This window comes from Mobula birostris, chromosome 16 (genome assembly GCF_030028105.1).
Source record: "Mobula birostris isolate sMobBir1 chromosome 16, sMobBir1.hap1, whole genome shotgun sequence".
Lineage (NCBI taxonomy): Eukaryota > Metazoa > Chordata > Chondrichthyes > Myliobatiformes > Myliobatidae > Mobula > Mobula birostris.
This window is the reverse complement of record NC_092385.1, coordinates 74729751-75223218: the sequence shown is the minus strand read 5'-3', so window position 1 is coordinate 75223218 and position 493468 is coordinate 74729751. Positions and strand designations below refer to the sequence as shown.

The following is a 493468-nucleotide window of genomic DNA, read 5'->3' as shown; positions in this document are numbered from 1 at the left end:
ATGTCAATTTAAAATGGATGCGGAGATATTTCTTTAGCCAGAAGGTGGTGAATTTGTCAAGGCCAGGTGGTTGGGTATATTTAAGGCAGAGTTTGAAACATTCTTGATTGGACATGGCATCAAAGGATACATGGAGTGGGGCTGAGGAGGGGGAAAAATTATCAGCCATGATTGAATGGTGGAGCAGACTTGATAGGCCAAATGGCCTAATTTTGCTCCTGTGTCTTATGGTCTAATGTGAAATTTTTATCAGATGGTAGGATGCGATTGTTATTTATAATAAATAGTACAAAAATTGGAAAGTGAAGTCCTAATTTCTGTGACAAAATAGTGCTATACTGGGTCAGTGGCAGAATTTGTTCAGCTAGTTTGGCTTCTTGCATTTTCTCCACTTTTCAGCTTCAGTTTATTTAAAAGAAGAGTTTACTAATTACCTTTTCAGATGCTACCTTCTTGAATTATGTTAGTATCATTTTTCTCATGTTAAAGTACACTGAACTACACAATCTAAATGTTGGCGGTTTAATAGATCTTTTGGTAGGATCAATAGTAAGCTGATGACCATTACATCATTTCCCCTTCTGTTTACTTAGAACAATTTTCCATAGCCACTTATCCATTTGAATAGAAACTTATTTCAAAACTTTTAAGATTCATAAATCAATATCGTTTAGCAAATAGTTAATATATTCTCCTTGACATAGTCAATAATCATTGTGATGTAAAAAGCCTGGAGCTGAAGTAGCAAGTGCAGGACTTCAGATGATCAAGTTATTGGAAAGATTTACAAAAACTTGCACATAACAACTTTGAATAGAAGTGATGTTAGAAATATAGTAATAAAAGATGTACAGATGTTTGAAAATTCTTCAGAATAATCAGTATGAAATTGTTTTCCTGGGGGGGAGGAAAATCTGGAGGTGCTAAGTTTTGCAGTGAACATTGTTAATTCTGAAGGGATGAATGGAAGCACTCCTTTCAAATTAAGTGGTGCCTGATGACATTTGTTACCCTAATTGTCTGTGTTTTTTAGCCTTCCAAAATACATTCTCAAATTGTACCTTTTGTCTTTATATAACATTGGACAACTGTTTGTAGTTAATTCCATATCTTCTAGATTAAATGTATGGTATGATAAGTGGCTAGGCGGTGCTAGTTCTTCAGATCATGCAATTGTTAAAACATAATACCATGGGGCGCCAGTGTAGTGGGTAGCACGATGCTATTATATCTTAGGGTGTCAGAGTTCAATCCCACTGTCCTCTGTAAGGAGTTTATACACCCTCCCTGTGGAATGTGTGGATTTTCGCCAAGTGCTCCAGTTTCCTCCCAAAGTCCAAAGTTGTACTCGTTGAAAGCTCTAAATAGTCCTGTTATTAGGCTAGGATTAAATCTGGGTGTGCTGGTGACGTGGCTTGAAAGGGCAGAAGGGTCTATTCAATGCTGTATCTGTAAATAAGTACACAATGAGCTGATTCCAGTTATTTCTTCTGATGGGATGACGGTTCAGGGAGAACTGGGAGTATAAAATTGAGAAAACAGCTAAGAGCACTCTTCCCCTTTATCTACCCATGCTATATGTTTGGCATTTACATATCCACTGAAGACCTTTTGGGCCTCTTTCGTAAGCTCCCTGCTCTTCCTGAGCCTTTCAAAGTCTCTTGTATGCTTGACTGTTAACCACCAAACCCAAAAGTAATGTCTTTTTCCACGTGCGTGCATGAAACAAATAATGTTAAATGATCAACCATATAGTCACTTCTAAACTGCCCATACATTTTAAGTTCATTATTGAGGCAAAGCTTAGACTTTGAAATGTTGGGGGTAGGCAATTAAAGGGAAATCTGAAGTCTTATTACATCTGGTAGTGAAATTGCTTGAACAAGCCATAAGCAGTGGTATATTTTAAATGTGGAATAATCATGACAAGGTTTCATATGAAATAGTAGAAATGTCAGATGGTAAAATATTTCCTTAATTGGTATTCACTTTTAGAAGTGAAATATTGCTATCAGGCTATGCTTTGGGTGTTAGATATTTTGTTGTGTTTAGTCCTGTGCTGACATATGCTATCATCTTGGCATCCATATACAGTGGTTAATTGGGACAGCTGCTTATTTGAGACAACCCTCAAAGAGCAAAACTAATCGAGGAAATTGCTGGGATCCCCTTTGTTTATTTGGGACACTATGCTGTTTAATTGGGGCAGGAGAATTTTGCCAAATATTTTCTAACTAGCATCAATCCACAAGACCATCGAACTTGGACATAGGAGCAGAATTAGGCCATTTGGTCCATTGAATCTACTTCACCAGTTGTGCACTTGTGTGGCTGTTAAATGTAAAACCATGCTTAGAGTGAACTGCTTTTAAATAGCCTCAGTTGTGAATGTTTGTGTTCAAAAAGCTGTGATTTTGGTCACTGATGCTTAGCAAGAAATAAGCAGTAAGACGATTCTGAACTATTTGTCTCACTGTGGTTTCAAGCATTCAGGCTTAAAGATGCCAGAAATGGCTGGGAGTGAAAATGAAATTATTTCACTACTTTAAGTCAGGAGTTTCAAAAAAAAATTGGAGGCATCAACAATTGTCTTGAATGTTACAATGAAATTGAAGATTTGGAGGATGCAGTCATCGAAAGCATTGTATGAAGGCTGGAAAATGATGCTGGTGACGTGGTAATGGGGGACAAAGAAATGGCAGATGAACTTAATGGGTACTTTGCATCTGTCTTCACTGTGGAAGATGTTAACAGTGTGCCAGAGGTCCATGAGTGTCAGGGAACAGGAGGGAGGGAGTGCCATTGCTATTACAAAGGAAAAAGTGCTATGTAAACTGGACGGTCTTAAGGTGGATAAGTCACCTGGGTCAGATGGACTACATCCCAGTGCACTGAGATAGGTTGCTATGAGATAATGGATGCATTGGTTGTGATCTTTCAAGAATCATTTGTTCTGGCATGGTCCTGGAAGATTGCAAATGTCACTCCATTCTTTAAGAAAGGAGGAAGGCAAAAAAAAGTAAATTATAGGCCAGTTAGCCTAATCTCAGTGGTTGGGAAAGTGTTGGAGTCTATTATTAATGATGATGTTTTGAAGTACTTGGAGATTAATGATAAATTAAGTCAGAGCCAGCATGGTTTGTATGAAGGGAAATCTTGCCTGACAAATCTATTGGAGTTCTTTATTGCAGACTATTAACTAAATGAGGAGAAGGTTCATACATCAGAGGCGCATAGGGTTAATTTTCAAGTTGAGTCTGTGGTAAAGAAGGCAAATACAATGTTGGAATCTATTTCAAAGATAATAGAATATAAAGGCAGGGAGATAATGCTGAGCCTTTATAAGACACTAGTCAAGCCACACTTGGAGTATTGTCAACCGTTTTGGGCCCAATCTCTCAGAAGGAGTGTGTTGTCATTGGAGAGAGTCCAGAGGAGGTCCATGTGGATGATTCTGGGAATGAAGGGGTTAACATAGGAACATTTGGCAGCTTTGGGCCTGTACTCACTAGAATTTAAAGAATGTGGGGGGGGGGGGGAGGGATCTCATTGGAACCTACCGGAAGTTGAAAGGACTAGATGGGTGGATGTAGAGAGGATGTTTACTATGGTGAGGGTTTTCAGAACTGGAGGCCACAGTCTCAAAATTGAGGGGCAAACTTTTAGAACACAGATAAAGAGGATTTTAATTTAGCCAGTGAGTATAAATGTTCTGCCACAGACTGTGGTGGAGACCAAGTCAGTGTGTATATTTAAAGCAGAAATTGATCATTTCCTGGTTGGTCAGGGCATCAAAAGATGTGGCAAGAAGGCAGGTGTATGGGGTTGAGTGGAATCTGGGATCAGCCATGATGGAATGGTGAAGCAGACTCGATAGGCTGAATGGCCTAATTCTGCTTTTTTTCTTTCTCTCTCTCTCTCTCTCTCTCTCTCTCATCTTTATATTGATTTAAAAGGAGCATAAATACAATCAAGAGGGCGATTATCTCAAATATATATCAGTAACAATACAAACCGAGATTAAGGTAGACATTGTCAAAATCATACATATTGTGAAGTTACTAAAATATATAATAAAAAAATGGAAATAGCAATTCTCCTCTTATCAGTTCATGAAGACGAAAGAAAAATCATTGAGTTTTTAATGGTGAGAAAAAAAACCACTATTTTAAAAAAAAAACAAAAAAAAGGGATTGGGCAGGCCATTTTGAGGATACGACCAAAAAAAAGAAAGAAAGACTTTCTAATCAAATCTAAAACTTTGAAAAAAAGGATTGAAAGAGTAATAAATCAAATTAAATGAAAATATTGGATAAAAGGTTGCCAGATTTGCTCAAATTTAAAGGATGTATCAAATGTCCGACTTATTTTCTCTAAACTTAAACAGGACATAATGGAGGAGAGCCAGTAAAAGACTGTAGATGGATTAGAATCCTCCCATTTCAATAAAATGACTCTCCTAGCCAGTAAGGTTGAAAAGGCTATCATACGTTGAGCGGAAACAGGAATATTTCCAGCTTCCAATGGGATAATCCCAAAAATTGTCGTAAGCAAATAAGGTTGTAGATCCACATCCAGGACTTCTAGTGATTTAAAGATTTTAGTGATTTTAAAGATAGTGTTTTAAAAACATCTCTCCAAAAGTTATCTAGCTTTATGCAAGACCAATACATATGAGTTAAAGTGGCCGGCTCAGTATTACATCTGTCACAAATAGGACTGATATTCGAGAAAATACGCGCTAGTTTATCCTTTGACATATGGGCCCGATGCACTATCTTGAACTGTATCAAGGAATGACGGGCACAATGAGTTGTTAACCAAATGAAAATTTTTACTTCATTTATTATCTGAAAATGACCCTAGAAATTCTGATTCCCAAGCGCGTTTAATTTTATCATTAGATTTGATTTGTGAGTTCAATAACTGTTTATAGATTATAGTTATCAACCCTTTTTGAAATGGTTTAAACTGAAGGAGAGTGTCTGTCATATTAGGTGGATGAACAGAAGGGTAATTTGGTAACAAACCACGTTAAAAAATTCCTAATTTGTAAATATCTTTTTAAAAAAAAGTGTACATTAGATAAATTGTATTTATCCACTAACTGAGAAAAAGACATTAAACAGTCCCCTAAAAACAAATCTGAAAAAGTTATTATTCCCTTGCTTTTCCAAATTAAAAAGGCCTTAACCAAAATTGATGGTTTAAAAAAATAATTGAGATGGATGTTACTAGAAAGAATTTAATCATTTAACTCAAAAAATCTACAAAACTAAAACCAAATTCTTAATGTATGTTTAATAATGGAATTAAAATCCTGTCTACTAATCTTAGAAAACAAAAAGGGAAGAGGAGCTCCCAGTAAAGAGGCCAAAGAGAATCCTTTCACCGAGTTTACCTCCAAATCCAACCATGAAGGACATTCATGTATATCTGAATAGTGAGTCCAAAAAGTAATATATCGACTATTAATTGGCCAATAGTACATTCTAAAGTTAGGCAAAGCCATATTGCCATCCTTTTTTAATTTCTGCAATAAGGGTTTACTCAGTCTAGGATTTTTATTGTTCCAAATATAATATAAGATTATAGAATCTATTCTGTCAAAGAACTTTTTAAGAACAAAAGAAACTGCCTGAAATATATATAAAAATTTTGGTAGAACTATCATTTTAATAGCATTAACTTGACCTATTAATGATAATGTCATAGGCGACCATTTAGAAAGCATTTGTTTGGTGTAGCCAATTAATGGAAAAAATTTTTAGTAATTTTAATACCAAGATAGGTAAAGTAATTTTTAGCAATACTAAAAGGTACTTGATGATTTGGATCCGAGTAATTATTAATAGGAAATAACTCACTTTTATGTAAATTTAATTTATACCCAGAAAAACTACTGAATTCAGAAAATATAGATAACTTAGAAGGAATTGATTTCCTATGATCTGAAATATAAACTAACAGGTTATCTGCATATAATGAAAACTTGTGTATTTTGTCCCCTCTCTTAATACCCTGAACAGTATTAGGTCCGGATCAAGCTTCAAATTCCTTGGTGTCCACATTTCCGAGGATCTCACCTGGTCCCTGAACTCCTCCATCCTGATCAAAAAGGCGCAATGGCGCCTTTATTTCCTGTGGAGCATCAAGAAAGCTCACCTCTGTCCCAGGATACTGACGGACTTTTACTGCTGTACCATTGAGAGCATACTCACCAACTGCATCTCAGTGTGGTATGGCAATTGCCCCGTATCGGACCGCAAAGCACTCCAGCGTGTGGTGAAAACTGCCCAGCAGATAATCGGCACCCAATTGCCCACCATTGAGAACATCTACCATAAACGCTGCCTGGACATGGCAAAAAGCATTATCAAGGATGCATCTTACTCTAATCATGGACTTTTTACTCTCCTCCCATCTGGTAAGCGCTACAGGAGCCTCCGCTCCCGCACCAGCAGGCACAGGAAGAGCTTCTTCCCTGAGGCTGTGATCCTGTTGAACCTCACATCACAGCGCTAAGCAGTATTGCACCCATATTGTACTGTTGCGGTACTTTTATATTTGTATGCTGTAGCACTTATTATTATTTGTAGTTATTTTGAAAATAACACTATTCTTTGCATTTCTGGTTAGATGCTAACTGCATTTCAATGGCTTTGTATCTGTACTCAGCACAATGACAATAAAGTTGAATTTAATCTAATAAAGAACCAGTGAAGCAGTCAGACTATCAGCAGTGGGATCATCCTGTGCCAGGAATACTTGTGTACTTTGTATGGAGGTGCTTTTATTCTTTCTTTCTTCAACCTTTAGTGCATCCAGACTGAGAACTGAAGTGATGGTCTGAACCTCAAGTTCGAGATTTTAATTTATTTCAGGAGGCGTAACTATTATTGCTCAATTCAAAGTTATGAGAGCAGGTAGGCTAAAGTACAGATTTGTTTTTGTCTGGTAGCTACTGAATTGTAATTTTTTAATTAAACATGGGAGAGCCATTGGAAAAAGAAAGCTGTTTTAAAAAGTCAGTATTCAAAGTTAATAGATTTTTACATGTCATGGAGGGAAAACTAATGATTCAGTTTCAGTGTATAATTATATAAAATAAAGGAGCTTGTTATTGAGCTATAATGGACGAAAGACTGTTAGTTGTAGCATTTTCAGAAGGAATTAAATTGCTGAAGCAACTTGGGAAAGAATGGCATCTTTCTCCAATTTAGAACAATCTAATGTAACTATTTAATAACACCAACTAAGTGTACTGTTCACAATTCTATTGACACACTGTTGTCATTCTGTAGATAGGTGGGTGGGAAAACAGGTTGTAAAGGGACCAAAAGGCTCTTTTAAAAGGAACGTTAATAAATTAAGCATGTGGACAAACATTTGGCAAATGGAATATAAAGTGGAAAAAATACGATGTTAATCAACTTTGTGATATAAAATATCATAAGACCATAAGACATGGGAGCAGAGTTAGTTCATTCAGCCTATCGAGTCTGCTCTGACAAATGGAAATATGATTTAAAATATTTTGGTACAGAAGGATCTGAATGTCCACACAGATGAAGCATCAAGTTACCATGCACAGACAAGCAGGAAAGCATGTGGAATGTTGCCCTTTGTTAACAATGTGGGTGGAGTATAAGAGTGGAGAAATCTTCTACAACTGTAAAGAAAATTGATGAGACAAGAACCAAGTACTACACAGTTTTGGTTCTTAGCTGAACAATTGCTCATGTTGGAAACATTTTAGTGAATTCTTGGCATGAAGAGGTCATCTTATGAGGAAAAGTTGAACAAATTTGAAATTGAACAAGTGGGTCACGGTTAGGAGGAGGAATAGGAAGAATCAGGTAATAGAGAGTACCCCTGTGGCTGTACCCCTTGACAATAAGTACTCCTGTTTGAGTACTGTTGGGGGGGACAGCTTACCTGGGGGAAGCAACAGTGGCCGTGCCTCCGGCACAGAGTCTGGCCCTGTAGCTCAGGAGGGTAGAGAAAGGAAGAGGAGGGCAGTAGTAATAGGGGACTCGATAGTTAGGGGGTCAGATAGAAGATTCTGTGGACGCAGTCCGGAGACTTGGATGGTAGTTTGCCTCCCTGGTGCCAGGGTCCGGGATGTTTCTGATCGCGTCCAAGAAATCCTGAAGTGGGAGGGTGAGGAGCCAGAGGTCGTTGTATATATAGGTACCAATGACATAGGTTGGAAAAGGGGAGAGGTCCTGAAAGAAGAATATAGGGAGTTAGGAAGGGAGTTGAGAGAAAGGACTGCAAAGGTAATAATCTTGGGATTACTGCATGTGCCATGCGACAGTGAGAGTAGGAATGCAATGAGGTGGAGGATAAATGCGTGGCTGAGGGATTGGAGCAGGGGGCAGTGATTCAAGTTTTTGCATCACTGGGACCTCTTTTGGCGTAGGCATGACCTGTACAAAAAGGACGGGTTACACTTAAATCCTAGGGGGACCAATATCCTGGCGGGGTGATTTGCGAGGGCTACTGAGGTGAATTTAAACTAGAATGGTTGGGGGCAGGGAATCAAATTAAAGAGACTAGGAGAGATGAGGTTAGGTCACAAATAGAGAAAACAGGTAGACAGTGTGTGAGGGAGGATAGGCAGGGGACAGAGATAGGGGACAAGGAAGAAAAAGATAAAGTTGTTTGCTCCATTAAGGATAAACAGAGAGTAAGAGGTGGAGAGTTTCTTAAATGCCTCTATTTTAATGCTGGGAGCATTGTAAGAAAAGTGGATTAGCTTAGAGCATAGATTGATAACTGGAAATGTGATGTAGCTATTAGTGAAACGTGGTTGCAGGAGGGGTGTGATTGGCAACTAAATATTCCTGGATTTAATTGCTTCAGGTGTGATAGAATAGGAGGGGCAAGAGGGGGAGGTGTTGCACTGCTTGTCAGAGAATATATAACAGCTGTGTTCTGGCAGGATAGACTAGTGGACTCGTCTAGGGAGGCTATTTGGGTGCAATTGAGGAATGGGAAAGGTGTAGTGACACTTACAGGGGTGTATTATAGACCACCTAATGGGGACTGAGAACTGGAGGAGCAAATTTGTAAGGAGGTAACAGATATTTGTAGTAAGCACAAGGTTGTGATTGTGGGAGATTTTAATTTTCCACATAGACTGGGAAGCCCATTCTGTAAAAGGGCTGGATGGTTTGGAGTTTGTCAAATGTGTGCAAGATAGTTTTTTGGAGCAATACATAGAGGTACCAACTAGAGAAGGAGCAGTGTTGGATCCCCTGTTAGGAAATGAGGTAGGGCAGGTGACAGATGTATGTGTTGGGGAGCACTTCAGGTCCAGTGATCACAATACCATTAGTTTCAATGTAATTATGGAGAAGGATAGGACTGGACCTAGGATTGAGATTTTTGATTGGAGAAAAACTAACTTTGAGGAGATGCAAAAGGATTTAGAAGGAGTGGATTGGGACAATTTGTTTTATGGGAAGGATGTAATAGAGAAATGAAGGTGAAATTTTGAGGGTGCAGGATCTTTATGTTCCTGTTAGGTTGAAAGGAAAGGTTAAAAGTTTGAGAGAGCCATGGTTTTCAAGGGATATTGGAAAGTTGGTTCGCAGAAAGAGAGGAATCTTCAATAAATATAGGCAGCTTGGAGTTAATGAGGTGCTCGACGAATATAAAGAATGTAAAAAGAGTCTTAGAGAAATTAGAAAAGCTAAAAGAAGATACGAGGCTGCTTTGGCAAGTAAGGTGAAAATAAATCCAAAGGGTTTCTACAGTTACGTTAATAGCAAAAAGATAGTGAAGGATAAAATTGGTCCCTTAGAGAATCATGTGGACGACTATGTACAGAGGCAAAGAGATGGGGGAGATTTTGAACAATTTCTTTTCTTCGGTATTCACTAAGGAGAAGGATATTGAATTGAGTAAGGTAAGGGAAACAAGAAGGGTAGTTATGGAAAGTATGATGATTAAAGAAGAGGAAGTACTGGCACTTTTAAGGAATATAAAAGTGGATAAGTCTCCAGGTCCGGACAAGATATTCCCTGGACCTTGAGGGAAGTTGGTGTGGAAATAAGGGCTCTGACAGAAATATTTCAAATGTCATTAGAAATGGAGATGGTGCCAGAGGATTGGCATATTGCTCATGTGGTTCCATTGTTTAAAAAGGGTTCTAAGAGTAAACCTAGCAATTATCGGCCTGTGAGTTTGACGTCAGTGGTGGGTAAATTGATGGAAAGTATTCTTAGAGATGGTATATATAATTATCTGGATAGACGGTCTGATTAGGAACAGTCAACATGGATTTGTGCGTGGAAGGTCATGTTTGACAAATCTTACTGAATTTTTTGATGAGGTTACTAAGAAAGTTGAGGGTAAAGCGGTGGATGTTGTCTATATGGACTTCAGTAGGGCCTTTGACAAGGTTCCACATGGAAGGTTAGTTAGGAAGGTTCAATGGTTAGGCATTAATATCGAAGTAGTAAAATGGATTCAGCAGTGGCTAGGTGGAAGACGCCAGAGAGTAGTGGTGGATAACTGTGTGTCAGATTGGAGGACGGTGTGTAGCGGTCTGCCTCAGGGATCTGTACTGGGTCTAATGTTGTTTGTCATATGTATTAATGATCTGGATGATGGGTTGGTAAATTGGATTAATAAGTATGCAGATGATACTAAGACAGGTGGCGTTGTGGATAATGAAGTAGGTTTTCAAAGCTTGCAGAGATTTAGGCCAGTTCGAAGAGTGGGCTGAAAGATGGCAGATGGAGGTTACTGCTGAAAAATGTGAGATGCTACATTTTGATAGGACTAATCAAAATAAGGCATACATGGTAAATGACAGGGCACTGAAGAATGCTGTAGAACAGAGGGATCTAGGAATAATGGTGCATAGTTCCCTGAAGGTGGAATCTCATGTGGATAGGGTGGTGAAGAAAGCTTTTGGTATGCTGGCCTTTATTAATCAGAGCATTGAGTATAGATGTAATGTTGAAATTGTATAAGGCATTGGTAAGGCCAAATTTGGAGTATTGTGTACAGTTCTGGTCACCGAATTATAGGAAAGATGTCAATAAAATTGAGAGAGTACAGATGAGGTTTATTAAAATGTTGCCTGGGTTTCATCTAAGTTACAGAGAAAGGTTGAACAACCGAGGCCTTTATTCTTTGGAGTGTAGAAGGTCGAGGGGGGACTTGATAGAGGTGTTTAAAATTATGAAGAGGATTGATAGAGTTGACGTGGATAGGCTTTTTCCATTGAGAATGGGGGAGATTCAAACAAGAGGACATGAGTTGAGAGTTAAAGGGCAAAAGTTTAGGGGTAACATGAGGGGAAACTTCTTTACTCAGAGAGTGGTAGCTGTGTGGAACGAGCTTCCAGCAGAAGTGGTTGAGGCAGGTTTGATATTGTCATTTAAAGTTAAATTGGACAGCTATATGGACAGGAAAGGAATGGAGGATTATGGGCTGAGTGCAGGTCGGTGGGACTAGGTGAGAGTAAGAGTTTGGCGCAGACTGGAAGGGCCGAGGTGGCCTGTTTCTGTGCTGTAATTGTTATATGGTTAAATTGAGCCATTCATGAGAGATTAGAGAAATGGCACACTTACTGAATTATACAAAACTACCAGGGGGATATTAATAAGGTAAATGCTGAGAATGATTACCCTTGTGGGCAAGTCTAGATCCAAATCTATCATTTCAGAATAAAGGATTGATTTTAAGATCAAGATAAGGAATTTATTCTCTCAGAGAATCACGAATCTATGGAATTCTTTAACCCAGAGAGCTGTATGCAAGTTTTGAAGAGAAGTTAGGGGTAGGGGGTGCATGTAGAAAGAGTAGCTGAAGTTAAGAAGAGGCCAGCTATAATCCTATTGAATGGTGGAACTGTCTCAGGAACCATTTAGCCCATTTCTGTTTGTTTGATGATTGATTGATAGATACAGCATGGTCCAGACCCTTCCGGCCCAACAAGCTGCACCACCCAAGCCTAATCACGGGACAATTTACAATTAACCTACTAACTGATACATCTTTGGACTGTGGGAGGGAACAGAAGCACCTGGAGGCACTCACATTCAAACTCTCTTTACAGAGGACTGCAGATTTGAACTCTGAAATCCAGTGCCTCGACCTGTAACAGTGTCACGCTGACCACTTCGCTACCATTCCTCCTCCTGGTATTCCTAAAGACCACAATATCTGACACATGGTAATGATAAAAATGGCTGGATTATAATTTTTATATAAAAAGGTCAACGTTAAATAATCCTCAATACATTTCAAGAAGCAATGCTGTAATAATTTTGTCAAATTTATTGTAAAACAGTAGTATTCGTTTTTCCATACAAAATGTTTTCGTAAATACAATTTACTCCTCATTCAGTGAGAAGTTGGTCACAGTACACAAACAATGCAATAGGATAAAATCATTTGCATAAATATAGGAATATGTAAAATAGGCCATAATATATACAGTAATTAGATTAATTACAATATAAAAGTCAAAGGTCTTGTACTGGAAAACACTGAGATCAAAGTAAACATGCTTGAGCTACAACTAGAATGAAAGTCTAATAACTTCTGAGCCTTTATCAGATTTCTTTGAAAATGTAATCAAATTGGCTCACCAAGCCACAAGACTACTGATTAGTCTGCTACAGGCTGACCACAACTTAAAGCAAGTACCCTATTGTGCCCCTCAATGTTCTAGGAAAATGTCATTTTAATTTTTAGAAACATCTGCCACAAGTATTACATTATACAGATGTTTCATTTGTATGTTTATATGCCTTTTGACCTGAATAAGTTTTTGCCTAATTACGACATTGATGCCAATGATAAATAGTTCAGAAATTTTCTTTGTGCCAATCACTGCAATGGTAGCTGCAGGAACAATATTTAGTTGGTTTAATTATCCTCAAAAGTAAGTAATGTATTTTGGCTTCATAAAACATTCAGTATTTTGTAAGTCAACTAAAATCTTAGAATTACAATTGTTTAGCCTGCAAATGAATTCTGAATTATTTGAAAAATGTAAAATGAAGCATCATTTTTGTATCATTTAATATTGCCTCATATACTTAAGACAAATCAGCATTATACATGGTACTTCACATGATAGTCTTCAATACTTTCTCAGTGATCTGCTTGTCTTTGTGTGTACTCAGATATTCTAGAGCATCTCACAAAATAGTTGAACCAGTTGACCTGATGTGTCTTCATCCCCCTCAATTCTCCAGTGTCTATCAGTTCAGTTTATGGAATCAAAGCTTTGTCATAGCTAACCATTTTCCCGAGTCTGACTGCAACTCAGTCATATGAACTAATCAAAACTATCTGCTTAGCTTACATGTGTTTGCAAAGACAGTATATTCATTTTAAAATCACATGCACAATGCATTCAGTTATTGTCCTTGTCAGATCTATTTTAAAAATATTTTGCTTCTAGATTCTATAATAGAATCTTATCACTTCTCTAATAGTGCACAGTGAAGGATAGGAACAGGAGAAGAATGTATGTCTGAAGCAATCGGATTCAACCAACCCAGCTATACGCACGGCAGTCTTTTTCTGGGTGGGAACGATACACAACCCGGTAGCTACAATCCATGAAGACAGGTTTGCACTCTTTAGGCCAGGAGGTTGGTCTCATTGGTCTGTGCATAGGGAAAAAAATGAGCACACAATCAATGCACATGGGTAAGATAAAATAGGTACAAGGCAGTTCATTAATTTGATGAGTTTCACTGAAAAATAATAACACCCATAAACAATATTTGCAAAAATGCTTATTGTTATTTAAGTTGTATTTTTAGTAACTCAAAACAGAGAGAGGAATGGACAATATAGTCCCTTGAGTCTGCTAAAGCAGAAAATAGCTAGTCACCTTCTCTTTCCTGCCTGATTCCTCTACCATTCAACTCCCTAGTGAATCGCCACCCTCTGGAGTGAAGATTTTGAGAGATTTATAGCCCACCTCCCCTGAGATATTCCTCATCATCTGTTTTAAAGAGGTCTAGAACTGGAACCTCGATATTTCTGGTTACAGTCTTTAAACGTGACGAGGGGGAATTTTTTTTTTAAAAAGCAAGATAGGATGGTGATATTAGTTAAGGAAGTAATTACACCCATGAGAAGAAATTATATGTTACAAGGGTAGTACATGAGATTATATAAGTTGGACTAAAGAACAAAAAAAATGCAATTGGAAGGGTACCAAAGAACTTATAGTCTGAGATCATCGGAAAAGCAAATATGTAGGCAAGTCTCCAGCAAGTTGAAAAACACGAGGACATTTGAAGGATTTCAAATACCTTATACATAGTGAACAACTTAAAGTACTCTAATATTAATCAATGTATAATTATATACAAGAGTACAGAATTCCTGTAATGCGTCCAGATTTTTTTCAGTCAATATGTTGCATATCTATAAAGGGGTGTGATTTATAGGCATGTTGATGATGTGGTAGGGTATAGTTTTGGATTTAGCTTTAGGGAATGAATCTGGACCAGTGGATGCACTATGGGGGAGCAGATCTTCATATAGGAGTGATCATGATCAAGATAAATATGGCATAGTTCAGAGAACAGCTCTAACAGACCAAGGTGACTTAGCATAAGTAGATTGATTTATGTTCAAATATCTGTATCCAATCTCAGAATACTGGGAGGCATTTTAAAAGGGGATTTAAGAGTTTCAGGTTAAAGATCCCAATAAAAAAACAGGTTGAACTGTTAAATACAGAACTCCTGGATGAGAAATTTGTATCAAGAGTAAGATATGGCAAAAAAATAAAATTTGTGTGAGACATCCAGACTTTAAAAATACAAGATGAGTTTAGAAAGTGTTGGAGTAAAATGAGGAGGAAAATTAGGAAAGGGACTATGGGATAAAGACAGATGTCAACAAAACCAAGAAAATCCAAAAGATATTGTATGTAAAGAAGAATAGCAAGAAGATAATTGAGGAAAGAGTGGGGCCCACTGTGCAATGAAAATACAACATTTGGTAGGGGTCACAGAAAGATGATAATGTTCTTAATGAGTATTTCATCACTGTTTACAAAAGGGATTGATGTGTATGTTGTACAGTAGCTAGGGCTGATGCATGTGAAATAGTTTACAATAAACTTAGAAAAGTTTAAAACTTAGGAAAGGTATTTTGGGATTTAGCATCTTTGAAAGTGAATGAACCACTCTGCTTTAATGAAAGATACTGCACATTGTTTAAAGAGAAACAACTGTTGCCGCCTCCCTTTTGCTTACCATTCCTCAATCTCTTCTGTCTTCACTTCCGTTCCCTCGCACTATCCCCACCCTAGCCTCAAATGTTCTGATGCTGCACCGACTTTGAATCAAACATATTTAAGTTCATTGTTCTTAGCTCAATCTTTAATATTATAAATGGTCACTCTGGATAATTGAGAGCATCTTGATTGGCTGCATCACTGCCTGGTATGGAAACTGTACCTCCCTTAATCGCAGGATTCTGCAGAAAGTGGTGCGGACAGCCCAGCGCATCTGTAGTTGTGAACTTCCCATGATTCAGGACATTTACAAGGACAGGTGTGAGAAAAGGGCCTGAAGGATCATTGGGGACCCGAGTCACCCCAAACACAAACTGTTCCAGCTGCTACCATCTGGGAAACAGTACTGCAGCATAAAAGCCGGGACCAACAGGCTCCGGGACAGCTTCTTCCACCCGGCCATCAGACTGATTAACTCACGCTGATCTGAGTGTATTTCTATGTTACATTGACTGTTCTATTTCTTATAAATTATTATAAACTACTATAATTGCACATTGCACATTTAGATGGAGACGTAACTTAAAGATTTTTACTCATGTATGTGAAGGTTGTAAGAAATAACGTCAATTCAATTCAATTCAATTCAACTATACTTTCCATAAATTACTGGACTCTATCCAGGCAAAGATCAAATTACAAAGCTTCCAGGGAATCTGGAAAACTAAAATAGGGAAGGGATAAATCTTTCCACCCTCTCCCCCAAAAAAGGTACCTTCCACTTCCTGATTCATAAGTGCTGGGCAGCTGAAGATGAACATTTAAAAAAATATTGGCGTCTAGTCAGTAACAATACAAAACTGAATTTACTCACGTGATACAGAAGAATCCCTCCTCTTCACAGTAACATTTGTTACAACCTATCTGAAACTTCTGACCTGGTTTGAAGAGCTTGTCCTTGTGTTTACATTTTCCTGAAAAATGAAAATGCAAATTTTAAAATTCTAATTTTGATCAATCTGTAGCCTTGGTCATGTTTGGAACACTGAAGATAAATGACATAGCATTTCCCTTATTGAGAAAGGGTTTACTAATTCCTTTTGGCCCAGTCATTTTGGTACAATTAACGTACCATTGCTCAGGAGATGTAAAATAAAGAACCAGAAAGGAATAAATTTAAAACAAAGAAAAAGATTTAGAGAAGCATTACTCATGCTATTGTCTTCACAGTTACTGCCCTGAGATGTGAGCCTAAACATGGTTTTTTTGTACTTTTCATGACAGCATGGAGAAAAATGAAGTGTGTTCCTAATGGAACATTCACTAGTTTCCATGAAGTTTAAAACAACCGCATTTCAAGACACATTACAAAAGCTTTCTTTTATGCTGATGACCCGAATAAACTTTATCTTTTTGAAAATGCGATTAACATTTTCCAGTAGTCTTAACATGATGAAACTAATTATTCTTCATTCTGGAGACAGCAAGCAGTGAATTCTTTTGTCTGTGTGCTTTGAAGCATCTCTCAGCCTTGACTTTCCACTTTACTCTACCACACGTGCAGTGATTATGTTTGGTGATAAGACACACGATTATGTTGCCTTGTCCAGCACATGGTGCTACCTTGACTGAGAATATGTGGAAAATCAGATGGAGTTATCCAGTAAGAAAATGTATCATACTCAATAAATGAATTCACATCAACTCTTCCCATTTCCTTATTTGTTCCAAATCCCTTTAACCCTGTCTTCCATTTGTTTTCAGTTCAACAATAAATTTTTCATCCTTATAACTGTATTCAAAAGCCTCCATTGTATGAGGGGTGATTGGTAAGTTCGTGGCCTAAGGTAGATGGTGTCAATTTTAGAAAACCTAATCTCTGAGGAAGCTTGGAACCAAATTTTTTAATTGGTCAACACTTCATCGTTATGTGCCTGTCACTCCCTCCTTCAATTTAAAGTGGTCCATAGGGCCCATATGACTAAGGATAAGTTGTCTCGTTTTTATTTAGATATATCTCCGTATTGTGATAAATGTAATAATGGAGAAGCTTCATATGTTTTGGACATGAACGAGTCTTGGAAAATATTGGAAAGAAGTATTTCAAACCTTTTTGATACTTTTTAAAGTAAATTTCAAGCCTAATCCTTTGACCGCTTTATTTGGTATTGTTGGAGGAAAGGATACTATTTTGGAGCCATCTGACTTGCACATTTTGGCTTTTATGTCTCTTATGGCCAGAAGGATGTTCTTGCTTAAATGGAAAGATCGGCCCCTCCGATTCACGTCCAATGGTTACGTGATGTGATGTCATGTTTAAATTTAGAGAAGATTCGATGTTCAATCTTTGAATCTAATCAAGACTTTCAAACATTGTGGGGACCTTTTCTGAATTATTTTCAAAACCTTTGATTTGCTGTTAAAGCACAGATGATGACTAACAATCTTTTTTCTTTTTTTTCTATTAATCAGCTTCAGTCTTGGTAGTGGGTTAGATTTTTTTTAAATAATAAAATAATTATTTTTCAATGTTATGAACTAATTGACTTGTACGAATATAGGGTAAGGAGTCTTTACATGCGATTTAGTTTTAAGTAATGACATTATTTTCCCGTACTCTGTATTCTTATATAAATCAATAAAAATATTGGAAAGAGAAAACCTAGCACTTTTATTTTTCAACATAGTCCCCTCCTACACTTACACACTTAGTCCAGCGGTCATGGAGTATACGGATCCCTTCTTTGTAGAAGTCGGCGTCTTGGACCTCCAGAAAGTGGTCCCCAGCAGGGGTGATTGATAAGTTTGTGTAAATGTAGGAGGGGGCTATATTGAAAAAGAAATGTGCTAGGTAGAAATGTGCTGCCTGGCCTGCTGCGTTCACCAGCAACTTTGATGTGTGTTGCTTGAATTTCCAGCATCTGCAGAATTCCTCGTGTTTAGGTTTTAAAAAAAATTGACTTCCTACCTTGGGCATGAACTTATCAATCACCCCTCGTACCTTACCATCTATGAAACATGAACCACCCTCAGAATGCAGCATCCCCTAGTTCCTTTTTTGACAGTCATAGTTCAGCTGGGATGATGCTAAGATGCAGAAGTTGAGATGGTCCTTTCTGCCATCTTCTATACTTTGATATGAAATCTTGTCTGAATGATCGTGCAGGCACAATGCCACATACTATTGTACTATGAGTGTAACTTGTTGACTAGAACATGAGCTGATATCATTATCATGCTAACTAGTACCAGTTTAGTGTGTGGAATTTAACCCTATTTAGTGACCAGTAGGTGCAGGTTCTGAAAGTTGCTATATTTGAACTGTCTGTAGCTGCTGCATCAAGACTTAAAGATTAGCCATTATCAATATGGTAGACATTGACCTATGAAGGACGGGCACAACTTTACATGGACTTTAAAGCTAGCCAATTCTCATTCGATGTTGCTTGCTAATTTTAATGAAATTAGTAACAGAAATAAGCATCGGAGACCCTGGCAGTAACATTTGCCTCAGGCTATTGACCATTCAGCACTGGCGGAGTCTTCTGTTACTCTGCAAGTTATTTGCCCCTAATGCATTGATTGGGAAGTTCTAACTCAAATCTTTCTTTAAAAAAAAATTCACCAGCTTCTGGCCCCGAACTCAGCACCGTCTGAGACCAAGTGCATTTACCCTCTAGACTACCTGAGGTAATCAGAATCACCCTTATCATATGAAAATTGGATGCAGAGCTTTCGAGTGATAACTGGTCAAGGGGAGACCATGTGTTTATGTAGAGATATTATGCTGCAGATGCTGGAACCTGCAGCAAAATGAAACAACTAACTGCTGAAGGAACTACGTGGATCAGGCAGCATCTGTGGAGGGAACTGGATAGTCGGCGTTTTGGCCTGAAGATGTGTTTACATTACAACCTCGCAGTGGGTTCATGCCTTTGTTGGCGTGACACACTCTATTCTCCATATTTTCAATAGGCCGCATCCTCATTCTCCACTTTGACAGAAATGCTACACCATGGAGGACCCACTTTTCATTTCTTACTCTTTATTAAGTTAATGTTGGGTGCTTCCCAACATCCATCTGATCAACAATGATCAATTTGAGTGAGAAAGTTGGAAATTCAGATAGCTCCACCATGGGCACGAGCCTTCCCCATCCATGACACCCTCAAAAGGCGATGCCTCAAAAAGGCAGCATCCATCATTAAGGACCCCCAGCACCCAAGGCATGCCCTCTATTCATTGATGTGGAGGTACAGGATGCTGAAAACACATACTCAACGGTTCATGAACAGCTTCTTCCCCTTCGCCATCAGATTTGGGAATGGACAATGAACCTATTAATGCTGCCTCAGTATTTCCCCTCTTTTTGCACTAGTCATTTATATAACTTATTGTAATTTATAGTTTTTATGGTTTAGTATATAGTATTTATAGTTTTATGTATTGTAATGTTCTGCTATCAAAACGACAAAATTCATGACATATGCAAACTTGATTCTGATTCATAAGTAAACAAGGAGAAACAGCTTATCCTGAGATTAGAGGCAAAGATATTAGATTAGATTGTACCGTGCTGATGGATTCCAACTACCTGCACCGTACAATCAAATCTAATATCTTCCGTAGCTACTGGATTTTTATTTTAAAAATCTATTTTGCATTCTCTGTCCCCCACTACCACTTCTCCCCCTCCCCCCCCATACAGCCTGAATGATATTGGAGAACAGAATAGCTAAAGCATTGCTCGACCTAGCCCACACAAATATTTCACTCCAACAGGGTTGAGAGGGGGAACAGATCAGAAGTAAAACCACTTAGAGTCTGGAAGAAGTTAAACTGACTGCTTAAAGCTTACACTCTTTAACTGAGGAGGCGAGTTAACACATTTTCTTTCTCATATTTAATTTGAGAAGACAAACGATTTGCAGTGGTAATCTTAAACACAAGAGATTCTGGAAATCCAGAGCAACGCACAAAAGCATTACAGTATTAATGCTTACGTTTCTCCCGCATTTTGAGCAATGCAGCGGTAGCTTCTTTTGCAATGCTCTTCAATAATTTGTTGATACTATTCCCAAAATTTTTAATGTCGGTTAACAGGATTAGTTCTACATTAACTGTGTGCAATGTTCTCCTAACACAGTGCGGGTGTACAGCAGAGGCAAAAGAGCTTGCCGATGCTGGAATCTGGAGCAAAACGAATCCGAACTCAGCAAATGAGCGCGCTATTGGCCGCCCCCGCCGCAAGCGACTGATGAGAGGTTTGCGGAAGGCGGGAGCGACAAAATACGAATTCACAACCCAGTTCCAGCTCCTCCAGTTCCTAACCTTCACCGACTGAGTATTGTGATATTTAAAATGCGTTACCAAGAAACAATACGTTACATCTTTACAAAAACAGCTGCCGTGAACCTCGGGGAAAACTGATAGCCCCGGAATCATGATTTGAACTATCATTTAAACTGCTCTTTGACGAGAGCGTCCATTTCCAGACACTGTTTGATCAATGTCGACGCTAGAACGATCAGATGAGTAAGGAGGAGTGACGGAATCCTCCTAATCCCCTCACACCGCTTTCGGATGCCTTCCTCACCCAGTGATTCTCAACCCCATCCACCGCTGTAGTTCGGCTCGGGAAAGTGTTTGCTTACCTGGACCGTAGAAGGTCGCTCCCTCAGAGGGACTCGACGCCCAGACCAGGATCAACGTAAGACAGAGCACGGCACAAACAGAGAGCCGAGTCCACGACCTGCCGGGATACATCGTGTTGTACAAGGCCGTAGCTTCACACCAGAGCTAGAGCCGCTGAAGGTGGCAGGCGTTCTGAATGGGACGCCAGTGTTCCTGCCTTTATACAGAAGCGGCGTCCAGCACCTGAAGCCCACAGGTACTCGCATAGTTTTAACTGTGAGGATCGCTGCCAGGAAAGTCATTTCCTCCCTGGTGTTTTTAGCTGGAATTCGCACTGGCTGCTTTGATGATGGCAAAACACGGCCAGCCTGTGGTTGTCTCTCCCGAAGGAGCGCCAGCTCACCCCCTCCCAGCCCGATAGAACACCGCCTCAAATATTGATTCACTTGGCGTGCCGGGAATCTCCGGCATTTCCTCCCCGCAACCGCCTGCCATGAGCGTCAACGCCGCCATGGCAACTGGCGCTGGGTTTGTGTTCCATGGCAACGGTGCAAGCCCCGCCCCCGAGTCTGCGGCGGGAAAATCTGCTAGCAATGCGGCCCCACCGTGCTTATGTTGCTTAGTAAATCAGACTAGTGCGCTAGTGGGCTATTTAACTTATGATAATTAAATAAATCTGTAATAAAATACTAATATTACTATAGGAACTTTCCAGATTATTGAATGGGGCGCCGCTGTATCACCGCAGCTCCAGACCCAGAGTTCAATCCTCATGTTTAATGTTGTCTGTGTGGAGTTTGCACCTTCTTCCCGAGCCACTGTGGGCTTCCTCCAGATACCCCGGTTTCCTCCAATAACAGAAAAGCCTATAAAAATGGTGGACACAGCCCGTGCATCACAGGCAAATCTCTCCCCACCATTGACCACATCTACAAGGCACGCTGCCCCGAGAAAGCAGCATCCATCATCGAGGTCATGTACCTTTCTCACTGCTGCCATCGCGGAGGAGGTACAGGAGCCTTAGGTCCAACATTACCGGGTTCACGAACGGTTATTACACTTCAACCATAAGATTTCTGAACCAGAGTGAATAACTTCACTCACCTCAACTTTGAACTGATTCCACAACCCATGGACTCAGTTTGGAGGACTCTACAATTCTCAGTTATATTTACTTACTTTTTTTTTGAACATTTTGTCTTTTGCCTATTGGTTGTTTGTCAGTCTTTTTAGTTTTAATGGGTTCTCTGTTCTTCTGTGAATGTCTCCGCTATACGCTCTTGGGTAATAAATTTACTTTGCACTTTGAAGTATGTTAATGAGCTACTGTACTATGAATTGCCCCTAATGAGTGCTGGAATTGGGGAATAGGTGATAGGAATGTGTGAAGAATAAAATGGGATTAGTGTACTCTGATCTGTAATTGATTGTTAGTGTGGACTTGATGGACCAAAGGGCTTGTTTCTGGACTATATCTCTCTGGTGCAGAAATGGTGTCATAATGGTGTTATGAACCATTTCTGGGTTCTTTAAATGTGGAATGGCTACAATTCTTACTCGCTCTGGGCCTTATGAGTCTCCAGATCCAGACTAATCCAGTTTTCTCCTAACAAAATGGCATGGCAAGCCTCCCAGTTCCAGGGTAGTTGAGGGTGTCAGTTAACAGCTGGTTTCACCTGTGACAGACACACACCTGCAGCCTCACTCATTTACCTGGTCTGTGCCCTCAGTTTAAGTTACCTGATCTAATCCCATATTGTTTCTCTTTTCTTGTAACATATGTATAATCCTTTTTATTCCAAAAGCATATGTTCAGTTTGCTTTTAAATAATGACAAGATCCCTTTGCGATTATCCCTCGTGGTAAAATATTATATGATTGAATAAGCCTAAAACAATTTATAAAAATGTTCTAAAATGACCTACTAATTTCTCTCATTATCCTTCCAGTAATAATATCCCCTAGTTATTCATGTCTAGACTAAATCTTTAGGTAGCATAAAAATACAAAAATAAAGGTGGTAGTAGTCTGAATTGAAAGCAAAAAATGCTGGAAACACTCAGCGGTTAGGCCACATCTGTGGAGAGGTAGGCAGATTTAATGTTTTGGGTCAATGATCGTTCATTGGAACTGGGAAAGAGAGAGAAACAAATTGTTTTTTAAATTGCCGAGAAGGTGGGAGAAGGGATGGATGGAGAAAAAGGAAGATCTGCAATAGGATGAGGCCTGGTCAGATGGGTTAAAGCGGAGAGTTAGAAGTGATTGCACGTCTTTTCCTGTGCTATGTGTTGCACTGTACAATCTGCAGTAGGTCAGACTTTGCTTTTAAAAAAAGAAAAATTGGTGGATGACGTACTACAACAGCACCACAGGAGCTTAGCAATTGGTCACATCCAGAGGATCATCATTACAAGCCTGGGCAGAAGGTATGGAGATCATGAGATGCCCAGTCGTCAAGATCCCCCTGTCGGCCTCACCGAAGGAAAGCTTCTGAATCACTATGTGTGGCACCAACTTGGCTGCAGAAGCTGCCAGAAGAATGGTCAATGACGTCCAGCCAACTTAGGGGCTCCACTCCAGAGTTGCTCTCTGGGTTTACTCCCATAACCTTCACCTCTCCCGAGGCTGTCCACTTACCCATAGTTGGGGAGCTTAGCAATTAACATGACACTATTACAGCCCGTGGCATTCCAGAGTTTAGAGTTTAATTCCTGCACCATTTCTTCATTCTTTTCGTAATCATGTGGGTTTCCTCTGGGTGTTCCGGTTTCTTCCAACAGTCCAAAGATGTACTGGTTAGTAGGTTAATTGGTCATTGTTAATTATCTTGTGATTAGGCTAGTGTTAAATCGGTGGGTTGCAGGCCAGTGTGGCTTGTTAGGCCAGAAGGGGCTGTTCTGGCACTATATCTCTAAGTAAATTTAAAATGTTCAAGTTTATTGTTATTCAACTATACACATGTTTACCGTCAAATGAAACAACATTCCTATGGACCAAGGTCCACAACGCAGTACAAACGGTATAACTCCCACACAACAGATAAGGTGTTATTGCTACAAATCAATTAGCAAATACTAAGGTGCATTGAGGACACAAGTTAAAAAGTAAACGGTATCATGTCATTGGTGCTTCATACATGATGAGACCTGGGTGGTGGCAGGTAGTTCAGTAGTCTCACAGCTTCGGGGAAAAAGCTGTTCCCCATCCTAACAGTTCTTGTCCTAATGGAACTGTACCTCCTGCCTGATGGTAGGGAGTCAAAGAGATTGTTGGACAGATTGGAGGGATCATTGACAATGTTAAGACCCCATAATCACAATGCTCCTGATAATCCTAATATAAACCAGAAGAAAATATGACTCAGAATCAGATTTAATATTGCTGACATATGACATGAAATTTGTTGTTTTGCAAGAGCAAGAGTACTTGTAAGAGTAATTTGCAAGAGTAATTTGTAATCTTCAAATTATGAAAAGTAGAATAGCAAGGCAGTATTCATGAATTTGTGGATCATTCAGTAACCTGATGGTGGAGTGCAGGAAGCTGTTCCTGAATCACTGAGTGTGGGTTTTCCTCCTCCCTGATGGTAGTCATGTGGAGAGGCCAGGTCCTGGGTGGTGAGGGTTTCACCTTCTTTAGGCACTGCTTCTTGAAGAGTCCTTGCTAGTGGGTAGGGTTGTGCTCATGGAGGAGCTTTCTGAGTCTATAACCCACTGTAGCCTCTTGCATTCTTGTGCATCAAAGGCTTCATATCAGGATGTGATGCAACCAGTCAGAATGCTCTTCACTGAACATCTGTAGGAATTTATAATTGTCTTTGGAGACATACCTAATCATCAAACTCCTACTGAAACAGAGCTGCAGGCTTTATTTCTTTGTGATTGTGTTGGACCCAGGATAAATCTTTTGAGATGTTGATGTCCATCAACTTGAAGCTGCTCATCCTTTCACTCAATATTGAGTGTGGAAGGCTGCAATGTGGCCAGATTAAATGAGGTATATCATGTTTCATGACAACAGTGCAGAAAGCCACAAGCAGGCAGGTCAGAGTGGCCATGGGAGGGATATTGGCAGGCAGCAAGAATTCCAGGTTCATCCCTGCAGAATGCATTAAGTGTCTGCTTTTGGTTTCTTTACTGTAAAAGTGACTATTTTTTGATCACTGAATGCGTTTCACTGGAAGGGAAGAAGTTCATGTGAATTATTATTTCACCTGGAAAGATTCCTTGGATAACTGATTGTGGAAAGGAAACAGGTGAATTGAAAGTTTTGCAAAGGAAAACACCTTCAAAAGGCGGTGGTTTGTGTGGACAGAAGAATGGACTAAGATACTCACTGAAAGAGAAAGGATAGAGAAAGCATATGACATGTTTGCCAAGCCCTGAGTATAAGAGTCAGGAAGTCATACAGCAGTTATATAAAGCTTTGGTTAGGCTGCACTTAGAGTATTGTGTGCCATTTTGGTTGCCCCATTACAGGAAGGATGTGGAGGCTTTGGAAAGGATACTGAAAATGTTTTGTCAGGATGCTTCAAGGATTGGAGGTTATGTTCTAAAAGGAGAGGCTGAACAAACCTGGGTTGTTTTCTCTGGAGCGTCAGAGTCTGAGAAGAGTCATCATTGAAATTGAGAAAGGCACAGATACAGTAGACAGTCAAAATATTCTTCTCAGGGTAGAAATATCAAATACAAAAGGCGATACATTTGAGGTGAGAAGGAGGGAGTTAAAGGAAATGGTAGTTGCCTGGAATGAGATGCCATGGGTAGTGGTAGAAGCAGATATGATAGTGGCAATTCATTAATATTTTTTAATTTATTAAGATACTTAACAGAATAGGCCCTTCAAGCCACCTGGCCCAGCAATATCCTTGCTTATCTCTAGTCTAATCATGGGCCAACTTACAATGACCAATTATCCTACCAACCAGTACGTCTTTGGACTGTGGGAGGAAACCAGAGCACCCGGAGGAAACCCACGCTGTCATGGGGAGAACGTAAAGTCTCTTACAGGTACTGGCGGGAATTGAACCCATGTCACCTGTACTGTAAAGCGTTGTACTAATCACCATGCTACCATGCTGCTCCAGAAGATACAAATTCATGCACTTGCTAGCTTTAAGAAGCTAGTAGATAGCTTGAATTTGCAAGGAATGAAAGGATATGGATCATGTGAAGGCAGAAGAGATTTAGTTTTGTATTTAGCATCATGTTCAGCATGGACAAAGCCACACATTGCGTACCCACATCAAAGTTGCTGCTGAGCGCAGCAGGCCAGGCAGCATCTCTAGGAAGAGGTACAGTCGACGCTGCAGGCCAAGACCCTTCGTCAGGACTGGAAAGGAGGGGGGATGAAGGCAGAATAAGAAGGTGGTAGGGGGAGTGAAAGGGGAAGTGATAGTTGGAAAATGTAAAGGGCTGAAGAAGAAGGAATCTGATAGGAAAGGAGAGTGGATCATGGGAAGGTGATAGAAAAGTGAGGAGAAGAGGTCAGGGAGGAGCCAGAGTGGGGAATAGACAAAGCAGGAAGGGGGAGAGGGAAATTACTGGAAATTAGAGAAATTGAAGTTACCCAGATAGAATATGAGGTGTTGCCTCTCCAACTTGAGAGTGGCCTTAGAGGAGCATCACAGCATTAGAGGAGGCCATGGACCAACAGGAGTAGGCAGGTTGTCTTATGAGTAATGGTTATCTTGTAAGGCTAGGCTTGTATCTGCAGGAGTTTGGAAGAATGAGAGGGGATATTTCCTCTGGTGGACAAACCCTGAACTTGGGGTCATTGTTTGAAAATAATGGGAGTTCGATGAGATTTGGCATGTCAACAATTACACTCAAAAACTTCTATAGCTGTACAGTGGAGAGCATTCTGACAGGCTGCATCACTGTCTGGTATGGAGGGGCTACTGCACAGGACCGAAAGAAGTTGCAGAGGGTTGTAAATCTAGTCAGCTCCATCTTGGGTACTAGCCTACAAAGTACCCAGGATATCTTTAGGGAGCGGCGTCTCAGAAAGGCAGTGTCCATTATTAAAGACGTCCAGCACCCAGGACATGCCCTTTTCTCACTGTTACCATCAGGTAGGAGATACAGAAGCCTGAAGGCTCACACTCAGCGATTCAGGAACAGCTTCTTCCCTCTGCCATCCAATTCCCAAATAGACGTTGAATCTTTGGACACTACCTCAATTTTTTTTAATATACAGTATTTCTGTTTTTGCAAGTGTTTTTTTAATCTATTCAATATACGTAATTGATTTACTTGTTCATTATTTTTTTTAATTTTATTTATTTTTATTATTTTTCTCTCTACTAGATTATGTATTGCATTAAACTGTGGCTGCTAAGTTAACAAATTTCACGTCACATGCCAGTGATAACAAACCTGATTCTGATTCTGATCCTGGTCACTTAAGGAAGGGATGAGGTGAAATATTTACTCATGAGGATCATGACTTTGGAACTTTCATCCTCTGAGGGTGGTGGAAGCAAGGTCTTTGAATGTCTTTAGGCACATAGACTTATGGAATGGTACATAGAATTTGAAAAGGAAAGTGTGAAATTTACTGCTGCTTCTTTTTCACCCCAGCTGGGGCATAGGCTGCCGACCGCAGCTCACCAGAGTCCTCTGTCCTTGGCCAGTGGAATGCTTCTGCTTTCACCACACAACTTCATACATTTTCTAGGTGAAGATCCTTCGTCTCCCAGGAATGAGGAACTTGGAGCTTCTGTTGGCAATGATGTAGCTTTGGGTTTTTACAGGATAGGGTTGCTAGTCCCATGCCTAACCTCCCTCCTTTCACAGCTGGTCTCGGGACCGTCCATGGCGGAGTTAAAGTTACTGCAGGCTGACTGAAATGCAACATTGAGCAGCCATCTAAGGGACTGCTCCTTTCCCTAATGCACATGGCATCAATTTGAAATCTGCATCAGCATTGTCCCTTAAACAGGTGATACTACAGTAGTTTTTCACAATTGGAAATTCCCACCCTTGACATAATACCTACTTTTTATATCCTCCCTGACTGCAGTGATCAGAATTCTATGCAATAACCAAGGCATGACTTAACCAAAAGCTTGAACAAATTCAACATTTTTTGAAGATGCATTTTTTCCTGGTTTTATTTTCAGCTCAGCAGTTCCTTACATTCCTGAGAGAACCCACCACTGTATTTAGGCTCTTTGCCACTACAGTTCTGAGAAACATTCAAACTGATCAGCCCATGTACTGTTTGTATAATCCTCCTCAACAGCTGGCATACTTTACAAACTATTTGCAATACTTTCTGTTAATTGCCATTGATTGAAACTTCTCAGGCTGCTCTGGGCTAGTCCAGGATCAGACTGGAGGTAATTTGGGAAGAATGGGGAAATAAGAATAGTCCTCACTTAAACTCAGCTCTCTGTGAGCCTTCTGTCAAGGAGAAACAGTTATATTGTGCACTTGATGAAATCTTTCCCAGGAGAGCCTGTGTAGATGCTGCACAGTAGCGTAGTGATTAATGCAGCTTGGAGCATCAGAGTTTGGATTTTACTTCCAGTGTCCTTTGTAAGGAGTTTATACATCCTCCCATGGAATGTGTGGGTTTTCTCCAGATTCTCTGGTTTCCTCCCACAATCTAAAGATGTACTGGTCAGTATGTAAATTAGTCATTGTAAATCGTTCCGTGATTAGGCTAGGATTAAACCAGAGACTGGTGGGCGTCGCAGCTTGAAAGGCTGGAAGGGCCTATTCCATGCTGCATTGGAAGGCTGGAAGGGACAATCCATGCTGTATTCCAGTAAATAAATAAATAAACAGATGCGTTAGGGGACACGTCAGTGGAGATTCTATCTGTGCTCCCTGCTGATAAAAACTGATATTCACTTGGTTAAACTCAAGATGTTCCCCTACTGTCATTTCACGATTCATCAATTCTTATGAATTTCTTAATAACGTCGAATGTAGGAGGATGCGATTAGAAGCAGGAGTAGGCTGTTTGGCTCCAGGACTGCAGTTTAGGGGGATATGGGCCAAATCCAGGCAAATGGGGCCTGCTTGGTTGGCCTGGGTGAGTTGGCCAAAGAGCCTATTTTTATGCTGTATTACTCTATGATTTTATGACTTCATGAGTTTGTTCTGCATTGAATAACGTCATGCTTGATCTGATCTTGGGTTCAGCATCACTTTTTTACCTGCCGCCAGAAAGTGTATCTCCCTTAGAGTAGAGAATCAGCATCCTGTCCTTAAATATATTCAATAACACAGCCTCTACAGCTTCAAATCTCCAAAGGTACACAATTTTGACAAAAGAAATATGTCATCTTCACTTTAGGTCCCTCAGTACCACATTACTCTGTAAGCTCCATTTAACAATAATTCTACTTTCCCATTCTCTCCATCAAAGTGGACAACCTCACATTACTGCTCTTCTGAAAAAATTCTACCCACTTTCTTAACCTATCTGTATCCCCACTAAACACTAGGTGTTCTCTTAAATTGCATGCCTTTGTATATTTCTATCTTCAACAAATTTGTCTACAATAGTCAGTCTCTTCATCTAAGCTGTTAATACAGCTGCCATATTACTAGGTACAGGAGTGGAACTCTGTGTGGTTTCTGCTGCTGTAGCCCATCCACTTCAATGTGTTGTGCATTCAGAGATGCTGTCCTGCACACCACTGTTGTAATGTGTGGTTATTTGTGTTACTGTCACCTTCCTGTTAATTTGAACCTCACTCATTAACAAGGTATTTTCTTCCACAAAATGCCAGTCACTAGATGTTTTTTGTTTTTCACACCATTCTCTGTGAACACTTCGGACACAAAAATCCCAGGAGATCAGCAGTTTCTGAGATACTCAAACCACCCCATCCAGCACCAACAATCATTCCACGGACAAAGTCACTTAGATCACATTTCTTTCCCTTCCTGATGTTTGGTCTGAACAGCAATTGAACCTCTTGACCACGTCTGCATGATTTTATGCACTGAGTTTCTTCTGCATGATTGGCTGATTAGATAGTTGCATTAGTGAGCAGGTGTACATAAGAAATTGTCCACTGAGAGTATATTTTAATTAATTGAAGCCCCTGCACTGTGGTGTCTTACTAGCTTCACCTTACCATCTGTTAGTGACTCTAATTTATTTTCTATTAGTTTGCCAGCTGCTTTAAGCACGCTGGTTTATTACCTCTAATACCAGGAGCTCTTAGGTTGTGGAGAAACTTTTCATATAATAGCTTCCTTTCTGATATCTAAATAAGCCTTGTCTGCTGGTTACTCATTACATTCTCAACCCTCACAACCCTCGTCAAACACAATTTCACTTTCTACACCACACTGATTTTATATAAACACAAGAGATTCTGCAGATGCAGGAAATCCAAATGAACACACACAAAATTCTGGAGGAACTCAGCAGGTCAGGCAGTATCTATGGAAATGAATAAACAGTCGATGTTTTGGGCTGAGATGTTTCATCGGGACTGGAAAGGAAGAGGGAAGATGCCATATTAAGAAGGTTGGGGGAGGGGGCAGAAGACAAGCTAGAAGGTGATAGGAGAAGCCTGGTGAGTGGAGGAGGGAAGGGCAATGAAGTAAGAAGCTGGGAGGTGAAGCTGCCTGTGTTGCTCCGATCCTATATAATTGTACATGATCTGAGAGTATAAGCACAAGAGACTTTGCAGATGCTGGAAATGCAAAGTAACAAATACAAAATGCTGGAGGAACTCAGCAAGTCAGGCAGCATCTGTGGAAAAGAGTAAACAGTCAATGTTTCGGGCTGAGACCCTTCCTCCTCTCCTGTCTGATTTCTTCTTTTCCAGCCCTTTACCATTTCCACCCGTCACCTTCCAGCTTCTTCTTTCATTTACCATCCCTCACTCATCTGACTCACCTATCATCGTTGAACTTGTACTTCCCCTCCCCTCACCTTCTTATTCTGGCTCCTTCCCCTTCTATTCCAGTCCTGGTGAAGAGTGTTGGCACAAAATTTTGACTGTTGATTAATTTCTATAGTTGCTGCCCAATCTGCCGAGTTCCTCCAGCATTTTGTACGGATCTGATACTATTTTCTTGTTAATGGACTCCACCATTTCCAAGAGGTGGTCGCCTTGCTAACTGACTTGTGACTTGGTTCTTTTTTTGCTCATTCCTTGCTTGGATAGGGATATTACAGCTGCAGTCCTCCATTCCACTACCTTTCTAGAACTTGGGAAGTCTGGAAGATCACAATCAATGCATCCATTGTTTCTGCAGCTGCTTTTTAAAAAAACATCCTTTGATGTGGGCAATCATTTCTTGGTACCCTGCTAGTCTTTAATCCTATAATTTTACCTAGTTTTCCATAGTGATCATGAGTATTTTAAGTTCCATCCAGATGTTCTGATAATGTTAGCATATTTAAAAAATGTCAACTTCACTGAAATCTGCTGCAAGATATTTGTTCAGATCATTGTCATTTATTTATTTCATGTTATTAAGTCCCCAGTTTCAACCTCTGCAGCAGCGGTTCCCAACCTTCTTCATGCCAAGGACCCCTACTGTTAATTGAGGGTCTGTGGACCGCAGGTTGGGAACTCCTTCTCTTTGGATCAATGTTTACCTTGGCCATTCAATCCCTTTTTCTGTACTTGTGTGTAGAAGTTCTTACTTTGCATTTTTTGCTAACTTCCTCTCATAATCAACTACACTGGACAACAAAGATTTTGCTTCCTGAATACTTTTGGGTGCATCTTATAGATTTTGGGCTACTGACCATGAAAGTTACCATGAAATTTCCCTATCACACACTTTTTTTTGAAATTGCCTATACTGTATTTATTATTTCAGTTCATAATTCAAGTCAATTAAAATGTTGTCCACAATATAAGCTGAGAAGTTTTCGATCTTGTCCAGGCAAGCGTGGGCATGCTTAGGCAGGGTGGATGCTGCATGGCGGGTCAGGTTTTAGAAAGACTATAAATTTCCATGAAGGATTTCAATATTTGAGACAGATGTTTCCCAGAACAACTGATGCCAAACTTAAGGAAAGCATTTTTGTTGGTCCACAAATCAAACAGGTCATCAATGATATACAATTTGAAGAACTCTTAGTGGGACCAGAGACAATCGCATGGAAGGCTTTCAAGGATGTTGCTGAACATTGTCTTGGCAACTACAGAGCACCAAGCTGCATGCAGCTGATTATCAACATACTTCAAGCATACATGAAGTGCAACATGTCACAAAAGATTCATTTTCTGCATTCCCATTTAGAATTCTTCTCTGCAAATCTTTGCAGTCACGGAGAAATGGTATCAGAGCAATTGGAATCCATCAATGCTGGCAGATTATTGTTGGACACCTAAGCAAGAAGCCTCAGATACTGAGTACAAACGAAAATCATCAACAAAACGTTTCTTGCTTAGTTGAACTATTGCAAAGCATTAACACCATTATGCAATTAAATGCACTATATTTAATAAAAGTTAACTTCTCATTTCTCCAAGTTCCTATGTGATGCAAATAGAAAATTATATTTGTGTCCAGCTTCAAGTGGTCTATCATGAACAGAAATAACTTCTGAGGAAGCAACATTTTTGAAAAATCTTGTTGTCCAGTGTCCCTTTTGTCAGTCATCCTTTGCTGGTTTTAAAAATGTCCATGGTTTTCCAGCCTGCCAGTAATATTTAAGGCACTCTATGGCATTTTTTACAATTTGTCAATACCCCGAAATTACTTTGCTATCTGCAGATAGATCAGCTTTCTTATGGATAATTTATTTTGCAATAGTTTAGTATACCTTCATAGAGATTTATGAAGTATCTCTAACACAGCTTTTCAACCAGCATAACTTTTAAATTACGTTAACACGAGGAATTCTGCAGATGCTGGAAATTCAAGCAACACACATCAAAGTTGCTGGTGAGCGCAGCAGGCCAGGCAGCATCTCTAGGAAGAGGTACAGTTGACGTTTCAGGCCGAGACCCTTCGTCAGGACTAACTTTTAAATTATTTGTCCTGTAGATATTGGCAACTCTAATATCCCACCAAGATAACTGTCTTATGTTAAATTGGAATTGGCTTATTATTGTTACATCTGCCAGGATACAGTGGAAAGCTTGTCTTACATACTGTTCATACAGATCAAATCAGTACGCAGTACATTGAGGTATTACAAAGGTTCAAAGGTTGAATTTAATGTCAGAGAAATGTATACAATATACATCCTGAAATGCCTTTTCTTTGCAAAGATCCATGAAAACAGAGAAGTGCCCCAAAGAATGACAACAGTTAAATGTGAGAACCCCAAAGTCCCCCCCACAGTTCCCCCCTCCCGTGCATAAGTGACAGCAAGCAACGATCAATCCCCGCTCCCCCCACCAGCAAAAAAAAGTGCATCAGTCCCGTCACTGAGCCCAAGCATGAGCTAAACAATAGCAAAGACCCAGACCAAAGTTACCCCAAAGGTTTCGCATTTCATCCGACACTCAACAACCCACAGGTTCTCTCTCTCCCTGGTAAGGGAGAGGGAGGTGTTCCCATTTTCACAGGGAGCAGGAGACGTAACAACAGCCCACTGGTTTAGGATGTTAAAAGTCCGTTTCGTCACTTTTTTCAAGCTCTGTGTCTAAAGATCGAAAACACCTCGGGTCTTCAGGCCCACAGCAAAACATTTTCCAGCCTCCCCGACGACACACAAGTCTCCTGCTGTGACACCGACCCTCGATCTTCCCATCTCCAGAGCCCCGAGATCTTAGGCTTCCGAACATGATCGAAATTCTCAGGCCAAGCCCTTGGCATGTCGAATAGCAGCCAGTTGTGGAACCCTGAGAAAGGGTCCCATTCCCGCAAAGAAACGAAGCCTGCGTGTAACTCCAGGTCAGGGTCTTCAAAAGATCCCCGAAAGGGAAAAATAGAGATATTAAAGGTAGAAATAGAGCTGTTTCCGAAGATGCAAGGAAAGGAGTCACCATTAGGCGTCATTATCCCTCCTAAGCTCTGTCTTCAAAAGTACGATGAGTGCAGAGGGAGTGCAGTGCAGGAAGACAATAAAGTGAAAACTCATAATGAGGTAGATTGTGAGGGGTAAAGTCCATTTCATCATACTAGGAAACCATTTAGTAGTCTTCCCTCATTTCCTCACATTCAAATTAATATGACTTTTTTGGTGCAACTGTATATTCTGTTGAAAGAGCTTCAAAATGAAACGATAACTGTTTCTTTGTGCACAGATGTTAGCTGATCTGCTGAATGGCTCTGGCATATTCTGTTTTTATCTCATATTTCTAGCATCTACAGCCTTTTGTTTGTTGATGTTGTGATCACTCGTCTACAGAAAAGCTTTTAGAGCGAGCTGATTAATTCAGTTTTAAATTATCTAACCCCTGTACTAAGAAACAGTCCTGAATATGTTATACGAAGTTTCTGCAAGGCTGTCTTTGTTAATTTTATTTGACCATTCTATATGACCCTTAAAGTTCACAATTATTGCAGTACTGTTCCTGCATGACCTCACCATTTCTTGAGGTTGTTCAGTGTAGCAACTGTTGGGAGCCTATGGATCATTCCCAGAAGTGACTCCTTCACCCCATTTTCCTTACCGTCTTTCCACATTAAATGATTATTACTCTGCTTCCAGCCAAAGGTGGTGAGTTCTTTCTTCTTGCCTGGAGGGTTTTCTTATTTTTTAAACCATAAAAGAGAGATAGGGTCTAGTGGAGAGGCCATCGTTGGAATAGGGGCTAGAGGCAGAGTGGGGCTTTGACTCAAGAGGCTCTGACGAGAGGGAACAGCTAAGATAGGCAAGTTTTTCCTTTTCTTATTGCGATTTGTTCTTGGTTGCCCATGGTACAGTGCAGGCAGGATGGCAGATACGGCAGTAGAATGCTCCTCCTGTGGGATGTGGGAATTCATGGAACCTGATAGTCTCCCTGATGTCCACACCTGCAGGAAGTGCAGCCAGCTCCAGCTCCTGGAAGACCGCATTACGGAGCTGGGGCTGGAGTTGGGTGAACTTAGGATCATCCGGGAGGCAGAGCAATTGATAGATAAGACAATTAAGCAGGTGGTTATATCCAGAGTGCAGAATTCAGGGAGTAGACCGGTGAACAATGTGAGAGGTGAAGGGAGAAAGAAGTCCGTGCAGTGTTCTCCTGGGACCATTCCCTTCAGCAACAGGTTACTGATGAGGGAGGTGACATATCTGGGCAAGGCAGCAGCAGCCAGACCAATAGCACTGTGGTCAGCTCTGAGCCTCAGAAGGGTCGGGTAAAGTCTGGCAGAGCAATAGTCATAGGGGACTTGATAGTTAGGGGACAGATAGGAGATTCTGCAGCAGCAAAAGAGACACCAGGATAATGTGCTGGCACCTGGGTACCTCTGAGTGATTGCAGAATACTCTTGAAGGGGAGGGTGAGAAGCCAAAGTTTGTTGTACATGTTGGTACCAATGACATGGGCAGGAGAGGGGTATAGGTCCTGCGAAGTAAGTTTAGGGAGTTAGGAAGGAGGCTGAAGAGCAGGACCTCCAAGGTACTTATCTCCAGATTATTCCCAGTGCAACAAGCTATGGAAGGTCAGAACAGGAAAACAATGCAGATGAATGAGTAGCTGAGGAGATGCTGCAGGGGGAAGGGTTTTAAGATCTTGGATCATTGGAACCTTTTCTGGGGAGGCGGTGACCTGTGCAAGTGGGACGGGTTGGACATGAACTGGAGGGGAACCAATATCCTGGGAGGGAGGTTTGCTAATGCTATTGGGGAGGGTTTAAACTAGATTTGCAGGGGGGTGGGAGCCAAAGTGAAGAGACAGAGGATGGGGCGGTTGGTGCACAAGTAGAGACAGCTTGCAGGGAGTTTATGAGGAAGGATAAGCAGCTAGAACATAGAACATAGAACATAGAAGAGTACAGCACAGTACAGGCCCTTCAGCCCACAATGTTGTGCCGACCCTCAAACCCTGCCTCCCATATAAGCCCCCACCTTAAATTCCCCCATATACCTGTCTAGTAGTCTCTTAAACTTCACTAGTGTATCTGCCTCCGCCACTGACTCAGGCAGTACATTCCACACACCAACCACTCTCTGAGTAAAAAACCTTCCTCTAATATCCCCCTTGAACTTCCCACCCCTTACCTTAAAGCCATGTCCTCTTGTATTGAGCAGTGGTGCCCTAGGGAAGAGGCGCTGGCTATCCACTCTATCTATTCCTCTTATTATCTTGTACACATCTATCATGTCTCCTCTCATCCTCCTTCTCTCCAAAGAGTAAAGCCCTAGCTCCCTTAATCTCTAATCATAATGCATACTTTCTAAACCAGGCAGCAACCTGGTAAATCTCCTCTGTACCCTTTCCAATGCTTCCACATCCTTCCTATAGTGAGGTGACCAGAACTGGACACAATACTCCAAGTGTGGCCTAACCAGAGTTTTATAGAGCTGCATGATTGCATTGCGACTCTTAAACTCTATCCCTCGACTTATGAAAGCTAACACCCCATAAGCTTTCTTAACTACCCTATCCACCTGTGAGGCAACTTTCGGGGATCTGTGGACATGTACCCCGAGATCCCTCTGCTCCTCCACACTACCAAGTATCCTGCCATTTACTTTGTACTCTGCCTTGGAGTTTGTCCTTCCAAAGTGTACCACCTCACACTTCTCTGGGTTGAATTCCATCTGCCACTTCTCAGCCCACTTCTGCATCCTATCAATGTCTCTCTGCAATCTTTGACAATCCTCTACACTATCTACAACTCCACCAATCTTTGTGTCGTCCGCAAACTTGCCAACCCACCCTTCTACCCCCACATCCAGGTTGTTAATAAAAATCACAAAAAGTAGAGGTCCTAGAACAGATCCTTGTGGGACACCACTAGTCACAATCCTCCAATCTGAATGTACTCCCTCCACCACCACCCTCTGCCTTCTGCAGGCAAGCCAAATATGCAAATTAAAGCAAATATGCACTCAGCCAGGTGGTTTGAGTTGTGTCTGTTTTAATGCAAGGAGTATCATAAACAAGGTAGATGAACTTATGTGGACTATGACGTTGTGGCCATTACAGAGACTTGGATGTCTCAGGAGCAGGAATGGCTGCTGAGTATGCTGGGCTTTAGATGTTTCAAAAGGGACAGGGAGGGAGGCAAAAGAGGTGGGTGTGTGTCATTGCTAATCAGGGATAGTATCATGGCTGCAGAAAAGGAGAAAGTCATGGAGGGATTGTCTACTAAGTCAGTGTGGATGGAAGTTAGATACAGGAAGGGAGCAATAGCTCTACTGGGTTTTTTATAGACCCTCCAATAGTAATAGGGTCATCAAGGAGCAAATAGAGGGGCAGATTCTTGAACAGTGCAATAATAATAGGATTGTTGTGATGGGTGATTTTAACTTTCCTAATATTGACTGGCATCTCTTCAGACCAAGGGGTTTAGATGGGGTGGGGTTTGATAGGTTTGCTTAATTACTGATGCAATATGTAGATAAGCCAACTAGAGGAAAGGTTATACTTGTTCTGGTATTGGGAAATGAACCTGGTCAGGTGTCAGATCTCTTGGTGGGAGAGCATTTTGGAGGTAGTGATCACAACTCTATCTCCTTCACCATAGCGCTGGAGAGGGATAGGAGCAGGCAATTTGGGAAAACATTTAATTGGGGTGGGGGAAATATGATGCTATTAGGCAGAAAATTGGGAGCAGATGTTCTCAGGGAAATGCACAGCAGAAATGCGGCAAACGTTCAGGGAACATTTACATGGCGTTCTGCATCCGTATGTTCCATTGAGGCAGGGAAAGGATGGTAGGGTAAAAGAACCATGGTGTACAACGGATGTAGAAAATCTAATTAAGAAGAAAAGAAAAGCTTACAAAAGCTTCAAGAAACGAGGTACTGTTAGAGCTCCAGAAAATTACAAGGTTGCCAGGAGGGAATTAAGAATGGAATTAGGAGAGCTAGAAGGAGCCATGGTGAACTGAATTAAGAAACGCCCAAGGCATCCTACAAGCATGTGAAGAGCAAGAGAATGAGTTGCGTGGGAATAGGACCAGTCAGGAGTGAGAGTGGAAACGTGTGCATGGAGCCGGAGGAGGTAGCGGAGGTACTTAATGAGCACTTTGCTTCAGTATTCACCAGGGAAAAGGACCTCGGCAATTGTGGGGAAGACTTACAGCGGACTGAAAAGCTTGAGCATATAGACATTAAGAGAGAAGATGTCCTGGAGCTTTTGAAAAGTATTAAGTCAGATAAGTCGCCGAGTCCAGACCAGATATACCCCAGGCTACGTGGGAAGCGAGGGAGGAGATTGCTGAGCCTCTGATGATGATCTTTGCATCAAAAGGGACCGGAGAAAAACCAGAAGATTGGAGGTTTGCAAACGTTGTTTCCTTGTTCAAGAAAGGGAGTAGAGATATCCCAGGAAATTATAGACCAGTGAGTCTGACTACAGTGGTGGGCAAATTGTTGGAGAAGATCCTGAGAGGCAGGATTTATGAGCACTTGGAGAGACATAATCTGATTAGCGATAGTCAGCATGGCTTTGTCAAGGGCAGGTAGTGCCTTATGAACCTGATTGAATTCTATGAGGATGTAACAAAACACATTAATGAAGGTAGAGCAGTGGATGTAATGTATATGGATTTCAATAAGGCATTTCATAAGGTTCCCCATGCAAGGCTCATTTAGAAAGTAAGGAGGCATGGGATCCAAGGAGACCTTGCTTTGTGGATCCAGAATTGGCTTGCCCACAGTACGCAAAGGGCGGTTGTAGATAGTTAGTATTCTGCATGGAGGATGGTGACACAAGGGAATTCCATTCTTAATTCCCTCCTGGGACCCCTCTTCTTTGTGATTTTTACAAATGATCTGGATGAGGAAGTAGAAGGGTGGGTTAGTAAGTTTGCTGGTGACACTAAAGTTGGGGCTGTTGTGGATAGTTTGGAGGGTTGTCAGAGGTTACAATGGGACATTGATAGGAAGCAGAATTGGGTTGAGAAGTAGCAGATGGAGTTCAACCCAGATAAGTGTGAAGTGGTTCATTTCGGTAGGACAAGTTTGAAGGCAGAATATAATATTAATGGTAAGATTCTTGGCAGTGTGGAGGATCAGAGAGATTTTGGGTTCCATGTCCATAAGACACACAAAGCTGCTTCACAGGTTGATAATATTGTTAAGAAGGTGTATGATATGTTGGCCTTCATCAACCATGGGATTGAGGTCAAGAGCCGTGAGGTAATATTACAGCTGTATAAGACCTTAGTTAGACCCCACTTGGAGTACTGTGTTCAGTTCTGGTCACCTCCCTACAAGGAGGATGTGGATACTATGGAGAGACTACAAAGAAGATTTACAAGGATGTTGCCTGGATTGGAGAGCATGCCTTATGAGAATAGGTTGAGTGAACTTGGCCTTTTCTCCTTGGAGTGGTGGAGGATGAGAGGTGACCTGATAGAGGTCTATAAGATGATGAGAGGCATTGATCATGTGGATAGTCAGAGGCTTTTTCCCAGGGCTAAAATGGCTAACACGAGGGGGCACAGTTTTAAGGTGTTTGGAAGTAGGTACAAGGGGGATGTCAGAGGTAAGTTTTTCATACAGAGAGTGGTGGGTTCATGGCATACACCGCCAGTGGCGGTGGCAGAGGTGGATACAATAGGGTCTTTTAAGAGACTCTTAAATAGATACATGGAGCTTAGAAAAATAGAGGGCCATGCGGTGGGGAAATTCTAGGCAGCTTCTAGAGTAGGTTACATGGCTGGCACAACATTGTGGGCCGAAGGGCCTGTAATGTGCCGTAGATTTCTATGTTCTATCTTTTCTGTGTTCTTAGTCACCTTGTAATATATTTTTGCAATGGTAATTCTATATCTTCAATTATTTTAACAATTGATCTCGTGAATGTTATGTACAAGTAGAATAACAAACCATCAACCATAAAAAGCATTCTGACTGGTTCATCACAGCCTGGTGTGGAGACTCCAATGCACAGGATCACAAGGGGCTGCAGAACGTTGTGGACTCAACTAGCTCTATCATGGCCACAACCCTCCCCACCATCGAGGACATCTTCAAAAGGCAGTGCCACAAGAAGGTGGCATCCATCATCACTAACCAAAGCATGCTGTCTTCTCGGTACTGCCAGCAGGGAGGAGGTAGCAGATCTTAAATTCCACACTCAGTGACTTGCAAACTGCTTCTTCTCCTCCATTATAGAATTCTTAATGGTCCATGAACCCATGAACATGCCCTCATTATTCCATTCCTTTTGTGATTTATTGATTTTATAATTTATAATTGATAGTAATTTTATGTCTTTGCAGTGTATCGCTACCACAGAACAAGACGTAAGACAATGATAATAAAACTCATTCTGATTCTGAACTTGCTTGTGAACTGCCCACAAAATGTCTCCATATATCACCACTGCCATCTTGGATACATCCAAACCCCTCCCCATGTCGAACACATCTACAGGGATTGCTGCCACAAAAAAGCAGCGTCCATCATTAAGGACTTCCATCATCCAGGCTATGCTTTCTTCTTGCTCTCACACGATTATGGGGATAATGTACAAACTCCTTACAGACAGTGGCAAGAATAGTGACTTATACTGCATGTACTTTGATACTAGATTTACTTTGAACTTTGATGTTTTAATCTTCACTAAACTTATCTCAGAATTATTCATTGCAAATGTACTATAGTGTGGTGGGAGTACAAATAGGTAAGCATTAGAAGTGGCCCACTTTTCTATACAGTGCAAACTGGCAAAAAACATGTGTTAATCCTTGATGGAAGCACTCAGACATCCTCTTACCGGCCACAGGATGAGAGAACAGGAACCGTCTGTGCTGTTTCACACACAGACAAAACAAACAGAAGTAGAGAAAATGTGATGCCACAAAAATGTCAGCTATTTCCCCATGCAGAGGTCATCTCACTTTCCAAGAAGCTGTTTTCCAAAAATATAAAATTAGAAACCTTTCCATTCAGCTGATTCACATTAGGCTATGTCTTCCTAATAAGAGATTATTTGTTACAAGGGATACTCCAGTTCTGACATAGTTGGACAGAATCACTTCTGAAACCTTTTATTCCAATTATGCAGTTGGAAACAGGGATGCATCAGAAAAGGGACAGTGAGGAAGATTGCAGGATGCTGTGAATCATGGTAATGAGGAAGATTTCCAAAACTCCTTTGTCATTTTGCCCAGTGGCTTGTGAACTCATGGAAAGATGTGCCAATGAGGATGTTCTCAAAGCTGAATTGATGGACAAATCAGGTGAGAAGCTTTACTCATTTCCATCAACAGCAGAATACAAAGATGGCATTCACCAAGCTATCTGAAAAAAAAAACTGAAGGAATCTTTCTCAGTATTTGTAAAGAGAGAATACTGGTAAAGGAAAAAAATTCTGCTCAAGCAACTGAACTCAGTGATTTAATCACAAAAAAGCTGTATTTGACTTGTGCACTTGCAAAATGTCCCAAGTCATATCCAGTCTATATACTTGACGGTACACCTTGCTTGCACTCCTGACCACCCCCTCACAATCCAGACTTAGCTAGACATTGAAGCAAGGAATTGTGAACACTGAGGTATCAAATTGATGCAGTTTTACTGTGAATTATTTGGGGGTTGAAATTTGCAATGCTTGAGTAGATATGATCAGTTGGTTGTGATGATGTTTACACAACATTAATTTGTGATATTTTATGGGGTAGAGGTTGCAGTTAGCTTGGTTCTCATATCCATTGGACAGGTTCTCATACCAGATATCACATTCGCAGCACACTGTAATATGCTTTAATCATTCCTGAGATGTGAGTGCTGCTGGAAAGGCCAGACTTTCTTTGTCCATCCCAAACTGTGCTTGGGAAGATAATGAGGGTTGCTGAGTAATCCCCAATAGCTTCTAATTCCCTGGCCCTGACTGCCTCATTTTCACTATGGATGCCCAGTCCCTATAAGCTTCCATACCCCTTCAAAAAGACCTTAAAGTTCTCTGGTTATTTCTCAACAACAGACCCAACCAGTTCCCTCCACCACCGCTCTCCTCCATCTGGCAGGACTGGTCCACACACTCAACAATATCTCTTCTGACTCCTTCCACTTTCTCTAAACTCAAGGTGTAGTCATGGACATCCGCATGGGCCCCAGTTAAGCCTGCCTTTTTGATGGCTATGTGGAACAGTCCATGTTCCAAACCTTCCCTGGTACTGCTCCCCAACTCTTTCTGCGCTACATTGATATCTGCATTGGTGCTGATTCATGTTTGTCAATTTCAACAATCTTGCTTACAACTTCTACCCTGCCTTTAAATTCATTTGGTCCAATTCAAACATCTCTCTCCAAATTCGTGATCTCTCTGTCTCCATCTTTACCTACTGATAGCTTTTATAAACCTAACCAGTCCCACAGATGTCTTCCTGCCCTGCTCCTGTAAAAATGTCATTCTCTTTCCTCAGTTCCTTCATCTCTGCCACATCTGGTCCCTGTATGAGGCTTTCCTTTGCAGGACATCAGAGATGCACTCCTTCTTTGAAGAATGGAGTTTCCCTTCCTCCACCAATGATGCTGCTCTCACTCGTATCTCCTCCATTTGCCGAACATCATTAATAGGGATTAATAGGGATAGAATCCCTCTTCTCCTCACCAATCAACCCACGAACCTCTGCATCCAACACATCATTCCCCACAACTTCTGCCATCGTCATTGGGACCCTACCACCAAATACATCTTTATTTTATTTTAGAGATACAGTGGGGAACAGGTCCTTCCAGCCCAGCAAGCCACACCACACAGTAGCCCACCTGTTTAACCCTCGCCTAATCCCAGGACAATTTACTATCACCAATTAGTCCACCAATCGATATGCTTTTGGAATGTGGGAGGAAACTGGGGCAACTGGACAAAATCCACTGGCTTCATGGGAAGGATATACAAACCTCTTACAGATGACATTGGAATTGAACTCAGAGATCCAACGACTGAGCTGTAGTACCGTTGCATTAATCGCCATGTTACTGTGGTATCCTAAACCTCCTTCTCACTCTCCACTTTCTGCAGGGATCACTCCCTCCATGATTCTCTTGTCAATTCATCGGTCCCCATTAATCTTACTCCTGGCACTTGCCTCTAAAAGTGGAAGAAGTGCTACACCTCCCCATTCACCTCCTCTTTCACCTCCATTCAGGGTCCCAATCTGTCCTTTCAGGTGAGGCAACACTTTACCTGTAAATCTTTTGGGGTTATCTACTATTTGGTGCTCCAGGTGTGAATTCCTCTACACTGGTGAGACTCAATTTAGATTGGAGGACTGCTTTGTTTCGCACCTTTGCTCCATTTGCTAAAAGCAGAATTTCCTAGTGGTCAACAATTTTAATTCCAATTCCCATTCCCATTCCAACATATCAGTCCATGGCTTCCTCTACTGCCACAAAGAGGCCACTTTCAGGATAGATGAGAAACACCTCATATTCTGTCTGGGTAGCCTCCAACCTGATGGCATGAACATCAATTTATCAAACTCCTGTTACTTTTTTCCCCTCCCAGTCCCCACTTTTTCAGTTCCCCACTCTGGTTCCCCATTTACCTCTTCTCTTCTCCTCACCTGTTTATCACCTCCCCCTGGTGCGTCTCCTCTTTCTCTTTCACCCCTAGTCCGCTCTCCTCTTCTCTAAGATAGCTTCTTCTGCAGCCGTTACCGTTTCCACCTATCACCTCCCAGCTTCTTGCTGCAACTCCCCCACCCACCACCCACCTTGGCTTCATCAATCACATTTAGAGAGAAGTGGTTGTCAACAACTTTTCTGTGGATCTACAGTGATGTGTAGAGCAGACTAAGGCTAAAATGGCAGGTCTCCTTCTTTAAAGGGATCTAATTTTTTATATGATGGGATGAGGAAACAGAAGTAAAAGAGGCCATTTATTGCTTCTTATTTACTATTATTTCTTTCTTTTTGTATTTGATGGTTTGTTGTCTTTTGCACACTGGGAGGATGTCCAGGTTGATTCAGCCTTTCATTGATTCTGTTATGAATTTATTGAGTATGTCCACAAGAAAACGTATCTCAGGGTAGTATATGTGACAGATATGTACATTGGTAATAAGTTTCCTTTGAATTTTGAACTTCAGTCCACATAATCTCATGAGCATCATCACTTTAAACACCTACAATTTCCCGCATTTATATAATTGTATAAATCTGCAAATATATAATTTAAATATAAATAATGAATAATAATACATAATTTAAATATAAATGGTGAGCAATAATAAATAATTTAAATATAAAATTTCCACATTTGTATAAATGTAATTGTAGGATCATGAGCTCTCTCTCGTTCTCTTGTTAGTGGGGGAGAGTTTGTTGACGATTCTCGGATCAGAGAACGCGGGGGAAAAAAGGTGAATGGCAGAATTTGCTATAATAAAATCAGCAAGTTGTTTTACTTATGCCTCCCATCTCGCTGTGTGACACCGCTCTGTCCCTTTATTAGGGAGAGAGAGAGAGAGACAGCCTGTGGCATGTCAGTTTGTCAGATGAATGATTAGTTTTTGTTGTATTACAGGTTATGGTTTTTTGGGGGGCTTTGCTATTGCTTGTGGGCAGTGCTGATGTTTTTTTGCTGAAAGAAGTGGGGATAGGGGAGGGTCATGGCTTTGCTGTTGCTTGTGCGTGGGGGGAGTAGTGGGTTCTAATATTTTTACTGTCATTCATTCTTTGGGGCACTCTTCAGTTTTCGTGGATGTCTGCAAAGAACAAGAATTTCAGGAAGTATATTGTGTACATTCTCCAATTTTAAATGGGCTATTGAACTATTATAATTTAAGTTCACAAATTGCCTTGGAGAGATTTGAACGCCTGTATTTTTTGCGATTTGCCAAGTACCACAAATATTTGCGTATGTTCAGAAGGCAGCAGTAAATATTGAAAATATAGTTTACAGCATTAACAGTGCTATAAGGATTAATTACAGAGCCAAAAACAAAACTGCTTGAAAGTATGTTTTTCTCCATTCCAATACTTTCTGTAATGACTACAGCTGTTTCACACAAACACATATTCATTTCCTGTCATCTGACCAAAAATGTCCCACTGTTTGAAAAGCAGCTTTGTATTTACTGGCGACAAAATGGTAGAGGGTATTTATAATGTCCAGGCTGTTTTGACCGCAGAACATTCCAGACTCTTTAATGATGTCTCAGTAAAATGCAATTTTGCATTGCTGAATATTCTTGGAATGTACAGTTATTACAAGCCAGTCAGGTTGACTAACAAGAATCGTCACTGTCTGCAGTCTGGAATCCCTGTGCACAACAACTGACCTAATGCTGATGAGGATATCCTTTGGATAACATAGAACATAGAAAACTACAGCACATTACAGGCCCTTCAGCCCACAATGTTGTGCCAGCCATGTAACCTACTCTAGAAACTGCCTAAAATTCCCATAGCGCATAACCCTCTATTTTTCTAAGCTCTATGTATGTTTGTACCAATCTAAGAGTCACTTAAAAGTCCCTATTGTATCCGATTCTACCAATGTCACTGGCAGTATTTCATTCACCCACCACTCTTTGTGTGAAAAACTTAACTCTGACATCCCTCTCGTACCTGCTTCCAAGCACCTTAAAACTATGCCCTCTCATGTTAGCCATGTCAGCCCTGGGAAAAAGCCTCTGGCTATCCACATGATCAATGCCTCTCATCATCTTATACACCTCTATCAGGTCACCTCTCATCCTCCGTCGCTCTCAAGAGAAAAGGCCAAGTTCACTCAACCTATTCTCATAGGCATGCTCTTCAATCCAGGCAACATCCGTGTAAATCTCCTCTGCACTCTCTCTATAGTATCCACATCCTTCCTGTGTAGCGAGGAAACCAGAACTAAACACAGTACTCCACCTAAGGTCTTATTTAGCCGTAACATTACCTCACGGCTCTTGAACTCAGTCCCATGGTTGATGAAGGCCAAATCACCATACGCCTTTTTAACAATATTGTCAACCTGCACAGCAGCTTTAAGTGTCCTACGGACATGGACCCCATGATCTCTCTGATCCTCCACGCTGCCAAGACCCTTACAATTAATACTATATTGTGCTGTTTTCAAATTTGACCTGCCAAAATCAACCATAGAAACCATAGAAACTACAGCACAGAAATAGGCCTTTTGACCCTTCTTGGCTGTGCCGAACCATTTTCTCCCTAGTCCCACTGACCTGCACACGGACCATATCCCTCCATACACCTCCCATCCATGTATCTGTCCAATTTATTCTTAAATGTTAAAAAAGAACCCGCATTTACCACCTCGTCTGGCAGCTCATTCCATACTCCCACCACTCTCTGTGTGAAGAAGCCCCCCATAATGTTCCCTTTAAACTTTTCCCCCCTCACCCTTAACCCATGTCCTCTGTTTTTTTTCTCCCCTTGCCTCAGTGGAAAAAGCCTGCTTGCATTCACTCTATCTATACCCATCATAATTTTATATACCTCTATCAAATCTCCCCTTATTCTTCTACGCTCCAGGGAATAAAATCCTAACCTATTCAACCTTTCTCTGTAACTGAGTTTCTCAAGTCCCAGCAACATCCTTGTAAACCTTCTCTGCACTCTTTCAACCTTATTAATATCCTTCCTGTAATTTGGTGACCAAAACTGAACACAGTACTCCAGATTCGGCCTCACCAATGCCTTATACAACCTCATCATAACATTCCAGCTCTTATACTCAATACCTTGATTAATAAAGGCCAATGTACTAAAAGCTCTCTTTATGACCCTATCTACCTGTGATGCCACTTTAAGGGAATTTTGTATCTGTATTCCCAGATCTCTCTGTTCTACTGCACTCCTCAGTGCCTTACCATTTACCCTGTATGTTCTACCTTGGTTTGTCCTTCCAAAGTGCAATACCTCACACTTGTCTGTATTAAACTCCAGCTGCCATTTTTCAGACCATTTTTCCAGCTGGTCCAAATCCCTCTGCAGGCTTTGAAAACCCTCCTCACTGTCCACTACACCTCCAATCTTTGTATCGTCAGCAAATTTGCTGATCCAATTTATCACATTATCATCCAAATCATTGATATAGATGACAAATAACAATGGACCCAGCACTGATCCCTGTGGTACACCACTAGTCACAGGCCTCTATCTACTCTGAGAAGCAATTCTCTACTACCACTCTTTGGCTTCTTCCATTGATACATTGAACCATAGTACATAGAAACTATGCACAGAAACAGGCCTTCTTGGCTGTGCCGAACCATTTTCTGCCTAGTCCCACTGACTTGCACACGGACCATATTCCTCCATACACCTCCCATCCATGTATCTGTCCAATTTATTCTTAAATGTTAAAAAAGAACCCACATTTACCACCTCGTCTGGCAGCTCATTCCATACTCCCACCACTCTCTGTGTGAAGAAGCCCCCCCTAATGTTCCCTTTGAACTTTTTCCTCCTCACCCTTAACCCATGTCCTCTGGTTTTTTTCTCCCCTTGCCTCAGTGGAAGAAGCCAGATGAGCCAATGTCTAATCCAATTTACCACCTCTCCATGTATACCTAGCGACTGAATTTTCCTAACTAACCTCCCATGCGGGACCTTGTCAAAGGCCTTACTGAAGTCCATGTAGACAACATTCACTGCCTTCCCTTCATCCACTTTCCTGGTAACCTCCTCGAAAAACTCCAATAGATTGGTCAAACATGACCTACCATACACAAAGCCATAAGTCCCTGTCTATCCAAATGCTTATAGATTCTGTCTCTTAGTACTCCCTCCAATAACTTACCCACTACCGACGTCAAACTTACCGGCCTATAATTTCCCGGATTACTTTTCGATCCTTTTTTAAACAACGGAACAACATGAGCCATTCTCCAATCCTCCGGCACCTCACCCATAGACACCAACATTTTAAATATATCTGCCAGGGCCCCTGCATTTTCAACACTAGTCTCCTTCAAGGTCAGAGGGAATACCCTGTCAGGTCCTGGGGATTTATCTACTTTAATTTGCCTCAAGATAGCAAGCGCCTCCTCCTTTTCAATCTGTACAGTTTCCATGGTCTCACTACTTGTTTCCCTTAATTCCATAGACTTCATGCCAGTTTCCTTAGCAAATACAGATGCAAAAAACCCATTTACCCAAAACCACTTCACACTTATCTGGGTTGAACTCAATCTGCCACTTCTCAGCCTAGTTCTGCATCCCATTGATGTCCTGTGTCCTGGGTGTGACTCTAAACTGCAACTGGTGATGAGGCTCTAATTGGGGACTTTCAGAGCTTTGGGGAAAGTGGAGTTACCCCTTAGTCATCCATTGCTCCCAGGCCGCTCTGACCCGGAACGGTAGCACCTGCAAGGGTTCCTGCTCAGGACACGAGCGAAGGCCAACGGCAGATCCGGCAGGTTCAGTAACTGAACTTGTGACGGAGAAGGTGGATGAGCTAGAACCTCAAATGTCAACGGCTATAGTACAGGCGGATGAACATTTGGGAAGAGAAATGGTGATTGCTTCAATTTCCCAGCGGAAGGCAATAGCAAACCATCGTTACTAGATACTAGGTTTCCTAGAATCTATTTGCTAAGAAAACCATGGTCAAGCTCACAAAATGTATCACACAACAACAGCGTCAAGAGGATCTTCAAGACAATTCTGAAGATGCTTCGCTCGGTAGGGTTGATTCTGGTCAGCAGGGGATCCCCGGCCGTCATCAAGCTACTGTTCATAAAATTCACATAACACAAAACAAAATTATTGCCACTTGGAATGTAAGAACCCGATACCAAGCAGGAAGATTGGACAATATGATAAACGAAATGGAAAGACAAAAAATTAACCATGGGAATTAGTGAAGTTCATTGGACAGGTGATGGAACATGTCAGAATAGAAATAAAACATTAATTTATTCTTGTGGAACATCCTATACTAATGGAGTAGGAATTCTTATGGATGAAAACATGGCAAAAAGTGTTTTAGGATATTGGGCAATATCAGAAAGAGTTTTCCTTGTTAGATTCAGAGGACAACCATTTGATTTAGCAATTATACAGGTATATGCACCAACAACAGATGGAACAAATGAGGATATAGATAAATTCTATGAAAAGCATGAACAAGCAAAGAATGGATGCAAATCTCAAGATATTGTTATTGTCATGGGAGATCTAAATAGGGCAAAGTGCTGATGGAAATACCATAGGAAAATTTGGACGAGGGGAAAGAAATGAAAGAGGTGAGAAATGGGTAGAATGGTGCAAAATGAATAATCAGGTCATTATGAATACCGACTTTAAAAACCATTCGAGATGCTTGTGGACCTGGAACAGTCCAGGTGATAACACCAGAATCAAATTGACTTCATTTCTATAAACCAAAGATTTAGAAACTCAGTGACTCAATGCGAAACATATCTAGATGCAGACTGTAATAGTGACCATAACCCAGTAGTATGTTATGTAGAAGTAAAACTTAAAAAACTAAAGAAGCAAAAGCCTGAACAATCCTTGACTACTCACAATTAATTAAACAAGAAAACTAAAGACAAAAATTTATAATTGAAGTAAGGAATAGATTTCAAAGTCTAGAAATAGAATCTGTTGAAGATGATAGCAATCATGTAGAAATGAAGTTTAACTCTCTGAAGGATGCCTTGGTCGAATCAGCAAAGTCAGTGATTCCAGAAACAGAAAAAAGCACAAAGAATAAATGGATGACAAACGAAATCAAAAATCTGATGGAAGAAAGGAGACGGAAGAAAGCAAATCCTATAGAATAAGTCCTTAGATTAAAAAGTTAAAAGCTTATGTCAAAAAGCCAAAGAAGAATAGTTAAACCATGAATGTGAGCAACTAGAAGGAACCCCTATTACTGATCCAAAAAGGTTACATCAACAAATCAAGAATATCACTGGTAAAAAGCTTCTCTGTTCTTCAGGTGGATGTTTGAAAGCAAAGGACGGTACCATTATCATGGAAAAAGATGAGATTATAAACAGATGGACTGAGTATATTCAGGAACTGTTTGAAGACGATCGAGGTGAAAAACCAGAAATTAAGAAAAACATTGAAGGTCCAAGTATTTTAAAATCTGAAGTTTGTAATGCAATAAATAAGATGAAGAAAGGAAAGGCAGCAGGTCCTGAAGAATTAGTAACAGAACAAATTATTGCCCTTGAAGATAATGGAATTGAAAAACTTACTGATTTAGTCAATGACATTTATGAGACTGGAATAATACCAGAAGAGATGAAAAAAATCAATATTTATCACTCTTCTTAAGAAACCTGGAGCAATGAATATGAATTACATAGGAACATAAGTTTAAAGAGTCATATCACTAAGATACTTAGAAGAATTTTGATGACAAGAGCTAAAGTAAGATACAAGCTGAAATAGGTAAAGAACAATGTGGTTCCGTGAAAGCTAGAGGTACAAGAAATACAATATTGATGTTAAGGATACTATCAGAACAAGTTATTCAAGTGCAAAAAGATTTGTTTATTTTATCGACTACACAAAAGCATTTGATAAAGTGAAGCATAATAAGTTATTTGAAATATTACAGGAAACTCTAGATCTAGATTCAAAAGACCTCCGCCTAATCAGAAATCTGTACTGGGAACAAACTGCCACTGTAAGAATAGATGGAGAAGTGAGTCAGTTTACGAAAATCAAGAGAGGCGTTAAACAAGGGTGTGTTTTCTCCCCTGATTTATTTGATGTGTACAGTGAAACAATATTACAAAAAATAAGAGACATCTTGGGAATCAAAGTTGGCGGTGAAAACATCAATAATTTCAGATATGCAGATGACACTGTGTTAATTGCAAGTACAGAGGAAGAACTACAAAACTTAATTGATATAGTTGTTGAAGAAAGTGCAAAAATGGGTCTATCTATGAATTGCAAAAAGAGAGAATCTATGGTGATATCCAAAAAGAAGGAGAATCCTATCTGCAGGCTGAGAATAAACGGGGAAGACATAAAACAAGTACAGAACTTTTGCTACTTAGGAAGCTGGGTGACATCAGATGGCAGGTGCGACTTGGACATCAAAAGAAGAATAGGGATGGCAAAAGACACATTTACGAGAATGAAGAGTATACTGACCAACACTAAACTAGGCATGACAACCCGCCTCAGAGTACTGAAATGTTATGTTTATCCAGTTATGTTATATGGCTCAGAATGTTGGATAATATCTAGTAACATGAGGAAACGAATTGAAGCAGCAGAGATGTGGTTTTTGAGGAGGATGCAAAGAATATCATGGACGAAACGAATATCTAACGAGGATATCATGAACAGAGCAAAGACAAAAAGAGAAATAATGTATGAGATCATGAAAAAGCAATGTAACTTCATTAGACATGTGATTAGGAAAGAGAAGTTAGAATGCATGGTAATTATGGGAAAGATTGAAGGGAAGAAAGCAAGAGGAAGACAAAGACAAATGATGTTGGAGACAGCAGCCAGAGAACTGGAAATGAATACCAATGAATTGATCCACTTGACCCGAAACGGGAGTGTGTGGGCCATGGCAGTCAAAGCTCAAACTGGGCATGGCACCTGATGATGATGATAATGATGTCTCATTGTAACTTCTGACAGCCCTCCAGACCATCCACAACACCCCAACCTTTGTGTTATCATCAGACTTACTAACCCAACCTTCTACTTCTTCATCCAGGTCACTTATAAAAATCACAAAGAGGAGGACCCAGAACAGATCCCTGTGCAACACAACTGGGCCACCGACCTCCATGCAGAAAATGAACCATCAACAACCATCCTTTACCTTCTGTGGGCAAGCCAATTCTGGATCCACAAAACAAGGTCTCTTTGGATCCCATGCCTCCTTACTTTTTGAATGAGCCCTGCATGGGGAAATCTTATCAAATGCCTTACTGAAATCCATTTCAACCTAAATTCAATTTTACATATCAGCGGTATTAATAGGAATTAAAGATCAACAGTGTCTAGTTATTAATTTAAATTCCATCTTGGGCTCCCATGTTTTTGGTTCATATTCATATTTCATTATGGCAGAGGGGGCTATTTGGCACATTAGTATGTTCACTCTCTGTAAGGAATCTGTCTGCTTGGCTTCCCAGTTTCTTCCCAAAATCTAAAGACGTACTCATCGAAGCTGCTGGTGAACGCAGCAGGCCAGGCAGCATCTCTAGGAAGAGGTACGGTCGACGTTTTGGGCCGAGACCCTTCGTCAGGACTAACTGAGGGAAGAGCTAGTAAGAGATTTGAAAGTGGGAGGGGGAGGGGGAGATCTGGAATGATAGGAGAAGACAGGAGGGGGAGGGATGGAGCCAAGAGCTGGACAGGTGATTGGCAAAAGGGATATGAGAGGATCAGGGGACAGGAGGCCCAGGGAGAAGGAAAGGGGGGGGAACCCAGAGGGTGAGCAAGGGGTATAGTCAGAGGGACAGAGGGAGAAAAAGGAGAGAGGGAAAAAGAATGTGTGTATATAAATAAATAACGGATGGGGTACGAGGGGGAGGTGGGGTATTAGCGGAAGTTTGAGAAGTCGATGTTCATGCCATCAGGTTGGAGGCTACCCAGACGGAATATAAGGTGTTGTTCCTCCAACCTGAGTGTGGCTTCATCTTTACAGTAGAGGAGGCCGTGGATAGACATATCAGAGTGGGAATGGGATGTGGAATTAAAATGTGTAGCCATTGGGAGATCCTGCTTTCTCTGGCAGACAAAGCGTAGGTGTTCAGCAAAGCGGTCTCCCAGTCTGCGTCGGGTCTCGCCAATATATAGAAGGCCACATCGGGAGCACCGGACGCAGTATATCACCCCAGCCGACTCACAGGTGAAATGTCGCCTCACCTGGAAGGACTGTCTGGGGCCCTGAATGGTGGTGAGGGAGGAAGTGTAAGGGCATGTGTAGCACTTGTTCTGCTTACAAGGATAAGTGCCAGGAGGGAGATCAGTGGGGAGGGATGGGGGGGACGAATGGACAAGGGAGCAATCCCTGTGGAAAGTAGAGAGGGGAGGGAGGGGAAGATGTGCTTAGTGGTAGTAGTTAGCAGGTTAATTGGTCGTTGTAAATTGTCCTGTGATAAGGCTGGGGTTACGTCAGGGGTAGCTGAGTGGTGCGGCTCAGTGGGGCCAGAGGGCCAGATAGATCCGTGTTGAATCTCTGAATAAAATAAAAATGGCTAGCAGCAGTGTGAATAACTACTTTTTAGTGAAGAGAGGAATGGAGAGCCTCCTATACCCTTAAATCCATTCTTCCTGTCACTGTAACCATTGGCCAATCCGTGGTCTAATCCTACGAACTCGCAAGTTGCTGTTTAATCTGCAAATTCATATTGGCCTGAGCATTAAATGTCACTGATTTCATGTCTGTGCCTGGAGAATCAGTTATTTCCAGCTATTTCCAACTAGCGACCACTAGGGGTCACACGGAGACTATATATGAACCGATGTAGGATCTGAGCAATGCTGGAAGAACTCAGTAGGCCATATGGAACGGAATAAACAGTTGACGTTTAGGGTCGAGGCCCTTCATTCGGACTCAAAATTTCCAGCATCTCTTGTGCCTAGGATTTAAAATCTGACCTGGTCAGGTTGCAGCCTGGGGCACTGTTCGGTCACCACATGAAAGGAAGGGTATGATTGTACTGCAGGGGGTGCCGAGGAGTTTCAGCAGTGGATGTCTAGAAGGCAGTGTTCTTATTTCTGAGATGAGAGACTGTCCTTTTTCTCCTCCTTGGAATGGAGGGGCTGACAAAAATAGTTCATAAAATTTTGAGGAGCGTGGATAGAAATGCTTCTCCCGCAAGTCAGAGGCTGGGAGTATAAGGAATGCCTAAGAGGTTTAAAGAGGATCTGAAGAAGTTTTTTTCACACATGAGGTGGTTGAAATTGGAACATGCTGATTTAGGAGGTGCTGAAGCTAAATACCCTTACATATTTAAAAAGCATCTCGAAACCATAACTTTACAGACAAGTGCTTAAAAATGGTGTTAGTACGGACACGTACTTGATAGTTGGCCATATGGCCTGTATATGTTAACAGAACTGACTGGTGATACTCACAGCTATTGATCTATTATATGCTGAAGTTGTCAGCCCTGCACGGACAGGCACCTCCCAGCTTCCAACTCTTGTTGCCAACTCATCACCTGCAACTTATTTAAACCCAGCTCTCATCCACAATCCTTCTTCACTCACACAAGCCTGCTGGCCTCAACCAGAAGTTCCCAGCCTTCAGTGACCTAGTTGCCTAATCATGTTAAATATCTGTTCTCTTTAGCGTCGTGGCATCTTGCAGCTTGTTATTTTGCAGTGTGGTATTAAAGATTTTCCTCACTACTAAATCATCTCCACTGCTCTGCATTTGGGTCAAACCTCCTCTACATTTCATAAACATAGAGAACTTACAGCATTAATACAGGCCTACCCACCCTCCACACCTCCACCCACTACCCCTCCCTCCACCCACTACCCCTCCCTCCACACCTCCACCCACTACCCCTCCCCTCCTCCACCCACTAACCCACCCTCCACACCTCCACCCACTACCCCTTCCTCCACACCTCCGCCCACTACCCATCCCCTCCTCCACTCACTACCCCTCCCCTCCTCCACCCACCACCCCTCCCCTCCTCCACCCACTACCCCTCCCCTCCTCCACCCACTAACCCACCCTCCATACCTCACCCACTACCCACCCCTCTGCACCTCCACCCACTAACTCTCCCCTCCGCACCTCCACCCACTACCCCTCCCCTCCCCTCCTCCACCCACTACCCCTCCCCTCCTCCACCCACTACCCCTCCCCTCCACACCCTCACCCACTACCCCTCCCCTCCACACCTCCACCCACTACTCCTCCCCTCCACACCTCCACCCATTACCCCTCCCTCCACTAACACACCCTCCACACCTCCACCCACTACCCCTCCCCTCCACACCTCCACCCACTACCCGTCCCTCCCCTCCTCCACCCACTAACCCACCCTCCACACCTCCATCCACTAACCCCTCCCCTCCACACCTCCACCCACTAACCCACCCCTCTGCACCTCCACCCACTAACCCTCCCCTGCACGCCTCCACCCACTACCCCTCCCCTCCATGCCTCCACCCACTACCCCTCCCCTCCTCCACCCACTACCCCTCCCCTCCACACCCCCACCCACTACCCCTCCCCTCCACACCTCCACCCACTACTCCTCCCCTCCACACCTCCACCCACTACTCCTCCCCTCCACACCTCCACCTACTACCCCTCCCCTCCACACCTCCACCCACTAACCCTCCCCTCCTCCACCCACCACCCCTCCCCTCCACACCTGCACCCACTACTCCTCCCCTCCACACCTCCACCCACTACCCCTCCCCTCCACACCTCCCCTACTACCCCTCCCCTCCACACCTCCACCCACTTACCCACCCCTCCACACCTCCACCCACTACCCCTCCACATCTCCACCCACTAACCCACCCCTCCACACCTCCACCCACTAACCCACCCTCCACACCTCCACCCACTACCCTTCCCTCCACACCTCCACCCACTAACCCTCCCCTCCACACCTCCACACACTAACCCACCCTCCACACCTCCACCCACTACCCATCCCCTCCACACCCCCACCCACTACCCCTCCCCTCCACACCTCCACCCACTACTCCTCCCCTCCACACCTCCACCCACTACTCCTCCCCTCCACACCTCCACCTACTACCCCTCCCTTCCACACCTCCACCCACTAACCCTCCCCTCCTCCACCCACTACCCCTCCCCTCCCCTCCACACCTGCACCCACTACTCCTCCCCTCCACACCACCACCCACTACCCCTCCCCTCCACACCTCCCCTACTACCCCTCCCCTCCACACCTCCACCCACTTACCCACCCCTCCACACCTCCACCCACTACCCCTCCACATCTCCACCCACTAACCCACCCCTCCACACCTCCACCCACTAACCCACCCTCCACACCTCCACCCACTACCCCTCCCTCCACACCTCCACCCACTAACCCTCCCCTCCACACACTAACCCACCCTCCACACCTCCACCCACTACCCATCCCCTCCATACCTCCACCCACTAATCCACTCTCTACACCTCCACCCACTACCCCACCCCTCCACCTACTACCCATCACTCCACCCACTAACCCATCCTTCCACAATCTCAACCAGGAGTGTACAGACACTCCTGTGCCTAACATTACCTCATGGATATATGATCAATCTGTATAAAAACTATCTGTGGTATTTATATTCATTGTGTTTTTAAACTTATTGTTTTCTTTATCTTACGGTTTTTTATAGGCTGCATCAGATCTGTAGTAACAAATATTTTATTCTCCTTACAGTTCTATAAGTGACTTTAATTAATCTTGAATTTTAAATAAATAATGCAAAAGTTGAATAGGGAGGTAGTGTTCATGCTCTCTGAAGGCAGAGGGGAAGAAGCTGTTCCAAAAACTTTGATTGTGGCCCCTTCCGGCTAATGTACCTGGTGGTAGCTTTGAGAAAGGGGCACGTCGCTGCTGGTGAGGGTCCTTAACGATGGATGCTGCCTTTCTCGAGGTATCACCTTTTGAAGACATCCTTGGTGATGGGAGGCTGTAACCATGGTGGTGCTGGATACGTCTAAAATGCCCTGCAGCCTCTGACGATCCATTGCTTTGGCATCTTCATATCAGTCAGAATGTTATAAGGTGGCCGGTGTTTATGGCGGACCCAAATGCAAGACACAAACACTGAAGTACTAGGAACAGGATTAAGTGTGTTAAGAAAGCAAGGGACGTGAGGAAGAAACAACACTGGACAAGAATCAGGCCCTGGACAAGACTAGGATACAGGGCCTTGGATAGGACTAGACTAGGAAAGCGGGACCTGGACGAGCAACTAGGAACTTGGATCCTGGACAAGGACTCTGAGCCAGAGACTGGACAGGGACCCGGAACCTGGGTCTTGACTCGGGCCCAGGACTCCGGATCTAGGCGAGGACAAGACGTGGCTAAAGGACGTGGTGTGGCTACAGGACTGGTCGTGGCCACAGGACTGGACGTGGAACTCCTGCATAGGATGAGGCATCTGGACTGGACAAGAACCTGAAGCCTTGAGTTGGTCTTGGGAGAACAGGAACACAGGGACTTGGACTTGGCAGAACAGGAACACAGGGACTTGGTCTTGGCAGAACAGGAACACAGGGACTTGGTCTTGGCAGAACAGGAACACAGGGACTTGGTCTTGGCAGAACAGGAACATGGAACACAGAGCCGGGACCCCTCCTTGGGAACAGGACCTCGGGCCGGGGCTCTACACAGACTCAGGGTCCCTCCTAGGGAGCAGGACATAGGGCCAGGGCTCATACACAGAACACTGAGACACAGATCTCCACTCAAGGTAGCGACAAACGGCCCGACCTGCCCAGTAAAGGCATAGACACAGAGACAGTTCCCAACACTTGGTAGCGACAAACAGCTGGACCTACCTAGCAAATGTGTGGATACAGAGACAGTTTCAACTTAAGAAGCGGCAAATGGCTGGGCCTACCTAGCAAAGGCGAGGGCACAAAGAGATAGTTCCAAACAACGAAAGATAGTTCCTTATCTAGACACAGCAAGGCTCTGGTCTTGCTCCGATGGTAGAGCTTGATGGCGAGAATAGGCGAGGACGCAGGCGAGACTTCAGGCAAAAGGTAGCAGGCTAGGCTTCAGCCAAAGGCTACAGAAAGAAGGAGAAGGGAAGGGAACAGTCCAGCAAATGAAGCTGAACCCAGGAGCTATTTATGCAGCCAGCCCAAAATGAGAATCATGTGCCTCAATTAAGGCACACAACAGGACAAGGGAAAACTGGAAAACCTGGAATACGGATCGATGGACTGGACCGTGAACTGGAATGCAGACTTCACGGACCGGACTATGACACATAATTCTCTATCTGATACATCTGTAGAAATATGCTGACACACCAAATCACCCCAACCTTGTAATGAAGCAGAGCGGTTGGTAAGCCTTCATCAAGATACATAGTGAATATTTCTTATTGTACTTTATAATTTTTAATGTGATAATAAACGGATTCTGATTTTGATTGCATCAATGTGTGGGCCCAGGATAGATCCTCTTTAATGTTGATGCCCAGCCTCTTGAAACTGCTCATAACTTCCATTGTTGACCCTTCAATTGCTGGAAGTTCTCAGCAGGTTACCACTGTGAAAGGTAATTACCCTATCAGGGCACTTCCTTTTCACCCCATCCTCTCTTAAAACTTAAAACAATTGTTGGTTCTTTATCCTAGTTCTTCTTTTCTGCTTACAGGGATGTCTGCAAAGAAGCAGCATTTCAGGTTGTATATTGTACACACCCCATTTCCAGAAAAGTTGGGATATTTTCCAAAATGCAATAAAAACAAAAATCTGTGATATGTTAATTCACGTGAACCTTTATTTAACTGACAAAAGTACAAAGAAAAGATTTTCAGTAGTTTTACTGACCAACTTTATTGTATTTTGTAAACATACATAAATTTAGAATTTGATGGCTGCAATACACTCTACAAAAGTTGGGACCGAGGCATGTTTACCATTGTGTTACATCACCTTTCTTTTTAATAACACTTTTTAATCGTCTTGGAACTGAGGATACTCATTGTAGTAGATTTGCAATTGGAAATTTTGTCCATTCTTGCTTGATATAAGACTTCAGCTGCTCAACAGTCCGTGGTCTCCGTTGTCTGATTCTCCTCTTCATGATGCACCATACATTTTCAATAGGAGATAGATCTGGACTGGCAGCAGGCCAGTCAAGCACACGCACTCTGTGTCTACAAAGCCACGCTGTTGTAGCCCGTGCAGAATGTGGTCTGCTGAAATAAGCATGGATGTCCCGGGAAAAGACGTTGCCTTGATGGCAACATATGTCTCTCTAAAATCCTAATATACGCCTCAGAGTCAATGGTACCTTCACATACATGCAACTCACCCATGCCGTGGGCACTGATGCACCCCCATACCATCACAGATGCTGGCTTTTTCACCTTTCGCTGGTAACAATCTGGATGGTCGTTTTCATCTTTGGCACGGAGAACTTGACGCCTGTTTTTTTCCGAAAACTAGCTGAAATGTGGACTCATCTGACCACAACACATGGTTCCACAGTCTTTTGGTCCATCTGAGATGAGCACGGGCCCAGAGAACTTGCCGGCGTTTCTGCATAGAGTTGATGTATGGCTTCCTCCTTGCGTAATACAGTTTCAAGTTGCATTTCTGGATGCAGTGACGGACTGTGTTGAGTGACAATGGTTTTCCAAAGTACTCCCGAGCCCAGGTGGCTATAATTGTCGCAGTAGCATTACTGTTTCTTAGGCAGTGCCGCCTGAGGGCTCGAAGATCAGGCGCATTCAGCAGTGGTTTCCGACCTTGCCCTTTGCGCACTGAATTCTCTGAATCTTTTCACAATATTATATACTGTAGATGTTGGAAGACCTAAATTCTCTGCAATCTTGCATTGAGAAATGTTCTTTTTTGAATTGACTAACAATTCTCTCACGAATTTTGGCACAAAGGGGTGAGCCACGACCCATCCTTGCTTGCAAAGACTGAGCCTTTGATGGACGCTACTTTTATACCCAGTCATGATACCTCACCTGCTACCAATTAGCCTGCTTAATGTGGAGTCTTCCAAACCGGTGTTACTTGAATATTCTGTGAACTTTTCAATCTTATTTTAACTCGGTCCCAACTTTTGTTGAGTGTGTTGCAGCCATCAAATTCTAAATTTGTGTATGTTTACAAAATACAATTAAGTTGGTCAGTAAAACTATTGAAAGTCTTTTCTTTGTACTTTTGTCAGTTAAATAAAGGTTCACGTGATTTAACATATCACAGTTTTTGTTTTTATTGCATTTTGGAAAATATCCCAACACAATATTCTCTGATATTAAATGGCACTATTGAACTATTATGGAGGCTTCCTCCACTGCAAACATTAACTCTGTTTCTCTTTCCTCCGAAGCTGCTCAACCATCTTAGTGTTTCACCGTTCTCTGTCCTGTAGCTCAAGATTGGTATCTGGTCTACTGACCACCTTCAACATAACAATGATCTTCACTGAGAGGGTCAGACAGAGAAAACAGGAAGCACCTGTTGCTGCCAGCAGAGTGGGCAATATCTCAGAGACATAAACTCAGTGGCCACTTTATGAGGAACCTCCTGGAGCTAATAAAGTGGTCACTGAGTGTACATTTGTAGCCTATCTACTTCAAGGTTCGACATTTTGTGCATTCAGAGATGCTCTTCTGCACAACACTGTTGTAATGCATGTTTATTTGAGTTACTGTCACCTTCCTGTCAGCCATTCTCCCCTTAGCTCTCTCGTTAACAATGCAATTTCACCCACAGAACTGCTGCTCACTGAATGTTTTTTGCTTTTCACATCATCCTCTGTAAGCTCTAGAGGCTGCTGTGTGAAAATCCCAGGAGATCAGCAGTTTCTGTGATACTCAAACCACCCTGTCTGGCACCAACAATTATTTCAATAGGTTCAGTCAGTACATTTAATGTCAGAGAAATGATACAATATATATCCTGAAATTATTTTTCTTCACAAACATCCACAAAAACAGGAGTGCCCCAAAGAATTAATGACAGCTAAACATTGGAAACCCAAAGTGCCCCCCCCAGCTCCCCCTCCCATGCACAAGCAGCAGCAACACAATAACACCCCCCCCACCAGCAAAAAAAAGAGTATCGGCACTCTCCACCGAGCACTCAAGCGTGCAGAAAAGCATCAATAAAGACACAGACTTGCCATACCCCAAAGACTACTCATTCAGCTGGTAATTTGACATAGCACAGGCTCGCTCTCTCCCTAATAAGGGAAAAAGAGGTGTCCCCATTTCACAGTGAGAGGGGAGACATAACAAACAATTTGCTGATTTACAATGTTAAAAATCTGTTGCGTCGCTTTTATTGAGCTCTGCGCCCAGATAGTCGGCCCCAGGGCTCAGATCTCTGGACGCACAGGCCCTGGAGTAAACCCACTGCTTCTGATGTTATGTGTTCTCCCGCGATGCCTCAGTCGGGGCCCCAGCCTCAAATCAGCCCGTCTCCAGAGCCATGAGAATCTGGCACGCTGGTCTTCCAGGCCTCATCCTTGGGATATCACAGTCAATCACTTAGGTCATATTTTGTTCTCCATTCTGATGTCTGGTCTGGACAATAACTGAAGCTCTTGACCACACCTGCATGCTTTTATACATTGAGTTGCTGCCACAAGACTAGCCGATTAGATATTTGCATTAACAAGCAGCTGTAAAGTGTACCTAATAAAGTGGCTACTGAGTGTATAACGTATTTAAAGTGACTGGTGGAACATTTAGTGGAAACACATCTTCCCGCCCAAAGAATGGTTGGGCCTGGAACTTGCTATTTGGAAGGGTGATGGATGCAAAACTCCTCGGTACATTTCAAGTGGCAAGATGAACAGTTAATATTCAGTATTCCTCAGGATTATGGATAAAAGCTGGGAATTAAGACTTTTGCAGTCAGTACATATGTGATGGGCCAATGACATCATGAAGGATTCCACCCACCCTGCTCATGGACTCTCTGGCTCTTTGCCTCACTTGTATCAGGGAGGATGCTACGTAGCATCCACACCAGGATCACCAGATTCAAAAGCAGTTACTTTCCCCAAGAAGTGAGGCTGATCAACACCTCCACCCACTAACTCCACCACTACTTTATTATTTCGTGTCAGTAACCTTATATACAGACCAGTGTCATTTTATAGACATGCAATCAATCTATGTGTATAAGCTATCTTATGTATTTGTATTTATTTTGAGTGTGTATTTTAAAAATATTATTGTATTCTTTATTTTATTGTGTTTTTCTTGGTGCTACGCTGGATCCAGAGTGAGAATATTCCGTTTTCCTTACAATTGTGTACAGGAAATTCCATTAAACAATCTTGATTCTTGAATGCTGTGCCAAGCTGTCTAGTTCTATGAGTCGATGTGTTTCTGACAATAAACCCAAACAGGGTGAGATGAGCAGGTGATCTTCTGCAACATTACTCAGATGTGAAAGAATGATAAATGCTGAATGAAAACACTGCAGATAGCTGAGGAAAGTGCAATTCCTGTCCGCTCATATCATAGCAGAAATGTCATTGCTGTCCATTTACGTCGTCCCTCACCTCCATTCAGGGCCACAGACAATCTGTCAGGTGAGGCAACACTTCACCTGCGAACCTGTTGGGGTTGTCTACTGCATCTGGTGGTCCCAGTGCAGTCTCCTCTACATTGGTGAGACCCAGCATAGATTGGGGTATTGCTTTGTCAAGCGCCTCTGCTCTATATGCAAGAAGTGGGATTTCGCAGTGGCCAACCAGTTTAATTCCTAGTCCCATTCCCATTCTGACATGTTGGTCCATGGCCTCCTCTTCTATTCCCCACTCTGGCCTTTTACTTCTTCTCCTCACCTGCCTATCACCACACTCTGGTGCCCCACCTCCTTTCCTTTCTCCCATGGTCCACGCCTATCCCATCATATTCCTCCTTCTCCAGTCCTCTACCTTTTCCACCTATCACCTGCCAGCTTCTTACTTCATTCCCTCTCTCCCACCTACGTGGGTTTGAGCTATCACTTTCTAGATTGTCTTCTTTTCCCTCCCCTTACCTTCTTATTCTTCATCTTTCCCCCTTCCTTTGCTGTTCTTGTCATGGTCCGCTCTGCAAAGTCCGCATTCTGGTTCACGGTCCGGTCCGGGGACTCAGGACTCCGGGTCTTCCAGCTGTCCCTCGTTTGGGTGAGTTAATCATAGGCACCTGATTCCCATGGAATATAAGTAGCCTTGGGGTTGAGTGTGAGCTGCTGGTTTGTCTCATCAGTTCCCCTGGGAGTAACTTGCTGGTGGAATGCTAGAGCAGCCACTTATCATCTTTAAGCCGTGTTGGAGAATCATTGCTTCATGGAGCCTTGCTGTCGGTAGTTGGAGCTGTCTTTGCGGTATGGATTTGGCTGTTTCCTGGGCCAGCTGAGTGGCCATCAGCCACTCCGAGCTAGGTAGGGATCTGGCTGTTTCCGTAGCCAGCTGAGGTTGCTGGCCGAACTGAGACTTGGAGCTTCCCCGGAGCAGAGATGGATCTGTCTGTTGTTCTTTGGTGTTTGTCTCTTCTTATCCTCACCTCCGTGGGGTAAGCCAGGCTGTTTTGCCATTGCCCTGCGGGGGGAATCTGTCTTGTCTTGTCCTCGCCTCCATGGGGAAAGTCAGGCCCAACTGCCGTTGCCCTGTGGAGGGTCCTGTCTTGTCTTATCTTCTCCTCGTATCTGTTGGATAAGTCTGGCCGTTCTGCTGTTACCTGACAGAGGGACCTGTCCCACCTTGGTGTGGAGATGAAGTTGAGTCCCAGCTTGTCTTAGGGCAAGTCCCAGCTCCATGTCTATGTTCTGTCCTGTCTCATGTTAGTGTTGTGTTAAAGATGAGTCCCGGCTTGTCGAAGGATAAGTCCCGGCTCTATGTTGATGTTCAGTTCCCAGTCTGTCTCTGAGCTCCAAGAACCCAAGCCTCGAGGACCCCCAGCCAAGCTCCGAGTACCTAAGCCTCCGCATTTCAAGACCCAGGACCCCAAGCCTGCTGCCAAGCCTCAGGCCCCAGGACCCCAAGCCTGCCGCCAAGCCACAGGCCCCAAGACCAAGACCCTAGCCTCAAGCCCTGCAGTCATGTCATGTCCATGCCTGGTTCTGGCACCGGAGCCCGAGGCAAGACCCAGGTTCTGGGTCCTTGTCCAGTCTCTGGCTCAGGGTCCAAGCCCCAGTCTGCGTTCTTGTCCCTGCTCCTTTTCTGTATCCTGTCACATCCCTACTCTAGTCAGGTCCTGTTCCTTGTACTCCAGTGTCTGTGTCTTGCATTTGGGTCTGTTCCCAACACCCCACTGTGACAGTTCTGATCTCTGCCCTAAATATCGACTGTTTAACCCCCTCCATCGATGCTGTCTGATCTGCTGAGTTCTTCCGGCATTTTGTGTGCAATTTCTAGCATTTGCAGAATTTCTGTTGCTTAAAATTCTTAGCTACCTGTCAGAAGAAGTTAGAAATCTGAAAAATGAACATTTTTGTGTGTAAAGTGGTAACTTTGACAGACTCAAACATACATATGCGTTACACAGAGAAAGATAAAGAAACAGATTGAGTAAAATCTAAGACTTCCTTCTAGTCAAATTTATTATTCATACATTTTGCAAATAATTAGTGTAAGAAATTGATTTTCTTTGCCATTATTTTAAAACAATATTTTAGAAAAGATAGACTTTTTTTGGTAACTTCGTGTGTTTTTTTTACAAGGGCGTTGTTTTATCTCGCAGATACGAACAGACAACCTGTACAAATCAACAAGAGAGCATCTAATTGCTCGATTTGACGTTATGAATAATGCCTTATCAATGAGACATTGGAGAAGATCGCCCTCTTGTGGGCAACCGGTTCCTTTACCTTTTCAGGGAAGGCACTCTTATGCAAAACTTTGCAAAATATTAAAGCATGGTTAAATTTACAAATATTCCTTAAGCTATAAGTCTGTCTCCAATATTTTCACCAAACTAAAGGCGGCTAGATCACAGTATATAGGTTTAATTCCTGAGTCTTTTAAAAAAAAACGTGTTAGGAGAGGATTTTCTATCATACACAACCAAACCAGACAGTGTGCCTCTGTGGTCAAGGTCCAAAAAAAAACAGAACTAACAGTCACATACAGCTCACAGCACATATAATTAGTGGCAGAAAAACATACAGTCACAAAGACAATCTAGCCCAAATCCCTGAAGATTAGTGGTGCATGGATGGTGTGCTGGAAGCATATTTCTGCAAGAACAGCCCACATCAGTTCCACATCTCACCATAGATGAACACAATTCAGCCTTGTGTCAAAAGAGTGCATGCATTTTCATGGATTTGCCTGTTAAAATAGGTATTAGAATTAAGTAAGATGAACAGTTTTCATATGAAATGATTTTACACAGACATTTAAGGTGAGACCGGAAGTGAATATCATTTGGGAGAGCTTTATACTTGGAGTTTTCCAAAATAAATCACACATTCGTGTCAAGACTTGAGGAAATAGAAGTCACTTCAGATAATTTTGTGAATGTACTGTCAATTCTGAAGTCTTGCAGAGGAATGGAAATGAGGATCAATGTAAAGCTGAGGCATCTCAGGTATCTGAGGCCCGGGGGGGGGGGGGGGAGACACGACGGGGACGGGCGTAACGGCGCCAGGTGGGGAGAGATTGGGACCCAACGGCGCCGGTTGGGGGAGGATACGGGGACGTAACGGCGCCGGGGGGAACATGACGGGGACGGACGTAACGGCGCCGCGTGGGAAGGGGGACGGGACGACGACGGGGACGGACGTAACGGGGCCGAGGGGGACACGACGGGGGGAAACGACAGGGACGGACGTAATGGCGCCGGGGGGGACAGGGGACACGATGGGGACGGGGACGTAACCGCGCCGGGGGGGAACGTAACCGCGCCGGGGGGGGGATGGTCGGGGGACGGGGACGTAACCGCGCCGGGGTGGGGGGGCTGGGGACGGGGACGTAACCGCGCCGGGGTGGGGGGGCTGGGGACGGGGACGTAACCGTGTCGGGGTGGGGGGGGCTGGGGACGGGGACATAACCGCGCCGGAGTCGGGGGGGGGCTGGGGACGGGGACGTAACCGCGCCGGGGTGGGGGGGCTGGGGACGGGGACGTAACCGCGCCGGGGGGGGGGGATGGTCGGGGGACGGGGACGTAACCGCGCCGGAGTGGGGGGGGGCTGGGGACGGGGACGTAACCGCGCCGGGGGGGGGATGGTCGGGGGATGGGGACGTAACCGCGCCGGGGGGGGGGGATGGTCGGGGGACGGGGACGTAACCGCGCCGGGGGGGGGATGGTCGGGGGACGGGGACGTAACCGCGCCGGGGTGGGGGGGCTGGGGACGGGGACGTAACCGCGCCGGGGTGGGGGGGCTGGGGACGGGGACGTAACCGTGTCGGGGTGGGGGGGGCTGGGGACGGGGACATAACCGCGCCGGAGTCGGGGGGGGCTGGGGACGGGGACGTAACCGCGCCGGGGGGGGGGATGGTCGGGGGACGGGGACGTAACCGCGCCGGAGTGGGGGGGGGCTGGGGACGGGGACGTAACCGCGCCGGGGGGGGGATGGTCGGGGGACGGGGACGTAACCGCGCCGGGGGGGGGATGGTCGGGGGACGGGGACGTAACCGCGCCGGGGGGGGGGATGGTCGGGGGACGGGGACGTAACCGCGCCGGGGGGGGGATGGTCGGGGGACGGGGACATAACCGCGCCGGAGTGGGGGGGGGGGGGGGGGCTGGGGACGGGGACGTAACCGCGCCGGGGGGGGGGATGGTCGGGGGACGGGGACGTAACCGCGCCGGAGTGGGGGGGGGGGGCTGGGGACGGGGACGTAACCGCGCCGGGGTGGGGGGGGGCTGGGGACGGGGACGTAACCGCGCCGGGGGGGGGGCTGGGGACGGGGACGTAACCTCGCCGGGGGGGGGTCGGGGGACGGGGACGTAACCGCGTCGGGGGGGGCGGGGGTGTAATTATGCTGGTGGGGACAATTGGGATGTGATTGTGCTGTCACAATGGGGTGCTGGGAACGGACCCAAATGCAAGACACAGTCTCTGAAGTACAAGGAACAGGACTTGACTAGAGTAGGGACATGACAGGATTCAGACCAGGAGCAGGGACAAGAACACAGACTTGGGCTAGGGAAAGTGGGACCAGGACTCGGGAAAGCAGGACCAGGACTTGGAACAATGGACAATGAGACAAGGCTTGGACTCTGAGCCTGAGACTGGACAAGGACCCAGAACCTGGGGGTTGCCTCGGGCTTGGACCCTGGAACCAGGCAAGGACATGACATGGCTTCAGGACAGGACGTGGGGGGTCTACAGGCCTGAGCTTGGAGACAAGACATGGCTTGGACTCCGAGCCCAGGACTGGACAAGGACCCAGCACCTGGTCTTGCCTCGGGCTCGGACCCCAGAACCAGGCAAGGACATGACATGGCTTGAGGCTGAGGTCTTGGGTCTTGAGCTTGGCTTAGAATCCTCGAGGCTTGGGGTCTTGGGTCTTGAGCTTGGCTGCAGGCTGGGGTCTTGGGTCTTGAGCTTGGCTTGGGATCCTCGAGGCTTGGGTTCTTGGAGCCTGACTGCGGGTTCTTTGTCTTGAGATGCGGAGGCTGATAACTCAGAGACTGGAGCTGAGAGACAGACTGGGAACTGAACATCAACATAGATTTGGGACTTATCCTTCGACAAGCCAGGACTCATCTTTAACCCGACACTAACATGAGATAGGACATAGAGCCGGGACTTATCCCAAGACAAGCCGGGACTTGACTTCACCACACCAGGGAAGGACGGGTCCATCTGTTGGGTAACAGCAGGATGGCCAGACTTACCCAACAGAGGCAAAGACAAGACAACACATGTCCCCCCACAGGGCAACAGCAAGATGGTCTGACTTACCCCACGGAGGCGAGGACAAGACAAGTGAAGATACAGCCCCCCCCCCCGCAGGGCAACGGCAAAACGGCCTGACTTACCCCACGGAGGTGGGTACAAGACATGAGCCCCCGCAGGGCAACGGCAAGACGACCTGACTTACCCCACGGAAGGAAGGACAAGAAGAGACAAACACCAAAGAACAACAGACAGTTCCATTTCTCCTCCAGGGAAGCTCCAAGTCTCCATTCAGCCAGCAACCTCAGCTGGCTACGGAAACAGCTGGATCCCTACCTAGCTCGGAGTGGCTGGCAGCCACTCAGCTGGTCCGGGAAACTGCCGAATCCATACCGCAAAGACCGCTCCAACAAGTGGCAACAAGGCTCCATGAAGCAGTGGTCCTCCAACCAGGCCTAGAGATCACAAACAGTTTTATCAGCAGATTGCTCCAAGGGGGACTGACAAGACAAACCAGCCACCCATACTGTCTGTCTGTCTGTATCTTGTTTTACGGCGGTTGGCATCCAGCTTAATGGTGCATTACCGCCACCCTCTGCTCCAGAATGTGCACTAGACATACATTCTAAATCCCTTCACCCAATCGCGAGCGTGCGCACACACACACACGCGCACAACCTACACTTCACCCTCCCATCTTTGACCATCCTAGTATCCTATTCCTGTTTATTTGTCATATTCTATAAAAAAAAACCCTGTTCCCCTTAAAAACGCTAAAAATACCCGGACTTGTGCTCTGTCACCCATGCCCAGCAACCCTTTTAATGTGAATTCCTGCATCCCCAACTCCCTTAATTTATTTCTCATCATCTCTCTCTGTATCCCATACTTTCTGCAACACAAAACTACATATTCTACTGACTCTTCTTCCTGACATTCCTCACACAATCCTGTCTGGTGTTTCCCTATCATTTTCAATGTTTTGTTTAATGCACAATGCCCCAGCCTTAACCTAGTCCACACAATTTCCTCTCTTCTGTTTCCATTACCTACCCTAGTAACTTTTGTATTTGATATAAATGCCTTCCTTTCCCCTCCCTGTCCCATCTTTCTTGCCACATTCGGTTGACTTTTTCCTAGATTACACACTTAACCTCTGGTTTACTGATACTAATGTGCATTTCCACATTTTCTTTCTTTAACGCCCTCGTTGCCAACTCATCCACCCTCTCATTCCCCTTCACCCCTACATGTGCTGGAACCCATAGAAATTTTACCTGACCTCCCTGATTTGCAATTCTTGTAACTAACTGAAGGACTTCATAAAGTACATCTTGCCGAGTGTTTGTGTGAAAAGACCTTAAACTTGCTAGAACTGAGGATGAATCTGAACATATCAATGCTTTGGCTTGTCTGGCTTTCTGCACCCATTGCAACACAACCAACACTGCCAGCATCTCCACTGTAAACACCCCTAACTTACTAGATGTTCTTCTGCTGATTCCAATTTCTTTTGCTGGTATTACCACCCCAAACCCTGTCACTCCTGTTTCAGGTTCCTTCGCACCATCCGTATAAATGTGAGTATAATCACTATACTTTTCCATCACATGACAGTTAAGTGCATTTACCAAATCTGTTTTGTATCTTTCTTTCCTTTTTACCTCTAACAAATGCCAGTCTATGTCAGGCCATACAAGCTTCCATGGAGCGGGCCCCAAGATGGGAATCAGCTGCCAGTGATTAACTCAAACAAGAGACAGCTGGAAGACCCGGAGTCCTGAATCCATGGACCGGACCGTGAACCGGAATACGGATATCACAGACCGGATCATGACATGTGCTAGAGGGGAGGATTGGGATTTAATTGTGCTGGTTGAGTCATGACCCTCTGCAGCTTCTTCTGATTCTGCGTATTGGATGTTCCCTACCAGGCTTCGGTGCAACCACTCAGAAGGCTGTCCACGGATTGAATTGACTTTATTTCTTACAGTCTTCACGTACGTGAGGAGTAAAAATCTTTATGTTACGTGTCCGTCTAAATGTGAAATGTGCAATTTATAGTAATTTGTAATAAATAGTATGTACAGTAGGACAGTTAATATAGCATAGAAATACTATATCAGCGTGAATTAATCAATCTGATGGCCTGTGGAAGGTGCTGTCCCAGAGCCTGTTGGTCCTTGCTTTAATCCTGTGGTACTGTTTCCCGGATGGTAACAGCTGGAACGGTTTGTGATTGGGGTGACTCAGTTCTCCAATGATCCTTTGTGCCCCTTCTATTTACCTGTCTCTGTAAATGTCCTGAATCATGGGAAGTCCACAACTACAGGTGCGCTGGGCTGTCCGCACCACTCTCTGCAGAGTCCTGTGATTGAGGGAAGTACAGTTCCCATACCAGGCAGTGATGCAGCCAGTCAGGATGCTCTCAATTGTGTCCCTGTAGAAAGTCCTTAGGATTAGGGGGTCCATACCAAACTTCTTCAATCGACTGAGGTGAAAGAGGCACTGTTGTGCTTTTTTCACCACATAGCTGGTGTGTACAGACCACATGAGGTCCTCAGTGATGTGGGTGCTGAGGAACTTAAGGCTGTTTACCCTCTCAACCCCAGATCCATTGATGTCAATAGGGGTTAGCCTGTCTCCATTCCTCCTGTAATCCACAACCAGCTCCTTTGTTTTTGCGACATTGAGGGCGAGGTTGTTTTCTTGACACCACTTTGTTAGGGTGATGACTTCTTCCCTGTAGGCTGCCTCATTATTATTTGAGATAAGGCCAATCAATGTTCAAAAGGTTCAAAGGTTTCAAAGGTACAATTTAATGTCAGAGAAATATATGCAATATACATTCTGAAATGCTTTTTCTTCACAACCATCCGCGAAAACAGAGGAGTGCCCTAAAGAATGAATGACAGTATAATGTTAGAACCCCAAAGTCCCTCCCAGCTTCCCTCCGTCCCGCGTGTAAGTGGTAATGAACAATGATCCCTCCTCCCTCCACCGGCAAAAAATAAGCATCAGCACCCACCACCGAGCACTGTAGTGTGCAGCAAAAGCAACAGCAAAGACACAGACCTGCAGTATCCTAAAGACTACTCATTCACCCGGTATTCGACATACCACAGGCTCTCTCTCTCCCTAATGAGGGAGAAAGAGATGTCTCCATTTCACAGTGAGAGGGGAGACATAACAAGCAACTCACTGATTTATGATGGTAAAAGTCCATTGCGTCGCTTTTTCTGAGCTCTGTGCCCAAAGATCTCAGGTCCCTGGGCACACAGCCAGAGATCTTCGGACTCCCATGACCCGCCGATCTGTTGGGACACCGACCTTCAATCCACCCATCTCCAGAGCCCCAAGATCCTAGGCCTCCAAAGGCGAGACAAACTCCTAGGCTGTGCCCTTGGCATGTCAGACAATGGCCAATCCCGAAAATGGGTCCCATTCCTTCAAAGAACCAAAGTCAGCGTGCTACTCCAGGTCAGGGTCTTCAAAAGAACCCTGAAAGGGAAAAATAGAGATATTAAAGATTGAAATAGAACTGTTTCCAAAGAGGCAAGCAAAGGAGTTGCCATTTAGTGCATCTGACTAAGCTCCATATCCTTAGTAAATTTAATTAGCAGATTAGAGCTGAGGGTGGCCACGTAGTCATGGGCATACAAGGAGCAAAGGAGGGGGTTTAGGACACAGCCCTGAGGGGTACCTGTTTTGAGGGTCAGAGGGGCAGAGGTGAGGGAACCCACTCTTACTACCTACTGGTGGTCTGTCAAGAAGTCCAGGATCCAGCTACACAAGGCAGGGTGAAGGCCAAGGTCTCTGAGCTTCTTGTTGAGCCTGGAAGGAATTATGGTGTTGAATGCCGAACTGTAGTCCAAGAACAGCCTCCGTCTTCTCCAGATGTGTAAAGAAGGTGAGCAGAGCTGTGGCTATTGCATCATCTGTCGGTCGGTTGTGTCAGTAGGTGAATTGTAGGGGTCCAGTTTGGGCGGTAGCATGCTGCAGATGTAGCCCTTGACCAGCCTCTCAAAGCATTTGCTTACTATTGAGGTGAGTGTGATAGGATGCAATTGTTCAGACATGTTACCATGGTCTTTTTTGGTACAGGAACAATGATCGGTGTTTTGAAGCAGGAGGGCACTCTACACTGGGAGAGGGAGAGATTAAAAACGTCAGTAAACACGCCTGCCAGTTGTGCCGGGCACACTCTGAGTACCCATCCTGGGATGGCATCCGGTCCCGCAGCCTTGCGACTGTCCACTCGTTGGAAACACCTGTGTACTTCAACCTCAGAGATGACCAACGTGCAGGTCGCATCAGCGGCTCTCCTCAGTGTTGGCGACATTGAACCGAGTGTAAAAAAGATTTAGCTCATCTGGAGTGAGGGAGCGATGTTGGCAGCGCCACTGTGTTTAGCTTTGAAGTCTGTAATGGTTTGCAGACCTTGCCATAAGCTGCATGTGTTGTTGGTGGAGAGTTTTGTCTGGATCTTGTCCACTATTTATCAGCAGAAATTTTCTGGAGTCTCTAGTGACATGCCAAATCTCCACAAACTCCTAATGAAGTATAGCTGTAGGCATGCATTCTTCATGATTGCAGCAATTGTTGGGCCCACGGTTGATCCTCCAAGATGCTGACACCCAGGAATTGAGGACTGAGCTCCCTAATATGAGAGAAGCTTTGATTTGAAAGGACTTGTGTCAATTGAGCCAAAGTTCTATCAATATGGAAATACCAACACCAACATGCTTGTATGTCATATTCATTAAAACTGTATAATATCTTCATAATTTTCTTCATATACCAGGCAGGGTGAAGCTGCTCAGAATTTAACAGAGATACATGCAGGGTGATTTTGGGCAGAATCACAAGCAGTGGCTCCAGGACTGAATCATTGCTACTATGAAAGGTGTATCTCCATGATGTGAAGCATTTCAGCATGGACGGAGCAATGACAGTGCAGAATGGAAAACCAGTAGCTTGTATATGAAGGGCACTAAATGAAGCAGGGACAAGTTCAGACCAGGTTCAAGGACAGCTTCCGTTCTGCTGTTATCAGACTCACGGTTGGACCACTTGTACAATAAGATGGACTCTTGATGTCACAATCTACCTCATTATGATCTTTCACTTTATTGTTTATCTGCTCTGCACTTTCTCTGTAGATGTTACTCTTTATTCTGCATTCTGTTATTGTATTACATTGCTCTATGTCAATGCACTGTGTAATGATTTGATCTGTATGAACAGCACACAAGACATACTTTTCTCTGTATCCTGGTACATATGACAACAAAACTAAACAAATACGATATGAGCAAGTTAAGAAGGAGTTCTTGGCAATTGTGTTTGTGACAAGTTGGAGATGGTGAATGAGGGAGCAGAGACAATTGCTTTCAAGTGCTAAATAGCATACCAGAGAGTTCAGAGAATAACACTGAGAGCACAGAATAAAAGTATCAGACTAAGGAACACACACAAAAGCTGGAGAAACTCAGCAGGTCAGGCAGCAACTATGCAAATGAATGGACAGTCAATGATTCAGGCCAAGATCCTTCCTCAGGACTGAGAAGGAAGGGGAAAGATGCTAGAATAAAAGGGTGGGTGGAGGGGAAAGAGGCTAGACGGAAGATGGTAGATGAAGCCAGGTGGGTGGGAAAGGTCAAGGGCTGGAGAAGAAGGAATCTGATAGGAGAGGACCCGGGGGAAGTAATAGGCAGGTAAGAAGAAGTGAAAGGTCAGAGTGGGGAATGGGGGAGGGGGAGGAGGGGGATTTGTTTGCCGGAAGGAGAAATCAATATTCATGTCATCATGTTGGAGGCTACCCAGATGGAATATAAGGTAATGCTCTTCCACCCTGAGAGTGGCCTCATCTTAGCACAAGAGGAGGCCATGGATCGACATGTTGGAATGGTTATGGGAATCGGAATTAAAATGCTTGGCCGCCGGGAAGCCCCTCTTGTGGCGGATGCTGTGGAAATGCTTGACGAAGTGGTCCCCCAATTTGGACAGGTCTCACCAAGGTAAAGGAGGCTGCATCGGGAGCACTGAACACAGTAGAAGACCACAGTAGATTCACAGGTGACATGTTGCCTCAACTGGAAGGACTGTTTGCGGCCTTGCATGGAGGTGAGGGAGGAGGTGTATGGGCAGGTGTAGCACTTTGGTGGCTTGCAGAGATAAGTGCTGGGGGGGGGGGAAGATTAGTGGGGAGGGGTGAATGGTCAAGCGAACCGTGGAGGGAGTGAACAATCATAGAACCATAGAAACTACAGCACAGAAACAGGCCCTTTGGCCCTTCTTGGCTGTGCCGAACCATTTTCTGCCTAGTCCCACTGACCTGCACACGGACCATATCCCTCCATACACCTGCCATCCATGTATCTGTCCAATTTATTCTTAAATGTTAAAAAAGAACCCACAGTTACCAGCTCGTCTGGCAGCTCATTCCATACTCCCACCACCCTCTGTGTGAAGAAGCCCCCCCCATAATGTTCCCTTTAAACTTTTTCCCCCTCACCCTTAACCCATGTCCTCTGTTTTTTTTCTCCCCTTGCCTCAGTGGAAAAAGCCTGCTTGCATTCACTCTATCTATACCCATCATAATTTTATATACCTCTATCAAATCTCCCCTCATTCTTCTACGCTCCAGGGAATAAAGTCCTAACCTATTCAACCTTTCTCTGTAACTGAGTTTCTCAAGTCCCGGCAACATCCTTGTAAACCTTCTCTGCACTCTTTCAACCTTATTTATATCCTTCCTGTAATTTGGTGACCAAAACTGAACACAATACTCCAGATTCGGCCTCACCAATGCCTTATACAACCTCATCTTAACATTCCAGCTCTTATACTCAATACTTCGATTAATAAAGGCCAATGTACCAAAAGCTCTCTTTACAACCCTATCTACCTGTGATGACACTTTTAGGGAATTTTGTACCTGTATTTCCAGATCCCTCTGTTCCACTGTTCATGTAAAGATGAGGCAGTCAGTGCCAGGGAATTGAAAGTTCGTGAGGAGATTGAGGGCATAAAAGCAGGGGTTTGGTGAGGTAAGTAAAGATATGTTTAGTTGTAAGATCCCTTTGGAGATGGTGGAAATTGTGCAAGATGATTTGTTGGATGTGGAGGTTAATGGGGTGGTAGGCAAGGACAAGAGGAACTCTATCACTATCAACGCAGTGGTGAGCTGGAGTGAGCACTGATGTTTGGGAAATGAAGGAGATGCGGGTGAGGGCAGTGCAGGGAAGGAAATATTGTTCTTTAAAGAAGGAAAACATCTCTGATGTACTGGAATGGAAAGCTGCATCCTAGGAGCAGATGCAGAGGAGGCAAGAAAACAGTAAAGAAACTGCATTTTATACGAGCTAAGGTGGGAAAGGATATAGTTAAAATAACTGCAGGAATCAATGGGTTTATAAAAGATGTTGATTGACAGTTTGCCTCCAGAGATGGAGACAGAGTGATGGAGGAAGAAGAGGGAGGTGTCAGATCACAAACAAGGGATGTCAGCAATGGACCAAGTGAACTTAAGGGCAGGTTGGAAGTTAGAGGGAAAATTGACAAAATTGATGAGCTCTGCATGGGTGCATGAAGCAGTGTCAAGGAGTTGTCAGTGTAGCAGAGGAAGAGTTGAGTTTAAATGGGGAAGGTTTTGAACGTGGACTGTTCTATGTAGCCAACGAAGAGGCAGGCACAGCTGGGCCCAAGTGAGTGCCCATGGCTACCCTTCGAGTTTGGAGAAAGTGGGAGGAATCAAAGGCAAAATTGTTGAGGGTGAGGACCAGTTCTGCCAGACGGAGGTAGTGGAGGGCAATTGGTTGGTTCTTTTGTTAAGAAAGAAGCGGAGAGCTTTGAGGCTTTCTTGATGGGGAATAGATGTGTATAGGGACTGGACATTCATGGTGAAAATAAGGCGGTCAGGGCCAGGAATCTGAAAGTTACTGAGGAGATCCAGGGCATGAGAAGTGCCATGGATTTAGGTGGGAAGGGACTGAACCATGGGCAGGATAGAATGGAACCAAGATATGCGGGCACACGTTCAGTGGGGCAGGAGCAGGCAGAGGCAATAAGCCTATAGAGACAGTTTGGTTTGTGGATCTTGAGTAGGAAGTAGAAGCAGGCAGTGCAGGGTGAGGGAACGATGAGTTTGGTGGCAGTGGATGGGGGTTCTCCAGAGTGGGTGCGGTCAGTGATGGTGTTGGAGACAGTTTTCTGATGGTCTGGAGTGGGGTCCTCTTCAAGGGGTAGGAATGAAGAGGTGTCTGAGAATTGCCGCTTGGCTTCAGTAGGTAGAGGTCAGTGCGTGGCACTACAACAGCACCTATTTTGCCTGTGGGTTTGGTGGTGTGTTGGGATTGGTGCAGATGGAGTGGTAGGCAGTGCATTCAGGTTGGAGAAGGGGTGCTGAAGTTGATATCTTGTCAGCATACTAATGTTGGCAAATGCATTGAACAAATTATACCTACTAGAGGTCGTTACCCACAATTGAACAGGTGCGATAAAGTTGACCAGTATGAAATACTTCCAGATGGAGATGCACATTATAGATGACGCAATTCAGAGTCATCCACGAGACATTATTCAGCAAGTATGACCTAAGGTCAAGCAGAAATAGTGAAGTGTCTTCATCCACACTTTGACCCTTGGCTGAACGAAGCCAGAAACTTTCTATTGACCTGGGATGTTATCTGAACTGAAACAATGCATTAACGCAGTTGGACTCTTGACGTTTGCCAAGAATGTCTGCATCCACACGTCATGTAGCTGGGGTGTGGGCAAACGTTGGTGTTGATTATTACAGTAACATGACCATACTCTTCTTGTGTGTGATTATTACAGTAACTTTATTGATGTGGTTTGACTTTCTTCATGTACTATTAGTAGTGTTTTGAAAGAATATTAAATAAGACTCACTAGAGTTGAAATATCAGATATGCTAATAACTGATAGTGGGCCACAGAGTTAACAGCATTTGTCAAGATGTAGGTTGTATGACCCATAACATCATTGTCTTTTCAGTGCTTAGTCACTTCTGGAAATAGGACATAGAACATAGAAAAGTACAGCACAGTACATCACAGGCCTTTTGGCCCACAGTGTTGTGCTGACCTTTCAACCTACCCCAAGATCAATCTATACCTTCCTTCTCCAGAACCCTCCATTTTTCTTGTAGTCATGTGACTGCCCAAGAGTCTCTTAAATGTCCCTAATGTATCTGCCTCCACCACCACCCCGGCAGTATGTTAACACCATGCACCCACAAGTCAATGTGTTAAAACAACCTATCTCTGACATCCCCCCTATACTTTTGTCCAATCTGCTCAAAATTATGCCCTCCGGTATTAGCCATTTTCAGCCTGGGTAAAGGGTGTTTGCAGTCCACTCAGTCTATGCCTCTTATCATCTTGTACACCTCTATCAAGTTAGCTCTCCTTTGCTCCAGAAAGAAAAATCCTGGTTCACCCAACCTTGACTCATAAGACATGCTCTGTAATTCAGGCAGCATCATGGTAAATCACTACACCATCTCCAAAGCTTTCACATCCTTCCTATAATGAAGCAGTCAGAAGTGAGCACAAATTGGCACTAGTGGAAGACTGGACAAAATCTGCCTATTTATTTGATATGGCACAAAGTAGGCCTATCGAGTTACACCTCCCAACATCCCATTAATTTAGCAGCAGCCTAATCACGGGACAATTTGCAATGATCTATTACCCGGTATTCTTTGGACTATGGGAGGAAACAGGAGCACCCGAGGAAACCCATGCAGTCATATGTACAGATTTGCTCGCAGATGACACAGGAATTGAACCCCGAACCCTGACGCTGTATTAGCATTGTGTTAACTGCTGTGCTATCATTGTTAGTTGCTAGCAACTGACAATCAGAATATTGGATAACCTCGTTGCCCTTTCCATTACTAGTAACCACACTTCTTGCTTCTATCATCTCTTGCTTTAACGTTTTCTTCATCTTTTAAAAACCTGTATAGCTTTCTTTACAGGTACTTTCTTCTGTTGCAGAGACTGGTCTTTTAATCCCCATCTTCTTCAATTGTGTGGATAGGAGAAGACTTGGAGTGTCATGTGATAGTAGTGTGATCACTCGAGTTGAGTATGATGTTCCCCTAATGGGTTGTCTATTGACTGTAGGAGCCATTCCGGGATCCACATACCCTGATGCAGTGTGGGCAAGAGTTAAGCGGAGGCTGTGGTTAGTGGTTGTTCGTTCTCTCCTTTTGCAACTGCTGCTTGTTCTCTGGGGCACAGCAAAGGTTGCTGTCATGCAGTGCAGCTCCATCTTCAGCAGATTTTCTTCAGGTGTATGTACTGAGTGCAAGGTCCTCCCAGTTTTCAGATGTAATGTTGAATTTCTTCAGGCTGATTTTGATGTTATCTTTGAAACATTTTCTTTGCCCGCTGGGTACTCACTAGCCTTCCTTCAACAAGTAAAGGATCTGTTTGGAGAGGCGTGAGTCAGGCATCCTGATGACATGACTCATCCATCAGAGTTGGTGTTGCCTTACCGTACTGTGGTGGAGATGCTGTTCCTGTTGGCCTCCTCCAGTACTCTGCCGTTTTGTGTCTGGACTTCCAGCTGATTCTCAAAATCTTTTGAGGGATCTTTAGTCATGTTGTTCCAGGGCTTTCAGGTGTCTGCCGCAGCTGTCACACACAAAATGCTGGAGGAGCTCAGCAGACCAGGGGACATCTATGGAAAAGATTAAACACTTGACATTTCAGGCTGAAAACATTTATCTAGACTGGAAAAAGGATGGAAAGTTAGAACAAGGTGGGGGAGGGGAGGAAGAAGTACGAGGTGGTAGGTGATAAGTGAAACCAGGAGAGGGGGCAGGGTGAAGTAAAAAGCTGGGAAGTTGATATGTGCAAGAGATCGGTTAAAATTAAAAGAGAGAGGTAAAAGAGAGGAGTGGAGATCTGTGATCTCTACTGTAGGTGGTCCAAGATTCAGCTCCATACAATAATGTAGAAAGCATGACTGCTCTGTAGACCAAAAGTTTTGTTTGGACCTGCAGGTCGTGGTCTTCAAAGACTCTTTTCCTAAATTTTGCACAGGCTTCTCTGCTCAGAGGGTGCCCTGTATTCACAACGAGGAAAGCCATGACTTGCCATGAGAACTGAAGGGATCATTTATGCCTCCTTCACAATTTGAATGCAGGTATAGTAACATGCAAACATCTGAGCTAATGGGATTAATCCACTGTAGCTGGCAATTGCAGTGCATGAAATGATGTGCAAAAATTATGTTTAAAATTACAATGCCATTTAAGTTACTGAAGCTTGAAATCAGCTAAACTTGAGTTAAATGTTGCACATCTCAATAAAATTGCAGCCAATAAGTTACTTGCCGAATTCATTTTGTGCTTAATTGGTCCTCACCACAGTCTATCCACTCCAGTTTTATTTATATGTTAAGGCTTTGAGATTTTATGTTTATTTGGTTCCTTAATTGATCTTTGTCCTCTGTTGCTTGATTCTTTAAACACATCGTTACCTTTCCACCAGAGAAGCTCCCGCTGTGATTCACTTGTCCATTCATTCCTCCCCACTAATTTCCCTCCTGGCACATCTCCCTGTCTGTGGAAGAAACCCGTCCTCTCACCTCCTCCCTCACCACCATTAAGGGCCCAAATAGTCTTTGCAGATTAGGTAACACTTCACCAGCAAATTTGTTGGGACTGTCTACTGAATCCCATGCATTCTCCTCTACGTGAGCGGAACCCGATGTAATTTGGAGGACTGCTTTGTTGAGCACTTCCACTCCATCCACCAAAAGCAGAATGTTCTGGTGGGCAACGATTTTAATTCCTATCCCCATTCCCATTCTGACATGTCTGTCCATGGCCTCCTCTTCTGCCATTCTCAGTGTGGAGAAGCAACAACTCATATTCTGTCTAGGCAGCCTCGAACCCCAAGGCATGAACATCGATTTCTCATTCTGGTATTTTTTTCTCTTTTTTTCACCCCTCACCCTTCCCTCTTCTTCCATTCCCTGTTCTGGCTTCTACCTCTTCTCCTCACTTGCCTATCACCTCCACCTATTGCCCCTCCTCCTTCCCTTTCTCCCATGATCCACTCTCCTCTCCTATCAAATTCCTTCTTCTCCAACTCTTTACAACTTCTTACTTCGTCCTCTCTTCCCCCACCCACCTGATGTCACCTATCTCCTTGTAGCTTGTACTCTTCCCCCTCCACCAGCCTTCTTATTCTGGCTTCTTCCCCCTTCCTTTCCAGTCTCAGAGCAAAATGTTGACTCTTTATTCCTCTCCATAGATGCTACCTGACCTGCTGAGTTCCTCCAGCATTTTGTGTGTGTCGCTCAATCATGATTATTCCAGGATACAGTGACATGGTTCGTTAGACTAATAACATCCAGAAAAATATTTATTTTTTTCTCTGTAAATGCCCACAAGAAAATGAATCTCATTTGTATATGGTAACATATATTTTCTTTGATAATTAGTTTCCTTTGAACTAGATAGTTTTCCTTTCAATCCTTCACCTTCCTTTGGCCCAATCAATACCATTTCTCTGGGACAACACTTAGGTGTCCACTACCTGCACTGCAGAACCTTATCATGTCTAACTCTGGCCAGGCAGCATCTCTAGGAAGAGGTACAGTCGACGTTTCAGGCCGAGACCCTTCTGACTGAAGGAAGAGTTAGTAAGAGATTTGAAAGTGGGAGGGGGAGGGGGAGATCCAAAATAATAGGAGAAGACAGGAGGGGGAGGGATGGAGCCAAGAGCTGGACAGGTGATTGGCAAAAGGGATATGAGAAGATCATGGGACAGGAGGCCCAGGGAGAAGGAAAAGGGGGAGGGGCGGAAACCCAGAGGGTGGGCGAGGGGTATAGTCAGAGGGACAGAGGGAGAAAAAGGAGAGTGAGAGAAAGAATATGTGTATATAAATTACGGATGGGGTACGAGGGGGAGGTGGGGCCTTAGCGGAAGTTAGAGAAGTCGATGTTCATGCCATCAGGTCGGAGGCTATCCAGACGGAATATAAGGTGTTGTTCCTCCAACCTGAGTGTGGCTTCATCTTTACAGTAGAGGAGGCCATGGATAGTCATGTCAGAATGGGAATGGGATATGGAATTAAAATGTGTGGCCACTGGGAGATCTTGCTTTCTCTGGCGGACAGAGCGTAGGTGTTCAGCAAAGCGGTCTCCCAGTCTGCGTCGGGTCTCGCCAATATATAGAAGGCCACATTGGGAGCACCGGACGCAGTATATCACCCCAGCCGACTCACAGGTGAAGTGTCGCCTCACCTGGAAGGACTGTCTGAGGCCCTGAATGGTGATGAGGGAGGAAGTGTAAGGGCATGTGTAGCACTTGTTCCGCTTACAAGGATAAGTGCCAGGAGGGAGATCAGTGGGGAGGGATGGGGGGGACGAATGGACAAGGGAGTCGCATAGGGAGCGATCCCTGTGGAAAGCGGGGGGGGGGGGGGGAGGGAAAGATGTGCTTAGTGGTGGGATCCCATTGGAGGTGACGGAAGTTACGGAGAATAATATGTTGGACCCGGAGGCTGGTGGGGTGGTAGGTGAGGGCCAAGGGAACCCTATTCCTAGTGGGGTGGCCGAAGGATGGAGTGAGAGCAGATGTGCGTGAAATGGGGGAGATGCGTTTGAGAGCAGAGTTTGAGAACTCCGCCCCCCCCACCCCCCACCCTTCATTCCTCTGCCTCTATCACGTCTGAAACATCAGAACCCTGGAACATTAAGTTGCCAGTCCTGCCCCTCCTGTAGTCAAGTTTCACTAATGGCTATAATGTGGTAATTCCACGTGTCAATCCACGCCCTCAGCTTGCCAGCCTTCCCCACAATACACCTTGCATTGAAATAGACACACTTCAGAAGATTATTACCACCGCACACAACCCTTCTGTTTGTGACTTTTCATGAACTTCTAACATCATTTATTTTCACCCCTGCTCCACTATCTGCTCTGGCACTCTGGTTCCCGTCCCCCTGCAAATCTAGTTTAAACCCTCCCCAACAGCACTAACAAACCTCCCTGCAAGGCTATTGGTCTCCTTGTAGTTCAAGTGTAACCCGTCTCTCTTGTACAAGTCCCACCTGCCCCAGAAGAGGGCACCATTCCATCTCCACGCCCTCTCTCTCCACAAAATCTCTAACAAGTTATCAAATGCAATTTCATTTTCAAAAACCCATGTTAACTCAGCCTAATTGTTTTACGATAATCACTGTGCTACAGTGTGACTCATAGATTCACAATGAGGTATGACAAATTGGCCATAGTCCCCCTTCCATCCCCACTTTCTTGAACCCCAGTGTTCATATAAACTACATTCCGATCAGGACATTTAAAAGCCCAGGAGGCAGGCATCACTTCCGTTAGATTTTTCAACCTTTAAACACATTCATTTCTCCAATGTCTGCTTTACTCATTAAAGCGACATGGGCTTCACAGGATGAGCCGGCATTAATTGCTCTTGAGAAGCTGCTGTCTTGAACCAGCTTCAACGAGCTGCAGTTCTTGATGTTTAAGCCTACCCACAATGCTTTTAAGGAAGGAGTTCCAGGACTTTGATACATTGGCAGTAAGGAAACTGCGATATATTTCCATGTTGGGATGATTTGTGCCTTGGAAGGCAACTTTCAGAGAGTTGTGTCTCCATGCTTCCTGTAAATGGCACAAACTGCTGTTTTGTATTGGTGGTGGAGTGAATGGCTGTGGATAAGGTGCCTATCGAGCAGGTTACTCTCTTCTGCTGCATTGGGAAGGAGGTACAGGAGCCTTAGGTCCCACACCACCAGGTTCAGGAACAGTTATTACCCCTCAACCATCAGGCTCCTGAACCAGTGGGGATAACATCCCACCACAGAACTAATTCTACAACCTATGGACTCAATTTCAAGGACTCTAGATCTCATGCTCTCAGCATTATTTTTTACTTATTTATTATGAGGGTGATTATTATTATTATTTGTTTATTTCTGTATTTTCATAGTTCATCTTCTTTTGCACATTGGTTCTTTGTTCAGACTTTGTGTAGAGTTTTTCATTGATTCCATTGTATTTCTTTGTATTTACTGTGAATGCCTGTGAGAAAACGAGTCTCAAGGTGGTATATAGTTATATGTTCTTTGTACTTTAATAATAAATTTACTTTGAACTCGGTGTTGAGTTTCTTGATGTTGTTGAAACTGCACTCATCCAGGCAAATGGAGAATGTCCCATTACACTTGTGACTTGATCCCTGTGGACTGTGGATGGTGGACAGGCTTTGAGCATTTAGGTGGTGAGATGTTCACAACAGAATTCCTAACTTCCTACCTGCTCTTGTAGCCACATTATATACATGGCTACTCCATTTTGGTTTCTGGTCAGCGATAACCAGCAGAATATTGATTGTTGGGTTTCAGTGGGTTGGGGGAAGAGTGAGAACTGGATTTTTCTCCTGTAGGAATCACATCCGACATTTGTGTAGTGTGAATGTTGCTTGCCACTGCGACTATTAGAGGCTGGAGCGGGAGGCCTGTTTTGGAGTTAAAGGACAGTGTATGTGTGTGGGAGGGACGGGGCTTGTTTTTTTGCTTGCCGTGTTCTGTGTTGTTCTGCCGAGCATCGTGAGCCTCTGTTGGTGCCAGAGTGTGTGGCAGCATTTGTGGACCGCCCCCAGCACACACTAGCGTGTGCTAGTTGTTAACACAACTGATACATTTCACTGTATGTTTCAATGTACACTTGATAAATAAACTTGGATCTTGAAATCTTGTCCAGTTCCTGATGCATTTGGATGTGGACTGCGTCATTATCTGACGAGTCACTGAACAATCATTAGTGAACACCTCTGGTTGCCTCCGTTGGTTGGGGTTGACCATGAACGTTACATCCCAGCTGTCTACGTGATACACAAGCCAGGCAATACAATATGGAGAACAAGCTGTTGCCATGCAGCAGACTCCTCCTCTCTACACAGCTGATGAATCCAAGGGAAGAGCAGAGACCGATACAGTTTGGCACCAGCAGCATTGCAGGAGTTGCCAGTCAGCGTTGAATTCAACGCAGGACTGCCTTACGGACTCCAGCTATGGATCTTGACTCAGGCTTTACTCCTGAAACTTTCCCCGTGAGCAGGTACAGCCACAAGGCAGCGGAGGTTTGAGATTAGCGTTCTCCAGCCATGGCTGACCTTACAACAGAAGGAGGTGATTGCTGAAAGCAGCTGGACTGGGGACTCCGAGGAACTCCTGCAGAGATGTGGTGATGCTGAGTTGATGGACCATTTGCCAATGCTAATTTCTTTAAGTTTATCATTCTCACTTTAACAGATCATTCTCAGACAACCTTGACTTGAAAATCTGAAAAAAGCTAATTTTTTAAAATTAAAATTTAATGCTTCAAGAATGTGATCATTTTCCAAGCTGGGGAAATTTAAACAGCCATCTGTGTTAAATAAATTAAATTAACCTTTAGAATCTAATTAGTTTCCATGTGTGATAAGGAGCTTTATTGAGAGTGCATCAGGTTGTAAAGAGAACAGTTCTGACTGACTGGGAGCTGGTGGAAACAAGAAAGACTGTTCTGAGGTTTGGTCTTCATTAAGTTGGAACTACAACTAAAGGTATTTTTTTACCTGCTCGGCATTTGTATAATCTTGGGTCTTCCAATGATCAAAATTTGTGACAAGTCAGCATCTAGGAGGAGGCTGAATGGTGCTGCAACAACTTCACTCTCGATGTCAGCGAGGTTATTGACTTCAGGAGGAGGAAACCAGAAATCCATGAGCCAATTCTCTTCTGGGTGGAGAGGGTCAGCAACTTTAAATTCTTGAATGTTGTCATTTCAGAAAATCTGTCCTGGGGCTAGCAAGTAAGTGCAATTCAAAGAAAGCACAGCAATGCCTCTACATTTTAAAAGTTAACAAAGATTTGGCATGTCATCTAAAACTTTGATAGACTTCTATAGATGTGTGGTAGAGAGTATTGACTGGCTGCATCACAGCCTGATAGGGAAGCAGCAATGCCCTTGAATAGAAAAGCCTACAAAGAGTAATGGATACGGCCCAGCCCATCACAGGTAAATCTCTCCTCTCCATTAAGCCCATCTACACGGAGCACTGTAACTGGAAAGCAGCATTCATTACCAAGGATTGCCTACCATCCAGACCATGCTGTCTTATTGCTGCTGCCTTCAAGAAGAAGGTACTGGAACCTCAGGACCCACACCACCAGGTTCAGGAACATTTTTTACCCCTCGTCCATCAGGCTTGTGAACCAGAGGGGACAACTTCACTCACATTATCACTGAACTGTTTCTACAATCTATAGACTCACTTTCGTCTCATGTTCTCAATCCTTACTGCTTATTTATTTGTTTGTTTGTTTGTTTATTTATTTATTATTATTTTATTCTTTTTGCATTTACACAGTTTGATATCCTTTGCACATTGGTTGTTTGTTTGTCCTGTTTGGTTCGGTCTTTCCTTGATTCTTTGTGTTCCCTGTATTTTATTGTGAATACCTACAAGAAAATCAGATTCAGGGTTGTATATGTGACATATATATATTTTAATAATAAATTTCCTTTGAAGTTTGAACTTTATAATTGGAAGAAAAATCGAGACAGAGATAATTTCCTTGTACGTTGCATGTTTGAAGTGACTTGCACGGGGCCCAAGATGTCGCCACGCAGACTACGTAGTACATAAGCATCCCTTCATCCCTATACTTCATTAAAGTACTGGTTCAGGAATAGTTCTGCCCATGGCTATGAAAGTGACCAAGGCTTTGACATTCTCTGCAACTTTATCTGGCCAAGGGAGTGCCAGTGACATTTACCACATTCATCAAACATTGACCCATTGATGTATCTGACACGTTAGGAAAGCTTGGCTTGTCTGAAGCAACAAGTTTATCATCCCTGGTGTATAGGACATGAGATGCTGAGACAGAGAAACTTGCCCTCAGGTAGTAAGGTGGAGACACAAGAGACTGCAAATGCTGGAATCTGCGGGGATCTCAGTGGGTCGAGCAGCATCTGTGGAAGGAAATAAATTATCAATGTTTTGCAATGAAATCTGCATCAGGACTGAGAGGGGAGAGGGGAGATAGTCAGCATTTTAAAAGGTATTTAGACAGGTACAAGTTGAGTGAAGTTATTCTCTCTGGTTCAAGAGCCCGATGGTTGATGGGTAATAACTATTCCTGAACCTGGTGATGTGGATGTGGGTCCTGGGGCTCCTGTGATAGAGAGCATGTACTGGATGCCGGGTAATAACTATTCCTGAACCTGGTGATGCGGGTGTGGGTCCTGGGGCTCCTGTGATAGAGAGCATGTAGTGGATGTGGGTGGTTCCTTGTGATGGATGCTGGTTTCCTGCAACAGCACACCGTGCAGATGTGCTCAGTGATGGCGAGGGATTTACCTGGGTTGGACTAAAGCCCTCCCTACCCTTGAGCACAGTTACACGGACTGCTGTCACAGGACGGAAGCATCCTTCGTTAAGGACCCTCACCATATAGGCCATGTTCTCTTTGATTTATTTAGTGGAAAGGAAAGTTGCAGTGGAGTGTTGTTTGGAGTCACTAACACGTTATATATTTAGCATCACTGACGTATAACATAATTTCACGATTACAGCTCTCATCAGATGTCACACTTATCGGCCTCAAGCACGCAACAGGTGATGCTCTAAGGCTCTGCGCACAACCCCACAGTACAAATAAAGAGGAGACGTTTTCATTCTATCTCTTCAAAGTGGGATGGAGCTATAGAAACCCAGCACCAGAGATGACCATCCAGTAAGTACGTATAGTAGAATGTCTTCATGCAGTATCCACTGCTGGCATATTTATGCAATTAGTTAACTTCCATTGCAACAGGAAAGTTGGAGTAGAATTCCAGCTTTCAGGTTGGATTGGGAATGGGCCAGTGGATGTGTTGGAGTAGAATTCCAGCTTTCAGGTCAGATTGGGAATGGACCAGTGGATCTGTTGGAGTAGAATTCCAGCTTTCAGGTCGGATTGGGAATGGACCAGTGGATGTGTTGGAGTAGAATTCCAGCTTTCAGGTCAGATTGGGAATGGACCAGTGGATATGTTGGAGTAGAATTCCAGCTTTCAGGTCGGATTGGGAATGGACCAGTGGATGTGTTGGAGTAGAATTCCAGCTTTCAGGTCGGATTGGAAATGGACCAGTGGATGTGTTGGAGTAGAATTCCAGCTTTCAGGTCAGATTGGGAATGGACCAGTGGATGTGTTGGAGTAGAATTCCAGCTTTCAGGTCGGATTGGGAATGGACCAGTGGATGTGTTGGAGTAGAATTCCAGCTTTCAGGTCAGATTGGGAATGGACCAGTGGATGTGTTGGAGTAGGAATCCAGCTTTCAGGTCAGATTGGGAATGGAGCAGTGGTTGTGTTGGAGTAGAATTCCAGCTTTCAGGTCGGATTGGGAATGGACCAGTGGATGTGTTGGAGTAGAATTCCAGCTTTCAGGTCGGATTGGGAATGGACCAGTGGATGTGTTGGAGTAGAATTCCAGCTTTCAGGTCAATTGGGAATGGACCAGTGGATGTGTTGGAGTAGAATTCCAGCTTTCAGGTCGGATTGGGAATGGACCAGTGGATGTGTTGGAGTAGGAATCCAGCTTTCAGGTCAGATTGGGAATGGAGCAGTGGTTGTGTTGGAGTAGAATTCCAGCTTTCAGGTCGGATTGGGAATGGACCAGTGGATGTGTTGGAGTAGAATTCCAGCTTTCAGGTCAATTGGGAATGGACCAGTGGATGTGTTGGAGTAGAATTCCAGCTTTCAGGTCGGATTGGGAATGGACCAGTGGATGTGTTGGAGTAGGAATCCAGCTTTCAGGTCAGATGGGAATGGAGCAGTGGTTGTGTTGGAGTAGAATTCCAGCTTTCAGGTCGGATTGGGAATGGACCAGTGGATGTGTTGGAGTAGAATTCCAGCTTTCAGGTCGGATTGGGAATGGACCAGTGGATGTGTTGGAGTAGAATTCCAGCTTTCAGGTCGGATTGGGAATGGACCAGTGGATGTGTTGGAGTAGAATTCCAGCTTTCAGGTCAATTGGGAATGGACCAGTGGATGTGTTGGAGTAGAATTCCAGCTTTCAGGTCGGATTGGGAATGGACCAGTGGATGTGTTGGAGTAGAATTCCAGCTTTCAGGTCAGATTGGGAATGGACCAGTGGATATGTTGGAGTAGAATTCCAGCTTTCAGGTCAGATTGGGAATAGACCAGTGGATGTGTTGTAGTAGGAATCCAGCTTTCAGGTCGGATTGGGAATGGAGCAGTGGTTGTGTTGGAGTAGAATTCCAGCTTTCAGGTCGGATTGGGAATGGACCAGTGGATGTGTTGGAGTAGAATTCCAGCTTTCAGGTCGGATTGGGAATGGACCAGTGGATGTGTTGGAGTAGAATTCCAGCTTTCAGGTCAGATTGGGAATGGAGCAGTGGTTGTGTTGGAGTAGAATTCCAGCTTTCAGGTCGGATTGGGAATGGACCAGTGGATGTGTTGGAGTAGAATTCCAGCTTTCAGGTCGGATTGGGAATGGACCAGTGGATGTGTTGGAGTAGAATTCCAGCTTTCAGGTCAATTGGGAATGGACCAGTGGATGTGTTGGAGTAGAATTCCAGCTTTCAGGTCGGATTGGGAATGGACCAGTGGATGTGTTGGAGTAGGAATCCAGCTTTCAGGTCAGATTGGGAATGGAGCAGTGGTTGTGTTGGAGTAGAATTCCAGCTTTCAGGTCGGATTGGGAATGGACCAGTGGATGTGTTGGAGTAGAATTCCAGCTTTCAGGTCGGATTGGGAATGGACCAGTGGATGTGTTGGAGTAGAATTCCAGCTTTCAGGTCGGATTGGGAATGGACCAGTGGATGTGTTGGAGTAGAATTCCAGCTTTCAGGTCGGATTGGGAATGGACCAGTGGATGTGTTGGAGTAGAATTCCAGCTTTCAGGTCAATTGGGAATGGACCAGTGGATGTGTTGGAGTAGAATTCCAGCTTTCAGGTCGGATTGGGAATGGACCAGTGGATGTGTTGGAGTAGAATTCCAGCTTTCAGGTCAGATTGGGAATGAACCAGTGGATATGTTGGAGTAGAATTCCAGCTTTCAGGTCAGATTGGGAATAGACCAGTGGATGTGTTGTAGTAGGAATCCAGCTTTCAGGTCGGATTGGGAATGGAGCAGTGGTTGTGTTGGAGTAGAATTCCAGCTTTCAGGTCGGATTGGGAATGGACCAGTGGATGTGTTGGAGTAGAATTCCAGCTTTCAGGTCGGATTGGGAATGGACCAGTGGATGTGTTGGAGTAGAATTCCAGCTTTCAGGTCAGATTGGGAATGGACCAGTGGATGTGTTGGAGTAGAATTCCAGTTTTCAGATCAGATTGGGAATGGACCAGTGGATGTGTTGGAGTAGAATTCCAGCTTTCAGGTCGGATTGGGAATGGACCAGTGGATGTGTTGGAGTAGGAATCCAGCTTTCAGGTCAGATTGGGAATGGAGCAGTGGTTGTGTTGGAGTAGAATTCCAGCTTTCAGGTCGGATTGGGAATCGAGCAGTGGATATGTTGGAGTAGAATTCCAGCTTTCAGGTCGGATTGGGAATGGACCAGTGGATGTGTTGGAGTAGGAATCCAGCTTTCAAGTCGGATTGGGAATGGAGCAGTGGATGTGTTGGAGTAGAATTCCAGCTTTCAGGTTGGATTGGGAATGGACCAGTGGATGTGTTGGAGTAGGAATCCAGCTTTCAGGTCGGATTGAGAATGGAGCAGTGGTTGTGTTGGAGTAGAAATCCAGCTTTCAGGTCGGATTGGGAATGGAGCAGTGGATGTGTTGGAGTAGAATTCCAGCTTTCAGGTCGGATTGGGAATGGACCAGTGGATGTGTTGGAGTAGGAATCCAGCTTTCAGGTCGGATTGAGAATGGAGCAGTGGTTGTGTTGGAGTAGAAATCCAGCTTTCAGGTTGGATTGGGAATGGACCAGTGGATGTGTTGGAGTAGGAATCCAGCTTTCAGGTCGGATTGAGAATGGAGCAGTGGTTGTGTTGGAGTAGGAATCCAGCTTTCAGGTCGGATTGGGAATGGAGCAGTGGATGTGTTGGTTTATCAATGAAACAGGCTACAGAGGGCGGTGGAAACAACCCACTGCGGCACAGGCAAAGTCCCCCCACTATTCAATACATCCACAAGGATTGATGCAGATTCATCACCAAGGACCCCATCATCCAGACAATGCCCTCCTCTTGCTACTACCATCTGGCAGGAGGTACAGAAGCCTTGGGTCCCACACCACCAGTTATTATCCCACAACCATCAGGATCATGAACCGCTGTGGAAACTTCACTCACCACTACTCTGAACTGACTCTACAACCTACAAATTCACTTCCAAGGGCTCGTTACAACTCATGTTATCTGTATTATTTTTATTTATGCAGATTATCTTCTTTTACACCTGACACGTTTGTCAGTTTTTGTAGTTTTCCATAATCTGAAGATAGTGAATAGTGTTTTATTATTTTTTTATTTTAACGATACAGTGCAGAGTAGGCCCTGACAACCCCACACCCCGATTAACCCTAACCTTGTCGCGGGACAACTTGCAATGGCCATTTATCCTACCCAGAACATCTTTAGACTGTGGCAGGAAACCGGAGCACCCGGAGAAAGCCCTCGCATTCCACGGGGAGGACATACAGAGACTCTTTACAGAACAGCGCTGGTATTGACCTCTGAACTCTGGAACGCCCCAAGCTGAAGTAACATCACGCTAACCAGCACACTACCATGGCGTCCTTAGTGATGTACGTACAGTACATACTTCGGTAATAAATGTAATTTGAACTTTGAATCTGGATAATCATCAACAACCAAGCTACTGAGATTAAAAGATACAGTAGCATTCGTACAGTTCCATTCAGACTTCTTCAGGATGTCCCAAGGTGCATTGCAAACAATTCAATGTATTTTTGGAAGTGTAATCACTGTTGTAAGAGTAGATAAATATATCACAGGATCTCACAGTCAGTCCTGGTTGCAGTGTTAAAAAAAACAAGTTGCAGTGAGGGGTTATTCTTGGTGCTCCTTATCAAAGATTTTACATTCTTCAAGCTCAGAATTCCTCATACACAGCAGTGACAAAGATCACTGTAACAGGCCTTGCTGATACACAGTGTGAATGTGATATTATTGAAAGGAATTCAAGGAGTCTCTGGACTGTGAGAGGCATAAATAGGGGAGACAGTCAGAACCCCAAGTTCAAGTTTAATTAGCACTGAACCATACTTGAATAAAGCCAAACGAAGCAGCATTCCTCCAGAGCCAAGGTGTAAAACACTTCACCAACAGCATATAGCACAAAGAGTACATATGGCTATGATTTCAGAAAAACATACCGTCAAAAAAGGAAAAATAATACAGCCCAGTCGCTAAGTGGCATGACTGCAGTTTATCCTGGTCCAGCTTGTTCTTCCACTAAGTGAACACTGGAGGGCAGCACCGAGCAAACACCAGAGGGCCTGTTTCCCATAGTAGGGGTATCAAAGAGGGTATACTAGAGGGTTGTAAATTTAGGGGAAAGAAAGGAATTTCAAAGAGGGTCTGAGAAGAACATTTTTGCATCTGGAACTCACTATCAAAGGAATCAGACATGATTCCTACACTGAAGAAGCATTTAGCCAAGGACAAGGCTTAAATGGTCATGGTTCTAATACAGGCACAAAGGTCAGCCGAGACATAATGGGCTGTTTCTATGCTGTATGACTCAGTGAATCTCTTCCTGGTGGAGAACATGCTTGTATTGGTGGGTGTCTGGATTCTGAAGACACAGTGTGGCAGTGTCAGTGGCCTCCATTTTAATTTTAGATGGGTGGGTAGCAGGCACGTTCAAATTAGGGCACTTTGAATTTACAGGAGAGAAATGACTTCCAGCTAAATTTCTAGGTAATTGTCGTTGATCAATTGAAAGCCACAGATCTGCTGTAAACAATAAGGAATTTGGGAGCTGTTAGTGAGGAAATTCAAGATCTGCTGTGTGCAGCACTGCAATATATGCATGCCAGACTCTGATCTGATAGGTCTGGGCCAGGGCCATTGCTAATAAACACTTATACATTCAATGTGTCAACCATCTGGCAAATGACAAAAAATCAACATGCAGATTTAAAAACCTGAGAGAAATAGCCAGTGAGAATCGCAGACGGTGTCAATAGAAACTTGGCAAGCCTGTTTCTTGCTGAAATCTGATTAATTTTTCCATCTTATTTTGCATCATTGGGTTTTATTGTTTATCGAAGTTCTTTGTTAATTCATTTTATTTAGCAGTTCATGTAGCTCAATGAATCTCTATTAGAATTGCCAAACAATTAAGAAAATAATCAAGATCAATGTGTTGATTAAAATATTTGATCTCAGTTAATTTTTGTTTAATTACATGGTCAATGATTATAAACCCGCAGCCTTCCATTCAAACTTATTAATAATGAGATTAGTACTAGAGGACATAGGAGGGAGACTGAAAATCAGGCTGACTGGTGCCACAACAACCTGTCAGCAAAAGCAAGGGGCTGATTATTGAGCAAACAACAGGAATTCTTCAGATGATGGAAATTCAAGCAACACACATCAAAGTTGCTGGTGAATGCAGCAGGCCAGGAAGCATCTCTAGGAAGAGGTACAGTCGACGTTTCGGATGAAGGGTCTCGGCCTGAAACGTCGACTGTACCTCTTCCTAGAGATGCTGCCTGGCCTGCTGCGTTCACCAGCAACTTTGATGTGTGTTGGCTGATTATTGACTTCAGGAGAAGGAAATTGGAGATCCATGAGCCAGTCCCCATCAGGGGATCCGAAGAGGAGAGAATCACACACTTCAAATTCTTCAGCAGTATCATTTCAGAGGATCTTCCTTGGAACAGCACATAAGTGCCATTACGAAAAAAACATGCAAGTCCCTTGACTTTCCTGGAAGTTTGCGAAGACTCAGCATGTCAAGTAAAACTTTGACTAAGTTCTATAGATGTACAACCTAGTATGGAAACACCAAAACCCTTGAATGAAAAAGCCCACAAGAAATAGTGGATACAGCCCAGTCATTCACAGGTAAAATGCTCTGCACCAATGTTCAGTGTGCAAGGGTGGAGACAGTGTCACAGATACTGTTCAGTGTGTGATGGTGGAAACACTGTCACAGATATTGTTCAGTGTGTGATGGTGGAAAAACTGTTACAGATATTGTTCAGTGTGTGATGGTGGAGACACTGTCACAGATATTGTTCAGTGTGTGATGGTGGAAACACTATTATAGATATTGTTCAGTGTGTGATGGTGGAGACACAGTTATAGATATTGTTCAGTGTGTGATGGTGGAGACACAGTTATAGATATTTTTCAGTGTGTGATGGTGGAGACACTGTCACAGATATTGTTCAGTGTGTGATGGCGGAGACACTGTTACAGATATTGCTGAGTGTGTGTTGGTGGAGACACCGATGTTAAGTGTGATGGTGGAGACACTGTTAGAGATATTGTTCAGTGTGTGATGGTGGAGACACTGTCACAGATATTGTTCAGCGTGTGATGGTGGACAGACAGTTGCAGATATTATTCAGTCTGTGAAGATGGAGACACTGATGCATATATTATACAGTGTGTGATGGTGGAGACACTGTCACAGATACTGTTCAGTGTGTGATGGTGGAGACACCGTCACAGATATTTTTTTCTGTGTGATGGTGGAAACACTGATACAGATATTGTTCATTGTGTGATGGTGGAGACACTGTCACAGATACTGTTCAGTGTGTGATGGTGCAGACACTGTTACAAATATTGTTCAGTGTGTGATGGTGGAGACACTGTTACAGATATTGCTGAGTGTGTGTTGGTGGAGACACTGATGTTAAGTGTGATGGTGGAGACACTGTTACTGATATTGTTCAGTGTGTAATGGTGGAGACACAGTTACAGATATTGTTCAGTGTGTGATGGTGGAGACACTGTTAGAGATATTGTTCAGTGTGTGATGGTGGACAGACAGTTGCAGATATTATTCAGTCTGTGAAGGTGGAGACACTGATGCATATATTATACAGTGTGTGATGGTGGAGACACTGTCACAGATACTGTTCAGTGTGTGATGGTGGAGACACCGTCACAGATATTTTTTTGTGTGTGATGGTGGAAACACTGATACAGATATTGTTCATTGTGTGATGGTGGAGACACTGTCACAGATACTGTTCAGTGTGTGATGGTGCAGACACTGTTACAAATATTGTTCAGTGTGTGATGGTGAAGACACTGTTACAGATATTGCTGAGTGTGTGTTGGTGGAGACACTGATGTTAAGTGTGATGGTGGAGACACTGTTACTGATATTGTTCAGTGTGTAATGGTGGAGACACTGTTAGAGATATTGTTCAGTGTGTGATGGTGGAGACACTGTTACAGATATTGTACAGTGTGTGATTTGAGAAACACTGTTACAGATTTTGTTTAGTGTGTGATGGTGCAGACACCGTCACAAATGTTGTTCAATGTGTGTTGGTGGAGACACCGATCTTCAGTGTGATGGTGGAGACACTGTTACAGATATTGCTAAGTGTGTGGTGGTGGAGACACTGTTATAGATATTGTTCAGTGTGTGATGGTGGAGACATCGTTACAGATACTGTTCAGTGTGTAATGGTGGAGACACTGTCACAGATATTGTTAAGTGTGTGATGGTGGAGACACTGTCACAGATATTGTTCAGTGTGTGATTTGGGAAACACTGTTACAGATTTTATTCAGTGTGTGATGGTGCAGACACCGTCACAAATGTTGTTCAATGTGTGTTGGTGGAGACACCGATCTTCAGTGTGATGGTGGGGACACTGTTACAGATATTGCTAAGTGTGTGGTGGTGGAGACACTGTTACAGATATTGTTCAGTGTGTGATGGTGGAGACACTGTTGCAGATATTGTTCAGTGTGTGATGGTGGAGACACTGTAACAGATATTGTTACGAGTGTGATGGTGGAGACATCGTTACAGATAATTTTCAGTGTGATGGTGGAGACATCGTTACAGATATTGTTCAGTGTGTAATGGTGCAGACACTGTTACAGATATTGTGCAGTGTGTGATGCTGGAAACACTGTTATAGATATTGTTCAGAGTGTGATGGTGGAGACACTGTTACAGATATTGTTAAGTGTGTAATGGTGGAAACTCTATACAGATATTGTTCAGTGTGTGATGGTGGAAACACCTTCAGAGATAATGTTCAGTTTGTGATGGTGGAATCACCGTTACAGATATTGCTGAGTGTGTGATGGTGAAGACACCGTCACAGATGTTTTCTCGTGTGTGACGGTGGAGACACAGTTACAGTTATTGTTCAGTGTGTGATGGTGGAGACACAGTTACAGATATTGTTCAGTGTGATGGTGGAGACACAGTTACAGATATTGTTCAGTGTGTGATTGTGGAGACTCTGTTACAGATATTGTTCAGTGTGTGATGGTGGAGACACTGTTACAGATATTGTTCAGTGTGTGATTGTGGAGACACTGTTACAGATATTGTACTGTGTGTGATGGTGGAGACACAGTCACAGATATTGTTCAGTGTGTGATGGTGGAGACAGTGTCACAGATATTGTTCAGTGTGTGATGGTGGAAACACAGTTACAGATATTGTTTCGTGTGTGATGGTGGAAACACAGTTACAGATATTATATCATGTGTGTGGGTGGAGACACTGTTACAGTTATTTTTAAGAGTTTTGATGGTGGAGACACTGTTATAGATATTGTTCAGTGTGTGATGGTGGAGACACTGTCACAGATATTGTTCAGTGTGTGATGGTGGAGACACTGTTATAGATATTGTTCAGTGTGATGGTGGAGACGCTGTTACAGATATTGTTCAGTGTGTGATTGTGGAGACACTGTTACAGATATTGTACTGTGTGTGATGGTGGAGATACTAAACAGATATTGTTCAGTGTGTGATGGTGGAGACACTGTCACAGATATTGTTCAGTGTGTGATGGTGGAGACACTGTTATAGATATTGTTCAGTGTGTGATGGTGGAGACACTGTTATAGATATTGTTCAGTGTGATGGTGGAGACACTGTTACAGATATTGTTCAGTGTGTGATGGTGGAGACACTGTTACAGATATTGTTCAGTGTGTGATGGTGGAGACACTGTCACAGATATTGTTCAGTGTGTGATGGTGGAGACACTGTCACAGATATTGTTCAGGGTGTGATGGTGGAAACACCGTTACAGATATTGCTGAGTGTGTGATGGTGAAGACACCGTCACAGATGTTTTCTCGTGTGTGATGGTGGAAACACCGTCACAGATATTGTTTCGTGTGTGATGGTGGAAACACTGTTACAGATATTGTTCAGTGTGTGATGGTGAGACACTGTCACAGATATTGTTCAGTGTGTGATGGTGAGACACTGTTAGAGATATTGTTCAGTGTGTGATGGGGAAACACTGTCACAGATATTGTTCAGTGTGTGATGGTGGAGACACTGTTACAGATATTGTTCAGTGTGTGATGGTGGAGACACTGTTACAGATATTGTTCAGTGTGTGATGGGGAAACACTGTTACAGATATTGTTCAGTGTGTGATGGGGAAACACTGTTACAGATATTGTTCAGTGTGTGATTGTGGAAACACTGTTATAGATATTGTTCAGTGTGTGATTGTGGAGACTCTGTTACAGATATTGTTCAGTGTGTGATGGTGGAGACGCTGTTACAGATATTGTTCAGTGTATGATGTTGGAGACAATATTGAAGATATTTTTCGGTGTGTGATGGGGAAAAACTGTTACAGATATTGTACAGTATGTGATTTGGGAAACACTTACAGATTTTGTTTAGTGTGTGATGGTACAGACACCGTCACAAATGTTGTACAATGTGTGTTGGTGGAGACACCAATGTTCAGTGTGATGGTGGAGATACTGTTACAGATATTGTTCAGTGTGTGATGGTGGAGACACTGTTACAGATATTGTTTCGTGTGTCATGGTGGAAACACCGTTACGGATATTGTTCAGTGTGTGATGGTGGAGACGCTGTTACAGATATTGTTCAGTGTGTGATGGTGGAGACACTATTACAGATATTTTTCGGAGTGTGATGGGGGAAACACTGTTACAGATGTTGTTCAGAGTGTGATGGTGGAAACACTGTTATAGATATTGTTCAGTGAGTGATGGTGGAGACCGTGTTACAGATATTGTTCAGTGTGTGACGGTGCAGACACTGTTACAGATATTGTTCCCTGTGTGATGGAGCAGACTTTGTTACAGATATTATTTCGTGTGTGATGGTGGAGACACTGTCACAGATATTGTTCAGCGTGTGATGATAGAGATCCTGTTGCCGATACTGTTCACTGTGTGATTGTGGAGACACTGTTACAGATATTGTTCAGCGTGTGATGATAGAGATCCTGTTGCCGATACTGTTCACTGTGTGATGGTGGAAACACTGTTACAGACGTTGTTCAGAGTGTGATGGTGGAGACACTGTTACAGATATTGTTCAGTGTGTGATTGTGGATACACTGTTACAGATATTGTACTGTGTGTGATGGTGGAGACACAGTCACAGATATTGTTCAGTGTGTGATGGTGGAGACAGTGTCACAGATATTGTTCAGTGTGTGATGGTGGAAACACAGTTACAGATATTGTTTCATGTGTGATGGTGGAAACACAGTTACAGATATTATATCATGTGTGTGGGTGGAGACACTGTTACAGTTATTTTTAAGAGTTTTGATGGTGGAGACACTGTTATAGATATTGTTCAGTGTGTGATGGTGGAGACACTGTCACAGATATTGTTCAGTGTGTGATGGTGGAGACACTGTTATAGATATTGTTCAGTGTGATGGTGGAGACGCTGTTACAGATATTGTTCAGTGTGTGATTGTGGAGACACTGTTACAGATATTGTACTGTGTGTGATGGTGGAGACACTGTTATAGATATTGTTCAGTGTGTGATGGTGGAGACACTGTTATAGATATTGTTCAGTGTGTGATGGTGGAGACACTGTTATAGATATTGTTCAGTGTGATGGTGGAGACACTGTTACAGATATTCTTCAGTGTGTGATGGTGGAGACACTGTTACAGATATTGTTCAGTGTGTGATGGTGGAGACACTGTCACAGATATTGTTCAGTGTGTGATGGTGGAGACACTGTCACAGATATTGTTCAGGGTGTGATGGTGGAAACACCGTTACAGATATTGCTGAGTGTGTGATGGTGAAGACACCGTCACAGATGTTTTCTCGTGTGTGATGGTGGAAACACCGTCACAGATATTGTTTCGTGTGTGATGGTGGAAACACTGTTACAGATATTGTTCAGTGTGTGATGGTGGAGACACTGTTACAGATATTGTTCAGTGTGTGATGGTGGAGACACTGTTACAGATATTGTTCAGTGTGTGATGGGGAAACACTGTTACAGATATTGTACAGTATGTGATTTGGGAAACACTGTTACAGATTTTGTTTAGTGTGTGATGGTACAGACACCGTCACAAATGTTGTACAATGTGTGTTGGTGGAGACACCAATGTTCAGTGTGATGGTGGAGATACTGTTACAGATATTGTTCAGTGTGTGATGGTGGAGACACTGTTACAGATATTGTTTCGTGTGTCATGGTGGAAACACCGTTACGGATATTGTTCAGTGTGTGATGGTGGAGACGCTGTTACAGATATTGTTCAGTGTGTGATGGTGGAGACACTATTACAGATATTTTTCGGAGTGTGATGGGGGAAACACTGTTACAGATGTTGTTCAGAGTGTGATGGTGGAAACACTGTTATAGATATTGTTCAGTGAGTGATGGTGGAGACACTGTCACGGATATTGTTCCACGAGTAAAGGTGGAGACACTATCACAGATATTGTTCAGTGTGCGATGGTGAAGACACTGTCACAGATATTGATCTGTGTGTGATGATAGAGACCGTGTTACAGATATTGTTCAGTGTGTGACGGTGCAGACACTGTTACAGATATTGTTCCCTGTGTGATGGAGCAGACTTTGTTACAGATATTATTTCGTGTGTGATGGTGGAGACACTGTCACAGATATTGTTCAGCGTGTGATGATAGAGATCCTGTTGCCGATACTGTTCACTGTGTGATTGTGGAGACACTGTTACAGATATTGTTCAGCGTGTGATGATAGAGATCCTGTTGCCGATACTGTTCACTGTGTGATGGTGGAAACACTGTTACAGACGTTGTTCAGAGTGTGATGGTGGAGACACTGTTACAGATATTGTTCAGTGTGTGATGGTGGAGACACTATTACAGATATTTTTCGGAGTGTGATGGGGGAAACACTGTTACAGATGTTGTTCAGAGTGTGATGGTGGAAACACCGTTACGGATATTGTTCAGTGTGTGATGGTGGAAACACTGTTATAGATATTGACCAGTGTGAGATGGTGGAGACACAGTTACATATATTCTTCAGTGTGTGATGGTGGAGACACTGTCACAGATATTGTTCAGTGTGTGATAGTGGAAACACTGTTACAGATATTGTTCAGAGCGTGATGGTGGACACACTGTTACAGATATTGTTCAGTGTGTGATGGTGGAGACACTGTTACAGATATTGTTCAGAGTGTGATGGTGGAGACACTGTTACAGATATCGTTCAGTGTGTGATGGTGGAGACACTGTCACAGATATTGTTCAGTGTCTGATGGTGGAGACACTATTACAGATATTTTTTGGTGTGTGATGGGGGAAACATTGTTACAGATGTTGTTCTGAGTGTGATGGTGGAGACACTGTTACAGAAATTGTTCAGTGTGTGATGGTGGAGACAATATTGCAGATATTTTTCGGTGTGTGTGATGGGGAAACACTGTTACAGATATTGTACAGTGAGTGATTTGGGAAACACTGTTACAGATATTGTTCAGTGTGTGATGGTGGAGACAATATTGAAGATATTTTTCGGTGTGTGATGGGGAAACACTGTTACAGATATTGTTCAGTGTGTGATGGTGGAAAACTGTCACAGATAATGTTCAGTGCGTTATGGTGCAGACACCGTCACAGATATTGTTTCGTGTGTCGTGGTGGAAACACAGTTATGGATATTGTTCAGTGTGTGATAGTGGAAACACTATTATAGATATTGATCAGTGTGTAATGGTGGAGACACAGTTACATATATTGCTCAGTGTGTGATGGTGGAGTCACTGTTACGGATATTGTTCAGTGTGTGATGGTGGAAACACTGTTACAGATATTGTTCAGTGTGTGATGGTGGAGACACTGTTACAGATATTGTTCAGTGTGTCATGGTGGAGACACTGTTATAGATATTGTTCAGTGTGTGATGGTGGAGACACCTTCACAGATGTTTTCTCGTGTGTGATGGTGGAAACACCGTCACAGATATTGTTTCGTGTGTGATGGTGGAAATACTGTTACAGATATTGTTTCGTGTGTGATGGTGGAGACACCTTCACAGATGTTTTCTCGTGTGTGATGGTGGAAACACAGTTACAGATATTATTTCATGTGTGTGGGTGGAGACACTGTTACAGTTATTTTTAACAGTTTTGATGGTGGAGACACTGTTACAGATATTGTTCAGTTTGATGGTGGAGACACTGTTACAGATATTGTTCAGTGTGTGATAGTGGAGACACTGTTATAGATATTGTTCAGTGTGTGATGGTGGAGACACTGTCACAGATATTGTTCCACGAGTAAAGATGGAGACACTATCACAGATATTGTTCAGTGTGTGATGGTGGTGACTCTGTCACAAATATTGTTCAGTGTGTGATGCTGAAGACACTGTCACAGATATTGATCTGTGTGTGATGATAGAGACCCTGTTACAGATATTGTTCAGTGTGTGACGGTGCAGACACTGTTACAGATATTGTTCATTGTGTGATGGTGGATACAGTGTTACAAATATTGTTCAGTGTGTGATGGTGAAGACACTGTCACAGATATTGATCTGTGTGTGATGATAGAGACCCTGTTACAGATATTGTTCAGTGTGTGACGGTGCAGACACTGTTACAGATATTGTTCATTGTGTGATGGTGGATACAGTGTTACAAATATTGTTCAGTGTGTGATGGTGAAGACACTGTTACAGATATTGATCTGTGTGTGATGATAGAGATCCTGTTGCCGATACTGTTCACTGTGTGATTGTGGAGACACTATTACAGATATTTTTCGGTTTGTGATGGGGGAAACACTCTTACAGATATTGTACAGTGTGTGATTTGGGAAACACTGTTACAGATTTTGTTCTGTGGTGATGGTGGAAAACTGTCACAGATAATGTTCAGTGCGTGATGGTGCAGACACCATCACAGATATTGTTTCGTGTGTCATGGTGGAAACACTGTTACGGATATTGTTCGGTGTGTGATGGTGGAAACACTGTTATAGGTATTGACCAGTGTGAGATGGTGGAGACACAGTTACATATATTCTTCAGTGTGTGATGGTGGAGGCACTGTCACAGATATTGTACAGTATGTGATTTGGGAAACACTGTTACAGATTTTGTTTAGTGTGTGATGGTGCAGACACAGTCACAAATGTTGTTCAATGTGTGTTGGTGGAGACACTGTTACAGATATTGTTCAGTGTGTGATGGTGGAGACACTGTCACAGATATTGTTCAGTGTGTGATGGTGGAGACACAGTTAGAGATATTGTTCAGTGTGTGATGCTGGAGAAACTGTCACAGATATTGTTCAGTGTGTGATGGTGGAGACACTGTTACAGATATTGTTCAGTGTTTGATGGTGGAGACACTGTCACAGATATTGTTCAGTGTGTGATGGTGGAGACACTGTCACAGATATTGTTCAGTGTGTGATGGTGGAGACACAGTCACAGATATTGTTCAGTGTGTGATGGTGGAGACACAGTTACAGATATTGTTCAGTGTGTGATGCTGGAGACACTGTCACAGATATTGTTCAGTGTGAGATGGTGGAGACACTGTTACAGATAGTGTTCAGTGTGTGATGGTGGAGACACTGTCACGGATATTGCTGAGTGTGTGATGGTGGAGACACCGTCACAGATGTTTTTTCATGTGTGGTGGTGGAAACACCGTCACAGATATTGTTCAGTGTGATGGTGGAGACACTGTCACAGATATTGTTCAGTGTGTGATAGTGGAAACACTGTTACAGATATTGTTCAGAGCGTGATGGTGGACACACTGTTACAGATATTGTTCAGTGTGTGATGGTGGAGACACTGTCACAGATATTTTTCAGTGTGTGATGGTGAGACACTGTCACAGATATTGTTCAGTGTGTGATGGTGGAAACACTGTTAGAGATATTGTTCAGTGTGTGATGGTGGAGACACAATTATAGATATTTTTCAGTGTGTGATGGTGGAGACACTGTCACATATATTGTTCAGTGTGTGATGGTGGAGACACTGTCACAGATATTGTTCAGTGTGTGATAGTGGAAACACTGTTACAGATATTGTTCAGTGTGTGATGGTGGAGACAATATTGAAGATATTTTTCGGTGTGTGATGGGGAAACACTGTTACAGATATTGTTCAGTGTGTGATGGTGGAGACACCTTCACAGATGTTTTCTCGTGTGTGATGGTGGAAACACCGTCACAGATATTGTTTCGTGTGTGATGGTGGAAATACTGTTACAGATATTGTTTCGTGTGTGATGGTGGAGACACCTTCACAGATGTTTTCTCGTGTGTGATGGTGGAAACACAGTTACAGATATTATTTCATGTGTGTGGGTGGAGACACTGTTACAGTTATTTTTAACAGTTTTGATGGTGGAGACACTGTTACAGATATTGTTCAGTTTGATGGTGGAGACACTGTTACAGATATTGTTCAGTGTGTGATAGTGGAGACACTGTTATAGATATTGTTCAGTGTGTGATGGTGGAGACACTGTCACAGATATTGTTCCACGAGTAAAGATGGAGACACTATCACAGATATTGTTCAGTGTGTGATGGTGGTGACTCTGTCACAAATATTGTTCAGTGTGTGATGCTGAAGACACTGTCACAGATATTGATCTGTGTGTGATGATAGAGACCCTGTTACAGATATTGTTCAGTGTGTGACGGTGCAGACACTGTTACAGATATTGTTCATTGTGTGATGGTGGATACAGTGTTACAAATATTGTTCAGTGTGTGATGGTGAAGACACTGTCACAGATATTGATCTGTGTGTGATGATAGAGACCCTGTTACAGATATTGTTCAGTGTGTGACGGTGCAGACACTGTTACAGATATTGTTCATTGTGTGATGGTGGATACAGTGTTACAAATATTGTTCAGTGTGTGATGGTGAAGACACTGTTACAGATATTGATCTGTGTGTGATGATAGAGATCCTGTTGCCGATACTGTTCACTGTGTGATTGTGGAGACACTATTACAGATATTTTTCGGTTTGTGATGGGGGAAACACTCTTACAGATATTGTACAGTGTGTGATTTGGGAAACACTGTTACAGATTTTGTTCTGTGGTGATGGTGGAAAACTGTCACAGATAATGTTCAGTGCGTGATGGTGCAGACACCATCACAGATATTGTTTCGTGTGTCATGGTGGAAACACTGTTACGGATATTGTTCGGTGTGTGATGGTGGAAACACTGTTATAGGTATTGACCAGTGTGAGATGGTGGAGACACAGTTACATATATTCTTCAGTGTGTGATGGTGGAGGCACTGTCACAGATATTGTACAGTATGTGATTTGGGAAACACTGTTACAGATTTTGTTTAGTGTGTGATGGTGCAGACACAGTCACAAATGTTGTTCAATGTGTGTTGGTGGAGACACTGTTACAGATATTGTTCAGTGTGTGATGGTGGAGACACTGTCACAGATATTGTTCAGTGTGTGATGGTGGAGACACAGTTAGAGATATTGTTCAGTGTGTGATGCTGGAGAAACTGTCACAGATATTGTTCAGTGTGTGATGGTGGAGACACTGTTACAGATATTGTTCAGTGTGTGATGGTGGAGACACTGTCACAGATATTGTTCAGTGTGTGATGGTGGAGACACTGTCACAGATATTGTTCAGTGTGTGATGGTGGAGACACAGTCACAGATATTGTTCAGTGTGTGATGGTGGAGACACAGTTACAGATATTGTTCAGTGTGTGATGCTGGAGACACTGTCACAGATATTGTTCAGTGTGAGATGGTGGAGACACTGTTACAGATAGTGTTCAGTGTGTGATGGTGGAGACACTGTCACGGATATTGCTGAGTGTGTGATGGTGGAGACACCGTCACAGATGTTTTTTCATGTGTGGTGGTGGAAACACCGTCACAGATATTGTTCAGTGTGATGGTGGAGACACTGTCACAGATATTGTTCAGTGTGTGATAGTGGAAACACTGTTACAGATATTGTTCAGAGCGTGATGGTGGACACACTGTTACAGATATTGTTCAGTGTGTGATGGTGGAGACACTGTCACAGATATTTTTCAGTGTGTGATGGTGAGACACTGTCACAGATATTGTTCAGTGTGTGATGGTGGAAACACTGTTAGAGATATTGTTCAGTGTGTGATGGTGGAGACACAATTATAGATATTTTTCAGTGTGTGATGGTGGAGACACTGTCACAGATATTGTTCAGTGTGTGATGGTGGAGACACTGTCACAGATATTGTTCAGTGTGTGATAGTGGAAACACTGTTACAGATATTGTTCAGAGCGTGATGGTGGACACACTGTTACAGATATTGTTCAGTGTGTGATGGTGGAGACACTGTCACAGATATTTTTCAGTGTGTGATGGTGAGACACTGTCACAGATATTGTTCAGTGTGTGATGGTGGAAACACTGTTAGAGATATTGTTCAGTGTGTGATGGTGGAGACACAATTATAGATATTTTTCAGTGTGTGATGGTGGAGACACTGTCACATATATTGTTCAGTGTGTGATGGTGGAGACACTGTCACAGATATTGCTGAGTGTGTGATGGTGGAGACACCGTCACAGATGTTTTTTCATGTGTGGTGGTGGAAACACCGTCACAGATATTGTTCAGTGTGATGGTGGAGACACTGTCACAGATATTGTTCAGTGTGTGATAGTGGAAACACTGTTACAGATATTGTTCAGAGTGTGATGGTGGAAACACCGTTACGGATATTGTTCAGTGTGTGATGGTGGAAACACTGTTATAGATATTGACCAGTGTGAGATGGTGGAGACACAGTTACATATATTCTTCAGTGTGTGATGGTGGAGACACTGTCACAGATATTGTTCAGTGTGTGATAGTGGAAACACTGTTACAGATATTGTTCAGAGCGTGATGGTGGACACACTGTTACAGATATTGTTCAGTGTGTGATGGTGGAGACACTGTTACAGATATTGTTCAGAGTGTGATGGTGGAGACACTGTTACAGATATTGTTCAGTGTGTGATGGTGGAGACACTGTCACAGATATTGTTCAGTGTCTGATGGTGGAGACACTATTACAGATATTTTTTGGTGTGTGATGGGGGAAACATTGTTACAGATGTTGTTCTGAGTGTGATGGTGGAGACACTGTTACAGAAATTGTTCAGTGTGTGATGGTGGAGACAATATTGCAGATATTTTTCGGTGTGTGTGATGGGGAAACACTGTTACAGATATTGTACAGTGAGTGATTTGGGAAACACTGTTACAGATATTGTTCAGTGTGTGATGGTGGAGACAATATTGAAGATATTTTTCGGTGTGTGATGGGGAAACACTGTTACAGATATTGTTCAGTGTGTGATGGTGGAAAACTGTCACAGATAATGTTCAGTGTGTTATGGTGCAGACACCGTCACAGATATTGTTTCGTGTGTCGTGGTGGAAACACAGTTATGGATATTGTTCAGTGTGTGATAGTGGAAACACTATTATAGATATTGATCAGTGTGTAATGGTGGAGACACAGTTACATATATTGCTCAGTGTGTGATGGTGGAGACACTGTCACGGATATTGCTGAGTGTGTGATGGTGGAGACACCGTCACAGATGTTTTTTCATGTGTGGTGGTGGAAACACCGTCACAGATATTGTTCAGTGTGATGGTGGAGACACTGTCACAGATATTGTTCAGTGTGTGATAGTGGAAACACTGTTACAGATATTGTTCAGAGCGTGATGGTGGACACACTGTTACAGATATTGTTCAGTGTGTGATGGTGGAGACACTGTCACAGATATTTTTCAGTGTGTGATGGTGAGACACTGTCACAGATATTGTTCAGTGTGTGATGGTGGAAACACTGTTAGAGATATTGTTCAGTGTGTGATGGTGGAGACACAATTATAGATATTTTTCAGTGTGTGATGGTGGAGACACTGTCACATATATTGTTCAGTGTGTGATGGTGGAGACACTGTCACAGATATTGCTGAGTGTGTGATGGTGGAGACACCGTCACAGATGTTTTTTCATGTGTGGTGGTGGAAACACCGTCACAGATATTGTTCAGTGTGATGGTGGAGACACTGTCACAGATATTGTTCAGTGTGTGATAGTGGAAACACTGTTACAGATATTGTTCAGAGTGTGATGGTGGAAACACCGTTACGGATATTGTTCAGTGTGTGATGGTGGAAACACTGTTATAGATATTGACCAGTGTGAGATGGTGGAGACACAGTTACATATATTCTTCAGTGTGTGATGGTGGAGACACTGTCACAGATATTGTTCAGTGTGTGATAGTGGAAACACTGTTACAGATATTGTTCAGAGCGTGATGGTGGACACACTGTTACAGATATTGTTCAGTGTGTGATGGTGGAGACACTGTTACAGATATTGTTCAGAGTGTGATGGTGGAGACACTGTTACAGATATTGTTCAGTGTGTGATGGTGGAGACACTGTCACAGATATTGTTCAGTGTCTGATGGTGGAGACACTATTACAGATATTTTTTGGTGTGTGATGGGGGAAACATTGTTACAGATGTTGTTCTGAGTGTGATGGTGGAGACACTGTTACAGAAATTGTTCAGTGTGTGATGGTGGAGACAATATTGCAGATATTTTTCGGTGTGTGTGATGGGGAAACACTGTTACAGATATTGTACAGTGAGTGATTTGGGAAACACTGTTACAGATATTGTTCAGTGTGTGATGGTGGAGACAATATTGAAGATATTTTTCGGTGTGTGATGGGGAAACACTGTTACAGATATTGTTCAGTGTGTGATGGTGGAAAACTGTCACAGATAATGTTCAGTGCGTTATGGTGCAGACACCATCACAGATATTGTTTCGTGTGTCGTGGTGGAAACACAGTTATGGATATTGTTCAGTGTGTGATAGTGGAAACACTATTATAGATATTGATCAGTGTGTAATGGTGGAGACACAGTTACATATATTGCTCAGTGTGTGATGGTGGAGACACTGTCACGGATATTGCTGAGTGTGTGATGGTGGAGACACCGTCACAGATGTTTTTTCATGTGTGGTGGTGGAAACACCGTCACAGATATTGTTCAGTGTGATGGTGGAGACACAGTTAGAGATATTGTTCAGTGTGTGATGCTGGAGAAACTGTCACAGATATTGTTCAGTGTGTGATGGTGGAGACACTGTTACAGATATTGTTCAGTGTGTGATGGTGGAGACACTGTCACAGATATTTTTCAGTGTGTGATGGTGAGACACTGTCACAGATATTGTTCAGTGTGTGATGGTGGAAACACTGTTAGAGATATTGTTCAGTGTGTGATGGTGGAGACACAATTATAGATATTTTTCAGTGTGTGATGGTGGAGACACAGTTACATATATTCTTCAGTGTGTGATGGTGGAGACACTGTCACAGATATTGTTCAGTGTGTGATAGTGGAAACACTGTTACAGATATTGTTCAGAGCGTGATGGTGGACACACTGTTACAGATATTGTTCAGTGTGTGATGGTGGAGACACTGTTACAGATATTGTTCAGAGTGTGATGGTGGAGACACTGTTACAGATATTGTTCAGTGTGTGATGGTGGAGACACTGTCACAGATATTGTTCAGTGTCTGATGGTGGAGACACTATTACAGATATTTTTTGGTGTGTGATGGGGGAAACATTGTTACAGATGTTGTTCTGAGTGTGATGGTGGAGACACTGTTACAGAAATTGTTCAGTGTGTGATGGTGGAGACAATATTGCAGATATTTTTCGGTGTGTGTGATGGGGAAACACTGTTACAGATATTGTACAGTGAGTGATTTGGGAAACACTGTTACAGATATTGTTCAGTGTGTGATGGTGGAGACAATATTGAAGATATTTTTCGGTGTGTGATGGGGAAACACTGTTACAGATATTGTTCAGTGTGTGATGGTGGAAAACTGTCACAGATAATGTTCAGTGCGTTATGGTGCAGACACCGTCACAGATATTGTTTCGTGTGTCGTGGTGGAAACACAGTTATGGATATTGTTCAGTGTGTGATAGTGGAAACACTATTATAGATATTGATCAGTGTGTAATGGTGGAGACACAGTTACATATATTGCTCAGTGTGTGATGGTGGAGTCACTGTTACGGATATTGTTCAGTGTGTGATGGTGGAAACACTGTTACAGATATTGTTCAGTGTGTGATGGTGGAGACACTGTTACAGATATTGTTCAGTGTGTCATGGTGGAGACACTGTTATAGATATTGTTCAGTGTGTGATGGTGGAGACACCTTCACAGATGTTTTCTCGTGTGTGATGGTGGAAACACCGTCACAGATATTGTTTCGTGTGTGATGGTGGAAATACTGTTACAGATATTGTTTCGTGTGTGATGGTGGAGACACCTTCACAGATGTTTTCTCGTGTGTGATGGTGGAAACACAGTTACAGATATTATTTCATGTGTGTGGGTGGAGACACTGTTACAGTTATTTTTAACAGTTTTGATGGTGGAGACACTGTTACAGATATTGTTCAGTTTGATGGTGGAGACACTGTTACAGATATTGTTCAGTGTGTGATAGTGGAGACACTGTTATAGATATTGTTCAGTGTGTGATGGTGGAGACACTGTCACAGATATTGTTCCACGAGTAAAGATGGAGACACTATCACAGATATTGTTCAGTGTGTGATGGTGGTGACTCTGTCACAAATATTGTTCAGTGTGTGATGCTGAAGACACTGTCACAGATATTGATCTGTGTGTGATGATAGAGACCCTGTTACAGATATTGTTCAGTGTGTGACGGTGCAGACACTGTTACAGATATTGTTCATTGTGTGATGGTGGATACAGTGTTACAAATATTGTTCAGTGTGTGATGGTGAAGACACTGTCACAGATATTGATCTGTGTGTGATGATAGAGACCCTGTTACAGATATTGTTCAGTGTGTGACGGTGCAGACACTGTTACAGATATTGTTCATTGTGTGATGGTGGATACAGTGTTACAAATATTGTTCAGTGTGTGATGGTGAAGACACTGTTACAGATATTGATCTGTGTGTGATGATAGAGATCCTGTTGCCGATACTGTTCACTGTGTGATTGTGGAGACACTATTACAGATATTTTTCGGTTTGTGATGGGGGAAACACTCTTACAGATATTGTACAGTGTGTGATTTGGGAAACACTGTTACAGATTTTGTTCTGTGGTGATGGTGGAAAACTGTCACAGATAATGTTCAGTGCGTGATGGTGCAGACACCATCACAGATATTGTTTCGTGTGTCATGGTGGAAACACTGTTACGGATATTGTTCGGTGTGTGATGGTGGAAACACTGTTATAGGTATTGACCAGTGTGAGATGGTGGAGACACAGTTACATATATTCTTCAGTGTGTGATGGTGGAGGCACTGTCACAGATATTGTACAGTATGTGATTTGGGAAACACTGTTACAGATTTTGTTTAGTGTGTGATGGTGCAGACACAGTCACAAATGTTGTTCAATGTGTGTTGGTGGAGACACTGTTACAGATATTGTTCAGTGTGTGATGGTGGAGACACTGTCACAGATATTGTTCAGTGTGTGATGGTGGAGACACAGTTAGAGATATTGTTCAGTGTGTGATGCTGGAGAAACTGTCACAGATATTGTTCAGTGTGTGATGGTGGAGACACTGTTACAGATATTGTTCAGTGTGTGATGGTGGAGACACTGTCACAGATATTGTTCAGTGTGTGATGGTGGAGACACTGTCACAGATATTGTTCAGTGTGTGATGGTGGAGACACAGTTACAGATATTGTTCAGTGTGTGATGCTGGAGACACTGTCACAGATATTGTTCAGTGTGAGATGGTGGAGACACTGTTACAGATAGTGTTCAGTGTGTGATGGTGGAGACACTGTCACGGATATTGCTGAGTGTGTGATGGTGGAGACACCGTCACAGATGTTTTTTCATGTGTGGTGGTGGAAACACCGTCACAGATATTGTTCAGTGTGATGGTGGAGACACTGTCACAGATATTGTTCAGTGTGTGATAGTGGAAACACTGTTACAGATATTGTTCAGAGCGTGATGGTGGACACACTGTTACAGATATTGTTCAGTGTGTGATGGTGGAGACACTGTCACAGATATTTTTCAGTGTGTGATGGTGAGACACTGTCACAGATATTGTTCAGTGTGTGATGGTGGAAACACTGTTAGAGATATTGTTCAGTGTGTGATGGTGGAGACACAATTATAGATATTTTTCAGTGTGTGATGGTGGAGACACTGTCACATATATTGTTCAGTGTGTGATGGTGGAGACACTGTCACAGATATTGCTGAGTGTGTGATGGTGGAGACACCGTCACAGATGTTTTTTCATGTGTGGTGGTGGAAACACCGTCACAGATATTGTTCAGTGTGATGGTGGAGACACTGTCACAGATATTGTTCAGTGTGTGATAGTGGAAACACTGTTACAGATATTGTTCAGAGTGTGATGGTGGAAACACCGTTACGGATATTGTTCAGTGTGTGATGGTGGAAACACTGTTATAGATATTGACCAGTGTGAGATGGTGGAGACACAGTTACATATATTCTTCAGTGTGTGATGGTGGAGACACTGTCACAGATATTGTTCAGTGTGTGATAGTGGAAACACTGTTACAGATATTGTTCAGAGCGTGATGGTGGACACACTGTTACAGATATTGTTCAGTGTGTGATGGTGGAGACACTGTTACAGATATTGTTCAGAGTGTGATGGTGGAGACACTGTTACAGATATTGTTCAGTGTGTGATGGTGGAGACACTGTCACAGATATTGTTCAGTGTCTGATGGTGGAGACACTATTACAGATATTTTTTGGTGTGTGATGGGGGAAACATTGTTACAGATGTTGTTCTGAGTGTGATGGTGGAGACACTGTTACAGAAATTGTTCAGTGTGTGATGGTGGAGACAATATTGCAGATATTTTTCGGTGTGTGTGATGGGGAAACACTGTTACAGATATTGTACAGTGAGTGATTTGGGAAACACTGTTACAGATATTGTTCAGTGTGTGATGGTGGAGACAATATTGAAGATATTTTTCGGTGTGTGATGGGGAAACACTGTTACAGATATTGTTCAGTGTGTGATGGTGGAGACACCTTCACAGATGTTTTCTCGTGTGTGATGGTGGAAACACCGTCACAGATATTGTTTCGTGTGTGATGGTGGAAATACTGTTACAGATATTGTTTCGTGTGTGATGGTGGAGACACCTTCACAGATGTTTTCTCGTGTGTGATGGTGGAAACACAGTTACAGATATTATTTCATGTGTGTGGGTGGAGACACTGTTACAGTTATTTTTAACAGTTTTGATGGTGGAGACACTGTTACAGATATTGTTCAGTGTGATGGTGGAGACACTGTTACAGATATTGTTCAGTGTGTGATAGTGGAGACACTGTTATAGATATTGTTCAGTGTGTGATGGTGGAGACACTGTCACAGATATTGTTCCACGAGTAAAGATGGAGACACTATCACAGATATTGTTCAGTGTGTGATGGTGGTGACTCTGTCACAAATATTGTTCAGTGTGTGATGCTGAAGACACTGTCACAGATATTGATCTGTGTGTGATGATAGAGACCCTGTTACAGATATTGTTCAGTGTGTGACGGTGCAGACACTGTTACAGATATTGTTCATTGTGTGATGGTGGATACAGTGTTACAAATATTGTTCAGTGTGTGATGGTGAAGACACTGTCACAGATATTGATCTGTGTGTGATGATAGAGACCCTGTTACAGATATTGTTCAGTGTGTGATGGTGCAGACACTGTTACAGATATTGTTCATTGTGTGATGGTGGATACAGTGTTACAAATATTGTTCAGTGTGTGATGGTGAAGACACTGTTACAGATATTGATCTGTGTGTGATGATAGAGATCCTGTTGCCGATACTGTTCACTGTGTGATTGTGGAGACACTATTACAGATATTTTTCGGTTTGTGATGGGGGAAACACTCTTACAGATATTGTACAGTGTGTGATTTGGGAAACACTGTTACAGATTTTGTTCTGTGGTGATGGTGGAAAACTGTCACAGATAATGTTCAGTGCGTGATGGTGCAGACACCATCACAGATATTGTTTCGTGTGTCATGGTGGAAACACTGTTACGGATATTGTTCGGTGTGTGATGGTGGAAACACTGTTATAGGTATTGACCAGTGTGAGATGGTGGAGACACAGTTACATATATTCTTCAGTGTGTGATGGTGGAGGCACTGTCACAGATATTGTACAGTATGTGATTTGGGAAACACTGTTACAGATTTTGTTTAGTGTGTGATGGTGCAGACACAGTCACAAATGTTGTTCAATGTGTGTTGGTGGAGACACTGTTACAGATATTGTTCAGTGTGTGATGGTGGAGACACTGTCACAGATATTGTTCAGTGTGTGATGGTGGAGACACAGTTAGAGATATTGTTCAGTGTGTGATGCTGGAGAAACTGTCACAGATATTGTTCAGTGTGTGATGGTGGAGACACTGTTACAGATATTGTTCAGTGTGTGATGGTGGAGACACTGTCACAGATATTGTTCAGTGTGTGATGGTGGAGACACTGTCACAGATATTGTTCAGTGTGTGATGGTGGAGACACAGTCACAGATATTGTTCAGTGTGTGATGGTGGAGACACAGTTACAGATATTGTTCAGTGTGTGATGCTGGAGACACTGTCACAGATATTGTTCAGTGTGAGATGGTGGAGACACTGTTACAGATAGTGTTCAGTGTGTGATGGTGGAGACACTGTCACGGATATTGCTGAGTGTGTGATGGTGGAGACACCGTCACAGATGTTTTTTCATGTGTGGTGGTGGAAACACCGTCACAGATATTGTTCAGTGTGATGGTGGAGACACTGTCACAGATATTGTTCAGTGTGTGATAGTGGAAACACTGTTACAGATATTGTTCAGAGCGTGATGGTGGACACACTGTTACAGATATTGTTCAGTGTGTGATGGTGGAGACACTGTCACAGATATTTTTCAGTGTGTGATGGTGAGACACTGTCACAGATATTGTTCAGTGTGTGATGGTGGAAACACTGTTAGAGATATTGTTCAGTGTGTGATGGTGGAGACACAATTATAGATATTTTTCAGTGTGTGATGGTGGAGACACTGTCACATATATTGTTCAGTGTGTGATGGTGGAGACACTGTCACAGATATTGCTGAGTGTGTGATGGTGGAGACACCGTCACAGATGTTTTTTCATGTGTGGTGGTGGAAACACCGTCACAGATATTGTTCAGTGTGATGGTGGAGACACTGTCACAGATATTGTTCAGTGTGTGATAGTGGAAACACTGTTACAGATATTGTTCAGAGTGTGATGGTGGAAACACCGTTACGGATATTGTTCAGTGTGTGATGGTGGAAACACTGTTATAGATATTGACCAGTGTGAGATGGTGGAGACACAGTTACATATATTCTTCAGTGTGTGATGGTGGAGACACTGTCACAGATATTGTTCAGTGTGTGATAGTGGAAACACTGTTACAGATATTGTTCAGAGCGTGATGGTGGACACACTGTTACAGATATTGTTCAGTGTGTGATGGTGGAGACACTGTTACAGATATTGTTCAGAGTGTGATGGTGGAGACACTGTTACAGATATTGTTCAGTGTGTGATGGTGGAGACACTGTCACAGATATTGTTCAGTGTCTGATGGTGGAGACACTATTACAGATATTTTTTGGTGTGTGATGGGGGAAACATTGTTACAGATGTTGTTCTGAGTGTGATGGTGGAGACACTGTTACAGAAATTGTTCAGTGTGTGATGGTGGAGACAATATTGCAGATATTTTTCGGTGTGTGTGATGGGGAAACACTGTTACAGATATTGTACAGTGAGTGATTTGGGAAACACTGTTACAGATATTGTTCAGTGTGTGATGGTGGAGACAATATTGAAGATATTTTTCGGTGTGTGATGGGGAAACACTGTTACAGATATTGTTCAGTGTGTGATGGTGGAAAACTGTCACAGATAATGTTCAGTGCGTTATGGTGCAGACACCGTCACAGATATTGTTTCGTGTGTCGTGGTGGAAACACAGTTATGGATATTGTTCAGTGTGTGATAGTGGAAACACTATTATAGATATTGATCAGTGTGTAATGGTGGAGACACAGTTACATATATTGCTCAGTGTGTGATGGTGGAGACACTGTCACGGATATTGCTGAGTGTGTGATGGTGGAGACACCGTCACAGATGTTTTTTCATGTGTGGTGGTGGAAACACCGTCACAGATATTGTTCAGTGTGATGGTGGAGACACTGTCACAGATATTGTTCAGTGTGTGATAGTGGAAACACTGTTACAGATATTGTTCAGAGCGTGATGGTGGACACACTGTTACAGATATTGTTCAGTGTGTGATGGTGGAGACACTGTCACAGATATTTTTCAGTGTGTGATGGTGAGACACTGTCACAGATATTGTTCAGTGTGTGATGGTGGAAACACTGTTAGAGATATTGTTCAGTGTGTGATGGTGGAGACACAATTATAGATATTTTTCAGTGTGTGATGGTGGAGACACTGTCACATATATTGTTCAGTGTGTGATGGTGGAGACACTGTCACAGATATTGCTGAGTGTGTGATGGTGGAGACACCGTCACAGATGTTTTTTCATGTGTGGTGGTGGAAACACCGTCACAGATATTGTTCAGTGTGATGGTGGAGACACTGTCACAGATATTGTTCAGTGTGTGATAGTGGAAACACTGTTACAGATATTGTTCAGAGTGTGATGGTGGAAACACCGTTACGGATATTGTTCAGTGTGTGATGGTGGAAACACTGTTATAGATATTGACCAGTGTGAGATGGTGGAGACACAGTTACATATATTCTTCAGTGTGTGATGGTGGAGACACTGTCACAGATATTGTTCAGTGTGTGATAGTGGAAACACTGTTACAGATATTGTTCAGAGCGTGATGGTGGACACACTGTTACAGATATTGTTCAGTGTGTGATGGTGGAGACACTGTTACAGATATTGTTCAGAGTGTGATGGTGGAGACACTGTTACAGATATTGTTCAGTGTGTGATGGTGGAGACACTGTCACAGATATTGTTCAGTGTCTGATGGTGGAGACACTATTACAGATATTTTTTGGTGTGTGATGGGGGAAACATTGTTACAGATGTTGTTCTGAGTGTGATGGTGGAGACACTGTTACAGAAATTGTTCAGTGTGTGATGGTGGAGACAATATTGCAGATATTTTTCGGTGTGTGTGATGGGGAAACACTGTTACAGATATTGTACAGTGAGTGATTTGGGAAACACTGTTACAGATATTGTTCAGTGTGTGATGGTGGAGACAATATTGAAGATATTTTTCGGTGTGTGATGGGGAAACACTGTTACAGATATTGTTCAGTGTGTGATGGTGGAAAACTGTCACAGATAATGTTCAGTGCGTTATGGTGCAGACACCATCACAGATATTGTTTCGTGTGTCGTGGTGGAAACACAGTTATGGATATTGTTCAGTGTGTGATAGTGGAAACACTATTATAGATATTGATCAGTGTGTAATGGTGGAGACACAGTTACATATATTGCTCAGTGTGTGATGGTGGAGACACTGTCACGGATATTGCTGAGTGTGTGATGGTGGAGACACCGTCACAGATGTTTTTTCATGTGTGGTGGTGGAAACACCGTCACAGATATTGTTCAGTGTGATGGTGGAGACACAGTTAGAGATATTGTTCAGTGTGTGATGCTGGAGAAACTGTCACAGATATTGTTCAGTGTGTGATGCTGGAGAAACTGTCACAGATATTGTTCAGTGTGTGATGGTGGAGACACTGTTACAGATATTGTTCAGTGTGTGATGGTGGAGACACTGTCACAGATATTTTTCAGTGTGTGATGGTGAGACACTGTCACAGATATTGTTCAGTGTGTGATGGTGGAAACACTGTTAGAGATATTGTTCAGTGTGTGATGGTGGAGACACAATTATAGATATTTTTCAGTGTGTGATGGTGGAGACACAGTTACATATATTCTTCAGTGTGTGATGGTGGAGACACTGTCACAGATATTGTTCAGTGTGTGATAGTGGAAACACTGTTACAGATATTGTTCAGAGCGTGATGGTGGACACACTGTTACAGATATTGTTCAGTGTGTGATGGTGGAGACACTGTTACAGATATTGTTCAGAGTGTGATGGTGGAGACACTGTTACAGATATTGTTCAGTGTGTGATGGTGGAGACACTGTCACAGATATTGTTCAGTGTCTGATGGTGGAGACACTATTACAGATATTTTTTGGTGTGTGATGGGGGAAACATTGTTACAGATGTTGTTCTGAGTGTGATGGTGGAGACACTGTTACAGAAATTGTTCAGTGTGTGATGGTGGAGACAATATTGCAGATATTTTTCGGTGTGTGTGATGGGGAAACACTGTTACAGATATTGTACAGTGAGTGATTTGGGAAACACTGTTACAGATATTGTTCAGTGTGTGATGGTGGAGACAATATTGAAGATATTTTTCGGTGTGTGATGGGGAAACACTGTTACAGATATTGTTCAGTGTGTGATGGTGGAAAACTGTCACAGATAATGTTCAGTGCGTTATGGTGCAGACACCGTCACAGATATTGTTTCGTGTGTCGTGGTGGAAACACAGTTATGGATATTGTTCAGTGTGTGATAGTGGAAACACTATTATAGATATTGATCAGTGTGTAATGGTGGAGACACAGTTACATATATTGCTCAGTGTGTGATGGTGGAGTCACTGTTACGGATATTGTTCAGTGTGTGATGGTGGAAACACTGTTACAGATATTGTTCAGTGTGTGATGGTGGAGACACTGTTACAGATATTGTTCAGTGTGTCATGGTGGAGACACTGTTATAGATATTGTTCAGTGTGTGATGGTGGAGACACCTTCACAGATGTTTTCTCGTGTGTGATGGTGGAAACACCGTCACAGATATTGTTTCGTGTGTGATGGTGGAAATACTGTTACAGATATTGTTTCGTGTGTGATGGTGGAGACACCTTCACAGATGTTTTCTCGTGTGTGATGGTGGAAACACAGTTACAGATATTATTTCATGTGTGTGGGTGGAGACACTGTTACAGTTATTTTTAACAGTTTTGATGGTGGAGACACTGTTACAGATATTGTTCAGTTTGATGGTGGAGACACTGTTACAGATATTGTTCAGTGTGTGATAGTGGAGACACTGTTATAGATATTGTTCAGTGTGTGATGGTGGAGACACTGTCACAGATATTGTTCCACGAGTAAAGATGGAGACACTATCACAGATATTGTTCAGTGTGTGATGGTGGTGACTCTGTCACAAATATTGTTCAGTGTGTGATGCTGAAGACACTGTCACAGATATTGATCTGTGTGTGATGATAGAGACCCTGTTACAGATATTGTTCAGTGTGTGACGGTGCAGACACTGTTACAGATATTGTTCATTGTGTGATGGTGGATACAGTGTTACAAATATTGTTCAGTGTGTGATGGTGAAGACACTGTCACAGATATTGATCTGTGTGTGATGATAGAGACCCTGTTACAGATATTGTTCAGTGTGTGACGGTGCAGACACTGTTACAGATATTGTTCATTGTGTGATGGTGGATACAGTGTTACAAATATTGTTCAGTGTGTGATGGTGAAGACACTGTTACAGATATTGATCTGTGTGTGATGATAGAGATCCTGTTGCCGATACTGTTCACTGTGTGATTGTGGAGACACTATTACAGATATTTTTCGGTTTGTGATGGGGGAAACACTCTTACAGATATTGTACAGTGTGTGATTTGGGAAACACTGTTACAGATTTTGTTCTGTGGTGATGGTGGAAAACTGTCACAGATAATGTTCAGTGCGTGATGGTGCAGACACCATCACAGATATTGTTTCGTGTGTCATGGTGGAAACACTGTTACGGATATTGTTCGGTGTGTGATGGTGGAAACACTGTTATAGGTATTGACCAGTGTGAGATGGTGGAGACACAGTTACATATATTCTTCAGTGTGTGATGGTGGAGGCACTGTCACAGATATTGTACAGTATGTGATTTGGGAAACACTGTTACAGATTTTGTTTAGTGTGTGATGGTGCAGACACAGTCACAAATGTTGTTCAATGTGTGTTGGTGGAGACACTGTTACAGATATTGTTCAGTGTGTGATGGTGGAGACACTGTCACAGATATTGTTCAGTGTGTGATGGTGGAGACACAGTTAGAGATATTGTTCAGTGTGTGATGCTGGAGAAACTGTCACAGATATTGTTCAGTGTGTGATGGTGGAGACACTGTTACAGATATTGTTCAGTGTGTGATGGTGGAGACACTGTCACAGATATTGTTCAGTGTGTGATGGTGGAGACACTGTCACAGATATTGTTCAGTGTGTGATGGTGGAGACACAGTCACAGATATTGTTCAGTGTGTGATGGTGGAGACACAGTTACAGATATTGTTCAGTGTGTGATGCTGGAGACACTGTCACAGATATTGTTCAGTGTGAGATGGTGGAGACACTGTTACAGATAGTGTTCAGTGTGTGATGGTGGAGACACTGTCACGGATATTGCTGAGTGTGTGATGGTGGAGACACCGTCACAGATGTTTTTTCATGTGTGGTGGTGGAAACACCGTCACAGATATTGTTCAGTGTGATGGTGGAGACACTGTCACAGATATTGTTCAGTGTGTGATAGTGGAAACACTGTTACAGATATTGTTCAGAGCGTGATGGTGGACACACTGTTACAGATATTGTTCAGTGTGTGATGGTGGAGACACTGTCACAGATATTTTTCAGTGTGTGATGGTGAGACACTGTCACAGATATTGTTCAGTGTGTGATGGTGGAAACACTGTTAGAGATATTGTTCAGTGTGTGATGGTGGAGACACAATTATAGATATTTTTCAGTGTGTGATGGTGGAGACACTGTCACATATATTGTTCAGTGTGTGATGGTGGAGACACTGTCACAGATATTGCTGAGTGTGTGATGGTGGAGACACCGTCACAGATGTTTTTTCATGTGTGGTGGTGGAAACACCGTCACAGATATTGTTCAGTGTGATGGTGGAGACACTGTCACAGATATTGTTCAGTGTGTGATAGTGGAAACACTGTTACAGATATTGTTCAGAGTGTGATGGTGGAAACACCGTTACGGATATTGTTCAGTGTGTGATGGTGGAAACACTGTTATAGATATTGACCAGTGTGAGATGGTGGAGACACAGTTACATATATTCTTCAGTGTGTGATGGTGGAGACACTGTCACAGATATTGTTCAGTGTGTGATAGTGGAAACACTGTTACAGATATTGTTCAGAGCGTGATGGTGGACACACTGTTACAGATATTGTTCAGTGTGTGATGGTGGAGACACTGTTACAGATATTGTTCAGAGTGTGATGGTGGAGACACTGTTACAGATATTGTTCAGTGTGTGATGGTGGAGACACTGTCACAGATATTGTTCAGTGTCTGATGGTGGAGACACTATTACAGATATTTTTTGGTGTGTGATGGGGGAAACATTGTTACAGATGTTGTTCTGAGTGTGATGGTGGAGACACTGTTACAGAAATTGTTCAGTGTGTGATGGTGGAGACAATATTGCAGATATTTTTCGGTGTGTGTGATGGGGAAACACTGTTACAGATATTGTACAGTGAGTGATTTGGGAAACACTGTTACAGATATTGTTCAGTGTGTGATGGTGGAGACAATATTGAAGATATTTTTCGGTGTGTGATGGGGAAACACTGTTACAGATATTGTTCAGTGTGTGATGGTGGAAAACTGTCACAGATAATGTTCAGTGCGTTATGGTGCAGACACCGTCACAGATATTGTTTCGTGTGTCGTGGTGGAAACACAGTTATGGATATTGTTCAGTGTGTGATAGTGGAAACACTATTATAGATATTGATCAGTGTGTAATGGTGGAGACACAGTTACATATATTGCTCAGTGTGTGATGGTGGAGACACTGTCACGGATATTGCTGAGTGTGTGATGGTGGAGACACCGTCACAGATGTTTTTTCATGTGTGGTGGTGGAAACACCGTCACAGATATTGTTCAGTGTGATGGTGGAGACACTGTCACAGATATTGTTCAGTGTGTGATAGTGGAAACACTGTTACAGATATTGTTCAGAGCGTGATGGTGGACACACTGTTACAGATATTGTTCAGTGTGTGATGGTGGAGACACTGTCACAGATATTTTTCAGTGTGTGATGGTGAGACACTGTCACAGATATTGTTCAGTGTGTGATGGTGGAAACACTGTTAGAGATATTGTTCAGTGTGTGATGGTGGAGACACAATTATAGATATTTGTCAGTGTGTGATGGTGGAGACACTGTCACATATATTGTTCAGTGTGTGATGGTGGAGACACTGTCACAGATATTGCTGAGTGTGTGATGGTGGAGACACCGTCACAGATGTTTTTTCATGTGTGGTGGTGGAAACACCGTCACAGATATTGTTCAGTGTGATGGTGGAGACACTGTCACAGATATTGTTCAGTGTGTGATAGTGGAAACACTGTTACAGATATTGTTCAGAGTGTGATGGTGGAAACACCGTTACGGATATTGTTCAGTGTGTGATGGTGGAAACACTGTTATAGATATTGACCAGTGTGAGATGGTGGAGACACAGTTACATATATTCTTCAGTGTGTGATGGTGGAGACACTGTCACAGATATTGTTCAGTGTGTGATAGTGGAAACACTGTTACAGATATTGTTCAGAGCGTGATGGTGGACACACTGTTACAGATATTGTTCAGTGTGTGATGGTGGAGACACTGTTACAGATATTGTTCAGAGTGTGATGGTGGAGACACTGTTACAGATATTGTTCAGTGTGTGATGGTGGAGACACTGTCACAGATATTGTTCAGTGTCTGATGGTGGAGACACTATTACAGATATTTTTTGGTGTGTGATGGGGGAAACATTGTTACAGATGTTGTTCTGAGTGTGATGGTGGAGACACTGTTACAGAAATTGTTCAGTGTGTGATGGTGGAGACAATATTGCAGATATTTTTCGGTGTGTGTGATGGGGAAACACTGTTACAGATATTGTACAGTGAGTGATTTGGGAAACACTGTTACAGATATTGTTCAGTGTGTGATGGTGGAGACAATATTGAAGATATTTTTCGGTGTGTGATGGGGAAACACTGTTACAGATATTGTTCAGTGTGTGATGGTGGAAAACTGTCACAGATAATGTTCAGTGCGTTATGGTGCAGACACCATCACAGATATTGTTTCGTGTGTCGTGGTGGAAACACAGTTATGGATATTGTTCAGTGTGTGATAGTGGAAACACTATTATAGATATTGATCAGTGTGTAATGGTGGAGACACAGTTACATATATTGCTCAGTGTGTGATGGTGGAGACACTGTCACGGATATTGCTGAGTGTGTGATGGTGGAGACACCGTCACAGATGTTTTTTCATGTGTGGTGGTGGAAACACCGTCACAGATATTGTTCAGTGTGATGGTGGAGACACAGTTAGAGATATTGTTCAGTGTGTGATGCTGGAGAAACTGTCACAGATATTGTTCAGTGTGTGATGGTGGAGACACTGTTACAGATATTGTTCAGTGTGTGATGGTGGAGACACTGTCACAGATATTTTTCAGTGTGTGATGGTGAGACACTGTCACAGATATTGTTCAGTGTGTGATGGTGGAAACACTGTTAGAGATATTGTTCAGTGTGTGATGGTGGAGACACAATTATAGATATTTTTCAGTGTGTGATGGTGGAGACACTGTCACATATATTGTTCAGTGTGTGATGGTGGAGACACTGTCACAGATATTGCTGAGTGTGTGATGGTGGAGACACCGTCACAGATGTTTTTTCATGTGTGGTGGTGGAAACACCGTCACAGATATTGTTCAGTGTGATGGTGGAGACACTGTCACAGATATTGTTCAGTGTGTGATAGTGGAAACACTGTTACAGATATTGTTCAGAGCGTGATGGTGGACACACTGTTACAGATATTGTTCAGTGTGTGATGGTGGAAACACTGTTATAGATATTGACCAGTGTGAGATGGTGGAGACACAGTTACATATATTCTTCAGTGTGTGATGGTGGAGACACTGTCACAGATATTGTTCAGTGTGTGATAGTGGAAACACTGTTACAGATATTGTTCAGAGCGTGATGGTGGACACACTGTTACAGATATTGTTCAGTGTGTGATGGTGGAGACACTGTTACAGATATTGTTCAGAGTGTGATGGTGGAGACACTGTTACAGATATTGTTCAGTGTGTGATGGTGGAGACACTGTCACAGATATTGTTCAGTGTCTGATGGTGGAGACACTATTACAGATATTTTTTGGTGTGTGATGGGGGAAACATTGTTACAGATGTTGTTCTGAGTGTGATGGTGGAGACACTGTTACAGAAATTGTTCAGTGTGTGATGGTGGAGACAATATTGCAGATATTTTTCGGTGTGTGTGATGGGGAAACACTGTTACAGATATTGTACAGTGAGTGATTTGGGAAACACTGTTACAGATATTGTTCAGTGTGTGATGGTGGAGACAATATTGAAGATATTTTTCGGTGTGTGATGGGGAAACACTGTTACAGATATTGTTCAGTGTGTGATGGTGGAAAACTGTCACAGATAATGTTCAGTGCGTTATGGTGCAGACACCATCACAGATATTGTTTCGTGTGTCGTGGTGGAAACACAGTTATGGATATTGTTCAGTGTGTGATAGTGGAAACACTATTATAGATATTGATCAGTGTGTAATGGTGGAGACACAGTTACATATATTGCTCAGTGTGTGATGGTGGAGACACTGTCACGGATATTGCTGAGTGTGTGATGGTGGAGACACCGTCACAGATGTTTTTTCATGTGTGGTGGTGGAAACACCGTCACAGATATTGTTCAGTGTGATGGTGGAGACACAGTTAGAGATATTGTTCAGTGTGTGATGCTGGAGAAACTGTCACAGATATTGTTCAGTGTGTGATGGTGGAGACACTGTTACAGATATTGTTCAGTGTGTGATGGTGGAGACACTGTCACAGATATTTTTCAGTGTGTGATGGTGAGACACTGTCACAGATATTGTTCAGTGTGTGATGGTGGAAACACTGTTAGAGATATTGTTCAGTGTGTGATGGTGGAGACACAATTATAGATATTTTTCAGTGTGTGATGGTGGAGACACTGTCACATATATTGTTCAGTGTGTGATGGTGGAGACACTGTCACAGATATTGCTGAGTGTGTGATGGTGGAGACACCGTCACAGATGTTTTTTCATGTGTGGTGGTGGAAACACCGTCACAGATATTGTTCAGTGTGATGGTGGAGACACTGTCACAGATATTGTTCAGTGTGTGATAGTGGAAACACTGTTACAGATATTGTTCAGAGCGTGATGGTGGACACACTGTTACAGATATTGTTCAGTGTGTGATGGTGGAGACACTGTCACAGATATTGTTCAGTGTGTGATGGTGGAAACACTGTTAGAGATATTGTTCAGTGTGTGACGGTGGAGACACAGTTATAGATATTTTTCAGTGTGTGATGGCGGAGACACTGTCACAGATATTGTTCAGTGTGTGATGTTGGAGACACTGTTACAGATATTGTTCAGTGTGTGATGCTGGAGACACTGTCACAGATATTGTTCAGTGTGTGATGGTGGAGACACTGTCACAGATATTGCTGAGTGTGTGATGGTGGAGACACCGTCACAGATGTTTTTTCATGTGTGGTGGTGGAAACACCGTCACAGATATTGTTCAGTGTGTAATGGTGGAGACACTGTCACAGATATTGTTCAGTGTGATGGTGGAGACACTGTCACAGATATTGTTCAGTGTGTGATAGTGGAAACACTGTTACAGATATTGTTCAGAGCGTGATGGTGGACACACTGTTACAGATATTGTTCAGTGTGTGATGGTGGAGACACTGTCACAGATATTTTTCAGTGTGTGATGGTGAGACACTGTCACAGATATTGTTCAGTGTGTGATGGTGGAAACACTGTTAGAGATATTGTTCAGTGTGTGACGGTGGAGACACAGTTATAGATATTTTTCAGTGTGTGATGGCGGAGACACTGTCACAGATATTGTTCAGTGTGTGATGGTGGAGACACTGTTACAGATATTGTTCAGTGTGTGATGGTGGAGACACTGTCACAGATATTGTTCAGTGTGTGATGCTGGAGACACTGTTACAGATATTGTTCAGTGTGCGATGCTGGAGACACTGTCACAGATATTGTTCAGTGTGTGATGGTGGAGACACTGTCACAGATATTGTTCAGTGTGTGATGGTGGAGACACTGTCACAGATATTTTTCAGTGTGTGATGGTGGAGACACTGTTATAGATATTGTTCAGAGTGTGATGGTGGAGACACTGTTACAGATATTGTTCAGAGTGTGATGGTGGAGACAATGTTATAGATATTGTTCAGTGTGTGATGGTGGAGACACTGTCACAGATATTGTTCAGTGTCTGATGGTGGAGACACTATTACAGATTTTTTTGGTGTGTGATGGGGGAAACATTGTTACAGATGTTGTTCTGAGTGTGATGGTGGAGACACTGTTACAGAAATTGTTCAGTGTGTGATGGTGGAGACAATATTGCAGATATTTTTCGGTGTGTGTGATGGGGAAACACTGTTACAGATATTGTACAGTGTGTGATTTGGGAAACACTGTTACAGATAATGTTCAGTGCGTGATGGTGCAGACACCGTCACAGATATTGTTTCGTGTGTCGTGGTGGAAACACGGTTATGGATATTGTTCAGTGTGTGATAGTGGAAACACTATTATAGAAATTGATCAGTGTGTAATGGTGGAGACACAGTTACATATATTGTTCAGTGTGTGATGGTGGAGACAATGTTATAGATATTGTTCAGTGTGTGATGGTGGAGACACTGTCACAGATATTGTTCAGTGTCTGATGGTGGAGACACTATTACAGATATTTTTTGGTGTGTGATGGGGGTAACATTGTTGCAGATGTTGTTCTGAGTGTGATGGTGGAGACACTGTTACAGAAATTGTTCAGTGTGTGATGGTGTAGACAATATTGCAGATATTTTTCGGTGTGTGTGATGGGGAAACACTGTTACAGATATTGTACAGTGTGTGATTTGGGAAACACTGTTACAGATAATGTTCAGTGCGTGATGGTGCAGACACCGTCACAGATATTGTTTCGTGTGTCGTGGTGGAAACACGGTTATGGATATTGTTCAGTGTGTGATAGTGGAAACACTATTATAGAAATTGATCAGTGTGTAATGGTGGAGACACAGTTACGTATATTGTTCAGTGTGTGATGGTGGAGACACTGTTACAGATATTGTTCCCTGTGTGATGGTGGAGACACTGTTACAGATATTGTTCCATGTGTGGTGGTGGAGTCACCATTACGGATATTGTTCAGTGTGTGATGGTTGAGACACTGTCAGAGATATTGTTCAGTGTGTGATGGTGGAGACACTGTCACAGATATTGTTCAGTGTGTGATGGTGGAGACAATGTCACAGATATTGTTCAGTTTGTGATGGTGGAGAAACTGTCACAGATAATCTTCAGGGTGTGATGGTGCAGACACTGTTACAGATATTGTTTCCTGTGTGATGGAGGAGACGCTGTTACAGATATTATTTCGTGTGTGTGGGTGGAGACACTGTTACAGATACTGTTCAGTGTGTGATCGAGGAGACACCGTTAGAGATATTGTTCAGTGTGTGATGGTGGAGACACTGTTACAGATATTGTTCAGAGTGTGATGGTGGAAACACTGTTACAGATATTGTTCAGTGTGTGATGGTGGAGACACTATTACAGATATTTTTCAGTTTGTGTTGGGGGAAACACTGTAACAGATATTGTACAGTGTGTGATTTGGGAAACACTGTTACAGATTTTGTTCAGTGGTGATGGTGGAAAACTGTCACAGATAATGTTCAGTGCGTGATGGTGGAGACACTGTCACAGAAATTGTTCCGTGTGTGATGGTGGAGGCCCTGTTACAGATACTGTTCAGTGTGTGATTGTGGAGACACTGTTACAGATATTGTACAATGTGTGATGATGGAAACACCATTATAGATATTGTTTCGTGTATGATGGTGGAAACACCGTTACAGATACTGTTCCGTGTGTGATGGTGAAGACACAGTTACAGATATTGTTCAGTGTGTGATGGTGTAGACACTCTCACAGATAATGTTCAGTGTGTGCTGGCATGAAAACCATCACCGATGTCCCTTCATGACAGAGATGTGGAGGAATTTCTTTGGCCGGATTTTAGCAGAATTTATTCCCACTGATGGCTGTGGAGGCCTTGTTCTTGGGTGGAGTTTTATAGGTTCGTGTTATGTCAGGGTGTTGAATGTTACCTTGTGATGGCAGGATGGTGAGTTTAGGAGGGATAATACATCACAACTGACGTATTGACGAAGCAGACTCGAAGGTTCGAATTAATTGAATCGAATTGGCTTTAAATCTTACCTCCTTCATATAAATGGGGAGTAAAAATCTTTATGTTATGTCTCTGTCTATATGTGTAACGTGCAATTTATAGTAATTTATAATAAATAGTAAGTACAACAGGATAGTTAATATAACATAGAAATACAATTGCATTCGTGTGATGGCCTGGTGGAAGAAGCTGTCCCGGAGCCTGTTGGTCCTGGCTTTTATGCTGCAGTACTGTTTCCCAGATGGTAGCAGCTGGAATAGTTTGTGGTTGTGGTGCCTCAGGTCCCCAATGGTCCTTCTGGCCTTTTTTACACAGCTGTCTTTGTGAATGTCCTGAATAGTGGGAAATTTACATCTACAGATGTGCTGGGCTGTCCACACCACTCTCTGCAGAGTCCTGCGATTGAGGGAAGTACAGTTCCCATACCAGGCAGTGATACAGCCAGTCAGGATGCTCTCAATTGTGCCCCTGTAGAAAGTCCTTTGGATTTTGGGGCCCATACCAAACTTCTTTAATCATCCGAGTTGAAAGAAGTGCTGTTGTGTCTTTTTCACCACACAGCCCGTACGTACAGAGAATGTGAGATCCTCAGTGACGTGTATGCCAAGGAAGTTAAAACTGTTTACCCTCTCAACCCCAGATCTGTTGATGTCTATAGGGGTTAGCCTGTCTCCATTCCTTCCGTAGTCCACAACCAGCTCCTTTGTTTTTGCGACAATGAGGGAGAGGTTGTTCTCTTGATACCACTGTGTCAGGGTGATGACTTCTTCTCTGCAATATGTCTCATTATTATCTGAGATTAGGCCAATCAGTGTAGTGTCATCGGCAAATTGAATTTGCATATTGGAGCTGTGGGTGGCGACACAGTCATGGGTATACAGAGAGTAAAGAAGCGGGCTTAGTACACAGCCCTGAGGGGCACCAGTGATGAGGGTCAGTGGGGCAGAGGTGAGGGAGCCCATTCTTACTACCTGCCAGCAATCTGACAGGAAGTCCAGGTAGGGTAAAGGCTGAAGTCTCTGAGCTTCCTGTTGAGCCTGGGGGGAATTATGGTGTTGAATGCTGAAATATAGTCCAAGATCAGCACCCTAATTCTGCTCATGTCTTATGGTTATATGTTCTTATGGAATAACTGACAGAGGAATGCTGGAAGCAAAATGCTGCAGTCACTGGAAATCTGAAATAAAACAGAATGCTTGTTATACTCTCTCCATAGGGTTGAATCTTAAAATGATCTCTGAATATCTGAGCAAACCATTCAGTTGTCACCATCTTGTTAAGAGCAGTATGGAAAGAGTGATAAGCACGGACTTTAAAATAAATCATAAAAACCTATAGGGTCACCAGCATCTGTGCAGAGAGAAGTAGTTAACGTGTGAAGCTGATGCTCTTTCATCTGTTCTGAGTATTTTCTGCATCTTCTGTTAAATAAAGGTAGGCTGCTGAAGGCTGTGATGAATTGCAATGATCACGTACCAGTGTAAACCGGTGCGGTGATAGCGTAGTGGTTAGTGTGATTACAGCTTGGGGTGTCAGAGTTCAAAGTTCAATCTCAATGCCATCTATAAGGAGTTTGTACATCCTACCCATGGAATGCCTGGGTTTTGTCCTGGTCCTCCGGTTTCTTCTCACAGTGCAAAGACATACCAGCTAGGTTCATTGGTCATGGCAAATCATCCTGCCAACAGGTTTGGGTTAATTCAGGGTTGTTGGGAGTTGCTGGGCAGTGTAGTTTGAAGGGCAAGCTGGACCTATTTCACACCCTACCTCTACATAAATATAACTACTGTGGCAACACAGGCAGTGATCTTTGGAAGGAGATTGCAATCAGCTCAAAAGCTTCATCCAGCATTTAAAATTACTCTGATTATCTGGTGCACTGTGTTTTGATTGCTTTGATGTGCATGAATGTGTGTGAGAGAGAAATCCAAGCACGGACAACTAACTGACAAAATATTGGTAGAAAGGGGAAGACAAAACACAAAATAAAATAGCATGATCACTGGAAAAGCAAAGAATAAATCAATGTTTATTAGTGTAACTAAAACCATAAGACCATAAACACATGGGAGCAGAATTAGGCCATTTGGCCCATTGAGTCATGAGAATAGATTGAGTGAACTCGGCCTTTTCTCCTTGGAGCGACGAAGGATGAGAGGTGACCTGATAGCGGTGTACAAGATAATGAGAAGCACTGATCATGTGGATAGTCGGAGGCTTTTTCCCAGGGTTCAAATGGCTAGCACGAGAGGGCACAGTTTTAAGGTGTTGGAAGTAGGTACAGAGGAGATGTCAGGAGTAAGTTTTTTACGCAGAGAGTACTGAGTGTGTGGAATGGGCTGCCGGCAACGGTGGTGGAGGTGGATACGACAGGATCTTTTAAGAGACTCCTGGATAGGTACATGGAGCTTAGAAAACTAAAGGGCTATGGGTAACATTATGTAATTTCTAAGGTAGGGTCATGTTCGGCACAGCATTGTGGGCCGAAGGGCCTGTATTGTGCTGTAGGTTTTCTATGTTTCTATGAGTCTGCTCTGGCATTTAATCATGGCTGATCCTTTTTTTTTGCTCTTCTCAACTCCATTTCCCGGTCTTCTCCCCGTAACCTTTGATGCCATGTCCGATCAAGAACCTATCAATCTCTGCCTTAAATACACCCAATGACCTGGCCTCCACAGCTGCACGTGGCAACAAACTCCACAAATTCATCACCCTCTGGCTGAAGAAATTTCTTCGCATCTCTGTTTTGAGTGGATGCCCCCTATCCTATATAAGGAATCAATCACTTACACTGTATGGTACCATGCACAAACCTGTTTTGATGGATACAGACATGAGAAGCATGGAGGAACATCTGGAGAAACTTCTGAAATGCCTGCTTCCCTGCCGTTGCTACCGTGTGATCGAGAATCTCCGGAGGTCAAGGCTCCAAATCCTCAGCTTTGCCTATTGCCTGTTGCAGCGGCCGGGGTCAAAGCACTCGGCAGAGATGGTGCTCGGTGCTCGGTGTCGGAGGGCTGGCCGGAGACTCGGAGCTTTCTGACGGACTCAAGAGTCGGCTGTGTTCAGGTGCTTCCAGGGTGCTGCACTGGCAAGTTTGCAGCGCTGGAGGTTCATGGCAGGGAGAGAGTTTCTCTTCCTTCTACCATCTGCGTGAGATGATGGGACTTTCGAGAGACTTTGAGACTTTTTTTTTTACCATGCCCATGGTCTGTTCTTTATCAAATTACGGTATTGCTTTGCACTGTTGTAACTATATGTTATAATTATGTGGTTTTTGTCAGTTTTTTCAGTCTTGGTTTGTCTTGTGTTTCTGTGATATCATTCTGGAGGAACATTGTATCATTTCTTAATGCATGCATTACTCAATGACAATAAAAGAGGACTGTGTGTCCTCATAATCTAATCTATGAAGATGTCATTCTGAAAGGAGATGACCAGGAGTGGTCAGCATGGGCTAAGACATTTTACATCATCTGTGAGCTCCTGCACTGGATCCCAGGCCACAGAAAGGAAGGATATCATTTTAAAATACTTCTCAAACTGGACTAACAATCAAAGACTCTATCAATTCAATCACATAATGGCAAGTTGTCAGAACAAATTCAATTAGCTTGGTAAATTGTGAGTTAGCACTTGGCATGAAACAACCGGCCTCTAGGGAATGAGATGTGTCCTCCTTTGTGTAGTGGTTGCCTTATGTCCTTGGGAGCAGGCAGTCATGAGTAAGAGCTCGTGCATTACCCAGCACCAGAATAACAAATCATTTGCATTTTACGTGATGTTTAAAAAGTGGAAGCAGTTTGTGATGGTATTAGAATATAGTAATTTGACCTTTTATTCCAATTTGGAGAAGTAAGTAGCATAAGAAATAGGTCCAGGCATTTCCCCATTCTAAGCTAACATGCACCCTGACATCCTAACACGCTGCCTCACTGCATTGTACAGAAACTGCACTGCAACAGGCAGAAGGGCTCGACAATGCGTAGTCAAAACTGCCAAATGTGTCACCAGCACCAGGACATACGTACAGAAAGGTGCCGGAAACGGCCAGTAACATCATGACGAATCCCACCCACCCAGCCCATGGACTGTTTGTCCCAGTCCCATCAGAGAGGAGGCAACATAGCATCCACACCAGGATACCCTGAATCAGAAACAGTTACTTCCCCAAAGATGCCTGGCTGATCAACACACTATCACTACATACTCATCATCTAGTCTCACTTTATATAACAGTGACATCATGTTTCATAGGATTACTTTTATATTTATATGTATTTTTAAAATTGTGTTCTTTACCTTCTATGTTTGTTTGTGCTGCTTCTGATCAAGAGCAATAGCCATTTTATTTTCCTTTGCACTCGTGTACGAAAGAATAACAATAAACAATCTAGAATCTCGAACCTTGGAATCACTGACTTCTTTTAAAATCCTGATACTTGCTGGGAAGACATAACCATCTTTAGGAAGGGAAGAATACACATGAAGCATTATATGGAAATATTAACATGGATTTTTTGAGAGATTGTACAACTCTGAGATTCTGCTCCTCTGTAAGAAAATAAGTCAGAAAGGCAGAGACAAGGCGGGGCTAATTGGAAATGAAAAGTCAAGAATAATAATAATCATTCACTCTTGGTATGAAGTAATATCTTTATTTTAACATCATTCCAACTACACAGAAGCTAAAAATTGCATCGCTTACAGTATATTTAACATGATTTAGTTTAACTAATATACCTAAAAGATGAAAATTTGCTTGAATTAATGACACAATATCTCTCCTGAAATGATCAAAAACAGTTGCACATTTAGATTTGTTTTTAAACTACATACTTATTTCCAGATACAGCACAGTAACTGTGATTTAAAAAAAAATAAAAGATTTACAGTTTTACCCAATAACAAGAGGAAATTGTAATAAACATTTAGTCAAATGACCATTTAGAGGGCCAATGGTTCCTGATGCTGGAGTTAGAGATTGTTTGATATTATAAATGTGTGAATGTTTTCACATGAACAGAATTGATTGATTTTGATCAGTTACTGATCTGAATATTTACAGTCAACTCTATGCTACAAAAAGGGGCTGACCCAATCAGAAAACCTCATTCTGCCTGGTTAGTGGGGATCTAAACAGGAGTGAGTTTTGTGAAACATCTGGTACTTAAAAAAAAACTCCTGGATCGTATGCTGCCACTCCTTATCACTTGAGAAGCAATATTTCACTTGGACAGAGTTGCTTGGCCTATTCACCTCTTTCTTCCCACTCCTTTGAACCTTGCAGTTGCGCCTTACAATGTGGGATTGACACCAGAGGCTACACTGTTCTTTCATTCAGGGTGAGTAACATAGGTTCAGATATTGTGACTAACTATGACTCCTTGCATTACCAAAGTTTGAGTAGCTTCAGCTATGGGGCCACTAATCACACTTGTTCCTACTTGAGATTAGAGGACCAAGATGACTTGATTAAAATTCTTGATTCTGCTTCTACTTTGGCTGAAAGATCTAGGGATTTTACCTTCTTGCTACCCTAAAAGTACTCTTCACCTGCCTCCTTGCCATCTCTTTCATCTTCTTATTCTTGCTTCTGCCCCCTTCCTTTCTAGTCCTGACGAAGGGTCTTGACTGTTTAGTCGTTTCCATCGATGCTGCCTAACCTGTTGAGTTCCTGCAGCATTTTGTGTGTGTTACCCTAAAAGTGACCCGGCTGGTGGCGGAGTGGCATCAGTGCCGGACTTCAGGACGAAAGGTCCCGAGTTCGAATCCAGCCGGCTCCCCTGCACGCTTTCCATCCATGCTGGGTTAGGACCTGGTGATCTCTTTGGAAGCTCACCCGGCAGAAGGCAATGGCAAACCACTGCTGTAACTTGTCTCGTACGCGATTCCCCACTACTTCAGAGAGGCGTGGAGGGAAATCGTCCGCTAACCGGAGAAACTCCGGATGCGACGTACCTTTCCTTTCCTTTTACCCTAAAAGTACCTCTACTCTGAATGCATCGAACAGTGATATTTCTTGTAGTGTAATGGTGGCAAGAATCTTCTTTGTGTTTAGTTGTAGAATAGGAGAAAAAGCTCACAGTCTTATTGACAGTCAGTTTAAGTGTAGTAGTAATGGTTCACTCATAACTTGTCCTGAGGTCTCCAACTGATACCTCTGACTTCCGTAATGTGAGAGCAATGGAAATACTCAATAAGGGAATGTAAGTTAAAATATGTACCGTATGAAACTGCAATTTTGAATCTTTGTTTGACCCTAAGGCTTAAGACTTACTGTAGGAGCAGAATTCGGCCCATCGAGTCTGCTCTGCCATTCCATCTTGGTTTATTTATTATCCTATTTTCCTGCCTTCACCCGTAACCTTTGACACCCTTGCTACTTACGAACCTATCAATCTCCACTTTAAATATACGCAAGGACTTGACCTCCTTAGCCATCTGCAGCAACAAATTCCACAGATTCACCACCCTCTGGTGAAAGAAATTCCTCCTCATCTCTGTTCTAAGTGGGTGTCCTTCTATTTTGAGACTGTCCTAGGTTCCCCCACTATAGAAAACATTCTCTCCACATCCATTGTATCTTGGTCTTTCAATACTTCCTAGTTTTCAATGAGATCCCCCCCCCCCACCATTCTTCTAAACTCCAGCGAGTATAGGCCCAGCGCCGTCAAATACTCCTCATAGGTTAACCCTTTCATTGATTGAATTACGAATACATTTTCTAGGCATGTTAGTAAAAATTGTTACAGTCTCCAGTTCTGGTGCAAAATAACAATACAAAGAACCCAAAAGACAAAGGGATAACATATAGCCTACAATTGTTATTACTCTTGAAGCAGAATTGCTGTCAAGTCTTGATTCATTGTATAGTACTGCTTAAACAGTAACTTTGCGTACTGGGCTATTGTACTCACCCAGATTATAATACTTCCTGGAGTGGAATATGCTACTTAGTTGAAGCATGAAGTTTAAAATAATAGATTAATAGTTTTGCATTAGCTGATGACAAGCTTATCTTAAGCATTTCTTAATACAATGGATTCTGGTTAATTGGGCCATCGGTTAATTGGGGCAGCCACTTATTTGGGACAACTCTTAAAGAACGAAAACTAATCAAGAAAATTGCCAGGATTCTCTTCATTTATTTAGGACACTGTGCTGCTTAATTGGGACATGAGACTGATGCTGCATAGGATCTAACTAGCGTTAATGCATTTGTGTGGCTATTACACACAACAGTGTGCTTAGTGTAAACAGTTTTTAATTAGCTTTAGTTTTGTGTGTCCATGTTCAAAAAGCAGTGATTTTGGTCACTGATAGTTGGCAAGAAATAAGCAGTAGACAATTCAAAACTATTTTGCTCACTGCAACTTTCAAGCATTCAGGCTTAGCGATGTTAGAAAAGGCCAGGAGTGAAAATGAAATGATTGCACTACTTCAGCAAGTTAGGAACTACGAAGAATTTAAAGGTATCAACAATCATCTTGAATGTTACAATTAAAATGAAGATTTGGAGGATGCAATAATTGACAGCATTGTATGAAGACAGTCAATTATCAGCCTGTGATGATTTTGTTCCTTGCGACCACTGAATGAATTCTTCCGTCAATAACTGTTGGGAATTAATGCACAGTTTTATAGCACTGAGGTACTATAAGTAGTGTTCTAATTTGTTCTGTATTTCATTTAAATGCATGTTACTCAATTTGTCTTTTTTATACCTTTTTAACTATTTCCATGAAACTTTGGCTAATTAGGGCAGCTACTTAATTGGGCCAAAATGACAAGAATCCACTGTATTTCCTCTTCTTTGCTCATTGCATCTTTATTCAAAGCTATTGCTCACATGTACAATTGACACAGGAGAATGAAGTGAGAAGCTGGAAGATGATAGGTGGAAGATACCTATCATCTGCCAGCTTATACTTCTTCCACCTTCTTATTCTGGCTTCTTCCCTGTTTCTTTTCAGTCCTGATGAAGGGTCTTGGCTGAAATGTTGACTTTTGTTCTCTTCCTGACTTGCTGGATTCCTCCAGCGTGTTGTGCACCTGAATTAGCTTGTGGCAGTGCCAGGAAGTAGCTGGGCTGGAAGGGAATGATCTTGTTGAGAGAGTGCCCTTCACTCCTGAATGAAATTCGAAGAGTAAAGTTATTAAGTAACCTGAACACACTTCCACCACTGGCATATATGTTGGGCATCCAAAGCTCAGAGGTGAGTATGTTTATTTTACAGGCTAGGCTTCAACTACTTATTTAGAGGTATAGCAAGGCACAGGCTTTTCTGGCTCAATGAGCTGCACTACCCAGTAACCAAACTATTTAACATGAGCCTAATTGCAGGACAATTTACAATAGCCAATTAACCTACTTATCAGTACCTTTTGGTACATGGCAGGAAACTGGAGCACCTGGAGGGAACCCATAATTTCACAGAGAAGATGCACCGTACGCCTTCTTAACTGTGGTTAAGAAACTGTATGATATATTGGCCTTCATCAATTGTGGAATTGAATTTAGGAGCCGAGAGGTAATGTTGCAGCTATATTGGAACCTGGTCAGAACCCAATTGGAGTACTGTGCTCAGTTCTGGTCGCCTCACTACAGGAAGAATGTGGAAGCCATAGAAAGGGTGCAGAGGAGATTAACAAAGATGTTGCCTAGATTGGGGAGCATACCTTATGAGAATAGGTTGAGTGAACTCGGCCTTTTCTCCTTGGAGCAACGGAGGATGAGAGGTGACCTGATCGAGGTGTATAAGATGATGAGAGGCATAGATCGTGTGGATAGTCAGAGGCTTTTTCCCAGGGCTGAAATGGTTGCCACAAGAGGACACAGTTTTAAGGTGCTGGGGAGTAGGTACAGAGGAGATGTCAGGGGTAAGTTTTTTACTCAGAGAATGGTGAGTATGTGGAATGGGCTGCCGGCAATGGTGGTGGAGGCGGATACAGTAGGGTCTTTTAAGAGACTTTTAGATAGGTACATGGAGCCTAGTAAAACAGAGGACTATGGGTAAGCCTAGTAATTCCTAAGGTAGGGACATGTTACCATGTCCCTACCTTAGGGACGAAGGGCCTGTATTGCGCTGTAGGTTTTCTATGTTTCTAAACACTTTACAGATGGCAATGGAAATTAACCCCTATCTGTAATAGTGTTGCCCTAACTGCTATGTTACCATGGTGCCTGCTAACTGAATTCTACTTCAGAAGAACCTTTTACCTATCAACTGATTTGCACTTCAAATTTGTCACGTATACTGTTACCTGCACAACATGAGTAACTGCTTATTGTCATATTTAACTATGATCCTAGTTAAGGGACATTTAAGGTCTGTAATCTGACCTCTACATCGCTTTCAATGTCATCTTATTTAGGTAAATGTAGTTAAGTGTTTGCGCAGAACCTTTTCCCAACTGTTAGACGTTTATGTTGTACCTTTATACATAATTTACAAAGAAGTGCTGATTTCTTTAGAACACTGAAACAGATAAACATATAGTTGTCTTTTATGGGAAAGTTATTGTTGAGATCAAATTCCACTTAAAATTAGGATGTTCTCTTCTGAAAAACCAGATTCATCATATGAGGTTTCCATGGAACCATTGTGGCATTGCTATTAGAGTGCAAACCCTTTATTGGGAATCTTTATTCCAATTCATTAGTTTGTACTCTAATGCCAATACAAACCTTCATCTGAAGAGCCTGTCCATATTCATGCTGCCTTTTGGAATTCATGTCTATGTTTGAGTTGGGACCTGATGTTGTCATTATTACTATTTCATCAGATGGTGTCTCTCACTCTTAATGTTGATAATTGTCAAGGGCACAAAATTACCATGACAGTACAGTGTAATGGTCCAAGCAACTTGAAACTCTGGTCTCAGAAGCCTCAAAATACTGAGGTCTCATGTGCAGTAGAGTTTTTCATTGCAACACACATACAAAATGCTGGAGAAGCTCAGCAGGTCAGGCAGCATCTGTGGAAATTAATAAGCGCTGATGTTTCCGGCCGACACCCTTCATCAGGACTGGAAAGGAAGGCGGAAGAGTTTTCCATTCCTGTGTTTAGTAACGGATACACAGACAACCAGGTTCAGTCTAAAGCCGAGGACTCAATCCCAGTTTAAGCCACTTTGGAACAGAGTACATGACGGAAATAATCTCACATGGGCTTTGTAAACAAGTGATGTCTACCCACTCTCACTGCTGGTGAGTTGTACAGTGTAGGTGTGGTAGGGTTACCAGCTAATGGAAGAGAATGACCATCACTAGTCTGACCTTATGTAACTTTTAAAAATACTGTATAATTACCAAATGCAAGTTCTTTCTGAACAAGGATAATAATAGTTAAATAAAAGGCCTTCACACACAGTGATGTCACTCATCTGCAACAAGGGATTATTAAGATTCATCAGTGGCTGAAAACTAACATTTTAGATGAACTGAAGCATTCAGGATCCATCAGTCTATTTAAAAACTTTATACTAACTTTACAAGTGTCTTTAGCTCATTTTTAAATACTGGCCAGCAAAGTTAGTGAAAATGATTGGTGATGTCTGTCTTGCAGTTATGAAAGTATAAATTTGTTTTCACTGACATTTTTCTCGGGTAAGGATGTGTAAAATAGGAGCAACACACACAGATGGCTGGAGGAAATCGGCATCCAGCAGCATCTATGGAAAATGAATAAACAGTCGAAGTTTCAGGCTGAGACGCTTCAGCAGGACTGGAAAGTGGAGAAGGGGGTGATGGGTGAAGCCAGGTGGGTGGGAAAGCTAAAGGGCTGGAGAAGAAGACTTCTGAGAAGGTGAGGCCAATGGACCATGGGAGAACGGGTAGAAGGAAGGGCTCCAGGGGGAGGTAATAGGCAGGTGAGAAGAAGAGGTAAGATGCCAAAGTGGGGGTGCTGCCTGAACTACTGATTTCTTCCTGTATTTTGTGTGTTGTTTGGGATTTCCAGCATCTGCAGAATCTCTTGTGTTTGTATAAAATAGGGTTGGTTGCTAACTTTTGTAAATAATGCATGCATATTATTCAGAGGGGCTTGCTATGTAGGCTGAGGTTATTACAACTTTGCTAGTGCAACGATTTAAGATTATGTGTGCTTTCACTGCAAAATTATGCACTCTTCCAAAAATGTGATCGTCAAACAGTGGCAAGACCTGGTTGCTGAGTCTCAAACCTGGAGAGTTTAATCATGGGCTTACAAACCATTCTGAAGATAGCATTTCTACTCCACTCTCACAAGATCAGTATATGAATATCTTCGAAAAAGACCTGCGACCTAATTATAAACCTATTCCAGGGCAGAATACGAAAATCATTAAAGATCCAGTTGAAGACCATTAGATTATCATCATTTCTAGGACAGTTCTAAGATCCAGTTGAAGACCATTAGGTTATCATCATTTCTAGGACAGTTCTAAGGAAGTTGTTTAAAGTAGGCCATGGATTAAATTAATTCTGCCTTCCCAACTTGCTCCCTTTTATGATTTATAGTTAATCAATCAGTTCTGTGTCAGATATCTTCCTCAAAATGGATGTAACTTGTGGTGGCAATTAACCAGAGTGGGATTGAGACTTCCTGTTTAAGTACAGAGATATATCTTCCTAATTTGTGATACAAACTGTCTGAATATTAAATTAAATGAATGCTCAGTTTCTGTCTATGGAAATGTAAAGTAGCACAAGTTAGTTTGGCTTGCCCAGCCTGTCTCAACCAATCTCCATCCGCCTTGGGTATTTTTATATTGGAAAGGAGGTCCATCTTAAAGAAAAAGACACCTTGTTAAAGCTCCTGTAAAATAATAGCTATTTCCAGTTTAGTATTCAACATTTTGACTGTATACAGAAACACGGGGTGGGCAATGGGATTTTGTCTCTAGTTGCTTTGATTAAATGCACGAGCAAGAGGTGGCTGATATCTGTGCTTACCATCCATGCCTTTGTACCAGATGAGTGCAAGTGACTGAGTACAACTCTCAGCAGATACCCTTAACTTGATTAACTTAACCACATTTGTATTCAATAAACATGAAAAAAACAATCATATGTGAAGCCTCAGATTCCTAAAGCTTCCAAACTACATTACAAATGCCTGTTCATTAAAAAAAAACTGACCTCTTAGCTATATTTACGATTATATCAGAACTGGAACTCAATCAGTTTCCATCATCACTGTGATTATCCCTCCCAGTTATGTTTGTTCTGGGTTTTAGAAGCAAGTTCTCAATCTTAACTGAGTAAATAAGACCCTCAGCTGCTGTCCCCAACAACCTTTCCATATTTGGATGGGTGAGCCATTAGCATAAACATCAAGAACTTAAGTAGAAGTTACTAGGCATACAATATCACTAATTGTCTTCTCCTTGTTTATGCAACAGCCAAAGTATTGTTTCATGCTTCTTATTAGACACCTTGACAATCTGCTGCCAAGCAAGATATTTGGAAATGTGGCCGTCCACAAGCTCTGGCTGGGCCCACCTATCTTCCCTGCTCAGTCAGACCCCATGAGAGGATTCTCCACTGCACCCAACTTGGACCTCCTCTCTGCTCCTTTGCTTTCGAGTTCTTGGAAATCACCAATGGCCCAATGATTGGGGGCACGTTGGGCTGGGGGTCAATTGTAACCTGAAGATACTTAATAAGTTCAAGTTCATTTGCTTTCAGTTCCTCAGGGACTTGACATTCGGCGTGAAGAGAATGAATGAGAGATTCAGTCCACATCAAACAGCAACGTTGAGTGAAGGAAGCAGAACTTGCCATCCATCTGTGCAGAATGCACTCTTTTGCCTTAATAAAATTTACTTTACTTTGAACAGATCGATTACAAACACAATTTAAATCAACAAATACCAGCGCACTCCCACTGCTCTCTCATGACCTTCAGAATCCCATCCTTTAGGTTGAAAAATTTTATAACTCCAAACACCGAGGCCCAAACGTGTGTCTATTACCCTTTCTCCATCACAGCAAGTGTCTGACCCATGCGTCGAGGAGCAACATTTCCTCAATATTATTACAGTGGCTGCCATCAGCATCAGCTGTAGGCCTTGGGCTCGATGACAATGAATTACATTCTTTCAGCATTTCGACCGTAATTAAATTTCAGATCAACTAAAATTAGGCCTCGGATTGAAAATCTTGAGTTAGGGTCTTTAAAGGATGGGGATTAAGTACGAAAGAATGGAAGAGGTGCAATGAAAACAGAAAGCATCTTCTTCTGTTAGTCACATGCACACAACTTGGTGACCACATCACGCCATCATCCCTTATGCTTAGTACAAAATAAAGTACGATATTTGGAGTTCCAGCACTACAGAACCTAATCCAGACCAAATCAGTTCTTTTGAGTGATAGAATGAACAGTATTAATCCTGCTTTCAACAGCAATTTGGACCAGGAGCAGAGGGAATTTATAAAGCAGTGTTCTTCTATAAACTGAAATGTTTGCTCTGTCGTCCCCAATATGTAACAGGTGATCGATGGGGAAGCTTTCTGGCAGGTAGCAACGTCTTATGAAAATTCTTTATACATGTGTCGCTATGTTCTATCTTTACCCTGTATTTAGTAGAATTTACATTATATATTTCATCATTTTTTAAACTTTGTACAGAAAAATATCAAATCAGCTTTACAGTCTTGTAGTGAAAGTACAGAACGAAGTAAAGAATTAATTACCAACACTGTGCTGTACACGAAGGTTGTATGCACCTGATGCCTGCAAAGTCAATCCTGGTTGGTGAATACATACTGTTTGATCCAGGCTCCTCGCAGTGAAGTACGTCACTTGTTGTGCAGAGAATACTGGTGGAAGTATTTCTCCAGAGCAGCAATTTCCTTCTCTGTTCCGTGGAGCAGGGGACATGGCAGCCTTTGCAGATGTATTTTCCTGTTGTTGTTTTTCCCTTGTGGCATTATTTTTTTCAGTTAAAAAGGTCAGTATTGTTGTGTTGGTGTGGTGGTTAAAGGCGTTTTTAATCTCAGTGATGTTGGCAAGTTATGAGGTGTCTGCAGCACTGGGCTTCAATCTAAGGGTGAGAGAGAAAAAGATTAATTATGAAATTTCATACACCCCGCCACCCTCCAAACTCCAGCGTTAAATTTCATGTTTGGTTATACATGAACATAAAAAAAAACAAATGCAAAATACTAGAGGAACTCAACTGGTCAGGCAGTGTCTATGGAGAAGAATAAAGAGTCGGTGTTTCAGACCAAGATCCTTCATCAGGACTGGAAAGGAAGGGAGAAGAAACCACAATAAGAAGGTTGGGGGAAGAGGAAGGAGTGGCAGGTGAAATCAGCTGAGGTGGGGGGTAGGTAGGTGGGAGGTGGATGTGGTAAGAAGCCATGAGGTGATAGGTGGAAAAGGTAAAGGAATGGAAAAGAAGGAAAGGAGACAGGATTATGGTAGAAATGGTAAAGGGATGGAAAAGAAGGGATCTGATAGGAAAAGAGACAGGATTATGGTAGAAAAGGAAGGACCAGGGTGGCAAGTGAAGAGAAGAGGGGGGAACAAGAGGGGAACCAGAATGGGGAATAGGAAGCATAAAGCCCATCAAGACCACATTATCTATGATGCATCACTACTGTTCCTACAAACCATTTGGTTACAGAAAGCTATCTGGTTCATTCTTCAAATCTGTTAGAAATGTTGTGCTCCCACTTATGACAGTATTATATTTCCAAGAATCATTTAAGATCCCAAGATGTTTCTCCACCAGCTCTTATTTGAATTTGTTGTCTCAAATTTGGGGTGGACAAGTCTTTGTTTTGTAGAATAGGACATTGAGTCCCTTGTCCCACTTCTATTTTCACAGCTCCCCATGCCACCTCACAGATATTTGGTTTTCTGGAGTCAATGGAACCAAATAATGAGAGGACAGTAAAACAAATGTTTGTTCAATAACACTGAACAAAGATGTGAAACTACCTTGCTCTATCTAAATCCTACAGTGACCAAAGACATACATCCACCCCATCATGTCTAAACTCTGCACTGACCAAAGATGTGGACCTCCCTCACTCTGTCTGAACTCTGCAGTGACCAAAGACGTGCACCTATCTCACTGTGTCTGAACTCTGCACTGACCAAAGACGTACATCTACCTCATCGTGTCTAAAACCTGCACTGACCGAAGACCTGCATCTTTCTCACCGTGTCTAATTTCTGCAGTGACCAAGATGTGCATCTACCTCATCACGTCTAAAACCAGCACTGACCAAAGACCAGCATCTACGTCACTGTGCCTAAAACCTGCACTAGCAAGACACGCATGTACCTCATCGTTCTCAACCCTGCACTGATCAAAGACCTGCATCTTTCTCACCGTGTCTAATATCTGCAGTGACCAAGATGTGCATCTACCTCATCACGTCTAAAGCCTGCACTGACCAAGAACACGCATGTACCTCATCGTTCTAAACTCTGCACTGACCAAAGACCTGCATCTACCTCAGCGCGTCTAAACCCCGCACATGAAACAAAAGCTGGAATTCAATTTATCCAAGCTCATCACTGTCTTAAGTAAATAACACCTTAAGTTTCACCTTTGAATGCAGGAAAGACTCAAGGCATTTAATGTTTCATTATGTATCACTTCTTAAAATTTTGCGTTCAGCAATGAGCCAATAAGACCATAAGAGAAAGTAACAGAATTGGGTCATTTGGCCCATCAAGTCTGTGCCTCCCTTCCATCATGGAATTATTATGCCCCTCAACCCCATTCTCCTGTTTACTCCCCATAATCTTTGACACCGTAATCAGTCGCAAAACTATCAACCTCTGCTTTAAATATTCCTAATTGCTTGTCCTCTATAGCCATCTGTGACAATGAATTTCAGATTCACCACCCTCTGGTTACAAAAATATCCTCCATTCTAAAGGGATATCATTCTATTCAGAGGCTCTTCCTGTGTTCCTAGACTCTCCCAGGGCAGTTAATTCTTTGTGCGTATCATTTCCTATAGTTCAGTGATAAGTAATGAACCCTTTTGTACTCCCTACAACAACTGAGCATCTTTTATGGAATGTCTTTTCAATTGTACAGGCAAGTTAACTCTAGCTAGTTTACATCTCACAAACAGAATCACTGTTACTCTTGTGAAATAAGAGCAAGAATAGAAGTGGTGTGTTTGTAAGATATACACTAGCTGGGGTTAAGATAGCTTATATAGGGATTGATTGTATGTCCATAAACTGACGCTAGTCACAGGTGACTGACAGGAGATAATAAAGTAGTCTTGGCTGGGGGTGTGGTGAGGTGGCTGACTGGGTGAAGGTGTTGATCAGCTTTATTGTTTGGGGAAAGTAACAATTTTTGAGTCTGATGGTTCTGCTGTGGATGCTACATAGCCTCCTTCCTTATGGGAGTGGGACAAACAGTCCATTAACAGGGTGGGTGGGGTCCTTCATCATAATGCTGGCACTTTTCCGGCAATTTTCTGTATATATTAGTATACAGTATATATCCTCGATGGAAAGTGGTGGAATACTACAGATTATGGCTGTTATTATCAGATTGCTGCAGCAATGCTGAGATTTGAATCACTTCTATAATATCAGCATTGGAATTACTTGTACAGATATTGAAGGATAATTCACTTACAATGCATTCAAACTTACCTCACATCAGATCCTCTGAACAGCAGGAAAGAGAGTAGAAGAAAGATTTAATCAGGAAACAGAAATACGTGATGCATTGCTGTATTCATATTCAAGTCGTCAAGTTAAGTATATTGTCATTTAGATCATACAGTACACAGTAAAAACAAAACAAGGTTCCTCCAGGACCATGGTGCTACAGGAAACAACACAAAACTACACTAGACTATGTGAGACAGCACAAGGCTACACTAGACTACGTAAAACAACGTAAAAACTGCACTAGACTACAGATCTGCACAGGACTACATAAAGTGCACCAAACAGTGCAGGGCAGTACAATAATTAATAAACAAGGCAATAGGCACAGTAGAGGACAAATTACGATATAATAATAAATGATGTAGATGTCAGTCTAGTCTCTGGGTTTTGAGGAGTCTGATGGCTTGGGGAAAGAAACTGTTGCACAGTCTGGTCATGAGAGCCCGAATGCTTCGGTACCTTTTGCTGGATGGCAGGAGGGAGAAGAGTTTGTATGAGGGGTGCATGGGGTTCTTCATAATACTGTTAGCTTTGCGGGTGCATTGATTTATGAATAAATCAATGAATTTCAGGATTACAGAGGGCGTCTGTAATTCAACATAAACTGTGAAGGCATATTCATATTTTAATGCCTGCAGCAGATCATTTCAATGTATACAACAATAAGATATAAATTTAAATGTATCCAACAATAAGATATAAATAAGATATAAATGTAAATGTACACAATAAGATATAAATAAAATATAAATTTAAATGTATACAGTACAACAAAAAGACATCAGAGCAGAATTAGGCCATTTGGCCCATCGTCTCTTCTGCTATTCAATTATGGCTGATCCTTTCTTCCCCTCTTCAGCCCCACTCGCCAGCTTTCTCCCCGTAACCTTTGATGCCATGTCCAATCAAGAACCTATCTATCTCTGCCTTAAATACACCTAATGACCTGCCTCCAGCTCATATTTTTGAATGTTATCACGGTTTAGAAAATAGTCTGCGCATTTATTTCTTCTACTGAAGTGCATGACCATGCATTTTCCAACATTGTATTTAATTTGCCAAGTTCTTGCCCATCCTCCTAATCTGTCGAAGTCCTCCTGTAGCCTACTTGTTTCCTCAATACTACCTGGCTCTTCACCAATCTTCATATCATCTGCAGATCTGGCAACAAAGCCATCCATTCCATCATCTAAATCATTGATATACGACATAAAAAGAAGTGGTCCCAACACCGACCCCTGCAGTCACCACTAGTCACTGGCAGCCAAACAGGAAAGGATCCTTTTATTCCCACCCGGTGCCTCCTACCAATCAGCCAATGCTCTAACCATGCCAGTAACTTTCCTGTAATACCATGGGCTCTTAACTTGGTAAGCAGCCTCATGTGTGGCACCTTGTCAAAGGCCTTCTGAAAGTCCAAATATACATCCACTGCATACCCTTTATCTATCCTACTTGTAATCTCCTCAAATAATTCCAACAGATTCATCAGGTAAGAAACCATGCTGATTTTGTCCTATTTTGTCCTGTGCCACCAAGTACTCCATAACCTCATCCTTAACAATTGATTCCAACATCTTCCCAACCACAGGGTTCAGGCTAACTGGTCTATAATTTCCTTCCTGTTGCTTTCCTCCTTTCTTAAAGAGTGGAGTGATATTTACAATTTTCCAGTCCTCTGGCACCATGCCAGAGTCCAATGGTTTTTGAAAGATCATTTCTAATGCCACTACAATCTCTACCGTTACCTCTTTCAGAATCCTAGGTTCAGTTCACCTGGTCCGGGTGACATAGATCTTTCAGCTTTTTGAGCATCTTCTCTCTTGTAACAGTAACTGCACTTCTCTTCTCTCGCACCCTTCAACATCTGGCACACTGCTAGTGTCTTCTGCAGTGAAGACTAATGCAAAATACTAATCTAGTTTATCTGCCATGTCCTTGTCCCTTGTTACTATTTCTCCGGACTCATTTTCTAACGCTCTTATATTCACTCTCATCTCTCTTATTTTTTACATACTTGAAAAACTTTTATTATCCACTTTGATATTGTTTGCTAGCTTGCTCTCATATTTCATCTTTTCCCTCCTAATGATTTTTTGAGTTGCTCTCTGCAGGTTTTCAAAAGCTTCCCAATCCTCTATCTTCCCACTAATATTTGCTTTGTTGTATGCCCTCTCTTGTTTTCACATTTGGTTTGACTTCCCTTGTCAGCCATGGTTGTACTATTTTGCCATTAGAGTATTTCTTTGTTTTTGGAATAAGTCTACCCTGCGCTTTCCTCATTTTCCCTAGAAATTCATGCCATTGATGCTTTTCTGTCATCCCTGCCAGCAGCTCCTTCCAATTTACTTTAGCCAACTCATCTCTCATACCTGTGTAAATTCTTTTACTCCACTAAAATACTGCTATATCAGACTTTACTTTCTCCCTATCAGATTTCATATTGAACTCAATCATATTGTGATCATTCTCTCCTAAGGGTTCCTTAACCTTAAGCTTGTCTCTGGTTCATTACATAACACAAAAACCAATATAACTGATCCCCTTGTAGGCTCAATGACAAGCTGCTCTAAAACCCATCTTACAGGCATACAATAAACTCACTCTCTTGAGATCCATTACCAGCTTGATTTTCCCAATCGACCTGTTTGTTGAAATATCCCATGACTACCAGAACATAGCCCTTTTGACATGTCTTTTCTATTTCCCATTTTAATCTGTGGTCCACATCTCAGCTACTGTTGGGAGGCCTGTATATAACTGCCATCAGGGTCCTTGTACCTTTGCAGTTTCTTAACTCAACCCACAAGGATTCAACATCTTCTGACCCTATGTCATATCTTTCTACTGATTTGATGCCATTCTTTACCAACAAAGCCACACCACCCTCTTCCTCCAAAACAATGTGTAACCTTAGTCTTTCAGCTACCAACTACAACCATCCTTCAGCCATGATTCAGTGATGGCCACAACATCATACCTGTCAATCTGTAACAGTGCAACAAAATCATCCACCTTATTGCTTATACTCTGTGCATTGAGATATGACACTTTGAGTGCTATATTTGCTACCCTTTTTGATTCTGCATCCCTAATGCAGTGATACTCACCCCGCTGGCTGCAATTTTGTCCTATCATCTGCCTGTTCTTCCTGACAGTCTGACTGCATGCCATCTTTGCTTTTATACTGTCTGCTCTATCCTGAGGCCCTTCACACCAGTTCCCACCCCCCTGCCAAATTAGTTTAAACCCTCCCTGAAAGCTCTAACAAACCTGCCCACCTGGTCCCCCTTGGGTTTAGGTGCAACCCATCACTCTTGAACAGGTCATACCTCCCCCAGAAGAGACCCCAATGATCCATGAACCTGAAGCCCTGCCCCTTGCACCAGCTTCTCAGTCATGCAATTAGCTGCCAGGTCATCCTGTTTCTACCCTCACTGGCACATGGCACTGGTAGCAATTCAGAAATTACTACCCTGGAGGTCCTGCTTCTCAGCCTTCTGCCCAGCTCTCCAAATTCTCTCTCAGGACCCCTTTGCTTTTCCTTCCTATCTCATTGGTACCAATATGTACCAAGACATCTGGCTGCTTCTCCCTCACCCCTCCAAAATGCTGTGGACGTGATCCGAGACATCCCTGACCCTGGCACCTGGGAGGCAGCATATCATTAGGGTGTCCTGTTCACATCCACAGAATATATTTTATTTCTTATGTTAGTGAAGTCAGTTCTGTTCAGATTCTCTGACAGATAAGTTAGGAGATGTTCAAATCTATGCAATTATCCTTCCATGTATTGTTTTATTTCTGCTCCTACCATCAATGAAATGAGTATGCCTTCCCTTCTGCCTAGAAAGCTCTGTTTGGACTCTAGACAATTGAAGCAACTACTTTTTAATGGCGCTTCTTTCTTCTCCCTGTACACACCAGAAGACCATAAGATATGGGAAAAGAATGAGGCCATTCAACCCATCAAGTCTGCTCCAAAATTCCATCATGGTTGATTTATTATCCCTCTCAACTCTATTCTTCTGTCTTCTGTCTGTAACCTTTGATGCCTTTACGAATCAAGAATCTATCAACCTCCATTTTAAACATACTCAATAACCTGGCCTCCACAGTTGTCTGCGGCAATGAATTGCAGATTCACCACCCTCTGACTGAAGAAATTCCTGTGCATCTCTGTTCTAAAGGGAAATTCTGAGGCTCTGATTTCTGGTCCTATACTTGCCCAATGTGTGAAACAGCATCTCCACATCCACTCTATCCAGGCCTTTCAATATTCAAGAAGTTTTAGTCAGGTTCCCTCATTATTCTAAACTCCAGCAAGTACAGGACCGGAGCCATCAAATGTGCCTTATATGTTAACCCTATCATTCCCAGAATCATTCTCGTGAACCTTCTCTGGACTATCTCCAAAGCCAGCACATCTTTTCATGGATAAGGGGCTCAAACCTGCTCATAATACTTCAGGTTTGGTCTGACCAATGCTTGGTTACCAAAGCTGGTTAAAATTACAAAGCTTTTCTGAGACACAGGAATTTGTAATGAATTTTACCCCACAACATCAAGGTATGTAATGTACTTTACGAGCTCCAACCAGACCTACCTTCTTTAATAAAATAGTTCTCCAGTTGTCTTTCACCCATCTGACCCTACAAGTGTTTCCTGCTAAAGCCTGTGCTGAATTCCTGCTTCTCCAACTACAACTCCCGGGAAGAAAAGCAAGATGTCATGATGCAAAATCCACGTTGAGCGACAATTCACATAGATGATGTTTATACTGGAGTCCCCGGAAACACAGTTCGCAGAGTAGATAGAAACTAGTGAAATAAGCGGACTGAATATAAATGCATTTTCAAATAATTCCATGGAATTTGGTCTTTGTGATTTTAATAACAGTGCCATCAAATGCTGAGAGTAAAATCTCTGCACCCTCTCTCCAGGAATGTTATTACACTTGGAAAAGAAGCATTGCGATTTCATGGAATTGCTGAAGTTTATTTGCCCCATTGTAGCATCCCTGTCAGCTGCTGACACTAAGGCCCAACTCAATGAACTGCATTTAAAAGATCATCAGCCACAAATTAAGAACAGTATTTTTCATCCAACAAGAGTCATCCTGAAGCAATCAACCTCTATTCTGTGGTATGGATTGATGGAAACGTTCCATGGATCATCAATTCTCAGACCATGCATCTCAGGGATAATATTATTTTTGTGACTGTATGTTCTGTGGAAACTATAGGTGCTGAATGTGATGTGTGTCTGTATGTTCTGTGGTAACCATACATTTTGTGTGCAGTGTGTGTCTGTATGTTCTGTGGTAACCATACATGCTGTATGCGGTGTGTGACTGTATGATCTATGGTAACCATAAATGCTGTGTGCGGTGTGTGTCTCTATATTCTATGGTAACTATATGTGCTGTTTGGTGTGTGACTGTATGTTTTATGGTAACTATACGTGTTGTGCATGGTGTGTGACTCTATGTTCTATGGTAACTATCTGTGCTGTGTGTGGTTTGTGTCTGTACGTGCTAAGATAACTAAACATTCTGTGTTGTGTGGTTGACTGTATGTTGTATTGTAAATATACATGTTGTGTGAAGTGTGTGAATGTATGTTGTATGGAAAATATATGTGCTGTGTGCAGTGTATGTCTCTATGTTCCATGGTAACACTACATCCTGTGTGCAGTATGTGACTATAAACTAGAATGGTTGGGGGGTGGGAATCAAATTAAAGAGGCTAGGCGTGAGGAGGTTAGTTCACTACAGGGGGATGGGAACCAGTGCAGAGAGACAGAGGGGTGTAAAGTGAGGGTAGAAACAAAAAGTACTATGGAGAAAAGTAAAAGTGGCAGGCCGACAAATCCAGGGCAAGCATTAAAAAGGGCCACTTTTCAGCATAATTGTATAAGGGCTAAGAGAGTTGTAAAAGAGCGCCTGAAGGCTTTGTGTGTCAATGCAAGGAGCATTCGTAATAAGGTGGATGAATTGAAAGTGCAGATTGTTATTAATGATTATGATATAGTTGGGATCACAGAGACATGGCTCCAGGGTGACCAGGGATGGGAGCTCAACGTTCAGGGATATTCAACATTCAGGAGGGATAGACATGAAGGAAGGGGAGGTGGGGTGGCGTTGCTGGTTAAAGAAGAGATTAACACAATAGAAAGGAAGGGCATAAGCCGGGAAGATGTGGAATCGATATGGGTAGAGCTGCGTAACACTAAGGGGCAGAAGACGCTGGTGGGAGTTGTGTACAGGCCACCTAACAGTAGTAGTGAGGTCGGAGATGGTATTAAACAGGAAATTAGAAATGTGTGCAATAAAGGAACAGCAGTTATAATGGGTGACTTCAATCTACATGTAGATTGGGTGAACCAAATTGGTAAAGGTGCTGAGGAAGAGGATTTCTTGGAATGTATGCGGGATGGTTTTTTGAACCAACATGTCGAGGAACCAACTAGAGAGCAGGCTATTCTGGACTGGGTTTTGAGCAATGAGGAAGGGTTAATTAGCGATCTTGTCGTGAGAGGCCCCTTGGGTAAGAGTGACCATAATATGGTGGAATTCTTCATTAAGATGGAGAGTGACATAGTTAATTCAGAAACAAAGGTTCTGAACTTAAAAAGGGGTAACTTTGAAGGTATGAGACGTGAATTAGCTAAGATAGACTGGCAAATGACACTTAAAGGATTGACGGTGGATATGCAATGGCAAGCATTTAAAGGTTGCATGGATGAACTGCAACAAATGTTCATCCCAGTTTGGCAAAAGAATAAATCAAGGAAGGTAGTGCACCCGTGGCTGACAAGAGAAATTAGGGATAGTATCAATTCCAAAGAAGAAGCATACAAATTAGCCAGAGAAAGTGGCTCACCTGAGGACTGGGAGAAATTCAGAGTTCAGCAGAGGAGGACAAAGGGCTTAATTAGGAAGGGGAAAAAAGATTATGAGAGAAAACTGGCAGGCAACATAAAAACGGACTGTAAAAGCTTTTATAGATATGTAAAAAGGAAAAGACTGGTAAAAACAAATGTAGGTCCCCTGCAGACAGAAACAGGTGAATTGATTATGGGGAGCAAGGACATGGCAGACCAATTGAATAATTACTTTGGTTCTGTCTTCACTAAGGAGGACATAAATAATCTTCCAGAAATAGTAGGGGACAGAGGGTCCAGTGAGATGGAGGAACTGAGCGAAATACACGTTAGTAGGGAAGTGGTGTTGGGTAAATTGAAGGGATTGAAGGCAGATAAATCCCCAGGGCCAGATGGTCTGCATCCCAGGGTGCTTAAGGAAGTAGCCCAAGAAATAGTGGATGCATTAGTGATAATTTTTCAAAACTCGTTAGATTCTGGACTAGTTCCTGAGGATTGGAGGGTGGCTAATGTAACTCCACTTTTTAAAAAAGGAGGGAGAGAGAAACCGGGGAATTATAGACCGGTTAGCCTAACGTTGGTGGTGGGGAAACTGCTGGAGTCAGTTATCAAGGATGTGATAACAGCACATTTGGGAAGCGGTGAAATGATCGGGCAAAGTCAGCATGGATTTGTGAAAGGAAAATCATGTCTGACGAATCTCATAGAATTTTTTGAGGATGTAACTAGTAGAGTGGACAGGGGAGAACCAGTGGATGTGGTATATTTGGATTTTCAGAAGGCTTTTGACAAGGTCCCACACAGGAGATAAGTGTGCAAACTTAAAGCACACGGTATTGGGGGTAAGGTATTGGTGTGGGTGGAGAGTTGGTTAGCAGACAGGAAGCAAAGAGTGGGAATAAACGGGACCTTTTCAGAATGGCAGGCGGTGACTAGTGGGGTACCGCAAGGCTCAGTGCTGGGACCCCAGTTGTTTACAATATATATTAATGACTTGGATGAGGGAATTAAATGCAGCATCTCCAAGTTTGCGGATGACACGAAGCTGGGTGGCAGTGTTAGCTGTGAGGAGGATGCTAAGAGGATGCAGGGTGACTTGGATAGGTTGGGTGAGTGGGCAAATTCATGGCAGATGCAATTTAATGTGGATAAATGTGAAGTTATCCACTTTGGTGGCAAAAATAGGAAATCAGATTATTATCTGAATGGTGGCCGATTAGGAAAAGGGGAGGTGCAACGAGACCTGGGTGTCATTATACACTAGTCATTGAAAGTGGGCATGCAGGTACAGCAGGCGGTGAAAAAGGCGAATGGTATGCTGGCATTTATAGCGAGAGGATTTGAGTACAAGAGCAGGGAGGTACTACTGCAGTTGTACAAGGCCTTGGTGAGACCACACCTGGAGTATTGTGTGCAGTTTTGGTCCCCTAATCTGAGGAAAGACATCCTTGCCATAGAGGGAGTACAGAGAAGGTTCACCAGATTGATTCCTGGGATGGCAGGACTTTCATATGAAGAAAGACTGGATGAACTGGGCTTGTACTCGTTGGAACTTAGAAGATTGAGGGGGGATCTGATTGAAACGTATAAGATCCTAAAGGGATTGGACAGGCTAGATGCAGGAAGATTGTTCCCGATGTTGGGGAAGTCCAGAACGAGGGGTCACAGTTTGAGGATAAAGGGGAAGCCTTTTAGGACCGAGATTAGGAAAAACTTCTTCACACAGAGAGTGGTGAATCTGTGGAATTCTCTGCCACAGGAAACAGTTGAGGCCAGTTCATTGGCTATATTTAAGAGGGAGTTAGATATGGCCCTTGTGGCTACGGGGATCAGGGGGTATGGAGGGAAGGCTGGGGCGGGGTTCTGAGTTGGATGATCAGCCATGATCATAATAAATGGCGGTGCAGGCTCGAAGGGCCGAATGGCCTACTCCTGCACCTATTTTCTATGTTTCTATGTTTCTATATGTTCTCTGGTAACTATACGCGCTGAGTGGTTGGTGTGACTGCATGTTCTATGCGAACTATACGTGTTGTGTATGGTGTCTGACTGTATGTTCTACATTAACTATATATGGTGTGTGTGGTGTGTGACTGTGTGTTCTATGGCACACTAATCTGTATGCTGCTGATGAAAAATCTGATAACTCTGAGAGTGTAACCGGACTGCGTAACCTTGAGATTTACAATATCAAAACTAACAACAGATAAGCAATATGGCTTACACCAGAAGTGAATGGCAAATTAATTAAAATGGAATTGGACATGGGCTCAGCTATCAAGTCATTTCACAAAATGAGTTTGAACAATACTGAACTGAAGCCTACAGATATGCAACTAAGAACTTATAATGGAGAAAAGATAACTCCGGTGAGAATGACATTTGGACATGTTTGGCTGAGACAACTACAACTTGATGGGGATCCATCCACCATTTCACCATTTTCATGCCCTATCCCTTGCAAGAAAGTCATTGAAAGCAAATTGTGAAAGGTACTGGATGATACCACAGCAGGAGGAAACTCGAGCACCCAGAGAAAACCCATGGATTCCATGGGGAGAATGTATAAGCTATTTGCAGATGACGTCAGAATTGAACACTGAACTCTGATTCCTCGAGCTGTAATATGGTTGCGCTAATCACTACGCTATAGTGGTGCCCATGTGCTGAAGGGCCTGTTGATATGATGTATTGTTCTATGCTGTATTCAGAGAGCTGAGCTCTTCATTGGGAGAATATTGGCCCACTTCCACTCCTGAGCCAGGTAAGCCTTATCTATGGGTTGCGGGGGCGGGGGGGGGGGCGGAGGTGGGAGATGTTAGTTTCCTAGGAAACTAGCAAAAGTAAACTAGCAAAGGTCTTCTGTACTTTTGACCCTCCTGTGAAAACCTTCAAAGTATTCCAAAGCCTTTCAGTGTTATTTCTTTAAGAACCACTGGATGGACTACTTGGAAAAACAAGAACTGTTACACACTGCAGGTGCCTTGCTAATTTTTACATAAAGATGGGATAGAACATCCCTCTGTATATCTAAATTACTTCCAATCTAGTTTAGATGTATGTTTGAAGTTTAGAAAGTTATGAAGGAATCTTATTGAAACATAGAAGAACCTACAGAGCTACAGCAAGGTAAATTTCTGAGGCATTTCCACTCACTTGAGATTCTCCTGGGTGAAGAAATAGTTACAAAATACAGGGCAGTCATATTGTAATACAATATCTGTAAGAATTTCGTCTTGCAGAGGGCAGTGAATCTCTGGAATTCTCTACCCCAGAGGATTAAAGTGGGTGGGTATTTGGAGGAAGTAAGTACATGTTTCATAGATCAGGAATTTGAGAATGGGTACAGAAGGGGAGTAGAGGCAAGTGTGGACAACACATAATGATTATAATGAATGGTGGGGCATGTGAGATGGGCTGAATGGCCTCATCATGCTCCTGTTCTCTTGCTTTCTTGAATTCTTTCCCATTCATTGTTGAATGCCCATTGAAAGGGTTGCAATGAAAGATAGCTTAGTCCATCACTAGCGTGGCCTTCCCCATCATTGAGTACATCTACAAGGAGCCCTGCCACAATGAAATCAGTATCCATTAGGATCCCCACCATCCAGGTTATGTTCTCTTCTTGCTGCTGCCATCAGAAGGGAAGTACAGAAATCTTGGGTCCCACACCACTAGGTTCAGGAACATTTATTACCCTTCAATCATCAGGCTGCTGAATCAACATGGATAACTCCACTGACCTCAAACACAAGGTTATTTATTGTCATTCCACAATCTCTTCAAAGTTCAAAGTAAATTAATGATTAAAGTACATATATGTCACCATACATAACTCTGAGATTTGTATTCCTGTGGGCAAACACAGTAAATCCAAGAAACATAATAGAGTCAGTGAAAGTCCTCACACAACAGGATGGACAAACAACCAATGTCTAAACGACAATGAACTGTGCTAATGGAAAAGAAAAAAGAAATAATAATAATAAAGAAATATTGAGAACATGAGGTAAAGAGTCCTTGACACTGACTTGTATGGCTGTGGGAATAGTTAGAGTTGGGACGAGTGAAGTTATTCCCTCTGTATATACTGTACACACTCATATATTTTGATAATAAATTTACTTTGAACTTTGAAGAGCAACTTATCTGGACAAATAGGAGTCTTACATTCTCATTTTCAAAGCAAGAAATAGGCAGTCTGTATTCTAAAATCTCTTTCAAATGTATATTCTAATTAATAAACTTCATTGCCCTTTGATATCCATGATCGTCAAAGCTAAATTAGATACAAATGGCCTGGATTATCCGAACAGCTGGTGTCCTGTGATTTTAACAAACAATGTTGCAATGTCTTTCCTATTGCTCTTATCATCTGTGTTTCCTGATATTGAAACCAACCACAAATTAAAATGCTTTCACTTGGTTGCTATAAATGATGATATTGAAGATATCACCTGCTAATCTAATGGTTCAGTTAATACCGGGAAATATTAATCTATTAATTTTGAGCAATTTGTAAAGCACAAGTGGTATGGAATTTTCTTCATTGCCGAGTAGATGCAGCTCCAACAATACTTAAGAGGCACAAGGCATTATGATCAATGAGTTATTTGACTGATATCTCACCAGCTATCTTCAGCATTTACCCCATACACCAGTGGCGCGTGGTATTCTCTGCAACTACTGTCTACAAAGTCAATAACAACTTGCCACAGCATCTGAAGATAGTTTATTGGCATTCTTCAAACAAGAGTGTAAGGGAGAACAGAATGATTGTTATTCTGAATCCAATGCAGCGTAAAAATACATCAAACATAAACACAATAATTAAAAAAACACCATATTAGATTAGATTAGATTAGATTCAACTTTATTGTCATTGTGCTGAGTACAGATACAAAGCCAATGAAATGCAGTTAGCATCTGACCAGAAATGCAGAGTAGTGTTATTTACAAAATAACTGTGAATAAAAAGTAAGTGCTACAGCACACAAATATGAAAGTACTGAGACAGTACAATATGGGTGCAATACTGCTTAGCACTGTGATGTGAGGTTCAGCAGGTTCACAGCCTCAGGGAAGAAGCTCTTCCTGTGTCTGCTGGTGCGGGAGCGGAGGCGCCTGTAGCGCCTACCGGATGGGAGGAGAGTAAAAAGTCCATGGTTATGCTGAGATGCATCCCTGATAATGCTTCTCGCCCTGCCCAGGCAGCGTTTATGGTAGATGTTTTCAATGGTGGGCAATTGGGTGCTGATAATCCACTGGGCAGTTTTCACCACACGCTGGAGTGCTTTGCGGTCCGATATGGGACAATTGCCATACCACACTGAGATGCAGTTGGTGCGTATGCTCTCAGCGGTAAAAATCTGTCAGTATCCTGAGACAGAGGTGAGCTTTCTTGATGCTCCGCAGGAAATAAAGGCACTGTTGCGCCTTTTTGATCAGGATGGATGAGTTCAGGGCCAGGTGAGATCCTCAGAGATGTGGACACCCAAGGAATTTGAAGCTTGATACACGCTCCACTACAGCTCTGTTGATGTAGATGGGGACGTGAGTGTGGCTCCTAGCATGCCAGAAGACCACAATGATCTCCTTGGTCTACTGGGTGTTGAGGGCCAGGTTGTTGTCGGCACACCATATGGCCAGGTGCTGGACCTCGTCCCTGTAGGCCATCTTGTCATTCCATCTGATCAGGCCAACCACCGTGGTGTCGTCTGCGACCTTGATTATGGAGTTAGAACCATGTACAGGAACGCAGTCATAGGTGAAAAGGGAGTACAGAAGAGGGCTCAGCACACAGCCTTGAAGCACGGCGGTGTTTAGGGTGAGAGTGGAGGAGGAGAGGTTGTCTAACTTAACTGATTGAGGTCTGTTAGTCAGAAAGTCCAAGGTCCAATTGCAGAGGGATGAGCTGATACCAAGCTGGCAAAGTTTGGCGATCAGCTTGGAGGGGATCACAGTATTGAATGCCAAACTAAAGTCAATGAACAGCATTCTGACGTAAGAGTTGGGGCTGTCCAGGGGGTCAGGGCAGAGTGAAGTGCTGTGGAGATGGTGTCCTCTGTTGACCTGTTGGTGCGATAGGCAAATTGATGAATGTCCATGGTAGTGGGCAGACAGGATTTCAAATGAGATAGAACCAGTCTCTCAAAGCACTTTGCAATGATAGGGGTGAGTGCAACTTGGACGGAAGTCATCAGGCCTGTGGCAGTGGAATGCTTCGGCACTGGCACGATGGTGGCCATCTTGAAGCTTGTACATAGATATAAGAGCAATGCTATAAAACACAATGTACAAGTAACTGTTTGAGTTTGGCTGTATATATGTAGATCTGCTGATATACAGATACTGATTGTATGCACATGAAATTACACTGGAGGCAGGAGTATCTGATCATAAGGTGACTCTGACAGGAATATTCAGCTACAGCTCTGACACTCGAAGGCTAAGGACTGAGGGAAGATGGGAACAGTATCACATTCAACTCCATCCTGACTTGGAAGCATATCCCACTATTGTTATTGTTATTATCATTAATGTTAGGTCAATATCCTTGAATTTTCTACTTAGCAGGGCCGGCACCCAGGGACTGCAAAGAATGAGCAAGATGAATTACTACAGCCTTCTCAAAAACAATAAAGCAGAGGTTAAGTACCAACATTGCATCCACATGGATTTAAACTCTGAATTCAGAAGAATGAGAGGGGATCTTATAAAAACATATGAAATTATGAAAGTGACAGGAAAGTTATTTCCTCTGGAAAGTGACACTAGAACTATGGGATATTGACTCAGAATTTGGGGAAATAGATTTAGGATGGAGATTTGGAGAAAATCCAGAGAGTAGTGAAACTGTGGAATTCTCTGCCCAGAGTAGCAGTAGAGGCTACCTCATTAAATATATTTAAGGCACAGTTAGATAGATTTGTACATAGCAGGTAAATTAAGGGTTATAAGGAAAAGGCAGGTAGATGGAGCTAAGCCCATGGACAGACCAGCCAATGATCTTATTGAAATGCAGAGTAGGCTGAATGGGCCAGGTGGCTGACACCTTCTCCTAGTTCTTATTTTTTTATGTTTAAGGTATTATATTTTCTTTTTGCACAATATCAGTTAACTTTTTCGATAATCCTGAAACCCTGACAATTCAAATATTGTACCTCTCATGAAAGATGAAGACAATTCAATAAATTTACATGCACAGGAGAAGGACTTGCAGAAAGGTGTAAACCTGTCCAATATGGATTAACAAAGCAAAGCCTGATACAAGGCAGGAGACTTTTGTAACCATAACTTATATAACCGGACATACAGTTCACAGTATCTCTGTCATACATCAGACATCAGACATACCAAGAAGCAATGTTGTTTAGAGTCATAGAAGCCTATAGCACAGAAGCATTAGCTTAGCCACACACTTGATGCTGAGAACCCATTGTGGGTCACAGGTTTTACAAGATGGACTGCTACCTATAAATGTTCAAATGAACGAATGCTCAAAACCTGTAGGTGTTAGAACTATGGAATCATTGAGCACTACAGAGGACACCTCATTAAAACTTACTGAATGGTGAAAGACCTCGATAGAGTGGATGTGGAGAGGATGTTCCCTATAGTGGGGAAGTCTAGGACTAGAGGATACAGCCTCAGAATTTTATAATGGAGATGAGGAGGAATTTCTTTAGCCAGAGATGGGTGAATCTGTGGAATTTGTTACCACAGGCAGCTGTGGAGTCTGAGTCATTGAGTGTATTTAAGGCAGAGGCTGGTAGATCCTTGATTGGTCAGGGCAAGAAGGAATACAGGGAGAAGGCAGGAGATTGGGCTAAGAGGGAAAATGGATCAGCCATGATGAAATGGTGGAGCAGACTTGATGGGCAAATGGCCTAATTTTGTTCCTATATCTTATTGTCTTATGGTCTACAGCACAGAAATAGGCCTTTCAGCCCATTGAATCTGTGATGGCCTGGTCTTCTGCCTAGTTCTATCTACCTACCTCCACGCACACCCTCCATATCCCTTTTTTCCATGTACCCATCAAACTTCTCTTAAATGTTACAATTGAACCTACATTCCACAATCCTGCAGGCAGCTCATCCCACACTCAAACCACCCTCTGAGGGAAGAGGTTTCCCCTCACACTCCCCTTACACTCCCCTTAAATATTTCACCTATCATCCTCAAACTTTTGACCTTGAGTTCTATTCTCACCCAGCCTGAGGGGGAAAATCCCACTTGTTGGGTTTTTATGGTGCAAATTGTATGATAGAATAGAGTAGTAATCTTTTTCAGAGTGCATGACTGCATTAGAAAATGACTGCATGCGTAAAGATGATCTCACTTTACATCTGTGTGCCTTGGGCTGGGAATGGCGTTTGCACATCTGTGGATAAATGTCATGTGCACTGATGCGAGTATTACTTCTCTCCACCTTGATCCAAGATTAAGAATGTCAATGAAGTGAAGTTAAGCCATATGTATCCCTATGTAAATCCCTGATGGGATTTAGCACATTGCAAGGATGTAATAGCACAAATATGCCTATTTGTAGAATCAGGAACCAGATGGTCCTGAAATAGTCCTGAGACAGAGGGCCTTGCTGCACAAATGTTCATTAAACTAGGCTTGACTTCCAGTAAATTATCCTGCAGGAGAAGTTTTCATGTATTTTTATTTATGAAATGTTGTAAAAATCTATTTCTGCCTCTAGTGGATATAGAGAAAATATTTACAGTGTTCTTACATACTGAGGGATCAAAACAATTATTTTACTACAAGGACCAGCAGTGCAGAAAATGGGGACGTTGCAATGGTGTCACAGGGGAGGCCATCTTAGGGCCACAAGGAGCTTTTGGCACCTTGAAGTTCAACTGTTGAAGCCCTAACTGGCCTGACCAAAAGGTACATTTATTCATCTTTTGCTGGTTTGCCCTGTTTGAATTTTGTGGCCTTTTAGAATGGACATGTTTTTTCTTTTAGTATTATGGCTTCCTACTCAAATAAATCGTAGGTCTGTCAAAGCCCACAACTCAAGGGATAGGCAACTTAGCAAAGCACAGGTTTCTGTGTCCAGGCACTCACCCCCGCTCGAACCCAACACCAACATAAGGTGGTGTACTTGAATGACTCGCATGAAGTACTTGGACATTCCACATTTGAAGATGCTCTTTTGACACTGGGATTAAAACATATTCACGGAAATATTGATAGAGGGAACATGAATGGCATTGACACATTTTAAATGAATATTCAATTGATGCAATGATGAATGTAGGAAAGATGTACCAATTGTCTATACTATACTGTAAATTGGCTATGTATTTGAAATAAAGAGCATATTGATGGGATGGTGAAAGACAGCTTTTCTGAAACGTGTAATACTCTCAAACTCAGGGACAGAAATGTATAGTAGTGAGATTCATCAGTGCTGACATCCATTATCTTGATCACTTTAGATGTCTTGTCCTTAAAGTCATAGAGTCATAGAGCACTACAACACAGAAACAGATCTTTTGGTCCATCAGGTCTGTGCTGAACTGTTATTCTTCCTAGTCCTATTGCCTCATACCTGGACCATAGACCCCCATACCCCTCCCATCCAGGTACTTATCTAAACTTCTCTTAACTGTTTCAATTGAACCTACATTCACCACTTCCACTGGCAGCTCGTTCCACACTCTCACCACTCTCTGAGTGAAGAAGTTCCTCCTCAGATTCTTCTTAAATGTTGCACCATTCACCTTAAACCTATGACCTGTAGTTCTAGTCTCACCAAACATCAGTGTAAAAGACCTGCTTACATTTACTCCATGAAGAGGAAGTTTCCTATAGTGGAGAAGTTCTGGACCAAAGGGCACAGCCTCAGAATAGGGCATCCCTTTAGAACAGAGATGAGGAGGAATTTCTTTTGCAAAATGGTGGTGAATATGTGGAATTCATTACCACAGATTGTTGTGGAGGCCAAGTCATTGGGTATATTTAAACTGGAGGTTGATAGGTTCTTGATTAGTAAGGGCATCAAAGATTACAGGGAGATGGCAGGAGAATAGAGTTGAGGGGGATCAGCCATGTTTGAATAACAGAGCACACTTGATGGGCCAAATGTCCTAATTCTGCATATGGTCTTATGGTTTACTTATAGACCTAAAGGTACATAAGTCACCCAGATCAGAGGAACTGCACCCTAGGGTTCTGAAAGAGGTAGCGTTAGAGAATGTGGTGGCATTAGAAATGATCTTTCAAAAATCATTGGACTTTGGCATGGTACCAGAGGACTGGAAAATTGCAAATGTTACTTCACTCTTTAAGAAAGGAGTAAGGCAACAGAAAGGAATTTATAAAACAGTTAGCCTGACCTCAGTGGTTGGGAAGATATTAGAGTCAATTGCTAAAGCTGAGTTTATGGAGTACTTGGTGACACAGGTCAAGATAGCACAAAGTCAGTATGATTTCCTTAAGGGAAAGTCTTGCCTCACAAACCTGTTGGAATTCTTTGAGGAGATCACACGTAGGCTAGATAAAGAGGATGCAGTGAATGTTGTATATTTGGACTTTCAGAAGGCTTTTGACAAGGTGCCAAACATGAGGCTGCTTACCAAGTTAAGAGCCCATGGTATTACAAGAGGTTACTAACATGAGCATTGTATGATTGGTAGGGGGCAGTGAGTGGGACCACTTCTTTTTATGCTGTATATAAATGATTTAGAAGATGGAATACATGGCTTTGTTGCCAAGTTTGCAGATGATACGAAGATTGGCGGAGGGGTAGGTAGTGTTGAGGAAACAGGTAGAATGCAGAAGGACTTAGACAGATTAGGAGAATGGGCAAGAAAGTGGCAAATGAAATACAATGTTGGAAAATGCATGGTCATGCACTTTAGTAGCAGAAATAAATGTGTGGACTATTTTCTAAATGCGGAGAAAATCCGGGAATCTGAGATGCAGAGGGACTTGGGAGTTCTTGTGCAGAACACCCTGAAGATTAACTTGCAGGTTGAGTCAGTGGTGAGGAAGGCAAATAGCATTTATTTCAAGAGGTCTAGAATGCAAGAGCAGGGATGTGATGCTGAGGCTTTATAAGGCACTGGTGAGGCCTCACCTTGAGTATTGTGAACAGTCTTGGGCCATTCATCTTAGAAAAGATGTGCTGGCTTTGGAGAGGGTCCAGAGGAGGTTCACAAGGATGATTCTAGGAATTAATGGGTTATCATACAAGAAATGTTTGATGGCTCTGGTCTATATTTGCTGGAATTCAGAAGGATGAGGGGGGCTCTCGTTGAAACCTTTCGAATGTTGAAAGGCCTAAACAGAGTAGATGTGGAAAGGAGGTTTCCCATGGTGGGAGAGTCTAGGTCAAGAGGGCACAGCCTCAGGATAGAGGAGTGACCTTTCAAAACAGAGATGCACAGAAATTTCTTTAGCCAAAGGGTGATGAATTTGTGGAATGTGTTGCCACATACAGCTGTGGAAGCCATGCTGTTGGGTGTATTTAAGGCAGAGATTGATAGGTTCTTGATTGGACATGGCATCAAAGGTTACAGGGAGAAGGCTGGGAAATGCAGTTGAGGAGGAGACAGAAAAAAAGGATCAGCCATGATTGAATGGCGGAGCAAACTCGATGGGCCAGATGGCCTCATTCTGCTCCTATGTCTTATGGTGTTATGGTCTTATAGATCTCATAATTCTGTCAAATCTCCCCTCATTTTCCTATGCTGCAGGGAATAAAATCTTTATCTATTTAATTTTCCCCTATAACTCAGGTCCTCAAGTCCCAGCAAAATCATTGTAAGTCTTCTTTGCAATTTTTCCTTCCTGTCAACCAGCTAATGCGTACAGGAGCCTAAGGACATACACTCAGTATTTTGGAAACAGCTTTTTCCACTTTGCCATCGGATTTCTGAACAGTTCATGAACCCTGAACATTACTTCACTATCTCTCTTTTGTTCAATCGATGTATTCCTTATAATTATACTTCTTTTATGCTTTGCACTGTACTGCTGTCACAAACAACACATGTGACACATTTGTATATCAGTGATAATAAATCTGATTCTGAATTTACTTTTTAACTTCTAGGTTCCCAGACTATTCTAGGATTTGAAAACATGTCCCCAGAGTAGTATCCCAGGTCGACTGGATTGATACTTCCAATAATTTAACCACTGCACTTCAACTTGCTGTAAGCGTGGTCAGATCATGGGATTGCCATGCTCTGACTTTGAAAGTTTTCAAAGCTAAAAAACCGACTACTTACTCAGCAAGAGAAATTAAGGATTGAGTAGAAACAGGGCAGCAAAAGGCAGGGAGAGAGAACTTGAAATTCAACTCAGATGAAGAAAGAAATAAAAAGAAAAGAAAGACAGGATTAAGAGAATGAGGAAAGAAGTGAAACAAAGGAACATTGAGGGAGAAAATACAAATCCAAGTTAAGTGGGTTTCCTCTCACAGTCCAAAGGCATACTGGGTTAGAAGGCTAATTGGTGATTGTAAATAGCCCTGTGATAAGGCTAGGCTTCAATAGGTGGGTTGCTGGGTGGTGTGGCTCGTTGGGCTGGAGGGGCCTGTCCTGCCTGTATCGCTCAATATATAAAAATAAAATCTCTGCCATTTTTGATCACGTCCAGCAAAGATATTCAGCAGGTTAAACAACTCCCTTTCTGGGTCAGCAAGAATGACCGGCACTGAGACTATCATGAGAGGACATAACCTCAAGATTGGGGGAAATAGATTTACAATGGAGATGAGGAGAAACTGCTTTTCCTGGAGAGTAGTGAGTCAGAGGAATTCTCTGCCTGGGGAAGCAGTAGAGGCTACCCCATTAAAGATGTTTAAAACACAGTTAGATAGATTTCTGCATAGCAGGGGAATTAAGGGTTATGGGGAAATGGCGGGGGGGGGGGTAGGTGGAGCTAAGTACTAGGACAGATCAGCCATGATCTTATCGAGTAGTGAAGCAGGCCCAAAGGGCCAGATGGCCGATTTCTGCTCTTAGTTCTTATGCTTTTTATGCGTTAAATGTGAGCTAACAGGCATTACTATTATGAACAGTAACTTTCTGCATTGTTTGATAGGAAGTTAATGTGGAAACCCACAAAGTAATAACAGAATGTTTCAGCGCTTACGAGAGATGAAGAGCTGGTTGCATAAACTGACACACAGTTCCAAGAAACCTACTCCTTCTCTGAACCGGCTGGCTGACTGAAGGAAGATATGGCCCAACATTTACAACTGGTTTGTAACAGCAAAGCACCAATGGGCTGGTTATTTGTTATTTCTGATCAAGAATAGCTGCCAACCAAAGGCAGCATGTTTTGTGACATAAAGCAGGCAGAGAAGATGTGAGAGGGCAGCCAGAATGGGGAATGGAAAAAGATAGAAGGAGGGCGAAGGGAGACATCACAGAAATTTAGAGAAATTAATACTCATGCCATCAGATTAGTGGCTACCCAGACAGAATATGAAGTAATATGAAGTAGACAAAATGCTGGCAGAACTCAGCAGGTTAAGTAACATCTATGGAGGGGAATAAACAGTTAATGTTTCGAGCCAAGACTCTTCTTCGGGACGTAAAAGGAAGGGAACAGAAGCCAGAATAAGAAGGAGTGAGGAGGGAAAGGAATACAAGCTGGCAGGTGAGGGTGGAAGGTAGGAGGGTGAATAAGCGAGGGATGGGGGAATGAAGGAAGAAGCTAGGAGGGGAGAGCTGGAAGAGATATAAGGCAGAAGAGGAAATCTAATAAGAGATGACAGCGGACCTTGGAAGAAAGGGGAAGAGGAAGGGAAGCAGAGGGATCAAAGGGAGAATGCACGCTCAGCCCTCAATATAGCAACTAACAATCTGCTGGAAGAACTCAGTAGGTGGAGCATCATCTGTGGAAGGAACTGAACAGTCAATGTTTAGCAACACCCTGCATCAGAAGCTGCACCCACAGGTTAAGGGATGGATTTTTTCACATTGAATAAATGAGAATACATTAAAACATGCACACATACTGTATAAGAATGAATCTGTGTTGGAGTATTTCATGAATGCCTTTGCTACACAGACCTGGATGCAATTTCCAAATTGTACTATAACAAAGTCCTAAATGCATTTTAAAAAATCTAGGTGTGCTTACAGTTTTGTTAAAGGTTCCTTCACAGTGGAGATATTGCTAAACTTCAGCAGAATGGGCAGTGGGAATTACCACTAAGACTTTGCAGTCTTGATATTAACATATTGGTAGATCAACAATAAAGGCCCAGAGAGCAATCTCTTATCATCGACAATCTGGGAGCCTGGCGATGATATACAATGATCTGCTCAACATCGCTTAGTTTAAGGTTGCTTAATGTCATTTCCAGTACACAAGTGTAATGAGAGAAAAATAATTGTTGCTCTGGATCTACTGCAGCATAAAGGAGCAAGAAAAATAACGAGTATGATAATAATAATAAAAACAAACAGTGCATACGACAGCTTATCTACATAGATAGATTGTATGTCTATAAAGTGACACTAGGCTGCGAATAAGGTAACTCATGGGAAATAATAAAGTAGTAGTGGATTAAGTGAGTGGAGGTGTTGATCAGCCTTACTGCTTGGGGAAAGTAACTGTTTTTGAGGCTGGTGGTCCAGGTGTGGATGCTCCATGGGCAGGGTGGCAGAATCCTTTGTGATGTTACAGGTCCTTTTCTGGCACCTTTCTGTATACAGTGTATGTCCTTGATGGCTAGCCTAGTGATGCACTGGGCATTGTAGGGTCTTCCTACAAAAGGTGATGCAGTTTGTTAAGATGCTCTCAATTTCACATCTGTAGAATGATGTGAGTATGGATGTGCAAAGTCTAGCTCTCTTCAGCATTCTCAGAAAGTTGAGGCATTGGTGAGCTTTCAAGTTCAAGTTTGATTATCATTCAACCATCGATGAATGTCCATGAATACAAGCAAACAAAACAGCATTTCTCCGTGGCCAACATGCAAAACACATTACCAACAGTCACACACAGCGCAAGGCACATATAACGCATATAAGATAGCAAGCACACATAAGACATCAGTAAAATGCAATCACACACACACTATATATATATAGTGTGTGTGTGACTGTATAGGATATGTTCTGGGACCATGAGAGGTTGTGTGTGATGTGCACTATCAGAAGTTTGAAACTGTTAGCTATGCTGCCAATGTAAAGGGAGGTACGACTGGTGCCTAGGTAGGCGTAAATGCTAAAGGCTTGAAATAAAGAAGGAATCCTGTTCAAGTCATCTTACACAAAAGTAGCTATTGCACGAATCAAAACAATGTGTCAGAAAACCAAGTGTTTATGCTGGCCTCCATTTATTTGAGTGGAAATGGTTTTGATTTAATTGGCTACTTTGATTTGCTGCTTAGACCTACTGAGCCTGGGTGCAGAGGTTCAAACATGCCACCCTGCACCACGGACACATCCAGAGAGATATGGTAGCATCTCATTGGTGAATTGGCTGAAAGTGGCACAACGTTCAGGTTTTGACCCTGGAACACTTTTATAACGAGAAGGCTTGCCTCCTGCCAAACCTTAGAACTAGATGTACTTTCTTATAAGACTTTTCAGATATTTTTATATTCGGATATGTTTTAAAAGCTAATAAAACTATATTAGACATTATGACACTATGACTATAAGATCATAAGACATAGTAAATTAGGCCATTTGGCTCATTGAGTCTGCTCTGCTATTTCATCATGGCTGACTTGTTTTCCCTCTGAACCCCAATCTCCTGCCTTCTCCCATAACCTTTGATACCCTTACTAATCAAGGGCCTATCAACTTCCACTTTAAATATACCCAATAACTTGGCCTCCACAGCTGTCTGTGGCAATGAATTCTACATACTTACTGCCTGCTAGCTGAAGATATTCCTCCACATCTCTGTTTTAAATGGACATTCCTCTATTCTGAGGCTGTCCTCTCTTGTCCCAGACTCTCCCACTAAAGGAAACATCCTCTCCAAGTCCACTCTATCTAGGCCTTTCAATATTCAATAGGTTTTAGTGAGATCCTCCTCATTCTTCTAAACTCCAGCCTTGTTCAAATATTTAGAAATATCAAAGAATTGAAAATACTTAAAACATACTGATTTGAATATAGGCAACACACACAAAATGCAGGAGATACTCAGCAGGCCAGGCAGCATCTATGGAAAAAAGTACAGTTGTCATTTCAGGCTGAGACCCTTTGGCAGGACTGAAGAACAAAAAAGATGAGGAGTAGATGTAAAAGGTGGGGGGGAGGAGAGGGAGAAACACAAGGTGAAAGGTGAAACTTTGAGGGGGACAGATGAAGTAAGGAGCTGGGAAGTTGATTGGTGAAAGAGATACAGGGCTGGAGAAGAGGGAATCTAATCGAGAACAGAAGGCCATGGAAGAAAGAAAAGAGGGGAGGAGCACCAGAGGGAGAAATGGACAGGCAAGGAAATAGGTGAGAGAGGGAAAAGTGGATGAGGGTTGGTGAAGGGGTGGGGGAGGCCATTACTGGTAATTCAAGAAATCAATGTTCATGCTATCATGTAGAGGCTACCTGAACAGAATATAAGGTGTTGTTCCTCCAACCTGAGTGTGGCCTCATCGCAACAGTAGAGAAGGCCATGGATTGACATATCGGAATGGGAATGGGAAATGAAATTAAAATGGGTGGCTACTGGGAGACACAAAATAATCTGCAGATGCTGTAAAAGATCAAAGCAACACTTTCAGTACGCTGGATGAACTCAGCAGGTTGGGCAGCATCAGTCAGAAATGATGAGTCAACGTTTCAGGCCGGAACCCTTTGTCAGGACTGAAGAATGAAAGATGGGGAAGGACTTGAAGAAAGCTTGTAGCGTCAGTTGATAGACCAGTAATTTGAAAGACTTCAACTCTGCTTTACATTCCCATTTGGATATGTCCATACATGGCTTCCTCTACTGCCATGATGAGGCTAAACTCAGGTTGGAGGAGCAACACCTCATATACCGTCTAGGTAGTCTCCAGCCCCTTGGTATGAACATAGAATTCTCCAACTTCCGGTAATTCCCTCCCCCTCCCTTCCTCTATCCCTATTTCGCTCTACCCCCTCCCCCAGCTCCCTCATGGTTCCACCTCCATCTTCTACTACCCATTGTTTTCAGGGCTATGACGTCAATGCTTCCCCTCCCCCACCCCTTTGTCTTTCAAATTACTGGTCTTTCAACTGAAGCTACAAGCATTCTTCAAATCCTCCCCCATCTTTCATTCTTTAGTCCTGACGAAGGGTTCCGGCCCGATACGTTGACTTATCGTTTTTGACTGATGCTGCCTGACCTGCTGAGTTCATCCAGCATACTGAAAGTGTTGCTCTGGCTACTGGGAGATCCTGCTTCTTCTGGTGGATGGAGTGAGCTGAGCTGCTTAGCGAAACAGTCTCAAAGTCTACATCGGGTCTCACTGATATACAGGAGGCCACACCGAGCGCACCAAACACAGTATATGACCCCAACAGATTCATAGGTGAAATGTCACCTCACCTAGAGGACTGTTTGGGGCCCTGAATGGTAGTGAGGGAGGAGGTGCAGGGGTAGATGTAGCACTTGTCCCAGTTGCAATGATAAGTGCCAGGAGGGAGATCTGTGAGGAAGGACAAATAGACAAGGGAGACATGTATGGAGTGATCCCTGTGAAAAGCAGGAAGTGGTGGTGGGGGTGGGGGAAGATGTGTTTGATGGTGGAACCTGTTGGAGAATTATCTGCTGGACGCAGAGGCTCGGGGGGAGGGTGGTAGGTGAGGACAAGAGGAACCCTATCCCTGGTAGGGTGGTGGGAGGATGGGGTAAGAGCAGACATGCATGAAATGGAAGAGATGCAGTTGAGGGATGTGTTGATAGTGAGGAAGGGAAGCTCCTTTCTTTAAAAAAAGGTGGACATCTCCTCCGATCTCAAATGAAAAGTCTCATCCTGAGAGCAGATGCTACCTGGACTATACCTCTTCCCACTCTGTTACTTGTAAAAACACCATCCCCTTCTCTCAGTTCATCTGCCTACACTGCACATGTGGATGGAATATGAACCATTGCTCCTCCTACCTGAGAGTGGCAGTAGAGGAGGCCATGGATAAACACTTTGGAATGAGAATAGGAAATTGGAATTAAAATGTTTGGCTACTTGGAAAATGCAGAATATTCTCCCCTCAGAAATGCAATGCTGAACCTTGCTGTGAGTTCCACACTTTGACACTTACTGTGCTAGTAGCTCCATCTATTTGTCTTTTACATTTGTTTAGGCAACCAAAGCTTTATGTTCACAAAACTAATAGATTCTCAGCAAAAACACTATAAATGGAAGTCTGAAATTAATATGGAAATTACAAAACAATGGACTGCATTTTGCTTAATCTGGTTTTGAGTGCACTCTCATCCCATTGCGCTGGATGCCATAGTAGTGTAGTGAGTAGCACAATGGTATTACAGCTCGGGCCATCAGAGTTTGGAGTTGAATTCCGACATCGTCTGCAAGGAGTTTGTATGTTCCTCCCTGTGAACGCATGCGTTTTCTTCAGATTCTCTGGTTTCCACCCACAGTCCAAAGACATACTTGTTAGCAAGTTAATTGATCATTGTAAATTGTTCTATAATTTGGCTATAGCTGCTCAAAACAGTTACTTTCCTCAAGCAGAAAGGCTGCTGAACACCTCTGCCCACTAACTCCTTCACTACTTTATCATTTTCCATCAGTCACCTTATATATAGCCAAGTGTTACTTTATGGACGTACAATCAATCTATGTATATAAGCTGTCTTACGTATTTATATTTATTGTGTTTTTAAATTATTATTATCATGTTTTTTTTTATCTTGTTTGATTTTCTTTGTGCTGCAGAGTAACATTTATCTTGTTCTTCTTTATACTTACTGTATGTACAGGAAATGACATTAAACAATCTTGAATCATGAATCTTGGAAGTTGAATCATATCATACCAGACACTCACACTTGTGGTTAAGACAGGCAGAAGCAGACTAAACTGGCACATACTTGGGTCGTAAGCACAATTAGATGTTGTAGACGCCCACCAAAATGACACCTGTGGACTTCCAGTGTGGATTGACGCCAGAGTATGGGAGTGTTAGTGTGCATGCAGTCAACACATTGTATACATACAGAGCCAGTGATTTACAATGTAAACAGTTAGCAACATTGACTTGATGCAATCACTTACAGTTTGGACGTCAGCACTCTGGCTAAGACCCTCTCCTACATTTGTGCAGCTGAAAAGACAGAGCAGTAGTAATAACAACCCCATACCCCCATTGTTCATCAGTATTGCTTCATTGGATCACTAGCCAAGTACAAGTTCATTGCTGATTGGTTACTCCTGCTATTTGCCATGATTCTAAAGAGATTTGCTTTATTTGCCACAAGTACAGTGAAATGTACATGGGTGGCGTCAACAGCCAGTCGAGTTCAGGGATGTACTGCAAGTGTCGCTATGCTTCATGTTCACATCTTACTAACCCTAACTAATACGCCCTTAGAACGCAGGAGGAAATGAAGCACCCAGTGGAAATTCATGTGGTGGTGGGAAGAACATACAAGCTCCTTACAGACAGCGCTGGGAACTGAACCCAAATCAAACTTACAGCTGGCACAGGAAACCTTTGTGCGAACTGTTACCTGTTCTACAGGTGATTGCTACTTTTTATAGTTGTTTTGATGAGGTAAGAGATGTTGAAGGAGCCCAGTATAAACCAATTGCTCCCAGTTGCCAGACCAGATTAATTTTGCAATACCTGACTGGGGGAATATGCAGAAAGAATGCACATCATCACTTAACATGCACGGCAGTGGAAACTGTGAGCAGTTTCAATCTCCTGGGAGTGCACATCACAGACAAACTCTCATGGTTCCAGAACACATCATCCACAATCAAGAAAGTTCACAAATGCCTCTACTTTCTGAGGAGGCTGAAAAGAGCTGGGCTTAGCACAGACATATTTGTTATTCTACAAATGAGCAGTAGAGAGCATGCTAACAAGCTGCATCACTGCTTTGTATGGAAACTGCACTGCGACGGACAGGAAAGCTCTACAAAGGGTAGTCAAAATTGCCTATCCCAACCAGCCTACTTGCCATTAAGAACATATATACAGAAAGGTGCCAGAAAAGAGCCAGTAACATCATGAGTGATCCCACCTCATGGGTTGTTTGTCCAACCCCCATCAGGGTGGAGGCTATGTAACATCCATAGCAGGACCACCAGACTCAAAAACAGTTACTTTCCCTCAGCAGTAAGAGTGATCAACATCTCCAGCCATTAACTCCACCACTACTTTACTATTTCCCATCAGTCACCTTATATACAGCCTAACATCACCTTATGAAAATGACATTAAACAATATTGAATCTTGAACCTTGAGAATCTTGAACACATTGCCAGAAGAAAAAGAGCAAGAAGATTCCCTTACTTCTCCGGCACGCATATTTCCTTCCTGTACTTTCCAAAAGACTATTATGTGAGACGCCTATGCATTAATAAGGATGCTTACATCGAAATCTGCCCTCACAGTGCAGGGTAAAGGCTGCATTGCCAGTGACTATCAAGGTGACAATGGCAATAAATTTTAATACAACACTCTCATTCCTGTTTACTGCCAGATCTACATGTAACAAACCTACTGAGTAAGGGAAGTCTCCATTGAAAGATGGCTGACTACTTCTCATCAATTTTGACAGCATTGGTAAAAATTAGTCTTGGTAAAGATATGAGTTCAAATCCCATAATGGAAATATGTGATTTAACAATCACATTTAAATTCACTTAATTAATTAAAAAATAAAACATCCTCAGAAATATTAATCATAAAGCTGCTGGATTATCATAAAAACCCCATCTGGCTGACTAATGCCTTGGGAGCTGAAATCTGTCATTGTTACCTCATCTAGACTACAAGTGACTCCAGTACAACACCAAATCTGACTGTTAACTGACCTATGAAATATTCTAATAAAGCAATCAGTAGCATCAAAGTTCAAAATAAATATACTACCAATGTAACTTAACAGACATCTTTAACATCTCTGCAACTGTCCACTGCCCCTGAAGGCTTCAAGGAAGCCACCATCATTACCATAGTGACGGTAACTGGCCTAAACAATCATGAATTGCTTGGAACGGCTGGTACTGAATTGTATAAAATCCCACATTCCAGCTACATTGGACCTTTTCCAATTCACCTACTGCTGAAACCCACCTACTGATGATGCCATTGCCTCAGCCTTGGATTCTGTCCTGTCCCACCTCCAAAACAATTCCTTATACACCAAGATGTTGTTCATTGACTTTAGCTCAGCTTTTAACATGGCCATCCCTCAGAGGTTGGAAGGTAAACTGTTCTCGTTGGGATTCTACAGTCCTCTCTGTAACTGGATCTTGGAATTCTTGATGGAAAGACTCCAGTCAGTCTGAGTTAGCAGTAACATCTCAAGCTCCATCATACTGAGCACACAGGTTATGTGCTCAGTACGCTGCTGACTCACAGCTGCCCTACCAGATTCAGCTCAAACCACATTATCAAGTTTGCTGATGATACCGCAGTGGTTAGTCTTAACAGCAACAATGACAAGTCAGCATACAGAAAGGAGGTAGAGAGGCTTGTCAAATGGTGCACATACAACAACCTGGCTCTCAACATGAACAAGACAACACCACCGCATTAGTCAAGAAAGCACAGCAGTGTCTACACTTTCTGATAAGATTGAGGCATGGAAGGCTCCCTGCCTTCACTCAAACAACTTTCTACATGAGCACCATCGAGAGGGTCCTGCCTGGCTGTATAATTTGTGAGGTATGGAAACTGCAAGGCATCAGACCACAAGATCCTACAGAGGATAGTAAAAAACCACTGAGAGGATCACAAGACTCTCCTTCCCGACTCTCATTTGTGACATTTACCTGGAAGCATTGTTGAGAATCCCTACCACCCAACCCACAATCCCTTTGACCCACTACTGTCAGAAAAGAGATACAGGAGCATCAGGACTAGGACTGCCAGACTGGGATAGGGATAGGGATCTGCCTATCCTAACATGTGAAGTCATTTCTGGCGGACTGGGCTGATGAGATCTACCAATGGCCCGGAAGTGGTACTGCAGTGCTTTGTGGAGAGCAGCATACGGAAGATGTCATGGTCAAAAACTGCAACCAAGGAAGACCCCTGTTTGTGACACTTGTCCGTACCACTGGTCCTGGACTTCTGAGCTGGGGGAGAGAGTGAAACTGTCCCAGTGGAATGGCTTTTCCATTTTTAAAAACTCTCTCACACAAGTTCCCTGTCATCGTCAGAAATGATGGACATCCACCACAATTGCAATGTACTGCTGACGCAAAATCGTGAATTTCACGGGGTATGCCAGTGACATTAAACCTGATTTTGATTCTGACAGAACATGAGTACAAAGCCATCATGTTAAAGAACAAACAAAACCGTGCCCTTTACACTCAATCTGGGCACATAGTTTCCTCCTCAATGAGGTGCCGGTAAAGGAGTTTGACAAAATGATAACAGGCCCTCTGGCCCACTGATTCTGTTTGTTTGGGACACTATGCCACTTTATTGGGTAGGAGTCTGTTGCTAAACAGGTTCTAACTAGCATCAGTCACATGCATTTTTATGGCCATTAGACACGATATCATGCTTAGAGCGAGCAGTTTGTAAGAAGCATCATTTGTGTGTGTTTGTGTTCAAAAAACAGTGATTTTTGTCACTGATAGTTGGTGTGAAATAAACAGTAAGACTACTTTCTTAACTGCAATTTTAAACATTCACGGTTGGAGATGCCAGCAATGGCCAGGAGTGAAAATGAAATGATTTCACTACTTCACCAAGTAAGGCACTATGAAAATTTGAAGGTATTGGCAATCATCTCGAATGTCACAATAAAATGACAGAGGTGAGAATAGATACCGGACCACTGGAAAATGATGCTGGAGAGGTAGTAATGGGGGACAAGGAAATAGCAGACAAACTGAATAAGTATTTTGCATCAGTCTTCATTGAGGAAGACATTAGCTGTATGTTGGAAGTTCGAGAGTGTCAGGGGGGCAGTTGTTAATAATTGGGCCAAAATGTATTGGTCCCAACGTGTTTCAATTAACCAGAATCCACAGTACATGGGAAAACACTGCGAATGCACCCCAGCTAAGGTTCAAATTTCAAAGTATGTATATGTCACCATATATTACCCTGAGATTCATTTTCTTATGGACATTCACATTAGAACAAAGAAGTACAATAGAATCAATGAAAAGCTACAGTAGGTCAAAGACTAGTGGTGTGCCACAGGGATCAGTGCTGGGTCCATTGTTATTTGTCATCTATATCAATGATCTGGATGATAATGTGGTAAATTGGATCAGCAAGTTTGCTGATGATACAAAGATTGGAGGTGTAGTAGACAGTGAGGAAGGTTTTCAGAGCCTGCAGAGGGACTTGGACCAGCTGGAAAAATGGGCTAAAAAATGGCAGATGGAGTTTAATACTGACAAGTGTGAGGTATTGCACGTTGGAAGGACAAACCAACGTAGGACATACAGGGTTAATGGTAAGGCACTGAGGAGTGCAGTGGAACAGAGGGATCTGGGAATACAGATACAAAATTCCCTAAAAGTGGCGTCGCAGGTAGATAGGGTCGTAAGGAGAGCTATTGGTATATTGGCCTTTATTAATCAAAGTATTGAGTATAAGAGCTGGAATGTTATGATGAGGTTGTATAAGGCATTGGTGAGGCCGAACCTGGAGTATTGTGTTTAGTTTTGGTCACCAAATTACAGGAAGGATATAAATAAGGTTGAAAGAGTACAGAGAAGGTTTACAAGGATGTTGCCGGGACTTGAGAAACTCAGTTACAGAGAAAGGTTGAATAGGTTGGGACTTTATTCCCTGGAGCGTAGAAGAATGAGGGGAGATTTGATAGAAGTATATAAAATTATGATGGGTAGAGATAGAGTGAATGCAAGCAGGCTTTTTCCACTGAGGCAAGGGGAGAAAAAAACCAGAGGACATGGGCTAAGGGTGAGGGGGGGAAAGTTTAAAGGGAACATTAGGGGGGGCTTCTTCACACAGAGAGTGGTGGGAGTATGGAATGAGCTGCCAGACGAGGTGGTAAATGCGGGTTCTTTTTTAACATTTAAAAATAAATTGGACAGATACATGGATGGGAGGTGTATGGAGGGATATGGTCCGTGTGCAGGTCAGTGGGACTAGGCAGAAAGTGGTTCGGCACAGCCAAGAAGGGCCAAAAGGCCTGTTTCTGTGCTGCAGTTTCTATGGTTTCTATCAGCTCAGATGCATTACCAGTGCTCATCATGAAAGATGGTAACTGGTAAAGAGAGCTGGCAGCAGGTTTTACTTGAGTAATAACAAAGGATAAACTTGACCTCATCCTCAGCAGTTCTCGCTGCAACTGTCTAAGGCAGCAGTGGTAAGAGTGCCCACACTGGGGACAACTTTGTCAGGCCTGCACAGGCAGGCACCTCCCGGTTTCCACCCAGTTACCTGCAACCTGTTTCCAACTCATCACGTGCAGCCTATTTAAACCCAGCTCTCATCCACAGTTCTTGCTCACCTGTACGAAGCAGCCAGCCTCAACCAGTTGCTCCTAGCCTTCAGTTACCTTGTTGTGTTAAGTAACTGTTCCATCTTGTTTCGTGGGCCCCCGTGGCTTGTTATTTCGCAGTTTGCTATTAGCGTTATTGCTCACTGCTGAATTGTCTCTGCTGCTCTGTGTTTGAGTCAAACCCCTTCTACATTCCCTGATAAGTGTCCACTTTCCATGATGGAAAAGCTGGGCTTCAAGGATTTGTGCAAAATCCTGTACTACATTAGTGCTGGCCTCTGATGGTAAACAAAAGCTTCCTGTCATTTTGCCAAATACATCAAAAATTTGATTATATATACCAGTCTTCTGTAGCCTGGCCCATTAAAATTCTCCTTTGATCCTTCCACAGAAATGATAGCCCTTTGACAAAATGGTATCAGTGCTATCTTTTTCTCCGGGCACTTCTGCCTGCCATCTTTACCTTCTGCCTCATCGCAGTAGGTCGGTCCGTCCCTTGACATTATGGACCCTTTGAGCAGATGGCTGTGTGCAGTCCACTAGTGGAGTGCCTTCAAAGATTCAAAGTCCATTTATTATCAAAGTGTGTATTCAGTATACAACCCTGAGATTCATCTTCTCACAGACAGCCACAAAACAAACACACACCATGGAATCCATCCAGAGAAAACATCAAGCACCCAACGCAAAAAAAAAGAACAAATCGCACAAATGGACAAAAAGAGAGCGAATAACACACAGCATATTAAACGTCAAACTGTAGAGTCCTTGAAACAGTCTTGGAGTGTTCAATTTAGTTCAGTTCAGCTCACTTTAGCACTGTATCATTTATTGACTGCAGGCCATAGAGCCAGTGTGTGCCAAAGCACCATCCTGATCAAAGGCAGAGAGAAAACAGTAACCAGAAACACATGTAACATGAACTGCTGACTCCCCCAAAAACGATTCCACAGCCATGAGCCATGCCTTTCAAACCTTGCAGCATGAGGAAGACTCATTCACCTTCCTCCTGAGCCAGCAAGTGAATCTTGAGAAGAAGTTCCTGTTAAACACAGGCAGACAGCGCTAAACACACACTTGACTTCCATTCTAGTCCTTGCCATGGCTGTTTAGCACTGTGCAGGGTGCAAACTTACATCATCCTTAGCTGATAAATCTAAAGGAATTCCAGCTGAGTAGGTGTAATGTGCGAAGAGGAAGAGGAAGAATCGGGCAGAGGACTTTCTCACTGTTGGTAGACTCAGGCCTCTTGCTACTGACTACACCCTCACTAATAGGCATCCCAAGGATGTCCAGCGTTGTCTCTTCCATAATGATCTGAGCATGCATCTCCTTCCTATAGTCATAGTCATAGTCATATTTTATTCATCCCGGGGGAAATTGGTTTTCGTTACAGTTGCACCATAAATAATAAATAGTAGTAGAACCATAAATAGTTAAATAGTAGTATGTAATTATGTCAGTAAATTATGAAATAAGTCCAGGACCAGCCTATTGGCTCAGGGTGTCTGACCCTCCAAGGGAGGAGTTGTAAAGTTTGATAGCCACAGGCAGGAATGACTTCCTATGACGCTCAGTGCTGCATCTCGGTGGAATGAGTCTCTGGCTGAATGTACTCCTGTGCCCACCCAGTACATTATGTAGTGGATGGGAGACATTGACCAAGATGGCATGCAACTTGGACAGCATCCTCTTTTCAGACACCACCGTGAGAGAGTCCAGTTCCATCCCCACAACTTCACTGGCCTTACGGATGAGTTTGTTGATTCTGTTGGTGTCTGCTACCCTCAGCCTGCTGACCCAGCACACAACAGCAAACATGATAGCACTGGCCACCACAGACTCGTAGAACGTCCTCAGCATCGTCCGGCAGATGTTAAAGGACCTCAGTCTCCTCAGGAAATAGAGACGGCTCTGACCCTTCTTGTAGACAGCCTCAGTGTTCTTTGACCAGTCCAGTTTATTGCCAATTCGTATCCCCAGGTATTTGTAATCCTCCACCATGTCCACACTGACCCCCTGGATGGAAACAGGGGTCACCGGTACCTTAGCTCTCCTCAGGTCTACCACCAGCTCCTTAGTCTTTTTCACATTAAGCTGCAGATAATTCTGCTCACACTATGTGACAAAGTTTCCTACCGTAGCCCTGTACTCAGCCTCATCTCCCTTGCTGATGCATCCAACATCAGTCTTGTCCTACCATCAGTCTTGTACTAAGAAGGTTTGAAGTGTACCAGTGCAGGGTGGCGAGTTCTCAATCATGCTCATTGTGGTTGAAACATCTGGTAAACATGTGCACGTGAGGTTTAGTCTCCTTGTGAATTGTGATTGAGTGGTGTTATGTACCCCTAGGGTTCATATTTTCTGTGGACTGTGCCTTTAAAAAGAAAGAGAGGGAGGGGGGAGAGAGACAGAGAGAGAGAGAGTTATTTGTTGGACAATCGATGTCATGGTTTCTTTGCAGCTTGTTTTGAATACACAAAGACACACAGACACACACAGTTAGAGTCAAGATGGATTCGGTCAATGGAAGACACCAGTGAGTGAGGTCTTGGTTTAAACTTTCAGTAGCCCAAAAGGGGTGAGTTGAGATCGATTCTGAGTATTGATAAATGACTCTCACAAGTTTTCTGCAACTAGAACAAGTTTGCAGGAAGAGAAGAGAGGAGAGATAGGTTTGAAACAGAATAAACCTAGTGACAAAGAGATCACTGTTTGGACTCTCTCTCTAAGTAGCCCATGAGGGTGAGTTTGTTTCCATTCGACTACAAAAGTGTGATTGTCACTTAGTTAATCCACAGGAGTGGGTTCTCTGGTAAGGGGAAAACCTTTGTGAATACCATGTGTGTATTTACCCTTGTCTGGGTGTGGTAGTTCACTGAAGAAAGGCACCCCTGTGGCAAATCACTGTTGGAGTTATTTCGTCTGTCATGGAACTGGATAAGTGGCTATCACATTGTGTGTTTGGAGGTAACCTTGTGGAATCTACTGGTGTGTCTACCCTTGCCTGGGTGGTGGTTCCCTTGAAGAGGGTCCCCTTTGTGATAAGTTACTGTTGGTGATAATACATACGTGGATTCTGTTTGAGTATCCTGTGGCCACCACTTTGAGATGTCCCGTAGCTGAATTCGGGTGTGGTACCACTTGTGTTTAAAGGATATTTGTTGAAGATCACTGTCGGTGATATTTCGTATGTGGAGTGGAACAACTTCGGAGATAAAACCTACTACTATTGTTGTCTTGTATTGCTGTCGTGGAATCTGTGGAATATCGATGTAATTGCCTGCTCAGAACATTCATCATTGGATTACAAACATCTCGCATTAACCAACCTGTGCATCTGAACTGAACTTTTCTTACATACCATCTTAAGACTGCATCAATTACCACTAAGTTTGAAGAAGTTTGGGTTCTGTATTTACGCATTTATATATGCATAAATTCCGCTAACCTGCTCGACTTATCTAGTTTTATATTACTGTATTGTGTAGTTACTAATAAAATAGTTTTAGTTAACAGCAAAACAGACTCCAGGTGTGTTCCATTTCTGCTGGTTCTTTTAACCCGTTATGGGGTGCGTAACAGCAGACTGTTGGAAAGTCAGGTATGATGCTTTGTGATGAAGGTTGCCAGTGTTTGCGTTACCAGGGTTGCAAATGAACCACACATTCCTTGGCTAATTGTGCAGCTCATGGGATGGAACTCTTGCAGACACACTTGCTGTCATTGACTACTCAAGTAAGGTGAATTTCTTGCTGAATTGTTTCAAGCACTGGTGTATGACTTCTGGTATTCACCTTTACCATAGTTTGTAAGTGTGCCTACAGTGTTTGCAGACCCTTGCTGGATCCAGGAACTCTCTCCTCTTCCATCTCCTCTGATATCGAGTGCATCTCCAATGATCTTGGAGCTCACTCTGTCCAATTTTATGTCCTTCTTTAATGTTTCCCAGATTCAGAACGACTTCCTGGACCATTGCTTCAACATCCAATGGGCACCTCAATAACATGGCAGTTGGCATGATGCTGTTACGACTCAGGGTGTTTTGGAATATGGAGTGCAATGCCGATGTTGTTGGTAAGGAGATTGTAGGTTCTATCCGTGAACACGTGGGTTTCCTCCATGTGCTCTGGTTTCCTCCCACAATCCAAATATATATCAAAGATGTATTTACTTATCTTTAAATAAATCAAATAAATCAGGTCGGCTAAAACTGGGCTGTTTTAACGGGCCAGCTTATCACAATATTAGACCAGATGAAGCATAAGCCAAAGATCAGTGTGTCTGTTACTTGCTGTATGCAGCAACTATCAAGCAAACAGCGAATGTAAATGATTTGCTGCCTGCAATCTGCTCAGTGGGAACTACAAAAGCCTTTTTTTGTGGATGATTGAATTCAGCACCCTAACTCTCTGTGTTCTGACCCGGAATATCTTAGCTTTGCCCTCACAGACCCCAACTCAGCCAATGTGCCATTTTAGTTTTCTACATTAGCTATCTTCTGGCCATCATGAGTAACAGTTGACTTTGCCCCAATACCCCGATTTAAGGCAACTAAGGACTGTACTGATGTATCTCATTAATTTCACCAAGCCCCATTTAAGCTTGACAATTCAAACTGACTTCAGCTGAAGGACTCAGATTCCAGATTGATCTTCAGAACAAAAAAACTATAAACAAAACTATACAGTGCCGCTAGTAGCTTTTGTAGAATGAGTTTATAAATGAGTACTTAAATATTTCAAAGTATTGTACCCTCAAATCTTCCTTTTCAAAACCTGAAATTAAGATAAAGCAATTTAACTGTAAAATATATTCAATAATGTTAAAGGCTGAATCTAATAGGTCGGAGGATTTAGAGGCATTTTATATATTTTTTGCATCTCACTTGCCAAAGCAACTTCATAGATAATTTCTTGACATGAATTTCAGTTTGAAGTATTTGATCAAAACCTTTCTCCTTTGCAAGTGGATACCTTACTTAATGGCTGGCTGGTGGCGCAGTGACATCAGCACCGGACTCCGGAGTGAAGGTTCCTGAGTTTGAACCCAGTCACTTCCGCTTTCCATCCATGCCAAGATGAGTGTTGAGCTCGCAACTCGGCCTCATAAAAAAAAACTGCGCTGTGAGAAGGATGTGGGGGACCACTCACAGAATCTTTCCTCCAAGAGAACACTTGAAAAAGTGGTTGCCGAGGTTCTGGCAGAGTATGGCACACAAAAAAAAACTTTACTCAATATCACTTCGAAGAAGAGTACAAGATGCAACTAATCCTTTGGGAAGAAGTGCAAAGTGGCCCCTAGTAGAAAAGCTAGTTTAGAAATCTACAGTATGCATTTAGATTGACAGTATTACCAAGCAAAGGATTCAAAAGTTACATTGAGGATCACAAGAACTGAGGTGCAACATTAGGTTGTGGGATTTAATTCCTTGACATTGGAGAATTATTCCATCAATCCCAATATCTGAAGCCTTTACAGTTACACCTACCTTCAATTTCCTTTTGACACAATGTACCACTATGTATCTGGCAGAATTGATTCTTTGGACAAAGTGCATGTTGCTTGAGGCATTCAAGGTACATTCTTCATTCTTCTTTCATTTTTCCACTAGAGAACAATTCAAAAGGCAGATGAAATATTGTACTCTTCTTTCTTCAAGTTCCAGCTGTGTTTGACATAGCACAATCTGAACATCCCTGAAGATCATCTTGTGTGCACTAGCTGAAAGGAATTCATTTCCCTAAGCGTGAAGCTACTCCGCAGTGCACAGCAGCTCTTTGTCAGAGAGTACTGTGGAGGTCCCTGACTCAGTACACAATTCTTTTAATTTACATGATTCATATGTAGCAGCATGTTTTGAGGAAGGCAGCTTGTGTGCAAATTTGGCTCTCGGGTGACCAAGGTTTTCCATTGAAGACATGAGAGTGAACCCATGGAATAAAGCAGACTGAAGCTTCAGCATTACAGAGGGATGTCCCAGAACTGATGTGCTTGACTGAAGGCAGGATGGACGTATCTCATTTTGCCAGCCAGGGAGGTCAACCTTTGCTGTGTACAGTATGTTATATAATCTGGCAGTTTGAAGAAGGCATTCAACTTGATCAAAATGGACAAGTGCTGTGCAAGCAGAGGTCAAGATTCAAGGAGGGTCTGCCCGATTGTGATTGTCTTGGCACTGGGCTTGAGGATGGCTTCACCTGAAGAAGTGACAAACTGACTTTTTTTGTGCTGTTTACAGAAATATTATCGATCTTTACAAAACACTAGTCTATATTTATCTTGAATTACATGGAATAAAGTGGTCATAAAAATGTGAACTCAAAGAACAAAAGACCATCATGAAAGAGAAATGCTTTCATATAATTCATTCACGACACACGTGGAATAGTTCAAATCTTAGACACGTTACAAATAACTGAAGCAAATACAAGAATGAAATGGCATTTTTTTTTATTTACATACTATGAAACGTGCGTGCCTAATGTTTGTACTGTGGTAGCTTTTCCAGTGTAACCTTACAGCATCTTTTCAGTGAGTGCCCACTGGTAGCAGACTGTGATCTTGTCATTGTAATGTCAGTCGATGAAAGGGACATGTCAATCTGTGGAGCATGGATTATGGACAGAGCAGCAGCACTGGCTGACGTGTGTGCATCGTGGCAAGAAATCTGTTGACACATCTGTAAGGAAGGTCCAATGTCTACCTGATAGGTTTCTGTGGTTATTGTACTTGAGCTTGTCACTAACAGGGACAAATTACTGGTATGAGTGCCATCTTCTAGTCTCTGTTGTCCCAAGGTTTCTTCCAGTGTGCTTTCCATGTGCTCAAGGCGATCATCCAATTGGTTGAACCCAGCTTTCATGGACTCCCGAAGCTCTGTGAAACCTTCCCTGATAGCTGCCTGCAATCCTTCCTTGAGATCTATCAGCCCTTCCTTCAGAACTGATACCAAGTCACTCACTCCATGGGCTACCATACAGGTCTGCACAGTGCCCATTCGGGTGTCCAACACCTCGTTCAGATCAAAGAGAGATCCTTGAATTTCTTCTAATCTTTGATCCATGGACTTGTGGAAGTTCTTCACTGCCCGGTGAATATCCTGTTGGTGCACCAATACTTTTGCCTTGAAGGCCTGCCCATCATCATCTGTGCCCTCATTACCATGCTCAGGGGACTCCTCCTTATGACTGTTGCGATCTGCAGCAGGTCCATCCAATTCAGCGTCTTCCACTGGCACTGCTAATTCCTCTATGCCATTCTCTTGTGCAGGTGCTCTAACCCGTGCCTGTGAAGAAGGTGAAATAGGCGCGGTGCTGCTAAGCACAACTTGGGCGGTGGGTGAAACAGATGTTGTTGCCGACTCGGATGTTGTTGGGTAGCCAGCTGCCTCTGAAATTGGTGGCGAGTTCTGACTTGTAACTGAGGCAGAGAGTCCCGAGATATCTGTGAAAAGAGCAGAAAGAAATTAGTGACACTTCGCCTTTAGAATCTTAAGTCCTCATAAATAAGCATATTTGTAAATCTCTCAAAAATATCTATTTATGTAAATTATTTGTTATCTTTGGTACAGGATGCATTGCATTTGTTAAAATAACTCATTTATAGTACAGAACACAATGACAATGACTTACCAGAGTATGTAGAGGCAATTCCTGGATCATGCAGGGTGTCAGTAGGCAAGAATTGGAGGAGCTTTTCCTTTCACCTTGTTAATACTTTATGGCTGTGGTCCTTCACTACTTCCACTTCAAATTAATCTGTTGAAGATCAGATTTTTCCCTTTGCTATACTTTAGGTAATGGTGAAACATTTTCAGCTAACCTGGCAGATTTTAATTGATGTGTACTTGCAATTCTCCTGAACTTTAGGATTATACTAACCTTTGTTGGCGATGCATATTATTGAACTTCCAGCTCTCAACACTTTTGCCAAAACATAACTTCTTATTGTAAACTATGATTTACTCACTGCTTAACCATTTTCCACCCAGTCACGATATATATAAACATATGAATCCAGTGCAGGTATTGGCCACTCACCGCCTGTTCGGCCGTTTAAAACCATCTCAATAATCTGAACTCTGCAACTCCTGTCTTCCCATCACAACTCCTCGTCCTTTTGCTTAGATGGTATTTATTTATCACTACCTTAAAAATACACAAAGACTGCTTCCTCCACCCTTTCTGGAAAAGACTTCCAAAGACTCACAAACTTCTGATAGAATATTTCAACTCATCTCTCCCTTAAATGGGTGGCCTCCTTTTTTATAAGTAATGACCCTTGTTTCCAGATACTATGGAATCATACATTCTTTGTGTTCCCTGTCAACACCTCTCATGATTGTAACTTCAGCCCCATCTTTCCTCATGACACAGCCCTCTATCCAGGTTTGGCTGAGTAAATCTGCATCCGAATATTAGCATCCTCCTTAAGATAAGAAGAGATTTCTGTACATGGCTCTCTAGAGGGAATCATAGCCATGCCCCATTTAGAGGTGGTATAATCTCATCCACTTCAGACTCCCTTCCCCCAGCAATAAACAATAACACTCTGTTAGTGCCTCTAAACCCTTACAAAGCCAGCACAGTAACCTTTGTAGATCATTCTCTTGGGTATCAGATCTCTTTATGGCCTGTCACTATTTAGACAAAGTGCTTCATTTTTAAATTTGTATGTGTCAAAACAAACACTTCTACTTTTTCTACATTACACCCCATGGCCAAATCTTTGCCCACTTAGCCTACCTATATTCATTTCCCGCTTCCTTATGCACTCTTCACATCCTATCCCCCTCCTATTTTTGTTTCATCAGCAAGTTTAGCAACCATACCTCCACGCCTTTACTGAAGTCACTTGGATAAACTGTAAACAGTCAAGGCCCAAACAGGGATCCCTTTGGTACACCAATTGCTACAAGTTACCAACCAGAAAAAGAATCAGTTATATCTATCCATTTCCCGCTAACCGGCCATTCTTCTACCTACACCAAAATGTTATTTCATACACCAACAACTTCTGACATGCCAAATCTTTAAAAGCCTTATTGAAATCTGTGCATTGTATCTTTAATAATAGCTTCTAACATTCTTTCTGTGCCAGCTAACTGGAGGCTCAGAAGCGCTTTGCTGCTTTTCAGTCTAATGGAATCTTCTCTGAATCTAGAGAACTAAGTAAAATTAAAACCAATGATTCAAATACCGTACTTTTTTAAAGTCTGAGTAGTAGGCAGTCATTGATCCCAGGGGATTATGGGTTAGCGCCTCTGGTGGACAGTGTCCTTTCCAAGGCACAAACCTGGGCGGAAAGATTTGAAGAACTGGTTGTTGCCCATGCAGTGGGTTCCCCTTCTCCACGTCACTGATGTAGTCCAAGGGAAGGGCAAGTACCGATACAGCTTGGCACCAGTGTCGTCTCAGAGGTTGCCAGAGTGAAGTTATAAACAACATCAAGCTGCCTTAGGGACCCTGGCTCCAGATTTCTTCCTCGGTGTTTACTCCTGAAGCAGTTCCCATCCGCAAGGCAGCAGAGGTTTAAAATCACAGTTTTCCTTCTCCTAAGCGGGCTGCCATCCAAGGCTGATGAGACCCACCTGCCCAGTAAAAAGTCTTAAGCACATATATATAGCTAGGGCATCTAAGACTTTTGCACAGTACTGTATTTGTCAAAGTCGATCAGAGAGAGAGTTTGGAAATCTAGCAGGAGCAGAGGATGTTGGGAGTGGTGAGGGTGGAGTGCCGTAGGAGACGTGTGGGACAGGTGGCAGAGAAGAGTGCCAAGGGTCTGGAGGTGGCAGAGAAGAGTGCCAAGGGTCCGGAGGTGGTGTGGGTGCAGACATGTGACCAGGCAAGGTCATGTGATTCCAAACAATTGGTTTATTGATCATTACAGAATGTCCCTCAAGCGCTTCCCGCTTCCTCCTCTCTCCCTTCCCCCTTTCCCAACTATGCTTCCTGTCATCCTGCCCTTCTCCCATGCTTAGTCCACAAAAGAGACCCATATCAGAATCAGGTTTATCATAAGTCACATATGTCATGAAATTTGTTTCTTTTTGTGGCAGCAGTACAGTGCACTACATAAACTCACTACAGTATTGTAAAAAATCCTTGACACCTTAACTATATATATCTGCCTAAGACTTTTGACAGTACTGTACCACACTAGCCACTTCTTTTGAAACCACAAGGATCTGAAGACTTGTCAGTCCACAATTCCATCAACTTGCTCAGTACACCTGCCTTGAAGATTGTAGTTTCCCTTCCTTTGCACTTCCTAATTGACAACTCTTTCTATGATATTACTTCCATTATTAACAAGCACAGATTTCATGTTGTCCCCACTGTGATGTGAATGGCTATCTTCATTCTCTGCTAAATATTTGGAATTTTTAATGGATAGTTTGGTGTAGGGAAGTAGAACACATTTCCTGCTTCCCTTTTTCCCATGGACCACTCTCCTCTCCTATCAGATTCCTTCTTCTCCAGCCCTTTACCTTTCCCACCCATCTGGGAAATCACTTTCACCAATCACCTTCCCCTCCCCACTCCTTTTTATTCTGGCATCTTCTCCCTTCATTTCTAGTCCTCATGAATGATATAGGTCCAAAACATCGACTGTTTATTGATCTCCATTGAACTTGCCTGACCTACTGAGTTCCTCCAGCATTTTGTGTGTTGCTCCAGATTTCCAGCATCTTCAGAATCTCTTGTGTTTATATTTTCTTCAACATTTATTAAACATCCTATGTTATCCACGCTCTTGAAGAACCTTGTTCCTCTTTAATTCTTGTTTTTTTTGGGGGGGGGAGTTGGGGATAAACTAATGAACTATCTCACATGATCTGTGTCCCTGGTGATCTGTTTTTTGAATTTCATTTTAGGGTCAATTCATGGATGGGGGAAAACAGTTATTAACAGGTAACTGAATTAAAACACAAGAAATTCTGCAGATGCTGGTAATTGAATTTTCTGCAATATGTTCTAAATTAGAAACTTGCTCTAGTTTTATGAGTGAGAGCCCGGATTGATAATTTCCCACAGATAGTCCAAATGAGTCCAGAGGAATGCCATTTTCATGGACATCATAGAGCAGCTTCCTCTTTGCTCCTTTGTCTGGAGGCCCAATCTAAATTGCAATGGAAGATGGAGTTGTTGATGGGAAAGGTCATCCCTTAATGACAAATTCTTTCAAACCAGTTTCCCTTAACCTGTAGCAAGGAAGAAACATATCTCCGACACCTTGGGATCTCATTTTGAATCCAATTTGTTTTTAAATGGAAGAATATCATGGACTCTTTCAGTATAAAGTTCAATCTTCTCAATGAGGTTTTTAAGAAGCATGATAAAACTTGATAAAAATGCAAATTATGCAAAAAGGCACTAAATTAATAATCTTACTCAACTATAATGTAATAAACTAGCCAAGTTGAACAGTTGTACATGAATATAAGTACTTGAACAAATATAAGGTGCAAGAATTATGGATCAACAGATGAAGAGAATTTGTAACATGCAACCCGGATGCAGTGGACTGAATAATCCCTTTCTGTGCTGTAAATGTCTATGATTTCATGAGTGTCTTTCTGAAACAGAGTCAAAGTAATTAGTGAGGTTGGTGCTAGCAATCACTGCTGGGAGCAGATTTTCCCCTAATGTATATGCATGGGCCCAAATTGTACAAAATTAAAAATTAACACAGGGCCCTTTATATCCATGTTCCCATGCAGCATTTTTCTCAGGTAAACAAATGACAGACATTAGTGTCAATCACAAACAAGAGAAAATCTGCTGATGCTGGAAATTCAAGCAACGCACACAAAATGCTGGAAGAACTCAGCAGGCCAGGTAGCTCTATGGAAAAGAGTATCGTCGATATTTTGGCCTGAGATCCTTCAGCGGGTCCTGGTGAAGGGTTTTGGCCCAAAACGTCAACAATACTCTTTTCCATAGATACTGCCTGGCATTAGTGTCAAAGCCACTTGGCAATATTCTCACCGTAAGCCAATTAGACCATAAGATCATAAGACAATGGAGCCAGAATTGGGCCATTTGGCCCAACGAGCCTGATCCACCATTAAATCATTGTTATTTATTAACTCTCTCAACCACATTCTCCTGCTTTCGCCCATCACTTTGGGATGCTCTTACTAATCAAGAACCTATCAATCTCTGCTTTAAATATACCCAAGGGCTTGGCTTTCACAGCTGTCAGTGGCAATGAATTCCATAGGTTCACCATGCTCTGACTAGTAAAATTCCTTCTTATCTCTGTTCTGAAGGGACATTCTTCTATTCTGAGGCTGTGTGCTCTGGTCCTAGACTCCCCCACTGCAGAAAACATACTGTCCAAGTCCGCTCTATCTAGACCTTGCAATATTCAGTGAGGACCCCCCTCCCCGATTCTTCTAATCTCCAGCAAGTAAAGGCCCAGAGCCATGAAACGCTCTTCATATGTTAACCCTTTCATCCCTGGGATTATTTTCATAAACCTCCTCAGCACCTCTCCAATACCAGCCCATCCTTTCTTAGATAAGCGGCCCAGAATTGCTCACAATACTCCAAGCACTGTCTATGCAATGCCTTATAAGGCCTTGGCTATTTGTTGTACACATACAGAGAACAGAGAAAGATGAGCTCTTGTTTGTTGTTTGCTGTGTATAAAGCATGCATGCATGATTTTATTTGTACAGTGGGTAGAGGAATGCGTCACAATATATAAACCTTGATGAAAATTCCCATCCTGCTTGATAACTTTATGTGTGGAATTAATAGTCACATTGTAATTGTTCAATTGTTGAAATGGATTTAGATATTTATCAATTCATATCAAGTAGTAACATAAAAATTCTTTAATAATTTCTCAATGTAACTCCATTGATGGCACCACAGACGTTCAATCTGTGTGTGAATGTCATCATGCATCAGTTAAATGAACACATTTGTTAATATAAGCACTGGAAACTGATTTTAACATCACCATTATCAACATATGTTCAGAATTCCCAGATGAAGCTGTGACATTGACAACACCATACCCAAGCCAATTGGATTGCACTGCTGACTTGGTAGGGTGTCAATTTGCAGCTGTGATTGAGTTCTTGGTAAATGTTGTCATGGAAATGAACACAACTGAACTGTCTCTGCAGAAATTAAGGGAGACGTTCAATGAGAATCACCCTGGGTTTAACTCCTGCATTTGTTCATTGGGGAGCTGAGAGGTTATCTATCCAGCTTACGACTGAAGGTAGCCGAGGGCACAAAGGAGCAAAAGTTAAATTATCAAACAGATCTTCAAATGTAAACTAAAATTACTTGTCTGTAGATGTTAAAAAGATGGCAATCTGATCTTGCCGATCTTTGTGTTGGTTGTAAAAGTAAAAGCCTCAGTGGATTGTGATGGAATTCAAGTTTAGGCAACTGACAAATAAGCACTCCCAGTTCATCCATTATTCTCAGCACATTGGGTTAAAATTGAGCTTCAGAACAGTTTGACATTGTAGGTAGAGTGTACCCTTCTCGCGATTATAGCTTTACTCTCCACAACACAACGAGAGCTAAAATATGGCTTTTAAAAGCTAGATAATAAAGCATCCCATGAATAGAGTCAGAGTCTGCTCTAGTCATGAAACCAATCTATTTCACTAATTTAGTCACAAAAATGTTCAACTGGATAATTTTATACAAAGAGTCTTTACAATAAAAGTAGAAATAAGTCATTGTTGTATCAACCTCAGGAAGGTATATATTTTAAAAAACGCTCAACTATTTTTAGTTTAATTAAGTATTTCTATTACAACACTGAGATAGAGTGTTGGTGTGTGGTGTTACACTTGAACTGACACAGATTTCAGCACAGTGTTACCACTCATCAAGAGAAAATGCTTAAGTAACCAACTAAATAATTTTACCGAAATAATTTTGTAATTTTAATGTTAGAAGAAACATACTGGTTCTATCACATCAGATGCACCTTCTGGATGGGCTTAATAAACAAACAGGATATGCACAACACCCTATCTCCTTTTTCATTATTTCTATATAGCAGCTAATCATTGTATCTCCAAGCCATATACATCAAGTATTCAAGCTATAGGTATGCAAATTATACAAGATACTGAGGTGCTTATATTTATATACAAGCAACAGAATTCTATATATTCTATAAAGTAGTATATCTTTTCTAATATATAGATCATAGTTTGCTATTACTTTTTATAAGGATGACATTTTTTTCGTGTTTAAAAGAGGTGCAAGGAATATAGTTCAATTCTGAATGCCTGTATAGACAAAATGCTGCAATTCATTATCTTTGCTTTTATTGAATTTCTCATCATATATTATGAGATATATTAACTATGATTCTTTGTTTCTGGTACACCCAGTTTAATAGGCTATTGTGTTACAGGACAGTGAAAAGAATATGTTTTGTAATTCCCACAGCAAGTCCTTGATCTTTTCAGTGCCATTAGGTGGACTATGCCAAATAAAATTTGGGAGAAGGGAAATACCTCAAGAAAATAAGCTGGTAATTCATTTACAACATCAATCGTGCAGAGAGGTACTTGGCATTAGTAGGGAAAGGTATTCACCTGTCTACAGACTCACTGAGAAACACTGGCAGGGAAAGGTATTCACCTGTCTACAGACTCACTGAGAAACACTGGCAGGGAAAGGTATTCACCTGTCTACAGACTCACTGAGAAACACTGGCAGGGAAAGGTATTCACCTGTCTACAGACTCACTGAGAAACACTGGCAGGGAAAGGTATTCACCTGTCTACAGACTCACTGAGAAACAGTGGCGGGGAAAGGTATTCACCTGTCTACAGACTCACTGAGAAACAGTGGCAGGGAAAGGTATTCGCCTGTCTACAGACTCACTGAGAAACACTGCTGGGGAAAGGTATTTACCTGTCTACAGACTCACTGAGAAACAGTGGTGGGGAAAGGTATTCACCTGTCTACAGACTCACTGAGAAACAGTTGGCAGGGAAAGGTATTCACCTGTCTACAGACTCACTGAGAAACACTGGCAGGGAAAGGTATTCACCTGTCTACAGACTCACTGAGAAACGCTGGTGGGGAAAGGTATTCACCTGTCTACAGATTCATTGAGAAACACTGGTGGGGAAAGATATTTACCTGTCTACAGACTCATTGAGAAACACTGGCAGGGAAAGGTATTCGCCTGTCTACAGACTCATTGAGAAACACTGGTAGGGAAAGGTATTTACCTGTCTACAGACTCATTGAGAAACGCTGATATGGAAAGGTATTTACCTGTCTACAGACTCATTGAGAAACACTGGTGGGGAAAGGTATTCACCTGTCTTCAAACATTGAGAAACAATGCATCATATGGACAGACGTATGTACTGTATAAAGATTGCTTAAAAGCAAAACAAAAAGACATATGGTAATATTGGGCCTATACTTGCTCTAACAAAAATAAGCACTCTCTTTCTCATCATTCTGCAAAGAGGTCTTTTGAAAAGTCACCGATAATTTTTTAATCAAAAATTATTCCCATTTTCAAACCCTACTTGCATTAAACACATAAGCCAGTTTTTCTTAACACAGTAATATGGTGTTAAGTTGGAAGCCTGCATCTCACTGCTCTGTTCGCCAGACGACATTACATGAAATAACATGGTATCCACTTACCGCGGCACCGGTGAAATCTGAAAAACAACAGAAATTAAAAAAAGCAATAAATGTAATGAATAGTTTGTCCTCATAGAAACACAAATAAATCATCCCGACTTAAAGCGACTCCCCTCTGCCCATCTCACTCTTTTTTTGTTGTTGCTGAAATTGTCACCCTCCAGTTTCATTTCCACTACTGAAACATATGAGAGTGTGGGCACGTTGGTAAATGGGACTTATGACTATAACCAGATGCCATTCATGGGACTGGACTATCCAGTCTAACAGATCATTCGATCAATCTCTTGGCTAGTGCCATATTATTCTCGGGGTGCATCCTTAGATTTGACCAATCTCTGCCAATAAGCTCTGTTTGTGAATTCCTTTAAGGGAGAGCTGTTGGGGGTAGTAGGGTGGGTGTCATTGGCCCATCAATGAATGAGAATTGCTTTCCCCTCAAGTGGATATATGGAGATACAGACATGTAGGCAACACTATAACCACTGATCTCTGCTGCTGCTGAGGAGGGAGATAAAAACAAATAATTAAAAGCTAGGATCATTTTAAAACAAAATACTGTAAAAAGGAATATTGTTGTGAAAAGGTTTCTGTTAATTGAATAAAAGATGGAAATTCATAATCTGTAGTAAATTGTTTTCACTCTTGGAAACTGACACATTTGAGCTACAAGGTCTTGTTTGGTGAAATGCTTGGATATTGTTAACAGCAGTTATTAATTTAGTTACCTTCCATACCATTTGCCTTCTTGTACTGTCTGCTAAGTTACATGTGGTTGAGAAACCTAGCAAGGTGTCTTCCACACCTCACTTTCGTTTCTTTGTAACAAAACACAGGCTTGGCTCTTCATCACCTTCCATCCCTGGGGAAAAAAGTCTTTAAGGATCAACCGTACAAAGATATAAGAACACAGCTGGACTGCTGGGAAGAAAACCGAGGAAAAGTGTGTTTGCTGGTCTGCACTGACAAAGGGTTCCATCCAAAAATATGAATGTATTCACTGCTTTCAAAAAGCTAATACTTTACTGAGAAGTTACATGTTACAAGCATTTTCTGTCTTCATTATTACTGCACAAAGCCAGGTAAAGTTGGGAAAAATTCCATCATGGTTAAATGTTTACATGGAGATGGGCAGTAGAAAATTATTAAAGAAACTCTAGATGCATGACAATTTGTGATGAAACAACTCGCCGAGGAAAAAATTATTAGCAGTAGATCAAAATAAAGAGATTTGGCAATATGATTTTGCTTCAGTGATAAATAGATCATTCACACTTATCTTTATTGTCTTTATTGATATCATTGTGAATCATATTGCAAAAATATCACTGTGGAACTAGGGGCTGCTAGGTTAAGGCGCCAAGCCCAAGGGCATAGGTCGAGCTGGTGTTCAGCTCACAACTCTGTGAGGATTTACTTGCCTCAGTGCTGAACTGAGCCTGCAGGTATGGCCTTTGGACGGCTATGTTGTGTATTTATTGTGTCAGTAGTATTTGAGTAATATTATAAATATGTTCTTGATTAAGCATTCCTGTTCATTTAAATAATTCACTACAGTGTATATGTAAAAATATGTGAATTGCATATGTCATGATGCTACCATGTGATATATGTCCACCTTGCTTAAAGTAAAGAACAAACTTAAGACTCACATCTCTCAGCTTTTTTGTTTTCCTTTGAATTAGTTTAATGTTTTGAACTTACAAAACATAACAGGCTGCAGCACTGAACTGGCTCCATGGCTGTTGACTTACAATTGGGGACTCTGTGGTTTATGTTCAGTGGATGGTTTGTTCTTCACTTTTTTTGATTGCTTGCACAATTTGTGATTTCTTTTTTCACACATTGAATGTATGACTGTCTTCATAGAGTGTGTGTGTGTGTGAGGGGGTTGTTCATGAACTCTATGGTGCTTCTTTGTTTTGTGGCTGCCAGCAAGAAAATGAATCTCAGGTTTGTCTATGGCCTACATACTTTGATAATAAATGGACATTGACTTTATTATGCTCACATGAAGTGCTTGCAGTTGACTAGGGCAATAGATATTTGATAAAATATGTCTATGACAGTAGAAAATCACAATAAAATGTTTGAAATGAAAATTATGGAATAACAAAAATGGGGCATTCTAAAGGCAGAAGAGAACAACAAAATGCTTCTACACTTTGTGACGCAGCTCTACTCTGGGTTTGGCTCTGTTCGCTTGGAATCATAAATCACAAAATAAAGTAATAGCTCCATTGCTGGATCCTGCACTACTCACATTAAGAAACACAAACTGAACTAGAAAAGATGATAAAAAGTTCATTGTACAAGTTGGCAGCTTTTTATTGAAGTGAGGTATGATCGGTAACACAACATTAATGTTGCCAAGTATATTGTTTATAAATAAAGTTGATTATTTATTCAATATTACATGGTTAAAGTTTTGTTTGTAAAAGAACATTAATATTCAAAGAAAAAAGAAATGAGCTGAGAGTATTTACCAGTGGATCATGCAATTTCTGCAAAAAGATGCATAGAGAATCTTGGATAAAATAATAAAAACTTCTACAAAACTAGTAGTTTATTATAAACTATCACAAAGATTATTAGGGTTTTATGACTTGTTATGGCTTTCCATTTAATGTGACAAATTTATGTTTAGGAGATGTATAAAAGGACTGCCATCAGTGCTCTTATCCAACAAGTTCTTTTGATCTATCTTTGGCTTTATTCAGTTTTCAGGCTGAGAATAGATAAACCTGAAATAATTCCCAGCAGAGGAACTGGTAACACATATAATGTACGGATAGTCATTAAGCACACCAAATCTCAGTACAGAAAGATGAGAAAATCTTTTCACACGATCCAACCAGCAACCTACGTAGGCAGTGGCAGCTAACCCGACCTCATTACAGCTCAGGGCATTGGAGTTTGGAGTTAAATCATGGCATCCTCTGGAAGGGATCTCTATACGTCCTCCCCATGGAATGTGTTGGTTTCTTCAAGATTTCTGGTTTTCTTCCACAATCCAAAGATATACTAGTTAGGTTAACTGATCATTGTAAATTGTCCAGTGATTAGGTTAGGGTTAAAATTGGGGTTGTTGGGGATTACTGGGCGACATGGCTCAAAGGGCCGCAAGGGCCTATTTTGTGCTCTATCTCTTAAAAAATGAGACAAAGTGTTGGAGGAACTCAGTGGGTATACAGATTTAGATTTCCAGTATCTGCAGTCTCTTTATTATTCAATGACACTTGTCTTGAAAGAGGTTCCCCTGGGACCTTCAGCTCTTTCAGTCTCCATCAATGTCTCCCCACACACGGCAAAGAATTTCCTAATATTCAGTACTTGTCTTTAACATGTGTTCCTGCATCTTGCTTATGATTTAGTTTTGAGAGGCAATTTCTATTCTATTTCATACATAACTTCAGGGTGTCGCAGGAATGTGAGGTTATTGCAGCACCTGTGACCCCGGTTCAATTCTGCCGCTGTCTGGAACGAGTTCATCTGTTCTCATGACCATGTGAGGTTCCTCTGGCTGCCCCGGTTCCCTCCACATTCCAAAGGCATATGAGTTAAGATTGGTGAGCCGTGGAATGCTATGTTGATGTTGAAAGCATGGTGACACTTGTAGGCTGCCAGGCACAATGCTCACTGATTTAATTTGAAGCAAATAACACATTTCATTGTGTGTTCCAATGTACATATAAAGCTAATCTTTCTTTCTTTCTCTGCCCACAATGCTACAGATTACAGCTCTTCAAGTACATACTCAAATATTTGTCAAATTTAGTGTGTCTCTCTGGCTCTACTGTCTTTTGAGGCAGTGAGTTCCAGACCACCTGTGGGATAAAATACTTCTTCATCTCCCCTCTGGTCTTCTACCAATACTGCCCAGTTTTTGAGAGTAATTCCTTCTCATATACTCTACCTTGGGGGTGCAATGAACTGTAGCTGCTGGAATCTAGGACGTCCATCGATGAATTGAGTTGACTTTATTATTTACATCCTTCATATACATGAGGAGTAAAAAACTTTATGTTACGTCTCCGTCTAAATGTGCAATGTGCAATTTATAATAAATAGTATGTGCAACAGGACAGTCGATATAACATAGAAATACAGTTGTGTCAGCCTGAATTAATCAGACTGATGGCCTGGTGGAAGAAGCTGTCCCGGAGCCTGTTGGTCCTGGCTTTTATGCTGTGATATCGTTTCCCAGATGGTAGCAGCTGGAATAGATTGTGACTGGGGTGACTTGGGTCCCCAATGATCCTTCAGGTCCTTTTTACACACCTGTCTTTGTAAATGTCCTGAATAGAAAGGTCTTGACCTTAAACATCAACTGTCCATTTCTCTCCATAGATTCTGTCCGAGTTCCTCCAGCGATTTGAGTATCACTCTACCCAGGCCTTTCTTCATTTTATACATCTTAATTCAATTTCTCACCCCTTCCTCCCCCACTTCATCAGAAAGGTAGTCCAAAGCAAACTGCCCCAGCCTATCCAATTTTTCCCCAATGCCAAAATGTTTCCATTTCTGGAAAAAAAAACTCATACATTCCTCATACTCTGGTTACTGGACATCAATCTAACTCGTGTCGCATATATCATGGCAATTTAAAGCAGTTCCATGGATTACAATTCATATTGGTTGTGAGGTAAAGTTAATGTTTTTGACAGTATTCCTTTGTTTCGTGACTATGATTTTTTTCTGCAGTTACTTCCCTCTCCCGTAAGACCAAGTGGATCATATAAACCCCTTGGCCCAATCGTACTTGGTTCATTTCCCAGGCATTGTCCAGCTGTGTGGTTCAGTTCAGAGATAAGTTTTATACTTACTACCTTGGGTTAATATTTACTATCAAGCTCCAATCCTCCTTGGAGCTAGCTTGCTCAGAAGGAGTCGAAGGCCACATCCCATTTTTGGTTGAAATTGAAGCTGGGGCCTGAGTGATGTCAGAGAGGTCTGATATGTTTATGTTAACAAGGTCTAGCTTGAAAGTAACTCTGTCATCGTTCGTGAGCAGACAAAGAATTGTTCCAGTTCCCAGCTGCTCCAAGGGATAAGTAATTTGCACAACTTTAATTGTGAATATTCGATTGATCAATTTAAAATTTCCCTGCTTGTAAAGCCAAGTTGTATGTTTTAAAATATTGTACTGCTGATGGGTGCAGCAGACTGTTTGCTTCTCCTGTTAATTTTACACAAGTCAACATGAACCTAATGTCATGTGTGATTGATCTAAAGACTTTGTTACATCGACATTGAGTCATTCAATGAACTTGGAATGCTGCTTTGGATCTGGAGTAACAATTATTCTGTTTGCCTTACATTTGTGTATGGGAAAAGACATTAAACAATCTTGAATCTTGAATCTTGAGAAGATTATTAACATATCAGTAGACTTTAAGCATTGTGTTATAATCATTTGCACAAACTGTCAGCACTGATGTTTTCAGTGAGATCCATCAGATGTAGGAATGAAAGTAAGCAAAATAGTGGAGGATATAGTTTTTAATGAACTCCCTTTGGATTTACAGTATTAGTGTTGATCTTACATTATGTCTTTGGGTCAGGTATAATTGGAAATATTTCTACATTTAGTCCTCTAAACATTTAATTTGGTTTTCTTTTCTCCGATGAATTGCATGCAACCTTTAATCATTGGATGAGACTAATTCAACAGAGACTGAGCTGGAGATTGGGCTTGTATGACTTGCTTTCTCACTAAATGAAAGACACCAGGCCTTTGAGGAAGCCCAATTGAAAATCTCCATGGCAACATTCACATCTTCCTATTTATTCAGCTAGCACTTTTTTCCCAATGTGTATTATATTACAATGAACTAAATTCACCTCCAAGACCTGAATTAAGGATGGACAGAACTTTATAAATACTAAAGCATCTATACCTTTTCCCCTAGTATTTTAAAAATAATTTCAGCAAAGAAAAATTTGGAAACAGGTATGGAAATGAATATTATCCTGAGACTGGAATTGAATTAGTTTTGGTGATTTTTTTAGCACAAAATCCTTTTGGTTCAATGTTGTTTATCAAGGAAGAAAATTTGCCATTCTTGTCTGCTTTGGCCAAACCTACTGTCCTTACCTCCTTTGGCTAAAGTGGTTAATCACCTTCCAGAATGGTAAAATCATAAGACATACAGTATGAGCAGATTTAGGCAATTTGGCCCATCGAGACTGCTCCATCATTCATTCATGGCTGATTTATTCTCCCTCTCAACTCCAACAAGTCACTCAATCCTGGGAAATACACCTTGCTAGTGATCCCAGAAATAAGCCATTCAACTCCTCGATCCTTTAGCACCTATTTGCATTCTGTTTTTGTGGGGCAGTGCTTCACACTTCAGGAGGAAACTGGGCGTCATGAGGATCAAAGATGGGAAATGTCAGCAATTTTAAATTCCTTGGTGTTATCATTTCAGAGGATCTGTCCTGGGTCCACCATTGGAAACACCGATGCCCTTGAATGGAACAGCCTCCAAAAATTATGGCCCAATCCATCATAGGTAAAGCCCTCCCCACCATTGGAGCACAAGGCGGGAGGAGAAGATGGCGGTGTGACGCAGCGCGCGTAGCCTCTCCGGTGAAATGATATTGTATTTGTAAGTAGGGTGCCGTGCACAATTCTGATTTGATGAAGACAGACGTGAGAAGCAGAGGAACATTTGGAGAAATTTCTGAAATGCCCGGTTCGCTGCCGCTGCTACTGTGCAATCGAGAATCTCCGGAGGGAAGGCCCCAAAATCCCTGGCTTTGCCTGCTGCTGGCGACTGAGGCTGAGGTCGAAGCGTTTGGCAGAGATGGTGCTCGGTACTCGGTGTCGGAGGGCTGATCAGAGCTCGAAGTTTTCTGACGACTCAGAGTCGAACTGTGGTCGGGCATGGCAGGGAGAGTTTTTTTCCTTCTCCCATCTGCGTGAGATGTGGGACTTTCCAGAGACATTGAACTTTTTTACTGTGCCATGGCCTGTTCTTCATCAAGTTATGGTATTGTTGCATTGTTGTAACTATATATTATAATTATGTGGTTTTTGTCAGTTTTTCAGTCTTGGTCTGTCCTGTGTTTCTGTGATATCACACCGGAGGAATATTGTATCATTTCTTAATGCATGCATTACTAAATGACAATAAAAGAGGACTGCGTGTCCTCATAATCTAATCTAATCTGCACGGGAAAGGGACATCCATCATCAAGGACCCCCACCACCCAGGACATTCTTTCTTCTTGCTGCTGCCATCAGGAAAAAGATTCAAGAGCCAAATGACCCACACCAGCAGATTAGGGAACATTTATTACTCCTCAGCCATCAGGAGCTAACTTCACTTTTCCCACAACCTACGGATTCACTCTCAAAGACTCTTCATTCATTATCATTGCTTGCTTGCTTGCTTGTTTGTTTGTTTGTTTGTTTGTTTATTTATTTATTTATTTGTTTGTTTGTATTTTGACTTTTTCTCCTTTTGTATTTGCAGGTTGTTGTCTTTTGCACATCAGTTGTTTGTTCGCCTTGTTGGGTGCAGTCTTCCATTGATTACATCGTGTTTCTTGTAATTACTGTGAATGCCCGCAAGAAAATTAATCTCAGGCTAGTATATGGTGACATATTTATACTCTGATCTTTGAACTGAATGTCAAGGGTAGGTGGCCAAACTCCCCTTGCTGAAAATAGTGGCAATAATGTGGTTTACCATTTATCAGCCCATACCTGAACGCTGTCTAGGTCTTGCTGTCATTAAGCACAGGCTGATTCTTTTGATTAGGAGTGGCAAATGGAATTAAATGTTGCATAATCATCAAAGAATATTTTCTCTTCTGAGTTAATCATGGAGCAGCCGAAAGTGGTTGTGCTCAGTACACTGTCCTGGGAAACTCCCACAGTAATTTTCTGGGGCTGGGATGATTAAAAACCACCACCATCTTCCTTTATATGATCCTTTGTACTGTTGGGCATCAGCTGGAGCAAGGACTGGGCCTCATGTCACACATGCCTATTGCAGGCATCCAGGAGGGGAGACGCCATGGTGGTCCCAGCTGGATTGGGGCCTGGCGCCTCCCATTGGTGCTGCTCTCCAGTGTTCATTCAGGGAATTGTGTGCATGCTTTAGTCTGTGAACCCAGGGAACTATAAGATTCTTTTAATGTGACTGTATGTTTACTGCTATTTTATATGAGCTCTATTTATCTATCATATATAAGAGAGCAGTAAATATTCTACCAGTATGTTTACTTCCTGTAAGATAATGGTGCACTCGGATGCAGCAGCTTCTATGGATCCAAACAATGGTGTTCTTGTCTTATTTAAATGTATTTGTTATGATCGCAAGCCTCTGCTGGGCATTAGAACTTAAATTACTTGTCAGTGGAGTGGAGAAACTGAGGAGTGGGGCTTGGTTTGGATCATGGTGCTGCCTGCATCACAGAGGCACTGGTGCGCGAGGGCACCTTGCAGTCTAACAGCCAGTGATTGTCATAGTCGGTTTTTCTTGTGATTGCAACATCTTGCTGGACATTGTCAATGTGAAATGCTGCAAGACCGTTTATTGGCAAACAGTGGGGGCGGATGGTGAGGGAACTGCATGGCCTCGGTCATAGTGTAAAGTAAGCCTCAAACTGTGGTGACGCCTGCTTGCAGCCACCCAGGAGAGGGCCGTCGCATTCAGTCTGTTCCACTGGAGTGCTGGCAACATCTATGCTGGGGTCGGTGCTGCCCTTCTGTGTTTGCTGAGTAGAAGTCTCTCTGTCTCTTTGTCTCCCTGTCTGTGTCTCTGTGTCTGTGTGTGTGTGTCTCTCTCTGTCTGTCTTGGTCTCTGTAGTTTCTTCCTAGTCTGCAGAAATGTTCCAGATTGGAACTCCTTTTAAAATTTACTCCAGTGTGTGTGTGTGCTTTGGCAGAGAAAGAGCGATTTTTATACTGAATCTGATACAGGTAAATATATTCAAAACAGAAATTGCTGCTTCCCAGAATGAGGGGATGGAAGCACTGTGCACGAGTTACTGCACAACTGATTTGGAATTATGAATTCAAAGACCATTATTCAGCAGAATTTAATTCGATTTGAATAAAAACCTGTAAAACCCACTGTGTTCAATAATCTCATTGGAGAAGGATGTTTGCTGGACATATCATCTGCCCTACACTTGACTCCTGGCTCACCAACATTGCTGATTGTTGGTTTTAACTGCCTTCTGAAGAGGGCAAATTGGGATAGATTGACCTTTGCCAGTGATTTGCATCCCATAAATGGATAATAAAATAATCATCATTCAGTTAATGCAAGGTTAGTTCTGTCTTTATTAATAAAAATAATGCCATTGTTGTAAAGTTAATTCTATATTCATTCTATTGTTAATCCTTAAATTATCTTAATCAATATCCTTTATATTTTCCTTTCTTTAGACTTTTCACCACGGGCCCATCATGTAGGTTAATTTTTCTGCAGCAATGGAAATATAAGGACATACAGGGAGCATATTGCTTTGTTTGTGTGTAGGTTTGCATTGTTTCTGCTGTATTCCTTTGTTCTAGCATGAATGCCTGCAAGAAAATGAATCTCAGGGTAGTATATGGTGAAATATACAGTATGTACTTTGATAATAAATTTACTTTAAATGAGCTGTGTGCTCAAATCTAAGTATACAGTTCAGTTATAGGGACAGTGGACATTGGGGCTATTTCATGACCGCAACTCAGCAGTCGACCTTGTCTGCTGCAACTGCAAATCAGGTATTGATTGTTGTCTACCTATCCGCAAGTACGCTCCAGAAAATGAGGCTCCCAAATGCAGACAGGATGTTTGAAGATAACTCCCACTAATACCCCTACTTTATGCATTTCTTAATAATTTATTAAGGAGGTACAGAAGCCTGAAGGCACACACTCAACGATTCCTCCTCTGAAGACTGAACCCTTAAACTCAACCTCACTGCATTTTATCATTTCTGTTTTTGCACTATTCTTAAGTTAACTATTTAATATCAATTATGTACATTATAACACATTTTCTTCCTGTATTTAGCATGTATTGCATTGTGCTGCTGCCACAAGTGAACAAATTCCATGACATGTGCCGATGATATTAAACCTGATCTCTGATTCTGATATACACTCAGTGGCCATTTTATTAGGTATACATGTAAACATGCTCATTAATAAAAATATGTAATCAGCCAATCATATGGTAACAACTCAATACAAAAGACCATAAGATATTGGAGCTGAATTAGGTCATTCAGCTCATCGTCTGCTTCACCGTTTGATCAAGGCTGATCCATTTCCCTCTCAACCCCATTCTCCTGCCTTCTCCCTGTAACCTTTCACAACCTGACTTATCAAGAATCTGTCAGCCTCCGCCTTAAATACACCTAATGATCTGGCCTCCACAGCCCTCTGTGGCAATGAATTCCACAGATTCACCACTCTCTGGCTAAAGAAATTCCTCCTCAACTCTGTTCTAAATGGATGTTTCTTTATTCTGTAGTTGTGCACTCTGGTCCTAGACTATAGGAAACATCCTCTCCACATCCACTCTCTCTAGGCATTTCAACATTTAATAGGCTTCAGTGAGATTTCCCCTCAGTCTTCTATATTCCAGCGAGTACAGGCCCAGAGCCATCAAGTGCTCTTCATATGATAAGCTTTTCAATTTTGGAATCATTTTTGTAAACCTTCTCTGAACCCATTCCAGTGTCAGTACATTCTTTCTTAAATACAGGGCCCAAACCTACTTGCAATACCCCAAGTGAGGCCTCTGCATTACATGCTTTTTTCTCTACAACCACAAAACTAAGCGTGTATAGGCATAAAAGCATGCAGATATGGTCAAGTGGTGCAGTTGTTCTTCAGACAAAACATTGGAATGGGAAAGAAATGTGATCTAAGTGACTTCGGCCTTGGGAAGATTGTTGGTGCCAGACAGGGTGGTTTGAGTATCTCAGAAACTGCTGATCTCCTGGGATTTTCATGCACAATGGTCTCTAGAGTTTACAGAGAAAAAGTGTGAAACAAAAAAAAGTCCAGTGAGCAGCAGATCTCTGGCGAAGAGATGTGTTAACAAGAGGAATCAGAGGAGAATGGCCAGACTGGTTCAAGCTGACAGGAAGGTGACAGTAACTCATATAAACACATGCCACAATAGTGGTGTGCAGAAGAGCTTCTCTGAATGCACAACACATTGAACCTTGAAGTGGATGGGTTACAGCAGCAGAAGACCATGAACACACACTCAGTGGCCACTTCATTAGGTGCAGGTAGCACCCAGTAAAGTGGATACCGAGTGTACAATATATACAAAACACACTGAAGTTAATTCTAACTCTTTGTAGTGGTGTAATGTGCAATGACAAATTGGCAACCTATTTTATATCATTCTCAAATGGTGTCAATACACATAAAAGTTAACAATTCACCATCATCATTTAAAGATCTTAACACTCTAACTTTTAGATATGATCTTCCATCATTGCAGAATAGCATATTTTGGAGTTGAGATTACTGTTGGGATTCTCTGATTTCACAGAAAATCTTCCCTGGAGAACCACATAAATAGCTATTGATTGGGAGAACCTCTGTGGAAATTCAACTCCATTCTACTTAAGTTCACTGTAGGTAGATGTCAGAAGAATTGGCATCCACACACACTGAGCAGTTATGGTGGTGGTACAGCAATAAATATTACTAGTGGGCTGGTACAGCAATAAATATTACTAGTGGGCTGGTACAGCAATAAATATTACTAGTGGGCTGGACAAACATTCCAGAAGCTCAAGTTCAAATCCCACCATGTGTCAATAATCTGGAAATTGGGAAAAAACAAGTCTTAGCAGTGATTTCTGTAAAAGCCCATGTGGTTCATTAATATCCTTTGGAGGAAGAAATGCACTATTCTTACCTGGTCTGGCCTGTATTTGACTCTAGACCAACTACCACATGTGGATGACTCCTAAATGCCCTCTGAACTCAGCCAGTTCCATCAGGGAAGTATTGTCCTCAGTGTTAAGGCCACTTCCAAAAGGCGATGCCTCAAAAAGGCAGTATCTATCAGTAAGGAGCTCCAGCATCCAGGACCTGTTCTCTTTTCATTGCTACCATCGAGGAGGAAGTACAGGAGCCTAAAGGCACACACTCAATGTTTCAGGAGCAGCTTCTTCCCACCACTATAGGCTTTTGAATGAACAGTGAACCCATGAACACTACCTTAGTATTTTCCCTCTCTTTTGCACTACCTATTTAGGTTTATATATATAAATATTGACTGTAATGTATAGTGTTTTGATTATAGGTATTGCAATTTACTGCTGCCACAAGACAACAAATTTCATGACCTGTATCAGTGATGTTAAACCAGATTTTGATTCTGAATCTGAAATTGCCTAACAGGTCATTCAGTTGCAGGTGACCCCCCCCACCATCTCCCAAGGGCAAATGCTGACCTTGCCTGTATCCCAGAAATCTAGTGGACTGTGTCATGTCTCATTCACAGAGTGCTCACATAGTCACAATAAAGGAGGCAATATTGCTTTTCATAATGTTGGGACATTTTAAGGTACTCAACTCAAGGTAATCAAGTAGTTTTGAAATTTTTTCACTGTTTGAACTGAACCAGGCAATTTCAACATGGTAGGAATCTGCAAAGGACAATGATCTGTATGTGTAATACTGTGCTTATCCAGTTGTAAGTACGTATGTGAAAATTACTTAGGCCTGCAGCTCAATGCAATTGTGCCAGTTTCTGTGTTCAGTCACTCCACTCTGTAAAGTGATTGGCATTTCTGGTCACATGACAGACTTTGCCAATGGGGCAGTTTCCACACTGGACTCAATGACATTATGTAATTCCTTATCTCTAGCTCCATCAGTTTTGCCCAGGAGGTTAGATCACCTTCTCAGAATAGATGTGATTTAACTCTGAAAGTCCCCGAGTATGTCCTAAACAGGTTTGGGATCCAATTCTTTCCTTCAAAACTGTACTGACCAGTTTCCCTCTCCCACCCCTACACCCACTCCAATTCATTGATCTCTGCCATGAGTAAGTTATTAGCCTTTAACACATTGAACCAGTGTGGATGACGTCACTCATGTCAACACCAAACTGATTCCACAAACTATGAACTCACTTTCAAGGACTCTGCAACTGATGTTCAGTTTGTCTACACAATTTGTCTCTTTTTCTATATTAGCTGTCTGTCTTGTTTGTGTGTATTTTTTCACTGATTCTATTGTATTTCTTTGTTCTACTGTGGATACCTGCAAGAAAATGAATCTCAAGGGAGTATACAATGAATTTTGATTTCTCACATGCTCCTCCTGACTTGTCTCCCCAACTCAACTTATCACCTGACTCCAAAGGAGACTCCAGTCTGTCTCCAGCTGACTGATGCCTTAATCTTACCCTTCTCCAATTCCCCGATCCAACCTTCACTTTGAATTTAAACCCCAAACTGACCCACAGTTGAATGCCACATCATGCTTGCATCACCAGGCCATCATTACTCTCAACTGTGAGAATTATTTAAACCAGAATTTCCAGGGTCCTGTATTCCTTGAACACAGAATGTGGTAAAAAGTGGCAGTGCATTTCACAAGGGGTCAGAGTGGACAAAATGTATTACTTTTCTGAAAGTTTGCTAAAATTCCATGGCAAAAATCACTTTAGAGGGCATTTCAAACAGATTCTCTTTCCTTTTTGCTGCTGCCATCAGGAAGGAGGTACGAAAGCCTTAGGTCCCCCACAAGGAGGGTCAGGAACAGTTAATCCCCTTCAACCATTGGAATCCTGAACCAGTGTGGATAACTTCACTCACCTGGACACGGAACTGGTTCCACAACTTGTGGACTTACTTTCAAGAACTGCGCAACTCATGTTCTCAATATTATTTATTTACTTATATTTTATTATTACTTTTTTATTTGCATTGTGTGTCGTTTTTTGCACATTGGTTGCTTGTCATTCTGTGTGTGAGTTTTCCTTTCATTCCATTGTATTTCTTTGCTCTACTCTGAATTTCCACAAGAAAATGAATCTCAGGGTAGTATATGGTAACATAAACGTAGTTTGATAACAAATTTACTTTGAACATTGAACTTTGAATGCACAATGGCCTTGATATTACAGCATTTGAACGCAGGAAGAGAGTACCTCATTTCTTTGAAACTCTTCTCTCCAATATTTTAGTGCAGGCATTAATCTAATCATTTAAAAGAGGCCAATTCTCACTAAAGTAGCAGTAGGAAGATTCTCAGGTGAATGTCAGATGTTCAAATTCATTGTGTTATCATGGCCAGTGCACTTTAGACACACAGTAATCATTATTCATCAGTTGTAGTTACAAGCATCATCGGTTGCTCATCATGTCCGCAGCTCATTACTATGGTCTACTCCTACATTCAGTAGATCTCAAAGCAATTTGTTCTGTGGGAGTGAAGACTGGCTTCACTCTCCAGCAGAGCAATAACCAGTGCCAGGGAAAACAATCGGAGAAGTAATGGATAATGAAGTCAACTACAATTTGTGGATTCTTTTTTTTTTACACATATAAAACACCCAATAAATGCCAAGACTGTATCTTTTCACCTTGGATTTGGGTAGTTTATATAAAGGAATAATGGATACCTGGGAGTAAAGTTCCTGTTTGTCACCTGAAGTATGGAATTATGATGATTTCTATGAAAGGGTAATAGATATCTGGGAGTAAAGTACATATCTGTGATCTAAAACAAGGAATTTCAATGATTTATATTAAAGACTAATGGATATCTGGAGATAGTTGTGGCTGCAGTTCATTTAGGAAGTTCAAATAATTAATCACAGGCTGTAATCAAACGGATGGTTTTAGAATCTTGCATATTTGTTGGACATTACATGGTGCGAGTATCTATTGGGCCATCTAATTCATGGCATTAGATTGTCTCACTAATCACAGGAGCATCCTGAACTGTTTAAATCATTGCTGGAGTTGAGATGAAAGAGCAGCCTGGAAATTACTCCCTGACATGTTTAATTGTATGGTTTGTACTGTTGCCCTTTCAATATTGGAAGAAAGGAGTGTTTTGTTTCTGGGAGTGCAGTGCAAATGGTTGATGTAGCAAATCACCCAGTCCAGTCTCACTACAAAGATGACATTCCCGTTCTTGTATGAATACCTGCCATTTGATTTTAAGAATAAATCGTATGTTGCTTTGATCAGTGACGTCAGACTGTATAAACAGAAGGGTCTGTGACAAAGCAGAGAGTTGGCAACACCTTGCACTTCCAGTAAGCTTCCACCCTCTTGACGCATTTCAGGGGTTGGCAGGTGTGCTGCTGTTGATATTTGTGACACACGATGACATTCACACTAGATAATGAACAACTGTGTTGCTGTTAATGCAAGTTTAGCAGGAGAACTCAGTGCTAAGTGCCATATACAGTAAATCTACAGCATCAATCTATGATCTGAATTTGTGGGTGCCACTTGTTTTGGGCTTGATTTGCATGTCCTGCACTCTGAACTCTGGTGTAATGCCTGCCAGTTTTGGAGACATAAAACACCAGTTTTAGATTTGAATGTAGGAATTTTGACCCACCTTTGTTCTCGACCTTGAGATCATCCTGAAGGAGTTCATTCTGCCGGTTCCCAAGTACAAAGGCCAGGAAGGAGAGGATTAGTGCGTCCAGGATTCCAATAATGGCCAGGATGTAGGCCCAGCGCACGGAACAGTTCCCCAGTGTGTATTTCCCTGTTTTGTCTCCGCACATGCGTCTCACAGCTTCCGAGTCCCAGCCATCGGGGAATATCATACATCCCAAGATGAGACAAACAGCTGAGGAAAGGACATAGGGAGAGGGAAATAAAGAAATGACAAATCAGGAAAAGATATTGGAGCATGTATGCTTCTATAACAAAGGAGATTCTTGTACAAAGACATATTGTCAATTATTAGTAAAAGCAATTTTATGTTAGGATCGCTGGCATTTGAACAGGTAAAGTATTTCTTGATAAAATTTTTGAAATTGGGTGGATCAGTAATGCTTAGATGATAGAGGAAATTACTAGCATAAGCTAGTGGGAATCTACTATTTGAAAATTCCTATCAATATCCACTTACACTGATAAATATTTTGAATATCTCCATCCAGGAAAATATTGGGAATTTTATTCACCGTATGTGAATCCCAATGGGTCTCTTCAAATGATTATTTACCGGTAATGACGCAGAGATTTTATTATATTTTTCAGATATTTCAGCAGGCAGCAATTTCCCCCAGTGTGGGGAACGCTAATGATGGGTGGTGGTTAAACCTTATCATCCGCCAGGTAAAACTCAGGTGTTTGCTTTGAACAGACCTTTATTACTTGAGAATGCCAGCCTTTTGTTCTCTATTGAGCTGTTTAGTAATGAATTTCTTTTGCACATTATCTAGGCTGGAAATGCGATCTGCCTGGTTTCAGCTTTCCTCATCTTTCCTCATAACACCTCTGTCCCCCTTACCACACACACACACACACACACACACACACACACACACATCTTTTAACAACCCACCCAAAACGGGGAGAATTTGGTGTGATTCAATAAAATCTTATTATTTGCCAGATATAATCTCTTGCACACTTTGAATGGTGTTTTCAGACAAACTGGACACCTTATCAGATACATTTCTTTCCTGAAAGATAGTTTAGATCACAAGACCATAAGACATAGGAGTAGAAATAGCCTATTCAGTCCATCTTCTCTGTTCTACCTTTCAATCATGGCTAACTTATTTTCCCTCTCAACCCCATTTTCCTGTCTTGTCGCTCACTTCCAGATGAGCTCTATGCCTTTAATGCTCATTTTGACCATCAAAACATGGACACACCTTTGCTTACTCCCACAATCCATGCTAACCCTGTGATTTCGGTCTATGAGGCCAATATGGGAGCAATGCTTCAGGACGGCCAGATGGGGTACCTAACCAAGTACAAAAATCTGTGCGGATCATCTGTATGGAGTGTTCACCAATATCTTTAACCTCTTGCTTCGGCAGTCTGAGGTACCCAACTGCTTCAAGCAGGCTTCAGTTACACTGGTGCCTAGGAAGAACCTGCCTCAATGACTATCATCCAGTAGCACTTTCATCCACTGTGATGAAGTGCTTTGAGAAGCTGGTGATGAAACATATCAACCCCTGCCTGAGAAGAGACTTGGACCCATTCCAATTTGCCTATTGACATAACAGATACGTAGCAGATGCCATTTCATTGGCTCTTCGCTCAGCCCTGGAATATCTGGACGTCAAAGATCCGTACATCAGGATACTCTTTATTGACTACAACTCTGCATTTAATACCATCATCCCTTCAAAACGAATCAATAAGCTTCAAGACCTTGGCCTCAAAACCCCCCTGTGCAATTGGATCGTCGATTTCCTCACTTGCAGACTACAATCAGATTGGATTTGCAACAACATCGCCTCTACGATCTCCATTAGCACAGTTGCACCACAAGGTCATGTGCACAGACCCCTGCTCTATTTGGTTTATACTTATGAGTGTGAGGATAAGCACAGCTTTAATGCCACGGTCATTTGCCAAATCAAAGGTGGCGATGAATTAGCATACAGGAGGGAGACTGAAAACCTGTGTGAGAAGTGGCACAACAACAGCCTCTCATTCAGTGTCAAGTAACTTCAACAGGATGAAACCATAGGTCCATGAGCCAGTCTTCATTGAGAGATCAGAGGTGGAGAGGGTCAACAACTTTCAATTCTTTGGTGTTATCATTTTAGAGGATCTGTCTTGGGTCCAGCATGTAAGTGCCATAATGAAGAAAGCACGGCAGCACCTCTACTTCCTGAGATGATTGCAAAGATTCAGCATGACATCTAAAACTTTAACAAACTTCTATAGATGTGTGGTGGAGAGTACATTGACTGGTTGCATTACAACCTGGTATGGAAACACCAATGCCCTTGAGTGGAAATTCCTACAAAAAGTAGTGGTTACGCCCCAGTCCATCTTGGGTAAAGCCCTCCCAAACATTGAGCACAGCTACATGGAGTGCTGTCACTGGAAAGCAGCATCCATTTTCAAGGCCCCCGCCATCTAGCCCATGCTCTTTTCTCACTGCTGCCATCAGGAAGAAGGTACAGGAGCCCCAGGACTGACACCACTAGTTTCAGGCACAATTATTACTCCTCAGCCATCAGGCTCTTGAACAATAAGAACATAAGAAATAGGAGCAGGAGTAGGTCATCTGGCTTGTGGAGTCTGCTCTGCTATTCAATAAGATTATGGCTGATCTGACTATGGGCTCATCTCCACCTCCACCTGCCTTTTCCCCATAACCTGTAATTCCCCTGCTATGCAAAAATCTATCTAACTTCTTCTTAAATATATTTACTGAAGTTGCCTCCACTGCTTCGTTGGGCAGAGAAATCCACAGATTCACCACTCTCTGGGAAAAGCAGTTCCTCCTCATCTCTGTCCTAAATCTACTCCCCCGAATCTTGAGGCTATATCCCCGGTGGGGATAACGACTCGACTTCACTTACCCCTTCATTGAAACATTCCCACAACCTATGGACTCACTTTCAAGGACTCTTCGTCTTGATATTTATTGCTTATTTATTTATTATTGTGATTTTTTTTTCTTTTGTATTTGCATAGTTGTTGTGTTTTGCACATTGGTTGTTTGTACTATTGGGTGCAGTCTTTCATTGATTCTATTATGGTTCTTGGGTTTACTGAGTATGCTTGCAAAAAAAAAACAAACCTGAGGGTTGTATGACCCTGGAGAGACTTGTTCTGGAGCTGCTCCAGCCTATGGTCAGGCCACACTTAGATCCCCTCCAGTTCACCTACCAGCCCCGACTAGGAGTTGAGGATGCCATCGTCTACCTGCTGAACCGTGTCTATGCCCACGTGGACAAGCCAGCGAGCACTGTGAGGGTCATGTTTTTTGACTTCTCCAGTGCGTTCAACACCATCCGCCCTGCTCTGCTGGGGGAGAAGCTGACAGCGATGCAGGTGGATGCTTTCCTGGTGTCATGGGTTCTTGATTACCTGACTGGCAGACCACAGTACGTGTGCTTGCAACACTGTGTGTCCGACAGAGTGATCAGCAGCACTGGGGCTCCACAGGGGACTGTCTTGTCTCCCTTTCTCTTCACCATTTACACCCCAGACTTCAACTACTGCACAGAGTCTTGTCATCTTCAGAAGTTTTCTGATGACTCTGCCATAGTTGGATGCATCAGCAAGGGAGATGAGGCTGAGTACAGGGCTATGGCAGGAAACTTTGTCACATGGTATGAGCAGAATTATCTGCAGCTTAATGTGACAAAGACTAAGGAGCTGGTGGTAGACCTGAGGAGGGTTAAGGTACTGGTGACTCCTGTTTCCATCCAGGGGGTCAGTGTGGACATGGAGGACGATCACAAATACCTGGGGATACAAATTGACAATAAACTGGACTGGTCAAAGAACACTGAGGCTGTCTACAAGAAGGGTCAGAGCCGTCTCTATTTCCTGAGGAGACTGAGGTTCTTTAACATCTATCGGACGATGCTGAGGATGTTCTACGAGTCTGTGGTGGTCACTGCTATCATGTTTGCTGTTGTGTGCTGGGGCAGCAGGCCGAGGGTGGCAGACACCAACAGAATCAACAAACTCATTCGTAAGGCCAGTGATGTTGTGGGGATGGAACTGGACTCTCTGACGGTGGTGTCTGAGAAGAGGATGCTGTCCAAGTTGCATGCCATCTTGGACAATATCTCTCATCCACTACTTAATGGACTGGCTGGGCACAGGAGTACATTCAGCCAGAGACTCATTCCACTGAGATGCAACACAGAGCGTCATAGGAATTCATTCCTGCCTGTGGCTATCAAACTTTACAACTCCTCCCTTGGAGGGTCAGACACCCTGAGCCAATAGGCTGGTCCTGGACTTATTTCCTGGCATAATTTACATATTACTATTTAATTATTTATGGTTTTATTACTATTTAATTATTTATGGTGTAACTGTAGCGAAAACCAATTTCCCTCAGGATCAATAAAGTATGACTATGCCTATGACGATATATATGTACTTTGATAATAAATTTAGTTTGAACTTTGAAATTATCCTTTAGGGATGAGGAGGAGTCCGAAGTTATTTTGCACCTCTGATTTCTGAATACGCTGCCCATTTAGAAAATAGTCTATACCTTTATTCCCTTTACCAAATTGCATGACCATACACTTCCCTACGCTGTATTCCATCTGCCATTTCTTTGTTCATTCTCCAAATCAGTCTGTCCTTCTGCAGACTCCCTGCTTCCTCAGCATTGCCACTCCCTCCTCCAATCTTTGTATCATCTGCAGACTTGGCCACAAAGCCATCATTTCCATTATCCAGATCACTGACATACTTTTCAATGTGAAAAGAAGCATTCCCAACACTGATCCTTGCCACACCCCACATAGTCACCTTCAGCCAACCAGAAAAGGCCCCCTTTATTCCCACTCTTTACCTCCTGCCAGACAGCCAATCTTCTGACATGCTAGTATCTTTTCTATTATACCATGGGCTTTCATATTCTTCAGCAGCCTCTTGTGCAGCACCTTGTCAAAGACCTTCTGAAAATCCAAGTAAACAACCACTGACTCACCTTTGTCTATCCTGGCTATATACTGATAAATACATTTTGGTGGGATCCTGGGTGGCCCATTATTCCCCTTGAATCAATCTCCAGGCAAGGCTTTCAAAAGTCCTCCCACTTAAAGCAGGTGATTGCTTAAATGTAAAAAGTAGGAGTCACAGAGTCGTAAAACTCTAGAGAACAGAATGAATCCATTTGACCAATTAAGTTGTTAAGTGCACTCTAGTCAGTGCTGTTCCCCAGGTCTTTTTTCACCTCCGTGCAAATTTCTTACCTTTAGGTATTAAGATGGTGCAGCAAACAACGCGACCAATGGCAATATCTTGCTGACAGTTCATGAAATTACTTCTCTTACTTCTTTTACTTAACCTTCTTTCAAATATGATTCTACTACTAAGCTGCATGAGATTGACACCACTGTCGTAGGCCACATCAAAGGTGGTGATGAATCAGCTTATAGGAGGGAGATTGAAAACCTGGCTGAGTGGTGCCATAACAACAACCTCTTACTCAGTATCAGCAGGACCAGGGTGCTGATTATTAACTTCCAGAGTCTATGAGCCAGTTCTCATCAGAAGTGGAGAAGGTCAGCAACTTTAAATTCCTTTGTGTTATCATTTCAGAGGACCTCGCCTGGATCCAGCATGTGAGTGCAATTATTAATAAAGCACGGCAGTGCCTCTACTTCCTTAGGAGTTTACAGAGATTCAGAATGACATCTTAGACAGACTTCTATAGTGGACAGTACATTGGCTGGTTGCATCACAGCCTGGCATGGAAACACTAATACCCTTGAACAGAAAATACTCAAAAAGTAGTGGAAATGCCCCAGTTCATCACAGGCAAAGCCCTCCCCACCATTGAGCATAACTACATGGTGCATTGTCACAGAAGAGGAGCACCCATTATCAAGATGTCAACCATCTAACTCATGCTCTTTTCTTGCAGCTGCCATTAGGAAGAAGGTACAAGAGCCTCAGAACTCACACCACCAGGTTCAGGAAGAGTTATTACCCCTCAACCATCAGGCTCTTGAACCAGAGGGAATAATTTCACTCAACTTCACTTCCCCCTTCACTGAAATGTTCCCACAAACCTATGGACTCACTTACAAGGACTCATGTTCTCAATATTCACTGCTGATTTATTTATTATTGTTTCTTTCTTTTCCTATTTGTGCAGTTTGCTGTTTTCTGCATATTGGTCGGACAGCCAGGTTGGGCGGTCTTTCATTTATTCTGTTATGGTTATTATTCTATAGATTTATTATGTCCACAAGAAAATGAATCTCAGAGTTGTATATGATGACGTACAGTAGATGTACTTAGAAAATACATTTTCTTTGAAATTTGACCTTTGATTGGAAGCTGTGGTTTAAATTTTGATGGTGTGTTTTGGATCCAATTGAGCGATCTGGCACTTTGCTGTCTTTGAGGGACTTCAGTGAGGTTTGGTGCAGAGTGTATGGCCCAGAGGTTTGGAAGCCTGGAGATGGGGCACAAGTCCATGATCGATTCCATTGCTTCTCTCCAACTAAAGCATCAAGGCACGACCTCACGATGACCCCATTGCTCCTCTCTGATTGAAGCCATCAGGGACGAGAGCAGAGGATAGGTGGGTGTTCTGTGCCACCTGCCTGTGTTTGATTGGTCCTCCTCTCTCTCACTCACTAGTTGCTGTAGGAGGAAAGTACAAGAGTCTTGGGACCTATGTTGCCAGGATTAATCAGCGAGGCTGTGGACTTGTTCTGGGGGACTTTGAGGTTTATGTTGCATGTTTTCCTGGATTCTGGTTTCTCTTTATTTTGCTGCTTTTGAATGGTTTGATTGGAGTGATCAATGTGCACTGGGGTGCTTTGGCAAAGAATGGCCCTGCGTCCTGCATTGGCCAGTGCCGTGGCACTGAACTGAACGGAATACTCCTGGACGGGAGGGTTTGATGTGTGACGTTCTACGTGTAGTTCGCTCCTTTTTGCCATTTGCTCAATTTGTTCTTTTTTATCGTGCTTTGGGTATTTGATGTTTTCTTGAATGGGTTCATGGTGATTCTTTGTTTTGCAACTGCCTGCAGGGGGACGAATCTCATAGCTATATTCTGTCTACGTACTTTGATAATAAATGTACTTTGAGGTACAATGTCCTGAAGTATTTTACAGATTTTTGTTTGACAGCCAGTATCAAATTCATTTCCAGTCTCAGCTGAGAAAGCTCACCAACCACTTCTCAGGAGGTTGAAGAAACTCTAACTGATCTTTATCATAGAAAGCATGCAAATTGTCTGGATGCATAATAGGTTGTGATGGCTACTGCTCTGTATGTGACTGCAAGAGACTGCAGTGAGTTGTTTACACCGCTCTGCATACCTGCCTCTCCTCCATAGACTCTATCTGTACTCCTCGCTGCCTCAGTATAGCAGTCAGCATAATCAAAGACCCCACTCAGCCCAGACATGTTCTCGTTTTGCCTCTCCTAACATGCAGAATATATAAATTCATACCACCACACTCAAGGACAGCTTTTATCTCACTGTTATCAGATTCCAGAACAGAACTCTTGTACAATGAGGTGAACTGTTGGCCTCACTATCTATCTCACTGAGATCTTGGCTTTATCATTTATCTGCTCTGCACTTTTTCAGTCGTTTTTACACTTTATTCTGCGTTATTATGGTTCTACTTTATTCAGGCTGACTGCACTGTGTGATGATTTGATCTGTGTAAGCTTTTGACTGTATTTTGATACATATGACAATAATAAACCAATACCAACACTAATACAAAGATTCACTACACCTCCTCCGACTTTGTCTTCTACATTTGGTGTTCTAATTGTGTTCTGTATTTTAGTGAAGCCAAGCGTAGGCTACGCAGCTATTTTATAGAACACCCATGCTCTGTCTGCGATGGCCATCTTGAACTCCCAGATGTGTACCATTTGAAATCCCTTTCCCATTCCCACACTGACCTATCTATTCTCAACTTTCTCCACCCCAAAGTAGGCCAACATGAACGAGAACAACATCTCATATCCTGCCTACATAGTCTACAGCCCAATAGTACAGACCACATTACCCAGGCTTTGATCACCTCCCCCACCTGTTTCCATCTACCTACAGACTCTTAATTTATCCCCTCTCCCCTTTCTCTTTTCTCAATTTCCCATTCTGCTTCCCCTCTCATCCCTTCCATGCCCTCTCCTATCAGATTCCTTCTTCTTCAGCCTATCCACCTATCACCTCCTAGCTTCTTGCATCATCCTCCCTCCCCAACACACCTCCCCCTCACCTAGCTTCACCTATCAGCCGTTAACTTTACTCCTTCCCCACACCCTTCAATTCTTATTCTTGCTTCTGCCTCCTCTCTTTCCAGCCTTTCGTCCTGATGAAGGTTCTCAGCCTGAAACATCAACTGTTTATTCCCCTCCATAGATTCTGTTTGACTTGCTGAGTTCCTCCAGCAGTTTCTGTGTATTACTCAGTTAAACTCTTGTGTCTACTATCCCTCGCTCATTGACCCAGCTTCTGCATCCTCTTGGGTCTGCACTTATCACATTCAAGCCTCTCCCCACCTGGCAACATCTGCCCCATTCCTGCTTGTCATTTATCTGTCCCTATCATCCACCAGTCTCTGTCTCTCAAATCCAGCACCCCCTCCCAAACCCGGCTCCATACACCCATCATCTCCCTCCTCACCTGGTTCCACCTATCACCTGCCAGCCCCTGCCTCATCCCTCCTGCTCACTTCTTTCAACTGGTTATCTCCCCTTGACAACTAATGCAGGGTCCTGTCCATCCCTTTGCCTCCACAGCTGCTGCTTCACCTGCTGAGTTCCCCTGGTAGTTTGTTTTTTGTTGCTCCATATTATGGCAGCTTTTTAAACATGAGTATTGAGTACAGGGGTTGTGGTGTTGTGTTGAAGGTGTATAAGACACTGCTAAGGCCAGATTTGGAATATCGTGTACAGCTCTGTTCACCTACCTACAGGAAATGTATCAATATGATTGAAAGAGTGCAGAGAAAATTTACAAGGATGTTGCCAGGACTTGAGGAGTTGAATTATGGGGAAATAGGTTAGCACCTTATTCCTTGGAGCAGAGGAGAATGAGAGGAGATTTGATAGAGGTATAAAAAATTATGAGGGGTATAGATAGGGTAAATACAATAGGTTGGGTTGGGTGAGACTAGAACTAGGGGCCTTAGGTCAGGAATGAAAGGTGACTCTGGATCCAAATCCTGGAATTCCTTGCTCAACAATGCTTTAGGCATATTTTCAGAATCAGAATCAGGTCTATTATCATTGACATATGTCATGAAATTTGTTTTGAGGCAATACGTAAACATTATTCTAAATTACAAAAAGAATATATCTATAAAAATAGTGAAAAGAGGGCAAAATAATGAGGTAATGTTCATGGGTTCATGGGCCATTCATAAACCTGATGGCAGAGGGGAAGAAGCTGTTCTTATAATGTTGAGTGTGGATCTTCAAGCTACTGTACCTCCTCATTCATGGTAATAATAAGAAGAGGGCATGTCCTGAATAGTGAGGGTCCTTAATGATACCTTCTTAAGGCATCACCTTTTGAAGATGTCCCTGATGGTGTGAAGTCCAGTGCCCATGTTGGAGATCGCTGAGCTTAGAACTTTTTGCAGCTTTTTCAGACCCTGTGCAGTGGCACCCCTGTACCAAATGGTGATGGAACCAATCAGAATGTTTTCCACCATACATCTGTAGATATTTGCTAGTCTTTGGTGACATACCAAATTTTATCAAACTCCTAATGAAATATAACTGCTGGCATAGCCGATGTTGCGCAAGGGTTCACCCTCTTGAAAGATAATCCGATGTTGGCCACTGAAACAGATACCACAGGGTTGTCAGATGCTGCAGGGATTCATACAGGTATAACTTTATTCTTTTAAAATGAGCATGAATGGTGTTCAGCTCATCTGGGAGTGAAGCATCATGGCATTCATGATGTTAGGTTTCACTTTGTAGGAAGTAATGGCCTACAAACCCTGCTATAGCCAACATACATCCGATTTCATCTCTAACTTCACTCTGAGTTGCTTTTTCACTCTTAAGATAGCTTTCCTTGGATTTCAACTTGACTTTTTGTAAAGCTTTGATTTTAAATGTTACAGATCTAGCCCTCAGCAGGCTGCGAATCTCCTGGTTCATCCATGGCTTCTGGTTTGGGTATATCAGGTATGTTCTTGAAAACACACATTCATCCACACAGTCTTGATGAGGTCAGTAAAAACTGTGGTATATTCATTCAGATCAGAAGATGAATCCCTCAACATGTCCAGCCCAAAGATTCAAAACAGTCCTCCTCCCCCTCCTCCCTTGACCATACCCTTGCTGGTGCTGCAGTCCTCAGTCTCCTCCTGTATGCCAAGAGTAGAAATACAGGCAGGGAATTGGATTTATCAAGGTGCGGCTGTGAGATGGCATGGAAAGTGTTCTCGATGCTGGTGTAATAGTGGTCAAGTGTATTGGCTCTGCTGGTCCCACAGGTGATATTTTGGTGGTAGTTGGTTGGAAACTTCTTCAAGCTGGCCCGGTGAAAGTCCCCTGCAATGATCAGGAAGTGCACTGTCTCATGACTATTGACCAGTTCCTCCAGTGCCATCCTGACGTTGCCCATAGGTGGAAGGTACACTGCAACCAAGATGATGGCGGAAAGCGCCCTCAGCAGTTAGAATGGACAACGCTGGAGGGTTAAATCTCCAGATCGGGGAGAGCAGGACTGAGATAGGACCACCATGCCTGCACCAATCAAAGATCAAACACCGCCACCTCTGACTTTGCCTGGCACTGTTCTTCAGTCCATGCAGTGAAGGTGAAGTCCTTGAGCTGAAGCACTTTGTTGGAATACTGGGGATGAGTCATGTCTCTGTGAAGCAAAGTACAAAGGAGTTCTTGATGTCCCTTTGGTACAGCAATCCTGTTCTGAAGCTTTCAGTTTTAATTTCCAGAGACTGTACGTTAGTCAGGAGTACGGTAGGAATTTATTTTCAGTTTTACCTGCAGCTCACCCTGACACCCTCATTTTCTTAAAAGTAAACTGCACTCGCTACCAGGGTGGTCTGCAGACCAGAGTCTGCCAATTTTAAAGATCGATAGACTTTTAAAAATGTTTCGAAACGATGTCACTTACTGAGGTACCTATCTGTAACAGTGGATTTCAGTTGTGGTAATCCTAGACGGGAATATTTGAAGATTTCCTTCAGAGCTGCACACAAAGGATTCATCAGAGATCTTTGCTGCTTATTCCTATTTTCTCTAAAAGCACAAGAGATGGGCAATAAATTATTGACTTGTCAGTGGTTGTCACTATCCATGGACAATTAAGAAAGGGTAATTTTATGTATTGCACAATATTGCTGCTGCTGCAAAAAAAACAAATTTTCATGATGTATGTGAGTGATGATAAACCTGATTCTGATATGGACCATCACAGACCGTGCTAAGCCACATACAGTACCCTAGCTTTATATACGTGCCAGACTTTTGCACTGTACTGTATCTGTCAACCTGCAGTGTAGAGCGAGTTTGTAAATCTGGAAGGAGCAAAGGATGTTGGGAATGGCAAGGGTGGAGCCAGGTGGCAGAGCAGGAGTGCCAGGGGTGGGGATGATGTGGGTTCAGACATACCTATCCCTGAAACACCAGGCAAGGTCATTTGATTTGGCAGAACTGGTGTATTGATCATTACAAAATGCCTCTCTGGTGCTTCCCACTCCCTCCCCTCTCCCTTCCCTTTTTCCCAACCATGATTCCCCTCTCCCTGCCCCCTTCCCACTCTCAGTCCGCAATAGAGACCCAGATTAGAATCAGGTTTATCATCACTCACATATGTCATGAAATTTGTTTTTCTTTTGTGGCAGCAGTACAGGTGCAATACATAAAATTACTATGGTGTTGTGCCAAAGTCCTAGGCACCCTAACTATATGTATTCACATGCTGTGAAATACAATCTCAGCTTTGTCTTTAGATAAAAAGGGGAAGATACCCTTCCAGCGTCTTTCATCCCAGGAAGGCAAGAAACGTGACTGGAATGATTGGAATGATTGCAGAATGTCAATTGCATCTCTTGGAATTGGCTGCTGGTGATACTTGGCATAGGACTGGAGTTGTCACCTGTTTGAGTAATCCATGGAACATGTAGAGGTAAACAAAAGCAGCACTGTCTTAGGCACATACTATATATATATATATATATGTATACACACACACACACACACACATATGTATATGTATGTATTTGTATATATGTGTGTATATGTACACACACACATATATATATATATATATACTGTTAATCATTTCCTCCAGGAAGACCGGGATCTGACATCAGCCGTCCTTGAGCAATTGACGACAATTCCTATGAATCACAAAGGGCATTTTGGCTTCATCAGGAATCAGTGCATGCTGAATTCCACTGATGCAATAAATCTATTAAGACCGTGTGCAGAATATAAATACCTTTCAGGCTGGGATGGCAATGAGAGGCTTATCAAGACACTTCAGTGCCAGGGTTCAACAATACAATCTTCACCTAGTGTGCCTACTTTAGCTGCCAGTTCCCAGGCAACAGAAGTAACACAGGCAAGCAACACTCTGCAGGAGCAGCCAGCAGGCAGCACAGATTATGTTGGGGAAACTCCTACCAGCCCCAATCTGTTCTTACTGAAGCATGGAAATCCTCTGAACTTCGCATTTTCTCATGTGTTGATTCACACATTCTCTAAGATGCATGCTGTCTGTCACAACTTCCTTTGGCACAGTCTGGATATGCAAAAAAGAATGTCAGTCTCAGTCCTGTTCAGTCCCTACTGAGTCCTGGCTTCCCATTCCATCCAAAAAAGTCCTTCCCTTGGCTGGAAGCACTCCCACTCCTGAGTCATAAATTTGAGGATTCAAACACCAGTGCAGAGACAGAAGTGTGGTATTAAAGCTGACAGAGACAGAAGTGTGGTATTAAAGCTGCACAGACATTTGGGATGACATTTCAGGGAAGGCATCTCTCAAATGGATGTAGAGAGAATAAAAGGTATTATTCTAAAGAAGAGTAGGATAATTATTCCTGATGTATCAGTCAATAATTACTCCTTTCTCATTTCAATTAAAATTGGTTATCTGTTTGTGGTACTTTACTTTGCAGGAATTGGCTGCTACATTTATACTTGTTAACACATTTTTATAGCTACCTCATTGGCTATAAAATACTGAGGGCCATCTGGAGAGGCATCATACATATGAGAACACATTATTTATTTAGTTGACTCCAGCATTATAGCTTTTCTGTTTCTTCTTATGAAAGGAAACTAATAGAATCAAACAGGACAAAGAGGGGCATTCAGGCCAGTCAGTTTGTGCCAATTCCTCAGTACTGGATACATAGTTGTCTGTCTGCTCATTCAGAAGCTACACATGCAGTGGCCACTGTATCAGGGACCCTCTGTATGTCACAAGGGGGGCGCTGGGAGCGGACCCAAATGTAAGGCACAGACACTGAAGCTCTAGGAACAGAACTAGGCGTGACAAGGAAGCAAGGGAAGTGGGGAAGAAAGGACAATGGACATGACACAGGCCCTGGACGAGACAAGGACACCGGGCCTGGGCTTGGACTTGGACTGGGAGCGTAGGACCTGGACGAGGAACTTGAAACTAGGAGCCTGGGCTTGGACTCCGAGCCAGAGACTGGATAAAAGCCACACTTCAAAGATTTGGGGAGGACATGAGCACAGAACGCAGAGCCTTGGTCGAGAGAGAGACAGGAACGCAGAGCCCTGGTCGAGGGAGATACAGGAACATGGAACACAGAGCCGGGACCCTCCTTGGAAACAGGACGTAGGGCCGGGACTCATTACACAGAATGCAGGATATGACAAGATGGTTCCCAACACAAGGCAGCGGCAGACGGCCAGACCTACCTAGCGAAGGCGTAGACACAGAGACAGTTCAAAACAACGATACAGTTTCTTATCTTGCGCCGGAGATTGAACTTGACGGTGGTGCAGGCAAGACAAGGCTTCAGGGGAGGGAGGAGGAAAGGGTGAAGGAGGAAAGGGTGAAGGAGAAAAGGGTGAAGGAGGAAAGGGGGGAGGAGGAAAGGGGGGAGGAGGAAAGGGGGGAGGAGGAAGGGAGAGGAGGAAGGGAGAGGAGGAAGGGAGAGGAGGAAGGGAGAGGAGGAAGGGAGAGGAGGAAGGGAGGGGGGGAGGAAGGGAGGGGGGGAGGAAGGGAGGGGGGGAGAGGGGGAGGGGGGGAGAGGGGGAGGGGGGAGAGGGAGGAGGGGGGGAGGAGGGGGGGAGGAGGGGGGGAGGAGGGGGGGAGGGGGGGAGGAGGGAGGAGGGGGAAGGGAGGAGGGGAGGGGAGGGGGTATTGACTGGAACAATCCAGCAGCCAGAGGTTGAATCCTGAAGATATTTATGAAGCCAGCCCAAATGAGAATCAGCTGCCTCAACAGAAACTGGGGAAAACTGGAAAACCTGGAATAAGGAACGTGGACCGGACCGTGAACCAGAATGTGTATTTCATGGACCGGACCATGACACCATACCTAATAAAGTGGCCACTAAGTGTGTGTTCATGATCTTCTGTTGCTGTCGTCCATCCACTTCAATGTTCAACTTATTGTGTGTTCAGAGATGCTCTTCTGCACATTCCTGTGGTAATGTGTGGTTATTTGAGTTACTGTCACCTTCCTGTCAGCTTGAACCAGTCTGGCCATTCTCCTTTGACCTTTGTTTTTATCAAGGCTTTCTCACCCCCAGAACTGCCGCTCACTGGATACTTTTTTTTGTTTTTGCACCATTCTCTGTTAACACTAGATACTGTTGTTTGTGAAAATCACAGTTTCTGAGATACTCAAACCACTCATCTGACACCAACAATCACTCTATGATCAAAATCACTTATATCACATTTCTTCCTATTCTGATGCTTGGTCTGAGCAACAACTGCAGCAAGTCGATATGGGTGTTAGGGAGTGCCTTGAGGGAAGACTGAGAGGTGGAGAGATTTCAGTACGGATGCAGGCAGCTGAAGAGACCACACCAGTGGTGGATAGATCGAGCTCAGGGATACCTAAATGGTCAGAAAAGATGGTGTGAATGGTTGAAAAGCTGTGGACTTTACAGTGAATTTCCTCTCTTACTTCATATTCTCCTACCACATAGGAAGAACCCATTCAGCCCATCAAATCTGTGCAAGCTCTCAGACTCCCAGGCGGCTAGACTCAGTATTTCGGGAAGAGCTTCTTTCCCTCCGCCATCAGGTTTCTGAATCTATGAACACTACCTCACTACTTCTGCTCTCTACTTGCACTCCTTATTTCATTATTTTTAATATATATTTCTTATGATGTATTACAGTTTGTTTTTATGCATTGCACTGGACTGCTGCTGCCAAACAAGATACCCCCTGACATTCAGTGATATTAAATCTGATTCTGACTTTGATATCGAGTTCAGATCTCTAGAGGTGTGGGACGACTGTTGTAGCATTGTGTTACCTTTTGCTCTTTTGAACATCTTTACCTAGTTTATCAATAATAAGCAAGTGCTTTGAGAGGCTAGTCAAGGACTACACCCACGGCATGCTATCACCCACACTGGATCCCCTGGACCCCCTACAATTCACCTACCGACACAACCAATCGACAGACGACACTGCTCTACTTACCGTCTTTACACATCTGGAGAAAAAGGCTGCTCTGTGAGAATGCTGTTCTTGGACTGCAGTTCATCATTCAACACCATAATTCCATCCAAGCTCAACAGGAAGCTCAGAGACTTCGGCCTTGTGCAGCAGGATCCTGTCAGATTGCCAGCAGGTGGTAAGAGTGGGCTCCCTCACCTCTGCCCCTCAGACTCTCAGCCACAGGGCTGTGTACTAAGCCCTCTCCTGTACTCCCTGTATACTCATGACTGTGACGCCACCCACAGCTCCAACCTGCTAATTAAATTTGCCGACGACAGTACATTGATTGGCCTTATCTCAAACAATAACGAGGTGGCCTACAGGGAAGAAGCCATCTCTCTGACACAGTGGTGTCAAGAAAACAACCTCTCCCTCAACGTTGCAAAAACAAAGGAGTTGGTTGTGGATTACAGGAGGAATGGAGACGGGCTAACCCCTATTGACATCAATAGATCTGGAGCTGAGAGGGTAAAGCTTTAAGTTTCTCGGCATCCACATCACCGAAGATCTCACGTGCTCTGTACACACCAGCTATGTGGTGAAAAAGGCACAATAGCGCCTCTTTCACCTCAGATGGTTGAAGGAGTTTGGTATGGACCCCCAAGTCCCAAGAACTTTCTGTAGGGACTGGCTGCATCACTGCCTGGAATGGGAACTGTACCTCCCCGAATCGCAGGACTCTGCAGAGAGTGGTGTGGACAACCCAGCGCATCTGTAGTTGTGAACTTCCCATGATTCAGGACATTTACAAGGACAGGTGTGTAAAAAGGGCTCATTGGAGACCTGAGTCACCCCATCCCCGATCTATTCCAACTGCTACCATCTGGGAAACGGTACCACAGCATAAAAGCCAGGACCAACAGGCTCCGGGACAGCTTCTTCCACCAGGCCATCAGACTGATTAACTCACACTGATTTGAGTGTATTTCTATGTTACATTGACTGTTGTATTTATTATAAATTACTATGATTGCACATTTGGACGGAGGCACAACGCAAAGAGTTTTACTGCTCATTTATGTGAAAGCTGTAAGAAGTAAAGTCAATTCAATTCAATTCTGTCCGTGAGGCTGCGACCAAAGTGGGTGGTATGCAGGCCAGGAGGCAGGACGTGAGCCCGTGATCGACTCCATTTCCCGCCGATTAAAGCGCCGAGGAAGATTGAAATCATCAAGGTGGGAGCAGAAGGCGAGCGAGTGTTTAGCGCCGTGCCATCTTCTTGCTTGCTGCTGCTGAGGTGGTGTCTGTGTGTGTCAGTCAGTGTCTTGCTCTCTGCTCCCGAGGGAATCTCTTTCTCCCTTGATGCTGTCGGCAGATGGTGCCGGAGCAAGGTTGAATCAACGTAGATTGTAGATTTAGGGTCTGATTCAGGTTTATGACATTCCCCAGTTCTAGTTCTGGGCGCTCCTTTTTTGTTACTATTTATCATTATTTTCTGTTGTCGTCTGCGAGATTTATTTGCGTGTGGGTCCATTGTTGTGTGTCATCCGCTGTACATCATTGATCTGGATGATAACGTGGTAAACTAGATCAGTAAGTTGGCAGATGACACCAAACTTTGGAGAGAAGTGGAAAGCGAGGAAGGTTATCGTAGCTGCAGCGGGACCTCAACTGGCTGGGTGCCGTAGTCACAGTCACTTAGCAATTATCTCGACACTTTTACAGCTCCGGATGTCGGGGCTCAGAGTTCAATCTGAGTGTGCTCTGTAAGGAGTCTGTACATCCTCCCTGCGGAATGTGTGAGTTTTCACCGGGTCCTCCACTTTCCTCCAACAGACCAAAGATGTACCAGTTAGTCGGTTAATTGGTCATTGTAAATTCCTCCGAAGTGAAATTAGGGTTAAATTGGGGGTTGTCAGGTTTGCTGGGTGGTGTAGCTCAAAGGGCCGGAAGGGCCAATTCCATGCTGTATCCCCAAACAAATAAAATATGAATAAATTTAAAAATCACAACAATGCAGCTCTCTCTCACTACAATGCACTGCTCTCTCACTACAATACGCTGTTCTCTCTCACTACAATACACTGCTCTCTCCCTCACTACGATACACTGCTCTCTCTCACTACAATACACTGCTCTCTCTCACTGCAATGCTCTGCTCTCTCTCACTGCAATGCTCTGCTTGCTCTAACTACAATGCTCTGCTCTCTCTCACTGAAATGCTCTGCTCTCTCTCACTGCAATGCACTGCTCTCTCTCACTGCAATGCTCTGCTTGCTCTAACTACAATGCTCTGCTCTCTCTCACTGCAATGCTCTGCTCTCTCTCACTGCAATGCACTGCTCTCTTTCACTGCAATGCTCTGCTCTCTCTGACTACAATGCACTGCTCTCTCTCACTACAATGCTCTGCTCTCTTTCACTGCAATGCACTGCTCTCTCTCACTGCAATGCACTGCTCTCTCTCACTACAATGCACTGCTCTCTCTCACTGCAATGCTCTGCTCTCTCTCACTACAATACACTGCTCTCTCACTACAATGCAACTCTCTCTCACCAACTCTCTCATTATTGCACAAATGTCCGGCTAGATTACGTGACTGATACTGATGCCGCAAGCATCTGACTCGGAGTTTGTCATTAATCCAAGGCTCAGCAGGCTGTCCTTGTTTACCTTGCAGTGACTGTGATTCAATGATTACAATAATGAGTTTGTTCCTCTTGATCTTCAGATTAACAATTTGTCACGCTGGCTTCTTTTTAGGTGTGACCAGGAATGGTAAATTGCTGATCTTTGACATTCACATGCTGTTTGACTGCACAGGTCACCAGTTGAGATGGTAGCCCTAAATTACAAAGCAGAATACTAACAAACATAAACATATGGGTTTGTTGAGCAGTGAGCACAGACACCTGCCAGACCTCATCTGTAAAGCACATTCCAGCAGATTACAAACATCCATCATAGATTTAAAGAGCTGGCAGAACAGATTGGCCTTCAAAGTGTTTTGACTGACTTGACAGCCTCTGCTTTTATCGATACAGGATGAAGCTTGCTGAAGATAGTACAGAAATAACCTGGTTTATAAAAAAAACTATAAATTAAAGGCTGCTAATTAATTTTCACATGAGTAGTCCTGTGATAGACATGAGTTTTCTATTATTACATTCACTTCACTTGAACTGGAATATAGCAAATAGAATGTGCAGTGGACCATGCACCTTATTTAAATACTTCCAATTGATTCCATGCTGACAATTCTACCAGCGAAGGATTGTCCTTGTTCTAGTAGGCAGCAACAGAGCAAACATTATCATTTTTAATGCTTTTATAATGTTTTTGAGAACAGATCAGGACAATATCGATACTGCCACCCCTCTCTACCTGTCCTCAAATTTTAGTTTTTTCAAAGGTATCATGGTTTCATACGAATTGAAACTTGGGAACAGTAAGGTTATTGGAACATATTATAAATGATTAATTGATTAATCTCCAAAGAATTCTGTGTACTTTCACCAGAGAATAAATATAGAACACAGAACGTTTCAGCACAGTACGAGATCTTCAGCCCATAATGTTGTGCTGACATTTTAACCTACTCTAAGATCAATTTAACCTTTCCCTCCCGCATGGCCATCCATTTTTTCTACATCCACGTGCCTATCTAAGGCATTCTTAAATTCCCCTAATGATTCTGCCTCTACAACCAGCACTGGCACGCACCACCCTCTGACAAAGTATTCAGCTATTGACCTTTTAGCAGTCTCAGAGATATTCCAAAGCACTTCTCATACAGTGCCTTTCTTTGAAAAGTAATATAAGTTATCAGGTAGGCAACAGATATTAACTACAGATCACACAACTCCCTTATTTATCAGCTTGATAGATGTGTGTAACAGTGATAGAAATAAAGCTTGGGAGGAAGTAAGAGCAAGATGGAAGGCTGAGATCATGGTAAGAGGTAAAGATAGAAACAGGAAAGCAAGGAGGTTGTTTGCAATCCATTGCTTACAGAAATGAACCTGATGGTGTTATGCTGCATGCATTTTCTGGTTGTTCATAATATACTTGGAGGAGGTTGGGCAGGCTTGGATTTTATCCCTTAGAGTGTAGGTAAATGAGGGATAAGAATGTGAGTTTGGGAGAATGCATGCAGAACTAGAGGGCATAGGTTTAAGGTAGGAGGGAAAAGATTTAATGGGAACTTTTTATACAGAGTAATGCACACAAGATGCTGGAGGAATATCATAGGGCAGGCAGCATCTATGGAGAGGAATAAATAATTGACGCTTTGGGCCAAAACCCTTCATCAGGACTCATACAAAGGGTGGGATGTATATGGAATGAGCCTCCAGAGGAAAAGGTTGAGGCAGAAACAATAACAGTATCCAAAAAAAGTTGAAAAACTTATAAAGAACAACTTACAAATAACAAAAACTAAAGGATAGAATAGGCAGGATTCCCTTTGTTTATTTGGGACACTGTGCTGCTTAATTGGGGCAGGAGACTGTTGCTGAACAGTTTCTAAATAGCGTCCAGTAGTATGCGCTTGTGTGGCTGTTGGACTCTACACCATGCTTAGAGTGAATAGTTTTAAAATAGCATTAGTTGTGCACACTTGTGTTCAAAAATCAATGAGTTTTGTCACTGATGATTGCCCAGAAATAAGCAGTAACACTGCTCAGAACAGTTTTGCTCACTGGTGTTTCGAGCATTCAGGCTTGCACATGTCAGAAAAAGCCAAAAGTGAAAATGAATCGATTCACTATTTCAACAAGTTAGAAACTACGAAGAATTTGAGGTATCGCCAATTATCTTGGATGTTACAATGAAAATAAAGATTTGGAGGATGCAATAATAAAAAGCATTATATGAAGGCAGTCCATTATTTTCATCAGGTGTCTGCGCTGATTTTGTCTACTTATGGTTAATCAAATGAATATAGCAGTGTACACTGGATGAATTCCTCCATCAATAACGATTAGGAACTAACATACAGTCTTATAGCACTGTATGTCACGGTCTGGTCTGTGAAGTCCGCATTCCGGTTCACGGTCCAGTCCATCAACCCTTGCTCCAGGTTTTCCTGTCTACCCTGTTTCTGTTCCTGTTGAGCACTAATTGAGGCAGCTGATTCTCATTGGGGCTGGCTGCATAAATACCTCCAGAGACCAGGGCGTGGCTGCTGGATTGTTCTTGTCCTTACTCCTTGTATCCCTTCCCCTGCTTTCTGTTTCCTCACCTGAAGCCTTGCCTTGTCTTGCTGGTAACTCTCGCCTCGCCTGAAGTTCTTGTCTCGCCTAGCATTGCCTGAAGCCTTGCCTTGTCTTGCTGGTAACCCTTGCCTTGTCTCGCCTGAAGTCTTGTCTTGGAGCCACCCTGAACCTAACCCCCTTCCCTGTCCCTTGCTTCTGTCGGGTAAACCAGGCCAGATTGCCGTTACCCTGCGGTGGGTCCTGTCCCTCCCTGTCCCTTGCCTCCGTCGGGTAAGCCAGGCCGTATTGCCGTTACCCTGCGGTTGGTTCTGTCCCTTCCTGTTCCTTGCCTCCGTCGGGTGGAGATCCGTGCTCTGCACAAGTGATCCGTACCTTGCACAGGAGTACCGTGCTTTGCCCAGGAGGAGCTTCAAGACCCCAAGTCTCTAGCCGAGCCTCGCCCCAAGTCTCTAGCCGAGCCTCGTCCCAAGTCTCTAGCTGAGCCTCGCCCCAAGCCAAGCTTCAAGACCCCAAGCCTCAAGCCTCTAGTCTCCAGCCTCAAGCCTCTGGTCTCAAGTCTCTGGCCTCCAACCTCTAGTCAAGTCTCTGGTCTCGAGTCTCTGGCCTCCAACCTCTAGTCAAGTCTCTGGTCTCGAGTCTCTGGCCTCCAACCTCTAGTCAAGTCTCTGGTCTCGAGTCTCTGGCCTCCAACCTCTAGTCAAGTCTCTGGTCTCGAGTCTCTGGCCTCCAACCTCTAGTCAAGTCTCTGGTCTCGAGTCTCTGGCCTCCAACCTCTAGTCAAGTCTCTGGTCTCGAGTCTCTGGCCTCCAACCTCTAGTCAAGTCTCTGGTCTCGAGTCTCTGGCCTCCAACCTCTAGTCAAGTCTCTGGTCTCGAGTCTCTGGCCTCCAACTTCTAGTCAAGTCTCTGGTCTCAAGTCTCTGGCCTCCAACCTCTAGTCAAGTCTCTGGTCTCAAGTCTCTGGCCTCCAACCTCTAGTCAAGTCTCTGGCCTCCAACCTCTAGTCAAGTCTCTGGTCTCAAGTCTCTGGCCTCAAGCCTCGCCTCAAGTCTGAAGACTCCAGCCTCGTCCTGCCTGCCAGCCAAGTCACGTCCTTGCCTAGTTCTGGGGTCCAGTCTGGGTCCTTGTCCAGTCTCTGGTTTGGAGTCCAAGCCGGGGCTCCTTGCTCTCTTGTCCAGTCCTGTTCCGGGTTCCTGGTTTTCGTGTCCATGTCCTAGCCCTCACCCTGTATCCTCGTCCTGTCCCTCGTACTTCAGTGTCTGTGTCTTGCACTTGGGTTCATCCCCCAGCCACCTCCTTATGACACTGTAGTAGTATTGATAGTGTTTTAACTTGTATTGTATTTCACTTAAGTACGTAATTTGCTACTCAGTTAAATGGTAGTTTGTCTTTTTTATACATTTTTAACTATTTCCATGAAACTTCAGCTAGTTGGGGCAACTGCTTAACTGGTCCGGATGTGATCCTATTAACCAGAGTCCACTGTATATGGAGCAGAGTTCAGAGGGGTAAGTGCCTAATGCAAGCAAATGGTATTATCCTAGATGGGGATCCGGTCAGCATGGATGGGATAGGCTGAAGGGTTGGCTCCTGAGCAGCATGAATCTGTGACTCCATGACTCTATGAATATGGTCGTGACACCCAGTGTGCAAGATCCTGCCATGGTCCTGGAGGATGATCGGACCTCAATTCTAACCCTAAGCAAGAATCACACCCCTGAACTTTTGTGTATCCACTCAAATGGAATTTGACCCACTAACCAATTTATTATTCTGCTTTAAGCAGGAAAGTGCTGCATTCGTTTAAGATCATTCTACTTTATTAGATACACTTGTTGACATGCTAGTTATTACCAATGTCTAACCAACCAATCACGTGACAGCAACTCAATGCATAAAAGCATGCAAACATGACCAAGAGGTTCAGCTGTTCAGAGTGTGGAAGAAATGTTGTATGATCTAAGTGGCTTTGACCATGGAATGATAGTTCATGCCACACAGGGTGGTTTGAGTACAGGTTTCCCCAGCCATCCGAAGGTAGAGTGTTTCTATGAAACGGTTCGTAAGCCGGAATGTCGTAAAGTGAAGAAGCAATTACCATTTACTTATATAGGAAAATTTTGTGAGCGTTCGCAGACCCAAAAATAACCTACCAAATCATGACAAATAACACATTAAACCTAAAATAACAGTAACATATAGTAAAAGCAGGAATGATATGATAAATACACAGCCTATATAAAGTAGAAATACTCTTCCACAATCATTACTGCACTGTTCTCCGTAGCGAAAATCTCACGCAAGCGCTGTTGGCAAAAACACTCTCTCCAGTAACCTTTAAGCTAGGAAGCTGCCAAATCATACCAAATAACATGTAAAAATACAGAGCATATATAAAGTAGAAATAATGTATGTACAGTGTAGTATCACTTACGGGAATCGGGAAGACAGCTTGCTGAACACACTGATGATATGCCCTAACCCAACGTACCCTTTCAAAATTAAAGTCATACTTTATCATTACAGCGAAAATCTCACGTAGTTGCTTCACATTCAGTTCCTGGATGACTTCACTTTCGCTACTGAATTTGGTTTTGATTGTTATCCTTTCCTCTTCCAATTGCATCAGCTCTTCATCTATCAGTTCTTGGTCATGGGATGCCAAAACCTCTTCAACATCATCTTCCTCAACTTCCACAAGTCAATCTCACGTTGTCCTCACTTCATTCACCACTATCGAAATGCTTAACTATGTTTAGTTTTACGCTAAGTGTAACACCCCTACGAGCTCTTTTAGGCTTTTCCGATATCTTAGAACTCATCTTGCAAACGGATGCTCACAGGCACGTGTTTAAGCAATGCCGGCAAGAATGCCGTTCCGAATCCGGGCTTTTGGTACATTGGCCTTTATTATCAAAGTATTGAGTATAAGAGCTGGAATGTTATGATGAGGTTGTATAAGGCATTGGTGAGGCCGAATCTGGAGTATTGTGTTCAGTTTTGGTCACCAAATTACAGGAAGGATATAAATAAGGTTGAAAGAGTGCAGAGAAGGTTTACAAGGATGTTGCCGGGACTTGAGAAACTCAGTTACAGAGAAAGGTTGAATAGGTTAGGACTCCATTCCCTGCAGTGTAGAAGAATGAGGGGAGATTTGATGGAGGTATATAAAATTATGATGGGTATAGATAGAGTGAATGTAAGCAGGCTTTTTCCACTGAGGCAAGGGGAGAAAAAAACCAGAGGACATGGGTTAAGGGTGAGGGGGGAAAAGTTTAAAGGGAACATTGGGGGGGCTTCTTCACACAGAGAGTGGTGGGAGTATGGAATGAGCTGCCAGACGTGGTGGTAAATGCGGGTTCTTTTTTAACACTTAAGAATAAATTGGACAGATACATGGATGGGAGGTGTATGGAGGGATATGGTCCGTGTGCAGGTCAGTGGGACTGGCAGAAAATGGTTCGGCACAGCCAAGAAGGGCCAAAAGGCCTGTTTCTGTGCTGTAGTTTTTCTATGGTTTCTATGAGAGCAGCTGCTCGGGGCACGTGCTGATTTTTTCGCACGCTGCCTTTCTTCGTAACAGTGAAAACACCTTCTGTTAGCGAAAACAGGGAACTAATGTAGGTCTTTCGTAAAGCGAACGTTCGAAAAGTGGGGGACAATATCTCGGAAACTGCTGACCTGCTAGGATTTTCACAGACAGACAACAGACTCTAGAGTTTATAAAGAATGGTGCAAAATCAAAAAACATCTAGAAAGCAGCAGTTCTGTGGGGGAAACATCCTTGTTAATGAGAAAAGTCAGAGGAGAATAGCCAGACTGGTTCAAGCTGTCAGAAAGGTAATAGGAACTCAAATAACCACACGTTACAATAGTGGTATGCAGAAGAGTTTCTCTGAATGCAAAACACGTCAATCCTTGAAGTGGGTGGGCTACAGCAGTAGACCATGAACATACACTCAGAGACCACTTCATTAGCTACAGGAGGTGCCTAATAAAGTGGTGACTGAGTGTACAATGCTGCATTAAACCTCAAAAATGCTTTTGAGTTGTTATCATTACATAAATTCAGAATGAGGTTAATACTTTATTGCTATCTAAGCAAATCATTGGATTTGAGGTAAAAGCAGCAAATACTAAGTAAACTCTTCAGGCCAGGCAACTCCTGTGAAAAGATTAAGGGAGTCAACATTTGCTGTAGTGTTAGTGTAATGCTATCGGACATTCACAGTTAATAATAGAAACACAATAAAATCAATGCAAGACCATACCAAACAGGATGGACAAACAGTACACTACCTGGATTATCTTCTTCCAAATCTGTTACTTGTAAAAACTGACATCCTCTTCTCTCAGTTCCTCCATCTCCACTGCATCTGCTCTCAAGATGATTTTTTAAATTGCAGAACTACTAAGATTCCTCTTTCTTCAAAGAAAGGAGCTTCCCTTCCTCCACTATCAGCCTGATCTCTTCCATTTCGTGCACATCTGTCTTCACCCCGTCTTCACCCCACCACACCAGGGGTAGGGTTCCTGTTGTCCTCACCTACCACCCCACTCGCCTCTGCATCCAGCACATAGTTCTCTGAATTTTCTGTAACTTCTGTCATCTCCAACAGGATCCCATGACCAAGCACATCTTTTCCTGCCCTCCACATTCCACTTTCCGCTAGGTCTGCTCCCTTCTCGTCCTTATCCATTCATCCCTTCCCACTGATCTCCCTCCTGGTACTTGCAAGCGGAATTAGTGCCACACCTGCCCCTACACCTCCTCTCTCACTACCACTCAGGGCCAAAAATAGTTCTTCCTGGTGAGGCGACACTTCTCCTCTGAGTACGTTGAGGTCATCTACTGTGTCTGGAGGTCCTGGTGTGGCCTCCTGTACATCGGTGAGACCTGGCATAGATAGAAAGACTGCTTTGTCAAGCACCTATGCTCTATCCATCAGAAAAAGTGGGATCTCCCAGTGGCCACCCACTACAATCCTACTTCCCATTCCCATTCCAGCATGTCAGTCCATGGCTTCTTTTACTGCCACAGTGAGGCCACACTCAGGTTGGAGGAGCAACACCTTATATTCTGTCTGAGTAGCCTCCAACCTGATGGCATGAACATCGATTTCTCAAACTTCTGGTAATCCCCCACCCCCCCATCCTTCACCATTCCCCATTCCTGCTTTCCTCTCTCACCGTATCGCCTTGCCTGCCCATCACCTCCTTCTGGTGCTCCTCCCCCTTCTCTTTCTTCCATGGCCTTCTGTCCTCTCCTATCAGATTCCTCATTCTCCAGCCCTTTACCTCTTTTACCAATCAAATTTCCTGCTCTTTACTTCACACCCTCCCCCTTTCCCAGTTTCACCTATCATCTATCACCTTTCACTTCGTCCTCCTCTCTCCCATCTTCCTACTCCGGCTTCTCCTTTCTTTCCTGTCTTGGTGAAGGGTCTTGGCCCGAAACATCGGCTGCTTCATCTTTCCCATCAATGCTACGCTGCCTGACCTGTTGAGTTCCTCCAGCATTTGATTTGGACAAACAACCAATGAGCTAAAGACAACAAGCTGTGCAAATACACAAAACAAAATAATACTAAATAAATAAGCAATAAATATTGAGAACGTGAGATAAAGAGTCCTTGAAAGTGAGTCCATAGGTTGTGGCAACAGTTCAGTGATGGGAAGACTGTGGTTGAGCCTCTGGTTCAAGAGCATGATGGCTGAGGGACAATAACTGATGGTGTACATCCTGTATCTAGCCCCCTGGTAGGCCTCAGGCTCGTTCAACTCGCTTTCGTCTGGGGGAGCAGCCTTCGGCCCCGCCAAACTGGGTAATTAAGTTTGTGTGGATGCTGTGTGATGTACCCCACCACGCCAAATAACAGACAGTACACCATATACGATGAAATGATTACAATTTATAGATATTACTGGAACTACATAAATAATAGAGATAAAATATAAAAGGAAAGTAAAAGGTGCCAAACTTATCAAAGTTCAATCTCTTCGTGCACAAACAGTTAGAGCTCTGGTAACAATCCTCTTTTCACCATTCGATCCCCTCTGACCACCTCGGCCTGCCACCTGGGACCAACCACGGTGGTCGACCAGACGCTCCACACGAGTCTGTCTTCGTCTCCTCTCCTTGCCGAAGACCCTGGACCTCGGACTCCGGCTCGGGTTCCGCCCCGTCGGCCAGCTCACAGCATCGCGTCCACTCTCTCTCTCTCTCCATCGCGCCTTCTACCCAAAAACCCGCGCAACACAGTAGCTTACAGACACACAAGAAAGAATAACATCTATCCCAATTGGTTAGCAACTGAATACAACTCTCTCTATAACCCAAACAAGCTGCTAACGAGAGAACTTTCTCAGCAGTTAACATAACAAAGAAGCCATTTTTATTAGCCTACACAGTAACGTAAAAGAAGAAACCCCTTACATGTATTTCCTTCCTGATGGCAGCAGTGAGAAGAGAGCTTGCCTGGATGGTTGGGGCCCCTTGATGATGGATGTTGCTTTTCTGCAACAGGGCTCTATGTAGGTGTACTCAATGGTGAGGAGAGCTTTAGCTATGGTGGACTGGTCCATATCCACTACTTTTTGTTGGATTTTTCATTTCCATACCAGGCCGCGATGCACCCAATGAATATGTTTTCAATTGCACATCTAATGAAGTTTGTCAGAATTTCAGATGACATGCCGAAACTCCACAAACCTCTAAGAAAAGGAACCATTTATCCAAACATTCTGTTTTGAATCTGTTAACCATTCTTTTAAAAATACTAATATATTAAACTTAACCCTGGAAAATCTCTTTACGTTGAATTCTAATCAGTACAATTGGAATAAATTAAAAAGAAACAGAAAATGCTGGAAATACTCCTCAGGGTGAGCGAACCAGGGTTTTTGTCTTTGGAGGGAAAGCGGATGAGATGTGATTTGATAGAGAAGTACAAGATAATAAGAAGCATATACAGAGTGGACAGCCAGAGATTTTTTTCCCAGGTCGAAAACAATTAATACAAGTGGGCATAACTCTAAGTGTTTGGGGGCACACGTATGAAAGAAATTTGGAGAGCTCTATGAGAGGGAAGTGTAAAATTGATCTTGGATTATGTTATAGAGGCAGCACAACTGTGGGCCAATGGGCCTGTACCGTGCTGCACTGCTTTATATTCTGTAGCAGCCTGCAACTGTGGAAAAAGAACTAGTCAAACAGAAGAGCGATAAACAATCCGCTGGATGAAATCATTGAGTTGGGCATTATCTGTGGGTGGAAAGCTATTCCATTTGAACATCTTCAGCCTTTTGCACCTGCTTTCACATTGAAAACTCTTCCAGCAAACTGAAAAAGAGACAAAGAAGTTGGGAAAACTGCAGCAAGTGGGGGGGGGGGTGAAACCAGGATGACCATGGTGATCAGCCATAAGTAAGATTAGCTGATCAGTGATGCTTAAAAAGAATACTTCAAATATATTTATTAATCTATGGTAAAGTAAAATAATGCTTTGGATTCTGTTGGGAGGTTCTGTAAGACTGAGATCTCCCAGGCCTCCTTGGATTAGAGGATAGGAAAGAGCACAATGCAGCATCCATTTTCAAGTCTGCCATATGCCTTATTTACCACTCTATTTGCTTGTCTCGTCACATCCACTTGGATGATGGAATTGATGGTTTTATGGCCAATTTTGCAGACAATATGAAGACAGGGGGAGGGGGTAGGTAGTTTTGAGGAAGCAGAGGGGCTACAGAAGGACTTAGACAAATCAGGAGAATGGGAAAAGAAGTGGCAGATGGAATACAGTGCCAGGAACTGTGTGGTCATTCACTTTGGTAGAAGGAATAAAAGCATAGACTATTTTCTAAATAGAGAGAAAATAAAAAAATCTGAGGTGCAAAGGGACTTGGAAGTCCCTGTGCAGGATTCCTTAAAGGCTAGCTTGCAGGTTGAGTTGGTGATGGGGAAGGCAAATGTGATGTTAGCATTCATTTCGAGAGGACTAGAATGTAAAAGTTGTTGAGATTTTATAAAGCACTGGTGAGGGCTCACTTGGAGTATTGTGAGCAGTGTTGGCCCCCTTATCTAAGAAAGGACGTGCTGACATTGGAGAGGGTTCAAAGGAGGTTCACAAAAATGATTCCAGGATTGAAAGGCATGTCATATGAGTTGTATTTGATGGCTCTGTGCCTCTGCTCACTGGAATTCAGAAGAATGAGGGGTGACCTCATTTAAACCTATTGGAAGTTGAAAGGGCTTGGTAGACTGGATGCAGAGAGGATAGTTCCTACGGCGTGGGAATCTAAGACCAGAGGGGACAGTCTCAGGATAGACGGGTGTCCTTTTAGAATGGAGATGAGGAGGTACTTTCTTAGCTAGAAAATTGTGAATCTGTGGAATTCTTTGCCACAGGCAGCTGTGGAGGACAGGTCATTGGGTGTATTTAAGACTGAGGTTGACAGATTCTTGACTAGTCAGGGTATGAAGGGATACAGAGAGAAGGCAGGAAATTGGGGCTGAAAGGGAAATTGGATTAGCTATGATGAAATTGCAGAGCAGATATGATGGGCTAAATGACCTAATTCTGCCCCTATATCTGATGGTCTTATGGTCTTTAAGAGAGCTGTGAATTTTGAACCCCTTGACTCTTCTGTGTATCAATGACCCAAAGGGTCCCTCATCAGTGACCTCATCTTTGTGACCTCAAAAAGCTCAATCAAGATTTTTTAAGAAACGACCTGACTTGCACAAAGCCATGCTAATAAGTCCATGTTTTCCCAATTGTGAATAATTTTTTCCATAACAATACTCTCCAATAGCTTCCTTACCACTGATGTGAAGTTCCACAGCCTATAGTTTCCTAGATTACCTCTATTGTCCTTTTTAAACAAAGGAACAACATTGGCTACCCTCCTGTCCTTTGGGACCTCAGCTATGGCTAGGCAGGATACAAAGATCTTCACCAAGACCCCCACAGTATCCTGTCTTGTATCTCCAAAAGTTTAGGATTAATCCAGGTCTGGGGATTTATCCTCTCAAAGGGCTGAACATCATCTACTTGGAAGATTTATTTGTCATACGTGCATTGAAACATAGAAACATATAGTGAATACTTATAGATCATAATATGCTCTGGATCGTTAGCTTATGCCACACAGACCCCATTATCCTCCATTGTATACCAGGCAGCATCAGGCTTCTGCCTGACACCTAGCTTCAGGACCCGTGGTGCAGGGTCTCAGAGGAATGGAAGATCCACACATTTCTACCTTGCAAGACAATTGGAATGAGGATCATGTCAGAAATGCTTTCATAGTGTACCCTGCACTTCACAGCACTGCACTGAGTGACCACTCTATTCATGTTGTCCTGTCCAATGCCAGTCTTTATTGGCAACCTCTCTGCACCCAGCAATGGAGTGACTCGCTGCTGGATTTGCAACTTAAGGTAATTTCTCCGCCTCCCCTTCTCTCCTTTTCCATTCTCAATCCTGCCTCCCCTCTTACCACTTCTCTTCTCCTCACCTGCCTATCACCTCCCTCTGGGCCCTTTTTCATTCTCTTTCCCCCATGATCTATTCGACTCTCCTGTCAGATTTCTTCTTCAGCCGATTACCTTTTCCACCAATCACCTCCAAGCCTCTTTCTTCAGCCCCCCCATCCAGCCCCTCACCTTACCCCTCACCAGGTTTCACCTATCACCTTCTAGCTTGTACTGCTTCCCCTACCCCTACCTTCTTATTGTGGCTTCCTCCTCCTTCCTTTCCAGTTCTGATGAAAGGTCTTGGCCTGAAATGTCAATTCTTTATTCCTAGCTATAGATGCTGCCTGACTGCAAAGCTCCTCCAGCATTTTGTCTGTGTTACTTTGGATTCACAACATGTTCCTGGCACAGTGTTGAAATCCATGTTTCAGAATCAGAATTATTATCACTGACATAGGTCATGGAAGTTGTTATAGTGGCAGCAGTATAGATCAAGACCTAAAGAATTACTGTAAGTTACAGTAAAAAATCAAATAAATACATACCTGTAGCGGAAAGGAGGAATTGTGAGGTAGTGTTCATGAGATCATGGACTGTTCAGAAATCTGAGGGCGGAGGGCAAGAGGCTGTTCCCAAGACATTGAGTGTGCTTCTTCTGTCTCCTGTATCTCCTTCCTGATGATAGTAATGAGAAGAGAACATGTTCTGGGCGGTGAGGATCTTTTATGACGGATGCCATCTTCTTGAGGTACTATCTTTGATGTCCTTGATCAAAGGATTTTGCCCGTCATGGTGCTGGCTGAATCTACAACCTCCTACGCGGTCTTTTGTTCCTGTACATTGGTGCCTCCATACTAGATGGTGATACAACCAGTCAGAATGCTCTCCAATATACATCTGTAGAAACTTGATAAAGTCTGTGGTGACATACCAAATCTCTTCAAACTTCTAATGAAATATAGCCTTCTTTGTGATTGCATCAGTGTTGGGCCCAGCATAGATCCTCAGAGATGTTGAATCTTAGGAACTTGAAGTTGCTTACCCTTTTCACTGCTGACCCTTGAATGAAGACTGGTGTATATTCTCCCAACTTCCCTCTTCTGAAGTCCATAAACAATTCCTTGATTTTACTGATGTTGCGATACAACTTAACCATCAACCTCAGCTAGACAGGTTGTAAGTGGTGTACCCACTGAGATATATATTGACTACTGCAACTGCTATGCACATTAGAGCACTAGACGTATTTGAATAAGCCATAGTGACATATAAATTTGCTCATATCCCAATATCTGTAGATTGTCCCTTTAAATTTAAACTTTGACAAACTTCTATAGACGTGTGGTGGAGAATATAATTACTGTATGCATCATACGCCTGGCATGGAAACACTAGTGTCCTTGAATGGAAAAGTCTTTAAAAAGTAATGGATACGGCCCAGTCCATCACAGGTAAAGCCCTTCCCATCACTGAGCATATCTACTCGGAGCGCTGTCGCATCCATCATCAAGCACACCCACCATCCAGGCCCTGCGCTCCTCTCACTGCTGCCATCAGGAAGAAAGTACAGGAGCCTCAGGATCCATGCCACCAGGTTTTGGAACAATTATTACCCCTCAGCCATCAGGCCCTTGAACCAGAGGGGATAACTTCACTCAACTTCACTTGCTCCATCACTTCCCACAATCTATGGAACCACTTTCAAAGACTCTTCATCTCATGTTCTTAATATTTATTGCTTATTTATTTATTATTATTGCTACTATTTATTTTTTTCTCTTTCGTATTCGCGCAGTTCGTTGTTTTTTGTACATTGGTTGTCTGTCTGTCCTGTTGGGTGCAGTCTTTCATTGAGTCGATTTTGTTTCTTGTGTTTACTGTGATTGCCCGTAAAATAGTGAATCTCATGGTGGTATGTAGTGACATATATGTACTTTTGATAATGAATTTATTTTGAACTTTGAAGTTTAATGAAAGCAACAAATTAGTACAATGTATTTTTAGTCCTACGGAGATTGTTCAGTAGAGGGTGTAAGATTGTAGCTTTGTGCCCCAATTTATGTTGCTAAGGGGAGAAACGTGACAACTTTGGATGAGTATCTGAAGCCAAGAAACAACAGCCCAATCCTTCTTTTCATTGGCCACAATTTCAACCAGGAATACTTGTTAGCATGAATTACTTCAATTATTGCACTCTGTGTATATTAATAAAAGGCTAATCAATCCAATTTCCAGACTAGTGTCATGGAGTCATGGAGTCATCGAGCACCACAGCAGAGAAACAGACACTTCAGCCCATCTAGTCCATGCCAAAACAATATTCTTCCTATTCTCATTGGCCAGCACCTGGCCCATGATCCCCCCCCACTCCTCCCATCCATACACTATCTTAATTTCTTTAAAATGTTGTAATTGAACCTATATCCAACACTTCCACTGGCAGCCCATTCCACACTCTGAGTGAAGAAGTTCCTCCAAGTTCACCTTCAATATTTCACTTTTCACTCTAAACCTAGACTTCTAAGACCTCTAGTTCTAGTCTCACCCAACCTCAATGGAAAAAAGCTGCTGACTTTAGCTCATCTATACTCCTCATAATTTTGTATACGTCTGTCAAATCTCCTCTCATTCTCCTATGCGCCAGAGACTGAAGTGCTAACCTATTCAACTTTTCCCTATCTTAGCTTCTCAAGCCCCATCAACATTTTTGTAAATGTTCTCTGTACTCCTTCAATCTTATTGATGCTTTTCCTGTAGGTAGCTGACCAGAAATGCACACAATAGAATGTACCAACATCTTACACAACCTCAATGTAACACAACACAACACAACATAACATAATAAAATCAGCTTTTGAGAAAGGTTGGAACTGGAAATGCTGTCCTCAGTTCAGTCTGAGATCTTCACATGCACCAGTGACACATGTTGTGGACAATAATATCCATACTTCAGGTAATATCAAAAAAGGGGTCCGTAATGGGACCTCCATTGGTCTGTTCTATCACCGTTGTCTATGATAGGTACACACGTAAGTCAGGGCAGTACGATACAGAGCAAGTTGCCCATGCAACAGGCTCCCCCGTCCATGCAGCTGATTAATTCAAAGGAATAGTAGGGGCCAATACAGTTTGACATTAGTGGTATCATGGGACATGCCAGTCAGCTCAATGTAGGACTACCCTACACACTACAGCTCTGGAATTTTCCTTGGAGTTTACTCCCAAAGCTTTCCCTGTAAGAGGATAAAACCACAAGGCAGAAGAAGTTTCAGATCAGAGTTTGCCTTCTCCTAGATGAGCTGTCAGCCATGGCTGATGACCCCCATCTGCCCAAAGTAACTGGTTTTAAGGTACCAGTATCCTGCCTTTGACCCTTCTCCTTTCAGTAGAATGGTTCCGCCGAGCTTAGTGGCAAAACCACACATGAAAGCCAGGAGCTGGACTTGATTGTCAGAGGCTATTTGAGATGCCCACTACTGGGAGCATTTAACAGGTAGTGGGAGCTTATTCCCCCCACCTCCCAACGGCTATGACAAACTAAGGGTCCGTACTCCAGGATGATAACAGAAACAAAAGGGTCCAGCCTTACTGTTGTCCTGTGCAGTGATTCCTGTGTTTCTTCTGTATTTCCCTGCTCCATGGCAACAAGCCCTGGTTTCAATATTCAAGGTGAGATGAACAGATCAATATAGTGCTGACATTCTCCTCCAGAAATGCAGTTTAACATCCTTCTGTATTTGTTGATTTCTGTACTATGCAGGGGAAACATGACACATATAACAGGATTCCTAGTCCTCTCTCAGCCTCATCTTTGATTGGTGAAAGAGTGCTTCAGCATGTATACAAAATAAACAGAAAGCTGCCAGGAAACGGCCAGCCACATCGTAAAGAATCTCACATACCTTGCTAATGGACTGTTTGTCCGATTTCCATCAGAGGGGAGGCTATGTAGCGTCCACTCCAGGACCACTGGATTCAAAAACAGTTATACTTCCCCCGAGTAGCAAGGCTGATCAAAACCTCCACCCACCCATTCCACCATTACTTTATTATTTTCCTTCAGTCATCATCATGCCACTTTAAAGGCACACAATCAATCTATATATACATTATATATTTATATTTGTTCTGTGTGTTTTCAGTATGTTCTTTATCTTTTGTGTTTTTTTGTGCTGCGTCGGATCTGGAGTAACGATTATTTTGTTCTCTTTTACACTGTGCACAGGAAATGACATTCAACTATCTTGAACCTTTCTTTGCTGGGCATTAGATTTTGCAGTTACTGGCAGAAAGGTTCACCTTCCACTCTTCCACCAGATCACCATTCTCCAGTGTAGTTTCTGAGCTGCCTTGTTTGATTCACATACAGCCCTCTGCTCAACTATCACTTCTGCTTCCTGTCATTTTGCTTTGAGTTTCAGACAAATTTCATGACATTTGTCAGTGATGATAAACCTAATTCTGATTACAAATCTCTACTGCGTATTAGAAGTACTCTCATTTAGTTGTTTATCAGTGAGCGTGCTGGCCTTGATGTGAGGGAACTCATGAGGCTGAAGGAGAAATAGAATGGAACCAAACTGTCAATAAAATATCAATTGTAACAGCAACCCCATTGCAAAATCTGACATGTCAGTCCATGACCTCCTCTTCTGCTACGATGAGGCCATTCTCAGGGTGGAGGAACACCTCCTCTTATTCCATTTAGGTGGCCCCCAAACTGATGGCATGAACATTGATTTCTCCTTCTGGTAACTTTTTTATTTTTTTTCTTTTTCAGTTTTCCTCACTCCCTTCCCTCTTCTTCTGTTCTGTAATCTGGCTTCTTACCTCTTCTCTTCACCTGCCCATCACATCCCCTTGGTGCCCTTCTTTCTTCCCTTTCACCCATGGTCCAATCTCTTCTGCTATTAGATTCTTTCTTCTTCAGCTCTTTAACCTTTCACCTTCTATCTTGTCCTCCTTCCCCTTCCCCTACCTTTTTTGTCCTGGTGTCTGCCCCCTTCCTTTCCAGTCCTGGAAGGGTCTGAGCCCCAAATATCAAGTGATTATTTGTTTGTATAAACGCTGCCTGACCTGCTTGAGGTCCTCCGGCATTTTTGACCTGCTGGGTTTCCAGCATCTGCAGAATCTCTTGTCTTTACTATTGCAACTCGGGCTGATTTGTCTGTCAGGCCCAGCTGAAGCTGTGATCCCAAGAGGTTGCTTTAAAAGATTGTTTTAACCCAAGCAAACATGGCATGCCTTCTCTGAGGGGGAGCATCTGGCACTAATCTATGATAACATAGAATTCTGACAGCCTTTGACATTGTATCCATAGGCATTTGTTTTTACTTGTTACCAATTAAAATCTGCTCTCTTTGTTCTGCTTTGAATGTGTCTTTTATTTATATATTTTTAATTTTAGAGATATAGTGTGGAATAGACCATTCCAGCCCCAGCAACCCCCAGCAACCTTGATTTAACCCTTACCTATTCTTAGGACAACTTACAATGACCAGTTAACCTACCCGGTACGTCTTTGGACTGTGGGAAGAAACCGGAGCACTCGGGAAAAACCCACACATTCTACAGGAGGATGGAGAAGCTCCTTACAGATGACATTGGAATTGCACTCAGAACTCCGGTGCACCGAGCTGTAATAGCACCGTGCTAACCACTACATGATCATAGTGCATGTTCAGAGTCAAGAGGTTCACAACACAGTTTGCCCCCAACTTAATTCATATTAACTTCCTTAAGATTTTGTTTCTGTTGAACTGTTAATCCAGGCAACAATGTCATAAATATTTATTAGCTAGATGCAGAAAAGCAATTATGTGGAAGGAACTCTGTGACCCAAATCTTTTGTGTTTTGCTGTTCTTGTTCTGTTCATAATCTTAAAAATAAAATGCAGTGCAATTTCACAAAAAGAATCAGACCCCTTTATCAACACACATCAAAGTTGCTGGTGAACGCAGCAGGCCAAGCAGCATCTGTAGGAAGAGGTGCAGTCGACGTTTCAGGCCGAGACCCTTCGTCAGGACTAACTGAAGGAAGAGTGAGTAAGAGATTTGAAAGTTGGAGGGGGAGGGGGAGATCCAAAATGATAGGAGAAGACAGGAGGGGGAGGGATGGAGCCAAGAGCTGGACAGGTGATAGGCAAAAGGGGATACGAGAGGATCGTGGGACAGGAGGTCCGGGGAGAAAGACAAGGTCGGGGGGGACCCAGAGGATGGGCAAGAGGTATATTCAGAGGGACAGAGGGAGAAAAAGGAGAGTGAGAGAAAGAATGTGTGCATAAAAATAAGTAACAGATGGGGTACGAGAGGGAGGTGGGGCCTAGCAGAATTTTGAGAAGTCGATGTTCATGCCATCAGGTTGGAGGCTACCCAGACGGAATATAAGGTGTTGTTCCTCCAACCTGAGTGTGGCTTCATCTTTACAGTAGAGGAGACTCCTTTATCAATTGTAACACACACAAAATAGGCTGTTATAGAGTGATGAAAGGGGAGATGCATTGCTAATAATCTACCATGTGCAAAGCCATGCCGGCTATCCTCATCAGTCCATGTCTATATATCCAGTCTGTTAGAATACCTTCCAATAAATTTCCCACTTTGATGTCAGGATTACCGGCCTATAATTTCCTGGTTTAATTTTAGAGCCTTGCTTAAACAGCGGAACAACATTGGCTATCCTCCAATCCTCTGGTACCTCACCTGTCGCCAAGGATGATTTAAATATCTCTGCTAGGACCCTAGCAATTTCTGCACTTGCCTCCCACAAGGTCTGATGGGACACCTTGCAAAGCCTGAGGATTTATCCACCCTAATTTGCCACAGGACAGCAAACACCTCCTCCTCTGTAATCTGTACAGGGTTCATGAAGTTGATACTGTTTTGCCTCACTTTTATAGATTCTGTGTGTCTATCTCCTGAGTAAATACAGTTGCCATATTTATGGAATGGCTGGAGAAGGTGAGGGAGGGTGGTGGGAATGTGTTCTGGGAGCCAACAGGGTGGTAAACCAAAATGTTTAGGAACCACTGCAGTACACTATTTACACTACAGTGACTGTTTATGGAGCTGAGCTGTAATACTTGGCTTACTGGAAAGGTATTCTGAGTTGAAAGTGAAGCTGAATATTACAGCTACTCCTTCCCTCACAGCGGTTTGAAGCTCAATAGTTTTACATTGGAGATTGTTTCATTGCAGAATTCTGACTAGTACAATCCTGTGCACATACAGATTTCACAGGGCGAGGCTTTGAAAATGATACAAATTGTACCCCATCTTCTCCTCTCTGCTCTCTTTCTTTTGATTTGTCTTTCTCTTTCTCTCTTTCCTTCTCTGCTCCCACAACTTGTATAGATCATGGAGTTCTGATTCTCTCAGGGTTTGCTCTGAAGTCAAAAAGAATAAAGGACATTGCTTTTGAACTAATGAAGCCAATAAAAATGTTCCTTCAAAACCCAGAATAAAAGCAGAAAAAGCAGGGGTTTGAAATGTTAACTGCTTCTTTTTTAACAGATGCTGTTTAACCTACTGATTGGTTCAGGCATTTTATGTCAGATTTCCAACATTTGCAGGCTTGTTTGGGATCAGACTAAGCTTCTGTATCTCTGCAATACATTGCTAACAGCGAGGCTGTGGGAAGTGCCCTGCACACCAGACCCCAGTAGAAAAAGAAAGACTGAGCCAAAATGATCCGCGGAAGATGCCAATTCTGATCCCAGTGGGAAGAGAGAGTTCCCCAAAGTTGTACAAGTTAAAATTGAGTCTTGCAGGCTGCAACGTGACCAGGTGGAAAGTAAGGGTCACTAGGCGTTGTTGTAACAGCTCAGGGAGCCACAGACAGAAAAGTCAAAGTGGCAAGGATCAGAATCAGGTTTATTATCACCAACATATATCATAAAGTGTGTTGTTCTGTGGCTGTGGTATAGTGCAAGGACATAAAAAACCACAAATTACAAAAATAAGTTAACAGAGGAAAGGAAGGAATAATGAGATAGTGCTCGTGAGTTCATGGGCCATTTAGACGGGGCGGGGGGAGGAAGTCCTCGCTAAAATTGTTGAATGTGTATCTTCTGGCTCCTGTACCTCCTTCACTATTAGTTCCAATCATACTCCTTGATTGTGTTGATGCCACAAGTTGGTGTCAAAAGTAAGTGAGGCCCATCATGGTAAGTGTCTGTTATCCAGCCCTTACAGGTAAAATCCTGAGAGATCCTGACAGGTGAACGTAGAAATGAGGTTTGCTCTTTCTTGGGTGAATCCTGTGGCTTTGGCATGTGCGAGAACCTCAGAGCAGCCGGAGGAAATGTGCATGGCCACAGGGAGAATTCACAACCTCCAACAGAGAGCAGAAGGAAACGTGCATGGCCACAGGGAGAATTCACAACCTCCAACAGAGAGTGCCCAAGCTCGGGATGCACCCCGAGTTACTGAACTCGGGAGCCATGTTTCAGTGAAGAAACTTTGGCTCCAGAGTAGGAGCAGAAAATGTCATTGAAATGATTCCACAGATAAAGGACTTTGGTTCTTGTGTAGATTGGACAGTTGTGCAGTTGTCCTCAGAACAGTGAAAGTTGCTGGGGATCTGACAGAGGTAACAATTACAGATGTTGACTATTTAGTAAACTGTGTATATTCAAATTCCTTGCTTGTAAAGTCAATCACCATTCACAATGCGGGTGTTAGAAGTCAATATAAACCACAAGTTAACAATACCAAGCTGTAGTAAATCAAAGCAACTGGACTTGCTGTGTTGTCTTGAAGATGTTTCACCATTCATTCCGAGAGGCTTCTTCAATTCTAACCCTTGAATCCTTGAAAGCTTGTGGCTACCCTGATTCATCAATTCTAATCCATGGTGGGTAGTTACCTGGTTTATGAGTTGTTTAAAGGTGTAGTAATCACATGAGGGTTGTTCAGAGTCATAGAGGCAATGAGAGGGTCAGTAGTCTTATCTTTGCATGAATGGAGGTGTGAACTGTTGTGTACACACTGGGGTGGAGATGTCAGGACAGCACTGTCAGTAGCTGGTGGATGGTGTTGTACCCCGCTCCCTCTGTTCAGGGATGGGTCTTTCAGTTTGACAAAGATGGCTTCTTTAACCGCTCTTTCAAACCACCCGTCCTCCCTGTCCAAAATGTGCACATTGTTATCATCAAAAGAGAGAACCCTTGAAAGCTTGTGGCTACCCTGATTCATCAAAAACCAGCAGGGATATCAGCCCAACAGACAGAGGTATGGAGCAATTTCAAGCAAAGCAGATGGAAAAACATAATCATCCCATATGTAGCTGGAGTTTCAGAGAAACTCTGACAGATTTTCAACAAACACAAAATCTTTGTATTTTTCAAAGCTACAAACACACTCAAACAGAAACTTATCCACCCCAAGCATCCTACATCCAAACATAAACAGAGCAATATTGTGTCTGCTATCCAATGCTATGAGAACTGCACAGATCTGTATATCACGAAGAGAGAACAATCACTTCACAAACAGATGGCCCAACATAGGAAGGTAACACCTCAGGTCAAGACTCACTGTGTATCTACACCCAAAGGACAAGGGACACTCTTGTTGATAACTATGTGTACATTTTGGACAGGGAGGACAGGTAGTTTGAAAGAGGGGTTAAAGAAGCCATCTTTGTCAAACTGGAAAACCCTTCCCTGAACAGAGGGGGTGGTGTACGACACCAGCTCTCAGTGCTGTCCTAATATCTCCACCCCAGTGTGTCCACAGCAGTTCACAGTACTATTCACGCAAAGATAAGACTAATGACCCTCTCATTACCTCTACGACTCTGAACGACCCTCATGTGATTACTATACCTTTAAAGAACTCACAGAGTTTATAAACCGGAAAACTACTCACCATGGATTAGAATTGAAGAAGCCTCTCGGAATGAATGGTGAAACATCTTCGAGACAACACAGCAAGTCCAGTTGCCTTGATTTACTACAGCTTGATGTACAATGCTCTGGATGATTGAAAACCTTCACAGACATACAAGCTATCAATTGACAATATTTTGAAGTTAGTAAAGTAATTGTCCTTTAGTTGGTGTGTGTCTTGCATCCTTCCATTCCATCCTTGTCTCCTTATGCCAAATGGCTCCAGTCCCCTGCTGTGCAATGGGAAGCTGTACTCTACAAAGACCTTTCTTGCCTGGGCTGACTGCATAGTATCTATCCTTGCCTGAACATTGCCAATTCTTCTCTTGCCACAACTTCCACATGGGGACAGTGTGAATGTTCGAGGCAAGATGCCAGGATTTGGACTGTGGACTTGGGAAGCTCCCAGAAATGTGAGGATGTACGTGAGGAGCCAGCAGCAAAGGGCTAGTATTCACAGGAGGTCATCAGTAACATCACTGAGTTTTCTTGGGGACTGCAGGGAGTGAGACAGTGTTTACAAGAAGCCCTCTCAAATGATAGTTTCAGGATTCATTTATGTTTCTCCCTGCAGTATTTCCCTTTATTTACCAATACTTTAAGGTTAAGTTAAACTGGGATGAATAATCAGAATATTTTGTGCAATGTCTCAGGCTTTTCCCTGTTCCCAATCTCCAGGAGAATGAACAATCCCACCTCTACCATTCCCAAGGTCACAGACCTAAGATTACCATTGAAGCTAGTGAATCTTTTCACCCTCATCTCATCATTGTAACCTCATGTCATCAATGACCAGGATTTTTACTAAATATGGAAATGTTGAGGCACGGCATTCAGGGAGAGGTCAAACCCTGGCATCACAAGGCCTCTGTGACACCAGTGGGACACATCACAATGAGATGCGACATCAGAGCACGATACAAACTCTGGTCACCTGGAGACTGGAGGTAGAACAAACTGTCCTTCAGTATTGCTGGAGGATGTTTTGATGATCAGGTGTAGACTCGATGCATTCAAATGCCTCCTTCTGGGCTGCAGGTTTCGCTGATCTTCAGATGGTGACATTGAGATTTGCCAAGAGACAAATCTAGTCCTTGGATCTTCCAAATCACCGGCGTTCCCAAGGAATTCACACCGATTGAGTCAGGATCTGATGAATTTAAACCTGCACCCTAGCAGCACTACAATGGGCCAAAATGTCTCATTTTGGACTCTGTAATTCTTTTCAGTGGGATTTCATCGTGGCCTAGACTACTTTTCCTGAACTTCATCTTCTGTATTGGAAGAGGCACACTGGAATGGATGCACTCTGCAGACTGTGGCAGTGAACACATCCTCTCAAGGGGATCAAGCCTCTGAGAGAGGAAGAGCAGAAGATGGGGAGGAAGAGGTCAGAGATGGACATGGAGGATCTGTGGCACATTCACTGTAGCAGCACCATGAGGGACAATCATGAGATTCGAGATCTTGGTGGATTTTATCCCAGCTTTGATTGACTTTCCTGGACTAAATCTTCCATATCAAACCTCTGAAGAGAGCCAGGCTTGGAGAATAAGTGAAGAACTATGGAGGAGAAGGAATACACCTGCACAATGTGGACAGACTCCTAGAGAGAGAATTCCAGTGACAGTGAGACAAAGTACTAATTCCTTCTGCTCCTTTGGATCAGAGTGATTGGAGTGCAATGATAAAGTATGACTTTAATTTTGAAAGGGGACGTAGGTTTAGGGGATATTTGCAGGATAGTTTGAGTGCTTACAAACAGCTGTATGATAGAAAAATGCGCGAGGCTCAGCAGTCAAGCAAACCTTCCACATCAGCCACAGCAGACGACGGACGTCAACCTTCGACATTGAGGCAGGCAGTCATAGGAGAAGATGAGCTGCCTGCCCTGATCGATGATGAGATGACACCCCCGTGTCCCACCACCCCAACATCTGGGCCCCGAACAGATACTGTACTGATTCACGAAGAACACAGCAGTAGCTGTGAGGCATACGGTATATCTTTAAGAAAAAATCCGAAATAAACATGCTAATTAATTAGGTGCCGCCGACACGTAATTGTCAGCCCAGATCAGTGCCGATTTCCGATTGCATCGCCTCTGATCTGGGCCGACGATTACGTGTCGGCGGCACCTAATTAATTAGCATGTTTATTTCAGCTTTTTTCTTAACGATGTGCTGTGTGCCTCTCCACTACTGCTGTGTTCTTCGCGGCAATGTATCGGGTCGGCGGCCCGGAGGGTGGGGGCCACTGCACCACCCAGCCTGCGACGACTCAGTCTAACACACCATCATCAGTGTGCTCGGCGCTGTTTTTCCAATTCTGGTAAGTGATACTACACTGTAGATACATTATTTCTACTTTATATAGGCTGTGTATTTTTACGTGTTATTTGGTAGATTTGGCAGCTTCATAGTTTAAAGGTCACTGGAGAGTGCGTTTATGCCAACAGCGCGTGCGAGAGGTTTTCGCTACGGAGATCTGTGCAGGCAATCGTTGTAGAGAAGTATTTCTACTTTATATAGGCTGTGTATTTATCATATCATTCCTGCTTTTACTATATGTTACTGTTATTTTAGGTTTTATGTGTTATTTGGCATGATTTGGTAGGTTATTTTTGGGTCTGCGAATGCTCACAAAATTTTCCTATATAAATAAATGGTAATTGCTTCTTTGCTTTACGACATTCCGGCTTACGAACCATTTCATAGGAACGCTCTACCTTCGGATGGCGGGGGAAACGTGTCCTGTGTTCAGTGCTCCTGCTATGGCCTCCTGTATATCAGTGAGACCCAACGTAGTTTGGGAAACCACTTCACTGAACATCTACGCTCAGTCTGCCAGAACAAGCGGGATCTTCCAGTGGCCACCCATTTTAATTCCACTTCCCATTCCCGTTCCGATATGTCCAACCAGGGCCTCTTCCACTGTCGTGATGAAGCCACACTCAGGTTGGAGGAACGACACCTTATATTCCGTTTGGGCAGCCTCCAAACTGATGGCATGAACATCGATTTCTCAAACTTCTGGTAATGTCTCCCACCCCACTTCACCATTTCCCATCCCCTTTTCCCTCTCTCATATTATCTCCTTGCCCGTCCACCGCCTCCCTCTGGTCTTCTTCCCTGCCTCTTTTTCTTCCATGGCCTTCTGTCTCTTTCACCAATCAACATCCCAGCTCTTTGCTTCATCCCTCCCCCTCCAAGTTTCACCTATCCCTTGGTGGTTCTCTCTCCCCTCTCCCCACCTTTCAAATCTACTCCTCAGCATTTGTTCTCCAGACCTGCCAAAGGGTCTTGGCTCAAAATGTCGACTGTGTTTTTTTCCATAGATGCAGCCCGGCCTGCTGAGTTCCTCCAGCATTTTGTGTGTGTTGCTCAGACCTCCACCCAACCTGTTCAACGCTCTACGGGAGCGAGGTTCTCCCACAGCCCAGTTGTTTTGACATTGTGTTGCCAAGTTAAGGAGAGTTTTTGACCGTCCAGTACGAGGTCAGGGGCTGCCCACCAACTCCTGGACCTGCACTAAGGTAGAGGGGTGGTGAGGAACTCTGCATGTTTGCAATAGAGTTGGGATGAGATGAGAGATCCCTCATCACAACCTTCCAGCCTGGACTGAACGCAGGGGTCCAGCAGGAGATCACTGATTGTGATGAGCGGGACAGTCTGGATGATCTGATTAATCTGGCTGTTCGAGTTGACGGTCAGTGGCGAAGGGAAAGAATGTCTTGAGCTTCCTACTCTTTAGATCACTATCTGTCTTCACCCGCTTCCCCATCACCCAGTATCCACTTAGGTAGTAGGGTGCATGCACCAATCTCAGGAGGTTCCTGCCTCTGTTGTGGCTATTCAGGCCACTTCCGGGTGGCATGTCCCAAGCGTCCAGTAACAGAGGATACCCATTAGCGGGGAGGGAGTCCTGATTGGTTGGTTCTCCCTGCAACCGGCTTCTCCTAATTGTGTGATACCCCCAGCTCCTTGTTGTGGGAGTCTTACTGATGAACTTCAGGCATTTGTTGACTCCGGAGCAGCTGGGAATCTCACAGTTATCTCTTTGGCCCAAAGATGGGGAGTTCTGACTCAAATATTAAGAGAAAAGATCGACATCAAGGCCCTGGTTGGTTGACCTCTGGGCATTGCCCAGATCCATCTTTCCACCAAACCATGCCAACTTGTGCTCGAAGGCAACCAGAGGGAGCAACTCTCCTTTTCTCTGGTTGATTCACCTGAACTACCACTGGTGCTTCATCTCCCCTGGTGAAGCTGACAGATGGATAAACCCCGGTTATCCCAACATGACCCACAGATTGACTGATCCCTTAAAGTACTCTAAGAAAGGGGACTGGCATGCCTGTCTACCTGTCTGGGTCTAGCTCAAGTTCCGGTCCGTGAATCTCCTCCTGTGTTAACTATTGATGTGGGCTTGTCTGGCATTCTGGCTGAATATGCTGATCCTCTGGAAGTCAGTAAAAAGAAGACCACCTCCCAGCCTCCACACCAGCCATACAACTGCGCCATTGACCTCTTAACTGGTACTTGACCTTCCCAGTGCCAGTTCTTTCCTCTCTCACCCAGAAATGATGGTCATGGAAGAGTACATCAAGGAGTCATTAGCCTTGGTTTATCCATCTGTCAACCTTGTCAGAAAGGGTGGGCTTCTTTTTGGGAACAAGAAAAATGTCAAGCTTTGTCCCTGTGTTATCGGCCTCTGAACAATAGTATTGTGAAGAACTGCTACCCTCTACCCCTGCTTGCTTCATATTTTTCAAGATAGATCTGGACAATGTTTATAATATTGTTGTACCAGAGAAGAGGATGGGTGGAAGACAGCTTTCAATACCTCCACTGGCCACTCACTATGTTATGCCTTGTTATGCCCTTTGGCCTGGCTCCCGCTGTTTTTCAGGCCCTAGTCAACGATGTGGTCAGGGACCTGATGAATCAGTTTGTTTTTGTGTACTTGGACAGCATACTGATTTATTACTGCTCTCACCAGGAACATGTCCAGCATGTCCTGACAGTTCTCAGACGGCTCCTCCAAAATTTCAGCTCTATTGTGGCTCCCATAAATGCACTTACCAGGAAGACCAAGAAGAGCTCTGCAGGATTCCACTGGGCAAACAAAACAGACCAGGCTTTCTCGGAGCTAAAGCAAAACTTCACCAAAATCCACACCCATCCCAGCCATTCATTGTCGAGGTGAATACATCAGATATCGGTATTGAAGCTGTACTCTCTCAGCACTCTTCTGCAGATAGCTGTCTGTACCTTTGTGCCTTTCTTTCCCGTTACTTGACTCCAGCTGAGAGTAATTACAATGTCAGGAACTGAGAACTTCTGGGTGTTGAGGAGGCAATGGAAGAATGGCGACACTGGCTGGAGAGGGCAGAGCATCCCTTTTTGGTTTGGACAGATCACAAGAACTTCTACATTCAAGATGCTAAGAGACTGAACTGTTGAGCCTGTTGGGCTCTCATCTTCACCTGCTTTAATTTCATTCTCCCCATCATCCCGGCACTCAGTCCCTCCAGTTCAAAGCCAATTCAGAGCCCAACTTTCCTCGCTCGTGCATTGCTGCTCTGGTGATTTGGAGGATAGAGGCTAAGGTGAGGGCAGCCTAACAGCTGAATCCAGGCACAAGTAGAGGGCCACCCAAACAGCTGTTTGTCCCTGTTACTATGCACTTCAAAGTGTTGGAATGGGGTCACTTCTCCTGTCTGGTTGGCCATTTGGGAGTTCAACGGACCCAGGAGTTTAAACAAGAGATGACTTTGATGGCTAGCTATGTCCCAGGATGTCCACAACTTTGCCTCTGTCTGTCCCACCTGTGCTCAGAATAAGGAATCATACCAGCGCCCTGCTGGTCTGCTATATCCACTGCCTGCGACCCCACTACACCTCCTGTCACCTCTTGCCAGATTTCATCACTGGTCTGCCCCCTTCAAATGGAAATACTACCACTCTGGTCATAGTGGATCGATTCTCCAAGGATGTGCACTTAATTGTTCTTTCTAAGCTCCTGTTAACTCTTGAGACTGCCAGCCTCATGTTCAGGCTGCATGGCTTCTCTCTGGACATAGCGTCTGATTGAGGACCACAGTTCACATCCCACTGTGGGATTGTTTTCTGTTCTCTTGTGGGAACCATGGTCAGCCAGTCTTCTGCTCCTCATCTCCAATCTAATAGCCAGACTGAACCTGGAGTTGGAGACAACCCTGTGAAGCCTTGCCTTTTCCAACCCCACTTCCTGGAGCTCCCAATTTATTTGGGCAGAGACTGTCCACAATAACCTCCAGTCATTCTCCACTGGCATGTACCCGTTTGAATGGCAGAAGGGATTCCAACCACTGCTCTTCCCTAACGAGGCAGATCCTGCTGCTGAACAGTTGATCTAATGTTCTACAAGAGCATGTGGAGATGAGCCAGGGCTTCTCTGTTGCGCTCAGAAACAACATGCCCAGCAGGCTGATCAGCTTTGCCAACTGGTAAGGCCACGCAAGCCAGGAAAGAATGTCTGTCTGGCATCAAGGAATCTTCCTCTGAAAGTCAAGAGCCCCAGGCTGGACCCATGCTACGAGGAACCATTTGTAGTGGAAAAAGCTATCAACAAGGTCTCATATAGATTGCACCTACCATCATCAATGGAGATCCACCCAGTTATCCATGTTTCCCAGCTCAAGCCAGTTACTACCACCAACCCCACCCCCCCCCCGACCCGGCTCCAGTCACCCCACCATGTCTCCTCCCCACTTGGTAGATGGTTTACTGGTCTATACTATGCGGTGCCTCCTGGCATCTCGCCAGGTGCAGGGCAAGTTCCAGTACCTCATGGACTGGGAGGGGTATGGTCCTGTGTTTTTGGATCCCGACCGGATAAATCTGTCATCTGGGACTTACAGTGGACACAGGTCTGTGGAGCCTCCGGAGCTGTGCCTAGGGTGGGCTGTCCTGTCACAACGATGGATTGTGCTGTGAGATCTACGTGCCCCCGCTGGAAGGGCATACAGCAAGTTTGGTAAAGCTTGCTCGTGAGTATGCTTGTTCCAGCTAATTACTGTTTTATTATGCTGGTATTTCTTTTGTTCCAGTCTTGTTGAGACTCGACCAAAAGCACAGCAACACTTATGCTACCTGCTTACCGTCAGTCCTTGTCTGGGCAAGAGGACTACTGTTTTGACAGACACTGCAAAGGATTGGCTTTCATTTAATATTTAGTTATTGCTTCCAGCTGTAGTGTTGGCACTTAACTTTCAGTTTGAGAATTTTAATTAACAGCCTTGTTGGCCTAGCGTCTTATTGTTTACCTTTTCCCTTAAATTCTGCAACAGGTTTCAGTAAAGTCAGTGAACTTTGACCCATATTTCTCTCTCTCTCTCTCTCTCTCTCTCTCTCTCTCTCTCTCTCTCTCTCTTTCTCTTTCTCCTCCCCCAAAACATCTCTGAATGTTGTGTCACTTCAGGCTCAGCTCGGATTTTCAGCACTGACACAGGAGAAGGCCCAATCCATACGTTCGATGGTGGCTGCGGGCAGACACAGTCTGAGGGATCCACAGTTCTACTCAATGGGGCAGGGGCAGAGTAGCAGGGGCAGGCTCAGGCAACTTGTCAACCAGTTGCTGCCCTCCCAGGCCACGCCATTGGGTACTGAGACGTCCCAAAATAGAGGAAGGTTTCTTGTCTGACACCAGCTGGCACTGAGGAGTCTCTGCCCACCAGTGCCAAAATTAGGCAGGTTTCCCCACCCTCACCAGCTGCTGTTGGTGTGTTCTTCTCCAGAGGAATGCATCATGTTCTCTGGTGGCACCAACCCAGCCCTGGGATCATGGTCTTCGGTTGGGCCAACACACAGGCATACATAAACACACACACACACACACACAGACAAACACTCATAAACACATAACCACTCACACTCACACCCACAGACAGACAGAGCCATTCATACTCACTTGGCATAGATACCCTGGAATCAGGGCAAAATGCATTATCAAGGATGCATCTCACCCTAACCATGGACTTTTTACTCTCCTCCCATCCGGTTGGCGCTACAGGAGCCTCCGCTCCCGCACCAGCAGACACAGGAAGAGCTTCTTCCCTGAGGCTGTGAACCTGCTGAACCGCACATCACAGTGCTAAGCAGTATTGCACCCATATTGTACTGTCTCAGTACTTTTATATCTGTGTGCTGTAGCACTTACTTTTTATTCACAGTTATTTTGTAAATAACACTACTCTTTGCATTTCTGGTCAGATGCTAACTGCATTTCATTGGCTTTGTATCTGTACTCAGTGCAATGACAGTAAAGTTAAATCTAATCTAATATAAATACCATGAAAATGATTTTTCTGTCGCAGCAGCACTTTATGTTACAAGATGACAACAAATATGATTTACCAAACATAAATTAACAGAAATTATACATCACACACATAGGCATAAAAATAAACACCAATACTAGTAACACACATCAAAGTTGCTGGTGAACGCAGCAGGCCAGGCAGCATCTCTAGGAAGAGGTGCAGTCGATGTTTCAGGCCGAGACCCTTCGTCAGGGCTAACTGAAGGAAGAGTGAGTAAGGGATTTGAAAGTTGGAGGGGGAGGGGGAGATCCAAAATGATAGGAGAAGACAGGAGGGGGAGGGATGGGGCCTGTTTATACAGATCAATTCGTTACATAGAGCACTGAGGTAGAAAAAAGTAAAACAATAGCAATGCAGAATAAAGTGTAAAAACTACTGAAAGAATCCAGTGCAGGTAAACAATAAAATGCAGGATCACAATGAGATAGATTTTAAGGCCAAGAGTCCATTTTATTGTAGAAGTGTATGATATCAGTGAGTTAGAAACTGTTCTGAACCCTGGTGATATATGCTTTCAGGCTTCAGTAACTTATGCCCAGAGTGAGAGGGGAGAAGAGGCAATATCCAGGGTGGGTGGGGTCTTTGATTATGCTGTGGCAGCGAGGAGTATAGGCCAAGTCCATAGACATTTCAGTGATATGCTGAGCTGTGTTCTCAGCTCTCTGCATTTTGTTGTGATCACATGCAGAGCAATTGCAATGCCATGCAGTTTTGTGTCCAAATAGAATGTTTTCTATAGTGTATTGATAAATTTTGATGAGGGTCAAGATTTAGAAGGGAAAAATATAGGCTAAGGTAATGTTAAGGTTCTTCTTGTCAGTTCAGGAACCCAGTGGCAGTGAGGAAGAAGTTGTTGAAACTAGAGCTATGTATGTATATTTAGGCCCCTGCATGACCTGCCTGATGGCAACATCGAGAAGAGGGAATGGCCCAGTTGGTGAGGGTCCTGGTACCAGACAGCATCCCAATCTGAGGTCTGCGGACCCCTTGGTAAATGGTAGGGGTCCATGACAGAAAAAAGGTTAGGAACCCCTGATCTAAGGAGACCACATGGTCAGCCGTGGTTGACCTGACATTGGAAAAAGCCAAGACATCCTGCCCCAGTCCTAGCTCCCTTCCATTCAGTCCTGGACCAAACCTACCAGGCCCATTCCTTTTCTCCCTTTTTCAATGCAGCCTAACACCATATGCTCTCTCATACCTCCATGCATTCCCTTTGGATTTTTTTTACACGCACCAACACAAAGATTAATTTACAGTGACCAAAGGATTGCATGGAACTGCTGCTGTTAAGTTAACAAAGTTCACATCATGCCGGTGATTCTGATTTATGGTGGCCATAGTTTAGGGCATGTGAGGGAACCAGAGCATCAGTGGGAAACCCATACATCACAGAGAGAACATGCAAAGATGACACAGACAGCTCCAGAGGTCTCAGTGCAGCTCAGGCCCATGGAGCTATGAAGCAGAAATGCTATCTACAGTACAACTGTCCTGCTGCTAGAAACATGATGCTGCACAGAGAACCCTGGGTGGACGTGTTTGCAGCACGACAGGTTAGAAGCTTAGGTGGTGTGCAAACTATCCAGGTGTGAGGCAATGATAGTGACAAAACAGAGAATAAAGGGAAAAGTTATTTAGGGATAAATGTTTGAAAGGAGATGTTGGATGTCAAACCTTTTGTACATTCTGTCCAAGACCAAGGCAGTTGAACATGTTGCAATATTTATGCAATGAAAGAACCAGCACTTAAACCAACTCTAGAGAATCTCAGAGGCACCAAGAAGAAAAATTGATACTTTGCACTTGAACTAATTTTATGTTTGTAAATGAATGGAAAGAGCCACTTGAACATCTCCTCACAGCTGTGTTCAAAGTACTTATTTATTCATGTAATTATTCCCATTTTCACATTTCACTGTACAGTGCAGAATTCCTGAACTCATTACACTTGGAAAGGATGCTCAGACTGGCCCACCCAAAGATGAATTCAGCCAGTGTGTACTGTTAATCTCATCTCTGTGAGTGATGAGAAAAAACATTTCTATATAAGAGTCGGCCATCAAACCTGATAACAGTTTTCTGAATCTGACATTTATTTCCGTTTTTCCCCAGACCTAATCTTAAATATCCTTTGTCAACTAAGGTTCCCTAGTTTTACTATTTTTGCTTTTTACCTTTATGTGCAGTATGGCATACATTTTGAAACCTGTGGGTTAAAGTCCCATACAGGAAAAAATGCCTTTAATATGGTTGAGAACATTCAGTCACAGGTGAGACAAAAAACCGAGGAACATCAAACTGACAAACTGAGAGCTCCTCAGTTATTGTATCATGTACCATAGGGCGTCACAGTATTGTAGCAGTTAGCATGAAGTTCATTCCCAGCCTCCAACGTAAGGAGTCTGTACATCCTCCCACAGTCCAAAGGCGTACCGGCTACAAGGGTAAATTGTCCCATGGTTAGGTTAGAATTAAATCAGGGGTTGCTGGGCGATGTAGCTCGAAGGGCCAGAAAGGCCTCTGCCATGACCTGCTGTATCTCTGACTAAATAAATAATGTTTGCTGACTTACTTGAGAGAGAGCTGCAATATTCTCTTTAAGGAACATTAAACCTACACATATGTTTTCAGGTATTGTCACAGATAGCTTTGGAGGCCAAGTCACTGAGTATATTTAAAGCGGAGGTTGATAAGTTCTTTATTGGTAAAGGTGTCAAAGGCTATAGGGAGAAGGCAGGAGAATGGGGTTGAGAGGGAAGGATAAATGATCAGTAAGCACACTTGGTTAGAGTGTGGTGCTCATATCAGCACAAACGCAGGTTTGATCCCCATATAGGCCCCAGCTTTGGACATCTGGTTGTCAGATCTTTTGGGGTGCCACATTAGCGTAGTGGATAGCGCAATGCACTTACAGCTCAGGCTGTCAGAGTTCAGAGTTCAGTTACGGTATCACACAAGAGTGTGTGGGTTTCCTCCCAGTGCTCCAGTTTCCACCCCAGTCCAAAGATTTAACGGTTAGTAGGTTAATTTGTCATTGTAAACTGTCCTGTGATTTGGCGAGGGTTAAATAGGAGGATTGCTAGGTGGTGTGGCTCTTTGGGATCGAAGGGCCTGTTGGCATTGTAGCTCTAAATAAATAAATCTGCACAACTGAATGGTGGAGCATTCTGGATAGGCTGAATAGTCTAAATTATGATATGATATGGTGCTGACTCTGAAAAAGTTGACTTTTACATCTGGTCTATACTGTACTAAAAAGGATGTAGCCTGATTGGGCTGACAAAATGTTAAGCTCATTGCAAGCTAACTTTTTTCCATTATTCATAAAAGAACATCAGCAAGGCTTTGATAAGAATTTATTTGTGTGTGTGTATGTGGGCGTGTGCTGGAGACAATTCTTTCTCATCTCATTTTAGAAGGCATTTTAAATTTAATCCTCTATAACCCTATACATGCTTATATCTCATCCAGTGCGTGTTCAACCAATGTGTGGTGCCCTAGTTTATTTCCATTAGCCAACCTCCTCCACTCTTCACAGTCCAGTGTTATCGTGCAATAATACTGCCTACTCAGATCAGGAAACACCCAGGGGCAAGCCTGTGCAGTATAAATCTGTAAACTAAGTGGTTTTATTTAAGGTATATCATTCAGGTGGCTCTTCCCCGTGCTGCAATAAGTACAATAACATTGTCTAAGCTTTTAAAATTCTGTATCCAAATTAACTGAACTCTATCATGCAATACAAACATTCGTTTGCACATTGCAATTATGGTTGCAGGGCCCAGCATGGCATACTAATATGGGTTAGGTAAAAAAGCATAGGAACAAAGACGTTGCTTTAAATCTGATTGTACTTCAGTGTTCAGTGTGTTCTACATGAGTGTTTCTGTATTCAGTTAGTAACTGCAAGATCAGAACACATTTCTCTGAAGGTACCTCCTTTGATCTCAGTTCAAATCCATGTGGAAACATCTGAAAAAGATCTTTGATTAATTATTTATGAGAAAATGAGAAATAGTATGGTATCAATTCACGCGGCTAGAAAAGGAAACACAAAACTGTATTCGGTCCCCAGACTGAGCTTTCTCCATACATTAGTTCAGTGTTTACTTGAGAGTCTGTTTTGAATCTAACATTTTCTGGAATGTCCTAAAGACTTGCCTTGATCACTCCAATTTCTCATCTACATTCTGGCCCTCAGAAACACCATATCAAAATTACCATCATTAATGAATATTTCTCCTCATTTTATCATTGGTAAAAGGAACTAGGAACAGTAAATGAGATGGTCTTGGAGACAATCTGCATTGCAACAGAGGAGGTGCTGGATGAATGCAGACAGAACTCCAAGGACTGACCAGGTATATCCGAGAACACTGGGGAAGGCTAGAGAAGAGATTGTGGGAGACCTGGTTTAGCTATTTGTATTTTCGTTAACCATGGCTGAGGTGCTGGTAGACTGGAGGATGTCTTTATTTTAGAAGCATGGCAGAGGAAAACCTGGGAACTATAGATCAGTAAGTCTGACATCTGTGGAATTTTACTGGAGAGGTTTCTGAGGGATAAGATATACTGTACAAGCAATACTCACAAAATACTGGAGGAACATAGGTCAAGCAGTATCTATGGAAATAAATAAACAGTCGGCATTTGGGTCTGAGACTCTTTTTAAGGCTTGGAAAGAAACAGGGAAGATGCCATAATTAAAAGCCATGGAGAGGGGAAGGAGAATTACTGGAAGGTGATAAGTGAAGCCAGGTAGGAAAGGCAAAGGGCTGGAGAGGAAGGATACTGATAAGAGAGGAGAAAGGAACCATGGAAGAAAAGAAAGGAGGAGGGACACAGAGGGAGGTGATAGGCAAGTTCAAAGAGGTAAGAGACCAGAGTGGGGAATAGAAGAAGGGGGGAGTGTTTTTTTTTTACCTTAAGGAGATGGGTATTGAGGCTACCCAGACGAAATAAAAGATGTTGCTCCTCCACTCTGAGGGTGGCCTCATTGTACCAGAATCTGGAAAACCGGGGTTGATTAGGGATAGTTTCAGTGGCTTTGTGTGTAATGATCATATCTCAAAAGTGATGGAGTTTTTGATGATGTGACCAAAGAGTCGGTAAGGGCAAGGTGGTACACACGGACTTCAGTCAGGCCTTTGATAAGTTTCCACAAGACTAGCTGCTCTGAAAGGTTAGATGGAAGTCAAGGAGAGCAGGCTAATTGGATACACAGTTAGTTTAATGGTAGAAAACAGAGGGCGATAGTAGAAGGCAGTTTCTTTGCCTGGAGGTCAATAACTAGTGTTGTGCTGCAGATCAGTGTTTGTTTGGACTGTTGTTGATTGCATTCTATATCAATGATTTGAATAAGAATCTACAAGGCATGGTTAACTTTGCAGGTGGTATTGTGGATGATGAAAAAGGGCATCAAATATTGCAGTGGGATCTTGATCAGCAGAGTAAGTGGGCTGAGGAATGGCATATAGGTTTAATTTGGATAAGTGTGAGGTGTTGCACTTTGAAAAGTCAAGTCCAGGTAGGACTTTCACAGTGAGTGGCGGAGTGACACCCTGGGGATACAACATGGGACACAACCTTTTATACAAAGGGTGGGTTGTATGTGAAATGAGCTGCAAGAGGAAATGGTTGAGGCAGGTACAATAACAACTTTTAAAAGACAGCTGGACGGGTACATGGATTGGAAAGGTTTAGAAGGTAATGGACCAGGCACTGGTAAATGGGACTTGCTTTGTTGGGGCATCTTGGGCAACATAGACCAGTTGGGCTGAAGGGCCTTTTTCCATGTTGTATAATTCTATGAACTCTATCAATGTAGAGTTCATATGAGGAGAGATGGAACGGACTGGGATATATCCTCCAGTGCTTAGAACAATGCAAGGAGAATTTCCAAACGGGTTTGACAGGACAAATACAGGAAGCAGAGCTACTAGGACTTGATGTTTCAATCCCTATGGTAAGTTGGCACTCTCGATGTTGGCAGTGGGTTTGGAGTGGTGACAAGGAGGGAGGGTAGGTACGTCATCGGGGTCATCAGGTGGGCACCCTCCTTCTTTGACGTTTCGTTGATAAGCCCACGACGTCTCCAGAGGGCTCAACAGTGCTACCTAGCGTCCCAGATACACCCCCTCAGTTCCATACCCTCCTGTCTTCATCTTGCAGCCCAGTTGTTGTCTTTCCGTTTAATCCAAATCCAATTGCTGCTTTCTTCTGCTGCATTTGACAAGGACTTGATTGCTTGTTGGAGGGAGTGACCCCTCACCCCCATCTTCTTCAATAGGCTGGTCGTAGATGTAGCAACGAATCCCCTGCATCCCACTTCTACAGGGAAAATCTTGGTCTTCCAGCCATTCTGGGCAGCTTCAGTTGCCAGTATAGAGTACTTGGTCTTTTTCCTCTCATAAGCTTCTTCGACACCATCTTCCCATGGTACTGTCAATTCCACAACATATGCCAGCTTGGCTGTTATGGACCACAGGACCATATCTGGTCGGAGTGTTGTAGCTACAATGTCTGGGGGAAACACAAGCTTTTTTTCCAAGTCCACGTCCATTTTCCAATCCCAAGAAACTTGCAGAATGCTTTCATCTTTTGATGTTATATGGTGCTCTGGAGGTTGGCCTGTTGGTACAAATCGTGTAATGTGGACATTTCCTGCCGATGTTTGTGGGAGAGCATTTGTGATGATTCGCCTCTGTTCCAAGATTGATACCAGCTGTCTGAGAACTTGGTTATGCCACCAAGTGTACCGCCCCTGGGTGAGGCTCATGGTGCATCCTGTTCAAATGTGCCTTAGTGATCCAGGTGCTTGACAAAGAGAGCAAGCGGGGTCTTCTCCCCACCACTGGTTCAGGTTCTGGGGTGTGGGTAGGAGGTCATAAGTGGTTCTGATGACAAAACTTAGCCAAGATCCCTCCATCTCCCAGATGTCACGCCAGCTAAGTTTCCTCTTTTCCAGGCTCTCCCAATTAGTCCAGTGACTCTGCTTGGTCATTGAGACGGCCCTGGTGTGTCGCTCTGCCTCCTCCTGTCTTCTCAACTCCTCCACCACGAGTCGTCTCTTCTGCACTGATGTTGCCTTGTGCCATTGAGGAGCCTTTGGGACAAGCCCAAGCCCGGCTCTCCCATTTGGACTTGGCCAACCACATCCCTGAAGCGAAGAGCAGACTTAGCACTCTGAATGGCTTCAGATTGGGTTCACTTCCTCCCCTTTGCCACACGGGGGGCCACTGGTCTAATAACAATATCTTCAGATTCAGTGAGGGTCATGACCAACCTTGCTTTGGTGCATTTGAATTCTTCCACAAGACTTGCAATTGGTAATTCCAATTTGCCGTTCCTGTACAGTCCTACAGGACTTAAGCATTGTGGAAGTCCAAGCCACTGTTTTACATGTGTGCTGATCACTCTTTCAAGCTTTTCAACCTTGCTGATGGGGATTTCATACACTGTTAAAGGCCACATGAGTCTTGGGAGTATGCTGAACTGGAAGCACCACAGCTTGAGTTTTCCTGGCAGCCAGGTCTTGTTGATGCGAGCTATGTACATGATGGTATCCTTTTTGAGTTGTTTAAACTGCTCAGTGTCCTTGAGCTTAGCATCATACCATCAGCCCAAGCTCTTCACTGGCATTTCTGAAACGGTTGGGACAGGTGTCCCGTCAATCTGAAATCTTTTATCCGTGACTTGACCTTTGACAATGGAGATGCTTCTGCACTTGCTGGGCTTGATCTTCATCCTCGCCCATGTGATGTTTTGATGAAGCTTTTCCAGAAGTCTCTTGGTGCAGGGGAGAGTTGTCGTCAGTATTGTTATATCATCCATACAGGCTCGTATCAGTGGTAACCGTTGACCAAACTGTAGCCCTTTCCCTCCCGCAAGCCATTTTGAGGCTCTGATAATGAGCTCCATTGCCATAGGCCAATGGGGAGATGGTGCACCCCACCATGATGCCTACTTCCAGTGGTTGCCATGCGGTGGTGAAGTCTGATGTTGTGAGACAAACTTGCAGATCCTGGAAGTAGCGTTTTACCAGATCTGTTATTTGTAGGCACCTGAAAGAATTTAAAAGCAGTCCACAGTAGGGAATGAGGAACTGATACATAGGCATTGGCCAGGTCGAGGAACAAGACATGCAGATCCTTCCTTTCTTTCTTAGCCATCTGGATTTGATGCTACATGACGCTGGTATGTTCAAGGCATCCCGAGAAGCCTGCTATGCCAGCCTTTTGGACTGACATATCAATGAAATGGTTTTGTTTCAGATACTTTGTAGGTCTTTGCGCCAACATGCTGAAAAAGATCTTGCCCTCTATGTTCAGAAGGTTTATTTGGCGAAACTGCTCGATGGTGGATGAATTCTTTTCTTTTGGGATCAGAACTCCCCCCGCTCTTCTCCAGGCTTTGGGGATAATTTGCTTTTCCCACGCAACCATCATGTTTTTCCAGAGGAATTTCAGAACATCCGGGGTGTTCTTGTAGACACAATAGGGAACACCGTTAGGGCCTGGCGCTGATGCCAATCCTGCCTTCTTCACTGCCCCTTTCGCCTCACTCAGCCTGGGAGGGCTGATGTTAAATTGATGTTGTGGGGGTCAGATTGGTGGGATGTCAGCTGGGAGAAATATCGGTTCATCTTTTCGCTTCTCAGTGTGGATGATTCTGAGATGTCTTTCAACCTCCGCTTTTGATACTTTCAAGTATCCGCTTTTCTCTTTTGTGAAAATGCCTTTCACATATTTAAAGGGATCTTTGTAGAAGTCTGTTCTTGCTTTTTCCTTCTTTTTACATCGTTTCCTTAAATTCTCTGCTCTGCGCAGCTTTGAGAGCCTCTGTTTTAGGTCCTCTTGAAGGAGGTTGATGCCCTCCCTTTCTTCTGCTGTTGCTTTTTTCCACAACTTCCTCAGGCCTCTTCTCTCTTTAACAAGTCGTTGGATTTCCTGGAGATGACGGGATTTGGGGGGGAGGAGGCATATTTTTCCTGCTGACTTGTTCCTTCACTCCAAATTTCTCCTTCCCGTAGCTGTAGACCAGGTCATCCATCCTCTCCAACTTCTTTTCTGCTGATCCCTTGATGCCACTTAAGATCAGACTCACATCTGCATTGATGGTTTCCCACTCCCTGCTGTTAGACTTTGGCCATTTCACCAACAGCTTACGTCCTTGCATGTTCTCCCCTTTACAATATGCCTGGCTGTGTCTTGGACTGCTGTTTGTGCCTAAAACTTCTTCCACATCCCGTAGGGTGCTGATACTCTGCAGACTGTGGGTTTCTTCCTGCCAGTGATTTTCATCTGACTGATTTGACCTTTCTCTTAATAGAATCTGGTCAATGCGGGGCCCTGGGTTGAAGATTTTCAAGTATTTCTTCCGTCCTTGATGAATTTTTAGACCACGAGTTGAGGTTACTTTAGTCCAGCCACACCTACAGGTCTGAAAAACATGTCCAGCTGCTTGTTTCTCAAGACTATCGCCACTTTCTTGATTCATTGTCGTGTCCATGCCAAGGTTCGTTACCAGGAGGTCAGTCAGAGAGTCTTCTTGCACCCCTGCTCTCGCAGACTCTGGGGGTATACTTCTTTTTAAACTTTCTGTAGCCAAGTGAGGGTGGCTCTTGTGCCCTGACAAGGTGACGGAGTCTGCTGTTATGGGTAGCTAGCCCATAACAGCCCCGTTGGGGTCTATTTCCTCCTGTCAGCTGTCTCTCCAGCTGTCACACGGTCTTTCTCTTGTCGTCAGCTGCACTTTCACAGCAGTCACTGGTTTTCTTCCTGAAGATCAGTAGAACTACTAGATGTTTCAATCCCTATGGTAAGTTGGCACTCTCGATGTTGGCAGTGGGTTTGGAGTGGTGACAAGGAGGGAGGGTAGGTACGTCATCGAGGTCATCAGGTGGGCACCTTCCTTCTTTGATGTTTCGTTGATAAGCCCACGACATCTCCAGAGCGCTCAACGGTGCTACCTGGCGTCCCAGATACAAGAATATTCTCTCTAATGGTAGAGCCTCGGACTATTCATAATTTGCAAAAAAGGAGGGAGTTGGTTACTTCAAGGCTTAAAGTTCAAAGGAAATTTATAACTGATGTACCTAAATGCTGCCATGTACCACCCTGAGACTAATTTTCTTGCAGGCATTCACAGGAAAGAAAGAAATACAATAGAACTTTATGAAAATCTACACATAAATGGGCAAAGACTGACAAACAATTAATATGCAAAAGAAGGTAGATGGTACAAATAAATATAATACTGAGAACAGGAGTTGTAAAGTGTCCTTGAAAGTAGATTGTAGAATCAGTTCAGGATACTGAATGGTAATTGAAGTTATCATCATCAGTTCAGGAGTCTGAAAGTTGTAGGGTAATAATTCTTCCAGAGGATGGTGGTGTGGGATCTAAGGCTCTGTAGTTCATTTCCAGTGGTAGTAGTGAGAAGAAGCATGGCCTGGGTGGTGGGGGTTTTGACGATGGATGCCACTTTCTGATAGCGGCACTCCATGTAAGTGTACTCAAAGGTGGAGAGGGCTTAGCCCGTGAAATACTGGACTGTATCCACCAGTTTCTTAGCCTTTTCTTTTTCTGCGTATCGGGGTTTCCATAGCAGGACAAAATGCAACTGGTTAGGATTTACCCCATAGTGTAGTTGTAGAAGTTTGTCAAAGTCCTACTGTAGCTGATGATCAGCTCTTTGGTTTTGATGACATTGAGTGACAACTGGCTGTTGTGGCACCATTCAACCAGATTTTCAAGCTTCCTCCAAAATGCCGATTTGTCATCACTTTTGATTTGGTTCAGATTTCCAGCATCTATATTGTTTTTGCTTTTCATTTGATCAATGCATCCCTAGTGGTCAGCATTCTCCTGGCAAAGCTTCAGACTCTGAAATCACCACCTCGAGTCTCCCCAGTCTATTCTTTCTCTCCGTTTATCAGGTTTGATTTAAAACCTGATTCTTCATTAAATGGTCTGGTCTCTTTGTTCCAATGGTTTGCTGTCAAATTTGATCATATTCCAGTAAAGTATTTTGATTTGTATTCTAGCATGTGAGGCCTTAAAAGTTATTGGTAAAGTTTTATTGACTAAATTCAGTCCTCTGATTAGCAAAATACCTTCTACGAATGCAGCAGGTAAGCATCTCTTCACTCTAATGTTCTTCATTCAGCTTGGCCCCTGTCCTCCAGCTTATCAATGACTGCTGTGTTTCATTTCACTGATGTTGAAGCTAGGACTGCGCTGACTAGTGAAGAGTATGCAGTCAGCATTTCCTCCAGAAGCAAAAGCCAAAGGAAACCCCATCTAGCCCAATATCTGAGGAGGTTATCTTTCTCACTACATATTAAAACGAAAGGCAATGCTTTTCTTTCCTCTCAGATTCAAACACAATGTCAAACTGCATGCCATCCATCAAATCCTTGTGATAAGAACTCTGAAAACCTTGGCTTTATTTTTCGCCATGTAATTTTGGACAGTAACGTGGTTCAGCTTGTAGGGCTGCAGCCTCACAAGGAATCCATCCCTCGTGTTGACCCAGTGAAGTTTCTGTGCCCTCACTGTGAGTGGAGCAGCCCATTTTCCCCAAGTTCCTCTGATTTCCTCCTACATCTCAACGATGTGCACTTTGGTAGATTGCCCCTAGATGAGTGGTAAAGTGTATTTATTTATTGAGATACAGCATGGAGTAGGTCCCTCTGGCCCTTTGAGATGTGCCACACAGCAACCCGTAATTTAACCCTAGCCTAATCATGGGACAATTTACAATGACCGATTAGCCTACTAACCTGGACGTCATTGAAATGTGGGAGGAAACTGGAGCACCCAGAGCAGCTTAGAAGTGTAATGGGTGGTTGAAGGACAGCGGGTTCAGATTTAAAAGGGAATATGAAGCTAAACTTTATAATGCAGGTTAGATTTGAAAAGGAACTCACAGCCTGTACTGGTGGAGGAAACAGAATATGTTAAGGCTTTTAGAAGGACTTTAGATGGCACTTGAAAGAGAATAGTTTGTGCTCAATGGGAAACAACAAGGAAATGGGGGGCCAGCATCGACTATCTAGGCTGATGGTCCCGGTGCCTGACAATGCCATAATTTTATGTTTAAGAAATCTGGTAATGACTGAAACAAGCACATAGATCCATTGCATCTGAAGATAGTATGGAAAAACTTGGGACTTTGTGGTCCATGAAGAGTATGTGTCAGCAGGCTGGTAAGATAAGCCATAATGACAAATAAAGATTAGACCAGTCATAACTAAACTATAAAAAGTCCATGGGAAAGAAAAGATCCATCAGCAGGGACCCCACCAAGGCATGCTCTCTTCTTGCCGAAGGTACAGGAGTCTCAGGACTCACACCACCAGGTCCAGGAATAGTTATTACCCCTCAACCATCAGGCTCTTGAACCAAAGGGGAGAACTTCACTCAGCTTCCGGATGGTGGACCAGTGCCAACTGAAGGCCACATTCCCATATCTGCATAACATCATCATCTGCAGTCACGACCAGCAGGATCACGACAACAACCTCCAAAAATTTCTCCAAGCGGCCAAATCTTTCAACCTCACCTATAACAAGGACAAGTGTGTATTTGGGACCACCCGACTTGCTATCCTTGGGTGTGTCGTGGAGAATGGAGTCATTGGTCCTGAGCCCGACCATATGCGCCCCTTGTTGGAACTCCCTCTTCCCAACACCTCAGAGCCCTCAAAAGGTGCCTGGGCTTCTTTGCTATTACGCCCAATGGGTCTCTAACTATGCAGACAAGGTCCACCCCCTGGTCAAGTCCACCACATTCCCCCTCTCTGCCGAGGCCCACGCGGCCTTCAACCGCATAAAAGGGGACATTGCCAAAGCAGCAATGCATGCGGTGGATGAGGCCATTCCCTTCCAAGTAGAGAGTGATGCCTCCAACTTTGCGCTGGCTGCTACCCTCAACCAGGCAGGAAGACCAGTGGCGTTCTTCTCCCGTACCCTTCAAGGCCCTGAAATTCGGCACTCTGCGGTAGAGAAAGAGGCCCAGGCCATAGTGGAAGCTATAAGGTATTGGAGGCACTATCTTGCCGGCAAAAGGTTCACCCTGCTAACTGACCAGCGCTCAGTTGTATTCATGTTTAATAATCAGCAGCGGAGCAAAATCAAAAATGATAAAATTCTGAGGTGGAGAATCGAACTCTCCACCTACAACTATGACATCATGTACAGGCCTGGGAAGCTCAACGAGCCCTCCGATGCCCTATCCCGGGGAACATGCGCCAGCGCGCAGATCAACCGGCTATACGCCCTACATGTAGACCTTTGCCACCCGGGAGTTACCCGGCTTTTCCACTTCGTGAAAGCCTGGAACCTGCCTTACTCCCTTGAGGAGATCAGGATGATGACCAGGGACTGCCAAGTCTGAGCAGAGTGCAAACTGCACTTCTACCGACCCGAAAAGGCACCACTCATCAAGGCCACCCGCCCCTTTGAGCGACTGAGTGTTGACTTTAAGGGCCCCCTTCCCTCCACTCTCCGCAATGTGTACTTTCTTAACGTAATTGACGAGTTATAAAAGCCCTGCGCAAGCTCTTCACTCTGTTCGGATACCCATGCTATATCCACAGTGACAGAGGGTCCTCGTTTATGAGTGACGAGCTGCGCCAATATCTACTGGCTAGGGGAATTGCAACCAGTAGGACCACGAGCTATAATCCCCGGGGGAATGGACAGGTAGAGAAGGAGAATGGCACAGTGTGGAAAGCCACACTCTTAGCTCTTAGGTCAAAGGGACTGCCGGTCTCCCGCTAGCAGGAGGTCCTTCCCGAGGCACTCCACTCCATCCGCTCCCTGTTAAGCACGGCCACCAATGCCACCCCTCATGAGCGGCTCTTTTCTTTTCCCAGAAAGTCGACCACTGGAACCACCCTACCAACTTGGCTGATGTCCCCGGGGCCAGTGCTGCTCCGGAAACATGCGATGAGCAATAAATACACCTCGATAGTCGAGAGGGTTCACTTACTTCATGCGAACCCCCAGTATGCCTACGTGGTTTTACCTGATGGGTGGGAGGACACGGTCTCCATCTGCGACCTGGCGCCCGCAGGAGCTCTGGGCCCCTATCCTGAACACTCCGTGGTGACTATTGACCCCGTACCCACCAATGTATGTACCTACGAGACACTGTGCACCCCAAACCCTATACAGACACCACACGACACTCCCATACCAGGCACGACGCACACGCACGAGGAATTACCGACGCCTAACGTGCTGGCACCTGAAGTCAGGCCGGAGCCAGCACAACCGCCATCGCCAGTGCAATCACCGCCGGTGCTACGTAGATCACAGCGACGGACTCTACCGCCTGATAGACTTAACCTGTAAATATACTTGTTTTAAATATTGTCAGTCACTTCACCCCACAGGACTCTTTTTAAAAAAAAGGAGGGGTGAATGTGGTAAACCACGTATATATGTTGTAACTCGGTTACCTGTCTGGACACACCCCTCTGGTGACTGTCCCTGTGGCTCCTCCCACAGAGTCCTGTATAAAGGTGTTCGCCTTGCCCCTCCCTCTCAGTCCGGGGGCAGACACTCACTGTGGAGGTCGTATTGTACAGCGAATAAAAGCCTTTCAGTATTTTACCCAACCTCAGTCTTTTGGAGTAATTGAAGGTGCTTCACAGCCTGCCATCATTTGCAAGCTCGAGGAGTTGGTCTTCCCGCGCTAACATGGATGACGTGTGCATAATGACCTTGTGTGCATTCAAGTTCAAGAGTGGATGTGACAGGGAATGAGCAGAGGTGCAGCTGACTCATTACAGGGTTACCAGATTGGCTTTTTTGGCGCCAAATCCCAGAAATCAGTTTTTTTCCCAATGTGGTTGGCGTCAGAAAATTCATTAGGCTTTTTGGCTTTTTCCTGGCTTTTTACATGCTAAAATTATCTGCACGAAAATTACATGCCATCCTTTTCCTTTAAGAAAAATGTTTTTGGGTCAGTTACATTTGGCAATATTTCTGCTGCCAAGAGTCTGGGCAAGAAGACGCCAACCGACAAGTCGGCCACACGGTCACATTGCCAAATCATATCGTTTCCTCGCGGCCCGGTAGCACATGCTTTGCGGCCTGGTACCGGTCCGTGGCCCGGTGGTTGGGGACCATTGGGCTATGCCAACAAGAAAATGAAACTCAGGTTTGTATATGGTTACATATATATACTTTGATAGTAAATTTACTTCCAACTTTGAACTTTGAGTCATGCAATTGTACAGTGAAAAGGAAAACTTTATATTTCCTTCCCTCTAGTTTAATGGGCAATTCTCCTTAGTCATTATTGTTAATCTTATTACCTAGAATATCACATGAGAAAACAATGAAGCAAAAAATGCAGGAACATAATTAATGGCCAGAGAACTCAGTGGGAAGCTTAGTCTCTCATGTGCATTAATCAAGCTAACTTAGTAGCTTCCGTTTATTTGTAAAGAACTATCAGTCCAACTCACTATCTCCCTTATGGAATATTCTTCCATCATTGACTGCTGCTGTTCAGCTCCTGGGATGCATCTGACGTTCCCAAATACGAACTAATTCAGCTAGCAGCAGTGAGCAGCCACTTTCTCAGTGATCCTGTTTTTTATGGCACAGACAATCCTCCTTGGCCTTCTAAATGCATTGAGCTCCTTCAGCTTGGTAGCCTTGTTAGACCATAAGACAAAGGAGCAGAAGTAGGCCATTCGGCCCATTGAGTCTGCTCCACCCTTTTATCATGAGCTGATCCATTCTCCCATTTAGTCCCACTCCCTCGCCTTCTCACCATGACCTTTGATGCCCTGGTTACTCAGATACCTGTCAATCTCTGCCTTAAATACACCCAATGACTTGGCCTCCACTGCTGCCTGTGGCAACAAATTCCATAGGTTCACCACCCTCTGACTAAAAAAATTTCTTCGCATTTCTGTTCTGAATGGGCGCCCTTCAATCCTTAAGTCATGCCCTCTCGTACTAGACTCCCCCATCTTGGGAAACAACTTTGCCACATCCACTCTGTCCATACCTTTCAACATTCGAAATGTTTCTATGAGGTCTCCCCTCATTCTTCTAAACTCCAAGGAATACAGTCCAAGAGCAGACAAACGTTCCTCATATGTTAACCCTCTCATTCCCGGAATCATTCTAGTGAATCTTCTCTGTACCTTCTCCAACATCAGCACATCCTTTCTTAAATAAGGAGACCAAAACTGCCCACAGTACTCCAAGTGAGGTCTCACCAGCGCCTTATAGAGCCTCAACATCACATCCCTGCTCCTATACTCTATTCCTCTGGAAATGAATGCCAACATTGCATTCGTCTTCTTCACTACTGACTCAACCTGGAGGTTAACCTTAGGGGTATCCTGTACGAGGACTCCCAAGTCCCATTGCATCTCAGAACTTTGAATTCTTTCCCCATTTAAATAATAGTCTGCCCGTTTATTTTTTCTGCCAAAGTGCATAACCATACACTTTCCAACATTGTACTTCATTTGCCACTTCTCTGCCCATTCTTCCAATCTATCCAAGTCTCTCTGCAGACTCCCCGTTTCCTCAGCACTACCGGCCCCTCCACCTATCTTCGTATCATCAGCAAACTTAGCCACAAAGCCATCTATTCCATAATCCAAATCGTCGATGTACAATGTAAAAAGAAGCGGCCCCAGCACGGACCCCTGTGGAACACCACTGGTAACCGGCAGCCAACCAGAATAGGATCCCTTTATTCCCACTCTCTGTTTCCTGCCAATCAGCCAACGTATCCACATATGTAACTTTCCCATAATCCCATGGGCTCTTATCTTGTTAAGTAGCCTCATGTGTTGATCTTGAGCTATGACTTACATTGCAATCAGGCATGAAATTACAGGACCAGCACAGCATTTGTTCTCAGATATTCCCTCAACAATGGAAAATGGTTTGATCTCCTGCTATCAGACAGGAAGTACTGTAGCTTTAGGACACGTTAGGATGGGAAACAACTTCTTCTCCCCAGGCTGTAAGACAACTGAACTCTCTGCCACCACCAAGGTCTCATCACATATGAAGCACCAGTCATGTTATACTTTTTTTAAGAATGTGCATAGTATATGCACCTTATTAGTTGTTAATTTATTTCTGGTAATATTACTTTATGTGTTACGTGTGTGAATTATTTGTACTGTGTTGTGCATATTGGTTTGGTGGAACATTGTCTCATTTGGTCTTATACAGGTATGCGTATGACATTGAATTTGAACCTGAATATAGTTCATGTCATTTTGCACCTGAGCTCTATAGCAAATTGGCTAAAAGCCAGATCTGAAGGCAGAGAGCTGTATAAGTGGGTTAATGGGAGAAGAGAGCCCATTGAAAAAGAAATACAGAATGTACTGTACTCACAATGATTGCTTAAAATCTGATCAAAGGATTAAAGACGCCTCTAAACTGGCTCTGCTGAAGAATCCCAGCATGTTCTTGTTCTCTTTACTCGAGTGCAAAAGCTCAGATCGATTCAATTACCTGTTTCATCCTTAGTTTGTGTTGGTTGTTAACATGAAGAATGTATTTCATCATATGTTTCAATGTACATGAAATAAATAAACTAACTTGAATCCATTTCAACCAGTACTAAGGTGCTTCTGCCTATTTAGTCTAAAGTGACAGCCCACTTGCCTTATACCCAGGAAGCTGTAACGAATCCTCTGACGCTACTTGAACAGCACTAGAGTAGGTGCACTGGACAACATGTTATCCTTCAATTAATAAACCAGATTATCCCACCATTTATGGCATTACTGTCTGTTGGATATTATTATCTGCTCTGCTTCCCCTCAATGTAAAGATGGACTAATGTTATGAAAGGTCTTGGATTCTAAGATTTTATCTAAGGGTCTTAAAATTCATGGCTAGTGAGAATGCTTCAGGCCGCTGGGGCTCATCAGTGATGGCTGGCGGCTCCTCTAGGAAAACCTGGGAGAACTGGAGTCCCTCAGACTATCCTACATTGAGTTCAATGTTGACTGACAACTCCTGTGATGCTGCTGGTTCCGAATTGTATTGGCCTCAGCCATTTCTGTGTATTCATCATCTTAAGTGGAAAGGGAGAGCTTGTTGTGTGGCAACAGCTTGCTCTCCAGCCCCCAGATCATGCTGTCCTGTCTTGCATATCAGATAGACAGCTGAAATACAAGATCTGTGCTCAACCCCGACAGATGGAGGGCCAAAGTGGCATTGCTTCGATGCTGACACAGCTCACCCTCTGCATTGCTCTGAGATTGCTTAGCTGTTGGCTTTAATTTTCCAAATTTCCTCGCATTTAGGGAAGGTTCTGTTCGATAGGAAAATAGTAAACACTTCATAAAGAGAGTAGGAAATAGCAGCACTACTGGCCAATTAGCTTAAAATTTGTCATTGGGAAAACGATAGAAGTTATTATTAATGATATTATAGAGGACCATCCAAAATCAGTTCAAGATAGTCGGGCAAAGTCGACATGTTTGCCTGATTTATCAGGGTTCATTGAAGTAGTAACATTGCACTGGATAAAACAGAGCTTGCGAATGTACAGTCCATTGGTGGGGTGATCTATCAAATATTTTCAGGATATACAACGTTATTACAGAAAGAAAATAGTCATAGTCATAGTCATACTTTATTGATCTCCAGGGAAATTGGTTTTCGTTACAGTTGCATCTTAAATAAGTAAATAGTGATAAAACCATAAATAATTAAATAGTAATATGTAAATTATGCCCGGAAATAAGTCCAGGACCAGCCTATTGGCTCAGGGTGACTGACCCTCCAAGAGAGGAGTTGTAAAGTTTGATAGCCACAGGCAGGAATGACTTCCTATGACGCTCAGTGTTGCATCTCGGTGGAATGAGTCTCTGGCTGAATGTACTCCTGTGCCCACCCAGTGCATTATGTAGTGGATGTAATGCAGTTTTAGACTGCATATCTAAGAAAGGATGGCTGGCATTGGAGAGAGTCCAGAGGAGGTTTATGACAATGATCCCAGGAATGAAAGAGGTTAATATATGAGGAGTGTTTGATAGCCCTGGGCCTGTACTCATTAGAGTTTAGAAGAGTAAGGCAGAACCTCATTGAAACCTTCTGAATATTGAACGAACTAGACAGAGTGGATATGGAGAGGATGCTTCTAATATTTTAAGAGTCTAGCACCAGAGGACATGGCCTCAAAATAAAGGATGTCCACTTAGAAATGAAATGAGGAGGAATTTCTTTAGCCAGAATGTGGTGAACTTGTAAGATTCATTGCCACAGATGTCTGTGGAGGCCAAAGCATTGGATATATTTAAAGCGGAAGTTGATAGTTCTTGATTATTAAAAGCACTAAAGGTTCTGAAGAGAAGGCCGGATAATCCGGTTGAGAGGGATAATAGAACAACCGTTATTGAATGGTGGGCCAGACCCGATAGACCAAATGGCCTAATTCTGTTCCTATGTCCTATAGTCTTATGGCCAATAGGAAGCAGGAAGAAAGCATTAATGGGTCGTTTTGTGGTTCGCAAGAGGCAAAGCGTGCAGGGTTCTAAAATAGAGAGGGACCTGTGTGTCCTGTTGCCTAATTCACAGCCATCTGATTTTCAAGTACAGCAAATGATTAGCAAAGCAAACAAAGGTTATCATTTATTAAGAGGGGAGTTGAATACCAAAGTAGGGAGGTTATGTTTCAATTATACGGAACACTAGTGACACAATATCTGGAGTATTGAATACTAGTCTCTTAATTAAAGGAAGGATATAGATGTGTTGGAACAGTTCAGAGATTTACTAGGCTGTTATATGGAATAGGCAGATTGTCTTATGAGGACAGGCTAAGCTTGTATTAACTGTATGATTGTGATTTATTTGAAACATATAAGATAGTAAAGGATCTTGACAGGCCAGTTTTGGAGGGCCTGTTTCCTTTTGTGGGAGAATATTGAACCAAGGGTCACTGCTTAAAAATAACAGGTTGTTTGTTTAAGGCACAGATAAGGTGATTCTTTTTCTCTCTTCATAATATTCATGAGACTTTGGAACTTTCTTCCTCAAAGAACATTAGCAGAGACCTTGCATGCATTGTTAGCATTCGTTTCAACAAAACTAGAATATAAAAGCAAAGATGGAAAGCTAAAGCTTTATAAGGCATTGGATATAATGCACTTGGAGTATTGAGCAATTTTGGGCCGCATATTTAAGAAAGGCTTTGTTAGCATTGGAGAGGATGCAGACAAGGTTCACGGAAATGATCCTAGGAATGAAAGTATAAACGTATGAGGAGCATTTGATGGCTCCAGGCCTGTGCTCACCTGAGTTTAGAAAAACATGATTTCATTGAAATCTATTGAATTTTGAAAGGCCTAAATAGAATGGACATGAAAAGGATGTTTCTCATAGCGGGGGAGTTAGGACCAGAGGACACAGCTAAGGACAGAAGGACGTCTCTTTAGAACAGAGATGATGAGGAATGTCTAATGCCAGAGGGTGTTAAATCTGCAGAATTAATTGCTGTGGAGTCTGTCATTAAAGCAGAGATTGATAGATAGGTTTCTTCATTAGTAAGGGTGTCATAGGTTATGGGGTTGAGAGGGATAATAAATCTGCCGTGATAGAATGGCAGAGAAGACTCCACGGGCCGAATAACCTAATTCTGCGCCTATGTCTTAAGCTATTATGGCCTAATAAATATTTTTAAGGATGAGAGGTGTCTAATTCTTGATGAGCAAGAGGCTGGAAGGTGAGTTGAGAACGTGGAGCTGACGTTACAGTTGGATCAGCTAGGGAAAGCTGAAAAAGGTAATGAGGATGAGTACATGGAGAGAAGGGAGGGAGTAAGAGGCCGCAGGTTGCAGAAGGAAAGCAAAATGTTATTGGCAGTGCAGATGGTGATATGGGGGAGGCAAATGACAACAGTGAGAGACAAGGGGATATTGTCAGAGCAAATGAAGGGAGTAAAATATTTATTATAACTTATTTGTTTTTATTAATTTAGAGATGCAGCATGAAATAGGTCTTTCTGGCCTTTCGAGCTGCACTGCTCAGCAACCCCTAACAATCCTATTTAACCCTAACCTAATCACGGGACAATTTACAATGACCGACTAACCCACCAGGTACGTCTTTGGACTGTGGGAGGAAACGGGAGCACCCAGAGAAAACTCAAGGATTGCATGGGGAGGATGTACAAAGACTCCTCACACAGAAGACTGGGATTGAACTCTAAACTCTGATTCCTGAGCTGCAATAGCATTGTGCTAATCACTGCTCTACCGTGGTGCCAGGGTGGGACAAGATCACAGGGAGGCAACCAAGATTATTGGTAACCAACTGGTTAAGTTACGGGTATCCAGAAGTGTGCAGTGTGATCCAGAAACACAAATCACTCCACAGCAAAAGGGTAAATCAAAACTCAATTAATTAATTAAATCAGTAACGAAAGGCACAAAACTACTGACTTCCCTTTTTAGGAAGAGAATCTATCATTCTTACTTGGTTATCTAGTATAAATTTGAAGTGACTGGAGGGATATCAGAGGTAAGCTTTCTTACACAGAGAGTTTTTGGAGCTCAGATATTCCATGGGGAGGTGAGAGAGGCAGATACTTTGGGGATATTTAAGAAATTCTTAGATAGGCACATGGATAATGGAGAAATGGAGGACTATGTGGCAGGGAAGGGCTAGATGGGTCTTAGAGTAGTTCAAAAGGGACAATAAATGCCAATGATGGTCACACCTTTGAATAAATAAAGGAAGTAGATTGCTGGGTGGGTGGAAGGAGGGGGAGACTCAGCATGGGCATTGGGCCACAGACACCTCACAGGGGCTTATTTCCAAATCATTGAGTGGGGGGGGGGAGGGATTGGAAGCATATTTTAGCTTCTGGCATCACCTGAACCATCCAGAATGCTGGGAAGCAAGGCCAGCACCAGTAAAATTCAAATGGTTTCCAGGATCAGAGGAAGGAAGCCTTAGTTAACTGTAAACACTACACTGTCTTTTAACCATAGGAACAAACCCCTAACTTCACAATCCAAACACAGTCGCATTCCTGGCAGCTTTCATATGTTTGCTGAGTTAACCCCCTACCTGATTTCTTTTTCCCTTCATCAACTTCATCAGGTGGTTTTTAACGGTATTCTTCCCCATTGACAAAGTACCTGCTGCACAGTTGGAAAATCAAATCGGTATGATCAGACAAGCTGTAGCCCATGCACATTAATGTTCAACGTGTTGTGCATTCAGAGTTCTCTTCTGAACACCACTGTTGTAACACGTGGTTACTTCAGTTACTGTTGCTTTCCTGTCAGCTTGAACCAATCTGGCTATTCTCCTCTGACCTCTACAGTACAGCTGCTAACACCATGTCTATGTTTTTCACACCTTTCTCTATAAACACGAGACACTATTGTGCTGAAAATCCCAGCAGGTTAGCAGTTTTTGAGATACTCAAACTATCCTGTCTGGCACCAACAATTACTTCACAGCCAAAGTTACAGAGATCCTATTTCTTCCCCATTCCAGTGTTTGGTCTGAACAAAAACTGAACCTCTTGACCATGTCTGCATGCTAATATGCACTGAGTTACTGCCATATGAATGGCTGATTAGATATTTGAATTAACAAGCCAGTGTACAGGTGTATCTAATAAAATGGCCACTGATATTTTGGTCACCAGTTCCACTATATTGTCCTATTCTACTTTAACATCTCAATGTATCAAACATGGTTGCGGCATCTCCCTTCTAGATTTCCTCCTTATGACTGCGTGTTTCCTGTCAATGAGACCCACCCCTAACACATATCACAACAAACAACCATAACCACGTTTTTCTTTCTTTGCCTGTGTGAGATAATATTGCTCATTATTTCCTTTTTCAAGATCCTGTTCCTTTAATCTTCAAGTTGCTGCCGTCATCACCCACCCCAATAAAACCACCCTTCTCTCTTTTCAAACCATTAAACCTGGTTTTCTGTAAAGTCTGCAATTGTGACATCATCTTTGGAAAGAGGGGACACCCTTCATTGGTTTGAAGTGGGATTGAAAATCCTGTGTGGTGAAGGGGATAGTTATTCTTGGTATGGTGCACAGTGGGATAATATATTGTTATTTATTTACTGTACAATGGCATTTACAGGTGTGCAGTGGGACTGTACATGTTATTTATTTAATGGTGTGCAGTGGGACTGTACATTGTTATTTACTTAATGGTGTGCAGTGGGACTGTACATTGTTAATTATTTAATGGTATCTCAGTGGGACTGTACATTGGTATTTATTCAATGGTGTGCAGTGGGACTGTACTTTGGTATTTATTTACAGGTGTGCAGTGGGACTGTACTTTGGTATTTATTTACAGGTGTGCAGTGGACTGTACTTTGGTATTTAGTGGTGCATGGTGGGATTGTACATTGTTAATTATTTAATGGTATCTCAGTGGGACTGTACTTTGGTATTTATTTACAGGTGTGCAGTGGGACTGTACTTTGGTATTTATTTAATGGTATCTCAGTGGGACTGTACATTGTTATTTATTCAATGGTGTGCAGTGGGACTGTACTTTGGTATTTATTTACAGGTGTGCAGTGGGACTGTACTTTGGTATTTATTTAATGGTATCTCAGTGGGACTGTACATTGTTATTTATTCAATGGTGTGCAGTGGGACTGTACTTTGATATTTATTTACAGGTGTGCAGTGGACTGTACTTTGGTATTTAGTGGTGCATGGTGGGATTGTACATTGTTAATTATTTAATGGTATCTCAGTGGGACTGTACTTTAGTATTTATTTACAGGTGTGCAGTGGGACTGTACTTTGGTATTTATTTAATGGTATCTCAGTGGGACTGTACATTGGTATTTATTCAATGGTGTGCAGTGGGACTGTACTTTGGTATTTATTTACAGGTGTGCAGTGGGACTGTACTTTGGTATTTATTTACAGGTGTGCAGTGGACTGTACTTTGGTATTTAGTGGTGCATGGTGGGATTGTACATTGTTAATTATTTAATGGTATCTCAGTGGGACTGTACTTTGGTATTTATTTACAGGTGTGCAGTGGGACTGTACTTTGGTATTTATTTAATGGTATCTCAGTGGGACTGTACATTGTTATTTATTCAATGGTGTGCAGTGGGACTGTACTTTGGTATTTATTTACAGGTGTGCAGTGGGACTGTACTTTGGTATTTATTTAATGGTATCTCAGTGGGACTGTACATTGTTATTTATTCAATGGTGTGCAGTGGGACTGTACTTTGATATTTATTTACAGGTGTGCAGTGGGACTGTACTTTGGTATTTATTTACAGGTGTGCAGTGGACTGTACTTTGGTATTTAGTGGTGCATGGTGGGATTGTACATTGTTAATTATTTAATGGTATCTCAGTGGGACTGTACTTTGGTATTTATTTACAGGTGTGCAGTGGGACTGTACTTTGGTATTTATTTAATGGTATCTCAGTGGGACTGTACATTGTTATTTATTCAATGGTGTGCAGTGGGACTGTACTTTGGTATTTATTTACAGGTGTGCAGTGGGACTGTACTTCGGTATTTATTTACAGGTGTGCAGTGGACTGTACTTTGGTATTTAGTGGTGCATGGTGGGATTGTACATTATTAATTATTTAATGGTATCTCAGTGGGACTGTACATTGGTTTTTATTTATAATGCAAAAGAAAAGGCACACAACAAAGCAAAAATTAGTGGGAAGATAGAGGATTGGGAAGTTTTTGAAAACCTACAGAGAACAACTAAAGAAATCATCAGAAGGAAAAAGACGAAATATGAAAGCAAGCTAGCAAATAATATCAAAGTGGATAGAAAAAGTTTTATCAAGTATGTTAAAAATAAAAGAGAAATGAGAATGGATAAAGGACCGCCAGAAAATGAGGCAGGAGAAATAATAACGGTGGACAAAGAGATGGCTGATGACTCTGTGGTTAAGAAGGCATGTGGTGCATTGGCCTTCATCAACCATGGGACTTAAGAGCCGAGAGGTGATGTTACAGCTATATAGGACCCTGGTCAGGCCCCACTTGGAAAGCTACGCTCAGTTCTGGTCACCTCACTACAGGAAGGATGTGGAAACTATAGAAAGGGTGCAGAGGAGATTTACAAGGATGTTGCCTGGATTGAGGAGCATGTTTTATGAGAATAGGTTGAGTGAACTCGGCCTTTTCTCCTTGGAGTGGCGGAGGATGAGAGGTGACCTGATAGAGTTGTATAAGATGATGAGAGGCATTGATTGTGTGGATATTCAGAGGCTTTTTCCCAGGGCCGAAATGGCTAAAATGAGCGGGCACAGTTTTAGAGTGCTTGGAAGTAGGTACAGAGGAGATGTCAGGGGTAAGTTTTTTACACAGAGATTGGTGGAATGTGCTGCTGGCAACAGTGGTGGAGGCGGATACAATCGGGTCTTTTAAGAGACTCCTGGATAGGTACATAGAGCTTAGAAAAATAGAGGGCTATGGGTAACCCTAGGTAATTTCTAAAGTACGTACGTGTTTGGCACAGTATTGTGGGCCGAAAGGCCTGTATTGTGCTGTAGGTTTTCTATGTTTCTATGTTAAATCAGTATTTTGCGTCAGTCTTCATTGTGGAAGACACTAGCACTATGCCAGATGTTGTAGTGTGTGAAACATAGAAACATAGAAAATAGGTGCAGGAGTAGGCTATTCGGCCCTTTGAGCCTGCACCACCATTCAGTATGATCATGGCTGATCATCCAACTCAGAACCCTGTACCAGCCTTCCCTCCATATCCTCTGATCCCTTTAGCCACAAGGGCCATATCTAACTCCCTCTTAAATATAGCCAATGAACTGGCCTCAACTGTTTCCTGTGGCAGAGAATTCCACAGATTCACCACTCTCTGTGTGAAGAAGTTTTTCCTAATCTCAGTCCTAAAATGCTTCCCCTTTATCCTCAAACTGTGACCCCTCATTCTGGACTTCCCCGACATCGAGAACAATCTTCCTGCATCTAGCCTGTCCAATCCCTTTAGGATTTTATACGTTTCAATAAGATCCCCCCTCAATCTTCTAAATTCCAATGAGTATAAGCCCAGATCATCCAGCCTTTCATCATATGAAAGTCCTGCCATCCCAGGAATCAATCTGGTGAACCTTCTTTTACTCCCTCTATGGCAAGGATGTCTTTCCTGAGATTAGGGGACCAATCTGAAGGAAGAGAAGTGGGTGCAGTTACTGTTACAAGAGAGAAGGTGCTCAAAAAGCTGAAAGACCTAAAGGTACATAAGTCACCCAGACCAGAGGAACTGCACCCTAGAGTTCTGAAAGAGGTAGTGTTAGAGATTGTGGTGGCATTAGAAATGATCTTTCAAAAATCATTGGACTCTGGCATGGTGCCAGAGGATTGGAAAATTACAAATATCACTCCACTCTTTAAGAAAGGAGGAAGGCAGCAGAAAGGAAATTATAGACCAGTTAGCCTGACCTCAGTAGTTGGGAAGATGTTAGAGTCAATTGGTAAGGACGAGGTGATGGAGTACATGGATTCCTTCTGGGAGAATCTTGCCTGATGAACCTGTTGGAATTCTTTGAGGAGATTACAAGTAAGATAGATAAAGGGGATGTAGTGGAAGTTGTATATTTGGACTTTCAGAAGGCCTTTGATAAGGTGACACACATGAGGCTGCTTATCAAGTTAAGAGCCCATGGTATTATAGGAAAGTTACTAACATGGTTAGAGCATCAACTGATTGGTAGGAGGCAGCGAGTGGGAATAAAAGAATCCTTTTCTGGCTGGCTGCCATTGGCTAATGATGTTCCGCAGGGGCTGGTGTTGGGACTACTTCTTTTTGTGCTGAATATAAATGATTTAGATGATGGAATAGACGGCTTTGTAGCCAAGTTTGCAGATGATACCAAGATTGATGGAGGGGAAGGTCAAGTTGAGGTATGAAGCAGAAAGAATTAGACAGATTAGGAGAGTGGGCAAGAAAATGGCAAATGAAATACAATGTTGGAAAATGCATGGCCATGCACTTTTATAGTAGAAATAAATGTTCGGACAATTTTCTAAATGGGGAGAAAATGCAGGAATCTGAGATGCAGTGGGACTTGGGTGTTCTTGTGCAGAACACCCTGAAGGCTAACTTGCAGGTTGAGTTGGTGGTGAGGAAGGAAAATGCCATGCCATCATTCATTTCAAGAGGTCTAGAATACAAGAGCAAGGTTGTGATGCTGAGGCTTTACAAGGCATTGGTGAGGCCTCTCGAGTATTGTGAACAGTCTAGGGCCCCTCATCTTAGAAAAGATGTGCAGACATTGGAGAGGGTCCAGAGGAGGTTAACAAGGATGATTCCAGTAATGAAAGGATGATCATACAAGGAACACTTGATGCCTCTGGGTCTGTATTCTCTGGAATTCAAAAGGATGCGGGGCGGGGGGGGGGGGGTGGACCTTGTAGAAACTTCATGAAGGTTGAAAGTTCTAGACAGAGTAGAAATGGAAACAATGTTTCCCATGGTGGGAGAGTCTAGGACAAGAGGGCACAGCCTCAGGATAGAGGGGTGCCCCTTCAAAACAGAGATGCGGAGTAATTTCTTTAGCCAAAGGGTGGTGAATTTGTGGAAGTTGTTGCCACATGCAGCTGTGGAGGCCAGGTCGTTGGGTGTATTTAAAGAAGAGATTGATAGGTTCTTGATTGAACATGGCATAAAAGGATATGGGGAGAAGGACTGGAACTGGGGTTGAGGAGAAAAAAGGACCAGCCTTGATTGAATGGCAGAGCAGGCTCGATGGGACAGATAGCCAAATTATGCTCTGATGTCTGATGTTCTTATGGTCTTATCTAATGGTGCGCAGTGGCACTGTACTTTGGTATTTATTTAAAGTTGCCGAGTATTTAGGGTGGTATTTATTTGATGGAGTGCAGAGTGAGTACACATTGTTATTTATTTACTGGTGTGCCGTGGGACTGTACATTGTTACTTATTTGATGGTGCGCAGTGGGACTATACATTGTTATTTATTTAATGGTGTGCAGTGGGACTATACATTGTTATTTATTTAATGGTGCACAATGGTACTGTACATTGTTATTCATTTAATAGTCTGCAGTGGAGCTGTACATTGTTATTCACTTAATGGTGCACAGTTGGAATGTACATTGTTAATTATTTAATGGTGCGCAGTGGGACTGTTCATTGTTATCAATTTAATGATGGACAGTGGTACTTTGCATTGTTTTTTATTTAATGGTGTGCACTGGGACTGTAGATTGGTGTTTATTTAATGGTGTGAAGTGGGACTGTACATTGTTCTTTATTTCGTGGTGCACAGTGGGACTGTACATTGGTCTTTATTTAATGGCCTGCAGTGGGACAGTACATTGTTATTTATTTAATGGTGGACAGAGGGACAGCACATTGTTATTCATTTAATGGTGGATAGCGGGACTGTATATTGTTATTTATTTAATGGTGCGCAGTGGGATTGTTCATTGTTATCTATTTAATGATGGACAGTGGTACTGTACATTGTTATTTATTTAATGGTGTGCACTGGGACTGTAGATTGGTGTTTATTTAATGGTGAGCTGTGGGACTGTACATTCTTATTTTTTAAATGGTGGACAGTGGGACTATATATTGTTATTTATTTAATGGTGTGCAGTGGGAATGAACATTGATATTTATTTAATGGTGCACAGTGGGACTGTACATTTTAATGGTGTGCAGTTGGACTGTACATTGTTGTTTACTTAATGGTGTTCAGTGCGACTGTACATTGTTATTTATTTAATGGTGTACAGTGGGACTGTACAGTGTTATTTATTTAATGGTGTTCAGCGCAACCGTACATTGTTTTTATTTAATGCTGAACATTGCGACTGTACATTGTTATTAATTTAACGGTGTGCAGTGGGACTACACATTGTTATTTATTTAATTGTGTGTAGTGGTGTTGTACATTGTTATTTATTTAATGCTGAACAGTGGGACTGTACAATGTTATTCATTTAATGGTGTTCAGTGCAACTGTACATTGTTATTTATTTAATGGTATGCAGTGGGACTGTACATTGCTATTTATTTAATGGTGAGAAGTGGGACTGTTCATTCTTATCCATTTAATGATGGAAAGTGGCACTTTATACTGTTATTTATTTAATGGTGTGCAGTGGGGCTGCACATTGTTATTTATTTAATGGTGTGCCGTGGAACTGTACAATGTTATTCATTTAATGGTGCTCAGTGCGACTGTATATTGTTATTTATTTAATGGTGCGCAGTGGGACAGAACATTGTTATTTATTTAATTGTGAGCTGTGGGACTGTACATTCTTATTTTTTAAATGGTGGACAGTGGGACTATATATTGTTATTTATTTAATGGTATGCAGTGGGACTGTACATTGTTATTTATTTAATGGTGTGCCGTGGGACTGTACATTGTTATTTATTTAATGCTGAACATTGCGACTGTACATTGTTATTAATTTAACGGTGTGCAGTGGGACTACACATTGTTATTTATTTAATGTAGTGATGTGGGACTGTGCAATGTTATTTATTTAATGGAGTGAAGTGGGACTGTGCATTGTTATTTATTTAATGGTTGCATTGGGACTGTACATTGCTATTTATTTAATGGTGAGAAGTGGGACTGTGCATTGTTATCCATTTAATGATGGAAAGTGGCACTTTACACTGTTATTTATTTAATGGTGTGCAGTGGGGCTGCACATTGTTTTTTATTTAATGGAGTGCCATGGGACTGTACATTGTTATTTATTTAATGCTGAACAGTGCGACTGTACATTGTTATTAATTTAATGGTGTGCAGCGGGACTACACATTGTTATTTATTTAATGGTGTGTAGTGGTGTTGTACATTGTTATGTATTTAATGTGTGCAGTGGGAACGTAAATAGTTGCTTACTTAGTGGTGTGCCGTGGGACTGAAATTATTGTTTAATTAATGGTGTGAAGTGGGACTGTACATTGTTATTTATTTAATGGTATGTAGTGGGACTGTACATTGTTATTTTTTAAATGGTGGACAATGTGAGTATATACTGTTATCTATTTAATGGTGTGCAGTGGGAATGTACATTGATATTTATTTAATGGTGCACAGTGGGACTGTACATTTTAATGGTGTGCAGTTGGACTGTACATTGTTATTTATTTAATGGTGTTCAGTGCGACTGTACATTGTTATTTATTTAATGGTGTGCAGTGGGACTGTACATTGTTATTTACTTAATGGTATTCAATGCGACTGTACATTGTTTTTATTTAATGGTGTGCAGTGTGACTGTACATTGTTATTTATTTAATGGTGTGCAGAGGGACTGTACATTTTTTATTTAATGGTGTTCAGTGTGACTGTACATTGTTATTTATTTAATGGTGTTCAGTGAGACTGTACATTGTTATTTATTTAATGGTGTGCAGAGGGACTGTACATTTTTTATTTAATGGTGTTCAGTGTGACTGTACATTGTTATTTATTTAATGGTGTGCAGTGGGACTGTACATTGTTTATTTAATGGTGTCCTGTGGGACTGTAGATTGTTATTTATTTATGGTGGACAGCGGGACTGTACATTGTTATTTATTTAATGGTTCTTAGTGGGACTGTACATAGTTATTTATTTAATAGTGTGCAGTGGGACAGATCATTGTATTTATTTAATGGTGTGCAGTGGGACTGTACAGTGTTATTTATTTAATGGTGTGCAGTGTGACTGTACAGTGCTATTTATTTAATGGTATGCAGGGGAACTGTATATTGTTATTTATTTAATAGTTTGCAGTGGAGCTGTACATTGTTATTCACTTAAGCGTGCACAGTTGGAATGTGCATTGTTATTTATTTAATGGTGTGTAGTGGTGTTGTACATTGTTATTTATTTATTGGTGTGCAGTGGGAATGTAAATTGTTGCTTATTTCGTGGTGTGCCATGCAACTGAAATTGTTGTTTAATTAATGGTGTGAAGTGGGACTGTACATTGTTATTTATTTAATGGTATGCAGTGGGACTGTACTTTGTTATTTATTTAATGGTGTGCAGTGGGACTGTAGAATATTGTTTATTTAATGGTGTGCAGTGGGACTGTACATTGTTGTTTATTTAATGGTGTACTGTGGGACTGTACAGTGTTATTTATTTAATGACGTGCAATGGGACTGTACATTGTTATTATATTTAATGGTGTGCCGTGGGACTGTACATTGTTATTTATTTAGCGATGGACAGTGCGACTGTGTAAGTTATTTACTTAATAGTGTGCAATGGAACTGTATATTGTTATTTATTTAATGGTGTGCTGAAGGACTGTACATTGTTATCTATTTAATAATGGACAGTGAGACTTTACATTGTTATTTATTTAATGGTGTGCAGTGGGGCTGCACATTGTTATTTATTTAATGTAGTTCAATGGGACTGTGCATTGTTATTTATTTAATGGCTCTTAGTGGGACTGTACATAGTTATTTATTTAATAGTGTGCAGTGGGACAGAACATTGTATTTATTTAATGGTGTGCAGTGGGACTGTACAGTGTTATTTATTTAATGGTGTGCAGCGTGAATGTACAGTGCTATTTATTTAATGGTATGCAGGGGAACTGTATATTGTTATTTATTTAATAGTTTGCAGTGGAGCTGTACATTGTTATTCACTTAAGGGTGCACAGTTGGAATGTGCATTGTTATTTATTTAATGGTGTGCAGAGGGGCTGTATTTTGTTAATTATTTAATGGTGCGCAGTGGGACTGTAGATTGGTGTTTATTTAATGGTGTGAAGTGGGACTGTACATTGTTATTTATTTACTGTGTGCAGTGGGACAGTACATTGTTATTTATGTAATGCTGTGCAGTGGGACTGTACATTGTTATTTATTTAAGGATGTGCAGTGGGGCTCTACATTGCAATTTATTTAATGGTATGCAGTGAGACTGTACATTGTTATTTATTTAATGGTGTGTAGTGGGGCTGCACATTGTTGTTTATTTAATGTAGTTAAGTGGGACTGTGCATTGTTATTTATTTAATGGAGTGAAGTGGGACTGTACATTGCTATTTATTTAATGGTGAGAAGTGGGACTGTGCATTGTTATCCATTTAATGATGGAAAGTGGCACTTTACACTGTTATTTATTTAATGGTGTGCAGTGGGGCTGCACATTGTTTTTTATTTAATGGAGTGCCATGGGACTGTACATTGTTATTTATTTAATGCTGAACAGTGCGACTGTACATTGTTATTAATTTAATGGTGTGCAGCGGGACTACACATTGTTATTTATTTAATGGTGTGTAGTGGTGTTGTACATTGTTATGTATTTAATGTGTGCAGTGGGAACGTAAATAGTTGCTTACTTAGTGGTGTGCCGTGGGACTGAAATTATTGTTTAATTAATGGTGTGAAGTGGGACTGTACATTGTTATTTATTTAATGGTATGCAGTGGGACTGTACATTGTTATTTTTTAAATGGTGGACAATGGGAGTATATACTGTTATCTATTTAATGGTGCACAGTGGGACTGTACATTTTAATGGTGTGCAGTTGGACTGTACATTGTTATTAATTTAATGCTGTGCAGCAGGACTACACATTGTTATTTATTTAATGGCGTGTAGTGGTGTTGTACATTGTTATGTATTTAATGTCTGCAGTGGGAAGGTAAATAGTTGCTTACTTAGTGGTGTGCCGTGGGACTGAAATTATTGTTTCATTAATGGTGTGAAGTGAGACTGTACGTTGTTCTTTATCTCATGGTGCACAGTGGGACTGTACATTGGTCTTTATTTAATGGCCTGCAGTGGGACAGTACATTGTTATTTATTTAATGGTGGACAGAGGGACAGCACATTGTTATTCATTTAATGGTGGATAGCGGGACTGTATATTGTTATTTATTTAATGGTGCGCAGTGGGACAATACATTGTTACTTATTTAATGGTGAGCTGTGGGACTGTACATTGTTATTTTTTAAATGGTGGACAGTGGGAGTATATATTGTTATCTATTTAATGGTGTGCAGTGGGAATGTACATTGATATTTATTTAATGGTGCACAGTGGGACTGTACATTTTAATGGTGTGCAATTGGACTGTGCATTGTTATTTACTTAATGGTGTGCAGTACGACTGTACATTGTTATTTATTTAATGGTGTGCAGAGGGACTGTACATTTTTTATTTAATGGTGTTCAGTGCAACTGTACATTGTTATTTATTTAATGGTGTTCAGTGCGACTGTACATTGTTATTTTTTTAATGGTATGCAGTGGGACTTTACATTGTTACTAAGTTAATGGTGTGCAGTGGGACTACACATTGTTATTTATGTAATGCTGTGCATTGGGACTGTACATTGTTATTCATTTAATGGTGGATAGCGGGACTGTATATTGTTATTTACTTAATGGTGCGCAGTGAGACAGTACGTTGTTACTTATTTAATGGTGAGCTGTGGGACTGTACATTGTTTTTATTAAATGGTGGACAGTGGGACTATATATTGTTATCTATTTAATGGTGTGCAGTGGGAATGTACATTGATATTTATTTAATGGTGCACAGTGGGACTGTACATTTTAATGGTGTGCAATTGGACTGTACATTGTTATTTACTTAATGGTGTTCAGTGCGACTGTACATTGTTATTTATTTAATGGTGTGCAGTGGGACTGTACATTGTTATTTACTTAATGGTATTCAGTGTGACTGTACATTGTTTTTATTTAATGGTGTGCAGTGCGACTGTACATTGTTATTTATTTAATGGTGTGCAGAGGGACTGTACATTTTTTATTTAATGGTGTTCAGTGCGACTGTACATTGTTATTTATTTAATGGTGTTCAGTGCGACTGTACATTGTTATTTTTTTAATGGTATGCAGTGGGACTTTACATTGTTACTAAGTTAATGGTGTGCAGTGGGACTACACATTGTTATTTATGTAATGCTGTGCATTGGGACTGTACATTGTTATTCATTTAATGGTGGATAGTGGGACTGTATATTGTTATTTACTTAATGGTGTGCAGTGGGACAGTACGTTGTTACTTATTTAATGGTGAGCTGTGGGACTGTACATTGTTTTTATTAAATGGTGGACAGTGGGACTATATATTATCTATTTAATGGTGTGCAGTGGGAATGGACATTGATATTTATTTAATGGTGCACAGTGGGACTGTACATTTTAATGGTGTGCAATTGGACTGTACATTGTTATTTACTTAATGGTGTTCAGTGCGACTGTACATTGTTATTTATTTAATGGTGTGCAGTGGGACTGTACATTGTTATTTACTTAATGGTATTCAGTGTGACTGTACATTGTTTTTATTTAATGGCGTGCAGTGCGACTGTACATTGTTATTTATTTAATGGTGTGCAGAGAGACTGTACATTTCTTATTTAATGGTGTTCAGTGCGACTATACATTGTTATTTATTTAATGGTGTTCAGTGCGACTGTACATTGTTATTTTTTTAATGGTATGCAGTGGGACTTTACATTGTTACTAAGTTAATGATGTGCAGTGGGACTACACATTGTTATTTATGTAATGCTGTGCATTGGGACTGTACGTTGTTATTCATTTAATGGTGGATAGCGGGACTGTATATTGTTATTTACTTAATGGTGCGCAGTGGGACAGTACGTTGTTACTTATTTAATGGTGAACTGTGGGACTGTACATTGTTTTTATTAAATGGTGGACAGTGGGACTATATATTGTTATCTATTTAATGGTGTGCAGTGGGACTGTACATTTTAATATGTGTGCAGTTGGACTGTACATTGTTTTTATTTAATGGTGTGCAGTGCGAATGTACATTGTTATTTATTTAATGGTATGCAGAGGGACTGTACACTTATTTATTTAATGGTGTTCAGTGCGACTGTATATTGTTATTTATTTAATGGTGTTCAGTGCGACTGTACATTGTTTTTTATTTAATGGTGTTCAGTGCGACTGTACATTGTTATTTATTTAATGGTATGCAGTGCGACTGTACATTGTTATTTATTTAATGGTATGCAGTGGGACTGTACATTGTTATTTATTTAATGGTGTACTGTGGGACTGTACAGTGTTATTTATTTAATGATCTGCAGTGGAACTGTACATTGTTATTATATTTAATGGTGTGCCGTGGGACTGTACATTGTTATTTATTTAGTGATGGATAGTGCGACTGTATAAGCTATTTAATTAATGGTGTGCAATGGGACTGTATATTGTTATTTATTTAATGGTGTGCAGAAGGACTGTACATTGTTATCTATTTAATGATGGACAGTGGCACTTTACACTGTTATTTATTTAATGGTGTGCAGTGGGGCTGCACATTGTTATTTATTTAATGTAGTTAAGTGGGACTGTGCATTGTTATTTATTTAATGGAGTGAAGTGGGACTGTGCATTGTTATTTATTTAATGGTGTGCATTGGGACTGTTCATTGCTATTTATTTAATAGTGAGAAGTGGGACTGTTCATTGTTATCCATTTAATGATGGAAAGTGGCACTTTACACTTATTTATTTAATGGCGTGCAGTGGGACAGTACATTGTTATTTATTTAATGGTGGACAGTGGGACAGCACATTGTTATTAATTTAATGGTGGATAGCGGGACTGTATATTGTTATTTATTTAATGGTGCGCAGTGGAACAGTACATTGTTACTTATTTAATGGTGAGCTGTGGGACTGTAAATTGTTATTTTTTAACTGGTGGACAGTGGGAGTATATATTGTTATCTATTTAATGGTGTGCAGTGGGAATGTACATTGATATTTATTTAATGGTGCACAGGGGACTGTACATTTTAATGGTGTGCAGTTGGACTGTACATTGTTATTTACTTAATGGTGTTCAGTGTGACTGTAGATTGTTATTTATTTAATGGTGTGCAGTGGGACTGTACATTGTTATTTACTTAATGGTATTCAGTGTGACTGTAAATTGCTTTTATTTAATGGTGTGCAGTGCGACTGTACATTGTTATTTATTTAATGGTGTGCAGAGGGACTGTACATTTTTTTATTTAACGGTGTTCAGTGCGACTGTACATTGTTATTTATTTAATGGTGTTCAGTGCGGCTGTACATTGTTGTTTATTTATGGTGGACAGCGGGACTGCACATTGTTGTTTATTTAATGGATCGTAGTGGGACTGTACATAGCTATTAATTTAATAGTGTGCAGTGGGACAGAACATTGTTATTTATTTAATGGTGTGCAGTGGGACTGTACAGTGTTATTTATTTAATGGTGTGCAGTGGGACTGTATATTGTTATTTATTTAATAGTTTGCAGTGGAGCTGTACATTGTTATTCACTTAATGGTGCACAGTTGGAATGTGCATTGTTATTTATTTAATGGTGTGAAGAGGGGCTGTATTTTGTGAATTATTTAATGGTGCGCAGTGGGACTGTAGATTGGTGTTTATTTAATGGTGTGAAGTGGGACTGTACATTGTTATTTATTTACTGTGTGCAGTGGGACAGTACATTGTTATTTATGTAATGCTGTGCAGTGGGCCTGTAGATTGTTATTTATTTAAGGATGTGCAGTTTGGCTCTGCATTTCAATTTATTTAATGGTGTGCAGTGAGACTGTAGATTGTTATTTATGTAATGGTGTGCAGAGGGGCTGTACATTGTTAGTTATTTAATGGTGTGCAGTTGGAATGCATATTGTTATTTATTTAATGGTGCTCAGTGGGACTGTACATTGTTATTTATTTAATGGTGCTCAGTGGGACTGTACATTGTTATTTATTTAATGGTGCACAGTGGGACTGTACATTGTTACTTATTTAACGGTGTGCCGTGGGTCTGTAGATTGTTAAAAATTTCATGGTGCACAGTGGGACTGTACATTGGTCTTTATTTAATGGTGTGCAGTGGGACTCTACATTGTTATTTATTTAATGATGTGCAGTGGGACTGTACATTGTTATTTTATTTAATGGTGTGCTGTGGGACTGTACATTGTTATTTATTTAGTGATGGACAGTGTGACTTTATAAGTTATTTACTTAATGGTGTGCAATGGGACTGTAGATTGTTATTTATTTAATGGTGTGCAGAAGGACTGTACATTGTTATCTATTTAATGATGGACAGTGGCACTTTACACTGTTATTTATTTAATGGTGTGCAGTGGGGCTGCACATTGTTATTTATTTAATATTGTGCAGTGGGGCTGTACATTGTTATTTATTTAATGGTGTGCAGTGGGGCTGTACATTGTTATTTATTTAATGGAGTGAAATGGGACTGTGCATTGTTATTTATTTAATGGTGAGCATTGGGACTGTACATTGCTATTTATTTAATGGTGAGAAGTGGGACTGCTCATTGTTATCCATTTAATGATGGAAAGTGGCACTTTACACTGTTATTTATTTAATGGTGTGCAGTGGGGCTGCACATTGGTATTTATTTAATGGTGTTCTGTGGGACTGTACATTGTTATTTATTTAATGCTGAAGAGTCGACTGTACATTGTTATTAATTTAATGGTGTGCAGTGGGACTACACATTGTTATTTATTTAATGGTGTGTAGTGCTGTTGTACATTGTTATTTATTTGATGGTGTGCAGTGGGACTGAAATTGTTGTTTAATTAATGGTGTGAAGTGAGACTGTACATTGTTCTTTATTTCATTGTGCACAGTGGGACTGTACATTGGTCTTTATTTATTGGTGTGCCGTGGGACTGTACATTGTTATTTATTTAATGGTGGACAGTGGGACAGTACATTGTTATTCACTTAATGGTGTGCAGTGGAACTGGACATTGGTATTTATTTAATGGTGCGCAGTGGGATTGTACATTGTTATTTATATACTGCGCGCAGTGGGACTGTACATTATTATTTATTTAATGGTGCACAGTGGGACTGTAGATTGTTATTTATGCAATGCTGTGCAGTGGGACTGTGCATTGTTATTTATGTAATGGTGTGCAGAGGGAATGTACATTGTTGTTTATTTAATGGCGGATAGCTGGACTGTATATTGTTATTTATTTAATGGTACGCAGTGGGACAGTACATTGTTACTTATTTAATGGTGAGCTGTGGGACAGTACATTGTTATTTTTTAAATGGTGGACAGTGGGAGTATATATTGTTATTTATTTAATGGTGTGCAGTGGGAATGAACATTGATATTTATTTAATGGTGCACAGTGGGACTGTACATTTTAATGGTGTGCAGTTGGACTGTACATTGTTATTTACTTAATGGTGCTCAGTGCGGCTGTACATTTTTATTTATTTAATGGTATGCAGTGCAACTGTACATTGTTATTTAATGGTGTGCAGAAGGACTGTACACTTATTTATTTAATAATGTTCAGTGCGACTGTACATTGTTATTTATTTAATGGTGTGCAGTGGGACTGTACATTGTTATTTATTTAATGGTGTGCAGTGGGACTGGTCATTGTTGTTTATTTAATGGTGTGCAGTGGGACTGTACATTGTTATTTATTTAAGGTGGACAGCGTGACTGTACATTGTTATTTATTTAAAGGAGCGAAGTGGGACTGTGCATTGTTATTTATTTAATGGTGTGCAGTGGGACTGCACAGTGCTATTTATTTAATGGTGAGAAGTGGGACTGTTCATTGTTATCCATTTAATGATGGAAAGTGGCACTTTACACTGTTATTTATTTAATGGTGTGCAGTGGGGCTGCACATTGTTATTTATTTAATGGTGTGCCATGGGACTGTACATTGTTATTTATTTAATGCTGAACAGTGCGACTGTACATTGTTATTAATTAAATGGTGTGCAAAGGGACTACACATTGTTATTTATTTAATGGTGTGTAGTGGTGTTGTACATTGTTATTTATTTAATGGTGTGCAGTGGGCATGTAAATTGTTGCTTACTTAGTGGTGTGCCGTGGGACTGAAATTATTGTTTCATTAATGGTGTGAAGTGAGACTGTACGTTGTTCTTTATTTTATGGTGCACAGTGGGACTGTACATTGGTCTTTATTTAATGGCGTGCCGTGGGACTGTACATTGTTATTTATTTAATGGTGGACAGTGGAACTGTACGTTGTTATTTATTTAATGGTGTGCAGTGGAACTGGACATTGGTATTTATTTAATGGTGCGCAGTGAGATTGTACATTGTTATTTATTTAGTGTGCGCAGTGGGACTGTACATTATTTATTTAATGGTGCACAGTGGGATTGTACATTGTTGTTTATTTAATGGTGAGCTGTGGGACTGTACATTGTTATTTATTAAAAGGTGGACAGTGAGACTACATATTGATATTTAATTAATGGTGTGCATTGGGAATGTACATTGATATTTATTTAATGGTGCACAGTGGGACTGTACATTTTAATGGTGTGCAGTTGGACTGTACATTGTTATTTATTTAATGGTGTGCAGAAGGACTGTACATTGTTATCTATTTAATGATGGACAGTGGCACTTTACACTGTTATTTATTTAATAGTGTGCAGTCCGGCTGCACATTGTTATTTATTTAATAGTGTGCAGTGGGGCTGCACATTGTTATTCATTTAATGGTGTGCAGTGGGACTGGACATTGTTATTCATTTAATGGTGTGCAGTGGAACTGTACATTATTATTTATTTAATGGTGCACAGTGGGACTGTACATTGTTATTTTTATAATGCTGTGCAGTGGGACTGTACATTGTTATTTATGTAGTGGTGTGCAGAGGGACTGTACATTGATGTTTATTTAATGGTGGATAGCAGGACTGTATATTGTTATTTATTTAATGGTACACAGTGGGAGAGTACATTGTTACTTATTTAATGGCGAGCTGTGGGACTGTGCATTGTTATTTTTTAAATGGTGGACAGTGGGACTATATATTGTTATTTATTTAATGGTGTGCAGTGGGAATGTACATTGATATTTATTTAATGGTGCACAGTGGGACTGTACATTTTAATGGTGTGCAGTTGGACTGTACATTGTTATTTACTTAATGGTGTGCAGTGGGACTGTACTTTGCTATTTATTTAATTGTGTTCAGTGCGGTTGTACATTGTTATTTAATTAATGGTGTGCAGTGCCACTGTACATTGTTATTTATTTAATGGTGTGCAGAGGGTCTGTACACTTATTTATTTAATGGTGTTCAGTGCGACTGTACATTGTTCTTTATTTCATGGTGCACAGTGGGACTGTACATTGGTCTTTATTTAATGGCGTGCCGTGGGACTGTACATTATTATTTATTTAATGGTGGACAGTGGGACAGTACATTGTTATTTATGGAATGCTGTGCATTGGGACTGTACATTGTTATTTATTTAATAGTGTGCAGTGGGACTGTACATTGTTCTTTATTTAATGGTGTGCAGTGGGGCTGCACATGGTTATTTATTTATTTAATGGTGTGCCGTGAGACTGTACATTGGTATTTATTTAATGATGAACAGTGCAACTGTACATTGTAATTTATTTAATGGTGCGCAGTGGGACTGTAGATTGTTATTTATTTAATGGTGTGCCGTGGGACTGTACAGTGTAATTTATTTAATAATGGACAGTGCGACTGTACATTGTTATTAATTTAATGGTGCACAGTGGGACTTTACATTGTTATTTATGTGATGCTGTGTACTGGGACAGTAGATTGTAATTTATTTAATGGGATGCAGTGAAGTTGTAAATTGTTTTTAATTTAATGGTGCGCAGTGGGACTGTACATTGTTACTTATTTAATGGTGGGCCGTGGGACTGTACATTGTTGTTTATTTAATGGTGCGCAGTGGGAATGTACATTGTTATTTACTTATTGGTGCACAGTTGGAATGTACATTGTTATTTATTTAATGGTGTGCAGTGGGCCTGTACATTGTTATTTATTTAATGATGTCCCGTGGGAATGTTCATTGTACTCTATTTAATGATGGATAGTGGGATTGTACATTGTTATTTATTTAGCAGTGCACAGTGTTACTGTAAATTGTTTTATATTTAAGGATACGCAGTAGTACTGTGCATTGTTATTTATTTAACAGTGCACAGTGGGACTGTACATTGTTAATTATTTAATGATGTACCGTGGGACTGTACGGTGTTATTTATTGCTGGACAGTGCGACTGTACATTGTTAATTATTTAATGGTGTGCAGAGGGACTGTACATTGTTATTTATTTCATGGTATGCAGTGGGACTGTACATTGTTATTTATTTAATAGTGTGCAGTGGGACTGTAGATTGTTATTTATTTAATTGTGCGCAGTGGGACTGTGCATTGTTATTTATTTAATGGTGCGTATTGGCACTGTAGATTGTTATTTATTTAATGGTGCGCAGTGGAAATGTACATTGTTATTTCCTTAATGGTGCACAGTTGGAATGTAGATTGTTATTTATTTAATGGTGTGCAGTGGGACTGTACACTGTTATTTATTTAATGGTGTGCAGTGGGACTGTACATTGTTAATTATTTAATGGTGTACCGTGGGACTGTACAGTATTATTTATTTAATGATGGACAGCGTGACTGTACATTGTTATTTATTTAATGGTGTGCAGTGGGACTGTATATTGTTGTTTATCTAAGGGTGTGTAGTGGGGCTCTACATTGCAATTTATTTACTGGTGTGTAGTGAGAGTGTACATCGTTATTTATGTAATGGCGTGCAGAGGGGATGTAAATTGTTACTTATTTAATGGTGGGCCGTGGGACTGTAGGTTGGTGTTTATTTAATGGTATGAAGTGGGCCTGTACATTGTTATTTATTTCATGGTGCACAGTGGGACTGGAAATTGTTATTTATTTAATCGTGCGCAGTGGGACTGTATATTGTTATTTATTTAATGGTGCGTAATGGGACTGTAAATTGTTAGTTATTTAATGGTGTGCCGTGGGACTGTACAGTGTTATTTATTTCATGGTATTCAGTGGGACTGTACATTGTTATTTATTTAATGGTGTGCAGTGGGGCTGTACATTGTTATTTATTTAATGGTGTGCTGTGGGACTGTACAGTGTGATTTACTTAATGATGGACAGTGCGACTGTACATTGCTATTTAATGGTGTGCAGTGGGACTGTACATTGTTATTTATTTAATGGTGTGAAGTGGGACTGTTCATTGTTATCTGTTTAATGATGGACAGTGGCACTTTACACTGTTGTTTATTTAATGGTGTGTAGTGGGGCTGCACATTATTATTTATTTAATGGTGTGCCGTGGGACTGTAGATTGTTATATATTTAATGGTGCGCAGTGGGAATGTACATTGTTATTTCCTTAATGGTGCACAGTTGGAATGTACATTGTTATTCATTTAATGGTGTTCAGTGGGACTGTGCATTGTTAATTATTTAATGGTGTACCGTGGGACTGTACAGTATTATTTATTTAATGATGGACAGCGCAACTGTACATTGTTATTTATTTAATGGTGTGCAGTGAGACTGTACATCGTTATTTATGTAATGGCGTGTAGAGGGGATGTAAATTGTTACTTATTTAATGGTGGGCCGTGGGACTGTAGATTGATCTTTATTTAATGGTATGAAGTGGGCCTGTACATTGTTATTTATTTCATGGTGCACAGTGGGACTGGAAATTGTTATTTATTTAATCGTGCGCAGCGGGACTGTATATTGTTATTTATTTAATGGTGCGTAATGGGACTGTAAATTGTTAATTATTTAATGGTGTGCCGTGGGACTGTAGTGTTGTTTATTTAATGATGGACATCGCGACTGTACATTGTTATTTATTTAATGGTGTGCAGTGGGGCTGTACATTGTTATTTATTTAATGGTATGCCGTGGGACTGTTCAGTGTTATCTATTTAATGATGGATAGTGGGACTGTACATTGTTATTTATTTAATGGTGTGCAGTGGGAATGTAGATTGTTACTTATTTAATGGTGTGCCATGGGAATGTACAGTGTGATTTATTTAATGATGGACAGTGCGACTGTACATTGCTATTTATTTAATGGTGTGCAGTGGGACTGTATATTGTTATTTATTTAATGGTGTGAAGTGGGACTGTTCATTGTTATCCATTTAATGATGGAAAGTGGCACTTTACACTTATTTATTTAATGGTGTGCAGTGGGGCTGCAGATTGTTATTTATTTAATGGGGCGCAGTGGGACTGTACATTGTTATTTCCTTAATGGTGCACAGTTGGAATGTACATTGTTATTTATTTAATGGTGTGCAGTGGGGCTGTACATTGTTATTTATTTAATGGTGTGCAGTGGGGCTGCTCATGGTTATTTATTTAATGGTGTGCCGTGAGACTGTACATTGATATTTATTTAATGATGGACAGTGCGACTGTACATTGTTATTTATTTAATGGTGTGCAGTGGGACTGTATATTGTTGTTTATCTAAGGGTGTGTAGTGCGTCTCTACATTGCAATTTATTTACTGGTGTGCAGTGAGACTGTACATCGTTATTTATGTAATGGCGTGCAGAGGGGATATAAATTGTTACTTATTTAATGGTGGGCCGTGGGACTGTAGATTGGTCTTTATTTAATGGTATGAAGTGGGCCTGTACATTGTTATTTATTTTATGGTGCACAGTGGGACTGGAAATTGTTATTTATTTAATCGTGCGCAGCAGGACTGAATATTGTTATTTATTTAATGGTGCGTAATGGGACTGTAAATTGTTAATTATTTAATGGTGTGCCGTGGGACTGTACAGTGTTATTTATATAATGATGGACAGCGCAACTGTACATTGTTATTTATTTAATGGTGTGCAGTGGGGCTGTACATTGTTATTTAGTTAATGGTGTGCTGTGGGACTGTTCAGTGTTATCTATTTAATGATGGATAGTGGGACTGTACATTGTTATTTATTTAATACTGTGCAGTGGAGCTGCACATGGTTATTTATTTAACGGTGTGCCATCAGACTGTACAATGATATTTATTTAATGATGGACAGTGCGACTGTACATTGTTATTTGGTGTGCAGTGGAAATGTAGATTGTTACTTATTTAATGGTGTGCCGTGGGAATGTACAGTGTGATTTATTTAATGATGGACGGTGCGACTGTACATTTTTATTTATTTAATGGTGTGCAGAGGGACTGTACACTTATTTATTTAATGGTGTTCAGTGCGACTGTACATTGTTATTTATTTAATGGTATGCAGTGGGACTGTACATTGTTATTTATTTAATGGTGTGCAGTGGGACTGGTCATTGTTGTTTATTTAATGGTGTGCAGTGGGACTGTACATTATTGTTTATTTAATGGTGTGCTGTGGGACTGTACATTGTTATTTATTTAAGGTGGACAGCGGGACTGTACATTGTTATTTATTTAATGGTTCGTAGTGGGATGTAAAGAGTTATTTATTTAATGGTGTGCAGTGGGACAGAACATTGTTATTTATTTTATGGTGTGCAGTGTGACTGTATAGTGCTATTTATTTAATGGTGTGCAGTGGGACTGTACAGTGCTACTTATTTAATGGTGTGCAGCAGAACTGTATATTGTTATTTATTTAATAGTTTGCCGTGGAGCTGAACACTGTTATTCACTTAATGGTGCACAGTTGGAATGTGCATTGTTATTTATTTAATGGTGTGCAGAGGGGCTGTATTTCGTTAATTATTTAATGGTGCGCAGTGGGACTGTTCATTGTTATCTATTTAATGATGGACAGTGGTACTGTACATTTTTATTTATTTAATGGTGCGCAGTGGGACTGTAGATTGGTGTTTATTTACTAGTGTGAAGTGGGACTGCACATTGTTATTCATTTAATGGCGCGCAGTGGGACTGCACATTGGTCTTTATTTAATGGTGTGCCTTGGGACTGTACATTGCTATTTATTTAATGGTGGACAGTGGCACTGTACAATGCTATTCATTTAATGGTGTGCAGTGGAACTGCACATTGGTATTTAGTTAATGGTGTGCAGAGCGACTGTACATTGTTATTTATTTACTGTGTGCAGTGGGAGAGTACATCGTTATTTATGTAATGCTGTGCAGTGGGACTGTACATTGTTATTTATTTAAGGATGTGCAGTGGGGCTCTACATTGCAATTTATTTAATGGTGTGCAGTGAGTCTGTACATTGTTATTTATGTAATGGTGTGCAGAGGGGCTGTACATTGTTAGATATTTAATGGTGTGCAGTTGGAATGCATATTGTTATTTATTTAATGGTGCTCAGTTGGACTGTACATTGTTATTTATTCAATGGTGCACAGTGGGACTGTACATTGTTATATATTTAAAGGTGTGCAGTGGGACTGTACATTGTTACTTATTTAACAGTGTTCCGTGGGACTGTAGATTGTTATAAATTTCATGGTGCACAGTCGGACTGTACGTGGGTCTTCATTTAATGGTGAGCTGTGGGACTGTACATTGTTATTTATTTAATGATGTGCAGTGGGACTGTACATTGTTATTTTATTTAATGGTGTGCCGTGGGACTGTACATTGTTATTTATTTAGTGATGAACAGTGCGACTGTATAAGTTATTTACTTAATGGTGTGCAATGGGACTGTATATTGTTATTTATTTAATGGTGTGTAGAAGGACTGTATTTTATTATCTATTTAATGATGGACAGTGGCACTTTACACTGTTATTTATTTAATGGTGTTCAGTGGCGCTGCGCATTGTTATCTACTTAATAGTGTGCAGTGGGGCTGCACATCCTTATTTATTTAATGGTGTGCAGTAGGGCTGTACATTGTTATTTATTTAATGGAGTGAAGTGGGACTGTGTATTGTTATTTATTTAATGGTGTGCAGTGGGGCTGTACATGGTTATTTATTTAATGGAGTGAAGTGGGACTGTACATTGTTATTTATTTAATGTAGTGAAGTGGGACTGTGTATTGCTATTTATTTAATGCTGTGCAGTGGGACTGTACATTGTTATTTATTTAATGGTGTGCAGTGGGGCTGCACATTGTTATTTACTTAATGGTGTGCCGTGGGACTGTACATTGTTATTAATTTAATGGTGTGCAGTGGGGCTGTACATTGTTATTTATTTAATGGTATGCCGTGGGACTGTTCAGTGTTATCTATTTAATGATGGATAGTGGGACTGTACATTGTTATTTATTTAATGGTGTGCAGTGGGAATGTAGATTGTTACTTATTTAATGGTGTGCCATGGGAATGTACAGTGTGATTTATTTAATGATGGACAGTGCGACTGTACATTGCTATTTATTTAATGGTGTGCAGTGGGACTGTATATTGTTATTTATTTAATGGTGTGAAGTGGGACTGTTCATTGTTATCCATTTAATGATGGAAAGTGGCACTTTACACTTATTTATTTAATGGTGTGCAGTGGGGCTGCAGATTGTTATTTATTTAATGGGGCGCAGTGGGACTGTACATTGTTATTTCCTTAATGGTGCACAGTTGGAATGTACATTGTTATTTATTTAATGGTGTGCAGTGGGGCTGTACATTGTTATTTATTTAATGGTGTGCAGTGGGGCTGCTCATGGTTATTTATTTAATGGTGTGCCGTGAGACTGTACATTGATATTTATTTAATGATGGACAGTGCGACTGTACATTGTTATTTATTTAATGGTGTGCAGTGGGACTGTATATTGTTGTTTATCTAAGGGTGTGTAGTGCATCTCTACATTGCAATTTATTTACTGGTGTGCAGTGAGACTGTACATCGTTATTTATGTAATGGCGTGCAGAGGGGATATAAATTGTTACTTATTTAATGGTGGGCCGTGGGACTGTAGATTGGTCTTTATTTAATGGTATGAAGTGGGCCTGTACATTGTTATTTATTTTATGGTGCACAGTGGGACTGGAAATTGTTATTTATTTAATCGTGCGCAGCAGGACTGAATATTGTTATTTATTTAATGGTGCGTAATGGGACTGTAAATTGTTAATTATTTAATGGTGTGCCGTGGGACTGTACAGTGTTATTTATATAATGATGGACAGCGCAACTGTACATTGTTATTTATTTAATGGTGTGGGGCTGTACATTGTTATTTAGTTAATGGTGTGCTGTGGGACTGTTCAGTGTTATCTATTTAATGATGGATAGTGGGACTGTACATTGTTATTTATTTAATACTGTGCAGTGGAGCTGCACATGGTTATTTATTTAACGGTGTGCCATCAGACTGTACAATGATATTTATTTAATGATGGACAGTGCGACTGTACATTGTTATTTGGTGTGCAGTGGAAATGTAGATTGTTACTTATTTAATGGTGTGCCGTGGGAATGTACAGTGTGATTTATTTAATGATGGACGGTGCGACTGTACATTTTTATTTATTTAATGGTGTGCAGAGGGACTGTACACTTATTTATTTAATGGTGTTCAGTGCGACTGTACATTGTTATTTATTTAATGGTATGCAGTGGGACTGTACATTGTTATTTATTTAATGGTGTGCAGTGGGACTGGTCATTGTTGTTTATTTAATGGTGTGCAGTGGGACTGTACATTATTGTTTATTTAATGGTGTGCTGTGGGACTGTACATTGTTATTTATTTAAGGTGGACAGCGGGACTGTACATTGTTATTTATTTAATGGTTCGTAGTGGGATGTAAAGAGTTATTTATTTAATGGTGTGCAGTGGGACAGAACATTGTTATTTATTTTATGGTGTGCAGTGTGACTGTATAGTGCTATTTATTTAATGGTGTGCAGTGGGACTGTACAGTGCTACTTATTTAATGGTGTGCAGCAGAACTGTATATTGTTATTTATTTAATAGTTTGCCGTGGAGCTGAACACTGTTATTCACTTAATGGTGCACAGTTGGAATGTGCATTGTTATTTATTTAATGGTGTGCAGAGGGGCTGTATTTCGTTAATTATTTAATGGTGCGCAGTGGGACTGTTCATTGTTATCTATTTAATGATGGACAGTGGTACTGTACATTTTTATTTATTTAATGGTGCGCAGTGGGACTGTAGATTGGTGTTTATTTACTAGTGTGAAGTGGGACTGCACATTGTTATTCATTTAATGGCGCGCAGTGGGACTGCACATTGGTCTTTATTTAATGGTGTGCCTTGGGACTGTACATTGCTATTTATTTAATGGTGGACAGTGGCACTGTACAATGCTATTCATTTAATGGTGTGCAGTGGAACTGCACATTGGTATTTAGTTAATGGTGTGCAGAGCGACTGTACATTGTTATTTATTTACTGTGTGCAGTGGGAGAGTACATCGTTATTTATGTAATGCTGTGCAGTGGGACTGTACATTGTTATTTATTTAAGGATGTGCAGTGGGGCTCTACATTGCAATTTATTTAATGGTGTGCAGTGAGTCTGTACATTGTTATTTATGTAATGGTGTGCAGAGGGGCTGTACATTGTTAGATATTTAATGGTGTGCAGTTGGAATGCATATTGTTATTTATTTAATGGTGCTCAGTTGGACTGTACATTGTTATTTATTCAATGGTGCACAGTGGGACTGTACATTGTTATATATTTAAAGGTGTGCAGTGGGACTGTACATTGTTACTTATTTAACAGTGTTCCGTGGGACTGTAGATTGTTATAAATTTCATGGTGCACAGTCGGACTGTACGTGGGTCTTCATTTAATGGTGAGCTGTGGGACTGTACATTGTTATTTATTTAATGATGTGCAGTGGGACTGTACATTGTTATTTTATTTAATGGTGTGCCGTGGGACTGTACATTGTTATTTATTTAGTGATGAACAGTGCGACTGTATAAGTTATTTACTTAATGGTGTGCAATGGGACTGTATATTGTTATTTATTTAATGGTGTGTAGAAGGACTGTATTTTATTATCTATTTAATGATGGACAGTGGCACTTTACACTGTTATTTATTTAATGGTGTTCAGTGGCGCTGCGCATTGTTATCTACTTAATAGTGTGCAGTGGGGCTGCACATCCTTATTTATTTAATGGTGTGCAGTAGGGCTGTACATTGTTATTTATTTAATGGAGTGAAGTGGGACTGTGTATTGTTATTTATTTAATGGTGTGCAGTGGGGCTGTACATGGTTATTTATTTAATGGAGTGAAGTGGGACTGTACATTGTTATTTATTTAATGTAGTGAAGTGGGACTGTGTATTGCTATTTATTTAATGCTGTGCAGTGGGACTGTACATTGTTATTTATTTAATGGTGTGCAGTGGGGCTGCACATTGTTATTTACTTAATGGTGTGCCGTGGGACTGTACATTGTTATTAATTTAATGGTGTGCAGTGGGACTACACATTGTTATTTATTTAATGGTGTGTAGTGGTGTTGTACATTGTTATTTATTTAATGGTGTGCAGTGGGAATGTAAATTGTTGCTTATTTAGTGGTGTGCTGTGGGACTGAAATTGTTGTTTAATTAATGGTGTGAAATGGGACTGTACATTGTTCTTTATTTCATGGTGCACAGTGGGAGTGTACATTGGTCTTTATTTAATAGCGTGCCGTGGGACTGTACATTGTTATTTATTTAATGGTGGACAGTGGGACAGTACATTGATCTTTACTTAATGGTGTGCCTTGGGACTGTACACTGTTATTTATTTAATGGTGGACAGTGGGACAGCACATTGTTATTCATTTAATGGTGTGCAGTGGAACTGGACATTGGCATTTATTTAATGGTGCGCAGTGGGATTGTACATTGTTATTTGTTCACTGTGTGCAGTGGGACTGTACATTATTAGTTATTCAATGGTGAACAGTGGGACTGTACATTGTTATTTATGTAATGCTGTGTAGTGGGACTGTACATTGATATTTATGTAATGGTGTGCAGAGGGGCTGTACATTGTTATTTATTTAATGGTGTGCAGTTGGAATGTATATTGTTAGTTGTTTAATGGTGCACAGTGGGATTGGACATTGTTATTATTTAACGATCTGCACTGGGACTGTTGATTGTAATTTATTCAATGGCGCACAGTGAAATTGTAAATTAGTATTTATTTAATGGTGTGCAGTGGGACTGTACATTGTTATTTATTTAACAGTGCACAGTGTTACTGTAAATTGTTTTTTAATTAATGGTGCACAGTGGTACTGTGCATTGTTATTCATTTAATGATGGACAGTGCGACTGTACATTGTTATTTATTTAATGGTGTGCAGTGGGGATGCACATGGTTATTTATTTCATGGTGTGTAGTGGTACTGTATATTGTTATTTATTTATTTAATGGTGCGCAGTGGGACTGTACATTGTTCCTTATTTAGTGTGTGCAGTGGGTCTGTACATTGTTATCTATTTAATGATGGATAGTGGCACTGTACATTGTTATTTATTTAATGATGGACAGCGTGACTGTATATTGTTACTTATTTAGTGGTGTGCCGTGGGACTGTAGATTGCTGTTTAATTAATGGTGTGAAGTGGGACTGTACATTGTTCTTTATTTAATGGTGTGCAGTGGGGCTGCACATGGTTATTTATTTAATGGTGTGCCGTGAGACTGTACATTGATGTTTATTTAATGATGAACAGTGCCACTGTACATTGTTATTTATTTAATGGTGTGCAGTGGGACTGTAGATTGTTATTTAATTAATGGTGTGCTGTGGGACTGTATAGTGTAATTTATTTAATGATGGACAGTGCCACTGTACATTGTTATTTATTTAATGGTGTGCAGTGGGACTACACAATGTTATTTATTTAATGGTGCACAGTGGGATTTTACATTGTTATTTATGTGATGCTGTGTAGCAGGACTGTAGACTGTAATTTAATTAATGGGACGCAGTGAAATTGTAAATTGTTTTTTATTTAATGGTGCGCAGTGGGACTGTACATTGTTACTTATTTAATGGTGGGCCGTGGGACTGTAGATTGGTGTTTACTTAATGGCATGAAGTGGAACTGTACATTGTCATTTATTTCATGGTGTACAGTGGGACTGTACATTGTTATTTACTTAATGGTGCACAGTTGGAATGTACATTGTAATTTATTTAATGGTGTGCAGTGGGCTTGTACATTGTTATTTAGTTAATGGTGTGCCATGGGACTGATCATTGTACTTTATTTAATGATGGATAGTGGGACTGTACATTATTTATTTAACAGTGCACAGTGTTACTGTAAATTGTTTTATATTTAATGGTACGCAGTGGGACTGTGCATTGTTATTTATTTAACAGTGCGCAGCAGGACTGTATATTGTTATATATTTAATGGTGCGCACTGGGACTGTACATTGTCAATTATTTAATGATGTACCGTGGGACTGTACAGTGTTATTTATTTAATGATAGACAGCGTGACTGTACATTGTTAATTATTTAATGGTGTACAGTGGGACTATACATTGTTATTTATTTCATGGTGAGTAGTGGTACTGTATATTGTTATTTATTTATTTAATAGTGTGCAGTTGGAATGTATATTGTTACTTATTTAATGGTGTGCCGTGGGACTGTAGATTGTTATTTATTTCATGGTATGCAGTGGGACTGTACATTGTTATTTATTGAATGGTTTGCAGTGGGGCTGTACATTTTTATTTATTTAATAGTGTGCCGTGGGACTGTAGGTTGTTATTTATTTGATTGTGCGCAGTGGGACTGTGCATTGTTATTTATTTAATGGTGTGCAGTGGGAATGTAAATTGTTGCTTATTTAGTGGTGTGCTGTGGGACTGAAATTGTTGTTTAATTAATGGTGTGAAATGGGACTGTACATTGTTCTTTATTTCATGGTGCACAGTGGGACTGTACATTGGTCTTTATTTAATAGCGTGCCGTGAGACTGTACATTGTTATTTATTTAATGGTGGACAGTGGGACAGTACATTGATCTTTACTTAATGGTGTGCCGTGGGACTGTACACTGTTATTTATTTAATGGTGGACAGTGGGACAGCACATTGTTATTCATTTAATGGTGTGCAGTGGAACTGGACATTGGCATTTATTTAATGGTGCGCAGTGGGATTGTACATTGTTATTTGTTCACTGTGTGCAGTGGGACTGTACATTATTATTTATTCAATGATGAACAGTGGGACTGTACATTGTTATTTATGTAATGCTGTGTAGTGGGACTGTACATTGATATTTATGTAATGGTGTGCAGAGGGGCTGTACATTGTTATTTATTTAATGGTGTGCAGTTGGAATGTATATTGTTAGTTGTTTAATGGTGCACAGTGGGATTGGACATTGTTATTATTTAACGATCTGCACTGGGACTGTTGATTGTAATTTATTCAATGGCGCACAGTGAAATTGTAAATTAGTATTTATTTAATGGTGTGCAGTGGGACTGTACATTGTTATTTATTTAACAGTGCACAGTGTTACTGTAAATTGTTTTTTAATTAATGGTGCGCAGTGGTACTGTGCATTGTTATTCATTTAATGATAGACAGCGCGACTGTACATTGTTATTTATTTAATGGCGTGCAGTGGGGATGCACATGGTTATTTATTTCATGGTGTGTAGTGGTACTGTATATTGTTATTTATTTATTTAATGGTGCACAGTGGGACTGTACATTGTTCCTTATTTAGTGTGTGCAGTGGGTCTGTACATTGTTATCTATTTAATGATGGATAGTGGCACTGTACATTGTTATTTATTTAATGATGGACAGCGTGACTGTATATTGTTACTTATTTAGTGGTGTGCCGTGGGACTGTAGATTGCTGTTTAATTAATGGTGTGAAGTGGGACTGTACATTGTTCTTTATTTAATGGTGTGCAGTGGGGCTGCACATAGTTATTTATTTAACGGTGTGCCGTGAGACTGTACATTGATGTTTATTTAATGATGAACAGTGCAACTGTACATTGTTATTTATTTAATGGTGTGCAGTTGGACTGTAGATTGTTATTTAATTAATGGTGTGCTGTGGGACTGTATAGTGTAATTTATTTAATGATGGACAGTGCCACTGTACATTGTTATTTATTTAATGGTATGCAGTGGGACTACACAATGTTATTTATTTAATGGTGCACAGTGGGATTTTACATTGTTATTTATGTGATGCTGTGTAGCAGGACTGTAGACTGTAATTTAATTAATGGGACGCAGTGAAATTGTAAATTGTTTTTTATTTAATGGTGCGCAGTGGGACTGTACATTGTTACTTATTTAATGGTGTGCCGTGGGACTGTAGATTGGTGTTTATCTAATGATGTGAAGTGGGACTGTACATTTTTATTTATTTGTGTGCAGTGAGACTGTACATTGTTATTTATTTAATGGTATGCAGTGGGAATGTACATTGTTATTTATTTAATGGTGTGCAGTGGGACTGTAGATTGTTATTTATTTCATGGTATGCAGTGGGACTGTACATTGTTATTTATTGAATGGTTTGCAGTGGGGCTGTACATTTTTATTTATTTAATGGTGTGTAGTGTGGCTCTACATTGCAATTTATTTAATGATGTGCAGTGAGACTGTACATTGTTATTTATGTAATGGTGTGCAGAGGGGATGTACATTGTTATTTATTTAATGGTGTGCAGTTGGAATGTATATTTTTATTTATTTAATGGTGCACAGTGGGATTGAACATTGTTATTATTTAACGATGTGCAGTGGGACTGTAGATTGTAATTTATTTAATGCCACGCACTGAAATTGTAATTTGGTATTTATTTAACGGTGGGCAGTGGGACTGTATATTGTTATTTATTTAACATTGCAGAGTGTTACTGTAAATTGTTTTTTATTTAATGGTGCGCAGTGGGTCTGGAAATTGATATTTATTTAATCATGCACAGTGGTACTTTGCATTGTTATTTATTTAATAGTGCGCAGCGGTACTGTATATTATTTATTTAATGGTGCACAGTGGGACTGTACATTGTTAATTATTTAATTCTGTGCCATGGGACTCTACAGTGTTATTTATTTAATGATGGACAGTGCACTGTACATTGTTATTTATTTAATGGTGTGCAGTGTGACTGTACATTGTTGTTTATTGAATGGTTTGCAGTGGGGCTGTACATTTTTATTTATTTAATGGTTTGCTGTGGGACTGTAGATTGTTATTTAATTAATTGTGCGCAGTGGGACTGTGCATTGTTATTTATTTAATGGCGCGTATTGGGACTGCAGATTGTTATTTATTCAATGGGGCGCAGTGGGACTGTACATTGTTATTTCCTTAATGGTGCACAGTTGGAATGTACATTGTTATTTATTTAATGGTGTGCAGCGGGGCTGTACATTGTTATTTATTTAATGGTGTGCAGTGGGGCTGCATATGGTTATTTATTTAATGGTGTGCCGTGAGACTGTACATTGATATTTATTTAATGATGGAAAGTAGTGGGACTGTACATTGTTATTTATTTACTGTGCACAGTGGGACTGTACATTGTTATTTATTTAAGGGTGTGTAGTGGGGCTCTACATTGCAATTTATTTAATGGTGTGCAGTGACACTGTGTATTGTTATTTATGTACTGGTGTGCAGAGGGGCTGTACATTGTTATTTATTTAATGGTGCACAGTAGGATTGTAAATTGGTATTTATTTAATGGTGTGCAGGGGGACTGTGCATTGATATTTATTTAACAGTGCACAGTGTTACTGTAAATTGTTTTTTATTTTATGGTGCGCAGTGGTACTGTGCATTGTTATTTATTTAATGGTGCGCAGTGGGACTGTACATTGTTACTTATTTAATGGTGGGCCATTGGACTGTAGATTGGTGTTTATTTAATGGTATGAAGTGGGACTGTACATTGTTATGTATTTCATGGTGCACAGTGGGACTGGATATTATTTATTTAATGGTGTGTCATGGGACTGTACATTGTTAATTATTTAATGGTGTGCTGTGGGACTGTACAGTGTTATTTATATAATGGTGTGTAGTGGGACTGTTCATTGCTATCTATTTAATGATGGACAGTAGGACTCTACACTTATTTATTTAATGGTGTGCAGTGGGGCTGCACATTGCTGTTTATTTAATGGCGTGCTGTGGGACTGTACATTGTTATTTATTTAATGCTGGAGAGTGCGAATTTACATTGTTATTTATAAAATGGTGTGCAGTGGGACGGTACATTGTTGTTTATTTAATAGTGTGCAGTGGGTCTGTACATTGTAGTTTATTTGCTGGTGTGCAGTGGGACTGTACATTGTTATTTATTTAATGGTGTGTCGTGGGACTGTACATTGTTATTCATTTAGTGATGAACATTGCGACTGTACAAGTTATTTACTTAATGGTGTGCAATGGGACTGTATATTGTTATTTATTTAATGTTGCGCAGTGGGACTGTACATAGTTATTTATTTAATGGAGTGCAGTGGGGCTGCACATGGTAATTTATTTAATGGTGTGACGTGGGACTGTACAGTGTAATTTATTTAATGATGGTCAGTGTGACTGTACATTGTTATTTATTTAGTGGTGTGCAGTGCGACTGTACATTGTTATCTATTTACTGTGCGCAGTGGGACTGTACATTGTTATTTAGGTAATACTGTGTAGTGTGACTGTACATTGTTATTTATTTAATGGTGTGCAGTGCAACTGTACATTGTTATTTATTTAATGGTGTGAAGTGGGACTGTTCATTGTTATCTATTTAATGATGCACAGTGGCACTTTACATTGTTATTTATTTAATGGTGTGTGGTGAGACTGTACATTGCTATTTATTTAATGGTGTGCAGTGGGACTGTTCATTGTTTTCTATTTAATGATGGACAGTGGGACTCTACACTTATTTTATGGTGCTCAGTGGGACTGTACATTGTTGTTTATTTACTGGTGTGTAGTGCGACTGTTCATTGTTATCTATTTAATGATGGACAGTGGGACTCTACACTTATTTATTTAATGGTGTGCAGTGGGGCTGCACATTGTTATTTATTTAATGATGTGCAGTGGGGCTGTACATTGTTATTTATTTAATGGTGTGCAGTGGGGCTGTACATTGTTAGTTATTTAATGGTGTGCTGTGTAACTGTACATTCTTATTTATTTAATGCTGGACAGTGCGACTGTACATTGTTATTTGTTTAATGGTGCACAGTGGGACTGTACATTGTTGTTTATTTAATGGTGTGCAGTGGAGCTGTACATTGTTATTTATTTAATGCTGGACAGTGCAACTGTACATTGTTATTTATTTAATGGTGTGCAGTGGGACTACACTTTGTTCTTTATTTAATGCTGTGTAGTGGGGTTGTATATTGTTATTCATTTAATGGTGTGCAGTGGAACTGGACATTGGTATCCATTTCTTGGTGCACTGTGAGTCTGTACATTGTTATTTATTTACTGTGCGCAGTGGGACTGTACATTGTTATTTGGGTAATGCTGTGTAGTGGGACTGTACATTGTTAATTATTTAAGGGTGTGTAGTGGGACAGTACAGATATTCATTGAATGGTCTGCTGTGGGGCTGCACATTGTTATTTTATTTAATGGTGTGCCATGGGACTGTACATTGTTATTCATTTAGTGATGAACAGTGCGACTGTACAAGTTATTTACTTAATGGTGTGCAATGTGACTGTACATTGTTATTTATTTAATGGTGTGACATGGGACTGTACAGTGTAATTTATTTAATGATGGACAGTGTGACTGTACATTGTTATTTATTTAATGGTGTGCAGTGCGACTGTACATTGTTATTTATTTAATGGTGTGAAGTGGGACTGTTCATTGTTATCTATTTAATGATGGACAGTGGCACTTTACACTTATTTATTTAATGGTGTGTCGTGGGACTGTACATTGTTATTTATTTAATGCTGAACAGTGCGACTATACATTGTACATTATTTAACGGTGTGCAGTGGGACTGCACATTGTTCTTTATTTAATGGTGTGTAGTGGGGTTGTACATTATTTTCATTTAATGGTGTGCAGTGACACTGTGCATTGTTATTTATGTACTGGTGTGCAGAGGGGCTGTACATTGTTATTTATTTAATGGTGCACAGTAGGATTGTAAATTGGTATTTATTTAATGGTGTGCCGTGGGACTGCACAGTGTTATTTATTTAATGCTGTGTAGTGGGACTGTTCATTGTTATCTATTTAATGATGGACAGTGGGACTCTACACTTATTTATTTAATAGTGTGCAGTGGGGCTGCACATTGCTGTTTATTTAATGGTGAGCTGTGGGACTGTACATTGTTATTTATTTAATGCTGGAGGGTGCGAATGTACATTGTTATTTATAAAATGGTGTGCAGTGGGACTGTACATTGTTGTTTATTTAATGGTGTGCAGTGGGGCTGTACATTGTTATTTATTTAATGCTGGAGGGTGCAAATGTACATTGTTATTTATTTAATGGTGCGCAGTGCAACTGTACATTATTTATTTAATAGTGTACAGAGGGACTCTGCATTGTTATTTATTGAATGGTTTGCAGTGGGGCTGTACATTTTTATTGATGTAATGGTGTGCCGTAGGACTGTGGATTGTTATTTATTTAATTGTGCACAGTGGGACTGTGCATTGTTGTTTCTTTAATGGTGTGTATTGGGACTGTAGATTGTTATTTATTTAATGGTGCGCAGTGGGAATGTACATTGTTATTTATTTAATGGTGTGCAGTGACACTGTACATTGTTATTTATTTAATGGTGTGCAGTGGGGCTGCACGTTGTTATTTATTTAATGCTGAACAGTGCGACTGTACATTGTTATTTATGTTATAGTGTGCAGAGGGACACCACATTGTTATTTAATTAATGGTGTGCAGTAGGGTTGTACATTGTTATTTATTTAACGGTGAGCCGTGGGACTGTACTTTGTTATTTATTTAATGGTGCTCAGTGGGACTGTACGTTATTATTTATTTAATGGTGCACAGTGGGACTGTACATTGTTATTTATTTAATGGTGTGCAGTGGGACTGTACATTGTTATTTATTTAATGGTGTGCAGTGGGATTGTACACTGTTATTTATTTCATGGTGTGCAGAGGGATTGTACATTGTTATTTATTGAATGGTTTGCAATGGGGCTGTACAATTTCATTTATTTAATGATGTGCCGTGGGACTGCAGATTGTTATTTATTTAATGGTGCGCAGTGGGACTGTAGATTGTTATGTATTTAATGGGGCGCAGTGGGACTGTACATTGTTATTTACTTAATAGTGTGCTGTGGGACTGTTCATTGTTATCTACTTAAGGATGGATAGTGGGATTGGACATTATTATTTATTTAATGATGGACAGTGCCACTGTACATTGTTATTTATTTAATGTTGTGCAGTGGGGCTGTACATTTTTATATATTTAATGGTGTGCCGTGGGACTGTACAATGTTATTTATTTAAAGCGGAACAGTGCAACTGTATATTGTTATTTATTTAATGGTGCTCAGTGGGACTGTACGTTGTTATTTATTTAATGGTGCACAGTGGGACTGTACATGGTTATTTATTTAGCGGAGTGCAGTTGGAATGTATATTCTTAGTTCTTTATATTGTTAGTTCTTTAATGGTGAGCAGTGGGATTCAACATTGTTTTTATTTAATGATGTGCAGTGGGACTCTACATTGTAATGTATTTAATGGTGCACAGTGGGACTGTTCATTCGTGTTTATTTAATGGTGTGCAGTGGGATAATACATTGTTATTCATTTAATGGTGTACAGTGGAATTGTAAATTGGTATTTATTTAATGGTGTGCAGTGGGACTGTACATTGTTATTTATTTAATCATGCACAGTGGTACTCTGTATTGTTATTTATTTAGCAGTGCGCAGTGGTACCGTACATTGTTATTTATATAAAGGTGCACAGTGGGATTCAACATTGTTTTTATTTAATGATGTGCAGTGGGACCCTACATTGTAATTTACTTAATGGCGCACAGTGGGACTGTACATTGGTGTTTATTTAATGGTGTGCAGTGGCACTTTACACTGTGATTTATTTAATTGTGTGCAGTGGGGCTGCACATTGTTATTTATTTAATGGTGTGCCCTGGGGCTGTACATTGTTATTTACTTAATGCTGAACAGTGAGACTGTATATTGTTACTTATTTAGTGGTGTGCCGTTGGACTGTAGATTGCTGTTTAATTAATGGGTGAAGTGGGACTGTACATTGTTATTTATTTAATGGTGTGCAGTGGGGCTGCACATTGTTATTTATTTAATGGCATGCCGTGGGACTGTACATTGTTATTTATTTAATGGTGGACTGTGGGACAGTACATTGTTATTCATTGAATGGTGTGCAGTGGAACTGGACATTGGTATTTATTTAATAGTGCGCAGTGAGATTGTACATTATTATTTATTTACTGTGCGCAGTGGGACTGTACATTGTTATTTATGTAATGCTGTGCAGTGGGACTGTAAATTGTTATTTATTTAAGAGTGTGTAGTGGGGCTCTACATTGCAATTTATTTAATGGTGTGCCGTGGGACTGTACATTGTTATTTATTTAATAGTTTGCAGTGGAGCTGTACATTGTCATTTATTTAATGGTGCGCAGTGGGACTGTGCATTGTTATTTATTTAATGGTGTGCAGAGGGACTGTAGATTGTTATTTATTGAATGGTTTGTAGTGGGGCTGTACATTTTTATTGATTCAATGGTGCACAGTTGGAATGTACATTGTTATTTATTTAATGGTGCTGAGTGGGACTGTACGTTGTTATTTATTTAATGGTGCTCAGTAGGACTGTACATTATTATTTATTTAATGGAGTGCTGTTGGAATGTATATTGTTAGTTCTTTAATCGTGCGCAGTGGGAATCAACATTGTTTTTATTTAATGATGTGCAGTGGGACTCTACATTGTAATTTACTTAATGGTGCACAGTGGGACTGTACATTGTTATTTATGTAATGCTGTGCAGTGGGACTGTAAATTGTTATTTATTTAAGAGTGTGTAGTGGGGCTCTACATTGCAATTTATTTAATGGTGTGCAGTCGGACTGTACATTGTTATTTATGTGGTGGTGTGCAGCGGGGCTGTACATTGTTATTTATTTCATGGTGCACAGTGGGATTGAACATTGTTTTTATTTAACAATGTGCAGTGGTACTGTAGATTGTAATTTATTTAATGGCGCGCAGTGAAATTATAAATTGGTATTTATTTAATGGTGTGCCGTGGGACTGTACATTGTTATTTATTTAATAGTTTGCAGTGGAGCTGTACATTGTCATTTATTTAATGGTGCGCAGTGGGACTGTGCATTGTTATTTATTTAATGGTGTGCAGAGGGACTGTAGATTGTTATTTATTGAATGGTTTGTAGTGGGGCTGTACATTTTTATTGATTCAATGGTGCACAATTGGAATGTACATTGTTATTTATTTAATGGTGCTGAGTGGGACTGTACGTTGTTATTTATTTAACGGTGCTCAGTAGGACTGTACATTATTATTTATTTAATGGAGTGCTGTTGGAATGTATATTGTTAGTTCTTTAATCATGCGCAGTGGGAATCAACATTGTTTTTATTTAATGATGTGCAGTGGGACTCTACATTGTAATTTACTTAATGGTGCACAGTGGGACTGTACATTGGTGTTTATTTAATGGTGTGCACTGGGATAATACATTGTTCTTTATTTACTGCTGTACATGGGAATTGTAAATTGGTATTTATTTAATGGTGTGCAGTGGGACTGTACATTGCTACTTATTTAGTGGTGTGCCATGGCACTGTAGATTGCTGTTTAATTAATGGTGTGCAGTGGGATTGTACATTGTTATTTATTTAATGTTGTGCAGTGGGATTGTACACTGTTATTTATTTAATGGTGTGCAGAGGGACTGTAGATTGTTATTTATTGAATGGTTTGTAGTGGGGCTGTACTATTTCATTTATTTAATGGTGTGCATTGGAATTTTAAATTGGTATTTATTTAATGATGGACAGTGGCACTGCACATTGTTATTTATTTAATAGTGCGCCGTGGGACTGTACATTGTTATTTACTTAATGCTGAACAGTGCGACTGTACATTGTTAATTATTTAGTGATGTGCCGTGGGACTGTAGATTGCTCTTTAATTAATGGGTGAAGTGGGACTGTACATTGTTATTTATTTCATGGTGCACAGTGGGGCTGTACATTGGTTTTTATTTAATGGTGTGCCGTGGGACTGTACATTGTTATTTATTTAATGGTGGACAGTGGGGCAGTACATTGTTATTCACTTAATGGTGTGCCGAGGGACTGTACATAGTTATTTATTGAATGGTTTGCAGTGGGTCTGTACATTTTTATTGATTTAATTGGGTGCTGTGGGACAGTGGATTGTTATTTATTTAATTGTGCACAGTGGGACTGTGCATTGTTATTTCTTTAATGGTGCGTATTGGGACTGTAGATTGTTATTTATTTAATGGTGCGCAGTGGGAATGTACATTGTTATTTATTTAATGGGGCGCAGTGGGACTGTGCATTGTTATTTATTTAATGGTGTGCAGTCGGACTGTACATTGTTATTTATTTAAAGGTGTGTTGTGGGACGGTACATTGTTAATTATTTAATGGTGTGAAGTGGGACTGTTCATTGTTATTTAATGCCGAGCAGTGCGACTGTACATTGTTGTTTACTTAATGGTGCGCAGTGGGGCTGTACATTGTTCTTTATTTAATGGTATGAAGTGGGACTGTTCATTGTTATCTATTTAATGATGGACAGTGGCACTTTACACTGTTATTTATTTAATGCTGTGCAGTGGGGCTGCACATTGTTAATTATTTAATGGTGTGCAGTGGGACTGTACAGTGTTATTTATTTAATGATGGACAGTGCGACTGTACATTGTTATTTATTTAATGCTGGAGGTTGCGAATGTACATTGTTATTTATTTAATGGTGTGCAGTGGGACTGTACATTGTTATTTATTTAATGGTGTGCAGTGGGACTGTACATTGTTGTTTATTTAATGGTGTGCAGAGGGACCGTATATTGTTATTTACTTAATGGTGCACAGTTGGAATGTACATTGTTATTTATTCAATGGTGTGCAGTGAGGCTGTACATTGTTATTTATTTAATGGTGTAAAGTGGTACTGTTCATTGTTATCTATTTAATGATGGACAGTGGCACTTTACACTTTTTTATTTAATGGTGTGCAGTGGGACTGTACATTGTTATTTATTTAACAGTGCCAGTGTTACTGTACATTGTTATTTATTTAATCGTGCACAGTGGTACTGTGCACTGTTATGTATTTAACAGTGTGCAGTGGGACTGTACATTGCTCGTTATTTAGTGGTGTGCCATGGCACTGTAGATATTTGTTTAATTAATGGCGTGATGTGGGACTGTACATTGATCTTTATTTTATGGTGTGCCGTGGGACTGTACATTGTTATTTTTTTAATAGTGGACAGTGGGACAGTACATTGTTATTCGTTTAATGGTGCACAGTGGGACAGTACATTGTTATTCGTTTAATGGTGCACAGTGGGACTGTACATTGTTATTTATGTAATGCTGTGCAGTGGGACTGTACATTGTTATTTATTTAATGGTGTGTAGTGGGGCTCTACATTGCAATTTATTTACTGATGTGCAGTGAGACTGTAGATTGTTATTTATGTAATGCTGTGCAGTGGGACTGTACATTGTTATTTATTTAATGGTGTGTAGTGGGGCTCTACATTGCAATTTATTTACTGATGTGCAGTGAGACTGTAGATTGTTATTTATGTAATGCTGTGTAGAGGGGCTGTACATTGTTATTTATTGGTGTGCAGTTGGAATGTATATTGCTATTTATTTCTTGGTGCACAGTGAGATTGAACATTGTTTTTACTTAACGATGTGCAGTGGGACTGTAGATTATAATTTATTTAATGGCGCGCAGTGAAATTGTAAATTGGTATTTATTTAATGGTGTGCCGTGGGACTGTACATAGTTATTTAACGGTGCACTGTGTTACTGTAAATTGTTTTTTATTTAATGGTGCGCAGTAGTACTGTGCATTGTTATTTATTTTATAGTGCGCAGTGGACTGTACATTCTAACATTTAATGGTGGGCCGTGGGACTGTAAATTCTTATCTATTTAATGCTGGACAGTGCGACTATACATTGTTATTTATTTAATGGTGTGCCGTGGGACTGTACATTGATATTTATTTCATGGTTTGTAATGGGACTGTTCATTGCTATTTATTTAACGATGGATTGTGGGACTCTACACTTAGTTATTTAACCATGTGCAGTGGGGCTGCACATTGTTATTTATTTAATGGTGTGCAGTGGGACTGTACATGTTATTTATTTAATGGTGTGCATTGGAATTTTAAATTGGTATTTATTTAATGATGGACAGTGGCACTGCACATTGTTATTTATTTAATAGTGTGCCGTGGGACTGTACATTGTTATTTACTTAATGCTGAACAGTGCGACTGTACATTGTTAATTATTTAGTGATGTGCCGTGGGACTGTAGATTGCTGTTTAATTAATGGGTGAAGTGGGACTGTACATTGTTATTTATTTCATGGTGCACAGTGGGACTGTACATTGGTTTTTATTTAATGGCGTGCCGTGGGACTGTACATTGTTATTTATTTAATGGTGGACAGTGGGGCAGTACATTGTTATTCACTTAATGGTGTGCCGAGGGACTGTACATAGTTATTTATTGAATGGTTTGCAGTGGGTCTGTACATTTTTATTGATTTAATTGGGTGCTGTGGGATGGTGGATTGTTATTTATTTAATTGTGCACAGTGGGACTGTGCATTGTTATTTCTTTAATGGTGCGTATTGGGACTGTAGATTGTTATTTATTTAATGGTGCGCAGTGGGAATGTACATTGTTATTTATTTAATGGGGCGCAGTGTTACTGTACATTGTTATTTACTTAATGGTGCACAGTTGGAATGTACATTGTTATTTATTTAATCGTGTGCCATGGGACTGTACATTGTTACTCATTTAATGGTGTGAAGTGGTACTGTTCATTGTTATCTATTTAATGATGGACAGTGGCACTTTATACTGTTATTTATTTAATGGTGCGCAGTGGGACTGTACATTGTTATTTATTTACTGTGCGCAGTGGGGCTGCACATTGTTATTTATTTAATGCTGAACAGTGCGACTGTACATTGTTCTTTATTTTATGGTGTGCAGTGTGACTCCACATTGTTATTTATTTAATGGTGTGCAGTGGGGTTGTACATTGTTATTTATTTAACAGTGTGCCGTGGGACTGTACTTTGTTATTTATTTAATGTGGTGCTGTGGGACTGTACTTTGTTATTTATTTAATGGTGTGCAGTGGGACTGTACATTGTTATTTATTTAATGGTGAGAAGTGGGACTATACATTGTTATTTACTGAATGGTTTGCAGTGGGGCTGTACATTTTTATTTATTTAATGATGTGCCGTGGGACTGTAGATTATTATTTATTTAATGGTGCATATTGGGACTGTAGATTGTTATTTATTTAATGGTGCGCAGTGGGAATGTACATTGTTATTTTTTTAATGGGGCGCAGTGGGACTGTACATTGTTATTTACTTAATGCTGCACAGTTGCAATGTACATTGTTATTTATTTAATGATGTGCAGTGGGGCTGTATATTGTTATTTATTTAATGGTGTGCCGTGGGACTGTTCATTGCTATCTACTTAATGATGGATACTGGGGCTATACATTGTTATCTATTTAATGCTGTGCAGTGGGACTGTGTATTGTTATTTATTTAAGGGTGTGTAGTGGGGCTCTACATTGCAATTTATTTAATGATGTGCAGTCAGACTGTACATTGTTATTTATGTAATGGTGTGCAGAGGGGCTGTATATTGTTATTTATTGAATGGTGTGCAGTTGGAATGTATATTCTTTTTTATTTAATGGTGCACAGTGGGATTGAACATTGTTTTTATTTAACGATGTGCAGTGGGACTGTAGATTGTAATTTATTCAACAGCGCGCAGTGAAATTGTAAATTGGCATTTATTTAATTGTGTGCCGTGGGACTGTACATTGTCATTTATTTAATGGTGCGCAGTGGGACTGTGCATTGTTATTTATTTAATGGTGTGCAGTCGGACTGTACATTATTATTTATTTAAAGGTGTGTTGTGGGACGGTACATGGTTAATTATTTAATGGTGTGAAGTGGGACTGTTCATTGTTATTTAATGCTGAGCAGTGCGACTGTACATTGTTGTTTACTTAATGGTGCGCAGTGGGGCTGTACATTGTTATTTATTTAATGGTGTGAAGTGGGACTGTTCATTGTTATCTATTTAATGATGGACAGTGGCACTTTACACTGTTATTTATTTAATGCTGTGCAGTGGGGCTGCACATTGTTAATTATTTAATGGTGTGCCGTGGGACTGTACAGTGTTATTTATTTAATGATGGACAGTGCGACTGTACATTGTTATTTATTTAATGGTGTGTAGTGGGACTGTACATTGTTATTTATTTAATGCTGGAGGTTGCGAATGTACATTGTTATTTATTTAATGGTGTGCAGTGGGACTGTACATTGTTGTTTATTTAATGGTGTGCAGAGGGACCGTATATTGTTATTTACTTAATGGTGCACAGTTGGAATGTACATTGTTATTTATTCAATGGTGTGCAGTGAGGCTGTACATTGTTATTTATTTAATGGTGTAAAGTGGTACTGTTCATTGTTATCTATTTAATGATGGACAGTGGCACTTTACACTTTTTTATTTAATGGTGTGCAGTGGGACTGTACATTGTTATTTATTTAACAGTGCCAGTGTTACTGTACATTGTTATTTATTTAATCGTGCACAGTGGTACTGTGCACTGTTATGTATTTAACAGTGTGCAGTGGGACTGTACATTGCTCGTTAATTAGTGGTGTGCCATGGGACTGTACATTGTTATTTTTTTAATAGTGGACAGTGGGACAGTACATTGTTATTCGTTTAATGGTGCACAGTGGGACTGTACATTGTTATTTATGTAATGCTGTGCAGTGGGACTGTACATTGTTATTTATTTAATGGTTATTTGTTATTTGTTCAATTAATGGCGTGATGTGGGACTGTACATTGATCTTTATTTTATGGTGTGCCGTGGGACTGTACATTGTTATTTTTTTAATAGTGGACAGTGGGACAGTACATTGTTATTCGTTTAATGGTGCACAGTGGGACTGTACATTGTTATTTATGTAATGCTGTGCAGTGGGACTGTACATTGTTATTTATTTAATGGTGTGTAGTGGGGCTCTACATTGCAATTTATTTACTGATGTGCAGTGAGACTGTAGATTGTTATTTATGTAATGCTGTGTAGAGGGGCTGTACATTGTTATTTATTGGTGTGCAGTTGGAATGTATATTGCTATTTATTTCTTGGTGCACAGTGAGATTGAACATTGTTTTTACTTAACGATGTGCAGTGGGACTGTAGATTATAATTTATTTAATGGCGCGCAGTGAAATTGTAAATTGGTATTTATTTAATGGTGTGCCGTGGGACTGTACATAGTTATTTAACGGTGCACTGTGTTACTGTAAATTGTTTTTTATTTACTGGTGCGCAGTAGTACTGTGCATTGTTATTTATTTTATAGTGCGCAGTGGACTGTACATTCTAACATTTAATGGTGGGCTGTGGGACTGTAAATTCTTATCTATTTAATGCTGGACAGTGCGACTATACATTGTTATTTATTTAATGGTGTGCAGTGGGACTGTACATTGTTATTTATTTCATGGTTTGTAATGGGACTGTTCATTGCTATTTATTTAACGATGGATTGTGGGACTCTACACTTAGTTATTTAACCATGTGCAGTGGGGCTGTACATTGTTATTTATTTAATGGTGTGTAGTGGGGCTCTACATTGCAATTTATTTACTGATGTGCAGTGAGACTGTAGATTGTTATTTATGTAATGGTGTGTAGAGGGGCTGTACATTGTTATTTATTGGTGTGCAGTTGGAATGTATATTGCTATTTATTTCTTGGTGCACAGTGAGATTGAACATTGTTTTTACTTAATGATGTGCAGTGGGACTGTAGATTATAATTTATTTAATGGCGCGCAGTGAAATTGTAAATTGGTATTTATTTAATGGTGTGCCGTGGGACTGTACATAGTTATTTAACGGTGCACTGTGTTACTGTAAATTGTTTTTTATTTAATGGTGCGCAGTAGTACTGTGCATTGTTATTTATTTTATAGTGCGCAGTGGACTGTACATTCTAACATTTAATGGTGGGCCGTGGGACTGTAAATTCTTATTTATTTAATGCTGGACAGTGCGATTGTACATTGTTATTTATTTAATGGTGTGCAGTGGGACTGTACATTGTTATTTATTTCATGGTTTGTAATGGGACTGTTCATTGCTATTTATTTAACGATGGATTGTGGGACTCTACACTTAGTTATTTAACCATGTGCAGTGGGGCTGCACATTGTTATTTATTTAATGGTGTGCAGAGGGGCTGTACATTGTTATTTATTGAATGGTGCACAGTGCGACTGTACATTGTTATTTATTTACTGTGCGCACTGGGATTGTTCATTGTTATTTATGTAATGCTGTGCAGTGGGACTATACATTTTTATTTATTTAACGGGGTGCAGTGGGGCTGCACATTGTTATTTATTTAATGGTGTGCCCTCGGACTGTACATTGCTATTTATTTAATGCCGAACAGTGCGACTGTACATTGTTATTTATTTAATGGTGTGCAGTGGGGCTGCACATGATTATTTATTTAATGGTGTACCGTGGGACTGTACATTGTTATTTATTTAATGCTGAACAGTGCGACTGTACATTGTTATTTATTTAATGGTGTGCAGTGGGGCTGCACATGATTATTTATTTAATGGTGTACCGTGGGACTGTACATTGTTATTTACTTAATGCTGAACAGTGCGACTGTACATTGTTATTTATTTTATGGTCTGCAGTGTGACTACACATTGTTATTTACTTAATGGTATGCAATGGGACTGTATATTATTATTTATTTAATGCTGTGCCGTGGGACTGTACATTGTTATTTATTTAATGGTGGACATTTGGTCAGTACATTGTTACTCGTTTATGGTCTGCAGTGGGGCTGCACATGGTTATTTATTTAATGGTCTGCAGTGGGACTGTACATTGTTATTTATTTAATGATGAAGAGTGGGACTGTACACTGTTATTTCTTTAATGGTGTGCACTGGGACTGTACATTGGTCTTTATTTAATGGCGTGCCATGGGACTGTACATTGTTATTTAATCAATGATGGACAGTGCGACTATACATTGTTATTTATTTAATGGTGTGAAGTGGGACTGTTCACTTTTATCTATTTTATGATGGACAGTGGCACTTTACACTGTTATTTATTAAATGATGTGCAGAGGGGCTGCACATCGTTATTTATTTAATGGTGCGCAGTGGGACTGTACATTGTTATTTATTTACTGTGCGCAGTGGGACTGTACATTGTTATTTAGGAACTGCTGTGCAGTGGGACTGTACATTGTTAATTATTTAATGGTGTGAAGTGGGACTGTTCATTGTTATTTATGTAATGCTGTGCAGTGGGACTGTACAGTTATTTATTTAATAGTTTGCAGTGGGGCTGCACATTGTTATTTATTTAATGGTGTGCAGTGGGACTGTACATGTTATTTATTTAATGGTGTGCAGAGGGGCTGTATATTGTTATTTATTGAATGGTTTGCAGTGGGACTGTGCATTGCTATTTATTTAATGGTGCGTATTGGGACTGTAGATTGTAATTTATTTAATGGTGCGCAGTGGGAATGTACATTGTTATTTACTTAATGGTGCACAGTTGGAATGTACATTGTTATTTATTTAATGGTGTGCCATGGGACTGTTGATTGTTATCTATTTAATGATGGATAGTGGGACTGTACATTGTTCTTTATTTAATGGTGTGCAGTGGGGCTGCACATGGTTATTTATTTAATGTTCTGCAGTGGGACTGTACACTGTTATTTATTTAATGGGGTGAAGTAAGACTGTTTATTGTTATCTATTTAATGATGGACAGTGGCACTTTACACTGTTATTTCTTTAATGGTGTGCGGGGGAACTGGACATTGGTATTTATTTCATGGCGCACTGTGGGACTGTACATTGGTCTTTATTTATTGGTGCACAGTGGGACCGTACATTGTTATTTATGTAATGCTGTGCAGTGGGACTGTACATTGTTATTTATTTAATGGTGTGTAGTGGGGTTGTACATTGTTATTCATTTAATGGTGTGCAGTGGAGCTGGACATTGTTATTTATTTAATGGTGCACAGTGCGACTGTACATTGTTATTTATTTACTGTGCGCACTGGGACTGTTCATTGTTATTTATGTAATGCTGTGCAGTGGGACTATACATTTTTATTTATTTAACGGGGTGCAGTGGGGCTGCACATTGTTATTTACTTAATGGTGTGCCCTCGGACTGTACATTGCTATTTATTTAATGCCGACCAGTGCGACTGTACATTGTTATTTATTTAATGGTGTGCAGTGCGACTGTACATTGTTATTTATTTAATGGTGTGCCCTCGGACTGTACATTGTTATTTATTTAATGCCGAACAGTGCGACTGTACATTGTTATTTATTTAATGGTGTGCAGTGGGGCTGCACATGATTATTTATTTAATGGTGTACCGTGGGACTGTACATTGTTATTTACTTAATGCTGAACAGTGCGACTGTACATTGTTATTTATTTTATGGTCTGCAGTGTGACTACACATTGTTATTTACTTAATGGTATGCAATGGGACTGTATATTATTATTTATTTAATGCTGTGCCGTGGGACTGTACATTGTTATTTATTTAATGGTGGACATTTGGTCAGTACATTGTTACACGTTTATGGTCTGCAGTGGGGCTGCACATGGTTATTTATTTAATGGTCTGCAGTGGGACTGTACATTGTTATTTATTTAATGATGAAGAGTGGGACTGTACATTGTTATTTATTTAATGATGAAGAGTGGGACTGTACACTGTTATTTCTTTAATGGTGTGCACTGGGACTGTACATTGGTCTTTATTTAATGGCGTGCCATGGGACTGTACATTGTTATTTAATCAATGATGGACAGTGCGACTATACATTGTTATTTATTTAATGGTGTGAAGTGGGACTGTTCACTTTTATCTATTTTATGATGGACAGTGGCACTTTACACTGTTATTTATTAAATGATGTGCAGAGGGGCTGCACATCGTTATTTATTTAATGGTGCGCAGTGGGACTGTACATTGTTATTTATTTACTGTGCGCAGTGGGACTGTACATTGTTATTTAGGAACTGCTGTGCAGTGGGACTGTACATTGTTAATTATTTAATGGTGTGAAGTGGGACTGTTCATTGTTATTTATGTAATGCTGTGCAGTGGGACTGTACACTTATTTATTTAATGGTTTGCAGTGGGGCTGCACATTGTTATTTTATTTAATGGTGTGCCGTAGGACTGTACATTGTTATTTATTTAGTGATAGACAGTGCGACTGTACAAGTTATTTACTTAAAGGTGTGCAATGGGACTGTATATTATTACCTATTTAATGGTGTGCAGTAGGACTGTACATTGTTATTTATTTAATGGGGTGCAGTAGGGCTGCACATGGTTATTTACTTAATAGTGTGCCGTGGGACTGTACAGTGTAATTTATTTAATGATGGACAGTGGAACTGTACATTGTTCTTTATTTCATGGTGCACAGTGGGACTGTACATTGCTCTTTATTTAATGATGCGCAGTGGGACGGTACATTGTTATTTATTTACTGTGCGCAGTGGGACTGTACATTGCTATTTACATAATTCTGTGCAGTGGGAGTGTACATTGTTATTTATTTAATGGTGTGCAGTGGGACTGTACATTGTTGCTTATTTAGTGGTGTGCCGTGGGACTGTAGATTGCTGTTTAATTAATAGCGTGAAGTGGGCTGTACATTGTTATATATCTCATGGTGCACAGTGGGATTGTACATTGGTATTTATTTATTGGTGTGCCGTGGGACTGTACATTGTTATTTAATGGTGTGCAGTGGAACTGGACATTGGTATTTATTACATGGTCCGCAGTGGGGCTGTATATTGTAATTTATTTAATGGTTTCCAGTGGGACTGTACATTGGTATTTATTTAATGGTGCACAGTGGGACTGTACATTGTTATTTATTTAAGGGTGTGTAGTGGGGTTCTACATTACAATTTATTTAATCGTGTGCAGTGAGACTGTACATTGTTATTTATGTAATGGTGCTCAGAGGGGCTGTACATTGTTATTTATTTCATGGTGTGCAGTTGGAATGTAGATTGTTATTAACTCAATGGTGCACAGTGGGATTGAACATTGTTTTATTTAACGATGTGCAGTGGGACTGTAGATTGTAATATATTTAATACCGCACAGTGAAATTGTAAATTGGTATTTATTTCATGGTGCACAGTGGAACTGGAAATTGTTATTTATTTAATTGTGCGCAGCAGTACTGTGCATTGTTATTTATTTAATAGTGCGCAGTGGTACTGTATATTGCTATTTATTTAATGGTGCGCAGTGGGACTGTACATTGGTAATTAGTTAATGGTGTGATGTGGGACTGTACAGTGTTACTTATTTAATGCTGGACAGTGCGACTGTACATTGTTATTTATTTAATGGTGTGCAGTGGGTCTGTACATTGTTGTTTATTTAATGATGTGCAGTGGGACTGTATATTGTTATTTATTGAATGGTGTACAGAGGGACTGTACATTATTGTCTATTGAATGGTTTGCAGTGCGGCTGTACATTTTTATTTATTTAATGGTGTGCCGTAGGACTGTAGATTGTTATTTATTTAATTGTGGCAGTGGGACTGTGCATTGTTATTTATTTAATGGTGCGTATTGGGACTGTAGATTGTTATTTATTTAATGGTGTGCAGTGGGATTGAACATTGTTGCTTATTTAGTGGTGTGCCGTGGGACTGTAGATTGCTGTTTAATTAATAGTGTGAAGTGGGCTGTACATTGTTATTTATTTCATGGTGCACAGTGAGACTGTACATTGGTATTTATTTATTGGTGTGCCGTGGGACTGTACATTGTTATTTATTTAATGGTGGACAGTGGGACAGTACATTGTTATTCATTTAATGGTGTGCAGTGGAACTGAAGATTGGTATTTATTTAATGGTGTGCAGTGGGACTGTACATTGTTATTTATTTAAGGGTGTGTAGTGGGGATCTACATTACGATTTATTTAATCATGTGCAGTGAGACTGTACATTGTTATTTATGTAATGGTGTGCAGAGAGGCTGTACATTGTTATTTATTTCATGGTGTGCAGTTGGAATGTAGATTGTTATTTAATGGTGCACAGTGGGATTGAACATTTTTTTTATTTAATGATGTGCAGTGGAACTGTAGATTGTAATATATTTAATGGCACACAGTGAAATTGTAAATTGGTATTTATTTAATGGTGTGCATAGTGCACAGTGGGACTGGAAATTGTTATTTATTTTATCGTGCGCAGTAGTACTGTGCATTGTTATTTATTTAATAGTGTGCAGCGGTACTGTATATTGCTATTTAATTAATGGTGCGCAGTGGGACTGTACATTGGTAATTATTTAATGGTGTGCCGTGGGACTGTACAGTGTTATTTATTTAATAATGGACAGTACAACTGTACATTGTTATTTATTTAATGGTGTGTTGTGGGACTGTACATTGTTATTTATTTAATGGTGTGCAGCGGGACTGTTCAATGTTATCTATTTAATGATGGACAGTGGGACTCTTACACGTATTTATTTAATGGTGTGCATTGGGACTGTACATTGTTATTTATTTCATGGTGCACAGTGGGACTGGAAATTGTTATTTATTTAATCGTGCGCAGCAGTACTGTGCATTGTTATTTATTTAATAGTGCGCAGCGGAACTGTATATTGCTATTTATTTAATGGTGCCCAGTGGGACTGTACATTGGTAATTAGTTAATGGTGTGCCGTGGGACTGTACAGAGTTACTTATTTAATAATGGACAGTGCAACTGTGCATTGTTATTTATTTAATGGTGTGTTGTGGGACTGTACATTGTTATTTATTTAATGTTGGACAGTGCGACTGTACATTGTTATTTATTTAATGGTGTGCAGTGGGGCTGTACAGTTTTATTTATTTAATGGTGTGCCGTGGGACTGTAGATTGTTATTTATTTAATTGTGCGCAGTGAGACTGTGCATTGTTATTTATTTAATGGTGCATATTGGGACTGTAGATTGTTGTTTATTTGATGGTGCACAGTGGGAATGTACATTGATATTTATTTAATGGGGCGTAGTGGGACTGTACATTGTTATTTATTTAATGGTGTGCAGTGGGGATGCACATGGTTATTTATTTAATGGTGTGTCGTGGGACTGTACATTGTTATTTATTTAATGGTGTGCAGTGGGGCTGCACATTGCTATTTATTTAATGGTGTGCAGTGGGGCTGCACATTGCTATTTATTTAATGGTGTGCAGTGGGGCTGCACATTGTTATTTATTTAATGCTGAACAGTGCGACTCTACATTGTTCTTTATTTTATGGTGTGCAGTGTGACTCCACATTGTTATTTATTTAATGGTGTGCAGTGGGGTTGTACATTGTTATTTATTTAACAGTGTGCCGTGGGACTGTACTTTGTTATTTATTTAATGTGGTGCTGTGGGACTGTACTTTGTTATTTATTTAATGTGGTGCTGTGGGACTGTACTTTGTTATTTATTTAATGGTGTGCAGTGGGACTGTACATTGTTATTTATTTAATGGTGAGAAGTGGGACTGTACATTGTTATTTACTGAATGGTTTGCAGTGGGGCTGTACATTTTTATTTATTTAATGATGTGCCGTGGGACTGTAGATTATTATTTATTTAATGGTGCATATTGGGACTGTAGAGTGTTATTTATTTAATGGTGCGCAGTGGGAATGTACATTGTTATTTTTTTAATGGGGTGCAGTGGGACTGTGTATTGTTATTTATTTAAGGGTGTGTAGTGGGGCTCTACATTGCAATTTATTTAATGATGTGCAGTCAGACTGTACATTGTTATTTATGTAATGGTGTGCAGAGGGGCTGTATATTGTTATTTATTGAATGGTGTGCAGTTGGAATGTATATTCTTTTTTATTTAATGGTGCACAGTGGGATTGAACATTGTTTTTATTTAACGATGTGCAGTGGGACTGTAGATTGTAATTTATTCAACAGCGCGCAGTGAAATTGTAAATTGGCATTTATTTAATTGTGTGCCGTGGGACTGTACATTGTCATTTATTTAATGGTGCGCAGTGGGACTGTGCATTGTTATTTATTTAATGGTGTGCAGTCGGACTGTACATTGCTATTTATTTAAAGGTGTGTTGTGGGATGGTACATTGTTAATTATTTAATGGTGTGAAGTGGGACTGTTCATTGTTATTTAATGCTGAGCAGTGCGACTGTACATTGTTGTTTACTTAATGGTGCGCAGTGGGGCTGTACATTGTTATTTATTTAATGGTGTGAAGTGGGACTGTTCATTGTTATCTATTTAATGATGGACAGTGGCACTTTACACTGTTATTTATTTAATGCTGTGCAGTGGGGCTGCACATTGTTAATTATTTAATGGTGTGCCGTGGGACTGTACAGTGTTATTTATTTAATGATGGACAGTGCGACTGTACATTGTTATTTATTTACTGGTGTGCAGTGGGACTGTACATTGTTATTTATTTAATGGTGTGTAGTGGGACTGTACATTGTTATTTATTTAATGCTGGAGGTTGCGAATGTACATTGTTATTTATTTAATGGTGTGTAGTGGGACTGTACATTGTTATTTATTTAATGCTGGACAGTGCGACTGTACATTGTTATTTATTTAATGGTGTGCAGTGGGTCTGTACATTGTTGTTTATTTAATGATGTGCAGTGGGGCTGTACATTGTTACTTATTTAATGGTGTGCAGTGGGACTGTATATTGTTATTTATTGAATGGTGTACAGAGGGACTGTACATTATTGTCTATTGAATGGTTTGCAGTGCGGCTGTACAGTTTTATTTATTTAATGGTGTGCCGTAGGACTGTAGATTGTTATTTATTTAATTGTGGCAGTGGGACTGTGCATTGTTATTTATTTAATGGTGCGTATTGGGACTGTAGATTGTTATTTATTTAATGGTGTGCAGTGGGATTGAACATTGTTGCTTACTTAGTGGTGTGCCGTGGGACTGTAGATTGCTGTTTAATTAATAGTGTGAAGTGGGCTGTACATTGCTATTTATTTCATGGTGCACAGTGAGACTGTACATTGGTATTTATTTATTGGTGTGCCGTGGGACTGTACATTGGTATTTATTTAATGGTGGACAGTGGGACAGTACATTGTTATTCATTTAATGGTGTGCAGTGGAACTGAAGATTGGTATTTATTTAATGGTGTGCAGTGGGACTGTACATTGTTATTTATTTAAGGGTGTGTAGTGGGGATCTACATTACGATTTATTTAATCATGTGCAGTGAGACTGTACATTGTTATTTATGTAATGGTGTGCAGAGAGGCTGTACATTGTTATTTATTTCATGGTGTGCAGTTGGAATGTAGATTGTTATTTAATGGTGCACAGTGGGATTGAACATTTTTTTTATTTAATGATGTGCAGTGGAACTGTAGATTGTAATATATTTAATGGCACACAGTGAAATTGTAAATTGGTATTTATTTAATGGTGTGCATAGTGCACAGTAGGACTGGAAATTGTTATTTATTTTATCGTGCGCAGTAGTACTGTGCATTGTTATTTATTTAATAGTGTGCAGCGGTACTGTATATTGCTATTTAATTAATGGTGCGCAGTGGGACTGTACATTGGTAATTATTTAATGGTGTGCCGTGGGACTGTACAGTGTTATTTATTTAATAATGGACAGTACAACTGTACATTGTTATTTATTTAATGGTGTGCAGTGGGACTGTACATTGTTATTTATTTAATGGTGTGCAGCGGGACTGTTCAATGTTATCTATTTAATGATGGACAGTGGGACTCTTACACGTATTTATTTAATGATGTGCATTGGGACTGTACATTGTTATTTATTTCATGGTGCACAGTGGGACTGGAAATTGTTATTTATTTAATCGTGCGCAGCAGTACTGTGCATTGTTATTTATTTAATAGTGCGCAGCGGAACTGTATATTGCTATTTATTTAATGGTGTGCAGTGGGACTGTACATTGGCAATTAGTTAATGGTGTGCCGTGGGACTGTACAGAGTTACTTATTTAATAATGGACAGTGCAACTGTGCATTGTTATTTATTTAATGGTGTGTTGTGGGACTGTACATTGTTATTTATTTAATGTTGGACAGTGCGACTGTACATTGTTATTTATTTAATGGTGTGCAGTGGGGCTGTACAGTTTTATTTATTTAATGGTGTGCCGTGGGACTGTAGATTGTTATTTATTTAATTGTGCGCAGTGAGACTGTGCATTGTTATTTATTTAATGGTGCATATTGGGACTGTAGATTGTTGTTTATTTGATGGTGCACAGTGGGAATGTACATTGATATTTATTTAATGGGGCGCAGTGGGACTGTACATTATTATTTATTTAATGGTGTGCAGTGGGACTGTACATTGTTATTTATTTAATGCTGGAGGTTGCGAATGTACATTGTTATTTATTTAATGGTGTGTAGTGGGACTGTACATTGTTATTTATTTAATGCTGGACAGTGCGACTGTACATTGTTATTTATTTAATGGTGTGCAGTGGGTCTGTACATTGTTGTTTATTTAATGATGTGCAGTGGGGCTGTACATTGTTACTTATTTAATGGTGTGCAGTGGGACTGTATATTGTTATTTATTGAATGGTGTACAGAGGGACTGTACATTATTGTCTATTGAATGGTTTGCAGTGCGGCTGTACATTTTTATTTATTTAATGGTGTGCCGTAGGACTGTAGATTTTTATTTATTTAATTGTGGCAGTGGGACTGTGCATTGTTATTTATTTAATGGTGCGTATTGGGACTGTAGATTGTTATTTATTTAATGGTGTGCAGTGGGATTGAACATTGTTGCTTATTTAGTGGTGTGCCGTGGGACTGTAGATTGCTGTTTAATTAATAGTGTGAAGTGGGCTGTACATTGTTATTTATTTCATGGTGCACAGTGAGACTGTACATTGGTATTTATTTATTGGTGTGCCGTGGGACTGTACATTGTTATTTATTTAATGGTGGACAGTGGGACAGTACATTGGTATTTATTTAATGGTGTGCAGTGGGACTGTACATTGTTATTTATTTAAGGGTGTGTAGTGGGGATCTACATTACGATTTATTTAATCATGTGCAGTGAGACTGTACATTGTTATTTATATAATGGTGTGCAGAGAGGCTGTACATTGTTATTTATTTCATGGTGTGCAGTTGGAATGTAGATTGTTATTTAATGGTGCACAGTGGGATTGAACATTTTTTTTATTTAATGATGTGCAGTGGAACTGTAGATTGTAATATATTTAATGGCACACAGTGAAATTGTAAATTGGTATTTATTTAATGGTGTGCATAGTGCACAGTGGGACTGGAAATTGTTATTTATTTTATCGTGCGCAGTAGTACTGTGCATTGTTATTTATTTAATAGTGTGCAGTGGTACTGTATATTGCTATTTAATTAATGGTGCGCAGTGGGACTGTACATTGGTAATTATTTAATGGTGTGCCGTGGGACTGTACAGTGTTATTTATTTAATAATGGACAGTACAACTGTACATTGTTATTTATTTAATGGTGTGCAGTGGGGCTGTACATTGTTATTTATTTAATGGTGTGCAGCGGGACTGTTCAATGTTATCTATTTAATGATGGACAGTGGGACTCTTACACGTATTTATTTAATGGTGTGCATTGGGACTGTACATTGTTATTTATTTCATGGTGCACAGTGGGACTGGAAATTGTTATTTATTTAATCGTGCGCAGCAGTACTGTGCATTGTTATTTATTTAATAGTGCGCAGCGGAACTGTATATTGCTATTTATTTAATGGTGTGCAGTGGGACTGTACATTGGCAATTAGTTAATGGTGTGCCGTGGGACTGTACAGAGTTACTTATTTAATAATGGACAGTGCAACTGTGCATTGTTATTTATTTAATGGTGTGTTGTGGGACTGTACATTGTTATTTATTTAATGTTGGACAGTGCGACTGTACATTGTTATTTATTTAATGGTGTGCAGTGGGGCTGTACAGTTTTATTTATTTAATGGTGTGCCGTGGGACTGTAGATTGTTATTTATTTAATTGTGCGCAGTGAGACTGTGCATTGTTATTTATTTAATGGTGCATATTGGGACTGTAGATTGTTGTTTATTTGATGGTGCACAGTGGGAATGTACATTGATATTTATTTAATGGGGCGCAGTGGGACTGTACATTATTATTTATTTAATGGTGTGCAGTGGGACTGTACATTGTTATTTATTTAATGCTGGAGGTTGCGAATGTACATTGTTATTTATTTAATGGTGTGTAGTGGGACTGTACATTGTTATTTATTTAATGCTGGACAGTGCGACTGTACATTGTTATTTATTTAATGGTGTGCAGTGGGTCTGTACATTGTTGTTTATTTAATGATGTGCAGTGGGGCTGTACATTGTTACTTATTTAATGGTGTGCAGTGGGACTGTATATTGTTATTTATTGAATGGTGTACAGAGGGACTGTACATTATTGTCTATTGAATGGTTTGCAGTGCGGCTGTACAGTTTTATTTATTTAATGGTGTGCCGTAGGACTGTAGATTGTTATTTATTTAATTGTGGCAGTGGGACTGTGCATTGTTATTTATTTAATGGTGCGTATTGGGACTGTAGATTGTTATTTATTTAATGGTGTGCAGTGGGATTGAACATTGTTGCTTACTTAGTGGTGTGCCGTGGGACTGTAGATTGCTGTTTAATTAATAGTGTGAAGTGGGCTGTACATTGTTATTTATTTCATGGTGCACAGTGAGACTGTACATTGGTATTTATTTATTGGTGTGCCGTGGGACTGTACATTGGTATTTATTTAATGGTGGACAGTGGGACAGTACATTGTTATTCATTTAATGGTGTGCAGTGGAACTGAAGATTGGTATTTATTTAATGGTGTGCAGTGGGACTGTACATTGTTATTTATTTAAGGGTGTGTAGTGGGGATCTACATTACGATTTATTTAATCATGTGCAGTGAGACTGTACATTGTTATTTATGTAATGGTGTGCAGAGAGGCTGTACATTGTTATTTATTTCATGGTGTGCAGTTGGAATGTAGATTGTTATTTAATGGTGCACAGTGGGATTGAACATTTTTTTTATTTAATGATGTGCAGTGGAACTGTAGATTGTAATATATTTAATGGCACACAGTGAAATTGTAAATTGGTATTTATTTAATGGTGTGCATAGTGCACAGTAGGACTGGAAATTGTTATTTATTTTATCGTGCGCAGTAGTACTGTGCATTGTTATTTATTTAATAGTGTGCAGCGGTACTGTATATTGCTATTTAATTAATGGTGCGCAGTGGGACTGTACATTGGTAATTATTTAATGGTGTGCCGTGGGACTGTACAGTGTTATTTATTTAATAATGGACAGTACAACTGTACATTGTTATTTATTTAATGGTGTGCAGTGGGACTGTACATTGTTATTTATTTAATGGTGTGCAGCGGGACTGTTCAATGTTATCTATTTAATGATGGACAGTGGGACTCTTACACGTATTTATTTAATGGTGTGCATTGGGACTGTACATTGTTATTTATTTCATGGTGCACAGTGGGACTGGAAATTGTTATTTATTTAATCGTGCGCAGCAGTACTGTGCATTGTTATTTATTTAATAGTGCGCAGCGGAACTGTATATTGCTATTTATTTAATGGTGTGCAGTGGGACTGTACATTGGCAATTAGTTAATGGTGTGCCGTGGGACTGTACAGAGTTACTTATTTAATAATGGACAGTGCAACTGTGCATTGTTATTTATTTAATGGTGTGTTGTGGGACTGTACATTGTTATTTATTTAATGTTGGACAGTGCGACTGTACATTGTTATTTATTTAATGGTGTGCAGTGGGGCTGTACAGTTTTATTTATTTAATGGTGTGCCGTGGGACTGTAGATTGTTATTTATTTAATTGTGCGCAGTGAGACTGTGCATTGTTATTTATTTAATGGTGCATATTGGGACTGTAGATTGTTGTTTATTTGATGGTGCACAGTGGGAATGTACATTGATATTTATTTAATGGGGCGCAGTGGGACTGTACATTATTATTTATTTAATGGTGTGCAGTGGGACTGTACATTGTTATTTATTTAATGCTGGAGGTTGCGAATGTACATTGTTATTTATTTAATGGTGTGTAGTGGGACTGTACATTGTTATTTATTTAATGCTGGACAGTGCGACTGTACATTGTTATTTATTTAATGGTGTGCAGTGGGTCTGTACATTGTTGTTTATTTAATGATGTGCAGTGGGGCTGTACATTGTTACTTATTTAATGGTGTGCAGTGGGACTGTATATTGTTATTTATTGAATGGTGTACAGAGGGACTGTACATTATTGTCTATTGAATGGTTTGCAGTGCGGCTGTACATTTTTATTTATTTAATGGTGTGCCGTAGGACTGTAGATTTTTATTTATTTAATTGTGGCAGTGGGACTGTGCATTGTTATTTATTTAATGGTGCGTATTGGGACTGTAGATTGTTATTTATTTAATGGTGTGCAGTGGGATTGAACATTGTTGCTTATTTAGTGGTGTGCCGTGGGACTGTAGATTGCTGTTTAATTAATAGTGTGAAGTGGGCTGTACATTGTTATTTATTTCATGGTGCACAGTGAGACTGTACATTGGTATTTATTTATTGGTGTGCCGTGGGACTGTACATTGTTATTTATTTAATGGTGGACAGTGGGACAGTACATTGGTATTTATTTAATGGTGTGCAGTGGGACTGTACATTGTTATTTATTTAAGGGTGTGTAGTGGGGATCTACATTACGATTTATTTAATCATGTGCAGTGAGACTGTACATTGTTATTTATGTAATGGTGTGCAGAGAGGCTGTACATTGTTATTTATTTCATGGTGTGCAGTTGGAATGTAGATTGTTATTTAATGGTGCACAGTGGGATTGAACATTTTTTTTATTTAATGATGTGCAGTGGAACTGTAGACTGTAATATATTTAATGGCACACAGTGAAATTGTAAATTGGTATTTATTTAATGGTGTGCATAGTGCACAGTGGGACTGGAAATTGTTATTTATTTTATCGTGCGCAGTAGTACTGTGCATTGTTATTTATTTAATAGTGTGCAGCGGTACTGTATATTGCTATTTAATTAATGGTGCGCAGTGGGACTGTACATTGGTAATTATTTAATGGTGTGCCGTGGGACTGTACAGTGTTATTTATTTAATAATGGACAGTACAACTGTACATTGTTATTTATTTAATGGTGTGCAGTGGGGCTGTACATTGTTATTTATTTAATGGTGTGCAGCGGGACTGTTCAATGTTATCTATTTAATGATGGACAGTGGGACTCTTACACGTATTTATTTAATGGTGTGCATTGGGACTGTACATTGTTATTTATTTCATGGTGCACAGTGGGACTGGAAATTGTTATTTATTTAATCGTGCGCAGCAGTACTGTGCATTGTTATTTATTTAATAGTGCGCAGCGGAACTGTATATTGCTATTTATTTAATGGTGCGCAGTGGGACTGTACATTGGTAATTAGTTAATGGTGTGCCGTGGGACTGTACAGAGTTACTTATTTAATAATGGACAGTGCAACTGTGCATTGTTATTTATTTAATGGTGTGTTGTGGGACTGTACATTGTTATTTATTTAATGTTGGACAGTGCGACTGTACATTGTTATTTATTTAATGGTGTGCAGTGGGGCTGTACAGTTTTATTTATTTAATGGTGTGCCGTGGGACTGTAGATTGTTATTTATTTAATTGTGCGCAGTGAGACTGTGCATTGTTATTTATTTAATGGTGCATATTGGGACTGTAGATTGTTGTTTATTTGATGGTGCACAGTGGGAATGTACATTGATATTTATTTAATGGGGCGCAGTGGGACTGTACATTGTTATTTATTTAATGGTGTGCAGTAGGGCTGCACATTGCTATTTATTTAATGGTGTGCAGTGGGGCTGCACATTGCTATTTATTTAATGGTGTGCAGTGGGGCTGCACATTGCTATTTATTTAATGGTGTGCAGTGGGGCTGCACATTGTTATTTATTTAATGCTGTGCAGTGGGACTGTACATTGGTCTTTATTTAATGGTGTGCCGTGGGACTGTACAGTGTTAATTATTTAATGGTGTGAAGTGGGACTGTTCATTGTTATTTAGTGATGGACTGTGCGACTGTACAAGTTATTTACTCAATGGTGTGCAATGGGACCGTATATTGTTATCTATGTAATGGTGTGCAGTGAGACTGTACATTGTTATTTATTTAATGGTGCACAGTGGGTCTATACATTGTTACTTACTGTGCGCACTGGGACTGTTCATTGTTATTTATGTAATGCTGTGCAGTGGGACTATACATCGTTATTTATTTAACGGGGCGCAGTGGGGCTGCCCATTGTTATTTATTTAATGGTGTGCCGTCGGACTGTACATTGCTATTTATTTAATGCCGACCAGTGCGACTGTACATTGTTATTTAATAGTGTGCAGTGGGGCTGCACATGGTTATTTATTTAATGGTGTACTGTGGGACTGTACATTGTTATTTACTTTATGGTCTGCAGTGGGACTGTACATTGTTATTTATTTAATGATGGACAATGCAACTGTACATTGTTATTTATTTAATGGTGCACAGTGGGACTGTACATTGTTACTTATTTAGTGATGTGCCATGGGAGTGTAGATTGCTGTTTAATTAATAGTGTGAAGTGGGATGTACATTGTTCTTTATTTCATGGTGCAAAGGGGGACTCTACATTGGTCTTTATTTAATGGTGTGTCGTGGGAGGGTACATTGTTATTTCTTTAATGGTGCACAGTGGGACAGTACGTTGTTATTCATTTAATGGTGTGTAGTGGAACTGGACATTGGTATTTATTAGATGCTGCGCAGTGGGACTGTACATTGGTCTTTATTTAATGGTGTGCCGTGGGACTGTACATTGTTATTTATGTAATGCTGTGCAGTGGAACTGTACGTTATTTATTTAAAGGTGTGTAGTGGGGCTGTATATTGTTAATTATTTAATGGTGTGAAGTGGGACTGTTCATTGTTATCTATTTAATGATGGATAGTGGCACTTTATACTTATTTATTTAATGGTGTGCAGTGGGGCTGCATATTGTTATTTATTTAATAGTGTGAAGTGGGGTTGTACGTTATTTATTTAATGGTGTGCAGTGGGACTGTACATTGTTATTTATTTAATGGTGTGCCGTGTGACTGTACATTGTTATTTATTTAATGGTGCTCAGTGGGACTGTACATTGTTATTGATTTAATGGTGCACTGTGGGACTGTACATTGTTATTCATTAAATGGTGTGTAGTGGAACTGGACATTGGTATTTATTTCATTGCGCACTGTGGGACTATACATTGGTCTTTACTTAATGGTGTGCCGTGGGACTGTACATTGTTACTTATTTAATGCTGAACAGTGCGACTGTACATTGTTATTTATTTTATGGTGTGCAGTGGGACTACACATTGATATTTATTTAATGGTGTGCAGTGGGGTTGTAGATTGTTATTTATTTAAAGGTAAGCCGTGGGTCTGTACATTGTTATTTATTTAATGCTGAACAGTGCAACAGTGCATTGTTATTTATATTATGGTGTGTAGTGGGACTACACATTGTTATTGATTTAATGGTGTGCAATGGGGTTGTACATTGTTATTTATTTAAGGGTGTGTAGTGAGGCTGTATATTGTTAATTATTTAATGGTGTGAAGTGGGACTGTTCATAGATAGTGGCACTTTACACTGTTATTTATTTAATGGTGTGCAGTGGAACTGGACATTGGTATTTATTTAATGGTGTGCAGTGGGACTGTACATCGTTATTTATTTACTGTGTGCCGTGGGACTGTACATTGTTATTTATGTAATGCTGTGCAGTGGGACTGTACATTGTTATTTATTTAATGGTGTGCAGTGGGGCTGCACATTGCTATTTATTTAATGGTGCGCAGTGGGACTGTACATTGGTAATTATTTAATGGTGTGCCGTGGGACTGTACAGTGTTATTTATTTAATAATGGACAGTACAACTGTACATTGTTATTTATTTCATGGTGCACAGTGGGACTGGAAATTGTTATTTATTTAATCGTGCGCAGCAGTACTGTGCATTGTTATTTATTTAATAGTGCGCAGCGGAACTGTATATTGCTATTTATTTAATGGTGCGCAGTGGGACTGTACATTGGTAATTAGTTAATGGTGTGCCGTGGGACTGTACAGAGTTACTTATTTAATAATGGACAGTGCAAATGTGCATTGTTATTTATTTAATGGTGTGTTGTGGGACTGTACATTGTTATTTATTTAATGTTGGACAGTGCGACTGTACATTGTTATTTATTTAATGGTGTGCAGTGGGGCTGTACAGTTTTATTTATTTAATGGTGTGCCGTGGGACTGTAGATTGTTATTTATTTAATTGTGCGCAGTGAGACTGTGCATTGTTATTTATTTAATGGTGCATATTGGGACTGTAGATTGTTGTTTATTTGATGGTGCACAGTGGGAATGTACATTGATATTTATTTAATGGGGCGCAGTGGGACTGTACATTGTTATTTATTTAATGGTGTGCAGTGGGGATGCACATGGTTATTTATTTAATGGTGTGTCGTGGGACTGTACATTGTTATTTATTTAATGGTGTGCAGTGGGGCTGCACATTGCTATTTATTTAATGGTGTGCAGTGGGGCTGCACATTGTTATTTATTTAATGCTGTGCAGTGGGACTGTACATTGGTCTTTACTTAATGGTGTGCCGTGGGACTGTACAGTGTTAATTATTTAATGGTGTGAAGTGGGACTGTTCATTGTTATTTAGTGATGGACTGTGCGACTGTACAAGTTATTTACTCAATGGTGTGCAATGGGACCGTATATTGTTATCTATGTAATGGTGTGCAGTGAGACTGTACATTGTTATTTATTTAATGGTGCACAGTGGGTCTATACATTGTTACTTACTGTGCGCACTGGGACTGTTCATTGTTATTTATGTAATGCTGTGCAGTGGGACTATACATCGTTATTTATTTAACGGGGCGCAGTGGGGCTGCCCATTGTTATTTATTTAATGGTGTGCCGTCGGACTGTACATTGCTATTTATTTAATGCCGACCAGTGCGACTGTACATTGTTATTTAATAGTGTGCAGTGGGGCTGCACATGGTTATTTATTTAATGGTGTGCTGTGGGACTGTACATTGTTATTTACTTTATGGTCTGCAGTGGGACTGTACATTGTTATTTATTTAATGATGGACAATGCAACTGTACATTGTTATTTATTTAATGGTGCACAGTGGGACTGTACATTGTTACTTATTTAGTGATGTGCCATGGGACTGTAGATTGCTGTTTAATTAATAGTGTGAAGTGGGATGTACATTGTTCTTTATTTCATGGTGCAAAGGGGGACTCTACATTGGTCTTTATTTAATGGTGTGTCGTGGGAGGGTACATTGTTATTTCTTTAATGGTGCACAGTGGGACAGTACGTTGTTATTCATTTAATGGTGTGTAGTGGAACTGGACATTGGTATTTATTAGATGCTGCGCAGTGGGACTGTACATTGGTCTTTATTTAATGGTGTGCCGTGGGACTGTACATTGTTATTTATGTAATGCTGTGCAGTGGAACTGTACGTTATTTATTTAAAGGTGTGTAGTGGGGCTGTATATTGTTAATTATTTAATGGTGTGAAGTGGGACTGTTCATTGTTATCTATTTAATGATGGATAGTGGCACTTTATACTTATTTATTTAATGGTGTGCAGTGGGGCTGCATATTGTTATTTATTTAATAGTGTGAAGTGGGGTTGTACGTTATTTATTTAATGGTGTGCAGTGGGACTGTACATTGTTATTTATTTAATGGTGTGCCGTGTGACTGTACATTGTTATTTATTTAATGGTGCTCAGTGGGACTGTACATTGTTATTGATTTAATGGTGCACTGTGGGACTGTACATTGTTATTCATTAAATGGTGTGTAGTGGAACTGGACATTGGTATTTATTTCATTGCGCACTGTGGGACTATACATTGGTCTTTACTTAATGGTGTGCCGTGGGACTGTACATTGTTATTTATTTTATGGTGTGCAGTGGGACTACACATTGATATTTATTTAATAGTGTGCAGTGGGGTTGTAGATTGTTATTTATTTAATGGTAAGCCGTGGGTCTGTACATTGTTATTTATTTAATGCTGAACAGTGCAACAGTGCATTGTTATTTATATTATGGTGTGTAGTGGGACTACACATTGTTATTTATTTAATGGTGTGCAATGGGGTTGTACATTGTTATTTATTTAAGGGTGTGTAGTGAGGCTGTATATTGTTAATTATTTAATGGTGTGAAGTGGGACTGTTCATAGATAGTGGCACTTTACACTGTTATTTATTTAATGGTGTGCAGTGGAACTGGACATTGGTATTTATTTAATGGTGTGCAGTGGGACTGTACATCGTTATTTATTTACTGTGTGCCGTGGGACTGTACATTGTTATTTATGTAATGCTGTGCAGTGGGACTGTACATTGTTATTTATTTAAAGGTGTGTAGTGGGACTGTACATTGTTAATTATTTAATGGTGTGAAGTGGGACTGTTCATTGTTATGTATTGAATGATGGACAGTGGCACTTTACACTTATTTATTTAATGGTGTGCAGTGGGGCTGCACATGGTTATTTCTTTAATGGTCTGCAGTGGGACTATACATTGGTATTCATTTAACAGGGCGCAGTGGGGCTCCACATTGTTATTTATTTAATGGTGTGCCATCGGACTGTACATTACTATTTATTTAATGCCGAACAGTGCGATTGTACATTGTTATTTATTTAATAGTGTGCAATGGGGCTGCACATGGTTATTTATTTAATGGTGTGCTGTGGGACTGTAGATTGTTATTTATTTAATTGTGCGCAGTGGGACTGTGCATTGTTATTTATTTAATGGTGCATATTGGGACTGTAGATTGTTGTTTATTTGATTGTGCACAATGGGAAAGTACATTGTTATTTATTTAATGGGGCGCAGTGGGACTGTACATTGTTATTTACTTAACAGTGCACGGTTGGAATGTACATTGTTATTTATTTAATGGTGTGCAGTGGGGCTGTACAGTGTTATTTATTTAATAATGGACCGTGCAACTCTACATTGCTATTTATTTAATGCCGAACAGTGCGACTGTACATTGTTATTTATTTAATGGTGTGTCGTGGGACTCTACCGTGTTATTTATTTAATGGTGTGCAGAGGGACTGTATATTGTTATTTATTGAATGGTTTGCAGTGGGGCTGTACAGTTTTATTTATTTAATGGTGTGCCGTGGGACTGTAGATGGGACTGTAGGTGTGCCGTGGGACTGTGCATTGTTATTTATTTAATGGTGCATATTCGGACTGTAGATTGTTGTTTATTTGATGGTGCACAGTGGGAATGTACATTGTTATTTATTTAATGGGGCGCAGTGGGACTGTACATTGTTATTTACTTAATGGTGCACGGTTGGAATGTACATTGTTATTTATTTAATGGTGTGCAGTGGGGCTGTACATTGTTATTTATTTAATGGTGTGCCATGGGACTGTACAGTGTTATTTATTTAATAATTGACTGTGCAACTTTACATTGTTAGTTATTTAATAGTGTGCAGTAGGCCTGTACATTGTTATTTATTTAATGGTGTGCAGTGGGACTGTACATTGTTATTAATTTAATGGTGTGTATTGGGACTGTTCATTGTTATCTATTTAATGATGGACAGTGGGACTCTACACATTTATTTAATGGTGTGCATTGGGACTGTACATTGTTATTTATTTCATGGTGCACAGTGGGGCTGGAAATTGTTATTTATTTAATCGTGCGCAGTAGTACTGTGCATTGTTATTTATTTAATAGTGCACAGCGGTACTGTATATTGCTATTTATTTAATGGTGTGCAGTGGGACTGTACATTGTTGCTTATTTAGTGGTGTGCCGTGGGACTGTAGATTGCTGTTTAATTAATAGTGTGAAGTGGGCTGTACATTGTTATTTATTTCATGGTGCACAGTGGGACTGTACATTGGTATTTATTTATTGCTGTGCCGTGGGACTGTACATTGTTATTTATTTAATGGTGGACAGTGGGACAGTACATTGTTATTCACTTAATGGTGTGCAGTGGAACTGGACATAGGCTTTTATTGCATGGTGCGCAGTGGGACTGTACATTGTTATTTATTTACTGTGCGCAGTGGGACTGTACATTGTTATTTATTTAATGCTGAACAGTGCGACTGTACATTGTTACTTATTTTATGGTGTGCAGTAGGACTACACATTGTTATTTATTTAATGGTGTGCAGTGGAGTTGTACATTGTTATTTATTTAATGGGGTGTCGTGGGACTGTACATTGTTATTTATTTAATGGTGCTCAGTGGGACTGTACGTTGTTATTGATTTAATGGTGGACAGTGGGACAGTACAATGTTATTCATTTAATGCTGTGCAGTGGGACTGTACATTGTTATTTATTTAAGGGTGTGTAATGCGACTTTACATTGTTAATTATTTAATGGTGTGAAGTGGGACTGTTCATTGTTATCTATTTAAACGTTCACAGTGGGACCGTACATTATTATTTATTTAATGGTGTTCTGTTGGAATGTATATTGTTATTTATTTAATGGTGCATATTGGAATTTAACATTGTTTTTAATTAATGATGTGCAGTTGGTCTGTAGATTATAATTTAGTTAATGGCATGCAGTGGAATTGCAAATTGGTATTTATTTAATGGTGTGCAGTGGTACTGTACATTGTCATTTATTTAATGGTGTGCTGTGGGACTGTTCATTTTTATCTATTTAATGATGGATAGTGGGAGTGTAGATTATTATTTATTTAATGGTGTGCAGTGGGACTGTACATTGTTACTTATTTAATGGTGTGCAGAGGGACTGTAGATTGGTGTTTATCTAATGGCGTGAAGTGAGACTGTACATTGCTATTTATTTAATGGTGTGCAGTGTGACTGTATATTGTCATTTTTTAATGGTGTGCAGTGGGACTGTACATTGTTATTTACTTAATGGTGTGCAGTCGGACTGTAAGTTGTCATTTATTTTAAGGTGCGCAGTGGGACTGTACATTATTTATTTACTGGTGTACAGTAGGACTGTATATTGTTATTCAATTAATGGTGGACAGTGGAATTGAACATTGTTATTTGTTTAATGGTGAGCAGTGGACCTATACATTGTTGTTTCTTTAACGGTGTGCATTCCAACATTGTTAATTTTTTAATGATGCGCAGTGGGACTGCACATTGTTATTTCTTTAATGCTGTGCAGTGGGCCTGTACATTGTTATTTATTTAATGGTGTGCCGTGGGACTGTACATAGCTATCTATTTAATGATGGACATTCAGACTGTACATCGTTATTTATTTAACAATGTGCAGTGGGTCTGTACATTGTTATTGATTTAATGGTGTGCAGTGGGGCTCCACATTGTTATTTATTTAATGGTGTGCAGTGTGACTGTATATTGTTATTTATTTAATAGTGTGCAGTGGGGCAGTACATTGTTACTTATTTAATGGTGTGCAGTTGGGCTGAACATTGTTATTTATTTAATGATGGACAGTGGGACTGTACAGCATTACTTATTTAATGGTGAGCAGTTGGGCTGTACATTGATTTTCATTTAATGGTGTACAGTAGGACTGTACATTGTTATTTATTTAATGGTGTGCAGTGGGACTGTACATTGTTATTCATTTAATGGTGTGCAGTGGGACTGTACATTGTTATTTACTTAATGGTGTGCAGTCCGACCGTAAGTTGTCATTTATTTTAAGGTGAGCAGTGGGACTGTACATTGTTATTGATTTACTGGTGTACAGTAGGACTGTACATTGTTATTCATTTAATGGTGTGCAGTGGGACTGTACATTGTTATTTATTTAATGGTGTGCAGTCCGACCGTAAGTTGTCATTTATTTTAAGGTGCGCAATGGGACTGTACATTGTTATTGATTTACTGGTGTACAGTAGGACTGTACATTGTTATTCATTTAATGGTGTACAGTGGGATTGAACATTGTTATTTGTTTAATTGTGAGCACTGGACCTATACATTGTTGTTTCTTTAACGGCGTGCATTTGAACGGTACATTGTTATCTATTTAATGGTGTGTCATGGGTCTGTAGATTGTTAATTTTTTAATGATGTGCAGTGGGACTGCACATTGTTATTTCTTTAATGCTGTGCAGTGGGCCTGTACATGATTATTCATTTAATGGTGTGCCCTGGGTCTGTACATTGTTATTTATTTAATGGTTAGCAGTGGGACTATACATTGTTGTTTATTTAATGGTGTGCAGTGGGGTTGTACATTGTGATTTATTTAATGGTCTGCAGTAGGACAGTACATTATTATTTATCTAATGGTGTGTAGATGGGCTGTACATTGTTATTTATTTAATGGTTTCCAGTGGGGCTGCACATTGTTATTTATTTAATGGTGTGCAGTGGGACTGTACATTATTATTTATTTACTCATGTGCTGTGAGACAGTACATTGTCATTTATTTAATGGTGCTCAGTGGGACTGTACATTGTTATTTATTTAATGATGCACAGTTGGACTGTAAATTGTTATTTATGTAATGCTGTGCAGTGGGACTGTAGATTGTTATTTCTTTAATGGAGCGCAGATGGACCGTGCATTGTTATTTATTTAAAGGTGCGCAGTGGTTCTGTACATTGATATTTATTTAACAGTGCGCAGTGTTACTGTGCATTGTTATTTATTTAATAGTGCGCAGTGGTATTATACATTATTTATTTAATGGTGCGCAGTGGGACTGTATATTGTTACGTATTTAATGGTGCGCAGTGGGACTGTATATTGTTACGTATTTAATGGTGTACCGTGGGACTGTAGATTGGTGTTTATTTAATGGTGTGAAGTGGGACTGTATATTTTAATTATTTCGTGGTGCACACTGGGACTGTACATTGGTCTTTATTTAATGGTGTGCCATGGGACTGTACATTGTTATTTATTTAATGGTCTGCAATGGAACTGTACATTGTTATATATTTAATGGTGCGCAGTGGGACTGTACATTGTTATTTCTTTAATGGAGTGCCCTGTGACTTTTCATGGGGATTTATTTAATGGTGGCCAGTGGGACATTACATTCTTATTTATTTAATGGTGCGCAGTGGCACTGTACATTATTTGTTTAATGGTGCACACTGTTACTGTACATTGTTATTTATTTAATGGTGTGTTGTTGGACTGTACATTGCTATTTACAGGTGTACATTAGAACTGTATATTGTTATTTATTTAATGGTGTGCAGTGGTATTGTACGTTGTTATGTAATTGTGGACAGTGGGACTACAGTATTTATTTAATGGTGTACAGTGCGACTGTTAATTGTTATTGCTGTGCAGTAGGACTGTAGATATTTATTTAATGGTGCGCAGTGGGACTGTACATTGTCATTTTTTAATGGTGTGCAGTGGGACTGTACATTGTTATTTACTTAATGGTGTGCAGTCAGACCGTAAGTTGTCATTTATTTTAAGGTGCACAGTGGGACTGTACATTGTTATTTATTTACTGGTGTACAGTAGGACTGTACATTGTTATCCATTTAATGGTGTGCAGTGGAACTGTATATTGTTATTCAATTAATGGTGGACAGTGGAACTATACACTGTTATTTATTTAATGCTGTACAGTGGGATTGAACATTGTTATTTGTTTAATGGTGAGCAGTGGACCTATAAATTGTTGTTTCTTTAACGGTGTGCATTCGAACAGTACATTGTTATCTATTTAACGGTGTGCAATGCGACTGAATATTGTTATTTATTTAATGGTGTGTCATGGGTCTGTAGATTGTTAATTTTTTAATGATGTGCAGTGGGACTGCACATTGTTATTTCTTTAATGCTGTGCAGTGGGCCTGTACATGGTTATTCATTTAATGGTGTGCCGTAGGACTGTACATTGTTGTTTATTTAATGTGTGCAGTGGGGCTGTACATTGTGATTTATTTAATGGTCTGCAGTGGGACAGTACATTGTTATTTATTTAATGGTGTGTAGACGGGCTGTACATTGTTATTTATTTAATGGCTTCCAGTGGGGCTGCACATTGTTATTTATTTAATGGTGTGCCCTGGGACTGTACATTATTATTTATTTACTCATGTGCCGTGGGACAGTACATTGTCATTTATTTTATGGTGCTCAGTGGGACTGTACGTTGTTATTTATTTAATGATGCACAGTTGGACTGTAAATTGTTATTTATGTAATGCTGTGCAGTGGGACTGTAGATTGTTATTTCTTTAATGGTATGCAGAGGGACCGTGCATTGTTATTTATTTAAAGGTGCGCAGTGGTTCTGTACAATGATATTTATTTAACAGTGCGCAGTGTTACTGTGCATTGTTATTTATTTAATAGTGCGCAGTGGTATTGTACATTATTTAATGGTGTGCAGTGGGACTGTACATTGTTAGTTATTTAATGGTGTGCCGTGGGATTGTAGATTGGTGTTTATTTAATGGTGTGGTGGGACTGTACATTTTAATTATTTCATGGTGCACACTGGGACTGTACATTGGTCTTTATTTAATGGTGTGCCATGGGACTGTACATTGTTATTTATTTAATGGTGGACAGTGGGGTTGTACATTGTGATTTATTTAATGGTCTGCAGTGGGACAGTACATTGTTATTTATCTAATCGTGTGTAGACGGGCTGTATATTGTTATTTATTTAATGGTTTCTAGTTGGGCTGCACATTGCTATTTATTTAATGGTGTGCAGTGGGACTGTACATTATTATTTATTTAATGGTGTGCAGTGGGACTGTATATTGCTATATATTTAATGCTGCGCAGTGGGACTGTACATTGTTATTTCTTTAATGGAGTGCCCTGTGACTTTTCATGGGGATTTATTTAATGGTGGCCAGTGGGACTGTACATTCTTATTTATTTAATGGTGCACAGTGGCACTGTACATTGTTATTTGTTTAATGGTGCACACTGTTACTGTACATTGTTATTTATTTAATGGTGTGTAGTTGGACTGTACATTGCTATTTACTGGTGTACATTAGGACTATACATTGTTATTTATTTAATGGTGTGCAGTGGTATTGTACATTGTTATTTAATTAATAGTGCACAGTGGGACTGTACAGTATTTAATGGTGTACAGTGTGACTGTCAATTGTTATTTAATGCTGTGCAGTAGGACTGTACATATTTAATGGTGCGCAGTGGGACTGTACACTGTCATTTTTTAATGGTGTGCAGTGGGACTGTACATTGTTATTTACTTAATGGTGTGCAGTCAGACCGTAAGTTGTCATTTATTTTAAGGTGCGCAGTGGGACTGTACATTGTTATTTATTTACTGGTGTACAGTAGGACTGTACATTGTTATTCATTTAATGGTGTGCAGTGGGACTGTATATTGTTATCCAATTAATGGTGGACAGTGGAACTATACATTGTTATTTATTTAATGGTGTACAGTGGGATTGAACATTGTTATTTGTTTAATGGTGAGCAGTGGACCTATACATTGTTGTTTCTTTAATGGTGTGCATTCGAATGGTACATTGTTATCTATTTAATGGTGTGCAATGGGACTGTATATTGTTATTTCTTTAATGCTGTGCAGTGAGCCTGTACATGGTTATTCATTTAATGGTGTGCCGTGGGACTGTACATTGTTATTTATTTAATGGGGTGCAGTGGGACTCTACATTGTTGTTTATTTAATGTGTGCAGTGGGGCTGTACATTGTGATTTATTTAATGGTCTGCAGTGGGACAGTACATTGTTATCTATTTAATGGTGTGTAGACGGGCTGTACTTTGTTATTTATTTAATGGTTTCCAGTGGGGCTGCACATTGTTATTTATTTAATGGTGTGCCGTGGGACTGTACATTATTATTTATTTACTCATGTGCCATGGGACAGTACATTGTCATTTATTTAATGGTGCTCAGTGGGACTGTACGTTGTTATTTATTTAATGATGTACAGTGGGACTGTAAATTGTTATTTATGTAATGCTGTGCAGTGGGACTGTAGATTGTTATTTCTTTAATCGTATGCAGAGGGACTGTACATTGTTATTTATTTAACAGTGCGCAGTGGTTCTGTACATTGATATTTATTTAACAGTGCGCAGTGTTACTGTGCATTATTATTTATTTAATAGTGAGCATTGTATATTGTTATTTATTTAATGGTGCATACTGGGACTGTACATTGGGCTTTATTTAATGGTGTGCCATGGGACTGTACAGTGTTATTTATTTAATGGTGGACAGTGGGACTGTACATTTTTATTTATTTAATGGTGTGCAGTGGGACTGTACATTGTTGTTTATTTAACGGTGCGTAGTGGGACTGTACAGTTACTTATTTAATAGTGTGTAGTGGGGCTGTACATTGTTAATTGTTGAATGCTGTGCCGTGGGACTGTTCATTTTTATCTATTTAATGATGGACATTCAGACTGTATATCATTATTTATTTAACGGTTTGCAGTGGGTCTGTACATAGTTATTGATTTAATGGTGTGCAGTGGGGCTCCACATTGTTATTTTATTTAATTGTATGCCGTGGGACTATATATTGTTATTTATTTAATGATGGACAGAGCGACTGTACATTGTTATTTATTTAATAGTGAGCAGTTGGGACTGTACATTGTTATTTATTTAATGATGGACAGTGCGACTGTACATTGTTTATTTAATAGTGTGCAGTGTGACTGTATATTGTTATTTATTTAATAGTGTGCAGTGGGGCAGTACATTGTTACTTATTTAATGGTGTGCAGTGGGACTGTACATTGTTATTTATTTAACGATGGACATTGCGACTGTACATTGCTATTTATTTAATGGTGTGCAGTGGGACTGTACATTCTTATTTATTTAATGGTGTGCAGAGGCAATGTACATTGTTGTTTATTTAATGGTGCGCAGTGGGACTGTACATTTTTATTTATTTAATGGTGCATAGTGGGACTGTACAGTTATGTATTTAATAGTGTGTAGTGCGGCTGTACATTGTTAATTGTTTAATGCTGTGCCGTGGGACTGTTCATTTTTATCTATTTAATGATGGACAGTGGGAGTGTACATTGTTATTTATTTAATGGTGTGCAGTGAACTCTAGATTGGTGTTTAATTAATGGTGTGAAGAAAGACTGTACATTATTATTTATTTCATATATTGTTATTTCTTTAATGATGGACAGAGCGACTGTACGTTGTTATTTATTTAATGGTGAGCAGTTGGAACTGTACATTGTTACTTATTTAATGGTGTGCAGTGTGACTGTATATTGTTATTTATTTAATGATGGACAGTGGGACTGTACATTGTTACTTATTTTTGGTGAGCAGTTGGGCTGTACATTGTTATTTATTTAATGGTGTGCAGTGGGACTGTACATTGTTATTTATTTAATGGTGTGCAGAGGCAATGTACATTGTTATTCATTTAATGGTGTGCAGTGGGACTGTACTTTATTATTTATTTAATGGTGCACAGTGGGACTGTACATTCTTATTTATTTATTGTGCACCGTCAGACTGTATATTATTATTTATTTATTTAATGCTGCGCAGTGCTACTGTACATTGTTATTTATGTAATGGTGTGTCGTGGGACTGTAGATTGTTATTTACTCAATGGTGTGCAGGCGGACCGTAAGCTGTCATTTATTTTAAGGTGCGCAGTGGGACTGTACATTGTTATTTATTTACTGTACAGTAGGACTGCACATTGTTATTCATTTAATGGTGTGCAGTGGGACTGTATATTGTTATTTAATTAATCGTGGACAGTGGAACTATACGTTGTTATTCATTTAATGGTGTGCAGTGGGACTGTATATTGTTATTTAATTAATGGTGGACAGTGGAACTATACATTGTTATTTATTTAATGGTGTATAGTGGGATTGAACATTGTTATTTGTTTAATGATGAGCACTGGACCTATACATTGTTGCTTCTTTAACGGTGTGTATTCGAACGGTACATTGTTATCTATTTAATGGTGTGCAATGCGACTGAATATTGTTATTTATTTAATGGTGTGTCATGGGTCTGTACATTGTTAATTTTTTAATGATGCACAGTGGGCCTGCACATTGTTATTTCTTTAATGCTGTGCAGTGGGACGGTACATTGTTGTTTATTTAATGGTGCATAGTGGGACTGTACAGTTATTTATTTAATAGAAACATAGAAAGATAGATAATAGGTGCAGGAGTAGGCCATTCGGCCCTTCGAGCCTGCACCACCATTTATTATGATCAGATGGATTTTCTACAGGAACTTCCTTAAATGTGTCACAAGAGTATCGCTCTTTTTAGACAATTTCCTACTTATGAATTATTAGATTAAGTCCAAAACGACTTTGCAGTTAAGAGGAAATGAAGAAGACATACACCAAGGAAGGAAAATTCACATAGAGAAACGAAGTAGGAAAAAGTGGCTTCTGATTTATTTACGAGGGACCAATTACAGTAAATCCAAGAGGCGTTGATATATTCCATTCAATATTGCAGTAGACTCAGCGGTGTGCAATGGAAAATATCAAGCAGCAGCAAATCAAGGCAACTGGACTTGCTGTGTTGTCTAGAAGACGTTTCGCCACTCATCCGAGAGGCTGCTGGGGTAGGGATGTTAGGACGGCATTGTAAGAGTTTAAGCCAGAAAACTATACTTTATGCTTTATTGTCGCCAAACAATTGATACTAGAGCGCACAATCATCACAGCGATATTTGATTCTGCTCTTCATGCTCCCTGGAGTACAAATCAATAGTAAATATTAAAAATTTAAATTATAAATCATAAATAGAAAAATAGAAAAGGGAAAGTAAGGTAGTGCAAAAAAACCGAGAGGCAGGTCTGGATATTTGGAGGGTATGGCCCAGATCTGGGTCAGGATCCGTTCAGCAGTCTTATCACAGTTGGAAAGAAGCTGTTCCCAAATCTGGCCATATGAGTCTTCAAGCTCCTGAGCCTTCTCCCTGAGGGAAGAGGGATGAAAAGTGTGTTGGCTGGGTGGGTCATGTCCTTAATTATCCTGGCAGCACTGCTCCGACAGCGTGCGGTGTAAAGTGAGTCCAAGGACGGAAGATTGGTTTGTGTGATGTGCTGGGCTGTGTTCACAATCTTCTGCAGCTTCTTCCGGTCTTGGACAGGACAACTTCCATACCAGGTTGTGATGCACCCCAGAAGAATGTTTTCTACGGTGCAACCATAAAAATTAGTGAGGGTTGTAGGGGACAGGCCAAATTTCTTTAGCTTCCTCAGGAAGCAAAGGCGCTGGTGGGTCTTCTTGGCAGTAAACTCTGCTTGGTTGGACCAAGTCAGGTCATTTGAGATATTGACCCCGAGGAACTTAAAGCTTTTGACCTGTTCCACTTGCGCACCACCGACGTAAATGGGGTCGTGCGGTCCGCTACTCCTGAAGTCAACAACCAATTCCTTCGTCTTGCTGACATTAAGGGATAGGTTATTGTCTTCGTGCCATGCCACCAGCTTCTTAATTTCCTCTCTGTACTCACCATGGGTCAGAACAGAAGCCTCTTGGATGAGTGACAAAACATCTAGACAACACAGAAAGTCCAGCTGCCTTGATTTACTTGATATACAATGACCTGGATGACTGAGAACCTTCATAGACTTAATGGAAAATTATAGTCACTAAGATAATATCCTCTAGTCTAAGCTGTGATTTAATGGCAGGATTTAAAAAAATAGAAACACAGAAAATAGTTGCAGGAGTAGGCCATTCAGCCCTTCGAGCCTGCACCGCCATTTATTATGATCATGGCTGATCATCCAACTCAGAACACCGCCCCAGCCTTCCCTCCATACCCCCTGACCCCCGTAGCCACAAGGGCCATATCTAACTCCCTCTTAAATATAGCCAATGAACTGGCCTCAACTGTTTCCTGTGGCAGAGAATTCCACAGATTCACCACCCTCTGCGTGAAGAAGTTTTTCCTAATCTCGGTCCTAAAAGGCTTCCCCTCTATCCTCAAACTGTGACCCCTCGTTCTGGACTTCCCCAACATCGGGAACAATCTTCCTGCATCTAGCCTGTCCAATCCCTTTAGGATCTTATACGTTTCAATCAGATCCCCCCTCAATCTTCTAAATTCCAACGAGTACAAGCCCAGTTCATCCAGTCTTTCTTCATATGAAAGTCCTGCCATCCCAGGAATCAATCTGGTGAACCTTCTCTGTACTCCCTCTATGGCAAGGATGTCTTTCCTCAGATTAGGGGACCAAAACTGCACACAATACTCCAGGTGTGGTCTCACCAAGGCCTTGCACAACTGCAGTAGTACCTCCCTGCTCCTGTACTCGAATCCTCTCGCTATAAATGCCAGCATACCATTTGCCTTTTTCACCGCCTGCTGTACCTGCATGCCCACTTTCAATGACTGGTGTATAATGACACCCAGGTCTCGTTGCACCTCCCCTTTTCCTAATCGGCCACCATTCAGATAATAATCTGTTTTCCTATTTTTGCCACCAAAGTGGATAACTTCACATTTATCCACATTAAATTGCATCTGCCATGAATTTGCCCACTCACCCAACCTATCCAAGTCACCCTGCATCCTCTTAGCATCCTCCTCACAGCTAACACTGCCACCCAGCTTCGTGTCATCCACAAACTTGGAGATGCTGCATTTAATTCCCTCATCCAAGTCATTAATATATATTGTAAACAACTGGTGTCCCAGCACTGAGCCTTGCGGTACCCCACTAGTCACCGCCTGCCATTCTGAAAAGGTCCCGTTTATTCCCACTCTTTGCTTCCTGTCTGCTAACCAATTCTCCACCCACACCAATACCTTACCCCCAATACCGTGTGCTTTAAGTTTGCACACTAATCTCCTGTGTGGGACCTTGTCAAAAGCCTTTTGAAAATCCAAATATACCACATCCACTGGTTCTCCCCTATCCACTCTACTAGTTACATCCTCAAAAAATTCTATGAGATTCGTCAGACATGATTTTCCTTTCACAAATCCATGCTGACTTTGTCTGATCATTTCACCGCTTTCCAAATGTGCTGTTATCACATCCTTGATAACTGACTCCTGCAGTTTCCCCACCATCGACGTTAGGCTAACCGGTCTATAATTCCCCGGTTTCTCTCTCCCTCCTTTTTTAAAAAGTGGAGTTACATTAGCCGCCCTCCAATCCTCAGGAACTAGTCCAGAATCTAACGAGTTTTGAAAAATTATCACTAATGCATCCACTATTTCTTGGGCTACTTCCTTAAGCACTCTAGGATGCAGACCATCTGGCCCTGGGGATTTATCTGCCTTCAATCCCTTCAATTTACCTATCACCACTTCCCTACTAACATGTATTTCACTCAGTTCCTCCATCTCACTGGACCCTCTGTCCCCTACTATTTCTGGAAGATTATTTATGTCCTCCTTAGTGAAGACAGAACCAAAGTAATTATTCAATTGGTCTGCCATGTCCTTGCTCCCCATAATCAATTCACCTGTTTCTGTCTGCAGGGGACCTACATTTGTCTTTACCAGTCTTTTCCTTTTTACATATCTATAAAAGCTTTTACAGTCCGTTTTTATGTTCCCTGCCAGTTTTCTCTCATAATCTTTTTTCCCCTTCCTAATTAAGCCCTTTGTCCTCCTCTGCTGAACTCTGAATTTCTCCCAGTCCTCAGGTGAGCCACTTAATAGTGTGTAGTGGGACTGTACTTTGTTAATTATTTAATGCTGTGCCGTGGGACTGTTCATTTTTATCTATTTAATGATGGACAGTGGGAGTGTACATTGTTATTTATTTAATGGTGTGCAGTGGGACTGTACATTGTTACTTATTTATTGGTGTGCCATGGGACTGTAGATTGGTGTTATATTAATGGTGTGAGGAAGGACTGTACGTTGTTATTTATTTCATGTTGCACAGTGGGACTGTACATTGGTCTTTATTTAATGATGTGCGGTGGGGCTGTACATTGTTATTTATTCAATGGTGTGCCGTGGGACTGTTCATAGCTATCTATTTAATGATGGACATTCGGACTGTACACCTTTATTAATTTAACGGTGTGCAGTGGGTCTGTACATTGTTATTGATTTAATGGTGTGCAGTGTGGCTCCACACTGTTATTTATTTAATGGTGTGCCGTGGGACTATATATTGTTATTTCTTTAATGATGGCCAGAGCGACTGTATGTTGTTATTTATTTAATGGTGAGCAGTTGGGGCTGTACATTGTTACTTATTTAATGGTGTGCAGTGTGACTGTATATTGTTATTTATTTAATGGTGCGTCGTGGGACTGTTCATTGCTATTTATTTAATGATGGACAGTGGCACTTTACACTGATATTTATTTAATGGTGTGCCGTGGGACTGTACATTGTTATTTATTTAATGCTGAACAGTGCGACTGTACATTGTTATTTATTTAATGGTGTGCAGTGTGACTGTATAGTGTTATTTATTTTTATGGTGTGCAGTGGGACTGTATATTATTTTTTATTTAATGATATACATTGCGATTGTACATTGTTATTTATTTAATGGTGTGCAGTGGGACTGTACATTCTTATTTAATGGTGTGCAGAGGCAATGTACATTGTTGTTTATTTACTGGTGTGCCGTGGGACTGTACATTGTTATTTATTTAATGGTGCACAGTGGGACTGTACATTTTTATTTATTTAATGGTGCACAGTGGGACTGTACAGTTATGTATTTAATAGTGTGTAGTGCGGCTGTACATTGTTAATTGTTTAATGCTGTGCCGTGGGACTGTTCATTTTTATCTATTTAATGATGGACAGTGGGAGTGTACATTGTTATTTATTTAATGGTGTGCAGTGGGCTCTAGATTGGTGTTTAATTAATGGTGTGAATAAGGACTGTACATTATTATTTATTTCATGTTCCACAGTGGGACTGTACATTGGTCTTTATTTAATGATGTGCAGTGGGGCTGCACATTGCTATTTATTTAATGGTGTGCCGTGGGACTGTTCATAGCTATCTATTTAATGATGGACATTTGGTCTGTATATCGTTATTTATTTAACGGTGTGCAGTGGTTCTGTACATTGTTATTGATTTAATGGTGTGCAGTGGGGCTCCACATTGTTATTTTATTTAATGGTGTGCCGTGGGACCATATATTGTTATTTCTTTAATGATGGACAGAGCGACTGTACATTGTTACTTATTTAATGGTGTGCAGTGTGACTGTATATTGTTATTTATTTAATGATGGACAGTGGGACTGTACATTGTTACTTATTTTTGGTGAGCAGTTGGGCTGTACATTGTTATTTATTTAATGGTGTGCAGTGGGACTGTACATTGCTATTTATTTAATGGTGTGCAGAGGCAATGTACATTGTTATTTATTTAATGGTGTGCAGTGGGAATGTACATTGTTATTTATTTAATGGTGTGCAGTGGGACTGTACATTGTTACTTATTTAATGGTGTGCAGAGGCAATGTACATTGTTGTTTATTTAATGGTGTGCAGTGGGACTGTACATTATTATTTATTTAATGGTGCACAGTGGGACTGTACATTCTTATTTATTTATTGTGCGCCATCGGACTGTATATTATTATTTATTTATTTAATGCTGCGCAGTGCTACTGTACATTGTTATTTATGTAATGGTGTGTCGTGGGACTGTAGATTGTTATTTACTCAATGGTGTGCAGGCGGACCGTAAGCTGTCATTTATTTTAAGGTGCGCAGTGGGACTGTAAATTGTTATTTATTTAATGGTGTATAGTAGGACTGTACATTATTATTCATTTAATGGTGTGCAGTGGGACTGTATGTTATTATTTATTTATGGTGGACAGTGGAACTATACATTGTTATTTATTTAATGGTGTACAGTAGGACTGTACATTATTATTCATTTAATGGTGTGCAGTGGGACTGTATATTGTTATTTATTTATGGTGGACAGTGGAACTATACATTGTTATTTATTTAATGGTGTACAGTGCGATTGAACATTGTTATTTGTTTAATGATGAGCACTGGACCTATACATTGTTGTTTCTTTAACGGTGTGCATTCGAACAGTACATTGTTATCTATTTAATGGTGTGCAATGCGACTGAATATTGTTATTTATTTAATGGTGTGTCATGGGTCTGTACATTGTTAATTTTTTAATGATGCACAGTGGGACTGCACATTGTTATTTCTTTAATGCTGTGCAGTGGGACTGTACATTGTTGTTTATTTAATGGTGCATAGTGGGACTGTACAGTTATTTATTTAATAGTGTGTAGTGGGGCTGTACTTTGTTAATTATTTAATGCTGTGCCGTGGGACGGTTCATTTTTATCTATTTAACGATGGACAGTGGGAGTGTACATTGTTATTTATTTAATGGGGTGCAGTGGGACTGTACATTGTTACTTATTTATTGGTGTGCCGTGGGACTGTAGATTGGTGTTATATTAATGGTGTGAGGAAGGACTGTACATTGTTATTTATTTCATGTTGCACCATGGGACTGTACATTGGTCTTTATTTAATGATGTGTAGTGGGGCTGTACATTGTTATTTATTTAATGATGTGCAGTGGGAATGTACATTGATATTTATTTAACAGTGCGCAGTGTTACTGTGCATTGTTATTCATTTAATAGTGCGCAGTGGTAATGTACATTGTTATTTATTTAATGGTGTGCCATGGGACTGTACATTGATATTTATTTAACAGTGCGCAGTGTTACTGTACATTGTTATTTATTTAATAGTGCGCAGTGGTATTGTACATTGTTATTTATTTAATGGTGTGCCGTGGGACTGTTCATAGCTATCTATTTAATGATGGACATTCAGAGTGTACATCGTTATTTATTTAACGGTGTGCAGTGGGTCTGTACATTGTTATTGATTTAATGATGTGCAGTGTGGCTTCAGATTGTTATTTATTTAATGGTGTGCAGTGTGACTGTATATTGTTATTTATTTAATAGTGTGCAGTGGGGCAGTACTTTGTTACTTATTTAATGGTGTGCAGTGGGGCTGAACATTGTTATTTATTTAATAGTGTGCTGTGGGACTGTACATTGTTATTTATTTAATGATGGAAGTGGGACTGTACACTGTTACTTATTTAATGGTGAGCAGTGGGGCTGTACACTGTTATTTATTTAATGGTGTGCCATGGGACTGTACATTGTTATTTATTTAATGCTGAACAGTGCGACTGTACATTGTTATTTATTTAATGGTGTGCAGTGTGACTGTATATTGTTATTTATTTTTATGGTGTGCAGTGAGACTACACATTGTTCTTTATTTAATGGTGTGCCGTGGAACTGTACACTGTTATTTATTTAATGATGGACAGGGCGACTGTACATTGTTATTTATTTAACGGTGTGCAGTGTGACTGTATATTGCTATTTATTTAATGGTGTGCAGTGGTGCTGTACATTGTTATTTATTCAATGGTGCGCAATGGGACTGTACATTGTTATTTACTTAACAGTGAGCAGTGTGACTCTACATTGTCATTTATTTAACGGGGCGCACTGGGACTGTACATTGTTATTTCTTTAATGGAGTGCAGTGTGACTCTTCATGGGGATTTATTTAATGGTGGCCAGTGGGACTGTACATTCTTATTTATTTAGTGGTGCACAGTGGTACTGTACATTGTTATTTGTTTAATGGTGCACACTGTTACTGTACATTGTTATTTATTTAATGGTGTGTAGTTGGACTGTACATTGCTATTTATTTACTGGTGTACATTAGGACAGTACATTGTTATTTATTTAATGGTGTGCAGTGGGATTGTACGTTGTTATTTAATTAATGGTGGACAGTGGGACTGTACATTATTATTTCTTTAATGGTGTACAGTGCAACTGTTAACTGTTTGTTATTTAATGCTGTGCAGTAGGACTATACATTCTTATTTATTTAATGGTGTGCAGTGGGACTGTACATTGTTATTTACTTAACGGTGTGCAGTCGGACCGTAAGTTGTTATTTATTTAATGGTGTGCCGTGGGACTGTACATTATTTATTTAATGGTGAGTAGTTGGGCTGTACAGTGTTATTTACTTAATGGTGTGCAGTGGGACTGTACATTGTTATTTATTTAATGGTGTGCAGTGGGATTGAACATTGTTATTTGTTTAATGGTGAGCACTGGACCTATACATTGTTGTTTCTTTAACCGTGTGCATTCGAACGGTACATCGTTATCTATTTAATGGTGTGCAATGGGACTGTATATTGTTATTTATTTAATGCTGTATCATGGGTCTGTACATTGTTAATTTTTTCATGATGCGCAGTGGGACTGCACATTGTTATTTATTTAATGGTGTTCAGTGCGACTGTACATTGTTATTTATTTAATGGTGTGCAGTGGGACTGTACATTGTTATTTATTTAATGGTGTGCAGTGCGACTGTACATTGTTATTTATTTAATGGTGTGCAGTGGGACTGTACATTGTTATTTATTTAATGGTGTGCAGAGGCAATGTACATTGTTGTTTATTTAATGGTGTGCCGTGGGACTGTACATTGTTATTTATTTAATGGTGTGCAGTGGGACTGTAGATTGTTATTTATTTAATGTGTGCCGTCGGACTGTACATTATTATTTATTTATTTAAAGGTGTGCAGTCGTACTGTACATTGTTATTTATGTAATAGCGTGTACTGCGACTGTAGATTGTTATTTACTTAATGGTGTGCAGTCCGACCATAGGTTGTCATTTATTTTAAGGTGCGCAGTGGGACTGTACATTGTTATTTATTTACTGTACAGTAGGACTGCACATTGTTATTCATTTAATGGTGTGCAGTGGGACTGTATATTGTTATTTGATTAATGGTGCGCCATGGAACTGTACACTGTTATTTAATGATGGACAGGGTGACTGCACATTGTTATTCATGTAATGGTGTGCAGTGTGACTGTATATTGTTATTTATTTAATGCTGTGCAGAGGCAATGTACATTGTTGTTTATTTAATGGTGTGCTGTGGGACTGTACATTCTTATTTATTTAATGGTGCACAGTGGTACTGTACATTGTTATTTATTTAATGGTGTGTAGTTGGACTGTATATTGCTAGTTATTTACTGGTGTACATTAGGACTGTACATTGTTATTTATTTAATGGTGTGCAGTGCGATTGTACATTGTTATTTAATTAATGGTGGACAGTGGGACTGTGCATTATTATTTATTTAATGGCGTACAGTGCGACTGTTAATTGTTATTTAATGCTGTGCAGTGGGACTGTACATTCTAATTCATTTCATGGTGCGCAGTGGGACTGTACATTGTTATTTATTTAATGGTGTGCAGTGGGACTGTACATTATTATTTATTTACTCATGTGCCGTGGGACAGTACATTGTCATTTCTTTAATGGTGCTCAGTGGGACTGTAGTTGCTATTTATTTAATGATGCACAGTGGGGCTGTAAATTTTTATTTATGTAATGCAGTGCAGTGGGACTGTATATTGGTATTTATTTAATGGTGCGCAGTGGTTCTGTACATTGATATTTATTTAACAGTGTGCAGTGTTACTGTGCATTGTTATTTATTTAATAGTGCACTGTGGTATTGTACATTGTTATTTATTTAATGGTGGACAGTGGGACTGTACATTTTTATTTATTTGATGGTGTGCCGTAGGACTGTAGATTGGTGTTTATTTCATGGTGTGGAGTGGGACTGTACAGGTAGTTATTTAGTAGTGTGTAGTGGGGCTGTACATTGTTAATTATTTAATGCTGTGCCGTGGGACTGTTCATTGTTACTTATTTAATGATGGACAGTGGGAGTGTACATTGTTATTTATTTAATGGTGTTCAGTGGGACTGTAGATAGTTACTTATTTATTGGTGTGCTGTGGGACTGTAGATTGTTATTTATTTAATGGTGTGCCGTGAGACTGTTCATTGCTATCTATTTAATGATGGACATTCGGACTGTACATCGTTATTTATTTAATGGTGTGCAGTAGGTCTGTACATTGTTATTTATTTAATGGTGTGCAGTGGGGCTGTACATTGTTGTTTATTTAATGGTTTCCAGTGGGGCTGCACATTGTTATTCATTTCATGGTGTGCAGTGGGACTGTACATTGTTATTTATTTAATGGTGTGCAGTGGGGCTGTACATTGTTATTTACTTAATGGTGTGCAGTGGGACTGTACATTGTTATTAATTTAATGTGCGCCGTTGGACTGTACATTATTATTTATTTATTTATTGGTGCGCCATCGTACTGTACATTGTTATTTATGTAATGGTCTGTTGTGGGACTGTAGATTGTTATTTACTTAATGGTGTGCAGTCGGACCATAAGTTCTCATTTATTTTAAGGTGCGCAGTGGGACTGTACATTGTTATTTATTTACTGGTGTACAGTGGGATTGAAAATTGTTATGTACTTAATGGTGTGCAGTTGGACTGTATATTGTTATTTAATTAATGGTGGACAGTGGAACTACATTATTATTTATTTAATGGTGTGCAGTGGGATTGTACATTGTTATTTAATGGTGTGCAGTGGGACTGTACATTGTTGTTTATTTAATGGTGTGCCGTGGGACTGCACATTCTTATTTATTGAATGGTGTACAGTCTGACTGTACTTTACTATTTATTTAATGGTGTGCAGTGGGACTGTACATTGTTATGTACTTAATGGTGTGCAGTGGGACTGTATATTGTTATTTAATTAATGGTGGACAGTGGAACTACATTATTATTTATTTAATGGTGTGCAGTGGGATTGTACATTGTTATTCATTTCATGGTGTGCAGTGGGAATGTACATTGTTATTTATTTAATGGTGTGCAGTGGGGCTGTACATTGTTATTTACTTAATGGTGTGCAGTGGGACTGTACATTGTTATTTATTTAATGTGCGCCGTTGGACTGTACATTATTATTTATTTATTTATTGATGCGCAGTCATACTGTACATTGTTATTTATGTAATAGTCTGTCGTGGGACTGTAGATTGTTATTTACTTAACGGTGTGCAGTCGGACCATAAGTTCTCATTTATTTTAAGGTGCGCAGTGGGACTGTACATTGTTATTTATTTACTGGTGTACAGTAGGATTGTACATTGTTATTCATTTAATGGTGTGCAGTAGGACTGTATATTGTTATTTAATGAATAGTGGACAGTGGAACTATACATTGTTATTTTTTTAATGGTGTACAGTGGGATTGAACATTGTTATTTGTTTAATGGTGAGCACTGAGCCTATACATTGTTGTTTCTTTAACGGTGTGCATTCCAACGGTACATTGTTATATATCTAATGGTGTGCAATGGGACTGTATATTGTCATTTATTTAATGGTGTGTTATGGGTCTGTACATTGTTAATTTTTTAATGATGCGCAGTCTACATTGTAATTTCTTTAATGCTGTGCAGTCGGCCTGTACATGGTTATTCATTTAATGGTGTGCCGTGCGACTGTACATTATTATTTAATGGTGTGCAGTGGGACTGTACATTGTTGTTTATTTAATGGTGTGCAGTGGGGCTGTACAGTGTGATTTATTTAATGGTGTGCCGTGGGACTGCACATTCTTATTTATTGAATGGTGTACAGTCTGACTGTACTTTATTTATTTAATGGTGTGCAGTGGGACTGTACATTGTTATGTACTTAATGGTGTGCAGTGGGACTGTATATTGTTATTTAATTAATGGTGGACAGTGGAACTACATTATTATTTATTTAATGGTGTACAGTGGGATTGAACATTGTTATTTGTTTAATGGTGAGCACTGGACCTATACATTGTTGTTTCTTTAACGGTGTGCATTCCAACAGTACATTGTTATCTATTTAATGGTGTGCAATGCGACTGAATATTGTTATTTATTTAATGGTGTGTCATGGGTTTGTACATTGTTAATTTTTTCATGATGTGCAGTGGGACTGCACATTGTTATTTCTTTAATGCTGTGCAGTGGACCTGTACATGGTTATTCATTTAATGGTGTGCAGTGGGACTGTACATTATTATTTATTTACTCATGTGCCGTGGGACAGTACATTGTCATTTCTTTAATGGTGCTCAGTGGGACTGTAGTTGCTATTTATTTAATGATGCACAGTGGGGCTGTAAATTTTTATTTATGTAATGCAGTGCAGTGGGACTGTATATTGGTATTTATTTAATGGTGCGCAGTGGTTCTGTACATTGATATTTATTTAACAGTGTGCAGTGGGGCTGTGCATTGTTATTTATTTAATAGTGCACTGTGGTATTGTACATTGTTATTTATTTAATGGTGGACAGTGGGACTGTACATTTTTATTTATTTGATGGTGTGCCGTAGGACTGTAGATTGGTGTTTATTTCATGGTGTGGAGTGGGACTGTACAGGTATTTATTTAGTAGTGTGTAGTGGGGCTGTACATTGTTAATTATTTAATGCTGTGCCGTGGGACTGTTCATTGTTACTTATTTAATGATGGACAGTGGGAGTGTACATTGTTATTTACTTAATGGTGTTCAGTGGGACTGTAGATAGTTACTTATTTATTGGTGTGCTGTGGGACTGTAGATTGTTATTTATTTAATGGTGTGCAGTGTGACTGTATATTGTTATTTATTTAATAGTGTGCAGTGGAACTGGACATTGTTCTTTATTTAATGATGTGCAGTGGGGCTGTAGATTGTTATTTATTTAATGGTGTGCCGTGAGACTGTTCATTGTTATCTATTTAATGATGGACACTCGGACTGTACATCGTTATTAATTTAATGGTGTGCAGTAGGTCTGTACATTGTTATTGATTTAATGGTGTGCAGTGGGGCTCCACATTGTTATTTATTTAATGGTGTGCAGTGTGACTGTATATTGTTATTTATTTAATAGTGTGCAGTGGAACTGGACATTGTTACTTATTTAATGGTGTGCAGTGGGACTGTAGATTATTATTTATTTAATGGTCTGTAGTGGAACAGTATATTGTTGTTTAGTTAATGGTGTACAGTGGGATTGTACATTGTGATTCGTTTAACCGTGTGCAGTGGATCCATACAATGTTGTTTATTTAATGGCGTGCCATAGTTCTGTCTATTGTTATTTATTTATTGGTGTGCGGTGGGACTGTAATATTGTTATTTATTTAATGCTGGACAGTGCGACTGTACATTGTTGTTTATTTAATGTTGCGCAGTGCGACTCTACATTATTTATTTAATGGTGCGCAGTGGGACTGTATATTGGTAGTTATTTATTGGCGTGCCATCGGACTGTAGATTATTTATTTCATGATGCGCAGTGGGACTGTATATTGATCGATATTTAATGGTGTGTCTTGGGTTTGGTATATTGTTGTTTATTTAATGGTGCGCAGTGGGACTGTACATTGGTAGTTTTTTAATGGTGCACAGTGGTACTGTACATTATTTATTTAATGGTGTGCACTGGGACTATACATTTCTATTTATTTAATGATGTGCAGTGGGGCTGTAAATTGTTGTTTATTTAACATTGTGCATTTGTACTGTACATTGTTATTTATTTAATGGTGTGCCATGAGACTGTATATTGTTATTTATTTAATGGTATGCCATGGGACAGTACATGGATAATTATTTACGGGTGTGCAGTGGGACTGTACTTTGTTATTTATTTAATGGTGCACAGTGGGACTGTTCGTTGTTATTTATTTAATGGTACGCGGTGGGACTGTACATTGTTATTTATTTAATGGTGCACGGTGGGACTGTACATTGTTATTTATTTAATGGTACTTGGTGGGAATGTACATTGTTATTTATTTAATGGTGCGCAGTGGAACTGTACATTGGTAGTTATTTAGAGGTGTACAGTTGGACTTTACATTGTTCTTTATTTAATGGTGTGCAGCAGGACTGTACATTGTTATTTATTTAATGGTGCGCACTGGGACTGTACATTGTTATTTCTTTAATGGTGTGCAGTGTGACCTTTAATGGGGATTTATTTAATGGTGGTGAGTAGGACTGTACATTCTTATTTATTTAATGGTGCAGTGGTACTGTACATTGTTATTTGTTTAATGGTGCACACTGTTACTGTACATTCTTATTTATTTACTAGTGTGTAGTTGGACTGTACATTGCTATTTATTTACTGGTGTACATTAGGACTGTACATTGTTATTTATTTAATGGTGTGCAGTGGGACTGTACGTTGCTATTCAATGGTGGACAGTGGGACTGTACATTAGTATTTATTTAATGGTGTACAGTGTGACTGTTGATTGTTTGTTATTTAATGCTGTGCAGTGGGACTGTACATTCTTATTTAATGGTGCACAGTGGAACTGTACGTTTTTATTTATTTATTGGTGTGTGGTGGGACTGTACATTGTTATTTATTTAATGGTGCGCAGTGGTACTGTACGTTGTTATTTATTTAATGGTGCGCAGTGGGACTGTACATTGGTAGTTATTTAGTGGTGTACAGTTGGACTTTACATTGTTATTTAATTAATTGTGCACACTGGGAATGTACATTGGTAGTTATTTAATGGTGTGCAGTGGGACTGTACAGTGTTCTTTATTTAATGGTGTGCAGTGGTACTGTACATTGTTATTTGTTTAATGGTGCACACTGTTACTGTACATTCTTATTTATTTAATAGTGTGTAGTTGGACTGTACATTGCTATTTATTTACTGGTGTACTTTAGGACTGTACATTGTGATTTATTTAATGGTGTGCAGTGGGACTGTACGCTATTTAATTAATGGTGGACAGTCTGTACTTTATTATTTATTTAATGGTGTGCTGAGGGACTGTACATTGTTATTTATTTACTGGTGTCCAGTAGGACTGTACATTGTTATTCATTTAATGGTGTATATTGTTATTTAATTAATGGTGGGCAGTGGAACTATACATTCTTATTTATTTAATGGTGTACAGTGGGATTGAACATTATTATTTGTTTAATGGTGTGCAGTGGACCTATACATTGTTGTTTCTTTAACAGTGTGCATTCGAACGGTACATTGTTATCTATTTAATGGAGTGCAATTGGACTGTAAATTGTTATTTATTTAATGGTGTGTCATGGGTCTGTACATTGTTAATTTTTTAATGCTGCGCAGTGGGACTGCACAATGTTATTTCTTTAATGCTGTGCAGTAGGCCTGTACATGGTTATTCATTTAATAGTGTGCAGTGGGATTGTACGTTGTTATTTATTTAATGGTGCACAGTTCGTCTGTAAATTCTTATTTATTTAATGGTGTGCAGTGGGACTGTGCATTGTAATTTATTTAAGTGTGTCGTGGGTCTGTATATTGTTATTTATTTAATGATGCGCAGTGGGACTGTACTTTTTTATTTATTTAATAGTGCACTGTGGGACTGTACATTGTTATTTATTTAATGGTGTGCAGTGTGACTTTTTATTGGGATTTATTTAATGGACGCCAGTGGGACTGTACATTGTTATTTACTTAATGGTGTGCAGTTGGATTGTACATTATTTATTTAATGGTGTACAGTGGGACTGTACATTATTATTTATTTAATGGTGTGCACTGGGACTGTACATTTCTATTTATTTAATGATGTGCAGTGCAGCTGTAAATTGTTGTTTATTTAACGTTGTGAATTGGGACTGTACATTGTTATTTATTTAATGGTGTGCCGTGGGACAGTGCAGTGTTAATTATTTAATGGTGTGCAGTGGGACTGTACATTGTTAATTATTTAATAGTGCGCAGTGGGACTGTACATTGTTATTTATTTAATGGTGTGCAGTGGGACTATACATGGTTATTCATTTAATGGCGTGCCGTAGCGCTGTACATTCTTGTTTATTTAATGGCGCGCAGCGCGACTGTACATTGTCATTTATTTAACGGTGCACAGTGGGACTGTACGTTGTCCTTTATTTAACGGAGCGCAGCGGGACTGTAGATTGTCATTTATTTAACGGTGCGCAGTGGGACTGTACAATGTTATTTATTTAACGGTGCACAGTGGGAGTGTACATTGTTATTTCTTTAATGGTGTGCAGTGTGACTTTACATGGGAATTTATTTAATGGTGGCCACTGGGACTGTACATTGTTATTTATTTAATGGTGCACAGTGGTACTGTACATTGATATTTATTTAATGGTGCACACTGTTACTGTACATTGTTATTTATGTAATGGTGTCCAGTTGGACAGTACATTGTTATTTATTTAATGGTGTGCAGTGGGACTGTATATTGTTATTTATTTAATGGTGTGCAGTGGGACTGTACATTTCTATTTATTTAATGGTTCGCAGTGGGAATGTACCTTGTTATTTATTTAATGGTGTGCAGTGGGACTGTACATTGTTATTTATTTAATGGTGCACCGTGGGACTGTACATTGTCATTTATTTAACAGTGCACAGTGACCCTGTACGTTGTCCTCTATTCAACAGTGCGCAGCGGGACTGTAGATTGTCATTTATTTAACGGTGCACAGTGGGACTGTACGTTGTCCTTTATTTAACGGAGCGCATTGGGACTGTAGATTGTCATTTATTTAACGGTGCGCAGTGGGACTGTACAATGTTATTCATTTAATGGTGCGCAGTGGGACGGTACATTGTTATTTCTTTAATGGTGTGCAGTGTGACTTTACATGGGGATTTATTTAATGGTGGGCAGTGGGACTGTACATTGTTATTTATTTAATGGTGCACAGTGGTACTGAACATTGTTATTTATTTAATGGTGACACTGTTACTGTACATTGTTATTCATGTAATGGTGTGCAGTTGGACTGTGCATTGTTCTTTATTTAATGGTGCGCAGTGGGACTGTACGTTGTTTTTTTTTAATGGTGTGCAGTGGTATTGTATATTGTTATTTATTTAAAGGTGCGAAGTGGGACTGTACATTGGTATTTATTTAATGATGCGCAGTGGGACTGTACATTGGTATTTATTTAATGGTGCGATGTGAGACTCGTGTAGCAGTACTGAAGGCTGTTTTTTAATGGGAGAAATTTGAAGGTAATGGAAATCTTAAATAAACAGAGAAAATGCTGCCACAGTGTGCTTCCTTTCCTTCTGACCTTTATCAAAACTGCACGGATGTTTTCCTTTGCAGAGGATCTACTTAATCAGCTGATTATGTCCTGTGCTCTATGCTTTTTATGTAAGGACATAAGAAGTGCACTGTCTGACCTTCAAGCCTGCTTTGTTATTCAATGAGATCATCATTGATCTTCCTCAAGGCCATTTTCCTGCACTAACCTCATATTTCTCAAATCCCTTAATATCCAGAAAACTACTGTTCTCTGTTTTGAATGAATTCAATGACTGAGGTTCGAAGACCCCTTCGTCAGGCTGAAGAAATTTCTCGTCTTGTCCAGTTTAAATGGCCTACCGCTTGTTCTGGTTTTCCCCTGGTTCTATCTACTCAGTCAAGAGAAATATCCCCTGTGCAACTTTTTTTGTTCAGCCTTGTACAATGTTTTTTTAAGTTTCATTGAGATGATGGTTCTTTCTTCAATATATACGCAGATATACAGGCCTAATCTTGAAATCTTTCCCTTATACAACAAGCTCGCTTTTCCGGTAACCAGTCTAGTGAATCTTTGCTGGTGGTATCTGCTTTTTCATATGAAGGGACTAAAACTGTATACATTTCTCTTGGTGCAGTTTCACTGGGGCCCTGTATAATACCAGTAAGACCTTTTTACACCTGTTCTCAAGTCCTTTCAAAATAAAAGCCGTTCCTAAATGCTTGCTAAGTCTGTTTGTTAATTTTCAGTACAAGGACATATAGGTCTCTTTGAATATCAACATTACCTAATTTGTCACCATTTTCTATTTGATTTGTGTATAAATGTGATGACCTCATTTTCCCATTTCATTTTACATCTGTCATATCCTCACCCAGTCATTTCATTTGTGTCTGACCACCTGAGGTACCCAAGGCCTCTCTACATCTTCCTCAGATTCAGATTCATTTATTTAAATGATGTACTTTAAAATATACAGTGCAATGTGTTACTTGCATTAACATCAGGTTGTGCTAGAGGCAGCTTGCAAAGGTGACCACACGTTCTGGAACCAAATTAGCATGCCCACAATGTTCAGCAAAACAGTGCAACAACAACAACAGAAACCAAACCAGCCCCCCTCCTCCCTCCCAGGGCAGCAAACAACCTGCTGGAGGAACTCAGTGTCTCTGTGGGAAGAAAGGAAGCCCTGCATCAGGATCGGAAATGCCGGAAATTCCTTTCCTCCCACAGGTGCTGCTCAAGCCACTGAATTCCTCCAGCAGATAGATGTTGCTTCAGTACAGCACATCCATTGCTTCCCCATTTTGACCCTACTCAAACCCCAATAGGTAAATTAAACATTGTTTTCCTGTCACAAATCCTTGTGCACTCTGCTCAATCCTTTGATTCATTTTTAGCTCTTCCATCAACTCTCATTTATTGTAAACTCTTGCATTTTCTCTACCACTGACATTAGGATCACAGGTAGTTCTCCGATTTTCTTCTTCCTTTTTTAAATTGTGGAGTCGTATTTGTTGCCCTACGTACAGGATTTCTGCAGAACCCATGGAATGTTAATGGTGATATAAAGTGTTTCCTCTAACTCTATAGCCATCTCTTACAAAACTCAGGGTGATGGATCATCAGGAGTTCTGGATTCATTTGTATTCTTTCTCACCAACTTCTCCAGTTTTTTAATTATTAATAATTTCCTTCAGCTCCTTGATGTCCATAAAAACCATAAGAACTTAAGACATTGGAGCAGTTTAGTCCATTCAGCCCATTGAGTCTGCTCCACCATTTCTTCATGGCTGATAAATTTCCCTCTCAACCCCATTCTCCAGCCTTCTCCCTATAACCTTTCATGCCCTGACTTAGCAAGAAACTATCAACTTCTGCCTTAAATGCACCTAGTGACCTGGCCTCCACAGCTGTCTGTGGCAATGAATTCCATAGATTCACTACCCTCTAGCAAAAGAAATTCCTCTTCATCTTCATTCTAAATGGATGTCTCTCTGTTCTGAGGTTATGCCCTTGCATCCTAACGCCCCACTAAAGGAAGCATCCTCCCCAAATTCACTGTATCTAGGCCTTTCAATATCTGATGTTTCAGTCAGATCCCCCCCATTCTTCTAAACTCTAGTGAGTAAAGGCCCAGAGCCATCAAAAGCTCCTCATATCATAATCCTTTCATTCCCAGAATCATTTTTGTGAACAACCTTTGAACTCTCTTCAATATCAGCACATCCTTTCTTAAATAAGCGGCCCAAAATTGCTCATAATGTTCCAAGCGAGAACTCACCAGTGCCTTTTAAATGTCGTCAGACCTTTGATTTTTTTTCTACATTTCCAACAGGAATTTTGTCTCTTATAAAGACAGACAAAAAGTAGTTACTTAATTTTTCGTTTCCCTAATATAAATTTTCCTGACTGAAAGTCTCATACATTGACCCATGCTAGTGTTACTTTCCCTCTACTGAGTCTTGAATGCTCCTTATCATCAGGCTAATCTTTTGGCAACTTTATGAGGCTCTGCCTTTGAATTAATACCATCTGTAACTTGCACCTTCAGCCGCACTGAGCAGTCTCTGTTTATTTTCTGACAGTGCACAATAGGTTTCGGGCTCCTGTTGGTTATTCACATACTGTAGTACTCACAGGAACAGGGACCCTTGTGTCCATGGATATTTATTCCTGCTGTGATGTGCACTGGGACCTGGACTCATATAATGGCTTTGTTTACTCTTGTGATGGTCAAGTGGACCATGATTTTGATTAGCAACATGACCACTATCTAGCAGAGACACCAGAGACTGCAGATACTGAAATCAGGAGCAACAAATAATCTGTTGGAAGAAATTGCCATTTTAAACAATATCTGTAGGATGAAAGAGATGAGATCCAAAATATCAACACTTCCTTTCCTCCCAGATACTGCTCAATCCATTAAGCTCTTCCAGCAGACTGTTGCTCTAGTTGGCTACTGTTCATTGGGAATTAACCTTAAGTGTAAAGTTGAGACCCTGTACTGGGATTTCTGTACCACAGCTTGAAGAGGTCTTGGAGCTGTTTTGTACATGGTTTGCATTTATATGACATTTAATATTCCAGTTAGATCATCAGATCATAAGGCATAGGAGCAGAATTAGACCATTTGGTCCATCAAGTCTGATCTGACATTCCATCATTGCTGATTTATTTTCCCTCTTAATTCCATTCTCCTGTCTTCTTCCCATAACCCTTGACGCCATTACTAATCAAGAGGCTATCAATGTCTGTTTTAAGTACACGTAGTGTCTTGGCCTCCACAGCCATATTTAGCAATCAATTCTACAGATTCACCACCCTCTGGTAAGTAAGTTCCTCATCATCGCTGTTCTGAAGGGGTATCCTTCTTTTCTGAAACTGTGTCTTCTGTTTCTAAACGCTCCCACTATTGAAAACATCCTCTTCACATCTACTCTGTTCAGGCCTTTCAATATTCGATAGCTTTCAGTGATATTCCCCACCCCACTCTTCTAAACTGGAGGTTCAGGGCCATCAACCTCTCCTCATACATTAAACGTTTCATTCATGGGATCGTAATCATGTACATTTTCTGGACACTCTCCAATGCCAGTACATCCTTTCTTAGATACGGGGCTCAAAACTGCTCGCAATACTCCAAATGTTGGCGGAACAAAATCCCTTATAAAGCCTCAAATGGCTTTATAAGGCATCAAAGTTTATCTCCATGTCAAAAATGATGAAGAATACTAATCCAGTGATTGATCCTGACCTTTGAGATAATATTTCTTGGAAGGAGATGACATCAAGAAAATCTGAAGTCCCAGGCTGCTGAGCAATATAAGAATGATTTGCTCTTAGATTCCATGTGTCCTAACGTCTCAACCAATCATGAGAAGTGGACCGTTTTTAATTCCCATCATCCTTTGGAAGAATCCTTGAAAGTCATATGGGTAAAGCTCGATATATCAGACATCCCACCCTGCAAAAACTTATTTCAGGGAGATAGCACCACCATTTTAGGGAGGTAGCACCCCTGCCCCCCACAAAACCATATTCCCCCTCACCCCCGTCAACCTCCAAGGGTGTATGTAATACTTTGCTTAGTGATTTTGTCTAATCTGTAAACCAAGTTGGGTATATGCAGCAAATGTGATATTAAAATATGTACTTATATTATCATGTTTATTTTATTACAACTTTAAGCAAGTCTACAGGGAGTTTGGCCTCATCACGTAGGACATGAATAGCGTAGCTCCTTGGCAGCTAGCCGGCTAGTTTAAATTGGGTGCTGCCCAGCACGTAATGAATTAGCTTGTTTATTTCGGCTTTTTTCTTAAAGATGTGCTGGGTGCGCCCCGGCTACCACTGTACCACTGCATTCTTCGTGGCCTGGAGGTTGGGGACCACTGAATTATAAGTCACTTATAAGTCAATAGCATCAGCACTGTTTTAAGTAACGTTTGGATATTAAACACACAGCACATATTTTCCCTGTATGAACATATAAAATCATTGCAACACACCAGTATCGCTGAATCAGTGGGAGCCCTGGGCTTGTTTCCCTGCAACAACATGGTCCTATCGAGGGGGTGATAGGAGTCAGCGATACTGGAAGGGTGTTTCTTATGTCCAGTCTATTCCGCAATTTAGTTTTCGTTGCATTCATTGCAGAAAACTCTGCTTCACAGAAATATATTGGAAATGGAAGCAACGTTTTCAGTGCTTTTTTGGCTATCTCAGGATACTAAGCCTTGACTTTGATCCAGAATGCCGGCAGAGATGTTATGCCAAACATACTTTTCAACCCACCGTCATTTGCAAGCTCCAGGAGTTGATCTTTTTCCCGCGCTGACATGGATGATTCACCGAGGACATTCCTTTGCACGTCTTGGGTCACTGATGACCTCGTATGCATTAAAATTCAACAGTGCGTGTCAGGGAATGAGGAAAGGTGCAACTGACTCATATCGTTTCATATCACCAAATCATATTGTTTCCTCGCGGCCTGGTGGTTGGGGACCCTTCTTAGCACGAAGAGAGACCAATCAGGATGCTCGCTCTTCCTCTCCCTCTCCCTCTCAAAAAAATCTATTTCTGGGATATTGTGTATAATTTCCGGGCGTCAGGGAGCCATTACCTACATGTGGGAGACTCCTGGAACTTCCAGGAGAGGTGGATGTCCGATATATGCCTTATGGATGTTGCAGTTTTGAACATTTATGTTGCCTCAGGAATTACATTTTTCTCTGTCTTCTTTACCTCAGTGTCCTATGTTCTCAAGAATATGATTAAAACAGCAAAACCAGTGTTTAAAATGTTTATAAATATCTTTCGAAGACCCTGACCTGGACTTACAAGCTGACTACGGTTCTTTGCGGGAATGGGACCTGCTCTCTGGGTTTAACAACTGACCATTGGTTGGCACACCAAGGGCTCGGCCTAAGAGTTCGGCTCACCTTTGGAGACCTAGGATCTTGAGGCTCTGGAGATGGGCGGATCGAAGGTCAGTGTCATGGCAGGAGATCCGTATGTCGTCGGGGAAGTCGGAAGATCTACGGCTGTGTGCTCAGAGACCTGAGATCTTCGGGCAAAGAGCTCGTAAAAAGCAACACAACAAACTTTTAACATCGTAAACCAGCGAGCTGTTTGTTATGTCTCTCCTTTTGCTGTGAACCAGAGACACCTCTTGCTCCCTTATTAGGGAGAGAGAGAGAGCCTGTCATATATCGAATACTGGGTGAACAATGTCTTTGAGGTACTGCAAGTCCGTATCTTTACTGTTGCTTTGCTCACACTTGAGTGCTCAGTGGTGGGTGCCGATTTTTTTTTGCTGGTGAGGGGAGGGGAGATTGTTGCTTGTTGCCGCTTACGTGCGGGAGGGAGGGGAGCTGGGGGAAGGTTTGGGATTCTAACATTATACTGTTGTTCATTCTTTGATACACTCTTCTGTTTTCATGGATAGTTGCGAAGAAAAATCATTTCGGGACATATATTGTATACATTTCTCTGATATTAAATGTACCTTTGAAACCTAAAAGAGGAACTTGACAATCTTCAGCAAAAGAGATTTCAGACTATTTGATTGATGATTCGCTAATATTAGGTGAGTGCCACATAACATTTCTCTGGCATCATCATCTATTCCATTAGCAATGCAGTTTTTAATATATAAATAATACATGCTATTAAATCAGCATTCTGAAATTAACGAGTGAGATGAGATGTGGAGCTTGAGGACAATTTGAATGTCAAACTCATCTCGTCGCCAATGCTTTTTATTCAGAGTTTACACATCACCCTTTGACTCTGCAGATATACAGTACTACGCAAAACTTTAGGCACATATACAGCTAGGGTGCCTAAAACTTTTGCACAGTACTGTATTTGTCAATATGGAGCGGAGAGCAAGTTTGTAAATCTGGCATGAACAAAGGATATTGGGAATGGCAAGGGTGCAGTACTGCGGGAGTAGAGTGAGACTGATGGCAGAGGAGTGCCAGGGGAAGGTGGTGGTACAGGTGCAGACACACCCAGCCCTGAGATACCAGGCAAGGTCATTTGATTCCAAACAATTGGTTTATGGATCATTACAGAATGTCTCTCTAGTGCTTCCCCCTCACTCCCTTCTCCCTTCCCCTCTCCCTGCCCCCTTCCCACACTCAGTCCACAATAGAGACCCATATCAGAATCAGGTTTATCATTAATGATGATTTTTTTTGTGGCAGCAGCACAGTGCAATATGTAAAATTACTACAGTGATGTGCAGAACTTGCCCAACATTTGAAAAGGTGGTGGTTAGTCCTTCTGACTAATCTCTTACTAACTCTTCCTTCAGTTAGTCCTGACGAAGGATCTCGGCCTGAAACGTCGACTGTACCTCTTCCTAGAGATGCTGCCTGGCCTGCTGTGTTCACCAGCAACTTTGATGTGTGTTGCTTCATCATAGCTTTATTTTAATTTAATAGCCCTTAATTAAAGGCAAATTCATGTGCACCTAGATTCAAGGCCAAACATTTCACGTTGCTCAACCATTCCTCAATTTAAGAAAAGTTTGCATTCCTGGGAAATGTATTGTTTAGTTCAATTTCATAGATTGAAAAGGCAGGGCTAAAATGTATTATTGGATCGAAAAAGGTGGGAAAAATGTATTATTGGCATGTTAGTATGGAATGTTACCACACAGAGTTTTCAAAGTTCCAGGTAAATTTATTATCAAAGTACATATATGCCACCAAAACCATTAAGATTAATTTTTTTGTTTTTCATTAATTTGTAACTGCAAAACATAATAGAATTAATGAAAGTCTATCCGCAATTGGAAAGACCACAACCAATATGCAAAAGATAACAAACTGTGCAAATACAAAATGAAAGAAAAAAACCCAAAAGAAAAATAACAAATAAATAACCAATAAATATTGAGAAAATGAGCAGTAGAGTCCTTGATGCTGAGTTCCTCGGCTGTGGGAACAGTTCAGTGAAGTGTTATGAGTGAAATGAATGAGAATGGTACAAATATTGTTTTAGCAAGAAAGAATTTCATAGATTAAATGCATGGCCCAGGGAGAGCCAATGGCTAGTCAGCAAAACTTCATAAATTGTGCATTCATAAATCAAGGAGTTAGGTTAACAATAACCTAACCCCATAATTACATTGGGGTGTTTCAGCTCTCTGATGAGGAAATGACACTCTGGATTGCTTCATACTATAGATTTACTGTTGTAGTAATTGATGCCTGTAAAATGTTTGATATTGTTCATGGAAGGTAGAATGAAGTCCCATCAATAATTTTGAGATCACGTGCTCAAATAGACAAGGTGTTTGGCACCTTATTCTGTGCAGTGCCTTGGTCTGCAAAGAGTGCTAATGTTTCCTTCTGATGCACACAAGTTGTGTCTCAGCCAATGAACTCCAATCGGAAAAGCTGCTCACGAGGACTTCCTTGGCTGATAAACTCCAGAGGCACTTATTTGATTCCAGATCAGAGAACATATGCTGGCAGCAGGGTGTGGCAAAATATGCCAGTGAATGTGACCTGTCTGCTTGACCCTATATTAACAGACTGGGTCAGGGTCCCATCATACTGAAGGGATGATGGATGAGACTGGACCTGATGTCTCAAAGAAACACTGAGAAAGGGATTAGGGTGAAAATAGGAAATGTCTGTAGTAATTAGAATTAGAATCAGAAACAAGTTTGATATCATTGGCATATGTTGTGACACATGTCCTGAGGCATCTGTACCTTCTTCCTGATGGCAGCAGCAAGAAGAGAGCATGGCCTGGATGGTGGGGATCACTGATGACAGAAGCTGCTTTCCTCTGACAGTGCTCCAGGTAGATGTGGTCAATGGTGAGGAAGGCCTTACCATGATGGACTGGGCCATATCCACTAGTTTTATATGATTTTCCATTCAAGGGCATTGGTGTTTCCATACCAGGCTGTGGTGCAGACAGACAATATACTCTCCATTACACGACTATAGGCTTGCAAAGTTTCAGACATCATGGCGAATCTTTGCAAACTCCTAAGGAAGTAGCAGTGCTGCTGTGCTTTCTTCATAATTGCAGTTAGGTGTTGGACACAGGATGGGGGAGATGTCAGAGGTAGTTTTGTCACACAGTGGTAAGTGTATGGAATGTATTGCCAGGAATAGTAGTAGAGGCAGACACATTAGGGATGCTGTGACAGAAACATTAATAAAAGAAAAATGGAGGACTATGGGCTGTGTGGGAGGGAAGGGCTAGACTGATTGTGGAGTAGCTTGAAAGGTCAGCACTACATTGTGAGCTGAAGGGTCTGTTCTGTGCTGTACTGTTCCATGATCTAATATGGAAAGCTGTACAGCTGGTTTGAGTGAATTTGGTCATTTGTCAAAGTGCTATTCAACACAAAAACAGGCCTTTTGGCTAAGCATGCTGAACATTTGTGGCCTGGTACCATTTGATAAGAGGAAATTCTTGAGATTTGAGGATTTCTAGGAAGACATTAATTGATTTCCTATCCCAGTTACCACATAAATGAGAATAGTTGCTATCTTTGTGAGCCTACTACAAGAATCTGAATAAATAACTGGTCTGAGGCAAGAGTGCCTCAGGTGTATTTTGTCTATAAAGACTTTCTTTCAAAACCCCACGTTATGTTTTGTAACTCCAAAACATTAAAACTAATTGAAAGCAAAACAAAGAGCAGGGGATAAATGTGTCTACTCCATTTTTGCTTTAAGTGAGATGTGCACATATGATGTGGTGGCGTGATGACATATGACATTTACGTATGTTTATATATACCCCATAATGATTTATTTAAGGAGACAAGGAATGCTTAATCAATATTTACAATATTACTCAAATATTACTGAAATATTACATATACAATAGAAATATCAAGAAATACAATTCCGTTTGTGCTAACTGACCTTAACCAAGTGCATTGGAATTAATCTCTGAAATCCAGTATTAACAGGCCAAAGAATCGGGTGTAATTTCCAAGCCTGATCATAGTTACCCAATCCTCCTGAGAGTCTGTTTCTGAGGACACAGGTGAAAATAATTACAGGTATGCGTCGCTTAACATCCACGATACGTTCCATGAAATTGGACGTTATGTGATTTGGACGTTGTGCGAACACCATACTATATACTTAGTAAACCTATATGGATTACTGTAGTGTACCTGTATTGACTAAATCCATGTCATTAGCAATTTCTCCATATCTGATATAGGTCCCTCTCGCATTTTCATGAGCCTTGTAGTTTTCAGTGAAGCTGATCCTTTAACAGCTTCAAGAATTTTTTCTTTGTTTTTCAGGATCGTCGTGATTGTCAAGTGCGACACACCTAAATCCCGAGCAATAGCATTCACTGGTTTTCCACCTTCATATTGTTTAATAACCTTTTGTTTCACCTCCAAATCAATACTTTTCCTTTGCCTCTTGCTGCTGCTGTCACTAGGAGTGGTTTTGCTGTGTTTGGAAGCCATGATGCACTTTACGGTAATGTTTTCGAAAGAAAATTAAATAGAGGCATAACGCTACTACAATCAAGAGACACACGATACACGAGATTGGTTACGTCCGCTACATCACGTTCTCTGATCGGGACTACGGATATATATGCAATTGGACATTGTCCGGATGGACGTTAAGCGGAGCACACCTTCCCACTTCTAGTCACGACACTTTGGGTGCTGTCTACTACTTTAACAGTTCTCTAATCCCAAATGGATTACTTTTACTATGTGTATACAATTTTCAACATTTCATCCCGCACCAAGATGAACCTGAGGACCCTCAGCTTCTTCCTTATGCAAAACCCTGACAATTCCCCTACGGTAATATCAACAGTTTATACCGTAGCAACTAGATTAGAAATAATTCATCTATCCCTATGCATAACTCCTGCAACTTCTCTTCAAGACTAATTTTGCTTTTTTAAACAGTTCTAATGAAAGGACTTCAACTTGAAATGATGGCATGAACATCAATTTCTAAAATTTCCCCACCCTCTTTCATTTCATCACACTGCCTTGTTACCTTTTCTCCTCGCCTGCCTATCCACTCCCCACCCCGGTGCATACTCCTTCCCTTTCTCCCATTACCCACTCTGCTCTCTGATCAGATTCCTTCTTCTCCAGACCTTTGCCTCCAGCTTCTTACTTTATGCCTCCTCCCCTCAACTGCCTAGCTTCAGCCATCACCTTCTAGATTATCTTCTTCCCCCTTCCTTTCAAGTCTGGATGAAGGGTCTTGGCCCAAAACTTTGATTGTTTATTAATTTTCATAGAAGCTACCTGACCTGCTGAGTTCCGCAAGCATTGTGTGAGTGTTGCTGTGGCAACTCTGTTTCTCTTTCCACAGATGCAGCCTGACCTGCTAAGTGTTTCCTGAATTTCCTGTTTATCTACTATCTACAATTATTTTCACTTTGATTTTCATTTGTGACTCTCTCCTCAGACAAGGGGCTACTTGGCTGGGTGGGGGGGTTGGGTGAGGGTAGATAACTGGAATCCTTACAACTTCAGCAAGATGATGATGCTGGGAACATTCCAGAATAACTCTTCCATCCAACCAAGAAGGTGTGAACTCTCTGAAGTCATTAGCCCAAGTAAAGGAGGATCATAGGAATGTCAACTTTAAACACCTGCCAGAACTCATTGCCTGCTTTGTTACAGAACTTATTCCGGCATGATTGCAGTGCTGGGTTGCAATACTTCTGTCTTGCCAGCATTATTTCTATTTTCTCTAATGCAATAGATCACCCACCAAAATGAAGAAGTAAATATTCTTCTGGTGAAACACTGGGTGTGCATGTGGGCATGCTATTCAGCCCAACAATCGTGCCCATTGTTGTTCACTCTCTAAGAATGGAATTCCAGGGTAACAGTCCAAAATAGAAACCCAGTTTATCTCAAGGGAATGAAAGCTGCAGTCAGCAAAGAGAGCAAAAAACAGTGATTATGTCTGCTGTTAAGCTTTGGAATCAACTCAGTTCAGTCAATTCAATCTTTCTAATTTAGTGGATTTGATTTGCCCAAGCCTACTAATGCAATAGGTCAATTTATAAGAACGATGGGGGGGGTGGGGGGGGAGGGATCTCATTGAAACCTATCGAATATTGAAAGGCCCAGATAGAGTGGATGTGGAGAGGATGTTACCTATAGCTGGGGAGTCTAGGACCATAGGGCACAGCCTCAGAACAGATGGATGGCCCTTTAGAACAAGGTGAGAAGGAATATCTTGAGCCAGGTGAATCTGGAATTCATTAACACAGATGGCTGTGGAGGTCAAGTCATTGAGTACATTCAAAGTGGAGGTTGATAGATCTTTGATTAATCAGGGCACCACATGTTATGAGGAGAAGGCAGAAGAATGAGCTATGATGGAATGGTGGGGCTGAATGGCCTAATTCTGCTCCTATATTTTATGGTCTTATGGTCTAAACCAAACTAAATTCCGGCTCAATCAACCTCATTAATCTGATTGAGTCTAACTTAAGCCAATATCATCATTACAACTGGACCTGGAGCGCTGATTCATCATTTTCAAGCCTCACTATAATGTACGAGTATATTATTTATTTGTTTGTTTGTTTGTTTGGTGATATATCACAGGACAGACCCTTCCAGCCCATTGAGCCATGCCGCCCTGGAAACCCCTGACAACCCCAATTAACCCCACTGTAATCACGGGACAATTGACAATGACGTACCAATATGTCTTTGGACTGTGTGAGGAAACTTCAGCACCTGGAGAAAACCCAAATCTTCCATGGGAGAACATACAGAGACTCCGTACAGAACGGTGCCAGAATTGAACTCCAGACTCTGGAACGCCCAAGCTGTAATCGTGTTGTGCTGACTGCTACGTCACCATGATGCCCATATATCATACTCATCATCATCATTGATATGTAGTGGGTGATCATGATCCTTGACCATAATCTTTCTTGGTAAATTTTTCTATAGAAGTGGTTTGCCATTGCCCTCTTCTGGGCAGCGTCTTTACAAGACGGATAAACCCAGCCATTATCAATACTCTTCAAAGATTGTCTGCCTGGCATCAGTGATTGCATAATCAGGACTTGTGATGTGCACTAGCTCCTCATACAACCATTCACCACCTGGACCCATGGCTTCACGTGACACTAAGTAGAGGGATAAGCAGGTGCTACACCTTGCCCAAGGGTGACTTTCAGGCTACTGGAAGGAAGGAGTGCTTTACACCTCCTTTGGTAGAGAGGTATCTACAGCCCACTATCCAATATTATATTATATGATAATATATGTAGGTTATTAAGCTGATTCATGCTCCTGAAGCATGATCAGGCAATATTTATTTCCCTGTTCTTCCAGCTAGTTCCATTATTTGCATATGCGCTTGTGATATCCTATCGGTGCTGGCTGATCACTATTGAGTTCATATATCACTGTTCAATTTTATTTAACAAAATAAACAAAAATGGTTTTAAATGAAGCTGCCTGATTCAGTAAAGTAAATGGTTTAATTAAGATTAATGGAAGGTCAGTTTTCATTCCACAATGCACTAGTTACTGACACCAGGATTATCAAGTAGCACAAGATTGAAATTCAGAGGGGACGTAATTTATTTCTGGCCATTGGCCAATGGAACCATGTATATGGAGGTGAATAGAATCAGTTGATTATAACCCACTGACTAAACAAAATTTCTCTTCAAACACATTTAATTGTCAAGTCAATCATTGATTTTGAGACACAGGAGGGGCAGGACTGGAGAAATACATTATGTTGAAACACACAAAAACACACAAGATTCTGCAAGTGCTGGAAATCCAGAGCAAAAAGAAAACACAAAATGCTGGAGGAACTCAGCAGGTTAGGCAGCATCTATGGAAGTGCCTGACAGTCAGTCGATGTTTCAGGCCGAGATTCTTCTCCAGGACAGGAAAAGAAAACAGATGAAGCCAGAATAATAAGGTGGGGATGGGGGGGATGGGGTGAAGGAATACAAGTAGTTGACAGAAGAGATAAGGTGAGGGGTCCTAGATGAGTGGGGAGGTGGATGAAGCGAGAAACTGGAATGTGATAGGTAAACCCACTTACATTTGCCCTCATCTAGTTTCACTACTTACAAGATTCTACTCCTACCCTTCCTCACTTTCTTATTCTGGTGTCATCCCACTTCCTTTCCAGTCCTGATGAAGGGTGCCAGCCCGAAATGTCAACCGTTTGTTCCTCTCCATAGCTGCTGTCCGACTTGCTGAGTTCCAAAAGCATCTTGTGTTTGTTGTGATTTTTATCTCTTTAAGTTGCATTTTCTGGAGGAGTAAACGTTTTGCTTCTGAAAGAAAACTCCTCAAAATTAGCAATAGTTTGATATATGAAATTCTGTATCTCAGATTGTCAAGCATTATTTGATGTCAGCTTTGAAATTTAAATACAATTCCCAAAATGTTCAGCTCTTGGATACTCTGTATAGCTAAAAAGTATCAAAAATTTGTCAGGGATGTCTTCAGAAGACCTGTAGTATATTTAATATTTGAGTAATATTGTAAATCTATTGTTTGATGAAGTGTTCTTTGTTTGATTACATGATTCATTACGTGTTATACGTAAGAAGTATGTGAAGGGCATACATCATATGTGAGTGCCACACTACAGAAACACTAAGTATCCAAGTATCCTGTTTCTTCCTTCAATTAGTTTGTGGAGTTACAAAACATAACAAGATCTACACTCAGTGGCCATTTTCATGCATAAAAGCATGCAGACATGGTCAAGAGGTTCAGTTGTTGTTCAGACCAAACATCAGAATGGGGAAGAAATGTGATCTTAGTGATTTTGACCATGAAATAATTGCTGGTGCCAATTATGGTTTGAGGTTCTCAGAAACTACTGATCTCCTGGGATTTTCACGTGCAAAAGTCTCCAGAGTTTGCAGAGATGGTGCAAAAAACAAAAAATACTTCCAGTGAATGGCAATTCAGTTAGCAAAAATGTCTTGTTAATGAGAGAGGTCAGAGGAAAATGGCCAGACTGGTTCAAGCTGACAGGAAGGTGACAGTAGCTCATATAACCACACATGACAACAGTGTTGTGCAGAAGAGTATCTCTGAATGCACAACGTGTCAAACCTTGAAGTGAATGAGCTACAGCAGCAGAAGGCCATGAACATACTCTCAGAGGCCACTTTATTTGGTACAGGAGGTACTACTGAAGTGGCCAGTGAGTGTATCTCTCCAGCACTCTACACTTGTAATCTAAACTTCAGAGTAAATTACTTTTAGCACTGAGGAACTGTCTTTAGGATCATGACTGCATTTTTAATTTCCTCTTTTCTCGGCACTTTACATTTCAGCCTTGGATATAATCTTCAGCCATAGAGTTACTGCCTCACATCAGATTGTGGAAAGCTTAAATCTGTGGTTCTTTCTTTGCAAAACATTGGCAAGTGAGGGAAAAATAGCAGATAAGGTATACGAGAATTGCTCGATATGTTACATGGATGGATTTGATCTCATTGGGGTGTACTAGAAATAAGCCAACAATATTGCTATGGCGGCAGCAGCAATTTATTGGAAGAAGGATCTATCTTTTGTCTCGATTCAGGCTTGTCATAATGGGCAGATGTAAACACTGAGTGTAATTGGAACATTCATCAAGTTAGCCATTTTAAGAGCAAACCATAAGTAAACAGAACCATGAATCAAAACAGGTCAGTAATCTGGTTTAATCTCTTCTGTCTTCCACAGACTTTCCCTCATAGTGGGCTATGACTTTGTACCAACTAACTGCGTATTGATAATAGACTTTAATCATATTGTGATGTGACTACATTGAAATGAAAATAGAAAATGTTTATTGTTATTAATATTATTTAGTGTGCTTTTTATCATATTCTTTCTTTGCGCTGCATCGGATCTGGGGTAACAATTAATTAATTCTTTACACTTCTGTGCTGGAAGTGATATTAAACAATCTTGAATGTATTTGAAACAGCGTTTCTGTTTTCAGATTTCTGACACTGCAATATTTTTCCGATTTCCATTTACAATATTAGTAAATATTGGCATTAGTTTGGCAATTCGGGGTGACTGGTATGGTGGCTGTCACATGAAATCAGTATTTATCATCAAGACCCCACCATCCAGGCCATGCACTCTTTTCACTACTACCACTGGGCAGGAGATACAGAAGCCTTAGGCCCCACACCACCAGGTTCAGAAACAGTTATTACCCTTCACCCATTAGGCTCCTGAACTGCAGACATCCCACCCTGCAAAAACTCATTTCAGGGAGGTAGCTCCAACAATTTGCGGGAGACTCCCGGAACTTCCGGGTGAGGTGGGATGTCTGCAATAGAGTAGCTCCTTAGCAGCTAGCCAGCTAGTTTAAATAACGTTGGCTATGCTAATGAACGAATAACACCTATTAAACTCACCTCAAAATGTCTTTTACAGTCTTAACCCACCATGGGCAATAGAAAAGTCACTGTTGCAAACAGTGCAGCAGGCAACACTGTCATTATTTTTGACCCCTATTAGGCAGGGGTACACTTTAGTGTAGTCTGGGGTGACGTACGTTTTATATTTTCTTTTTTTGGAACACTCTGCCACTCTGACTTTTTTTGGAACTCTCTCGCTCTCTCGCTCGTGGTCGCTCTCACTTGCGCTCGCTCTCTTGCGCTTGCTTTCTCTCTCTCTCACCCTCTCGCTCTCTCGTCGCTCTCACTCGCGCTCGCTTTCTTGCTCTTGCTGTCTCACACTAGCTCTCAAAAGAATCGATTTCTGGGACATTGTATATAATTCGCAGGCATAACTTTTTACATAGACTTGGCCTTTCATTCCTCAAGCTTCTATTAATAGGGAGCCACTACTAGTATGCGGGAGACTCCCGGAACTTCTGGCAGAGGTGGGATGTCTGGAACGGGGATGTGAATAACTTCACTCACTCTTCACTCTTGAACTGATTCTACAACCTACAGATTCACTTTTCAGAGCTCTTTGCCACTTAAGCTCTCAGTATTGTTTTTATTTGCATAGTTCATCTTCTTTGGTTGTTTGGCAGTCTTTTTAAAATTCTATTGTATTTTTCCCATAAATGCCTACATGAAATTGAATCTTGAGGTGGTAGTATGTACTTAGATAATAAATTTACATTGAACTTTGAAATGGATCCAATGAAATTATGCAAATAATTCATGAACCCCTCAGCTTTTTCATGCACATTTCAGGATTACTTCTCTGAATCTAATGCATTCAGGGAAATGCAGCTACTCATGATCAAACTGCAAATGTTTTGGATTTGATGTTAACTGAAAGGGTAATTTATATCCCATCCGGTTATTGGATGATCAGTCAGTCTCAGTAAACAGGCCTCAGCTGCCTGGCTTTGGTCCAGGTGTTTGGTTTTCAGTTGGTTGTTTGCAAGCTTCAGGAATGAAAGGCCAAGTCTATGTAAAAAGTTATGCATATATCCTCCTTATTTTTGTATTTTATAATTTAAAAGCTTAAAATACTTTGTAGCTAACTTAATACAAGATTTTGATGAATATTCCATACCGGAAAACCAAAAGTACAGAGAATGTAATTCAAAGCTATTTTTTTTTTCTGGTTGCCTTGCTTGAATCCTTCTTGTCAGGTTTCTTTCTCATGATCATGGTCCTAAATAGGTCTGAGATCTTCATTGGTGTAATACTGTAATTTGTTTGATAACACATCTAAAAAGAACTTTTGGATGTCCATGAAAACAATTGTATTACAGTTAAGTTGGCCCTCACCAGAAATACAACATAACTATTCTGTAGCATATTATCCAATGGAAAATAGTTCAACACTTTGACAGGTTTATATAATCAACATAGACCAAGCCCTAATAATATTAGATAATGTTTATCTATTTGTCCTCCCATAATGGAAGGATAGTAACTATTTCTAAAAAAGTATGTTTTCTTGAAGCCCGAATAGACCAAAGAACTATTTTTATTTCAATATGAAATATCTTCAACCCTTCCAGGCGAAGATGAATTTGGATTGACAACTACTATGTGAAAGGGAACAAAAATAGTGGTCAAAATCAACTCGAACCAAGCAGGTCCACTAATTTGTACTTGACTCAATCATATTGGTATGAAGGCTTAGCAATTTGCTTCTCTTTCCACAGATCCTACCTAACCTACTATCTTTTTTCAGTGTTTTCTTTTAATGTTTCAATTTTACAGCATTTTTGTTGTAATAAAGGTGAACAGACAAGGTGCAGGACTGGCCATGATTTTATTGAATGGTGGATTGGGCTTGTGGGGATGGATGGCTCGCTCCTACTTCTGACCTTACCTCCTATCTCCATGACAGAAAAATGTTTTGAATGCTCTTTTACTAGTGAATGATCAAATGGTGGGCAACAGAGATTTGGTTTGAATGTGAACACATTTGAAAACAATCCATATTTGCATCAATTTTTCCTACAACAAATGGACAGGTTCCCAAGGGAGGGGTCTCAGCCAAAAATTCAATTGCTTATTATTTTCTCTGGATGTTGCCTGACCTGCTGAGTTCCTCCAGCATTTTGTGTGTGTTGTTCCAGGTTTCCAAGGGAAAGCAAGTTTGTAAACTTCAAGGGCTGAAGTTTATAAACTTCGAGGACTGCAACTGTTCAAGGAGACTCTACATCACTCTCTCGAATGTACGTTTGTAATTAGGCATTGCTATTAAATGGTGGCCTTACCAGCAATGCCCATATCAGACAAGAAAATAAGGAAAAGACACAGAAGTTTCTCAGAACTGAAGAAATGGATGATTTAATAGTAAATTCTTAGTAACAATTAATGGAATTAGTCAAGAGTTTCCTTAGTGTTGAGAATTTTCCGTAAATTACTCAAGACATGCACTTATGGTAATGGTGAATAATAACTAAAGTTTTTCATGGAGCTATTAGAGTTCTATTAATAGTTTTTTGTCTCCTTCAGAAAATATTATAGTCATGGAAAATTATACTTGAAAGATGCCTCTTGTATATAAAGTAATGAAGTAATTTTCTGAGTTTTATGTTCATAGTTATGTAGATGTTTGGTGGGGAGTATATTGACTGGCAGCATCATAGCCTGATATGGAAACACCAATGCTCTTGAATGGGAAATGCTACAAAAAGTAATGGATATGGTCAGTCCATCATAGGTAAACCCTCACCACTATTGAGCACATCTACGCAGAGCGTTGTCGCAGCAAAGCAGCACCTATCATCAGAGACCCCATCACCCAGGTCATGTTCTTTTCTTGCTGTTACTAGTAGGAAGAACGTACAGGAGCATCAGGACTCACACCACCAGGTTCAGGAACGGTTATTACCCCTCAACCATCTGGCTCTTGAACCTAAGGGGTGAACTTCACTCAACTTCACTTGCCCAATAAGTGAACACACCCTATGGACTCACTTTCAAGGACTCCTTATCTCATGTTCTTAACATGTATTGCTTATTTATTTATTTTTATTTCTTTATTTTGTATTTGCACAGCTTGTTGTCTTTTGCATGCTGGCTGAACACCCAGTTAATGTGGTCTTTCACTGATTCTATAATAGTTATTATTCTATTATGGATTTATTCAGCATGCCCACAAGAAACTGAATCTTAGGGTTGTATATGGTGACATATATGTACTTTGGTAATAAATTTACTTTCAATTTTGATAGTTTATATATTATTTTATAACATTATAAATGTTGAGTTGAATGGAATCAGGAGGCAAGACACTCACTGGAAGACAGCTATCTTCTGAGACACAAGAGATTCTGCAGACGCTAGAAATTTTGTCCAACACACACAAAGTACTGAAGGAAGTCAGCATGTCAGGCAGCGTCTATGGAGGTAACAAATAGTGCTGGGCAGAAACATAAACTGTTCTTCCCTTCAGAGATGCTGAGTTCCTTTAGCATTTTGTGTGTATTCAGCTGACTTCTGACCTGCTTTTATAATCACTGTATTTGTGTTTCTGAAACAGTTAAGCTTCTTTTCAGTGATGACCTCGGGATATTGATAGACATAGAACACAGAACAGTACTACTCAGGAACAAGTCCTTTGGCCCACAATGTTGTGCCAATCTAATCAAATTAGCAATCAAGCATCTAAGTAAACTATTCCCATCTGCCTACACAGTGTCCGCATCATTCCAGTTCCTGAAATTTAATGTGTCCATCTACAGCCCTTTGAATGCTTCAATTGTATCAGCCTCCACCATCACCACAAGCAGTGTTATCTAAATACCCACATTCTCCGTTTTAAAAAAATGCCTCCACATCTCCTTTGAACTTACTCCACGTTCCTTAAATGCGTGCCTTCTGCCATTAGATATTTCAATCTTGGGGGGAAAAGGTACAAGCTCTCCACTCTGTGCCTCTCATAATCTCTATCAGATCTCCCCTCAGTCTCCATCACTCCAAAGAAAACAATACAGTTTTCTTCAATGTCTTCTTATAACACATGCCCTCCAATCCAGGCAGAAGCCTGGTAAACTTGTTCTGTACCTTCTCCAAAACCTCAACATCTGCTGTAGACATCTTTTGATGGTAGGCAAATTGCAGTGGGTTGAGGTTGTCTGGGAGGCTGGTATTGATATGTGCCATGACCAGCCTCTCGACACACTTCATGATGGTTGAAATCAGAGCCATTGGGACATTAAGGTATGTTATTTTATTCTCTTGGGTACTGTAATGATAGTGGTCTTTTTAAAGCAGATGAGAACTTCAGATTGGAATAGAGAGAGATTAAAAATACCCCTAAGTATCTCCAACAGCTGATCTCCATTAGTACTATTTGAGAGAAGGTACAGTTCAAAGTTCAAAGTAAATTTATTATCAAAGAATGTATATGTCATTATATACAACCCCGAGATTAATTTTCTTGCAGGCATACTCAATAAATCCAGTAACCATAATAGAATCATGAAAGACTGCACTAACAGGTGGACAACCAGTGTGCAAAAAGACAACAAACTGCACAAATAAAAAAGAAAGAAAAAGAAGAAATATTAATAATATTAAATAAATTAACAATAACTACCGAGAACATGAGATGAAGAGTCCTTGAAAGTGAATCCATAAGTTGTGGGAACATTTCAGTAATGGGGCGAGTGAAGTTGACTGAGGTTATCCACTTTGGTTCAAAAGCCTGATGGTTGAGGGGTTAGAACTGATCCTAAACCTGGGTGGGTGGTGTGTGTCCTCAGGTTCCTGTACCTTCTTCCTGATGGCAGTTGTGAGAAGAGAGCATGGCGTGAGTGGTCATACTGTCTGAAGAATCACACACAATGCTTCACAAACAGCTTCTTCCCCTCCACTATCAGATGCCTGAATGGTCTATGAACCCATGAACACTGCACAATTATTTCTTTCTGTTTGCGTTATTTGTTCATTTTACAGTTTATAGTGATTTTATTCCATATACTGAAGTACTGCCACAAAACAACCAATTTTACATCACATAAGACAGTGATAATAAACCTGATTCTGACTCTAAGGACTCAGCCAAGATCTCCTTCTGGGCCCAATGCTTCCCAGGCTTCATCTTCCAGAAAGCTTTACAAAGGTCATATCTCAGTTTCTTGTATGGGTCAGTATTACCCAATGTGATTACCGCAGTCCTGGACTTTATTCGGGACTAGATCTCCTGTTTCATCCCAATTCATGTTATTGTAAATAAAGTGGAGCTTATTTTTAACTGAGGCAGCCATCATCAATGTAAGCATTTTCCCCAAAATATGAAAGCACTTAACACATGTGATTTTTTTCACCTCTTATATATAAATAGTCATAGTCATTGTCATAGTCATACTTTATTGATCCCAGGGGAAATTGGTTTTCATTACAGTTGCACCATAAATAATTAAATAGTAATAAATCCATAAATAGTTAAATAGTATTATGTAAATTATGCCAGGAAATAAGTCCAGGACCAGCCTAGTGGCTCAGGGTGTCTGACCCTCCAAGGGAGGAGTTGTAAAGTTTGATGGCCACAGGCAGGAATGACTTCCTATGACGCTCTGTGCTGCATCTCAGTGGAATGAGTCTCTGGCTGAATATACTCCTGTGCCCAACCAGTACATTATGTAGTAGATGGGAGACATTGTCCAAGATGGCATGCAACTTGGACAACATCCTCTTTTCAGACACCACCGTCAGAGAGTCCAGTTCCATCCCCACAACATCACTGGCCTTACCAATGAGTTTGTTGATTCTGTTGGTGTCTTCTATCCTCAGCCTGCTGCCCCAGCACACAACAGTAAACATGACATCGTCCGGCAGATGTTAAAGGATCTCAGTCTCCTCAGGAAATAGAGATGGCTCTGACCCTTCTTGTAGACAGCCTCAGTGTTCTTTGACCAGTCCAGTTTATTGTCAATTCATATCCCCAGGTATTTGTAATCCTCCACCATGTCCACACTGACCCCCTGGATGGAAACAGGGGTCACTGGTACCTTAGCTCTCCTCAGGACTACCACCATCTCCTTAGTCTTTTTCACATTAAGCTGGAGATAATTCTGCTCACACCATGTGACAAAGTTTCTTACCGTAGCCCTGTACTCAGCCTCATCTCCCTTGCTGATGCATTCAACTATGGCAGAGTCATCAGAAAACTTCTGAAGATGACAAGACTCTGTGCAGTAGTTGAAGTCTGAGGTGTAAATGGTGAAGAGAAAGGGAGACAAGACAGTCCCCTGTGGAGCCCCAGTGCTGCTGATCACTCTGTCGGACACACAGTGTTGCAAGCACACATACTGTGGCCTGCCGGTCAGGTAATCAAGAATCCATGACACCAGGAAAGCATCCACCTGCATCGCTGTCAGCTTCTCCCCCAGCAGAGCAGGGCGGATGGTGTTGAACGCACTGGAGAAGTCAAAAAACATGACCCTCACAGTGCGTGCTGGCTTGTCCAGGTGGGCATAGACATGGATCAGCAGGTAGATGATGGCATCCTCAACTCCCAGTCGGGGCTGGTAGGCGAACTGGAGGAGATCTAAGTGTGGCCTGACCATAGGCCGGAGCAGCTCCAGAACAAGTCTCTCCAGGGTCTTCATGATGTGGGAGGTCAATGCCACCGGTCTGTAGTCATTGAGGCCACTGGGGCGCGGCATCTTCAGCACAGGGACGAAGCAGGACGTCTTCCACAGTACAGGAATCCCCCGGAGCCTCAGGCTCAGGTTGAAGACATGGTGAAGTACTCCACATAGCTGAGGGGCACAGGCTTTGAACACCCTGGTACTGACACCATCCGGTCCTGCAGCCTTGCTTGGGTTGAGATGTTTCAGCTGTCTTCTCACCTGTTCAGCTGTGAAGCTCACCATGGTGGTTTCGTGTGGAGAAGGGGTATAGTCATGAGAGCAGGGTGGCAGACTGTGAGGAGGGGTAGGAGGGGTAGGAGGGGAGAGTGGAACATGTGTTTGTTGGGGGCCAACAACAGATGACTCATGTGGGGGATGGGCAGGGGCCACAATGTCAAATCTGTTAAAGAACAGGTTAAGTTCGTTGGCCCTGTCCACACTGCCTTCAGCTCCTCTGTTGCTAGTTTGCCGGAACCCAGTGATGGTCCTCATCCCCCTCCAGACCTCTCTCATGTTGTTCTGCTGGAGTTTCCACTCAAGCTTCCTCCTGTACCTGTCTTTAGCCTCCCTGATCCTGGCTTTGAGGTCCCTCTGTATTGCCCTCAGCTCCTCCCTATTTCCATCTCTAAACACCCTCTTTTTAGCATTCAGGATGTCCTTAATGTCCTTTGTCACCCATGGCTTGTTATTTGAATAACAAAGGACAGTTCTTGTCGGAACATTGCAGTCCACACAGAAGTTGATGTAATCAGTGATGCACTCTGTGAGCCCATCAATATCCTCTCCATGTGGCTCACAGAGTGTCTGCCAGTCTGTCACCTCAAAACAACCCTAGAGCGCCTCATAAGCCTCCTCCGACCATTTCCTCACTGTCCTCGAGGTTGCAGGTTTACTCTTCACCAGAGATAAAGTACTTTACCTTTTCTATGTCAGTTCCAGGATAGCAATATTCATTGCAAAACATTCAAATCAAAGTTATATATGTACCATGTATGAAACATGCTCTGATAGGTAGAAATATTATACAACCGTAATACTGGACTGAATTTTGAAACAGGTTCATATCAATTTCACAGAAAGGTGAATATAAGGTTAGTTTTGTCATTATTATCTTTATACTATAGTGCATGGTATCATCCACTAAATTTCTCTAAAGTGGTGAATATAGTTTTAGTTAAATGTGGTATTTTCCTGCGAATAATACATTTTTATCAGAATCAGACTCAGGTTTATTATCTGACATATATTGTGAAATTTGTTGTTTTATGCAAAACATAAAAAGTACTAAAAGTTAGAAAAGCAAATAAGTCGTGCAAAAGGAGGAGTAAGTTAGTGATCATGGAACATTCAGAAATCCGATGGCAGAGCGGAAGAAGCTGTTCGTGAAATGTTGAGTGTGTGTCTTCAGGCTCCTCCCCAAAGAGGAGACGGCATTTCTCGGATGGCGAGGGTTCTTTATGATGAATGCCGTCTTCATGAGACACTGCCTTTTGAAGATATCCTTGACTGTGCAGAGGGTTGTGCCCATGATGAACCGGCTGTGTCTACAACCCTTGGCAGTATCTTTCAACCCTGCGTATTGGAACCTCCATACCAGATGGTGGTGCAAGCAGTCAATAAGGTCTCCACTGAAAATAATGAAGACATTTATTTTGGTATGTCTTTAGTGACAGACCAAAAAACTCTTAATGAAGTAGAACCAGTGCTGTGTCTTCTTCATGATTGCATCAATGTGTTAGGCCCAGAGTAGATCCTCAGTGATGTTAATGCCCAGCTTGAGGCTGCCCACCCACTGAGCTGCTAATCCCTCAATGAGAACTGCTGTGTGTTCACCCGTTTTCTCCTGAAGTCTACAATCAGTTCCTTAGTCTTACTGATGTTGAGTCCGAAGTTGTTGTTGCAATAGCACTCAATCAGCCGACCTATTTCATTCCTGTACACAACCTCTTTGCCATTTGAGATTCTACCATTAACAGTGGTGTCAGTGGTGAATTTCTAGATGCTATTTGAGCTGTGTCTAGACATACAGTATTGAGTATAGAGAGAGTAGAGCAATGGGCTAAGCACACATCCTTGGGGTGTACCAGTGTTGATTATCAGAAAAAAATATTATTAGTGATTCAAACCGACTGTAGGCTCCTGATGAGGAAGTCAAGGATCCATTTGCAGAGGGAGGTACAGAGGCCCAAGTTTTGAAGTTTATTGATTAGTAGTGAGGAGATGATGGTGTTGAATGTTGAGCTGTAACTGATAAACAGCAGGATGACATATGCATTGCTGTTGTCCAAGTACTCCAAAGCTGGGTGAAGAGGCAATGAGATGTGCCCACTGAGGACCTATTGTGGTGGTAGGCAAATTATAGTGGGTTCAGATCCTTGTTCAGGCAGGAGTTAATTCTAACCATGACCAACCCTTCTAAGCACTTCATCGCAGTAGATGTGGGTGTTACTGAGTGATGGTAATTGAGGCAGCTCACCTTGCTCTTCCTGGGTAACTGTCTGATTGATGCCTTTGTGAAGCAGGTGGGAATCTCTGAATGCAGCAGTGAGAAAGGAAGTTATTTTTATAGAGGATAAAGCTAAGGATAAATACAAACCTATCCTTATTTTTAATATGCAACCCAATGATCTGCAGTTTCAGGCGTACGTCTGAAATATATACAGATCCCATCTGGCCCAGACTAGTAGGATCAAATTTGATGAAGGGACAGCTTCCAAAATTATCACAACAGCTCAAAATGAAGGAACAATTCATCTTGATTGACATCATCATAAATCTCACATGCAAAACATAGCCTTGCAGTTTGTTTATGCAGCAATGTTCTATACAAAGTATCACCGCTTTTCAAGAAGGTACTGTGGACCAAGATGCCATTCAAAAATACATTAAACTCTGCAATTTCTCAAACGATAATGTGTTTACGACTTCTTGTTGACTCACCTTAGTTTATAGTGGAGAATTAGAGGCATGAGAAGTGAATCAACTGCATAGAATCTCCCTTCAGCCTCCTTCTGCTTGAAGACACACACTATATACTGCTAATGCTATGCCTTTAATTATGCCATATGTATTGAGTGTACATGGTACTGTATGTGACCAAAAGACCATAAGACCATAAAGCATAGAAGCAGAATTATACAATTTGGCCCAAATGAATCAGCTCTGTCAGTTGATCATTACTGATTTATTATCCCTATCAACCCCCAATCTCTTGCCTCCTCCCCGTAACCTTTGACACCCTTACTAATCAAGAATCTATCAACCTCCACTTTCAATATATGCAATGACTTGGCCTGCACAGTCCTCCATGGCAATGAATTCCCAGATTCTCCACCCTTTGGCTAAAGAAATTCCTACTCATCTGTTTTATAGGGATGTCCTTGTATTCTGAGGCTGTGCCCCCTGGTCCTGGACTCCTCCACTAAAGGAAACATCTTCTCCCTCATGTGGATGAACGCCAACCACTAACACAGGACATGCTCTCAAAATTTTCTTCCTGACTAGATAACATTAGGTAATTAACACTTTACACATAGATCTTCAACAAACAATGACATGGCTCACATACTAATTTTTTTTTTGTTGGTTACTATGGCAATGACCAAATGTTGGAGCTGGAATTCATTGCTTTCTCACTTGCCTCGGGAGGATGCTTTCCTTCAGCTCGGCATCTTCCATCTGGGAGCTGCTTTGTGTGTGTTTACTGTGACTGTATTTATTGTGCATGAGCTACAACTTTGGAGGGCATGTGCGTCACTATGCCTGTGCAGAATTAGAATCAGCTACTCCATGCACGCCTCATCAATAAAACATAGCCTGCCATCCAGGCAAAGTAACAGCTGCAGCCCATGGCAAAAAAACGATTCTGCTCTGGTTGGTAAAAAAAAACACAACATGGATCAAAACGTAGGCAAGTCCTGCCGGGAGTGAAAATTGTTTACCCATTTCTGGGTCAATTTGCATCTTTAAACTGGTCAGCAGAATGCACGCAATATCAGATTGCTCACCCATTTTACAATCCTACCTGATGTTACAGTCAGTGGCCATTTTATTAGGTACAGCTGGACACCTGCTTGTTAGTGTAAATATCTAATCAGCCAATCATGGCAGCAACTCAATGTATAAAGGTTCAGAATGGTCAAGAGGTTCAGTTTTGTTCAGACCAAACACAAGAATGGGGAAGAATTGTGATCTAAGTGATTTTGACTGTGGAGTGATTGTTTGGGTATCTCAGAAAACAGCAGATTTTCACACACAGCAGTCCAGGATTTCCAACCTGGGATCTACGGACCTCTCAGTTAATTGTAGGGGCTCATGGCATAAACAAGGCTGGGAACCCCTGCTCTAGGTTTAGAATTGTGAAAAACAAAAGGACATCCAGTGAGTGGGAATGGCGTAGGTGAAAATGCCTTGTCAATGAGAGTGGTCAGAGGAGAATGGCCAGACTGGCTCAAGCTGACAATTTGGGTTGTGGGGTTTGTGGGATGGCATGGCTTGAAGAGCCAGAATGGCCTACTCTGTGATGTATTGCTAAATAAATGAATAAATAAATAAAGAGACTACCAAAGTCCATGTTCATTGTAGATATGCTGTGTTATCGTGCACCACATTGGAGCTGTTAGCTGGTGTTACAGCAGATGGCCCAGTTTCCTTCCAACATTCCTCAAACCTTCTCTCAAAGATGATACACAGTAAAGCACATATTTATTGAGAGGAAGAGTGTCAGCTGAGAAAGAGTAGGATAGAAAATCCTGCCCTTCAGGAGCAGTGGGATTGGGACCAAGTCATCCTCATCTGTAATTTTCTGGGCAGGATCTGTGAAATAAATTAACCTTTGGAATCCATGGAGCGTCTGTCGATGTCTGACCATGACGCTCTCTCAGATTTGGAGGCAGAGGCACCTGTGCTATAACAGGACAAGCAGGACAAGTCGGACAAGTCCAGAACACACTGGTGACCTGCTGAGCCTTTGCTGGAGAAACAGTATGTATGTATGTATTTAATTATTTATTTATTGAGATACAGCACAAAATAGGCCCTTCTGGCTCTTTGAGCCTTGCCACCCAACGGCCCCTGATTTAATCCTAACATAATCAAGGGACAATTTACAATGACCAACTAACGTACTAACTAGTACATCTTTGGACTGCGGGAGGAAACCAGAGCACTCGGAGAAATCTCATACATTCCACAGTGAGGATGCTTGAACTCCTTGCAGATGACATTGGAATTGAACTCCAAACACTGACACCCCAAGCTGTAATTACATCGTGCTAAGCGCTTCTCTAATGCAGAATGGAATAACTTTCCGCAATGCAAATGTGGTAAAGGATTTTTTTTCTTGAGTCCTTTATTCAACACACCATTAAATCAAACCAAAACTTTATTATACCCAGCTTTTGTAATTTAAGTTATTATTAAGTTCTGCTGTATGGAATTTCTTCACTTTCTAATGTAAAACGTGGGGGAGGAAGCTCTGCTACTTTTAATCTGCTGTTTGCACATTTAAATTTAGATTAGAAAGGAAAAGAAATCCCCACTTTATCACAAAGGATTTTTCCATTTGAAGGGCTACATCTAAGGATGATAATAAAATGGCTTTTCACATGCAATATTCATGTCACGCTGCTCTTGCACTTCATGAATTTAGACCAAAAGGCTGTAAAATATCAGAGCAGAATTAGGCCATTCGACCCTTTGAGTCTCCTCTGTCATTACATCCCGGTTGATCTATAATCTCTCTCACTCCCATTCTCCTGCCTTCTCCCCATTACTTTCGATGCCCTGAATAATCAAGAACCTATCAACCTCTTCCTTATGTATACCCAATGATTTGGCCTCCACAGCCATCTGAGACAATGAATTCCACTGAGTTGCTACCCTCTTGCTAATGAAATTTCTCCTCATCTCTGTTCTAAATAGACATCCCTCTATTCTGAGGCTCTGGTCTTTAGTCCTAGGCTCCTCCACTATAGGAAATATCCTCTCCACTTCCACTCTATCTAGGCCTTTCAACATTCGATAGATTTCAGTGAGATCCCCTTATTCTACTAAACTCCAGTGAGTACACGCCCACAGCATCAAACACGCTTCATATGTTAATCCCTTAATTCTTGGAATCATTCTCATGAACCTCCTATGGACCCTCTCCAATGCCAACGCGTCCTTTCTTAGATAAGGGGCCCAAAACTGCTCACAATCCTCCAAGTATGTTCTAACCAACATCTTATAAAGCTTCAGCATTACACTCTTGCTTTTATATTCTACTATTAAATAAATGTTAACATTGCATTTGTCCTCCTTACACCAACTCAACCTACAAATTAACCTTTAGGGAATCCTGCATGAGGTCTCCCAAATCCCTTTACTCCTCCAATGTTTGGGTTTGCTCCTGATATAAAAAAGTCTATGCCTTAATCCTTCAACCAAAGTGCATGACCATATACTTCTCTATACTAAATTCCATCTGCCACCTCTTTGCCCATTCTCTCAAATAGTCTAAGCTCTTCTGCAGACTACCTGCTTCTTTGACATTACCTGCCCCTCCAGAAAAGACCTCCTTTATTTCCACATTTTGCCTCCTTCCAGACAGCTAATTTTCTATCCATGTTTGTACCTTTCCTGTAATATCATGGGCTCTTACCTTGTTAAGCATCTTCTTATGCAGCAATTGTCAAAAGCCTTTAAAAATCCAAGTAAACTTTGGCCTATTTTATCATGTGCTGCAAGTACCCTGAAACCTCATTCTTTATAATTAACATCTTCCCAACTACTGAAGCCAGACTAACTGATTTATAATTTTCTTTCTTTTGCCTCCCTCCCTACTTAAAGAGTGGAGTGACATTTGCAATTCTCCAGTCCTCCAGAATTATTTCAGCATCTGGCGATCCTTGAAATATCATTACTAATGCCACCACAATCTCTTCAGCTACCTGTGCTGTAGTCCATCTGGTCCAGGCGACTTTTTACCTTCAAATCTTCCAGTTTCTCAAGCACCTTAATAATAGCAACTACACTCACTTCTACTCACAACACTCTCTATCTGGCATTCTGCTGGTGTCTTCCACGGTAAAGACTGATGCAAAATTCTTATTCAGTTCATTTACCATTTCTTTTCCCCCAATACTACCTCCCCAGCATCATTTTCCAGGGTCCGATATCCACTCTTGTCTCTATTTCACTCTTTATGTATTTGAAAATAACTGTTGGTATCCCCTTATATGTTATTGGCTATCTTGCCTTCATATTTCATCCTTACTCTCCTTTTTGAGTTGCCTTCTGTTGGTTTTTAAAAACGTCCCAGTCCTCCAACTTACCACTAATTTTTGCTCTTATATGCCCTCTCTTTGGCTTTTATGCTGTCTTTGACTTCCCTTGTCAGTCACAATAGCATCATCCTCCCTTTAGAATAATTTTTGTTCTTTGGGATGTATCTATCCTGCGCCTTCCAATTTGCTCTCAGAAACTCCAGCCATTGCTGTTCCACTGTCATCACTATTAGTGTCCCCTTCCAATCAACTTTAGCCAGCTCCTCTCTCATGCCTCTGTAATTCTCTTTACTCCTCTGAAGTACTGATACATCTCACACTGGAGTGAATTCCATTATATTTTGATTATTGCTACCTATGGGTTCCTTTACCTTAAGTTCCCAAATCAAATCTCGTTCATTACACAGTACCCAGTCCAGAATTGCCTTTCCTCTTATGCAACCACAAGCTGCTCTTAAAAAAAACTCATGGACTTTCTATAAATTCTCTCTGTTGGGATCCTAATTCAGTACCAACCTGGTTTTCCTAATTTACCTGCATCTTGAAATCCACGCCCCCCATGACTATCATAACATTGCCCTTTTTACATGCCTTTTCATGTATCACACAACAACAGCGTCAAGAGGATCTTCAAGACAATTCTGAAGATGCTTCGCTGGGTAGGGTTGATTCTGGTCAGCAGGGGATCCCCGACCGCCATCAAGCTACTGTTCATAAAATTCAAGTAACACAAAACAAAATTATTGCCACTTGTAAGAAACTTATATCAAGCAGGAAGATTGGACAATGTGATAAATGAAATGGAAAGACTAAAAAATAACATCATGGGAATTAGTGAAGTTTGTTGGATAGGTGCTGGAACATGTCAGAATAGAAATAAAACACTAATTTATTCTTGTGGAACATCCCATACTAATGGAGTAGGAATTCTTATGGATGAAAACATGGCAAAAAGTGGTTTAGGACATTGGGCAATATCAGAAAGAGTGCTCCTTGTTAGATTCAGAGGACAACCATTTGATTTAGCAATTATACAGGTATATGCACCAACAACAGATGGAACAAATGAGGATATAGATAAATTCTATGAAAAGCATGAACAAGCAAATCTCAAGATATTGCTATTGTCATGGGAGATCTAAATGCTAAGGTAGGGCAAGGTGCTGATGGAAATACCATAGGAAAATTTGGACTAGGGAAAAGAAATGAAAGAGGTGAGAAATGGGTAGAATGGTACAAGATGAATAATCAGGTCATTATGAATATCGACTTTAAAAAACTTCCAAGACGCTTGTGGACCTGGAAAAGTCCAGGTGATAAACACTAGAAATCAAATTGACTTTATTACTATAAGCTGAAGATTTAGAAACTCAGTGACTCAATGCAAAACATATCCCGGTGCAGACTGTAATAGTAACCATAACCCAGTAGTATGTCATGTAAAAGTAAAACTTAATAAACTAAAGAAGCAAAAACCTGAACAATCCTTGACTACTTGCAATTAATCAAAGAAGAAAACTTAAGACAAAAATTTACAATTGAAGTAAGGAATAGATTTCAAAGTCTAGGAATAGAATCTGTTGAAGATGATAGCAATCATGTAGAAATGAAATTTAACTCTCTAAAAGGATGCCTTGGTAGAATCAGCAAAGTCAGTGATTCCTGAAAAAGAAAAAAGCACAAAGAATAAATGGATGACAGATGAAATCAAAAATCTAATGGAAGAAAGGAGACGAAAGAAGGAAAATCCTACAGAATATAAGTTCTCAGATAAAACAGCTAAAAGCTTATGTCAAAAAGCCAAAGAAAAATGGTTAAACCAGGAATGTGAGCAAATAGAAAGAATCCCTATTACTGATCCAAAAAGGTTACATCAACAAATCAAGAATATCACTGGTAAAATGCTCCTCTGTTCTTCAGGTGGATGTTTGAAAGCAAAGGACGGTACCATTATCATGGAAAAAGATGAGATTATGAACAGATGGACTGAGTATATTCAGGAATTGTTTGAAGACGATCGAGGCGAAAAACCAGAAATTAAGAAAAACATTGAAGGTCCAAATACTTTAAAATCTGAAGTTCATAATGCAATAAATAAGATGAAGAAAGGAAAGGCAGCAGGTCCTGATGAATTAGTAATAGCACAAATTATCGCCCTTGAAGATTATGGAATTGAAAAACTTACTGATTTAATCAATGACATTTATGAGACTGGAATAATACCAGAAGAGATGAAAAATCAGTATTTATCACTCTTTCTAAGAAAGCTGGAGCAATAGAATGTGAATTATATAGGACCATAAGTTTAATGAGTTATAGCACCAAGATACTTCTAAGAATTTTGATGACAAGAGCTAAAAGTAAGATACAAACTGAAATAGGTAAAGAACAATGTGGTTTTGTGAGAGACAAAGGTACAAGAAACACAATATTGATGTTAAGGATACTATCAGAACGAGTTATTCAAGTGCAAAAAGATTTGTTTGGTTGTTTGATCGACTGCACAAAAGCATTTGATAAAGTGAAGCACAATAAATTATTTGAAATATTACAGAAAACTCTAGATCTAGATTCGAAAGACCTCCGTCTAATCAGAAATCTGTACTGGGAACAAACTGCTGCTGTAAGAATAGATGGAGAAGTGAGTCAGTTTATGAAAATCAAGAGAGGCGTTAGACAAGGGTGTGTTTTCTCCCCTGATTTATTTAATGTGTACAGTGAAACAATATTACAAAAAATAAGAGACATCTTGGGAATCGAAGTTGGCCGTGAAAACATCAATAATTTCAGATATGCAGATGACACTGTGTTAATTGCAAATACGGAGGAAGAGCTACAAAACTTAATTGATATAATTGTTGAAGAAAGTGCAAAAATGGGTCTATCTATCAATTGCAAAAAGACAGAATGTATGGTGATATCCAAAAAGAAGGAGAATCCTATCTGCAGGCTGAGAATAAACGGGGAAGATATAAAACACGTACAGAACTTTTGCTACTTAGGAAGCTGGGTGGCATCAGATGGCAGGTGAAACATGGACATCAAAAGAAGAATAGTGATGGCAAAAGACACCTTTACGAGAATGAAGAGTATACTGACCAATACTAAACTAGGCATGGCAACCCGCCTCAGAACCCGCCTCTCGGTTTTTTTGCACTACCTTACTTTCCATTTTTCTATTTTCTATTTATGATTTATACTATAAATTTTTAATATTAACTATTGATTTGTAATCCTGGGAGCGGGAAGCGCAGAATCAAATATCACTGTGATGATTGTACGTTCTAGTATCAATTGTTTGGCAACAATAAAGTATAAAGTATAAAGAGTACTGAAATGTTACGTTTATCCAGCTATGTTATATGGCTCAGAATGTTGGACAATATCTAGTAACATGAGGAAATGAATTGAAGCAGCAGAGATGTGGTTTTTAAGGAGGATGCAAAGAATATCATGGATGAAATCAATATCTAACGAGGATGTCATGAACAGAGCAAACACAAAAAGAGAAATAATATATGAGATCATGAAAAAGAAATGTAACTTCATTGGACATGTGATTAGGAAAGAGGAGTTAGAATGTACGGTAATTATGGGAAAGATTGAAAGGAAGAAAGCAAGAGGAAAACAAAGACAAATGATGATGGAGACAGCAGCCAGAAAACTGGAACTGAATACCAATGAATTGATCCATTTGACCCGAAACAGGAGTGTGTGGGCCATGGCAGTCAAAACTCAAACTGGGCACGGCACCTGATGATGATGATGATGATGATGATGATGATGATGATGATGATGATGATTTCTACCTACCATTGTAATTTATACCCCACATCCTATCTACTCTTTGGAGTTCTGTATATAACTGGCATGTCTTCTTGCCCTTGCAGTTTCTTAACTCTGTGTCTTATGATCCTGGGTCACCTCTTTCACAGGGTTTGATTTCATTTTTTACAACTGTGTCTCCTCTGCCTTACCTGCTAGCTCTTTTGATGCAATGTGTATCCTTGGATGTTAATTTCTCAATACAGCGCTAAACAGTATTGCACCCATATTGTACTGTCTCAGTACTTTTATATTTGTGTGCTGTAGCACTTACTTTTTATTCACAGTTATTTTGTAAATAACACTATTCTTTGCATTTCTGGTCAGATGCTAACCGCATTTCATTGGCTTTGTATCTGTACTTGGCAGAATGACAATAAAGTTGAATTTAATCTAATCTAATATTTCTTTCAGCCACGACTCAGTGTGCCCACAATGTCATACCTGCCAATCTCCAAATGTACTACAAGATCATCTACCTTATACCATATACTGTGTGCATTCAAATATAACACCTTCAGTCTGGTGTTCATCACCCTTTTTGATTTTGTCCCATTACACTGCAACTCATCTTACTGACTGCAATTTAAACTTATCATCTGCCTCTTCATCTTTAGTTTCACTACACATTGCATGTACTTATACACCAACTGCCCCATCCTCAGCCCTATCACTCCAGTTCCCATACCCCTGCCAAATTAGTTTAAACACTGCCTAACAGCTCTAGCGAATCTGTCTGCAAAGATATTGGTCTCCCTCAAGTTCAAGTGTAACCCGTCTTTTTGTACAGGTCACACCTTCTCCAGAAGAGATCCCACTGATCCAGAAATCTGAAACCCTGCAAATGCTTCAATTCCTCAGCCACACGTTCATCTGCCAAATCATCCTATTCTTACCCTCACTGGCCAGTGGCACAGGCAACAATCAAGCTATTATTACCCTTGAGGTTCTACTTTTCAGCTTTCTACCTAATTCCCTACATTCTCTCTTCATGACCTCCTCCCTTTTCCTACCTATGTCACTGGCACCAACATGTACCACAACTTCCAGCTGCTCATCTCCCTCTTTAGAACAGTGTGGACATCCTTGACCTGGGAATTGGGAGACAACCTGGGTGTCTCTTTCATGTCCACAGAATCTCCTGTCTGCTCCTCTAACTATGGAGTCCACTATCACTACTGCACTCATCTCTCTCCTCTTCCCTTCTGAGCCACAGCACCAGACTCAATGCCAGAGGCCCAGTCACTGCACCCGCCCCCAACAGTATCCAAATTGGCCATAGGGAAGATTGGCTCAGATACAACCCCTAATCAATGGATGTTCTGGATAATATTAACTCAACAGTCTTCATTCAAGTTCATACTGAATTAAAGAGATCCATGGTTTGTGATTGTCAATAAATCCTATGAATTTAGGTGAATCAGTTACTTTATTAATTTATTGAGCTACAGTGCGGAATGGGCAACCCACCGATTTAACCCTAGCTTAATCACAGGACACTTTACAATGACCAATTAACCTGCTAACTGGACTGCTAACTCTTTGGACTGTGGGAGGAAACCAGAGTATCAAGGAAAACCCATCCATTCCACGGTACAGACTCAGTACAGGTGACTATGGAAACACTAATGCTTTTAAATGGAAAAGCCTACAAAAATTAGTGGATAAAGCAAAGACCATCAAAGGGCAAGCCCTCCCCAATATTGAGGAGGAAGCACTGTAACAGAAAAGCAGCATCCAGCATCAAGGATCATCGCTGCCATGCTCTCTTCTCACTGCTGCCATCAGGAAGGTACAAGAGCCTCAGGACTCACACCACCATGTTCAGGAACAGTTATTACCCCTCGACCATCAGGCTTTTAAAACAGATGGGATAACCAAGCTTCACTCGCCCCACCACTGGTGCCTCAAAATCAGTTGCTTTGGGCAGGTGGGGCTTGTCAGCCTTGGATGGCAGCCCACCTAGGAAAAGAAAAACTCTGATTTTAAACCTCCACTGCCTTGCAGCCATACCTAGTCATGGGAAAGGCTTCGGGAGTAAACCCCGAGAAAGAAATCCAGAGCTGGGGTCCCTCAGGGTGTTTGATGTTGTTTACAACTTCACCCTGGCAACCTCTGAGACGACACTGGTGCCAAGCTGTATTGGCACCTGCCCTTCCCTTGGACTACATCAGTGACGTGGAGAAGGGGAACCCACTGCATGTGCAACAGTCGGTTCTTCAAGTCTTCCTGCCAGGCTTCCATCCTGGAGAGGACACAGTCCACCAGAGGCGCAAACACATGATCCCCTGGGATCGACGGCTGCCTACTATATGGTGAGGTATATGTACATTGATAACAATTTTACTTTGAACTTTGAAGACCTGTCCATCTGAATACCCGACAGAAAGAAATGGGAGCCAGTTTTATTGTTTTGATAGAAATAATGTCATTTCAATAAAAAGGCATAGCTCTCAGTAAATTGTCTTCCTTATGTTGCTTCCCTTATTTCTTGGTCTAATGATTTGCTTTTTATTTATTCTGTCACAGACATGCATTCTCTGCTCCTAGTGGTCCCTGTGTAGGGTAATGTAACTGGTGGAAACATACATAATTCACAGCCATCAACATTGAGTTGGGGTTCCCTTTAAGATGCCGGTCTGATATGATGATGTAATTACAAGAAGTACTTTTATCACACTTTATGTTCAGTGTTTGGAGTACAATAAAAGAGCTGCTATGGTCTATCTTAAACATAAAACATCTCCGCCATTTCAATTTGCGAAACCTACATCAGAAAGGTTATGATGATGTGATGTACATAAATCAGTCTGAGTATATAAACTAACCTTAGGTACTTATATTTTAGAGATAACAGTCCATCGGGCCCAACAGGTCCGTGCTGCCCAAGCTCATCCATGTGGCCTGTTAACTTACTAACTGCTACATCAAACCTGAGAAAATCTGCATATGCTGGAAATCCAGAGCAACACACACAAAATGCTGGAGGAATTCAGCAGTATTGTTTAACTGTTATGTCTTTAGAATGTGGTAGGAAACCAGAGCACCCAGAGGCAACTCATGCAATCACAAGGAGAACATACAAATTCGTCACAAACAGCGGCAGGAACTGTACCTGGGTTGCTGGTGCTATAAAGCAATACAATAACAATTACATTACAAAGCTGCCCCAATATTTATTGTAACACACTCAGTTCCTCTGCTGAGACAAGTTGGGAACAAGTTCCAGGACATTAACTCAGCAACTTTGAGAAATTGCTGTTAATTCCATCAGGTTGGAGGCTACCCAGATGGAATATAAGTGTTGTTCCTCCAACCTGAGTGTGGCATCATCACGACAGTAGAGGAGGCCATGGATTGGCATATCGGAATGGGAATGGGAAATGGAAGTAAAATGGGTGGCCGCTGGGAGATTCCGCTTCTTCGGGCCGGTAGAGCACTGGTTGGAGAAACAATACCTTATATTCCATCTGGGTAGCCTCCAACCTGATGGCATGAACAAAGAAGAGAAAATCTGCAGATGTTGGAAATCCAAGCAACACACACAAAATGCTGGGGGATCTTCTCAGGACAGGCAGCATCCATGGAAAAAAGTACAGTCAATATTTTGGGCCAAAACTCTTCGGCGGGACTGGAGAAAAAAAGCTGAGGAGTAGATTTAAAAGGTGGAGGGAGGGGAGAGAAAAACACAAGGTGATAGGTGAAACTGGGAGAGGGAGGGATGAAGTAAAGAACTAGGAAGTTGATTGGTGAGACACAGGGCTGGAGAAGGAGGAATCTAATAGGAGAAGACAGTAGGCCATGAAAGAAAGGAAAAAGGGGATAAGCACCAGCGGGAGGCAATGGGCAGACAAAGAAATAAGGTGAGAGAGGGAAAAGGGGATGGGAAATGGTGAAGGGGGGGAGGAACTATCAGAAGTTTGAGAAATTGATGTTCATGCCATCAGGTTGGAGGGTTCCCAGATGGAATATAACCAGTGGTTCCTCCAATCAGCGCTCCATCGGCCAGAAGAAGCAGGATCTCCCAGCGGCCACTCATTTTACATCCACTTCCCATTCCCATTCTGATATGCCAATCCATGGCCTCCTCTACTGCCGCAATGAGGCCACACTCAGGCTGAAGGAACAACACTTATATTCTGTCTGGGTAGCCTCTAACCTGATGGCATTAACATTGATTTCTCAAACTTCCAGTTACGTCCCCCCTTCAGCATTCCCCATCCCCTTCTCCCCCTTTCACCTTATCTCCTTACCTGTCCATTGCCCCCCTCTGATGGTCCTCCCCCCTTTTCTTTCTTCCATGGCATTCTGTCCTCTCCTATTAGATTCCTCCTTCTCCAGCCCTCTATCTCTTTCACCAATCAACTTCCCAGCTCGTTACTTTACCCTTCCCCCATCACCTTTGTTTCTCTCTCCCCTCCCGCCACCTTTTAATCTACTCCTCATCATTTTTTCTCCAGTCCTGCTGAAGAGTCTCGGCCCGAAATATCCGCTGTACTTTTTTTCATATATGCTGCCTGGCTTGCTCAGTTCTGCCAGCATTGTGTGTGTGTGTTGCTTCAGTAACAGGACATATGCTTTCCAAGTCAGTGTAATGAGGGGCATGGAGGTCACTTGAAGGTGCTGGTATTCCTAGTTTAGTGCTATGGAAGTCCACCTCCACTCTCTGAATGTTGTATTCGACCTCCTGCAACCTACAATACCTTCTCAGTTACAAACAATACCCAGTTTCAGGCACAGCTGCCTCTGTTTCCAATTTAAACAATAAAGCTCTCTGAATAAACACCAGTGATTATTTCATTAACCCTTTGACTACTTAGAAACCATTTCACAGCTATATAAACAGAATGTTGACACATTGACAATGAAGATTATTTATTCTCAAATCTAGTAACTGCATGTTTGGTTGACTTAATCTTTTCACTTAAATGATTAACGTACTTACACTGAAATCCTGCCCATGGGAAGATCACATACAAGTTGGCTTACTTATGACAAAGCAACATTCTGTAGAATCTCAGCTATTCAGACAGAGCTTTAACAATAGTGTTATGGATTCCTACCCATTAATTCAGTTATATATTTGCATTTTTGAGATAATGTATAGTAGCAAGATACTGTAGATTGCAATAATATCAGATATTTATAAGAATAAATATCACAGACTGCTCAAAATTCCATGCACTCTGCCAAGAGGATCACCGGCATCTCCCTTCCCCCTATTTGTGACATTGTAAGGAGCATTGTAGACAGAGCCTGAAGTATTGCTGAGGATCCCTACCATCTATCCCACAACGTCTTTGACCCACTACCATCAAGAAGGAGGTACAGAAGCATCAGGACTAGGACTGCCAAACTGGGTAACAGCTTCTTCGCTCAGGGCGTAAGAGTAATGAATACAGGCCACCGGTGAGTCTCATCAGGTCTGTTTACTGTACTGTTTGAGCTTATCTGTGCTGCACATCCCATGCATTTTGAATTATATTACTTATGGTAATATTTTGTTTTATGTGCTGTATTTTATAGGTGCACCATGGTCCAGAGGAATATTGCTTCATTTGGTTGTACATACCAATCAGATACCAATAAACTTGAACTTGAACTTGTCTATAATTATTGCAACATGGAAGTAATAAGCCGTTCATTTGTGTTCCAAATTACAGAATTGTTAAAGGAATATTACAGTAGCCAAGAGGGGTAAAAAGACAATATTAGATATAAACTCACAACCAAGCTATAGATGCACTGTAAATCCTCAAGACTATATTCTTTATTATGTAGTCCTCTGGAGTCAGTTATCAAATTTTCTAAATATTGAAGATCCTAGTTTGTCTGGCAATCCATCAACAGCTTCCTGCAGCCCTGTACATGTATTCTGGCTACTTCATCTAGATCTGTCCAAGGGATGGATTTAGCATACAGATCAGCCATAAACTCAGTGAATTGTGCAGCAGACTTGAGGTGTTAAAAGTCTGCACATACTCCTCCTATATTCTTGTGAATGTTTTCCTTAAACATTATACTTGGGTTCACAAAATTAAAGAATGCATCGATAGGCTAGATGGGTGGCAGGATGGAGATAAGTCTATCAAAGGAGGTGTAAAGTGGTTCTTCCCTCTGCTAGCCTGCAGGTCACCCTTGGGCGAGGTGTAGCACCTGTTTATCCCCCGATCAGGGTCACGTGAAGCCACAGGAGCAGGTGGTGGATGGTCGCCTGAGCAGATGGTGCATAATCCTGATTACAATCACAATCCTGATTATGTAACTACTGATGCCAGGCAGATAATCTCTGATAGAGTATTGGTAATGGCTGGTGTCACCCGTCTTGGAAAGACACTGCCCAGAAGGCGGCAATGGCAAACCACTTCTGTAGAAAAACTGGTCAAGAACAATTACGGTCAAAGACCATGTTCACCAATGCAATACGACATGGCTCATAGTGATGATGGTGAGATAGGCTAGATAGCAGGAAATTTTTATTCCATAGCAAAGGAATCGATAAAGGGTAGGGAGCAGGAGGTCTAGAGGGGATCTGAAGAACCTCTTTGTACAGATGGTTATTGAAATCTGGAACACTCTGACTGTATTGGTGATGGAGGCAAGTCCAATTTCAGAATATCCAGATAGACACATCAGATGTCAATGCAAGGAAGACTACAGACCAAGTGCTGGCAAATGGGATTAATACAGATGAGCAGTTGATGGTCAACAAGAACACAGTATACCCATAGACCTAATTCTGCTGTTTCACTCCATGACTCTGTAAATAAAGGGCATAATTAAATAAATATTTTAATATACGAACAATCCACATTTTTAAATCCCAGTTTAAATGAACAACTACAGCAGCAACTGGAATCATTTGGAATATCTGAAGCAAATTACTCCTGGTGTAGCTTGGAGGCAGGAGAATCCGGGGCAGTGGGGATGCAGAAGTAAAATAGCATGGGTACTTAGTGGCTGGTGCCGACATGAAGAACCAAGTTATCTGTTTCTGTGCTGTATACTCTACAAGTCTACATTATTCAATATGTTGAAAATTCTGGCTGCATAAACGCCTGCAGGTATATAAGTTCAAAAGATCAAAGGAAATGTATTATCGAAGTGTGCATATGTCACCATATATTACCTTGAGATTCTTTTTTCTTGCTGCCATTTACAAGAAAATAAAGTAATATAATAGAACTTATGAAAAGCTATAAATAACCAAGACTGACTAACAATGTGCAAAAGACGACAAACTCTACAAATGATAAAAGTATAAATAAATAACATTGGTTTGCAGGGTCCTTGAAAGTGAGTCCATAGGCTGTGGCATTAGTTCAGAGTTGAGGTGTGTGAAGTTAACCATGCGGGTTCAGAAGCCTGATCTGATGGTTGTCGGGTAATAACTGTTCTTGAACCTGGTGGTTGCTGGACCTCATGTCTGATGGCAGCAGTGAGAAGAGAGCATGGCCCGGATGATGATGGATGCTCCTTGCAAATGTGCTCAATGGTGGGACAATATCTGGAATTGTCTTTGATGTTTTTAAATTATTCAAATATGGTGTATGTAGATAATGGCACAGTGACAATCAATGTGAAATATAAAACACAAAATAATCGATTGTGTAAGTATCCATCCCCTTTAACATGACACACCAAATCATCATGGGTGCAGCCAATTGGTTTCAGAAGTCACATAATTAGTTAAATGGCGATCACCTGTGTGCAGTCAAGGTGTTTCAATGGACTGTAGTAAAAAATACACCTGTATTTGGAAGGTCCAACTGCTGGTGAGTCAGTATCCTTGCAAAAAATACACCATGAAGACAAAAGAACACTTCAAGCAACTTCTCGAAAGGTTATTGAAAAACTTAAGTCAGGAGATGGATACAAGAAAATTTCTGTCACTGAATATTCCTTGGAGTACAGTTAAGTCAATCATCAAGAAATGGAAAGAATACGCCACAGCTGTAAATTTGCCTAGACCAGGATGTCCTCAAAAACTGAGTCACTGTATAAGAAGGGGATTAGTGAGGGAGGCCACCAAGAGACCTATGACAACTCTGGAGGAGTTACAAGCTTCAGTGGCTGAGATGGGAGAGACTCATGCATACAATAACTGTTACCCAGGTGCTTCACCAGTTGCAACCTTATGGTAGAATGGCAAAGAGAAAGCCACTGTTGAAAAAAAATTGACACAAAATCTCAGCTAGATTTGGCCAGAGGGCATATGGGAGACAGAAGTCAGATGGGATAAAGTTCTATGGTCTGTTGAAACCAAAATTGAGCATTTAGGCCATCAGAGTAAATACTTTTTATGGCTTAAGCCAAACACCATACATTGGGAAAAACTCATCGTCCTTACCATGAAGCATAGTGGTGGCTGCATCATGCTGTGGGGATGCTTCACTGCAGCAGGTCCTGGAAGGCTTGTGAAAGTAGAGGGTAAAATAAATGCAGCAAAATACAGGGAAATCCTGGAGTCTGCAAGAGAACTGTGACTTGAGAGAAGATTTGTTTTCCAGCAAGACAATGACCCCAAGCAAAAAGACAAAGCTACACAGGAATGGTTTGAAATACAACACAGTTAATGGCCTGGAGTAGCCAAGTCAGAGACCAGACCTCAATCCAACTGAGAATTTGTGGCTGGACTTGAAAAGTGCTGTTCACTCATAATGCCCATGTAATCTGACAGAACTTGAGCAGTTTGTAAAAAAGAATGGGGAAAAATTGCAGTGTCCAGATGTGCAAAGCTGATAGAGATCTATCCACACACACCAAAGGTGCATCTACTCAATACTGACTTGAAGGGGGTGAATACTTATGCAATAAATTATTTTGTGTTTTATATTTGAATTTAAATTTGGATCACTTTGCAGAGATCTGTTTTCACTTTGCCACAAAAGAGTCTTTTTCTGTTGATCAATGTCAAAAAAGTCAAATTAAATTCATTGTGATTCAATGATGTAAAACAATAAAACATGAAAACTTCCAAGGGTGGTGAATACTTTTTATAGATGCTGTAGGTGTATATTTACCAGTTATTAGTTTTGCTAAACACCGTGGGGTGAAGGGCCAATTCCTAGGATATGTTCTCTGTAAAGTGGGTTCTGTGTCCTGGACTAGAACATGAATTTTGGGATTTGTAGCATGTCCGGGAGGAGATTTAGGATCCGATGGGAAATAAAGAGGCTAGCAAGATGAGGCAAACTGATGAAAGATCATTGATCTCAATTCTTATCTCTGTTTCTCTCTCCATAGTTGCTGCCTGACCCTCTAGGTATTTCCAGTGAGCTGTGAATTATTATAGATATTCAGGAATAACCTCTTGTTTTCTTCCCATCTGTCTCATGTTGCCCCAATGCTTTGCTTTATACCTCAGCGTAAAGGTTTTCAGGTATTGAGAAATGTGTGTCTGATTTTATAGAAGGGCAAACACCAAATATGCTTGCTTGATAACTAGACTTTCTCATCAAGTGACTGTCATACAAATTTGCCTTTCATAATATCATGGACAATCTGATTTATTTACTTATTGGGATACAGTACAGGATAGGCTCTTCTGGCCTTTCGAGCCATGTTGCCTATCATCCTCCAATTTAGCTCCAGCCTAATCACAGGACAACTTACAATGACCAATTAACCTACTAACTGCTATGTCTTTGGACTGTGGGAGGAAACCAGAGTACCTGGAGAAAATCTACCTGGTCATGGAGATTTCGTACAAACTCCTTGTAGACAGCAGCCTCATTCTCTGCATTCCTGTCTATCTAAGTTAACCATTTATCTCTTTGTTTATCAACAATCTCTCTACCTCCATCTTCAAAATGTTCAGATTCTGATTTGACTGCCCTTCGAGGGAACTGTCCCAAAAGGAGAGAATTTCACCAGACTTTTCTTAAGCATACAACCCCTTACTTCTAATAGGTAACCCTTGGTGGGCCATCAGCCAGCTTAACATAGGATGACGCTGACCAGGAAGTTGGCACTCCAATTTGAGAACTGATTGAACCCTGTCTACAGTACAGTCTGGAGAAACTCCATCAAGGCTGGCAATCCACAGAGCACTACCAGCAAGCCCAGTCACAGTCCCACCAAACCTGGGCTCTCTAGGAACATTAGTTGAGTGGATCAGTATGAAGATTTGTGCATAACACTTACTGCCGCATCACTACCGGGCACCAATGAATGAGTGAGTTTGTTGTGTCACCTTTTCTCTGTCTCCTTTCATATTAAATGCCTATGACCTATAAGCTATGAAACCATTATAGAAACTGCATTCACGAGGTTAAACAATCATAGATGTTTCTTAAGGCACAGGTGCAGAACAAGACTATTCAGTCCATCAAGTCTACTCTGCCATTCAATCATGGCTAATTTATTTACCCCCTCAACCGCTTCTCCTCCCTTTGATGCCCTTACTAATAGTCATAGTCATAGTCATACCTTATTGATCCCGGGGAAAATTGGTTTTTGTTACAGTTGCACCATAAATAATAAATAGTAATAAAACCATAAATAGTTAAATAGTAATATGTAAATTGTGCCAGGAAATAAGTCCAGGACCAGCCTATTGGCTCAGGGTGTCTGACCCTCCAAAGGAGGAGTTGTAAAGTTTGATGGCCACAGGCAGGAATGACTTCCTATGACGCTCTGTGTTGTATCTCAGTGGAATGAGTCTCTGGCTGAATTTACTCCTATGCCCAACCAGTACATTATGTAGTGGATGGGAGACATTGTCCAAGATGGCATGCAACTTGGACAGCATCCTCTTTTCAGACACCACCATCAGAGAGTCCAGATCCATCCCCACAACATCACTGGCCTTACAAATGAGTTTGTTGATTCTGTTGGTGTCTGCTACCCTCAGACTGCTCCCCCAGCACACAACAGCAAACATGATAGCACTGGCCACCACAGACTCGTAGAACATCCTCAGCATCATCCAGCAGATGTTAAAGGACCTCAGTCTCCTCAGGAAATAGAGACGGCTCTGACCCTTCTTGTAGACAGCCTCAGTGTTCTTTGACCAGTCCAGTTTATTGTCAATTCGTATCCCCAGGTATTTATAATCCTCCACCATGTCCACACTGACCCCCTGGATGGAAACAGGGGTCACCGGTACCTTAGCTCTCCTCAGGTCTACCACCAGCTCCTTAGTCTTTGTCACATTAAGCTGAGGATAATTATGCTCACGTCATGTGACAAAGTTTCCTACCGTAGCCCTGCACTCAGCCTCATCTTCCTTGCTGATGCATCCAACTATGGCAGAGTCATCAGAAAACTTCTGAAGATGACAAGACTCTCTGCAGTAGTTGAAGTCCGAGGTGTAAATGGTGAAGAGAAAGGGAGACAAGACAGTCCCCTGTGGAGCCCCAGTGTTGCTGATCACTCTGTTGGACACACATCCCCTATCCATCTTTGCTATTAATATACCCATTGATTTGGCCTCCAGAGCTATCTGTTGCAATGATTTTTGCAGATTTAACTCTCTGGATCAAGAATTCCTCCTTATCTCTAGTCTAAAGGGACATCCTCATATTCTGAAGTTATATTCTGGTCCTGGACTCCCACAGAAAAGGAAACAACCTCTCCGTGTCCACTCTATGCGGTAGAGGGCTGTGCGGTAGGGGAATTCTAGATGGTTTCTAGAGTGAGTTACATGGTCAGCACAACATTGTGGGCCAAAGGGCCTGTAATGAGCTGTAGATTTCTATGTTCTGTGCTCTATCTAGGCCTTTCAATATTCCATAGGCTTCAATGCGATCCTCCTTCATTCTTCTAGACTCCAGCGAGTACAGGCCCACAGCCACCAAATATCTCTCATACATTAACCCTTTCATTCTGGGAACATCTTGTAAACCTTTTCTGAACTCTCTCCAATGCATATCTTAGATATTGGGACCAAAACTGCTCTCATTACTCCAAATGGGGTCGAACAAATGCCTTATAGAGACTCAGTATTACATTTTGCCTTTATATTCTAGCCTTTTTGAGGTTTATGGCACAGAAGACAGGAATTCAGCTCATTGTAAGCCAAAAAGGCTACTCCCACTTTCCCATTTTTGGCTGTAGCCTTCTAGGTTATGCTCATCCAGAATAATATCTAGCTTCAGGGAGATGGAGCAGTATTCAGTCTATCTATTATTGTCTATGATTGCTCTGTAAGTGCTACCTCCAATCCATCCCTCCCTTCTCTCAAGCAAAGCTTGCAAAGTCAAAAGATGCTCTGCATCTCATTAGTCTGAATGCCTCCTCATTAGTAAAGGAGGGCTAACAGGCAGAATCTGTACAGTGCACCAAAGGTGTAATCAATCACAGCCACCACAGCATTTAGTAGTTCGACTACTGTTTGTTGGAGACCAGTGAAGGAATTTTGTGTCTTATAGAGTGATCCGGGTCTACCCTTCTGTGGTGGTAAATGAAAGTCATGCAGCAGTATCTGCATGGCATATGACAAGAAACAGTGGTGCAATATAGTTAGAGAGCAATCCTGTCTCCATATCTCCTTCTTTTCAGATCTGTAGAATGACTGAAGTCAACTTAATCGAGGGTAATGTAACAGAAAATTATGAATTTAACTTTGCTCAGAGTTTTTGCCACCTAGCCTCTTTGTGTAAGACAGTCAATTCTATCCCTTTCCAAGACTGTGACAGACATTTCTATTCGACAACCTGTATCTTAACCAATTTTGCTGTTTTTGTCAGACAGAGTCAGATCAGTGAGCAATGCTATGGAGAAGAGAACAGGGAGCACATGACTGACAGATTAAATGTATCAAACAGATACACAGTATCGAACTGGCAATTTTACAAGGCTCAGTCAACTAACCTTTTCTGACTGTCATGAGAATGATCCCAGGAATGAAAGGATTAATGTATGAGGTATGTTTGATGGTTCTGGGCTTGTTGAGAACAAAGAGGGGAGTCTCATTGAAATCTATCAAATATGGAAAGTCCTAGATAGAATGGATGTGGAGAGGATGTTCCCTATTAGTGGGGGAGTCTAGGAGTGGGGGAGTCTAGGAGTGAGGGGAGTCTATATAACCATATAAAAATTACAGCACGGAAACAGGCCATCTCTGCCCTTCTAGTCCATGCCGAACTCTTACTCTCACCTTGTCCCACTGACCTGCACTCAGCCCATAACCCTCCATTCCTTTCGTGTCCATATAACTGCCCAGTTTAACTTTAAACAACATCGAACCTGCCACCACTCTCTGAGTAAAGAAGTTCCCCCTCATGTTACCCCTAAACTTTTGCCCTTTAACTCTCAACTCATGTCCTCGTTTGAATCTCCCCCACTCTCAATGGAAAAAGCCTATCCACGTCAACTCTATCTGTCCCCCTGATAATTTTAAATACCTCTATCAAGTCCCCCCCCCAACCTTCTACGTTCCAAAGAATAAAGACCCAACTTGTTTAACCTTTCTCTGTAACTTAGGAGCAGGGAGCGTCCAGGACCAGGGGAGTCTGGGAGTGGGGGAGTCTAGGACTGGGTGAGTCTAGGACCGGGGGAGTCTAGGATCGGGGGAGTCTGGGAGTGGGGGAGTCTGGGAGTGGGGGAGTCTGGGACCGGGGGAGTCTGGGAGTGGGTGAGTCTAGGACCAGGGGAGTCCGGGAGTGGGTGAGTCTAGGACCGGGGGAATCTAGCATTGGGGGAGTCTAGGACCGGGGGAGTCTGGGAGGACCAGGGGGGTCTGGGAGGGGGAGTCTAGGACTGGGGGCACAGCCCCTCCCATTGTTGCTGCTCTCCATGGTTCGCTCGGGGAAAGACAAACTGGATTACATCTTTTGCAGCTGCAGTAGTGCATAAGCAGGATCTTCAGTGTGCTTGTTCTTGCGGAAACGTGGCTCCAGGACAGTATCCCATGTACCACCAATCTTCAGGCCATGCCACTCAGGGACTTGGGCTAGATTATTTCTTTTGTGACTATGATTTTCTGCTGTTGTAACTATATGTGATATGTGTTGTGTGCTGCGGCATTGTGGTTTGCACTGTTGCCTTGGAGGAACATGGTTTCGTTTGGCTGTATTCATGTGCATGTTTGAATGACAAATGAACCTGAACTTGAACTTGAATGTGAAAAAAAGAAAAGGCCTTTGTAGGCTATAGGGAAAGATCCAGAGAAATAAGCTGACTGGATTGTTATACTAAGAGTGGCACAGTCCCAATGGTCTTATTGCCTATCTTACAAGCCATAACAATTGTTTGCAGCCTGTCTATTGGATACAACATGACGTAGTTGGGGCTGCTGATTCATCCCTCACAAGTGGGAGCCTGTACAATGTCAGCACAATACCTGCACACCCACCTGTAAGTGCTAAATGAACAGCCCCCACAATTTCTACAAATATAGATTTTGTTTCAATTACTAATTTCTACTAAGACTAGAACTAGAAGTCATTGGTTAAGGGTGAAAGGTGAAATGTTTAAGGGGAATATGAGGAGGAATTTCTTCACTTGGTGGGTGGTGAGAGGGTGAAACGAGCTGCCAGTGGAAGTGATGGATGTGGGTTTGATTTGAAACTTGGATAGGTACATTGATGGGGTATGGAGGGCTTTGCTCCTGGTGCGTGTCAATGGGACTAGGCAGATTAATAGTTTGGCATGGACTAGATGAACCAGTGGGTCTGTTTCTGTGTTGGAGTGTTCCATGATTCTATAATACTGAAGTATTGAAACAGAATAATAAGTTTTCTGTGAAGAAATTCAAGTCAAATTCATAGAGATTGGATTCACTCACATGTAGAAAGCATGGACTTACTGTATTAGGGATAGTCAGCATGGTTTTGTGTGAGAGAGGTTATGACATGCAAACTTGATCCCATGTTTTGGGGAGATAGCGAAGATTATTGATGAGGGTCAGATGGTGGATATTGTCCGCATGAACTTTTAGTCAACATGGTTCCTCATGGCAGTCTGATGCAGAAGTTTGAGGAATATGGATCCATGGAGACTTTGTACATTGCATTCAAAATTGGCTTGGCTATAGAAGGCAATGGGATGTGTTATTTGGAATGGAGGTTTGTGAACGGTGGTGTTCTGCAGAGATCAATGCTGGATCTTTGTTGTTTGTCATACGTATAAGTGATTTAGATGAAACTTGTAAGTAGACTGATTAGTAAGGTTGCACGGAAATTGGCAGTAGATATTGATAGTGGAGTGTTGTCAAAGGATACAACAGGATATAACCGGATGGAATTATGGCTGGAGCATAGGAGAAAGGAAGAGATTTGAAAAACATATATTAAAATATGAGGGGCATATAGACAGGGTAAATGCAAAGAGGATTTTTCCACTGAGGGTGGGTGAGACCAGAACTAGAGATCACAGGTTAAGGGGGAAAAGTGAAAATGAGAGGGACCTTCTTCACTCAGAGGGTGGTGAGAGTATAGAAACAGCTGCCGGAGGAAGTGGTGGATACAGGTTAGATTTCAAGATTTAGGACAAGTTTGGATAAGTACATGGATAGGAGGGGTATAGAGGGCTTTGGTCCAGATGCAAGTTTATGGGATTAGGCAGAATAATAGTTCAGCATGGACTGTAAGGTCTGAAAAACATGTTTCTGTGCTGTCGTACTCTATGACTAAATGACCGATGGAGTTTAATTTCACTTTCAGAGGTCAAATAAAAGAGGAAGGTATATGGAAAGTGGCAGGATTCTTAGGAGGCTTAATATACAAAGGGATCTCGGGGTTCAACTTTATCACTCGTTGTAAGTGGCAGCATGGGTCAGTAGGGTGGTAAGCAAGATGCACAGTATACACAGTAGTCCTGATGAAGGGTCTCGGCCTGAAACGTTGACTGTACCCCTTCCTATAGATACTGCCTGGCCTGCTGCGTTCACCAGCAATTTTTATGTGTGTTGCACAGTATACTTGCCTTATTGGTCAGGGAATTCATTTTAAAAGTTGGGAAGTCATAGGCAGATGTATAAAACTTTGGTTAGACTGTGTGTACTGTATTACAGGCAAGATGTGGAGACCTTGAAGAGGGTGCAGAAGAGGTTCAATAGGATGTTGCCTTGATCAGAGGTGTAAGGAGAGTCTGGAGAAACTTGGGTTGTTTCCTCTAGAGTGTCAAAGGCTAGGGAATGATCTGATAGTGTATACAATGATGAGAATGCTAAATTGGGAAGATAGAGTCTTTTTCCCCAGTGTGGAAATGTCAACTACCTGAGGGCACTGGGTGGGGTGTGGGGTGGGGAATTGTGAGTGTCAGAGTGGCAATGGAGGCAGATGTGATAGAGGCATGTACATGAATGTGCAGAGAAGGGAAGTATACAGATCATGTGTAGGCATGAACGATAAGGTATATTTAGCTTAATTAGTCTGTTGCAACACTGAGGGTCGAGGGGCCTGTTCCTGTGCAGTATTGTTCTATGTAAATTGTTGTCATGGTCAGCACTGATATCATAGGACGAAGGGGCCTGTTCCTGTGCAGTATTGTTCTGTGTAAATTGTTGTCATGGTCAGCACTGATATCATAGGACAAAGGGGCCTGTTCCTGTGCAGTATTGTTCTGTGTAAATTGTTGTCATGGTCAGCACTGATATCATAGGACGAAGGGGCCTGTTCCTGTGCAGTATTGTTCTGTGTAAATTGTTGTCATGGTCAGCACTGATATCATAGGACGAAGGGGCCTGTTCCTGTGCAGTATTGTTCTGTGTAAATTGTTGTCATGGTCAGCACTGATATCATAGGATGAAGGGGCCTGTTCCTGTGCCATATACTTTATAAACTCTAACTCACGTCTGCTTGCAGTAGAGAATAATGTTCATTGAATATAAGAGGACATTCTTCTAAGATGGAAGGCAAGTACAGTGGATGTCAGTGTACTGTAGGGTTTTTTTACACAGAGAGTGGATGGTAGTATTTACATATCCATCAGAAACACTAGATAGATACTTAAATAGGCAATGGAGGGCTATGTGAGATGCAAGGGTTAAATTGATCTTAGGGTATGTAAAATGGCTGGCACAACATCATGGGCTGAAGACCCTGTACTGTGCTGTTCTGTTCTATGTTCTAATATGATTTCCAGTTTATAACTGTCCTGTGCAGTTCGATAGAATACCTGCTTCGAACGTCTGCAATACCCAGTCATGGTAGTGTGGCGGTTTGCAATACCCAGTCACGGTAGTGTGGCGGTTTGCAATACCCAGTCGTGGTAGTGAGGCGGTTTGCAATACCCAGTTGTGGTAGTGTGGCGGTTTGCAATACCCAGTCACAGTAGTGTGGCGGTTTGCAATACCCAGTCACGGTAGTGAGGTGGTTTGCAATACCCAGTCACGGTAGTGTGGCGGTCTGCGATACCCAGTCGTGGTAGTGAGGCGGTTTGCAATACCCAGTCACGGTAGTGAGGCAGTTTGTAATACTCAGTCACAATAGTGTGGCGGTTTGCATGCTGGTATTACAGCTTGGGGCATCAGAGATTAGAGTTAAATTCTGATGTCAGCTGTAAGGAGTCTGTACATCCTTCCCATGGAACGTGTGGGTTTTCTTGGGGTGCTCTGGTTTCCAAAGTCCAAATACGTACCGGTTAGTAGGTTAATCGATCATTGTAAATTGTCCCATGATTAGGCTAGGGTTAAGTTGGGGATTGCTGGATGGTGCAGCTTGTATCTCAATAAGTAACTAAATAAATAAATACTAAAGTAACACTCAAGAATTCATGAGGGACAAGCAATGACTGAAGCTACTAAGATGGATCACCTGGATCCAGCATAGCAGTTAGTATGACATTATGACAGTACTAGTGATCAGCCATCACGATCCAATTCCCACCAATGTCTGTTGGGAGATTGTATGTTCTCCTTATGACCATGTGAGTTTCCTCTGAATGCTCCAGTTTACTCCTACATTTCAAAGGACTATGGGTTAAGGTTAGTAAGTTGTGGACATGCTATGTCGATATTGCAGCATGGTGACATTTGTGGGCTGCCCCCAGATGCACTTTTGTTGTCCGTTTGCATTAAAGCCACATATCACTATATGTTTCAATGTACATGTGATAAATCATCTCTATCTTTCTTTATTTTTTCCTCTCCACTCTCACCTCATGTAAGCATAAATTCATTCAGAAACACATCGCAGAAGCAATGTTCCAAAAGTGAAGTTCTGCTGCGTAAGAAATTTCACTAATGGTGAAACCTTGTTTTACTGTAAGAATCTAGGAGTTGCTGGAGCAGAATTTTAGGTAAATATAACGCAATAAAAACTGCTGAATGTCTCACTTTGATGAAGGAATCACAGTATTATCACCATTAAATAAGGAGATTGCTGAATAATGTATGAAACCTGTTAGCTCTGGGCTGTTCTTCCTTTTTGGTGCCATTGGGAGGCCTGGTTCAAGAGCAGGAATGCTACACAAGTCTCTATTCTGTTGTCAGCACTGTGCAGAAATGAATCTCTCCAGGAGTTCGCTCCAGCACTGATGACTAGGTAATCGTTTCTTAATTGTGCTGTGGAGCTAATGGGACAGATTTATTTATTTAGCAATACTACCCAGAGTAGGGTCCTCTGGCCCTTCGAGCTGTGTCGCTCCAGCAAATGCTGACAACTCTGGTGTAACCCTAACTTTATCGCAGGACAATTTTCAATGACCAATTAACCTACTAACCGTTAAATCCTTGGACTATGGGAGAAAACCAAACTATTGTTTTCTATTATCGAATGAATAACAACTACTTGGGCCAGAGTAAGTATCTCCTTATATTAATTGGTGCTAAGGTACCATCCTGAATTAATTTTGTATCAGGGTTGGTGAAGAGTCTTCCAAATTATTTTCCTCACTTGAGCCTGGTCTGTTTGATTGTCCCTTTGTCTGCTGGAGAATTATATAACATTGCACAGAACATCACCTGTGAATGGGATACACTAAATGGATTATGAGGGTGTTTTAGGTATTCCTCACCTGTGTTTTATATGCAGTGGATTCCAGTTAAGTAGGACAAATCAGGCCCAATACATTTTGGCTCAGTTAGCCAAAGATCCATTGAAAAGTTAAAAAGGTATGTCATATATTGTGTAAGCTCTGGCGGACTGGGAGGAAGAGATCTATAGTGAGATCTAACGGACAGGAAGGCAGCTCTGCAGTTCTCTGTGGAGAGTGAAGAACATAGAAACATAGAAACGTAGAAAATAGGTGCAGGAGTAGGCCATTCGGCCCTTCGAGCCTGCACCGCCACTTATTATGATCATGGCTGATCATCCAACTCAGAACCCCGCCCCAGCCTTCCCTCCATACCCCCTGATCCCCGTAGCCACAAGGGCCATATCTAACTCCCTCTTAAATATAGCCAATGAACTGGCCTCAACTGTTTCCTGTGGCAGAGAATTCCACAGATTCACCACTCTCTGAGTGAAGAAGTTTTTCCTAATCTCGGTCCTAAAAGGCTTCCCCTTTATCCTCAAACTGTGACCCCTTGTTCTGGACTTCCCCAACATCGGGAACAATCTTCCTGCATCTAGCCTGTCCAATCCCTTTAGGATTTTATACGTTTCAATCAGATCCCCCCTCAATCTTCTAAATTCCAACGAGTACAAGCCCAGTTCTTCCAGTCTTTCTTCATATGAAAGTCCTGCCATCCCAGGAATCAATCTGGTGAACCTTCTTTGTACTCCCTCTATGGCAAGGATGTCTTTCCTCAGATTAGGGGACCAAAACTGCACACAATACTCCAGGTGTGGTCTCACCAAGGCCTTGTACAACTGCAGTAGTACCTCCCTGCTCCTGTACTCGAATCTTCTCGCTATAAATGCCAGCATACCATTCGCCTTTTTCACCGCCTGCTGTACCTGCATGCCCACTTTCAATGACTGGTGTATAATGACACCCAGGTCTCATTGCACCTCCCCTTTTCCTAATCGGCCACCATTCAGATAATAATCTGTTTTCCTATTTTTGCCACCAAAGTGGATAACTTCACATTTATCCACATTAAATTGCATCTGCCATGAATTTGCCCACTCACCCAACCTATCCAAGTCACTCTGCATCCTCTTAGCATCCTCCTCACAGCTAACACTGCCACCCAGCTTCGCGTCATCCGCAAACTTGGAGATGCTGCATTTAATTCCCTCATCCAAGTCATTAATATATATTGTATTGTAAACAACTGGGGTCCCAGCACTGAGCCTTGTGGTACCCCACTAGTCACCGCCTGCCATTCTGAAAAGGTCCCGTTTATTCCCACTCTTTGCTTCCTGTCTGCTAACCAATTCTCCATCCACATCAATACCTTACCCCCAATACCGTGTGCTTTAAGTTTGCACACTAATCTCCTGTGTGGGACCTTGTCAAAAGCCTTTTGAAAATCCAAATATACCACATCCACTGGTTCTCCCCTATCCACTCTACTAGTTACATCCTCAAAAAATTCTATGAGATTCGTCAGACATGATTTTCCTTTCACAAATCCATGCTGACTTTGTCCGATCATTTCACCGCTTTCCAAATGTGCTGTTATCACATCCTTGATAACTGACTCCAGCAGTTTCCCCACCACCGACATTAGGCTAACCGGTCTATAATTCCCCGGTTTCTCTCTCCCTCCTTTTTTAAAAAGTGGGGTTACATTAGCCACCCTCCAATCCTCAGGAACTAGTCCAGAATCTAACGAGTTTTGAAAAATTATCACTAATGCATCCATTATTTCTTGGGCTACTTCCTTAAGCACTCTAGGATGCAGACCATCTGGCCCTGGGGATTTATCTGCCTTCAATCCCTTCAATTTGCCTAACACCACTTCCCTACTAACATGTATTTCGCTCAGTTCCTCCATCTCACTGGACCCTCTGTCCCCTACTATTTCTGGAAGATTATTTATGTCCTCCTTAGTGAAGACAGAACCAAAGTAATTATTCAATTGGTCTGCCATGTCCTTGCTCCCCATAATCAATTCACCTGTTTCTGTCTGCAGGGGACCTACATTTTTCTTTACCAGTCTTTTCCTTTTTACATATCTATAAAAGCTTTTACAGTCAGTAATTAGTGTTTCTAATGTACATTCATGTCCAAAGATTCATTTATTATCAACGTGTACAAATCCGAAAATCTTCTTCTCTAGATAGCCATAAAACCAAGAAAGAAAAGAACGACAACATGATCATCAAACCCTAAATTCCCCTGCTTGCACAAAAAGCGAACAAAAAGGAAACAGGCACATCAACCCCCAAATCCCCCTCCCTGGCCAGATAGGATATGGGGGATTTATTACGTTAATTATCAAGTTGCTGTACTGCACTTCCTGGCACAAAAGCCTATTTACAATTTATTAAAGGTTAGGGTTAAAGGACCACAGGAAAATTAAAGCATAGTACAATACCTCACTCTGTCCCAGACAGCTGCAGAAATTAACGCGAATAAAAAGGCTGCAAGATAATTACAACAGTTAAGACATCCTTAGAAGTCGACCTAAATCAGATATTCAAAATACAAGTTTGGAAATATATGCTCCTTATGATATGATAAAGCTAGACGGAATGTCAAAAGGAGCAATGAGGTGTGACTATGTTAAGTAATCAGTAATTAATGATATTAGGGTTTAATGAGAAACTGATTAGAATGTTACTGCAGACACATAGCAAACTGCTTTATTAGCAGGAAGAGGGGAGAGGGAGGAAGAGGGGAGAGGGAGGGAGGGGGGAGAGGGAGGGGGGAGAGGGAGGGGGGAGAGGGAGGGGGGAGAGGGAGGGGAGGGGGGAGAGGGAGGGGAGGGGGGAGAGGGGAGAGGGAGGGAGGGGGGAGAGGGGAGAGGGAGGGAGGGGGGAGAGGGGAGAGGGAGGGAGGGGGGAGAGGGAGGGAGGGGGGAGAGGGAGGGAGGGGGGAGAGGGGAGAGGGAGGGAGGGGGGAGAGGGGAGAGGGAGGGAGGGGGGAGAGGGGAGAGGGAGGGAGGGGGGAGAGGGGAGAGGGAGGGAGGGGGGAGAGGGGAGAGGGAGGGAGGGGGGAGAGGGAGGGAGGGGGGAGAGGGGAGAGGGGAGAGGGAGGGAGGGGGGAGAGGGGAGAGGGAGGGAGGGGAGGGAGGGGGGGAGGGGAGGGAGGGGGGGAGGGGAGGGAGGGGGGGGAGGGGGAGGGAGGGGGGGGAGGGAGGGGGGGGAGGGGGAGGGGGAGGGAGGGAGGGGGGGGAGGGGGAGGGGGAGGGAGGGGGGGAGGGGGGGGAGGGAGGGGGGGAGGGGGGGGAGGGAGGGGGGGGAGGGGGGGAGGGGGGGGAGGGAGGGGGGGGAGGGGGGGGAGGGAGGGGGGGGAGGGGGGGAGGGGAGGGAGGGGGGAGGAGAGGGGGGAGGAGAGGGGGGAGGAGAGGGGGGAGGAGAGGGGGGAGAGGGAGGGGGGAGAGGGAGGGGGGAGAGGGGAGAGGGAGGGGAGGGAGGGGGGAGAGGGAGGGGGGAGAGGGAGGGGGGAGAGGGAGGGGGGAGAGGGAGGGGGGAGAGAGGGAGGGAGGGGGGGGAGAGAGGGAGGGAGGGGGGGGAGAGAGGGAGGGAGGGAGGGGAGAGAGGGAGGGAGGGGGGAGAGGGAGGGGGGGAGGGAGGGGGGAGAGGGAGGGAGGGGGGAGAGAGAGAGAGTGTGTGTGTGTGTGTGTGTGTGTGTGTGTGTGTGTGTGTGTGTGTTCGTTTCTTGGGGGAATGGCATGCCTTATGACAGAGTGCTGGTACTTTGTCACATCTTTGATAGCAGACTTGGGAAAAGAACACTACATCATGACCTCCAGAAAATGGGTTTCCAAGCATTGCTGGACAGTAAATGGCTGGGAAGTGGGCAGGAACACATGTAGAAATTGGTACTTGCAGGAGTTTATACACACATTCTTATTGTTATAGAGTTAATATTAATTCTAAATTACATTAAGAATGTCTACATATTTTACTTTATTCTCTTTCTCATTCTGCAGAAGGATGGTAAGTCGTAATGGGCACAAGAGCCCTCTCTTCATTAATCATCCAAATGTATATATAAAAGTAAAATATTAAGGATGTGTGAGTTGCTTGCCAGTCTAAAACAGTAAAACACAGGAAGCACAAAACAACTCAGCCCTTGGCCTTGAGTGTTAAAGTGTATTGGTTGTACTGTGGCTTTGCTGTGCAGTCACTGCATCCTTTATTCTGTAATGCCTCAGTCACAAATCACACTGTGCTGACTTTTCAACAGAAGCAATAATGAAAATGATTGGCACCTCGATAGAACATAAATTCAAGCAGAAAATTAGGAACGTGTTCCAGAGAAAGAAAAATGCAAGGGTTAAGAGTTCAGCATGCTTATTAAACATTATTCTGAGTCCCACACAAATAAAGTGAAATAAAGGGGTTTCAGAAACAAATATTAGCGTTGTTACTCTCTCTCTATGAATGTTTCCTGAGCAGTTTTGCTTTTATACACAATTAATTGATCTGATATAGAGATTTTTGGGATTTAGCCTAGCGATACTTGTATTTTTCAGGATAATGCATTTTAAAAATCAGTTCTTTTCTTAACTTTACACAAAGGATATGAATATGACTAGCAAGGACATTTACCAGTTTCCTTCCAAATCCCACAACAACTCTGAAAGGTATTGTCGGTCCTTCAACATTGCTTGGCCAAAATCATGGGAATTCCAATGCATTATGTTTAGGAAACGACCATAGAAGGTAAGATCTTAAAACATAGGAACAGGAATAGGCTATCCAGTCCAATGCATCTGCTCAGCATTCAGTCATGGCAGATTTATCTTTCCCTCAATCCCATTCTCCTGCTTTTCTCCCCATAACCTTTGATACTTTCCAAATTAAGTACCTCTAACTTCCGCTTTCAATTTACCCAATGGTTTGGCCTCCACAGCTACCTTTGGCATTGAATTCCACAGATTTACCACCCTCCGGCTAAAGAAATTTCTCCTCATTTCTGTTCTAAAGGGATGTCCTTCTATTTTGAGTCTGTGACCTCTGGTCCTCCACTCTCCCACTATTGGAAACATCCACTCAATCTAAGCTTTCAGTATTCAGTAGATTAACATTAAGAATGTGGATAAATGCTTTCAGCTTAATGATTGCAAAGGTTTAGAGAAGCTCACTGCCAGCTCCTTCGATAGATTATAAATGCTGGCTTTATAAGAGATGACAACATTTCATACAAGCATGAAGGATTAGTAAGGTAGTAACAGAACTGTTACAGTCCTTTGGGGGAAGGTACTGACACCATGTTGCTTGGTAGAGAGTTCTAGGATTTCATTTTCCATGTTGATAAAGGGCCACTTCCAGGTTAAAGTGGTGTGTGGCTTGGAGTGGAAGTTGTAGGCGGTGGCATTTCCAAAGTGGCACAGGACTATAACAATTCTCCAGTACTCCCTAACCTTCTGTGATGGCTTTATTCTGAGGACAAGTTTTCAGTTACAACTAACTGTGGCAATTTTAGCCTTGTGATTTCTGAGTAGAGTATGCATCAATCCCTCTGGAACCTGTCAACTTATGAGCTGAATCAAAGATAGCAGACACCTAGCTTGTATAGCCGAAAACTCACAATGAAGGTTTTATATCTTGCTCTTATAAATAGATAACTGAAGGCCAGTTTAGGTTAAGAATTGATATTTTTATGATCTTATTACAGTGTGTCTATTACTTAAATTATTTTGTTATAACTAAGGAGTGAACAGATCAGAAGTAAATGGTTGACATACACTTCTTAGTGTTGTTGAAATTTTCCTTAACCTTGGCTTAAGAGGACCTACACACACAAAATGCAGGAGGAGCTCAGCAGGTCAGGAGACATCAATGGAAATGAATAAACAATCAACGTTTTGGGCTGAGACCCTTCATCAGGATGCTTAGACATAGACATATGGACCTAGATATTTTTTCCATTTAAAGCACAGCCTGCCGGAACCTGTACCCATCAAAATCTTGGGAACCTTTCAGTAACAGGAATGATTTGCTGAGTCAGTTAGAGAATTCGATGCACATTTGCATATCTAGAAGATTTCACATGATATGCTTCATAATTCATCAGATTGTCTGCACTAGGTTCTAAATTCTGAAGTGCAAATCTGATGGTTAATCCTTGCTCTGTGTCTGTTTCTTCCTGCATTAATGCAAAGGTTTACCCCTTCCCCACCTCCAAATAGTTCCACTTTAAATGTGAAAATAAAAGGCATTCATTGCCCATCCTTTATTGCCTTTTCAAAGGGCAATATATTTGGTTCTTTCCAGCAACGCCCAGACCTTGAGTCTTAGGTAGAGCAGTTGGTAGAGCCATTGCCTCACTGTGTCAGAAAGCCAGGACAAGCACCTTCACTCTGTCCACTACAAACAGCAGGTGGCTACCATTTCAATTCAACTTCCCACTACCACATCAATACGTTTGTCCCTGGCCTCCTCTACAGCTATGATAAGGACAAATGCAAGGGCGAAGGAGCAACACCTCATATTCCAGCTGGGTAGTGTCCAACCTGACGGTTTGAACATCAATTTCTCCAACTTCTGGTAACCATTCCCCTCTTCCAACCCCAGCACCTTTTTGCTTCCCCAGTTCTGGTGGCCCTCTCACTCCTTCTATTTTACCCTGCTCTCATGTCCAGCCCATCTCCTCTCTCTCCAGTTCCCCTTCTTCCTTATATCCAGTTCCCCTCCTATCAGATTCTTTCTTCATCATCCCTCTACCCCTTCCACCTACTACCTCCCAACTTCTCACGTCATCCTTTCTCTGCCACCCACCCACCTTTCCCTTCAGCCAGTCTCACATGTCACCTGCCAACTTGTAGTCCTTCCTCACCCACTTCAACCCCTCCCCCACATTCTTATTCTGGCTTCTGCCCCCTTCCCTTCCAGTCCTGATGGAGAGTCTCAGCCCAAAACACTGGATCTGCTTAGTTCCCCTACCATTTTGTGTGTTGTTCAACATTTCCAGCATTTGCAGTATCTCTTGTGTCAGAGAGTTCAGTCTTGAGCTTGTTCTCCCTGTAATCACGCAAGAGAGAACGGCAGAAGCTGAATACAGTAGACACAAAGGTGACAAATGGGAATGTGAAACAAATCTAGAAGAACATAGCAACATACACAAAATACTTGAGGAGCTCAACAGGCCAGGCAGCATCTATCGAAATGAATAAATAGACAATGTTTTGGCCCAAGACCCTTCTTCAGGATGGGAAAGGAAGGGGGAAGTTGCCAGAATAAAAAAGTAGGGGGATGGAAAGGAAGGCTACCTAAAAAGCAATAGGTGAAGTCAGGTGGGTAGAAAAGGCAAAGGGCTGGGGAAGAAGGTATCTGATAGGAGAGGAGAGTGGATCATGGGAGAAAGGGAAGGAGGAGGGGCAATAGAGGGAGGCGATAGGCAGGTGAGGAGAAGAGGTAAGAGGCCAGAGTTGGGAATATTAGAAAAGAGAACAGGGAGGGAAAATGTCTCTAAATATCAGTGATATTTAGGAAGTATCTCAGGGCCTTGGTGTCTTTGACAAAAAGTGGGTCTCACCTTGTGCTTCCTATCAAAGGCTGAAAGGACAAGGTGTCACTGCTACATCAACTGAAGCCTAATCACTGTTGACGTCTCCAGAGTTTGTGAATTCACCTCTTTAACATATTTGTACCCAGAAAAAAGAGAAGAAAAACTGTAAGGAGAAATCAATGTCTATGCCATCAATTTGGAGGTCACCTCAGAATATGAGGTGTTGCTCCTCCACCCTGAGAGTGGCCTCGTCATGGCAGTAGAGAACATAGAACAGGAGCATCATTGGATTGAGTATACGAGAACAAAGAAATAAAATGAAAGGAGCATTTAAAGGAAGAATGAAAAAAAAATTGTGATTAACCAGTATTCCTGGGTGGAACAATTAGTTTGGAAGGGTTAAACCTGTGCCTTCTTATAGAGGCACAACGTATTAAGTCAGCCGATATCTAATTAGAGTCTTTACTACTGCTCATTATACCAGCCCCTCCCACTCACCCAACACTCCAGAAATACCTGTGCTTGGTCAGTTCGAGCTGTGCAATCCAAGGCCGGCCAGTAGGCTAGATCATTAATGAGCTGATTATTAAATAATTAATGGTAGGTGTCTCTGAGTAATGAGCTGTTTGAGGAGATTCTACCTGTTTTGACAGACCATTCATAACACCACACACTAATTACCAAACCCTGTAATTAAGAGCTGCTTTCTGATTGCGTCACTACAACAGTTTTGAGTGGAACACCAGATGAAATCCACCACGCCCTCTGATCCATCGTCATTCAGTCTGGCAGCTGCAGAATGCCACAAAAAGCTGCCAGTGCATATACATTTACATTTTATTGATTTTCCATCACATACAATGCTTTTCAGCTGTGTCTGCATAAACAAACAAAACTGCAGAACTGTTGGTTTCAAGAAAGAAACCTTATTTGAAAACCTTGCTGTTACATGAGGCCAAGTGCGTGACATTAGATGTCTACACTTTCTCAGAGTTATATCAGTGTCCAGCTTGTCAGGCAGGTGAAGTTATTTTTTTCAATGTTGCCAAGTATGCTCTTTTCTTGTAGCTGCCATCAGTAAGAAGGTACAGGAGCCTCAGAACTCACACCACCGGGTTCAGGAACAATTATTACCCCTCAACCATCAGGCTCTTGAACCAGAGAGGATAAGTTCACTCAACTTCACTCACCCCATCACTGAACTGTTACCACATCCTATAGATTCGGATTCAATTATTCTTTATCTCCTGTTCTTGATATTTGTTGCTTATTTATTTATTATTATAAGTATTTATTTTTTCTTTTTTTATCTGAGCAATTTGCTGTTTTACAGACTGGTTGTTTGTCTGTCCTGTTGGTCTGGTCTTTCATTGATTCTACCCTGTGCTTTGTATTTACTGTGGTTGCCCGCAAGAAAATGAATCTCAGGGTTGTACATATATGTCACCATATATGTATTTTGATAATAAATTTACTTGAATTTTGACGTTGTGACACCCATTGTCTCTTGAAATTATAAAATGTCAGCAATTGAAAAACAAAGCAATATAAACTCATGGCAAAGGAGAATCAGTAAATTTACCTTACCCTTACAGTATAATTTTACATTAAAAAACAACCTCCGCCAGATGTATGACAAGTTGTGTATTCACATAGAGTGGAGTACCATGAAATGGTTGGAAAGAAACAATCACGGCTGCAGCTTTATTCTGTGTGACACAGACAGAAATTTTCATATAAACACTACACACAACATTTCATACTGTAGAGTCATAGAAAAGTACAGCCCAGAAACAGGTCCTTCTGCTCATCTAGTCCACACCGAGCTATCAGTCTGCCTAGTCCCATTGACCTGCATGCGGACCATAGCTCCCCATACCCCTCTCATGCATGTACCTATCCAAATTTCTCTTAAATTGTTGATATCGACCTCACATCCACCATTGGCAGCTCATTCTGCACTCTCAGCACCCTTGGGCTGAAGAAATTTCCCCTCATGTTTCTCTTAAATATTTCACCTTTCACCATTAGCCTATGACCTCTGGTTGTAGTCTCACCCAACCTCAGTGGAAAACGTATGCTTGCATTTACCCTGTCTATACCCCTCATCATTTTGCACAGAACATAAAATAGTACAGCACAGGAAGAGGTCCTTCAGCCCACAATGTTGTCCTGAACCAGCTAAAATGTAAATCAAAAAACCCACTAAAACTAATCCCTCCTACCTACACAATGTCTACATCTTCCTCATATTCATCTGCCTATCTAAAAGCCTCTAATATATTTGCTTCCGCTGCCATTCCAGGCAGCACATTCCAGGCATCCACCACTGAGTAAAAAACCTACCTCTCACATCCCTTTTGAACCTACCTCCCTCTCAACTTCAATGCATGCCCTCTGGTATTAGATATTCTACCCTGGGAAAAGATACTCGCTGTATTTAAGTCTCTCACAATCTTATAAACCTCTGTCAGATCTCTCCTCAGCCTCTGCTGCTCCAGGGAAAACAAGCCAAGCTTATCCAGCCTCTCATGATAGCACATCCCCTGAAAACTAGGAGCATCCTGGTAAACCCCTTCTGCACCCTCTCCAAAGCCTCAATGGCCTTCCTATAGTGGGGCAACCAGAACTAGATTCTCCAGATTGGTCTTACCAGAATTTTATAAAATTGCAACATTTCCTCTTGACATTTGAACTCAATGACTCGGCTAATACAAGCAAGCATTCCAAAAGCCTTCTTAACCACCTTATTGACCTGTGTAGCCACTTTCATGGAGCTATGAACTTGGACCCCAAGATTTCTTTGCTTAGCAACACTGTTAACGACCTTGCCCTTAACCGTGTACTGTCTCCTTATATTTGCCCTACCAGAGTGCAACACCTCACATTTATCTGGGTTAAACACCATCTACCATTTCTCTGCCCATACAGTATTAGCAACTGGTCTATATCGCCCTGTATTCTACACTATCCACAACTCCACCAATCTTGGTATCATCTACAGAATTACTAACTCACCCATCTATATTTTCATCCAGGTCATATATATATATGCACTGAGCAAACGTGGGGTTTGCCAGAATGTTTCAGCATGTGGCAGATTTAAGACTTGTTTGTTTATTGCTGTAAAGAAAAGTTCTCTAATTCTTCCAGAATACGATTCTTCATTGTTAACCCGCGGTATGTTTAAACAGAAGTAACATATGATGGTGTCAGAAGTGGTTCTGGAAGAATAATACGGGAGAATTGAGAATCGAGAATTGAAGATAATCGAAAATAAAGAAGAAAAAAGTTTGAACTGTAAGTGGTAGAATGGAAGGTTTACAACCCCCACCAAAATTGCAGCTGACTGGCAATGTAGCTGAGAATTGGAGGATAATCAATCAACAGTGTGAAATACATTTATCGACGATCAGAGCTGATAGAAAAGCGGAAAAAACCAAAGCTGCAGTTCTATTCCATGTAATCGGAAATGACGCAGTAGAGGCATACAATAAATTTGTCTTTGAAGATGGAGATAATTTCAATTTAAAGTTGATAATGGACAGATTTGAAGTATTTTGTATACCTAAGCATAATTTAACGTACGAGCAGCATAAATTTTTCACAAGTGCACAGAGAGCTACTGAAACAATTGATCAGTATGTTATGGAGTTAAGAAAGCATAGTAGAACATGTGAGTTTGGATTGCGCACAGACTCTCTTACTAAAGATAGACTAGTTTGTGGCTTTCAAGGTAATGCACTGAGAGAAAGGCTGTTGAGAGAGCAAGATTTAAATTTCGAAAAAGCTTTGGCACTTTGCAAAGCTTCTGAGACCGTAATGTCGCCGGCTGAAGAGCTTTTTGTCAAAAACTGCAATGTAAACCACTGTAAAAAAAGCGCAAATATATCAAGAAATATAATAATACATCAACAAAACCAATGGAGAGCAAGACGGCATTTGAAAGAAAAAAGTCATGTGATCGCTGCGCGTGGGAACACCGTCCAAATCAGTGTTTCGTATGGCAGACTTTGCTACAACTGTGGTAAGATTAATCATTTTTCGCGTTGTTGTAGAAGTAGAAAGAAGGAAAATGAAATGAAACAAGTAAATGCAGTGATTGAAGATGAACGTGAGGAATTTTACATAGATATGCTTTATGAAAATGCTGACATGGAGAATATAAAAGCAGTAGCTGCAGTGTTTGAGACGACCAAACAGGAGGCTATTGATGATGTGAAAAAACAATGGCAGGAGGAGATTGCTTCAATGCAAGCGATAATGAAAGAGACACTGAGAGAATATGAGATTCAGTCTAATCACCGTCTAGAGCAAGAACGCTCACAGTGGGCATGGTATAAGGAAGAAGTGAAAGCACAAGTACAGGTCGACGTTCACTAATCTGGCACCATTGGGACCTGAGGAGTGCCAGATTAGTGAAAATGCTGAATTACAGAAGGATCACATTAAGCATAAACAGCGCCGGATTATCGAAGAAACTGGATTACAGGTAATCGGATAAATGAAGGTTGACTGTAACGGAATTGAGAAGTTTTATTGAAATTATGAAGTCTCAGCATAAAAAAGAGATTACACAGTTAATGAATGAATTAGATAAAGAAAAGAAGATTCGTATTTCATTACAAATGGAAGTGGAAGGAATTAGGAAAGGTACAGTCCAAACAGAAGCAGGAAGCAGATTGCTGAGGAGGATAGCGTGAACTGCTTACCTGAAATTCCAGATTCTAACCAGGAGACATGTGAGAGTATACCAAAAAGTTTAGTTGAGATACATAAAGAAAAGCTTCAAGCAGGAAAGAAGAAGAAAAAGATGAAGCACAGGAAGAGTCATGGCCCAGATAGCGAAGAGCCAACTTCAGGGTTTCCGTTAGCTGATTTGTTTATTGGTTAATGTTGTTATTTATTCTTTTATTTTTAAGGAAATGAAGATGTGGTGATATCTCGTGCAATGATGTGCCAGTACCTGATTGGACAGAGCACTGAGCATGCACGGTTTGCCAGAATATTTCAGCATGTGGCGGGTTTAAAATGTGTTTGTTTATTATTGTAAATAAAAGTTCTCTAATTCTTCCAGAACATGATTCTTCATTGTTAACCCATAGTACGTTAAAACAGAAGTAACATAACACAATCAGCCAGTTCCTTGCAGATCCTATGCATCTTAATCTTCTGGATTAGCCTCCCATGATGGACTTTGTCAAATCCTTTCTAAAATACATGTGGACAACATCCACTGCTCTACCTTCAACAATCTCTCTCATCACCTTGTCAAAAAACTCAATCAAGTTGGTAAGATACAACTTGCCCCATACTATGCCTAATTAGGCCATGGGTTTCCAAATGTTCATATATCCTACCCCTAAGAACTTTCTCTAGCAATTTCCCTACAACTGACGTGACACTCACTGGTCCATAGTTCCCAGGATTTTCCCTTCCATTCTTAAGTAGAGGTACAATATTCACCACTCACCAGTCCTCCAGGACCTTGCTTGTGCCGAGAGAGGACACAAAGATACTACTCAAGACCCCAACATTCTTGTCCTTTGGGATAAATCCCATCTGGCCCTGGGGACTTCTCTACCTAAATATTCATTAAGAGATCCAACACTTCTTCCTCCTTGACCTCTCAATGCCCAAACATACTGATCTCCTGGTCCTCCATCTCATTTTCCTTGGTAAAATATTCATTCAGGACCTCACTCACATTCTCCATATCCAAGCAAATGTCCTCCCCGCCCCCTTATCCTTGAGTGGTCCTCCCCTCTCCCCAATTATTCTCTTACTTTGATGTATGTGTAGAATGCCTTGGGATTAATCTTGATCCTACTTGCTAAAGACTGCTCATGGCCCCTCCTAGCTTTCCTAATTCCCTTCTTGGATTCTTTTCTGGCTTCTTTATAATCATCATGTACTCCGTTTGACCCTAACGTCTGAGTCTTTACATACTTTTCCTTTCTCTTCTTGACTACATTCATCACTCCTCTGGACATTCAAGGTTCTATTAACTTTCCATCCCTATCCTTCCTTCTAACAGGAACATACCTTTGCTGTACTTGGTGCAATTGATCTTTAAACACCCTCCGCATGCCTGATGTGGGCTTGCCAGAAAAAAAGTGTTCACAATTAACTCTCTTACTTCCTGCCTTTGCTCTTGTAATTTGCCCTACTATACCTCTATCAAATCTCCCCTCAGCTTAAGGAATAAAGTCCTAACCTGTTCAACCTTTCCCTATTACTCAGGCCCTCAAGTCATGGCAAAAGTCTTGCAAATTTTCTCTGCAATCTTTCAGTTGTATTGACACCTTTCCTCTAGTGTGTAGATTTTGTGGAACTTTGTTCCCCAGTTGGTACAGCCATACTTTGAAGTGCACCCCAGATACAGAAAATGCTAAACGAACTGAAAGGCCACAATCCATGCAAAAGCCCTGCAGGTATCAACCGACAAAGTTTTCTTCTGCATTTCATTTTGATTCAAGGAGCTCCCACTACTGAGGATCTTACAGCACGATTAGCATATAATAGAAGAGTCCGTAAACAAATCATATAAGGCAAATACCTCCTTTGTTCTAATTTACAGAAGTAGTTGCTCCACAATTTTTGGGTTCACATGTTTAACTAAGGCACTGTAGTTACACAGAAGATAGACATATTAAAATACCTTGGAGGTACAAGAGAGTCTACAGATTATAGAAATTTGGAGCAACACAGCAAATGCTGGAGGAACTCGGGACTGAAGAAGGGTCTCGGCCCAAAACGTTGACCTCCATGGATGCTGCCTGACCTGTAACTTTCAATAAGCATATATATTAAAAAAGTTCCTCCAGTGTTTTGTGCGTGTCGCTTCAAATGACCTTGACCACTTTTCTTTTGGAAACTAGATTAAAGAATAGCTTTATATGTCACATGTACATCAAAACATACAGTGAAGTGTGATTTCAGTATCAAACCAGATCAGCGTGAATTGTGCTGGGCAGCCCACAAGTGTCACCACACTTCTGGTGCTAACATAGCATACCCACGAATCACTAACACTAACCATACATTTCATAGTCAGAATCAGGTTTAATATCACCAGCATATGTCATGAAATTTGCTGTCTGTCACAGCAGTACATTGCAATACATAATAATAAAAAACTGTAAATTTCAATAAGTATATATAATAAAAAATTAAATTAAATAATACAAAAGGATAAGAAACAGTAGTGATGTAGTGTTCATGGGTTTAATGTCCACTTGGAAATTGGATGGAAGAAGCTGTTCCTGAATCGCTGAGTGTGTGTCTTCAGGCTACTGTACCTCCTACCCTGATGGTAGCAATGAGAAGAGGGCATGCCCTGGGTGATGGGGATCCTTAATGATGAATGCAGCCTTTTAGAGGCATTGCTTTTTGAAGCTGGGAACTCTAGCGGCCATGAACGAGCTGACTGAGTTCACAACTCTCTGCAGCTTATTTCAGTCCAGTGCAGTGCCCCCCCCATACCAGACAGTGATGTAGCCAGTTAATATGATCTCTGCAGTACATCATTGGAATGTGGGAGAAAACCAGAGCACTCGGGAGAACCCCATGTGATCATGGAGAGAACACACAAACTCTTCTGAGCCAGTGGCAGGAATTGCACCTTGATTTTACAGTTGCCTTATAATGCATTATGCTAACCACTACACTACTATGTCACCCCTATGGACTGAACTCCAGGTTAGTGTGTACAGAATAATACTCAACCGCCCCATGCCCCCCAGCCATGCATACTGTATGTACAGTATTCATGTGGTATCCAATAGGACCATACACACCAATGTGTATTTCCTTCTTCTTATCTGATGCTTTTTACACATCTACAGATAGACCAGACACAGATTAGTGGAGAGAGCCGAGTGTTAATAGGGAGAGGAAATCCAAAAGGGAAGAGAACAGAAGATCATTGCTATGGTAACTTGTTAGTGATTTAGAATAAAGTGACAGAAGAGAATAGGAAATCAGAGGAGAGAAAAGCTGTCATATCCAGCAGGAATCCTCAATGTGAGGTCAGTAGTTAGCACACATAGGCATCTCACATGAATTATCAGTTTACAGGGCCCATGGTGGTGTTGCAAATAAGTCTGAGCTGCATTAGTTATAACCAATGCCTCAATGTCTTTCAATAGCAGCATCACATCAATGGTAATTTAATTCATTAATTTATATATACATTATGGAATAGGCAGTTCTGGCCCCTCAAGCCATGTGGCCCAGCAACCCTCAACTTAATTCTATCCTAATGTTAAAAGGCATGGACAGAGTGGATGTGGCAAAGTTGTTTCCCATGATGGGGGAGTCTAGTACGAGAGGGCATGACTTAAGGATTGAAGAGCGCCCTTTCAGAACAGAAATGCGAAGAAATTTTTTTAGTCAGAGGGTGGTGAATCTATGGAATTTGTTGCCACGGGCAGCAGTGGAGGCCAAGTCATTGGGTGTATTTAAGGCAGAGATTGATAGGTATCTGAGTAGCCAGGGCATCAAAGGTTATGGTGAGAAGGCAGGGGAGTGGGACTAAATAGGAGAAAATGGATCAGCTCATGATAAAATGGCGGAGCAGACTCGATGGGCCGAATGGCCTACTTCTGCTCCTTTGTCTTATGGTCTAACCACGGGATGATTTACAATGACCAATTAACCTACTATCTGGTATGTCTTGGGACTGTGGGAGACTGAAGCACATGGAGGAAAGTCACGGGGTCGTGAGATGGACGTACAAACTCCTTATAGAGGACACCTGGATTCAACTCGGGCACTCTGAGCTGTAACAGCATCACACTAATCCCTGTGCTACCATGGCACCCGTATATGCACATTTTTGTTTTGCAGGTGATACCACATAGGAATGTAGCATGCCGAAATGATGTCTCACTCTGCTATACTACTGCTTGTTGTGCTCCTGTGCAGTGCATCCTCCAATTAGTATTAGGGAATGTGGTCCCTGTATCCTGGGGAATTTCATACTTTAGAAGAGCCAGTGTAACCCAAAGAATAATAATGTAATGAAAAAATTCCCACTTGCCACTGGTAAGGATAAAATATCCAAAGCCTTGATCACAAAAACGATCAAGAAAAAGATCTGACATGCTGGTGCAGTACGGAGTGTATGTCATTGTGGATTGTGCTGCTTTTTGGATTGACTTTTTGAATGAAACACTACCTCTTCGCTCAGACGGGCAGGAAATTCCCTTGGCATTAGTTCAAAACAGAGCAGGAAAGTTATCCCAGTGCCCTGACAAATTTCATCACCAACCAACATCACTATAGTATATCATCTGGTCATTATTATGTTGTTCTTTATCAGGAAATTAATTGTAAAAGTTCATACAATAATTAAATATAGAATAAAGAACAGCAAGGCATTGTACAGGTTCTTTGTCTCATGATGTTGCGCCGACCTTTTGACCTAGACCAGATCAATCTAACCAATCCCTCCACTAGATAGCCCTCGATTTTTACTTCCATATCAAGGAGTCTCTTAAATGTCCCTGATGTATATTCCTTTACTACCACCCCTGGCAGGGCATTCCAAGCACCCACCACTCTCTGTGTAAGGAACTTACTTCTGACATCTTCCCTATACTTTCCTCTGATCACCTTAACATTATGCCCTTTCATATTAGCTATTGCTACCGTGTAAAAAAAGGCACTGACTGTCCAATCTATCTATGCCTCTTATCCTGTTATACATCTTTATCAAGTCACCTCTCATCCTCCTTTTCTGCAAGGAGAAAAGCCCTAGCTTGCTCAGCCTTTCCTCATTAAACCTGCTCTCTAATCCAGGCAGCATCTTGGTAAATCACCTCTGCACCCTCTCTAAAACTTCTACATCCTTCCTATATTGAGGCAACCAAAAATGAACACAACACTCCAAGTATGATCAAAGCTCTTGAACTCATTCCCCCAACTAACGAAGGCTAGCACACGTTACTCCATCTTAACTACTTTATCAATTTGTGTGGCAACTTAAAGAGATTTTTGGACATGGACTCCAAAATTCCTCATTTCTCCACACTGCGATGAGTCCTGCCATTAACCTTGTACTCCATCTTCAAGTTAAAACTTCCAATGTGTATCACTTCATATTTTTCCAGATTGAACTCTATCTGTCACTTCTCAGTCTTACTCTGTACCCTATCAATATCCTACTGAAATGTACTATAACCTTCAACACTATCCACAACACCATCACCAATAAAATAGCAACTAAATTTCAGAAATATTTAATTGGCTGTAAAATATTTTGTCCAGGTATCTTCTTGAATGTAGAAATTAGAATTTTTATAATTTATTTTTAATCCTTTTGTGCATTTAGAAACAGACAAATCCAAAAGTACACAAATATTATGATAACAGATAACCAAATGATTACTTATGAAACATGCCTGATTTTTTTTTCTAATCTTCAGGCCTAGGATTTTCAAAACATGCCAGGTCTGACTGCCATGGTTTGGGAATACTAGGGAATTCCAGCATGAGCAATCTAGAGTTCATTACATCTATCACTCAGCTTATTCTGATCTTACATGCTGCTCAAAAAAAGCCATTTTGTAGGCATTTCACTAATTCTTTCTCTTGGGATCCAGCACCAATCTGCTTTTCCCAATCTACCTGCGTATTTGAAATTCCACATGACTATCATCAGCGCCCTTCTTGCATGCTTTTTCTGTCTGTGGTGCATTTTGTATCTCATGTTCAGAGGCTCAATTAGAAGAATGAAGGGGAATCTCACTGAAACCTATAAAGGGTGGATGTGGCGAGAATGTTTTCTACAGTGGGGGAGTCTACGACCAGAAGACACAGCCTCAGAAAAGAGGGACATCCAGTTAGCACAGGGATGAGGAGGAATTTCTTAAGCCAAAAGAATCTGTGGAATTCATTGCCACAGGCGGCTGTAGAAGCCAAATCACTGGTTATATTTAAAATGGGGGTAGATAGGTTCTTGATTAGTCAGCGTGTCAAAGATTACAAGGAGAAAGCAGGATAATGGGGGTAGAGAGGGATAATAAATCAGCCATGATGGAATAGCAGAGCAGACTCAATGGGCCGAATGATCTAATTCTGGCTGCTACTGACTTACTGGAGAATAACTAAACACTGGCTGTTAGTTTCATTCAGAACAGTCAGTCACAGCTGACTCCATTCAGCTGCACATCCAGCAATGTGCTGTAACGTTGAACACAATGCAAGCCACTTTTACAGTTCATGGTGACGACCAAACTCCACGCATAAGAGGTATGGGCATAAGGAAACATAAATAAATCAGAGGGAGAAAAAGACAGGAAGCCTATGGCTGCTGGAAGAGAACAAATATTTATGGTGTTAAGGAGAATCAATACTCTGCTCAAACTTAAAAGCTTCCTGAAAGCTCCAAGTGAGTATGGAAATATTCAGTGGCAACCTCACAGGAGATAAAACATTTGAGTGTATTGCATCCAAAATTTAGCACTGAGTTTATAGTCATCCACCATCACAGAATCTGAGACAAAAATACCTCTGCATTATGCTGCATTACTTTCCTCTTGGAAATAAAATAAAAGAGTTTGTATATTTTGAAGCTTACATGGTTTAAAAGCTTTCCAAATCTACTCATCCAGTCCTGCCAAAGGATCTCGGTTCGAAACGTCAACTGTAATTTTTCCATAGATGCTGCCAGGCCTGCTGAGTTCCTCCAGCATTCTGTCTGTTGCTTGAATTTCCAGCTATCTGCAGATTTACTCTTGTTTGTGATTGGATCACAAACATGATTCAATTTTTTTCCTGAATTTTGTTATGCATTGTTACAGTTACTTCTAATATCCAATTGTGCATTATTGCTTTCAAATAGAAGTTAAGATTTTAGAAATTTTAGGAGAGAAAGGTTCCCTTCCATTGAGACTGCACTGGAGTCATATGGCCAGATCTTTATGTTGCTGATTGCTAAAATGTAGGCATCTTGCCAGACACACAGCACAAGAAGAACTAAAGAGATCATGGGTTATTATTATGAGTAGATATCTTCCAGGAGGAATACTCGTGAGAGGCAAAACTGAATATGTAAGAGCTCCTATGGGCCAAAATACAACCGGAGTCTCCTAGATTCACATTAACTCTCTGAGTGTTGTGGGAGGACATGCTTCAGAACTGAGGGAAACCTGCAGGGAAATTGGCAAGAGCAATACCCAGGCAGTTTGTACAGCTGCTCCTCAGGCACAAGACTAATGCTCAGCAACCACACTGCTTTTCAGGAGAGCATTTATTAATCTGGCTTTAGGGTTTTTATACTGCTAGTTAGCTCTTTAAGCCGGACTCAATTGATTCAGTGATTTATCTATTATTAAGTGGAATTAAAATTCCCAGTACCAGGTGGTATTGTTATGAAGGAAACCACACAATGCAATGAGATCCAAGTATCTGAACTTCAGCTCCTGGACCAGAGAACGTTAATAGGAAGGTATGTGAGATAATTGAGTTCATCAGTTTCTGCTCATTTTTTTCAATATCTCTTTCTATGCCGATTATACTGGAACTCAGAAGAAAATGAGGATGGCATTCGGCCTGTCAAGCTAGCTCCATCATTTCTAAACACAAGATTTATTTATTACTTAACTCTAGGTGTAATGACAAACATTGCATTAGCTTTCACACCTACCTATGACATTTTATGTGGAGGGTTCACAGGCCTCTTTAGGACTTCATAGTTTCTAGCATTTCATTATTTAGAAAAAATTCTTTCTGATCTTTTTTTTGGGGCTAAGTCAGGTGGCCTCACATTTACCAACATTGAATTCCATTATTCACAACAATTAGTCATGTAATCTATTAATATTTCTCTGTAATTTTATGTTTTCATATTCACTATTTATGATGCTGCCTATCTTAGTGATAATGTGGCTTTCCAGTCCATCATCTCAATCATTAATAAATACACTGAATAGGCAAGACTTTATATTTTCTCATGGAAATATCTAGCTATACTCCATCAATTGATGAACCTACATGTTATCCATACTTTGCCTCCTAATGATTTGCCCAATTTCCTAATCAGGCTGACAATTTGCCTACAATTCTATGAGTTTTTCCCTTTGCAAATAATCTCTTGGGGTACTTAATCAAATGTCTTCTGATTGTTAAGATAAATAAACCCATAAAAGGTCCCTACTATTTTAAATACTCTTTCAAAAATTCAATAATGTTTATGAAGTATTTATTTGACTTTCTAAGTTCATCTCTGATCACCTGAAAGTTTTCAAGGTGTTCATTTGGTCAAGTCTTAACTATAGATTCCAGCAATTTCTGGCTAAGGGTTTTCTGGTTGACTAATCTATAATACCATGATTTCCTTCCTCCAACTTTCTTACCTTGCACTGTGTCGATCATAAGTATTTAATCTAAAGGCATAAGCTACACTGAGGGGATCTTTGAGAAACAGACTTGGGACACTCACAATGTTTTCACCAACTTTCTTTCAAACCCTGGGAATTTTTGATACTATTTTTATTCATTATAGTTATAATGAAATTTGAATACTGGTGACTATCTGGTTCTGATTGATGGAAAATTCCGAAGTTCACAATTTTCTTAAAAAAGAGCTAGGAATATCTTGAAGAGATATTCCACCATCTTCAACCTTTTCTTACTTCCACCTATCAACTCCCAATTTTTGACATTATACCCACCCAACCTTAACTGCCTATCACTCCTCCTCCACCCTCACCTGGATCCACCTATTGTTGCAAACCACCTTTTTATACCGGCTATCTCCCCCTTTCCTTCTAGCCCAGATGAGAAGTTTCATCCTGAAATGCCGACTATCCAATTCCCTTCATTGAAGCTTTCTGAACTGCTGAGTTCCTCTGGTACTTGCAGAGTTATTCTAACAGAAGTTTCTCTTGAACATCAAATTAAATAGTTCTGAAATAATTCCCCCTAGTGTCAGGTATCATCGCTAGCAGAGATATCCTCTCAGCATCCCCCTGTCCATCCTCCACAGGATCTTATACATTTCTATGGGATTCCCTCTTATTCATGTAAACTTCAAAGACTTCAAGCCCTTCTTCCTATGACAACCAGTTTGTCATGGGAAGCAACCTAGTGAACTTTGTACCTGCAGATACTTCCTTTTGTAATATGGAGACAGAACCTAATGCAGAACTCTGGGTAAAAACACACCAGTGCAGCTGTCCACAGAGTACATTTACATGGAGCAGCAAGAAAGCATCTTTCATCAAAGATCCCCACCATCCAGTTCATGCCCTCTTCTTGCTATTACCAGCAGGCAGGAAGTAGTGTTCGTCCATCGTCAATGTTGATGAGGACCTCAACACCATTATGATGGTGTTGAGACTAGCGCGTGATTTGGACTGAAGTGAGGGAGAGTTGCGCAGTGTCAGCCTCATTCTCTCTTCCCAATTCCCATCTGGATCCAGTGGCAAGACAGAGTCGAGACGGCTGGAGATGGGACCAGGCGCAGTGGATGACCAGGATGTCTTCTGTGTCTTGTCCTGCTCTACACACGTTCCACGACGCTTGCAGAGACTGCTTTCTTAACTGTTGGACCTTCCATTGGTCTCGTCCGTTCAATCTGCCACAGTCTGTCCTCACATGCTGGGATAGACAGCTCCCTATCTCACCGAGGGTTTGAGACCCGTCGGCTACTCTCACCTGGTTTAGCCGGCTTGTCAAAGCCGTTGCCCAGGGTGTGGCCGCTGTTGCATGCAAACAGCTACGGGGAGCCACAGGTGAGAGCTGAGTGCCAGGTGGGGACCAAAGGTGGACTAACCGCCCTGAAAAGGACGCGACATGTTCCCCCACCAGAGGTGCTACCCCTCCCTGACACCCCATACACCAGGCAGGAAGTACAGAAGCCTAGGTCCCACACCACCAGGATCAGGAGCACTCATTATCCTACAAACATCAGGCTTCTGAACCAATGCTTTGAATAGATTCCACAACCTACCGACTCGCTTTCAAGGACTCTTTACAACTCATGTTCTCAGTAATATTTTTTTTATTTGCATAGCTTGTCTTCTTTTGCACATTGGTTGTTTATCAGTCTTTGTCTGTTTTAGTATAGTCTTTCGTAAAGTTCTATTGTACTTTTATCCTGTAAATGCTTGTAAGAAAATCAATCCCAAGGGAGTAGATGGTAGCATATATGCACTTTGATAATACATTTACTTTGAACTTTCAACATTGATCATATATTCCTTGTTTTTATACTGTGTATCCCTAGTGACAAGGACCACGATCCCATTAATTTTCTATCACTACTGGAGCTCAATGGCAGTCCTTTGTATTTCATGCACGAAGACTCATAGATCCCTTTGTACTGCAATATCTTACAGTCTCACTCCATTTAAATAATAATTTGTTTTCATCATTCTGCATTTTGAATTTGATAATGCCACATTTTCCCATTTTTATTTCTGATTCTGTTTCAATTTTCATTTATGACATTGCACTTTCAGGCTCCAATGTATTGAAAACATTTCAAACAAGCTTTTTGTTTTTTTCAATTATACCATTTTTAATCCCTCTTTTTAAGTTTCCTGTTTTGGAGTTCACTCTGTTTGGTTATTTTTCATTGCTTCTTGTAAACTTTCTATTCATTGTTATATGGGCCATTTTTGCATTCCTGTATTCTTTAACTTTGAGCTTTACATTGTCCTTAATACCTTTAGAAAACAGGTTTTTTTTACAATTATAGCATTTGCCTCTAAGATTATAAAGTGATTCACTACTGTGACAAATGCAATGTCTGGATGATTTCATAATCCATCCTGTAGCGGTCATGAATCAGGATGAAAAGATAATGGCTCTCAATGCAGAGTAACACATTCAAAATGCTGGAGGAATGCAGCAGATCAAGCAGCATCTACAGAGAGGAATAAAGAGCCAATATTTTGGGCTGAGAACCTTCATCAGGATCCCAGGGCCCTATGGACCCTATCATCACCTGCATGGGGCCCAGCTATGGCTGCCTTTTCACTGAATATGTGGAACTGCCCAGGTTCCAAACCCTCACTAGAAACACTTCTCAACGTCTCTTTGCTATATTGATGACTGCATGGGTTCATGCTTTATGCAGGCATGCTGAGCTCGTCAAGTTTCATCAACTTTGCCTCCAATTCACACCCTGCCCTTCAATCCACTGATCCCTTTCTGACAACCCTCTCCCATTTCTCGATCTCCCTATCTCCATCTTATGAGATAGACTGTCTACTGATATCTTTTATAAATGGAGTCCTGACGAAGGATGTTGGCTCAAAACATCAGCTCTTCATTCATTTTCATAAATGCTGCCTGTCCTGCTGAGTTCTACCAGCATTTTGTGTGTGTTACTCTAGATTTCCAGCATCTGTAGAATCTCTTGTGCTTATGCCTCATAATATAGTGTAGGAGATAGGTTTGTAAATATAGTATTTCCCCAATATCTTGATTATATACCCCTGAATCTCAGACTAATTCTGTCCTTCCCATTAACCAAAGACTAAGTGGAGCTTATTGTCGCTTGCTCAAGTCCATGTGTGCACAGATGTTATTTAAAACTTAATTGCAACAGCATCACAGGCACATTGCATTATATAGACAGCATTCACAAGAAAGACATCAATTAGGCATGGATTAAACATAATATTTCCAAGCAAGAACATAATTAGAACAAAAATTATCCACTTTAGTGCAAAATCATCAAAGTGGTCGTCGTGTGCCTGAACTGTAGTGATTTGGGATGTGCCACTTGGTTCAAGAACCAAATGGTTGAAGGGAAGTAGCCATTCTTGAACCAGAGGCTATGGGACTTCAGGCTTCTGTACTTCCTGCCTAATGGTAGCTACAAGAAGATGGCATGGCCTGGGTGGTGGGGATCTTTGGAAATAGATGTTACCTTCTTGAGGTAGCACCTTCTGTAGATATTATAACATCTACAAGATGCACCTGTAATGCATTGGGCTGAGTTCACTACCCTCTGTAGCTTCTTGCATTCCTGTGCATTTGAACTGCCAAATCAGACCATGATATTACTAGTGAAGTACTTTCAGCTGTACATTATTCATTAGGAAAAGTTTAGTGAATACAAGATGAAGAATGGCATTGGGCCAGAATCCTCATTTCCTTCCATCTATACCTCATCCATTATCAGCAACCACCACAGAAAAACCATCACAGGAAAACCCCTCCCAACCAGCACTCCTTGTAGCACATTTACGAGGAGTGCTGCCATAAGAGTGTAGCCTCCATCATTAAGGTCCCCCACCATCCAGGCTCTGCTCTCATCTTGCTACTGCCTTTGGGAAGGAGGTAGAGGAGCCTTAGGTTCCCCACTACCAGGCTCAGGAATAGTTATGATGTTTTATAAACATTTTGCCAAGTTTAGTGATCAACCAAACTTCCAAATAGCCAACCTAAGTACCAATATTCCGCAATATACCAAATAGCTATTGCCCTTCAACCATCAGATCTTAAGCCAGTGTGGATAACTTCACTCACCTCAACACTGAACTGATTCCACAACCTATGAGTCGTTTTCAAGGATTTGACAACTCGTGTTCTCAGTATTATACATTTACTTTTGTTTTGCATTTGCATAATTTGTATTCTTGGGCTGTTGAGCTGTGTCCCAACAGTAACCTTACACTCAGCATCAGCAGGGTGAATGAATTGGTTGTGGACTTCAGGAAGGGGAGGTTGGGAGAATACACAGCAGTCCTCATTGAAGTTTCAGCACTGGAAAGGATGAGCAGCTTTAAGTTCCTGAGTGTCATCATCTCCAAGGAATTATCCTGAACCCAACACATTGATGCAATCATGAAGGAAGCATGCTACCTCATTACTTCATTAAGAGCTTCTTGCTCCTTTAAGAGTTTGAGGAGATTTGCTGACAACAAAGATTTTGTAAATTCCTCTAAGAGTATTCTAACTGGTTACACCACGGCTTGGTATCGAGGCTGTAATGCACAGGATCACAAGCAGCTGCAGACTCATCCAGCTTCATCATGCACAAACCTCCCCTACATCGAGGACATGTCAAGGGGCAGTGCTTCAAGAAGGAAGCATCCCTCATTAAGAGCCCTCACCATCTGGGATATGCCCTCGTCATTACTAGCATCAGGGAGGAGGTACAGTGGCCTGAAAAACACACTCAATTATTTAGGAACAGCTTCTTCCACCCTGCCATCAGATTTCTGAATGGTCCATGATCCCATGAATACTACCTCGTGATTCCTGATTCTGGAATCCTGACAAAGGGCCTCGGCCTGAAACATCGACTGCGTACTCTTTTCCACAGATGCTGCCTGACCTGCCGAGTTCCTCCAGCATTCTGTGTGTGTTGCTCGTTATTTCTTCTTTTTTTTTGCACTATTTATTTATTTTTTAATTTATAGCAGTTTTGTGTCTTTTCACTGTACTGCAGCTGCAAAACAACAAATTTCATGTCACACAAGGCAGTGATAATAAGCCTGATTCTGATCTTGATTCTTCTGGATTCTGCCATTCCACACTCCAACTCGGGGTAGGAGAGACTGAATAACTGACCATCTGCTGAAGCAGATCAGTGGGACAAGCACATCTGTGGGAGGTGGGGAGGAGCAGTCGGTATTTTGCGTCAAAACCACACCAGCAGTGCACCAGCAAGAGCACTACATCTGATTCTGATACAGGCTCTCAACCCAAAACACCAGCAGTTCTTCTACCTGCACGGATGTTGCTCACCCCTTAAGTTGCTCCAGCAGATTGTGTGTTGCTCCAAACTGCAGTCTCTTATATAGAACATGGAGCATTTTACATTGCAGCACAGCACACGCCTTTCGGCCCGCGATGTTGTGCCAACTTTTTAACCTACTCTAAAATCAATCGAGCTCTTCCCTCCTACATATGCCTCCATTTTTCTATCATCCCAGTGCCTATGTAAGAGTTTATTAATTGTCCCTAATGTATCTGCACGCAGCTCCACACCTGGCATGGTGTTCCACACACCCACCACTCTCTGTGTAAAAACAAAAACACCAACAAACCTGCCTCTGTCATCCCCTATACATTCCTCCATTCACCTTCAAATTATGCCCCGTTGCATTAGAATTAGAATCAGGTTTAATATCACTGACATATGTTGTGAAATTTCTTGTCTTGTAGCAGCAGTACTCTGCAATATATAATAATAAAACTATAAATTACAGTAAGGAGAATATAGAAAAAAGAAAATTAAATTAAATATGGAGTGCAAAAAGAGAGTGGGAAAAAAAGTAGTGTTCATTTCTGCCCTAGGAGAAAGTCTCTTGCTATCCACTCAACCATGCCTCTTATCATATGACTATTGTCCTGTGACTATCTAAGAGATTGGCAATTGACTATTAGTGTAAGCCAATCTGAGTCCAGAAAGGTGTGATGGTGCTATCAGCTGCTCATAAATCTCCTAAAAAGGATTCAGAGCCCAAATAGGCGATGGAAACACACTTAAAACTAGTTTTCAAACACATCTTAGATTCTTGCTATCACTCAGTCTCAGCCTGCACAGACCATGAGCATCACAGCAGATCACACGATACAGTGACACCATTGTTATCTGCAACCCAGTGTACAGGCAGGAAATTGGTTGCAGTAAGTGGTCACCTTTAGTGGTGCTGTGTTCCCATAAGCTACCAATTTAAATCAAGTAAGACCCAACCTATCCTGCTGTGGCCCTCACACTTTATATTTGTCTACCTACACTGCATTTTCTCTGACTGTAGGTCTATATTCTGCATACTTATGGACAGCATGAACATCGATTTCTTCAACATCCCCCTCCCCTCACCTTCTCTCTTTTTCTGTTCTCCATTCTGGTTCCTCTCTTACTGCTTCTCTTCTCCTCACCTGCTCATCCCATACCTCTGATCCTCCTCCTGCTCCTCCTCCTTCCTCTTCTCCCGTGATCTACCTCGTATCTCTGATACTCCTTTTCCTCCTTCTTTACTCCCGTGATCCAGCCCCTTCCTCCCGTAATCTACCTCGTAACTCTGTTACTCCTCCTCCTCCTTCTTTACTCCCGTGATCCATCCCCTTCCTCCCCTGCTCATCAATACCTCTGATGCTCCTCCTCCTCCTTGCTTTTCTCCCGTGATCCACCCCCTTCCTCCCGTGATCTACCTCGTACCTCTGATACTCTTCCTCCTCCTTCTTTACTCCCGTGATCCACCCCCTTGCTCCCGTGATCTACCTCGTACCTCTGATACTCCTCCTCCTCCTTCTTTACTCCCGTGATCTACCCCCTTCCTCCCGTGATCTACCTCGTACCTCTGATACTCTTCCTCCTCCTTCTTTACTCCCGTGATCCACCCCTTCTTCCCGTGATCTACCTCGTACCTCTGATACTCCTCCTCCTCTTTCCTTACTCCTGTGATCCACCCCCTTCCTCCCGTGATCTACCTTGTACCTCTGATACTCCTCCTCCTCCTTCTTTACTCCCGTGATCCACCCTCTTCCTCCCGTGATCTACCTTGTACCGCTGATACTCCTCCTCCTCCTTCCTTTTCTCCCATGACCACTCTTAGATTCCTTCTTCAGCCTTTTACTTTTTCCAACTATTACCTCTCAGCTTTTTACTTCATCCCCTCCCCCCCAACCCACCCGGCTTCATCTATCACCTTTTAGCTTGTACTTCTTCCCTTCCCACCATCTTCTCTTACTGGTTTCTTCCCTCTTCCAGTCTTGATGAAAGTACTCATCCCATCAAGCTCATCCGTGGAAAATAGCTTAATTTCTACCTTCAATGTCTCTCTTTTAACCTTTCAAAGTGGGTGGGGTTCTGTTGAAGACCCTGACCTGGAGCTACGCTTTTTTCAGTGAAGGGACCTGCTCCCCTTGTTCACTAACTGGCCATTTTTCAATATTCCAAGGGTGTGGCCTAGAAGGCAAGTGGGTCTTTGAGGTTCTGAGGCTATGTGGCCCTGGGGACAAGCCAATTCTCTGCTGGTGCCACTGACTGAAGTATCGCAGGAGAAAACGGAACATCGGGAACAGCAGATCAGCTGTCAGGGCTCAGGACTCGGATCATGTTCTCCCTCCCTTTTTCTCATTGTTGCCAACTTTCGGGTGAGAGATCTCAGAGAAAAAGTGATTCGGCAGACTTTAATACTATAAATCAGTGAGTTGTTTATCTTTGTTGGTCTCCCCTCTCACTGTGAAAGAATGACACCTCTCTGTCCCTTTATTAGAGAGAGACTGTGGTGTGTCAAATTGTCAGGTTAATGAGTAGTTTTTGTTGTATCACAGATCATGGTCTTTCTTGGGGGATTTGCTATTGCTTGATGATTTTTTTTTTGCTGAAATAAGTGGGGGAGGGAGGGTCGTTACTTTGCTGCTGCTTGACGGTGGGAGAGGAGCCGTAGGGGCTTTGGGGGTCTAACATTTTTACTGTCACTTATTCTTTGGGGCACTCTTCAGTTTTTGTGGATATCTGCAATGAACAAGAATTTCAGGTTGCATATTGTATACATTCTCTGATATTAAATGGAACTATTGAACTATTGCTTATTCCTCTCCACAGATGCAGCTGAGTTCCTCCAGCATTTTGTGTATGTTTCTCTGGATTTCTGGATTCTGCAGAATCACGTGTGTTCTGCCTGGATGGCACACAACTGAAAACATTGTACTGCAACCCACTGCATGCGACTGTAATAATAAACCAATTTCAATTCCAGTTTGATTCCTATCAGAAGTACAATGGCCGAATGTAACTTTAATCAGGGCTTGTGGGGAGAGGCTACTGTTCCACACAAACTATATTGTTTGTCAGGCCAGGCTGGTAGTAAACTGAGCCAGAGCCGATAGGTTGTGAAGATACTCCATCAACTACAGTGTGAACCCTCTGTCCCTTACACAACCTCATTGATGGAGATCACCTTGTGGAGTGCCTGGTCAACAAGCACTTCATGCTGTACATCGATCAAGTTCATGCATATGAGTCCTGGATATTAAAATTTACCACACAAGAGATTCTACAGATGCCAGAAATCTTAAGCAACACACACAAAATACTGGGGAACTCAGCAAGTCAGGTAGCATCTATGGAGGAAAATGAACAGTCAATGTTTTGGTCCCACCAATAACCTCCCAGCTTCCTCAAAACACAGAGCATGCTGGAGGAACTCAGTAGGTTAGGCAGTAAGTAAAAAGGGAAATAAACCGTTGATGTTTTGGGCTGGGACCCTTCATCAAGGCTGGAATTGCTCAAGTTTCCAGCATCTGCAGAATCTTTTGTACCTCCCATCTTCTCACATTATTCCCTTTTCTTCCCCCTCCCTGATCCTCATGCCTTTCCCCTTTATCTGGATTTATCTATCACCTGCCAGCTCCTGTTTCTTCCTCTCCTCCCTACTGTTTTATTCTGGCTTCTGTGCCACCTCCTTTCCAGTCCTGATGAATGGTCTTGGCCCAAAACATTGACTGTTCATTTCTTTCCATGCTGCATGACCTGTAGAGTTCCTCCAAAATTTTGTGTGTGTTAAAACCTACCACCAAATCTCTTCACTATAGAGGGCTAGATAATGCACCATGCATCCTGACCAATTCCATGGACTGGTCATGATTTAATTTGGACTGTGTATTTATTTGCAGCGATTACTGAGTATATTGTCAACTTGTTCAAAGGCTGAGTACTGTTGATGCCAAAGTATCTGCAATTTCTATAAATATTCTCATTGAAATCTAACCATACCAATGGATAAAGCACATCTCCTTTCTTAAGTCCCGATACCTCACCCCCATTCGAGCCAAGAATTTCCTTCAGTTCACATGTGAAGAACTACTTCCACACTTGCCAATGCATTCCAAACCGGGCTGGGGGCTGGCCCGTCCCATCAGTGCTGCTCTCCAGTGCTTACTCAGTGCTGCCCATTGTTAGTTGCTTGGTGCTGCCCTCCAGTGTTCACCCAGAGGACGAACAAGCTGGAGCAGGACAGCTTACCATAAACTTAGTCATGCCACTCAGGGATGGGTTATATTATTATTTTTTCTCTTTGTGACTGTGTATGTTTTTTCTAAATCATAGCTACAATTATATGTGCTACTTTTGCTATGTAATACGTGCAGTGTGCTGTATGCGGTTGTAATATATTTGTACCTTGATGCCGAAAGAAAGCTATTTTGTTTGGCTATATTTGTGTATGGTTGAGTGATAACTAAACTTGAAACTTGAACTTCTGCACTCCTTCTAAATGATTGGTATAAGATTTATGATTGGTCTGTTGAAAGAATATTTTGGAGGATTGTATAGAATTACACAGAATTACCAGGAATGAAACTGGGCATTCATCCCAGCCAGTCTAAACAAGTACTTGTGCTCCTCTCAAGTTTCTTTCCAGTCTTCTTCATCCAATTCCATCAATGTAACACTCCATTTTCCTCTTAAATTTATCTGTACTTCAATTATTCCCTGTAGTAATGAACCCTTATCACTGCCAAGATAAAGAAGTTTCTTCTGAAGATAAAGCTTGTTTTCTCATGATTAAACCATATTAGTGTCTGACTCAAGATATGGTACTTCTAGGCTCAAAATCTACAAGCACTGTTGCTAATTCAGAAATACACACCAAACAAATAAAATTATATCATCTTAAAATATTCTTAACAATCTGGCTATTTCTCCATATTTGTTTTCTGCTGCACATTCTGTAAATTCACCACATTTGAAATCAGACTAACATCACTCTGTCTCTGTTAATTGTTTGCCTGTTTTTTGTGTGGGGAGAATTAAATATCCATTCTGGTTGCTGATGCAATGATTCAAGATTCAACAGTCAAGATTGTTTAATGTCATTTCCTGTACTCAAATGGAAGGAGAATGAAATAATTATTACTCTGGATCTGATACAGCACAAAAAAACATAAAAGATAAAAAACACACAATAAATACAAATTCATAAGGTAGCTTATATACATTGACTGTGTGTCCATAAAGTGATGCTTGGCTGTACATAAGGTGACTGATGAAAAATAATAAAGTAGTGGTGGAGTTAGTGAGTGGAGATGTTCATTAGCCTTACTGCTTTGGGAAGGTAACTGTTTTTGAGTCTGGTGGTCTTTGCGTGAATGCTACCGAGTCTTTTGCCTGATGGGAATGGGACAAACAGTCCATGAGCAATGTGTATGGGATCCTTCATGATGTGACTGGCCCTTTTCCTCCACATTTCTGTATATACATCCTTGATGGCAGGTAGGCTGGAGTCAGTGAAGCTTTGGGTAGTTCTGATCACCATTTGTAGAGGCCTCCTGTCCGCCTTCTTGTTAAAGGTTTTTAACTGGAAGGGAAAACTAATGATATTGCACAATTCAACATTGTTTGTTTGCAAAGGTGCAGAGTCTGCAGGTGTAAGTATTGCCTGTTTACACTACAGTGAATAATCACCCTGAGGTACAGGCAGTATTGGCTGTTGGGGTGGAGGTGTGTCTCTACCAAAGGAGGTGTAAGGTGCTCCTTCCCTCCGCTAGCCTGAGTGTTACCCTTAGGCAAGGGGGTAGCGCCTGCTTAACCCCCCCCCCCCCAACCGATCAGGATCACACGAAACCATGGTGGATGAGCAGCTGGTGCATATTACAAGTCTTGTTATGTGACCACTGATGCCAGGCAGACAATTTCTGAAGATTCAGAATCGGGTTTATTATCACCGGCATGTGATGTGAAATCTGTTAACTCAGCAGCAGCAGTTCAATACAATACATAATATAGAAGAGAAAAATAAATAAATAAATAAAGTAAAACAATTACAGTATACATATATTGAATAGATTAAAAAATGTGCAAAAACAGAAATACTGTATATTAAAAAAGTGAGGTAGTGTCCAAGGATTCAATATCCATTTAGGAATCAGATGGCAGAGGGAGAGAAGCTGTTCCTGAATCGCTGAGTGTGTGCCTTCAGGCTTCTGTATCTTCTACCTGATGGTAACAGTAAGAAAAGGGCATGCCCTGGGTACGGGAGGTCCTTAATAGTGGACACTGCCTTTCTGAGACACCGCTCCCTAAAGATGTTCCAGGTACTTTTTAGGCTTGTACCCAAGATGGAGCTGACTAGATTTACAACCCTCTGCAGCTTCTTTCTGTCCTGTGCAGTAGCCAACACCCCCATACCAGACAGTGATACAGCCTGTCAGAATGCTCTCCACGGTACAACTATAGAAGTTTTTGAATGTATTTGTTGACATGCCAAATCTCTTCAAACTCCTAATAAAGTATTGCCTTCTTTATAACTAGTGTCTTGTAAAGATACTACCCAGAAGAAGGCAATGACAAACTACTTCTGTAGAACATCGTGGTGATGAGACCATGCTCACCAAGGTCATACCACGTGGCACATAATGTTGGTGATGACAGTCAATACGTCATTTCATTTGAATTGCAATGTACAGCCAGCTCTGAGACATGTGTGCCATGCCCAGTATCTGGAGGAAATATGCTACTGTCAACACTCACACCACCTGCTGTCAGGGCTGATGAATCTGTGAGAATGAATACATAGTAAACAGACGATTCTCAGTAGCTTGCCCACACCACCATGTCCCTGCAGCCATCAGGCTCCTGAACCAGCACGGATAACTTCACTCCCCTTAATTCTGAACTGATTCCAGAAACTGTGGACTGACTTTCAAGGACCCTACAATTTATTTACTTATTTATTATTATATTATTATTATATTTTACTTGCAGTTTCTTCTTTTGCATGTTAGTTGTGTGTTTTCATTGACTGTATTGTATTTTATTGCTCCACTGTGAATGCCCACAAGAAAATGAACCTCAACGCGGTATATCCTGACACATACACCCTTTGATGATTAATTTATAGAAATCAGAATAAAGTATAACATCATCAACATACACTCAGTGGCCACTTTATTACATACCTCCTGTACCTGATGGAGTGGTCACTGAGTGTATGCTCACGGTCTTGTGCTGCTGTAACCCATCCAATTTGGGGTTCAACATATCTGTTCAGAGATGCTCTTCTACACACTACTGTAGTATCATGTGGTTATTTGAGTTTCTGTTGCCTCCCTCTCAGCAACCAAGGAAAACCCCAGTTTGTGATGACTTACTTGTACCAGCAAACCTGGTTGAAAGTGGAACTGCCCAGTGCAATGGCTTTTCTACTCTAATTACTCTCCTGCACAGGCCTCCTACAGGTCTCCTATCACTGTTGGATACGACAGACAACCAATACCACATTTCTTCTACAATGCCTCTACCAAGTATCTTCAGATCATGTAAGATAAAGCTTAGAATCAAAGTGAAGCAAGTTCTATTCCATGTCCTTCAACCACAGTCTGGTCAGATGCAGAGTTCAAATCTTTACCCCCTTCTAAGCAATCTCTGTTTAAAGAAATGTCTTTCCATTTCTCTGTTGCATTTATCTCACTCCCATCAGGGAGGAGTGTATGTAGCTACCAAGCCAGGACCACCAGGCTTAAAACAGCTACTTTCCCCAAGCAGTAAGGCTAACCCACACCTCCACATCCCCAACCGCCACTACTTTATCATTTCCTGTCGGAGGCACCTTATGTACAGACATTCCTGGGCCCAGCATTACTTTATGGATATACAAACAACTAATGTATGTAAGCTATCTTATACATTTATATTTATTCCTTTTATTATTGTGTTCTTTATCATATTGTATTTTCTGTGCTGCATTATTCCATCAGATCTGTAATAACACTTACTTGGTTCTCCTTTACACTTATGTACGGGAAATGGCATTAAACAATATTGCATCTGAAATTTTATAAACATCTTGCATTCTGCATTTCCTCACACTAAAATTTCCCTGGGGATTTTAATGCAACACTATAACAGCTGGGGCATCAGAGTTCAAAGAGTTCAATTCCAGTGACCCCTATAAGGAGTCCTCCCTGTATGTCCTCCCTGTGGAATGCATGGCTTTTTTCTGGGTCCTCTGGTTTCTTTCCAATGTCCAAAGATGAGCCGGGTAGGTTAATTGCTCATTGTAAATTTTTCCATGATTAAGTTAGGGTTAAACTGGGAGTAACTGGCTGGTGCAGCGGAAGGGCCGGAAGTGTCCATTCTGCGCTGTATCCCTAAATAAATAAACAAATAACATTTCAGCTGCTGGAATGCCCTTCCGCAAAAGAATGATAGATCAAAGGTAATATCAATGAAACCTCGAGTTTTGAGAGAGGTTGATGAAATCAAGTGCTCAAAGACAAGAAAGAAATACACTTCTATAGCCTTTTGGAAAACATATATGAAATTGACAAAAATTTTTTGAAGACTGCAGATATTGGAAATCTAAAATAAAACCAGAAAATACTCAGATCAGGCAGCATGGGGAAGAGAAGCAGAATTCAAAATTCAGGTCAAAGACCCTTTAACAGAACTATGCTACATTAACATAAGGTTTATGCTTATGAATGCTTTGAATGTGTTTGAAGCTTTCCATTTTATAAAGGGATTTGTGCTTTTGTTATACTATTCAAGGAAACTAAGGGACTGTAACAGTCATAGAAACATTGAAAACCTACAGCACAATACAGGCCCTTCGACCCATGATGCTGTGCCAAACATGTACTTACTTTAGAAATTAAGGTGTTAATTAAGGTCATGTAAGGTGTTCTGTCACAGAAATTCTGCGTCATTCAATCACACAGCATAGATACCAAACGCACACCAGCCATAAATGTACATTTTATTTCTTTATATTTAGTGACACAGAGTGGAATAGGCCTATCAGGCCCTTCAAGCTGTGCCTCCCAGAAGTTCCCAACAATGCCAATCCAACTCTAACCCAACTGACCAATTAACCTACCTGATATATTTTAGGACTGTGAGAGGAAACCAGAACACTTGGATAAAACCCACACATTGTACAGGAGGATGTGCAGACTCCTTCGAGAGGACGCGAAGATTGAACTCTGAAGGCCCGAGTTGTAATGGTGTTGCGCTAACCCCCACACTACTGTGGCACCCATTAATCTAAATTTTTATACTCTCCACATTCCCAGAATCTGCCATTCACCTATACATAATGGGGAACTTAATGTCCAACTAACCCAACAACGTGCAAGCCTTTTGGATGTGGGAGTAATCCAGTGGAAACCTACGCAGCCACAAGATGAACATGCAAACTGCATACCACAGGCGGCACCTGAAGTCAGGACTCAATGTGGATTTTTTTCTTTTAATAAGCTCACCCGTTGAATCGTGACGTAGATCCTGTGTTGACTGGGTCTAAGGTGACAGAGTGCATGGAAACATGGCTGTGTTCAGCAGCAAAGCCAAGAACTCTGAGAAAACACCATAAGACATAGAAGCAGAACTAGGCCATTCAGCCCATTGACTCTGCTCCACCATTTCACCTTGGCTGATCCCAGATCCCATTCAACCTTGTACATTTGCCCTCTCACCATAATCCCTTAATGCCCCGATCAATCAGGACTCTATCAACTTCCGCTTTGAGTATACCCACGGACTTGGCCTCCCCCCAGTCTGTGGCAGAGTATTCCATAGATTCACCATTCTTTGGCTAAAAAAAATTCCTCCTTGCTTCTGTTCAAAAAGGTCACTCCTTAATTTTGAGACTGTGCCCTGTAGTTCAGGATACACCCACCAGAGGAAATATCCTCTCCACATCCAGTTTCTCTAGTCTTTTCAACTTTTGGTAGATTCCATTGAGATCCTCACCTATTCTTCTAAATTCCAGAGTACAGGCCCCAAACTGCCAAGTGCTTCTCATATGTTAACTCCTTCATTCCCAGAATCATCCTCGTGAACCTCCTCTGGGCTCTCGCCAATGACAACACATCCCTTCTGAGATATGGGGCCCAAAGCTGTTGACAATACTCCAAGTACAGCCTGACTAGTGTCTTATAAGGCCTCAGCATTATCTCCTTGCTTTTATATTCTATTGCCCTTCAAATAAATGCCAAAATTGCATTTGCCTTATTTACCACAGACTCAACTTGTGAATTAACCTTCTGGGAGTCTTGCACGAGTCCCTCTGCACCTCTGATGTTTGAACTTTCTCCCCATTTAGATAATGGTCTACACTATTGTTCCTTTTACCAAAATGCATTATCATACATTTCCCCATGCTAAATTCCATCTGTTTTGCCCATTCTTCCAATTTGTCTATGCCCTGCTGCAATCTTCCCCCGCACTACCTACCCCTCCACATATCTTCGTATCATCCGCAAACTTTGCCACAAAGTCATCAATCCCACTATCTAAATCATTGACAAACATTTTGAAAATTAGTAGTCCCAAAACTGATGCCTGAGAAACATCACTAGTCACTGGCTGTCAACCAGAAAAGGCCCCCTTTATCCCCGCTTGCTGCCCCTTGCCTGTACTCTATTCCTCTATCCATGCCAGTATATTTGCTGTAACACCATGTGATTTTATCTTCTTAAGCAGCCTCATGTGAGGCACCTTATCAATGCCTTCTGAAATTCTAAGTAAATGACATTCACCGCCTCCCCTTTGTCCACCCTGCTTGTTACTTCCTCAAAGAATTCTAACAGATTTGTCAGGCAAGGTTTCCCCTTTGCAGAAACCAGGCTGACTTTGACTTATTTCATCATTAGTCTCCAAGTACCCCAAAACCTTGTCCTTAATAATGGATTCTAACACTTTCCCAACCACTGAGGTTAGGCTAACTGGCCTATAATTTCCTCTCTTTTGTCTTCCTCCCTTCTTAAAGAGTGGAGTGATGTTTGCAATTTTCCACTCCTCCAGGACCATGCCAGAATCAAGAGATTCTTCATTGGTGTAGACCAATGCATCCATTATCTCTTCACCAGCCTCTCTCAGGACTCTGGGATGTAGTCCACCTAGTCCAGGTGACTTATCCACCTTAAAATCTTTGAGTTTGCCTAGCACTTTTTCCTTTGTAATAGCAATGGCATTCAACCCTGCTCCCTGACACTCACAGACCATTGGCATACAGCTAGGTGGATGCAAGTTAGATTATATTTTACTTTGCGTGCCAACCCTGCCACCCACAGGAATACAAATGAATCCTAAATTATAAGACCATAAATCATTGAAGCAGAATTAAGCTATTTGGTGCATCGAATCTGCTCCATTGTTCCATCATGGCTGATTTATTATCCCTCTCAGCCCCATCCTTCTGCCTTCTCCCCTTAATCTTTGATGCTCTGATAAAGCAAGAATCTATCAACCTAGTAAATATCCTAATGGCTTGCCCTCCACAGCCATCTGTGGCAATGAATTCCATAGACTCACCACCTTCTGGATAAAGAAATTCCTCCTTATCTCTGTTCCAAATGGACGTCCCTCTATTCTGAGATTATGCCCTCTGGTCCTAGATTCCCCCATGACAGGAAACACCCTCTAGGCCTTTCAATATTTGATAGGTTTTTATGCTTAAATTATGATCAATGCCGAATGCCTTTGCCTTTCTTCCTCTCTCCAAGTCTGTGCTGCCACCACACTTAAAACATTTCCACAGCTGATCCTTCGTATTGTACTTCAGTCAAGGTGGTTTATAGCTGCCCTGATGCACAACCTTAAAATCTCGTTCGCCATTTTAGTATACTAACTTGGTCACTGCTGAGCTACTCAGCGCACACTTGGCTGCTGGACTCCGCTTTCAGTCTATCCTCTTGCAGGAGAAGATCTTGCACAATACATGAGGGAAGCAGTAGCCATCTCCGCCTTCAGACTATGGATCTCATGGACAGCTGCCAGCTCGAGATTGGAAACCAAATTTATTAATTTTAAAGCATCCAGTCCTGTATTCCATCCTGTTGTGACATCTTGCCCTCTCTGGACATCATTGTCACTCCTGAAATTGATGGTCTCAGGAGCTGTGATCTCGTGGTGCTATAAAGTACAGTCAAGAGTATTTTGGATTGAGTTATAATGTTGTGTTACTCAAATCTCAAGAACGATGTCTGACAAAGAATTGTTTTGTGACAAATGCAATACCATGATCGGGATGCTGTTAAATCTAATTATCACTAAATACTCATTTTACACAAAGGACAATTAAATTGCTGCTTCGATTAAGTAGATCATAAACACAAGAGATTCTACAGATGCTGGAAATCTAGTGCAACACACACAAAATTCTGGAGGAACTCAACAAATCAGGCAGCATCTATGGAGGGGAATAAATAGTCGGCGTTTTGGGTCATTAAGTTAAAGCTGGTTGAAATTCAGAGCTCTTTTCTTTGGATTTTTTTATTGAACTAGAATAGGAAAAAAATGAGTGTGGAAAGCTTGGAAGAACCCTGTGATGAGAAGAAATACATATTTGACTTATTTTATAATCCACATGGAAATTTGATGCATTGCTTATTTTAAATTGGTTAATGCAAAAAGTTTTATGAAGATGACAGCATATCATTTAATGCTAATGCACTACTCCACTATGAGGGTTAGCTGTGCTCCTTTGATTGAACTCAGTCAAAGACAATTTTCTATTCAGATATTTGTATGGAGGTCAGTTCAGAAGCTGCGGACAGTGTGTATGTATAATCTGTCTAATGAAGATTAATACTTGAAATGCCTTTATTAATAAATCAAGTATCTATTTCATTCCATGACTTCAATAATCAGTGCCTTATATCTGCCTACTCTCATTCTCATACCCACAGATGACTAATTGCAAGACAGTCAAATACAGTCAATTCCAGTTAATCGGGCCAATGATTACATCAGCGTAGCCGCTTATTTGTGATAACTCTTAAAGAACAAAAACTAATTGAGAAAATAGCTGAGATTCTGTCAATTATTTGAGACACCATGCTGCTTAATTGGGGCAAGAGACTGTTGCCAAACAGTTTCTAACTAGTGTTAGTCGTGTGGCCGTTAGACACTACACCATGCTTAGAGCAAACAGTTTTTAAGTAGTCTCACTTACGTGCGTTTGTGTTAAAAAAAAGATTTTTGTCACTGGTATTTGGCAAGTAATAAATAATAAGACAATTCAGAATCGTTTTGCTCACTGATTCAAAGAATTCAGGCTTAGAGATGCCAGAAATGGCTGGGAATGAAAATGAAATGATTTCACTACTTCAGTAAGTTAAGAACTATGATGAATTTGAAGGAATCAGCAATCATCTTGAATGTTACAATTAAAAAGACGATTTGGAGAATGTAATCATTGAAAGTACTGTATGAAGGCAGTCCATTATCTACACTAGGGGTCTTCACTGATTTTGTTCATTTACAGTCAATCAACAGATCATCGTACAAAGACTGTAGTCCTCCATTAGTAAGGACTTGGAACATAAACACAGTTTTATAGTACTGTAGTAGTTTTGATGGTGTTCTAATTTATCCTGTATTTTATTTAAATACATAATTTGTTACTCAGTTAAACAATAGTTTGTCTTTATTATACCTTTTTAACTATTTCCATGAAACTTTGGCTAACTGGGGCAGCGGCTTAATTGGGCCAAAATGTACGGGTGCTGATGTACAGAATCCACAGTTATCGAAGAGGGAAATTTAAACTTCAGAGTAAGGGTGGGGAGATGTGCAAAATAAAGTTGGCTGGAACCATACATCTAGAAAACTAAGCAGTTTGAGAACCAGAATGGCAGTGGGAAACTAATATTCGGATGGCTCAAAGATCACAATTTTTGCATTTTGTCTATGAATTCACTGCAAATTCTAGCATCTTGGCTAATACAAATCTCACAATCACCATCACAATTTTCAGTTGCTGTTTGTAGAAGCAGACTACAAACACAGATTGCTGCACTATTTACAACTCCTGATCAGGAGAACTCTTACCTGCTCTCCCATGTGACCAAACAACTCAATTAGTTGTACCAGACCATTACAAGTGATTCAGGACAACTATGCTTAACTCAATGTACAGTACACCTTCATTGAGTGTGATTACATAGGGTGGGGGCAAGTGCAGGGCAAATGGCTGAAATAAATTAACAGATTTTAAAAGTGGTTATAGATCTGAACGACAATTATGTCAACAAAGAGCTTTGGAACCTTAAATATGAGATCATTGGCTCAGTAACCTACAGATTCAAACATACTTTTTCAGATTTAAATCCACAGTAATTTTAAACAAGAGAAAATCTGCCGATGCCAGTCATCCCACCCTGCAAAAACTCATTTCAGGGAGGTAGCACCCCCACCCTCCCGCAACACCACATCCTCCACCCCCCCCACCCCACACCCGCCAGTCGGCCTCCAAGGATGTATGTAATACTTTGTTTAGTGATTTTGTCTAATCTGTAAACCAAATTGGGTGTATGCAGCAAATGTGATATTAAAATATGTGCTTATATTATATTATACCATGTTTATTCTATTACAACTTTAAGCAAGTCTACAGGGAGTTTGGCCTCATCACGTAGGACATCAATAGCGTAGCTACTTAGCAGCTAGCCAGCTAGTTTAAATAACGTTAGCTATGCTGTAATGACACCTGTTAAACTCACCTCAACATGTCTTTTACATTTTAACCCACCATGGGCAATAGAAAAGTCACTGTTGCAAACAGTGCAGCGAGCGACAATCATTTTTGAGGTCGACTGTAAAGCCCACCCAAAGAGAAAACTGATAGGTCTACCTAGCAGGGGTCCCCAAACTTTTTTGCACCGCAGACCGGTTTAATATTGACAATATTCTTGCGGACCGGCCGACGGGGGGAGGGGGGAGATGTTAATCACGGCCAGAATATAGGTGATAAGTCAATAGCATCATAATATTTTAAGTAACGTTTGAATATTAAACACACAGCGCATATTTTCCCCGTATGAACATATAAAATCATTGCAACGCACCAATATCGCTGAATCAGTGCGAGCCCTGGGCTTGTTTCCCCGCAACAAGACGGTCCCATCGAGGGGTGATGGGAGACAGCGATACTCGAAGGGGGTCCCTTATGTCCAGTCTATTCCGCAATTTAGTTTTCGTTGCATTCATTGCAGAAAACTCCGCTTCGCAACGATATGATGTTGAAAATGGAAGCAATGTTTTCAGTGCTTTCGTGGCTATCTCAGGATATTTAGCCTTGACTTTGATCCGGAATGCCGGCAGAGATGTGATGTCAAACATACTTTTCAGCCCACCGTCATTTGCAAGCCGAGGAGTTGATCTCCTTCGCGCTGACATGGATGACGTGCGGGTAATGACCTCGCGTGCGTTCAAGTTCAACAGTGGGTGTGACAGGGAATAAGGAAAGATGCAAATGACTCATATCGTTTCCTATCGCCATATCATATTGTTTGCTCACGGCCCGGTGGTTGGGCACCACTCTTAGCACGAAGGGAGACCCATCAGGATGCTGGCTCTCCCTCTCCCGCTCAAAAAAATCTATTTCCGGGTTATTGTATATAATTTCCGGGCGTCAGGGAGCCACTATCGATATGCGGGAGACTCCCGGATCTTCCGGAAGAGGTGGGATGTCTGAGATGCTGGAAATCCAAGCAACACACACAAATTGCTAGAGGAACTCAGGAGGGCAGGCAGCATCTATTCAAAACAATACAGTCAACATTTTGGGCTGAGGCCCTCCAGCAGGACTGTTGAAGTATACTGCTTTGAGCCCTGATCAAACTTACACTTCTATTTGGGCAGCACGGTAGTCCAGCAGTTAGCACAACACTGTTACAGTTGGGGGCGTCAGATTTTGCAGTTCATTTCTGGTGTCCTCTGGAGTACAGAGGAGTCTCTGAATGTCTACCAGATGGAATGCATGGGTTTTCCCTGGGGTTCTCTGGTTTCTTCCCAGTCCAAAAATGTACTGGTTAATGAATCATTGTAAATTCTCCCATGATAAAGGCAGGATAAATCTGGGTGTTTGGGGTTTGCTGGAGTAATGTGGTTCAAAGGGCTGGAGGGGCCTACTATGCACTGTATCTCTAAATAAAAAATGTTCTGTCCTTGTTGATAAATCATGGTTATTCATTCTTTAGGATTTTAATAATTATATTTTCATTATCCTGCATCCTTAAAATTTGCCTGCATATTGTAACCCACCTTTTCAAAATTATCAATAGATAATAATTCAAGTTTGCACTTAGCAAAATAATCAATTTCACTAAAAATCTATATCATATTTCTACTGCCTTTGCATCAGTTGCCAATGTCAGAGTCTGACTAACTACTTGGAGATGTTAACATAACTTTCCACTCCAGTTGCTTGAGGAATTCCTCAGAACATTGAATAGGTTTTCAATGAATAAAATATAGCATTAAATCTGAGAATAGCATCTTTCTGTACTTTACTCTCTTCTGAAAATATGTTGGGCAAGTTACACGGTATCTGATATTACTACACTGATTCCGTGTTACAAATGAAAGAAATGCCAAACATCTAGCTGGGCTGACAAACTGTTACAGATGGATGATCATTGCTTAAGAAAGTGATAATGAAAGGTGCGCAAACATAGTCAAATCTGTAACGGAGAAATAAAACAAGAATACTTCATGCCTGGTATTGGGTACTGATCACTTCAGTCAGCTGTGGAGTTATCACTTTACCAAATGTTAAACAACAGATTGTCCACAAATGGGAGGTGTTTATTGCTTTGGAAAAAGTGTTCAGTTACTGAAACCAGATACTGAGAACATTGGTATCTTGTTCAGTATAGTGGGACAGAAGATTCTTTAACTTATTGCCCTCAGAAAGATACAGTTCTATAAACATTTATTCATAATATATACAACATAAATACATACAGTGGATTCCAGTTAATTGGGGCACTAGTACATTTTGGCCCAATTAGATGAAGTTTAATGGAAATACTTAAAGAAGTATTAAAAAAGACAAATTACCTTTTAATTGAGTAACAAATTATGTATTTAAAAGAAGTACAGGACAAATTAGAACACTACCAATTGTACTACAGTACTATAAAATTGTGTATTAGTTCCTAATTGCTATTGATGAAAGAATGGTGCAGATAACAGACCAAGCTTCTGAGCATTGTATCACCCAAATCTTCATTTTGATTGTACTATTCAAGATGATTGTTGATACCTTCAAATTCTGCATAGTTCCTAACTTGTTAAAGTAGTGAAATGGTTTCATTTTTACTCTCATCCGCTTCTGGCATCTCCAAGGCTAAATACTTACAAACTGCAGTGAGCAAAACAGTTCTGAATTGTCTTACTGTTTATTTCTTGCCAACTATCACTGACAAAAATCACTGCTTTTTGAACACAAATATGCAAGTGATGCTATTTAAAAACTGGTCGCTCTCAGCTCAGTGCTGACAAACTGTTACAGATGGATGATCATTGCTAAAGGAAGTGAATACAAAAAGGGAATAAACATAATCAAATCTGTAACAGAGAAGTGTAACAATGCTTTATGTCTAACGATTTATGGTTTAAATCACTTTAATTAGCTATTGTTTTGTTACATAATGCTAAACACGGCCAGTGGAGAGGCCACAACTGCAGTATTGTGCATGATGTTGGTCTCCTTATTTAAAAAGGATACTAATGTATTAGAAGCAATTTTAGACTAATAATCAGAATGAGTGACTTATTCTTTGATGAAACTTTGGAAAGCAAAAGCTTGTGCCCACTGAAGCTCAGAAGAGAGTGACGTGTTTTGAACTATCCTAGGGGTCGATCAGAAAGTATGTTTCCATCTGAGGGATTGTTTCAAACTAGGAGTCACTCTTTAAAAATAATGGGTCTCCCATTTGAGACAGAAATGGAGCAAAAATTATTTCTTGTTGAGGGCTGCAAGACTTTGGAACTCTCTTCCTCAATGGGAAATGGAGGCAGAGTCTGTGAGTATTTGTAATGGATAGGGAGATAGATTTTTGATAAGCAAGTATGTGAAAAATTACTGCCGGTAGACTGAAACATGGAATTGTGGTTAAAATCAAATCACCCATTATCTTATTAAATGACCAAACAGCTCAAGGGGCTAACAGTCCTACTCATGCTCCTATTTTGCATATTCATATGTAAATTCGTAATCACCTTGAAGATGTCCTAAATAAACCTCAGCTTTTAAAAGTGAAACAAACATGGTTTCTCTGCCTTGGAGTCTGGGTGCCTCACTGGAGGACAGCTGAATAGGGTCAACAATCACGCTTGAGGGAATCACGCATATTCCAACCAATTAATGTTTCTTTGTGGTTTTATTTAACTCCCTTCCTTTCGTCTCTGTCTTGTCAAATCTTGACGAAAGTACAGGTGATGGCAAAGCTCTCTGTTTACTTTAGTCCACATTCCAGAATAGAAAGTTACAATTTAGATTGATGCTACAAAGGAGTGGTATAAGTTGAGTATTAAGTTTCTTCTTCTGAGCTGCAATGATGGCTAAGATTTTAGTTTGAGAGTTTTAATTAGCGGCCCTGTTGGCCTAGTGTTTATTATTTTTGTCCTTTTGCTTTGTACAGATCTTATTAAAATACAGTGAACTGTTCATTCTTTCACTTTGTATCTCCCTCTGCACCGGGGCCATCACTGAACACTGTGTCAAAAAGGAGCATTGCCAATAAGCCCTATCTACCGTCTCTTAAGTTAGATAAAATGTTGGATGCAGAACAACATTGCAATCACATCTGCAGTTTGATTTCTTTATCATTCTGCCAGGGTTTTGGCAAGAAGTGTAAGTTCACAGAATGTCAATGATATGAAAACACCAGATGGAAGAGGAGCTCCAAAAAAGAGAGCAAAATTTCAAGACGGGTAAACAGAGAGAATGGAGGTTCAACCAATTGCTTGAATTAAACTGAATATTCAAACACACTTTTCAATTACATTTCATGAACAGAATAGATCCTGCATTTGCTGGAGATCTTGAGCAACCCACACCAAACGTTGGAGGAACTCAGGAATTCAGGTAGTATCAAAGGAGGGGAATAAGCAGTCAATGTTTTGAGCTGAGACCCTTCTTATGTCATGATGAATGGCTGTGGCCTGAAATACTGACTGGTTTTTCCCAGCATAGATTTTGCCTGGCTTGCTGAGTTCCTCTAATATTTTATGTGTGTTGCTTCCAATTACATTTGTGGCCATTCACATGAACTGGAAGATGCTAGAGAAGTTACAGGAAGCAGGGAAACACGCAGGAGAGCAGAGGAGAGGCAGAAGGTGAACACAATACTTTTTGTTCACGCATTCAGCTGGTGTGGACATAAATCAGCCTTTATTATCCATGTAGAATTTGTCAATGATCTGTCCCACGCATCCAACAATCTTTTTGATCCCCCCTATCATCAGGAAGGAGGTACCGTAGCATTAGGACAAGAACTGCTGGGTTAGGAAACAGCTTCTTCCCCCAGGCCATAAGACTACTGAACTCCCTGTCGACACCCAGGTCTCATCACACACGAAGCTCTAGTAGTGTTATACTTTTACTTTGTAACATGTGTCACAAATACACATTATATGTAAATTTCTTTCTGGTAATATTACTTTATGTGTGAGTTGTATGTACCGTGTTGTGCACCTTGGTCTGGAGGAGTGTTGTTTCATGTGGTGGTATACAGGTGTACAGTTGAATGACAATAAACTTGAACTGACTTTGAATGACTTAAATCCAAGGGTGTCCTGCAATAAGTTAACAAGTTAAGTTCCAGATGTTCTGGAACTACAAATTGACCAGAAGAAGCAAAAGGGAATAGATTTCCTTCCCAGACACAGTTTAGTGGCATTCTATGGTCATCATGACTGACACAACAATTTATTCTTGATTTACTTAATTAATTCAAATTACCCCTGGTAGGATTTGAGCTGGTGTCACTAGGCGATTAGTTGAGACCTGTGGATTACTAATCCTGCAACAGAACAACTGTACTAGCCTGCCCTTTAAAGTGACAAAAAATGATAATGCAAAGGAAATAAAAGACAAGTAAGGAGCTAAATGGTGTCTCTGGAGAATCTGCAAATGACAAAGACAGAATCATTAACATTCTTACTTTCTGATAAAATGAGAGCTCTTTAAAGTGTCTGATTGAAATGTTGTTTCACAAACAACTGGAGGCTGAAGGGACAAAGGTAAGAGAGGCATTTGGGACAGAGAATTAAGATGAAAGGATCCTTGTTACATCTTATTTCATTTCATCAAGCAGCAACTCCCATGCAACCGCAGGAGTTGCAACTTTTCCCCTCACCTCCTCCAATCCCATTATTGATGCCACGGTAGTGTAGCAGATGACGCAACACTATTACCGTTTGGGGCATTGGAGTTCAGAGTTCAATTCTGGTGCAATCTGTAAAGAACTTGTACTTTCTCCCTGTGGCCACATGGGTTTCCTCTGGGCTGCTGTGGTTTCCTCCCACAATCCAAAGGCGCACTGGTTAGTTGATTAATTTGTCATTGTAAATTGTTCTGTGATTAGGCTAGAGTTAAGTAGTTGGATTGCTGGGGTCATTGGGCTGGAAGGGCCTGTTTTGCACTGCATCACAAAAGTAAATCAATAAACAACCATGGACCCAAACACGCTTTCCAGGTGAAGCAATATTTTACTTGTACCTGCTTCAATATATTACCATATATTTGTTGCTCACAATTGATATGGTATTTGGATTGGAGAGACCAAATGTGCATTGGATAATTACTCTTCTACATATCCTTATTCAATCTACAAGAATAACATGAAGGTTCCTTTTGTAACTCTCAGTACCACTCTCCCCCCAGCCTCTAACCTCAGGCTCCTGCATTTTTCCAACGATGTTTAACAGAAGTTGAGATACAGTACCTCATCTTTCATTTGGCTAGTTTCCTATCTCCATAATCTATTCAGTAGTTTATGATCATAACCAACACCCCATTCCTTCCAAACTGCAGGCAATGTTAATTAATAGGTCTTTTGTCATTTGTACATATCCTAGGCCATCTTCTGTTTCTTATTATCTCATTATAGCTTCTTTTGCCTGCACCCTTATCCACTTCGTAATTTTAAAAATGTACATCACTTCATTTTGTTCTTTCCTCTTCCATTTTTGTGCTTCTGTGCTTATTTAAGCATAATTATATTTGCAAATTTTCCACATATACAGTAACTAAGGATCACAAATAAGAAATGTTGGCTCTGTTCTGGTCTCCATAGTACTGCCCAAACTCTTGTATAATCCTGTTATTGTCTGTCATAAGTTTAGATTTACAGCATCTATGAGATGTTGTATTTTCAAAACTACATCTGTATTATTCACTTGACAACAAAACCACTTTTACTGTTGGCTCAACTATCTGCTCATCAGTGTATACATTATACCCTTACTTTCATGCAAACAATCTGGGACTATTGATTCAACATTTCACCAAATCCAGGAAAACAAATGCAAGAAGGTTCATATTTAACGATACCTCACACGACATTAAAATTATTCAGAGGAGGATTCAAATAATACACCTCAGTCTTCATCATTGGAACATAAGTAGAAAATTGAAGCTAAGATCTACATAAACTACACAGTCTGTCCAATGGAATAGTTAGGGAGGCTCCATTGCTCTTTTTTATGTACAATGGAATCAAATTAAGCTAATGATTTATTTCCGGCAAGTTGGAGGTCAATTATGATGAATTTATATTTTAAATGTACACATCTTTGATCAAATCCAGTTGAGGATTGCAATGAAACAAATCGGGGCAGTATGATTGCGTAGTGGTTAGCATAATGCTTTACAATACAGAAGACTGGGGTTCAATTCCCACCGCTGCCTGTACAGAGTTTGTATATTCTTCCTGTGACCGTGAGGTTTTCTCACAGTGCTCCAGTTTCCTCCCATTGTCCAAAGAAGAACCGGCTGGTAGGTTAATTTGTCATTATAAATTATCCCATGATTAGGCTAGGATTAAACTGGGAAATTGCTGTGTGGCATGGCTCGAAAGGTAGGACAGGCCTGTTCCACACAGTATCTCAATCAATAAATACAATAATAAGTGGCATTATATGTTTCATTAATATGACTACAAAACTCAATTAATAAGAAACAAATTTCCTCATAGATTGACATGATTTACAATAAACTGCTTGCTGTTCTAGTAGAAACCTATTCAGTAATCTCTTTCAAAGAGATATGGATAAATATTTGAAAGCAAAGTCATTAGCCTGTATGTGTAATTCCAGCAACACACATCAAAGTTGCTGGTGAACGCAGTAGGCCAGGCAGCATCTGTAGGAAGAGGTGCAGTCGACGTTTCAGGCCGAGACCCTTCGTCAGGACTTGTGCAGTTCCAAGTAGGGACCAATGCCTCTAATACTTCAGGTAAGTAAGCTGAATCTGGAGTTCAAACTTGCTTCAATAAAATACCTCACATTCCCTGCCCTGGTAGAGCTTCATCCTTGACTGACAAAGGCAAACATGACTAAATAGCAAAAGACAGAAGTAAGGCACAAAACTATAATTGTGGCCTGGACCCCTGATGAGAAAGTATTTACATTTTTATTAGATCTGCTTGCTTTACAAGACAGGTTCCTGAGGTCACCTTTTAAACTTCATAGTTTTAACACAGACAGTTCCCTGGTGAGCTGGGTACAGTGTAAAACAGAGGACCTCACTCCACTCTGGCAACCTTTGCTATGCTCAGTAGTTCAGTTCATCTCGGCTGTTAAAGATGAATTGCAGATTACTTATTTTTGGAACAAAGGAGGACTTCAGATTAATTGATGAATATAAAATTGCATGAGCATGCAATCTATTTTCATGGCAGAAAGATCAGTAACAATGGTTATAAATTTATTTACTTGTAGAAGGTTTAAAAGAGAGTTGGAGAAAGTTCTTTTTTATTATTAACAGTGATCTGCAACTCACTGGCTACACAGATGCTAAAGCTAGAAACAGTAATTACATTTACAATACACATGAAGTACCATAAACTCTAGTGCAATGGATTGAGAAATGAAAAGTTGGACTAGTATAAATAACATTATCAATACATTGACATGAGGGGATGGATGGTTTCCTTTTATACCAAACAACAAAAAATACATGATGAAGAGATTGTGCAGATGGTGGAAACCTAGAGAAATACACACAGAATGCTAGAGGATTACAGCAAGACAGGTAGCCCCATTGCAACTGCTTTTCTGCTTTAAAAACTCTCTTGCACAGGTCGCCTGAATTTGTTGGATATGACAGACAACCAAGAAATTGCTGTTTAAGAGGCTGCTAAATAAACACATGGATATAGTAGGAAATGGAAGGATATGGATCACACACAGGCAGAAGAGATTCAGTTTAATTTGGGATCATGTTCAGCATGGATATGGTGGGCTGAAGGGCCAGTTCCTGTGCTGGTCCATGTTCTCTTCTTTGTTAAAACACAGTTTTACTGATCATTTCTGTGTCGAAATCCTGCATCTCCCTATCAACAGTCAGATCCATGTTCAGCAAGTCCTGGGGGCTGGGCCCAAAGGTTAAATTTGTGATCACGAGTCCTGTGGCAAAGTCCAAAGTTAGAGGCCCAAGGCCTGCGAGTCTGAGAATCTGGGGCCAAGGACAAGAGGCCTGGAGGTAGCCTGTCCTGGGGTTGGAAGCCTGACTAAATCTGAGTGTGTGTGTGGGATGGATGGAACAGGGGCTTCTTGTTTGTTTTGTTGTTGCTGCTTGTGTTGTTTGCCGATCATTGTAAGCATACTATGTTTGGGCTGAAATGTTTGGTGATACTTATGGCCTGTCCCTGGTTGTTAACACAAATGAGGCATTTCACTTTATGTTTTGACGTACATGTGATAAATAAATCTGAATGTGAATCTGAAACTCCACCCACAGAAGTCTGATATTCCACTCATTGTGTCACACTGGCGGGGGCATTGGGAGCAAGGGTGGACCCAAGTGCAAGACACATCTTGTGAGGTTACTTAGATTTAGTTTACTGTTCGATACCTGGAGAGCTGGGCAGGAGCAGGAGTAGCGAACTGGACAAGGACTCAGGACTACGACTAGGCTGGGACCAAGGGTCTGGGCTTGGACTCGGAATCGGCTCCCAGAAATAGAGGCGACATGAAGAGGCTAGGGTATGGACTCCGAGCCAGAGACTGGGCAAGGACCCAGTACCTGGGTCTTGCCTCAGGCTCGGACCCCAGAACCAGGCAAGGACATGACATGGGCTAGGGAGAGGAGGAACATGGGAACACAGAGCCTCGGTCTCAGGAGAGCAAGTACATGGAACCATGGGCACATACACAGAACACAGAGTCCAGACCCCTCCTTGGGTACAAGACATAGGGCCGGGACTCATGACCCTCCGCGGGGCAACGGCAAGACGTCCGGACTTACCCCACGGAGGCAAGGACAAGACAAGACAGAACGTGACCCCCCGCGGGGCAACGGCAAGACGGCCTGACTTACCCCACGGATGCGAGGACAAGACAAGACAAGACATGACTCCCTGCAGGGCAACGGCAAGACGGCCAGACTTACCCCCACAGAGTCGAGGACCAGACAAGACAAAACATGACCCCCCGTGGAGCAACAGCAAGACGGCCTGACTTACCCCACGGAGGCGAGGACAAGACAAGACAAGACCAACATGAATGAACACCAGAAAGTACCTATCTAGCTCCGGCGACGGAACTAGACCGAAGTGCAGGCAGGGGCTGCAGACGAGGGCTAGAGGCGAGAGGGGCAGAGAAGGGATTCAGACAAGGGGGTAGGACAGGAATCACAGACCGCTGGGACCAGGACTTGACTTGGTGCTTGAATGCCACCAGGACCAGGACTTGACTTGGTGCTTGAATGCCACCAGGACCAGGACTTGACTTGAAACTTGAATGCCCCCGGAGCCAGGACTTGACTTGGAGCCTCCGGGTAGTGGCGAGCTCTCAACTCGACCCGGGAACAGTAGACAGCAGTTCTTGATTCTCTCCGGCGGGTTAACTGACGGACCCACCTTGATGAGGAAACTTTGCAGGCTCGCTTTGGCGAGGTAACTGGACAGGGTTGCTCTGGTGAGGAAGGATGAGTTACCAGCATTCGCTTCGGCAGAGACTAGGCTTGCTCCGGCCAGATGACATTGGCATGCCGACACTTTGCAGATGCTCCCGCCCTGAACGGCCGAAAGCCGGAGACTATAAACTACCGGTTCAGCCGAGTGTTAATTGCCTCTAATCACCAAAGTCGAGGGACAACACGGGAAAACAGGGAATCAACGGTCCAGATCGTAATATAAACAACCTAAATTTAAAGGGACCCCGATCCGGACCATGACACAATGCCAATAATATTTGCGCATGCACCCTACGTACCCCAAGCACCATGTTTTCATCTATAATAAGAACTGCACAATGCTAACAACTATAAACTATGCTCCTTTATCTTAAGTCTTGCAAGAAAGTTTAGCACATTTTGAAGAATGCAGATCAGAAAATTTCACTCTTAAAAGTTATGGGAAACCACATTCACAGCAACTGAAATGTAATTGAAGGTCGCAATTTACTTCACTTTCTAGTGTTGGATTAGTGCAATCAGACTGAATAGAATGCTATGGCCTTTGTGGGGTATCATACAGTTTTCAGTCTTACTACAGCTTCATCTTGGCTTTATTCATTACTGCCAAATCATATCTGTGACAACTTTATCATGCCCTGATAGAGTTTGGGGTCTATTTGGAGCTGGTTTCTAACCAATGGCTAGATTTGACGAAACAGTGAATGATAGGCAGATCCCTCTAGCTGCCGAGCCCAGAACTAGAGTCAAAGACTCAAGATACACTCAGTGGCCCATCCACTTCACGGTTTGACATGTTGCGCATTCAGACATACTCTTCTGCACACTACTGTTGTAGTGCATTGGTTTCTAAAGCTACAGTCACCTTCCTGTCTGGCCATTCAACTCTGACCTCTCTCATCAACAAGGTGTTTTTGCCCACAGAACAGTCACTCACTGCATATTTTTTTTGTTTTTCAAACCATTCACTGTAAACCCCAAAGACTGTTGTGTGTGGAAATCCCTGGAGATCAACAGTTTTTGAGATACTCAAACCACCCCATCTGGCACCAACAATCATTGCACTGTCAAAAAGTCACTTCGATCACACTTCTTCACTTGTTGATCTGAACAAGAAATGAACTTCTTGACCTGTTCTGCATGCTATTATACATTGATTTGCTGCCACATGATTGACTGATTAGATATTTGCGTTTATTAGCATGTCTACAGGTGTACCTAATAAAGCGGCCACTGAGTTTACATGGTTGGCCAACATGAACTGAAATTTATTTTCTCAGAATGATGTGAAAACTTGGAATGTTAAACACCAATGGTTCATTATTGCTCAATAAATGCTCATATTCAGGGCTTAGATCAACAGATTTTGGAATCGAAGAGAATGCGGTCTGGTGATAGAGAAGCTCCAAGTTTGGTAAAGTAGTCAATGAAATATAGGCCATGAGATGTAGATCAGAATCAGGCCATTCAGCCCATCAAGTCTGCAAATCTTACTGAAGGGCTAAGCATATTCAAGACAGGCTTCTTGAATAAAATTAAAATGAAGTAAAGTGCAAGAAAAATGGGAATGAAGATAGGAAGAACAGGATATTTTTTTAAAAAATTCAGATGTCATTCTATTTTATACATTTTTCTTTAGTTCATAATTACAGTAAAAATGTTGCTGATGCTTTTATTGTTAATGCCAATATATGAATGTTATCCTAATTTTTTGCAGCCATCTGTTTTTCCAGGAACTGATTTCCTTCTCCATCCACAACAATGTAACTAAATTTTGAAATAATTCGCTTTTCTCACTGAGCATTTTAAACCACATTTTCTTCCAACTTTGGTGCATTAGTAGAGCTACTAGGACTTGATGTTTCAATCCCTATGGTAAGTTGGCACTCTCGATGTTGGCAGTGGGTTTGGAGTGGTGACAAGGAGGGAGGGTAGGTACGTCATCGAGGTCATCAGGTGGGCACCCTCCCTCTTTGACATTTCGTTGATAAGCCCACAACGTCTCCAGAGGGCTCAATAGTGCTACCTAGCATCCCAGATACACCCCCTCAGTTCCATACCCTCCTGTCTTCATCTTGCAGCCCAGTTGTTGTCTTTCCTTTTAATCCAAATCCAATTGCTGCTTTCTTCTGCTGCGTTTGACAAGGACTTGATTGCTTGTTGGAGGGAGTGACCCCTCACCCCCATCTTCTTCAATAGACTGGTCGTAGATGTAGCAACGAATCCCCTGCATCCCACTTCTACAGGGAAAATCTTGGTCTTCCAGCCATTCTGGGCAGCTTCAGTTGTCAGTACAGAGTACTTGGTCTTTTTCCTCTCATAAGCTTCTTCGACACCATCTTCCCATGGTACTATCAATTGCACAATGTAACTAAATTTTGAAATAATTCTCTTTTCTCACTGAGCATTTTAAACCACATTTTCTTCCAACTTTGGTGCATGAAGATAAAAGCAGAAAATACTGGAAATGCTCAGCAGGTCAGGTAGACTCTGTGGTAGGAAAATGTTTAATGTTGAAGAGCATTCATTTGAACTAAGATAAATGAGAAAAATGTTTCCAGCAATTTTTCTTTTTAATTTGGGATTTCCAGAATCTGCAAGTTTTTTTTCCTTTGGTATTTATTTACCTCATTTAGAGATACAGTGTAGAGTAGGCTCTTCTGAGCCACGCCACCCCTGCAATCCCCAATAACCCCGGTTTAACCCTGAACCAATCATAGGACAATTTACAATGACTAATTGACATTAGTCCAGGACATCATTGGACTCTGTAAGGAAACCAGAGCACCCAGGGAAAGCCCACACATTTCATGGGAACAATGTACAGAGGACACTGTAATTGAACTCTGAACTATGATGCCCCAATCTGTAATAGTGTCACTCTAACCACTGTGCTACAATAGACAATGCTTAATGGATACTAAATGAGGATACCCATTTAAAACTCGGCAGAGATTACACATTACTCTTTGCATCCAGTGTTACTGCAGAGCTTCCAGCCTCACTAGCTTGACATGAAAGAATGGCAATAGAACAGCAATGAAAATTCTTCAGTTTTCCCAAAGAAAAGATGTTTTTGATCTGACTGCAGTGAGACATAACAATAACCAAAGTGATACTATGGCTAGATATAACCAACCTGCGTGGTTATGTAGACAATGCAAAACTACTTTTTATAACGATAATGGTTTGAAATGATGTCTTCAGCACTCGCTGTCTTCAGTTGGACTTACAGTATGCTCCTCTGTTTCAATAAATGGGTGAACTGATCTGCTAAAATGATGGAATGGAGTTCCCAACAGTGGTATTCATCATTCATATACAATTATATGGCAAAATATTAGATTTGAAGTCAAACAGTTGCAATGTAGACTTAATAATTTTGCTAAACAATAGGTGAAATATTTGTTTTGGTCAAACTTTTTGAATAGAAGAACCACAATGATTTAAAAGAATAAACACTTTAATTTGTGAATCTCAATGCTGTCTTCATATAAAGGCTAATTAACGTAACACCTATTGTAACCAATACATTCATCTTTGAGTAATAGTAGAAGTTAATAAGATAAGCTTAGTTATAAAAGGGAAAGATGGAGGCGGGGGAGAGGACTGTTAGAAGCCATTAGGGAAGTGTATATTTAGGAATGGATTTTTTTGAGTCAACTTTTTGTCCAAATTATATAACTGGAAAAGCATTACAATTTTAAGCTCATAGGAGGTAATGTAGGTATATTTTTAAGTTATCAAAAGCTAGCTTTGAATTAACCTACAAACTTAGTACACAGTTTCTGGTGCATAGGAAGAAAGTATTCATTTCAACAGGTTTGCATTTATGAGTCACTGAGACTTTTACCACTCCTTCCCATCTGAGTTCAGCAATAGATTTTCTATTCCTTTAAGCCTGGAGTATCTAGCTTCTTCTTACCATATATCCAGCTTACTCAACTCATTTACTCCTTGTGGTACAAAGTTCCAAATTCAAAAGTCCTGCTGTTAAGGATGTTCTTCTCACTTCCTTATTGCCACAGAGAGCTGTGGCGACCGAGTCATCGCATAGATCAATGGGAGATCGGTAGGTTGTTAATTAGCAAGGGTGTCAAAGGTTACAGGGGGAAGGCAGGACAATGGTGATAATAAACCAGCCACGATGGTATGGTGGAGCAGACTTGCTGTGTTGAATGGCCTAATTCTGCTCCTATGTCTTATATATATTATAACATGACCATCTTATATTCATACCTCCTAGTTCTGATCTTCACAGCATGGTGAAACCACTTCATGATCTTAAAAGCCTCTACCACATCCTTGTCCAGTTCATCCCTTTCTATAGAAAGAATCTCAGTTTCTTTGACATTTTCCGAACAACCAGGCCTCATGTCATCCTAGTAATGCTTTTTGCACTTTCTCCAAAGTCCTTATGTTCCCTTTTGTGTAATATGGAAGCTGAATTCCTTTATGCAATTTAGAATCTTTCCAACTGTTGCAAAAGACAGATTCATAGCTTATTTCAATTACAGAAAGAGATGGATCAAGTCTTTTTCATCTACCTTTTCCATTAAGGTTTTCGAGTCTTCCTCAAGATCACGACATTATTGGTACACTGATGGAACTATCACTGTAAGAGAATACTAATAATAATCAGAAAAGCCTTTTCTTAGAGCCATTGATGGTATTTTGGTAGTAACAACAGCTACCAGACCTGCACTCCCTGAACCTACATTTTTATCTTTGCTATTCAAAGACAATGCCAAGGAATAATACCAACACCCCACCAAATGGCTTAAAACATAAACCCATAAAATGCACACATGCGGCAAAACTTCTCAAATCTTTTCTCCGCCATGAACAGCTCTCACAGCGCAATATTTCCAAGGGAGACGTGTTTCTAAACTCAAAGCAGCTCAGTGGGCCAATATTTTGGGCTCATTAAGCCTCTTATTTCATGAACTAAAATTAAAGCCATGCAAATATGAAAAGAGGATTTAGTAGTCATGTAAGTGGCTTGGGTTTTAGCTGGCTATACCGATTCAATAATGGAGACTCTATTCCGCTTCACAAGAACGAGGAAATGCGAGATCTCCTCTTTGAAAGCGGAGGCTCAGAAGAATACAATGAATTTAGAATGAGTTGTGTCCTTTCGTCTCAGTTCACCGACACACTCAAACCACCGTGCTGTAATAATTGTGCTCACGCCGAAATGAGTTATATTGAGAAACGCAAATTACCGTGAAGAGAGAGGAGGGGGGATAAAAAAAATGCCATTCTGCAGAGTTATACCTGACGGTCGATCTTTCTAAAATCAGCCTATAACTAATGATTTGCATAAAAGCTTTGTAATACTCCCTATCGTTGTTCTTCATTCCAGCGAGATTACTTGCCACTATCACACTCCTCATTAATACATATGAACAATGAGCGACCCTTAGCTATAAAAATAACTATCCGTCTCCCATGCCTGGTTTGGCAATCCTTTTATTAGTAGTCTGTTTCGGTCCTACTGGTGAATTAACTCATTGGCAACCACGGCAAGTTCAATCGCCGCCGTCCTCAGGTCTGTTGATTCTGGAGATTACACGGGAACGGAGACAGGGATCAACATTTCGTTAAAGAACCTTTTTTTTTGGCAGTGCCATCCGTCAGTAATCTGCGCCTCGCAATTACTTGCCTTGTTGACCCATGGCCACAATATAACTGAAGAATACTACAACATTCAATACCGTGCAGTCAGCGCATGTGATGTGATGTAAGATACTTCACAGACTCAGCGATGTTCAGCTCTCGGATAAGGATATTATTCAAGTCATAACGCCAAACAAGCTCCAGTACCTTACGATCCACCACATTAACTTCGGATTGCATTCCAGTCACTCACCACTGGAGCCCTGGAATTAGTCAATGTTAACCATCCTGCATTCTATCGCCACCTTTAATCATTGCACTACATGTTATATAACGTAGCACACGTCCCAGAAGACCCTCTCGAATTAATAACAGTTAGGGGATAAGATGTGGTACTAGGTTTTTAGATAGTGGGACGCTATTATCCCCTGGTATGAAGGCTGCTCTGGGTTACGGCAGTGGATACTTTATGCTGCGAGGCCATCTGACCCGCAGTCAAAGCGTTGAATTCTGCCTTTTCTCTCTAGCTTTTATACTTACAATGGCATATATATCCACATACATAGTCAGAAGTGTAATCGACTCTGCATTTATATAAAGCGCGCGCAAACACACACACACACGCATCGCTCAGCCCCTACCTGCCAGGAGCTGCATCCAGGCGCAGATCTTGTAAACGGTGGCCGTGTTGCAGAAGAAGAACAGGGCGAAGCAGGCGATGCAGCCCAGTATCAACACCATGGACAGCAGCACGAAGAATGCCGCCGCCTTGAAGGCACCCGACGGGATGCTGGAGAAGTCGGAGAAGGTCCCCTGGCATATTAAATCCCGGCTGTTTAAACCCGTCCCGATGCAGTAATGGAAAAGGCCGAAGTAGCCAGCGTAGGGAGTGCTGACACTGTCCCCGATCCAGTAAGGCTGGATGAAAACCACAACGTTAATGATCGCGAAGCAAATGGTGAAGATGGCCCACAACACGCCGATGGCTCTGGAGTTACGCATGTAATTGTCATGGTAGATTTTAGAGGCTTCCTGTGAAGGCAACATCTTTTCCTCCCTCCTCGGTAGTTCCTCGGCACAAATGCAGGACCCAACCTTTACATCAATCCCTGTAATCCCATTCAGCGCGGACACCTTTCCCCGATCATTATAAACCCGCTATGTGATGGAAGTGCTCCATCTTTCCAGGTGCTCTCTGCCCGTTCCTCTCCCTTTCTTCCCTCTTCCTCCCTCTCTTTCTCTCTCTCTCTCTCTCACTCTCTCTTTTTTTCTCTCTCTCTCCCTCTCTCCGGCTTTCACTGCGCGCTCTCGACACGCTGGCTGCTTGGGGAATGCGCGTCACCGAAGCAATGCAGCCTTATTGGGAATATTTCCCAGCAGTCAGCACTCTGTGTATGTGACGATAAGGATGCTAAATGAGATTGAATTGAACCAGTTCACGATAAAGCTGAAACATTTTTAATGAAACACTGTAATGATTTGCCAATTGCTATTTAACTATATCTTCACTAGCTTGCTCAATGGGTCAAGATGACTTGGCAGATATATGGGCACAGAGTTCAGTGAGGAAATATGTGTGTAGGTCTTTGTAAAAGCTCCCAGAGCTAATCTAATACATGTCCTTGGAACATATTTGTCATTTACCCAAAGTAACTTGGGAAATAGCTTAGCAAGTTAATGGACAGAGAGTTATAAGTCCAATTTTATTTTCTTTTTTAAAATAAATTTTGTTCAGTTCAATTATGTGGCATAGGATATACTAAATTCCAAAACAAAAGAGATTCTACAGATTCTGGAAATCCAGTGAAGCACACACAAAATGCTGGAGGAACTCAACAGATCACGCAGCACCCATGGAAATAGACAAACAGCTGATGCTTCAGGCTGAGATCCTTCTTCAGGACAAATTGCATACCTACCAACCTGAGAAATGTTAAGTAGAATAAGAAAAGGTGTGATGAGACTCATATGAAGACATAGAGAAGCTTATGCTCTTATTATTTCCTTCTGACGGTCAATAGTGTAATTATTGCTGAATTTTTCAGTATCTGTGGGGCCATCAGTGACAAAACCTCAGCTGGAATAGATATATAATGCCAAAGTTACCAGAGAAGGTCAAACACTCGGTGCTCTGCAGTGACTGTCATAGCTACTGACTGCTCCAAGGTCTAAAACTCTCTAATTCACTGGACACATTCACCATCACACTGGAGACAAATGAAAAAATAAACAGTGAAAACATATGTAACTAATACACAGCATTAGAAGCAGAAAAGAATACATTCTTACCACACTGATAATGAAAATAGCGACAAATAATTTGAGGTAAAAGAGGCTGGAGGTTGGGGAATGATATAAATATCATATATTAATCTTCTATCAAGTCAGTTTACATCAAGTTGAGTTTATTGTCATATTTATAATAATTTTACTTCTTTACACTCAGTGACCACTTTATTATGTTAATAAATTACAGTGCCTAATAACATGGTCTTCCGCTGCTGTAGCCCATCCGCTTCAAAGTTCAATGTGTTGTGCATTCAGAAATGCTCTTCTGCACACCACTGTTATTGTTTGAACAGTAGCCAGGATGAGGGCTACAAATTACAATGGGAAATGGAAATGGCATGTTAAAAGGACAATGTTATGATAGTCATGGGGGTTTCAATATACAGGTAGATTGAGAATATCAGATTGGTGCTGGATCCCAAATAAAACAAAATCTGTAGAATGCCTACAAGTGGCTCTTTAGTGCAACTTGCGGTTGAGCCCACCAAGGGATTAGTTATTCTGGATTGGGTGTTGTTAATAAGCCAGATTTCATCAGGGAATTTAAGGTAAAAGAACACTTAGGAGGTAGTGATCATAATATGATACAATTCACCCTGCAATTTGAGAAGGAGAAGTTAAAGTCAGATGTATCAGTATTATTGTAGAGTAAAGAGAATTACAGAAGCATGAGAAAGGAACTGTCCAAAGTTAATTGGAAGGGGAGACTAGCAGAGATGATGGCAGATCAGCAATGACTGGAGTATTTAGGGGCAATTCAGAAGACACAGGATAGAGACATCCCAAAAAAGAAGGATACTATAGGCAGGATGATGCAACTGTAGCTGATAAGGGAAGTCAAAGACAGCATAATAGCAAAAAGTAGAGGGATGCTAGAGAATTTGGAAACTTTCAAAAGCCAGCAAAAGGTAACTAAAAAAGGTCCTAAGGGGGAAAGATCTAATATCAAGGTAAGCTTGCAAATAATATTAAAGAAGATAGCACAAGTTTTTCAGATATATAGAGTAAAAGAGAAATGAGAGTTGATGTTGAACTGCTGGAAAATGACACTGGAGAGGTATTAATGGGGGGAAAGGAATTTCCAGAGGAGCTGAATAAGTATTTTGCATCAGTCTTCACTATGGAAGGCACTAGCAGTATATTGGAAGCTTAAGAATGTCAGGGGCAGAAGTGAGTGCAATTGCTATTACTAGGGAGAATGTGTTTGGGAAACTGAAATGTCAAAAGGTATTTAAGTCACCTGAACCATATTGACTAAACCCCAGGGCTGTGAAAAATGTAACTGAAGAGATTATGGAAACACTAGTGATCTGTATCAATAAATTGTAGTATGGCTGGGGAAGACTGGGAAATTGCAAATGTCACTCCACTCTACAAGAAGGGAGATAGGCAGCAGAAAAGAAATTATAGGCTAGCTAGCCTGGCCTCAGTGGTTGGGGTGATTTTGGAGTTGATAGTTAAGGATGTGGTTTTGGGGTACTTGGAGGCACACGATAAAATAGGCCAAAGTCAGCATGATTTCCATAAGGGAAAATCTTGCCTGCCAAATCTGTTGGAATTCTTTGAAGAAATAACAAGCAGGATAGATAAAGGAGAATCAGTGGATTTTGAATACATGGATTTTCAGAAGGCCTTTGACAAGATGCCACACATGAGACTGCTTAACAAGCTAGGAGACCATGGTATTATGGAAGTATACAAGCAATGATAGAGCAGTGGCTGATTGGCAGGGAGCAATGAGTGGCAATAAGGGGAGCTTTATCTGATTGCCTGCCAGTGACTAGTGGTGTTCTGCAGTGGTCAGTGTTGGGACTGCTTTTTTTTTACACTGTACGTCAATGGTTTGGATAATGGAATTGATGGCTTTGGGGCTAAGTTTGCAGACAATATGAAGATAGGTAGAGGAGGAGGTAGGGCTGAAAAAGCAGGGAGACTGCATAAGGACTGAGGCAGCAGGTTAAGAGAATGGGCAAAGAAGTGACAGATGGAATACAGTGTCAAGAAATGTATGGTACAAGGAATAAAAGCAAGGAGAGAAATTACAAAAATATGAGGTTCAAAGGGACTTGGGAGTCCTTGTACAGGATTCCCTAAAGGTTAATTCTCAGATTGAGTTAGTGATGAGGAAGGCAAATGCAGTGTTAACATTCATTTTGAGAGGACTAGAATATAAAAGCAAGGATGTAATGCTGAGGCTTTATAAGGCACTGGTGAGGCCTCACTTGGAATATTGTGAGTCATTTTGGTCCCCTTTCTTAAGAAAGAATGTAATATAATTGGAGAGGATTCAGAGGAGGTTCATGAGATTGATTCCAGGAATGAAAGTTTTATTGTATGAGGAGTGAAAGACCTAGGTAAAGTGGATGTGGAGAGGATGTTTCCTAAGGTGGGACCAGAGGGAACAGCCTCAGAATAGACGTCAGGAGAAATGGAAATGTGAATAGACAGTTAGCACCGAGTACCCCTGTAGCTATTCCCCTGAAAAGTAAGTATACAGCTTTGGGTACTTTTGTAGGGGGTGACCTTCGAGGGAATGTCACAGAGACTGGATGACTGGCACTGAGCCATGGTGCAGAAGGGAAAGAGGGAGAAGAGGGGAATGGGAGTGATAGGGACTTAATAGTCAGGGGAACATACAGGAGATGAGTCACCTGGATGTTATGTTGCCTCCCAGGTGCCAGGGTCAGGGATGTCTCAGAACAAGTCCACCACATTCTGGAGAGAGAGGGAGAGCAGCCAGATGTCTTGGTACATATTGGTACCTATGACATAGGAAGGAAAAGCAAAGAGGTCCTGTAAAGAGAATTTAGAGAGCTAGGTAGAAAGCTAAGAAGCAGGACTTCCCGGGTAGTAATTTCTGGATTGCTGCCTGCACCACACGCCAGTGAGGGTAAAACAGGATGACTTTGCAAATTAGTGCGTGGCTGAGAAACTGGTGCAGGGAGAAAGGCTTCAGGCTCTTGGGTTATTGAGGTCTCTTCAATGGGAGGCATGACCTATTCAACAGTGATGGGTTGCATCTGAACCTGAGGGGAACCAATATTCTCGCAAACAGGATTGTAAGAGTTGTTGGGGAGGGTTTAAACTAATTTGGCAGGGGTGTGGAAATGGAGTGAAGGGACTCAGAATAGGATGGGTGGTAAAAAAGCAAAGATAGCATGCAGTCAATCTTCAACAAAGGGCAAGCAGATAATAGGACATAATTGCAGCCAGCAAGGTGAATATCAGTGCATTAAGGATGCAGAATCAAACAGGGTAGCAAATGGAGCACTCAAGATATTATATCTCAGTGCAGGGAATACAATAAATAGGATGGGTGATCTTGATGCACTGTTAGGTCAGGTATGATTGTCAGGTATGATGTTGTGGCCATCACTGAATCATGACTGAAGGATGGTTGTAGTTGGGAGCTGAATGTCCAAGGTTACACATTGTATCAGAAGGATAGGAAGGCAGGCAGAAGGCGTGGTATGGCTCTGCTGGTAAAGAATGGCATCAAATCAGTAGAAAGATGTGATATAGGAACAGAAGATTTTGAATCCTTGTGAGAAGAGATATGAAACTGCAAGAGAAAAGGGACCCTGATAGCAGTTAGATAATTGCCTCCTAACAGTAGTTGGGATGTGGACCACAAATTGCAACAGGAAATAGAAAAGGTGTGTCAAAAGGGCAATCCTATGATAGTCATGGGAGATTTAAACATGCAAGTCTATTTGGAAAATCAGTTTTCAAAAATGGATCCCAATAGTGTGAGTTTGTTGAATGCCTATGAGATGGTGTTTTCAAGCACTGCCATTGAGAATTTGGTGTTATGTAATGAACTGGATGTGATGTGATTAGATTAGATTAGATTAGATTCAACTTTATTGTCATTGTGCCGAGTACAGATACAAAGCCAATGAAATGCAGTTAGCATCTAACCAGAAATGCGAAGAATTGTGTTATTAACGAAATAACTGCAAATAAAAAGTAAGTGCTACAGCACACAAATATAAAAGTACTGAGACAGTACAATATGGGTGCAATACTGTTTAGCGCTGTGATGTGAGGTTCATCAGGGCCACAGCCTCAGGGAAGAAGCTCTTCCTGAGCCTGCTGGTGTGGGAGCGGAGGCTCCTGTAGTGCCTACCAGATGGGAGGAGAGTAAAAAGACCATGGTTGGGGTGAGATGCGTCCTTGATAATGTTTCTCGCCCTGCCCAGGCATCATTTATGGTGGATGTTCTCAATGGTGGGCAAATGGGTGCCGATAATCTACTGGGCAGTTTTCACCACACTCTGGAGTGCTTTGCTGTCATGGTCCGGTCTGTGAAGTCTGCATTCCGGTTCACGGTCTGGTCCGTGAACTCAGGACTCCGGGTTTTCCAGCTGTCCCTTGTTTGAGTTAAGCATAGGCACCTGATTCCAATCTTTGGGCTTGCAATATAAGTAGCCTTGGGAGGGAGTATGGGCTGCTGGTTTGTCTTGTCAGTCCCTCTAGGAGTAACCTGCTGATGGAAGGTTAGTGAAACTATTTGTGATTTCTAGGCCTGGTTGGAGGACCACTGCTTCATGGAGCCTTGTTGCCACTTGTTGCAGTGGTCTTTGTGGTATGGATTTGGCTGTTTCCTGGGCTAGCTGAGTGGCTGCCAGCCACTCTGAGCTAGATAGTGATCTGGCTGTTTTTGTAGCCAGCTGAGGTTGCTGGCTGAACTGAGACTTGGAGCTACCCTGGAGCAGAGATGGAACTGTCTGTTGTACTTTTGTGTTTGTCTCTACTTGTCCTTGCCTCTGTGGGGTAAGCCAGGCTGTTTTACTGTTGCCCTCTGCTGGGGGAGGTCTGTCTTGTCTTGTCCTTGCCTCTGTTGGGTAAGTCTGGCTGTTCTGCTATTACCTGATGGAAAGACCTGTCCCACCTTGGTGTGGAGATGAAGTTGAGTCCTGACTTGTCTTAGGACAAGTCCTGGCTTTATGTTTATGTTCTATCCTGTCTCATGTTAGTGTTGTGTTAAAGATGATGCCTGGCTTGTTGAAGGATAAGTCCTGGCTCTATGTTGATGTTTGGTTCCCACTCTGTCTCTGGACTCAAGAACCCAAGGCTCGCGGATCCCACAGCCAAGCTCTGGACCCAAGAACCCGAGGCTCGCGGATCCCGCAGCCAAGCTCTGGACCCAAGAACCCGAGGCTCGCGCCTCCAGAACGCAGCCAAGCTCTGGACCCAAGAACCCGAGGCTCGCGCCTCCAGAACGCAGCCAAGCTCTGGACCCAAGAACCCGAGGCTCGCGCCTCCAGAACGCAGCCAAGCTCTGGACCCAAGAACCCGAGGCTCGCGCCTCCAGAACGCAGCCAAGCTCTGGACCCAAGAACCCGAGGCTCGCGCCTCCAGAACGCAGCCAAGCTCTGGACCCAAGAACCCGAGGCTCGCGCCTCCAGAACGCAGCCAAGCTCTGGACCCAAGAACCCGAGGCTCGCGCCTCCAGAACGCAGCCAAGCTCTGGACCCAAGAACCCGAGGCTCGCGCCTCCAGAACGCAGCCAAGCTCTGGACCCAAGAACCCGAGGCTCGCGCCTCCAGAACGCAGCCAAGCTCTGGACCCAAGAACCCGAGGCTCGCGCCTCCAGAACGCAGCCAAGCTCTGGACCCAAGAACCCGAGGCTCGCGCCTCCAGAACGCAGCCAAGCTCTGGACCCAAGAACCCGAGGCTCGCGCCTCCAGAACGCAGCCAAGCTCTGGACCCAAGAACCCGAGGCTCGCGCCTCCAGAACGCAGCCAAGCTCTGGACCCAAGAACCCGAGGCTCGCGCCTCCAGAACGCAGCCAAGCTCTGGACCCAAGAACCCGAGGCTCGCGCCTCCAGAACGCAGCCAAGCTCTGGACCCAAGAACCCGAGGCTCGCGCCTCCAGAACGCAGCCAAGCTCTGGACCCAAGAACCCGAGGCTCGCGCCTCCAGAACGCAGCCAAGCTCTGGACCCAAGAACCCGAGGCTCGCGCCTCCAGAACGCAGCCAAGCTCTGGACCCAAGAACCCGAGGCTCGCGCCTCCAGAACGCAGCCAAGCTCTGGACCCAAGAACCCGAGGCTCGCGCCTCCAGAACGCAGCCAAGCTCTGGACCCAAGAACCCGAGGCTCGCGCCTCCAGAACGCAGCCAAGCTCTGGACCCAAGAACCCGAGGCTCGCGCCTCCAGAACGCAGCCAAGCTCTGGACCCAAGAACCCGAGGCTCGCGCCTCCAGAACGCAGCCAAGCTCTGGACCCAAGAACCCGAGGCTCGCGCCTCCAGAACGCAGCCAAGCTCTGGACCCAAGAACCCGAGGCTCGCGCCTCTAGAACCCAGCCATGTCCTGTCCTGAAACCATGTCATGTCCTTGTCTGGTTCTGGGGTCTGAGCCCAAGGCAAGACCCAGGTTCTGGGTCCTCAGAGTCCAAGCCTTGACTCCTAGTCCTGGTCTCGCTTTCCCTAGCCCAAGTTTTGCGTTCTTGTCCCTGCTCCTTGCCTGAATCCTGTCACATCCCTACTCTAGTCAAGTCCTGTTTCTTGTACTTCAGTGTCTGTCTTGCATTTGCATCTGTTCCCAGCCACCCCCTTGTGAAATTTGTAGTCCAGTACAGGACAATTGTCATACCATACTGAGATGCAGTTGGTGAGTATGCTCTCAATGGTACAGTGGTAAAAGTCTGTAAGTATTCTGGGACAGAGGTGAGCTTCGTAGGTCTAGGGTGTATACGACTTTGGTCCCACCAAATCTGTGAGGTTTGCAGGGAAGAGGTCTAAATGCGAATGCAGAAAATGAATCTTTGGTGACATGTTGCACTTCATGCTTTTGTATGCTTGAAGCATGTTGTCAGCCAGCTGCACATAGTTTTGTATTCTATAGTTGCCAAGAAAATTTTCAACAACATCCTTGAATGCCTTCCATGTTATTTTCTCTGGTCTCAGTAGAAGTTCTTCAAATTGATGAACCTGCTTGATTTGTGGACCAACAAAACTGCCTTCCTTAATATTGGCATCAGTTATTCTGTTGAAACATCTGTCTCAAATATCAAAGTCCTTCACCTTGTTTATCACTTTCACAAATTTTTTCATAATCCCCAGTTTTATATGAAGAGGCAAAAATATCTTTGGATCTGCAAGTGGTTTATGTGCCACACTTTTCTGCCCTGGAACCAACTGCTTACAGAGTAGCCATTCTTTTGTAATGTAATGAGATTCTTCAGCATGATTCTCATTGCAAATGAAACAACAGTACTTGGTATATCCAAGCTGCACTCCTAGTAACAGTGCTGCTACTTTCAGATCACCACAGATGTTCTGCTGTAATGTATGTGCCTCAAGATTTCCAAATTTTGGTAGTTTTCTTTCATGTGTACTGCATAGCTGATTGGTATTGAAGGATGAACATAGCAAAATCTTTGTTATCCAGTGAAACTGTTTGCTCTGTAATGTCTAACAGCTATTTCTGGAATCTCCAAGCCTCAATGCTTGAAACCACAGTGAGCAAAACAGTTCTGCATTGTCTTACTGCTTATTTCTTGCCAACTATCCATGATGAAAATTACTGCTTTTTGAACATAAACATACACAACTAATGCTATTTAAAAACTGTAGAGCCTGATGGCTAACAAGGTACATGATTGACGTTAGTTAGAAACTGTTTGGCACAGACTTCTGTCCCAATTGAGTGGCATAGTATCCCATATAAACAAAGAGAATGCTGGCTATCTTCTGAATAGTTTCTGCTTTTTAAGAGTTGTCCCAAATCAGTGCCTGCCCTGATTAACTGATGGTTCAATTACTCAGAATCTGCTTACCCAAGTCCCTAAGTGACATGTCCTGTAAATTGATGGGGCATGGATGTTGTCAATAAAACAAGCCCTCAGCTGTGCGCACACATGCACAGGCTTTACAGAGACAGTGCAGGATCCAAAACACAGGAAGACTGAAAACATGATGTGAACCACTTAGTAAACTGTGTTTATATTTAAAAAAAAACAAACAAAAAAAACACAATTTGAAATCTACAACATTTTAGTATTGCTTGTGTGCAGTGAATACTTCGAGTAATTTTTGGTCTGATGTCTCTGCTTAAAGTTTTGTGTTCATTACTTTCTACAATGTATATCAATGATTTGGACTATAGTATTAATGGATTTGTGGCTAAATTTGCCGATGATACAAAGATACGTGGAGGAGCGGGTAGTGTTGAGGAAACAAAGTCTACAGAGAGACTTAGATAGTTTAGTGGAATGGGCAAAGAAGTAGCAAATGAAATACAAGGTTGGAAAGTGTATGGCCATGCACATTGGTGGGAGAAATAAACAGGCAGACTATTACTTAGGTGAAGAGAAAATTCAAAATGCAGAGATGCAAAGGGAGTCCTCTTTTTGGTTAACCTCCAGGTTGAGTCAGTTGTGAAGAAGGTGAAAGCAATGCTGGCATTCATTTCTAGAGGTATAGAATATAAGAGCAGCGATGTAATGTTGAGGCTCTATAAGGCACTCGTGAGACCACACTTGGAGTATTGTGTGCAATTTTGGGCTCCTTATTTTAGAAAGGATATACTGACATTGGAGATGGTTCAGAGAAGATTCACGGGAATGATTTCAGGAACGAAAGGGTTATGGTATGAGAAACGTCTGACAACTCTTGGGCTGTATTCTCTGGAGTTCAGGAGAATGGGGGGGGGGGGGGGGAGAGAATCTCATAGAAACACTCCAAACGTTAAAAAAGCCTGAACAGATTTTAAATAGCAAAGTTATTCCCCATGGTAGGGGAGTCTAGGACAAGAGGGCACAACTTCAGGATTGAAGGATGTCTATTTAGAACTGAGATGTGGAGAAGTTAGTTTAGTCAAAGGGTGGTAAATCTGTGGAATTTGTTGCCACGTGTGGCTGTGGAGGCCAAGTCATTGGGCGTATTTAAGGCAGAGATAGGTTCTTGATTAGCCAGGGCATCAAAGGGTATGGGGAGAAGGCAGGGGAGTGGGGATGACTGGAAGAATTGGATCAGCCCATGATTGAATGGTGGAGCAGACTCAATGTGCTGAATGGCCTACTTCTGCTCCTATATCTTATGGTCTCTCAAATAGTCCTTCATTTTATCCAGTCGTTAATGGCAATTCTTAAGATTTTTGGAAAGACAAAAAAGGTAGCCTCTGCTTCGACTATTATACACGCTGTGGCCACTTTATTAGGTAGCTCCTATACCTAATAGTGACCACTGAGTGGTCTTCTGCTGCTGTAGCCCATCCACTTCAAGACTTGATGTGTTGTTCCTTCAGAGATGCTTTCCTGCACACTAATGTGTAGTGACTTGAGTTATTGTCATCATCCTGTCAGCTTGAACTAGCCCAGAATTCTCCTCTGACTTCTCTCATTAACAAGGCATTTTCATCCACAGAATGGCCTCACTAGATATTTTTTGTTTGTTGTACTATTTTCTGTAAGCTGCTGTGCATGAAAATCCCAGGAAATCAGCAGTTTCTGAGTTACTCAAACCACCCCACCTGGCACCAACAATCATTCTGTGGTGAAAGTCACTTAGGTTAGATTTTTTTTTAGATTCAATTTCATTGTCATTGTGCCGAGTACAGATACAAAGCCAATGGAATGCAATTAGCATCTGACCAGAAGTGCAAAAGAATAGTATTATTTACAAAATAACTGCAAATAAAAAGTGCTACAGCATACAAATATAAAAGTACTGAGACAGTCCAATATGGGTGCAATACTGCTTAACGCTGTGATTTGAGGTTCAGCAGGGTCACAGCCTCAGGGAAGAAGCTCTTCCTGTGCCTGCTGGTGCGAGAGCAGAGGATCCTGTAGCGCCTACCGGATGGGAGAAGAGTAAAAAATCCATGGTTAGGGTGAGATGCATCCTTGATAATGCTCTTCATCCTGCCCAGGCAGCGTTTATGGTAGATGTTCTCAATGGTGGGCAATTGGGTGCTGATAATCCACTGGGCAGTTTTCACCACATGCTGGACTGCTTTGCGGTCCATTACAGGACAATTGCCACACCACACTGAGATGCAGTTGGTGAGTATGCTCTCAATGGTACAGCGGTAAAAGTCCGTCAGTATCCTGGGACAGAGGTGAGCTTTCTTTATGCTCCGCAGAAAAAGGTGCTGTTGCGCCTTTTTGATCAGGATGGAGGAGTTCAGGGACCAGGTGAGATCATCGGAAGTGTGGACACCAAGGAATTTGAAGCTTGATACACACTCCACTACAGCTCCGTTGATGTAGATGGGGACATGAGTGCGGCTCCTAGCATGCCTGAAGTCCACAATGATCTCCTTGGTCTTCTGGGTGTTAAGGGCCAGGTTGTTATCAGCACACCACGCAACCAGGTGCTGGACCTCATCCCTGTAGGCCGTCTTGTCATCCCCTCTGATTAGGCCAACCATCGTGAAGGAGTTGTCTAACTTAACAGATTGGCATCTGTTAGTCAGAAAGTCCAAGGTCCAATTGCAGAGTGATGAGCTGATACCAAGCTGGTGAAGTTTGGTGATCAGCTTGGAGGGGATCACAGTATTGAATGCTGAACTAAAGTCAATGAACAGCATTCTGATGTAAGAGTTGGGGCTGTCCTGGTGGATCAGGGCTCAGTGAAGTGCTGTGGAGATGGTGTCCTCTGTAGATCTGTTGGTGCGATAGGCAAATTGATGAGGATCCAGGGTAGTGGGCAGACAGGATTTCAGGTGTGATAGAACCAGTCTCTCAAAGCACTTTGCAATGATGGTGGTGAGTGCCACTGGGCAGAAGTCGTTCAGGTCAGTGGCAGTGGAATGCTTCAGCACTGGCATGATGGTGGCAACCTTGAAGCTTGTGGGGACAACTACCTGTGCCAGAGATAGCTTAAAAATGTCCATGAAGACCCTGGCCAACTGTCCTGCACAGACTCTGAGCACATGCCCAGGTATTCCATCCGGACCAGCTGCCTTCCGTATATTCACCCTGCTCTGTGGCACAAACATCGGAGGTGGAAAGTGAGAGAGGCAGTTCACCAGGTGGGAGATCCGCTTTGAGGGCGACCTCCTTGTTCCCTTGGTCAAAGTGAGTGTAGAAGTAATTGAGCTCATCAGGGAGGGAAGCAGAGCTGGAAGGGGGCACAGTACTAGGTGGCTTGAAGTCTGTAATGACCTGTATGCCATGCCACATGCACAGGGGGTCTGAGGAGTTGAAATGCTCCTCGATTCTGTTTGTATATGTATTTAGCCTGAGAGATTCTCTTCCTCAGGTTGGCCCTGGCTGAGCTGTAAGCCTCCCAGTCTCCAGACCTGAAGGCTGAATCTCTGGCTTTGAGCAGGAGGTGAACCTCTCTGTTCATCCATGGTTTCTGACTGGGGAAAACTTTTACTTGTTTTTGTGATGTCATCTACACACTTGTTGATGTGCTCAAGGACAGAGTTGGTATATAAGTCAATGTTAATCTGAGAGTCTGTGGTGGCATAGGCAGCAAACGCACTCCAGTCTGTGTGCTGGAATTGGTGCTGAAGAGCAGAGTCAGCACCCTCCAGCCAGATCTTAATAGTCTTCATTGTGGGTTTCACACGTTTAATGACTGGGCTATACTTGGGAAGCAGAAACAATGAAAGATGGTCAGACTGTCCCAGGTGGGGGAGGGTAGTGGCTTTGTAAGCATCAGCCACACTTGTGTAGACATGATCTAAGGTTTTATTTTCCCTTGTGGTGCATGATACATTTTGGTAACATCTTGGAAGCACGGTACGTAAGTTACAATGATTAAAGTCCCCGGCAACAATAAAGGCTCCGTCTGCAGCTTGCTAATAGCAACACTCGGGTCTTTCATGGCTACTTTAGCATTAGCATCTGGTGGTACATAAACTGCAACAGCAATGATGCATGTAAACTCTCATGGTTGATAAAAAGGTCTGCACTTAATAATCAGGTATTCCAGATCAGCAGAGCAATAAGTGTCATTAATGGTAGAGTTAGTACACCAGGATCGATTCATATAGATGTATAAACCACCTCCCCTACTTTTACCTGTCACTGTTGCAGCTCTGTCAGCCCTGAAGACCTTGCGCCCTTCCAGTTCCACCACGTTGTTTGGGGCATCACTGTTTAGCTATGTCTCCGTAAAAAACATGATGTTGCAATCCATAAGCCTTCTTTGTGTGAAGGTCCAAGGCCTTAGTTCGTCCAGCTTGTTCGGCATTACTTCCTCATTCTGATGTTTGGCCTGAACAATAATTGAAACTCTTGACCATGTCTGCATGCTTTTGTGCATGGAGTTGCTGCCACATGATTGGATGATTAACGAGCAAGTGTACAGGTGTACCTAATAAAGTGGCCACTTAATGTAAATAAAAGCATTTTATTTGTGCTGGTGTGTATATGATTACTGTAGTGACCAGATCCTAAGAAGTCATCATTGATTCCAAGATCAGCTTCTGGAAGCAGCTGCTGAGGTTTCTGCAGCAGTGAAGAGAAAATCTTTTAATATTCCAGGGAAGGTGCAAAGTGAGATACAATTTAGAAATAATCAAATTACATCTGCGAGTAGAGATGCTCTTAAAATCTCAGGCACATCTTTAAAATACTTATCCAGATCATCTTGTGCTGGAGATTATGAAGTGACAATGGAGGATGGTATATTGTATACGAATGGGATAAACTGCACATAAGAAATCTTTCCTTTACGTAAAATAATTAGTGCACTTATGTGGAATAACAATATAGTAAGGCTTTCTGAAATCACCCTGATACTCAAAAACCAACATTATCAATTGAAGCTCATTTTTCTGGATGGCTTTTTCATCAGTATTACGTACTGGAGAACTAAAAGCATTCTTCAGAGCAGAAAGAAAATTTTCATGCATGTTTCTTTGAACTGGTCCATAATGTCACTGCATACAATGACAGAATTTCTTTAAAATTGCAATATCAAGCAATTCATTCCACTTAAGATTACAAATGCTAAACTAGTTACTGAAAAAGGAATGAACTCATTGCTTTGAAATGAGTCATATTAAAAGATTAAAATTTGCGATTTGAAATGATGTTCAAGGATACATTCTGGGTGTGAAGTTTACTACTTGTATTGTGGTAAGATACACTGCACAAATGCCATCATAATAGTGATCAAATGTCTGTTGTAGAAAATTATAATTGTTTTGCTAGTAATGGATAACAATGTGTAATCACAATTACAATTCCTTATTTCATCAAGAAACTATGTAATAATTATTTCTAATTTAATTTTAATATGCAGAGATAACTGTGTAGTAATATAGTCCAGTCTTAAAGGAGTATAAAAGTACGTTGGATTCTGGTTAACTGGGAACAGTATTTTCGCCCAATTAAGTGGTTGTCCAAGACAAACTTGTATGGGTTAAAACACTAGAACCATCTTATTTACAGATTTACAGAGTAGCTTCAGCTCACATTTTAAATGGGACACTAGCCTGCCAAGAGTGGGTGTGACCTGTTCACCAATGTCACTTCCGGTTTTGCATGAACTACCCACATTGCACACTGGGAAGTGATGTTCTTTATTATATACACTCAATAACACACCACTCCTCAAAGAAAGAAAAGGCAATAGTATGTCCTCATAAACCTGCAAGACAC

The 493468-nt window shown here is 41.5% G+C and overlaps 1 protein-coding gene and 1 long non-coding RNA gene across 2 annotated transcripts; one reads left to right on the top strand and one right to left on the bottom strand.

The window, feature by feature from the left end:
• The first annotated feature begins 66462 nt into the window (after positions 1 to 66462).
• Positions 66463 to 72621, top strand: LOC140211230 (uncharacterized). The gene is made up of 3 exons (XR_011889402.1): positions 66463 to 68890; positions 68991 to 69310; positions 71415 to 72621. It is a non-coding gene; the product is annotated as an uncharacterized lncRNA (long non-coding RNA).
• Positions 72622 to 205740: 133119 nt separating this feature from the next.
• Positions 205741 to 478656, bottom strand: lhfpl4a (LHFPL tetraspan subfamily member 4a). The gene is made up of 2 exons (XM_072280083.1): positions 478251 to 478656; positions 205741 to 206120 (listed from the first exon to the last, which is right to left on the bottom strand). Exons 1-2 carry the CDS (start codon positions 478654 to 478656, stop codon positions 205741 to 205743), a joined length of 786 nt encoding a protein of 261 aa, XP_072136184.1.
• Positions 478657 to 493468: the final 14812 nt, after the last annotated feature.

Excerpts from the sequence above, each read along its gene's own strand:
- lhfpl4a (XM_072280083.1), bottom strand. The coding sequence starts at position 478,656 with ATGTTGCCTTCACAGGAAGCCTCTAAAATCTACCATGACAATTACATG. Across the intron at positions 206,121-478,250 it reads CTGGATGCAGCTCCTGGCAG|CTGTTTGTCTCATCTTGGGA; the intron begins GTAGGGGCTGAG and ends TCCTTTCCTCAG.